The sequence below is a fragment of the Anas platyrhynchos genome, chromosome 1, assembly GCF_047663525.1.
Source record: "Anas platyrhynchos isolate ZD024472 breed Pekin duck chromosome 1, IASCAAS_PekinDuck_T2T, whole genome shotgun sequence".
Lineage (NCBI taxonomy): Eukaryota > Metazoa > Chordata > Aves > Anseriformes > Anatidae > Anas > Anas platyrhynchos.
The window spans coordinates 62,321,275-62,878,660 of record NC_092587.1 but is presented as its reverse complement, the minus strand read 5'-3'; the positions used below and the strand labels follow the sequence as shown (position 1 = coordinate 62,878,660).

The 557,386-nt window shown below is 40.4% G+C and overlaps 8 protein-coding genes and 8 long non-coding RNA genes across 63 annotated transcripts; 8 read left to right on the top strand and 8 right to left on the bottom strand.

The window, feature by feature from the left end:
* Positions 1-1,683: 1,683 nt before the first annotated feature.
* Positions 1,684-7,585, top strand: ETFBKMT (electron transfer flavoprotein subunit beta lysine methyltransferase). Of its 4 annotated transcripts, none has more exons than XM_021279197.4 (4): positions 1,684-1,986; positions 3,522-3,942; positions 5,829-5,959; positions 6,660-7,585. In XM_021279197.4, exons 2-4 carry the CDS (start codon positions 3,626-3,628, stop codon positions 7,025-7,027), a joined length of 816 nt encoding a protein of 271 aa, XP_021134872.1. In that variant the 5' UTR covers positions 1,684-1,986; positions 3,522-3,625; the 3' UTR covers positions 7,028-7,585. The 4 variants fall into 4 exon arrangements, with proteins under 4 accessions (XP_021134872.1, XP_027326398.1, XP_012964737.1 ...); XM_027470597.3 differs by lacking the exon at positions 1,684-1,986 and adding an exon at positions 2,298-2,605; XM_013109283.5 differs by lacking the exon at positions 1,684-1,986 and adding an exon at positions 2,614-2,875.
* A 582-nt stretch (positions 7,586-8,167) lies between these two features.
* Positions 8,168-31,320, bottom strand: AMN1 (antagonist of mitotic exit network 1 homolog). 2 transcript variants are annotated; one of them, XM_005030478.6, is made up of 8 exons: positions 31,164-31,300; positions 26,603-26,681; positions 25,514-25,646; positions 21,758-21,902; positions 18,464-18,681; positions 14,807-14,863; positions 12,037-12,148; positions 8,168-10,891 (listed from the first exon to the last, which is right to left on the bottom strand). In XM_005030478.6, the coding sequence occupies exons 2-8, from the start codon at positions 26,638-26,640 to the stop codon at positions 10,818-10,820; spliced, it is 777 nt and encodes a 258-aa protein (XP_005030535.1). In that variant the 5' UTR covers positions 26,641-26,681; positions 31,164-31,300; the 3' UTR covers positions 8,168-10,817. The 2 variants fall into 2 exon arrangements, with proteins under 2 accessions (XP_005030535.1, XP_005030534.2); XM_005030477.6 differs by lacking the exon at positions 26,603-26,681 and having other exon boundaries at positions 31,164-31,320.
* Positions 31,321-68,632: 37,312 nt separating this feature from the next.
* LOC119717674 (uncharacterized) lies at positions 68,633-81,995 on the top strand. Its single transcript, XR_005267682.2, has 3 exons — positions 68,633-68,746; positions 78,446-78,579; positions 79,325-81,995. It is a non-coding gene; the product is annotated as an uncharacterized lncRNA (long non-coding RNA).
* Positions 81,996-85,014: 3,019 nt separating this feature from the next.
* Positions 85,015-109,571, top strand: RESF1 (retroelement silencing factor 1). Of its 4 annotated transcripts, XM_027471048.3 has the most exons (7): positions 85,015-85,188; positions 95,536-95,689; positions 97,347-97,501; positions 100,445-100,609; positions 101,461-106,970; positions 107,873-107,947; positions 108,298-109,571. In XM_027471048.3, exons 5-7 carry the CDS (start codon positions 101,501-101,503, stop codon positions 108,438-108,440), a joined length of 5,688 nt encoding a protein of 1,895 aa, XP_027326849.1. In that variant the 5' UTR covers positions 85,015-85,188; positions 95,536-95,689; positions 97,347-97,501; positions 100,445-100,609; positions 101,461-101,500; the 3' UTR covers positions 108,441-109,571. The 4 variants fall into 4 exon arrangements, with proteins under 4 accessions (XP_027326849.1, XP_027326788.1, XP_012964734.1 ...); XM_027470987.3 differs by lacking the exon at positions 97,347-97,501; XM_013109280.5 differs by lacking the exons at positions 85,015-85,188; positions 97,347-97,501 and adding an exon at positions 86,659-86,744.
* A 5,335-nt stretch (positions 109,572-114,906) lies between these two features.
* LOC119717675 (uncharacterized) lies at positions 114,907-143,289 on the top strand. 2 transcript variants are annotated; one of them, XR_005267683.2, is made up of 4 exons: positions 114,907-115,728; positions 116,689-116,817; positions 139,268-139,337; positions 143,237-143,289. It is a non-coding gene; the product is annotated as an uncharacterized lncRNA (long non-coding RNA). The 2 variants fall into 2 exon arrangements; XR_005267684.2 differs by lacking the exons at positions 139,268-139,337; positions 143,237-143,289 and adding an exon at positions 128,055-128,948.
* Positions 116,198-121,622, bottom strand: LOC119717676 (uncharacterized). The gene has a single exon (XM_072039423.1). The coding sequence runs from the start codon at positions 121,620-121,622 to the stop codon at positions 119,451-119,453; it is 2,172 nt and encodes a 723-aa protein (XP_071895524.1). The 3' UTR covers positions 116,198-119,450.
* A 14,745-nt stretch (positions 143,290-158,034) lies between the features above and the next one.
* On the top strand, positions 158,035-332,573 carry BICD1 (BICD cargo adaptor 1). Of its 15 annotated transcripts, none has more exons than XM_027471489.3 (10): positions 158,041-158,706; positions 248,445-248,657; positions 279,648-279,800; positions 283,254-283,691; positions 289,590-290,684; positions 298,189-298,340; positions 305,411-305,728; positions 306,684-306,874; positions 320,487-320,562; positions 326,702-326,936. In XM_027471489.3, the coding sequence occupies exons 1-10, from the start codon at positions 158,494-158,496 to the stop codon at positions 326,787-326,789; spliced, it is 2,937 nt and encodes a 978-aa protein (XP_027327290.1). In that variant the 5' UTR covers positions 158,041-158,493; the 3' UTR covers positions 326,790-326,936. The 15 variants fall into 15 exon arrangements, with proteins under 15 accessions (XP_071895514.1, XP_071895515.1, XP_027327290.1 ...); XM_072039368.1 differs by having other exon boundaries at positions 158,042-158,706; positions 305,411-305,618; positions 306,712-306,874; XM_072039376.1 differs by lacking the exons at positions 158,041-158,706; positions 320,487-320,562 and adding exons at positions 177,680-177,744; positions 177,838-177,953 and having other exon boundaries at positions 326,702-332,573.
* A 9,765-nt stretch (positions 332,574-342,338) lies between these two features.
* Positions 342,339-452,600, top strand: FGD4 (FYVE, RhoGEF and PH domain containing 4). Of its 16 annotated transcripts, none has more exons than XM_072039310.1 (19): positions 342,340-342,494; positions 342,727-342,872; positions 386,250-386,316; positions 411,470-411,634; positions 419,391-419,571; positions 422,210-422,696; positions 431,800-431,889; positions 433,630-433,775; positions 438,958-439,114; positions 440,349-440,487; positions 441,102-441,160; positions 441,765-441,911; positions 443,313-443,485; positions 446,244-446,274; positions 446,449-446,544; positions 446,954-447,079; positions 448,253-448,393; positions 449,157-449,297; positions 449,382-452,600. In XM_072039310.1, exons 5-19 carry the CDS (start codon positions 419,480-419,482, stop codon positions 449,637-449,639), a joined length of 2,283 nt encoding a protein of 760 aa, XP_071895411.1. In that variant the 5' UTR covers positions 342,340-342,494; positions 342,727-342,872; positions 386,250-386,316; positions 411,470-411,634; positions 419,391-419,479; the 3' UTR covers positions 449,640-452,600. The 16 variants fall into 16 exon arrangements, with proteins under 16 accessions (XP_071895383.1, XP_071895411.1, XP_027327880.2 ...); XM_072039320.1 differs by lacking the exons at positions 342,340-342,494; positions 342,727-342,872 and adding exons at positions 382,533-382,919; positions 383,273-383,385; XM_072039282.1 differs by lacking the exon at positions 386,250-386,316 and having other exon boundaries at positions 342,339-342,494.
* A 7,206-nt stretch (positions 452,601-459,806) lies between these two features.
* LOC110351312 (uncharacterized) lies at positions 459,807-460,464 on the bottom strand. The gene is made up of 2 exons (XR_002398571.4): positions 460,273-460,464; positions 459,807-460,185 (listed from the first exon to the last, which is right to left on the bottom strand). It is a non-coding gene; the product is annotated as an uncharacterized lncRNA (long non-coding RNA).
* Positions 460,101-478,958, top strand: LOC140002669 (uncharacterized). 8 transcript variants are annotated; one of them, XR_011809832.1, is made up of 10 exons: positions 460,101-460,239; positions 460,459-461,844; positions 464,282-464,533; positions 464,753-466,138; positions 468,576-468,827; positions 469,047-470,432; positions 472,870-473,121; positions 473,341-474,726; positions 477,164-477,415; positions 477,635-478,958. It is a non-coding gene; the product is annotated as an uncharacterized lncRNA (long non-coding RNA). The 8 variants fall into 8 exon arrangements; XR_011809833.1 differs by lacking the exon at positions 464,282-464,533; XR_011809834.1 differs by lacking the exon at positions 468,576-468,827.
* Positions 464,101-464,758, bottom strand: LOC140002674 (uncharacterized). Its single transcript, XR_011809848.1, has 2 exons — positions 464,567-464,758; positions 464,101-464,479 (listed from the first exon to the last, which is right to left on the bottom strand). It is a non-coding gene; the product is annotated as an uncharacterized lncRNA (long non-coding RNA).
* On the bottom strand, positions 467,406-469,052 carry LOC140002672 (uncharacterized). The gene is made up of 2 exons (XR_011809845.1): positions 468,861-469,052; positions 467,406-468,773 (listed from the first exon to the last, which is right to left on the bottom strand). It is a non-coding gene; the product is annotated as an uncharacterized lncRNA (long non-coding RNA).
* On the bottom strand, positions 471,700-473,346 carry LOC140002671 (uncharacterized). The gene is made up of 2 exons (XR_011809844.1): positions 473,155-473,346; positions 471,700-473,067 (listed from the first exon to the last, which is right to left on the bottom strand). It is a non-coding gene; the product is annotated as an uncharacterized lncRNA (long non-coding RNA).
* LOC140002673 (uncharacterized) lies at positions 475,994-477,640 on the bottom strand. The gene is made up of 2 exons (XR_011809846.1): positions 477,449-477,640; positions 475,994-477,361 (listed from the first exon to the last, which is right to left on the bottom strand). It is a non-coding gene; the product is annotated as an uncharacterized lncRNA (long non-coding RNA).
* Positions 478,959-489,317: 10,359 nt separating the features above from the next.
* DNM1L (dynamin 1 like) lies at positions 489,318-527,461 on the top strand. Of its 4 annotated transcripts, XM_027443198.3 has the most exons (20): positions 489,318-489,575; positions 499,388-499,535; positions 504,818-504,856; positions 506,024-506,070; positions 507,176-507,247; positions 507,811-507,897; positions 508,711-508,873; positions 510,787-510,907; positions 511,529-511,660; positions 511,945-512,151; positions 512,331-512,451; positions 513,806-513,961; positions 514,058-514,147; positions 515,095-515,187; positions 516,790-516,846; positions 517,978-518,055; positions 520,431-520,598; positions 521,276-521,385; positions 523,493-523,652; positions 524,680-527,461. In XM_027443198.3, exons 1-20 carry the CDS (start codon positions 489,474-489,476, stop codon positions 524,734-524,736), a joined length of 2,208 nt encoding a protein of 735 aa, XP_027298999.1. In that variant the 5' UTR covers positions 489,318-489,473; the 3' UTR covers positions 524,737-527,461. The 4 variants fall into 4 exon arrangements, with proteins under 4 accessions (XP_027298999.1, XP_027299063.1, XP_027299094.1 ...); XM_027443262.3 differs by lacking the exon at positions 504,818-504,856; XM_027443293.3 differs by lacking the exon at positions 517,978-518,055.
* Positions 527,462-531,004: 3,543 nt separating this feature from the next.
* Positions 531,005-536,591, bottom strand: YARS2 (tyrosyl-tRNA synthetase 2). The gene is made up of 5 exons (XM_005020187.5): positions 535,606-536,591; positions 534,969-535,136; positions 532,335-532,490; positions 531,844-532,014; positions 531,005-531,336 (listed from the first exon to the last, which is right to left on the bottom strand). The coding sequence occupies exons 1-5, from the start codon at positions 536,574-536,576 to the stop codon at positions 531,177-531,179; spliced, it is 1,626 nt and encodes a 541-aa protein (XP_005020244.3). The 5' UTR covers positions 536,577-536,591; the 3' UTR covers positions 531,005-531,176.
* Positions 536,592-557,386: the final 20,795 nt, after the last annotated feature.

Here is a 557,386-nt window from a genome sequence, read left to right as displayed (position 1 = left end):
CCACAAATTGATCCTGATGTGCAAAACCCCTGACTGTTGATATTGAGTTGTTGGGAGGCTTTTTATAATTCAACAGCACTCCAAATGAATCCATATTCTGTGAATTTCCACTGAGGTCCTTCTGTTGAAGTGAACAATAGCAGTTGGCCTTGCAGGAAGAGCTCTGGGAATTGGAGCTGTAGATTCAGTTTTAAAAGGTAGGAGAGAAGGAATAAGGTGAGGTTATCAACCGGCTGCTGCCCTGCAGGTCTTTCTTCCCTTGGGTTTAACCTTTGTATCTGCAACGTCTCATGAGTCATGGGTTCCTTAACATGAAGGCAGCTCTTCTCTGTCTTCCCTTTTTCCCCATTCTCAGACACTTCCACTTGTTTTTGTTGTTAATTGGTTCAGACAAGATTTCCCCAGGGTCCTAGGCAGTTTTATCATCAGCCCGTAATCCACTAATTCCCTTGGACGCACAGGACTCCCTTTTGTGTTATGCTACAACTGCCTCTTTGAACGAGTTGCGCTCCTCCACCATCTATCAGATCAATGTTTTGTTGTGATTAAAGTTGTCCTTGTCCTCAGAGCAAATTCCAGCACAGTTACGTTAGCTGGCTGCAAACTGCATCAAGCGTTTGATCAGCAGAAATTCTCAAGATGCTACTATCTAACTAAAGCAAAAAGCCTTAGGAAATGAAACACTTTTTTTTCTCACAGGGATGGGTGGTGATCCTTTCCTGACATAATCAACAAGAGCACATCCTGAAAGTCTAAGTGGTTTACCCAGACTTTTGCAAGAGGGCTGGCAGCTATCATCGGTATCAGAGCCTTTTAACGTCACACTTGGAGTCTGGAAGGGTTTTTTTTAACTGCCTCAGTGGGGTGCTGCTCTGTATTAGAGAGCAGTGACCTCACTGAGGTTCAAATAGCTACTGAGCAATACCATGTACTGGGAGTTCAGAAGAACTAGGCCTGAGAAGTTACTTCTTAAAATGCCTGGAGACTGACGATCAAAGTGAACAGGCTTTCCTGTGAGGTTTCTCTGAGAACCTTCTGAGAGCATCAGCAGTATTTTGCAAGTCTCTTCTCAGCCATAAAATAAAATGTACAAGGCAGAGATGTATTATGTGATAAAGTCATTATCACACCTTAATAAGGCACCCTGAGCTGATGTTGGTAGTCACTCTTCTATTACAGTACTGAGCTCTTTATTTCAGCAAGAACTGCTGAAAGATTCAAGACCTTTGAAACCTCACAGTTCACCCTAAGGCCTCCAAGAAATAATGTCCTTCCTGCACCTAGGCCATGCTTTGATATCAAAGCCTATAAAAGATGAGGGGTGACTCCTGCTTTACAGCCACATGCGGACAAGTAAAAGACACGCAAACATCCCTACAGCTCAACACGCTGGTGGACTTCAGCCCCCTTCATGTGGTGAGCAGACACCAGCCTCTGGATGGGCCCTGGCCTTCTCCTGCTGCATCCTGGCCTCTTGGCAGCCCAGCACGGTGGGGCCACCTTCCTTGGGCACTCATGGAAGACTAAATAATTTTAAGGCCTTGCTTTGCACCCTGGAGAGCACATTTCATGTGTATGGAGCCAGCAGGTCACTAGATGGCCTCATAACCCAGGCGATCGGGCAGATCCAGGTTTCGCTTGTGTGATCTGCTCTTAACCCGGCACCTGCAGAGCTGCAGGGCTGGCAGCATCACCTCAGGCACGGCTCAGGAGCCATTTACAGAACGCAGCATGTGAAATTTGGGACACTTTGTGCCACGGGGAAGCTAGAAAAGCCTTGTTTGCTGTTCTTGTCAGAAGCTGCTTCTATTCCCCACTGGGGCCTCTTGTGTCCCTTAGCTGGATCCAGCCAGGACATCAACGAAGCAAAGGCAGCCCCTGTGGGAAGGCTTCTGTGGTGTTGTGGCACCCAACCACCCAGTGGGGAACCCAGAAATTCTCCTGGTGTGTGTGGGATCGTGGCTGGGGAAAGAGGAGCAAGATGAGGTATGAGGGTTTGATTGCATGCTGTAGTCACTGCCTGGTGAAAACATGCTTTATTGCCTAAATATATATATATTTAAAGGGAATGAAGGAAACAGAACCATTCATAAGTTGTCGGGTGCTTGTCCAGAGCAGAGCAGCTTGAGGGGAGGCCTCATGGCACCTGCAGCTCCCTCACGAGGGAAGCGGAGGGGCAGGTGCTGAGCTCTGCTCTCTGGGGACAGCGACAGGACCCGAGGGGACGGCATGGAGCTGGGACAGGGGAGGGTCAGGCTGGCGGTTAGGGAAAGGTTCTGCACCCACAGGGTGCTCGGGCACCGGGACAGGAGCGATTTAAGCCGCCCTCCCTCATGCCCCTGCTGTGACGTTTGGGGTGAAAGAGAAGCGAGGGCGCCCTCAGCGCAGCAGCCATGTTGCCGACTTGAGGGACAGCGGCTGCTCGTGTCGGCACGTATCGCGACACAGGACACCGGCAAGCCGGGAGCCGAGCCCCCCAGCGCCGAGCCCTCTCCCCGTGCTGCCGCTTTAAGGGCGGGCGGCACAGCACAGCACAGCCCAGCACGGCCCGGCCCGGCCCCGGCGCGGCGCAGCGGGGCGGAGCGGCGCAGCGCGGCGGCAGCAGGTAGGTGGCGGCCGGCAGCGCCCCGCGACAGGCCCCGGCCCCGCCTCGCCCCGCCGCGGGGGGGCGGCCCTGTCGCGGCCTTGTCGCGACTGAACCTCGGCCTGTCGGGCGCGGTAGCGTGCTGTGCATCAAATTAACGTGCAGCAATTAGCGGGGGATTACGCGGCTCGGCCTGGCCGGGGAATGTCGCGTGGGTTAATTACCCGCGGTAATCGCCTGGGCTCTGCCCAGTGGCGTTCTCAGGCGTGGAGAAGCAAAGCGTTGTCACAGGTGTTTGTAATGAAAATACTGAGCCTGCAGCCAGCGATTAAAGCCAGGGTTTGGCAAGCTGAATAGCAGGTGTTGGGTGTCAGGAAGCAGTCAGACTAAAACTAAAGCAAAGGCTGTGCTCACACAGCAGAAAACACAGGAGCTTCTGCTGAGGATGTGGACAAGGAAAGGACAAGTGAAGCCCCGAGACACAAAGTGCTATTCACCCACTGCTCAGCCTCTGCCTATGGCCCTGTTTGCTAGCAGAGGCCTCGAAAACCAGCCTTGAGCAGTCAGCAGGCACCTAAGTGTGAGCTTGCCCAGCCTGAACGCTTCATCTTCTAAAGACAGTTTTGGGGAATGTGCTGGTTCTGTTTTTCTTGCGTTAGCTCGGGTTAATCTTTTCGTTTAATTTTTTGGCTGTCGGCTTTCCCACTAACTGGTTGATTCTCATTGAATGTGTTGATAGCATTCTTCCCAGTGGGTCCTGTGACAGCTCCTTCCTTACATACCACTCCCTGCAGGCTTCAAAGGCTGTCTGGGACAGGGGCAAGACACATGTTCATGACAGTACAACAGCACGGGAACCTCTGCTCCCTAAAGCCCTGGTGGTGCTTAGCCCTGCAGTCACAGAAAAATCGCTTACATAGCGTTATTTCCCTTTCAGGAATCATCATCTGTCAATATGAAAAACAGCGTCCTGTGAGTTTGCTTCCAGCCGCCTCGTCGCCCGTCTCAGATAAGCTGTGCTCCAAGCTGTCCTAGGGAGAGATGGCCTTCCGTGGCTGGAGGCGGCTCCTGCTGGGCAGGCAGAACACCCTGGCCAGGGCTTGGAGGAGCAGGAGAGGAGCCCCTTCTCTGCGCTGGAAGCGCTGCCGCCACTGGAGCGCTGGCAGGACTTTGGACCCTGAGGTGAGGGCGTTTTTGGAGGAGAACACGGAGGTCACCAGCAGCGGGCACCTCACGCCAGAGATACGACTGCGCCTCCTCACCCCTCGCTGCAGGTTCTGGAGGGAAAAGCCTGACCTGTGGCCTTACGGGGACCCATTCTGGGCAATTTACTGGCCAGGAGGCCAAGCCCTGTCCAGGTATGCAGCACACATCGCTGAAAACACTCAGTCCAGTCTGCAGCTGGCCAGGAGGTCAGGTCTGGCTCTGGCTGTAGTGATTTATGGTGACATGTAGTTGCCTTGTATGAGAGCACATCATCCATGCTCCTCTCTGCTTATACAGGATAGAAGCAGTCTCTTCTGGTTGGCTGTGAAGTTTCAGCACCTGCTATATGTAGAGTAGCTTATAGCTCTTATGTTGAAATCTGTTGTCTTCCATGGAGCTGCATGCGTTGACCACAGGGTTGAATTTGGATCTGTGGAAGAGCTGTGCGTTTGCCATCAAAACCTTGCAGAGTGTTTAGTGCCATCACCCATTGTCACTCCTAACAGAAGGATGGCTGTTCTGTGGTGACACGTTGCTCTTGCTGCTGTTGTTGGAGACAGACAGGCAGTGGATGTATGTCTGGTCAGCTGAGAAAAGTAGGTTTGTGCTGATGCTCTTGGAGTGCTGGCTAGCCTGAGTCGATCTCTTCCTTTAGGATTTCAGCAGCCTTATTATCAAGCTTTACTGACTGCCTTCTGGTCACATCAGAAGCCATACTTTTATTTTTGCCACCTACTGTAGAAATGTGTTTGAATGTTGTTGCTATTCCTGATTCCCAGAAACTAGTTAGAGTTCTGTTCTTCTGTGAAATGAAATACCTTACTTTGAATAGCAGGAAAAAAAAAGTAATTATAACAAAGTAACTGTCAGACATTTCTTATGTAGATGAAATGGGAGGATCTGAATTGGGGCTTTGCTGTTTTTCTGGTGGGAAGTGTAAATAGGATGGCACTTTCAGCCAGGAAAAAGATGGGTTGTGCAGTTAAATTGTTGATTAGCCTGCCATTTAGACAAATTAGGATGCTTCTAAACAGTGCAAAATTGAATAAGATAAGGTAATCTCTATATCTTGTTACTATACGATTTATGTGCCCTGATATTTGGGTAGCAATACTAATGGTCTGGCGTTTCACCACTTGATTGTCGTACTGTTTATGCCCTTGTCTTGATGTATTGGGCATGTCAGAAATCAGCCGTGTAATCTGAAAAAGTAAAACAAAACCAGGAACCTGAAAACGTGCTTTTTCTTTAACCGTGCTTGTTTCACAGTTGGCGTTTCCACACCAGGAGTCTCCTGTTCCGAGCTACTCCTCTCTGTACCGTAAGATGCCTCGTTATTCCATCATGGCCATGGCATGTCCCTGCCAGGGGACGCGTGCCCTGTCACTGTGGTCATTAGGGGAAACCTGAGAAGCCCTCAGCTGGAAACACAGCACTTGCTGTGCTTGGGCCAGCCCGTGCTGTGCACGTTACTGCAGGAACATCACTGCAAATCCAAGCACAGCCTCTAGACAGAGGAAACAGGGCTTCCATGGAGGTCCCACCCTGTCCTTTGGCCTGTTTGCAAACTATCGGCTGGTCTCAGAGGAGGAGGGATTATGTGGCGGGGGGCAGTTGCCAGACTGCTGAGCCTCTCTGCACAAAGGTCTTTCCTGGGTGCCCTCATAAACAGAGAGCATTTGAAAAGTAGCAAACAACAGGGCAAAGCTGTGGTAACAGCGTGACAAAGCTGTATGTCAAACCTCACAGGAGAAGGTTATTTTCATTAAAACAAAACCAGTATCACTCACTGGTCTCATATCCCCAGCTCAAGCACCGAGCTGTGGTGGGGAGAGGGGTAACGAAGGGCAGTGGTACTTGATTTTTCCATCAGCAGAGGCAAATAAGGAGTTCTGTACCACAAGGCATATGTGGGACAAGCATCCTTTAAGATACCACGCTTCATTACCTGTATGAAGTAAACTCTTGTGCAGCATAATGCAAACCCGAGTAACCTGCATAACGTGTATTGCACTAACAGCCTTCCTTTTAAATCCAGGTACATTCTAGATAATCCACGCGTTGTTAAAGGGCGATCAGTTTTGGATCTTGGAAGTGGATGTGGAGCAACAGCGATAGCTGCTGTGATGAGTGGTGCATCCCAAGTCCTTGCTAATGACATCGACCCTAGTAAGGCTTTCTTTTCCCATCTCTCTGTAAAGACCTTTATTGTTTTTATTAAAGCATGTTTAACACTGACTTTTCTTTGATTCACTTGGCAGAAATTCAGTTTCCAAACAGAGTTCTGTGAGCGCTAGAAAGATGAATGGATTTTGCCAGTGTTAGAAGCTGGGTTGCACCAAGTGTCTGCATAGCAGTGAACAAAGTCTCTGTCAAACATGTGCTAATACACCATCACAGCTGTTTTGGAAGAGAATCCCAAGTGTAGGTGGCAAGCTGGTTTCTCTATAGGACCATAGCATTTTTCCTGCAGTTTCATGTTAGGGCCTGAACTTTGCCTTTCTTTCCCTCCAGGTTTTGTTTTCCCTTAACTGACTTGTGAATGCAGTTTGTTCATAGCTTGATTACTCATTGATTAAGGGAGGAAGTATATTCGTAGGTTGAGACAAGAGGGCTATTCTACATGTAGTTTGATCCCTGGACTGCCCTTGGTTTCCAGTATGGATAGTACTTCCCTAGGTTGTAGTGTGGTGATAAAATTCCATCACTTCGTGCTAGATTTTGACCCATAATGAAAGCTGTGGAAGTCCTTTGATTGGATAAACAAAAATATTTAAGAGATTAAATTGAAAAACGCATCAACAAAATTTGCAAGGGGCCTGAATGGCAGAATCCTAAAACTTTTTTTTACTCTGTGACTTTTCTTCAGTTGCAGGCATGGCAATGAGGTTGAACTGTGAACTGAATCACCTGGATCCCTTCCCCATCGCCATTAAGAATATCATTAACTCGGACGCTGGCAAGTGGGACCTCATTGTTCTGGGCGATATGTTTTATGACGAACAACTTGCTGACGGTCTCCATCGCTGGCTGAGGAAGTGCATCAGGATGCATCAAACTGAAGTGCTGATTGGCGACCCTGGCAGGTATCAGTTTTTAAGCCACAGCATTCACAACCAGCTCCACAAAGTGATAGAATATTCCCTTCCTGAGTATACCAGACAGGAAAACCATGGATTAACATCAAGTATCGTCTGGAGTTATCAGCCCTCATCAAATAGCTTAGAAAGCTGTTAAAGCTGGTTTCCTAATCAACGTTGTCTCACTTGGGTGGCTTTTTTTTTTTTTGTAAGTATATAAAACAGAAATGGAAACTAAACATGGAACATACCTGTTAATACTAAGTAGGTTACTGTTCCTTCACTGTAGTGATTTCAGTCATGTTCACTGAGACTTTGGATCTATATGAGGTAACAGCTACATGCAAACTTTTTTCAGTGAGACCTGCTGAAGTGCAAATCCAAAGAGATTGCACTTCAGAGTTTGCATGCTTGATGTTTTTTGTCTAATTCATGTGGTAATTTCACTCCTTGACACTACTGTGAAATGTTTTAGGTGTTCAGTATACCACTGTGGGGAGAGAGGAAGATGGCAGCTGAAAGATTACTGCACTGCTTTAACACACTTTACAGAAAAATTGATTGTTGTCCTTTGTATAACTCTCTGCTAGACTATTAGCTTACAGTATACTCAATTCTAAGTGCCTTGCTCTGTTTCTGGATATCTCTTCTGAATGTCCAAGTAACTAATTTGTGTCTCCCCCTTCCTTCTAAAATAAATCTATTCTTCCTTGAAGCTGTTGGAGTGGTTATTTAGGAGCCTAAAACATGTTTCTTGACTTGTAGCCACAGTAAAAGTTCTAAATACCTGACGTGATTATATAGCCATAGGATACATGTTCTCCTTTAGAGAGAACATTCAAATGGCTACATTCCCTAACTTTGCAAGGGTAAAAAAAAAAAAAAAGACAACTTATCATGAGGGGAAAAGGATGGGGGTTGAAGTTGTCTTTCCTTCTGCCATTTTTCTGAACAGAACCACAGAATGCTGGAGGTTGGAAGAGACCTCTGGAGGCTGTCTGGTCCAACCCCCTTCTCAAGCAGGGACACCTAGAGGCTGTGAGAGACTCTAAGTTTAGCAACGTGAAGCAAAAACCAGTGTTTTCAGAGCAGCCTTGCAGAATCTATAATTTTTAGCAGTTTACTACTTAATAAGCAGTGATGGGGAACTAAAAACCAAAGAATGGAACACAATGCCCCTACAACTATCCAAATACCAGATGACAAGGGTTAAAGCTTTTAACTAAAGAAGTAAGTAGCACTCACTCATAAAACCAATGTTTATAAAATAGGAAGTTAATGAACAATTATCTGTGCATAACATTCAGCTGTTATAAAATATAATTTAACAAGTTTTCAGAAATATCCAAACAGAAGACTTACAAACGTTAATATTCAAAACAATACATAAATATTCTGCATGTTCACCCAAGAATTTACAACACCCGAGTACAATATAGAATATGAAGTGGTAAGTGCATACGTGACGTTCGTCTCCCACTTCACCCCAGCACTCTTAAACATTTATTAAAAACGACTGACTTAATCTGAATCGAAACCAATTCCAGTAGAATTATGCTAGTAACAAACCAGTAAGACAGTAGTCTTAAGCTCTGGAAGTGAAAGATTTAGCAAGACTTACACATTAAACTTTCAAATCTAAGAATGTAGTGTTACATATTGCAGTGTTGAAAGTTCGTTTTTTTTTAAAGCACAAGCTAAGGATACAGCACTAAGTTACACATCTAGAAGAGATTAACAGGAGAAGACAGTAAATCTGCACGCATGTTTGGGGACAATATAAGCTGCATTTGCCACTGACATGACAAATTCAGGGTTACATTAACAAGGCAACAGCTTTGCCAGTGGGGTTAGCACTGTTTAAGTACCGTTGACTGTTACAGGCTTCAGTGGTCTTCCCCATTTAGCTGCTTTACATGTCCCCATGTACAATTTTCTTTTTGATGCAGCACTTGAAATGAGTCTGGCAACCATCTCTGCACACTGTTACATGTCCCGCAGTAAGAGACAGGGGGAACAGGCTTGTTCAGCTTGGGGAAGTGAAGGCTTCAGGGGATCTAGCAGCAGCCTGCCCATACCTATTAGGGGGCTACCAGGAACACAGCCAAGAGAGAAAGGGCACAGGATGAAACAGAATAGGGCCAAACAGGATAGAAGGATTATTTTTTTTCCCCATCACAAGAGCAGTTAAACAGTGGAACAAGTTATCTGAGCTTGTGAAGGCTTTCTCCGCTTCAGCTTTTCAAGTCTTGGCCAGGTAAAGCCCTGATTAAGCTGGTCTGAACCAACCCTGCTTTGGGCAGGAGGCTAGGCTAGAAAGTTCCTGGGGTCCCTTCCCACTTGAGCTAGCTTATGATTCTACTTCATCTTTTTGTGGCAGATAAATTACTGCATACAAGCATTAGGGATTTAGGCACCTGAGTTTGAGAATTGCTCTTTCAGCTACACATGAACAAGATTTCTAAATGCATCTGCTCTTCCACAAGCCATATAATGAGAGAAGAACAGAGATCATTGTCAGATATCATAATATCCTTTAACATTACTGGATGCAACATATATTATCTTTCATGCAATTTGACCAGAACTTGAAATAGACTAGAAGACTGTTTTATTTCTATAACATTTTAAATAAGTGTTGGCTATGACAAGTGTTAAGTTATAAACATAGTCCTTCTGCTTGCCTAAACTCATGGGTTTGACAGCGTCATCAGATCCCTAGCTAAACCCTGCTATGTCCAAATACAGAATAGCAACACAGCATGCTGGCTGCTCTCTGCATGGCTAGAATTACTAGTGTTTAGAAAGTTTAATGTTGAAATCATACAGGTCTCACTACAAATTCTACTGCTTCAACAAAGCCAGTGAGCGTAACTTACAATTGCGATAAGAACACTGCTCCCTCATGTAATAATAAACTCATTCTACATTTCTAAAATTTAATTCTAAAAATGACTACAATTGCACAACACATAAATAAATATATTTTCATCTTCTGGAGGCTGCTGGAAGTATAATGAACTGCATACACCAGAACATAAACTTCGTTGAACTCTGCCATCCTGAGATTCATGTACTCAGACACTGTCTGATCCCACTTCAGTCACAGATAGGCTTATGAGGACCACCATTTTGTTCCTTCTAGTGATTTTCACATAGAGCTAGAGCAAATATTTGCCCATGTACAAGATTATTTTATTGGTCATAAGCACTGTTCTGAAATGTGTTAAATCACCACAATAATTTCAAAGCTACTTTATGTTTACATGTTCACAGACGGTATTTTTGGATATATAAAACTTCTGTAAACATTTGATAGTAAACAAAGACAGAAAGCTCTAGCATGAGTAACATCAAAAGAAAAGCACCTACACTTTTCCCTCCAGGCTGAGAAAAAGTACTACACAGTAAAAGGAGATTGTTATTACATAACATATATTTGCACTGCTATTAATGACACTTCCATTTACCAGTTCTCTCTGCTGACTTTTGTCAAAAGGGAAGTCCCAACTCTGCAGACACTTCTGTGTAAGTATTAGTATTATGTGTGGGCTTGGTATTTTTTAATTGCAACTACCCTCTCAGATTACAAACTCGGAACAGATACTTATTAATACTGGATTCATGTAGGTAGCTAAGATGCTGAAAGATGCTAAACAGTGGCCAAATCTGATCATTCAAAGAGGTTGAAAAATGACAGTGTAATACTGATTATCATTTTATCTTTCCTCTTAATGGTGTATGACCAGTGATGCAAAGGCAGGACTCAGCAGAGTCCAGGCTCACATGCAAGGACAGGAATGGCGACGGAGACCTCTGGTGGGAAGAAGGAGAGAAGCAATCTGGAAGTACAAAAGTCACCAGCTATTTCTCTGGAGGTGCTTGTTTTCTGAAGCAGCTCTTCCATCTGTAAACTTTACACTCATACATACACAGACAAAAAATAATCAGTAAATGGTCCATGTCACTTGCTTGATTTTGTTTGATATGACTAGCTGCTCTAAAACATCTCGGGAGCGATCTACAAAAGAAAAAACGAATTTCTTGTTATTCATTCAGAAAATATATTGATGCTTCGATCACAATTACACTTGATGTATAGCAGTAGTAATTTCAAACCATTCTGCTTTCTCCACCCAAGTAACTGTAAAGCATCACCAAACAGCCAAACATAAAAAATGTAGATAGGTATTGGGAGAGTAAAGTCTCTTTTTTCCTTTTAGAATTTAATGAATACACTCAAGTGTGATTAACTTCTGTGTCCTGTTTTTCTGCTGCGCTACATTTAGTAGGTTTCATAGATGCAATACATCTTTCAGAGGGTTAAAGTAGAGTAAACTTCAGTTAGCTAGACAGCAAAACCACACAAGACAGCAAAGAAAGCATTTCTTATTCATATCTGCTGAAGTGGCTTACTCTTTGTAAAAGTTTCAATAAATACACAACTGTTGCATTAATGTAAATTAAAATTTAAAACCAACCATTTCAATCACATAAGACTCAGGAAAAGAAAAACTATGGTTCTTATTTCAACTTTCTTGAGCATATTTAACAGTGTGTAATGCCAATAGCTTAATCTTTTTATGACTTCATAGGACTTTGTTCTAGATTGTTTTGATACGAAAGTCAAAAATGTAGTTTCATATAGAGTATTTATCAATCTATGATGTCTGTTGTCAGACAAGAAAGAATGGGAAAGTATGTAACATATTTGGAAAACCAAGGATGGAAGAGAGAGCAGCCAGGAACCTTCAGAAAAAGCCGTTCTGTACCTGGATCTGCAACTGATCAGTCTTTCCTAATAGCGCTGTAATGACACTATGTTAGTGACAAAAATGTGAGCACAGTCTAAGATAATAGTAAAGATATATTAGGTTGTAATTTTTAAATATGGTAAAATATTTTCCTGAAATCTTCTCATCCACTTTGGGACTGCATCACCATGCCGAGAGGAAAAGAACAGCAACAGGAAAACTCCCTCTCTGGAGGCTGCCAGGTTTCAAAGCAAAACTCTCATTTTGCTTTGAAAACTTCAGTGTGCATTTACTATGTTGTCTAGCAAGTTATCAGATGTATTGCATAATTTGCAAAGCATAGTATGATTTCCCAGAGAATATACTGTTAGGAAGTCATTACTCTTCCCACTCCCTGCGTGATTTGACCCACCTGTTATTAGTGGACATCCATGGAAGAGAAAAATGTGTATCTTTGGACAACAAGTCAGGACTGCTTCCACAGCAACATCAGTCAGATTTACACAGCGCTCCATGTGGATCTCCTATTATGAAGACAGTTTAAAAAAAAAAAAAACAACAAAAAAAACACTATCAGAGAACCCTTAGTTTTGGAGGTAGAGCTTTCATCTGCCCAAATATCTTCTGAGATCCCCACCCAGAAGAAGTTATGACCTCCTGTTCCTCAGTGCATTGACCCCTTATATGGTCCTGTAGAGACCAGGAAATGCTCAGGAAAATTATGACAGCTTTTCTATCAAGTATCAAAACTAAAAACAGAAAGCTGATTTTTCTCCACATATATATCTCAATATTTGTCAAATGTATATATCATTCAAGAGAACTGAAAAAACTCTTCAATGAGATTCTACAGAGTTAGAGATCCATTAGTTTTCCTATGACGCACATTCTCCTGCCAATTTGCTGCCCAGGAGAACAGATTCCAGACTGATTTCTGAGTTTTCCCAGAATAGGCACAATTCAGTCTCCACTGGAAAAAGTTCTATACAGTAAAAAGTTCCTAAAAGTGCTTCTTCTAAGGCTAGACACTCATTCCCTTTGTTATCATTCTCTCTCCTTTGAGAGAAAGTTTTCTTCCAGCATCACATTTGCAGCAATCACTCTTTGGCAGTCTCCGTATCTGAAGTCATCCTCCTTTGTGGTAGTATTTACCCGTATGGCTTTAACAGGTTATTATCATTTTCTTGGTCTTGTTAAAATGGTTGTTCTTTAGACTACCTTATAGATTCATAAAGACAACATTCAAGAAGAAATGCAAAAAAAGGAATATCAGAGATAATATTCTTTGTTAAGTCTATCACCCTCTGTATCATGTCTATCCTAAAGGACTTTTAAAAATGTCATCGAGCAGGTACATCCCAGTCTTACATACAGGGAAGTTTTGTCAAGAGACAAAATGGCATGACTGATTTCAGAAGAACTAACAGAAAATTTCAAAGCCAGCATTATGGAATTGTATCATTATATAATAAGGGACAAGAAAGTGTATTTTTTGTACAAACACACTCGTAAGGGCTGTACAATTAGCCACTTTTTAAACAAAGCCTCATTTAAGTTAGAAATCAAAGGTAAAACAATTGATGCAAGAATCCTTAGGCTCTAGCAGATGTTAACAATTTTATTAGACAAACTGAGAGTTTTCACATTATTAGTTCTATTTATGATCTCACTTTATGTCTCGATAGTAAACGTGATAATCAGACACTTTTCATTTTAAAATACTTTCTCTTCCGAAGTTCTGCTATGGTTTTAAACTAAAAAATGGGAGATTTAGACTAGATGTTAGGAGGAAATTCTTTCCTATGAGGGTGGTGAAGCACTGGCACAGGCTGCCCAGAGAGGCTGTGGACGCCCCATCCCTGGAGGTGCTCAAGGCCAGGTTGGATGAGGCCCTGGGCAACCTGGGCTGGTGGGAGGTGTCCCTGCCCATGGCAGAGGAGTTGCAACTAGATGATATTTAAGGTCCCTTCCAACCCAAGCCACTCAATGATTGATTGTATAAAATCTTTTACCTTCTTTACCTCAGCATTGCTTCTCTTTGCCAATCTGCCAAGTTACAGATTTGTGGCAGTCCAGGGAATACTTCAGAATTTCTAGGAAAGGTGACTAAGATATGCCAAAGATAATCTAAGATAATGCCAAAAGGCTTTAAGTTTGCCATGCATCTGTTTTCTCCACTGGGAAGGTTTTAAGACCTTCATAGTCTGAGGGATTGTCTCATACTCTTTAGCTCTATTTTCTATCATGTCTTCTCTCTCTCCTCCCTTCTGCATGCATTAGAAGTATTTTCCCCATCCCTGGAGTTCCTAGAAGCTTCTGGACTTACTTGTGCCCACCACCGCAACCTTTTTTTAATACTTATAGATGAAGCAGGTCTTATATAAGCTACCTAAGTTATTCTTTTTCACAGAATCACAGAATTTCTAGGTTGGAAGAGACCTCAAGATCATCGAGTCCAACCTCTAACCTAACACTAACAGTCCCCACTAAACCATATCCCTAAGCTCTACATCTAAACGTCTTTTGAAGACTTCCAGGGATGGTGACTCCACCACCTCCCTGGGCAGCCCGTTCCAGTGCCTAACAACCCTTTCAGTAAAGAAATTCTTCCTAACATCCACAGGCATCCATGCACAGCACATCTGAAAGAAAACCTGTACGCTTTCAAAGAAATAGTAGCAACAGCAATATGAGCAGGAAATACCAGAGGCCACATTTCATAACTTGGCAATTTTAATGAAAAGTACAATGTGAACTGATTTTCTGTTGTTTGAAGAAAAAGGGCTTATACATAAGAATATAATTCTCTGTAAATTTTGGACAGTAGTAATACAGAAGCGAAGCGTTAAGGGAATACTGACAGAGCAATTGCACTAACGTTGTTAGAAAATAATTCAAAACTCTAAAAACACCACCAGTTAAAATAAGCAAACTACATTCAGTAGAAGATAACTCATCTTGAAAAGAAACTGTGGTTATCAAAAAACTGATCTGAGGCAGTGGTATCAAACAGACAGAAAATGAGTATTTAATTCATAATCAAAACCAGGGCAAGTGTGTACACAAAGGTAGAATTGAATAACAAACTTCCTTCAGAAGAAATAATAATAATAATAATGCTACTAATAGTAGAAATGCAAGTATTTGCTTTTTTAATTTCCTTTTTTGGTTAAATAGCTTACCTTTAAATTCTTTGAACACACTCCACTCACTAGTGCTATAACACCATCATCTGTTACCTAGAAAAAAGTTATTAACACAATGGATTAAAGCTCAATTTTTCAAACATGGCTATTTGGGAAACGTTTGTATATTAATTTATTCACTTCCTGCAGTCACTGGATACATCTAACATTACTATTTTCTTCCCAACTAAGTTTGCGGAGAAAATTATCCAAGTATGCCTTTTCTTGTCTATTAAGTACTCGCATTATACTGCCATGTGATCCACCCCAGCTTTTCTATTGGGATGTTTCCAACTGTGTAATTATTTTTTAGCTTCACTGGCTCATTTAACAGTGGGTGTACTACTATGGTCTGGCCATGACATTTTTATTTATAAGGCACTTCTGCTCTTCTGCTAGACCAATTTCCCTGCGGTTTTCATGACTGTTAGGAATGTTCTTGAAAGAAGTTCCTCCTTTAGGAAAACAAAAGTAATCACAGCAGCCTTTTATCTGCAGTCTTACTTTTACTCAACCTGAATTAAACCAGCTATTTAAGACAAAATTCCCCTCAAACAAGCAGTCTTAAAGCACTCATCATACGCGTGCACTGAAAGGCTTATTGAAATGATTGGCTACTGAAAGTCACAAAACGGTGATTACCTGCAAGAGAGAAGAGAAACACAACGGACTTTCTTTTCCTCAGAAAGAACAGTTTACATGTTCTCTTCCAAATTCATTAAACTTGCTCCCCATTTCCCACAAACCTTGTATTAGATGACTGGAATAACAGTCATCAAATATACATAGTGAGGCTCGGCCAAATTTGACAGCTAGAATCCAGAGAGCACGAGCTCCATTTCTGTTTAAGACTTCAGTACTTCCATTGCACAAATTGTCTCCCTGCCTACTGGCCACCTATTGCAATTCTGCTGTACAGAACTGTAATAGCAGGGGTCAAACCAGTGCAAGTGGAGAATGAACAGGAACATCCTAGTGTGAAGGTACAAAAAGGGCTGTAAGAATAGCAGGTATTGTCAGCAGCTTAGCAGGTCATCAAGGTGACAGCACATTTAGCTTCTCAAGACACCCACACCAGGACACAACGCACAGTAAATGAGTAAATTCTAATAAATCCCATATGTGGGACAGAATGGAGAGACTAATCCCTGTCATTTCTTAAAGGATATAAAATGGCACATCCAAAACCAGCACATCCTCACCAGCTTAAGAGCAACTTGAGTTAAGTGATGAAGCTTTGATAGCCTGTATCCCTTCTCCTCCACATCAAAACAAACCTTGACCACACTTAGTGGTTGGTGCCTGAACACTGGACAGACCATCTGAATGTTCTCTTGATGACTTTGAGTACATGGTTATGACAGCACGAGGGCATCAAACCACTTCTCATTAAAACAAAGTCCCCTTACTTGCCTGCAAGGGGAATTAAGCAGTGCTCTACTACTCCTGCGGTGTTGCAGTACTGTTTCCTACGTTATGACAGCATCTAGCTGAATTGTCTGTAATCCTATAACTGCCCATCCTCATCCCACACTGCGGATAAACCACTTACAGTTAGCATCAAGCCACAGATAAATCAGCTTCTTGGTATAGACCAGTTGTCACCAAAACTCCTGCACAACTAACAATGGCTTACATATTCAGGTAAAAGCAGTTAAGCATATAAGCAACCCAGTTGTATTCTATATGGGAAGTGTCTGGACAGGTAAAATAGCTAGCCAGCAACATTCCTGCTTTTGCCAACACATTTTGCAGAGAATTAAACAACCCTGCACAGAACTGTAGTTTGCACAGCCCCTTCAGGTTCTTTCTGCAATTGTTTGCCATATACTGAATCAATGAACATTACAAAGGAGATGTACTGCTTAATTAGTGCAGGGACTGGGACTTTTGAGCCTGTATTCCTACCTGTTAACGCTTCTGGGATTTAGAGCAGACTAGGAGTACAGTGGAAGGCACAAGGCTTGTGTAAAAACCCTAACTCCTCAGAATGGTAACAAGCACACTTACACACAAGCGCAAATGGATTCCTTATGCAGTCCCAGGCTAGAGTAGCAGAATTCTTCAGGGCAAGCTTCCATTTATACCTTGTTCATACGCAGGGGATACAGAGTTATACCTCCTCCTAAATTCAATCTTTCCCTTGCCTTTCCCACCCTATGTCTTGTTATTTTTGTACCAGTCCTTGTAACTTCTGCTTATTGTGTTTCATCTCTCTGCAGTCACCAGATGAGACTACTTTTAGGAATGGTTACACCACTCTGTGGCATTTAGCCCCTTTGTAGTCTAGCTTACATCTGTTTACTTGAGCTTGCAGTGAGCTGTGCCCTTCTTTGACTGCTCATTTACTTCCACCTTCCTCACTGCTTTACTTTTTCACGCAGGTTTGCCAGTTCCACTTATTTTTACTGTTCATTCTGGCACTCAAACACAAGAACATGGTGAGGTCTTGGAATCTCTACAGGCGTGAGTCACCCAGGTTCCCCCCCTCAGGCTGCTTATCTGTAACAAGCAGTATCACAGGGAAATATTTTAAGCTTACTTCATTGATATTTGTTTCACATATTTCAGTAAAATGAAATTCATAATTTTAGTGTTTTATCACCAGATCACCGATGATCAGAAAGGAACAAAAGATGCTGAAACATCTAGTTATCCAAGAACCTTTCATCTCAAGTAAAACATATACTGGGAAACTTCTCTATTTCATGTAAAGGAACTGAGGAGGTAGAAAAGGGAACAAAAGCCATCAAATAAGTTTGAAGAAAGAGTTAAATGATACTAATAAATATTACCAATGAACAGGAAAAAAAAGACTTTTGATGCCCTACCTCTGGAAAAACTTAAAGGAGAAGAATAGCGTCTAAAATATGAACCTGTTCCATATTTTCCAAATCTGACACTTCATTATGAATGCTCCGTGTATGACTCACGTTCAAGTAATCACTCACTACCACAGCCAACTGCACGCTACACTCCATTATCTCAACAATTCCTTTCATCCACTTCATTATCTGACTGTAACTATAAAGCCCATATTAGTATCACTGTTGCAGCTGATTCTCCCTTTCTCATGCTAAATACTAACTGCTGTTAAATCCTCTTATCTGTCCTTTCCAAAATTTTTAATGTCATTCTTTCCCTGTTGACTCCATAATGTAACTCTGACAAGCCATTAAGAAAGCAGAGTTGCTCCTGAGCCAGAACTAGTTATGGAGTCTTTACTCCTACTCTGGGGTTATATTGCTCAATATTCTACATTATTATTATTATTCAGGTCAGTTTGTCTTACCTAAAAGATGATGATAATTTTTCCAAGGTTTTACTTTCTTTTTAAGAAGTATTTAATAATTTGAAGACAATGATTGTAATAAATAAAGACACTGAAAAAAAGTCTCCAATATGCAGTGGATTCTAATAAACATACATATGGTTAGCTCACATTATATACTGTAAAACTGAAATGTTGTATTTTTCTGGTTACCAACATGCAAAATGCATCTATCTTTTTCTTTAAGAGGAAGAAAGTGGAAACAAACGGTGGTCTTAAACCTTCTTAGGAATAGATCTAAAAAGATCCTGTTTCAAGTTTACCAAAAATAAATAAATAAATAAACAAACAAAAGTTAACCAGCCAACTGCCCCCATAGTTACCTGAGTAGATGAGAAGTCCACACTGTGAAGAAACTTGCAGTTTTCTCCTAGTGCCTGCAGAGAAGCATCCATGATGCCTGAGCAGCTGCCCAAATTCACTATTTGTAAGAACTGGCAGTTGAGTGCAAGAGCGAGAACTCCACTGTCAGTTATGTCGCAGCACCTTTTGAAAGACGCTTCACGCAAATAGGGACAGGATAAGGCCAGGGCTATGATACCTATCAAAGGAACAGCAATTTAAAGAATTAGTCTTTTTAAATTTATTTATTTTTTTAGCATAATCACCTTGCTGAAATCAATGTACTGTCCTCTGGTCACTGACTGCTCAACTTTCATCTCATGCCATGCCAGCAAGATTCCGTACGAGGAGAAAAAAAATAATACAAAACACGAGTGGAGACCTGCTAAGTGGCACTGCAGAAGAATGCCAAAGCTGATGGAGATTTCTAAATGCTGAATTCCCTTGCATAGTGCAGAGGGATGCCTAAGGGATGTTATATACAGGCAAAATCATTACAGTGAGCACATGAAAAAAAAAAAAGCCAAAGGTTTGAGATGCCTCTGGAAATGATGTTGCAGTTGCATCATAGTTTTGATGATACGGCAGGTCTTTCGAAGAACAACATCCCTGCATACAACTGAAGTATTTCAGTCACCTGGTCGGTATGGTTCCACAGGCAGTAGGTCCAACATGATGAATGGAAGCATGTGATCATAAAGGCAAGTCACAGAAAAGCTAGAAGATAGGGAAAAAATCAAGTTAAAGAACGTTATGCTGTGCTGGAAAATGAGAACATGAAGCTTGCAGAAACAGGAGATGGAGTAGCATGTTGGGACAGCTAGGATGGTGGTGGAGTAAACTGCTTCAGAAGAGAAAGGAGACAATAGGATGAGTTGAGATTAGGGAAACTGAGGAAGAACAAGAAAGGAGAATAAACTGTAAAAAAAAAAAAAGGATAATTTTATAGATGAAGCAGGAAGAAAGGATAGATATTTTTGGACTTTTTCTGAAATATTTTGGCAGGTCTATGTGCATGGAAAGTCCTTGCTAAGAGGTACTAAAAATATGGCATATGGCCACGAGAGCAAATCCAGAACACGATATGATATACAGTCTGTAACCAGGTAAGAAACTAAGATGCAGAGAAGAAAACAACTAAGATGCTAAGAAGAAAACAACTCTTACAGGTAGGAGGGAAAAACTCACTGGTCAAGCTGGGATGGACATAACTACTAAATCCTTACTGGGAAAAATCACAGACAACTACGCCAGACTGGTGGCAGACACAGAAAGGTGCACAGACTCAGGGGAATTGAGGAGATACTCTGCTGGCTCCTGAAGGACTCTACTTGCTGCAAGGTCTGGACGCTGGGACACGTTCATCAGTAAAGTGCTTTAACTTAAACGGAATCTGCTTGAATAACTGGGGGCGCTGCATCAGTCAAAAAAAAAACAAACAGAACTGTGCACTGTAGAGTGATTGCCCCACAGGACACAGCCTCACAGCACCTGAGCTGAGTGAGCAGAGCAGACCGATGGTAGTACTTAGTCCCACTGACAGTCCAGCAAGCATTAGGCAGAAAAAGCAAGGTAACAGGTCATGTCCAAGGCGATTTTAAGAAATCCAAACAATAGTTCAGAAGCAGGACAGGAACCATGTACACCTATGGCAGAACTCTGGCCAGGACTGAGGGCCCATGGGCAGCTGGTTGTTGCAGCTGAGACTAGTCATCGCCACTAAGGTCTGTTGGTGCCCTCAGGAGCCTGAGGGCTGGAAACAAACAGAACATTTACACAGAAGTGTCAGGAGATAGCCAACAAAATAAAAATACATGAACTACAGATGCAATTCATGAAAGGAATTTATTTCAGAGATCACGGAAACATGATGATTCCAGCTCTACAAAAAAATTACCTAATTTCTGGACAGAAATTAAAGTTGAACACGATTAAGATATTTTACTGCATAAGAACTTCAAAAAAAGGCGGATGAAATAGTATTTGAGTCAGAATTACTTTGCAGAGCATGGTAGAAAAGATAGTAAGGGGAGATGAATTTAGATAGAGAAACAAGAACTACTGGATACTGTATTAAAAGACACATGCTCCACATGCAGCCTACAGAGCAAATGTTTCCTAGCAACAATAGTGCTCAGATATTCATGGATGTGGTAGACAGGTTTCTTAAGAAAAAAAAAGTTACCAAATTATTAAGAGGTAACACTTATTTAAACTGTTTGCCTGCATATTTGAATAAGAATTGTTTCAGCTTAAATTAAAAGCTTTGTAACTCTAATTTGCAGTTTAAAAAGAGCTCAGTTTGTAAGCAGGAAAGTTGGTAAAGTTGAATGGACTAGAAACTTGTGAATGAAGAACTAGTCTTCCCAGTTTTATTTACAAAGTAATCAGGAATCTCCAAATAGAGGAAAAACACACACAAAAAGCTCTATGTTTAGCTGGTATGTTAAGAAATTTACTAGGTAGCAGTGGACAAATGAAAGCATGGTTGAAAGACCATCACAAACTGTATCTTTGTGGTCAAAAAGCATAACAATGAGGTGACATTAAATTCAGTCAACAAAATTACCTAAAAAAAGTTTAACCTAATATTTAAGTAGAAGATAAGCGTATCAGTACGCAGTGCTAAGAAAATACAGACAAGGCTGATCTAAAGCAAGGAAAATATTAACTTAAAAATAAATTAATACTTTGTTTCTACTTTCAATAAGGTTGTGTTAATGATGGAACGAAGGAATTAGTATAATGAAAAGATAGAACTAACCTTGTGGGAAATAAAACTCAAACTGTATTCTTTCAAGCCAATAGCTCCTGACACAACTTCAGACTGAAATCCCAAATCTTAAAGCAAGTTAAGTCTTTCAAGTCAGGGGAGACGCTGTAAGCTTGCTTACTAAAGAACAAATATATTTAATTAACATAGGGGAAAAAAGTAATCTAGGGATTCACAAGTCTGAAACTTCAACCCCAGTGGTACTGGAAGGGCTCTGAACAAATTTTGAGGAAGGAATAATTAAGATGAAGCGGCAAATATGATCCAAAGCACCATAGTTTTTATCAGAAAACTAGAGTTGCAGTAACCTGATAGCTCTCTTTTGTAAAATAATCTGTGCTCGAGGCCTATAATTTACACAGTTGAAGGTACTTTTAATTAGTATTGGTGTGACATTGGGGAGTTCTTAAAGCAATATTTACCCTAGATGTTTCTGCAATTTTCTCCAATCTAACAAGAAAAATATAACAGGAACAGGATCCCACTGGCAGAGATAACATACCTTCTGAAGTGATTCCCAATCTGTTTTCTTTGCAAGAATTTAAGTTGATTTTTTTCAATTGCTTGCAGTTATAAAGCTGCAACAATGCATTATCTGAAATATCACAGTCTCGGAGGTCTAGGGACTCCACAGCAGGATGCAGTACCTGGAACAGAAACCTACCATTTCAGTCAAATTCTGCTGTGTCATACACCTTGCATGTTTTAAAGCTGAAATAGCTGTACTGTTAGACATCACACATAACTCTTAAAATACTCACTAGAGCATGAGGTTACCAGTCCTGACAACTAAATCTCTAGAGAAAATATGCTACATTTGCCACAACAGTATGAATGTTCAGCTTGTGATCACATCTAGAGTAGGAACCCATTAACACAACTACTTAAGCAGTGTAAGTACTATTCTGATGGTACAGTTGTTAACACTGGTACTTCAGCCAGCACAGATATGTTTACTAAGGATAATATCCTCAGACTTACTAGCACAACTCTGATGGCAGAAAACTGAAGTGTAAACACTGATTGCAATCAAATCTTAAATCTGCTTAAGAGATAAGTTTATTTTACCCCAGAGTATTTTTCCAAAGCTATTTTACCCCAGAGTATTTTTCTCAACTACACACAAACTCTTATATACAACCAAACTCATTATGATACCATGAGGATGTTTCAAATACTCATAAAACAGGCTCTTTTAAACCCCACAATACCACAGGTCTTCTTCTCTTCCCCAAAAGTACATTTATAGAGCTTACACCTGAAGTGATGGAAGCCTTCAGATTTTAGTAATAGCCACATATCTTACCTTTAATTTCAGTTTTGAGGATTCTCACTATTTTTTATTACATAATATTAATAGCCCCCCCTTTCCATGCCATGTGTCACTGTGCAAACAGTCTGTATCTTTTCTGACCAAAAGGTAAATGTTAGGTCAAGTTTTGACATCACCTTGTGTTACTCCCTTCAGCTTGTCATTCCCTTCCTTATCTCACAAAGATAAAAGCATATGGTAAATCTCCATATGCAATGAAAGGTAAGAGCACAGCTGACCAGCTTGCTAAAGGCCTACTCTTCACCATTCTTAACAGATACTACCAAGATATAAGGAATACTGTTCTTCTGTTGTGCAAATATACAAGATGCTGAAGTCAAGCAAGCCTGCTGAAAAAAGCGAAAAACTTTCAGTACACTGTAATTGCAAAATGAAAGGCAGACATAAGGGAAGGTTGACAACTTGTTTCCTCAAATGCCAGAAGCCCCAAACATGTCTCTTTATGCCATAAAACCTCCCACATATCCCATAATAGGCTTCTGAGTAGTTTTCACAAGAGTAACAATTCCTATCTCATTCATTTTTCTGGATTTGTATTTAATGAATAAATACAGCCAAAGCCAGAAAAGACATGCTTGAATCCTAAGTGATCACAAAAATTTATTCAAGGTACTTTCCCTGACTGTTGGCTTTCTTTCACAGTTCCAAATTGCCTAAGACACAGTAAAAGTGAGAAAACCACTGGTTCTCATGTGAGAAATCTTGTAAGAGATTAAGACTGCAAAAGGGCAAAAAGAACCATTAGATCAATTCTAAATTCTAAATGAAAAGCAACATTACTCTAACACTGTCTTTTTAGAGTATGAGTTTCCCTATGCAATGATTTTTCACATGTTCAGTTATTACCTAAAGGTTTGCTTACTTTTGTTATGCACAGATTCATATTCATTGAACACATATACTAAAATCTAATTTGTCCCAGGGAGGTGGAATTAAGATAGAGTTAAGGATTGCTTTGATGCACAGAAGATTAAAGTACAGATATTTCTCGTGGACAAATGCTGAAGTGCTTTATGTATCTTTACGGTAAAACTGAGCTGTAATAAGGAGTTTAAGCATACATGCCATGGAGAGCTGCTTCAAGCAAAAAGCGGAGTGAAGAAAAAAAAGATGATAGAACCAAACTACACAAGAGCAGCAAGGTAAGAGATGAACAGAACCTTATAAATAAGTGCAGGCGAACAGAATTTCAACTGCAAGAAGTTTAAACCTTAAATAAAATGCTGGACAACACAAAAGAAAAGATGCATGTAAAGGAAATGAGACAACATAGCTTGGAAAAATCCAAGAGAACAGATCTATCCATAATACTGTGGAAATTATAAAACAAAAGTGCAGGAGGGAAGCAGTAGCAGAAACAGAACATTCCTTATCCATATGGAGGCCAAATTGTGATGTTGCAAATGTACAGAACATGAAATGCCTAGGTTATGTATGATGCAAGCAAGGAACAGTAAGAGCTAAACATAGGGTGGTTTTGCTACACTGAACAAGAACAATATCTGCAAGATGAAAGAACAGGAAAGCTGAAGAACAAAACGGTGTGGAGAAACAGTAGGAATTCAGAATCATAAAGGTGGCTAGCATTTAAAGAAGAGTCCAAATGAGAAAAATAAACCTGGAAACTGTTAGGAAAGAACGCTAGTATATACCGTGTTCAAGAAAAGTTATTACAGGTAAGGAGAGGAGAGAATTGCAGGAAACTGAAGGAACAGAGAAAGGAAAAGCATATGAGAAAAAGAACCAAAATAGAATATCCAAGTAGCAGATGGAAAATAGGGTTCCTACAGAAGGCAGTGATCAACAGCTAAATGAAGACAAAGACAGATGAGATTTTGCAAAGAGCCAGACAAAAAAAAAAAAAAAAGTAACTTAAGATATCCTCAGTCTGGGAAATAACTGGATAGTTTAACTTTTTTTGTGTATGTATACACAGTCATATGGTTATAATTATACGCATATCTTAGGATGCTTAGAAAGGAAAACTTTCTGAAAACATAGCCAAAATCAAGTTTTGTCAACACAAACTTGACAAAATATGATAAAGAATGCAATGACTCTGTTGAAGCACTTGTTCTTTTTTTTTCCCCCCAATTAAAAATGGTGCATCTTAAAGATACAATGTTTTGTTGCAAGTTTTCCCACACTACTTAAGATTCTGTCCAATCTCGGTTTCACTATTGTGACTCTGAGAAACTGATACTGTTTGCTGCTTACAGGTTATGGGTAAATGCAGGAATGAATGGGGAGTTGTTCATTTCCTTTTTCACCAAGGTCAACCTTCAGCTCGCCTCATTTCTCACAACTCCCTACGAAACTAAACAAGATAACAAGACAGATACCACAACAGATGTGTCCCTCAATTTACAGCTGAAGAAAAGTCATTAACTAGTTTCATTTTGAAACACTGACAGACATCAGTGAGCAAAAGGAATGAGAGAATGTGAACCATTTATTTCTAGCCCTAGCATAATTTTATTTCAAAGAATCAAGATTTAAATAAATTATATTGAGATCATGTGCTTAATGTCAAGAACACAGCAGAACCCTAACAACTTCCTGAAATCCTTTAATTATAAAATTATGCACTGGCTTTTTGAAACATACTATTCTCAATAACAGACTGGTTTACAACAGTCTAGTTTCTAGTACTGAATAGGGGTGATGTAAGTTAGCTGGTTACACAGTAGTCAGTTATTTCTGACTGGAGGGTGGGAGAACGTTTCGCGTTGACTTGTCACTAAAATCATTATTTCTAATACAGAACTATGAGCATTACAGGGTGTAGGAAAAAGAAACAGAAAAGGTGAAGATACAGACAGCATAAGCAGCCCTGAATTTATCCACTGTCTCACATAAAGAATTGTATTTCGTTCATCCTCATGTATGTACTACCACAGACTATAGTTCTGAATGGATTCTTACCTCGCTGATATTTGAATCCGTTATTTGCCCTTGCATGCTCATTAATTTAATTAGTTTATCTTTTATGTTGGGTGGCAACGGCTTGATATCTGCAATGTATCTGGAAACGTTCTTTGTCAAACACTGAATGCATCTGAAATAAAGGAAAGACACAGTACAGTCAGACAAGGCATTATATATTATAGCAATCAAGCCTTAAGACGTTGAATTTTGCATCCAACTGTGCTGCTTCCAAACCTTATCAGGTCGAGCTGTTCCCTGCTACCACCAACTCAGTTATTGCCCTTTTGGGTCAAGCAGCTCATCCTTCCACCCAAGTGCTCCGCTCCCAGACAACTGCAGGCAAAATTCAGCCTCATTTGCTTCCCTCACCAACACGGCTCACCAAAACGAGTTTGCTGGTAGCACATTTGTGAGCCCTAAGAAAAGCCCTTTCACCAGGTGAACCTCCAGAGAGGGGGCAATAAAAGCTTTAGTTCATAGAGCTACTTCCAGGGAAGGGACATCTTTCACCTCAGTTACAAAAGCAAAGCTTAAGGAGATTACATTCTCAACTGTAATATTTTGTTCACCCTAGTTCACAGTAATCTCTTAACATGAATGGTGCTGTGTAGCCCAATGCTTAACCCTTCTAACCTTCTGCTTAAAACTAAATCTGACAGCAGAGGACTGGAAACTGTCACCTGAGGCATGCATTTCTGAGTCTTGGTAGGGGCCAGAAAGTTACAAATCAACGAGCCTGTGGTCTACAAAGTGGATTAGTCAGATAAAAACCTAGGAACAGCTGGCTGAAATCCTATTGCAATCAGAGACACTGGTTGGTTTGACTCAGTACGGCCTCTTTGTTTTAGGCCTCCTTCCCCCTCCTCCAATCTGCTTATTCTTCAGAATGATTTATCAACATGAAGAAAACAGCCTATCGTGCTCACCAGGCTAGAGATTTTGAACAAAGAGTAACAATGCACACTCCTCCACCTGCACTTTCTGTACCCATGACATCCTGCTCTGCCTGCACTTCTCGTATTCAAGAGCCCAAACTGTTCCTCTGTTCCCAGCAATCTGGTCCCCTGGCCAGATACTGAAACTTACACAAAGTTTCCACCATGAGATACTGCTCCATCAGACATTGCAAACTAATCTCAAAGACACACAGGGCTGAAGCATTAACCTGAAACAGAAAGACTGAATATAAATACGTTTTAACTGACCTACTAGCACTGCAGAATGCTGGATAATGCTTTAAGATCCTGTTTGAAATCCCCTACTGCCCCTAGAACTTTATCCATGTGAATGCAAAAGGGATCGTTTCAGTCACTATACAATATTAAGAGACTCCATCTGGAACAGAGCTTTTTGGAGAAAACACGGAGAACTTCACTTAGGCGTAATAACAGAGCCCAGTATTATCCAGATATGCATGGAACAGCACCTATGTGGCACATCTGAAATAATGACTTTCAAGGTCCAATACACAGAGATGTAATCTCTTACACAACACTGAGTACTATAGAGGCACACCAATCACACAATCCTGTCTTTTTAAGACTCCTAAGGCACTGTAATGTATCATAGGATACATAAAATGGTAGTGTCCCAAGTTCTGGGACTGTCAAATGACAATCACAGACTCACTGAAACACCAGACACAATCCAGGGAAGAGCTTATGAATGCTTCTAAGCACTGACAACCATCACCACTTGCTTGTATGCTCCAAAACAACTGCTAGTCCTTAGAGAAGGAATCACAGCTCTCTGAAGGAAGAGTTTGTTTTCAAAACCAAAGTCCCTAGGTAAGTGAGGAACATAAGTTAGCATGAATCTAACCGACATCCAGAGAGAAAGGGAAAGGCAACATTTTGACTTCCAGGTAATGCCAAGACTTTAAAATGTGTTACAGCAGACCAAAATGAAAATTAAGGAAGGCCAGCACCCCACCATGCCCTGTTGCTTCAACACATTAGTACACATCAGCAATGGTGTGCTTTGAATTGACAGTTCTGTTATCTACTGATGACAGATACCTGAATTAAACTCCCTACCCTGACTCTTATTTCTAAATCCAATGCACATATTTTGAAAGGAAACATTACTGCCCTACGAACTGTTCTGCAATTGTAGAATGAGCACTTTCCTATTAACCCCCCCTTACTTGGAGCAATGTGGAGCAGCTCCTGTAACTGCACAGAAACTCTCTCAGCCTGGGCTTTGTCACCTGGGTGCATGCAGTAACAACAAAGATCGGTAAATAAATAGTATAACATATTCACCTGGTAGACAGACTGTTCCCAGTCTGAATTAAAAGAAAAAACAAAAAACATTGATCCCATTTTCCATGGGCAAGGAGAACTGAGCAGTGCATTACTCCTGCAACGACCCGATAAAAGGCGACTTGTGTACAAAGAGTCAAAAACGTATTTTTCCAAAAATGTCAAGGAGTGCAAAACAGAAAAGGTCCATGAACTTTAAACTTAACAGGGTAAATGTGTATTTCCAATATATAAAACAGAAATTCAATCTTTATAGCTAATTATTCTACAAACAGTTTAGCTTACATTAAGGTACACCTTATACTAAGTTATGTCATACGGAAAAGAATAGCAGAATTGATGACAGAAGTGGGATGCATCAGAAGAAACAAACCAGGAGAATGGACACTAAAATAGATGACAAAATAGACGCATCTGTCCTGCACTGTTTTGGATCAGGTAATTTATATTCATAGAGAGACCGTAAAGCGAGCTTTGTTCTGAAACTGAAGCTCTGCTTCTTCACTCAGTTTTCATTCACGCAGCTCTACCCATCTGCAACTGTTCTGATCCCTTCCTTCAGGCCATACCCTACAAAACCTCTGACAGGTTGGGCAGCGCACTAACCTGCCACAGGCTGGCCACCTGCTACTGACATCTGTTACACAGGAGCTATCTACAAACGATACAGGGAAACAGCCACATCTGAGCAGTACTTAACTTCATGTGCAGAGCACTTCTTTATCATGCAGTGACAATCTTAATTAAAACACCTTTAAATCTGTTGTTTGATCCGCATTGCTCTGAGGCTCGTTTTTGATTGTAGAAACTCTCTTGGTTCTGAGTTCATGTCTGGGCATTAACAAGTCATCTCTTAACACCTGCCAGGGCTCTGAGAGCCTTGTAACATCCTCCTAGAAGCATGAGAACCAGAGCTGCTATCTGCCCCAGCTGCCTTCACTTCTCCCATAAGCAGTGTTGCTGCCAGGCATCCTCCCTCCTTGCCAGGCCCTGAAACTCCTATGCTGTCAGTTTTCAGCCAAGCATAACCACATACACCAACCACAATTTTGGTTCACATCAATGTGCTGGCCTTTAGACTGCATCAGCTGGGAGCGCACGTGTTAGCCGGTCATTTCTCACCTTGGGAACAATAACTTCAAAAAACAGAAGCTACCCTAACTTGAGGGGCAAGAAAAAAGTTTCCAAGTATTTCCCCTATGATGCTGTTGTGCAAGTGAGCTCTGGAGTGCTAAATGCTCTTTTGGGGTGTGGGGAATAGCTAGCAGCAGGTACCAAGAATCAAAAGAAACACCTGGATGAATGCACTTTCAGGTTTGGAGATGTTAAGAATAATGTCCTTATTGAAGGGACCACCACACACAGGTCTGTTTCAGTTCTTCATTTCTGCTACTTAAAACAACAAGCTTAAGGGTTAGCCTAAGCAAGAAGCTTAAAGTGAAGATGGCCATCACCTGATCAGTGTAAAACACTAAACAATACACTAAAATTAATTACATTTTTAAAAACAAATCTGTGTATTAGTTTCAAGTACTGATCTTACTGGTATTATAGTTGTAATATTAATAGAGGAAATTGCTACAGCACTACTAATAAAGTAGCATAAAGAAAGGTTAGTATCCAGTCAGAAGTAGAAATTGTTAAGAGTATCAAGCTTCACAGTACCTGTAAAGAGAAATTACTAGGTCTAAGGTATAAAGCTAATCAAGAGAACATAAGCATGTAATGTAATACATTATACAAAGAATAAGGAACAAGAAAAGTGTGGTTGTTCAGGCTTTGAAAAAAGTAAGATAACTGATTTTTATCAGCAGATCAGCTACTATAACACATCACTCAAACAGAATGTGAAGTCCAAACAGCAGATGAAAAGTCTAACCCCAGCCCTCTTGTCCATCCAACCTTTAACTGCACCTTCCTCATGCTGACTCCAAAACCCGCAGTTGCACAGCAAGCTATTCAGCAACTGATCTGAACGAAAATCCGACTCAATGCGACATTCCTTTACTTATCAGCAGATACAATGAATAGCTGCTTGCTTCTTAGAAAATCTTATCAAAGCTCAAAAGACCACAGCAACTGTGAACCTCACCACTGATGTGGTCTGTGCACCATGCTGATCAATGTGAAGGGGCTTGTCTGACACTGCGACAGCAGCCAGTGCTCCCAGCACCTCATGGCTTGTAGGGTTACTATCTTGTCTTCTACTACTTTAAACAATAAGCCAGTTAACTAGCCTTGAGTGTCCACACCTACTGAGATCTCAAAAGAACCGGCACCTCCTTGGTGCAAAACAGCACCCTACCTTTGGCTAGGGTGAGTCAAGTAGCCTTTCTGAGCCTTTCTGCTGAGCTGTGTGTGCACCTACCATGTGAACAGCCCTTCTCTCGTGATGGCTGTCGACTGAGTTGCATGAAAGAATGGACAAGCAGTCCTTTGTCACAAAGTGCACATCTGGTGTGTGCTAAACACATACTTATCATACAACATGTACATTTTAGCCATAGAGTAAATGAACAATTTCTGGGAAGCTAGATTCATCCAGATGGAAGCACATTGTGACCGTATATTGTAGCACATAGAAATGATTGCATCTAAAAACAAAATGCAGGCTTAATTTTTGTGTCCCTTGTGCATATTAAGGGACTAACCCAGCTGCATTTGAATAGGGACCTGCAATTTTAGACTGACTACTTAGTTCAAATTTGCAGAAAATGCTCCAAAACCAATGCAGATATATGGAAATCGAGCTATGTCAAACCTCCAATTACTTTTAACTGTCTCTTGCCACTGAGTTTGAAGTTCAACTTGAGTGAAAAGCATATTAATCGCATTCTTATTTAAAAAAATGGCAGATGTTTTCAGTGCATTACCGATTTGAGACATAAATAATGAACCATTTACATTATGTTTTCACTATTATTGCACCCTGTATGATACCATAAAACATCTACTGGCTATACCAGGGCAATTATAATCTTATCTCCAGTGCCCTTAAAGAAGAATAAGTCTAACTATCATTTACTATTTGTTTCCTCTGTCAAACCAAGCATTTTAGCCCCATCCTTTCTCTAACTTCCTCCTAAACACCAAGGAGCCTGATGGAACAAAAACCCAAAGCAAACCACCGTGCGGGGGTCTCAGCAGAGCCAGCAAAGAGCAGGGGTGCTCTGCCAGCCCTCCACACACAGACTTGTGTAGGACCACCCTGCCTGTCACCTCTTCCTCACCTCCTGCCAGCCGCCTGTCACCCTCCCTGCCCACCTCCCAGCCCCCAGAGCCTTGCCAAGAGCCCTGTCACCCCTTTATCTCCACGCCCGCCCCGAGGGAGGGCAGCGGCCAGAGGACCGGCCCTAGTCCCGCCGGCCTCCCCCGGCACTCACAGGTCCAGGAGGAGCTGGACGTCCCCGCCGGCACCGTCCCAGCCGCCGCTGAGGCGGCTCATGGCGGCGGCGGGGCTCGGGGAGCGACAGCGGGGGGAACGGTGCCGAAATGGCGGCGGCTGCCTGGGGGAGGCGGGCATGATGGGAGATGTAGTCCCGCTGCGGGCGGCTCCCGTTCTCCACACGGAGCCGGCTGAGGGACTGTGAACACCCCCAAACAGCGAGGGGCGCGTTTAATTTTTAAGCACGCAGTGTTTTCCCCAGCCCACATGAAGTATGGGGGACCTTGGGTAGGTTAGAAGGCTTTGGGCGAGGTGCCACAGCTTTTGTAACCGCATTCTTTACAAACACTTTTCCCTCATTTTTACACTTGGTGAAGTCATGCCACTGAAACACAGCAACAGCATTCCTAATCCCCACTGACCTGCAGAATCCTTGTAGCTGCAGGTGATTCGCGGAAGAACTCTACAACTCAAAGCAAATGAGTTATAAATTAGGTATGTGGTTTATTTCGGTGCTAGGCCCATGTGGGATAGCTCCCAAAGGCACACACAATTCACTCAATCGCATTCTTTTATCCCCTAAATATTACATATGCATTAAGTTTCACAGCACATCTATGCATATTCATTTCCTTGCTCTGCCTAGCCCCACTTCATACACTAATTATCTTACCAGTCCTTCTGCGCTTGCATAGTACTTTCTGGTGGTCATCGGGATGAAGTAAGACATCTTCATCAGAGCTGAATTTTTCACCTCATCTCCTTGTGCATGCTCTCTGAGCCCTAGGTCACAGTCCAGAACATAAGGTTGGTTTGATCTGGTTCTTGGGGCCCCATGGGCTCCTGTTATCTCGAGGTCTTGCAACTTCGGCATCCCTCATCCTGTCCTTTTACAAACAGTCCCCCTTATCTCTGAGCCCTTGGTCACAGTGTGAACCATAACGTTAGTTTGATCTGGTTCTCGGGGTCTGAGGGGCTCCTGTTCCTTTGAGGCCTTGCAAGTTTGGCATTATTTCATGCTGTCTTCACACATACCTCATGTCTTCTGCAAGCGCAGCACAAGCAGAGTACATCACAAACATAACACACATCAAGCAATGAGTGTTGTCTACATATCCTTTCTTAATCAATCACCCTCTAATTTCTAATCCCATGTCTCACAGGTTTTTTTTCCCCTGCCTTATTACATTTCTGCCTGCATAGACAGGAAGCACATGAAACCATCAGAGCGAGCTCAAAGGGGCTGTTCTTGGTCCCCCCTGTAATACACAATAAATGTTTGTTCATTGTCTTCTGTATTAAAAACAAGGAGTTCCGTTTGAGGAGCGGGAGTTGCGAAAGCTCCCTGCTGAAGTAAGGAGCTGTACAATACTTGGCTAGACACTATGAAAATTCTTTTGCTTAATGTAACAAAAAAGAGAATGCCCTCCCCTTCTACTCCTTCTGCATCTCAGTTGCCTCTTTTGTTCAAACTTATAACACCCCCCGTAACAGTATGAGACACCTCCAAGGAGCAGAGAGGCCCTAGCTCCAGGGAGGCCACAGGAGTTGTTCAGCTTTAGCTGCTGTGAAGGAAGGGGTGTTCGTGTCAGGGAGCACAGGAGAGAGCTGCACCTCCTCCTGTGCCTGGCAGCTTGGAGGTCCAGCAAGGCACAACGTGGCTGCAGGTAAAAGCAGAATGTGATGTTTCTGAAGAGGACAAGGGGAAAAACATTTCATGAAGTGCACGTAGACTATGGCTTTTTATTCAGTTACCTCAAAACCTTTTATGGACTTAAGTTTTGTTGTTGTTGTTTTTAGGACAGTTGAATAAATACATTTTAGAATTTATTTCAGCCTTGAGGGCAGAAACTCCCAGGCCACAGGTACCAGCAGGCCTCCCATGTCATACCTTTTACATGGGAAATACAACATAACCATGGTAGGCTGCTGCTCAAGGAGCAAGGCTAAGAAGTCCAGCAGACTCATGGGCAGCAAGAGCTTTCAGGCACCATCTCTGACAATGCTAGTTTAAATCAGATTAAAAGCACCCCTGCCACTAGCTACTTGTTCCCAAACCAGTGCTCTCACTGTGTTACAACAAACTGCGTGCCTGTGATACCTAATGAGCAAATACCCTTGGTTTACAAACAGCTATTTTTCTTGGTCTTTTTCAAGAGATTCAGGTCACAGTTTGCTTTAATAAGGCTAACATCCTCAGGAGCTACTTCTGAAGCAGCTCATGGTCTACCAAGCTTCACAGAGCAGCACCGTATGTCAAACCGAAACTGGCACCAGGGTACCTCAGCAGTTACACATGCTGATCTTAACCAGATTCAACCACAGGCAGCTGCAGAAAGAGCTTCAGTCACATCAGACTAAACATGGTATTTTACCAGCACAATTTCCCACCAGGCTGTAATGTGATTCAAGAAGTGCTCAAGAACAAATTCTGCAAAGATGCTATTATTAAGTTGGGCCCCAGCCTGTATCAGTGCCTTTTTTTTTTTTTTTTTTTTTTTTTTTTACTTCTCGGGTGCAGCAGGCAGCACTTCCCTTTGCTGAACTTCATGAACTTCCACTTTGCCCATTCCTCCAGACTGTCAGCTGTCTTTACTCAGAGAGGTTAATCACTGTTCCCAGCTGCAGATCTGGAAGAAAGTGAGTATGCACTTTGACACATTGCCAGTCACTGTTGAAGATTTAAATGGTATGACCCTGGTATTAACCTCAAGGGACTGGCCTGCATCTTTTATTTGTGCTGCTGATTACAACCCTTATAACCTGACAGTTGGCTGTTTCTAGTGTACCTCACCACCTAATTATCCCAACATTCCCCCTTCATCTCAGGGACCTGGGAATCCTGAATGCAGGTCTTACCAGTAAAGACCAAGGTGAAAAAAGCACTGAGGACCTCAGCCTTCATATCTGTCTTGCAGTGTGAAGTGCTGGTTCTTTTGAATCTCAGGGCAAAAAGCACAGGATGTTTAAGAGAAAAAGTCTGTTAGGAGTTCTCAAGAGCTCTTACATATCCCTTCTACTGCTGGAAGTCATGCAAAGACACTGCATTAGATGGTCCTCTCTGGTAGACCCACAGCATTCAGTGCAGAACTGCATTTTGCGATAAGGTTCAATGACTTCACTGCTCTTCACATCTTACTAGTATTCTTTTGGATAAAGAGAGTTATCAGTCTTTTACTTACACAATACTCAGTGTTCTAGATGGTACACTGAAGTTTGCCAAGGGTGTTACGCTTTCACACATTCCATGGGATCAAGCTCTTACAAACAGTGCATACAGGTTGTGTTAAGAAACAGCACACACTGTCATCACACTATGTGCTGAGGTTATTTAGCAGTCACTCATGCTAAAATACAAGTGTCTACACACAAAACCTACAGTTGAACTCCACCTAGGTTTTGCCTGAAGTCATTCTTCATAATGCCTTGTGTTAACTCACTGAATACTTTTTCCTTCTGGTTTCCAGTCCCATTCAGGCTTGAGTCCACATTCTTTAGCTTTCCTTCTGTTGCCGATGTACTTGCAGAAGCCCTTCTCATTGCCCTCCACATCCTTCACAAGATCCAACTGAGCCCAATCCCTAGCCTAACCCTTCACACTCAACAGCACCTCTGTGATTTCTGGGCTACTTGTTCATGCTTCCTCCTCTTGTATGCTTCCTTTCATGTTTGACTATAGCCAGAAGCTCCTAGGTCATCCATACAAGCCCCTCTGCCACCTTTGTGAAATTCCCTGCATGTTCAGATAGACACTATCACAGAGGAGGTTGTCCTTGGAAAAAAAGGAAAAAGTTAACCAGCTTTCCTGTATCTCTTCTCTTTGGAATATCACATGGGATTCATCCAAGTAGACACATGAACAGGACAAAGACTGACCTCTTGAAGTCCAGAGCTATGACCCTGCTTTTCGCCTCATTTCCTCCTTTCATGATCCTGAACTCCACCTCATTACAACCACTGCCAAGGCTGCCCTGATCTATGCCTCCCAGTTCTATCAAGGATCAATTCCTCAGACTTATGTGACAAAAACTTGTCAGGGCACTACAGAACTACCCTGGATTGCTTGTGCCCTGCACCATTGTCCCCTGCAAGGTCATCGGGGGAGCTGAAGACTTCTGAGACTAGAGCATGCAAACATGGGGCTTCGAGGTGCCTGAAAATGTCATCTAGAACTCCATCCTAATAACACAAGCTGTAGTAGACACACACCAAACCATTACCAGTGTTGGTCTACCCACTAATCCTGAGCCATAAACTCTTATCAAACTGTCTGTGCCTACTCAGAACTCCACGCAGTCCCCACTACCCTCTCACATGAGAGAACTTGCCCTGCTTACCTTCCTAACCTGTCCTTAAAAAGCCTGTATCCATTCACTGTAATACTCCAATTAGATGAAATATCCCACCTTGTCTCCATTACTGGAGTGATACCGTAGCCCCACAGCGGTGCACAGGACTCTCATTGCTTCTGTTTGTTCCCCATGATGCATGCATTAAGTGTAAAGATGCTTCAGAGAGGCACCCAATCATTCTGATTTCCTACAAAGAGGTTAAGGCCTTCCCCTACAAACAAGGGTCAACAGGACAGCATTACATGCATGTATTTGGGCTAACACCACTTGAGCCCTGTTTTATTGATTAGACTCCCCTTGGTTCACATCAAACATCATTTGCTTGCTAATCTGATTTAGAATTTCTCACCTGATAGTCTTTTTTTCCACTATCATTCTTAGTTAAAAGCTCTTATGAGGTTGGCCATCTTGTTGGCTTCTTCCCCCCCAGCCTAAACTTGGCACAGTTGATCCCACGTCTGTCAAGCAGTATTCAGTCCTTAAAGAATATGCCACAATCACACAAACCATAACCCTGTTAATGACTAACAGAACTGAGTAAACATTACATGGACCCTTATGTCCTTAACCATCTTCTTAGAACCAAGTGTGTGACACTTCATACTTTCCAGGTTTCCTCTGGCAATACCATTGATGCCCCATTAAAAAAAAATCAGCATAGTGACAATAACCTGAGAGCCGTGAAAACTTACAGGCTCTCCATAATGTCTGAAGAGCAAGTTCTTTGCAAACAATAAAGGCAACAGGCCAGCAGATAAGCGTGTTCCCTATAGCAGAAGGGTCACCCTCCACTAACTTCCAATGTTTTGCTCTGGTGCTCCTGTGCGGCTCCATCAAAACCAGCTCAAAGGTTTCATTTGACAGAGCATCCAGCCTCTTCTCTTTAAGGCACTGAAGCTATTCTGTAGTTGTAAGACTTCAGTCAGAGCATAAACTCTTAGTGCCAGAAGTCTGCAGCTTCTAACCTTTGCCATCCTTTTCCCACCTAAATAGGCAAATTCAGCCTGTTTTTCCCTTAGCACATACCTCCAGGGGCTCTCAAAGCTATAGTATCACAGAATCCAGTCCATATAACTCCTTAAAGAAATGCATACCTCCTTCAACTGAAAGGATTTCCTACTGGCCTTTAAGAGAAGACAAGTATCACTGCCCCCAACCAAGATCCTCCTTCTAAAGCTCCGAGTTGAGGCTTCTAACATTACAGTAGATTTTTTTCCAATGTCTGCTAAGATCAGTGCCCTGCAGCACATCCCCACCATTAATGAAGTAAGCACTTCTACTAGAAAAGGCACTGGCACTAGCACATCCTACATCAACCTTTCTACCAGCTCACTGCACCCTAAAACCTCCCTTTTAGGCCCAGCTCTTATATATAGACCTTTCCCAAGGAGTGGCTGAAAGGGTGTCAGACCCTCCCTGATCATCATCAGCTGGAACAAAGGGTCCAAGAACCCTATGATCAAAAACAGCTGACAGAGCTCTTTAGCCTTGCTACATCTTGATAGAAATCAAGGCCTTCTCTACCTATCTGTTCCCAACAGTAGCAGGCACCATCAAGCATCTAAAACACTTCCCAAAAATGTTCCCAGAGGTCATTTGGCAATGATTCCAGAAGATCCCAGAACATCTAGAAGCAAGAGCTCAGAAACTGTTGCACCAACTATTGACTGCCACTTCTAGCTGTACTTTCCAATGAAGATGTTGTGGCTATTAAATTTTATTAGCAATGGTCTTAAATCTTGTTATTGCTCAGTGACATGACAGAGAGTTAAGTTGGCAAGGAACAAGTTTCCAGAATTCATGCTGGAACATATATGCATAAATATATTTTTTTAAACCAGTCTGTTGAAGAGCAAGACCATGTCTAGCAATCCATTTCAGCAGTTCCAGTTTTTATTTTGAACTCTGTGTACAGGTCCCACCTAGCCCATCTTGCCAGCTGACACCATAGTAGTGGGAAGGCCTGGAGGTTGTACATATGGTCCTGTCTGAAGTTTTGACACATGCACCTGTCCTTCATGGACATTTTGCATTCTTTGGACAAGTCAATGGTTGTTTTTTTGAGGAAAAAGCTTTTAAAAGCAGTGCAAGTGGTGAGGCACACTGAACCTCACCATGGCTGGCAATTCTGCACAGTGTGCAATGGTCACCTTGAAGAGGTCTGTCCAGAGCTGACACACATTTGGTGTCCCAGTATCAGAAAAGACATAACATTGACCCATTATTCTTGTTTCCTAAATACTCAATACACGGCATTTAATTATCTATAACTGTGATCTGACTTTTATTGAGATCTGAAAAGTACCTTACACCTCCTCCAATGTAAAACAGTATTACCCACAGAAGAATAATGGCTGTGAATATGCAGACATGTATGGCCTGATCCTTTAATAGCAACAGCTTTAGAAAAATTAATTACTATAAAATATTCAAAGTGTAGCAACATATAATTATGACAAATTCTTGGGTTCTCCTAAGCTATTAAGGTATGCAGGACCCCTAGTGTTGCCCATGGGGTCCATGTTTATTGCAGAGCAGATCCCAGGTTTGCTATATGACATGTTGAGGTGCTCTGGAGAAAAATATCTGCTTCCACTGCAGTTGGTCCTAACATACTGAAGTCTTCAATGCTATTTTTCTTCTGCAGCTGCCACCCCATAGTTTGTGAATTTACTTTTTATCCCCTTGAATCTCTGACCTGTCATCTTCTGTACTATTTTTTTTTTTTTTTTTTTTTTTTTTTTTCCCCTCAGAGTGATGTTTTATGGTGAGTCTGTGAAACTAATCTGGAGATAGCCAATCCCTTTGTATCCAATACTGTCTCCCTTACCATGCAGCTGACTTAACCGATACATTATTTACCATATAGCTTGCCAAATATTGGATTTATTTTTGCTAAATCACCAATCCATTTATGCTAAGCCTGTGACTCCGTGATTTTATCATCACAAAAATTCTCTATATTTGTTCTGGGTTGACAATCTGGTTAGTGTACAATCTCAGTACATTAGTTCCCATACCATGAGTCTGTGACCTCCTGCTGCCTTTAAATTTCCTCTTACAGAGCAGCACCTGAAACCGCTGGAAAAGTCTATCACAGTATACTGCCTGGCAGCCTGTGCTGATATCAGGGTACAAAAACCCTTAGTAGTAGAGATCCTTAGTGGGATGTCTGACGCTGTTAGGAGGCAGAAGGTGCAAGGTAATGTCTGGGTACACGCCAGACAAAGCTGCTGCCCAAGAGCCTGACACTGAGTCAGGTTGGACAGAACAAGTGTCAGGTCCCCAGAGCTCGACTGCACCATCTGGTTAAAGTGGTGGATGGGGCAGGTAAATGGGGATGTGTTCGTGCGTGTGTGTGAGTGAGAAGCTTTCCTCAGCACAGCCTACCCATCACTTGGTCTGCTGAATAAATTGAACTTGGCAGTCACGTTGTTTGGTTTTCCTTTCTTCCCTGTGACAATGAGGACCTCCGTAGTTGTTTTTTGTTTTTGTCAATTATCAACAGTTACCAAGCTTCCCTCCTCCTCTCAGAGATGTGTGTGAGATCAACTGTATTTAATTAAAACCTGGTTTCCAAAATAATAGCTGCATTTCGTTCAGAAGACAAGTCATGATTCTGATGGATTTTTAGTCAAAACAGAAGAGATCAGAACTGGTGCTGTAAGAGAATATTTTGATCCATTGTGGAGCTAGACAACAATCCCAATGTATCATAACCCAGTGTTGTATCCACATTGCAGCAGGGCCTCAAGAGCAGGATACTAGATCCTACACAAACTTTTGTGGTTTGTTTTTGTTAATTACAGCAAGGCGTTACTTGCAAATGAAGCATTAATGAATGCCAGAGTGATTCATGCTGCATAACTGGTTCCAAAACAATGGTACCCACATACAGCTAATTTTGTTGTAGCCGTGCACATAATCGAAAGAGCATTCTGTTTCAGTAGGTTTTTATACAATTATTCATGTTCAAAAGTTATGCAACTTTTGTACAGTGGTTGGCTGATTTCCAACAGGTAGCTCCTTTTTTTCTGCAACATCCTTCAAGATACACTTTTTTGATAACATACATGGTGTTTTCCAGATGTGGCAGATAGTACTCATGCATGGCATGTATTCTTGTTCTGGGGTCAGTGAATAGGTTGTGAATTTATTCCTGTCCAAAGTTCATTAAAAACTTAATCTATAAAACAATGGTTCATTAAAAGAATATATATATACCTTTTGCACTATGCTTACTGTGTGCCTTAGTAAACAATCAAAAACACCTTTTGTTTTTCCTTTCTCAGAACAAACTGTGCTGTACAAAGCTGTTACATTACCTCTCTTGTCTACTTCACGAATTTCCAAAGCCCTAAGAAGAAGAAAAGAGGGGAGAGGGGTGACTCTGCCTTAACCATGAATAATGCCTGTCTGAGTTTAGGAATGTTTGGAGGTAGTTACGGTTGAGCAGTATCTTTCAGAGTTGTAATTTTAACATAATAAACAAAAGTCTGACAGCCTCCCACAGCTAACCGTAGCTGTCCTCAACAAATCGTTGTTTTACATGGTAGAAGGATTTACCACACAGGCTATGTGCTTATGTTGTTGTGCACATATTCATGAGCACTGGTCTGATAAGTAAGACAAGGAGGGGGTGTTGAGAGGTGAGTAGTAGCTACACCAGCACAGCTGCAGAGATTTGGAGTGATTGACATCGTGACAGACATCTCTGTGTGGGAGACTAGTTTTCAGGCATAGTGAATACGCCACATAGACAGGATGCCTTGAATTTGCCGTCATTGTAAATGATTAAATCTTTTCCTGGTTCAGAATAAGATACACAGATAAAGACATCTGGCTAAACAGACTTGAGGGAATGTAGGTGCATTGAGACATCCTAGAGTAATTTTCAACTGCTTATTTATTTACAACTGGTAGACTTCTGCTATGCTGCAGATTACATCTTACTCATTTATCATACTCTGCTTGAGACTTTCAGAATAGCTTCAATTTTTTCATTCTACAGATTTTGTGACTGTTCACTATCTATATATTACAGTAGTTTTCCTACATAGGGTCTTCTAACCCGTAGAAAGTATTAAGGAACTTCTACTTTCCCATGGAAGTTCCGATTTTTCTTTGATTGTCCCATATAGAACAACCCTGAGTTCTTCAGAGCGGTGCAGTCAGTTTAACATGTTCAGTTATGTGCTTTGAGCTTAAGCAGAGTGGTCTCGCTGCATAATTCCATTTTGAAAATAACAATGATAATGCTTCTCATGTTCATTTCAACACTGGTCTCGTTAATGGAAATCTCATGGTTGTGGTGGCCTGATGAGTCAGTAAGGCACAGTTCTCACTGCTCTTGGAAGCGTTGCTGTAACACAGTGCTTGAGGAACTTGCTGGAATAGGCAGCTCAGTTTTACTTTCGCAAGAGGAAAAAAACAGGTCACTTTATACCTACTTTCTATGAATCTACAGTTGCTATAATGAACTGCTAATATATTCTTGGCTCTACCAGCTTTCCTGATTACATGGCATCTACACTAATGACCTGAGCTTTGATAAAGGTGTCACTCAGCTAGGAAGTGATTTCAAAGAGAAAGAACCACAGTAAGGCTTTTTCCTTGAAAGAAGGAAAGACAGAAAAAAAAGACAGAAGGAAAAACAGAAAGATAGAGAAAAATGCTGATAACAGTACCTTGTTACTTCCATGAAATGTCACAGGCTAGTGAAAGAAGGCAATCTAAAAGTGCCAAGTACTTTTCAAAAGTACCTGCTTCTTTTTAGCATTATAGATGATTATAGACATAACATTAGTCCACTACAGTGATAGATACTTACCACTGAGACAATGACAGGGCACATGGATGTTGGCAGAGATCCCATTTTATGTTTACTTGGAGAAGCAAAACATATATACAGGTTTATATCTTAGGCTTACTAATGTAAAGTTTTGTAAAAGCAGTCGTAAGATGATTAACATGAGTGAATTATGAATAGTAAGTTTGCAGGTGAAAGCAGAGGGATAAAACTATAGATGAAGGATTAAAAGAATACCTAGTGTTGATCCCTGACCAGGGAGATGGCTAACAACAATAAAAGTGGAAAGCACCAAGGAATATACTGTTTGTTGTAGTTTTTTTTTTGTTGTTTTTTTTTTTTTTTTTTTCATCATGTCCAGAGACCTGCACTCCAACATGGCTACAGCGCAGCTGAGTTATCAGCAGAAGACCTGTGGTGTTAGGACCCTGAGGACACTAATAAGCCCTAAGGGACAAGACCACAACAGAGGGCTTAGGAACTCTATTTAAGCTGAGTCCTTGGCATTCCTTCTCTGTTAAAACTGTGGTGATGGAGTGTGGGTTTTCATCTTGACTATACATGTAGCTATGCTAATACTTGTCTACAGAGCACCTTGGTCCTCCATTCAACATATGAACTAGCTCAACCCTGGACCTGCAGCACTGCTATGATACTGTGTTATACTCTGAATCCTTGGTTGGATTTAATTGCAGTCTCCAAGTTTTATCTACTTAACTTGCTCAGGTATTGCTGGTCTGCTCCCTACTTGCTGCCTGGGTGCCTTTCCCTTAGGGAGCAGCATTTTTCTGCTATGTGGCATGCTCCTCACAGCAGGAGGTGGGTAATGAGATTCTAGCACACTCCATATGCCTTTTCTCTTCTCCTCAGAGCAGCAAGAAGACAGATTATAGCCCTAGAAATACCTGAAGTAGGAAAACAAAAATGAGTAGTAACAAGTCTGAGGACTTAAGGGTGCTGAAAGGAGCAAGGTTCACTCTAGAATTAATATGACTTCTACAGGACCTGTCCAAAAACCAACCAAAACTTCTGTCATAGCCAATAAAGAGATGTGAAGAAGACTTTGTAGCTGTTCTGCATCCTCTGTGTGACCTTCAGATGACTCTGGTCAGTCTGCTCTGATGCACCCACCTTTGATGCTTAGAACATAAGAGAATGAGTGAAATAACTTTATAGATATATAAGCACCTTTCCCTGCTGTAACTGTTAGGGTGAGTTTATTATTTATTTCATGCATTAATAACTTGTAGCAATTAGGCAATGTATTTGATAAATAACTAAATCATCTCAGTTCCTGAGCAATTCCATAAATTAAGAATAAGGCAAACATGTATACTGTAATTAAGCAATTAGCTATTAAGCTTCTGCTGTTGAGTGAGCTCTGTTAGATTGGCTTGCCCTTATTCCATTTACAGATAGTTTAGGGATATGACATGTGCCTTATCTCTAACACTGGAAGGTTTCTTTGCCTGACAGTTATGAACTGTTCCTGCTGTCTGGCTCATTAACCTGTATGAATAAGCTCCTTTTTGCATGCTAACAAGTATAGTTTTTCCTCAGGCCACAGTATCTCACATTGCTAGCCAGTGTAGGTCATGTCTTGGTGGACTCTGCTGACACTACAAACTGGACTTGATGCGTGTCATTCTGAAACCAGACCTGGTGTCCTGCTTTCATTCCTTTAAAGAGTGACTGTAGAATATTAACCTGCTAATCTCACAGGTCTGAGTGATGGTAGGGGTACATCATAGATAACAGGCAGGTACTGATAATATAGCCTCTATAGTTCCCCTTTTGGAGCTGGAACTGAGGTTGTATTTGTGCAGGATGCCACAAGCAATACTGGGCTATAGTGGCTTCTGTAGTGGGTTGTGGGATCTATGATCATATAGACAAAGTGGGTTTAATTAGCAATGTACATATATAAAGGACTTGTGACCACATAAGTCAAAGAAGGTAGAACTGGAAGACAAGAGAGATGTGGAGGATGAGTCACCATGGAGCCTGAGGCATAAATAATAACAAGAGGAGATAAGAGCAAAGACTGCTATGAGGCCCTGGGGAACAGAAAAGTAACAGAGCATGACCAGAACCAGCCACAGGATCATGAGGTTGTGATAAGGTACCCACAAGCCCAAGAGATGCATTGAGACAAGGATCAGCAAATGACAAGGCAAAGGGACCAAAGAACTGCAAAGGTGCGGTTGGAGGGTTTTTGAAAGAAGACATCTGGGAGGAAAGTGTAGAAAAAGAGCATAGCTAGCTTGCAATAAAGACTCTTAATTGATCATAATAAGAGTCTGTGCAATCAGTCGCTACAATGGATATAGAAAAAAGAGCACCAATGTTTCCTCTTATCTCTTTCTAGCAGTTTCAGAAATCATCTCATGTAAAGACAAAGCAGAGCCTTGTAATGAACATATGTAAGCCTTTAAGAGGCTCAGAGGTGTTGATAGATGGTGGATTTCTGGAAGACAACAGGCAGTGAAACAAGACTTTCTAGTAAACTTGATTCTGCACAAGACTGGCAAGATCCAGGTTAGAAGCAGCTTTTGGTATCTGGATGCAGAATCTCAGAGTCCAGATGGATGGGTCTGGGCAGTTTGATGCTAACTGGAGAGTATCTGAGATACTTTACCAGAGCCTTTTAGGTATGGGCTTGAAGTTTGACAAGCTGCTGTGTAGGGCTGGCTAGATTTCACTTGAGGCTCAATGCTGGGAAGAACTTGCAGTCAGATTGAGTAAATAACATTTTGCCATACCAGCTTGAAGCCACTGAGACTTAAGGTTCTGCAGGATTTTAAACCTTGTGAATGAGAGACTGCGGTCTGAAAGTTCTGGTTTAGTATTATGAATACTAAGCAGTGTGTGCTTGTTAGCATCCCTTAGGCTAAGGGTGCACTCTGTGCTTACTTTACAAGCTTACTGAATTAAAGTAGCTTTAAGCAGAAGGATTTAGACTATTCTTGACTAGAATCTAGTAGACAATAGAGGCCCAAGCAAATACTTGCTTAACCCTGGACTGCGTACAGTGTTAGAGTTCAGGTATGAAGCTGTGGCAAGAACAGCTTAGCCCCTGCACTTTGGCTCCCCAGCCTTGAGAAGACTCTGGAAGAAGACAGCAGCACAGCAGAGATTTGGGGAACTGAGATAGATCTTCAGCAGGGCTCAGAGTAAGTGAGGGCTTTGCTGGGGCAGAAGCTGATCAGCCGTCCTGAAGCAGTGTGTGGTATCACCGTGATAAAGCATTTTCAGAGGAAGTGGAGCTGAGGCTCCTGTAGTAGCTCTTCTCGTTTCATTTTCACTAATTTTTCCACTGCTACTTGTCAGGGAGTTAGACTCCTTTCTGCAGTTTTGTGCTTGTCCTAATGTTCCTGCACATGTGCTGCATTTTGTGTTATTGCCTTATAACAAATGGTTCAAGCAATATTCATCACCCTTTTGCCTCTTCAGAAGACCTTTTCCAGCCGTGCATCTGTTTCCTGTTACTTTACAGATGATTGATCTCTCAGACTCCCGCACTTTAATGTTATGCCTCCTTTGAATTTCTATGTTGGATTATTTCACAAAAAAGATAGAAATGCTCAGTGTCTTTGTCTACCTAGGACAATTAATGTGACTTAGATTTCCAAAGCAACCACTCACATGCCCATTGATTGTTTTGTATCTAGCTGTGTGAGACAGCACAGACAGGATGCAGGAACAGCCACAGAACCAAGGGTGAAATGCAGAGTATTTATTTTCATCACCTTTTCCACTGGGGGATCCCTGAATGTGGGCAGAGGCACGCAAGTGGGGACACAGGCACCGTGGAACTCTGTCCAGGAGAATCTCCTCCTCTGCTGTTTATGCCTGTTAATTGAGGACTTGCACAGCTGCAGTTTGCTGTTGTGCTTTGATCTGCTCTGTATCAGGATAGGGATCTCAAGCGTGTCCCATAGGGCACCTCTAAGTCTGTCCTATACCTGTTATCTATGCACAGTTGTCCTGCTTGTCAAGCACACAAAGGGTAAATAAAAAAAATGTATGATATATGTATTTTCCTGCATCACTGCTTTCCAGGCTCCAGGTCACTCCAGCTGCAGGTTCAAAACCTCCCACTCTTAATCCACATTAGCAAATAACAGTGTATGCTGAAATGATATGTGAGATGACAACTATCATCTCAGGAGTCATCTGCATGGCAAATTTTTAGACTTTATTTGAACCTTTATGGTGGTTGATCTGTAAAAACTACTCATAAATCTGTTTATTTTTAACTTGTGGGGGGAATGAGGCTTTACCACGGAGCAGGGATGTAATTGTCCATAATGTAAATGGAGAACAGATTTGAAACAAAAGGTTGTAAGTGGGATGGAGGTGAGAAGCGGTGACATGGGAAGATGAATTTCTCTGAATTTTAGAAGACTTACAGTGCCCAGCGAAGGTTTTGAGCTGGCTGGCATGTGTTTCCTTCCCTCTGTGTTGTGATGGGGATGCTGAGGCTGCAGTGCAGTATGCCAGTACAGCAGGAGGGCAGCTCTGCAGCATGCTGCAGGAGGTGGCTTGGACTTTGTGTCTAGCAGAGGAACATATGCTCTTAAAATCTTCTGTGCTAAACTGTGGCCTAGACATGCCTAGAAGCTTCCTAATTTTGCTAGTGTAGGCACAACATGTACATGTAAGTACTAGTGGTTGTTTTATGAAAATCAGCTGTGTGGTTTTCAAGTCCTTTAAGACACAAGTGAGGGAATACAATTGGAGCATATATAAAATAAGCATTTCTGGGGAAAGGACACAGTATGTTACAGCTAGGAACCGTGTAAGTAAAAAATAAAGGTGATTGAAGAATTAAAAGTGTTTTTGGTTTTTCACATTGGCAGTGATAGGATAGCAAGGAGAAGTCCAAGAGTGATCAAAAGGGACTTCAGGGCTTTGGGGGCAATTTGTTGAAGGATTAGATGCACAGGTAATGTTTTCCTCCATCCTTCTAGTAGCAAGGATCAATACTGAAAGGAACAGGCAGACCCAGCAGATCAATACATGGCTCCAAGGCTGGTGCTGCTGATGCCATCTGGGTTTCCTTGATCATGGGAAGGTCTACATGAGACACCAGGTCTACTGGCTCCTGGTGAGGAACACCTTTCTCAGAGCAGGGGAAAGGATTTTTGCCCAGGAGTTAGCAGGGCTGATTGATAGGGCTTTAAACTAGATTTGAAGGGGGGAAGGGACAAAAACAGGCCTGCCAGTGATGAGCTATGGACTGCACACCAATAATTGAGGGACTGCATGCTAGTGAGACTGTTTAGTCTGCCCAATGAGGGGCTGGGTTCAATGAAACACATCCGGGATATTTCTACACAAACACTGAGAAACAAGAGGAGCTAGAAGCCTTGGCCCAGTACCAGACCTACAACATCACTGGTGTAAGTGAAATCTGGTGGGAAGAGGCCTGTGACGGGTGTGTTGCAATGGACGTCTACAGGCAGGCTCTTCAGAAAGGGTAGGTGAGGCGGGGGTGGCACTGTACGTAACAGAGGCACTGGGCTGTATAGAGCTCGCAGTCAGCAGCAGTGTGGTTGCGAGTCTCTGAGTAAAGATCAAGGGACAAGCAAATAAAGGAGATGTTGTTGTGGAAGTCTGCTATAGACCACCCAGCCATGATGATGACACTGATGAGCTATTCTTTTAAAAAAATGAGGTACTTCTAGATCTAGATGCCTTTGTCCTTATGGTGGACTTCAACCTGACAGATATCAAATGAGAATATCACACAGCTGAGACAAGTCCAGGAGATTCCTGGAGCATGTTGATGATGGCTTCTTGGTACAGGTACTAAGAGAGCTGACTAGGAAAGGTGCCCTCCTATGCCTGTTGCTTGTGAACAGGGAGGGTCTGGTGGGTGAACTGGTGACAGATGGCTGCCTTTCTCATAGTGACCATGAGGTAGTTGAATTAAAACTCTCTGGTGATAGGAAAACTGCCACCAAAATTTCAACCCTGGATTTGGGGAGAGTAGACTTCAGACTGCTCAGGGAACTAGTTAGTAAGGTCCCCTGGGATACTGCTCTTAAAGACATCGGGGTCCATCAGTGCTGGTCAGCTATTAAGCACCACCTCCTATAAGCACAGGACCAGGCAATTCCAAAATGACAGAAGTTAAGAAGGAAGGGCAGAAAACTGGCTTGGATCTTCAGGATCTTCAAGAGCTTAGGTGGAAAAAGAAAGTACATGGCTGCTGGAAGCAAGGTTGGGCAATGTGGTAGGACTACAAGGATGTTGCTTACCTTTGCAGAGAGAATCTGAGCAGCCAAAGCTCAATTAGAGTTGAAGCTGACCAGCAGTGTGTGGGACAATAAAAAAGGCTTTAAGTAAGTTAATGGAAAAAGGAGGACTAGAGCAAACATTGGTCCAATACTTGATGAAGATGGTCACCTAACAAGCAGGGATATAGAAAAAGGAGAAAATGTTTAATGCATTTTTCACCTCTGTCTTCAACACCAGTGATGGGCTCTGGGACTGCAGCTGCCCTAAGTTGGAGGACTGTAACTGCAGGAGTGATAAACTTCCAGATAACCCCAAACTTGTGTGGGATTTGCTACCCCACCTGGATGCATGTAAGTCTATGGGGCCTGATGCAATTCATCCCAGAGTACTCAAAGCTGGCTGATGTCATCACAGGACCTCTCTATTATTTTTCAATGGTCTTGGGAATCTGGAGATGTCCCAGTTGAGTGGAAGCTGGCAAATGTCCCAGTTTTCAAGAAGGGCAAAAAAGAAGATTCTAGCAATTACAGGCCTGTCAGTCTCATTTCAGTACCTGGTAAAATTATGGAGAAGATTATTCTGGGAGTTATTGAAAAACACCTGAAGGACAATGAGGTCACTGGTCAGAGCCGACATGGATTCACTAAGGGAAAGTCATATTTAGCAAATTTAATTTCCTTTTATGACAAGGTCACACAGCTAGTTGACCAAAGGAAACCAGTTGATGTATTCTTTCTGGATTTCAGTAAAGCTTTCAATACTGTCTCTCACAGTATCCTTCTAGACAGAATGACCAGAATACAGTTAGATAAAAGCATAATAAAACAGGTGAACAACTGGCTGACGGGTCAGGCCCAAAGGGTTCTTGTAAATGGGGTTATATCAGGCTGGCAGCCTGTTACTAGTGGGGTTCCCCAGGGCTCCATTTTAGGCTCAGTCCTCTTCATTGTTTTCATAAACAATTTGGATGTAGGACTTCAAAGCTTTTTGAGTAAGTTCATGAATGATACCAAACTGGATGGAGCTGTTGACTCCTTTGAGGGTGGGGAGGCCTTGCAGAGAGATCTAGACAAATCAGAGAGCTGGGCAATCAACAATATGAAGTTTAACAAGAGCAAGTGCCAGATTCTGCACCTGGGAAGGGACAACCCTGGCTATACATAAAGGCTGGGGGGTGAGAGGCTGGAGATCAGCCCCACAGAAAGGGATCTAGGGGTTTTGGTCAACAGCAAAATGACCACGGGCCTGATGCACCACTGCCAGCCAGTCAAGGGAAGGGATTGTGCTGCTGTGCTCTGTGTGTGTGTGGCCTCACCTGGAGTACTGTGGGCAGTTTGGGGCACCATAGTATTGATACGCAGAAACACTCCACAACTCACAATGAAGTAAGTTATAAAGAGGGTATGCCTTTATTTCGGCATACCTATGCCCATCTTGTGTTATAATTAGTTCCGAGAACTAATCTACATGTGGTCCTCTCATCCACGCCTGCGTACTGCTCTCTGGTGGTCGTCTCAGGCGGTCTCTTGAGATGATGTAAGACTCTTCCTTCCTCTTCCTCATACCTGAACTTTTCACCTTTTTCTCTGGTGATTGCGCTTTGGGTCCTTGGCTTTTGTCCGAACCACAGGAGCAGTTTCAGCTGGTTCTTAAGACAGGTTCTCCATCTTCATTAGGAGTTACCCTTTGTGAGGGGCCCCAAAACTTCTTGCTTCAGTTAGTTTGTACAATAGTTAGCAGCAACATCTGCTAGTTCAATACAGCAATAAAGGTATTTATTAATCAGCATCCCATCTGCTAAGTCTCTTAACTCACTTTCATTAATCAGCATCCCATCTACTAAGATTCTCTTATCTCCCTTTCAGTATACAAAAGATATAAAGCTGTCAGTGTCCAAAGGAGGGCAACAAAGATGGTAAAGCATCTAGATGGCAAGATGTATGAGGAGCAGCAGAGGTCACTTGGATTGTTCAGCCTGGAGAAGAGGAGGCCGAGGAGAGGCCTCATGGTGGCCTGCAGCTCCCTCACAAGGGGAGTGGAGGGGCAGGCGCTGAGCTCTGCTCTCTGGGGACAGCGACAGGTCCCAAGGGAATGGCATGGAGCTGGGACAGGGGAGGGTCAGGCTGGGGGTTAGGGAAAGGTTCTGCCTTTCCCTAACCCCCAGAGGGTGGTCGGGCACTGGGACAGGCTGCCCAGGGCAGTGGTGACAGCACTGACCCTGCCAGAGTTCAAGAAGCATTTGGACAGAGCTCTCAAACATGTGATCTGATTATTTTTTGGGTGGTCCTTTGGGGACCCAGGAGTTGTACTTGAAGATCCTTGTGAGCCCCTTCCAACTTGAATATTCAATGATTCTATGAATAGTTTTCCTAGTGCCAAAGCTATCACATGAATTAAAGCTTGAAGAGCATACAATACAGATATGAGAACGAAGGGAGGAGTAATTGGATCAATGAAGGTCTCTGAAGAGAACTGTAGAGCAACAGGAAAGAAAATGTCTGTATAAGGACCTGATAATGATCAAGATAACTTGCCTGCAACCAAAGTCTTCGCAACAAACCACTTTATTCTGCTTTTGTGCTTAATTTGGGAACTGTTAAAGGTGACAAAGCTTAAATTCTTGCAAATATTCTGTTTTTAATTTATGCTAATTTTAAATTTAATTAAAAATTTCACCAAATACCTTCGAGTCCACAAGAGACTGCAAGGCTATCACTTCCGAGGTTTTGGTTGGCTGACCAAACCAGCAATACTTGATGAGCATGCAAAAGAGAAACAGGCCCTTCAACACTGCCTCTCTGAGGACACTGTCCATCAGGAGTTGCTGCACTTATCTCCACTCCCCTGTTCTCTGATTTACCATGAGCATTTCTTCAGCTTAGCTTAAGTTTAACATCTAAAAGAAGTAGTCTGATTTATTTTAGCTTAAATCAGGAGTAACTCCATGTGCACTATATAGAGTTACATAATAATGAAACCGTCATGAGAAAAATCTATTTCAAATATCTTCCTCTTAGCTGTGAACAAGAGAAAAATATAACTAAATGTAGCATTAAGGAAAAAAAAAAAAAAAAAAGAGAGAGAAAAGCCACTTCTATTTTAAAGGAGATTCAGCCAAAGTCCCTTAGAAAAGTCTAGAATGTCTGGTCTTCTCCTGTGCAAGCCTACCTACTACATTGCTTTGTACATAAATAATAGGAAATATTCACTTTGCTCATATTCTTAAATTATCAGAGGCAAAAATGTATATTTATGTTCTCCAGTTTATCCTGCAGCAGTGGGAGAATCTTACAATATCTAACATAATTTTGGAAAGTGAACCTGATTTGTTACCTAATCCTTACCTAAATAGAATTAGGTGACTTTTGTTTTATCCCAATAAAAGTAATAGGTGAAGTTTGAAACATTTTATTCACCCATTATAATAAAATCCTCATTTGCTGAAAATGGTTTGGCAAGATTAATCAATTGAACTGTAATCATTAAATTGCAGAGCAATGTTCACTGGGTGTTTTAATTGATCCTTTCTAGTCTCTTAGTTGCTTCTTAACAGTTTTTACATATAGAAATTAGTTTAAAAAAGGGGAATATTTTTTCAATAATGTTCTGCAGTGCTTGTGTCACCTTGAATCAAACTGACACCTGATAGTGTGGGGAAGAAATACTAGTTTTATTGATCATGTCTAAACTTTATTGTATGAGAACACTGAAGTGACTTAGTGCCCAGAGTCCATCTCCTGATGTGTTGTGTCCACTGTAAGATTGGGGTGGATTTTTCTTGGCTCAGCCTTTCTCCTTCTCAGATGGACTTTATTTGGTCACATTTATGTGATACAAAGGAATGTTGTGCAATGAGCATCCTGCTTAATCACTTTTCACTAAGTTTTATTAATAGCTGTTTTAAGCTATACAACTTCAAAAATGACATTCCTTTAACAATCTATTCCCAATTTTTCAGGTGAAGTCCCTAGGAATGTGTATGCTGCTTTTGTCTTTTCATTTAATGTTGCTGGTCAGCATCATGTGTAGCTCCGAGACTTTGCACTTTTACTTGACTGTAGAAACATTTGGGAATGCAAACATAGATGAGGTCTATACACTTCTCAGTGTCTGTTCTCCCTGTATTGCTGCTTGTTTGCTAACATCCAGAATTAAGTCTTATGAAGGGAGTGAAAATGTGCAGCAAAGCACAAAGCACAGGAATCTGCAATTTTCCAGTTGCTATAAACATGGGGTATATACATGTGAACAGATCAGACCACCAGCCGGAACAGAATGAATGTTACCATTGCAAAATCATTTGGTAGCTTTATAATGGAAAGACTCTCTTTACGCTGAATTTCAGGAAGTGGTTGACTATGGTTATCTGATGCCTTCTGCTTACACCAAGTAAACTGTTATAACTGACAAGACACAGCATCAGGAATCAACACTACTAACAGATGCCACCTGCTTTACAAAACAAATAGAAGTAAAGGGTAAATGAAAATACATTTCTTGTATCAGTAGACCTGACTGAATACAGATGGATGTGATATACAGGATGGTTCTTCACATAATTCAAAAACAAGAACTCACTGTTGAATATAAACTTACAGAATAGCTTTTACTAACCTACTAAGAGCAGCCGTACTGCCTGCACCCATAGAGAGGACCCCAGTGCCAAGGGGGCTGTCCTGATGGATGCAGGCAGAAACTTTGATCAGTGAGGACATATTAAATCTCAGGCTTTAAAGAGTAAATGAAAGGCCTTGGACAACATTCTCCTGCCTAACTGTCTTTGCCTGTTTTCTTTGCAGTATTTTTTTAGTCAGTGTTAACCAACTGGATTTCTGTGGTGGTAGTAACAGGGCTATTTATGCTTGCAGTAATTACTTCTGCATTTATAAATGAAAGAGGAAGAAAGAAGCATATACTTCTATTATAAGCACTGTTAAAATCTTGCTTAATGTTTCAGAAGGTTGAGCTGGCATGTAAACTTACTGCTTAAACTTCTGTAGTGAAATTCTAAACTTTTGCTTTGATGCTAACCTTTGTTTTCACTGTGTGTATAGTGCTCTTGGTATAGTTTACTAAGCTTCACAAATGAAAGTTTTCTTACTATGACCTCATCAAGGAGTTAAATGCAGGAATTTAGCACTGATCATGTAATAACCATATAAATACAATTATTTGAACATGGAAGTTGGCAGAGCACCAACAATTAAGAAGGGGATCTCCCTAATGGTGACTGAAATGGCCATCAAAATCCTCTTCTCCCTCTGTAAGAGGATAATTTGGCCAATATCTTGTTCAATCTGGGGGAAATCAGTAAATGTGTATTAAGTACCAATGTAATGCAGAGTTTGCTGCTGTTTCCATTTGTGTAGACTATATATATGCATATGGATTTATTGAAGTCTTAGCATCCTTATCTGTTTTTCAGTCATCATTTGGTTCCATGATGCAATACAGCTCCTCCTTGCGTAACACAGCAGTGAACTAATTTGAGGCACCTACCAGGCACATTTCTTCTATCTTCCAACTTCAGTTCTTTGGTCAGAGCAGACCTTTTGAAACCTAAACTGGTAGGTGCGTACATTCATTGTCCAAATGGAGGCATCACCAGCTGATAAGACATGGGGAAAGGGCCTCAGGTTGCACCAGGGGAGCTTTAGGTTGGATATTAGGAGAAATTTGTCTACTCAAAGGGTTGTAAAGCATTGGAACAGGCTGCCCAGGGAAGTGGTTCAGTCTCCATCCCTGGAGGTCTTCAAGAAACATACAGATTTAGACCTTAGTTATCATGGTTTAGTGGTGGACTTTAGTACTAAGGTTAAAGGTTGGACTAGATGATCTTAGAGGGCTTTTCCAACTTGAATGATTCTGTGATTCAATCATCTTTCTTTGAGAAAATCTTCTAAATAAAAAAGAAATGTAGATTTCAGGTGGCTTTGTGAGAAACACTCTGTAGCCAATAACATAGGCTCAGGCAAGGATCTCCGTGAAGTAGAAATTTTATTTGTGATTGCAATGGTGGGCGCCCCACAAGCAGAAGCACACCTACTAGTCACATAGTACAGTTTATATACTTTCTTTCTCAATGACTGGGATCCTCTCCTGTTTCCCCATTGACAAGGTTCCCCATTCCCCAGGTTCACAACCTATCCGATCCTTCACAGACAATGTATGGCCTGTGGTTGCCGGCCTGTTAAATTTCAAATTTCTTTTGACTTTTTTACTGTTTGAAATGGTAATGTTTCTTCACTTATCTGACTTGAGTTGACACCGTGATTTTCGCCTAATTGCTCTAAGGAGTCTCGCTGTCTGCATTTTACAAGGTCGTCTACTAAGCTTTCTTATCACTGCAAGCATATCTCAATACCACATTCCTTACCTTTAAACAATGTAACTGTGCAAAAAAAAAAAAAAAAAAAAAAAAAAAAAAATATTTTTATTCCCACAGCTTCATGTCACCTGATGCTGTGGAGGACAGGCAGATTCTTTTAGCGTCTTTGACAGAATGAGGACTGGCCACCAGGTTTGCGGTTATAATTAGAAATTTATTACCTAAAAATTCCAGCAGTCACCATAGTTTATTTACAATTCCTAGGGTTTAGCATAGGTTACATTTGCACAGAATTTCTAGAATTCTCAGTTACTTAGCCTTTTCAGGCACTTGAACCTTCTGCAGCGTGGATCAAATTCACATTAAGCAGCATGCAATACAATAACCATACCCTAGACTCACACTTTACCTTAAAGAACATGAGCCACTCGATTCTCTGGGGAAGACGACAAGAGTGGAAGTGTGCCTGGCCACCAGGAGATCACAGGCTTTGCTGTTCAGAAGCTGCTGTTCAAGTCCCACTCAAGGCTTGCTGCTGCTTGATTGTGTATATATAGGCCATCTAATGTGCTGCTAACTTCCCTGTTCTGTGATGGGTGCCACCACCCGCTGGCAAAACAGCAGGGAGGCCCTGGTAATGCTAATAGGCTTAACCACACTGATAATGTCTGTCCCAATAGCTTGGGGATGGAAAAGGGGAGGGTGGTACCTTCACATTTTATGGATGTTTGCCTTATTGTTGGTTATGCTACCCATGTTACCAGGTGTTAGGAGCAGGGGGTACTTGTCACAGTCCCCTTCTCAAAAGAAGTTTTTCTCAAAAGAATGGAAACAATTACTTGTGGACAATGAAAAACATACCCCAAACTGTATCTTGAGGCTGGAAAAACTTACCCCAAACTGTCATGCTGTTAGGAGATCGCGTTGTTTCCCCTATTGATATGGGTCTCTCCAGGCATCCGGAATTCACCTAATCAACTCGTATTTAAAGAAGTGAGAATTTAGCAGTACTCATATCAGCCCAAGCAGGGTGCCTCCGAGGAGGGAGACTGCTCAAGCCTTTCCCTGGGTTCTTATACCCCTATGGTCCTTGTTTTGCCAGCTACAATCTAATCAGTTCTTGACAAATATATGTTCCTTCAGACTGGTGGTTCCTTCTTGTGGGGCAGGATGTCTTTTTATCTCCCGAGTATGTCTCTCATCTGGTGCTGGCCTTGGTCAGCATGTTTTTCTTCCTCTTATCAGTATCATTCAGACCTTAACACAATGTTGCTCAATGCTGGTTAATCACTCCTACATACCGTGTTTGGGTTATGCAGAGTTCATGTTGTGGCCTAAGGCCTCACCAAATCTACTCTACTAAAGTCAAGCAACAGCTACCCAAGTTCCTCACATACCAGCAGCTTGTTTCCCTTTTAGTGTCCTTCCTTTTCTTTTATGTACATCCCTACTTTCTATATGTAAAAAGCCCAATTTGCCTCTGGGTATTCAGGTATAATCTCGACAGGCATACATATAGAATTAAGAGTAAACAGGCATGAATACCAACATTATAATCCATACAATGACTGGATGTAACATAAGATTTAGAACCCCTGTAGCAGGGGGAGACAATCCCAATAGTACTTCCCACCAGTGGTATCCACCATCCTTAATCCTCTCCAGAACACAGTGTATTTCCTTTGGATCATGGTGGATGGTGTCTAAAGCTTTCTGTCCACGATTTTGTGTATGCTTTAATAATTTGTGCACACAATTTGTGCATGCTACAGTGCTACAGTACTCGACTTTTATTTAACTCAATAAGAATTTAATGGTGCCCATATATCAGCTCAAGCTGGGTACCTCCAAGGAGGGAAACTGCTCAAGACTTTCCCTGGGTTCTTATACCCCTACAGTCCTGGTTTGCCAGCTGCAGCCCAATCAGTTCTTGACATACAGGTTACATTCCTTCACATTGGTGGTTCTTTGTTGTGGGGCAGGATATCTTCTGTTATCTCACAGGTATGGCTCTCATCCGGATGCCCGGGGTCAGCCCTTGGGTCAGCCCCCAACACAGTGCCACTCTGTGTTGCTTAATCACCACTACAAATCAGGTTTGAGATCTGTGGAGTTTGTACTGTGGCCTAAGGCTTTACCAGATTTCCTCTACTATCGTTAAGCAATAGCTCCTGAGTTCCTCACATACCAGTAACTTTTTTTTCCATTTCAGTGTTCCTGTCTTATGCTAAAACGATACATCAGTGCTTTTCACAGCCCTTCTGTTTGCTGGGTAGCTGCACCAACATTTACCAGTGAGTAACCAAGATTTCTCTTAATTCATTAAGACTTCAATGTTTGAGTCTTCTGTTTCACATGGATGTCAGATAGCTTTCCAGTTACTACAAAGAAGTGGACAGGGTGGACGTAAGAGCATTGCCAGCTAATATGTTTTTAATAGACTAATGTAGATCAGGCTAATGTCCTATCTGTCCATACTTCTGCTGCTATAAAATGTGCTTTTAATTCCTCTCCTAAATAGCCTTCTGCCAAGATCTCAGACACACATTTGATGGTTTATTTTACTGCCCTAAGACAGGATCCAAGAATGGTGCTCAAATGTAGCCTTTTAATGGCAGCAACAGATTTAATATGTGTCATAAAAGACTACTTGGTTAACGTTTTTAGCTGCTTTTTAACTGAATGTTATACACAACCTTCTTCTGACTGCTCTGGGGCTACGGAGTAAGTTCTTCAGTGTGAGTGAGATCTTGCATATAAAGTGATCTCCATGAAAGTATCATCTTGTCTAAAATGCTCTTGTTCAATTACTTTATCAATTAAAATTACAATGTATAGTGAAACAGTCCTATATCATCTCTTAAAGAGAATGACAAAAACTATTAGAAGGACCATGAATAACCATGGTGAGACCAAAGGCCATTAACATACCTTGTCCCCTTAACAGCATTCAGCACAAGGGTTCTTCTATATAGCTGGCTTTAGTGACACATCTTTACTAGCAGAAAATGGTAAGCCTCAGCTGTGAGACTTCCTTACGAGGAAACTGATGTGAACTATATATAATTGTATTCAACTTGTCTTCAAGTCTTTCTCTTATTTTTGTTATAGCCATCTGCTGCCTTTATCGTAGATATAAATTGTTAGTTATTTGTTGTCATAGTTATCTTGTGGGTATCCCATAATTACCTCATTTTTGCTGCAAGATATGAGATAACCATATCATAATAATGCCAAGCTATTACTGTATATGGTCCTGTTCTTGAGTTATTGCATTTGCATGTTATAGTCTACCTAAGCTATTCAAAAAATCATGGCCAATTCCTACTGCAATAGCACTGTTGCATGATCTTGTTCTTCCCTGCCAGCAACTTGGTGGAGAACCTGAATGTGGTTATAACTTTGCTCAAGTGAGAAGACAGGATGAAGGGCTGTAAGCTGCCATGTGACTGGTCAGAAAGGAGTGTTGTGTGAATGCTGTCACCCTTGGGACTGTGATGTACTAGTGGATTCTTGTTCCACTGCCAGGCTGAGATATGCATAGGCAACCTCTGAAGCCCTAAAGGAGAGGAATGAAATGTTGCACTGAAGCACTCCTTGTGGGAAAGCTGTCAGCAGTTGTTCAGAGAGCTAGAACAAGTCCTGGAGACATTGCAGCCTGTCCACAGCAAGAAAAAGAAATGAAAGGTGACACTGAGGGAGAGGATACTTATGGATTTGGAGCACCGCCAGCTTGAGTGAAGATAAGGAAGATAAGGAACTATGATAAGGAAGATAAGGAAGATAAGAAAGTATGGCCAGGTGATGGCTTATGCAACTGCAGAGCAAATGGGAATTGCAAGGAAGAGGAGGAAAGTATTTGCTGGAGTGTGTTAAGACCTAGCCAGAAAAATGCAGTTTGGAGAAAGAAAAAACAGTCTTGATGTGGGGAGTTTGAATGGAAATGAAATAATCTCCTGAGGTGACATGCAGACTCCAAGATGCTGTAAAACTGCTTTGGATGGAAGAGACTGATGTGTGCATGGTCTCCATCTTGCTCTCACCCCCTCCATTCCTCCCTCCCTCTCTCTCTCTCACACTCCCTCACATCCTTCGGGTAGTGAATCAGGCAGGAAAACATGGGGAGAAGGCACAGGTGTTACTATAGGAATAGTGCTAGTTCAAGTTGCTTAAGGATGGGAGCTGTTGCTGGCTTACTTAAGGATTGTTGGTGTGAGGACAAAGATATAGGAAGACTACTAAAAGTTGCTGCAGCTTTTAATTGGATTTGATAGTTCCCTACATGTGACTAATGGTTGGTAACATCTTAGTGGAGTGTCTAGAAGACAATACAAAAACTGATAGCAGTGGTGAACAACTAAAAATTGAGGTGACAACCCAAAATGTTGGCCTGAAAGCATACTTGCTGGCTCCAGTCTTCTCAAAATCAGAGTTATGTGGAGATGGAGCGGGGTCCCACTCAAAATGTATGGGTAAAACGGAGAACAAAGGAATCCAAGTCAGATATAAGCCTGGACCTGTAAACATGGTACAGTGGTCCACTCATCTCCAAAAGATGGAAATCCAGTGGTGGTACTGGCTCTGGACACTGTAACATTACTAGCCAACTCCTTGGATGAAGAGTGATGGGTAGACAGGTGAGATGTCCCATAGGCTCAAGATTTATTATTATTATTTATTAAAGGGTAATCATAAACATGGATGTGTGCAGCTTGTCTGTGTGGATTTTGTGCATGTAAATACAGAACATTAAGACAAATAAAAGCTAATGTCAATGTTTCTCAAAGGTGGTGGTGTGATGAAGGGATACATGTCACGCCCTCCAATATATATATATATATACTTAAATTTCAGTCACTATCCCAAGAAAATAGATGCAGGTTGAAAACTGAAATCAAAAGGGGATGGTCACCCCAAATATGAACATAATCTAGAACACTAATTCATTTTCCTTCCAACAACAATAAAACAGCACTTACATATGCAGCAATGCTGTTCAGTATCTGCATGCCCAGTGCATGAAAACCAAGTGGTGTTTTTCAGAGTTGCATGCTGATAGTGTGGAGGCAATTCCACCTCTGCAATGAGAATGAATGATTTTTTTCATGGGGAGCGTGGTGTTTTCTTTAACTTGGTATCCTCTTTATCTGTATACCACCCATGAAGTAGATAAGAGCCTTCATGCATACTTATTAATCAAGATAAGTTAGTTTACTTCATATGTAGAATAAGAGTCTTTTGGAGTGTGGTATCTGTTTTTTTCAAGCATGGTTCAAGACAGCTGCATTACATTCTTTGTCTTGTATACATTTAGTTTAAAGTTCCCATATTTCTCAGGGTTGCTAGGTATATTACACAGCAATGGAAAAACCTCTCTATATACATGTGCATGTGTTTAAAATACATTTTAAAATATTATTGACATCTATGTGTGGCAATGTAATCAATACACATTTATGCTTGATTCTTTTGGGGTTTCCTTTTCAAATGTTTTGAACCTCGTCCAATGAGGATGTTCAGCACTATAGTAAATCAGGCACAGCATGAAGCAAAACATCTGAACTGAAAGGAATGAGGAGCTGAAGAGCCTTGAGACCACCATATTTTTGTGTTCTTGTTGCATTGGCTTGCTAATGTAGCCAAAACCTGAATCAATGCCACTTAATCTGTTTTAGATCTCTTCAACCTACTTGTAAAGGTCTCCAAAAGAAGACAAGCATATTTTGAATGCAGTTGAAAAGAGCTGTTAGAGATCTGTTGGTACAAGTTGGTTGCTTTAAGTGCAGAGATTTCAGAGTCAGGCAAGGCTCTCAGTTCACGTGATTTATCAGAACAGAAGATTTAATTAGCATTTTTAAATGTTCTGTAAAGAGGATCAACCTCACTAGCGTACTGCCCAGCACATTGAATGCAGACAGTACAGCACCACCAGGAAACAGGCCTTGCAGGAGCTGTGTGGATGCATTAGTACATTGTGATCCTCTCAGGAAGAATACAGGCAGCTGTTTTAGAAGGGTCACGCTCTGTCTGCTTAAGGCTATGATGCCAATACATAAATCAGTATATATGTCTGGAACAAAGTGCCAGACTCTTCAGAATGTACTGGAAGATAATGCTCAACATCTTTGGGCAATTCCAACATAAAAGCAAGCAAAGCACCTGATTTGGGGTATTCTTGCTAGAGACATGTTCTTGCTAGCAAAGGCAAGAGGCATTCTAGAGACAGATGTTAGTGCCTTGAAGCTGGCCAAGTGCTTGCCAATAGAAAAATCTCCCATTGTCCCCTCTGAAGATAAGCACTGGTGTTTCCTGGTGCTGAGATCCCTGACAGCAGTGTTACATTCTTGCTTCTGGTGCAAGATACCCACCATTGTTAGAAAGAGGAGAAAAAAAGAATGACTGTTGCCTTTTCTCATGCTTGATTTCATTTCCAGTATTTGAGAGTCCTTAAGCAGTATTCTTCATTCAATGCAGTTGCTGCTACTAGCTTCCAGTTTCTTCAGTTGTTTCTGTAGAGATGTCTCAATTACATATATATGGTGAACTAATTTTGGCAGCTAGTGTTGCTTTTTAAGCTGTAGTACTTTTGATGTTCTGGATTGTTTAGGATGCAGAGGTCAAGAAGAGCCATTGGAGCTGGCAACACTGGTCACTGGAATAGGGCAAAGATGTGACACAAGATGGAAGTAGTGCTTGGTGGAACTTTTAATTAAATATTCCTTCATTGAGGTAACTTGATCAGTTTCTGTTTCTGTCATTCTGATTTGGTATCAGCAGAAGTCATTGCAGTTTGTGATGTGTGAATGCATATCTCTAGTCCAATAAATATGGTGATGCCTTCACAAATTACAGGTCACACACTTTAAGTTAACAGTACAGGTCTCAGGACTTCTCAGGACTTGTAAAACTTTACCCTGCACTGGTTGTGGCTTTCCCAGAGCACTCTTAGCTTTTCAGATGTAACTGCATTTTTTTCTGACACTTTTCCATTACTTTTTTTTTTTTTCTTAGCTTTGTACATGTATGATTGTGCACTCTAACTACAGCTTTTAAACAGATGGTTTTAATGAGCATTTATGCTGAGTGGAACGAACTATTTATGACTTCTGCCCAAAGATGTAGTGCAGGGGAGTATGTGCATGGGATAACAGAGGCCTTGAAAGTGGACACACAGGATGGTGCTAAAGCTGGTTACCAGTGGCCAGTTGCTGATAGCTAAAAGGAATGCAAACTGGGGAGCTGGGCAAAACTGGCCTTAGGGGTGAGAAAGAAAAAACAAAGTATCCATCAGCCTTAAAACATAACATACTGATTGAGGTTAATAGGGAGGAAGATAGAGAGTTTGACCTTGCTATGACTGTTAGGTGCCTGAAGAAAAAGTCCTGAATAGTGGTGAATTTTCTGATAATGGTTTACTTTAAAATGCAATCTGACATTCAAACAAAAAAAGATCTGAGGTTGATAGGTTTTAACCTGATCTATTTTGTCAGGGAATTTTTATTATTTCAGTGGTACTACTTGAAATCGCCTTTTGACAGCAAAGTACAGAATATGAAGTAATTTTTCTCAAATGGCCACATCTAATCACTTTATTCAGCATGCCATCACAGAGAAACTTAAGCTTTTTTGTTCCTATTCAAGTGTTTAACATTCTGTTCCTTTTTGTTAAGCCTCCCATTCTAGGATAATCTAAATATTTGTACAGCCACTTTGTGAGAACAGTAAAAAGGAGCATTGCTACCCATCTACTTTGACAGAATGAAGTCTTTACACTCTTCTTTTCCTTAACCTGAAAAAGTTGAAGACTGTGTTTTTCAAGATTATTCCACCAGCTCAGGAAAAGTGAAAAGCTACACATTCTCTCCATATGCTGTTTCTATCCAAACCGCTGGCTGTTTTCCTAGTTTCTGCACACTTGAAAGGATTTTGGACATATCTGCGTGGGCAGATACATTGTTCACTGCAGCACTGTCTCCAATACTTTTTAATTGGGGGGATCCCAGCAGAAAATGCTGTAGCAGACTTAGATGTATGCACATGGTATTTAAGCTAACAGTATTTGACAAAAGGACAGTGTAGCTTATCTGCAATTAAGATAACAACACTGCGATGAAAATATTCATTAAATTGAAAATAGGAAAAATGCTCATTTCCTTGCACATGACCTTGTAGCTTTCTCCTGTGAACCAGTTTTCACATTCTGTCCTTGTTTTTTTTTGTTAAATGCTGTAACAAGTTTCCGTCGACAGCATTCATGAACACTGTTAGAGTGACAAGGCAGGCTCAGTGCCTGAAGGAACTCCTAGGAAAAAACACAATCTCATCAGTATTGCAATAATCTCTTTTTTATTCCCAGTGTATTAAGGCCCAACTACAGAGAAAGGCTTTAATGGGGTTTCTAAAGTTTATGCAGGGCTGGACCTCCCTTGTCCTGAAGGAAGATGCTGCCCCTTCCCAGTGCAACAGTGGGATTCAGAATAAGGCCTTTCCCAGCTTGTGCCTTGTCCTGACAAACTCTCTGCAGCACTCCCCCAGTGCCTCAGCATCTCACCTGAGGGACATGAATGGCCAGGACTCTTCTGTTTTGGTCATCTGCATGTGCAGATAACTCGGTAGACCCTTCTGCAAGCTCACATGGAGCACCTTGAGCACCACCTCCTCAATTCTGTCAGCATCGTGTGCCCTGCTCCAGCATGTGCCCCTCAGCAGCTTGCTTCTGGATTGGATTTGCAGAGGGGGGATTTGGCACTTCTCTCTGGCCTGGCACACAGCGGCAGGCTGTGCTTCCATTCCTTCCTTGCTTCTGATGCATTTCTGTTCATCCTTCTCTTCTGGTGATCTTCCTGGCCCTGATGTGGCACAGGGCTTTGCCACTGCCAGAAACACTCAGCTGGCCCGGCAGCTACAGGGTGGTGAAGAGACACTGGCCAGCTGAAGGTGGGGTGGGGATCATTCTTTGCCAAATTCACTATGGGCTCATGGTTCTTGTCACTTCAGCATCCCGTGCAATTTCTGGGAAATCCAGGGGAAGGTGTGGTTGATGGCTGCAAACAGCAAATTCCCAGAGATTCCCAGAAGAAAACCAGCAGGATTTGCCAGCCATTTGTGAAATGGAGGCCTTGAAGGAAGTGCTAATAAACTAGTTTAACTAGGATGATAAAAAAAAAAAGTGCTTATGTCAGAAGAGATAACATTGAGAAGACACTCCCTGTTTCCTGTGTTGTAGGTGATGGTGGTTGCTTTTGCTTGATTGTTTTTGTGAATAACCCTTCTCAGCTTCTTCTGTAAACTTGGTTGACAGACTTTTTTTAATATAGTTTCCAAATGGCAGGCATATCCAAATGCTCCTTTTATTTCCCCACCCCCTGGACATGCTTTGTTATTTAAGTCCCACAACAGAATGGTAATGTCAAGCAACTCTAAACCCATTAAAAAACTTTCATACCTGGCTGTTACATCTACCTTCTTCCAGATGTCCTCCAGCCTGGTCATGTAGCATTTTCCTTCAGAAATGATAAACAAGAATGTGCTTTGCTGATGAAAATCCATCAAGTTTTGATTTAAAATGTGTGATTTTTTTCTTAAAAAATTTGTACATTGTGACCTGTTGCCGTACTTCTGTGCTGCACTGAAGCAGTGTGAATTGTTTCGTCTTAAAACTGGGGAAAAGGGATAAGGAAAAGGCTGATCAATGATGGCTCTAGAGGTGGGTAAACACATGAAACTGTTTTAAGCTGAAACTTGAAGACACGCAGATGGGATTTACTCGTGATGTGATGAAGGCTGTATCATTCTAAAGAAAAAGATTAACCACATGGCATGGGGAAACCCAGGCACAAGCATAGCCATAGACACTGTTACTTAAGCTTATGAAATGGCATTTGAGTAGGTTAACACCGCTGTCCAGAGATGTGCTTGCTTACCTGTTTTCTCATGGGATGGAGGTACTTAAGCAGGTCATCTGGGCAATCCAAGCTGAAGGGAACATTTGAGGAATGATGAAAAAGCTGTTGAGAACCACCAATGTTCATGGCTTTTTATGGTAGAACCAGAAAAAGAAACACTTACCATCTCCTTCCTCTAGATATAGAACCTGTTTCACTGTCTACTGATGAAGCCTCTTGTATTTACCATGGAGGATAGCAGGGTTTCAATCTCTTCCCTTTCCAAGAGAAGAGATATCTATATTCTATATTCTATATAGAAGAGAATCTATATTCACTCCAGAGCATTTAAGACAAGGCAAATGTCTGATCGACTCAAAACAGATAACCTGGGCCAGAGTAACTCTGGAAGGCCAACCAAGCTGCTGTCTGAAAAACTGGATCTTTTTATCCAGTGTGCAATAAGCCAACTCACACACTGAGGAGATTGTACCCTAACTGTTTTTAGCCACATATGGTCACATGTCACCTAAGGACAACTTAAGGATACCTTCTCCTGCCAACATTCCTTGATTTCTTCCAAAAGGAACACTCTGCCTTTGATCAAAAGAAGCCTAGATGCAAGCAATATTTGATTAAAAAGATATGCAATTAAACATGGAGAATACTTATCTCCAAGGAGGATCACTCTGTCCTTAGAACAACAGCAGATGACAGACATTGTGCAGGGTGTTCCAAAGCCATATAATAATTTTCCATTAGTGCTCTTTAAAGATATTAACCCATTACAAAGCAATACAGCAGAGTTTAAAAGACAGATAGTCAAACAGCTGACAGAAACTGATGGTTCTGTCTTTATTTCAAAACCAGATACAGATGGCTGAACTTGCTGTTGCTACTTAAAGGCATGAACCTGGACCAATACAAAGATTTTACGCTAGAAACATAGTACAGCTTTTTCATGTTTAGAAAGTTCAGCCCTGATAAATTAAGTTAATAAATCTGTCTTCTGTGTGTGCTTATTTTCCTACAAGGACACATAATGAATCTTCGGAATAGGTTCTTCATTCCTTGTAGAGAATGCAACTGTATACCTGATGATATTTTTGCTTACTAGTTAAATGAGATTGTAAAGGATTATGAGTGCTGTAATATGTATATATTTTAACATGTGTGACAAGTATTCTGTGAATGCAGGATGTTGGTTAACAGGGTATAAAGTATTTATGTGGATGAATAGGTTGAGAAACTGCTCAGCATGGAATAGTGGGATAGTTAATCTATGTTTAAATTGTTAGGCTGTTTTTAACTTTGCACCTAATCCAACTAAATGCTTTTTGCAGCATGAGAAAAATGTCCTGCTATTCCCATACTGACTTATTGGCAATGCCTCCCCAAATATTTTCAGTGATAATTATTCAAGAAAACGTTCCCATGAGATACAAGCAAAATCTGGCTTCACTGTGTGACCTTGCTTCCTGTACTGTTAATTCCTGTGTCAGAATAATTTTATTTAACTTCATGTTTGGAAGGAGGAGGAGTCACTTTTGAGTCCAGAAAGTCCCTTTCAGACCACGACTAGCAAATATTCATGTGACAATGGAGCAAGGTATCTATTCTGTAAACCTCTTTTGCATAGTAAGAGACATAGAACACCGTGCCATATTCTCCCCACACATCTCCACTTACCCAGAACTATGTCTAAATTGTTTATAACAGTTATAATACATTCACGTTATGTGGCTAATGTAGATGTTTTGTGGTTAAGCTCGCCTTTGATAAACACTTTAAAACTAGTCAAACAATATAAAAGAAATCATCATAGACATGGTACATGACATAATATATCTGCATATAATAGGTTGTTTTAAAAACCCACAGAAGTGAAGGAGTTTCTCAGAAGCAACAGCACTCCCCATGCAAAAGAAGGAAGCTAATTGTACTGGCCATAAAGCATTCTGTCTTGCAGGCAGGTTTTAATCCAATACTCCCCCAAACCCTCCAAATCCTCCAAACAAGCACTAAATAACTGTGCTGAGACAAAAAATTAGAAGTACTGCAGTGCCAAGGCTTGATTAATCTGTTGGCCTTGAATAATCAGGCCTTAATGAGCCAAAACTATGATTCTTCCTCAATACCTGAAGAACCAATGTCATTGCCATGACATTTGTATCAGTTATGCAGGGTCCCTGCAAACTCCAGCAATAGCAAGGAAATAACTATTTCCTTGTCTTTGTAGATACCATTAAGCAACTTGATTGAAACTTTCTTCTAGAAAAGGCTAGCATAGGGGTTAATGCACTTCTGTAGCTGACAAAACACATCATTTTCAGAAGAGGCACTTCAAATGTTATCCAATCCAGTCACACTTCACAGAAGAATTAATTCAATTGACTTGTAAATTACAGGTTATAAAATATATTTTCAAGGTAGTAGGTTATTCCCAAATTGATGGGAATACAGATAAACCAAATCAAAACATTTGCAGGAACCCTAAGGAAAATTGTAATTACAACATTCCAGTCATCACAGGTCTCAAAGTCTGAGCCTTTACAACTGTTTTAGCCAAGCTTAGCCTATTCAGATCAATGGCCAAGCTGAGGTACCCAGAAAGTCTCAGATTTCTTTCAGCAGACCAACTTGCAGATAAAGTAAGCTGCAAAATGACATGTGCAAGACAGCACCCTGTTTAGCATTTAGGTAAAAATCAAATATGGCAAAGAATGTTTCTGCACAGCAAAGGGGCAGATCCATAAGTCACCTCTGAATTTAGCCCTGCACAGGCAATGCATTACCAGCCTAGCTTGGGATGAAGTATTTCTATCAGACTGGGACTCTGTGTGAAAATTATTGTGAGATATGTTCATCTGATTCGTGTCAGTATTGAACAGTGCTAGGGCCGCATGGTATGATGAATGTGACCTTCTGTCTTACATACCCTTGTATAACCACAAGTCTAAGAAAAACAGAATGGTTAATGTACATAGTTCTTGTACCTTGCAAAGGAATGTTTTAACAATTTGTGTCAATAGAGAGCAGTTCTGTCTCTGGGTCCTGCACTGGCAATTTAATTCTTCTACAGATGTGGTTTCTTCCCTTTCCTCCCAGTGTCCCAGTCTCCCCCTCATTATAGTCAATGTATCAAATCTTCAGAAATATTCCTCAAATCCAGGAGCCTATTTGCTTTTGTTATTCCGAACTCTTATTCCTAACAGTTACAGCCTTTTTGCCTCCTTTGTGGTTGATTTAGCACTGCTATAGATGTGACCGGAGTGTCCCTGTGAATGGCCTGTGAGGAATGTTTTAAAAAGTCGTGAAGTGTCAATACGAGAGCTATTTGTATTTGTATGTTCTTTCTTTGAAGTCTCTGATGTCTGGGGGTTTCAGAACAACTGCTAACAACTAGTAACTGTTATGACTTCCGAATGGGACACTATGCAAGGCCCTGATATCTGGTCAGGTGGCCAGGAGATTAAGGAGAAGAAAGAAGTTGAAAGACGGCTAGAAGACAAAACTTGCAGGGAATGCTGTGTAAGCTTTTGACATGCTGCCAAGGAGTACAAAGGGGAAGGACAAGAAAAAGACCTGAGAGGAAGACTACGAGCCTTCAGCATGAAAGACCCCCAGAGACCCCCAGGGGGACCACCGGAGACTGATGCGCATGCTCCAGTAGGAGGGTTTGGATCCCGGAAGCTAATTATAATAACCTGTTTTTTTTAGAAGTAGTAATGAATATGTATCAGCCTAGGAGCATAAAAATCAGCTGCTTGATGTAACTGGTGTGCGTCTAGGTGGAGCAGAGACTCCCGACGCACCCAGCGCTGTTTGCTTACCTCTATTCTTTTAATAAATTGTAAACTTTGATTATAGTCCTATTTTAGGACTAAGCGATTTATAACATTATGGACAGCCAAGAGAGGAGCTAAACAAATGGTGACTGTGACTGTTGTGACTGAGAATCACTGGCTTGTTTTCATTTGTGTTTTGTCCCCAAAAAAGTTCTGTAAGCTGTTAAGTTTTCTGCATTTTTCTGCATGGCACAAATTCTTCAGAGAGGTAAGCCAAGAAAACTGTAGGCCTACTTTTAGGGCATTTGGTTAGCCCTTGTGACACTAAATGACCCTAGGTTGTTAGGTCCATGAATACCTAAATATGCAAAAAACCTTAGCAAGCTTTATTTCAATATATTCACCTATAAAATGAAAGCATTCTTACTACAAAGGTTCAGAATAATTAGAAAGCATAACAGACAAGACACATCAGAAGCCAGAGACGGGAAGGGTTTTCCTACAGTGGGTCCAGCTAGAACTTGACAATGAAATAGACAAATAAAACTAGCAATTTGCCTTATTTATGTTGTATTAGTGCTTGATAATATACAGGAATAAAAAAGCAACTTGAAATTCTTACTTGCAAATGAACTCCAAACTTGTGTCTGGGACTTACGCAGATATTTGCAATATAAATATTCAAGTTTTCCTGAATGAAGTGGGAGTGTAAATGTGCATGGACATGTGAGAAGAAACTGTAGAACAAGGACTAAAATAAAAGCACGTATTGTTACCCACAGTCAGCAGTTCACTTTTATTCCAGTGCAGCCTATGTATGGTTTCATTTAATAACCAGATAGCAAGAAAATGAAGCCATAAGATAAGGTGAGGCAGGACAAATGAACTGGCCTGGAGCCAGAGGATAACTAGATAAGGAAAACAAAAGGACAGTGTTGACTCAGCAAAGTTGCCTAAGACTCTTGTGGGGTAAAACAAGATGCCAAGACAAAAGATCACAGTAACGTAATTCCAGAAGGCTATAAAAAGCCTATCCAAAGTCAGTTCTCAGTAGCGAAGAGGGACATGCAGGGAGGATTCACTACCTGGAACATCTTGTCCTACACGTCATGAAGAAACTGCCCTGGCCAAACTACTTGGGCACATGTGTCCAGCTCCTTCTCTGTGTGAAAATGTGAGTAAGAAAAGTCAGCTTATTCGCAAAGTTTAATACGTTTTGTAGTGGGCTTTGTTTTACCAGCTGCCATATTTGTTTGTAGACAACCTAGTATGGGATTTTGTCTCTTCACTGTAAAAGAAAATGGGTTTGATCCATTCATTAGAAAAAAAAAAAAGGTATGAACCACATACAGTGGCTGCTAATTTAGATAAATTTAAAACAAAACAAAATGAAACAAAATAAAACAACAACAAAAAAATAAAAGCTTTCTATACAATATTTGGATCTATTGATGCGGGGTTTTTTAATTAAAGAATAACAATTACAGCCTGGGGGACAATGCATTGGTCCCAGCCAACATGTGTTCATAAGGGCTAGGTCCTGTTTAACAAATTTAAATTTCTTTTATGATAAAATCACCCATCTAGCTAATAAAGGGAAAACAGCTGATGTAATTTTTTGTATTTCAGTAAAGCTTTTGATACATTTTCCCATAGGATCCTACTGGACATCTTGCCCAACATACAGCTAGATAAAAACATCACACGATGGTTAAACAATTGGCTGATGGGTAGGGCTCAAAGGGTTGAGGTAAATGGAGCTACATCAGGCTGGCAGCCAGTCACCAGTGGGGTTCCCCAGGGCTCCATTTTAGGGCCAGTTATTTTCAATGTTTTCATAAACGATTTGGATGTAGGACTAGAAGGTGTTTTGAGTAAATCTGCTGATGATACAAAACTGGCAGGAGTTGTTGATTCTGTTGAGGGTGGAAAGGCCTTGCAGAGAGATCTGGACAGATTGGAGAGCTGGGCGATCACCAAACGCATGAAGCTTAACAAGAGCAAGTGGCAGGTCCTGCACCTGGGACGGGGCAACCCTGGCTATATGTACAGACTGGGCAACAAGACAATGGAGAGAAGCCCCACAGAGAAGGATCTGGGGGTTGAGGTTGATAGCAAGATGAATATGAGCCAGCAGTGTGCCCTGGCAGCCAGGAAGGCCAACCGTATCCTGGGGTGCATCAAGCACGGCATCGCTAGTTGGTAGAGGGAAGGAATTGTCCTGCTCTGCGCTGGTGCAGCCTCACCTCAAGTGCTGTGTGCAGTTCTGGGCACCAAAGTACAAAAAGGATGTGAAACTGTGAGAAACATTCTGTAGCCAATAACATAGGCTCAGGCGAGGAGTCCCACAAGCAGGAGCGCGCCTACTAGTTACATAGTACAGTTTATATACTTTATCTCTCAATGACTGGGACCCTCCCTTTTTTTCCCATTGACTGGGTAGTGCAGGTTCACAACCTGGCTTCACAAATAATACATGGCTTTCAGTTGCCATCCTGTTACTTTTCAAGTTTCTCATGACACTTTTTTTTTTTTTTCCATCTCTGTGATGTGGTAATATTTCTTCCCTTATCTGACTTGACTTGACACTGTGATTTTCACCTAATTGCACTAAGGAGTCTGGTTGTTCTCTGCATTTTACAACGTTGTCTGGTAAGCTTTGTTATTACTGCAAGAATATCTCAACATCACATTCCTTCCTCCTAAACAATATAACAACTCTTTGCAAAAAAAGAAAACAAAACAAAAACAAAACCACTCTTTCTTACATTTGGTCACATTTATCCTATGCTTTTCCACTAAATGGTACAGTTTAAGAATTCCACTGAATAGTAGGAGTGACAATTTGGTGACCCTGATGTGATCCTCTTGGGTCCGGAGGCTGTGAATGGCTAACGGAGGCGCCCCCGCCCTTGTTTCATTGTGGCCCTTTGCTGGAAGCATTATGGAGCCCAGCAGCATAAGAGGCAAGTAAAGAACAAGGGGTCTCCCCTCCTCTGGTTTAAACCCGTAATTCTGCGCGTGAAGATCCAAACGAAGATTTATTGTTTCGTGAGCATGCCATTTGGTTGGGTGGATTCAGTTGTGTGACTGCGTGTAAGGGTGTGATGGGACTCAGTTCCAAAGCGAGTGGGGAGCATTCTAACAGCAGTTCCGATATCCCGTGAGGGACTCAGCTGGTAAAGGAGCAAAGTGATCATTCTAGGTATTTGTGGGTGGGATAACACTCACAAGACACCTTTAGATACAGGCACAGCCAGGAGTTTTGGAACTTTTTTTGTATAAAAAGAAGTTCCAGGAATGGGTTGGGGACAAAGCAGATCCTTAGACTTGGAAGGTTTGAGGAGGGGCCTCTGGTTTAAAAAGGGGGAAAACTTACCAGATACTCCACCAGATAATCCTTTAGGGCTAATGTTAAGATATTGGGATAGTTTTAGAAGCACTAAACATAAGGATAAAGTGAGAATGATTCAATTTTTTATGGTTAAATGATCAAAAGAACCCTTAAGATCCCATGTATTTTGGCCACTATTTGGGTCCAAGGAAAACTGGGTTTGTCAGGCTTTGAACATTTATGTTAATAGTAGAATACCCATGGATCTGGAAGAGAGAAAGTATGCTGCAGCCTGGTTGGGACTAATGGAATCACCCGTCACTCATATATTTAATTTAATTAAGTATTGCAATCAATGGTGGCCACTATATAAACTAAATGGCCACTTTATGGATCAATCGACTACAACACTGTCTTGCAATTAATGTTGGTTTTGAGGGGAGAAGAAAAATAGGATGAAATGTTATATACTGATATGTTGTTTCAGCATCTTAGAGGGAAAAGGGATGGAATTAAGTTGGCCCCTGACTGAGCCTTTGGTATTGGCATGAGAAAAGTACAGGTTGGAGAAAGATAAAGGAAGCGTTAAAGGGGTTGTTGAAGGTGTTAAAGGTGTGGCATGTAGTATCTGACAGAGCTGTTTGAAGTTGAATGAGCAGGGAAAGAGGATGTAGGAATGTCAATAGTTCCACTTCAACTGGAGGCTGAGATCTCAAAATCACGGGTGTGAGCCCTCTGAGGCAGAGGGACCATGATGGGTCTGAGAGAGGTGTCATGGAAACAGAAAAGCAGCTAACAACCTGAGTTTATGAGTGAGCTCAGATTGCCAATGGGACCGCTCAGGGAACTGTTGACCATTGCATTCCTCTGACTGACCTCCCACTGAGACCCTAATCACCCTGGAAATAATGAACAGTAAATACCAAAATCTGGTTAAACTGGGAATTGAGAATCTGTTCCAACAAGGTCCAAAAGAAACCACTATGGAATTTTTGGACCAACTTTGAAATGCAATGGAAAACAAAACAAAACAAACAAACAAAAAGAATTTGGACCTGGCTTCAGAATACAAACAGGCAATTGGCTAGCCTCTTTCTAGGGCAAATGTCCCCTGATATCAGAAAGAAATTGTCTTAGGCTGCAGGCAGGAATGACAGGGACCTGGGACTTCTACATTAGCAGGTCCACTGGTACTCTCACCAGGGGACACATTTCACATTTAAGGTGTTATGGGACTTACAGAATCACAGAATCACAGAATTGTCTAGGTTGGAAGAGACCTCAAGATCATTGAGTCCAACCTCTGACCTAAGAACCTCTGACCTTAACCACATCCCTAGGCATTAAATGGGAATACCATACTCCATGGTATCCACAAAGTTCAGGATGAGTTGAGAGAATGAATTAAATGATTAAACAAGAATTGGCTAAATTAATGATTAAAACCCAACTGTCTTGGATAAAATATTTGCCATTGGCATTATTGAATATTAGGATTATGCCCCATAGTGAAACAGGTATCTCACCTCATGAGATGCTATATGAAATGCTGTATTCCCAAGGAATGCCATTGGATTATTCTTTGATAGAGAATTATGAAAGCCAGAAATATGTGATCATGACAGGGAAAAAACTACAACAATTGAGGGAAAAAGGAATTTTAGCACAAAATGCCCCACTGGGGTTTGCTATTTATAAGATACAACCAGGAGACAAGGTATAAATTAAAAACCTGGAGGGAAGAATCATTGAACCCATGATGGGAGGGACTGTACCTTGTTTTACTTACTACTGAAACAGCTGTGAGAACAGCAGAAAGGGGTTGGACCCATGCATCCAGAGTAAAGGGACTACCGAAGCTTGGAGGGTTGAGTCCACTCCTGAGGAACTGAAAGTAAAGCTAAAGAAGAACTAATATTCTGGCAATGAGGCTCTGCATGATTTAAGGGCACCAGATAAAGAAGACAAACCTGAAGGGAGGAAAGGGAGAAGGCAAGACCAGGGCAGGACCCTCCACTGTGGTGTGTATGGTCTACTGAGGGAGGCAACTGAGGGTATTGACCGCCGAGTGAGAAGGCCTCGACTGGACTTCTCCCACACTAAGGTTAGGTTGTCCTAAGAAAATAACATAAGAACCTTTTTTTAAACCTATATAAAATTGTGATTAGTTTTCCAGGAGCTGGATCACCTCAAAATGTTGAACGGTAACACAAGCTCAAATCAATCCTGAAAGCGGGCCCAACTCCTTGATTGAAGGTGTTGCCCACACCCTCAAGACTGGATGGCACAAAGGATAAGAAATCCTTTCTTATCTGTCTGGTCAGAAGAATAAGAAGGTCCTTTAAGAAGAAAAGATGGTCCTTTTCCAAACTAGATGTGGGCCCTAAAGGGACATTATTGGGTGTGTGGCAAACATGCCTACAAGAGGCTACCTGAAAACTGGTCGTGAATATGCTATGTTGGGTACATAAGACCCTTGTTCTTTTTATTGTCACGAATACAAGGAAATCATTTAGGAATAAGATTATATGATGATCTGAATAGAGTAAAACAATCTACTGATGCTTCCTTAGCCGGGGGTAGTGCCCAAAAATGGGAAGAGAATGAATGGCCTCCTGAAAGAATCATACAGCATTATGGACTAGCTACCTGGAACCTGAATGAGGTAGTATCAGGGGCCCAAGAACCTATTGATAATTTGAATTTTATAATTAGGTTGCAAGCTGTCCTTGAAATTGTAACCAATCAAACAGTGACAGCTTTGGATCTTTTGGCTGATCAATACACACAGATAAGGAACGTTATCCTTCAACATAGAATGGTTTTAGACTACTTACTAGCAGAAGAGGGGGGAGTGTGTGGAAAATTGAACGACTCTAACTGTTGTTTACGAATTGATGATAATGGAAAAGTGGTTAAACAGGTAACAAAGGAAATTGGGAAATTAGCCCACGTCCCAGTACAAACTTGGAAGGGTATGGATTGTGATTTGTTTTCATGGCTGCCCAGTAGACCATGGATTAAAAGGATGTTATTTTTATTTTTATATGGTGTAATGATGTTATTGTTTATATCTGGTATGATTCCTTGCTTTACATTATTGATACGCCGAATAATAAATAGTACCCAATTTGTGATGACTTCAGTAGAGAAGAAAGGTGATGTGTCAATAATGATGCTTAAGAAATTGACCCCCCAAGAACCAACTGATGAAATCCAGTTGTTACTGGCAAAAGTTGAAGAAGAGACACAAATAAAAAATATTAAAAAGATGAGGGATTGTAAGGAATGTTCCAGCAATTCGTGTCAATAGAGGGCTTGAAGGGTAAACGTTGGGTCTTTGATATCTGGGGAGGTTCAGAATAACTGCTAGCTGTTGTGACTATTGCATGGGACACTATGCAAGTCTCTGATATCTGGCCAAGAGATTAAGGAGAAAGGGGAAGCTGAAGGACGACTAAAAGACAAAGTTTGCATGGAACGCTGTGCAAGTCTCTGATACCTGGCTAAGATGGACAAAGGAGAAAGGCAAGGACAAAGCCTGGGAAGAAGACTACAATCCTTCAGCACGAGAGACCCCCAGACAGACTACCAGAGACTGATATGCGTGCGCCAGTGGGAGGGTTTGGATTCTGGGAACTAATTATAATAACCCTGCCTTTTCTAGAGGTAGTAATGAATATGTATTAGCCTAGGAGCATAAAAAACAGCCGCCTGATGTAACGTGTGTGTGTGTGTGTGTGTGTGTGTGTGTGTTGGAGGAGCCCAGACTCCCCACGCACCCTTTTATTGACCCCATAAATAAATCTTATAAAGCTAAATTGACTCGGAATTTATAACAGGAGTTTAAGATGCATATGTGCTCTTAGTCGTATGGTCTGAATTTTTGGGTAGACTTATGTGGTGCCAGGAGCTGGACTTGATGTTCTGTGTGGGGATACACACGGGAACTTCAAACTCGGGATATGGTATGATTCTATGATTGTAACTAACAGTAGAGTTAAAAGAATGTGTTGGTGACATACAGTCAGGTGGTGACTGTTATCTTGATTGTTATCAATATTACAGTACATCAAAGGGTAGACCGTAGTTCTGAGCGGACCAGCTGCTGGGTAGGTGTTTGCTGATAATAAATACATTTAGAAATAAAGAAAAGAGAATGTAAGTTTTGTGGAGGAGTATCCATCCATTTTCAGGACGACAATTCAAGAGCAGGGGCCTAGTCATTGGACTGATAAAGTGAGATCAGAAAATGCAGCTTTAACTGACATTGAGAAAAGTTTTGATTGACATCTTTATGTAAAATATGTAAAAAGAAGCAAAATAGCATCTGCTTTATGCCATCCAAAAGGGCCCTCTCACAGGAAAAAAAAAACAATGTGTTTACTCTCAGATATAGAATAGCCAGATGGGAAATACAACAAAAGAGTTACACTTTTCATGTACTAAACCAGGGAATATAAGAGGGGGTTATAGACCTCCATGTACATTTAATCAGTATTGCACAGAAGGTAAGTTAATTGCAAGTGTATCAGAAGCAGGTGACAAGTCTGCAAGTTTGGTAAAGTTGACCTTAGAAAATCAACACTATGGCAATACAAGAGATAAGGCGCAATGAATTTTTGATAAATGAGTGATGTTATTGTGTCTCAGTATAGCAAAACATAAGCTATAAGGGGGCTGATACCTGACATCAGTTTCACTGAAATCAAATGAATTATTGGCTAGGCACTGGTCTCTTTGGAAGGAGAGGTAGTTTATTGATAAACAATTATTCTCTTTCTTTTTCTTCTTAAAGAATTACCTCCTTTTACATAGGTGCATTACCACATATACACTAACTCTTTCTTGATTAGTGTTCTCTGGTGAGGAAGTGACACTAATTTTGGGTCAACTCTTGCTGGTTTCATGTCAATGTTTTCACGTCCACAGTAGTTTCTTTTAATAGGGGTAACAACTGTTTTGCAGCAAGAGGTGTCAGTTCTTTTTGGATTCCAATACAAAAAGTGTACATACACTCGAGAAAAATAGTTATTTTATTAATATCCCAGAAAATGTGATAATAAGTTATAAAATCTTATTCCTTTCTGCTGCTGGGGACCCTGAGATGATACAACATTGGATGGGCCTGTGTAGATCCAGTCAGCTCTGTGCTTAGCTGCATTCTTACAGAAGTTTGCTCACAATATAGATTCATCAGCCCCGATAGCAATCAGATCTGGTATGTAGACTTAGCTTTGAAGAGTCCTTTGGTAAGGCACCTTAATATCCTTTACCACATTAATAAACTTACAGTTCCTGGGATCAATAATCTGCAGTTTGTGATCAAAGTTGCACAATATTTCAAGTGGACAGAACAATATGCTACATAGGGGCTTAAACACACCTTGATTAATTACAAAATGATTAAATACACATTGATTACTTGCACATCTGTTAGGGTTAAGCAACAGCCATGTAATATTGATGACACAGAGGCAAAAACCTGGGTTAGATATACGGATCACTTGCTCCTCTTAGAATCTTCTTCCAGGCTGCCCATTACAAATTATATATGTAGAAATCCTATAAGTCGGCAAAAGATTTTCTACAACTGCAACTGTCAGTAGAAAAAGCTTCAGAAGTTTGTGGGGCACATGGGAGACTGGTGAGGACAGCTATCACCAGGTTATGCTAAGGCACAGACTGGTGTTGGTGATAATGTTATAAAGTAAGTCTTTAGTATAGCTAGAGCCACAGGAGATACAAAGAAAGAAACTTGAACAGGAACCAAGAGGGTGTTAGAATTGATTGAGCAGAGCAAATTCAAAATAATTTGAAATAAAGTCCAGTTAATGCAGACTGATAAAAGACAATTGGAAATAAAATTTTAACATCATGAACATCAAATAGAAAACAAGCAACAACACACACACACACAAAACAACAACAACAACAAAAAACACTAAAATCTTTGATTGAAATGCCAGCCCATGTAAGGGATTGCTATGAATAGTGTTGGAATAACTGCATCAGCAATTTGTGCCTGCATACTTTTAAATATTATAGATATAGCTAGCACAGTAGAAAGAAGAAAACAGAGTGGGAATGGGATCCATGGAAAGGAGTGGCTGTAAGATGATTAAAATTGGCAACTTTTCAAGCTTTTCAAGGACCTCTCTGGATGACCATGAATGCTGATATATGATGGAAAGTGGCCCAGCAATCACAGCCGCCAACTCCCTCAGCACCCTTGGGTGGATCCCATCTGGCCCCATGGACTTGTGACAGTTCAGGTGGAGCAGCAGGTCTCTGACTGTTTCCACCTGAACTGTGGGGGGTTTATTCTGTTCCCCATCCCAGACTTACAGGTTGGGAGGCTGAGTACACTGATGATAAGTAGTCTGGCTAGTAAAGACAGATGTAAAGAAGGCATTAAGAAACTCAGCCTTTTCTTTATCCTCAGTAGTCATGTTCTCCTCTGTGTCCAGTAAAGGATGGAGATTCTCCTTGGCCCTCCTCTTGCCATTAATATGTTTATAAAAACATTTTTTTGTTATTCTTAATCATAGTGGCCATGTTGAGCTTGTACATGCACACAATCTGAAGGTGGTTCCAGTTCTGAAATCACCAGTTCCAGTCACTTACAGGTAACCTCAGTAGATTCTGTGCAGGGTCAAGTTACATGTCCCTTATGCAGTGTTTGGCTCACAGCTTTTATTTTTCTTCAGTACTGTGCTTCAATATGTAACATTTTTGTGAAATAATAATAATAATAATAATAATAATAATAATAATAATAATAATAATAATAAACAACACTTTGCAAGCATAAACAATATACTTTTTGTATAACTAGAGTCTTAGCAGCAAAGCATCATTAGTAGACCAGTGACAATGGTCACACAAATTGTCGAATTCATATGAATAATACAGAAAAAGCTAAAATAATTAGCAGTTAAAACAGTTGTACAGAAACTTCCCAGTATCTGTGCCTGTTCCCTTTGGTTGGTTTCACCCTTCTGCTACCCCTCTGGCTCTTAAGATTGACAGTGATGAGTCACCGCTGCCCCTTAGTCTGCAATGGGAGCAATTTGGTGTTGATGGTGGGGGTTTCTTCCATAATACCTGGATACTTGCTCTTTGTTCTCCTTGTTATCCTTAAACCGGATTTACCCAGCTCCCAAGGTTACATTCCTTCAATGACCAGTAATTGACCACAGGGGATTTGCTTATAGCCCTGGGGCCTCTGGTATCTGGTGCCTGTGCTTTCAAGGCCTCAACCATCATCCTGTGCCTGTACTCCTCTACATTCCAAGGTCATACATGATGTGTGGAAGTGACTCACAACCATAGGGTTGCAAAGTAGATATACCTTATTGCGGTGCACCGAGTGCACTGGGAATAGCTTACCTCAAAAGTGCGTGCCTTCCAGGTAGTTTTTCACAGTTTTATACATTAATACTGTTACATATTACATGAGCTCTAATACATATTTGTTCTGTTCCACTAAAAGGCAGATCTCTTCCTAGTACTCATTTCCATACTCCCCACCCTTAGCTCCTCCTGGTTGTGCCTACGCAGTGTAGCCTGGTGGTTGCTGGCTGGGGTCTTTCACGATGAAGGCAACAAGGAAGAGGAGGTTAAACTTTTTACCTTCCTGGACTTTGACCTTCTGTTGGACAGTTCTTAAGGTAGGAGTTTTTTGCCTTGTTTCCTGCCAGTAATTTGTTTATCCTTCCCTTATCTGTTGGCCTTGTCAGTGTGAGAGATATCTTCCTTTTACATCTGCTTTTCATAATGTTCTTATCCATATTCCTTGGTAAACAGCTTATTTTACCATATATGTAGCTAAATATTAATTCAGATAAGTTTTAGCATCTTCCCCATCTCAACAGACAGTTCCCTCTGCAACAAATAATGACCTATTTTCACAAACAGCTATTAAAGAAATCCATTAAAGTGACTATAGGACACACTTGCACAAAACTAACTAATGTTAATACAAGTTAGGTATTTATTATAGGTGATCTGATCATTAGATGACAGATGTTGCAGTTTAACAACCCCAGGCAAGGACCCAGACTGGACAAGACAAGCCTGGACAAAGTCGGTTCTGGAAAATCCCACCCCTGAGACTGTGCAAAACTTAATTTCTTAATAGCATACATTGTGTTTTCTATGATGTAGTTTAACATAATTTAAGACATAGTATCTTGATAGTGTTATCTGGATGTCTAGTCTTAGCAGTCCTGGCATTTTCCAATACAGTTCTCTTCTAGGGTTAATGACTAGATCCTACACACTTTCTTGTTCTAGTATCCCTGACAATTCACCTTATATATCAATGTTAAAATAATATGTGCATGCAACACTTGTTCCTAGTATCTATTATGGCATATTACTGGTATGGGTTTAAATTGTTTTGATTCTCTTCAGGTTATGATGCTACACCCTTAGCAAAACACGAATATCCAACCACTGCAAAAGAATAGCCTATGTGGAAGAACGTAGAAAGTTTTGAAGCATGAATGCATAATTTCAGGCCAAGAAAAATTTGGTTCAGTAATAGAACTTCAACACTGAGTAGAAGATGGTACATTACATGTGCCGCAACATGCTTGAGGACAAAATTCTGGGAATGCTGCCAAGCCCGTAATCCCAGCACACAGATCTGCAAGTGATCAAGGCTGGTTGGTTTGAAGGTCAGATTATTGTGTTCAGGGAATGTAGTTTTGGATATGTCCTTGAGCCAGAAGATGGTGAAAGTCAGGAGATGGAAAACTTATTTCAAATAGGGATCCATGTTAAGAGATTGATAAATAGATGGGACATTGTATGAACTATTTGTGGGTTAGACGTGTAAAAACTCATCAGAGGAACAGAATTAGGAAGCTGAATGGTGGATATGCCTCTTAAAGTATTTGGCAGCCTAAGGCATGTGACACAATCAGTAACAGCAAATATCAGTGCCCAACAGAAACGAAGATGAAGAAAACATGAAAGAGAAAAGAAGACAGAGGAATATATGAACATATGCCATAATATGTTACATGACAACTGGAAATGTATTCCACATGTACGATTTCACAAGTCACTGACTCAACTGGAGGCCTTTGCTTCAAGATGAAGTGCCTATAACTATCCTCCAAGGTGTGAAGATGGAGAAGAGGATGCAATTGATGAATAACCCTCAGTCATCCTGATTTCACGAAAGTGGTACATGAAAACAGAACTGTTACAGAGTTATTAGAGAAGAATGTGCATAGTAATTTGGAAGGACATAAATGACCAATTATTCCTGATCTTGGCAGTTTTAAGAAGCTCCAGCTCATTGGCATCTGGAATTTAGCTCTTTCCAGACTTTCTTTATAGAATAGATATGCTCTTCATTATGCCCTTAAGTTTACTAGAAACTTCTTAAGAAGGAGATATTTTAGTCTGGTTATCAGGGATGGATCAGAATGGTCAGAAATACAACAGAAAATTAGGTGGAATTTTATAAATGATGGTGTCTGTCCGAATATGTACCTGTGGAGGTGGGGGACGCAGCTTTGTGTATGAAGTTGTTGACTGAAGAACACAATTTTCAGGATAAAGGAAAAGGTCCATCTATGACTATAAATAGAATGGGTTCTCTGTCAAATCAAATCAGTGAAATGCCAGAGTGAAAAATGGAGACATGCATAACAGTTGAAATGTGTGGACAGCAAAGGGCATTCTGCCACTTTAATATACCATAGATATCAGTATTATTCATAGGAAGGGGGGGACTTGGAAGTTTGGCAAGGAGTCAAGGACATGACATGGCTGTGTGTTCCTGACCTAGCCCCAGTTCACGAAGTGAACATCCTGCCCCTGCTGATAATCATTAGGTCACTGTGACTCAAGCTTCTGATTGCAACTTTGCATTGTTTGATGTGTAACCACATGGGCATGGTAATATATTATCTACTGTCAAAAATGAAAGAGTATATAAGTTAAAGCAGGGATGTCCCTGAGCTGAGTACCAGTTGGAATCCTGTCCTGACAGTCAGCTTCCCTTGTCCCTCCATGGAAGGGAACTTGCCATACTCTTTGGAGTGTGAGTATATTACTAATAAAGTAATAGCTGTCTGACCCCTGTTGTGGTCTTGTATTTTGCCCGATGGTGTCCAATAGCACAATCCTTTCTGAGAACCTTTACACCTAAATTCATATATTGTTCAATGATCCACTCTACTCCTTTGGATATCATTGAATAATACAGGTTGCATGACTTTTGGCATTTCTGGCTTTAAAGTTGTAGACGGAGATGATCAAAACCCTTTTTCTATAGGTCAGTGGGCATGACAGAAGTTTGAAGCAAGAGCAGAACAGGGACAGGGTGCTAGGGTGATCCCCAAGACCAGGGCAATCAGGGTCGCAATATGGTGGCCACTGGGACAGGGCCTGGCAGCCAGGGCCTATCTCCTGTCCCATCCCCAGGCATCTGGCACCTCCCTGGGGGTGGGAGCAGGCTGAGGCCAGGCTGGGACATCCAGGATCAGATCCAGTGAGAGGTACCAGGGTCAGAGAAAACTCTGAGATGGCTGGGCAGGGACATGGGGATGGTGATGGGCCAAGGCCAGGCCAGGCCATCGACCTGTATGTTGTCCTAGCTCAGTGGGGTTTATGACTGGGCATGGCAGGGCTGAGGGGAGCTGGAGACTGGCCCTGCTGTGACATTGCTGAGGTAGGGGCTGATGGCACTGGGGGCAGAAATCAGGTCCTGGTCTGTGGGCTGGAGGGGAAGCCCCGGGGGAGCTTGGCAAGGATGGTCCAGCCTGGCATTGCCCTCAGGGCCATGATGTAGGTCTAAGTAATAAGAAAAAATGGATGCAGTTTGACAGCACTTTCATCACACGAGAAACCCTCCTTCTCTTGGTGAAAAGAGATTTCCCACCTATTACCGATAATTACCGTGGAAATAATGAGTGCATCTGCCTCTACCACTCTGAGAACTACCAAGCATCAGTGCACTGGTGCAGTAATATTGTTTGTGTTTTAAGATGCTGAGAACACCACTGTTACTGATGGGCATTTTTGATTGGAAGGAAATAAACTTTGTCACTAACCTGACCTAGAAAGATTACTCAGACTATGTCTTGTTGAAAATCAGTGTAACATAGAACAGTTGTAATGGAATCTGGACATCTAGATGAGCTCAAACACATGAACAGAAAACACCGTGGACTGAGATTAAATCAAGTGTGAAATCACAGGACAGAGTAGAAATTGAAACCAGGAACTAGAAGTGTTTACATGGTACCTCAATTTTTTTAACATCACCATCAATAAGCACCTGCACCCCTCACCAGGCACTTCCCTTCTTTCATCTTTGCTTCATGTTATGCCTAATTACCCATTTTCTCATTTCCTGAACACATCTTTTTACCCTCCTCACATCTACATCCTTTCCTCTGCTCAGATTACTCCCAAATAACACTCTCTTAAGTACTTTTTCCTCATTGGCCTTAATTCCACTATTCCTCCTTTTAAATTGAGGGTTTTCAACACTATTATTTAGAAAATTTTGGCCCTATACAGTGTTATTGATACAATTGCTAGATTTTACCAGCATTGAAGTAGAGCAGCCTTGCATCAGACACTACCTTCCAACACTTTAATTCATGATGGCCACATTTAATTTCCATTGCATGCTTTTTAAACAGAATGATTTTATTGGTCCTTGACTCCCATACCTTTCCTAGGTGCTCTTCTCTCCCTAGTTCAACCATGGCATGCACCAGGGCTTGTTACACCCAGGTCTTGTTTGTTTCTCACTGCTGGCCTCAGCTCCTTATAGTCAGTTCCTGTTTGCCTAGTACTCAACTTTTGACCAAGGAAAGAAGATATGCCTGACAGTGGAAGAAGGGATCAAACAGAATCAGATAGGGAGGCATGTTCTGGTAGCTTGGAATATGGGGAAGGCAAAGGTCAAAGATCCCCAAAAGATGCTTGCTGAGTGGCAAGGAAAGCATAAAGCCTTGGACAACAAGAAAACCACTATGTGAAGAGTAGCTACTATTAACAAACCAAAGCCAGCAGATGGCTGCAACAGATTCCTAAACTCTCTGCTTCAATGGGAAGTTGTGTCGTGTATTTGAGTGTGTACATACCTGTGCAAGATTAACTAGAAACATAACATGATTTTGAGCTTGTTTTCAAGAAACAAGTCTGAATTCCTCATTTGCATCGCATCTGTTAGTCTTAAGAAACCTGGATGAGGTACTGAGGTGGCCTGGAGAAGCATTTTGCGCCTGTAGCAACTGATTCGCAGATGGTGGGGTCTTCAATGCTGATTCTCTGTTGGTGGTCCTACCTCAGTCTCTGAATAGCCTTTTTATGCTTTTTAGTTTCTGTCATCTGTGGTTCCTTGTACTTTCTTAAATCCTTTAGATTAATTGCTAATAGTCCCTGGTGAATCACTATATTTAAAGCCAGCCCACAGACAATCCAAGGTAATTGGTAACTGCACCCTCATCATGTAGCTTTCTCAAGCACAGTAGTGCTACATTTCTTACCCTGTTGCCTTGCAGATGTTAAAACAATGTCCTCTAAATGTGCTAAATCAGCAGTTTGGTCTTTGTCTCAAAGCAAGAAATGCTAAACGCATTTGTATTGTGCTGGGAGTTTGACTACTGTCCTGTCTTGGTGAAATGGTCTCATTTCCCCTACCGTGGGTCTGTTACTCCTGGCGTGTATCAGTCTCCGGTGATCCCTCTGGGGGTCGTTCGTGCTGAAGGCTCATAGTCTTCCTCCCAGGCTTTGTCCTTGTCCTTCTCCTTTGTCCATCTTGTCCAGATATCAGAGAATTGTGCAGTGTCCCATACAAGCTTTGTCTTTTAGTCATCCTTCAGCTTCCCCTTTCTCCTTAATCTCTTGGCCAGATATCAGAGACTTGCATAGTGTCCCATGCAATAGTCACAACAGCTAGCAGTTATTCTGAGCCCCCCCGGACATCAGAAACCCAAGGTTTACCCTTCAAGCCCTCTATTGATACGAATTGCTGGAACATTCCTTACAATCCCTCATCTTCTTTTTAATATTTTCAATTTGTGTCTATTCATCTTTTGCCAGTAACAACTGGATTTCATCAGTCGGTTCTTGGGGGGTCCATTTCTTAAGCGTCATTATTGACACATCACCTTTCTTCTCCTCCGAAGTCATCACAAATTGGGTACTATTTATTATTCGGTGTATCAATAATGTAAAGCAAGGTATCATACAAGGTAAAAATAATAACATAGTTACACACCTTCAAGCCCTCTATTGACATGAATTGCTGGAACATTCCTTAAACAAGAATGAAGCCGTAAGATGAGGAAGGATAAATAAACTGACTCAGAGCCAGAAGATAACTAGACAGAGAAAACAAAGAGACAGCTTTGACTCAGCAGTGTTGCCTAATGCTCACGTGGGGGCAAAAGATCACGGTAACTGTTGACTCATAAGGGCTGTGCATGAAAGGACTATTTTCTCACTGGCAAAGAGAACCTTGAGACGCAGAGAGAGGATTCAGTAGTTGGCACAATTATCTCTCGTTTGCCAATCCCTTTACCCAGCTGTCCCACTAGACCGCTTGGACACACATCCCAACACTTGTGTGGGTCACACCGTGTAAGAGCTGAGTCAGCTTATCTGCAAAGCTAAATAAAAAAAAAAAATCACCCTCTCAACTACGTGGTTATGTAAGTTTCTGACATAGTTTCTCTATCTTATACCTTCTCTATCTCTTAGTTTCTCTGTATGCTGTGCAAAATTTAAGGTAAGGTTCATTCAGCACCAGCTTGTCACCCGTTTTAAAACTTAAACGTAGCCCTTCCAAACACATCACGGACTTCTGGCGGTGCTGTGGTGCGTAGGTTACCTGCAAGTACCGCTTGCATGCCTTTTCTTCTCCCTTGTTTACACATTTATTTAAATCTACGCGCTGCGTTTGTGCAGAGCCTTTAAGCTACCGCTCCCCACTCCTCCAGGCCAGGCTCCCCCTGCACTCCGGCCGGTTGTGAGCTCGGGCTGGACGAGCCCAGAGGCCGAAACGAGCAATTCCCAGCTACGCAGCACCCCCCTCCTCCTCCTCCTCCTCTTCCTCCTCCTCCTAGAGCGGGGCCGGTCTGGGTCCCGGTCCCGCCCTGAGGCGGTCCCCGGCGCCGTGCCGCTGCCCTGCGGGCGGGCAGCAGCGGCGGTGGCAGCAGCAACGGCCTCCACCCGCCTGCCCCACGGCTCCGCCTCTGCCTCGGCGCGGAGCCACCGGCGGCGGGGCGACCGCGTTGGGCTCGGTGAGGCCGGGAGGCGGCGGCGGCGGCGGCGGGAGGGCGGCAGCGGGGAGGCGAGGCCGTGGCGGCGGGGCCGCGGCCGCGGCTTCCTGCGCGGGGCCGCGCTGGGCTCGGCGGGGGCCGGGCTGCGCGGGGAGGCTGCGGCGCGCCGGGGGTCGGCTTCACGGGGAGCGCGGGGAAGGGTTAGGGGTGCTTGGGAAGCCCTCCGGGGGCTGTTTTTCTCCGAGGTTGTTTTTCCAGGAGCTCTGGCAGTGCCGGGCCTTTTCCCGCTCCCCTCTGGCCGCCCGGGAGGGCTGCAAAGCGAAAAGAGCCGGGGGAAGGACGAAAGTTGTCGCTCGCTGGTGGCAGAAGCTGCTTAAATGCGGTCTTGTCTCCTCATTTCCCTAAAATAGACCCAGCGGGTAGGCTGAAAGCATTCAGATGGGCATTCCTGGCTAAGCAAGCTTGTGTTAATGGTCGCCTTTATGTTGCTATCCGCCAAATCGAGCCCTTTAGTCTCGATAGTTGCGCCGGGTCGGGCGTTCCTCCAAGTAACAAAGCAAAGCCTTAAAAACGTGCAAAGTTGTTTCTAAAGCCGTGTATCAGGAGCTGTTAATTCATTGTGTTCGTGCAGCTGGCTGGTGCTTCATGGGGTGGAAGCCAACTCTTGTAACTGGCGTGTGCAAGCTGAATGGAAAGCCTATGGGCCCTTCCCTTCCCGATTTAAATAAAATATATTACGGGGTGTTTTGCTTTCCTGCCTGATCGTAGCTAAAGCTTCCCCTAGTTCGTTGGTCTGCCAGGATTTTAGGAGAAACTTACTTCAGTTGTTTTCTACTGAAAGCACAGATGCCTTTTCACCCCTCCCCCCTGCCTCCTACCACTCTAACTGCAATAATTGTAGATCTGTAAAATGCCCTTATCTGTTGGAAGCTGTCTTCAAACAGTGCCTTTTAAAAACCCAGCAAGTTATTTGCCTTAGATCATTTCTGCAGGCAAACACATTCTGGTACTGAAGTGTTTTTAGATCAGTTTCCAAACTTCATGTAAAATTATGAAGCCCAGCTTTTATATTTGCCTTTTCCAGGAGAAAAAAACAACCAAAAATGGTCCATTGTGTCAGCAACCACCCTGATGGAGCAGAGGTGTGGTGGTGTACCTGGCCAGATAAGGATGTGTGCTCTCGAGGCAGTGCTCTTTGCCAGCCCTGTTGCCCGTAAAAAAAAAAAAATGGACCCACCTGGGGCCATTAGCTTTTGGCTGCGGATTGCAAACAGGGGAAGTGATTTCATAAATTGTTGATGTGCTGGGCTCACTTAGTTTCATTTGCTGCAACTGTGAGCAACTGCTCAGCTGGCTCTGTCATGGTGGTCGTGGTCTTTCCTGGCCTTAATCAATACAATGATTGACCTGTAAGTTTGGTGTTGAACCTTTCTTCTCTTTGTTGATAGCTAATAGTGAGTGAGTGCAGGAGGGAGGTTAATACTCTCTGCCCCCTCTTTTAAAAGGGGACAAGAAGAAAGTTAGAAAACAGTGAAGAAGGAATAAAGGGAGCAGAAGAGCAAAGAGGTGCTATTCAGGTATCTTGAATCCTGGAGCAGTTCATGCTTTGTTAAACCTGACCGAGGGTTTGTGAGAAATTGTAGAGCCTGCTGGTGATGCTTAAGAAGAGGGGACTGGGGTGTGTGTGTGTGTAACAAACAAGGAAGTATAGTGAATAAATGTATTATGGTTGTTAGCGTTAGGAGGTTCTGTCCTTTGCATTCATGAGCTGATGTTGTGTCCTAAGAAAAGAAAGCTGTTGTTTCTTAGTAAATTGGACTTATAAATGTCCCAGGAGATTTTCTAATGTGTTATTAGAAGCAGGAGACTGCCCAGTGATTATTGGTACAGGTTTTTGCTGCTTGCATAAAAGTAATGCTTGCAGCTTAATGACATTGTCCCTTCTGGGAGCAAAGACCATAAGGAGGTCCTGTTCTTCCAGTGGGTGTTACACATCTGTCTGAAGGGATGCTCTCTAACAAGACTGCTGAAGTAATCTTGCTTTTCAAACAAAAAACTGAAAATACGTTTCTTGTATTAATAGCTATTTGTCTTCCCCAGAAGCACCACAAGTAGTAGGGTCAGTGCAACTGAAGATATGGAAGGGAGGGAAAAAAAAGCGTATTGGGGAAGGTGAAATTTCTCAACCTGTTCTTGCCACTTTAAGTTTCTGAACTATACTTACTACTGGTATGACCACAGTTTTTCAAGGACTGCAGTATTTTTCTGTTGCTGGCAGGGAATGGGCTTTTGCTTTTTCAGTCATTTGACTGATAGGCACTACTAGGATAGTGTTATTATTTATGACTCCTATACAGAAACACAAGTTCTCAACAGTTATGAAACTGTAAATCACTGTGAAAGAGTAAAACAATAACAAAAAAAAAAATCTTCAGGATTTATTACTTCGAGGCACTGCAAGCAGAAGACTGTACAGTGAGTGGAATAGCTGACTATACTGTTCATTACAGCAAACTTCACAAATCAGTTGAGAAGAAAGACATTATCATGACTGTACTTCTGTTTTTTTAAAATATTCCCATGGTCTTGAAGGCTCATAAGGCCTTGCTGTCTGTATAGTAGCCTGCATAAAGTTCAGATATGCCAAACAGCTCTCCTGTTATGTGCTTTTGGTGATTATTATAATTCTGCTTGACTGAAATGCAATTAACTTACTAGTGTGCACTTCAGCCAGCATCCTGTACTTAGGTTGCAAACTTTTCTTCAAGTAGCATTCATTAATGTCAAATGGTTTGAGAGCAGTACTTCTAAATGGAGTTACGTACAGCTGCAGAAGATGTAAGAAAGTTTTTTGAATGTGCCTTGGAAGTTGGAGGGTTTTCAGAGTATGAAGCACATTTCAAGGTTGATTCCATGAATTGTGATATTGACTAGAAATCTGCGAATGTACTGTGGGGTGTAGGTGCTTCATAAAAAGTGTTTTAGAAACACTGTTTAGGAGATGTTTTTTCCCCTTGGATTTGGGCCTGTTCTCAGCAGTGACTTCTCTTTGACAATGTTTGTGTTGCTTGGTGTTGTGGAAGACTAGAATTTTAAAACTCTCTGTGAATCGCAGATCTTCCAAATGCTTGCAGTCTGTGATGTTTGCAGAAAACTCTCTTTCAGAATAATCCTGTCAAGCTTTGTCTAGATGCTGCTTGTGACAATCTGAGACTTTTTCTGTAACCAGCATTTCTGTTATAGCATTTATTTGTGTTACCTCATTCTTGGTGAGAAGAATGACATCTTTTCTGCTTTCCTTCTGTCTGTGAGCATAATTCCCACGACTCTTGAGGCACTGTCTGATGCTGTAGCTGTATGAATACGGATTATGTTTATTGCCAGGTGCCAAGTAGTGCTTTTTCCTTGTTCTTCGATATTTTTACAACCTCTGGATATTTTTTTTTTGAATTGAGTTACATAGTTGTAATTTCTACAGTTATCTGCCTGCCACAAGAAATACCGTTTTAGTTCAATCAGAAGAGTGATGACAGGGTTGCAGGCAGTGTCATGTACCAAGGCCAACGTAACATAAAGTACCTAAGTACCTATGAGAGTTGTCAACTATTTTGTAATAAATCTGTATTCAATGCAAGCTGGAGAAAGTTGACCAATGCATTTTTTTTTTTTAAACAGTTAATCATTTTACTGGCCAGTTTCTCGTACACAGTGATGCATAACTGCATGAGTGTTTGATCATTTACTTTGCTACTGGTATGTTTCTAGTTAGTGGCGTCTTTTGTTTTTGTTTTTTTTTTTCCTACTTGGGCTAGTTCAGCTTGAAGTTTCCTACCAAATTATAAATACATGTATAAAAATTTGCTATGGGGAAATATGAGCACACAGAGGTCCCTTTGTTGCTGGCCCCGGTCTTTTCTGTTGCTGCCCTTAGACCTGCAAGCCCCTGGTCCTGATGGACCCTGCTTGCATGTGGTCAGACCCTTTTCTTCTTTTCCACTCTCATGTTGTTCCTGCTCACCCCTCCCTTTTCACCACACTTGAGGCATTCCCTAAGCATTTGCTAATTTTTGAATAGTCCAACAGGACTACTTCAAGCATGCCTGTTCAAACTTAATTTGACATTTATAACTTAAATACCAAAATTGATGTGGCTCGCGTGTGAATGGAAGTGTGTGAGAAAGCAGCAGAAGAAATAGCAGACCAAAGGTCAAGAATCGCCCTTGCTGGTGTGGTGAAGGCTTGCCATTGCAGGACACCTTTTTCCACAGTAAAATTGGGGAACGTGGTCAGCATAAGGGCTTGGGGGAGGTGAAGGACCTCATGGGCTTCATGAAGGACTTTTCCAGTGCAGAAGGAAAGGAGGAAGAAGGGGAAGAAATCACACAGATGCAAACGTGACAGACAGTGATGGAGACAGCAGTGTCGCCAGGAGGTTTGCTCTCCACTTGGTAGGAGTGCTGGAATGCGAGGATGTTTATCTCAGCAAGGTTATCTGATCAGGCATCTTGTCAAGTGGGGCTGTAAAGAAAAGGGGAAAACAATAAACAAAACTTAAAAGACAAACCTGACAGGCAAGCACAAAGGAGGCAATGACAAGAAACAAACTGTGCCAGCATTGCTAATTGATGGGCTATCAGGAAACTGCAGGCAGACCTGGGCTTTTCCATGGTGAGAACATCCAGGCCTGGGAGTCCTGGGTGCAGGGGGAGGAAGAGGATGGCGGATCTGTGAGAGTGGATGCAGAATGTGCGGGGAAACAGGGGGAGCCGGCTGGGGAGGAATAAAGGAGGGGACAGATGGAAGAGGGGGGTATAAAGAGGGCCAGTTAATTGCAGACCCTGGTTGGTCAGGATGCCTGACTGACTGAGCCTTGTGTGAGATTGCTGCAGCTTGTCCTTTCTTAACTCTCCCTGCATAATCTCACTCTCTATCCTAAGTGTGTTAGTACAGCGAGGACACCTCGTTGACACCTGAAGTCAGCACCTGTGTCTGTTGGCCAGCACTGGGGGCTCCAGGCTGAGCTCCAGCATCAGGGCAGCAGGAACTCCCAGCCCCCTTAGAACTACTGGAGCTGGTGGTCACTTACAGCATCCCTTAAAAAAAACACCTAGAATGTGGGCTAGGATAATGAGAAGCTTTGAAGAAGAATATTCTGACAGGTAATTTGAAAAAGATAAGTTTATGGGTTTTGTTTTAATAACTACTGCTTGATCTGAAAAGTCTTTTTTGTGTGTGTGTGGAGGATGTAAGCTAACAAAGTGACTCGGGAGTAAAGTTGAATAATACTGAATAAAGTCAGATTAGAAGTCCTGCTGGGTGGAGGAGAGTACAGTGAGAATTCAAAGGGAGGCTGGGAGGAAGAACCTGATTCAGCTCATAGCAGTGAAACTCAAATAGGCCCATTCAAGAACAGTTTTTGTAACCTACGTTTGTAGCAGCAGATGGCATTAGGACAGCAAAGCCAATAGCAGAAGGTGAGATAGGAATACACTGCTGGAAATGGTGGAGTAGAATCTGCAGAGAGAAGTGACTGGTCTGCATATGCTTAAAGTTATTCTCACCACCATATGATTGCCTGCATCTGAGATGTAGGTAACATCTGACAAATTACTTCCTATGTAACTGCTGAGAATTTTTGTGGCAAGAACCCCCCTGTGTGCTAGGGCTGCTACAACATCTGAAATACAGCTATGAAACAAGAAAAATGACCATTCTTAATGTGTATATATAATTCTTATTTTGGTCAGTTGTTTGGAGCTAGAGAAAGGAATGTGGTTAATTCAGGCTACCTTGTACAAAAGGTGCAGTTCTGTGGAGCTGCTATTATCTTTCTATAATACTACATGTCAAGTGTACTGAATTAATTGGAAGTGCTTTCTGTTATCTGAGACTGGCTGCTACAAGTCCAGAAGCAGAAATGTGGGAAGGAGGGCACGTGAGCCTAGAGCTGGACTTTCAGTTCTTAGAGTTTTTGCTCTCTGAACTCTGTGTCCCGAAGAAGTAAGAAACAGTTGAGATCAGAATGGCTGGCATTACAATGTGTATGTTTGGTATTTAGAGTTTTGGCCCAGTTGCAGAAAGCTCTTTGTAATGAATAAGAATATCATGTAACTACTGTGAATGGCTCAGTTACACTGCTTTACTTCATGCTGTGTGAAAGAATGGAGTAATCCTGTGTTGAGATAAATCTAGGAACGGGCAGCAGAATAGAAAAATAATCTGTTGAAGCAGAGTAAGATTTCCTTCTGCAAAGGTTATGGGATGAAAGAGAAGAGCTTTTACATACAGAAAACCTTAAAATAGCCAGGTGGTTCCAGAATATGAAAGTTGGGCCAGAGGCCTGTATGGCCTTAAGGCAGTAGATGAAATTACAGATCAAGGATATGGTGACAGACACCAGCTTGAGGCTTGTGTTGGTTTACTCAGTTTTGTCTGCTAGCATTGGGGCGTGATTGGTTTTATCAAAGGTGTCAGTGTTCACCACCATGGCTGCCCTTCTGATCACAGCAGTGGCATCTGGTTGGGCATGCCGTGTGCCTTGGCTGTGGGGTGAGCAGAATGGGGATCAACACGGCCAACAGCTGAAGTATGCAAATGGGCATAGTCCTGGATTTCTTCACAAAGAAGGCAGCCCCAAATTTCCCCGGTATGGGTGCAGAAGGAGCTTGCTTTCTACCAGGGAAGTCAGGGGATACACGTAGAAGATGTCAGAGGAGTGAAGGGTTCAGTCATCTGGGCACTGTCATAGGAATTGTCTGTAAGGACTTGATCATTGTAGTATGGATGGCAGCGGCATGCCTGAACCAGACATGATTAAGGATTGCAGGGGCATCAGTAAACCAGATGTCCTTCTGTGGAACGGGAAAGCAGGGGCCTCTGTAACAGGTGAGTCAGAGACTAACAGGTCTCTGAAAAATGAGTCTGAGAGTACTGCAGGTAGCTTGAAGGGCAGGGGAGCAAGAATAAAATGTTTGGGACTGAAAAGTTGGGCTCTGATGGTGGAGATACCAGCAGCCTGAGGCTGAATGGTGATGGATTGTGCATATCCCTCAGGGAAAGGAAACACCGCAAAGGACGTTGTGAAGAATAGGATGTACAACCGTATGTGCAAGGGGGTGATCGCCAAGGAGTCTGTCAATATCAGAAAGGACAAGGAAGGTGTCAAGAAAAGCACACTCACATTCTTAATCTGAGGGTTTGCACACCTTGTCACCTCTTGATGGCAAATGGATTGGTTTAGGGGTAGGCCCTCTAAGCACTGTTTTCACTGTAGCGGACCACCAATAGAAGTGAGGAGTCCCAAATATTGACATTATTGAATACCTTTTAAGAGAAGGGTTAGGGCCTGTTGGTGATTCGTTTTCCGATCCCAAGTGGAAGGAACAGAAAGGACAGACAAGCAGACTGAAACACAAGGCCCAAGGCCATGTAGCACCAAAAGTTTAAAGTGTCTAGGAGGCTCTGAAGGTTCTGTTTTGGAAGAGGGAATATAGTGATGGTGGGAAAAGTTTCACCTAATGATGAAGATGCCACAAGCAATGGTAGGACTATGGCAGTAGCCTTAAGGTGAGTGAGTAAAGGTATACTACATGTCACTCCAAGTATAAGTTAAAGTGAATGCAGTTGTTTAAGGGGATAGGCCACAAGAAGAGCATGTCCTGAACACCCCAAATCGCCATGCATAGATAAGAAGGAAGGTAAATGGAGTTGACTACTTCATCAGCTATTGGGACCATTCTGTACGAGGCAGAGAGGAGGCAAACATTATGCCTGAGAACTCAGTGGTCAGATGCCAAGACCCATTGTGTTTGTGCACTGGCTAGGTGGGGTTGTTAAAAAGGCAAATGGGTGCAGCTCAGGGGGAGATTGAGGGTGCGGCCCGCTTGTGGTCCCTGGAGAGCTCAGAGAGTTCTTGCTATTTATAAGATCGATAGATAATTAACTTTTAGTGATTATTTTTCCAGGATTCTGTTCTTTTTCATTATGTTTATGGTCCACTGTGCTTGTGGTTCAGGTTGTGCAATCCTCTTCCCTGTAGCACTTAATTGTGCCCTTGTCAACTAGTCATGCCGGGGGGGCCCCAGATGCAGTTGAGGGAGGCCTGATCACCTAATCATCCAGTGCCTGTATTGTACAAAAAACAGTGGAGTGAGGCAGCATCTGGCTTCACCACAATCTACAAGCAACAGAGGAATGATATTTTGATGGCTTTTCCTTGAATACCAAAGATACCAAAGGGATGAGGCGCCATATATATATTAGATAAAGTGATGAACTTGTAGTCAAGCTCAGATTTCTTATCCTGTAGTTTCCTGGACTCTGATGCAATCCATCATATTCCTGTCAAAGACTTCATGGCGTTGAGTGCCTGCCTGTCGCTCCATTATTAGAGCTGTCAGTTCAAGGATGATCACATCAAGGCCTACTGTGGCTTGCAGGAATTGTGTCAACTGCGAAAGTAGAAAGTACCAGCCACAGTGAGTGCTCCATGTTCTTCAAATTCAGTCAGAAGACAGGTGGTGGGCTTCTGGGCATGCAGGTTTCCAGGTTATTAACAGCACAGGTCATCGAAGGTAGGAGAGGTGCTTCTTGGAGTATGTGAACTTTGGGGAAGGGTTCTTGTTCAGAAGTACCAGGAGACAGTACCTTTCCGTGAGCATCATGTTAGTTTGGCCTCAAGTAGAGCTTCCTTATCTGAAGCAATCTGTATGTTACCTTTCTTTCTTGTAATTTACTACATCTTGCTTACCTGACGCTGTAGTTCTGTGGAAAAAATGAGTTGGCTAATTTGAAGTTGTATAAACTCTACAACTGTCCCAGTTGGTCAGAGTTCCATATCATCGCAGTCACGTCACTGCTGCTGTGTCCTCCCCTATAGTATTAAACTGCTGCTGCTCTGACCTCATCACAATTGTATTTGGGTTACTCCACAACAGATTTTAAAAAAATTTGCAGATCCTTGGGCCATCTGCCCGCTAGGGAAGTAGCACTTAACTGACTGCAGGAAGGGTTGGAGGGGCTCCTCTGAACCCATGAACTACTGCAGGTTGTGAGGAAATCAGTCCCCTCCAGGCTGATCTACTGATTACTGAATTTTGAGCACATCTATCAGTGAAGCAACACAGACGTTATCACTGATGGTGACATCTACCTTTGGATCAGAAATCCCTATTATCTGCACCCTCCATGCCACCTCAGAGGGATCATTAGGTTCTTACCAGTCCCCCTGTGGTGTTAATTTTGTGTCTGCTAAGACTGAGTAATGCAGGGCTGGGGGACTCCCAGTTTCTACCTGATGAAGTGGCAGGAGGGCCACTAGGGCCCTTGCTGGTAGGAAAAATGTGGTAGTGTTGAGGGTTCTTGACAAGAGCCAGTAAAACAGATGTTGGGACTCTGGATTGCCTGCTGGGGAATGCCCAGGGCCAAACAGGCTTCCCATGCTTCAGGCTGCTTTGGGTCAGGGCCCTTTTGCTTGTGTTTAGGGGGATATTTACCTGCGAGGATATGAGAGCAGTTAACTATTAAGAGAGTTGGGAAGGTGATGGAATGGGTACAGCAGGAATTCCTTTTACAAATGGTTGGGCCCACATGACACTGGGCCTGTAATTCTAGCATGTATTACTGACTTCAGTGGGCTCTGAGAGGACCAGGACTTTATTATTATTATTGGGTTCTGCTGGGCTTCACTAGGATGATATCTCCCTAGGTCTTCATCTGCCCGGGGCAGCCATGGTACTGAAGCACGAGGATCCTTTTGCAGCAGTCAGTACCTTTAATGCCTTCTGTGCTCTCAGTTTCAGCAAGGTATGCTGTGACAGTTGATTGAGTAGCATGGAAGTGGTTATATATCAGGGAAATAGTCAAGCCTTAATTTGTATACCTGTTGGCTAAGTAAGGCACGACATACACAGCAAGGGATGTTTATAAACTTATCACATGTGCATATCAGACATGAGCTTGCAGCCTTGTACAGGGTTTGGCTTGGATGGAGTTATCTGCCCAGATGCTGCTGCTGTGGATTTGTGGCTAAAACAGCGTTGATAACTCGCCAGTATTTTGGCCACAGTGCTCAGGCAGCATCAATGCTTTCCTTATTTTCCCAGTGACTGGGCTGTGAGGGGTCATAGCTAGGGCATACCAGCCGTATAACATCATGGTACAGCATCATGGTCGGCGGTAAAAGGGGGATGGAGGGTGGATGGCTTGCAAGGTGGCTTGCTCAGAGAGCAGCTGGCCATTAGTCTTCTGAGGGAGACAGTGGGCAATCTCATTTTGCTGCTTGTCCCCCCTGACCTGTGTCTCCTGCTTTCCTTCACCTAGTGAGCTTTCTATCTCAACTCATGACTCCTCTTGTTTTTGCTCTTCCAGTTTTCTGCCCTGTCCTGCTTGGGAGTGAGCAAGTGCCTGTCTGGGTGCTTGCTTGTGGAGCCCTGTGACAGCTACGCTGGAGAAGTTGTGCTCCTGTGCATGCATCCTGACCCCTGACGGGAGGAAGGCTGGCCATGTGCTGGCTCTCATGCTGGTAAGTATTGAGGTTCCCTGACTGCCATTCAAATCAGCGTACAGTGCTGGCTTCCCCCTCATCAGTAGGGTTGAGCGAAGTAAACTTCAATGCATTTGGAAAGCAGAAAGGTCTGCTGATGGCTGTTCCCTTTAAAATGGTCATCAAGGGCCATTTCACAATTTTCTTTGCTAGACTGGGTTAATTACCAGTCTGCTGGTCTGAGTGTTGTATGGGTTGTCTGATCAAATATTCCCAAATTTTCATCGTTCCTGTCATCTCCTGTTCCTGGTTATTTCCTATGGTACTTTGGAGTTGTTGAGGTCACTAATCTCCAGATGAATATTGTTTACTTGCTCCTCTAATTGTGCTTAAGGTCAGTCTGTTACCAGAAGAAAAATGTGTAACAGTGTACTACAGAAGCACAGAGACCACAACTATGCAAACGTTAATGATTTTTCTAATAGACCAAGCACTGTAGTGTACAACTACAGGACACAAATTTGCCCAGATAAAATAATGTACAGGTTTACTAAGCTAGTAGAGAACCATTCTGTTCATGTTGTTTATTATTGAATCAGTTATTAACAACTGTAATTAACTGGGAATCCATTGGTGACACCTTCAGAAGGAAAATTAGTAATGTGACAAACCATGAAACATTAATCATCCACAGTTTTTTTTTTTTTTAAAAAAAACAAAAAACAAACCCTTTCATTCAACAAAGTGCTTCATCTCCCTTCTTCTCCCCCCAAGTATGGGTTATAAGCACATGCCCTCTTCTTGCACACCGCTTCTGTGGGAGACGGGTATGCTCTAGCTCTGTATGAGCCTTTGTTGTGCCCTGCAGCCTGCTGATCCACATGCTGGTGAGAAGGCATCCCGCGAGTTTGCATACAGATGCCTGAGGTGTGGGTTCAGCCACACTAGCTGGATGCAAGCTGGGCTGCTCAAGGCATCTTATGGAGAAAATGCTTTTTGGTGCAAGTAGAGTTTGTGATGTTGGCAAAGTGACCATAGGCAGTATCATGTTCTTGACTACTGCGGTTTCTACTTGAAGGTATATTCCTTTTGGTACAAATTTTCATGCTGCTTTTATATTTTTCTGGTTGATTCCTCTTTTATTTTAAAAGTATCTTTGAACTTTCCTGATCCTGCTTAATGACATCAGAAACCTGTGGGAGACCGACTTTGTAAGTCTGGGGGCAGTGAAGTGAGGGTCTTGATAAACTGCCTGCTGGACTGAGCAGTGTAACAAACCCACTCATCCATCAGAATGTCCGGGTGGGCTCATGCTGCATCTCGCAATTTTCTGCAAGTAAGGCTGGATGATAAAGATAAGATCTCCTTCTATACTTGGGCCAGCAAGGTGGCAATAAGAATTGACTGCTAAAAAACACTGTGCTGTGCTTCAAAAGTGTTGTGTAAGTTGTTGAGAATGCATGTGTCATATAGAGACAAGATGACCATGCACAACTAAGTATCTGAAAAAGCATAAAAGCTGTATGTGAAGTCTGATTGGTGTGCTCAATTCCAATTGAGTCACCTCATACACATGAATAAACTTCGTCTCGTAATTCTATACTCTACATCCCGACTTCTGTCCGTGGTTGGTGATGAGCCAGTTGCAAATTTTCATAAGAGCATGCATGCTATGTTTTCATTCTTCTCTTACCAGGTGTTAACCAGCCCATTTGTCAGGAGTTGGTTGTAGGAGCAACCCCAGAATGAGTTCTCCCAACCTGTTAAGGTCTGCAGGATCCCTCTATTGGCCCTTAGGAGTTCACATTCATGGCATGGAGGCTTCAGGAGCATCCATCTTTGTGTATTAAGGTAGTCTGGTCAAGAAAGTTTGTCTGTATTACCATTGAGTCCCATCACCGGCCACCAGGTGGTGGGATCTTCAGTGCTGTGATCCTCTGAAGTTGGCCTTACCCATAGTTGATAAGCAATTTTTTTTTATTACTTTTGGTTTCTGCAATCTGTTGGCTTCTAATCTTGCTCACTCCATTTCAACTGGGAGTCCGTGTCCCGTCGTGAATCATAGGAACCAATGGGCAGGCAAGCAGTTTACCTGATGATTGCTATGCAAGTGTCTTGTCTGCTCTAGTGCATTTAGTATTTAGTCAAAATGCCAAGTATATTAATGTTAAATTAGCAGTTTAGTTACTGCCCTGTCTCATTATGGAACTGGTAAATACTTGCTCTGGGTTGGCAATTCAGTTACTGTCCTGTCTTGGCACAGTAGTTCCCACTGTGGTTCTGCAGCCTTTTGCTGTCTTTGTTAACTTTGTCTTACAAGTGACACATCAGGTTCTCCCAAGTCTTAATGATGAGTTATATACTCTCCCTATGTTTTTCCGATTTAGGTGTTTTCTGGCTTCAGTATGCAGGAGTGGGTACTTTAATGTTAAGTTATGATGTTCAGTGAATGAAGTATTAAGTTTTTGCTGGAATATCTTGATCCAGTAGATAAAGACTGACATGTTTTGATTGTGTTTCATTTAATTTGTCTAATATTTTCTCTTTGAGGATGGCCTCTTAAGAATAAGCAATAATGAAAATTGCCAATGAAAATTGAGACTTTTCTGCCTTCTGTCAGAAATGAATTTAGACCATGTTTTGTGTAGATTAAGGTTACTAGAAAACCAAAGGGAACAGTTTTCCACCGTTTGAAAATATTGTTCTTTTTCCCCTTGAATATTTAACCTTAGACTAAAAACCCATTCCAGCTAAACTTACTGTTATCTACATTGATCTTCCAAATTCCTCTGCAAGTGAAATGTGATGCTTCAGAAGGGTGATCCAGGGATGGTGTGTAATACAGAGGCAAGCCTTAAACTACCTGATGGAGAAATCCAGGTATAGCCACATGAGTTGCATAATAGATTTGTGGAAGGGTTGTGCTGTTACTCCTGCATTCACGGGGTCTCTCCATTCCCTTTCTGTGCACCTTCAGTGAAGAACTGGCAGTAGCCCAAATAGTTGCTGATGGTTTTTAAGGCTTTTGGTCAAGAAGAGAATGTAGCAGGTGAATGATGCAGGCATATGTGAGGAGTAGTCTTCTCTTTGTCTTTTGAAGTCTTGTACTGATATTGATCTTCTCAACCGTTCTTCGTAAGACAAATGCTCTCTGCCAAATACCACTTTTCATAGCATGTTTTATTGTATTAAAATTATGATGCTTCAGGTTGTGATCACAGTTGGAGGCTGTTGTAATGTTACTCAGATGAACTCATATTTAGCAGTGATTGAAATTTATTGCCACTTTGGTAATTATGAAGTTGGATTTATGTGATATCTAAAACTTTGAAGCTGTTAGATATGGTATAGCAATTAACAGAGTCTAATTATAGATGGGACAAAGAGTTAACAAAGATTGCAGAACGGCAAGGTTCACACGAGACTTACTGCAGGGTATCGGGTTTCTCAAGTTAGTTGCGTGCCTAAGGACTTCCACCTTATTAGAGTGCAATACTTGCTCTTCTCAATTATGCATTGGCTCTCAGCAGAAGTCTTCCCTGAGGGGGATCCCTTCCAGTGGGAGTTCCTGGGTCACAGCCCGCTGTGATTCTGAAGAGCTCAAAGGGCTCCTGCTTGAGATTGCTGTTTGTAGGACCACAAGATGATTGACTTTCAGCCAGTAATTTTTCATGGTTCAGGTCTTTTTCCATTTTGGCTCTGATTCAGGTTGTGCAATTCTCTCTCTCTTAGCATGTAATAATGCCTTCATCAATTAGCCATGTCACAGGAGCACTGGATACAGTTGGGGGAGCCCTGATAGTCTCGTGCCTGTAGTGTGTAGATAACGGGGATGATGCAGTGTCAGGCTCCACCACACTGTAGATAACAGAGGAATGATGCTGTGACAGCTCTTCCATGAATCATAGACCAGGCATATGGGTAACAAAGGGGAGTGATGCTTGTGGGAGAGTTAGGGGAGAGCTGCTCTACACAGACTTAACGTTGTCTTAATTCAGCTAGCAACTATGAAGTAAGGCTGTGTTCTTCATCTGCATGGTCTTGACAGTGCCAGGAATTGGGCTTTACTCTTGACTAGGTTGTGTACTGCATGTAGTCAAAGTTTCTCCTGTTTCATGAAGATTTTGTAGTTACTACTGGATGTCACTTCAGTCTTGTTCACACATCTAAATGATACTTCTGGAATGTGAGTGTATTAAGTAGCTTCAGCAGCTATTTTTCAAGGAGACGATTTTTTTATCCCATGATTATTTATCAGGAAATCTCCAGTCAAATATTATCAGTCTGAAGTCTTTAGCTTGGGTGCAAAAGCCTCTGTTCCCATCTAAGCTTCTTTTATTACTTTAAATGTTGCCTTAATACTGTTGTTAATCTTGGATAATTTGTGCTGTTGTAATTTTTTTTTCTTTCAAATTCCACATGCAACTTTGCTTTCCAGTTTCATTTTGTATTATTGTCCTCTGAGAGCACAGAAGTAAGAGAGTGAAGAGATACAGCTGTCTTTCCATTAATAATAACACCTGGACAATCAGCTAGATGGCTTTAACTTTATGGCTTTTATCAGCTAGATCTGAGTTACATGTCTAATTCTGAATTTGAAATCAAGAGAAACTTAATCTGAAAGAACTCATGTTAGAAAGTCAGGAGCCTTGGTTGACCTGGGAGAAACTATGTGAAATATTTTGTTAAGAAATTTAGGGTAACACCCAGCACAAAGTAGGCTGTTGTTTCTGTCCTAGGTGGGTTTGATTGTACTGAGAGGAACTTACCTTTTATTTTTATTTTTATCCACAGAATCATAGAATATTCAAGTTGGAAGAGACCCACAAAGATCGTCGAGTCCAACTCCTGGTTCCCAAAGGACCACCCAAAAAAAATCAGACCAAAATTTCTGAAGGTTAAAATAGTGTTTGGCTTTGAAGATACTGGCTATAACATCTTTCTGTTGGTCATTCACAGGTAACATACTCACGCAGCTGGGCTTGTTGATAATCAATGTAAATTATGGAATATAACACATGAAGAGTTACAGATCTGTGACCGTCGCCTCCTGCAGGTGTACTTAGAGTAATAGCTGAAAAAGTAGTGATGATGATGATGTCATCCTCATACTTCACGCTTTCAAGCCTGCTAAATTAATGTTACTTAACAGAATTTGGGGTGGTTTCCTTGCAGCTACATGTGTTGTTAACAAGTGTCATAACTTGTATTTCTCAAAAATTAGTAACTGGCCACAGAGTGAGGGAAGAGAAAAATGACATGTAAAATGAAAACAAGCAGAGTCTGTTATTATAAGAGATCTTTACTGAACCCGCACTCGTTTTCTTCTTTATTCTGTCATGTTTGAATGAATAATTGAAGTCCAGTCTTGTATGAAAACTCTGACCTATATTATTTCTTTAGGGTCCTCTTGTGCTCTGCTCTTAAAATTTGCTTATTATATCATGCTATACAGATGCATTTTTTTTTTAATGAGATTTGGATGAGAAGGGAAATAGAGCAATCTATTATTAAATTAAAAAGTTGAATGATAGTGGAATTAGCAAAATAATCTCAGGATCCTGTTATTCATTAAATAGACAATAGAATTGTTATTTGCTATTCTGTATCTTTGTATCTTAACAGTGTTCTGGGAAATAATCTACATGGCTTGACATTCTTTGATGTCCACTGGATGTGCCAAAGGAGTTGCTGTTCTATTTAGCAATTTAATTCGAATGGTTCTGTTTGTAATGCGTTCTAAATTACTTCTTGGCAAATGAAATAGGCTTTCATAGGAGATTAAGGTTTGGTTTTGGTTTTGTTTTTAGAATTTTGGTTTTATACTGAAAAAAAATAAATCAAGAAAAGATGGACTGGAATGCAAGACCACTCAAGAATGCTGATGCACAGAATAACCAGCAAAGCAGACAAGCGTGTTACACACGGTTGCTTCCTAAAGCACATGCTTTTCCTCAAAGAAATACATTTTCCTCTGAAAATGTATGTAGTTATGCTGGAAATAACCAAGTGATGTATCTACCAACTGTCAATGTTTCTTTACCAGGAACATCTGTGCCCGGCAAAGATTTTCATGCCTCAGAATACTCAGTCAATAAGCATCTACCATCATATTTAGCAATTGCACCAAGACCTCCCAATCAAATGTCACATGCACAGACAGAGATGACTCAGAACTCTTGGCAAAGCTCTGGTAGACATACTTCTTCCTACAGACAGTTAGATCCCCTGCCTTCTCAAAGGAGCAATGGGAATAACTTGCGGAACATGCTTCAGGGACCTCAGCATGCCTCCACAAACAGTTATGCCGTGCAGTCACAAACATCACAGCATAATTCGATGAGAGCTATGATGTTATATCAAAGTAACCGCGAATGCACTAATTCTTCAAAGGTAGGGTGCACACTGCAGTATAACACGAATGGTCCTGCTTCATTTCAAAGCATTTCTCTACCGGTCCCTCAGTCATCCCGTCAATATGTCCATTCTCAGGACAGTTCTTTGTCTCTTGGTACGTCTGGGCAACATGTGCAAAGCCAAATATATTACTTCAGTAAACAGTTTCAAGTTTCACAGTCACCAAGTCAAAATACTACAGCAAATGCACAGCTGCCACAATATATACCAAATCAGATGGGATTGGAAGCTCCCAGTGGATGTTCTGCGCCAGCTTTGCTGCCTGCCAACTGTGATTCAAGAGCTGCAGCACAACCTTTGCTAGGTGCACAACAGGAAGTTCAAAATGTGTCTACTGGATATACTCTCAGCCAACAGAGGTGCCTGTCAGATCAAAAAAGTGCTTCTGGTATTAACAGTGTTCAGCAATACTGCCAGACGCAGCAATCTGGAGAAGTCAGTCAATCAGTTATGAATGCCTGTAACTCAAGTGGAGATGTGATGGCAAATCAGACTTTTAATGAATTGTCTGCATCATCCACTGATGCTTCCAAAGAATTATGTAGTATTTTGAATGAAATAGTAAGTCTTTCTTCAGTGGTTGCTACAAAGCCATTATGTGATGCTGCTTCAGTTCAGGAAAGTCAGACTAATAGTTCAGTGAATGCACCTATTAATTCTCAAACTTCATCAGCAAAAGAAGATGAAAGGAAAGCAGCAGAGGGTGATCTAGTTCCGGAAACTGAAAGACTGCACTATATTAGAAAGAAATGCACCCTGCTTGAAAAGATGCATCATTTTAAAAGACTATTAGCTTCACGACCTGGTCAGAGCAGTCCCACACTTGCTGCCAGTGATGAAAGCATGCTCTCTAATCCTCTTCCGCAGGTGCCCAATCAAAACGTAGCACCTTCCCCATCTGGAGCAGTGAGGACAGACACTCAGCAACAACCTGTTCTTAACTCTTCACCTGAAGAGAAAAATGACAAACAGAATGCTGGTGCTGACAACAGAGAATTAGAGGTGGCTCGGAGTAATCATCAGGTAGAACAGGGAAACCTTTTATCAAAGTCATTTCCTGTTCCTTCTCACAACAAACTCCCAGCTCAATTAAATAATCCTGAGAGTGCTCCCATCCTGGGACAAAAAGATGCTTCAGCCTTGGTTTCCTCTCAAAAAACTCTCACATCCTCCAACAATACTTCAGGTTTTAATCAAACCAATAGCTCTGTCAAAAATGCATCAAAGAATGTATCAGCTTACCCTGAGAACTCATCCTTTCTTCAGTTTGTATTGAGCAGCACAAATATGTTGAAAGAGAAGAAAGCTGGTGCTACTGCTGATAACATACTGACTAATCTCCTTTGCCGTGAAAAACCCCGGGTGGATTTAAAGGGCAAAGATGGAAGCTTATTGAAGGGCCCTAGAGAAAAGAATGTAGCCAGTCTGAAAGGTGAGCGGACAGTTATGGTCCACACTCACACTCCTGTATCAGGAACGATGCAGTCTAATGAAAATAAAGTCCAGAGTGATGTAGCTCAGAAAAAGAAAAAAGCACAGCTTACTGAAAATTCATGTTTTAAACAAAGCAATTGTAGTTACTCTGCAGAAGAACTAACTGCATGCCTGGGCTTGTGGAGAAAACATGGTTCAGAACCTGCAAGTATTCAAAATAGCCAGTCAAATGAAAGCCCCACAGAAAATCAGATCTCATCCTTACCTTACAGCCAAAACACAGTGAGTAAGAGAGAACAAGGTAGTCTTCCGGATAGTACAGGTGAAGCGGTCTTGCCTTTAACAACTGCCTCTGTAGGACAAAAACATGACATGTTGGGCTGCAATTTGATAAAAGGTTTTGAACTCCAAGTTGCAGTTGTCTCTCCTTTAGTGCTTCCTAAACAGGTAACACAGAGTGAGCAGGCAGACAAGTGTCAAAAATCTGCAGATAAAACCTGTCTAGTAATTGACACAGGAAGCATATGTAGCTTGCAAGAAGAGGGGAAAAATGTTTTAACTGTGGGAAGTGCTGATAAAGGAACAGTAGAACCTGTCTGTTCATCACCCTCTGACTGTGTTCTGGTAGAGAAAGAAAACTCACATTTGCAACAGAACAAATCAGCTAATGGAAACAGAATAGGAAAAAGCAGTATGAGTACAAATGATTTGTCTGATGAAAAACAAAGGAAACTTTGTCAAACCATGGAAGATGCTGGTGAAAATCTCAGATCACAAAACAAGTCATCTCTTTCTGAGTTGGACCTGAATTTTTATGGTCAAATCTTTCAAGAAGGTAAAAAAGACTGTGAAGACAAGCAAACAGTGTTAGAGACAGGAACTATTCCTACAGCTTTGTTAGAAGAACAGATGTTTCATATTTCTAGTGTATGCTCTCTTGTTGAAGGTGATGCATCCTATAATCCACAAATAGCAAGCATATTCGGCTCTGTCCATCAGACTAATACATTAAATAATGGTACCTCATCAGGAGAAAATGCATCTGACCCAAGGCAAAAGGAGCAATTGCTGGACTTGAATAAAAATGACTTGAGCAAGAACTCTCTCCAGCAAGAGACCTTGCTGCAAAAGACATCGGGAGAGTCATCTAGGTGTGTTAGTGAAGCAGGTAGGACTTTGGATAGTTTTAAAACCATCCATTCTGAGAAAGAAAGCAGTGGCAATCCTCCTAGAACAAATTCTGCCTCAGCGAAAAAAATGCTGGTAAATGCATCTTTCAAGCATCCTGAAAATAACTTGGATGTTCTTCCTAGGTTAGACCAGGAGTTAGCTCAAAGTTCACCAGATTTCTTGATGAGTGTGACTGCTGAAACAAATGTGTTCTCTGTTACAACAGATGTCAATAAAGAAAATGACACCTCTACTAAAAATAGCATAGAAGAAGTGAACCTTTTTGGAGCAGAGCCTATTAAATATCTAAGGAATCAGCTGACTGAACTTTTGCAAGAGTTTCCATATGGCATTGAAGGGGCTGATTTGCTTACAAAAGAGCCAGTACGAAATGATTCTGTGCTTGAGCGGACAGAGAAGCAAACTCAAAAAGAGACTCAAATCTCTGACAAAAAGTCAAATTCAAAGGACCCAATAGATCAGCTACAAATTGCACTGTTAAGCTCTGGTCAGGTACAAGAAATATTTCCTGAAGAGAAGTCATGTTCCTCTAGTGAAAGCAGCAGAGCATTGACTCAACCTGAAAAGGCTTCACCCCAGGAGGAGAAGCTCAAAAGCAATGTTCAACCTGATCAAAGCCTATGTAAGGAGAAAGAAAACCCTCAGCCACCACCCAATTCCAGAAAGGAAGACAATTACTGTTGTTTAATGTATTGGCTGTCTGAACTAGGTGGAGTGCCACAAGGCTCTTGTGAATGCGGAACTTCTGGTTCAGATAAAAAGGATAATGATCAGTGTTCAGAAGCTGAAAATATCAACTCTGCAGAGAGACAAGAAAACAACAGTAAATCTGATGCCCCAGTGAAGAACAACTGTGCATCAGGAAATCCTCCAACTTCTGAAAATGTTACAAATCGTGTTCACAAAAATAAAAAAGATGCATGCAAATATACTGCTGTAATGACCAAAAAAGCCAGGCTCCAGATGGATGATGAACAGAAACCGCTTCCAAAAGAAGCAGAAAAAGTTAGACCACTCAATTCCTCTGAAAAAAAAGATCTTGATAAATCAAAGAGCAGTAACAGTAAAGAAGAACCAGAAATGTGTAGTATCACTCCACTATTAGGGAAAGAATCTAATTCTGATAAAAAAGATAATCAGAAAGCCTCAGAAGAAGAGTTATCAGAGAAAGCTGGTCATGCGGATGTAGACAACGTGACAAAGTCATCAAAAAAAGAGAGAATTTTCAAAGTGGATTCCATTTCAAAAGATAAAACCAAAACGGGTTTGACCATGAAATCCAGAACAGACATTCACAAATGTACAAAATCAGACACTGCTGCAATTAAGCATGCTGAAGCCCATCAAGGCCAAAAAAAAACCACCTGTGATAAGAACACAGGTGAAGAACAAAACTGTGGGAAACAAAAAGACACACTTGGACAAAATGTAGGAATTAATACCAAAGAGAAAGCAAAATTAGCAGCAGAAAAAGGACAAAAAAAGCTGAATAGTTATCACACTGAAGCCATGAAGTTCCCAGGCTTTGGCAGTAAAGACTTGAAGTCAAGAAACCAGAAATATTCTCCACATAAATCTGTAAAAGCTTATCCACCGCAGGAGGAGTCATACAAACGGAAGAGGAAGGACATTATTGGAAAGAGAGACTGTAAGAAAACAAAGGTGGAAGATGAACGACTAAAACAGTCTGAAGCAAAGAATTCCAAGCAATGCTCATATAATTGCATGATAAATACTGACAAGACTAAAAAATTGAATGGAGAAAATGTCTGGAAACCCAGGAACTCATTAGGAGATCACACTATGCTTAAACTACAGAGGAAAAGGGGTCGATCTGCCATCTCCAGAAACTACTTTTCTAACAAAGAGAGACATCTCGATGGTCAAAACAAAGACAAGTGTTCTGAGAAAATATTTTCTGATAAAAATATGCTATATTTAAATAGAAGAACAAACAGATTAAAATTGCATCTTCAAAAAGAACCAAAAAAACATTATCTTAATAGAGTTGCATTTAAACGTACTGCGCAGGAACGCATATACCTGACAAAGTTAGAGACATCACCTGTCAGGCCTGTCTGGCATTTAAAGTCCAAAGCGTCACGAAATAGCACAGATTCAAAAAGAGTTCCTTCTCCCTCGGAAGATGATAAATCACGGAAACCACAAGTACTTGAATTTAAACTGTGTCCAGAGATCCTGTTCAGAAATTCAGCTACTGATGATGAAAGCTTAAGTACAAAGAATTCTCTGGCAAGTGAGAAAACCACTGTGGCAGGTAAGGTGCACGTGCAATTCTTTTCTTCCACTTTCAAATGGATGTAGGCAGTTGTAGGTTGAGAGTCGTGAATTTAGTAGAATACTCGTGTAAAACTGAGTCATTGCTAGAATTTTGGCTATACTTACATTTTGTTTTCCCATATAATTAAGAAATTTTTGCAAGTGAAAAGTATTCCTTTTTCATTTGTGTTATACAAAACTGCAGACAGTGAAAATGTGGGAGTAGAAATTTAAGGTTGAAATTGCTTATCTAGCTTTCTGACAGATGTTAAGTTGAAAAAAGTGAGACTTCTTCAATTTCATGTTTTGTTTCTTTTCCTTAAAGTTTACAGAATGAAGTTAGTTTAGAGTGTGGCAGTTTCAAATAACTTTGCAAGAAGGCCTTCTAGCTTTCTTGTGGAAGATAGCTTGACTTGTTTGTGGAGAGCAGATTCCCCTGGTGTTGTTACTAAAGGCGATCTGATTTGTATTCAGTGTTAGCCTGGTTGTGTATAAGTTCAGCTGTGTAGACAGAGGAGGGAGAGATCTGAGTGAGGCCTTGAAGAAGGGAGGAGTCTTGGGCCAAATATATCTTGCACTTTTTTTAACTGCTGCAGCACTTTCTTAGTTGTGGTAACTTCTGCCATCTTTACTTTGTCTTCCTCTCCCTCCTCCTCTTCTTATCCCCAGTCTTTACACGTTTTAAGCGGTGTATTCTGAAGCATATTTTTGTCAAACACTGTCTTTAATTTTAAATAAAAACAAATCTGAAGTTGTACATACTGCCTCTTGCAGTCAAATTCACACCCAAAGAAAATTTCCCTTTTCCTGTGGCAGCATATATGTTAAAACCTAATGCTGAATAGATAGCACTGCTTATCATATAGGAACCTAAAAAAAAATTCTTAATTTTCTTTATAGGTGTAAAGAGTAAAAAAGAAGATTGGTTAAAATACGATCCAGTGAAGCAAAAAAAAATGGAAGGGATCTCGACAGGTGAACTGCCCCTCTGATTATTGATTTTGAAATAAAAGTTGAATACTCTTTGCTTGGTTTAAGTGTTCCTTTTCAACATGGCTTTATCTATTTTGACTGATTCTTTACTGTCTATGTTGCCAGAATGGATACTACTGAGTAGACATAAGAGTTTCAAAGATTTGTGGAGATTTTTATTGTCATGAGAATGTGTAGTTGGAGATCAATGGCATTTTCCTGCTTGAATGTGTACAGTTGAATCAGAGAGAGCACCCATGTTGAGATTCAGCCAGAGTTTTAAACTGTAGGCAAAGCCCAAGCTAGCTGCTTGGTGACCTTTGCTTTAACCTGCTTCTCTGTCTGTCTTTCAGTTGAGGACAGTATTCCACTTGATACAGCCATACAAATCCTGGAAGGAGATGGCGTGGCTCTTCACAGTCCAATCAAAGACTCAAAAGAGATGTTTCAGACCTACAAGAAAATGTATCTGGAAAAAAGTAATGCAAAGGCCTAGATAGCACTCCTGTATCATAGGTTTTACTCAATATTATTGGTGGAAAAAAATGCCAACACTACAATTTTTTTTCTTATTTACTTCACATTTCTGCATAGTTGTTATATATATAGAGAGATTACATTATGTTGTTGGCAATACTTCAGCCCTGTTTGCCTAATAATTGTGAATAACTGATAATTTGCTTAATCTGTATTTATTGCACAAATAGGCTTTGGTGCTGACGGTGTCATTGTCAAATACATTTTGGTTTTGTTATATTTGAATTACTTTTAAAGAGCCAGGAGTTAGCTCTATCTTGACCAAAAAAAAAAAATAAATAAAGATGCACCAACAAACCTCAAACTCATTTAAATCATCATAATCTGTTTTACTTTCTTCTTCTGGAAAAGTTATGCTTGTGATACTTTCCATTGCTGGCAGTGGAAAAATATTCCTACTGGGAAGGGATTGCAGGGATTCCTAGGCATGACACCTTTATTTTCTATTTATGCTAGTTCGATTATTGTGCTCCTAACAAGACTTTCTATTTTTTTGTGGAAGCCTTTTTTTAAAACTTGAAATACAGATATAAAACCCCCAAATCAAACATAAAGATAAGGGGATACTATGAGGTGTTTATGCTGCTGCCCAGTTTTCTCATATCTATTTTTGTAGAACTTGTAGAAATTGAACTCAGAATTCTTTATCTGAACACAGTGCTGTAAACTGATAGTTGACTGAAGACTTTTCCCTTCTTCCCTCCCTTCCTCCCTCTTTCTACTTTCTTTACATTTGAAAGAAAAGCACTGTTGTTGAAGTGCAGGGAGTTTGAATTCACTTCTGTCTAGACCATGATGCTCAATTTAACCAGACTGTGATTAATTTCTTTGTTTATAAAACATTAGCTAATGTTTGACTAAATGTTCACTGTGATGTGAGTTGTATTTTTTGTTGGATACCTTTTGTTTAAGTGTCTTTTTGTTGTTGTTCAGAATTTCGAATTGAAGCATATATATATATATATATATTTTCAGAATTGTGGTTATCTGTTTCTTTTTATCTGTTCAAGCCTTTATAATAAAAGTGAAAACTGCAGATATTTCGCTGAATGACTTTTATACTTGAAATAAACTTTTTGCAGGCTATGCATAGTCTTTTTTTTTTTTTAGTTTAAAAAGCAGGTAGTCATATTTATTGCAGTTAGTTAAATAAATACGAGAGAGAACCTTGTAGATTAAACACAGTTTTGAAGTAACTGTCAGATCTTCCTTCTTTGAGTGGTTTCATAGATACAAGAGAGGGAACTGGATTTGAATCTGTTGAACTAACAGCGTGTGCTTATATTTCAGAAAACACATCGGGAACTTCTTTCTCTTCATTTATTTTTTTCATTTTCTGTTTTGTGTTGAAGTGAATTAGTGTCAGTACTTAAAGAGCTTTCAGTGCTACTCCTGTCATAAAGAGACATGCTTGTAGGGATCTTGTATGCTGTTACCCAGTGGAGCACATAACATTACATGGTTTTCCCTTCCTTCATTTGTAGATTTCTTCTTTCAATTGAAGGAACTATTTGTGAGGTTTTAAATTCCCCTGTCTGGCCCATGTGTCCTAATAACTTATGTTTTTTCTGGATGGATGCCCAAGTGTTAGTTTGGAAGTTGCTGCTGGAGAATTTTTGTAACAATGTTGGCAACTCTTAAAAAGGTTTTATTCTACACTTTCTTGGGAATTTAGCACCTGTTATACTGGCTGCATTAAGGAAGATTCATTTTAGCCTTAAGCACACCTAGTGCCAGCAACACATAGTTCCTGCTGAGAATTTATTTTGGGTTTTGTTCTGCATAATGATATATGAACCTGACTGAAGTGGCTGAATGAATTCTTTTCAATAGGAAATTATTCAGTCCATTGGGCCATGACGACTATGTTGCAAGTGTGTGCAGAAGTTTGCTTGCTGGCCTTGTGCATCTAGAACATAAGAATGCCAGTTTTGCACACTGGTGCAGGCAGTTACATCGTCCTTCTCCCTAACACCAAGGAGCCAGCCTTGGTGTTAAGAGCCTGCCTTTGTGACATAGTGTATGCAAGATGACTTGCGACTTACACTGCTACACTGCTTTGTTATGGTTAGGATTTTTGGAATAGACTGGCTTTCTGTGTTTGGTTCATGTGTTGACTAGGTAGTTATCCTGTAAGCCTTTGTACTTAAAGTATTTCGCACTTGAGGTTGGCCTCTAGCCTGTGCTACACTTGCTGCATAATTGCTGCATGTGCCTGTGGGATGAGAGAATTGTGCCAGATGCTGTTACTCAATTTCCATTTCTCCTGCTCCTTATGCTGCTGACTGAAGCCACCATCGTGCAACAAGCCCTTGGTCTGGGACAGGCAAGATGCTGGCATCCACCTAGATGTGGCTACTGTGAAAAAACAAGTGCTGTTGCTTGGAGAAAACTGACAAACATCAACATGAGGGCACTCACTAGCACTGAAGATATGTCATTAATGTAATACATGGCCGTTGTCTTATGTTCCCTGTATTTGAAAGGACTTGTAATATGAATGTCAGCAGTGGGGTTATTGTACAAACCGTGGATCCTGTCATGGCCTTGAGAGCACCAAAATACCTTGAAGGTTGTGCTCACTCTTATGTGAGCACCCACACCCTCTGCTCATGGGTGCAGGAATTCCATTTATGATCAAGGGTGGAAGTATAATGCACATTTAGGTGCCCAACTGCTGGCTGGCAAACTTGAATGGAGAAATTGGATGATTGTGAAGATCATTGTGGAGACACAGTAGTCTCCAATCTGTGGGGAACCATTTCAGAAAGGTTTCAAGAGGTGTTCCCCTAGGTACACTGGGAGCAAAAAGAATAATGAAAATGTGATCCTGTTGCTCTGCGGGCAGTGGACCCTGTGATAAGAGACTGGGGAAATACCTTCTGTTCTGCTGTTTCTGTCAGACTTACTGTGTCCCTGAGCCTAGTGACATTCCAGTCTGCAGGAGTGAAGAGCTAGCTATATCAGAGGAAGATGGAATTGAAGACCACCCCAGCCAATTGTTTGTGCACAGGTCCATGAAACCAGAAAGGATGCATCCAAGGGTGATGGGAGATGTGGCTAACATAACCGCAAGGCTGTTCTGTCATCCTTGAAAGGTCATGGCGACTTGGTGTAAGGGAGACCCCTGGTAAGCAGAAAAAGGCCAATAGCATGTTACCATTTTCAAAGGCAGGAAGATGATCCAGGAAGCTACAGGACCTATTTATTTGGGAAGATTGTAGAACGACCATCCTTGAAGCCATGTCTACCCAAGCATGGTAAGGGTAAAGTCATTTGAAACAGTCACCATGGGTTTACAAATGGTAGATCACACCTGACTGACCTGATGGCCTCCTGTGATGAGAACTGATTCTGTGGGGCAAGAGGAGTGTAGAAAGTGGCATTTACCTTTAACAAGGCTTATTGACTTGGTTTCTGGTTGTATTCTTGTAGCCAAATGGGAGGGACACGGTTTGGTTAAGTGGCCTACATTAGTGGCTGAAGATTAGCTGAATGTTTGGCTCAGAGGGATACTGTCTGTGGTCAGTGGTACGAAGTCCAGCTGGCAGCTGATGACTACTGGCATTGCTTAGCAGTTGATGTTGGGGCTGTCATTGCTCACCACATTCATTAATGTATTGGAAAACAGGATGTAATGAACCTTTGCAGGTTTGTGTGGAGAAAGGGACTTCTCAGGAACCTCAAAGGGAACTTTCAGTTGAAGCTCAGGAAAGGCTTGAAGACTCTTCATGAAAAAGGGTCCTGAGAAAAGACCTCCTGAAAAAGCTTGCTTCCTCTCACTCACTTGAAACAGATGAAGGCAGAGATACAAAGAGATGGCTTCCAATGGTGTGATGAGGTAGAAACATGTAAGGTATAGATGTTGGCTTAATGAGGCTGTAGTATAAAAATAGGCAAGGAAGAGCCGTTGAGACAGCCTTTCAGAAACTGCTTGCTGGCAGCTGACACTGTTCTGCCAGAAGTGTGTGTCCGTGCTCATAACTGTTTCAGTCCAGATGCTTACTTGAATTGTTTGCAGGAAGAAAGTGCACTAAGGTTTAATTGGTCTTGGCTGCAATATAGGAACCTTTTATTTTATTTTTTTTCAGGTTTATAGATCCAGTGTGTTTAGTTTCTAATTTGCCCAGTCAGAAAAGACCCTTGAGGGAAACACACTCAAGCGTCAGTCTCATTTGGATTTGCTAACGTAAAGTTGCAGTGTGGGTTCTATAGCTGAGACCATGATCTAAGAACAGAAGGTGCGTGGAGTATCTTGACACAGGCAAAGAGATTGCTATTAATCAGAAAAGACACTGCTTAAGCTTTGTGAAAGAGCAGATACATAATCAAGGGCTGAGAGGTGGCTTACATGCAGCAATCCACTTCTGGTAATGGTGAAGCCCACTGAGCTGCCAGCATGAGTTGTGTTTTTCAGCAACGTGAGAGAAGGTGGGTAGTTAGGGGTAGTCTCTGTGTCAGCGTGCAGCACTAGGTCTGTCTGAGTCAAGCAGAGTAACAGAAAAAACAGCCGGAATGAGCCATGAGTGGGGTGTGTTGCTGGCCCTCCAGGGGAAGTTCCCGTCTGGTGTCAGAGATAAGTCACATTTCACTATCTTTTTCTTTCCCTTGTAAAAATTGGAGCATTTCAATAGAGGAAAACAGTGGGAGTTAAGAGCTGATTACCCTGGTATGTCAGTATCTAACATGGTGGCTTACACAGAGGTCTTTTCTGCAGATGTTCGGTAGATGTTGTTGAGGATAACAATAATCTGCTTGGCAGACAGCTGGCATGTAGAGTTGGATGAAGGAGTAATCATCAGTTTTAAGGCAGTATGTGCATATATGCAAACTTCCTTAGAGAGTGAGGGTGAATCATGAAGCAGACTCTAAGCTGGGGCTTCTTGCGGCTGGTGTGTAGCACTGTTGCTGCTTGCGAGACATCCACGCCAATATCTGTGTCAATAAATATTGGAAGCTTGCAATGAGCTTGGAGGTTTCTTCCCTCAGTTCTGAGTAACGTCTGACACTTCCTGCTGACAAAGGAGGTCTGGGCTTTTAAAAGTGTGCTCAGAGAGATCAAAAAGATTATATCATAAATCAGATTTGTATAGTAAAAGAATCTGCTTATTTACTGCAAAAGTCATAATGCTCACAGTACAGGACTTGCCATACCTTTTTAATCATCTTTTGGCTGATCTATCCTGGAAAAATAATTACATGTGCTCATACAATTTAAAACTTGAGTACAGTGCACCCATACGGTGGAGCAGAACTAAAACTCCATAGACATTTCTTCACTGTGCATGTTTTATTCCATTCCTGCGTTCTTTTTACAGAACTTTGACTTGTCCAATTTGATAGTATTTCACAAACTCAAACTGGAAAACACATGGATAACTGTAATGGACACGCATGGAAGACCATTGTATTGAGAAGACAGTGATCCACACAGTGGCTGACCTGGATGACGCCATAGGCTGTACAGAGTGCTTGACTGCTACATAACCGTGGCAGCTGAAGCACTTAAATGACTGTGATGCATGACTGCAATGCAGAGAGTACCCACTAGAATAATTACTTTTGGCATGTGAAACTCAGGTAGGCTTTGATTACTCCTTATCAAACACTCACCCACATGTAACATCGCTCGTCTGCCACGCTGAGGCTGTTTTTTTGCAGTAAGAGAACTGTAAATACTCTAAGCACCGAGCGCTAGAAGGCTAGTGAACCTCACTGTGGATGGGAGTATGCCTTACTCAGATCACACAGGTCCTTCTGATGCCATATCATCTCAGGGTTCCCAGCATCCAGAGGGATGTAAACTGAGTTTAAGCTCTCTAATTTCTGCTAGCCTCATAATAAAAGTATTTTGTAATCTCCTGTGTAGTAGTCCTGTGCATTTCTTGTTGGGATCTTAAATGACAGCACTCACTGGTACAAAACAGTGTCCCTTTGATCTTCCACTGCATCAACTTCAAAGCCAGAACTCAAAGCTGCTGGAGTTGCTGCTGCCTTTCAGCCCAGAAAGTGACTGAGAGTAAGTGGAATTTTCCTCCAAACAGGAGCTCTGTTTAGACCTACAGATGGAGAAACACCACACTCCATGGGGGAGTTTCGCAGAGTTTTCTGGCAGCAGAGAAATGGTGAAACTTGGAAGCAATGAATTGCATTGAAGAGGAGAATAGGTTGAAGTCTTGGTGATGACCTCCTTTGTGTACATACTTCTCTTGTCTTGGTGTAGATGCATCTATTTTGTCTCATATTGTAAGAAAACACGTACTTAGCTCTTCCCATCAAACCAGAAGTTGTGATTGAAGGCGAGTAGGGTGGAAGTTTGTGTAACAGCGAGGTAACAAATTCAATATGCTTAACTGCAATGGTAATTTAATTTGACCAAATACAAACACAAAAGCCACACATTCAGTAGCCATTTTCTTCACATACATGTCATAACACATCATAAATCTCACCTACTGTCTTGTCACGTGCTCAGTCATACATGATCCCTGTCAACCTAGAATAGAACCAGTCATCAAGAAAAATGTAATGCTTCTTATGCTGCACATGTCGAAGTGCTGGGCTACAGAACTTGGAAGAATTTCACCACTGAATATGGCCCTAATAGTACTTTTACTCCCAGGTGGTATAAATTATCTGTTTTCCTGCTAATACCTCATTAGCTGAATGCTAGCAAGGTTTGTGCTCTGCTTTCCAATCAAGGGTGATTTTCTTCATGGCAGGCTGGTGGGCTGTAGCCTTTTCTCTAGAAACCTGGTCCTTTAAAAATCTTAAGACTTGGCTGTAGTCTCTACACTTACTATTCTCCATTACTATCCTTATCTGACTGCTTTCTTAGACTTTTCTTTTAAAAATCTTGCCTTCATGGTTACTTTTTTTTTCTTTTTCTCCTTCTTTCTTGTACTGACTTTTCAGTACCTACTTCAACCTTATTATTATTAAATCTTTTTATCTTCTTATATACCTTGGCTCTAACTTGTTTTCCTCTGCCTCTGGGGCCCACGGCATGTTTCCATCCCAGCAGTGTTGCTGGCCTTGAAACTTTTCTTAGACTCCAGCTCTAGTGCCGCCAGCTTGGCCACGTAGAGCCTACTTCATGTTTTAACTTCTGTACTAAACCAGACCTCCCCACACCACCAGCTTTGTTTGCTGTCTGTTCATCAGTACCACAGCTGCAAGAGAAAAATGGTTCACTGCTTTCAGCTCTTGTGCTTGTTGCTAGAGCATCTTCCATGTGGATGAGAAAAGTAAGTAAGAAATTCTGCTTCCTCCCTGCAGGCTTGGGCTGGAATGTGGCCGTGGCAGTGGGAGTCTTGTAGCATTTATTCCTGAGTCCCAGCAAGTCCCCCTGGGCACGAGCATGCATGTTTTTCATTTTGGTTGTTTGTTTTGAGAGTGGGTGTGCAGATGAGAGGGGTATCTCTGGGGGAGATCGAAAGGCAGGTGGCCATGATGGCTCAACCCTTCCAGACCTTCATTGTCAATAGGAAGATGCTGATGCTTCCCAGTTAACACAGCACAATCTTCTAGCATTTTCTTTGAAATGACTGACCTATTTCTAATGAAACTAAAAATAACGTAAAGCTAAGTAAGACGGTTCAAGTTTGGTAGTCTGGTGGGCTGACCCCAGCCAGAAGCTCAGCACCCTGTAGCCATTCACTCCCCGATGTGAAGGGTGCAGCAAGTAGGAGGAACAAAAGCAAGAAAACTCAGGGGTCAAGGTACAGATAGTTTAATAAATGAAGAAAAGGGAACAACAAGAACAAAAAATGTGGTGTAAAGGCTATATCCTATCAGCAGACCAATGACCAGCCACTCTCCAGGCAACAGCTATGTTAGAAAGAGTATAATCCAGTTTTATTGCGGTGCAGGACCTTAACTAGTGTGAAATACCCCTTTTATTGCTTTGGGTCAGCTGTCCCAGCTGTGTTCCCTGTGTAGCCTCTTAGTCACTCCCAGCTCACTTGCTGCAGGGCAGAGTGGAAACAAAAGGCCTTGATGCTGCTTGCACAAGCGCTTCTTAGAGGTAGCTAAAATATCAGTGAGTTACTACCTCTGTTTCAGCCATAAATCCAAAACCCGGTGTAATATGAAGAAAACTAACTCCATGCCAACCAGACACAGTACATTGTCAAAGATGGATTTAAGTTTTCAATCCAAAGCCATGACAATTCTCTGGAAAATAAAGCTCTGTGTCTCTCTGCAAGCACATCGGTCCCAATGCTGAGAACTTGTGAAGAGGACATCTCATCATTAAGGCTGTGGTGATGCAAGCTGGGAAGGATAGTCTGTTGAATCTCAACTGATTGTGGGCCTTACAGTCTTCAATATTAAAGGTAAAATTCACCTTGATGTTTTTGTTTAAACAGTAGGAAAAGACTTACGGATATAACACAACATAAAGTGAGATGTTCAGATAGTGTAATGGTAGATTTTGTAAAGGTGTGTTTTCTGTAATGTTGCTTTCTGTGGTTGCATGCATGTAAGCATTTTACAGTACTTGTTAGTTCATTTTGAATTAATGGCACTAGTAATTCAAGAGCATGGTAAGCACAACTGTATTCTGAAAGGTTGTTAGGATTGTAAAAGTGAGCCTGCACCTTTGTGTACTTCAAACCCTCCTGAATCCCCTAGGCACTATCTCCCTTTCTGTAATGATCAGTGCTTAAAAGTTCTAGTTATAAACAGCATTCTCCTTGAAACAATGACTAAAATCATTGCAACAAAACAATCTTTCACTAATGCACCACTAACGATGGCCTTCAGACCAAAACATAGGTACTTTTAATAAAGAAATGATCCTGACAGTTTGCTGTCACTGAGAAACTTTTGGCTCTGTTGACCACCATCAAGCAAAACCCAGAGAAGATAATTGATGGCTTATTTGAGATGAGAAAGCTGACAAATCCTTCCCTCCAACACTGCAGTAAAGTCAAGAACTCAGCCCTCAGGGTTCCCAGCTAGCTACAAGGGATGCTGACTTGTAACCCACAAGAAAACAATGTGGGATGCAGTTAGAGTGCAGTGTCTGGGCCAGAGAAAATACAGGTCTGAACAGGGAGGAGAGGGGTTGCTGATTGCAGAGTTGAGGGAGTATCTCTATGGAAATGTTGGATGTGCACATTGTTAATTCCTGTGGTTGTAGTACTTCTCAGCCTGTCTGGTTCTTTAACGATTTAACTGCATTGAAGAAAAGATGCATGTCGCTTTTGGTTTAGAAATACAGAGACTGTCCTGGATCTGAGGCACTGCAGAAGCGAGATGCAGTGTTGCCAGAAGCAAATAGAAGTCTAGGCAAGGAGAAATGACTGCAGGATTCACCTTTAAACTGAACCAAAATTAAGTTTGGCACAGAGAGTTGCTTCTTCATGCTTGAAGCCATAAGCATCTAGAATGGGCAGTACCAGCACAAACCTGAAAAACTTTGTTTAATCAATTGTGTTCTCTCAGGAGGACTTCAAGGAACAAAAAAGCAATATACATTAGAAAGAAATGGCTATAAATACAAGGGATATGAATGAAAATTAAAATAAATGCACTACCTGTGCATATAATCATTTTTTAAGTAAAAAGAATGCTCTTCTTAGGCCTTGGTGGGTGATACATTGTGGCCCACACTGCAAATTCGTCTTCTATGATGTTGTCAGAACCAAAAAAGGTCAAAAATACTTGATAGGTATAACAGACATATTCTGTATGTGGGTGGCAGTTTCTCTAATACAAACCAGTAAGGCCACAGCAGTAGCTTGTGAGCTGGTGGTACAGGTGTTGTCCTTTAAAGATTTATCTGCGAAGTTGTAACAATCTGTGGATCTGTAAGTACACTTTGATAGGAAACTTCTGCAAACGTATCCACAAACATAACGCATAAGAGATTCGTGTTGCTTGCTGTATCCAGCTCTTAGTGCAAGACGAAAAGACAAATGCAGTCTTCACACAAATATTAAGAATCTGTCAATAAAACAGAAAAGATCCTAATTTTTTCAAATAAGAGCAAATATCAAAACACATGCACATAAAAGAGACAACAACAGCAAAGCAATTATTTAGATAGATTTTTTTTTTTCCTCCTGTTTATTGTCACAACTGGCTTGCAGAGGGATATTGACAAAAGGATTGTTGCCTGATTTTATCAACGTGAAATAATTAGTTCACTGACCGTTATCTTCAGGATACATCAGGGGTTGTTACGCGTTTCCAATTTGTCAAGCTCTGTAAGCAAATGTCCTTTAAGCTGCAGTTTGGGTTCAGTGATGCCACATTCAGCAGAACTGCTGTTATTTCAAACTGCTTTATGCAGTTCCAGTCTCCATCATATTGACTTCATAGTGACTTTTGATTCAAAGATCGAAGCCGAAATTCCTTTAAGTGGTATATTCTTTATTGCAGCGCTGGATGCACGGGGGATCTCTCCACCTATCGTGCATACCCAAAGCAAAAAGCAGTCTTGAATTTATACAATCAATCTATCAATATTCTACAAGCACCTATACATATGCATTACCTATCCCCGCCTTCCCTCGCTTCTCATGCTAATTAGCCTTTTGGCACCTTGCGCCTGCGTAGAGCCTTCCAAGAATTGTGGGCAGGGGTCTTTGGGACGTGGGCAGGGGTCTCTGGGAGGAAGACCCCGAGTCTTCCTCACAGTGTACTTTTCACCTTTGGTCAGGAATCTGCTGAATTGGCATGTTTCTTAATTGCGAGAGCTGGTTGTTGCCAATTCTTCCGTTTGTTGTATCTTTATAATGAATTCCAATGTCCAGTTTTGAGATTTATAGTCCTTACGTTTGTTTCTCTGTCCGTCTGCCGCTTCCTTATCATGAGTTTCAGTGTCTTGTTTCGAGATATACAGTCCATGTGTGGGGATTGTCCTTGCCTCCCCAATGCCTCCCCAATACCTCCCTAATCAATCCCCCCTTTTCTTTTCCCATGCAAATTCTTTTGCATCAGCCTAACACTACTAATGTGATTAGAGAAATTTTCTTTCCCAATCATTATGATATGTACCCCTCAATACCTTACCATGCACATCTGTCAAGGAGGCTAACATGGACATTCGTTGTAACAATTTCCAATTCCAAACAAGTAATACAAAAGACAATATTAAACTTATACCAACTAATATCAATAAAACAATAATTGGGTGACTCAGTGTGTTCAAAATCCCAGTTGCAGTTGGCGACCATCCAAAAAGTGTATCCCACCAGTTGTGACTTGTGTCTCGTTTCACTCTTTGCAAAACTCTGCTTATTTCCTTTGTATCATGATGGACAGTAATTAGAGTCTTCTCTCCATTTTCCTGAATACCTTTTAAAATTCTAATCAGGTCTTGGTGTTTAACTAGTTGCTTCACTAGTGTGAGGTTCATCCCAATAGGTGTAGGTAGTAACTTATGATACATTGTGTTGTTAGACTTGATCAGCTGGTGGGATACCACTGGTGCCAAATATTGAAAATCACACCCGACGATTCTAACAAAGTTACAAATACAAAAATTAGAATGATTTTTGCTATGGAGAGTTATATTCTCCTTGTCTATTTCTACAAAATCACAAGCAGTTCTTAAACACACGCACCCTTTACCAACATATACAAGCACAGTCTTTTGACTAGTATTTGGATGAATTTCAAAGTGGCAGATACCTTGCTCCGTGTCAAAACATACGTCCTGAGCATCAATTGTATTACTTTCACAAATAAATCCTTGTTGTTCCCGGGTAACACATGATTCTAGATTTACGGACTGCCATTTCCCATTCTCCATTCGTGCCCATGTTCTATGCTCTGAAGGATAAAGCACTGTCTTCTCATGGTTTAATCCTAGTGCAAGGATTGGGTGTATAACATAAACTGTAGCATTACGTATAGTAAGCACGAAGGCAGTAGCCATGTTAACAACGGGATCATAAGTAAAATTCACCAGGGTCCACCAAGACTGGAACTTCTTCTCAAAATCATTGGCATTGTCCCAAACTGCCTTTCGGATTTCAGCTGGAAAAATGCCTTCACTTCCTTCCCTAATAATCAGGGCAGCCGTTGCCTGCAACCATAACTGTGCTTGCATACAACTAAGAGCTAAGGATACATTATCTTGAATCATACTAAGTGCATCTATTATTAGTTTGTGGTCTTGGTCTTCCGCATTTTCCCATTTCGGTAACACCTTTGAAACTTGCCATTGGCTAGTTCCCAATGCCAATAAGGATGATTGCAAGGGTTGTTTTAATTTTGTCAATTCACTTGTTGCTGTGGCTAGCTTATTCATTAATATTTCTGAATCAATTCCATTTAGAATTCCTAACCCTGTTCCTAGCATTCCAGTTAAGTCTCTTCGTGTCCTGCCCCTGAAGTGCACTTGCTTCTGTGACCATATTGTCCAGTCTTCAAATGATGTTCTTAAGAAAGGAGAACAGGCTGGTTGAACTGCCGAGATGTTGATTTGTATTAGCAACTCAACACGCTTGAGTGACCATTCTGGATTAAATAACAATTGCTGTTGGCCCGTGTTCCTTACTACATATGGGCCAGTTTCATAAATTTTGGGTTCCAGTTTGATTAGAGGTGGGGTGTGGGTTGTAGAGGGTCTCACTGTTGTAGGAAGTGCCGCATATATTGTAAAATTTAACATGAGGCCCTCACCATTATTGACTTTGGACTGTTGGCCATTATTATTATTCCAAAAACAGCTGATTTCTACATTCTCTGTTAATGTAAAATTATACCAGCAATCCAATTTACCTGGGCGAATACAACCCTCTTGTTGTCCATTTTTGGAAATCGGTTTAACCAGAATCCCCGTTGCTTTCTCGTCAGTCGTTCCATTAAACATTTGACACCCTATTTTAATTTCATCTCCTATGGTTCTTTGGTGTGTCCACCCTTCCCCTAATTTTTGCCATTCTGATGGTTTATATAAATAGTTAACATTTGTTCGCCAGATGACCATGACTGATAACCTTCCATTAAGATTCTTATCCTCTGTTGTTACGGCTTCAGTCCAAGGCCACCCACCATTCTCTATTGTCACAGAGGCACCTTCTTGAATCACAATTACAAATATAAGCCATAAAAACAAAACAATTCTCTGAACAAATCTTCTGCCAACCATATTACCAAATACTCTCAACCTTAATGTCCTCATTTTGATCGACTAAGCTTTAGTTTCAGTTCATCGTCACCTGGTGTTACTTTCCAAGGAGCTCCTGGAGCCTTCTTCACTCGGGAATAGTGGATCCAAGCAGCTTGTTCTCTAATCTTGATAGCAGTGTGAGTTGTCAGCAACACTTGATATGGTCCATTCCATTTTTCCTCTAGGGGTTGTCCTGAAAAAGTCTTTATATATACATAGTCCCCAGGCTTAAAGGGGTGGATTGGTTGATCCAACCCTCTAGCTCTGGTCCCTAACACAAATTTATGTACTTTATTTAATTGTTTTTGAAGTTCAGTTATATAAGTATATAAATATTCTGATCCCAGCTGCGTTAGATCCTCCCCACTAAATAGAAATTGATATGGCCTTCCATATAAAATTTCAAAGGGGCTCAAATTCTCTTTTACTCTAGGTTTAACTCTAATTCTGAGTAATGCTAAAGGGAGGGATTGAGGCCATGACAAATTAGCCTCTTGTCCGATTTTAGCTATTTGTTGTTTAATTAAATGGTTCATTTTTTCTACCTGTCCACTTGCCTGTGGTCTATAAGGAGTGTGAAGATGCCAATCTATCCCTAAAGCCTGGCTTATTCGCTGAACAATCTTTGCACCAAAATGCGAGCCTCTATCTGAGGAAATGGTTGCTGGGATCCCGAATCGGGGTATTATTTCATTCAATAATGCCTTAATTACCTCCTTAGCCTTATTAGTTCTGCAAGGGAAGACCTCGGGCCATCCCGAGAAGGTATCTGTTAAAACTAATAGGTACCGATACCCCCCTTTTCTTGGTAGTTCCGAGAAATCAATTTGCCAATGCTGCCCAGGATAGTTCCCTTTATCAATGACACCAAATGTCACCCTATTTCCTGTATTGGGATTATGACGCATACAGGTGTCACATTGTTGGGTTACCTGCCTTATTGTGGTATACAGATTTCTTGCTACCAAGACTCGATTTAATAGTTTATACAGGGCATCGGCTCCCCAATGGGTTTTATTGTGTTCCCCCAAAACCATAGGCCACACCAAATTAGAGGGCATAACAACCCTGTTGTCCTTCAAATGAGCCCACCCATCAACATTCAGCTTCCCTTTTAGATCCTCGATCAACTTTAAATCTTCTTTTGAATATTTAGGAGCCTGTCCTTTCTCTAATGCCTGAATTTTACCGTCTGGTATTAAAGCAAGCACTTCCACTTGGCCTCTTTCCGCCGCCCTTCTTGCCTCTTTATCAGCCAATCTGTTCCCAATCTCAAAGTCGGTGGATCCTCTTTGATGCCCTCGGCAATGCATAATAGCCACTTTTTCTGGTTGTTTTACAGCCTCTAACAATTTTAAAATTTCTTCAGCATGTTTTATCTGTTTTCCCTGAGCAGTCAGTAATCCACGTTCTTTCCAAATCGCTCCATGAGCATGTACCACGCCGAATGCATATTTAGAATCTGTCCAAATATTTACCCTTTTTCCAGCTGCCAGTTCCAATGCTCTCGTGAGAGCAACTATCTCCGCCTTTTGAGCTGATGTTCCAGGGGGTAAAGGCTTAGACTCAATTACCTGCTGAGTAGTTGTTATAGCATATCCAGCTTTACGTTGTCCTTGTGTAACAAAACTGCTCCCATCCGTGAACCACGTTTCTTCCGCATCTTCCATGGGCTCCTCCTTAAGGTCTGGTCGGCTGGAATACACAGTCTCCATAGTTTCTAAACAATCGTGAATCACAGGTTCTGCCGGAGCATCACTAAGAAAAGAGGCTGGATTCACAATATTAGTTATCACAATTTCCACATCGTCCTGTTCTACCAATATTGCTTGATATTTCAAAAATCTCTGAGGAGATAACCAATGAGCCCCCTTTTGTTCTAAAACTGCTGACACAGTGTGTGAGACAAACACTGTTATCTTCTGCCCCATTGTAAATTTCCGGGCTTCTTGTATATTCATAATTACGGCTGCCACTGCTCGCAGGCAGCCTGGCCATCCTTTACTTACTTCATCCAATTGTTTAGAGAAATAAGCCACTGCCCTTTTGTAAGGTCCCAACTTTTGTGCTAGTACCCCTAAGGCCATACCCTGTCTTTCATAGGAGTATAACCAAAAGGGTTTAGACAAATCTGGTAAACCAAGAGCTGGGGCTCGCATCAACTCCATCTTAAGCTTCTTAAAGGCTGCTCGGGCTTCTCCTGTCCATATTAGTCTTATGCAGTTATCTTTAATTAAATCATACAAAGGCCTTACAATTAATCCATAATTGTTGATCCATAATCTGCACCAACCTGTCATTCCTAGGAAAGTTCGTAATTCTTTAACAGTCTGTGGTTCTGGGGTACGACAGAATGCTTCCTTGCGTTCCGTCCCCAGTTCACGTTGTCCTCCTGAGATCTCAAATCCTAGGTACGTCACGTGGGTTTGAACCAACTGTGCCTTCTGTTGTGAAACCCGATATCCATTCATTCCTAGGAAATTAAGGAGGCTCACCGTCCACTGTATGCAGCTTCCCCTGTCTTCGGTAGCAATCAAGAGATCATCAACATATTGCAGCAGGACCCCTGCAGAATTGGGGGCTTCCCAGGATTCAAGTTCCTTTGCAAGTTGATTACCAAAAATCGTAGGGCTATTTTTAAACCCCTGAGGAAGCACTGTCCATGTTAACTGGACTTTTCGTCCTGAGTCAGGATTTTCCCATTCAAAGGCAAAGAGGTTTCGGCTTTCTGGGGCCAAGGTTAAACAAAAGAAGGCATCCTTTAAATCCAGTACGGTAAACCAGACCAACTCGTCCCTTAACTTGGTCAATAGCGTATAAGGGTTTGCTACCACAGGGTGTATGTCTTCAGTGATCCTGTTTATTGCTCTCAAGTCCTGTACTAACCTATAACTCTTCCCATCCGGTTTCTTAATTGGTAAGATGGGAGTATTATATTCTGATTCACACTCGACCAGTAACCCATATTTCAAAAACTTATCTATTGTATCTTTTATTCCTCTTCTATCTTCTATTCTAAGGGGGTACTGCTTAACCTTTACTGGCTTCTCTCCTGGTTTTAATTTTACCACTATTGGTGCAGCATTCTTTGCTTTCCCAGGGACATCAGATTCCCACACCCCTGGATAAACCTGATCCTGGATTTCCGGAAGGGTTTCATTAAAAGAATCAGTTTGGATCAATACCAAACTTAGTGCACTTATAAGTCGGTCTTCTTTTACTCTTAACTCTACCCTTCCCTCTTCAAAAACAATTTCAGCTTCTAATTGCTCTAATAAATCCCGTCCCAATAAAGATCTAGGAGATCCCGGCAAATACAAAAACCTATGTATTCCCATTTGCTTCCCCAATTCATATTCTAATGGCTTTAAAAAGAAAGCTTTTTCGTGCCTACCCGTTGCCCCCACCACTGTCACAAAATCTTTATCTTCTGGCATCAACTTCTGATTTAACACTGAATATGTAGCTCCTGTATCTACTAAAAATTCTACTTCCCGACCCAATTTCCCTAGCTTAATTTTAACCAGTGGATCTGCTAGGGTAGAGTCCCCCGGTCTCCTTCATTGTTTTGTAGCCATTAATAGCTTATTTTCCTCTTGCCGCTTCGGGCATTCCCTTTTCCAGTGTCCTATCTCTTTACAAAAGGCACACTGTTCAGCCCGCAAGGGGAGTCGAATTACCTTCCCCCCCCTTCTCCTGCCTCGAAAAGATTCTTCCTGCTTTCGCAGGGCTGTCACAGTGGCTGCTGCAATCGTCTCACCTAACTTTTGCCTTTCATTCCCCTCACGATTTCTAAACACTCTCCAGGCTTCTTCTACTAATCTTTCCAAATCCCTTATGTCTGGTTCTTTCATTTTCTGAAGTTTTCGTCTAATATCTTCCGCCGATTGACCCAAAAACAGAGATACTAATTGAAGTTTACCCCCCTCAGAGGAAGGGTCTATAGTGGTAAACTTCTGCATTGCTGCCCTCAGCCTTTCAAGAAATTCGGATGGGGTTTCTGAGGTCCCCTGTTTTATTGTATATAGTCTTGACCAATTCACAGATTTAGGTATTGCATTTTCTAAAGCAATCCTAATCCATTCTTGATATCTTTTTAGCATTTTATAATCATTCTCATCATTATAATCCCAATTGGGGTCTGCCCTAGGCACATGTACTTCCACTGTGCCGGGCAGGGCTCCCGAGGCTACCTGGATTTGTACCTGCGTTCTAGCAGTTTTAACTATTAGCTGTTTCTCGGTTTCTGATAATGCAGCCAGCATTATCTCTATATCCTTCCAATCCGGGTCTAAGTTTTTCACAATCAATTCAAATCTTTTAGCCACCACCTCTGGATCATCTCGATACCCTTTCACCGCCTCCTTCCAGGCATCTAGTTCATTAGTTGTGAAGGGTACTTTAATTCTAGCAGGTCCATTAGCTCCCATAGCCTGACGCAGAGGGGCTTGGATTATTGGTCTTATTTTACTTCGTGTACGAGCAGTTATCGGAGTAAACCCCTTAGAGTCTATGTCATTTCCAGCGCCTTCAACTTCTATTCCAGCACCTACATCACCATTTATAGGTGGTAAAACATAATCTTCCATCCTTTCTTCTGGCTCATTTAATTTTAAACACCTCTGCCCAATGCTACATGCTGAACAACACCTCTTTAATTTCCCCACTCCATCCCTTCTCATATCCTTTTCTATCGATAAAATCAAAGGGTCTTGTGGGGCCAAATTAATGCCACACTCCTTCTGCCATTCTGGGTGGTTTCTTAGAGTAAAAAACATATCCGCATATGAAACTTCATCCCATTTCCCTTCCCTCCTTAAGAATAACATTAATTGCAATAGCGTGTTGTAATTCAAGGTCCCATTTTTGGGCCATTTTTCCCCTTCTTGTAATTTATAAAGGGGCCACCACTGATTACAATATTTTATCAGGGTTTTCTTATTTTCACTTCCACCCGGAGCCCCCCCTATATCCTTCCAATGACTCAAAATACAACCCAGCACACTTTTCTTAGGAATTTCACTGCTTACTCGCCCCCCCATTTTCCAGTTTACACTTTCAGAATACACGTGTTACTTACAAAAGTGTATCACAAAAACGTATCACTCACAAAATTACAGGCACGCAATATCTTTCAGTAGCGATGTCACAAAGCTACTATTACCAGCAATATTGCTAAAATCACAATAACAATAGTCAGAGTCAAATTCCACATGCAATAAGTCAGAAAACCGAACTGTGTAACACCGTAACGATATCTCTCTTATAACAATGCCACGAACCTACTATTACCACCAGAAAAATAGCCAAAATCACAGTAACAATAACCAAAGTTAAATACCATACTCCATGAGTCAGAAAACCGAAATAGACAACACAATTCCAGATGGACCTTAAAGCGAGCTCTTTCCTTAAGGTCCCCAAATATACTTATGGTGCTTACCACAAAGTATATACCAAACACTGCCTCGCAGAAGATCACCTTCTGACTTACAGACAGTTCCAGATACAGATGGACCCAAGGTCCCCAGATATACTTGTGGTACTAACCACAAAGTATATACCCAATACTGTCCTGCAGAAGTCACCTTCCGACTTACTGGACAGTCCCAGACGACCGGTCTACCAGAAAACCAAACCAGAATAAAGAATATACTCACTTACAATGATGGGGTCCTTGTCTGCCTCCGCAGTGATCCGGTGAGTCGAGGAGTCCCTCCGGGAAATCCCGGGGGTACCCTAGGGAGTCCTGTCCCCAGCGGGTCCTGCGGACCGGCAGAGAGGTCGTCCCATCTGGGGTGCCAGATTGATTCAAAGATCGAAGCCGAAATTCCTTTAAGTGGTATATTCTTTATTGCAGCGCTGGATGCACGGGGGATCTCTCCACCTATCGTGCATACCCAAAGCAAAAAGCAGTCTTGAATTTATACAATCAATCTATCAATATTCTACAAGCACCTATACATATGCATTACCTATCCCCGCCTTCCCTCGCTTCTCATGCTAATTAGCCTTTTGGCACCTTGCGCCTGCGTAGAGCCTTCCAAGAATTGTGGGCAGGGGTCTTTGGGACGTGGGCAGGGGTCTCTGGGAGGAAGACCCCGAGTCTTCCTCACAGTGTACTTTTCACCTTTGGTCAGGAATCTGCTGAATTGGCATGTTTCTTAATTGCGAGAGCTGGTTGTTGCCAATTCTTCCGTTTGTTGTATCTTTATAATGAATTCCAATGTCCAGTTTTGAGATTTATAGTCCTTACGTTTGTTTCTCTGTCCGTCTGCCGCTTCCTTATCATGAGTTTCAGTGTCTTGTTTCGAGATATACAGTCCATGTGTGGGGATTGTCCTTGCCTCCCCAATGCCTCCCCAATACCTCCCTAATCACTTTGCCAATATTGGAATCGCTTTGATAAATTGTTGTGACTGATATTGGCCACTGTCCATTCAGACAGCTGCTCAGATGAAAATACCTGCAAGGAGCAACATTACAGCTACAAGGCCTATCTACAGGGAGCAGCATAAAGAGCCTGAAGACCATCTGCTCCATAAAAGCAGCATTCTGGATATGCACATAAATGGCACATGTTAACAACAAACCTCTTATTGTGTTCAAACCACAGACCTGCATAACATAGGACCAAAAGCTTGTCTCTGGTACTGTCTGCTGCACCTGTGGGCACCTCCAACAGCTGCAGTATGGGCAGCATGGCAGAAGAGCCAAAAACCAAACAAACAGAAACAAAACAAAAAAAAAAACAAGGGGAACTTGATGTTGCTCCTCTGCATTTCTACTTTGCATACCATACAGCAAGCTATGATTGAACCTGTTCTGAAGTGCAAGTACATCCAAAGCTACTTTAATCTCTGATATGACCTTAAATAACTACAGACAAGACTTAAACATGCATGAGTTCTAGCCTTAAAATTTTAAAATGCTGTTGTGACAAAAAGATACTTTCTTTATAGAAAGAGTATGGTAAAGAGAGCACGAATAAAGCACGAAGTCATGATGTTTGGAGGTGACCTACATATATAAACCAACTAAAGGTTAGTTTTGAGGGATTCTGTGGTATTAATGTTGAAAAATATCTTTATACTGTGCTATAACAATATATATTCTGGATAAGTCACTGATGTCTCTCTCATAGACATATTTAGAAAAAAACTTCATCCTGATATAATGAGCAAGGTGAAAGAAATATTTGGTAATGACTGCATCCTGAGGATACTCATACTAGATTTATTTGTGAGCACTAGACCCACAGCGCTTTTGGTTTGTGTTAATTTAGCATCAAGATGATAGGTTTCCATACATAATGTAAAGAAAGGCTCTCAGGGAAAAAAACAGAGTAAGATGAGAAGTCCCACTGCTGTCTGTACTGGGCTAGTGCAAGTGGCTTTAAGCTTTTCTGTACTTCTGGGATGTTTTATTCCAAGGGAGTTAATAAACTGTGGTGAGTTTTGCTGAGATGTTTTGCTGACAAACTTGCTTACTCCTTTGGTCTGTGTTCTGGTGAGAGGTGAAGTGTTCGACATGTATGTTAGAGTTAACAGGGGCTTGATGTACGGATGATGTAACTGTAAGTGCTGCTTCCTCTATGGGGTTAGTCAGAAGTCTTCCTGGGATTTCAGCACAAGTGCCTGTTGTCTTTCTGTAGTCCTCTTTCTTGGTTGTTGTGCACATTTATGGTTAGTTCTGATGTGGATGCAATTTACAGGAAGCACAGTGTGGATTGAAAAATGTGCTTTTTTACTGCTTGAAGCTTCTGTTTTAATATATCATTGGTGAATGATGAGTCAACAGTGCTAGTTCAATAAACCTGAAGTTAGCAAATAGGTATGTTGTGCAAGGGGTCCTTGGTTTAGTCTGGCTAAGTTATCCCTTCAGGTCTGACTCTAGGGATTGTTGAATTCAATGAGACAGTCTGAGGAGAAATCTTGAGAGTAAAACATCATAAGAACATTCTAGTGTTTTCTTACTTGGATAGTAAGATGTTTATGTGAATATATTTTTCTGATAACACAGATATGACGTACTAGGTGTTGGTGGCAAGCTGCTCACAGTGGGAGGGGTGCAGGTGGGCCCTCTATGGGAGCAGGCCAGGAGCTGCCCTGTGCCAGCCACAGCTGGCTCTGGCCAGCTGCACAACAGACCCATGGCAGAGCTCAGCTGGGCTCTTCAGCCAAGCTGGTGGCACCTCAGGGAAAACATATTTAAGAACGGACAGACACCACCACAAAGAGAAAAAGGAGGATGAAATGAGAGTGAGAAACAGCAGAGGGGGCACTGAGGTTGGAGGAGGAGTATGTACTCCATGGTGGATCAAGTATTCCTGAAGCAAGTGCTGCCCACAGAGGACCTGCACAGGAGTGGATGCTTCCCCAGAGGGACTGTGTCCCCTGGTGAGCCCATGCCAGAGCAGGTGGTAGCCAAACTAAGACGCCCTCGCCTGAGTGTGTTTCACCCAGAAATAAACCCTAGTGTGCTGAACCATCATGACCTTGTGTAATGCCAACTAACCACAGAGGAGGAATTGAGTTAACTGCAGGGGAGGAAATGTTTCTTTGAAGCAACCGGTACATGCTAAGACGTGGAACAAAGGGCAGCTGTGGTCAGTGATACACCCAACAGTATATTCCAGGAGAAGAACCGTAAAAGGGAAGTATGTTGAAACTGGGAAAACTATGGATGTGGCAAGTGAGGTATAAATACACTTGAGGCACAGCAGCAAATTGGGCTGTAGTTACTGAGCACCCTCTTAGCAAGGCGGTGATCACCTCCTGGTGACAGGAGAAGTATCTCCTGTCCCAGGGAACTGAGAGATGCTGGTGGTGCCAGAGTCAACAGAAGGGTGAGGGGAATTCTGATTTAGTTTGTTGTAGACACATGATGACTTTGTATATCATGTTAATATGAACAGAAATTTGATGCTAATAATTGAGGTAACTGGATTAATATAGTTAGTTGATTAACTAATAAGTTGTTTGGCTCTGCTCTTTTCTATCATGATATCAAAATGAACTGATTAGCTTTGGCTAACACAGGTACGCACCATAGAGACTGCAGCCCATTGAGGACCCACAATGGAGTATGATAAAAGGGTGGGAAGGAAGGAGTGGCACAGAGAAACTGCTCTGTCCTACCCCCAATCCACTGCATTGCTTACTGTCTTTCTGTGGCAAGGAAAAGTGGAAAGAGGGGACCTGAGCTGGGGAGTGGGGGAAGAAAAGTTTATTTCCCTAAGTGTGGAAATGTCATTATTATTTTTTTAAGTATATGTTTTGTATTTCCTTATACCCAAATCACTACTGGAGTATTTATATTAATTAGCAATTAATTAATTAAAATTCCCCAAGGAGACTCTGTTTTACCCACGACAGTAATTGGTAAGTGATCTTGCTGCCTTTACTGAGTATTCCCATTCTCTTTTTTTGCTCTTTCCTCCCCGATCCTGCAGATGGATGAATGAGGGATGTGTAAGCAGTGTGGACCTGCTAGCCAGGGCCAATGCACCACAGATTTAAAGGAGAAACTAACTCTACTCTGAGGCAGCAGTAACCTTTACTGTAACAGTAGTGCACAAGCGGGTGAAGAACATAAAATCCACTCCTTGCCCATGGCCAGGATGTTACATTACCCTATTGTCCATGTCCTCCAATCCTAGATGTTGATTAGCTCCAAGGATGTCCAGAAGCTGTGACACCAGTGCTCAATGTGCATCTTAACTATAGCTATAGCAAAGAGGCTGTTTGTTCACCAAAAGGGAAAACGTAGCAGAAGCACAGCAAGAAAAATCTTCTTGTGAGTGTCTCTTCAAGGGCGTTGGAACTTGTTTCACATGCAGAGCTCAGAAAGCCCCCAGTACCACTGACTGTAGCTCCCACACCTGAGCTGATGTTTTCACAGCCTTAAGGGTGTCTTTGTCATGTAGCCCAGGAGAAACCTACTAGACTTCATCTACTCAGTCTCATAGTCTGTGATTTAGCAACTGGTATCAAGGAAACCTATCAGTTTATTAACATAGGCTTAAATGCCCTAATATTGCTGTAGTTTAAGCTTCCTACTGCATTCTGCTATCCCTGTGTGAAAAGCATTTAAGTTTCTTTCTTTTGTCAGCATGTCTAAAATAGAAGGGTTTAGTTTAGTTTTTGTGGTGTCAGCCAAGTTTGTGAACCTTAATGTTTTGCAGTAGAGTGAATTAGACATTTAGAACTCTATTATCATTTGTACTAATGATTATTTATATGGGTAATAAATACTTCTCCTAAATTGGACCGAGTTATATCAGTAGCATATAGCACAGCAGGACAGAACTTAGAAATGTCCTATTTCTAAGAAATGTCCCATGGGACATTTCTAAGTTCTGTCCTGCAGTGCTATATGCTACTGATTTCTCAGAATTGAGAAATGGATGAAAACTGACCAATAAAATAAACTTATCCACAAGTAACGAATTATATCTGTCTGCTTAATTGATGTCATGACCTATAAGGGTTACCCGACCCACCAGATCACAATGCTGTGTTTGTAAGATTCTGCAAAACACAATGACATGGATGTTTTTGTTTCATTAATTTATTTATTACAAATTGCTACATGTTATTACTATTAGGATAAGTATATAATTATATTTACTATAGGCACACATTATTAATTTGAGGTATTACTGTTATTCTCACTCACCAAACTGCTCCAGGAGTGAAGCCCATCAACCACGGAAAGTCTCTCTGCATGGATAAGCTGCATCATGGAGGACAGAGTCATCTGGCATCTGTGGTTAGAGTCTGGTCTGACCGTGAGGTCTTGTGCAGAGAAGCTTGCCTTGGTTGGGTAGTGAGTTACTTTTTTATCTTTAGTGTAGGTACAAAAGTGGACTTGAGTTCCTGGAACAGTTCTTGCTTGCTTCAGCTTTCCTAGAAGGTCAGCTTACTGTTGAAGTTTCTTTGTTCTGCCCTTATCAGTGATGTCCCAGGCTCCCAGTTAAGTAGATATCCTTCTCTGAGAGTATGTTTCTGTTATGACCAGGTCACCTTTATGGCTGTTGCATCACTCATAAGACTTGGTTCATGTATTAGAATCATAGAATATCTGAGTTGGAAGGGAATCACAAGGACCATTAAGTCCAAATCCTGGGTCCCCAAAGGACCACCCCAAAATAAATGAATAAATAAATAAAAATCAGACCATGTGTCTGAGAGCTCTGTCCAAATGCTCCTTGAACTCTGGCAGGCTCAGTGCTGTCACCACTGCCCTGGGGAGCCTGTCCCAGTTCCCAACCACCCTCTGGGTGCTGAACCTTTCCCTAACCCCCAGCCTGACCCTCCCCTGTCCCAGCTCCATGCCATTCCCTCGGGTCCTGTCGCTGTCCCCAGAGAGCAGAGCTCAGCGCCTGCCCCTCCACTCCCCTCGTGAGGGAGCTGCAGGCCGCCATGAGGCCTCCCCTCAGCCTGCTCTGCTCTGGGCTGAGCAAACCAATGGGCCTCAGCTGCTCCTCATACAACTTGCCCTCTAGACCTTTCACCATCTTTGTTGCCCTCCTTTGGACACTCTCTAACAATTTTATATCTTTCTTATACTGTGGTGCCCCAAACTGCACACAGTGCTTGAGGTGAGGGCGCAGCAGCGCAGAGCAGAGCAGGACAATCCCTTCCCTCAGCTGGCTGGCAGTACTGTGCCTGATGCACTCCAGGATGCTGTTGGCCCTCCCGACCACCAAGGCACACCACTGGCTCATGTTCAGCTTGCTGTCTATCAAAACCCCCAAATTCCTTTCTGTGGGCTGCTCTCCAGCATTTCATCCCCTGGTCTATACGCATATTCATGGTAAGACTATGGAAGGAGAGCTCTGCTCTGAAATATTTTTTCTTCTGTCCTGAGTTCTGCTATTCCAGTGGTCCCTCCAACAGGGAATAGTTTCTGTTAAGAACTTGGTGGTGGGCTGGGTTAGCCATCATTCCCAGGGGAGACCTGCCACCTGCTAGCAAGGTGTAAGTAACAGACTTAATTTCCAACTGTCATTTGTAGCTCTGAAGCTAGCACGTACACCGTTTTTCTGAATTCCTTATGTTCTTTGTGCATCAAGCCCATTTACAGAAGTCAACTTAAATTCTTTAACAATTAATTGCTAAAAAAACAACAACACACAAACAGATTTCAGTAGAACAGGTTGCCTGAACTTTTCACTCCCAGATTATCTAGTAGTCAAGCAGAGATGTGGCATTTTCTGTCTTCCCCAGCTAACTCAATCTTGCAGACTGTGCATCAGTTTGTTTATTTATTTATTTTTAATCAGGATTTTTGGTGGAGGGTTATTAAAATGGTTATTTAAGTGGGACTCTCTATTAAAAATAACTTTAGAATGCACTCATGCAAAAGGTTTTTGAGTAAACCCCTGATGTGAATGCAAAAGTACAGTTGCAGAGAAGGAAATCTTATCTGGACTATTAGGTGATTGTTTATAAGCTGTTACACTAAACAGTGCTTAAGGTCTCACCCTTTCTGTTGAATGTCAATGGCCTCACATTCCTCCATTATGACTTCTGGCAAGTAATTTTTCCTCTTTTCTCAATTTTTGTAAGAAAAAATGGAAGACAGTGGGGGATCACAGACCCTTGGTGTGCAAAAGGGGCTGTTGAGACAAGATGGGCCAGTAACAAAATTGCCAAACCAGCACAAATATATTTAGTGTTTCTTCTGGTGAGAAAGAGACTGGTCAAATCAGTGTAACTATAAGGCAGTAATAGAATTGCTGATCTGGCAGTAATGAATTTAGCTAATTGCTGATATAACATCTAGTGGACCATGGGGTCGATGTTGTGAAATCGCTGTGGTTAAGCCAGCTGCGGAGCGAGGGTGAAGGGACTGGGTCGGCCTGTGGAGCTGACTCCCCAAGAAGGCAGCTGCAGGATGCAGATGGAGCGGCAGCTTGTCTTCAGGATGGATTCAGAGCTGTCTCCCCAGGGATGCTGAGCAAGCTGGCTGCATAAATGAGGAAATACAGAAGGTCACAGGTCACTGAAACTGAGTGGATAAAAGGGAAAATCAAAGAAAGAGAGGTAGCCTCAGCAGAGGAGGATTAGCACTATAAAATGCTGCTGTCTGGGCATCAACAGCTACAAAGGCAAACATCTTCTCCAGGCCATCCTGATACACAAGGTAGGACATGCCTGGAGCTATGGTGTTGTGAGCATGGACCCTAGTGGCCAACAGGCAAAAGTCTTGCAGGCCTTATTGAGCTGGGAGAACTCAGGATTCTGAGAATGCTTGGCATGCTAACCACAACACTTTGCTGACATTCATCTTATTTGTATACCGCTTAGTCTGCCACAGTTACATACTAGTTAGGTTTAGGCCTAAATAAATGACTGATGTAACTGTATGTCATCAATTCCTCACCCTTGTAGTTGTTGAGCTCCTTGGGCAATTTCTCAGAGCAGAAGACTGCAAATAGTGTGGAGCTGAAGCCTGGAGAGGCAGAGATGCTATAAGAAGCAAAAGACATACCTAGTGTTCAGCCTGTTAGAGCTGTCTTTGAAAACCAGAAGAGTGTCAAAGGGCACCTGTATCACTAAAGGTAAATCCATAAGGGCATTTATTCTGTTTTTCACAGAAAAGAAAGTCTTTTCTACCTTGCTGTAAGGAAAAGAGCTAATTTCTAAAAGAAACGAAAGAGGAGGTTCTGTAGTCACTAGGTGACAATGGGGAACCAGCCTGTTTGGAAATTACAGTAACCTGAAGAAAAGGAGATTGTTGTACAAAAGGGTTAAAAAGGAGAGAATGAAATTATTGGGAAAAGGTGATTCAGAAAGAAGCAATCCCAAGAGAACTGGGTAAGAAAAGGCAGAAACAGCACAGGGGAAAAATAATAATAAATAAATAAGTAAACACATACGTATTTTAGCTTTGGGATGTCCAGGGAAATGACAATGTGGTCTTAAACTGAGCTCTGGTTATCACTACTACATCCACTAGATGACAGTGTGGAGATTGAATTCAGTGCTACAGCAAGATCCATTCTGTGCTTCACAGGCCTGTGGATATTGTCTCACTTCTCTGCTATAAAATCGAAGTTCGCAATATGCTTGCACCCAGAAACTTTGTGTTCGTGGAAGGAAGGTGGTCTGGTTTGGTATTAATAATAAACTTAACACTGAAATGAAAGAAATGACTGTCACTTTCCAGCATTTTTTTTCCCCTTAAGCTTAGAGAGTTGGGATCTTGGGTTACATTGGGAAGTGGTGATGGAAAGTGAGCTAAAGAATGTGGAGGGACAGCCAGCTTCTCTCCTCTGTGCCTTGCAGCTTTGCAGACAGCCATGCTTTTGTTTGCATACCGTGAGCACCCCCTGGTGCACTCCCACAGCCTGCAGTGCCTGGCCTTGCAGTCCCCCGGTGACCCCTGATGGACACAGGAAAGAAAAAGCTGGAAAAAAGGGAACAGAAAGCAGTGGGGTGACAAGGACTAGATGCATGTACAGTATTGATTTCTGCGGTTTTGGAGTTTTGTATGAAGTAATGGGCAAAGCAAGGAAGAACACCCAGGAAATACAGCAGGTTTCCTTTCATAGCACTGTTTTTTTTTTTCCCCTGTACTTTCTCTTTCCACCGAGGGCATGGTGTGACACAGTACAAAGACGGTATCACTGTAGCTGTGTAGTGTGAAGAACTGCTAAAAATTATAAATGAATACTTAACACCCAACTGGGATTTACCATAAAAGAAAAATAAAATAGAAGCAAAGACTGTATTGGAGTTGAAATCAGTACAGACTAGGTTAAAGTAAATGAAGATATACTACCGTAATGCCATTTTTATGAAAACAATTATAAAAATGTGCTGCCAGCATGCAGGCAAGATGTATGTTAATGAGTCTCCAAATCTTGGTTGCTGTGATTAACCCTGCTTTAAGGTGATAGATGTGATCTTTATTGCTTCACCTTCTCAAATAGCCTTCATTTTGTAGGACACCACATGTAGTTGTCCTAACGTCTGCATTTCATACCAGCTTCACAGGTTGCTCTGTCCTTTTCTTGCAACATGAATGGTTTTTAGTTGCTCTTCTGCAGTTCCTTTCTCTGACAGGTGACAGCAGTGTCCTCTGGGGGTAAGAGTGTTGCGGGGGGCACAAACCATCCACTGGGTGGCTGTGGGGCTCACATGGTCAACCCCCTTCCATTCCATTCTGTCTTTTCCCTATTAAAAAATGTCTTAGCTTGTCATGAAATATTAATCTGTTGTGCCATTTGTTGTAGCACAGCTTGCCGTGCACTGGAATCCCAAAGTGCCCTCAATTCTGTCTCAGCCTGGTACATATGCTTTGAAACTGACAGTTGGCAATTGTCCTGGTGATTTTATAGCAGCCAGGGTTTTAGGATTTTTCATTTTTGTGCTGTAGAAACTTGACCTTATACGGGATAACATGAAATTCCACAAGTGAGAACGAATGGATTTTCTTTTGCTTTGAAATTTTTCTTTCCATTTAGGGGAAGATTTGTCAGTCTAATTTTCTTTACCAGCCTTTCTGTAACAAGGAAGAGGAAGTACTGTGAGTGATTTTGCTTAATAACTGCTGATCCATTAGTCTTTCATGGCCTTTGGATCAGGCAGCTGTGTGGAGAAGAATTTAAAATCAGGATCAGGATGAATCTTCCTTTTCTTCTAAATTAACTGTATCGTGCAATTTCGTGAACAATTATTTCAGTCTCCTTACTTCTCAAACACTGTTATTTATTATTAAAGGATGCTTTGAACATAAAACTATTAGGATGCCCTTTATTAGACCGGCTTACTGCTGCTCTCTTTCTAATGAATTTTTTGCTTTATGGCTTGCTTGCTGAGTTTGGGCTCTTACTTTAAATCAAGCAATTGATTCACTGTTCAAAGTCAGTTTATCGGAGCGCATCTTCATGAAATTGCCTGCCAGCAGACAAGCCCAGGCAATGAAAAATTAGGATAGAAAACAAAGTAACCCTGTTATTTTTCAGGCTCATGAACATTTAAGATCTGCTTCTGCAACACTCAAACTGTGGAAGGAGAGGTACCAAGACTATACCTCAGTGAGCTGTCAGTGGTCTCTGGGTCAGCCACCCAGAGCAAGCTTAAAATTGGGTCATCTGTGAGTTATATACATGGGCCTTGGTTTGAAGGGTTTTAAGGAAGATGAGAAGGAGGAATGCCACCAGCAGTCTTGGAGAGTAGATAAATAGGAGGGAAGATTTTTGTAGGCAGGAGTTGAATGTTTCATGCATTTGATGAGGATCCACAGTGCCCCTGCAGCAGTGCAATTTGAGGAATTACCTGTCCTTATCTGCTAGGCCAGCATGGGGTGCACACCTTGTGCTCTGGTATAGAGATGCTTGGGAGAACGGTGGTCTGAGCAAGTACATTAAAGCAACATGCTGCGGAGCTGTGTGGAGAAGTGAGCCAGGGCCCTGGATGCCCATCTGGTTTGGCTCCCAGATGTGGTTTTCCTGGTGCCCCCAGGAGCGCACCTGTGTAATGCTCTGCTGTGTGGTGTCACTGTGTCCAAAGTGCCAAAATAAGCCTCCTCCCCAGAAAGGTCTTCTGCTACCAGCCCAGCAAGACCAAAAGTAAGCAATCCTATGGACTGACACCAGCTCATCCTAGAAGGGGAAATGAAATGAGAGAGGTGATGGATGAACAGCCTGGGATTGCCGTAGCCTTCCTGATGGGTTCGTCACAAGGCAGGATCCCTCTCCCTATTTTTCCAGTGAGATGTCTGTAAATTTACTCTGTCAGTACAGGGAATGTGATAGGCCCCAAGAAAGCCATCATTCCCAGTTTGTAATCATGTGGCAAGTTATCATGTCTGCCTTAGAAAATTATACCATAAACTGCCTTTTGCATACAGCAGTGGAAGAAATTTAATAAAATTTTATATGTGAAATAATGATAAGAGACATTATCTCAGAGGATGAGCTTATGATAGACACTTTCAGAAAAAAAATTTGTCTTACCTTACCTCGTCGGGTGTTACCACCAGTACAGTAGGCATTAAGGGACGCTAGGAGGGCCTCAAAGCCCAGCACATTTGAACTGTGCTGGGCACAAAGGAGGACATACTTGTATTCATGTCTTTTCTTGCTCTTGCAAGCAGATATGATACAGCGAATCTTAACAATAGCTTATAGTTTTGTGATTCTGTGCATGAAATAAATGGAGATACAAAGGGCATCCTGCCCCACTCATGACAGCAATGTTCACACAGAAGGTGGGCAAGCTGGTGTTAAATTGTGGTAAAGCCTTGATTTGTCAACAAGCCAGCTGGAAGTACTGCTAACCAAGAACTGTGTTTTGCAGTCCATCCATCTCTCTCCTCGCTGTGCCCTTAGAAAAGTAACACCCCCAGACTTGCGTTTGATGGTGGGAGCGTGAGGGATGGTGCTGTTGGACTGTATGAGGGGGAGGCTGGGGGTGATGTATGTATGGGTCATCTGCAGTCCTACAGCCAAGAGGCAGTCCTACCTGCCTCTGGATTAGACAATCGATGGACTCATCAACTGCATAATCAAATGGAGAAGATTTATTATTATTATTATTATTATTATTATTAATATTTATTATTATTATTATTATTATTATTATTATTATTATTATTATTATTATATTTATATTTATATTTATATTTTTTCTGTGTACCAGTGAAACTGTGCCTTGAAGCTGAATTTCCTTGAGCCTGGCACCCAGGGCAGATGCAGGAGCATTTCTCCTGGTGAGTACGTGGCTGGGGCTGGGTTTGTGTCTCATACTTGGGGTGATGGGATGGTCAGGTCCGCACAGTTAGAAGCATGGTTTGGCCAAGCACTGTTTTCACAAAATCCTTATCTCTTTGTGATTACGAGCAGAATTTGACCCTTAAATGAAAGAAAATTCTCCATTGTGAAAACTCTTGGTACTTCTGGCTCAAGAGCAATCACACTAAGTACTTCCTGAATGCACTAATATTTTTGGGGTACTCTGACATTGCAATGACTGTTTTATTGTAGTGCCATGACATGTAAAGTTACAAAAACTTCTTGGCCACACAATACTACCAAAAAAAGTTTTAATTTACTAGTATAGCAAAGAGTTAAACAAGTATCCAGAAAATCCATTTTTTTTTTTTTAAAGAAACATTTTATTTTACATAGTCTACTTAGAAGAAAAATTATTCATGTTAAATATGCATCAGATCTTTATACAACATTTAGTCATTTTTATTGATTTTCATTCCATTCATTTATAAATATACAGAAGCTTGTTTAATCAAACTGGATATACCTCAGTTCCCTGGTGCTAAATTAAAAAACACTGGATTGCTATTTATGAAAATAACTTTGTAAGCTAAAATAAAAAGACTAATGATGCAAACTGCAGAAAGAAAAGCAGCACTGTAATACAGGAGTTCTGTAAAAAGGATCATAGAATCATCTAGGTTGGAAAAGACCTTCAAGATAATCAAGTCCAACTGTCAACCTGACTTACCAAGTCCCATCACTAAGCCATGTCCCTTAAATGCTCTAGTGAAGATGAGACCTCTAAGCTACCTAAGGTCTCAGGAAAAGCTGAGAGTATTTTTCTCATTAGTAGTGGCTCTGAGACAAATGTGCAGGCAGAAATGTTGATATTCACCTAGTTCAACTCTCATGGCAAGCTTTGAGATTGTAAGAGGTAACTTAGATCTGAGTGGAAAAGGGATCAAGAAAACCTGATAATGCAGCATCATTTTTGACCTAAATTGGAATGCAAATATGAAATATTTCCCCCCAAGACTGATGTAGAAATGTTAAAAATTTGCAAAAAAGCAAAGCCGCCAACATTTCTGAAAGAGAAATACAGAGAAATTGCTTTAGTGTTTGTAGTAACACGGACCAAACTCTGGTGCAACACCATTTAAAATCAATTTGTTGTGACTGGTAACAGTAGTTGGCTCTATAACTAATGATAATTGTTGCAATTGTTGCAGTCACCATGTAAATAACTTGGTGACTAAGTCATATCTGAAAAATAATTTTTGATCTGTTTTTCACTGTTGCTGTTGTTGTTTAGAGTAGTACATCACATACAGCTTTTCCAATATTCTGCATTGCATTTTGTCTGTTTCCTGGTCAGACGTATGTTTCATAGTGCTATAAAAATTCTGTAGCTCCTACAGTGCACCATACGTGTTGTTAAAATAAAGAACACACTGAGTTATGCAGCATACATTGTGGCAAGGAAACCAAGCCACTAAGAAAGAATGGAGGCTTGCACTGTAATTCATATCATACAGCACACTGCAATAAACAGTTGCAGGTTATTGCAGAAGTGTTTTAGAATGAAACGTTTTGGGTCACTTGAAAAAATACCGAACTTTACTTCAACTTCAGTATATTCCACCTTGAGTTCAACCATGAAAATATTTCATTTTAATGACTCCAGTTGTAAACTGATTTTTTTTTCCTAATAGAGAATTTTAATTCTGCAAAAGTTGCTTTTATATCAGGAAATAAGCTAACTCTACAATGCCCCCCAAAATATGCAACTGGCTGTTCCTGTTAACAGTACAAGGCCCCTGTTGAACAAAATATTACCTCTTGTCTTTGGTCTTATTTGGGCTTCATTGGAAAGAAAGAAACAGAAGACCACGACTACTCTCAACTGTGATGAAACTTTGTCCTCCTGTTGACCCAGTTATCAGGAACTTCCCGATGTGAACTGGAAAAATCAAACTGTTTGGTATGACACAAGTCATGCAGTTGGGTTCAGAAAACTGCTTGTAGTAACTAATTCTAATGGACCAAAGATATCAGGAACAGATTATTTGCAAACTTGATTGTGCTTGATGAAAAATGTATACCAGCAAAACCAGAAATAGACATAGTGAATCACTATAGAAATAGGTATAATGAATTCTAAATTACTGGAACTTTAGACTTTTGTGGGGTGTTTTAAGACTTCCTGAAGAATAAATAAAAAATAGATGCTCAAAATAATCAGATTAATTTTGGCTCCTATCTGAGGAACCTATTCAATTATCTAAGCTTGTAACAGGCATCGCATTATCTGGTAAGGGATGAAAGTCCTTGAGGAAGGCCTTCTGCTAGCAGAAGACAGGAAATTTTAAAAAGATAATTCTTTTATGACCCATTTTTAGAAAGAATAAAAAGTCAGAGCCTGGTATCAGATAGAGCAAAGCCAACGAAAGTGAGGACTGGTTGCGTAGGATGTTGCACAAACAAACAAAACAGAAAATGAGTTCCATGCAGGTGTTGATGTTTTTCCTTGCTCTGTTGATCGGTCTTTAGAGTAAGGCTTGAGTTTAGAGATTCCTCTGAAACTCTTTGAGTAACTTGTCTTACAATGTTGCCAATGAAGAGGTAAACCTGTCACAGCCTGGTGGTCCTCTCAGGATTTACAGAGTCTGCAGATATGATATGGATGAGCCAGTACTTGTTAGAAAACATGTTGGGCAGCTGAACTACATTAAATTGTTGGCTACAGAGTATTTATTAGGAATGGCAGCTCAGAACCCTGGATGTGATGGGTACAATGCTGAACAAGAGCCAGCACCTTTTGCATTGATACAAGAAAATCAAGGTTTGAGGTCAGCATGTAGCTCCTGCAGATTAAGATTGTCTGGGACTTTAACAGTTAGATTAAAGTTTATTCATTCTGGTATGAAAATAAAGTAGGTGATTGATGTAGGATGGGACAGGAGATGGCAAAGAACTATTAAAATCTGGAAATCATCCTATGTATGCCTATTCTGGGTTTAAATATGTTAATATAAATTAATTATGATCTTGTCATCAAAGTGAAAAGATGGAGTATTTATGGAAAGGGAACAAAGTGATATAATCTAAAAATAAAGTAGTTTGCGCTGATAAGAGAAAAAATAAGGACAAAAACTTCCATTAATCTATCTTCAGCTTCCATGTGTTGACGATAATTTGACTTAGTTTGTTCTCCAGTGCTGCAAAATATTATGAGATCAAAAAGGCTGACCCATATGGAAATTTCTGTTGAAAAATCAAACCTTAGCCTGCTGTTTTTCTGACACCAGTGAGGTTTGATAATAATGCAAATTACAGAAGCATAGAAAAATGCAGCTGAAAAAAACCTTTTTGAGGAGAACTTGCCTCCTTTCCCAGCATGTCTTTCAAATATACCAGCACCTGTTCTATTTAGGCACTGAAACTGGGACTTCAGGTCTATGAGGGCTGGAGATTCCCATGGAAAGAGGCTAGTGGTATCTGTTAGGATTCCCTCTAGAGCATTATAAATGGCCCCACTCCCAAGGAAATATGCTAAAACATGCCCAAATAAAATATCTACCACCTACTCTGAAAGAATTTAAAGAAATACAGACACTGAATGGAAGCCAAAATCTCCTTTGTGAATTTTTGCCTTCTTTATGAGGGCTAATAGATCTTCATACATAGTAATGTGATTTAAGTTTCAGTAATATATTTAATAACAAAAAAGATAAACAACAACTGTCTCTGAAGAACAACCGTCAACAGTTGCAAGGCTCAGTGGGTTATAAAGAAATCTCTAGTATATCCCTGAATAATTAAAAATTATTTTTAGATTGAAATAATGAATCCTAGCTGTCCTGTGAAGAATGATGGATATTATAATCTTTCCTAGGCATCTATTATTTGAAGAATATTTTCTCTAAATCTGCTACAGAGGCACTGAGGTAAGACAGTGTATTTTATTTAGCAAAGGAAAGAGATTTGTCTTATAGTAATAATAATTCCTTGCGGTACTTATCTGTCAAGAAGTTCCTAGTAATTACCATTGCTTATCACAATGAAAAACACATCTCTCAATTGATTTCTTAAAACGTCTTTGGCATCGGCTGAGAAGTGAGCTAGAAGGTTAAGTTAAGTACTGATATGAAGTCAGTACATTGGTTTAAGTCTGTCTTAAATTCCTTGGCATCACCTTCAAAAAACATGAAAAATGACTGGGTTTGAATTGTTCAAACTTCAGTCTTTAATTCACATTATCATTTCTGTGCATTTCTGCAGTTCATATGTTGTATCTACTAAATTTTCTGTTCAGTCAGTTTGGGATTTTTTTTTTTTCCTCCTTCCCTCAGCTAGGGAGAGAAATGATACATCTGTTATTGGCATCATTTAGCCACATTTATTCCTCACAAAGTATAGTCCTCCACTTGAAATCCTAGACTTGCTGCGAACAACTGAAGAATGTCTGATTTCACTAGAGTGATGATTTCAACCTCACAGACAACATCTATTTCCTTATGTTCTCTGTCTCTCTCTTTTTTTTTTCTTCTTTCTTCTCATTTGTAAATATTTCTATTATTCTCTTGTCTCCACCCCTCCAACTTTAAGATTTTCAACAGTTATTATTTAAGAGATGTAGATTTTCTCTAAGGGAAAAGTGGCACTGCTTTCTGCAGTGCAGAGGCAGACCTTTCTGCTATGAAGCTGCTTAGTAGCTTTCGTAGTTTATTTATACTTTGGACATCCAAACAAAACTGGATGTAATGTCCTGCAATGCAATTAGGCACTGCATGTAAAAGTGCTTTCTTTCATTTGTCTTTGACCTGCTGCCTGATGATTTCATGTATAGTGCCCTGCAGTTCTTGTCTCAGGAAAATAATGACTAATCATTACCTCGTCACCTACTCCATGTGATTTATGGTTTTCTAGACCCCTGTCATGTCCTCAGTCATTTCTTTTCCAAGCTGAGGAAATGAGATCTCTTCATTTTCTTCTACAGTGGAAATTGTTACATATTTCTGACCAACCTGGTTCTCTTTATCTGTACACTTTCTGGTTGCAAAATACCATTTTTGAAGTGAGGTCACTCAAGCTTCAGATGAGATTGGGTAAACCATTGTTTTACAGAGTACCAGTGAGAGTTTCTATTCCCTTCCTGGCCTATTTGATGGCCAGTGAGTAGGAAGCTTCATCTTTCAAAGAATTATCTGCAGTGATGAAGGAGAGTATTTTTCCTTGGTGATAAAAGGTAATAGGAGAACTCAGTATTGTGAACTGAATCACAATACTGAGTATTGAATCAGAGTCACTCTTCACTGTGTGTAACTGCTTTACACTCTTTGGTGCTGCATTTGGTGCTGCCACTTAGTTGGACACTCAGTACTGGGAGATATTTGTAACCCCTGGCTGGCAATTTGCATTCTGAAGCATGAGCATGCTTGGAAAAACAACAAAAATTACAGAGGTGTTTATGCCAAATCTCACACAAAAAAAGATCTTTTCTTGTGTTTGCTACCAATTTTTAAGCAGCTTAGAGAAAAATAAACAACATACAAAGGTTCCTTTTTACAACCTTATTTTTTTCTTTCTTTTTTTCTCCTCTCAAACTGTCAGGCAAACCATTTCTTTCAGTTATAAACTGAATCAATAGGCTCACAATGAGTCCTTGCTGATTTTGGCATGTTTCATTATACAGAGTGAAAAATAATTGGTCTCATTGATATATAGTTCTTTTATATGTGTTTTTGAGGATGTGAATACATCCCATGTTTACTTTACATTTATATATATTTATATATAGTGTCCTGCCAATATATAGCATCTGAACCCAGCAGCGGTGACAGTATTATTTAGGTTATAGTTAGTATAGAAATGCTGTGAAATTTCACTTTATTAACAGCTTTGCAGGAGATAGACTTTTTATCTTTTGCTTTTTGTAATATAAATATGAAACTAAATTATCCAAAGTGTAGCTTTTGTAGAACAATTTAGAATTGCCACTGGAGCAGGAAAAGCCTGAGGAAAACAGGGAGTATAAAGGGGAATGGAGAGAGGACAAAAAGAAGAATATACAGAACAGAGTGGTACATAGAGTCAGAGGGGTATTTGAGAAAAAAACAAAGCATCTCAAAGACCAAACAAGCAGTTTTTTGTCTCCCAGAGAACCAAACGAATTTGTTTGGGAACTGTTGACATTAAAAACTGCAAGGAAGAACAGAAAGCAGAAGTGTAAAGCACTGATGCCTGCGGCAAATTATCTATCCAGAAGGTGTGAGCTATCCCTGCCTGCTTCTACCTGTTGTTAAGAAACGCCTGCAAATGATGCAGTGGGAAGTGCAGAAACATCTGGAGTTTACCATAGTAACCACCTCATAAACCTATCTCCTTCATTTGAAAGAATGAGCACTCACAACAGGCATTTTATGGTTCTACTGCCTCTGTGTGTCAGCATGGAGATGCTTCAATGGTTTAGACAATGAAATGTCATGTGGTTTGTAGAATGGGTAAATGTTATCTTTCATGTGTTTCAGCAGGTCTGCAAAATTCAGCACAAAGTGTTGTTTAGAAAACTACAGGTTTATTTCAGGTATGGTTCTTCACGCAAAAATATACATTATTAATGCAGAGCCATTCAATGAAAACATCAGACCTGTGTGATGTGGAGAAAACAAATCAAAAGATTGCCGAGACCTATATCATCAAAAGTTATTTTTAAAGCTCATGCTGCCAGTCAATACCTCACACTCCTAAGGTTTGTTTAGTTGTGTATTGATTAGCTGCAGTGAGAGGAGGCAGTTGAGCCACACCAAACTAATTGCAACAGTCAGGTTTTGGTGAGTGGGTGTTTGGAGAGCAGTGCCTGACTGCAAGGTCCCAACTCCCCATTCCTCTTGTTCCCTGCACCAGCCTGGCAGCTTGTGGTGCTGTGCCCTGAACAGGGTCAGAGAAGTGATCTGCTGGAAAATTCTGCCCACAATTCTGTATTTTTTTTTTTTTTTTTTTGCTTTTCTCTTTAAGCAGATGACCAGTTAAAAAGAAAACAAGGAGTACTAGATCAGGTAACGTGACCTCTACCTACGTTTATTACATCTAATCATCACAACCACAGCTGATTAAATGCAATTTTTTAAAAGAAATTTTGCTTAATAGTGAGGTTTCTTTTCCCCTTAGGCTCCTAACAGCTTTCCTGTATATAACCTCATTTTAAAAAATTGTTTCATCTACTAGGCTGATTGTGATAAGCCTCTCACTTCATTTTTAAATGCTTAGTCACTTAAGTAAGTTTCCTCTTACTTCCTTGATATTTTTAGTCAGTCCTCTCTGTTGAGACTGTAGAATCTGGAGCACTTGAAGCCCCAGACTGAAGTGAAAGCTGCACGCTGGGGAAGGCTGCTGCATTGGAATGCCAAACAGCTTCTTTCCTGACATCTTTTCCTGTGAGAATGGGAGCACCGATGTACTATTGGCTGCGTTTCCTGAAGGGCCAGGAAGGGAGGACCCAATTCACTCTTTGGTCATTCCCCAGGACATTGCTGGCAGGGATCAGAGTGGCAGGTTGCTATTCCCGATGGCCACATTTGGTAGGCTAATCCTTCCCTTCTTCAGTTCTCTCTCCGATGTGCTGATAATCCCCTTTGGCCAGTCAGTGAGGTCACACATTTTTCCTATAGATTTTTTTTATTATTATTTCCTATACATTTTCCTTATTATTGTCATATTCCCAAAGTCATCCTTCCATCCCTGTTTCTCCTTTTCTCTAGTTTTCTAGTTGTCGTCTGTTGCAGGTGGAAAAGAAATAACACACAATGAGATACTGCCAAACTCAACTTACCAAGTGAGGGAGAGGTAGTTTCAGGTAAAGCTTCACTCACCCTCCATTAGCTGAGCCCTTTGCTGTGCACAGAGAGTTGGCACAGTCAAACCCAGGGGAATGTGGTGCTTGCCCTACCCAACCAGCCCCAGCACTGGGTTCTCAGCAGCAGCTCATAGCCTGGATCCACCTTCAGCAAACCTGCTTCCATGCAGCGTTGGACACCCTCAGAGCAGTGCCCTCCCTGAGTATTCCCCTCTAATTCTAGGGAGTTTAGAGACAGATGTTAGCACAGGCCACCAGCCAAATCTGTCCCCAGTGATGCCACCTTTCCAACAGTTCCAGGTGATGCTCTCCTGTCATTTGTTGACCCATGGCCTGTCCCAAGGCTCACGACATTCAGGAATCTGCATTATCCTATTGGCTATGGCTCATTATATTTTTCAACTTTGATCAAGGCAAAATCATGATTCTCCTTTAATATCTTTATTTTTAAACAAATACATAGGTAAATGTGTGTGTGGGGAGGGTGTCTAAACCCTGTTATGTGTTTACCCAGCACCAACCCTCAACACCTTGTTGCAACAGGCAATGAAAAAAATATTCTGCTTTCACTTTTCTCTGGGTATCTGTGAAATGTACCTGTGAGTGTGCATCTCTTCCAGCTTTCCATGGATCAGTCAAAGGACAACTGTGGTGTTAGGAGGTCAGCCAAGAGATGTACTTCCTGACCATTCCTGTGAGGAATTCCTTGTTCCAAACATGTCTCTCATCCTGCTAATTCATTTTCAGAGCATGTTTCTCCTCTGACAGATCCCTTGCAGAGAGAATCTGTGACAAGTTTACAAATCAGCCTTCCCTTCTGCATCTAACGCCAGTAAATTGCCAAATCTCTTAAAATGCAGCCATTTTCTCACAATATTAAGGAGAAGGAATTCTCTTAAACACAACTAGGGAGGAGAGGATGGTTAGTATTTAGCTTTCTCCATTTAGCTGGATGCTTGTATTGTCTTCTCCATGGCAGTTAATGTTCTAACTGAGGGGTATTTCCTATCTATTCACTTGCCTTGATCAATTGGTGGCAGGCAGCAGAGCAGCTGAAAGTCAGGCTGAAGCAGGAGGATGACCAGGTGCCCATGTATGTTTTCCCAGGGTTGTAATGATTGCTCCAAAATATCATGTTTCTTCCAGATAAGTGTACTGTCTCCATTTGCAGAGATTGTTCCTTTAATTTCATATAGATAAACGGGAAAATAGTAGCTGCCTGAGTTTTCAGACAGCCTGAAAACAGTAAGATTCATGAGCTTATTCATCTTAAAAGGTACAATAAATGGTAATCGTTAAACATCGAAGTTAGATACTATCAAGATACATTACCTCTTTGCTCATCAAAACAGGCAGAGAAGAGAGCTATGACCAGAGACAACACCACTGGTAGAACTTGGCTGTTCAACAGGACTGCACAATCCAGTACCACACCTAACTTTGCTTGTAAGTGGGTTTTCTGAAGATACCATCACTCATCTGTATTCTGTGTGGAACAGTGCGGAGTAGTTACTTTGCAAGTTGTCCTATATAGCTGAGTTGTTCCTGCTTTTGAAAAGCCTATTTTGGGACTTACCGCGAGCTGAATGGAAGTATTGCTCTCCTTCTCTTTATGTCCCCTTCCATGAGCAGAATTACTCTCCATCTTCTCCTATATAACCCACATTTACATTTGCCTTTCACAGGATGTCTCTAAAGCTTTTCCACATAGTACCTCCAGGAGCTCATAGGGGAAGCAGTAGCAGATGGGTAGCTTGCATCAAAGGAATTGCCATCTGTTATTTCTCTTACCAATTTTGTGCAATACTGGCAAGAGTTTGATTGTTTCTCCTAGTCCCCCTCGATCCTTTGCTGCCCAGTTGGGCAAACAAAGGTAGGCAAATATCAGCATCCCTCTTACCTTTCCTCCTACTTATACCAATACCTCCTCTAAGGAACTGTAATATTCATCACCCAAAGGTGTTTGGTTATTCCCCAATTCCCAGGCTCCACATGCTAAACTCCATCTGCTGCACTTTCAGAAACCCCTAATCATCCAAGAAAGAATGAAAAAAAGTCTCAGGAGATAACCTCACATAAAGTCCCAATTAATTTTATCACCCTCACAAAAGTGGTATTACTTATTTGGGCTCTGGCTCCGTGGGATTATTTTACTCTACTCTTACACCTCATTGTTTATCCCATCTAGATTAATTTGGATAGCTGTTGTTAAAATGTGACTACCTACCCTTCTAGATTTGCTCATTGACAGGGCTTGCTTTTGAAATAAATGTGCTCAACCTAAAATCATTACTCTGTTTTCCACCAGACAAGCTCTAGGAACTCAGTCACGTTTTCTGCTCTGTAAGGTCAGAACTGGCAACTGCTGCGTTCTCATTATGCCTTGCTAATTTGCAGGTTTAGTTACAGTCCATGTCACTTGGGCCTCAAAAGTCCTTATTTTTAAATAAAGTTCTTGGTTGTATGGAAAAGCAGATACCAGCCAGTTTTGACCTGTCTCAGAAAGTATAACATGAATCAAAATAGCTCAGACTATTGTGGCAAAGCAAACCCTAATCATCTCTCCTCTAAAACAAGCCACAAAAGAAGTACCATTAGGATTTTTATTAATTTCATTTTTTTTGAACAGTTGGATTTGACAACACAGAATAATACGATTATGAAATGAAAAAGTATTGATAGCATAAATTAAGTTATTGAAAAAAATATTCTAGGGAGGTTTTTAAACAGTTGCTCTTAGGATAACCTGTTGTGTGATAGACCAGTCATTCCTCCCAACAGATAAAAAGAATGAATGGAAATATTCACACAAGTCAATCTCCAGGTCAAGATCTTAATCTCCTAATTATGCTTTATCTTCTCTGTTACCTGATGAAAACAATTGTAGCTCTGATCCAGATGTCTTCTCTGTAAGTCTTTATTTTGGTGTTTTAAATATATACTGCCTGATCTGTATTAGGTATTTTGAGGAAAATCCAGAAAACAAAACAAAACAAAAACAAGTTTACAGGATACTGTCATAAATCTACCTTTCTACAATGTTACACTCCCTGGTTATAAACGTAACATAATTTCATTTCTGTTGTGTGTTCTGTCTTCATTATAATGTGTGTTTAAAAGCTGCATTTGAAAGAAGGCCAAAGCCAACCCATTCCTGAGTGCTCATAGTAGCTTATATCTCTTTAAAAAACAAGTTAAATCGCATGCGCTTTTTATTATCTGGATCAAATTTTCCTAATATTATCAACACAACATTATAATTAAATTCCACATAAAACTTTCAGTTTTTCTCTTGGCCATCATAATCTGTAAATGTTTTTAGCCATTGATGCATGATAAGAATTGTAAGACAAATGCTAGCTTTAGTAGAAATAAGTGCTTTTTGAAGCTACATTTAATAGGTGCACTGTAGATCCTAGGTTTTCAGTTTCAAGACAAGGCACATTGCTGAATACAAATTTCTTCCTCTCCCACACTAATCACTTTTGAGGAGAAAAATCAGTTAAGTGGGACCATAAGATGCAGTTTGTTTTTTTTTTTTTAATTTCATAGCCAGCTTCCATTTCAAACACAGGATCTACCCAATCATCTGAGTTTGCCAACTGTTTTTGCCCATGCTGTGCTGGCAGGAGATCTTTGGCAGAAAGTTGACATAATAAAAGGAAGCAGGAGACCGTAGGATATGATGTACAGCCTTGTGTCACTTCCCAGAAAGACACTAAAGAAGATTGAACAACTGATTTGTGAGCGTCTGGAAAACAATGTGTTGTGTCTAAAGAGTGCCAGTGTATAATTGCCAAGAAAAGAGGGTGTCAGCCCAGTCCCTCTCTGCTGAGCAGCTGGCCGGGAGGGTATGTGTCAGCCAAAAGGTGTTGTTTTGTGGAAGGACTGGCTGCTCTGCACAGTAAAGACCCTCTCTAATCTCCAGAGGTACCCATTTTGGAGGGTCATTACCAATGGCTTGGTTGTGGTGTGATGGCTTTAGACGAAGGTGCTGGGGAGCAGCTTTCAATTCATCACTAAATGATGGACAAGAGATTCTCCAGAGAAGGTCGGGTCAAAGTGGAAAGTTCAGTATATTGTGAGTTTGTTTTATTTTCCCAGGTTTCTAAATGGAGATCTAAAATAGTGTTTCATCCTGCATCCAGAAATTGAGCCCAGCTTGCATGTTTTATCACACATTTATATGACTTTGTGGATGCCTCTCTACTAGAAACAATTGCAGGCCTTGTAGAGGATATGCAAAAGAGGATATACAAAATGATTTTGACAAACAAGATGAATCTCAGGAAACACAAATGCAAAGTAAGTGGCTGGAAAAGAAGTAGGGCAAAAAATGATCCTGAAGGTACAGTAGACTTCGAAGTACATGCTCATTAATAATGCTCATTAATAATGTTTATAATGTGAATAATTGTTTCTTAAAAAATCAGATGGGGTACCAGGAGAGTTACATTGGCAACACAGGAGATATTTGGCCCATGTTATTGAGTAGTAGAGAAGCGTTCTGCTGGAAGGACTATGGTCAGCCTGGAAGAGCAAGACATAATACCATTCAGTAAAGGTCATCCAGAGACTTAGAAGGAATGATTCATAAGGACAGTCTGAAGGGTTTGAGGAAAAGCTGGAAATTTGTTTGATGAAGAAAAGGGAAAATGGAACAGCATTCAGACATTTTAAAAATTGATGAAAAAGGCATGGTGTTTACTGAAGGACAGGAGCAGATCTGCTTGATATGTAGCTAAAAAAGTTGAAATTCTATATTAGGAATGTTTCTATTTGTGATGGTGGTGGTGAGATATTGGAAAAGGCTTTTAAGGCCTGTTGTAATGTATCTGTCATTGAGGGTTTTAAGAACATGCTGGATAGCCCTTAACTATGAATGGTCTAGATCTGTTTGATATCCCACCTGCATGTGGGATTGGACTCGATGACCCTCTAAGATGCCTTCTAGTCTTCCACTTCTCTGTTTCTAATGCAGAGAGACCATCTCAAGACTTCTTAAGAGTGACTGACAGGTGGTGATGCCAAAGAGTGACTGCAAAAGGTGGGAGGCAAGGGGCAAAGAGCAGCCAGATGGTAGTGGAGACACTTGCTACTGCTCTGCTGAACCTCAGAGGGGGGGAAGTGGAGCTGAAATTGTTGCTGCTGGAAGGATTCAGTCTCCAAAATGCAACCTACTCTGCCCTCAGCGAGAGCAGTAAAGGGTACCTGATTTTCCAAGGATCAGGTAATATTGAAAAGTGTTTCAAAATACGGTTATTTTGCCCATCTCTCATAAAAATCTGCTGTCCTGAGCAACCTGCTAAATTGCAGTTTGCTTCAGCCCTCACTATATTCATTCTCTGGGCAATGGATATTTTCGTTGTTAATCCAAGATAAACTGCATTATCCCTCCTTCTGGTTTTAAGCCTGTCCAGTAAGAAACAGCTTGCATTGTGACACTGGTTTATCTGGACTAAATTGCTGAGAAGCTGTTTGGTCAACATATTCTAAGTGGACAGGTATTCCTTGCATCACACAAAAGTTCCTAGTAGTGTAAATAGACACAATAATACTTTCTATGTTTCTTTTTGCCCTTTTTTTTTTTTTTTTTTTTTTTTTTTTTTTTTTTTTTTTTTTACTGTAAGACACTCCATGGAATGGTAGAGCTGTGTCCTGGGTCCAGAGCCCATGGGCAATTATGTCAAGGAAAAGAATCAGATGATGTCCATGGAGATGAACCAAGACCCATGCTCAATGCATGCTGAAAGCAACATCCTTTCAAACTGGGGTGATATTACTTAGTTTAAGAAAAATAATTCACATCCTTTGCTATTGGCTGTATTATTTATATTCTGTAGGAATTGTGTTGCTGTTTGATTATTGCTGAATGTGTTTTCTAAATGTCCTTGTGCTTTATTTTTTCATAGCTTTTCTGTAAAAATATTTTTTGTTTCTCTGCCCTCTACTCATTGCACACAAAACTTACACCAACTGCTGTTTTCTTCTTTGGATTCTGTATGTACTACATTAGCAGTTTTCAAAATTTTCAGGTTTTTGGGGTCCAAAATTATTCTCATGGAGATGCAAGCTCCAGTGCACCAAATTTAAGCCCACCTGACCATAGGGTTAATTTTTTTTTTTTTTTGTTTACCCTTGAAGCTTCCTAATAGAAATTTAGATAAGGACACAGATGTTTGAAAGCTTTTCTTTTGAACACTGATACTCGTGTTAATCATTATAACATCATTACCTTTCATTATATGCATTATTGTTTATTAACTTTTTTGTTTAGTTTCTCTTAATGTGCTTTATAAATGAATTTTCTTAAAACCTATTACCCTTTCTATTGCACTATGATCTTTAAATATCTCTTAAAATTTCATTTCCTTCTCAGTGCCTCCCTTTTATCTCTTGGCTGGTCATTCATTACAAATACGTGGCGTATATTCAGTGCTCGAGAAAGATGAAGCCTTGGCAGTATAAAAGTCACTTGTTTATCTCCAAAACACAGCGTAGTTGCAGTACCGGCTTCTTTCAGTGCTTTTTTCCCCTTTTATTTTTCAGGAAATCAATCCCATTCCTACTAACGACAACAGTCCTCATACTTTTTTTTTTTTTTTTTAATTTGGACGCTCTGGCAAGCCTGCCAAACACTACTAATTAGCAGTTGTTAGATTTGGGCTCCGTCCCAGTGAGACCCTCCATACAAATGGACTCAAAGCGATTTCTGTGTGATGCAGTGATTTAGACATCTGCAACAGTGGCTTTTATAGCTGCATTTCCACTAAGATGTAGAACCAGTAGTTCATTTCATATAGGTCACTAAATACTTTTTAATGGCTTTGGAGTTTAGATAATACTACCTCGAGCAAGGTTTGAACCACATCATTTTGCCTATCCTTGAACATCTGGGTATCTCAAAAAATGTGCAACCAGAATGGCATTTTTTGGTAGTGGAACCTACTGTCTTTAGTCTAAGAGTTTACCAGTGTAATGTGCCAGTAATTCAAAGGACAATTTCTGCTCATGAAAAAAATGCAATTATAAGGAAGCTTGTTTTATGAGGGCATGCTGAATGTCACTAAATGACTGTAAAGTGTTTTAAAATATTCATGTGAGAGGGGTGCAGCAGGGCAAAATGAAGGAGGAATAACAATGCAGGGTGCTACGCCAATCTTTGGTAAGACTGGAGCATGTATTTTGAGGTTTTTAAGGCAGAAAGCATAAAGCATTGTAGAAGGACTTAAAAAATGTGAAGTGATGCATATTTGTGTAGTGAAATTATTTAAAATATCTACATCATTTTTTAGGGCTATCTACACTGGAAACTGCTCCAAAAAGTACCAGATCTGTGGCCTAAGACCAGCACTTTGCTGGCACCACTGTGCAGTCAGAGTCATAGAACATCAACATCTCGGGTTGAAAGAGACCCTAAAGCCCACCCAGTCTCACCCCCCTGCCATGGGCAGGGACACCTCCCACCAGACCAGGTTGCCCAAGGCCCCATCCAACCTGGCCTTGAACACCTCCAGGGATGGGGCACCCACAACTTCTCTGGGCAACCGGTACCAGTGCCTCACCACCTTCTGAGTGAAAAATTTCCTCTTAATATCTAGTCTAAATCTCCCCTCTTTTAGTTTAAAACCACTCCGCCTTGTCCTGTCATTATCTGCCCAAGCAAAAAGTTGCTCTTCATCTTTTTTATAAGACCTCTTTAAGTATTGAAAAGCTGCAATGAGGTCTCCCCAGAGCCTTCTCTTCTTTAGGCTGAACATCCCCAGCTCTCTCAGTTTTTCTTCATAGGAGAGGTGCTCCAGCCCTCTGATCATCTTTGTAGACCTCCTCTGGACTTGCTTCAACAGGTCCACATCCTTCTGGTGCTGGTGGCCCCAGACTTGGATGCAGCACTCCAGGTGGGGCCTCATGAGGGCAGAGCAGAGGGGGACAATCACCTTCCTCCCCTGCTGGCCACTCTCTGTTGGTGAAGCCCCGGACATAGTTAGCTTTCTGTGCTGCAAGCATGCACTGCTGGCTCACGTTGAGCCTTTCGTCTACCCGAACCCTCCAAGTCCTTCTCTGCGCAGCTTCTCTCAATGACTTCTTCTCCCAGTCTGTGCTTATGTCTGGGATTGCCCCAACCCAGGTGTAGCATCTTGCACTTGGACTTATTAAGCCCCATTAGGTTCACATTGGCCAACTCCCTTTGGATGGCATCCCTTCTTTCTGTGGTATTGACCACACCACTCAGCTTGGTGTCATCTGCAAACTCACCAAGGCTGCACTTGATCCCACTGTCTATGTCACTGATAAAGATATTAAACAGTACCAGTCCCAGGTCAGGCCCCTGAGAAATACCACTCCACCTGGACATTGAGCCATTGACCACCACTTTCTGGATGTAGCCTTCAAGCCAATTCATTATCCACTGAGTGGCCTGCCTTTTGAATCCATATCTCTCCAATTCGGAGATCAGATCAGTTACTTTCATCCATACATATACAGGCAGTCCAGAAAGCAAGAATCAATGGAGATCCTGCAGTTTCAGTTGTGAGGTACTCAATAGAGAATGACCACCTTTGGGTCATGCTGCAGCACTTCCTTCTTTCATAATGTCTGTCCCTATAACTAAGATGCTATTTATAGGATCAGCTGTCCTTTCTCATCTCCATAGACTCAGAAATGAGATGAACCAGAACTCCATATATCAGGGAAAAGAGCTTAAAAATTGTTCAGAGCCATTGGAAACATTAGTAGTTCATTATGAATACAGGACGGGGAGTCTGGAAAGTAGAGAGTGGGTGCAAGTTTTAAGCAAAGCTATAGATGCAAAAGGTGGTATTCATTTATTAAATGTGTATGCTGGAATGTATACATCTGTGTCTGAACTGGCCACACCAGGTCCTCTGTAATCAGTAAAGAAACTAACAACTGACATCTCTGAGGCATGGCTCATTTCATCCTAAAGAAGACTTTTGAGCAGTAGACTTCTAAAACAAAGGCAACTCTCACCAAAGGAGCAAGATTTGATGGTGCATACACAAGGAGGCATGATGCAGAGTAAATGAGACCTAATGATGGCCAATGACAGACATGTTAGGTGTTTTCAGGTTGGAGCAGCTAGAGGACTTGAAGTTTATGAAGACCCTACCCCAGCCCCTGTGAACTTCTGCACAGTGCACATCAGCCAGACTTCACTCCTCCTCCCAATTTTAAAAGGGAAGATTCTCCCTAACTTTCTTGTGAGGTATTGCAGAAAAATGACACATTTTAACAAGCCAGATTTCCTCTCCAGGGCACAGATGTTCAGACATGTGGTGAGGCTGCCCTTGGGTTACGAGTGAGAGTGTCAACTAAATGATGTATATGGAGCTACACCAAGGATAGATTAGCTATAGGCATCCTGTTGCTTCAGCCTGTTTCCACACTGCCTTGAACCAACTGCTCATTTTCAGCACTGGTCTTAAGGTGTTTTTCAATCTGTTCTTGAATTAAATTTCACAAAATGTTTTCATAATGACCAAAAGCTGGTCAAAAGCTGAACACAGCTAGACTGGAACATCCAAAAGCTCTCAATACAACATTTTGCTACCTTTTTTTTTTCTTTTCTTTTTTTTTTTTTTTTTTTGCGAGGATTTGTGGAGTGTTTCATCCTCTTCTAAGAAAAGGATGTTAAGGTTAGTCATACAGTTGGAATTACAGTTGGAATACTGTTTTTTCCTCCTCCATTTTGATATTCAGCCATTGGTGAGAGCCACTCACTCTCCTTACCTATTAATATGCATGCTTGTTTCTTTCTCATTAATATTCACTCTTGTTTCTGCACTAGAATTCATTAAAAATGTGAATTTTTGGAAGGTACAGAATTGACAGAACATTTATTACCTGACTTATTTTTTTGATTTATGTTCTCTAGGCAACAAGAAGCAGTGTTTATGCAGGCTAGATTACAGTGTGTTGGTTGTGTATGCATGTATGGATAGAGGCTATATACTGCATGCACATACCGTATGACTAGCACCAGAGCTTCCATTTGCAGATCTCAAAGCACTTTGCTGAGGAGTCTAGACATTTTTATATCTTTCCCAGAACATGGGGAAGCTGAGGTAGAAAGGTGATGTGGTTTGTTTAAAACTACATTAACAGGTCAGGAAGAAGTCAAATTTATGTCTTTGATTTCCAATATAGTGCTTCACTGGTGGACTCTGATATCAATCTTCTATACATAGCAGCTTTTTTATTTTTTCTTTATAATCTTCTGTTTCCTGGAAATTCTAAGTCAATTGTTAAACTTTGTACTTTAAAGGCCTGGTTTTGCTAGTATTAAAAAAATAAACGTTTGTTGAGCATGAAAACCTGTTCGTGTTAGTACTTATAGCAAAGCTTGGTCGATACCAATAGGATAAGGTCTTTGTTTGCAGGCCATAGTTTGAAGAAACAATAAATTTGGGCTTAAGACTCCTAGTACCAAGTCAACAAGACTGTGACATGAGACATTATAACACTGATCCCGGCTGAACTCACTCTTCCAGTTCAGATATGCAAAGAGCCCCTAATCCGACGCGTTAACTTTTTTACCGGCGGGCTTTGTGCGGGATCAGTGGCTGTCTGCATGCAACCACCCCAGTTTTATGCCGGGCAAGTATCATCTGTCTTTCCGCAGCCAGCATAAAACTGCCCTAATCCCCGCACCGGGAGGGTCCCGCCAGCCGGCGGCAGCACCCTGCGGGCTCGGCCAGCGCCGTCCCCGGGCTGTGCCCGCCTGCCGGGGAAGGGGGGGTGGTGGATATGCCAAACCCCGGGGCGCCGGCGCCTTAAAGAGCGCAGGGGAGGGACCGTGCGGCGGGGAGGCGGGGGTGCGGGCTCCGCAAGCAGCAGCAGCAGCTCCCCGGCAGCCGCCGCACCGAGGCGCGCTCCCGCTGCCGCCTCCCCGGGCCGCGGGGCAGCCCCCCGCAGGGCCGGAGAGCGGCGGCGGGGCCGGGGGCGGCTTGGGCGGCGGCCCCGGACCCCATCCCCATCCTTATCCCATCCCCATAGCCCCGGACCACATCCCCATCCGTATCCCACCCCCATAGCCACCCCCATCTCCATCCTTTTCCCATCCCCATCCTTATCCCAACCCCATCCCCATCCTTATCCCATCCTAACCCCATCCCCATCCTTATCCCATCCGCATCCCAACCCCATCCCCATCCCCGTCCCCGCCGCCATCCCCAGGCCGCCGGTGCCGGTGGCGGTGCCGGTGCCGCCCCCCCGGCCGCGCCCGCCCCCTCGCTGCCCCGGCGGCCCGGCGGTGCGGCAGAGCCGGCGGGGCTATGGCTGCGGAGGAGGTGCTGCAGGGCGCCGACCACTACAAGAGCGAGATCGAGCGGCTGACCCGGGAGCTCTCCGAGACGACCCACGAGAAGATCCAGGCGGCGGAGTATGGGCTGGTGGTGCTGGAGGAGAAGCTCACCCTCAAGCAGCAGTACGACGAGCTGGAGGCGGAGTATGACGGCCTCAAGCAGGAGCTGGAGCAGCTGAAGGAGGTGAGCGAGCCCAGGCTTTTGTCTCCCCCCCGCCTCGCGGGGCAGCTGCGGGGGCGCCCCACGCGTGTCCCCGCCGGAGCCCCTCGCCAGGGGGCGAGCGGAGAGGCCCCGGGTGGCCGCGGGGCTTGGCGGGGACGGGAGGAGGGGGTCTCCGGGGAGCCGAGGCTCGGCCGGCACCGCGGCCTCCAGGACGGCTCACACAGCGCCGCAGCCCCCCGGCATCACCTCCTTATCCTCGCTGGAGCCGCAATTTTGGGTACCGGGTGTCTGCGGCACCGGGCTGCCTCAAGACATCGCCGCAGCGCTGTGTGCGAAGAGGGGATCGACCAGCACGGAGGATGGGAGCTCGGCAAACCTAGGGTGTATAGGCAGGGGAGCTGTGTAAACAGTCGTCTGCAGTGCATGGGAAGGGAGACGGTGCCTTCTGAAGTTATTTATAGCCCTGGTTTATTCCCCCTGCTCTGGGGAAGCGCTGCCATTAAGGGGAGGCAAAGTAGCTGTACAGTAGTCTTGAGGTCACCCCCAGTCAGTGGAAATTAAACTTCTGCGTCATGCCGAAAGGATAAATGATCTGAGGGGTGTTTCAACTTCATCTTTCAAACGTGTTTCTGTAACAACTGAAGTATAAAGTAGGTAGGAATGACTGCACCCAACCTTCTGGCTCTGCTCAACATGACTCTGAAATATCATCGTTCTTCCTGTAGTCATCATTAAGGGAAATAACTCGAGACTGAGACAGTGCTCATGCACAGGACCTATGGAAGGGCTATGTGTACACACATGTGCAGGTCTCACGTCTCTACATGTGGCAGTATTTTTATACTGTATGGGAACATAAATGATTACATATTTCAAAAAGAGACGGTAAAGCATCAAACAGATTTTTTTTTCCAAATTTAAAAGGAATGTATCACTATATATAACATGCAGAAATTCTCTTCAGTCAGAAATCATGACCACGTTCCATATGGAGGGAAATCACTTTGTAAACTTAGATTATATATGAATATTCTTTAGAGTACTAGCTTTGATGCACTTTTAGAAGCATTTTTTAATAAAACAAAGTATTTATTCTACTTGCAGGTAAATGTGTTATGCTACAGGCTTGGCTCAGTGACCAGAAGGATTTAAAAATGTATTTTCAAGAAGAGGAAAGCTAATTTTCAGAAAAACCTATCGATCTACTTAAACTTGATATCTGCTTCCCCACCCCTGCTGAGACTATGCAGTAGGCTTAGGACTTTGAAATCAATAGTCACAGGTTCAGGGGTGGAGATATGTGACTTGCACGGGCATGAAGGCAATGCTATTAGAAATGACCTGGCATTAATAGAGGAGCAGAATCATGGGGAAAATACACAAGGTGATTTCTGTGGGGAAAAAAAAAAAAAGAAAAAGAGAGAGAGGCAGCAGTCTAGCTAGCTGTTATACAGAAGACTCATCAGAAACTAGGGATGACACATTTGTACACATGGCCGCAGATAGAAGGGACAGTGCAAGGAACTGAGTTTAAATTATTAAACTAGAGAGATCAATCAACATGGCTAACTGAAATGAAACATGCACAAATTCTCTTCCTGTTTACTTCCCCTCAAAGCCAACAGGACGGTGAGCTCTGCAGCCCAGAAGCTGTCCCGCAGGGCCATGCCTTCATGCTGTGCCAACCACAGCATGGACACTGAGATATCTGTGGAGAAAGGAAGAGGAAAATCCTGTAGCTTGCCTGATGCCAAGCAAGAGTGGAGTTGCTCCAGTTTCCAGTTCAGGTCTGGGGCTCTCAATTCCAGAGCTCTTCATCGCTGCAGATAGGGCATCTCCATCCTCCATGTAGGCTGCAAGAGATTACTTCTTGCTTCCAACCTTTATCGGAGAAACCACACTGATTCTCACCACACATGCAGCCCTGCAAAAAGAATTTGCTCATATCCCTTCCTGTCACTGTAATGTATTTTTTCATCTTCTCTGTAAACACCTCCATTATGACTGTTCCATGTGTGCAGATCAGATTCCTCACTGGAGCATAAGCAAACGATGCCTCAGATGACATCAGCAAGGCAGGATTCAGACCGAGGTGGTTTGGGCAAGCTGTGTTGTGATTTGGGGGCCTGGGTTTTGGGGTTGTAGAGTTCTGTCTGAAAGCTCTCTGGCTCTGAGCTGCCTCTGCTGCTTTGCCAGCTTTTTATTAAGGCTCCCTCCAAAATGTGTGGAGTAGGGTCCCTGTGTATTGTCTCCAGCAGGTGCTGCAGAGAACATCCTGGACTGTGGCCTGGGTGTGGTCTGCATGGCGGGACATCAAACACTATGGCCGGACTGGAGCTAGGAAAACTCCTGCCATGTCAGTGAGGATTTGTTCTTCCACTCTTGTATCTCTACATCTGTAGCTTCTCTGAAGTCATAGTGGGGTATAGGAAAGAGGCCCCAGATTTATACTGAAACAAATGGTTTATCCATTCAAGAGGAACAGTAGGTACACGGGTGGGGGCACAATTATGTGTAGGGCCGTTACCTCTTCTCTGAACAGATTCATTTACTGGGGTCAAGCCTCATCCTATGTTTTTCCTGAGGCAAGTCTTCATTTCTGAATTATTTCATTATTCCTTTCTTTTCTGCTGTTAGGAGCTCATTGCATTTATTGCTCAGCAGACAGAGCTGCCTGTCTTTGGCTACTTAGTCATGGCTTAGCCATCTAGGATCTGAAGTCTTCTCCTATGTTCCTTGGCAGTTCAGAATTCAAGTGAACTTCAGTGGGGCTTTTTCCATACAGATTGCAATACAGAACCTCAGCTATACAATAATTTCCATTGCTGGAGGGTGAGATGGGAAAGTAAGGCCATTATAGGATGTAGAATTAAAAGCAAATTGCAATACATTACATTAAATATTAATACTTGTATATAGAATATATGCTAAGCACCATGCAAAATGAATTATTATAGTAAGCTCCAATGTTTCTTGTGCTTTATTCAGAGGTTTCTGCTTCAGCCTAAGACTTCAATGTTTTGGGACATGACATTGGTTTATACTGCAAAAGCTTAAAGTCTTAAACAGTGACCTAATAAATACTTCTTCCAAAATAGAGCAGTTATTACATGTGTAAGCTATTCTGGAAAGACTCAAAACATCTGTCAGCTACCAACCTTTCGTTTTCAAAAATGAAGTGAATAGTAGGAATGTGAAAACATACACTCTGTTGTGTTGACTTTAACAGCCTTCAGCATTATGAGATGGAGCACTGGTGGTCCTGAAGTTAGACAAGACCGTAGGAATAGTGTTAAACAAAACATTATTATTTTAAAGCTTTATTAATATTCATATTTTTTTTCTCCAGTCTGTAAGATATGTTGCTGTGCCTTGCTCAATTACATCTCAAACTAGTGGAATTTTGACCCTGCAGTAAAAGTGCTGTAGTTTTAGAGCCCCTGTTCAAAAGGTTGCTTTAGGAGATGTGCTGCTTAACCTGCTGTGAATAAGAGTGCAGGGAATAAGACTCATTGCTGTTAGTCATGTGATTAAAGGTACCCTGTTTTCACTGTTTTACGGGGTTGAGAGTGTAATTACTAGCATATTCTGTGGAAACCGTTTTCCAGTCTGTCATATTTGTAGTCTTATATGTTTACATTGCATTTGCTGTAAGTACAAATTCTGTTGTTAGATTTCATTCTTTTAAAGAAGGGTAAAATGGCTTCATATTGATCTTCTTTCCTGGGCAACCTGCTGTAGCTGTCCGTGCTTCAGCTGGGGGCTGGATGAGATGATTTCAAGTGGTTGCTTCTGACCTCACCCATCCTGTGATTCTGTGATTAGTTGCTGTTTGCTGGTGGCTGGCAATGTTTTTAGAGGGTAGAAATATCAGTCACCTCCAGCTGTGATAAAATGGGGATTGAAGGCAGCTTTGGTATCCAACCATACAAGGCATCTAGGCCTGGGAAATGCTAGGCAGAGATTTCCCTTTAAAAATCAAATCACGAACATAGCAGCTGAGCAGATCCCCAGGTTCCCCTCCTTCACTCTCTGGCTGACTAGTTTGAGCAGTTTCTCACTCAGCTGCTTGGCTTTTATGTGTGTAGTTCTATGGGGACAAGCTCTTCCCCTGGATTACACATAGAGCTGGCTGTCTGATTTTTAGGTTGAAGGTGCAGTTCAGTGTTCATGTTACACTCAACCCAAATATCCTTGGTAAATTATCGGAAACCAGACTATTGGTGAGCAGCCCTATCCTTTGCAGGTCAAAAATTTGTGCTTTCTTTACCTCACAGAGATGTTGCATCATTGTTTTATGCTTAGTGAGTTTAGCAACATGGCTTCCACAAGTAATTCTTGGTTTGTGACTGGAAAGGGTTCTTGGGGAGTAGAGCTGAAGCTCTTTCTGACAGCTTCTGTGCTGTTCTGCTCTTGTCCGTGCCGCTTTCATGTGGGTGACTCAAGCTCCATCTCCCCAGTCCCCTGACACAGTGCTGTCCCTCTGACTCCCCCACCCTTCTCTGAAGCTGTGTGTTTGCAGTTTCTTCTCTGTCTTTTCCATCTTTGAAGTGTACAGTTGGTGGGGCTTCTTGGACCCAAGAAGGACAGAACAGTGGAGGGGGAGACTTCCTATCCCAAACAATGCCCTGTTAAATGGACAGTCACTCTACGCACCTGTATGCAGCACAGGGCGCTTAGGAAAGTGTGATGATGCTCACACATCCCAGTGAGATTTTCTGAATTCCGCCTAAAGATGAATGTGTCCCAGATACGTAACTTAAGAGCTGTGAACTGATGCCACCTCAGTATATACTTACACTTCCTTTCAGCGACAACGTATGTGAGATGAGGTGAGCATTTCCAACACCTCATCCTGATCTCAGCACTTGGTTCTGTGAGCCTTTCCAAGATGTGCCACTCAGAATGCTGCCCAGCACCCAGCTCCAAGATGAGGGCAGGGAAAGGGTGCGTGAGCAGCAGATCTGGAGGAGCAGTGATCAGACGCTTGCTGCAGTGCTGTCTCCTCGGGAGCCCAGCCGGCGCTGCCTCTGTGTGTGTACACTGCTAATGGAAGGGTGTTTACCCAGTTCCCTTTCACAGCTGGCCTGGTTAGGAGAGGAGAGCAGGGCAGCACAGGAAACTGTTACACACGGAAAGGAGAGCATGGGAGGCAATGCAAGGGCTGTTTGTTATGCAGGGACTTGCACAGCACTTGGATCCAGAAGAGCCCTAAGACTGACAAAGCTTTGGGTGTTCCTCCAGCTCTTCATTCATCACTTTGTATTTTCCTCTCCCCATAAGCACAGGTCTGCAACAGAGTCTGAAGATGCTCTTAGCAGTTCATTTGCAGAGCTGTGCTTATAAGGAATGCCCTAACAAAATCAAGCCGCACCTTGCAAAGCTTTCATTCAATTGTCACAGGCAGGGGACTGACCGACTGAGGAGCAGGTCTGTGGAAAAGGATTTAGGGATCCTGGAGGACTGTGAGCTGGATGTGGGCCAGCAGTATGTCCTGACTGTGCTGGCAGGACCTTAGCCTTGAGAAGGCTGAGAGAAGTGATGATTACTTTGGAACTGGCATTTGTTAGACCCCACTTAGAAAAAGGCATCCAGTTTTGCCTCCCCCCCCAGTATAGGAAAGGAATGGATAGTTGGGGCTGAGTTCAGCAGGGGAGCACCAAGATCATCAAGAGCTGAAGAGGTTCCCCTGTGAGGATGGGCTGAGGGAGCTGGGCTTGTTCAGCCTGGAAAAGAGGGATCTGGGGAACCCAGCAGCAGCCTGCCCATGCCCACAAGAAAATAGTGAGAAGATAGAGCCAGGCTCTTCACAGTGAGGCATGGTGGGAGGACAAGAGAACTAGCATGGATTGAAACTAGAGAGGTTCAGGCTGGATTTAAAGGGGAACTGTTTCCCAATGAGACCAGGCAGTGGTACAGGTTGCCCGAGGGGTTGTGCTGTCTCCTTCCCTGGGAGTTTTCAAGCCCCAGCTGGATACTGCCCTAAGCAACCGTGTCTGAGCTTAGAGCTGACCCTGCCTTGAGCAGGAGGTTGGACTAGAAGAGAAAGACAGCAAGGGACCTGGAACAATGCAAGGTCTCTGAGAGCACCCGCTATGTCCAGCTCAATTCCAGTAGCAGCTTGCTGTATATTACTCAACATGTAACAGCCTACTGCCTGGAAATAAGGACTGTTAGCAGAGCCACAGCCTTGCTCCATGCCTGAATTTCACTTTCTCTTGATTGTCATTGAGCCTGCATTGACCTAGCATTAGTAAGGGAGTAGTTTGATGTGCTTTTCTCTCAGCATGACAGCTCTGTGTCTCCCTTTGTCATGCCCGCCCCTGTGCTAGCTCTCAGTTTTGCATCTGTTTATACTGTCCCACCTAGCTAGAAAAGTGACCTCAGTTAAAAATAACTGAGAGGGGGGTGTATGCTGTCTGTAACCAGACCTGGGTACATGATGTGGTTCACAATACATTCCCATAAACTGCTTTACCAGCATAGCCAAAAACTCCAACTGGATAGGATAGGAATGGATGCCAGAGAAATAGGGGGATGGAACGAGCTGCTTAAACAGGTACTGATGTTAAAGGGGATGCTTATCAAATTGTGGCAGGATGGCTTCCTCTGAAGGGAAATGAATGCTGTGCATTAGCCTACAGAAAACGTAAGCAGCTGAAACCATCTTAGGGGAAATTAGAGCTCTTGCTGGAGCTTTGGCAGCATGCAATGAAAAATGCAGACGAACTTTTTTTTCCTTTCCCAAGGACCTGCATCGCCAGTTGCTCTCACTAATTGCATTGTATCCTTATGAGCCAGTGCAGTGATTTGTTACACCTCCTGCAATAGCCAACCCTTAAATAGTGATAGTCAGCTTGAAATGCTTGGGGTTTGCATACTACTAAAATAGTTCTGAAGTGAGTTTATTCTGTTTTCTCCTCATAGTTAAATCATTTTCATACTTTCACTCTTTATGAAATCCCTCGCCAATCTGAGGGGTTTGGACTGAACCCACCATGTGTTGAGCTCCTCTGAGATAACTAGGATTTGGAACTGGATTTTATGCCATGGAAAAGTTGATTTTTCCATAGATTTTTCTATAAAATATTGAATTAGTACCAAATCTAAAATGACTGATTGAAGTGTTAATGGGGGAGCCAGGCATCATTATTGTGAAGTACTTCCTGTTTAAGGCTCATGAATGCAGAATGATGGCTCACTGAATAGACTTTAATCTAAAGGTCTGCATCTGTTTGGAATTAAGCCTTTTGTAATGAATTAAAAAAAATAACAATAATTCACTGCCATCTTTTCACCTTCCTTTATGTGAAATATTTTTTCTTCCCTTCTGTGTTGCAGAGCAGATTTGCCTTCTAAGGTATGTGTGGGTGCAGTCTGTCTGCAGAACACCAGTCAGACTGAACACCTGGCTTTATGGAAAATGCAACTGGGGGCAGAACAGTGCTGGAGAAAATAACAGTTGGCATGAAATAGTAATTTGTGAGCATTCATCAAAGTAAAATGAGGAGCATTCTCAAAGTCAGATGCATAGACTAAATTTGCACCTGGCCAACTTTTACATACCTTATGCAATTGCTACTTGGAGAAAATATACAAGAGATCAGATGTTTTTCTAGCTGTATTGAGGGATTCTAGAAAAGCAACCTGCTTCTCAAATAAATTCTCAGTTTTTTCAATCTCATATGTGTTCATTTAAGCAGCTCATTTTCTGTCATGTTTTCACACTGGTGTTTGTTCAGCCTATGGACAATGGGAATGGAATCTGATTCACCTGTGTTTCTGTGTCCCTCAGCTCTGCTACATTGTAGGCTTCGTTAAAAAGTTGGCTTTGCCATGGATTTCCCTTTCCTATTTGTCTGATACCTGAGGGGGTGATGTTTAATTCAGAACGATTCTGTACTGTACATTTTTTCTTTGGGATGATTTTAATTTATAATGGCACAGATGAAAGGCAAGTATTCATTTCTGTTGAAATGCCTTACATTTGTGGCGTGACTTTCTTTCCCTCTTCTTTCCTCATTTCCTTCTGAATTCTACAACACTGTATTTTATGGGGGAGGAGAGAGGGTATATTCCTGTCCTCAATTTAGGGGAATTGATATGGCATGCAAAGATATCAATGTTCCCTTTGTCCCTTTACCCAGGACTGCTTGCATCACTAACAGCAGATGACTATGAGGAGAAAAGAGCAATTTTTCATACTGTCCTGTGAAAGCAGTCCAGAGTATAGACCAGCTACAGATGGAAGCAGTTAGGACTATTCCAAAGGTAAAAAACACATCTCAGCAAGGGCAGGTGTCTAAAGCTGAAGTAAGCAGGTAGAAATGGAGCTAGATTGCAGCTTAGTGCTTTAATGGGAACTGTGCTCCACTGTGAAGGGGTAGTATTAAGAAAAATAATTTCAGGAGTCTAATCTATGTGTTTCTAAATGTCTTTCACTATCAAAGTTTAACAAACTTAATAGTTAAAGGAAAAATCAGGCCACTGTCCTAAATCTATGGTTTTGGGACAGATCTATTAAGACTATTAACACCAAAAGGCTTTTGCTAAGACTGAAATTGGTCTATTCCCATTTCTTGCATTTCTCTTGTGATTCCCTCCTGTCTGCAGCCTTTCATTTTCTGCCGTGCATTCTAGATTAGTGTTCATCTCATGTCCATGATGGTTTATACACTTTTTTATCTTCCCTTTTGCAGTCTCTGCCTTACATCTTAATTAGTGTAGATTTGATGCTTCATTAGGCACTGAACTGAATTTTTTATGTTAAAGATCCTTTTTGTCATTGTGTGAATGTAAGAAATCTGTCCATTTGTGGCTGATCAGACCTTCCATACTCCGTCTTGGTATTGCAATGACATGAGAGAATCATAGAAATACTCTAGAAATGCTTTTTTAACATGGGCTGAAAATGAAACAGCAGAGGATTTGTCAGCTCTGCTTTGTAGCAGCCTCACCATTAAAGTGTATCCTGCAAAAGATGACTTCTAAGGCAGTTTTAAAATCTGGTTGGCTGAAGGAGTGCACAGTAAGGTATCTTTTCATAATATTTTGCAAAAAAGCAACCCTGCATTTTTTTCCCATTGTTTTGTTTCTGGGGTGATTTATTTATTTAACCTCAGGCAAGAAAATTGATGCATGGCGAGGTCAGATAATGCACTTGAGTCCTTGTGATCAGAGCTGGGGGTGGAACCCATTACCCACACAGCCATGCCATACCCGTCTTCCTTTCTCCTTTGAATTACACTTAATTTGCCCTCGTGCTGTACAGCCACATTAAACCCCTCTACACAGCAAGTAGGTTTCCAGTGCTAGCATTAATACACACAACACTGTGCTTAACCCAGAGGCATAAAAGAAGCCCTCAGTTACCAGTTTGTCACCTTTCACTTCAGTCAGTCATTTCTGGGTTAATTTCAAATAAATTATACGAACTCCTTCCTGTTCTTTTTTTGTTTGTGTTTGTTCAGTTTTAATTTTGTGCTCTCAGAAATCACAGATGACACATGGCAGGGGCAATGCCATGCATTTAGTTTGCACCCTGGGAAGTTTAGCCACCGCACACAGCCTTTCCTTGGTTTTCCAAGTTACTCTGGATGGGTTTAAATGTAGTGTGCTGCGAATGAACTGTGAAGTGCTCTTTGTCATCACTGACTGATGGCTACATCCATGGAAGGAAGTTGGACTTTGTTAACAGCAGCAGTTTTAACTTCTCTTTTGGATACTTGGAGGGGGAAGAACAGCCCCTAGTAGTTGTAAAGCTCAGCTAGGAAGATGGAAAAGGAGCAGCAAATCTCTAAGAGTGAAGGTAGAATTTTGGGTGAGGAAGAGGGAACAGGTGGCTTGGTGAAATAATTCATTTATAAAAGTTTGGATTTTGGCCAAACATGAACACAGCATGATTTGGATTTAGTCTTGCTCAGGACTGGCATCTCCTCTACTCACATACTCATAGCAAGATGCAGGATGCCAGACTCCAAGACATGGCTTCAGGCTTCCAGCAAAACAGAACATTCAGCCTTCGGCACTCCAGTGTTGAGAGGGCTAGAGAGAACTTGGTGTGAGTATAGGTGTGGGCACATGGGGAGTTCACAGTAGGGTTATTAAACTCTCTGCATAGGCATAGCCTCTGGTTCTCAATTTGATGGCTAATCCAGGATACTTAACAATTATTACCCAACTGGAATCTCTGATTTATTTTATTAAAAATGTGCTCCGAGTAGCTTGTAGTTTGCATAATTAATTGCTTTAATAAAGACAAGTTGTTTTTTAGATGGGTGGGAAAAGTTTTTGTCATACCTGGAGTACCTCATGGAGATTCACAAAGCATTAAAAGGTTGCACTGTTTTGCATAAAACCAGGTGAATGCACAGTGATAACAAACACGCAGAGTTGGCCTGAGTCTGAGGAGAACATTTGCATTCATTCATTTCTTTCATAATGCATGTGATTCCCGCCTACAGATTGTTTGTTGATTAATTTAAGAATCTCAAGTGAAGAATGCTACCTTTAGCAGTATACCCTATGCTCAGGATTATATCTCAGGATCATTCATAGCAGGTATGACTTGAAGACTAACATTGAAGTCCTGGCTTTCTGTGTATGTCAAGGGTAAAATGGGACAACAATTTAATTATTGAGTCGGTGCCCACCACCAGCTGGTAAACATCACTGTCATCAAGATGTAAATGATAAAATGTGTTATAAACTGAGAATTTGCATTTCTTTTCACCAAAGAAGGGAGAACTGGAATAACTGTAATTACTTGGTCTCAAACACATGATCTTATTCTTGCAGCTTGATGAATTGTCATAACTCAGCTGAGCTTCAATTACTGATTATGTATGTGCACTTGGTCCAAATGCATAAGGGCAAGGCAAACAAGCAAACAAAAAGGCAGAAACCTGAAGGAATGAATTTTTATCTGGCATGTATCTTACATCTGCTGTGAGCTGAGAATGTGCACTAGATCAGTTACTTACTAAAAAAGTAAAACTGCAGTCATAAATCTGTGTCCTTAGGGACAGTTTTTTTAAGTGAAATGTAAAGACATGGTCACAAGGACTCCTTTGTGAAATAATGTGTATGGTATATAACTATATGTAAGAAAAATAGTAGTATGGTTTGTATATAATTTTCCATGTATACTAATATGGGAGATGGAAGCACGTAAGATTTGTTAGGAGTTTGATACTTCAGGCATTAGGTAATTCCATTTCTTGGGCATTAGGTAAGTTCTTACTTTTTTCTGCCAGTTAAGGGCCGATGGCTGCCATCTGGTAATAACAAGACTTTCACTTAACATGCTGTAAGCTTAGCTGTGTAAAAATAGGATCAAATCTGGAACAAGATAGTTAAGTGATAACATTTTTTCCAAATGGGCTGAATTCGGAGTTACAAGGATACTATATATAATTTGATGATTGCTATTCCTAAAATAAAAGCCACGTTGAAGTGACAGAACTGAATTATCAGATTCAGATACAGGTTTTAGAGTCCAAATTTTCAGGTATCTTAGTTATCATGGAAAACATTGTCTTGCTTTGTTAAGCAGGCTGAACAATCTTGTATTGAAACCTGTATGACATCTTTTTTGCTTATGTACTTTGAAATTACAGACCACACTCTTGTTGATTATATGTAGATTTCAGCATACACCTTTAGGCCTCCCTTGTTTATACTTTCTTTTTCTGTAATCTACTTAGCACTGCTTCATGATTTGTGGTTTCAAGTATTTTCTCTATTCTTGCTTGCAATAGCATGGAGGAATATATTCAAGAACAAGAAATAAAACAACACATTGAGTAAATCAAACCTTTGGTGTTTGAAAAGTACTTTACTCACTGTTCTTTGGGCTGAGATTATACCCAATCAGAATCATTCCTATGCTTTATTGCTGTAGGATTTGTCTTTGTATCAGATTAGACTGGTGAAAAGAACCTTAGATGTAAAATGAGCATATAAGCCTTGTTTGGGTATAAATAACCCTTTCCCTGGGTTTAACAGGAAGAGTTGCAGTTGGAGATTGTGCTGCATGTACTTTTTGTTTTGTAATGATCCTTTATTTGCAAGATTCTTCTTGAGATGGTGTCCCTGGTTTCTCTAGTAGTGAGAACTTCTGTTGGGCACCCACACCTACAGCTGGGCTAGTCACAGACCATTGTCGTTTTCTTGCTATTATGCAAGGATCCACCTGCTGTGGGAAACTAATTACTAATTGTCCCAGCTGAAAGAGGTGGGTTTGGAAGATGGAACCTGAGTTCTGCCCCAAAAACCTGTGGCAGAGATTCTTCTCTGGCCAGGTTCTTCCGCTCAGCTATTTTCTTAGGAATTCTATGGGCTATGAGTGAGAGGCCTCTATTTCAGTGAGTTACTTCTTTAGTGGGAAGGAGTCCAAAATCTGATCAGCAACCTTTCTCAGAGCTTGCAGTCCGGTGCTTTGTGTGGAGAATTGAACAGGGTGCTTCCCGGAGCACTGGCAGTGGGTGCAGGCGAAGGCTGGAGGTAGTGAGTCAGCACGACCTCAGCTGCTGCCAGAGGGATGGGCACTGCCTCCAGACCGAAGGGGGGCTGGCATTGGCTGGGGTCTTTACTGGGAAGAGCCTACGGTGAAATAAAACTCACTGGAATAGTCACTGACAGTGTGTCGGACAGGTGAAAGGGACAAGATGTATAAAGCAGTGATGAAAACATGCATCAGCATAAAACAGTCTGTAGTTATTGAAATGCAATTTTGTTAGCCAATATAAAAAAAAATGCTATACTGTTAAAGAACAGACTGCACTCTGTCAAACGTTCTGAAAAATCAAAATACTGCTTGTTTCATGAGCTTCTGTTTTGCCCCCTAGATCCCAGCAGGGTGGGATAAATTGTTATTTATTGCCTGACAGTAGTATCTGGGGACTCTGTGCTGCCTGGCACAATGAATTTAAGCATATAAATAAAAGGTTAGAGATTTTACTGTGGAAATAGACAACCTTGTTGGGGATTTGCTATAAAGGAATAATAAAGGGAATTTACAGGTGAGTAATGGAGGCCCCAAAGCTGTGCAGGGATAGGCTGTTCAGCCATAACTTCATGGGAAATCTGGGGCTAAATCACAAAGAAAACAAATTTTCTCAGCTCTAATCCAATAATTTATCTTCTAAATTTATCTTCACCTGTATCCCCACCTCCTGTGGGATTGTCCCCTTCACGCTCCAGCTTCTCCTGGTCCTTCTCCCACATGCTCTGGTGATGCCAGAGCATGCTGACTCTCTTCCCCAGCTGTCCTTTCTCTTTTGCCACTTCTGGCTTCTTCCCTGCCCTTCCCCTTTGGAAGCTGACCGTCCCTGGCTGCCACTGTGGCATTTGTAGCAGTCTGCCTACGCCTTCCCACTCAGCCCTTTCCAAAACACAGCTCTTCTCTGCTGTGCTTTTTGTTCTTTCCCGATACCCATTTGTTTGTTGCAGGAGGAGACAAATTCCAGCCAGCTCTCCCTTCGAAGGACAAGCCATGCCTCTCCTCCTCCACTGCCCCCGGGGCAGCTTTTTTACCACAAAGCACCCCTTGTTGTCATGGCTGCATCTGGGAAAGTTAGAGGCCGTGGGTGGTTGTACCAGGCTTTGATGGGTGGGCTCCCTTTATAATGGCCGTATGTGGGAAACGTTCATTTAATCCTGCAAGACATGGCTTTTTTAGGTGACCGGGAGCTTAGACCCACCAAAACCTTGTTGGGTGTGTTGGGCAGGCTTTTTGGAGAACTTGCAATAGTTAATGTGGAGCTCAGCCTTGGTGCTCGTAGGCAGCAGGCTCTGCGGGGCAAGGCCTGGCTTTGCCCGCCTGTTTGTATTGAATGCAATACAGTGAGCCTCTATTCTTGGTTGGGACAATTAGGTTCTATGGCAATATGAGTAATTAATAATAATAATGGGGCCACTTCTATGGATGGGCTGTTAGAAATAATTTCCTTCTGCCAGTTGCTTCTCTAGAATGTGGTTTTGAACTCAGAGACCTTGAAAGAGATAATCAAAACACAAGCAGCTGTCACAAACCTTTAACTCTGTTTATGTAGGCAAGGGTGGAAATTCCCAAAACTGAATTGCCTAATGGCTCACTGGTTTGTGTATGTCTTGTTGCAAAACCTAGATCTTATACAATGGATTGTCCGTTGGTTAAAGACCATTCTCAGTACAAGCAGGTTTCAACCACAGGTATTTCTTCTAAGGGAAAAAAAAGAGCAAAATCATGCAAAGCAAACCAATGATCCTCTATGGCTCTGCACCTGATTCACATAGAGTGCACAGTGTCACTGTGTGGAGTGAACTGTGATGGGTACTTCATTTCTTTGCTGCCAGGGTGATCCAGCTGCTATAGCTGCAAGAGGTGGCTTCTTGTCTACAGATGTCGTGTACGAGATGGTGACGGCTTTGAATTCTGCCTTCACCCACACAGGCAGCTTGGGCCTAAAAGGAAGATACAGCATTTGGTTGCTTTGACACGTTGCAGTCCTTCAACAGCCATTCTTCATCCCCTTCACAGTAGGGGCGGTGTCTTGGACACAGGTTGCCATTTAGATAAACCTAGCATATGATGGTTGCACTGTGTAGGGAGAAATGTGACACTTGTCCACCTGCCCACAGGGTTCGTCAAGGTCTGAAGACTCCGTCTCTCCCTCTTCTGTCCATCTTCTTCCCCCCACCTACAGGAAGCTAGTCTAGAGGCCTTCAGAAGCCTCTTCCACAACATTCTCTGTAGCCTTTGTCAGAGCTCTGCCAAAAAAAAGGATTAGCAGCTCCTAAACTTAAGAATACCTATCCAAAACGTACTTTGTCCTTCCAAATTGTTGCATAATAATAATTAAAAAGACCCACCACCAAACATATTCAATGAATGCAAACCTGCTTTATTCAGGAAGCTGTTGACATTATGGTGAAGATGAGTATGGTTGGTAAGGTCACATCATCATTAAGGCTTTTGGAGTACTGGGCTCCCAGTAAGCAATTCAAGAATGCAAGCAACCTCAGTAGATTGTTGCCAATGAAGAAGATAGACATTACCAAATCTATTTTTCAATGTCTGTTCTATTTCCATGCTGGTAACCATAGCAATTACACTACAGTTTTGCAGTTTTAACCTTTCAATCACCAAAACCTCTTTTGGTGACCAGTTTATTTTTAGAAAGAGCATGCTGTGGCCTGCAGCCAAAGTCACTGGTACTAATACAGAACAAGATTTTGTCTGTTCTCAAAAGGTATAAAGAGCCAGGTACAGCAAGTTTATTTTTTGATAAACAGATTGGTTTCTGTGACAGTACAGTAAGAATTATGATCTGCATTCACTGCTGCACCTCTGCCGAAGACAACAGAATTATGCTAGCAGAAAATTTGGCTGTTCGTAGTGTTAAGTCACACAACTCTAATAGCAACTGTCATGATGCTGTTCCCAGAACTACAAGGTGTTTGGATGGGAAGACTTGGCAGCTGAAGCAAGCTCTGGTGACTCAGTGGGCAATGCTTTGCCTCCTGAGTCAGAAGTGAATGGGGGCTCCTGCAGTGCAGTTTGATTTTTTTTTTTTGTAAACTTGATGTCAAGATAGTTACTTCTGATGATGAGTCCACTCTTTAGTATTGAACTATGTGTTTCACTACTATACCACTCTCTCCTCTGGGGGGAAAAAAAAAAAAAAAAAGACCAACCCTAGAAAAAACAATTGAAGAAAGGGATTGATGGGTGAGAATGGGTACGTTGTTTCTGTTCAGCATTGTCCGCATATTTCAGGGGTGAAGTGATTTCTGCTTAGAAGGAGCTGGTTTGCAGAGACATGGGAGCCTGTATGACCTCTGTAGGTGTGACAAATACAAAGCAGCTTCCAAAATCAAGCCTATCATCTTCTGAGAAGCCTATGGGGAGAAGGACCACATTACTCTGTGCCTGTTCCCTACTGCTTTGTCCCTGGCTGTCTACATTTACAGAGATGGTAGGAAAGATTAATCACCTTTGCAATATTAATCTCTCAGTCAAATTTGGTCATAATTAGCCAGAAGATTCCAAGTTATTAGAAAAGGGGAGACTTTAAGAGCCCATAGGAAACAGGCTAAGACTTGTGGCATCTTGTTTATGGATAGTTAGAAATTGACTTTACACCTAAAGTTCCCCTATAGAACTCTTCTAGAAGAAAGACTGTTTAAAGCAACATTAAATTAGCAAACAAGTACATGGTCCTGGGCTACTTGCTCTCAGTGTCCCTGTCTGAGCAGAGGGTTGGACCAGATGACCTCCAGAGGTCCCTTCCAGCCTCAACCATTCTGTGATTCAGTGACTCTAAGTAAAGGAGTTCATAAAACCGACTTTAAAACTCCAGGTGTACTTGTGAAATCCACAAAGGATATTTTCTTCTCCATTTGAATTCCCTTTTATCCCTAAAGATAAAATAAAGGAAAGCAAAACGAGATCAGATTTCTAGAAGGAGCATCTCACCACGAAAGGCTGCACAACAGATTATCCAATACCAGAATTAGCTTCATAACCCTGTGGACAACTTCCTGAACTAGCTGAAACTGGAATATAGGTGTTGAATGAGAACATTACATTAATTTGGTTTTGTATGTATTATTTCAGTGCTAAAGGTCACAGCCTTTGTTTAACCATACCTTTGATGGAATGTGCTGGGCTTCTTATTTCTCTGAGCTTTATCCAGTAATAAGTATAATCTAAATAACGAAACTTCTCCATATGCAGGCCTGTGATCTCATAGTAACAGACAACATTAAGAGGTTAGATAGATACTCATGGAACAGCAGGTCTCCAAAAATGTACATCCTTTCCACCAAGCTGCACGGGATTGCATGTGCCATGTCTGCAAACAGCGATCTTCTACAGCATCTGTGAACAGTAACCTGCCAGGACCAGAGGGAGAGAAAACAGCGTTGGTTCTCGTAACAACAGGAGCTCCAGATTCCAAATTGCTCATGAGTTGGCCAATTTATAATTGGTTTTTAAAATAACTACTGAAATACATTTTTAATATAAAACTTTTTAACTGCATAATAAGCTTGTAGAGTTTAAGATGATGTTATCAACCCTTTCCCTCAAAAGCAAACAGCAACAAATAAACAGCAAATCCCCTGTCCTTTCTGTCTCTAGGTATAGGAGTTTAAATAAGTATATAAGGATCATTAAGAATCGAATGGGATGGCTTCTCAAACAATCACAAATGTATATATTTATTTACAGCAATCATTCCTGTTAGTGATCACAATAATTTCTGTTGTAAAGTAGAAATTAAGCTTGCATCTCTAACTGGTTGAAATGAAACACTTTCAAAATTAAGATTAAAATAATTTAAAGTAGTTTGCAGTATTTCCTTTAAATTCCAGTGGAAGCCTGTTATTTCCTAGAAGTTGTCGCAATTTTATCTACATATCTATGTCATTCAGCATGGTAGGTTTTTGCTTCCTTTGTAATGGGGGTAAAGTTGTTTGACAAAACATTGAGGAAAAAAAGCTTGCACTTACTATTTTTTTTCCTCAAATTATTAATAATGATTTGTATCTTATGTAACATTTTTTGTTTGTTTTGGCTGTAATTACATAAAATATTTGTGAAATATTTTTCATGTCTGTAAATATTTTTGTGACTTATGAATTACCATGAACTGCATTGCAAGATTTCATTTTTTTTATGATAGTCCTTACAAGAGCTGCAGATAATCATGCTTTGTGCTGGATCCAATGGAGGACTAGAAGGCAGCAGAAAAACAGTTGTAATTTACAGCTAGTGAATTGGACTGCCTCTGTTAGCATCACACTATATTGTTTCGTATAAGCTAAAGTTCTTGTCCAAACTAATCTCATCAGTTACTGTAGGATTTATAATATTGACATTTTAGTAAGGCATTTCTGCACAAATATTACAATTCTGCATAGTGCTATATACATATAATAATTACCCTGGCTTGAAAAAGTCTTGTTCATAATTTATGAATTACACTCACATTCCCACAAGCTCTGAATATTGAAGTAGTTTATTATAGGTATACACAGACAATCACGAAGAAGCTCATTTTTAATTCATATGGTTTCAGGATTGCATAAAGTGACAATTTTTAGTGCCAAACATACAATGAAACGATCTGGGGAATATGCCTACCTGCATGTATGAAAACTGATGGTGTCTATAGGTGCACCAACAAATGCCTCCCTGAAAGCAAAGCCACTGGGCTGCTGTTAGGTCTGGGCCACCTGCCTTCCAAATGAAATGAGGTCTAGAGAGCTACTGAATTTTGATGGCATTTTTTCTAGAGAGCACCTCAGGATAAGAGACTTATTTGAAGAAAAATGTTCTAAGAGAACCAGGCTGACCCAGATTTTCTGCACAATTGGGGTTTACAGGAATTAATTTACAGCAGTCTGAAGAGACCAGGTATTCTCACACTCCCTGAAGTCCCACCGTGTGAGAACAGGGATAATTAAGCCTGAAGTCATATAAATTATTCCTGTTGTTGTTTCACTGGAATAAAGGATTACTGCCTTTACCTATTGATCTTCCCTTTTCTGCTTCTCACTGTCTACCAATGATTGCCTGATTGCTCCTTAATGCAGTTTTGGAAAACATGATGAAAAGCAAAGTCTAAAGTCTTCAGACTTACTTTGTCACAGAGTTCTAGTAATATTGTGTGGAAAAGAGAAATGCAGGAGATCCATTTTTTATGGGCTTGACGTAACAACAGGATCTGATGAGAGAAAGAAGAAATACAGCACAGGAAAAAGGAAAGGAGGTAGGTCTTGAAGGACAGGAATGTCCTTTGGCTATTACAGGGGAGCCCTGTGGGTTCTGAATTGTCTAAAAAGCTACAGATTGGTCCTAATCAATGTTCAAGAAGTTATTTCTCTATCTCACACCATCTTTACACTGGAGCTGGCAACTACCCTTTGATCTGGATCTTTCCACTGCTATGCCAAATAAAAAGCAGGTGGTTTTGAGACCTTTACATAGTGTTACCTAGTTCAGCTGTGTGTCCCTAATGGCTGGGCCAGCTCAGTATAGGCCAGCTGACAGCACAGGAGCTGTGATTAAGGGTATGTTTTGGGTCAGGGTCTGCTGTGTTTGTTCTGGAGTTTTTTGATGTTCCAGAGAGCCTAATAATAGTAATAATCCTGCCATGCTTGCAGTCAAGAGATCAGACAAGCTAACTCCCGGCTCCCTGCCCTACTCCTCTGCTGGACTTTAACCTCTTTATGCTGCAGTGTCAGGGAGCAGCTTTGCACAGTATTGGCTCATTGAACAGGTGAAAATGGGTTTTCACTAGCATGATGGGTTGTGAGTTTTGCTGTCCCTTGCAGGGAAGGTTGTTGAGGCTGCTTGTTTTTTGAGAAGGTAGTGCTGCTTTTTTAGTAACCTGGGTTGTGAAGACCAATTTGCCCCCAATAGAAGAAGAGGGGATACCTGAGAAGAGGGATGATGCTGGGTTTTGCTCACAGAGGGGTAAGTGCTAGAGCAGTAGGGGTTAGCTGGGTGGGATATGCATAGAGGAGCCTGCTGAGCACCCAACTAGGGAGTCTTTTCAGGGCTGTGGGTTGAGCTTACCTTAGGAAACATTGTACTTTTCTTAATACATATTTATCTGGATTCATGTCACTTCCAATGTGGTCAGAAATATTCTATGTGTATGCTTCAGAATTGTGGGAATTTAGCTGCGTGCCTTGTCTGGGTAAAATGTGCTGCTTTTGCTGACGTGTTCTGAAAGATATCAGAATCTTCTCAGTTGTGTTTGGATAAATAAGGTTTCAAATAGTGCTCATTCTGCATTTCTGCAATTTCAGTAGCTTAACTGTGGAAATATAACTGAGGTAGGAACTGAGCTTCTGCAGTCCTTTTTACTGAGGTTTCGTGAGAAGTGGTGAACTCAGCATGACTTTTATGTCCGGTGACATTTAGAAAAGTCTTCAGTTTTTTTTTTTTTTTTTCCTCTTTAAACTGGTAGCTCAAGCACATTTGCTGTGGATTCCATGCAGTTCTAAGCATGAATGCTAAAACATCATTTTTTTTTCTGCTCTCTTATCTGACAGGGAGGAGAGGTGGCAATGGAAGAGGAAAAGACCTATTAACTCAGCGCAAAATTAGACCTTTGTTATTTTGTCTGCAGTCTTGGTTGATCCCATCATCTAACCAAGGGTCAGATGGGGTAGAACTGCGACAGGGATTAATTTTACTGCTTGCTAGCTAATAACTTTGCATCTGATACTTCTGTGTGTCAGATAGTACATTAATTTGAATATTCATAGCCCTTTACAAGAGAGTGAATCTATGAAACTAAATATTTTGATGGCTTAGTCTTTCCTGCTTGTTTTCCTTTCTGTATGGTATTTTTCTTCTTGCCTTAATCCTACAGATAAGGCTTCTTTATTCAGTCAGGCATTGGATGAGTTGGTCAAAGATCTTGGTTAGTTTAATGTTCAGCTTTTTGGGTGTGGTATTGTACACCTCTCCTTGTCTGAATGAGAATTTGGATGCAGTTCTTGCAGTCCATGATGGATGGATAAGAGATTTCAAATGATACTTCAGGATGAAAAGTCCGTCAAAGTCACAAACCGGTCTTGTTTCTATGTATCGACTTTCTATATTATGTGTAGTATTAATACACTTGTTTCTACATGACTATTTAAATATGTAAGTCTTGCGTTAATGGCAAGTCATGATGGTCTCTCCAAAAGAAAGTGGATGGTTGCTTACAAGTATTTTAAGAGTTATTGTCTTCCTGCAAAACTCTGTATTGAGACTCTGATTAAATGTATGTACTCAAGAGACTGTATTCTGCAATCACATTGACACACATTTTTATTAAATGATTAATTGTTGATTAGACAGGATATTCTTCATAAAGTGATACTACCAGATTATGACTTTGTCTTGTGATCCCTTAATTAAAGCTGTGTTTTAGACTAGTCCATAGCAAAGCTCAAAACTTCATTCTTGTCCTTATGACTTACCTATATACACAAGGCATTCATGTTATGCTTCAAACTACAAATAAAAGTGTGAAATGTGATTGTTCTTCCAAACTATTTAGACTGAAATATCATTGGGCACGATCAAGACCATATATACTGGAGTCTTGAGTTGAATGTTGTTTTATCTTGTTTTCACTTCTGTTGCAGCAAGTTTTGCTAAACACTGTTTAGAAGGAATCATAGAATTTAAAGTTATCTTTTTGAATCCCAGACTTGCTAAAACTTCATCTGTGTTTATTGCATTGTCTGCATTTTTTCCTGCCTCTGAAAAGGTGAGAGGAGAGATCACCTGGTCAATGCCAGCCTGTCACTGTTTGAAAATGCAGAATTCATTTGTAGCTTGAAAGGACTCAAAGAAAAAAGTGGTTTTGTTTTTGCCTTTTTTTTTTTTTCTTAGTTGTAGCTGTGTCCCAAAGCTCAGTGGCTGAGATTAAAGGAACTCCTTCACTCCTTCTTGCATGAGTGCAGAAGCGTGCCCTCAAAACAAGGCATGCTGTGACTGCTAACAGAACTGTGTTTAACAGGAAAAAAAATCTTTTTCATGTTTTGCTTCAATTGTCTCTTTTGGTTTAAGGAAGGTGTGTCCTTTTTTCAAAATTGTAATGCCCCATATCTGGCCTATAATTTTTCCTCTAACGATCACAGAAGAAACACTTCTTTATTTTTATTTTAAATCATTGATATTTGCTGATGTATGATGTGCTGTCTATCCATATTTTCTGCTATGTAGCTTTAGTCTCTGATTTATTTGTCTTCTGTAGCTCTGTCACTTATTTACAATTACTAGGCTTTTCTTTTTCAAGTGTTTGGAGTAAATTTGAGAAAACCGCATCATGCACAGCTGTCTAGACTTTCAAAAATATTTCTTTGGCTTGTATTCAGAGACTACTGCAATGACAAACTTATGGGATTCTCTTGGAAGAGAAAACATTTATTTGCTGGCAATCCTTCTATATGCAAAACCACTTAAAATTGTATCCAGTTTCTTAAGGTCTTATAGAAATAAGTTACTTCATTAAGACAAGAAACATCAAGGTGAGTGGGATGGGGCAGATGATCACAAGGCTTCTCTTGTTGGATTCCTCTTATTTAGGTTATTTAAAAAAATGTTATCCAGCATTAAAGCTGGAGGTCTAGGCTACATTGATAACCTGTCAAATAACTTGTCACATTGCAACATCACTTGCTTTTGCTATGAGTTATTTTTTTTCTGCTATTTTGCTATGCATTTTTTTTTTTTTTTTTGGTAAGGAAACACTTCAGTTTAACTGTGCTTTGCTACACACATTAAATATTTTAAATCCCTCATTGAAAGAGATTCAGATTACATGACAGTGAAGTATTATTTTTGCTTTAATAGATAATGCCTTGTAAGATGAACTTACCTTGCACGTTTGGGAGAGATGTTCTTCAGACCTCTGAGGAATCTTGTCATCTTCCTTTCAGTTGTTTTCACAAAGCCTTTCTTTGTCTCCAGTAACCCTGGTGCTGCCTGATGAATAGCATACCTCATAGCATATCATCAGCAATCAGTTCTGACAAATACTGTTTGGTCACTTTCCTCCCCAACACCCTCAGGTACTGCTCTGCTATTCCTTGTTTGAGACTGTGAGCTCCCTGGAGCAGAGGACACCTTGGCCTGTGGGATACTGGGCATTGACTAAAAGGCCAGTAGCTGCTACTGCCATATGGGTAACACCTCACTAAATGTAGGACTCCTATCCTGATGAAGTCAAAGGCAAACCTCCTTTTGTCTTAAGCTGGGCTAAGATTTCATTCCCAGTGTCTGAGTAACCAATTCTTGTTTTTGTCTGCAATAGCCCTATATAATATAATGAAATCTTGGGTTCCTCTTGCTGGCATGTAGCCCTTGGGGCTCCCTCCGTACCTCATGGAGGGAGAGGAACAGGCTGAGAGGCAGTCGAACTGCAAGAGGACACTTCTGGAAGTACCACCACTGAGAGGAGCTACTGGCTTGTTTAGGTTGGACAACAGACTTCTGGATAGCTTAATGTTAGGGAAGAGATATTCTATCCAAAGTAGCTCCACCATTCAGATTTGCTTATGGCTGGGTGAAAAAATATTGTAGAGTTAAAGGCTAAAAAACACTTATTGTTTGCATAGTCTGATGTTGTGAGCAAGTGCTGGAACATAACTCTCCTGTTAGCTCTGTGCTGAACCCCACAGTTTGCACCTGGCTCATGGGTACCTTCCAAAAAGGCATCCAGTCTGGATTTGAAGGCATCAAGAGGACTCAACATTTCTTTGGCAATTAATTTGAATAGTTAACTCCATCTGTTATTTAAAAAATATGTAACTAATTTCATGTTTGCATGTGCTTGGTTTTAAATTCCAGCTGGTGGTTCTTCTTTATGTTTTTCTCTGCTTGAAAAAATATCCCAAAGGATGTGGAAATTTCTGCCTGAGGTGATTTTTTTTTAGATGTCATAGTCAAGTCACCTGGCAGTCTTCTTTCATCTGCTGAACAGAGTGAGCTGCTTACTTTCAGTGCTGAGTTTTCATATAACCCTGAGACTACTGTAATTCTCTGCATCCTCACTAAATTTTCAGTGTCTCGTAAAAGAAACTGACTACTGGAACTCTCAGTTAATTCACTATCTGGTAACTAACACCTTGCTTGGAAAGAAAGAAAATGTTTTTTGCTCCCTAATTCCTTCCTATACATCTGAGGACTGTACTTACTCTCTTCTGACATGGAGTTGTATTGAGAATTGCACTGAGTTGCTTATCCTTTACCATTTCTCATTAACTTTCAGAGCTTTTGTAGTTATCTACATCACTTATTTAATAAATAAAGAAAAGAATAGCATCAGGCCTGGCCTTTGTTAAGGAGCAACTTTAGATGAGAGCTAAATCTATGCAGTTTCTGGTCCTCAGTAGAAAATGGTGGCCAAGGACTCATGAAAAAAGCATATTTGACCCTGCGTTTTATCTTTTGTGTATCATGATATTGCATAACTCTAGGCAGATAATACCTAGATAATGCTGTAAAATTAGGAAATAAAAGGATTTTGACAGGCAAATTCTGGAAAATTTAAATATCTCTTCAGAAGAAAGAAGTGGGAAAACAACTGTTGTATATCTTTGAGATATAATGGGTTAAATGTAATAGTAAAACCCTTCAAACAACAGCAAGAAAAATACTTATCTCTGTTTTTTATTGCATAGCTGCAGATGAGTTGTTCAGTTTTGTAAAAAACACTGTATTGTAGAGAATTTTAAGGTTGCAAAGTTTATTTTTTAAAAGTATGCGGTGAGTTTTTAAAAGCAAACAAACAAACAAACAAAAAAACCAAACAAAACAACAGACCAAACAACAGCAGTATAATTACCCTCAGTCATATCACCTGAAGTACAATATTCTAAGCTGCTGGACTAAGTTAAGGGGAAAGCAGCTTTTTTGGTACTGATGTCAGGTGGTACTTAACTAACTCTGCTTTAAGATAGGTGTTAATGTATTTGGATGTCAATCTAAAACGTTGAGCAGGAGTTAATTAGGGCTGTTTGAATAGAGGAATTCCTTTCTGGGAATATTGCAGTTCAAGTCAGGGCGGATCTGAACTTTCCTAGAAGTAGAGAAGTGTCAAACTAGCTAATGCTGTAACAGTTAAGTCAATACCAGAGGATCCAAAAGGTCTGGAGTTAAGTATTCTTCAAAATTAGCTGAAATGCCATCCAGAAGGAAGTTCTTGGCGTGCTATGTGAGTAGCCCGGCCATGTAACTATTTCAGGGTGGGCTCTCTGCTGTGCTCTTTCTCTGAGTGGGAAGCCTTGTTTTCAGAGATGGGGTGAAGACTCAAAATGTTCTGGACAGGTTTTGCACTGTGAGCAAGTTTGTTCACAACAGAATTCCATCAGTGCTTGTAAGATGCAAAATATTTTTGTATCTGAACCTTATATTTTTCAAATAAAGTCTGCCAAAGTTGAAAATTGTAGTGTTTGTGTGTACAGTTTCTAAAAATAGCTGTCTCCTATTGTTTTGAGAAGAAATTAATAGGAGAAACAAGACTTGTATTAGGCTTGCATTGAATTTGTTCAGCCTGAAGCCTCAGCACCTGGCTGTTCGTATCTTAGGGAGGTGCAGTGCAGGTTTCAGTCTTCTTTAATGACCTTGATCTGACCAACCCAGGGGGCTAACAGTAAGGTAACTAAGGTGACCAGTGGGATGTTGCCAGAATCTAAGCATAGGGCTCTTGTGAACATTACTGCTAGGTAATAACCTGCCATTATACCTTTACCTAGACTGTCTTCAAGTAAAATCTCAGGGCCTTTCTACAGTTAGGGATTGGAGGGACCAAAAAATGCAGTAGTTAACAGGTGGTGAAAACTCATCTGCATCCTTCTGTTGAGGATGATGGTGTGGATGGTGGCACCTCACTTGGCAGCAGGCACCTCTGAAGCTCCTCTCAGAGCTGATGGTAGTCTGACATCATGCTGGCTCCTGGTGGCATACCATCATTTCAGTGCTACGCATCAGCTGCTGAGCGATGCCATAGGTGCTTGCTTCCCCACAGCTAAACACATTTGATGTTTCTGTTTGACCTCTATGTGGAGCATGATGTAGCTGCTCAGCCCACTGCATTAGCTAAGTGCTTGTGAGCTCATGGTTGCCAATCACACAGCTTTTCCAAGGCTGGACACATTATTGCTCTAATAACCTCCCGAAGGAGATGCTGTTGCTGTTCTGCACTTCACTGGAGGTTGTATGAGCACCATGATGGGGCTATTTTGCTGCTCTCTGCGTAGAGGTTATCTAAATGAGTTACAGGTTGTATGAGCGGGAGGTCTCTCATCTTTGCCATAGGTTGGCATGTCTTCTCGTTTCTACTATCTGCTTGGGAGGGCATGTCTTTTCATCACTGTCGATCACTATTTGCCGTACTATGGCCCATTTGAGTTTTGGTAATAGAATAGAAACTCACTGATGTAAACATTGTGCATGCACGGGACCAGAAGATAGTGTGTGCCCCTTGAATCTTATAGCTGTCCAGCACATGATCTAATAATGAAAAATGTTGACATAACTAGGCTCACAGTTTTTATATGAAAACATCTACATTATGTTAAAATACTTCTTGCAATATTGGAGGAACTGGTAGCTGAGAGATCTCATTTAAAATATATATAAAAAAAGGCAATATAATTGGAAACAAACTGTACATTTGATTTTAACAGAATAAATACATTCATATAGGCAAGCACAGGTGTTAAGTTTGGGATTTTCCTTAAGAAGCTTTTTGTCTTATTCATATTTTTAGGGTTTTTTTTTTAGTAGCATTTTTATTTTTAGTAGAGTTTCACTGTGTAACCCATTACCGATACCCCCATCCAGGTATTTACTCCCAAGAAATGAATGTAGGGTTCCAGGACAATCACCTTTCCTTATATGTTATGAGAAATTTTTGTTGTTATTACAAGAATTTGATCAATATGTATCCTATTTTAAGGGATTTTGTGTGGAGAGGTGTAGGTTGAATTTATGGTATGTTCTTTGACATATAAAGAGGCAGACAGCAATCTGATGCAGGAGGAAGAAAAAGGGGAACACTTCTGTAAGTTGAGTAAACAGTTTTTCTAGGGTAAAAGGCTTGTGGCAGTCATCACTAGCCAAGGCTGATGTGTCCTTAGGCAAGCAGACCACAAACTAACTTGGGCTGCAGGGGATTCCTATTGAGTTATAAGGAAGGCATATAAATCCATTGTGCTTCCAGTCCAGAGACTGGAAAAGAAGGAAAGAAATAGTAGCACAGACAAGGTCTGCTGTTTGGCTTGAGGGGAATTTGCCTGTAAGGGGTGTTAGGTAGAACAATTAATTGTAAAATGATAAGAGCCCTTTGGGAAGATCTTTTCTATGCAGCTGTTTGTATGAGAGCAATTGCTTCCCTGCCATAGTTGCAGGATGGGGTGGAAACAGAAATAAATTTGTATTGTTTGTGAACCTATAAATGTTGTTTATCAATTTGAATAATAGTAATTATATGCTGGGACAGCTCAGGGAAAGAATCCGGCTGGCAGCTGGCTAAGTATCTCTGCATTGAATCTTTTATTTGCAAGGGAATGGGTTAAATGTAATGGTCTATAGTGTTTTACCAATCCAGTAGAATTTATAATTCACTAAAATTGAGTGCTGTTGGTGTGTCTGGGCATCACTACCACTATGCCTCACTCAATGAATGGTAAGTAATGCAGTCATTCTTCCTGCAGCACACCCTGCCTTTATTAGGCACGTTGGATTAGTCTCTGGAGTGGTTAACCTTTTTAACTGCATATTAAATTTAAGTATAATTCTTTAAGGTGTTGTTTTAAATCAAAACCATTGCAGATGTTACCCCCTGGATTTATATGTGGGTACAGTATAGCCCGTGAGTCTAAGATAACTGCCTAATTTGATAACATACAGTGTAGAAACCCTGGTAAGTTTAGATCTCTGTAGCTAATGAGCTTTGCAATCAGACCATAGAAGTTTAAGTCGCGTAAACAAGATGTCTTGTGGGTTTTTGTTTGTTTTGTTTTTAGTCTGGCATTGAAATCTGTCACTGAATTAAACATACAATGTTAACTACAATGCCTCTTCTTACAGCCTGCTAATGGTTATTTCAGCTAAAATGAGATAAAATATTGCTGCTGTTTTGCTTCAGAGAGGATGAAAGCATTTTAATTGAAAACTAATTAGTTATTAGTTCCTGGTGTCATGCACTGTTGATTGGTGAGGAATCAAGTGCAGCTGTTTCTCTGTATTTTCAGTCTCTTATTTTCTAGGGGTAAAGGTAGGTCATACAGAAAGTACATATTTAAGATCCAGTAATTTTGCGCGTCTTCTCTAGAATACTACGCCATTTTTTAAATATCTTTCACACACACTACTGCATACATTTAATTACATTCAAAAAAAAAAAAAAAAGGAAAAGATACTCCAAATGCTTATTTCCTGTGTGTGCATATCCATGAAGCAGTCTGATATCTAACAAAGCATCAAAGGGTTTCACTGACAATGCCAACAGGAGATACTTTGATACATCTGTAATTTTATTGTGATAAAGCACGTTCATTTCATAAACTAAGTTTATCTCAAGTGGAAGTAGCATACTTCCTATTCCAGTTTAGTTCAGCTGCAGCAGAAATTGCTTTCCCTTTGTAGAGTTTAGGTTTAACAAAATTTCAGAATATACTGATCCAGTTTTGATTTTGAGAGATGTAATGGTTACTTGATGCTAACAAGAAGTCTTCTGTAGTGTTCTTAAAATAATATGGCTATTTCAATTATTAATAGCACTGTATAGTATATTAGTGATAACATCAGACTGTTTTTTTCCTGCATTTTCTGTCTTTATTTGGATTTTTTTTCTCAAGTGATGCCTTTGTTGCTCGCAGATCGATTTTGCTGAATACAGACTTTCTGTTTCTCTCAGGGTTTCATAAAATCACCAGAAGTGTAGATGCAGCAGTATCTGCATAAATGCTCACTTTCGCCTATATCATAAAATGATTGGCAGCATGAGTAACATGCATACCACCCCAGACTCCTACAGAACAACACTTCTTTAAGCAACAACAACAAATCCTGTTCTGAGTTGTTGAGTAAATTTAGGACATCTCGCTTCCATGGTCTGAAAGACCAGCAGAGAGCAGGGAAGAAAGGCGGCCAGGAAAAAGGAAAGAGCTCAAGGCCTGTTTAGAGACTCTGAGCTTTTTGTAAATGCTTTTGTCTCTTGGGTACAAAGTGTTTCTCCTGTGACCAGGGGCAAATCACAGATTTGTATGTTCAAGATGTAATGCTGCTGAATGTCAAGACTGCTACTGAAGGACCCAGTTGTGCAAGACGAAGTACCCCTTCAGAATTTGGCATGTTTTGATTTTTGACAGCTCATCTATAGTATGGTCCCTGTGATGCTCTCAGAAAGTCTCATTACCAATTGTGTGGTTAGTATTTTTCCTTCTTATAACTGTTACTTGTATAAGCACGTTCTTATTTTCAATGGCATTGTCAGCCTCCACTCTGCTTATGCTGCACCACTCAGAAGAACAAAAAATGGTAGAACTTGCATTTTGAACATGCTGAGAACATGGTTGGTAAGGTCATAGTTTCTAGTTCACTCCCTCGACCTTGCTATGAAGGTGTGCTCCCTGGGTTAATACTGTTTTAATAAATTAATTAAATAGGCTGTTTTAATTTAAGGCCTGACTTGTGCAGAGGATGAGGAAGCCAGGAAGTTGGTTTAAATGTGCCTTCTATCTGGGGTCATGTTCTCAATAATGATCATTAGGTAGTGCAGCCAGGGTCCTGTAGGACTTAGTGTGAAGCAAAAAATCCTGGCTGTGCAGAGATGTTTGTCTGGCAGGTTGACAAAGGCAAATTGGCAACTGAAATTAAGCTGCAGATCTGCAAATATTTGTGATAGAGTAATCTTTTTTTTTTTTTTTTTTTTTTTTTTTTTTTTTTTTTTGTATGGGTTTGGTTGTGTTTGGGAGCATGGTTAGTATTAATAATGTCACTTATATATTAGTTACCTCAAAAGTAGCAGTGCTGCAGCCAGGATCATAACAGATTGTTTATGATTTGAGAAGAGTGACTGCATCTTTATACCTGAATTTTTAGATCATTAGTGCAGCTCAAGACAGAAGACATTTAAAGCATACCGCTTACACAAGCAGTAATTAGTTCCTCTCCAGCAGTTCTTGGGTATTTATTTATTCCAAATGATGTGCAGTCATTGATTTTTTTTTTTTTTTTTTTTTTTTTGCATTTGCTGTCCCATCAGTTTAAATCTTTAAACTTAGGTATAGACAGATGACAATGAAATGTATTTTATTATTGCTTCATAAAGCATGTTTAATAACATTTTTTCTTATTTGGAAAAGTATTTTGGTTATTAAATGATCTTAGGTATGGATGGTATGATATTAAATATGGAACTTGATTATTTGCAAGGCTTTCATTGTCATGGCTGATGTAGCAAAACTACTCAGCTTATGCTTGCTACACTGCTGCACTCAGTAGTATTGCCAAAACAGCCATGTAGTACTGCAAGCTTCTGTGTTAAATTCTGTTGGGACTATTTATCTGCTTAAAGGTTGAGTTTTGTCTAGATCAATGAATCTGCTCAAAGCAGAGTATAAACAGCTACGGAAATAGTGTTAAAGGAGCTGCATGTGAAAAGGTGTATTATAAATTAAGAAAAAAAAAAGGCTTTCCTAATGTGCAATGGTGGGTCACAGAATGGGTCAAACATAAGCATGGTGGTGGCAGAACCTGTATTAGCAGGTTCGTGTGTTGCTCTAAACCTTCGTTCTTCAGGCTATGGTAAAAAACAACCTTTTTAACCCATGAGGACTGTGTGCTGTTGTTAGTGTTATTAAGGTAGAAGTCTATGTCCGTATTAGAGAAGTCTTTGCTCAGTGAGGCTGGGCGGTGAGTTACTTTGTTTTGTATGGTGCTGTGAATCAAGTCAAGTGGAAGGTGACGGGACTGAACAGTGAATGCTTTAGCTGGCTTATAGTTGACTCCCTAATTGGAGCAGGCCATAATAATGCTAATTTTCTCTTTTGGGGTGATAACTATCATTCCTAAGCTGAAAGTCCGCATGTGTCTATGCAGAGGAAATAGCTTGTAACTCATCCATCACCAGTCAGGCACTGGCTTAAAAGGACATAAAGGGAGCCTGAATGCTTCAGATTTGTGTTTAGTTTTGGAGTGGAAAAGCCAGAATCTGTAAAGCTCTTCTTTGAAACATGATTTTGCCTTCTACTAAGTTGTGGAAGATATGAGGGAAATAGTATGTGGAAGTACAACCCCTACTAGTTAAATCTCATCTCTTCTCAGTCTAGTCTACATTGTGCGCCTTTGAAAGTGTAGATGTTTGATTTCTCTAGCTAAGGAGAACAGGACAATTTCTTTTTCATCATGCAGCGCAGTTTCAGTTAACTGGCAAGGTGATAATTGCTCTGAGCAAGGAAATCCCTCTCCTGGGGGGTGGAACATGACACCCTCAGCAGTCCTGCTCCTGGCTGAGGGTACAGTGATTTGAGCTCCCTTCACGTTCTCTGCTTCTGGCCTAGGAGCTGTGTGAAATCTGGTGCTGTGCAGCTTCATGTTTTCCTGGGGAGGCCCTAATAGGTCTGTCTGGTGCTTCTGTTTGTGCATTAGGCAGGAGGTGGTTCCTCTCCCTGGAAGTGGTGGAGCACATCCCATGGTACTTGCCCCAAATCTGCACCTGGGTATGGTGCGTTAGTTGGCAAGGTTTTGTGCTGCTCTTCTGATGCTTTCACAAGCTTCTGCTACCACCAGCACATTGGTTCAGCTCTGTTTGCATGGCTGTACTTCCAAGAAGGGTCTGCACAAAGATCTTCTTTTTCCATTTGTTCCCTGAGACTGTTAACCTCTTCCCAGTGGGAGGAATTCTGCCTTGCTGGGTGATGTCCGTGCTTTCTTCGTCTCCTCTGTGAAAGTGCACCTATTTAAAGCTGTGCCTATGCAAATGGTGTTGGAAGGATAAAACAAAGAGAGGAAGGCATGGCCTGAGTACATGAGGGACAGGAACAAATCTGCTTACAGCTATCTTAAAGAGACTGCCAAGAGCTGTGCTGGTGTTCGTGGTTTTGTATATCCACATGGGGCTAGAGAAATGGAAGAGGGTAAAACAACCACGACAGCCTACCCTGTCTGCAGGTTTTCTATTTCTGTATTTCCTGGATCATTACATAGCCCTGCCGGGATCTCTTTGCTGCTCATCAGACCAGCTGTTTCCTGAATATTCTTCGTATTTGGTTCCATCCTCCTCCAGTTCTCTCACTTGGACGTTTCTCGAGAAGAGCCCTACTCTGTGAGCACTCAGCATGCACTTACAGATTAACCAGTCAGCAGAAATAGCATTTTGTTTGTTTCTGAACGGGTTAGCTCCATAGCATGCAAACAAGGCCAAGGCCTTTATTTTGGAATAGCCCAGTTCCCCTGGTCCTGTGTTTACAGCTGAGGGTTGTCACAAGATTACATGGAGAAATAATACAGCTTCTGTCTCATAGCAACAGCTTCTTCAATGCAGTATGTGTCTCTTTTCTTTTATAGGCTGGCTTCATGTAAAGGAGGAAAATTCAGAGAGAACCTTGCTATTTCTAGTGCTAACAAAAAGTATTTATGTATCCAGTTGTTTAAGCTATTTAGGAAGAAGCTGGTGAACGAACTGTTTAGAGGAGGATGATTAATGTATGCTAACCACATTGTCCAGCTGAAGTTTGTTTCCTGGACTAAAATGTCAATATTATCATCAGCTATGATATTGAAAGGTTGGTATTTCTGTCTTCAGACAATGCACTATTCTTATAATACCAATGTGGCAGATGCAGGGAGGAGGCAGAGGACTCGTGAAGCTCATAACATCTTACCTGTGTGTAAAACTTATTTCATACCTAGTGTTCTGGGAAATAGTGAATGAGATTTTGTCACATATTTCTTATTTTCAATATCCCAAGTGTCTTTATGCCACATAAGTAGGAACGACATACCTGTGGAAGTTGAAAACAGTTCTTAGATAGTAGATAGGGGGATTTGGTTTATAATCTACAGATGGGAGAAGAATTTGTTCATTCAAAACTGCAGATATTGCTTATGTATTTACACTACATAGGGTTTAATTTTTCATTTTAATTATCATTTTAATTTTCGTTTCATTCCATTTTAATTTGTATTTTTTCATTTTATCTCTATCCTAGTTTCAGTGACAGAATGCTACATTACTTTTTAAGCCTTAGCCATAAAGACATAGGAAATCAACTGCCCAAGTACTTCTTCACACCAATGAAGTGGGTACTTGTAGATATCTTAAGGGTCTGATTATTTCAAGGTTGGCCACTCTTTGACCTGTCAGCACTTCAAAACTCTGTCCAAAAATAATCAAGCTACTGAATGTTTGGCCACAAATGATGAAAGTAAAATCCCTGTATGCATCAGATGCTGCAATTTGTGGAGGTAGAAAGAGGCAGAGGGAAGCTGGGCGGAGTTGGTATGGTCTCCATCAGCACCAGCTGGTGGCCTGATTTCAGGAGAAGAGATCAGGTCTGGGGACGGAGCAGCTGTGGGTCTGCAAGAAGGTGGGTGCACACATGAAGCAGCATGCAGGCCTTGGCACAGATCGGTGGGCTACTATGTTTGGCAAGAAGTTCTTCACTTTATTGCTATAAAATTTCACCTTGCCATAAAAAAGTAAAGGTGTATTTGTGCAGGCTGTGTGGGTGCCTGCTGACTGAGCAGTGCTCGTTATGAAATGGCAGAGGCCTAGAGACAAATGTGCAAACCCTTGATTAAACTGATCCTTTGTTCATGCTGTGTGTCTGTGAGCACCTTACGCTGATTTGAAATATTATTTCTGGACATCAGTTTGCTTGTGGGGATTGAGCAGAAAGGGCTGGATGGAGAGGTGATCCTCAGGTGTTTTAAAAGTTTTGTTTGTTTTTAGTTTTGTTTGTTTGCTGCTCTATTCACTAGCTCTGGTTTTGCAACAGTGCTGAGTAATTCTCCAAATAGTTTCTTATAATAGATTCTTTACTGTTTGATATTCTAGGAGGCTTTTTAAACAATACTGGAAATTAATAGGAGATATTAATGACTCATCATCATTGCTAATTTATCTTCACTACAAAAACCGCTCACATTACCTATTTAGGATCCTGGTCACATTCTAACATGCTTTATTGCAGATATCATCTGGAGGATAGACAGAGCAATTATTTGTGCTTGCAGTTATTGCAGGCATATCTCCGAGCTGTTAAGGAGGTGAGAATTGAAGTTGGATGTAATGCTTGGTTGCTGTGGGAACTTTGTGATAAGGATTTTTGAAAAAGAAAACCAAATCTTAACATCTGATGGCAGGGCTAAAAACTTAATTCCAGGCTTATTTGACGGTGGCATTTTAAATCTTATGAGTTGTTTACCAGAACCCCTGACTCTTGTGCAAGGGGCTGGTGTGCCTGCTCTGGTATGAAAGCTGTGAGTGTGAACCCTCCCAGTCACCTGGTGAGAGCAAACACCTACAAATGAAAAGAATCATCAGCCTAGGGGTCAACCCTCTAGCCCCTACAGACAGAGTGGCTGGCTCCTGAATCGTGTGGAAACTTCCAGGTATTGCTATTGCATAATTCAATCCCGAACAAGGATTTCCTGCTGTGTATGGTCCCTGAGACGAGCCTCCAGTTGGATGCTGGGGGGCTGGCCAAGATGCCAGAGTGTGGATTGAATTGCACAACAGCTCCTTTTGGCCCTCTTCAGCTCAGTCTGCTCCTTAGCAATCAGTCAGTCCTGGTGCCTGGGTTGCCTAAATATGCTCTATAGCCTGTATTGGGGCACCCTCCATCCAAGCTCAACAACCTCAAAGCCCTTGATGGTCTCTTGTAATGCTTGCCATCTGCAGAGAGGGGTTTTGACTGCTCATTGCTTTAGTGCCTTTGAGCTGTTAGCCCATAAACCTGACTGAAGGGATGGAGAGAAAGGGTGATTATATCTCTGTCAGTGAATTAATTCTAGAAAACATTTTTCAGCATTAGCTGTTAACAAAATCTTTGCCTTCTGGAAGTAGTTCTCAGCAATATCTCAGAACTGCCTCTTCAGATTATTTCCAAAGTTTCTAGTATAACTTTGTTCTACCCGTAGTTAAACATCAGCAAGACAGCCGCTTATTCTTAGGAGCTTTCATGGTTGCATTAGACAAAATTCAGTGTATCTGAAATCAGGCGTTGATACATGCAGTAAGGAGAACTATGGGCGTAAGTGTTGCAAAAACATTAATACCTTTGGGCTAAATATGAAGACTGAAATCCTTAGTGATCCTTTTTGGAAGATGTGTAACTTTATTTTCTCCATCTGGTGACAACTTCTAATAAAATAAGGGACATTTCATGTTTTTGTCTGTGTAAATACCAACTAACACATAGTGAGAACTACTTTGCTTTACAATTAAAACTTCCTGAGCCTTTCCCCTGCTTACCCCCAATGCCTTCAGATACTGAGCATTTTTAAAAACAGTTATGTATAGTGTCTCCCTCTTCCATTACTTTTCATATATTGTGCCAGTGTGTTTTGTTGTTGGGGCTATAAAATGAACTGCCGCAACACTTTTTGTAGGCTGTTCAGTTGGCTTATTTTGGGTAAGAGATTACATACTTAATTCAGTGCAGCAAACCTGGCCATCAAGGAAAGGTAGTGGAAAGCCCTAGGGCAGATGACACCCTGGGATTTAGTTTGCTGTCTAAATCTGAATATCTGCAACATCTGGGAGTACTTGGATTTTAAGATTTGATACACACCAATATCTTGAAGTAAAAGGCATGAAAAACACAGTAGAGAACTGAAGAGAAAAAAATCTAAATATAGGGTAAATCACATGAGTGTGACTAATCTATTCAAGACTTACATGTTTGGATTATTTCACAGTGACCTTTAGGACACTGAATATTTGAAAATAAAGTTTTGTTATAATTTAGTATACCTAATATACTTCTAGTTTATGCATTAGCAATTCCAAATGAGCTACCTTCTGTTATAACTCAAACAGCCCCTCCCCTTCCATTGTAAAACTTTCACTCTACTTCACCATCCTTTTTTTTTTTTTTTTTTTGAGTTAAGAAAGTATCAGGTAATCTCACATCAATGGTAAAGGGTTTGGTCCAAACTACTCAAAGTCTTGATAGTTTTCATTCAATCCAAGTTTGTGTTGTAAACTGAAATATATATCATGTATATTTGGACATGCATTGATTTGCACCAGCATGTGATGTGCTTTATTTTTGTATGCTGTCAGTTATTTAAAAACCATAAAAAGTTAGATTAAACTTTATAAAATTCTTATTTTCAGGAAGAGTTGTAAAGAAATTGCTGTTATGAAACTGAAGTTCCTAAGTCTTAAATTAAAAAATAACGCTTCTCTTTCTGGAAGTAAATGGGTGTGGACTCTCTAGATCATAACCACACCAGCATTATTATATTTGGAAGCTCTTTGAAACATAAGAGCTTACAACTTTCAGTAAGGTTTCAAAGACCATCACAGTTACAGTAATAGTAATAAATCTATAACAGGTTAGGAAGGAAACGTGATAGCCTTTATTAGACTAAATGAAAAAGTGTTAAAAGCAAACCAGCTTTACAAGATCTAGGCTTTTGCTCTAGTTTGAAACAGGAGCATTAACTTCAAGCAAACTACTGACTCATAATAATTGTCTTGTGTTTGTGTCTTCTCTGAGTGTCCAGTTGTTTTGCAGTAGGGATATTGGCTTATGTGCTTTCTACAAAGCAAGATATTTGTAGCAATATTTCTGGCAATGTTTTTCGCTGGTCAGAGAAAACAAGGAGCTGTGCTATACTCTGTAATGTAGAGTGCCTTCGCATGGCATTGCATTTGATGATGTTGGATGAAGACACATTTTTTTTAAATGTGTAGATTCAATGGATGAAACACTTCACGGCTATGTATATTGTGAGTTTTCTTCGAAAGCGTTCAGTAGAGTTTGATTTCTGTCACTTCCATTACAATACCTGTCAGTGAGGAAGGTAATACATATTATCCATAGACATGTAATAAAGTGGGGAACCCCAGGATTACTCTGAAATAAGGACCCAAAAATTAAATCAAAGATAGCATCAGCAGAAAAGAGTCTTGCCTATAAGTATGTGATGAATCGTGACTAGTGAGAAAGTTTTAGCCTGTGTTATGTTTTTTTTGTAGAGATGACAGGAATACAGATTTTTAAACTTCAGTGATGAATATCTCTGACACAAGTAAATGTAACTTATAAAAGCAAAAAAATGCCATCAAGCCCTTTCTTAAGTTTTTCAAGCTGTAACACAGCAATGTGTAAAAAGCAAATCTTAGAAGAAATTGTTCTTGGATGACAACAGAAATACCTTACCAAAACATTTTGATTCATTTAAAAAAAAAAAAAGTGTCTAAACTTCATGTGTGAAAAAGCATAGATGCAATTGTAGTATGTATTTCACAGAGAAAGAAAGAGGTTAAGCAGCAGCCTATTGGAAAATATGGTTCACTGCTTTTATAGCCTTTGTGCTTAACACATTATGTTGAATATATTTGTGACTCTGTATGACAGTGATAAATGGCTTCTTGGATCAGAGGTCTGGGATAAATCAATAAGGAAACTTCTCCTTCAGTATACTTGTATCTGCTGACACATGGAGAGATAATACTGAATAACAGAGATGAAGAAAAGAATTCCCTAACAACTGGCAAACTCTTGTTTTTATTGAATAGGCAGACAAGTCTTGGAGTTCAAATTTAATTCTAAGCAATTTAGATGCGAAGTAGACAAGTAATCACTTCATGTAACAGCTATCAAGGGTTAGGACCTTTTGCATATTTCTAGAAACAGGAATTCAAGGTAGCTAGTGGAGGCTGGAAAGTTCCTCATGCAAACAATTACCTGTGTCAGCACTTCCTTCTGCACTCAGTAATATGAATAATTTAGTTCTTTGCTAATGTCAGTAAGAACTGTTTTTCAAAGCTGTCTTTACATTAACTTTCTACTATTTATATGGGGGCTTCCGCTCCCCCCCCTTCCCCCGGCACCCCAAAATTGTTTATATAGAACTGAAATCCTTCCTTAATGACAGCACCATAGCAGTACACGAGGCACAGAGAAAGAAGTAGTTGTGAAATGAAGTCCAGTTCCCTTGTTTATTCCCTGAAGTCTTTATGCTAACTCAGAAGCTGTGGCTTCCTTCATATCAGCTCTTTTTTTTTTTTTTATTTGTACATTACTATTCTTGATTGCTTGTGGAAGAAAAAAACACCCTAAAAATATATGAAAATATTTTATTCACAATGATGGAATGCCACTATATTTTTTTGTGAAAGATTCTGCATAGAGTGTTCTTACAGAATTAAGAGTACCAGCTGACAGGTAAAAGTAGGGATACTTAATCTCATTGATGTTTGCTTTTTCCAGCTTCACTGAAACAGCTGGAAATGTGCCATGAGTATAAAACACTGTCACCAAAGCCCAGTATCCCTCTTCATGCAGGAAAAGGAGATGGAAAGTGTGGAAAATGCAGCTTTGTAGTAGAGATGAGAATCTTGCTCAAACCTGAGTAGGTGAATATTGCCTAAGGGAGCAAACATGGTGCCAATGAATCTTTCCATGGTCACAAGCCAGAGGAGTGTGTAACTACACAGTGGAGCTGCTGGAAACGTGATGCTTGTCTCTAGCAGGGTTGTGTTATGAAGTGAATCTAGGTCACCTGTGGAGATGATGTCAGGTCAACTGTCTTCAATATTTTCTTTCCCGGCATATGAGGTTCAGGTAATTCTGCAGCTCAGAGACATAATCCAACTAGAAAGCCTGTTGAATCCAATTATGTTGCATGGGCAAAGGCCACTAAGTTCTCACTCCCCAGTGTTGTCAATGAATCTTGAAAGATATAGTTAAAATATGACTATGTAGATGCAGACTAAACTAGCAACAACCCCTTCTAATAAAATACAGGCAGAGGTCCACCAAGGGAGAGGTAGGTTCTCAATTTCCTGCTCAGAATTTCCAAAATGTGCTCCATCTTTTCCTCTGAGAATGGCTCTGAGGCAAAGCTTTTCTGATTTGAGGGTGGCTAAGCTGAAAACAGGGAAATTAAGGGGCCCACAGACACCACTGTTACAGAGCAGGTTTTCTTTTAGCTTAGCAATGCCAAAGCTGCTGAGAAAGAGGAAACAAGACTGGCTAGATGAGGATTAAGTCAGGGACTAAGGAGAGCAATCCCATCTCTAAACTAGTAGCCCCAGGCTAATGGCAGGATGGCAGTGACATGGTGATGAAGAAATAGGGTGTAATAATTAGTACTTCTTGTAACACATCTCACTGCACTGAAAGTGTCTTCCCAGAACGTTGCATTTTGAAATGGAGAACTATTAATCTATGAAGAATATATTTATAAAAATAATAATTAAAAAATGGGTATTCTTCAGAGAAGGACTGCCCAGTGACTTTACTCCTGGGTGTCAGGGTGATGGTAAGCATCACAAGGTATTTGGACAGGTTTCTAAGAAAGGAGTGAGAGGACCCAGTAGTTGAGGTCTCTTACCCATATTCGTAGCACAGTGAATCTGGAAGTTCTGGAAACAAAATACAGGTAGTAACTGTTTTGCTGTGCCCTCGATGAGGGGCAGAAGGGAATAAGCAGTCATTCTTTGAGAAATAGAAGGGAAGTGAAACCGAATGGAGTGCTCTTTAAGCATGAAGATCAAGGAAAAAAAAATCAAACATGGTATACACATTTCTGCATTAATATCAGGAAACTGACAGGAAAAATAGGGGAACTAAATGCTTATCTTAAAAAGATGTTGATTATAATATACATCCTAAAGTTGGTAGGACGATGACAGCTGTGGGGATAATATAGTATTAAAGTACAGGGAAAGACAGGCTTAGCAGATGGGGAAACTGTTGCATGATAAAGCTTAAAGTCAGGTCAGATTAGCAGCTTGTCATAAGTAACAAAATCCCCATGAGTTTAGACTATAGGCATAGAAAAGGAAAGTATGGTAGTATGACTATATCATCAGTGTGGTTACACCAACAGTAACACCATGAGAAAGATGGGAAGGATTGTAGAGGGATGAGGTGCAACAGTCATGGGAGAGAGAGGTCTTTAATATCCATCTGGATTGCGTGCGTATCATAGTGGGTTGGAATACTGAAAAGCTTCAGACACAGTGACCAATTCACAGACAATTAGAGGATTCATAAGAGGGCAGGCAGCAGCTGGTTCCTGAGCTGTGTATGCAGAGGGGTTTCAAAATGTCATGGCAGAAAGGCTGTCCTGTAATAGTGTACAGAAATACAGCATCTCTCCAGGGGCAGCAAGAGCTAGAAAATTTCCTTTCAGAAGCCAAAGACAATGCTATTGAGAACAGAAAAGGAGGGTGTTTTTGTATGTGTGTTTTTTGTTTTGTTAAACACTACAAGTCTCAGAGTAAAGGGTCAAACATTTAAAGGCAGTTTATTGGAGGCTCCAAGGAAGAGTATTGCCTATTGGGAAATAAAATAAAAGGGGGTACAGTGGGGTTATATAGCAATGAAAAAGAGGGCAGTGTAACTCAAAAAATACGCAACCCTAATTCCCTGAAGACTCCTCTGGAAAGCTGAAGTTGGATGAAAATGAGAAACATAAATAACAGAAACCTCTCAGGTCACATTAAATTGCAGGAAGTGTAAATAAACAATATTTTCTTTGGAGATGCACTGGGAGTACAAATACTGTCACCAGTTTTTGCAGGGACAACAAGCCACTACAAGATTTAAATACATATTTGAGAATATTTAAAGTCATACTAGTAAAAGCACAAGGTTTTTTTTTTTTTTTTTTTTTTTTTTTTTTTTATCTCTCCCTGTCTTTGCATTGGAAAATGAAGACTTACATTCCACAATCTTTCTTTCTAATGTAGAGGATACTGAAGGATTCTTCTCTCTCTGTAGAAAAGGGGGCTGGAGGAACAAATGAGTAAAATAGATAGTAACAAGTCACAGCATTGATATGGTATGCATCAAAGAACTGGAACATGATTCAGCACCACACAGCTGAAATGGTTGTAAAAAGGGGTGAGGTGGAGAGGCAGTATCTACAGGGGAGACCAAAAATCCAATTATCTCTGAGGGAGATTAAGTAAGGTTACTTTCAAATGCAGAATTAACCTTTGGATAAACAGGTTGCATAGCAGAGTAGTCAATACAACTTTTGCAAGAAGAAGTTATGACCCACTAACCTATTGAAGCTCTTTTGAAGCACAAGCACATTGACTTGAGCTGACACTCTCACTTCAGGTGTGATGTCTAAAAGTTATAAAATATTTTCTCTTGAAAACTGCCTTTCAGTATTGGCAAAAAAAAACAACAAACAACAACAACAAAATGCAGTTAAACTGTGAAACTTGTCACCTTGCTGCTTTGTTTCACAAAGGGACAGAATGTGTTTCTGAAATACCTGTAGAGAGCCATTAAATACAGGTAGCATTTATGGCTCAGGAAGTCCCAAATGTGCAAGCTAGTGTATATTCTGAGGATATCTTACTGTACTGTGCTTTCTTCTTGGCTGCTTCCCTAGGACTCTGCTAACTGTTGGAGATGGTAGGTGAGCCTTTGCTGACATATAAAACCTTTCTTACCTCCCAGGAAATAGAAGAAGTGAATTTATGGATAAATATCTGTAAATTACACACATTTTAAAAGATTTGTTCTTGTATACAAAGAATTCTTTTTTTCATTCCTAATATTTTATAGTTGCTTTACAGCTGCTGTTTTGAAAGAAGCAGGTGAGAATTCTTCTTTTGTCTTGGTAAAGCAGGTATGACTCTAGGTTGTACACCTTGACCTAGAACAAGCTCACCAAAGAGTAGGCAGGGTCATTGGTGAATGAAAAGTGAGTGAAATGCTATTTGGTATGGGGCTTGTTTGGAGTTGTGCAACAGTCTGGCTTTTTTGGTTTCCTGATCTGCCAGTTAACACAGTCGTACCCATCCTAGTGTGGGAAGGTGGGAAAATGTGGTTGGGAGGAGGAAGAACGGGGAAGGCTGTTCATGGAAGCAGCCTGTGGTTAACTTAAACTGTCAAGTCTTGCACCTCAGCTCACTCATAAAAGTCTCATGCACCTAATCTTTGCATGAAAGTTGCATTTGTTTAATTAAAATTGTTTTTCTTTTTGGAAACAGGTGTGAAATTGTAGGTAGAGCTTCATAAATCTATTGGATCCTACTGGCTAATAGATAAGCTTGAACTAGCAAATAATTCAGCTAGCAATTTCTTTAGACAAGAAGTTTAGCAGCAGTTTTACAACAGGAATTAAGAAAAAAAGATTATTTGTGTTAGGGTACAGATTCTTTGTCCTAGCTGTATTGCCATGGAGCTCAGAAGCCTCAGGAAGGCTTTAGAAATCTTTCACAGCCTTTATTTTGAGAATGTGACCCAGCAACCATTTAAAGAGATGAACTCTTTAAGTGATTTCTTTTTGGGGTTCTTTCAGAAGAAAGAACAGAAGAATAAGGTTAGCAGCAGGAAATATAGGAAGAAACAGGCCATTCATTTCTTGCAAAATAGGTCAATGTTCCCAACAGCCGGGGTATGCGAAGGGTGAGCTCCACAGCGTTCTCGTTAGCTATAGGTGGGATGGAGAGTGTAAGCCATGCATCACCCTCTTGGAGTAAGGACCAGAATGACTAGGAAACAGGGAGGCTCTTCTGAGGATGAACAGTTGATGGTGTGCATTTGCTGGTCAACTAGAGCTTCTATGGAGAAGTGAAGAAGATGCATGACGTGTTGAACCCTATAGTGGCTAGAGAAAGTGCATGCTCAGTTAACATGCACTTAAACAGAGTGGGAAGCAGTTTTAAATAATGCAAATATTGGCAGCACCGAATTAGAAATTATGACCAATGAACTTCCGTTTTTATAGCAAAGTGTTTTCCCTTACAGCCTTGAAAAGCATCCTCTCTTCCCTCAGATACTAGATGTGGTAAAAGCCTATTCCTGTTAGTGACTTTCTGTTCTGACCTGTATTAATACCTTTGTCTCTTGTTATTTTCCTGTGGCACGTGGAAATTGCTTTTTATGTTCCCTAGTGCTTTAGGTTACACAAAAGTGGTGTGTGTAGATCATGTTTGTATAAAATGGATAGTAATACTATTTTTGAGCTCACCTAACTGACCATGATATCTTTTTTAAAAGATGAAAAAAATCAAAACAATACCTACTTCAAAAAGCATAGCTTTTTAATTTTTAAAAGAAATGTTAAAAAAAAAAAAAAAGTAGACAACTTTTACTTCAAGGTAACGATGACCTACAGACCAAAATACAAACTGTCTAGGTGTAAAACAATTGCTGTAGTAATTAATAACATTAATATTCTTAATAGTTAAAGCTTAACACAGAATGAGCTTTTTTTTTTTTTAGTACTTTTTCACTAATTATCCTGGTCTAATTTTGTGTATATTTAATTGAGCTTATGGATAATTGAATTTCTTTTATAAAATCTACCCATGTAAAGATCTGCAAAGCTATTCACATTGAGCAGGAATTTGAGGGTGTTCCTTCCCTTTTCATAAACCAAGGAGTTTTTTTTTTAATGCTGCAAGATGCCCTGAAATCTGTTAGTTGTGCCACAATATACACCTTGATTGAATTAAGCTCTTTATATTTCTGCCTATGCAAGCTATTTTGTCCTTTTTCAGCTGTCTTATGAAACTAGTATAGATAGTTTCCAGGTGGTGTTATGTTTGGTATTTCTTCTCCTCTTGTTTTTCCTTCTTGTCTGTGTTCTCGTTTTGTTTTGTGTTCACGTGTTGTGGGAGGTAAAATGGGGATGGAATCGAAGAGCTGTGTAGCAGGAACTACCGGGTTCCTGCTGAAGTCCTTTGCTTTCTTGCATTACAGGATGGAAATTCTCTTCACCAGCGCTGTCCATGACAGCAGTTTGGTGAAGAAGCTCATATCTTAAACTGTTACCGTGATGTAATAACTTGAGGGGATGCTACTGTGAGGACCAGTAGCTTGCCTGCTGCTCCCTATTAAGGGCCAAAGCATCTGGAGAAATTGTCCATTTCACACTCAGCTGTTAGCACTGAAATCCTTTCTCCCAAGCTTGTGCTCTCCGGGCTGTAGCGAATAAGTTTTCTGCCTGTCTGCTTGCTAAGCTTCTGTAACATCATTAGTCTTCATAATGAGGGTGGAAGGGGCTTGTTTATTTTTATATGTAATGTAAGCTTGAAAGCTGCCAGGAAGATTGGAAATGATGAAAGCTCTGAGGAATTAAAGAGCAAGAGTGAAGACAGTGATGCTGCACTAGACTGATTTTTTTTTTTTTTATTACATTCAAACTTCCTTTACCATGGAAGTGCTGTGATTCAGCTTCATAAACTGTGAAGATAAACTGTTTAGAGGTTTCTCTTAAACAAAAGTTCTTACTTGTGACGGGTGAATTCATGTCGCTGTAGGTGTTCTGGCTCTGTGATGACCTCAATGCTCTTTTGTACAAAAGAGTTCAACTTTCTCTTCATTCTATGCTCACTTCAGTGAAAAAAAGGAACAGACTCAATGAAACGCCCTGAGTCGTGATTTGAAACAGGAACAAATTTGATTGACCTAATTAAAGTGAAGAGGTAGGGTGCACCCAAGAATTCCACAGGAATATCTACTATGAGTGGCATTTTTTTTATGGATGTATAATTTCTAGTAAAACTACATCTGCATGGATAAGTTTCTTCAGAGGTGAAATGTGTTTAAGCCAATGCATCCTTCACTTTGATCATCTGGCAGAGGTCCTTTATGAAAAAAAAAATAAAATATTTTTTTCCTCTCAAGATTTTATCTGTTTGCAGCTGGATAGAGTGCTAATAAAACAAGGTAATGCTCATTCATAGTTGGGCATCATCAAAAAGTGGAGCATTCCAAGCAAGAGAACAAGGCAGATTACTATTTTAGAAAACATACATATTTGGCAGGAGAATTTTATCTGAAGGAAAGTTGTATAGTTTCTATATTAAGTTCCCAGCTTTGCAGATCTGACAGATGGGGGTGTCTCTTTTCTGGAGTATGATTCATCTCATATTCTAACTATAGTTCTAACATTTTGAAAGGCGTTTCATAATTTATTCACTGACACGAGTTTTCGCAGCTGTCTGCGGAGTGAAGATATTCTCAGCACTTCAGAAGCAGGGCAACTGGTTCTTGAAGTAAGATCCTGGTTGGGGGCCAGCTCTGGATTTGGAAAAGATGGGGTAGATGGACCAAAGGTGCATTTTTCTTGCTTTTCTCATTGTGTTATCTTTCCAAATGTACAGTTTGCTGCTGTTTACATAGGAAGTCCATTAGTGTGTCAAACATCTACAGGGATGTAGAGAGGAGTGTCCTCAAATATATCTTATTGAGGTATATGGGATTATTTGCCATGTTTTTATTTAATGAACTTATCTGTCTGCAGTTACGATATAAACCAGGCAAAGATGATGAGTAAGCATGAATATAACTATATTTCAAAACCTGGAAAAAACATAGTTCTCTAGACACCTTGTAGAGTTGTGCCCTCCCCCCAAAAAAACAAAACAAAAAAAAGCTTGTTACTCCTCACTTCCTTTCCAGAAACCTTCATGATGATGTGACAAGGTGTGAGAAGACAGATCAGAGCTGGCTGTGGGTTTCAGGGTTTCAGGGAGGGAAGGAATGGGGTTAGAGACTATCCCCATTGTACAGGGAGTGGGGGAGAAGGGAAGAACAGAAAGAGGGCTGGGATTCATTGAGGGAGTCTGGTAGGAAAACCTCTTGCCAGCTAAAGTTCCCTGATCACTTAGCCAGTTCTGGGTTTCCAGTGCCTGCAGCTTGGTGACAAGTAACACAGCTGTACTGAAATCAGTGGGAGTTGATGAATGGTCACCACTTGATTTCAAGTGAACAACCCTGACACTTAAATAGAGTGGGTATAGTTAGCCGTTTGGAGGGGGGGGGGGAAAAGTATTTGACTCTCAGAGTAAGGAGAATGGACAAAGAACAAAACCCCCAAACCACAAGAGCCCTGAATTGAGTACTGAGCACTGAAGTGTTGGTACAGCACCCTGTTCTGTAACCCATGCGGCTCTGCCAGCCTTGCCTGCTTGCTTAGGATATACCTGCTAAGTTCAGAAGTCTTCTCCTTAGAAGATGACTAGTTACAGTGACTAGGCGTGACCTGTTTGTATCTTAGTGATGATAATGCTAGTGACTGCCTTTGAAAGCTGAATTTTAAATGGTTTTTGCTTCAAAACAACAACAAAAAACTTCGTAATGACACGGGCTATTGTACAGCGTGACCTGAGTATAGTTTACTGTGTAGCAGAGGTATTTTGCTCCCGGATGTCAGCACGGAGGAACATTAGTGGAATCAATACCACATTAAAGATGCAGGCTCCATTAGGTTGATGTGACGGATTATTTTCTGGGAGTGCTGATGTCATGCTCAGTCACGTCCATTCCTGGATCTCCATGAGGTAGCAATAAAGCTTACTCAGCCCTATGGAGAACTTCAGCCTCTCAGGAGATCCTCCTGTGTGCTGCCTCCTGTCCCTCCCGGTGCAGTCGCCCAGTAGTCTCCAGGTGTCCTAGCGCTGCGGTCTCTCCTGGGCTTGGTGCTGGCTGGGATGCTTGAGGCAGGCCTTGCCAGGTGGCCGAGTTACCCAGAAGGCAAGGTAGGTTGGAAATGGTCTGTGGAAAGCTACCAAAGGAAGGGTGTTACTGGGGAGGTCACCAGGAGCGTGCATTTCTTCACTGCAATTTCTGTAACTATTCGCTTGATAACGAGTGGTACAATAGCAGGGTACTGCCGTGGCACCGAAACGCCTCAGCTTTGCTTCTTAATTATGCCCCTGGCTCACTCTGTGGCCTTGAGCGATTTAGTCTCAACTTTCACCATAGGTAAATCAGGAAAATAATGCTTATTTATCTTTTTATAGAAATTCGAGATGCCCAACAAAAAGGTGGTAAGTATTATTATTCATGGATTAGTTTTTTTCCTATTCCTTTTACGATCTTTTTATGTTAAAATTAAATATTTGCATATTTACTTGGGGAAGGTTAATTTCTCACTTAAAACAGATGTTGTTTTGTGCCTGCCACAATATTGCTTTAATGGGAGTTACCTCAGTGCTCTGCTAGAGAGGATACATTGAAGGAAAATGACCAAATTGTTTGAATTTCAAAGGCACATTGTTTCCTATATTGTGTGAAGTGACTGGCAGCAAGAGACTTCCTGTGTTAAGTATATAGCTATGTTTCTAGGAAACTGTTGATCTCCATAAACACAGTTACTTCCAAGCCCAGAAGTAAAAAATTGTGAATTCATTTTTGCAATTAGTTTTCATAATTACATTAACAAGTCTTGTAAAGCTTTATCGAGTAGAGTTAAGACGATGGTTTGTAAAAAGTGGCTGCGTAACTTCATCTACAAATAAGACCGGTGGCTTAAGTTTCTGACTGTAGATTTTGATTATTGAACTCTATACTGTTGGTATTTAATTTTGGATACATCTTTCTAAAACTTCATTTTAGAATGTGATCTTAAAATGTTTAATCAGCTATTCCTTCTTCAATTTGATTCTCTATCAATGCAGAATTTCATCTTTCCTTCACTAATGGAGTGAATAAATCAATACAAATGGCTTGCAGTCAAAGTCTACTGAGTTTTAAGCTTATGCAACACTGAAGTCTGCAGACACATCGTTTTAGTGCTTCAGTTCCGGTTTATGAAGCCATGAGTTTGGTAGGGGAGTTAATAACGCTGGCAGGAAGGTTACCAAGACAAAACTTTCCTTCTGGAATGGTCCATCTTGGACTATTTTTTTTAGTGTTCTGTCTGGAAAATCTTTCCATGGGTTTCACAGCCCCTCCAGTCCTCTTCAGGCTGGCAGTATGTTCCTATGTTCCCGGGTCTGTTTACAGCATCCCTGTGGCTGCCTTCCCATGGAGGTTTCCCAGAGCCCATATCCTACTAGACTGGTGCTGTTGGGAAGTTGAATCAGTACAGGGATTCCTTCTCCATCTTCTGGACTTTCCCATCACTTTCTGCTTCTGCTACTCTTACTGGTGTATTCCCCACCTTGAGAAAGGGTCCCTTTACAGAGAGATGGATTTAACATCTGGGAAGAAGCAGGTGACCAGTCACCATTTTATTTGCTTATATATACATGTGTGTGTATGTATATAAATATACTTATGAAATATTATTTGAAATATATATATGTGAAAATATGTTTGTGGGTATATATATATATATGTGGCACATATACCATATACACATGCATAGTTTAATACTTGCATGGAAGAAATTTAAATACAGCTCAGATAAAGATGTATTCTAAACCTGGTATAACTTTTTCATTTTATTGTTACAGGTGTATTTATTTTTCATTGGAGCCCAGAGGCTCTATGCAAGATTATGGCACTGTGTGAAATACATAGTACTCTATTTTCAAGACAGTAACTGAATAAAGTGAAGGTAGAGGAGAAGATATGGAAAAGCTAACCTGGATTCTGTTGCCTATTCTTTTATCTACGTGTTTGTGTAGGAAAAAGCATTATATTGCCAAAATCAGGAAATAAATTAACTGTATGTTGGTATGAGCTAACAGATGGTGTATGTTATGACCTAACTAAAATGCTGGTGATCTCTAGTTGACTGATTTTTGAGGTTCATAAAATATCAACTCAGAATTTTCTGTAGTAGTGGAAGCAATTTTTTTTTTAAATTCAAATTGTGTATCAGTAAAGGAAAAAAAATGATGGCGTAGTTATAGACAGCAATATGCTGCTTTATTGATATTTCTGGTCTTAAAGATTAAGTCAATGTGAATTATACAGTGCTCTAGGAAACCTGCAGCTGGTAGTAATCAAGCAGAGGAATTTCTAATTGTATCTAAATCAGATCAATGGCAGAGCTGGGAAGGAACCTGAATTTTCAGTCTCATTTGCTTGGTAGGTTTTGGCTTGGTTTTAAAAATTCATATAACTAGTAGTTGGGAGCTGTTTGTCTCCAGGTGTTGTAATTTGAAAAGTTATTTGATATATTTCTCTGAATCAAACTTTGCATTGCATTTACTATAGTGTGTACTTAACAGAGCTTTTGTTGTTATGGCTCAACTGCAGCTACTCTCCTCAGTCATTCTGCTCAGGAACGTTTGCCCTTTCTAATTTAAATTCCACATTTTATTTGCTAGAATTATGTTCTCTATCTTCCCGAGGCCTGACTCTGTTTTTAAAGGAGTTAGCAAGAGACTCATGTATAAGCTTCCTTTTGAGCTCCTTATACAGTACAACCAAGTTTTTAGTACAGACAGTTACTTCTACTCATTCGTACCCTTCTACAGAAACAAAACAAATTTGGTGAAATACGTTTGTGTGGTGGTATTTTTTTTTTTTTGCGAATAACCAGAATTTCCCTATCCCTTTCATATTAGAATCCAAACTTGATGTAGGAACTGAAACAAAGGAGCAGAAAGATAGGCTGATTTACTGAGCACTGGTCAGGTCAGTGACTGTGACATTAAGTTTTCCAGCTATCTAAGGCTACCACTCACAGCTGTGTTGGCAGGCAATGGCTATCCCAACACCTCCATCCTGGTTATCGCGGAGTGTGATATTATATAATAGGCCCTTTGATCAGTTTATGTCAGCTGTCTCAGCTGTGTCCCCTCCCAAACTCTTGTCCAGTCACTGGGGGGCAGAGTGAGAAGCAGAAGGCCCTGATGCTGATTGGTGATAGCCAAAACATTGGTGAGATCAACACTGTTTCAGCCACAAATACAAAGACCTGTACCGTGTAATCTTCTGTGAAGATTACCTCCATCCCAGTCAAACCCAGTACATCATGATACAATTAATTTGTAGATACAAATTGCATCAGCATCTATAAGCTCATTTTTAATCAAGGGCAATTCTGGACACTGTCAAACTTTTAATGTAACAGTGGGTAGAAGGTAGAAATTTGGTTTCTGTTGCTCTCTGAAACAGAGAATCAAGGTAGATGAAATGTAAAGAATAGAAACAAGAAATGGATCCTTTTAGAAAAAGAAAGCTTTATATTTTTCTTTTGCCAACATCCATAGCTGGAATATTTCTCCATTAATGCTATCTTAAATGCAAGCTGTTCATTGCCAGAACTGAAATGTGCATATGCAACACATCTAATGAACAAATTTGGTTCAGATAGCTTTCTAAATGAATTTTATATGACACATTTCAGATGAAGGAGCCCCATAATACCATATTTAACATCAATTTAATTCACCAGGATGCAAGTTTGCCACATGTATGCACAAATAAAATAACTTTCTTCCTTGAGGTATACTCCATTCATGACAGCACTTAATATATTGTGTTTCAGTGACAGCTTTAGTGGGACTGTTTCCACTCTTCAGTTCTCTGATGACTGTGGATATTATAGCTCTCTGCGTGCTTTAACCAAGAAGTTACACTTCTGTGATCTTAGTGTGTTTCATTGGTTAGATGTTAAGCACAGAGAAAAATGGAGCTTATTGATGCAGAGGATATAGTGCTGTGCTCAGCAGATGGATAAACATCTATTTGGAGAATTTAAGATAATGCTTTATAAAATATTACAGATCTTTCTCCGTTATATTATCCTCCCTTCTGTTGCAGTTGAAAAGGGAGCTTGCGTAAAGGTTCAAAAACATAATGTGAGTTCAGAATTGATAAGGTGGGAGCAGAAGGTAAAGTTATTTACTGGCTCTAGCGAATATAAATCCTTGCTTTCAATCTGTCCTTTTGTAGATGTTCTTAAATGCAGTAGGCCTGGTATCTTCTTTTATCTTCATTGGCCATTCTTTACGTACTCGTTTCTCTTTGTGTCTTTTTAGCCTTCTCTAAACTGAATGGATGACTTTAGTAAACAGCTGATATAAGCTCTTCAAGAGAAGGCTGTTAGCTGGAGAAGCATCTGGAAAAAGAGGTGGTTGAAGGTGATGGGATGGTGTATTAACTCTACTCCCAGAAATTCACTGCCTTGTCTCATCAGTGTGCAGAGCAGGCTGATTCTTTGTGGATATGAGAAGCTGTTTTTTTGCATCTACTCCTGCTTATCCTTGACCTTCCTTGCATTATTCCCCTTACATGGATTCCTATATAATAAGTGGAGAGAGCTTCACAGGACTGTCTAATCCTGGAAAGACTAGTGGAGGACATTATGCATGTTGAGGGCTCTGCTGGATACTTGAGAATGGTTCAGTATGGGTTCTCCTCTATAAATGTGGCAAGAACGCTACCTTAGTGGCTGGACTTGCAGATTGGTGGAGGCTGAGTAGCCTACTCTTCAGCAGACTTTCTACCACTTTCTCTGTTGAAGTAGCACAGAATAGAAATTCTGTAGGAAAAGTGATGTTGATCTAATGACTCCACTGTTGATTTCCTTTTCATTGGAAGGGACTGTGGCAGGTTGGAGAGGTGAGCCTATGCAAGACTCATGATGTTCAGCAAGGCCAAGTGCAAGGTCCTACACTTGGGTAAGGGCAACCCCAAACATGAATACAGGCTGAGGAATGACTGGATTGAGAGTAGCCCTGTGTAGAAGGACTTGAGGGTAGTGGTGGATGAAAAACTGAATACGAGTTCACAATGTGTGCTTTCAGCCCAGAAAGCCAACCATATCCTGGGTTACACCAAAAACAGCGAGGCCAGAAGGGCGAGGGAGGTGATTGTGCCCCCTTGCTCTGCTCTTGTGAGGCCCCACCTGGAGCCCTGCATCCAGCTCTGTGGCCCTAGGACCGGAAGAACATAGACTTGTTGGAGCAAGTCCAGAGGAGACTACAAGGCTGATCAGAGGGCTGGGGTGCCCTTCCTATGGAGGCAGGCTGAGGGAGCTGGGGTTGTTCAGCCTGGAGAAGGCTCTGGGGAGACCTTACAGCGGCCTTCCAGTGCCTAAAGGGGCCTGCAGGAAAGCTGGGGAAGGACTGTTGATCAGGGAGTGTAGTGATAAGGCAAGGGGAAATGGATTTAACCTAAAAGAGGGGAGATTTAGGTTAGACATAACAAATTCTTCACTCAGAGGGTTGTGAGGCGTTGGAGCAGGTTGTCCAGAGAAGCTTTGGTTGCACCATCCCTAGAGGTGTTCAAAGCCAGCTTGGATGGGGCTTTAAGCATCCTGGGTAGTGAAAGGTGTCCCTACCCATGGCAGGGGGCATTGAACCTTGATGGTCTTTAAGGTCCCTTTCAACACAAACAATTCTATGATCAGCAAGTGAAGTAACATGCTGTAAGATGAGGACTAACAGACACAGTGCTGCTGAAGGTCTAATATTCTGTGTTAGGAATGTGCAATACAAATCTTGGCTTTCCTGTAGATAGTACTATGAGCCATTTAACAAAAGGTTGACAAATCTTGTAAGTTTTTTTTCCTTTCCTCACTGCATAAGTAATTGATTGAATATAACGATGCAAAAGGTTCCTTGAAATAGGGGCTGGTTCTGCACATACCAAAGCAAACGGAGAAAGCACAATCTTCCCTTATTTGTATCTTTTTGACTCTTATTTCCTTCATGACTTCTGTTGGTTGACTTCAGTAGATACATGCAAGTAGCAAGTCATGATGGAGTAAATGCCTTGACATATTGTTAGAAACCATGTTTGATAGATCCAGGTTTCTTAAACCAGCATTTGACCCTGTTGAAATATGAGAAGGCATTTTCACACAATATGTGGGCAAGGTAAAATGAGAAGTTGAACATTTGAGCATTTGTATAATTCTCAGCAGTGAGACGAAACCTTTTGCTTTTCTACAATCTATAGAGCAATTATTGTGCTTTACCATGTGGTTTAGTGGAAATCTGTTTTTACTTCAATTTCATGAAGAGGTTCCATTTCTATTTCAAATTTGGTAACCTTAGTAAAACATAAGCAGCTGTTCCTCCTGTAATTGCAAGCTTTTAAAATGCTAATCTCATGTTTTCATCTTCTTTCCTCTGTGGTTAAACTCATTGCAATCATTCTTGGCAATTAACTGCTTTATTAGCAAGCTCAGTGTATGCCCTTAATTACCTTCTAAGCAGAAACAATCATAGATTTTAAAGCTGAAATGGCAAATAATAAATCAATGGGAAGTCATTCCTTCTAAATGAAGATGCATGGTAGCCTTGCTTGGATTTATATGAGGTGTGGAATCATCTGTCTTTTGGGACAGCCACTAATAGTGCTGTCCCATGCCTTCAAGTAAGTTTGATGTGGTCAGGTAAGGAATCAAAGAAAAATGCTGCCTGTCTTCCTCTTTTTCCTGTAATGCTATGGGAACACTAAGCTAGACTTGAGTAAGAGCACTAGCTGTGCACATTGGCTGAGAACAGCTTCAGATAACATGAATGATACTAGAACTTACATTTCTGTCTTCTGCTTTGTTGGTTATTTTAGACTTGAATTGCAAATACGATTTTTTTTGAAATTTTTTCTTACGTATGTGACAATATTCATATGCTGAAGGGATGGATCAAGCCAGTCTTTGATCTCAGATGTTGTTAAAGCAGATGGAAATAATTCTTTCAGGTCGAAGAAATATTTTAGATTAGCTAGGTGAATAAAAGGTTGGTATTTGCCCTTTGGTGTACGTATGTGTATACAAGTATTGCTGTATGTCTGAACACCCGCTGAACTGAATGATCTGCAACTGGTTAAAAATGTTTTGAGGTTGAATAGGCAAGTCCCATAGCTCTCCCACACATCTCCCTATTTCCAAGTTGAGTGGAGTTTCCCTGATGGGTAAAAGAAAGAGGAAACGTTTTCATTAGCATGGCCTTGAAGTGCAAAAATGAATCTCTTAATCTAAAGAGAAGCAAATTGATTTTCATCGAAACCCTAGTACTGGGTTGAAGGAGGCTTCAGTGAGCACAAAGCTGATTTTCATCTCTCCTGCCTTTTTAAATCAAAATCATTTTTACCTTATTTCTGTGGCAGTCACTTGAACAAAGGGAAGGACAAGATGTCAGTGCGAAGACTGTTATGGGAAGCGTTAAATGAAACAGCAAAACACTTGGTGTCAGTGCGAGAGAGAGAAATCCTTAGGGCTGGATAACTCAAACTTCCAGGGCAGGGTTCAAACCCAGATACAAGCTAACGTGCAGATTTGCAGGCAGCACAAGCAAGAAATGTTGGTACTTTTGGGAAGGGCAAAGGCAAGGAAAGCCCTGAGTAGCATATGACTAAGAGGACACAAGGGATGCTTTTGTTCTATCCAGGGATGCTTGGAGCAGCAGAGCTAATGTTACTCAGATGCCAGCTCAGGTTTAGCCACTTGAAAAGATACTGTGCCTGGATTACCCTGTCAGAAGTCATCACTGCAGTGCCTCAGGACCCAGAATTGGATTGGCATTTTGTCTTTAGGGATATTGCAGGATTACGTTTGCTATGAATATAAGGATTTCAAATAAGGGATGCTCTCTGATATTTTGGGCACAGAGAATGATGTGGAGGACTGTTGCTTAAGAAATAAAAATAAGCTAAACTAAAGCATTCCATAAATAATGAAGCTGAATTTTTTGGTTGGTCTTCAAGATGGTTTTCCATGATAGTGTTAGTAACTAATTAACCTTGTTAGCTGAGGGAGAAAAGAAAAACTGTCTACTAAGAGCCAGGTGGAAGCCTGCCCATGTCATTGAGCAGTCCTTGGCAAGGCATTTTAACTTTTCTATCTGACTTTACATGCTTTGGAGGGAAGGGTTGCCAATACAGTAAGAATCTGGGAGAAGGAAGACATGATTTAAAAAAAAAGCGGGGGGGGGGGGGGGGGGGCTAGAATTGGCACTGAAATGACTTTTTAAATCATCTGTTTTAATAATGTTATTTGCTGTATTTACTGAAAACTCTAGTCATGCTGGGAGTTATCTATCTGTTATGATGCATGTACTGTGACCACTTCTTCCAACAAATGTGATGTTATCACCTCTGTTTGACAGGAAAATCATGTAAATTGCACTGAAGTCATCACTAAGAATGTAACAGTTAAGGCATACACTGGAAACCTCAATTCTGTGAAGACCTTGAGGATGAAAAGGAGATTTAAATTTTCTCTTTGGAGTGAGAGGAAAACCACATCACGAGAGCTGTAGCTAGTATAAGTTCATGCATTTCTGTCAGATAAATTAACTGGAAGAGAAAAAACATAAGAGGTCAATAGCAATAGAAAGGGCTTCATCTTCAACAGAGCTGTAAAACATTAACAGTGCAATGGAAAGGATCGTTTTTAAGAAAAGGACAGGCTAGGAACAATTTCTGGGTCTCATGCCACGTAGTATACCTGAAGAGAACAGAACTATATAGCTAGCTTCTCATCCTTAAACTAAAATACAAAAGCCACTCAGGAAGGATTTTTGTGCTAGAATATCTTAGCCTTATGTTTTATTTTTTATCTTACTCTGAGTTTGAGCATTCAAGGAGCCTTTCAACTTCAAGATAGATGAGACTGCAGCCTACTTAGAGCAGAAGTTTATTCAAGAGAATATGCATGAGATTAGCCTGTCAGTAACATAATTGTAGAAGTGAATCCCCTATTCCCCTATTGATGAGCCATCTCATCTGTCACAGTGGACCTGTTCCTTGGAGAGAGCCTGTAGGGCATCTTTCTTGTATGCTTTTTTTTTTTTTTTACTAGTTCAGAATGACCCAAGGATCTTAATTGGTGCTGTATAACCCTTCCCCCTTGTTCTTTACTTGTGGGTTTGTTGGACATATTTAAGTACATGACTAGGCAATAATTGTAGCAATCTAACAGTCAAAACATAGATAACAGAACAACTCATTATTTGGTGTCTTATGTCCTGTTCTTCTAGACAGAAAGCACTAGGTATGAGTTCTCAATTTCACATCTGTGTATTTTTTCTTCTAGCTTCTTAAATCAGAGCTGCCACTAAGCCACTTATGCCAATTAAATCAATGTCTATACTTTCATCTGGTAATGAGGCTTTGGATGTGGAAATCAAAACATTTTTATTTGCAAGAATAAATTATTTTCATCCTTATTTTTGTTTTGTGCTCAGAGAAAACGTGTCAGGTACAGGACTCCTTTTCTTTCAGGTGAGCAGCAAAGTTTAAATCCAGAAGGATGCTACTAAATTCTCTGTATGTACCATCCAGACTAGGCTTTGTTGCTCATAGGGTTTGCAGTGTGTTTCTATGCCATGCTCGTTTCCACAAGCTTTAAGGATCAGTTTGGATATTAGTACTGTGTCAGCAGTGAGAAACCTCCTTTGAGTGCTGTAAGGGTCTCTGATTTGTGCCAGGCCATGGGAATGCTTATTTGTGTAGGTGTACCCATGAGTACTGCTGTAAACAAGCCAGTTTTTAGTACTTAGTGCTGTGGGCCATGTAGCAGAAGATCTCACCCTAGCAACTAAATTCTTTTAATACTTTCACCTGCTCAAATTCCTTTATTTTGTTTTGAGTTTCTCAAGTTGTTCTGGTTTATCAGTGTGATTGCCAGGCATAATAGACTTCAAGGTGTGTTCAGTCAGGTTAGCTAGGGTGTCCTGCTGATGAAGAAATTCTCAGGTGATGGCAGCTGCTCTTTTCAGCTTCATTGGCTAAAACACTGTGCAAAAGACCATTGCCTGCACAGTGCCACCTCTGGACAGTCTTGTAGGGCATGACTGCAGCCAGATGCAGGTGAATGCTCTTCTGTTACACTGAGCATTGAAATGGTCTTTGGCAGTTCTTGGAGTTATGTCAATAAAACTGACTTATGACTCACTCTTCTTTGATTTTTGGCAAGCAAGGTTGAGGATTGTAGCTCAAGTAGGTGGTCTGGTATTTGTGCAGCTAGAGCACAGGTTTTGTCCAAGGCAACCTGAGAGAATCCTGAGTGTCCATGTTTGTGTGTGAGAAGCCTTCAGACAGCTGCAGAATAGCTGATAGTTCAAGAAACATGGCAGATCTCGTCAACTGTGTTGTGTTGGGAATTTATGCCTCTTCAAGTGTCTCAGCATTAAATTTTGTCTCTTTGCCTCTGCCCAAAGATGGTGACAATAGCATGTCACCAAAATGTTGATTGAGGTCAAAGTTAGTAGGATGATTTTATGCTAATCTAAAAGATGCAGAAATTTCATAGTCTCAGTTCAGCTGCATGGATGTTTCTCTCTGGGTAGGACTCTGAAGAATAATTCTTAAATTTCTTTTCCTTCTGGGGTAATGTGTTGTTTTGTAACTGTTATGTTGTGGCTTAATCTGGCAGACCACTAAGGACCACACAGCCATTCTCTTACTCCCCTCCTAGTGGGATGGGGAAGAAAACTGAAAAGCACAATAACTTGTGGGTTGAGATAAAGGCATTTAAAAAAAAAAAAAAAAAAAGAAAAAAAAGAAAAAAGCAGCAACAACAACAAGGTAGGGAAAAAACAAACAAACAAACACAAAACAAGTGATGCACGGTACAATTGCTCACCATCTGCTTACCCATGCCCAACCAGTCCCTGAGCAACTGAAGCCCCCGGCCAACTCTCCCCATCTTTACCACTGAGCACGAAGCCACATGGCATGGGACATCCCTTTTGGCTATCTGTGGTCAGCTCTACTGGTTCTGTCCCCTCTCAGGTCCTCGTGCACCCACAGCCTCCTCTCTGGCAGGGCAGCATGAGAAACTGAGAAGTCCTTGACTTGGTGTAAACACTGCTTTGCAACAGCTAGGACATCAGTGTGTTATCAACATTATTTTCATCCTAAATCTAAACACAGCACCATACTAGCTACAAGGAAGAAAATTAACTCTATCCCAGACAAAACCAAAACACTGTAGAAGAAAGATTGTTACAGAGATCAGTGTGAGTGAGGAACATGAATCTCACTTGCTTAATGTTCTTGGTAGTTTGATCTTACAATTGCAGAAATGGAGCAATACATTACAAATTGTTCTGAAAGCTCTCAGGATAACTGATGAAATGCAGTAGAAGCTTGTGCTCAAATAGCGCTATTTTTAATGTGTTGTTTTTATTCTATTTCAGTACATTCCCCTTTTTTTCTGAAGTGGTTGCTGCTGTTGTTTATGGCAATAATTGATTTCTCCTGTTGTGAAATAATTGATGGAAAGGAATCTCTGTTCCATGTGATGACTAGGGTCCATGCTGAACTTATCTCTTTCACAGTATTTCCAAAAACAAATCATTTATTTGTAACAAGCATCTTACTTGAAAGATTAACTTTTTTCTAAGTTTAATTTGCTTATTAAATGAAATGTTATTATAGATGTGTATCTCTTCAACTACAGAAGATTTTAGTTCCATAAAAGCATGCGATAACTTGAGTTAACAGAATATTACCCTTCCTCACTTTGAAGCTGATTTTTTTCAGGGAGTGGTGGTAGTGAAAAATATTCAATTCTTTTTACTAGGAAAAGGTAAGTTTTTTAGTTGCTTGCACATCTCAAGAATGTCATAATCCTATTTTTTTTTTTTCCTTGTGGCTAGTCTTGGGGTAAATTAGCTGTTGCAGAAGCTGAGTGACTAACCTTAGGAAAACATTGTGGTTGTTTTTTTTTCCCCCCCTCTACAAGCTACTGTAATAATATGACATGAATATTAGTTGTTTTAATAATAACCATATAAAACAACTCAAATTTATCTGATTTCCACCATTTGGAATTGTGAAGCAGGCAGGGATATTTGAAATAACATAATAGTATGCACTTGGTAGCATGTTACTTCCAAATGGGTGAAATATATGCATATGCAGCAACTGCAGTTTTCCTGTTGCCTTCTCTGGACTCTGTAATTAAAGATGCAAAGTAATCTGCACATGCTAGTGACAGTGTACTCCCCCTCTTCCCTACCCCTCATCATGACCCTTCACTTGTAACCCTGCTTTGGGCAATAACCATCCATGATGACTATGTTGAGTGTGTTTGACCATGATAGTTGAACTGGGCTCAAGGTGGATTTGGGTGAGATAGATCCAAAAGCTGACAGAACATGCACCACACAAACATGGCTGGTATATAAATATAACTAGCAGTCAATTGTCTTACACCATAAATAGGGGACAGCCTGTGGAACTAACCTATATTGCAGTGGGCTGGATGCAAGAATATTCCTCTTGAGCAGGGATGCCACTCAAGGTTACTCCCTGAGGTCGAGAGATTCCTTACCTGTGACCAATATGTGGTAATAGCTAGCTTGCTAAAACTTTGCAAGTAATTTACTATGCATGCTGAAACTATGCAAACCTAGCAAAGTGATATAAAGGACTGAATGTGTATATAATGCTTTAGGCATAAACCAGTAAGTCTGGGATTGGAATGGCATCCTGTCATATCTAGACTTCTTGGAGTTTGGATGGCAAAAGAGACTCCATTCTGAACCTCATGACTCAACTTCAGGGTCTCCCTGAAGCTTTTAGTCTGACCCTGTCCTCTGTGCAGTAAATAATCAAGTGACCTTGCCAACACGAATCTTGTTAGTGTCACATCTACCATTAGAACTTTGTTAAATCACTGTCTCATCCACGATTAAGCCTTACTAAATCACTATTTTCATCAATAAATATATTGCTGCTTCTCTCTCATGACTGAAGGGCATAATTCCCTTCATGACAATGCCTCCTTGGAAATAGTAAGGGACATTGATTCATTAAGTGGTTTCTGAAGAGACAGCCTTTCAAATTAGGCCACCATTAAAAGCATTAATTCACTCCTGAAGTAATTTGCAAGAATTTGCTTTCATTTGTATATGTTATTGCCTTTTTAATAAAGGAGAGGGAAAAGGAAATATAGGTATGTGCCAAAAGTATGCACATTGAGTGAGACATTCTTCTAACTGACCAAAGGCTTTCTCTGATCCTGCTAAATGTGTGTTGGTAAAACCAAAGCAAACATTTATTTTGCAATTCTATCTCCTAGCCTCAAGTTCTGTGGTTTGTCTGTCTCTAACACCAGTGAAATTGTCAAGGAGTAAGTTAAACTCTTGTCTGGCAATGTAAAAGCCATTTCAAAGCATGAAGTGGTGGGGAAAGAAAGATCTTATTGCAAGTAGGCCTCAGGTAACTCAGTGGTGTATACCTATTGCTTTTTCCACGTTGTTCGTTTTGAATCCATTGTGTTTTTATCAGGAGGGCTGAATGGATGATTGAACCCAAAGAGCTTGATTCTACAAGGAGGATTCTGTATCTTGTCACAGAAGTGGAACTGCTTTTTCAAGATGCATATTAAAAAAACAAAAACACAGGAAGTTTCACTGAGATAAACAAGCTTGGTTTACATTAGGAATATAAAATATTAATGTAACTTAATGTGGCTTTTATTCTAAGGATTTATTCTGGATCTGTTCAATAAAGACATGATAAAAATATTTAAGTGCTCTTAATGGTCATGACTGGGATTGTTTCTGTCAAATACAATGCTTCAAACATGATTTTTTTTTTCTTTATTAATCTACCTAATTTTTTTGTTTGTTTTTCTTCACTGAAAGAAGGCTAGATTCTAGAACTCAAATTGTTAAAGAAATGGCTTGAGAACAAGAATAGTGGTGGAAGTAGCCTTTTGCGCATGTGAAGAGGGAAGCTATTCTAGGCTTTGTTTAAAACATCTTTCCAGGAGAGAGAAAAAAAAAACGATTTACAAACCTATTTTCCTGGATCAACAGTTAATAAGATCGTGACAGTCTGGAACCATTTATCTGGGACCCAGGAAATGATTAGACCTGATGGGTGCACTGCAGAGGAAAGCATATGGAGTCCCTACCTTCTGCCAGCCTGAGCTTTTGATTTGGGGTCTTTGTGCCAGGCTGGCTTGACACATCTGATAGTAGCAGGTCAGTTCAGAGGGATGCCCTGTTGTGGGTGCAGTCTGTTTCACTTTTATACCCGCCTTGTTTATCTGCTCTCAGATAGCTAGCGGTAGAGGACTGTATGAGGGCAGATATTCCAGACTCCTCAGAAGATGGAGGACCAGAAAACAGCAATAGGCTTTGGCTGGGATGGCATAGTAAAATAGGTTGTTCGAATACGTTTGCATAGAAGTGTATGTTTCCGAATGTGTTGCTGTTCCAAGAAAACAAGTTCATTTGTTTTGGTTTTTTATCTTCATACAACTTTAATTTTCCTTTCAATTGATCTGGACCATGTTACCCCTTTGTTACTGCAGCTAGCAAAAAACAAACAAACAAACACCAACACGAAAACAAACAAAAACACCCACCCCTCAATTAGCTGAAAAAGATGCTGTAATCTATGAGCTTATCTAGTATTTCAATTATGTTATTAAACTTGATTCTAGTGAGCACTAGAGAAGCAGAACCACAAAAAACAGATGAGGTTTTCTGGCAAGAGTACACTTCTGAGATTGTTGCTATGTGATGCCATTGATTTAGCACATCTTACGTCTTTAAAGAGAGACATGTTACTGGAAGGAAAAATATGGAGGGAGAAAAAAAAACACAACAGCCTATGCCATGAATATGTGGCTGTCTGGGATAGATTCCAATGCTCGTATAAAATAAATCTATGCAGCAGGGTTTGAATATTAATTCAAGTTCATAACTCAGTAGACAGGGCTGTTTATTTGGGAGGATATTTACTTCCTCTGCTTTGCTAATAGCATGGACTTGTTAAAACAAGAATTGTGAAGTAATCTTTCTGTATTAAAGACTGAGCATCACTGGGGAAAACAGACCAGGATCCCATTTCTTCTATGAAATACTCATTATTGTATATTTCTGTTTACAAATGATGGTTGGAAGACTGTTTTGAAAGAAGTTAAAGAATTGAGTCTTTCAAAATACTAGCACGAGGAATTCAAATAGAATAAAAATACCCAGAATTCATGATAGCACCTTTCATTTTACTATTTTAAATTGGTTATTTATAAAATAGTCTGCTTTTATTGAGTATTGAAAGTTTATGAGAGTTTCTCTGAAAATTGAAAGACTGGGAATTTTTCAGTTTTAGGATTGTTAAATGCACTCAGGATAACTTTAACTGGTATTATTTATAACATTTTTTTTTCCAGTTCATAGTGAATCTGTTACATTTTTATGTGAATATCCTGGACCTTATTCAGCTTGAAAAAGAGTAGCTGCAAGGAGAAAATAAAGGGGTTCAATCCTAATCCAATCAAACACCTTCTTTGTTATTAGTGCCATGGAAACCTGGAGGTCTATTTACATGCTTAAGGTTATCACGTGCCTAAGAGCTTCCCTATACTGAGAGCTCTTTTGTATCTTTATTGAAATTCTACTTAATCTAGATCAATCTTGTTCCTATTTTAACACTTAAACGTGGTTCACTGTACAGTTATTTTTCCCTGAGTAATTCTGAGTCTCTTCTGTACTGCTTTTATGGTTCTTCATGGCTTGAAGTGAACCAGTCCCCTTTTTAGACTCCTGACAACTGATGTGACAGGGTGAAATGCCCCTGGCATTTAAAGGATGATGACATTGATGCCATTGTCAGTAGCTGCAGTGTGATTATGAATATTTTGCTCAGCAGCCCTAAGTTAGGGTCCAGAGCATGCTCTCTTTACCCACTCCACCCCTAGTTTATCTACGATCCTGTCTCACTGGCTATGAGGTACAGATAGTTTTAAATGCTTACTTTTGTTCTGCATGCTGAATGAAAGTCACCAGTACATTGTATTTGCTGTTAAGTATCCCTACTTCGTAAGTTAGGAGAGCAGGTTTGCATCTTAAAACATCTACTGAAGATGGCTCAAGCTTCCATTTCTATTTGGTAGGGCTGGACTTCTGTGCTCCACTTGAGTTGTGCATATTAGATGCTTCAGTGTTGATTTTTATTTTAAATCAGTTCTGGAGAACTTCATGTTTGACAAAAACCTTGCCTATATTGAAAAAAAAAAGGGGGGGAGGGGAGGGGGAGAGACATGCAAAGGAAGAATAAGGTTTTCTAAAATGCAAAATGATGTTACAAAGAAATGAGATTGATCCTGGTTGAATGTGTACATACTCAACCCTCTTCTTGCACCTTAAACCACTGGGGCTTTAAACTGAGTAGCTGTTTCAATATGGAGATCACAGAATCACAGAATCACAGAATTTCTAGGTTGGAAGAGACCTCAAGATCATCGAGTCCAACCTCTAACCTAACACTAACAGTCCCCACTAAACCATATCCCTAAGCTCTACATCTAAACGTCTTTTGAAGACTTCCAGGGATGGTGACTCCACCACCTCCCTGGGCAGCCCGTTCCAGTGCCTCACAACCCTTTCAGTAAAGAAATTCTTCCTAACATCTAACCTAAAACTCCCCTGGCATAACTTTAGCCCATTCCCCCTCGTCCTGTCACCAGGCACATGGGAGAACAGGCCAACCCCCACCTCTCTACAGCCTCCTTTAATGTACTTATACAGAGCAATAAGGTCACCCCTGAGCCTCCTCTTCTCTAGGCTGAACAAGTCCAGCTCCTTCAGCCGCTCCTCATAGGACTTGCTCTCCAGGCCCCTCAAAACATAAATTACTAGTTACTAGTCGAGGCTTCTTAAAGTGCAAAGACATAGCCTGTCATTATTGTTAGGACCACACCTGCGGGATCAAGCTCTCACTAAAGACATCTGTGCAACATGCTGTAGGTGGCCTTGCTTGAACAATGAGGTTGGACTATATGACCTCCAGAGGTCCCTTCCAACCTCAACCATTCTATCATTCTATGATTTTATTTATTTGTTTATTTTTAAGTCTTCTGACTTGCTTTTGGAATTGTCTGTATGTCCATGAAAAAATGTATCTGAATATCAGCTGGGGGAGGGCAGGGGGGAATGATGAAATGGCTGTTTCTGTAGTAGAAAAGGAACATCTTTAATGGAAAGTTATCTGATGGGGATATTTTTTGTTTGCTGTTTGGTTGGTTTTTGTTTTCTTTTTGGTGTTATTTCCCCCCCACCAATGCCTCTGGAAAATATTAGTCATGCCCTAAATTTTCACCTGATCTTAGCAAATGTTCATAGTCTAACTTTATTTCATGACCCCAAAGAAAGCATAGATAGAGAATGTCTGGAGCCTAGTAACTTAAAAGCCTGTGTAATATTGTTTTATGTAATCCAACTGCCTAGAGGAGAGCCTGTGAATGGCTTTTGATGCGTGACCTAGTCGTGCCTAGCAGCTCTCAAATGATATTGCTTAAGGGATGCATGAAAGTAATTAATGAAGCAGTAGACTTAAACGCAGACTTAATGCCAGTAGACTTAAATTCACTTTACAGCAAAGTTCTTCTAGGGATCTGGAAGAAGATAAAGACAGGAAGTTGCTTACGCGGACTGATTTTGAGCAGGAATCTCTGAATCCTATGGGTAAATCTATTCCAGGATAACAATACGTATAGAAGATGGTAAAAATAGCTCGGGATGAGCAATGAAGATACTTAACATGAGCAGATGTTTTATTGTCTTGTGTTATGTAAGTTCATGTGACTGTGAAAATCCAACTTTTGGCAACAATGTTTTTCTATACAAGGACAACTGCCTGATGGGCTTTTTTTTTTTTTTTTTAATCCATCTTGCTTTCCTGCAACTAATTGGAAGACATTTGTCTGAAATGTGATTACACCAGAAATTCATTCTTTTCTTTCCTTGTCTTTGCATTCAGCTGCCCTCTAGTACCAATTATTTTCGATGGACAGATACATTTACTTCTTTAAGATCAGGCATCTCGTAGCCTAGATGCCACTTAACCCTGACCTTGTGAGAATGTTTGCTGTAGGCAGCAAGATCTGTAAAACTTATCATTCACTTGAAAACTACTTTACCCAAGAACCTGAAAACATCCATGGGTATGAAGGAGAAAAATATGCTGATCAAAATTGAAAGTATTACATCCCTATTCTCTTTAGCAAGATAAATGAAGGCTTCAGGTGTTCTCATCTTCAGTGGCTGATGTACCTTGTCAGAACTAACTCATTAGCTGACATTTTCAGGGCAGCCTGCTTTGGTTAATGATGTCCAAATGACCGGAGCAAAAGCTTTCATGAGATCCTCAGAGACTGAGCAAAGGTCTGGATTTTGTTCTTACTGCTTTCCTCGAGGTTAAAAAAAAAAAAAAAAAAAAAAAAAAAAAAAGCCTTAATAAAATCATAGAATGGCTCAGGTTGGAATGGACCTTAAAGATCATCTAACTCCAACCCCCCTGCCATAGGCAGGGATGCCACCCACTAGATCAGGTTGGCCAAGGCCCCATCCAGCCTGGCCTTGAACGCCTTCAGTAATGGGGCATCTGCAACTTTTCTTGGCAACCTGTTCCTTACAGTGAAGAATTTCCTCCTAATGTCTAGTCTAAATCTGTCTTCTTTTAGTTTAAGACCATTTCCCCTTGACCTGTCATTATCTACCTGAGTAGAGAGTCCCTCTCCTTCCTTTTTATTAAAGGAATTTACTTCCTTTTTTAAAGGAATTTATTCCTTTACGTTTTGAAAGCTGCAATGAAGTCTCCCCAGAGCCTCCAGGATGAAGATCCCCATCTCTCTCAGCCTTTCCTCATAGGAGAGGTGTTCCAGCTCTCTAATCATCTTTGTAGACTTCCTCTGGACTTGCTCCAACAGGTCCACATCCCTCTGGTGCCAGTGGCCCCAGACCTGGATGCAGCACTCCAGGTGGGGCCTCATGAGGGCAGAGCAGAGGGGGACAATCACCTCCTTCCACCTGCTGGCCACTCCTCTGTTAGTGCAGCCCAGGATGTGGACTTCAGGGCTGCACTGTTTGCTCATGTTGAGCCTTTTGTCTACCAGAACCCTCCAAGTCCTTTTCTGCAGGGCTTCTCTCAATGAGTTCTTTTCCCAGTCTCTATGCATGTTTGAGGTTGCCCCAACCCAGGTGCATCACCTTGCACTTGGACTTGTTAAGCCCCCTTAGGTTCACATGGGCCCACTTTTCTAGCTTGTCCAGGTCCCTTTGAATGGTATCCCTTCCTTCTTTGGTATCAACCACACCATTCAGCTTGCTGTCATCTGCAAACTTGCTGAGGATGCACTCAATCCTGTTGTATGTCATTCATGAAGATATTGGAAAGCATTCTCACACACTTCTCAGCTGAGAAGTACACCTTGAGTGTATTCAAGTCATATGACAGCTTTTTTTCTGTCATATGAGCACTTAAATGCTCATTTGAATGAGCACTTAATGCTCATTTTCTTTCTTTGCAGCCTGAAAGATGACCTTGGTGGCTGTAGCTCTTCTCTGTGCAATGTGTCAGCCAGTTCATTGGTGGATGGGTCTTCTGTAGCCATCTGAGGAGGTACCTTACTGAGATGTTTTTGTTTCGGGGACATGTTCTTCCTAAAAACACTTTTCTTCCTTGGGATATGAACAGCTGAGTGAGTACCCTGTCATCTGTCCACATGATCTTTCTTTCATCTACAGTTTTCAGCTGGTAGATGAAAGTACAGTCTTTCATCTACCAGCTGGCAGGCTGAGGGTTGACAGCACAGGCTAGCCTTCCTACCCTAGAGGAACTAAGGCCATCTTCCTTTAGTAGGGCTAGCTGCACAAAGACATGTGAAGTAGTCACTTGTAGCCTATTTGAGTCAGGACAATTTGTTTTATTTCTTAAGCCGTGCAGAATTCCTATTTATTGAACCAAATTATCCACTGAAGTATCAGGTTGTCTTTGTAATCTTTTCTTCTCTATAGCTAAATAAAATCATTTTCCTTTTTATGCCTTTCCTGCAATTTACCAGGAAGGACATTCAGTCAAATTTGGTGGTGATGGCAGCCACAAATTATAGCTTTATTTATTTATTTGCTTCTTTCCCTGGAGCTCATCTGTGTTACTGAACAGAAGGCTGATAAATTCCCTGCTGAATTTCCAGGACTGCTGAATGAATAAATTGTGCAGGGGAGTGAGTGGGAGGTGAAACACTTTTTTTTTTTTTTTTTTAAGTAAATTGTGTTCTCTAAAATAATGAAGCAAATCAACTATAAAAGCGAGCAGCAGCAACTATATGATTAGTCTGAAATGTGCTGGGGTATAACTTCCGAGTATGGTTGTACTGTAGATAAGGCATACAATCTTTTGAAAAGAAGTTAAAAACAACCCATCCTTAATATATGCAAGGAAATAATCTTCAGTGTTTTGGTAGGCTACTTTGTATCACAGACTGTGAACTTGGACTAAATCCAAAGCAGGGAAGAGATTTTTTTTTTTTTTTAATAAAAAGTACTTCTTCCCATGCCATCCCCCCTACCTCAACAGCTCAGTAGACTTAAAAGATTTAATAGTCTAAATGTTTGCTGCTTTCATTACAGTAACTATTTCTGTTTTTCGTAATTACTAGATATACATAGATATCCACACATTAGTATGTATAAATACCAAAAAATTTGCATCCCATTATCAAGCAACTACTCACAGAGTTACAACTTGTTTTTCCTGTATACAAGAAAATATCTTAAAACTATACTGTATTTGATACTGCCAGGAAAATACAGATTGTGTAGGCATGGAAAGTCCGTGGGCTAATAGCACAGATTTCCTAAAGTAATACATAGGACGAGACAGGTGATGGAGAACAGCTTGTTTAGTCAGGAGAGATGAATTCTGTCCCAGATCATTACAGAAGTTCTGAATAAAACCAGAGGATAGCTGCCAAAGGAAATGAGATGTTTTCTGATTGATAAAGTGGAGTAATTGGGTGTGGAAGCATGCTTATTACAAAGCAGCCTGAAAGTATAATTGATGAGTCTCTAATTAGCTCCTAGAAGGGAAAGAAGAAGGGATAGTAAATGGAAAACAACTACTGATTTTTTTTTTTTTCAATTAGGGATTTTGTTTAGTGTGAAAAAGACAGATTGTGAACTCGTTTGCCCACCATGCTGACATTGTGGGCATACATGTATGTTCTGTGTGATGACTCTACAGCTGACCCAGATATCCAATGAAGTTTTCATGTGTGGGGACTATCATCTCTTGAAGGCTTTTTGCATATTCCAGAAATAGATTTCAGCTACATATAAAATCCATGATGTGCAAGGAGTTGCATTTCATAACTGAAAGCAGAAAATGAGCCTGTAATTGTTGGAAACTTGCTTTAAATTGCTGGGTGTTTTTCCATTTATTTTTCTTCTGGCATGTTTTTAGAAATGGTGCCCTTGGGTTCCTTTCAATAGGCTTTTAGTTGAAGCCTAGCAATCCTTGAACCAGAACCTCCTTTTAGTTGTCTATATCGGTATCTCAGATGCTTATAAAAAGCTGCTTAATTCTCTGTCTTTCTGAAAAGATGATGATGGTTTTGTGGATGAAGAAATGCCTTTAAATGTTTCAACTTCAGCCCTTATTCTACTTTAACATAGATTTTTATTATTTTTTTAAAGAGTATTTTGGTATACCCAGCATTGGCTCAACTCATTTAAAAAGAATTTCAGGATGTTTCTGATATAACAGATATAGTTTCAGAACAGAAAGCAGCTTTACCCTATAAAATTGATCAAGCTGTTAAAGACGCTTGAATATGCTGCTGTCTCTGTCATGTTGGTAGATGAATTGCTGTTGCAGCTTTATGGTTTCTAGGTAAGTAGTTCTCACAAGATGGATGCTTGATATGTCATTAGAGAGAATATAGGGAATGTAAATATGTGGCTTTTTTTGCACCAATTATAGATTGTGCTTAAACATACATATTTTTATACAAGTTATGGAAGAGGTTTTGGGAAGTCTTGTTACTTTAACACTGTCCTTCACAATGAACCTCAGCTTGAATATCACTAGTACGGGCTTTTAGCACTCCATTGTCTTCTGATCTTTCAGTGGTCATGGCAAAGTACTTTCAGATAGCACTAATGCGTGTTCCTTATTACAGGTAGTGTTTTATCTTAAAAAGCTTCTAGTAAAGTACTGTTATTAACATAAGGGTTTCTTTCTGGTTCAGCAGAAATAATAGGGCAAGCAGCCAGGCCATCACTCACTGTCAGTGTTTTAACAGCTCAAAATCTAATTAGTTTATCTCAGAAGTGCTCTTTATAATAGGGATTTGCTAATCTAAATTCTGAGTACAGAAATGCACTAACCTTTATAGTTTGAATAATAGTAACAGTTGACATTTATGGTACTTTAGGTGAAAACCATGGATATTTTCTTCAAATCAGGAGGTTATTTCAGCAGCAGTAAAATCAGCTATGTAATTTTATAGTTATGATTTTTGTGTACTTGAGCCACAGTTGTTTTACTAGAGAGTTATGGTAGCATTTCTGTCCTTCCTGCTATGTGATTTACCTCAAAACATGTATGCAGGTTTTCAAAAAATATTCTGACAAGCCGGTAAAAATACGCAATTGCAACATCAACTGATGATTTATACGCACGTAAACTATTTTTAAAGGTTTTATTTGTAATTAAAGAGGAATAGGAAATGTAAAGTTCAACTTTTCAAGCTCTATATCTTCTGTTATCTCACTTAGAGAGAGCATGTAACTGTACTTTTTACAATCTTAAATGTTGTAATTTCCTGCCATTGCCAGAAGTAATGCTCATAGTAGGTGTTTATTTAAAAACAAAATGAAAGCTGTTCTTTTTGGAACTGCCCTCTACCCAAATTTCCATAGGAAATCTAAAGCAACCAGTCAAAGACAGTAACACTGGGAGATATAATTTGATAATTTAAACAGAAAATTCAATGTATGATAAATTGTATCCGTTCTTTCAAGAAATAAGCAGGTGTTTCCTGTTACAGAGCCCTGGATTGTCAAGAGGAGCATAAGAGAGGAATTTGTTTTCTTCCCTTTATCAGATCCTCTTTGCTCTTCAAATTGAAATTTTAGTATGTTTTTACATTCCAAAAATATGAAGTGTCTTAAATCTTTAGAAGACCTTCCACTCCATTTTTGAGGTGGAATACTAACTAGAATTAATCTTTACAGGAAGCTTCTAAAAAAACAACAATAATAAATAACTTATGAGTGCCTGTATTGAAACTAGGTTACAAGGGACTTGATATTTATTAAGCACTGCCCTCCTGCCTTTTAAAACTCAAAGGCCTTTGAGGTGTAGAAGTGTGGATATTTGATACCTGAGGCTCTTTGAACAAAGTGGGCTATTTTCTTCAGTATTGAAATATGTTACCAGAAAGATGTGATGATATTTAAAGCTGTGATTGTTGTGGTATCTACTTAGATCAATGATCATTTTATTCACTGTCCTTCTGACCAAATGAATACCATATTCCTGTCAGTATGCTATTATTTATTCATAATGAAGTGGTATCTGTAAGTTCTAGCTATCTAGGAGAAAGATTATTTTAGCTAATGAATAATTAATTCAGTCAAATAGTGGCAAGGTGTAGTGATGTACACAGGGGTCAAGTGAAATGAGTGTGGTCATACTGAAAGTTTTCAAGTTAGTTGACAAGAGTTTACAAGATAGGAATAAAAGAAAACAAGAAACTGAGTTGAAACTGAGTTGCAACTGCTATGTAACTTTTAACACTTCTGAAAAAAAAACTGTTGATGATATCTAACTTATGCTTATGAAGTATTCTTTTCTTATGAGTTAATTACGTTAATATCAAAGAGGAAAAGATAGACTTTTGAGGATAGAGACAGTGTTTGTCAGTATAATTATGGTATTAAAATGCTATTTTCAGTTAACTGAAGTCAACTTAATAGTTATCAGTATAGTGTTTTCAGTGTTAAATCTATGTAAAGAGAAAGGTTAATGAGCTTCTTTCAAGTGTGTTTTTAAAAGACTAAGTGTTCTAAGAGCAGAATAAATCTGAAGGCCAGAAGAAATCATTGCATTAACTGTTTTAATCTGCTGTAAAATGCGGCTTATAAAATCAGTCACTTTTCTGTTGAGACCATGATGTTATGTTTGAATAATGCAGTTGTTACATCCAAAACAAGATGAAGACTTTACCACCAGCCCTCAAAGACCATGTAACAGATGGTTTAGGAAACCTTAAGCCAAATACTAGAAATACTTGTTTCTTTTAATGGTAATAAAACAATACGTAGCAATAAGGACCAGGATATCAGAGTGATCAAAGCTGCATATAAAGTTCTAATGAAAAAGGAAGACTAAATGGTGTTTTTGATATCATGTTTAGACACTCTAGAAGCAGCTTCACTTCTTCAGTCAGAATAGTCAAGATGTGATTTCCTTATTTCCTTTCTTTCTTTCTTTCTTTCTTTCTTTTTCTGTATTTTCAAGATAGTTATAATACGTCATTGATCATGTATTCATTTGGGTTCCCTAATTTCTTAGTGTAACTGCAAATTTATGTTACTTAGCAATGATAAAAGGGCACATAGCAAGTCTCTAAAGAGGTATTATATCATGTAATTACAGCAATATATATTGGCATAGGTTTAAACTTGATTCTTCTCAGGTTACAGTTATTTCCTCTTTGATAGTGACTTACTCAGGTTTCCATCATCTTATAAGTCCAGTTTGTTGACTCATTTGCCCCTGGCCTGTGTAGACTCCTTATGGCCACCATCCTCTTAATAGAGCTCTCAATTTTAAATACTGTGGCCTTGCCTCAGAAAGTATAGATTTTTTTTTTTCCAGTGATGGGTGGCAAACAACTTGCTAGAATATGCAGATATGTATGTTAGAACCAAAACATTACTTACAGGAGAAAGTTGATTTTGAACCAAAATTGATTTCACTCACACACACTTGCATAGCCACATTCCCACGAGCACCAAGATAAAAGTGTGTTCAAGTGCTCTGTCAAGGTTTTTTTTCCTGATGACACAGGAAAAAAAGGGGATGCCCACTGTTAAATTCTTGTCATGCCCTTAATTTGGTGACGTGGTGATTTAGGATGTACATTTTGTATTCTTTAGGAGCTGTAATTGCAATTTGTTGGGGTCATCCTAACTTTGTTCATAAACTGTTGGCATTTCCATGCTGCCCTTACATTGTTATTTGGGTGTCTTGAGGTGCCAATCCTATCTTTATCAAGTCATGAAGCTCAAGTCCTCTGTCTTCCTGAATGCTGCATCTTGAGAAATAGCATACTGGGATCTTGATGACCTGCTGTAAGCACATGCCTTTCTATTGCCCTTTTCTGGCATCTTCTGGTGCTCCCACACCCACACATTACAATTCATTTCTCCTTGCACCAACTTCAGTGCTTCCTGTATGTTACCAGTTCTTCACAGGGTGAAGAACATTTATCAAGGCAGACGTTTCTATCCTTAATTGGTTTAGTTTAGCTTCTTGAAATTTTCAAATCTATGAATTAATATTTATTGAAATATTCAAAACATTTTCATATCAGCACGCCAGATAGACTGTTTAAAACTAATGAGGATGTAGCCTGTTCAAGAAGCAACGATTCTGCTCAATTACATATGAAGACTTGAAACTTTTTTCCCTCATTTAGAAAGCTTTCAGCACATGAAAACCTTTCAGCTCAGCATTGATTATTTACCTCAAATGTATTTGAGATCTGTACTAGTTAAGGGTTACTGCTAGTTAACTAGTTATTGCTCACAACTCTCAAACTTCTTGATAAGGACACCTGGTAAGGAGACCTCCTTTATCAGGTTTGTTATAGATTTCTACCTCTCCAGTTCAATTTTAGATATTTGTGTCCACTTGATAAATGTAGACCTTGCTTGATACTTCACTTCTAGGTGAGTTATTTGGGGACTTAAGTTTTATGCAAATTAACTTCAGTTCCGTTGAACGCACTGTTGTACTCCAAGTATGAAACTCTCCACAGTGGTTTGGAGTAGTTGGTTTCTCTCCAAAAGCATAACCTTCCTGCTTGAGTAACTATTTTCTTTCTATAACTCCTTTGGACACTGAGTGGTTGTGGCTACTGTGTAGGTTCACTGCAACAGTGCTACACTTGATACAGTACAACAGGGAGATAAAAACATATTATGGGAGCTGTTTTATATGGTCCTGCTCTATCTTGAGTCTTCTTGAAAGGGTTTTTCAGTGTAATACTATAACTTCTGTTTTAGGCTATGCACGGTGAAAGTTGTTCCCTATCTGAGTATTGCTTCTTAAATTCAGATTCAGTTTGAATTTGCAAGGTAAAAAGACCTTTTGGTCCAGTTAGCCTATTGATCTTTATTTTTAACTATCTCCAAATATTACCAGCTCGGTATGCTGGGTAGGAATGTTTTCTGTGCGAATATAATTGTGGCATGATAAGTGGATAAAGCACAGGTGCATTAAGGAAAGCCTGTGGCATGTCAGTAAGACACTACTGTTTCCCTTGGAACATCAAAGCTTATAGTAGCGTTATTGCAGTAAGGGAGTTATAAAAATGATATGCTAAATGCTTTTCTGAACACCGCTTTACACCTCCAACAATTGTAGCATTTTGGCTGCATCTGGAGCTTTTGATGGAGTTCAAAGATGTAGGGCTTGTTCTGGATTTAGGATTTGAGACTATTCTATATATTTAGGATTGTGTGTTGTTTGGCCAATGCTGCAGTAGACTGGATGGAGAGCTGCAGATAATACAAGGCTGCTGCACAGTGATGCAGAGCAGTTGTTGATCTTAACTATCAATAATAAACTGCAATCAGTCCTCTGCTTCTGGTAGATATCTGTACTGGCATTGTGGGGTTGGGGCTGGACCAATAATAAGTGCTTTCACTTGAATATTGTCATATTTGTTTTTCATCTGGGCCGGGTACTTATTGCCTGATATGGGTGAACCATAGAAATGCATGTCTCACTAGCCTCATTCAAGCTACTCCATAGACAGCAATTAGCAAAATCAGCACCAAATTATTGTCCCTCACAAATAAGCTGCTCAATGTAACTTGTCATGTTCCTTTGGGTCCATCTTCATTTGAACACAAATAGTCCTTTTCCTTGCTAAATAAATATTTCTTCTGCCCTTGCAGCTGTAACATCAGGTTGTCCACATATGCTTGCTATCTGCTTGTGAGTTTTGTTTCTTATTTATGTAGTTCCTCTGTTGACTATAAATACTTAAGCCTGTTATATACTGCTTGCCCTTGCTCTGGAATCAATTAACATAAGGCACGGTTTTGGTTAGGATTTGTTTATCTTTTTCCTGCCCTATTATAACAATTATACAACAATTACTGCTATCCTAATCTTATCATGAAGTTGTTTTTTGCGTTTTTTTTTTTTTTTTTTTTTAATTGTTATCTTCATTATGCAGTGTTTTTTTTTTTTTTTTTTTTTTTTTAACCTTAGCTGTATCTTCATCCCATCCTTCTAATTACTTCCAGACACAATTCTATTCTTGTGTTTTGTGCCACCCACTCTTTCTGTTTCTGGTATCCTTTAAGGACAGTCTTGTAACTTGTATTAAAGGATATCCATTTCTCTTTCTTATGGTTTCTTCCTCATCTATGAGTTTTGCTTGACTCTCTAGTCCTTCATTGTGATAGATTACCACTTAAATAGGCTCTTCTTCATCTTCATTAAAAAAGCATGCAAAAATCATCTCTGTCTTCCTGTAAAATTATTCAACCCTTCAGATGCTATATGCAAGCTCACCCAACCTAACTGCTGCTCTCTGGTGGAAAATAATCACCTTTAAGAGGTGACTTCATCCTTCATGTACAGTTAATTTGAAGCTATCTTCATTATAACTGTCGACTCTTGTTTTTGAGCACAAATGCAGCTGTAGTTCCCAGTAGTGACTTCTGAGAAGAGCAATAAGAAAATGAGAGATCTGAGGACTGTATAGTATAAAGACAATCTTGATAATACATCAAAGCCTTTAAAGCACTGCAAGGCTCACCAAGTCCATCTTATTAGCTCATTTTTAGTTATTGGATAAGCTTGCATTTCTGAACTGAGCACAACCCTGTCATCTACTATTCTGATTGCTTAAGCAATTTGATTTTGATCTCTATTTTACTCTTCTATTGCAAATCACTCATGTCTTCTTGTTTAAGGGCCTAATATAATTAGGTACAATTCTAACTTGACTGACGTCTAATTTTATTTCAGTAATAGTTTGCTCATTTTTGCTTTGCTTATGATCCCCAGTTCTCTCTGTTTAATAACGGACTCTGTCACAAAGTTTTTGCATTTGGTTTATTTTGTTTCTAATGAGGAGTAAGGAAAGTATGTACTGTATTCTTTGGGACTTTCATGATGTCCTGCAAAATATGAGTCACGCTAGATGTTTCCATTACAATTGTCCCCAAATTCATGGCTGTTACTGTACGTTTTCTTCCTGCTCTTCTGCTAACTTTTTGGAAGCTGTTGTTTGCTCATTACTATGGGATTAGCAGCATTCTTGTCTAGCATGACTTAAACAACAGCTGGTACTTCACACTTTTTTTCTTATTTCATTCTTGTGTTCTTTCTTTAAAGAAGATGGCTACCCCATTTCTTCTGCTGAACCCTCCCATTACTGGAGATTTCCTAAAGCATTTGCTCTTCACAGTCTTTCTGCTTTGTATTAGATTCCATGACACCACTTTAACAACCAAACATGAACAGCAAACTTTAGATCAAATAATTGAAATACATTTTCCTTTCAATGATAGTTGGGCAATACTTCCATATATATACGGATACAGTCCAAGATATCAGCTTCTGTGAAGCTCCTTCTGAAGGAAAAGGACAATGAAGAGGTGTAGATTCTACCTAAATACTTTTCATTAAATTCCAGCTAATTACCGTTAAAATACCTGTGTGGGTTTAGACTTTTGTCCTTTCCTGGTTATAATATAGTGACTCTAGCATTGAAGAAGCTGCTGTTCTTGCTAGTGGTTTATTCCACTTTCCAGATCTTTCTCTTTCTATTGACTATTTTTTTGATATTTTCTACCCTTCAAATGGGTCTGCGTTTTTAAAATAAATGACATCTTTGATAGACAAAGTAGATTAGTTGATCTAAATAAATGGGCAACGTTTAAGTGGTCATTTCTATGAAAACAGAATTGAAGGGGCAGAAATGTGTTCCCTCTGTGCATTTTGAAGGCTGGCTTTTAGTTTGGTTTTGTTTAGTGTAACCAAGAACAGCCGACGTTTTCTTCCTCCTTTCATCCTGCCTTTAACCTAGTGGTGGTCACAGTGTAGTTGAAAAAAGGCCACAGGATGTAAGTCTGGATTTCTTCCAGAGGAGTGATGGTCAAAAAACGTGGCCAGTCACAGGATTCAAGTGGCCTCCTCAGTCTTTTGGAGGAGGCTTGGCCAGATATCTGATAAAAACAGGCTGGGTATCTCATGTGTAGTGATGTTTTTTCTGTTTAGAGATATCAAGTGGGTAACATATTTCTTTAAATTATTTTGGACAGCAAGGGATCAGTGTTTCTAAAATTAAGAAGCTGGTCACAGGTTACCCTTCTTCAAGGTGACTGTTTCATGAAAAGCTCTTTGTTAGAGACACAATTCTCTCTGTCGCTTTTGAAAATGTTCTATGTCGGATAGTTTCCAGCAGTTCAAGCTAAGTAAGAATCACTCACCAGTTTTAATAACTGTTACAACTCTTCGGTCTAATCTTCTGGATAGTAAAAAAATAGATAAAAATCTTGCTGTATGGTGAATGCAGAACCTCATTCTGAAAATAACAAATAGTATGATAGTATCTCAAGATGAGATCTGAACACTTTCTCCGTGCTTATTTTCAGTGCTTTTTGTCCCAAGAAGCCTGACTTATCAATACTTTCAACAAATGGCATTATTCTTTTTCTGTATAAAATTTCATCTTTTTACCATGACCTTTGCAAAACCTCAGACCTTCTTCTGCAATATTTCAATGAAGTTAAAACCTAAGCCTGTTTTTGTTTCCAAATATACTTATTTTTTTGTCACCAGGAGCTGCTGTGTAGTGTCTTGCTGATATTATTTGTTCTCTACGCTGTATGACCAGGGTCAGCAATGAAACATGTTAATCTTGAGATCTAATGAAATAGTTTCCTGTCTCCTGTAATTCTTTCAGTGGCTCAGACATATAACCTTTTGACCCATCGGGACTAACCTCCTAATAAATACACTGCTATGCCAGTAGTGCCGTCTGAATTTGCTGTATTTCCAAGCAGTCAAATATTTTAAACATGTATTGTGCGTTCTTTTTTTTTTTTTTTTTTTTGGTTGTGTTGTTTTGTTTTGTAACATACCTTAATGAATCTGTGTTGGTCTTTTCAGTAGTGCATGACATTTACATGATTTTTTTAGTTAGAAATTAAAGCATGCCAGGTAATATATCAAAGAAGTTTTAATATTTTCTGTTATACATTGTTGGTTCCTTTATTCCATTTTTCATTGCTTTTATGCTCTTCTTGTCATGAGAGGATAACACTTGTATTCAGTCAGGAATCAGCATGTGCTTAAACCTTACTGCAGTCATGGCTGTGATGATGTTTCAGATTTTTTTTTTTTTTTTTTTTTTTACCATTCCTTGATCTCTTTGGGAGCAGGTTAGATATGTGCCTTTATTTCTGAGCTGTGAGGTGGCATGCCAGATGTGGCTGGCCCAGCTGAGCTGTAATGCTGCTCCTACTGAACAAACCTTCATAAAATTGCTTGGAGCATGTTAGCAAAAATGGATTGAATAGCCCTGAAATAAACCTATGAGTTGCTATTTTGAAAGCAGCCTAAGGGGTTTGGACAGTCTTTTAAATCAAAATCCATCTCCATTTCCTGGAGTGTTCTGAAATCATCAGCACTGGTATGTGATTATGTGTCTCTGTGTGTAAATACACAGCACAGTGTCTTTGTGCTATTTGTGTAATAAACAACAGGGTCATGATCAGTTAAGTTTCTTTTTTTCATATGAATTCTGTCCTAATCAATTTATATATAGCATCACAACCCCCTGGCTCCTGGTATTACTAGAATTTTCTAACCTGCATTGAGGGCAGAGAAGTGTGGGAATGTAATACTAGATATTTTTATAAAATATCTTTGTCATCCTTGATTTTTTTTTCCTTTCTAACTATACTTTGACATCTATTCACAGCTCCTGGTGATGTGTTACCTGTATATGAATGTATTTGTAATTCATCCTGTAAAGGGAAACACTCAAGAAACTCTTGGTTATGGCATGAATTCACTGTCTTGGGACAGTGTTTTGTGCAAAAGGGGCTAAGCCACTGAAAAACCCTGGTTTGTGGGGCAGTTCAGAAAGGAGTATTCTGGGGAAGCTTAGTACAGAGATAGATGATGGGCTTTCTACAGAAACAACCTGGGTTTGCCTGGTCAGTGAGAGGCCCCCATGGATCTCTTCTGTCTTCCTAAAGATCCAGATTGGTGGGGCACTGCACATCAATGTATATCAGTGTATATCAATGTATATCAGCATTAGTATACACACAGCTGTGTCTACAGGACTTTGAAAAGTGCATCGAGAAGCATACATGTACGTTTCTTCATTTTCCCAGGGCTCTTTAGAATGGGTGTTTTTTGTTCTGTGATGTCCCTCTTTGGGTACACAGAGATTTCGGTGATGCAGTTTGACTTCATCTGTACAGATTTCATTTGGAGTCACTGCTATGTTTAAAAGGCTGGCTTATAGATTCCCAACAGTGAAGGTAGTTACAATTGTCGATACTTTTCTCTGTCAAAATACAAATCCATTGCAAAATAAACGTGTTGCTCAATGAGACTGTTTTATGCCCTGTATCCTTTTCTATCAATGTGTGTTACCAACAAATGCACGTGTAGATGTGCTGCAATTCAGAGGTTCAATTTTAAGATGTCTAATGAACGTGCTGCTTTGGGGGATGGACACACACACACACACACAATCAAAAAAGAAACTTCTCAAGAACTGCCTCAAAGTGAGAGTTGATAGTTCTATCTCCTTCTGATAATACAAATCCTTTGATTAACTGAGATATTTTCCAATGTAGACTTGTATGATGCTCTCCAAAGACTCTTTAGTCCATAAAGCAATGAATGGAAAATGAACATCCCTATATGTGTCTGTGACATCTCTGTCAGATGCCATGCTGTGATAGTATTTTTTTTTTTATATAATGACTCATCAAGTAGATTCAGTGTAAATTACAAATGTAGATTAGAAATGCTCTTCATATAATGGAGATTTCAAGCAGTATGAGAGACTAACAATAAATTAAAGCTGCCTATGAAAACATGTTTTGCATTGAGGAGCTGCTGGTGTTTTCTTAATCTCAGTAGGAAAGGCACCCAACACTTGAAGCTCATTATGCTATTAAAAAATAATAATAGAGGGTAGAAATTATAAAGACAGTAGTAACGTGGTAGCAAACTTACATCCCTCCTGATGACAGAACCCTAGATGACGGGACTCTGGCTGTGGATGTGCCCACCGTTGATCACAACATGCTGTGCTGTTCCCATTCACTGACTTTTGCCCACTTTTCTGTTCACTACCACTCTTATAGGGCTTTTATCATAATACAGGTTCATCAGTCACTGCGATCAGTCAAGTTCAGAAGGTGGATTTAGCTTTGAAAAGTCCACTGGATAATAAATATGCTCCAGTTCCTTACATCTGTGATGGTATAGTCCTTGTACAGGTGCACGTAGTATTTCAAGGACATGACAATGCTTTGTAAATATACTTAAAATTTACTTGGTAAATATACTTACAATTGAATACACATTGTGTATACTGATTGTCTGCACGTTGATTGTGTGTACGCAGATTATTTATTTAAAAAAATGTTGTCTCCAGAGCTAGGCAAGCTGCTAGTGCTTCTGGAGGTGTTATGAAAGGGGGAGGTGATACATACATCTATTTTCCAGAATCTATAAGTTGCCTGATTTCTGCTTGTTTACACTTATTCTCTCACAGATTTCATTAACTCACTATCATAACCATATACTTGTAAGAATCAAAACGTGTATGTGTGCACAAGTAGTCAGGTCAGGATTATGTGCAACGTATGACGGGGACATCAGATAGTAAGTTCTCATAACGTACTTTGAGTTCTTATTGACTGGCTTTTGTCTGTATGTGCTAGGAGTGGATGGTGGGTTTGGTATCATGCCTCGCTATTTTGTTTTGTTCCTCATAAATGCTAGGCAAAAATTCTAACTGTCTTTTCTTGTTTTCGTTATCTGTATATTGTATGGTTTCAGTCCTGTTCTTTATCATCTTGGCACCTTATCTTTAGGTCAGTCTGTTCATTATAATTTGCATGAAATCACACTTATGGTCCTCTGTAGCAACAATTGCTAACTTGCTTTTTTAACCCCCCTGTTCTGCTCTTTCTTATGGTGTGCATGTGAGCATGTGTGCACACATCAGCAAATAGTTGCTTTTGTACCAATCTTAATGCTTATGATTCTCTTCAAAAGGGTAGGAAATCATTAAGCATTTGTGGAAGACATCAATATTAGGATTCTGGTGCTGCAACAATGTGAATGGCCATCTGTACAGTTTGCCAATTATCAAGATAAGAGACATTTGAAAGCTTCCTTTCTGGAGAAAATAGGAAAGCTCTGGCATCCAGTGCTGTGACAGATTTAGTTTGCAAGCTAAACACTCCCTTGCTGCCTGGAATCTTCTCCTGACTGTGCTGCTGATCCCCTGCTCTACAAAAGCATGGGCATTGCTCCTGCAGGAGGAGGGCATTGCAGGAAGAAAGCAGACTTTTCTATTCCATAAAAACTGCTGTTGTGAGACTGAAGCTACTAAAGGGAAAACTGATGATGCTTGTGAAGCTGTTTGAAAGCTTCTGTGAAAATAAGACTGCACCTAAAAGAGCGAAGATTGATAGGCTTTGGTGGCTCTTAAAAGTTAATTATTTAAACTGCTTGCTATTCCTGCCTGTAATTTCCACATGAGCAAATATAGTGAATCAGGAGTCAGAATATAGTTTATCATTCATAAGGAAGTACCTAGGGCTGAAGACTGGGATCCATTGAAGCCAGTGAAAGTTCTGGTTATTTTCTCAGTAGAATTAGAGAAGTCATGGCTGCTTAATTTGCATATTCTTATGCAATTATTTCATAATTTAGAAGATAGGTCACCTTGATACAAAACTGCTAACAAAGCAAAAGCATATTGTCTTCTTAAATTTGCTGTCCTTTGCTAATTGCTTCGTAGGAGATGATTCATTTCACAAATGGGGGTTTTCATCACCAGGCAGTACTATGTATTTATACCATGTCAGAGAACAAGACTGGGAACTATTTACAATTCAGGTTTTGGCTGAGATTCGTATTAATCACCTATGGAGTAGTCAGAACTGCTGTGCTGTTGGTTTGCAGAAGGAATTGCAGGCAATACGAATATGTGATAACAGACAAATTAAGACTTGAAGTATTTGTGTTTATTAAATGTAGTTAGGTACAAAAGGTGTAGCTGTTAATGATGTTTTAGCACTTAGGAAGGTCATCTTTTGCTGCTGTAGATATGAGCTAAGTCTTGCCTGGTTACAATGACTTTGACTGAGCTCCTCTCTCAGGGACTGATTTTTGAGATTGTTTAGATATAAAGGAGCATATAAAAACAGGAAAGATCAACATTAGGAAAGCTGATTTCAAGCTCAAACAAACCTTATTTTTTAACTATTTGCAACACCAGCACTTTCAACCAGTTTTATGGTGTGATGGGGGCATCCCCAATCTCTCTGGGCAACCTGTGCCAGTGCTTCACCACCCTGAGTGGAGTGAAGAATTTCCTCTTAACCTCTAATCTAAATCTCTCCTTTTAGTTTAAAGCCATTCCCCCTTGTCCTGTCACTATCTGACTGAGCAAGCAGTTGCTCTCCACCTGTTTTATAAGCCCTCTTTAAGTATTGAAAAGCTGCAATAAGGTCCCCCTGGAGCCTTCTCTTCTCTAGGCTGAACAACCTTAGCTCTTAACCTTCTTCATAGGGAGGTGCTCCAGCCCTCTGATCATCTTCATGGCCTCTTCTGGACCCACCTGAACAGGTCCACATCCTTCTTGTGCTGGGCGGCTCCAGACCTGGACACGCTACTCCAAATGGGGCCTAGGATACAGGATTTCTCCATTGCTTATTATTCTTATAATTTTTAATGTGCAAAGAATATTTTCTTCTAAGAAGCAAACTTCTTTCTTTGCTTCATCCAACTTCACTGGTTTGTGTGTACCTGCCTAAGGCTTAGCCCTGTCCCTATTTCTCATTTCTTTTCTTTTCTAGAGAATGCATTCAGGGCATGCTGCCTCTGCTTCGTTATAGACTGCTCTGGGATAGTCCTAATTTGATGTGACAAAAGAGTTCCTCCTTTGTCGCTGCTGTTCTGACTTTGCAACTGGAAATAATCCTTTCTTATAAATACTACCCTTGAAACTTCTCTAGTAGCAGAAAGCTACTGCTAAAGTAGCAGCAGCAATGTAGAAAGCAGTCAGTATTCTTCATGGGTGGTTTTTATCGTTGACTAGCAATGTGGTTTATCTTAGACCACTTCCAAAATGCACTACAAACACACTCTTACCATGGTATATGAATTTACGTATGGGGAGCTCATGTGAAGTAACTAGAGATCACAGGCAGGCACACAGCCCTTAAGGAACTGGATTTCAGCATGCAGCTTTATTCAAGCAAGTGCAGGACAAGGAAATGTGTACATCTTAGCCTCATAGTTAGAGGAACAGAAAAGCAGACAGAAGAATAAAAAAAAAGTTTTAGTTAAATTTCCAATTTTGCCACACAACAAAGTTTAGAGTTTAGACACTTTTTTTGCAAAGCAAACCAATAAGAAGCTACAAGAAAACACCCTTGTCAGTCTTTCATGTTTATTCTGGTTTTAATTGGAAATTTGTAATAGCTGGAGGTTGATCTGATGATAGTGTGAACTCATAAAAGCATCAGTATAGACATTGGTGCAAATTTTTAAATTGTCTTGTGGTTCATTAATAATATTGTTTATTGAAATAAATTTATTATTGGCCATATTCATTTTGAATAGAGCTGCTTTAAAATTGCCATTGTAAAACTAATTAGTTGTGTTGTAGATAAGTGGTGCTCTTTTGTTGCAGGCTTCTTCTTTCTTGTGTTTTCTGTGCCTGGAGGGAATTTGAATTCTCATATTGAGTGCTGTTAAAGGCAATTAAATGGAAATTCTTATTCATCATCAACCCAGTAACAGCAGAGTGAACAATGGAGGTTACTATTGAATGTTCATTTTCATGGTAGTGCTTTCTTGTTCCTGACACATTTAGGAATATTTTTGTTCCATATATATATAAAGCATGGCTGCCTAAGGCCTCGTACCGTGACATATTGATTGAAATCAACACAGGATGTACTGGGACTACAGAAGCATGGCCACGCACGTAGCCGAGTTGAATATAAATGCCATTTTCCCCCAGTACTTTCTGAAGGCTTTGATTAGTAACTGATATATGAATTTCAACAGGCCTGTAGACACTGCAGGCATCTGTTGAGAGCAAACAGAAGACGTCGACAGCATGCATGCTTTTATTCAAAGCTTCCCTAGAGAAAAGACTATGAATTTGTTTACATTTCTGCTACAGTTCTGCATCTGTAACAGTCTGGGTATTACTTTTGTTTTCCATGTATATGATCTCTTCAGTATTTCTGACAAATAAAACCTCTAACACATTGGTATGCAAGTCTTATTTGCAAGTTAAATATTAACGCAGGTATTAACTTACATGACTTTACCATTGTACCAAAATTTACATTATTATTATTGAATTGAGTAGATTAGATATACTGGTATTTGGAAATAAATGTGTGTTTTTGTTTTCTTTTTCCTTTATGAGGTAATAAAATAACTTCTTTGGGTAGCATTTATGCTCATAACTATAATACATGTATATTGTCTCAGGCCATGAATGGGTGCACAATAGCAGTCTCTTTCCCTGTGTATCAGATGCTGTCATTTACATTTTCCAATGGGAAGTTGCACAATTTCCTTAAGGTCATATTGAGTGTCTTTAGCCAAGCGTGAATTGGAAACTACTGTCCTATAAGGTTTAATTTTCACCCTTCTTTTAAGGCTGTCCAATCTCTCAAGAACATATAATGAAACCTCAATTTGTTAGTTTACTTCAAAGTGTATAAACCTTTAATAGTTTTTTTTTTTTTTTTTTTTTTTTCTCCAAATTGGGGCATATGAAGTAAAATGTTATGTTGTTACTTTTTTTTTTTTAAAAAAAAAAAAAAAAAGAAAAGACTATTCATGTTGTGTGATGTAAAGAGCAAAACTGATTATCTTCATGTGTATTGAAATTATGCAATGGCTCATGCTTAGGTGGTTGCTTGGATATGATTGCATTTTGATCAGTTCCCTTATATTCCTTGTTTGAATTTGAAAGAGAAATTACTGATGGGATCCAGCATCTTTCTATCTTCTGCCTGTCTGTAGGAGTGTTCAGCACCCTGCTTTAGTGAACAGAAGAGGAATCAGATGAATGAGACACTTCAATATCTGTAAAACGAGCTGTTTTTAGTTTGCCTGACAACCCAAAAGTTCATTCTCTAGGTTTCTTCCTGTGTGACCTTGCCGATTCAGCCTGCCTTCTAAGTATGAAATCTGCTTCCTGGTATGGGCTATCTCACATGCACTGTCTACACAATATCTATGAAATCCCTTGTTTACAGACCATTTTTGACTAAACGTGCATCTATCTTTGTTTTGATTGCAATATGCCTATTTGCATTCAAAGATTTTAATCACTTCAGTGTTAGATTCCAAATAGCTGACCTCTGCCAGCTATTTTAAATGAACAGCAGGTAGTCATTCCAATTACATAAAGATTTAGTCTAAACTATGAGTAAATCTTAGAGGCATAAAACTTTTCCAATTTTTAGAAAATATATATGACCATCAGTCCACACATCTGTCATTTCTGCAAGGACATTATTATTTATTCATGCATTGCAATGCTGTCAAGACATACAAGTCAGGTTTAGACTCTGTTACCTGCTGTATTCTTCAAGGATAAAACACAATCCTTGTCCAAGATGCTGGACAGTCTGTGTGCCAAAGGGTGAGGGAGCAAGCAGTAACAAACAGCTAAAGTATCATATCCAAGCACTGAGCACATGCCTGTAGAAAAGCCCATGGAAAGAAAGATTCCCAGTGAGGCAGAATGCTGGCTTGGATATAGTAGCAAAGAAACTTCATCCTGGATAACATCTGCAGCATTCAGATTACAGAATCACAGAATGGCTGAGGTTGGAAGGGACCTCTGGAGGTCTCCTCGTCCAAGTCCCTGCTCAGGTAGGGCCACCAAGAGCAGGTTCCTCAAATGAGCAGGGTGTGAAATAGTGGAGGTAAGTACAAAATGAGAATGCATCTAAATGGAGCACCAGTGCAGCTGCCACCACCTCACATCTTATGGGGGGGCCAGTTTCATACCAACTAGGTTTGAAGAAGGGCTAGAGCTGCTTAGCTCGCTCACTCCCCTGCTCAGCCTTGCTGAGAAAGGATTTCATCATAGACCTATGCCTACAACGTATTGCTTCTTAGCAGAAAAATGTCAGAGAACCCTGAGCTTGGTGAATGAATTCTGAAGAAAGGCCACAAATATATAGGGAGATTAATTAAATATATATATATATCTATATATAGAGAGAGACAGATGCAGAACTGCATGTGATTAAGTGAATATTATGTAATAAGTGAGCATGCAAGTGATGCCACAAAAGAGCTGTCCTCCTACAGTATCCCAGTGAAGCTTCTCTAGTAAAGATTTCCATCTGTGGTGTCATACTGGTTTGCCTTGGAAATATGCTACCACTTTGGATAATCCCAACCTGCTTTTCCCCTGCTGTTGTATTAGGATGTGGAGGTAACTGATATGTAATGCATTCCACTTTGCAGCAAGTTAGCAGCTGAAACAGGTAATGATTTGAACAAGTTCAATGCTGTTGCATTATGCATCAGAGAAACTACATTAAGTGTCAAAGCTGTAAGGATAGGCTGCCTGATCGTCCAGCTAGCAGTCAAGTCATGTTTTATTGCTTGTTAATCATCATATACTAGAAGAGCAAGTTTTTATGCAGATCTGTTGCCTCAGGAGGTGCCTAGTAAAATTAAAACAAACTCAGAAATAGCTTGCTTCATTACTTACTTCTGTGTTTAGGTGATCTTTTGCATATATGCTGCCAGCTACACCTAAACTGATCTTGTAACTTCTCTTCCCCCCTCTTTTGTAAGTACTACATCTGAATTTCATTGTACAGGGATCATTTCACATCACTATATACTAGGTTATTTATTGCTGTTTATATTTGACATAAATATTCTCACGTATGTTGTTTGGATCAGTTGTATTTTTCTATTGCACTTTTATAAATTTATGCCTATTTTATTCACTGTATTATTTTTTTCATGGTAGTTTGCTTCTGGGGCATTGGAATTTCTATTTGGGATTGTCTGGAGTCCAATGACAAATGACTTTTTCCTCATACCTGTTTCAGTGATCAGACTGACTTCTTTCCTGTATGTGTCTGCTGCCACCATCCTTTCTCATTCACTCAAATATTAATTATTGCTTTAATTTTATTTATATATATATATAAACTCATATTTTAAAACACTCCTTAAGAAGTCATAATACTTTGGGCACATGTAATGCAATTATGTAATACATTTCTCAGGTCTCAGTGTGTGTATCTTTCTATGCATATATATATATATACACACAATATTTAATGAATGGCATCTTGTAATTCATCTTTTATCACCAACTTAAAATAAATAAATCTCCTAATTCAGTCAACAGCATCCTTTCAAGCAAAGTCTTGAGAGATGTGATGGGAGTAATACAATACGAAATTCTCTGATAGAACAGTCTTTGTGTTAAAACATTGTGTGCCTCAGCCTTTGTAGCTTATTTCAGCTATTGTACTTATGCTGGGAAGAAGGTTCTCCAGGGAACAGAAGCTAAGAAGGGTTTTTGCATGGATATATACAGACTTGTCTATGTCCCGATTTGATTCTGGGAGATGATGTACTTTGTCAGAAACTCTCTTGCCATGTGATTGATGAAAGTAAGAGCTAGCAAGGGACTAGTAATGGTTTCTAAGTGGCTTACATGAGTAATCAAACCAAGCAAGATAGCACCATACTAACAATAACTGTAGCCGTTAATGTGTTTGTGTTGTACACTGCAGCATCAATCCAAAAACCATTACAGAAACAACACAAGTGAGTTAGTTGGGTACTGTTAGCTTAGGGAACTCTAGTGTTTCTTGACTTTTTTCGAATCCAATGGAATCATGTAAGAGACTGGCACTGCTTTTGCCTACCAGATGAAAAATAGTGCTGTATGGCTTAATTTAGAAGTGAGGAATCTTGTGGAAGTCCTTAAGTGGGTATGTCTGGAAAGTTTTAAATTTTTGTCATTCTGTATAGACCATGAAGAACAGAAGCAGGACTTTTTGCTTGCATTTTAATTAAAAGTCATCTTGTGTTCTTCTCCATGCTGCATGGATTTGCATAATTTTCATTGATATGGAAAAATAATTGTGCTTCCTTTCTTTCTTTCTCCAGATCTTTAACACATTGATAGCAGTTTTAGAAATAAAGAGGCTGGTATAATGTACAGTAAAGTTCAGATTTGCTTTCATAGGAAAAATGTTTCAATGATTTTTTTTCACATTTCCTATAGTTATAAGGACAAAGAATTAAGTACACAGTAACTTTGTTACGCTAACAAAAAATGCATTTAAAATTTTGAAAATTCAGTTACGCTTTTATGCACTGTATGTGTATTATGTTTGTACTTTCCCTTTTCCTTCATATATGATGTTCATGTCTGTCAGAGGTGAAGATTCGGTCAATGGGGTGAGGTTATGCTGTGTAAGAGCAAATGTATAGCTAACATAACACATTACAGCATTGAAGATCAGCTCAGAAGTCCAAAACAATTTATAGTCACTCTTAAAATGTTTTGTGAAATAGCTGATATGATTAAATGATTTGCCTTAAGTAAAAGAACAAAATGGATGTTTGATGCAGTGCAAACAAAATACTGTGACTTCACTAATCTACTGAGAAGATCAGATGTTTTTGGCAGTCGTTTGTCCTGTCCTCCTTTTAGAAATAAAGATTTATTCATCATATTACAGGAAAAATGAAATGGAGAAAAAATACCTGGTTAATTACTGTTTTTTCTGTTTTGCTGAGGCTCTATGTGCTGTTGCAATGGTTCCAACACAAATGGTTGCATTTGGAAAATGTCAACGTCACTTTTATAGACACGCCACAGAAATGTTTCAATTTTCATGTATAAATTAAACTGTTTTTTTAGATAAATCTTTTGCCATCTTAAATTCTGTAGGTGCCCCAGAACAGTTTTAATACATAGAACAGGAGATTATTTATTTATTTATCTAGTTAGTTATTTTTTTTCCAAAACCAAAATGGCCCAAAATAAAGACAAGGAGAGTATCTGAGGACTATGCAATGAACCATCCTCCCCAAAATCTGTATTCATGGCCATTCTCAGACACCATGTGCTAAAGTGCACCCTCATTTCATCTGAGGAAAGTACAATATGTACCTGGAAAGCCATTATTGCTGTGTACTGATTTTCATCCATGGTGCTCTGGTAGTCCTCTGGTAGAAAGGGCTCCAGATTCCCTTCCTTCATGAACCCTGTTTGTCCTATCTGCTGTCCTGCTGTGCTTTGGTTTTTTTTATTTTTCCCCCCCTGGGCACATGGCTTTTGCATTTGTCCTGTAGGGAATCTGTTAGACTGGAGCTTTCTGTTTAGGTCTCAAATTAGGAGTAGTGAGCCATTGAATATAAATATGCATTGTAAGATAAAATTTATTAGCAGTGTTTCTGAAAGTTGTCTTATTCACAGACAGTGACTGAATCACTGTTCAACAGTCTCATTAAATTGAATTTCTTGTTATTGGGAAAATCCTATTCAGCAAATTGCTGATGCTTGCTATTTCAGTAACTTGCAGTCTTTAGAGAAGACAGCTGGGTTAATACATTATTGAATATTTTTAGAATCCTTTAATGCTGAGTTCACAGGATTCTCTAAGTAAAGTAGACTTAAAAGCTGCAAAGTTTTTATACGGGGTTTTGCTTTGAAGTTTCTAAGGGGCTGCTGCAGAGCCAGTAAAACTTAGAACGTGTTCTGAAAGGCAATAAATAACAGTAAAACAATGATTTTTGTTTGGTGAGGAGTTCTTAATAATGGGAAGGCAGAAGAGGTCACTGGTTACAGCAGGTGCAAACATATACTATGCTCTGTGGTTTCTTAGGTCTTGGCAGAGATTAAGCTTTCATGGAGAATTTCCCTCTGTAAAACCAGTTATTACAATGGCTTACCTCTTTAACACTGGGAGAAAACAACAACAACAACACAAATGTGGTTTCTCAGTGGAAATACACTTTCTTTGAATTAAGATATGTGACAGAGCTTTTGTCTATGTTAAGCTAAATATTCATGACGTTAGGAGCCTGGTTTTGGTTTTGGAAATTTCTACCAGAGTTAGTCCATGCGATTTTGATTGAATGATGTGTTTTTAAAGGTAATACAAAATGGGTTTTGGATTTATTTTAAGTATTATTTTATTGTTAATATTAATATTTATGTTTTATGTATGTTATTTTTCTATATTACATTTTAAACTATATTATTGCAAGGTCTTTCTCTCTGTCTTTCATGGTTAAATGTTATATCCTTCAGTTCTGATATCATGGCTTGTACTTTGCTTTCTTCAAAATTGTGTCAGAGTTGATGATTCCTTCAGATATTGTCACTGAAAAATATAACCTTTTTCAACTGCTCACCCTAGGCCAATAACAAGAAGAGCAAGAGAATCACTAAAAAGTGCCTATTTATTTAGAAATGTCTTAAATACTTAAATATTGCATTGTTTTAGCTGAAGCAGAAAGTACTTCAGAATAAATAAAAAGAAGTGGCAGTCAAACTCCATGTTTACATAGCGTAGACGACCTCTGCTTGGTACTCAGCTCATTTATCTTTCAAGTTATAGAAAGCCTTTCTTCTATACCATGAGGTCAGCTTCCCTCAGAAAAGAACATTGAAAATGGAAAACAATTGAGAAAGATTTTGAGCTGTTTATGCTCTCTAAAAGAAAACACACTTATTTTGCAGTGTGAGAGAAGAAATGTATTGACAATTACCACTTGGCCTCATTCAAGAGAGATAAAATACAGGCAATAATTAAGAGTTAGTTAGCAGTGCACCATCTTGATCTCAGTGGAGACTGCCTGGATATGGGCCATAAATCCATACTGCAAATTGGAAATAGCTTCAAGATGCTTCATTTCAGATAAATGAGATGGTGGCCCTCAGCTGCTAGGAAGCTGCTAAGGCAGTATTTATTAGGTCAGAGTATAGGACACCAATCTATTTCATTCCCTCTGGCTATGCAGGTGTTCATTATTGTTGATAACTTTTTTTTTTTTTTTAGGGCTTCAGTAGTTTAATAGTGTGCATTGTTTCCCTCTCGCAGGCATTTGGACAGTCCTTCTCAATTCACCGTAAAGTGGCTGAAGATGGGGAAACACGTGAAGAGACCCTCCTCCAGGAGTCTGCATCAAAAGAAGCTTATTACCTGGGGAAGATTTTGGAGATGCAGAATGAGCTGAAGCAGAGCAGGGCCGTGGTCACCAACGTTCAGGCAGAGAATGAGAGACTCACTGCTGTTGTCCAGGACTTAAAAGAGGTAAATGGGTGCGTGCAGAGAGCAAAGGAGTAATTTTTCATGGATGACATGACACTGAATCATGAAAATGCTACAGCATGTGAAAACACTCATCAGTCTTTGATTATCCCAGAGACCTGCCAGTATGAGGCGATGTGGTTTAGAAAAGGAAGGGAAAAATACTTTTTAAAAACAACAAAAAAACTACAAATATATTAAAACCTGCTTTAGGAAGCTATATTTTTTCAAAGTACTCTTAGGATTTTGTATTGCATTTTATAGCACCTACATGAAGGTGTGTTTTACTGAAATGCTTTTTATTTTTTGAAAATTTCCAATATTTACACAACTCTTTTTCCCACCACCCGCATCGTTACTCAGGTAGTTTGGGATTTGCTGGTGTGATTAGATAAAGCTTTCAACAGCTTTCTTGTACTGTACAGTAAAAATGAAAATGCATGCTCATGTTCAGAAAATAGGCAACATTAAGGAAGCCAAATGTCATCGTTTTCCACATGGGAAACAGTGGTTATTGGTTAATTTCAAAAGAGAAATTATTAATATTTAATAATTTGTATTTTTTAAAATTACGTTTTCTGTAGCTGAGTGGAATGGCATCCTCTTAACCTACAGTAACCCCTAGGACTGAGTCTTTTACTCTTGGTTTAAAGATTATCAACCACCAAAGGAACAAATATTCTTATTTAATGGTTGCGTTGAACTCTAGCCTGTAGTACAAGTTGGGTTTCAGTAAGAGGTAAATATGTTATTTATTTCCAGTACTAAACTGAAATGTTTGATTATAATTCTGGTCACAGTGGTTAACAAAAAAAAAAAAAAATCAAGTTTATATCTATGTATCCTAAAATCATATGCTAAAAGCTTCTCCTACTGTCTGCTACACAGTACTGTACTGACACACCTATTGAATCATTTGGTTACCCAAATGCTTGCAGGAGAGCAGGATGCTTGTGACCTGGATTCAATCAGACAAACAAACAAGTCAGAGGATACACATTCATCTTTGTACTCAATTCCTTCCTCAGGGGTCTCCTTGGGATTCCTTCAAATGCAAAACTCCCTTCCATTTTCTGTCATGATTATTGACCTGTAAGTTATTCAGAAGGCAGTTTCAGTACCTGTCCTCCCTAGAATATTGATTGTCCTCATCTCTTTTGAGGTAATAACAACTCCTAGTGTGAGCCCAGCTGCAGTTATTTCCTGTTCAGATGCTAAACAGAACAAGCCCTAATAGTTAATTACAGTGTGAGGAAGGAATTTACTTGAATAAAAATCAGGCTCATAAACCATTTATTTATAAGATGATAGTGGACCACAAAGATGAAGTCCAATGCTGAACTTATTTCATGGAAATACAATCAATGTATTTCAACATAAATGGGATTAGTGCCTTCACTTACCAGGCTTATAACAGACACTACTACAATTAATTGCTTGAATATAAGAGATAGATGGTGATTGACACCTACCCTAGGCTGTTAGCTACCTTGTCACACTGAATTACATTGATATTTCACCTTGTGCTCAAAGAGATCTCATCCTTGTTCCTAGCTCAGTATACCTTGGTCCAATCATATAAATCCTAAGGCAAGTAACATCCAAGTGGCTTCAGAAATGAGTTGTCTTTCTGCTGTGTGTATGAAATGGTGTCTCTTTGGTTTTGAGTACTGCTAATAGGAAAAGGCAGACTTAGCTTAATCCAAATCTGGATAAGACTAAGATAAGAAAAAAAAAAAAGTATTTTTAATGAAACATCTGGTACATTTTAGTGTAAAAGCAGTCATTAGAAGAGCTGCCATTGATTGATAACTACAATAAGAAAATCATTTATCTCTTTAACCAGTATATTTGACAATCTAGTTAGAGAAAAAAAAAAAGGAAGAAAGGATGGTCTTTATGTGAGCAGCTCTGCTAAGCAATATAAAGATGGATTCTGGACTTAAGTTACTTGGTTGTGTCCCGTTTCCTCCACCCCTATCCACCAATGTTACACAATTTAGAAGTGTTCTTGTAAATTTAAAGCGTCTTGCAAACTAAAAGCAAAAATAATCATTCCTTTTACCTTTAGACTTAAATATAAACAAACAACAACAACAAAAATCTGTGTGTTTCTCATATAGGTAGAAATAACATTTATGAATAAGTAACATAAACTTATGGTATTTTAGCTGTGTACTGGGTCCCTTATGATACCGAAGACTGATTCCTTGGTCTTCAAAAAATCAGCCTCCTGTTACCAGTCCCACATCCCTAAATAACACAGTCAGTGCTCTTCCATTCCCTGGCAATTCTCTTCTGGATAAGTTCAGCTTTCTGAATCTGCATGGAAATCCATAGTCATGTGAAAGCATGTGAGCATTTTCTGAACTGTCAGAATACACTCGTATGAATGCTGATGACTTTTAAAAATCTTGGGAATTCTGTAGACCCAGAGTTTAAAAAATCATGCCTTTTTGCAAGAGCATGCCATGTAGTCACAGCTGATGCCTGCAGGGTGGCTTGACCTGGATCTTTCTTGCTGTATCAGGCTCAGGTCTCTGGAAATAACACATTTCAGTCTAGGAAAGCAAACCATTTTCAATCCTCATCACTAGAAAAAACACTTGGTTTGGAAGAAATTGTTTCACCCTGATGGTGAAGGATGAACCAAGAATTTCTGTACCTAGATGTCTTTCTAGATCTGTGTTAAAATGATCAAAAGAGTAAAACACCAGTATTATTGTTTATTATGCAATAAAAATTCCTGCGGTTTTGGGTAGAAGTATTATCATCCTCTAACTAAGTCAAGTAATGGAAACTAGGTAGATTTTTTTCTCCCACCAAGATCTCAGACATGGGACACAATGTTATTTGGTGATTGTTAAAACTTCTGTAATTTGAACCAGAAAAATATACTGATGGTAAAACTGATGCCAGATAAATCATTTTTAGAAGTCAGAGACTAGATTTAATGTATTTTATGAGTCACAGATTTTGTCTAGATGGCCTCTCTGTGTTAGATAAATCAGTATGGTTATTAGCTCATTTGCTGTGTATGAACTGCCTGCCTTTAATGAATGTTAAGTGAAAAACAAAACAAAACAAAAAAACAACAAAACAAAACACAAACTTTTAAAAATATGCTTTAAAAACACAGTCTTTCATCATTTTCTAGTTTTCCAGTGATTGCTTTTTCTAATCTAAAAACACTGTTTATTTGCAGTCAGGAGACGAGGGACTGGTTCTTCCATCTGTGCCGCTAAAAAATCTTTCCTTGTGGTAACTGTAAGCAGACTTTATTTGATGGATAACAAAGATGAAATCACTGCCCTGAGAAGCTGATAACCTACTGACAGAGGTGGTTACACAAGTACAGATGATCCAGCTCAGAAGCTGAAGCAGAAAGTTCTTGTGATGAGATCGTGCTCCTCCTTTATAAGGAGGCTGAATGCCTTGGAGCTGGGTGTCTGCCCCAAAACCAGTGGCGACTGCAGGGGAAACCTCATGAGGTGAAGAAAGGAAATGGTAGAAAATGGATATGAAAGATGCTACAGTTTCAGTTTTGTAGGTGTTATGAGACTAGGATTAGGAGCTGTGCAATGTGGGTGGATGAATGCTTTTGTGCCTGAAGAAGCTGCTTATTGGCAGGTATTGGTAAGCTCTTCCCAGCACTCATGCATATATAGAATAGGAATAGTGAATAAGAGGAAGAATAGCATACAAATGTGGGGAAGCAAAAGTTAAACTCCATAGTCTGTGCTACTGAATAGCACTGCAGCTTGTAGAAAGAAATCTGCACCTGGTTGGTTACCTGCAGTCCAGGAGGTAACAGACGAGCAGGGAGGTTTATGGGATGGCAATGTTAATGAGCCATGGCAACAACATACATCTGAGAGTCTGGAGGGCAAAACCAGGGAGGAGAGCAGTGGAATGTGGATAGGGAATAAAAACAAATTGGTGAGGGAATATGTACTGAAAGTAGGTGGAAAAAAGTCCGAGATGAAATTGCATAGCCCCCCATACCATTGAAATCAATAGCTAAATTTATATTCGCTTTAGTGGTACTAAGATCTTGTACTTCATGCTAATCAGGGAGTGATGGCTTGGACTCCTCCTGAGGGGAACCTGTGCATGATGCGAAGTGTGAGCACTTGTGCTGGGTGCTAGTTTCACTGCTAGGTAAGTTTCACTCCTAGCTATAGCCATTTTAGAAATGCATCTTTGTGAAAAATACGTGAGTAATGCAAAAAAAAAAAGTATTTTATACTAAATACACCTTCAAAAATCCTTTTTGACTAGTTTCTTTTTAGAAATGATACTTACTCATTTTGAAGAGTCAGAAGAATTAAGATTTTCTCTCATTTTTGACAATTCAAAATAAAACCTAAAAACTTCAACTGTGAGCACATATCTAATAAATCTCCACACCAATCTCACTTTTTTTTGTTGTTCTTGGGTTAGACTAAAATGGGATTTGGGTACATAGTGCTTCCTGTTTAATGTAGGAAGTAGGTCCAAACCAGATCCTTGGCAGACTCATTCAATTGCCATCTATTCCTTGGGGCTTCAGTCAATAGGAGCCTAAGTTTTCAGCTGTAAAATCTTCTGCCCATCCAGTGGTCTGTTTGAGGCATGTTCAGGAGTACCTCTGGCTTGGACTCAAGTTTGCTACTACACTGTTGATGGATATTGAGAACTGGCTGAAGGTGCCACTGGGAATCCCCTAGGGAGATGTTTCCCCATCCCTGGGTATTTTTAGAGTCAACCTGGTCGGAGGGAGACATGGGTGCTCTTTGATGTCCTACTCTGTTTCCATGATTGCAGTAAGGTCTGAAACTCAAATATGTTCTCTTCTTGAGGGAATATGAATCCACTTCTCTCTCAGAAGAAAGTGCCCCAGCAGTCAGTTGACAGGCAATTTTGGGGTGAGATTTCTCTTTATTCCTTCAGATGAAGCTGTTCCACTTTGTTGGGGGATACTTTGTGGGTCAGGCAGAGTGAGAGTGAGCAAGCTTATAATGAATGACTCTGTAGCCTAAAGGCTACAGCCACTCAGCTGGGAATAGGTAACTAGTTCTTGTCTCTCTTTCAATTAATGTTTAATAAGAAATACTTAAATATTAATTGGAGCAGAGACCAGAACCCCAATGTTTCCTCTGTGAGGTGACTGCCCTCAACAAAGGTTCACTGTCTCCATCCCTCAGAGAGTGTGGTCTTCAGCCCAGATTTCCAATCTCCATAGCAGTTTAACTACTGTAGGAAGCTGGAAAAGGTGAGCAAGTTCAGGAGAGGATTCACTGCTATGAACCATGCACTGTGGGAAGCACTTTTTAGCAGCATGGCCGTAGTGATATAATGATATTTTCCCTCCAGTGTTATTAGCTTGTTTCCCCTCTTAGTTGCCTAGCTTTCTTCATGCACTGTATAGGAAACCTGTGTGTGTGATGTAACCATTATTCTACCATCAAGGTGGTTTAAGTTACTGCAGTGATGACAGCTGCAATGCGTGCAACCTCCTTCCATGAGCTCACCTTTCTCCCTCATGGTGTTATTCTGTCCCTCCATGCAGCCATCCAGCTGATGAACAGGAGTTTCTTTTCGCATTTGCACTGATCAGATAAAGCCTTCATCATAAATGTATTTATCTTATTACATTATGCAGGTACTTGTAGCAATGGTTTCGTTTATAGAGAAGAAGAAAGGAAACAATACTGGAGTACTCAGAGTTGGTATTGCTAGTGGTGTCTTCATCTTAACGTACCTCCATGCAGACGCTGCTTTTTGAAAAGGAGCTGCAGGAGTGTGATGCTGGAGCAGTCTATAGAGATTGCTATAGAGGTCAGAGCAGCCAAGGAGTGGTAGAAAGATAAAAGCTGTCTCTCTTGTCAGGAGATCTCTCTCATCATAATTTAGTGTAGTATTAGCATAGTTCCTCTAACTGACTATATTTACATTCATTTGTTTTGGAAGTATTTTTTGATTGAACCGGCTCTAAATTAGTCTTAGAATATATATCTGCTACTTTGCCTAAGGGGAAGTGTTTTTCCCTCACCTCTTTTTAGAAAAACATGCTGAAGGGAGATTTTCTAGCTTGCTGGTGCCTAGCCACACTCAGAATATTTTCTGCCTCCTTTGCTGACAGTGCTAATGCTTTAGCAAGCTTTTCAGTTTCTCAAGACAAAGGAGAAAAAAACAAACACACACATTTCCTTCGGCTTACAGAAAGTGTGATCAGATCAACTGTAATGCTACTTACCATAAAATAGCCTAATGTTCTGTAACAAGGAAAACCTTACTAGATATTGCTGACCTTAAAATCAAACTCCAATATACCCTTGTGTCTTTCTTACCTGAGCATCCTCAAAAACATGCTAACAGTTTCTTTAAGCAGCCAGATTTTAATGCTTTTCCTGTGAAGATGCTTGCCTGTGCCCTGGATGGACTGGAGACCTGTTCTTCTGTGGTGTTTGCAGACAAAGCTTTTGGTAACTAATTTTGGCCTACTTAGTGCAGCAGTTTTGTGAGGGTGTTATTTTGTAGGGCTGGATACTGACGCATTACTTTCTTATCGCTCTCCCTGTTCACAGAACTTTATTGAACGTCTTTCTGGAAAGAAACAAAATGGCTTTATGTCTTGGAGAGAGAAAAATAAATGAAGCTGTGACTTGTAATCCTACCCAACCTCTCCTTGTGCTGTGAGAGGGATAAATACACTAGTATCTGATATTGTCTATCTGTCAAAGAAGGAGCTCTAAGTATAGACAACATGACCTGTCCAGGTCTGATAAGCTCCTGGCTGCTCCTGAGCCTTTCCCTTATTAACAGATAAAGGTTTAATTATGAATCTGTCATTCAATTTCATCTCCTTTTTATATACCACCAAACATTATCTTGAGGTTCTTGTTTCATACATTGGCCGATGAACCAGTAACTCCAGCAAGTGAAACCAAAGGTGGCCATGTAAGATTCAGTTTTATATTTCTTGATCTGTGGTTTATAATCCTGTAGTTGCTCATAAATTTGGTTGTGTTTCCAAGCACATACTCTTCCTATTCATATTGCACTTGTTGCTTATGAAGATTACCCATGCAGGTTAAGTATGTTTTGTTGTGATGTTATTTTCTCAGGGTAATCCTCAGCTCTTCGGTCTGCTGCTCTCGCATCCAAATATACCTGCAGTCTACCAAATGCAGATTTGGCTGGTTGTGTTTCCTGTTAATGAGCCTGGAATAATGACTTAGGATGCAAACTTGTGATCTGACACATGCATGACACTGTTTTCTTTGGCAGTGCTCAGGCGTTTAGCCCTACTGTGAATAAAAGAGCCAAACAATGGACAGTAGGGAGGTCAAAAAAAGGCCAGGCAGGATAATAGGGCATAACCGAGGGTCTGTTGCATAAATACAGAGTACCTTATTATAAACGCTCAAATGCCCAGCTTCTTTCAGAAAGGGTCCTTTACAGGGCCTCAAATAGAAAATGAAAGAGGGTGTACTTTCAGCTGTACTCTGTAATCTCTAGGCACAGATTAATCAAATCAGGACCTGGCAATAAACCATTCTTACATAAAGTCTGGTGAAATAATGAACTCTTATTTGTGCTGATGTAACATCTCAAAGCCTTTTGTGTACACCCATGCACAAGGTGTTCTGTGAGAACACACTGAGAACAGCTGTGGAGGCCAGAGGTAACGAGTTTAAAAAGGAGTGAGAGAAACATCGTGGAGAATGGGACCATCACTGCTTATTACACCTGAAGGTTCAGACCTGGTGCCCGGCTTAGACAGTTCCTCAGTGGAGTGATGCTGGGAGGGGATGCCAGGAAAAGCATCATCGTACATGTATAGTGTCTCCAGTTCTCGTGTCTTACGTACATGTAAGCAGCCACTTCCAGAAGTAGGATATTGGACTAGCAACGCTCTGATCTGAGAAAATGTTAGATTTGAGCATCCTCTACCTTTGGTTTTGTTTTTAATGCATAACTTTGCTGACTTGTTTTTGTTTCTGGATGTTTCTCATAAGAACTGCTTGTGCTGACTCACTCTTTTCACTATTAATTTTCTAGTTAAGAATAACTTGGGCATTCATCTATTCAAGTGGCATGGAGTAAGAGGTTTTGGCAGCACTCAGATTAGCTGTGTTGCCAATTTTTAAAGAATTCTTGCAACGTGATCTGGACTCCTCAGGAGCAATAGCCCAAGAGCAGTGATTACTTTTACCCTTGTGACTTCATTCATTTGTCTAGGATTAAGTGCGAAGTACTCTACTTGCCAGACTTTCTGAAGCTCTAGTCCAAAGGCTTAAGTTCTGTTTGAGATAAACCTAGCAGCAGAAGAAATGTTTGCTGAAAGTCCTCACCCCCCTGAGTGAATGGGCAAGTGGAGCATAAGTCTCAGCAGCGTGTGCCGCTGATAAAGGATATTAAGCATAGGATGAAAATAAGTTGTTGTCCCTATTCCAATTAATTCCCATTGACTGCCAGTGAAAATATCCTGAGCAGTTTCAAATTAAAAAAAAAAAAAAGAGTTAAATCTTCTCTGAGAGACTGACACTATTCTTACCAGTTCTTCAGTGCTAAAATGTGCCTGGCAATTGTTGAATGTTTTATGCCTTAAGGACTCCTTTGGGTTATACAAACAGTAAACTTGATGTATTCCCAGCCATCAGTGCACAAATGGTGCAGTCGTATTTCTCTTCTTCTGGGAGTCCCCATGCACATTGTAGCTCTACCTAGTTTAACCTTCTGCTGTTGATTTTCTTTTTTGTATCTATCGCTGGCTGTTTTCCTAACCTGCTTTCTCCTTAACTTCTCACATTGCTCATGATTTCAGTGGTGTGGAAATGGTGGCACTGTAGAGACATTGATTCAGAGATGAGAACCACCAAACAAACGTGAAACAGCTAACAGTCTCCTTTGGAGCTGTGATTAGTACTTGGACCTTGAGAGAAACTCACACATGCTGATCACACATGGATGGTAATTATCAGCCAAGGTACTTTGCTTCCACATCTGCTCTTATGTGTTCAATGAACACATTTATTTTCGGTGCTTTTTTTCCTTGTCCTTTAATCAATACTGATTTACTTGTAAGGATTTCTCCTGGGATTTACTAGGTAATTTTGAGAAATGAGATTTAACTTTTCCTAGGGAAATATTTTAGAAACCAGGGCAGAGAGCATTCCTGATGACCTGACCCCAGGACTGGACAATTTGTTATGCAGAATGAGGCTGAGCACAACACACCTAAATATATATCTTCGGATAATTAACAACCTACGTCTTCGGAAAAGAAAGTCTGCCCTGTGTGGCAATGTGATGCCATGCTTAAATATGGCCCTTTGTGGAGCAGGTTCTCATACTCAGTTCCCTCTTCTGCCTCAAACCCCCAAACTCATTACCAGCTTGGCACTGGTATGAAATTGTTAATAAGTTCTTGGCTCTCACCATGTGTGTTAATTGTGTTTTCTGCAACAAACTCTGTTCTCAAGGGGAAAAAAATAAAAGAGGAATATAACAGGAGGGTGAACAGCAAGAAATTCAAATATGCCCCCTTTTCTCCCTTTGCCCTTATTATAGTATATTAGACAAGCCAGTTATTTTTAGTCATTCTCAACAGTTAGTGCCAGTCAGCGTCCAGGAGGAGGGCAGCGAGTCAGGCAGAGGTCAGACAGTGTTATCACCCTTTCATTGTGATGGTCAAATCCACTTTTAAGCTTCAGGATTGAGAGAAATGCACTTTTGCTGGCAAATGTTTTAGATGTGTACGTGCAGATGCTCATACATAATCGGAGTTTGTCTGCTTCTGTGACATCATTGTTTCAAAACCACACCAAATAGGTAGAACTAGATATGAATGCAATTTTTGCCTTCACTGCTCTTTCATTCTGTAGAATGAATTCTGTAGACTTTCCTCTCCTTTTGAAGCATGGTACATTGGCTCCTTCGGCCAAATGTGTCTTGAAGGCATCATAATAAATGTGTGATTTTCACTTCAGTGCCACGGTCAGGATGTCTGTTCTGATATTGGCTGTGAACTTTATGTGAAAGATTGCTGTGACATTATAGTGTCAGCTTCAGAGTGGAATGAGTTAAAAATGGGACACAGCTTGTACATCTTGTCAGTCTTAAATACCTCTTCATGAAAATGGGACTCAAATACAATACAGTTTGCTAATGCAATACTTTGTGAATAGTGATACAGGGTAGTTTACAGTTGTTGCTCATATTCTCTCCTGTCTCATTTTACCAAGGGAAGTGGCAACACAACAGCAGTGATAAGTACAGTTTTTGTGCTTAGTATCTGTACTCGATTAAAATGACAAGGGCAGAATTCTGGCCAATGTGGAGGAACCAAAGTGTTTTCATGTGCAGTGAATATCTGCAGTTCTCAAAAGAGGCATTCACATGTAAGAAGACAGATAAGAAAAGCAGGGTAGAAGTGGAATATCTAAACAATAGGTGTAGATAGGGGTTGATTGTCAAATAATTGCAAATATACTATAGAGAGATTCAATATTTTGATATATATCAAGTCAACAGCAAGGTTTCACAAACCCATTCTGGCTTTGCTCCAAAAATCTGACAGAAAATGGATGGCTTTTGTTTCTTATCCAAGACTTTGAACACAGACCTGCAGACCCTTTGCAAGATGTTAGAAAAGAAGTTTCAGTTCACAAAGACATCTAAGCGTGTTTTGAAGCAGAAACATGAAAAATATATAGGGAAGCATAGGGATAGGAATATTGATGGTACTTTGAGATGTGTTCGTAGGCATCTTGTAGAACTGGTGCTCACTGTTTTGGCAGCATTTATAACAAGCACTTTATTGTGGAGTAAGCAGTAAAAGAAATGTACACTTAATACAATTAGTGTATTTTTGACACGTTTTATTGTAGATCTCTGACATATCAGAATATTTTATTTTGGAGACTAGAAGGTACAGATGATTTTTTAATACAGCTTGGTTTGCCTATGCTCTATAGATGTCAGTAGCGATTTGAAGTTTATCCTCTGACAGCTTTTATCTGTTACGTTTTTACGTAGTTTTGGCTTCATCTTTGCAAACACTTTCAAAAATCCAATTATGAACTTTCCATGACCACTTTCCTTGCACTCTAAAGTTACAAATGGGTCTTCCTCTCAGCCTGATTACATAATTTCTTTTCACCAAATTTGTTACAAGATGGAATTACACAGCAGAGCTATAATTCTGTTTTAAAATAAATCACTCTATAGGCTATAAACGAAATTGAATCCAAAGTTGCTGATAGAGTTTAGAAATACTATTATATGGTTAGTCCACTGGAAATTGTATTAATGTCCTCAAGGGAAAGAAGTAATGATAGTGCAAGTTATGAAGTTTAAAATGTAAAAACAGAAACAAAAAGCCACACCTATGTGTGTCTGGAAGCTTACGATAAGAAATGGGAAAATCTGATGATGTTTCTGTTTAAGAAATCATCCTTCTTTTACTATGTTATCAATAGCAATAAACTTTTATTGTATCAACAGCTGTGATACAGGTCAGCTACACCACCTGCCTCCCACTGAATTCAGGCTGTGAATTTCATGGGTGAGCTAAGAACAAGTTTGCAGGAATTCAAATGCTACTATTACCTAGTTTCACATTGCAGCAATCAGAAAGACAAAATAAACCAACTATCAGCTCAGATTCAGCTGTATTTTGAATGTGGATTAATTAGTCTTTCATATCCATTTACTTTTGAGAACCATATTTCATTTCAAGACCAAATAAATGCATTACAGAAACTGAAACTTTTAAGTTCCCCTACCGTAATCTTACATTTTTGTTCTCAGCTGAATTTAGAAATAATCAGAGATGATGATTCTTTGCTACAGCCTCTGTAACTTTGTGCCTTGAGGCAGGAAGAGCCATGATCATCTATTTAAAGGCAGAATAGTTAGCAAAACTTGTTCTTTGACCTAAACTGGAAAACTTCTTGCTTCCAAAGGTAGCATATTAATTGGAGATTTTTCTTCAGCCCTGTTGTTGTTTCATTAAAATTATGGCAGTAACTTAGAGTGAACTGTAGAGGTGATATTTCATTCAATCAGGAACCAAATACAAAGACTGGATTATCATGGTGCTTTTCCTATAATATTGGACTGACCTTTTCCCAGGGGGGCTATAAGGAAGCTCAGACCAGTAAGAACACAATAGGTTGGTTTATTCTTCATTACATGTTAGTACTTAAGGAAATTTAGCCATGACTCTTTCTTTCCTGTCCAGCACCGCAGCAAAACTCTAGTATGAGCTATACCATCTTACAACTTCTGAAATATTAAAGCTTGTCATATTAATGAAACTTAAAACCGCATTCAGTTTTTATTACGCATATTTAAGCATTTTTGTCTAATAGTTATTTATGCTGTACTTGACAGGAAAACTCCCAATTTAGTTTACCTTGAAGTAGTGGAGGCAGCTCCAAGCATTGTCTCTGTTGAGGTCTTGAAGGTCAAATTCTTTTTAAAGCTTATGCTGCAGCTGAAAAACAGGTCAGATCCTATAATGGTGTCGTTCAATGGTGTGGTAAAATGGGTTGTGAAAACAACAGTAGAGTAAAATAAACACATGTCACTTCCTCCACTGAAGCCCATAACTCAGGAGCTGTTGGGGTTGCAGTGCAGAACCGTGTGCTTTCTCCTTTCCTGGCTTTCTGCTTTACATCTCCTGCCTGTAATCTGTTAGGAACTTTCATTATTTCAGCATGATCGAGGTTAACTTCTAAACATGATTTATTGCTACCACCTCTTACAGATGGGGCCTGTGTTTTCAGCTAAGCTGTTGCCTAGTTAGATACTTTTTTTTTTTTGTTGTTCCTGCAATTTTCACTTTATCATGTTGGGCTTTATTGCACCGAGCTGATAGCCTATTATGGTTCAGCCAAGGGTGGGGAAAAATAATTTGCTCTGAGAAAGAAAATTATACGAAGTAGACATTTTACCTTTGATTGTTTACGAAACAATTTTCATGTTCTTCAGAACACAAATTGATTTTTTTTTTTTTTTTAATTAGTGTTTTCCTAGAGTTTTCATTTGTTTTCTTTCAGAAGATGACAAAAAGTACTGAAGCATTAGTTTGGCCCTTCAGCAAAATGTGAACTCTCCTTCCTACCTTTTTTCTGTGCTACAGCTTCTCCTGGTACACATGGTACCCTGCTCTCACAGCTGGCCAGCAGGTCCATGCAGTACCAGTATCTTGCATCTTCCCACACCTCGAAGTGGAAAGTGTCACTGGAAAATGTAGGTCCAGTGTGCCTTCTGGGAGCAGACAAGCAGGACAGCAGTTGAGTTATGAGGGACCCTGTGTGTGTGCCAGAACAACCAAAGCACTGATGGCACATCTGTCCTGGTTCAGATAATGAACGTTTCAGGGGTGTATGCAAGCCTTCCACAGATGGGTTGTCTCTTTATTGATGGGTTTTCAGGCTTTTCACTGTTTGCCAGTGTCACTGCTGTGTAATGTAAGTAGGGTTGGTGTTTGTGTTTTTAAGAAGAGCAAGTAATGAAAAAATATCCAGATCTGATGCCACCAAGTTTTTTGTTTCAGCCAGGAAATGGCAGTTGCAAATCTCACCTGCTGTTATTTCTCAGTAAAGGGAGAACTGTATGCGTATCTTCTCTTGCATACTCAAACACCTTTTCCCATGCAACACATCCCAGAAGTACTATATTCCTTTCTTACCTGTGCATTATTGACTTTCAGTATATTCTGTTGCCTTTTATATTTTTAAAACCTTTTGCCTTGCTCCGACCAGATGCCCACATTTCAACTGTCCTCAGTGCAAAAATAGACTGAAAGCAAACTCATGATGTATTGAATCTTTGACTAAATTAAGGAATCCCTTGCAGGGATTCAGGGGAGTGTAGTGTGTAAACGCTCCAGCACTGTAGGAAAGTCATGATCTGTCAGCTCTGTGCACTTGCCTTAATTCAAGGACATTAAAACTCATAGTTGCTGTGAAAAATTAATGCAAGATTTGCATGGGAACAAAGTTCTATAACACACAGAAAATCTCCAACCTTCTTCTACTGTGAGAGTTACCCTCAGAGGCTGTTTTTCTGTAAGGTACAGACAGCTGGCTGCAAGCAGTAATTTTTGTGGTGCTAGATCAGACTTTAGAAGCTCTGTTTGAGTCTGTGACCTAATGTGGCTCTCTTCAGTTGCTTATGTGATAGAGGAGTTTCTGAGCCCTTAAATGCTGTTCCCTTCCCCTGCCATCCCCCACCCCCCTTTTTCTCAGGAACTGGTCTCATGTCATTATCAAGATTCATCAAAGATTTGTTTGCATACATGTACATATGTTTATAGACCTTGGCTGCATTTAATCCTTAATGCAATAATGTTGACCTCAGCTGAACTATATTTAGTGTATATTTGCCTCATTATACACAAATTGCTACCAAAATTTACTAAATGTTACTTTTTAACCATTTGCATACTGCCACACTAAGTTGAAGAAAAAACGAGGGAGCCCTAAACCTAGAACATACACTGCTCTGTTCCATTCAGTAAAATTAAGCTGATTTTCTTGGCCTTAGTGTGTGATGCTGCACTTAACTTGTGAGCTTTAGCTGTTAATGAAAACAGTGATAAAAGCAATTATTTTTCTGAAAAAGCTCTGCTGTGCTATGTAGGCAATGAAGTACTCCAGTAACTCCTATAATTAAGGCTTTTTTCCTTTGCCTTGGAACATATGAAAAGATCAAAGTGTCATCCCCCTTTCTCCCTCCCCTCAGTGGACATTTCATACCACAGAATAAATTTAAGTGCCCAAAACCTAGCATGGGTAAAGGATTTACTCTAAACAAATGTCATACAAATTTTGACTGGGCACTCTAAACAAGTCTTCTTTATGGACAAGATAAATGTATATTTCTAGCCTTTTCCTCCTTGAAGTTCAAGATAATCTTATCCAAGGAATAAAACTAGCTACAAAGAAACTAAATAACCTGAAGTAGCCAGCAGCAAACTATGTATAGTTGAGTTAGAGAATGTTTATTCTTGATCTATCAAATAAATAGTCCTTAGAAAGGAAGCTCCACAAATTGGCAGAGATGGGGTATACTGTATGTGATTCCTTCCAGAACTGGTAATAATGTAATGCCGATGTCTGGATAGTATTACTTCCATTCCAGGGAACAAAACTGAAAGTTTCTGCCTCAACCACAGAACATTGTATTTCACAGGTGAGTCATTTTCTCACATTATGGAAATGATCAAGATCATCTGTATAAGTGAGGACTAGTGATTTCTGCTGCTGCCTCAGTGGTGCTACCATCTGCTCAGCTCCCTGCATACTCGGCGAGCTGATTTAACAAGTCTGTTCTTATAGCAATATTAATCCTATTCATATGGGAGATAAAATACTATGTAAATAAATTCTGTCTGCAGTAAGAATTTCCTTTTTGAAAAACAGGTTTTGTTTTATGAATTTCCTAACTCCTTATATATGTTTCGTTTTACCTGATAATCAGATGTTTGCACTGTGTTCTAAATATGCTCTAAATTCTTAAGATATATAATTTATACAAATTTACTGTAATCAGATGAGTTTTTTTTTTTTTTTTTCTAATTGAGAAGTTAAGGAGCAAAGGCTAAGGTTCTTATATTCCATAACTGAATGTCCCCTTGCATTTGAAGGCTCTTTTTACACTTGGTGATCTGTGTTGCATCCTAAAGCTCAGAAATTCCTGGGATTCTTGTATCCCCAATACTAACTGAAATGTGTTGATTTCTCTACTCAAGATTCAAATACTGTGATCTGTTTCCCAATGCTCTTGATTGGTTTTTAACTGTGTTAGTATGAATCTGTCTGGTTCTTCTTGATATCCTGTAAGAGAAGATACAAAATGTCATGTAGCACCTCTTTCACATCTGTTTTGTGCTCACACACACAAAACACTAGCAATGTTCTGCATTTTCCCTGATGGAGTATTTAAAGAATTTATCTTGCTTTCTGTTTTTTTTTTTTTTTTTTTTTTTTTTTCTTTTTTCCCCCTAAATTATGGGATCTTACAACTGGCTTTCTCTTTAAAAGATAGCTGTTCAATTTTCAAGAAATTCCTTCTGCATCAACTCCTTTCTCCCATTTCCCAGTTACTCTTGAAGCTGTGTGCTATTGCTAAATCCAAGTTTCTAATTGAGATTCCAAGCAGCAAAAATTGCATCATTGCCTTTTGTTCTTCCATGAAAGCCCATATTAATGGAGTCTGCCTTATATAAAGCAGTCCTCTTTCACCTTTGAGAACAAAGAAGAGTTCCTGTCTGAAACAAGTACTGTGACATTTCAGTGTATTGAAAGAGCTGTACTGAGCCAGGAGATGCTTTATCCAGATCCTTGACCATTCTTATCAGTGCAGTGCACAATCAGCACCAGTGATGGTGTGACGAAGTACCTGGTACGGTCAGGAGCTGCATCTTTGAAACATTTCCCAGGGCTAAGAGAGAAGAGGAGGCCTTGGTATTGCTCAGAGCCTGTTAGAGTGCTGGTGCTTGACCTTGAGGTCACTGCAAGAACATAGTTGAGCCACAGACCAGTGTATACTTTGTGGTCTGCTACCGTCTTACTCAAACCTTCCAGTTCCAGACTTGTGCAAAATGTGGGCTCTGATTCAAAGCTCACCAAACTAGCAGTATTTTTAAATTTCCCATCTGAATTCTTCCACTGGTTACCCTGGATTTGGATCAGACTCAGGATTTCTGTAGAAGAGAAAGGGACTGATGCCAGGGCGTGTGGCATGCAATCTCTCTTACCATAGTCTGTTAGACCTAAGTGAAATATGCGTGTGTGATTCTGTAGTTGGAAGAAAATTAGATTCAGGTGTGATTAGTCAAGCTCTGACAAATCTTGACTACTACTCTTAATTTTGAGCTAACACTTAGGGTTTTGTCAAACATAAATAAAAGATATTTTTCCCAGGTATTTGTGGATAAGTATAAAAATCCATATGGTGACACATTACAGTATTAGCACCTGATGAGGCTGAGCTCAATTAAGCATCATTCAGGGACAGTATTACTTTCTCTGTTGTATAGTTTTAACATGTTAAATTAAAATGTAAGCAAATGCATGGTCAGACATGAATTTTCATCTTCGGTGATCATCTTCATTTGTTATCTGAATCGTGAGATAAAAAATTGTGTCCACAGTGTCCCTCAGCCTCTCTTTCTCATAAGCTGAAAGCCAAGAATACCCAAGATGTTTTACTGACGCTTGTGTTTTCTTTTTTAAAGTGAAATTTTATTTTTCTTAATTAAGTTTCCCTCATGAATGTGAGAAAATAGTTTTAAAATGAAAGGAGAATTTGGGAGAAAATTTTGATTAAAAAAAAAAAAAGAAAAAGGAAAACAGTGGTTGTAAAAAGGTATCCTCAATTTCATAAATCCTTGGGGAAAAGCAGCATTGAGAGAGATTGGCCTGTCCCTCTGTTCACAAGTCCGCACCATGGGATAGACTGCTGCTGATTTCCATTACTAGTTTTTGTTAGTAGGGTATAATACCTTTCCTGTCTTATAGCAAATAACAGCTTGAAACACTTGTCATCACTGGGGTACTAATGCACTTTATTGAAGAAGTACGGCAAATAAGCAGTATGCAAGATTATTTTTTTTGCCACTTTAACTTTAGCTCTTATACATGGTATATGCATGTCTTTCGTTAACCCCTGCTTGGCTAAAATGACATATTTGAGAGAAATTAGTCAATTAGTCTTTGCTGTATGTTAAGCACACTCATAGCTCTAGTTAAAGAAAAGTGGACTAAGGGGAGAGGATTGGAGGAGCAGTAAAAAGATATGTGTTGGCAGTCTTCCATCCACAGATGGTAATGGAGAGAAAAAATCCCCTGGGAACCCTGAATTTTCAGTGTTATTAGGCAGGGCAGGATGTTTGTATTGGTGAGTTTAGAACAAGTAAGGGCAGGAGAAGCTTACGGTATGGTGTTTACATTTGAGACAAATGACTGGAAACGATTTGCAGGGCTTTGTCTGGGTCACCAAAAACACTCCACCAAGGGAATGAGCAGGAAGAAAAACTACAGTGTTTGGAACAGCGTTTAGTTTTATTTGAAATCCATTTCTTTTGCTAAAAAACTAGCTAAGTACATAGTTTGCTTAGTAAAGCAGCTCCTAAATAAAATCTCAGTTTAGTTAGTGTCAAACAGCAGCACAAAGGAACAGTGCTACAGCAGTTGCAGTCCCTTAATGAGACTGAAAAAAAGGTTTAGGCTTCATGTCGCTTCTATTTATGAAAGCAAGCGAAGTAATTCATATTAGGAGTTGTGATCCAATGTGCTAGGCTAATACCAAAGAATACATCTGAATTGTGCCTAGGTACTCCTAAAACTTAGCTAATGTGATTTCTGAGGGGCTCAGGAGTGTGGGCAAAATATTTAGGATTCAGTGGCTGATGTTGTCTTCATCCCTTTGTTGCTATATGAGAGCTGTCTCCAGTGGTTTCCCATTTAGTGGTAATAGCTGGAAAGATCCACAGGGAAATAAAGTTGCTACTTTCTTAGGACCCAAGCAAGAAATGGATTTTTAACTTGAGTCTTTGACCTGCATCTAGGTTGAAGACCACACTTTATTAAAACCCAGTACCTTCCATGCTGTTAATGTCTACGATTACTAAGTGGGGATGTTCTTTGCCTAAAGCAACTCACCTCTCTTCCCTGTGCTTGCTACAGTTATGCCACTCCTGCAGCAGATGCCAAACTACTGCAAAGGGATGCTAGCCATTCTCTAGATCACCAAAATGGGCACCATTTACATTTCATAGACAGTGTTTGTATATTGTGGCAGTTCAGCCACTCGCCCATAAGGAGCCTCCATCAGTAGAGGCAGGATCAGGACGAAGAACTGACAGATGGAGCTGTAAGGTTAACTTTTCTTTTCATGGCTGCATTCTTTCACAACCGGTGCTTACACTCTATACAAGCTGAAGCAAAATCACCTGTGCCGCAGAAACTTCCATGTGATCAAAGGTGAAAGGTAGAGACTATTAACCAAACATGCAGCTCCTGACAGGGGAAATGTGTTGCCAAAAGTTGTTATACCAGAATCCCCCAGTTTGGGGGATTTTTCCCATTCTGCGGATGTATTTGATGGCATCCTACATTGTACTGCACAAAGAGCATGGTGCAAGTGTACAGATATGATGCATATTGCATGTACCATGTGTGTATTTGTATGTAGGCGCACAATAACCAGGAAGATGCAGTCAATTCTCTGGTCAAGATGCTGGGTGAATTAAAGCTCAGTGTGATAATTAAGAACACAAGGACCAGTGAGCAGCTGAGGCTTTTGTCTTTAGAGACACCGGTAGCTGTATTTCAAAGAAAAAACTAAGAACAGTCTGCAGCTGTGGGGCTATATGACAGGGAATATATTGATCAGTTTACAAAGGGAGGTTCATAAATCTCATCTTATTCCTGTTGCTTGTCTGAATTTTGACCTAGTTCAAGTGTGGTGCTGATTTTCCCCCATGAGGACGGCTGTCGTTTCACTAGATTGATTATTCTGCTGCATTTTTGCAGCACATACCTGAATTCAGATATGCTGTATTGAGGCATAGAAAGTACAACAGAACCGACAAGCCTGCATTTAAATAGCTCAAACTGTTTTTAGATTTAATTGGAGTGCTTAAGAAAATAGGGAAATTGTAGAACACAAAAATGAGCTTGGAGCCTTCCTCCAATATTTGTTATATTTTGTAATAAAAATAAGGGGAAAAAAAATAAACACCCACAAATGAAGCAAGAGCTATCAATCAGCTCTGCCCTGCTGGGATATTAGAAAACGTGAGGGAGCAATTAAGACTTTGGACTGCAATCCTTTGCTGCCACAGAGGTTTCTTGGCAGCAGCTGGAGGTTCATAGCCCAGCACTCCTGTGTTGCAGGGGGGCACCTGGGAGGTGCTGAGTGGGGTGGCCAGGCTGGCACCCCTGTTTTATCTGGCAGACACCAGCAGGCTTGCAAGCTTAGAGCTTGAAAACACTGATGTTGGGGTAGGTAGGCAAGAAAAAAAAAAAAAAAAAAAAGTAAAATAGCTTTCCTGTCTCCTTGTCATATCAGTGTGTTTTTTTTCTGGTTTTCCATAAATCTGAAAAAAGAGTAGGTCTTCATTTGTCAAAGTCCTTGAGCACAACTTAAGCAAGGATGGAGAAGCTGCTTAGCTGTCTTGCTGAACTGTGGATTTTACAGTCTGAGAGCTGCCAAGTCCCTTTGTCTGTGTGTGCCCTAAGAATCATGGTGGTCACTTCGTATTTGTCGTAAGACGCTGTCCTCTTCATGCTACAAGGTCCTCAGGGGCAATCAGCAGCGATTTAGTGAATGCTATCTTTAGGTAAATAAAGGGCCATTTTAAGTTTCTGTGGGCATTCCCAGTTCTGTTCTTTTAACCATGTCTTATTAATAATTTAATAATCCTTCTCAGTGGAAGGCTTCTGTTGTCAGCCCAATAGCCGTCATCAGCTGTATGGAAGTCAGTCGATAGTCATTGGAAATATGCTGAAAGGAAAACAGCAGCGTTTTTAAAGGGGAATACAAAATCATAGGATAAATATATATATATAAAATTAATATCCAGAGTCAAACTAATATTTTACCATAAATGCCATATTTTCTTGGAGAGTATTTTACAGCATTTAATTCTTGTTTTGGTGCATTGCAGGCACTGCATAATGTTCAGTGTTTATTCAATTTCCAAAAGAATAATTTAATTCTAAGGTTGTGCTGCCATGAGCAACATGCTTGAGTAACTCTCACAGAGAATGTCGTTAATAGTCAGCCCTTGGACTGTATTTTACATCTGTGTTTCTGTTCTGTGCCTCTGTGCCTTGTGTGCCTTTTGAGTGCAAGATAGAAAACTGTCCATGTAAAAATTACCCGTGTAGACTGTAATACGTACATTTATATGAAGTGGATCTGTGTAATATCCAGTCTGTATTAAAATAAAGATTATAAGAGCCAAGATTAAATATCAAACCAATTTGTGTTGAACTGTCAAGAGCAGTGCGATGTTTCATAGACACTTTCTGAGTACAGGTATTTTCACTGTCCTTATCAATAAATTTAGGTGATTTTTAGTACAGTTTACTTTATCAAATCTTTCACAAAGGCATTTGTACTCATGAATTACCGCGTTTGCTGTAATGAATTAAAATTGTGTGTAAAATTTAGTCCTAAAGAATGCAGTTTATAGACAGATGAGATACTTATCTTTGCTTGTTTGCCACCTAAGTCACTCAAATTTATTACCTAAAATAAAAACGCCAAGTCTTCGAGTAAAAAGGCATTAGTCATCAAGTCAATTTTCATCTTTTTAATATTAATCAACTGCTGTTTCTGAATTGATGTTTGTGCTACTGTCACAAAAATAAGTGTGTGGGGGTTGGTGGGGGTTCTGTGCACAAGGTCGAATTTGCTGCAGAATGCTGTGCTTGTTTTAGCAGCAGATGGATAACATTACATGGATTTTAATTACTGAAATTAATCCTGACTTTTAGGAAATACTCTGCCTTATTAGTGACATAATTGGCCACATGATAACATTTGAATTTTGTGGCACAGATGTGTTTTTTAAAAAAACGCCTCTGTCCTTCTGGAGAAGAATGAGAATTACTCAAGTTTTACTTGCTTGTTGCTCCTCCTCTCTTAGCAATCTTTTATACAATATAGATATTTTTCAAGGATAACTTGAAATAGTCTGTTGGCATTGTGAGGGAGGTGTGTGCACGTTCACAAGGTGCTTTTAAAACACCTCTGCAGCTGGCAGTCTGTAAGAATAATTATAACAAGGGAAGCTGTGCTATAAGTATAGGCTTTTACGGAGCTCCTTTGCTGAACTCTTGCAGCTCCTCTGCAGCACAATAGAGAATGTCTCAGCAGATGACTACTAGAAGTAGTCTTTTTTACCTGTGAATAGTTTTATTTATTTATTGTATCCTTTAGTTATTTATTCATACTGTATTCATGCTACTTTCTAAAAGGTATTAACAGTTTCTTTTTTGCTTCTTTCAATGAATTCCTCCTCTCTCAATCCTTTGTGAGGAGCCATGCACTAAAAGGAATATAGAGAGTTAATTGGGGTCTCCTATTATTTTTTTTCGCTGGTATCTAGTTACCTTTATCATCATCACCCATCTCTCCGTGTTCCTGCTATATTTCATGCGAGGACGTCTTACAGGATTTCTCTGTTGTAGGAGCTATCTGGAAATCTTTGCTTTTAGCATGTTTTTCTGTTTGTATGGGAGAGGTGGCTAAAGATGGATATGGTGGGTAAATGGAAAGCTCCTGCAGAAAGGAAGAGTTGTATTTATTTTCCTGTCTTTTGTGGGTAGGAGAGTAAAAACTGTTTTCTCAATGCAGTGCAAAAGACCTGGTCAGATTAAGTATTCAAAAGAGTGTTACGAGAAAGGCACAAGTGAAGTAATGAAACAAGTTTCTGGAAAAAGTGGTGGGATCTATTGTTGGAAGAGTTTAATAGGAGATCAGACATATCAGGAATGACATAGATGTAGTTGCTCTTATTTAGGGAAAGACAAATGGACTAGATGCTCTCCAGAGGCCCTTCTGTGATCCATTTTTCTATGGTTTCCATGATCTTTTGTGAGCTGTGGATCAGGATTAATTACCTGCCTGGTTAATTTGAACTGAGCCCCCTGTTAGCTTAGCTGCACTCTCCCCAGGACCAGATGTATTCTTTCTGCTGCCCAGCACTGGGTCTGTGTGTCCACAGGCTCTCAGCTTCCTGGGCTCTACCACAGCAAACTGATCTGCTCAACTGGGGAAAGCAAAGGCACTTGTCAGCCCTCATTGTTACTACAACTTTTAGCTGGTGTTTACAAGACTGGTGATTGGCTCGGCATGCAAATTGAAAGAAAGCAGAGCTTGGATGGTATTGTAATGCAGTGCAGGATGGCAAGGCTGAGCTGAGAGCACAGGCCCCACGCACACACGTCCCTTGGCAGCGCAGCTGGGTTGCCTGTGTAAGAAATATGAGGGATGTAAGATTGAGCTAGCAGCAAGCTGTAATTAAAATAGCTCCGAGTCCTAAGGAGGGGAGGCAGTTGCCATGGGGAATGGAAAGCGTACAAAGAGCGTAGCTCTGTGCCTGAAGCATGGGAGGTTGGAATTGCTGCCTGGCACGCTCAGAGAGAGGTTAAAGCAGGGAGCTCTGAAAACATCCTGACATCAAAAGGTGGAGTAGTATAGCAGAAAGCAGCACAAAAGCAAGCAGGGGTATATTTTGTTGTACCAACCAACCATAATGGGTGCTAAAATAGTCAAAGCTCACCCCTCTTATTTAGGTTCTTGTATGTATCCACTTTAGTGTCTTCCTCCCATCCTCAGCAACTCACTTCACTCCTCTCCACTCCTCATACAGTGAAATCTTAGTCCTGCTGGAGGCTATATAAATTTTGCAGTTTATATTGATGGGTCTGGGTTTCTGCCTCTGGAATTTCAAGTAAGTTATGTATTTGTGGCTGAGCAGCAAGAATATCCAAAATAGAGATGGTACGTGTTCCTGTTTCCTACCTCCTGCTAGCACAAGTGTCTCTGTGTTCACCCTGCCAACAGTAGCAGGGAGTAAATGCCATGAAAAACAACTTTGTTTTGCTTTTGGGGGTGGCTTGCTGCCCCCTGATCTGGCTGATGACGTGGAAGAGAGTGCTGGCCCAAGGGGGGCTAGGACCAGGAACAGCAGCTGTCCCACTGATGAGCTTAAACAGAGGAGCACAAATCCACACCCTGTTAGCACAACTTTTCATTTGATGGTCAGCCAATGCCCCGTTGGGTCTAGAAGGAAATTTGGCACTTTGCACCTGACAGATGGCCTCTCAAAGGGATGGTGTAGCTGGCAGATGCCTCTCCCAAGTGATCTGCTCAGCTTTAGAACAAGCCCTGGGTTTCTTGACAAGCTTGAAAAGGCCTGTGTGAATCCTTTATCAAAAACCCTGCCTTGAGGCATTGTCATGTAGAATCACTTCTGTTGGGTTCCTTAATTGTGGCTAGAAAGTGACAACACTCATAGGAAAGTCTGTAATTGGGAAGAAAAAAAGGCTATGTAATCCAAAATGCCACAGAATGAATACACACACACCTTTTAAAAAAAAATACTTTTTTTTTTTTTTTTTTCTGCGCAATTTATTTTTAATATCTTTATAATAGGACATACTCAGGGTATCTTTGTAATAGGACATGCTCAGGCATGGGATAATTAGTGATGCAGAGTGGGCAACAGGGAGAGAGCAGGACTGGACTTTTGGCCGGGGGTGGTCCCTGGATGGCTGTGGTCCATTGGAACCAGTAGAAATTTGAAGACCAAAGTTGGTCTGAATGGACTGTGGAAAGACTCTTGGTGGAGAGTCCTGCCTTGCCTGCTCTTGTTTTGTGGGATGCTGTTATGAGCCTGCTTCAAGGCCCAGGTATTTCATTTGTTCTTTGACCCAGCCAATGTGGCATTTAAAAACAAATACTCCCACTTATCAGAAATGTTTAATGCCACCAGAGCTGCAGGAGACAGGTAAGTAGCAGAATTTTAACTTGAAACAAAATGACCTCCACAATGTCTTTCTCACAGCAAAACTTTTTTATTCCAGCCAAATATTTTAGCATTTGCCATGCTCATGTTTAAATGCACAACTTCATTCCACAGATATGTGAAAGAATCATATGAACTGAACTGTGCTGTAACCCTGGAGTTTGGATTTCCTTGTACATTGGTTTAATACAATTTTGTTAAGTGAAGTTTATTTTTCTTTGAAGGAACTCTTAGGAATATTGCAACAGTGTTTGTTAAAGGTGCTGATATAAAATATGGAGTGCTACTAATGCAGTCAAGATCAAACCATTATTTTTCATGTGTTCACCAGATAAATATATATGATTAGATATTTATACTTCATTTATACAAAAGTCCTTAAAATATAATGTACCCCTGCTACGGAGAAGGAAAATTAAATGCCTAAATAATAAGAACATTTGTTAATTTTATATTTATATATATATTTATATATGAAAGTCAATAAAATAAGTATTTTATAAGGATTTATATGTAGGAGGGTTTAAAACATTGAATATTATTGGTTTCAAACTGTAGTGACTACATAAATGGGCCATTTAATTGCTTTTAATAGAAATTCACCTTAACTTCTTTAGATTTATCTATCCAATTAAACATGTTGAAAATCTCAGGCGGTGAAATTATTAGGTGGATTGTAAAACACTTTATTTAAAAGCCATTGCTGGTGAGGCAATTTGAAACATGCATTATCTTAATCTGCTTTCTATTCAACATACCGTAGCTAACAAACACTTTTTTTTTTTTAATCCTTGTTTTTTATAATGCTGTCATTGTGCAAGTAAATGCATAAGAGGGAAAGATTATAGGTACTTATTATTCTACAGATCTTGTTCACAATAGTATGTCTTTTTTTTTTTTTTGAGGCTGCATAGTATATCAAAAGCTAAGGAAAATGTTTTAATATCAGAATCAAACATTTCAATTATTAGTGGTTTCTGCTCTCAGTTACTGTAGGAGAGGTGTTTGTGCTTTCAAAGTAATGTGCCAATACAGATGGTTAGATCATATATGATATTATGAACTCTAATAATGCCACCTGGATTAAATCTTTTGAAGGACGAAATGAGATAAATTCAGATTAAAAAGGAGGATGCAGACTTTTTACAGTAAAGAAAGTGAATCTCTGAAGTAATTTATTTTGGGATATAGAGGTATCTACATATTGAAAAGGAAGAACAAACATTTCTATAAGAGATGCTCTGTCTCTACTCTGCTAGGGTGTCTACATCTATGATTCATCAGCAGGATCAGGGCTTCAAAGTCTACACAAATGTCAGACCAGGAGAGACTAGGTCATCCACAAAATCGCATTGTATTTTTTGTTATCCTCTGAAACACTGAAAATATCATTCTTTCAGTTGAAAGTAAGTATTCCTGTATGTGCAGTAGAGAAACTGCAAGGCAAGTCTAGAGGACCTCATCCAGGGACTGAAAACAGTTGACAGTAAATAAAAGGAAAAATGGTCCTTGCTCTTCTGTTCCCCTTTTTGTCCTCTCTTCTCTCTGTCCGCTTCAGAATGAAAAATCAGGATGTGCCAGGGGCAAGCTGGGTATCTCTGGACGCCATTACTGGCTTTCCAACACTTTCAGATGCTTCATTGCCCTGTTGGTTAAGCCAGTGAAGTTAACAAGACTACCTCTCTCCTTATTGCACAGCACTATTTTGATATCCTACCTGATAAAGCATTTTCTCTTTGTCCATTTTCTTGCTAGCTGGCGGTGCTGCTTGAAACCTCATGCTTTGCCTTTATCCAGGATTTTCCAAAGCTACGCTTACCCCAATTCTCCTTGCCCCCTGTTGAGTAAGCTGAGTATAGACTCTTACTTTTTTGGAGAACCATTTCCTTTTGAGGGTGTGCAAGTCTGCAGAACTTTTCATGCCTGGTATGGCAAGTCCCTTTGTGGTTCTTTCCGTCTATAGGAAGGAGGAGGGACGGCTTTCCAGTGGTGTCCTCTCACTTCCTGCTATGCTGGGTAGAAGACATCTCTGTAGGATGCAGAAATAGACTTTCCTTTTCTTAAGGAAGATGAAAAAGTATCCACAATTCACATCAGAGGTTTCTAAATAGGAGGTGTAATTGAGCTTTAAAGTTTCTAAGTGTATATCCATATGAGGAGCAGCTGAGGGAACTGGGGTTGTTTAGTCTGGAGAAGAGGAGGCTCAGGGGAGGCTCTCATTGCTATCTACCTGAAAGGAAGTTGTGAGGAGCTGGGGATCAGCTTCTTCTTGCACATAACTAAAGATAGGACTAGAGGGAATGGGCTCACATTCTACCAGGAGAGGTTTAGGTTGTAAATCAGGAGAAATTTCTTCTCAGAAAGATTAGTTAGGCATTGGAACAAGTTGCCCAGGGAGGTGGTGGAGTCAACATCCCTAGGGGTGTTCAAGGAAAGGTTGGATGTGGTGCTTGGGGACATGGGTTAGTGGGTGACATTAGTGGTTGGGGAATGGTTGGACGAGATGATCTTGGAGGTCTCTTCCAACCTGAATGATTTTATGATTCTATTTGCTAGAAGCAAAGAATCAAAGATAATTTAAGGTTTGATATTTTTTCCTCATTAATTTATTGTGAATTTATTTATGGTTTGATGTTGCCAAATAGATGCAAACAATACATGTAGCAAGAAGACAAAATCATTTATAAATAGGGTTAGTTTTGTGATGGGATGATCCTGAAGGAAGACCCAAACCTGTTTTTTGTCAAAGTTGTGCTGGTAGCCCTCTAAGCCATTTCCCCATGCAAAGTCAACCTGTTGGTAATTAAATTTGAACTCTATTAAACTTTATTTTCTACTATTTGCTTATTGTTATTTTTCCTAAAAAATGCACCTTTTATTTTCCTCTGCAAAGGAAAGTGAGACATATCAACAAACACATAAGATCATGGATATTAGTCTAAGCGTAAATTTTGTATTAGATTCAATTTACTGCTAGTGCAATAAAACTGTCATCAGATCGAATGAGATTTTGTACTGCATCAGCCATAACACAGTGACATTAAATCGGAAGTATATAATTTTTCCATTGTTCTCTTACTCATGAGTCATGAAAATTATAAAGTAACGCACAGTATCATGCTAATGCTTGCATTTTTTCCAGCAGATAAGTAGTGATTTTGTCAGGGTACTTTGGGGCATCTAATTAGTTTCTGATTACATGGCTGTTTTGTAGGATGAAAAATAGCACAATTTACTGCAGTAAGGATCTGAAAGCTTTTCATGAAAATTTGCATGGAAAAACGTAGGGAAAAGCCCAAATATTAGCTCCCCAATTTTTGAACTGGAGCCCTCTGTCTTTCATTTCTCATGGTCTGTTCTGTTACATTAGACATGCATTGAATGATGTGATTGACATCTTCCACAATTACTGTTCGCATATAATTAGATGCAATGCTGACAAGGACTCTGTTGTTTGCTATAGTTTCACAAAAAGGCCTTATCCTTTTTTCTTTTTTCCTTTTTTTTTTTTTTTTTTTTCTCTCGCTTGTCTGGCATGAGTCCATTAGAACCATTGCACTATGTTCTTCTGGTGACTAGGATCAAAAATAACTTCCAGACATTAAAATGTTACTCATGTGTTATCAGCTCCACCTCTTGGATTAAATTCATTTTTATTTACAGATGCAGTAGTTCATAGGGGAATCCTCTCTGAAAGTGTAAAAACTACTGAGGCTGTGCCCTAGTAAAAGCACCCGTATCAATTGCTCTGTCAACAGTTTCAACATTCAGTGCTTGATTACCAGTTAAGTTTAATTATGAATCATTTTACTGACTGGAGAATAAGTTGGGTCACATTGTCCTCTAGTGGTTCACATAGATAACTGCCCTGCTGAGAGACTTTTGCCTTGTGTTTTTATATCCTCTCCTGCTGTTCTCATACAAGTCCAAGTCACTTCCGAAGAGGGCTGATACAATAACCAAATAAAAATTGACACCTTAATGATGTTGTGTCAGTACAGCCAGATGTCTTCTATAACTGTGCATTGTCTGCTTGAGAAAAAAAATATAATTAAAATATTTCAAAATAGCAGTAGACACTCATGAGAAGGTAATGCATTTAGCCAGAGCATTTGATGGAAATAACTATATGCTATTTACTGATAGTAACAAAGTATAATCTCAGCATGAGATATTTGTATAGATTGAAGAACAGCTTACCTGCACAAAACACACAGGGATTCCACATGAATGAAAGTAGAATGGGAGTCTGGCATCTCCTGTGGCTACTCACTTGTAAACTGTGACAACAGCAGGCTTTTGCCCCGTAATGTCAAAGCACTCACTGCCTTTCGTACAAAACGGTGAAAGCAACTGAGCACTTCACAGCTGGGAATCTGCCAGTGTAATGCAGACAGAAGGAGAGATCTCGTAGCAGGGAAAATGATCACAGAATCATTAAGGTTGGAAAAGATCTCCAAGATCATCTGGTCCAACCATCCCCTACCACCGTTATTACCCACTAATCCATGTCTGCTTTTTCCACCATAAAATGCACTTTCCGTTAGAGAATATTTCATTGTCTTTTCAAAGTAAGATGAGTTTTTGTCCCCTGTGACAGAACAATGCTGCAGGCAGAGCTAAGGGCAGGCAGGCAGGCAAGGAAAGGATGCTCTGACCAGCAACTCTCCTCTTCTATCCTTTTGAAGAGGCCTTCCTTTTGAGGACTGAATTTGATGGCAAACACCAGGGAACTGCAGAATACCTTGTTTATACCTAACATGGCGGAGCTGTGCATTCAGTGTTGCCCACCACCAGCCTCAGTCCTGCCCATGTCCCCACACCTAAAAGCATAAGTAAACACTACTGCTGAAGATGTGCTGACAGAAACAACATATATGAAAACAGCTCTGTGGTATAAAAAGCCTTTACCTTGTGAAATAAGCTGTGGTGCCATTTCTACAGTTCATTCATGAATTTACTAGAAAGTGAGGGATGCAAGAATATTTGCAAAGAGTTACTTTTATCTCATGCTCTGTCACTCTTTTGCCACTGGGGATCTTTTAAACCAAAGGCATGTTTCTAGTTAAGAAATCACATTGATTATTTTTTCTTACACAGCTGCCAGAGTGGGGATGATGATTTTTTTTTATTTTTCTTTAACAAAAAGGCTTCATTTTAAAGAGTCACCTTAATAACTCTTTTTTGTTTCATGTTTTGTAGTGTTATTTCCCAGAATTTTATTACCATTTATTTAAGCTAGATGCTAAGCAAAACTCTGTTTATCATGAATTCAGACCATATGGGTTTATCTCTAAGTACTAGAGGGTCAGCTGCAGAGATGGATATATTCAGAGCTCACTGACTACAATTTCTGCTGTAATGATTTTTTAAACATTCCACACTTTCAGGTGGATATAAGGCTGCATATATTGCCCTCCCTCCACACAGAAACCTTTTAAAGAAACCTGTTACTGCTTCCCCCACGTGTTCTTTATTGCACCCCAGCAGAGAGGAGGCCCTGCCCCATCATTAGAGACCCAGCAGTATTTCCCTCCAGGAGCCCTGCAGCGGTGCTCAGTTACTGCTGGAAGCAGGAGAAAGCTGTGACCGATTACACCTGTTTCTATTGATCAGGAAAATCCAGGCTGCTCATCACAGCAGAGGGGCACATTGCTCCTACTTGCTGTGTCAGTCACTGTTCTCCTCCAGCTGTGTTAACTCCACCTTCCCACAGTGCTTTCTTATCAGGGTTGTGTCAGCAGATTCAGGGGGCTTTCCAGAACATCCTGACCCTTGATGTAAAAAACACTCAGGCTTGGAATCTGTTGGAAGTGATTTTTGGTGCAACCAATCCCTCATGACCTCTCGTGAGGCTGTCCAGGAACCACATTTGCTAATGGGAAAATGAAAGTGGTGACCTTGTTTGTTCCCAGGCCCTGCAAGTAAAGTCCTGCCCTACACACCAAGGCTTTTGTCAGTTTTGGACAATTGCTTTTCAGCAGGCTGCATGGCAACTCCCCCACCTGCCCATGCTGCTGATACGAGCGAGCGAGTAACAGATGTCTCTGCAGAATAGATGCTGTAATTCACTGCTTTGCTGTATGAATGTAGAGAGCATCTTTTGGTGGAAAACAGGTGGTAATTTTATTTAGATCCAACTGTATCACTGAGCAATAAAACTAATGAGATGATAAAGCCCTGCTAGGCTTCCCATTTCAATAAACATCTAATCTTGAAATTGTTTTAATCAAGCTTCCTTATCAGATGTTCTCATTACTGTGCTGCCGGCACACACCTGAAGGTATCGCTTTGCCTCAGTTCAAAGGGTGATGCTGTTTTAACTTGGACTCTTAAATCCTTTCTATTTCAGGATTAATTTTTTTGTGTGGCCTTTTCCAAAGGCAGTGTGTATCGTTAAAGGGGCTGTGCACAAATGGTAACGTGCTTGCTTTTTCTCTCACCAGAATAATGAAATGGTAGAACTGCAGAGGATACGAATGAAAGATGAAATTCGAGAGTACAAATTTCGAGAGGCGAGGCTCCTGCAGGACTACACTGAACTTGAAGAAGAAAATATCACTTTGCAGAAGCTGGTGTCCACTCTGAAACAGAACCAAGTAAGCACTGGGAGACTCTAGGTGCTGTGCTGGAAAATGACGGCATTTTCTCAGGTTTCCATGATGTGATCAAGCAGAACACTTCGATAGAAGTTTCTTTGTGTGTGTATATGTATTGGTATTTTTTTAGTTGGATTTTTGCTAGATGTTTATTCTGTAACAGTGTTATTGGCCGTTTTTTACATAAGGGGTGGCCCTTACCTCAGTTTTGGGAAAATCCTGACGGACTATTTCTGCACATAACTTTGTAATAGTGGGATAATGATTACCATATCCATGATTGCATCTTTTCCCTTTCTGTGTTTCCTCCCCTCCCTCCCTGCACACTGACCTCCATGCCGAGCAGCAGGAGCAGGTCAGCCCTCCGTTTCCTCTTGCTTTGTTTCCTGTGTTCCTTTTCCATGTCTGAAGTGGAGAAAAGAGGAAATAATCTTTTACCTGTTCTCCTTTTTCTTTCTTTTCACTGGGTTTTCCTGTACCAGTGCTGCTCTCTGCTCAGCAATGCTAACCTGCACGTTTGGCATGCTCCAAAAATAGGCAAAGGGGTGTCAGGTGCTCCTAGTTTCTTTTATGTTTTCCCTGTGGCAGTGACATGCAGCTGACAGCAAGGCAGCATGCTGTAATTCTCACTGCAGTGCAGAATGTTCCCCCAGGAGCTGGTAAATCACAGCCCTTTACATCCAGATGCAAACAGTGGTCGGGTCTGTCCTCTTGCCTTTACAAAAGTACAGTTTCCTTTGCCTCCGGATATAAAAACTGCAGAGGAAGTCATCAGGCACACAGTTGTCTTTTAAACTGAATGAAAGAGATTTGTTCTAATGTCAGAAAACTGAGCTTGCCATGATAAATAAGTACGTATCCAATCTGGATGATGAAACAGTTTCTTTTAGACACTTCCCACACCAGCATAACATGGTGCTCTGTAACAGCATTTCCCCAACTTCCAGCAGATTGCAGTAGTACTGCTTTGCAGACCCTGTTTTAGGCTATGTAATGGTTCATTTATCAAATAGCCAAGACTGGCAGTTTCTGACAGCAGTCCGTTAGTAAGGCTGCCTTATTCCAGCAGGAATATGCAGCACTATTTCATCTGTCTTTGCTATTCTACCCCAGTAGCACAAATGGAATTGAAGCTTGTAGAACAATGGAGCAGTGCTGCAGAGAATGCACAATTAATGCAAGTTGGTGTCATTCCCTTATTTCACACTCTGAAACTGAATTTCTAGCAGATCATCTTTATGTCAGAGTTACTTAACAAGCCAGCAAATTTTGCCTTTGAGGAATATATTTTTTCCACATCAACCTCATAGGAGGCATCTTCACAGGAAAAATAAACATAAATACCCCTTTAAGGACCATCATAGTTTCCCCCAGAAGAAAATCTGTTTACCAGTGTTTGTATTTGTCATAGTATATCATTCTTAATGGAATCAAATGCTGGCACTCTGGGGAGAGAAAAAGCATTGCCACATTTTGAATGACATAAAAAGTCAGTCATTTTGTATCACGTACCCACGCACATGTGATTCCAAAACCAATTTTAATCTACAAGATAAAATATCAAGAGCATTTTATATTTTACTACTCTAATTTACAAAACCATATGTTACAAGTATTGGTGAGAAACTGTCATCATTTTTGTAGCTTTTGTAAGCAAGAATCCATGATATGGTTACTGTATGGATAATGTAGAACTCTGATTTTCATATGGACTTAAAATGGAAAAATGGAAGACGTATGTTTTTTGTTGTTGTTGCTCTTTGTTTGTTTGTTTGTTTTCTTTCCCTCCAAGTCTTTAAGTTATAAACATAGATACTTGTTTGGATTTAATATTTATATATATATTTAGATGAACATCTTTCTACAATTGCAGAAGATACCTCGTATCTAAATGGGAACTTTCTTTGTTGTTCAATATTTTTTTCATTCTCTGGGTTTGAAGATTAGTACTTTGATTTTTAAGCTTACCTTTCCAAAAGCTTATGAGTACAAGATGTTTGACAGGTTGATAAACATTCTACTCCAAAAGGAATGGCTAATGTTTCTGTATTCACCAGAATCTTATAGTTTGTTTAAAAACATACATACATACATATATCAAATGAAAATTGTTTTAGACAATGGCTTAAAATTGCATATAGTAATGCATATTCATTTGAATTAGAAATATCTCAAATGAAAAGTATTTTTTTATTATTATTTTTATAGAAGCATGAAAGTTCAGAGTTCTTTTCCTTCTTTGATAAACCATCAAATTATTTCACCCAATGCAGGGAATTTCAGGGAATTTTTGGCATTTAGAAATGAAATGGTGGATGACTAACATGCTTAGAATTAAACTAAAAATCTAAGTGTGATCATTTTTATCAGTCTTCCTTTTCAATGCTGTGGGATATTTTAGCAGTGAAAAGGAAGATGAGGAGGGCCAGCAAGGGAAGATGTGCCACTCTGGGGAACTTCTGCACTGTCTTTACATTGCTGAGCAACTGGTTTCAAGCTAGAATTGGTTTTCTGTAGGCTTTGCTTCTTTTTAGGTGCAGTAGAGAGGACTGCACTTTTGTTGTTGTGGGAGATGTCAGAGTTGCCTTTAAGAAGAGAGATGATTACCTCAGCCCACACTGCACGTAAATACGCTGATAAAATCCTGCAACGTGTGTGGGGCTGTCAAAGGCAAAGGACCATGAGTCCTTCCAGGGCTGGTGCAGCAATGCCAGGTCAGTGGTGGAAGTGTTTCAGGCAACAACAGGTTGCCACGTGCTCCAAAACGGCATCCCTATGCACAGTTCAAGGACTGTGTGGCTGAATGTGCTACAGTTTAGGCATCTCAGAGTTTAAAGTGATTGTGTGAATAGCTAGATATCCAATTTTTAAAATTAAATGCTTTTTGAATAAAGAAGAACATGTAACACAGAGAAGAGTTGAGTCTCTCCTGCAGTTTCTGCTCCTTCCATCAATATTTTTGAACACTACTGAGACACCAAGGTACTTTAGAATATCCATGCCTGAGTGACTTTACATCTGGTAAAAATTTAGATATGCAGTAATCTTTGGAATATTTGTAATTAATAAATCAGCCTATATTAACCTGAGATCTCTTTGTACCATGATATACCAACATTGCTAATGGTAATTCGTAATAAATTGATGGTTACCATCACACCTGCTACTAAATAGCTTTCTTTGCATGAAATACATTGTTTATTGTCATAAGTTATTTGGGAAAAGGTGTAACATTTCCTGTTCCATACCTGCCATAAAAAGTGAGCAGTTGAGTCTTCAACAGAGAAAGCTGCACTTGTGTTTTCTGTGCAGACATTTCTTTGCAGCTGCAGGCAATGCCTGGTATTTAACATTATATTTTCTGTAGTACCTATTTCAATAAGGCTGATAAATGGCAGGTTTTCATGACTCAAGTTTTAGTATTATGAATGTTCTTTGTCTTGTCTAATTCAGGTTGAATATGAAGGCTTAAAGCATGAGATTAAACGATTTGAGGAGGAGACAGTGTTGCTTAACAGTCAGCTAGAAGACGCCATCCGGCTAAAGGAGATAGCTGAGCATCAGCTGGAGGAAGCCTTGGAAACTTTAAAAAATGAAAGGGAGCAAAAGAACAATCTGAGAAAGGAACTCTCCCAGTATATCAACCTCAATGATAGTATGTATAATAACCATATTAATATATCAGTAGATGGATTAAAGTTTGCAGAGGATGCGAGCGAGCCCAACAATGATGACAAAATGAATGGACATATCCATGGGCCTCTTGTGAAACTCAATGGTGACTACCGAACTCCCACGGGTAGGAAAGGAGAATCTCTGCACCCCGTCTCTGACCTCTTCAGTGAGCTCAACATATCAGAAATACAGAAACTGAAGCAGCAACTCATGCAGGTAAGAGTTTAATTTAATGTCCTAAAACTCGTGGGCACACATCACATGGACCCAGGTGCCAGTTTTTGCATTGACCTCAACTTCCCCCAATGTTGTTCTTGACCATGTATTTCTACTTCGGTGTTTCTCCATATTCATATTTTGCCCGAAATAACCTTAGAGGAAAGAATAACTGTCTGTGCAGAGTCAGCATCATCTGAGCTGATATTTACTGGGAAGAGTAGGAAGGGACCTAGTTACTGTAGTTGCAGGTGGCTAGATTCTCTTTTCCAGGTTTAATAATGGGAAATATTACTGAGATTGCAAGTAGAATAACGTCCTCTTCACTATGACCAAAGTTATCCTGGAAAAAAAAAAAAGTGAAATACAGGTAGATTTGATTATGATCCCTGCAAGTCAGTTTTTTTTACCATTAAACTGAGCATGCATCCAGGACAGAACAAAAGGGGACAAGCATTCCTCTTAATACCTGTGTACTCACAGAGCATCTGAGGTGTCACACAATGGCCTTGTCCATGTGGGCAGTGCCAGCAGATGCGTAGGTGAGTGCACATGGATCATTTATTTTCAATTTATCCAGGCTCAGCCCAGGCATAACCAGAATAGGAGCTTGGGGTATGATACAAATTAAAACTCAAGCTGATAGCCCAGAGCTGACATTACCTTAGAAAGGAGTACAGTGCAACACAGTGAAGGGGTCCCTCTGTCCAACCTTTTGAGCATCAGCTCTACCAAAAGAGCTTGAAAGGTTTTGGCACCTTCAGAGAAACATCCAGCATTTTCTAGCTGTGGGATGACAAAAAGGGTCTCTCCTAAAGAAAGATCTGCTTACAACATGAAAGATGGTTTGGAGGTAAAGTTGAGCAAACCCAATTTTCAGCTCTTGCTGGATAACAACAAAATCCCCATGAGTTTGTCCTGTATTTGCTGCAGTGTTAATTGTTTTATTTATTTAATTGCCAAACTCACCATGGGAAGTTTTGATCTGAGCTACGACAAGGAAAATTTTAGTGGCATCTAGTGCAGTTTGCTTTGATGCAGAATATACATATTTTAACCAGAAAAGCTTGAGATTTGGAATTTTATTTCTGTGAAAAATTCTGGTAGAGACTCTTCCAGTATTAAAATAGAAACAGCATGTATATTTTGTTTCTACATATGTATTATATGCAAGTTGTGATTTTATTCAGAAACACAATGTTAAGAAAAAATACCTGGTTTCAGAAAAACGTGCTTTGATATGTTCATATTTTAATATACAGTTTAACTATTTTCAAGCATAATTTACAATGAAGAGTATGCAATAAAAATATGAGGTGAAAGCTGTTGGGAAATTAAAAAACAAGGTTGTTTGGCTAAGTCTTTTCTTGATTATTTTAAATATTAAGCTTGTTGAATCAGCAGGCTTCTACTTGAAAGATACTGTAAATGTGTTTATAATCTCTGATTTTAGCATTACTTACTTCTTTTACAATCCTTAAACAAAGAGTCAGCTTTCTGACAGTCACTACCTGCTAGCTGTCCATCTTAGCACTGTAGAAGGACCCTAGAAGATAAATCTAACCGTTTTTTGGTCACAGTGGCTCCTTTGGGCTCCAGCAGCTCATTGAAATAGCCTCCATTTTTGTTCAGTATTCTAGTGATGTTAAAAGGTTTAAAAAAGGGAGACTGTCCCTAGCTGGAAACCTCGTTTCTTTAGATACTGGGAAGGCTTACTACAAACTGCTGATGTGTCCTCTTTTTAAAGCAATCATCTTCTCTGTTTCATTGTATCAGCGCACCCTGGGTCACACGAATTAACTGTGAAAAATTCCATCAAAAGTTTTTCCTCATGGTAAGAGGGAGGTTTAATTGGGTTCAAACTGACAAAAGGTAATTCTTCAGTGAAACTGGATTTTTTCTCCTCAGCAGTGTCTTTGCCATGTGGTGTTCAAACAGTCATGTCTCAGTATTTGGTACATGCTCCTCTTCTTTACTCAGAAGAAGTTTATACCATGACAGTGCTGAAAGAACTGACCCTCTCCTTGGGAAGCATTGTTGTCTATAGGACAGTGGGCTGCTTCTTTGAGAGAATCAAATTCAGATTTGCCATTTTGTGCATGTGTGTGGCAAGTTTTCGTAGTCTTTATCCTTTTGCAACTTCGCAAATTCTAAAGATGCTGATTCTCCATGATCTGTGCTGGTCCCTAGAAGAGATTCGATTGCAAGTGAAAACTTTCCGTCTTTTAAATCCACTAGATAATAAATGTTTTGATGAAAATTCTCATATTCCATTTGCTCAAGGCTTTCTGTTCTGCTTTCACTTTTCTTGTCCAGTGGGAAGAATTATCCATCCCAGTTTTAAAGCCTAGGACTCCTCTCTTCCTGCTGCTTTCCCTATTCCCAAGGCCAACATTATAAAACTTAGATTAAGCTTGCTTTTAAAAAAGAAAAAGTGTCAATCAGCCCAGATTCTGACACTCCTCCAGTTGCCTGTTACTCTCTGACAAAAATGATGTGTCTGAGATTCAACGTTCTTGAAGTGAGTTCTCCTTTTTGTTTATTCCAGTCTCACCAGGAATTGGTCACTGATATTCTCATGTTATTTTTTTTTTTTAAAGTTAAATATCAATGCTATAATTGGCTTCCATAACTGCAAACTATAAAACATATTGGAAAGGAAAACTTCTCAAATTGAAATCTTTGAAATGAAGGAGGGATACACCTCAAAATGGGTACAAATACTTGTGAATTGCTTTTATTTTCATTTTAAGATAATGACAAGGATCCTTTCCACAGCTACTAATTTCATCATAAAAACAAAACAAAACCAAACAAAAACAGATGTAAGAAGAGCAGCCTATTCCCAAACATTTGTTCTGTGTGGAAAAAAGACTATTGTCTAGAACAATAAATGTAACTACTGTCCTTAGAAACAGCAGAGTTGTTAATATTCAGAAGGTGCACTGTGGGCTCAGTTGGGGCTTCATTTTTTATCCCTGGAAGTAGGAGCACGTATTTATCTTCAGGCAGAAGTGGATTAATGTCATCCATTATTACTGAACTAGAATGAGTAAAATTCAGTAGATCCGTGTATTTCATTTTACTTACTGTACAAGATGGTGTATGGGCTTTAAATTTGCATGTTTTCTCTGGAAACAATCCTTCCTATTTTAAAGAAGTATTTGTTTCCAGACCCCATTTATGTTTAGCAGAAAAATGATCATAAATGATCCCTATTAGCTCTGTTGCAGTTTTTCTTCATTATAGAATATGACAGCTGAGATCAATAATCTGGTAGGACTCTGATAAATTTAAGCAGACACTGAAACACAGTGCTTCTTTAGCACCAAGTTTTTTTGTTTGTTTGTTTGTTTTTGTTTTTAATGTAAGAAAGAACTCTTTGGCTGTTAATTTTTACAGTGGTGGAATCCACTGTTGATTGCCTGCTTCCACGTGAACATACCCACCCACACATGTGGACACATATGCTTTAAAAAGCCAACTGTCTTTGCTGCATGCATCATTATCCATGCTTCTTCTTACCATAAGGTGAGATGGTCCTTTAAATTACCAGAAGCTCACATCTATCTCTCCTTACCAGGCTGAAGGAATAAATACCTCCATTAGCTGGTGAGGATAATGTAATTAACACTTCAGCCTGCTGTGCCAGGTGGTAGCAACTAGAGTTCAGCTGAGAGCTGCCAGGGAGAGCAGACCTCAGGCAGGCTACTCAGTGGAAAATTCATAGGGAAGATAATGAAAATGCTTTTGCTGGTAGCTCTGTGTTGGTCCCCAGGATAGGCCTGGCAGGGAAATCTGCACAGAGCCATCACTGTTTAAGAAAATGACTCGGCAGGAGGGAGGACTGTGCTGTTTTGTGTTTTCTCTCAGTAAACCAGATGCTCAACAAGAGTGGGATGACACCAGTGCTGAGCTGCACGACAGGCTAAAGGCAGACTGGCATGGCAACTCAGGAACAGCTGTACCAGTGTACTCATTGCATTCAGCTGTCTTCTTCTGCATTACAGCACAGGCTATGTACTTGACATCAGGAGGAAGTTCTTCACAGAGAGAGTGGTTGCACACTGGAACAGGCTCCCCAGGGAAGTGGTCACTGCACAGAGCCTGACTGAATTTAAGAAGAGATTGGACTGTGCGCTTAGTCACATGGTCTGAACTTTTGGGTAGACCTGTGCGGTGTCAAGAGTTGGACTTGATGATCCTTAAGGGTCCCTTCCAACTCAGGATATTCTATGATTCTATGATTCTATGTAGTGCCTAAATGGCGCTTCCTATATTTAAGGAGACAGATTTTTCTTGGGTCATAAAATAATGATGATGCTTTTTTTTTTCTTCTTCTTGAGTGATCAGTCACCTGCACATAAGAAAACTAGGACGACTATTTAAATGTTTTTAACGTGGCTTCTATTTTTAATCTTACGGTCTTTGCCTGCAATCGATTGCAAGTTATAATTGAGGCAATGTTTTGAAAGCTTTTCTGTAAAGCCAGGGGATCATCATATGCCTTAGTAACCTTAGTATTGTTGAGCAACAGCTACTGCTCAGAAGCCCCATTATGAGATAACAAGAGTCTGAACCACTGTTTCAAACATTTTGTGAGACAACATTAATAAGCTCAAAGTCTCTAAAAGGCTTTTCTTTTCCATCAGTGAGTTTCATGGTGGCTGCTTTGACTCTTCCAAACACTAACTGGGGAGATACTGATAGGGAAGGCAATGCTTTTTTGAAGGGTCTTCCAGAACTGACAGCTTTGAATTCTCTGAATTAGTAATTCAGTCACGCATAATGGGAGTGTGGAACATGATGTCTTTGCACGTCTAAAGACTGGGCTGAGATACTGCAGCAGAGTAAGAGCAGTCAGCCTGATAGGCTCCAGATCCTGCTGCAAAGGCCACGAGAGTGAGAATCATGCCATGCCCCTGTGCCTTCCTCTGCTTCCCAATTCACAGCTCAGAACAGGATGAAGGCAAAGAAGAAAAAGTTGGAACATTACACTAAAATTTGAAATGAGAATCATTCAGGTGTGTTATGAGCAGTGAATATCTGAGCAGATATTTCTTGTTCGCTTGAAGATGCTGTGATTTAAAACTTCAAGAAGAGTCCTCTAGGACCTCTTCCACTTTTCAACATCCACATTTCTCTGTGGCTATTTGGAAAGGAACTTAATAGGTCAGAACCAGCGGTTTGTTAATTATACTGCAAATTCCACTTTTTCTGCATTATCCTTAAAAGGATGGATTTTGCTTTCCTTGAAGTGCTGGGGAATGGGGCTTCCTAGGAGCTTCATGTGTTCAGGCTCCTGATCTGCGTTGTATTCACACATGGTGGGTTATTTGATCTAATTTGTGGAAATGTACACAGCCATTTGTTTACTGTATTTGCATTCAGTAATCAAGCCCTCCTTTATGAAAATTTGCAACAGTCCAAAGATATAAATAAAAATTGTGGAGAATGGTAAAGCTATTCACAGAAAATGTGAATTTAAACTCCGTTGGGAGATGTGTATGTATCAGTGTAACATGTTATAGTTGACAGTGATGCAGTTATGCCTATTAAAATTCAGGGAACATATGTCTTGATAAATCCAGTATTATCACGCTAGCTGACTATGCACTTAGGGCTTGGGCACTAATTCTTCCGTGGGCAATGTGTGAGATACTGCATATGGCAGCAGAAGCTGGGACTTCATAATCCTCTACAAGTTACACATATCTCTTTGATTTAATTTCATGGCTTAGGGATATATGGGTTGAGTCTTTTGGAAGCCCTCAGGTTGCATATGCAGAGTGGGGGAATGGAAGTGATGAACACGATTGGCTGAGTTTGGCGTTCAGCAGAAAAGCATGGGTAGGATCAGATGCCAGGTGTCTGCGTCTAACTTTGACTCTGTTGCAGGTGGAGAGAGAGAAGGCAATTCTCCTGGCCAACCTGCAAGAGTCTCAGACGCAGCTGGAGCACACAAAGGGAGCCCTGACCGAGCAACATGAGCGAGTCCACAGGCTCACGGAACATGTCAATGCCATGAGGGGGCTGCAAAGCAACAAGGAGCTAAAAGCAGAGCATGACTGTGAGAAGGGCCGAGATCCTGGCGAGGAAGCACATGACTATGAAGTGGACATCAATGGCTTGGAGATTCTAGAATGTAAATACAAAGTAGCTGTTACAGAGGTGATAGACCTTAAAGCAGAAATCAAAGCCTTAAAGGAGAAATATAATAAACATGTGGAAAACTACACTGAAGAGAAGGCCAAGTATGAGAGCAGAATCCAGACGTATGATGAACAGGTGACAACCCTGGAGAAGTCGACCAAGGAAAGCCAGGAAAAAATGGTCCACATGGAAAAGGAATTACAAAGGATGACAAGCATAGCGAATGAAAACCACAATACCCTCAACACCGCCCAGGATGAGCTGGTGACGTTTAGTGAAGAACTGGCTCAGCTCTACCATCATGTCTGCCTGTGCAACAATGAGACACCAAACAGGGTTATGTTGGACTATTACAGGCAAAGCAGAGTCACCCGCAGTGGCAGCCTGAAAGGACCAGATGACCCTCGAGGTCTCCTTTCCCCGCGACTTGCTAGAAGGGGAATGGCATCACCCGTAGAAGCCAGGACCCCAACCGAGCAGGTGACAAAAGAGGCCATGGAGCCTGGCAAGGAGCAGAGCCCAACTAAAACACCTACAATTTCCCCTGTCATCACAGCCCCTCCTTCCTCCCCTGTCTCCGATACCAGTGACATTCGCAAAGAGCCGATGAACATCTACAACCTCAATGCCATAATAAGGGACCAAATCAAGCACTTGCAGAAGGCTGTAGACCGGTCGCTGCAGCTGTCGCGCCAGCGTGCTGCAGCTCGGGAGCTGGCACCCATGATTGACAAAGACAAGGAGGCCTTAATGGAAGAGATACTGAAGCTGAAATCCCTCCTGAGTACCAAGCGGGAGCAGATAGCAACCCTGAGAGCAGTGCTGAAAGCCAACAAGCAGGTAAGGTGCCAAAAAGAGAGCCGTCTAGGAGTGCCTGTTATTTATACAGGTCACTTGCAAGCTTATCCATCAGTATTTCAGGGGGAGAGATTTTACTGAGCCTCTCAATCACAGTGATGGCAGGCCTTTCTTATCTACCACCCCATCTCCTCTCTAAGCTCTCCACCTCTGCTTTTTTCCAGCACCCACCATTAAATAAGGGCTCAGGCAGCAGAGAGAGGGAGGGAAAAGCAGAGGAGAGAGATGGGGAGGGATCCACTACAGTCAAGCACCTCAGCAACTTTAAGGAAATTAAATTAAAAAACAGAAAGCTAAAGCACTCTTCTTGAAGAGAATGGCAGGTGTAAGAGTGCAAGCGGTCACCTTGGATTGTATAGAGCAGGGCATTTTTGTGATAAAACACCAGGTGAAATGCTGGGTTATTTTATTTACAGGTAATTGGATTAAAAAAAAAAAAACACCTATATATTATTCTTATAACTTCTCCTGCTATTGTAACATTTTTTATCCTTTAGAATATAAAATTTTTGGTTTGTTTAGGGCAGGGCACACTGCTTACTCACATTCAATGCCATCAGCCGCACCATCAGATCCCTTTTTCCAGGGGTGCTCTCTAGCCTCTCATCCCCCAGTCTGTACGTATACCCAGGGTTGCCCCTTCCCAGGTGCAGAATCTGGCACTTGCTCTTGTTAAACTTCATATTGTTGGTGATTACCCATCTCTCTAGTTTGTCCAGATCTCTCTGTAAGGCCTCTCTACCCTTGATGGAGTCAGAAGCTCTGCTCAATTTAGTATCATCTGGAAACTTACTCAGTACATCTTCTAGTTCTACATTTAACTCATTCATGAAAACGTTAGAGAGAACTGGCCCCAAAATGGAGCCCCGTGGAATCCCACTAGTGACCGGCCACCAGTCTCATGTAACCCCATTTACTTACAACTCTTGAAGCCTGATCCATCAGCCAATTGGTCACCTATTACATTATGTTTTTATCTAGCTGTATGCTGGACATTTTGTCCAGAAGGATACTGTGAGAAACAGTATCAAAAGCTTTACTGGAATCCAAAAAGATTACATAACTGGCTTCCCTTGGTCAACTAGATGGGTGACCTTGTCATAAAAGGAAATTAAGTTCATTAAACAGGACCTTACCCTCATGAACCTGCCTTGGCTGTGGCCAGTGACCACATTGTCCTTCAGGTGTTTTTCTATAACTACCAGAATAATTTTCTCCATAATTTTGCCAGGCAGCAAAGTGAAACTGACAGGCCTGTAATTATCAGGGTCTTACCATCAAATCATCAAACCCACTTTATTTTTGATGTTATACTGATGTAAATAGGCTGAGAATTGAGGCATTCTATATTAAATGCCAAAAGAGGACTGCATAATGGTGTGTTTTTCAAGAATACTCACAATATTTTTGCATGGTATATCCTCCCAAACCCCTTGTATCTGACAGATTCTGGGTCTGCAAATATTTTAAGAAGTTAAATTTGAACATGCAAACAATTCTATTTATTTCAGATAGTCCTCTTATGCACAGAATTACATGTGAATGCAAGACTCTGCAGGGACGGAGCATCCAGATTGCCCAGGACTTTTCTCATCTTAAAGTTGTGTAGTAATAACCACATGGGGGCATAAATCCTGGTTAATAGCTTGGGATCCTATTCTCTGATGATAATGATAGGATTTCAGTATTAAAATTCCCAGAAGTTGATGAATCTGAAGTTAAAGTTTGAAAATTAATTGATGATTGGATCTCCAACTGTATCTCTAGGTACTGGGGATTTTTAAATTGCATCTGTATTTCAGTATATACTGAGTCATTTATACCATGCACGCCCCTCCCCCCCCCATACAACACATGTTAAATATTAATTGGAGTAATTAAGTACTATCCTTAGCTAAGTAATAATAGCTCTGAGCAATTACATGAGGATTTTCCATGTAATTAAGATGTAATTGAAGTACATCTTTAGATACCAAAACAAAGATTTTTTTTTTTTACAGTAGCATAGACCTATCATTTATTTTAATCTAGCTCAATCTTTCTAAAGATTTTTTTTTTTAAATTACTGTCAGAAGTAACACATCATCCTGAAGTGTGCTCACTGAAATGGGAAAGATAGATTTGCTGAGTAAGAAGTTGCTATCAGCTAAACTTTTCTTTGTTGGGTAACAGCATAAATGTCGGTAGCTATTCAACTGGGTATCAACTCTTGTAATACAAACCAAATACCAATATCCTCAAACTTTCAAGTTAAAAGGTGTAATAATATAAAAGGGGTGAAGAAATTTAAAGTTAGAGAGATTGGGGTTGAGTTAATTGTGGTGTAGTAGTACTGCCATTCTGCCACTCTGGCGATGAGTGTATCCCAAGGACAAAAAGCAGCCAAAAACACATCTCATGTTCAGAAAACATAAGTCAAGATTCATCCCCTTGCGTTCTTCCTCTCCAAAATAAAAAGTTTCTAAGCAGCAAAAGGTTGGGGATATTTTCCTCTCTGGGTTCAATTTAGATAGGCCTACAGAGGACATCTGAATCAGTTTTTTTCATTTTCTCTAAAACCACAAAAGTTTGTATTTCAATTTATTAAAAACATCCCTTGAGACCTAATGAAGCTGATGTTGACATGCAGTGATGTCTTTTCATCCTGTACATCGTACTGTGAGATACTTAAGGTGATTTTTATTTTTTGAATAATTTTGGAAGGCAAAATTAGCACAATCGAATGCACTGGAAAAAAAAATTACATGATCTGGCCTTTCTAGAGCATCCCAACATTCAAATCCTGGGGGCAGATCAGCAGCCGGGACCTGGGAATTTGGGGCTGGATATCAGTAATGGAGTTACACCCTTTATTGGGGAAGCACTGGTGCTATCTAGTGACCACCAGAAGTATTGCAACATTCCATTAAAAATGTACAGCTTTCCTGGCCATACGTTTCTTTGCAGTGTGCTAACATCCTCTGTTATCCAGGTGCAGGGACAGACAACTCACTGGAAGAAAAAAAAAAAAAAGTAAAAAAAAAAAAAACAAAAAAAAACCTTGAACTGTGTTCACTTCTCCTACCAGGAAATTACCTGACTACAGGAAATTACCTGACTGCAGGAAAGCACTGAAGGAATCTCTGTTTCTTGCTCCTTCTGTTGCAATGGTCTGGGCACTCTGGCAGTGCAGTTACAGCTTTTAAATCTCTAACAACATGCAATAAATTTGTTTGAACCTGATAAGCTATTGCCTAGCTTTCTGCATTTGACAATCTCTGATGCTAAAGTTTTCTTTTTAATCTAGCTGTGTTTTCTTTAGTAATATTTTCACATCAGCATTTTAGCATTAGGCTGGGCCGGAAATAGAAGACACCAAACATTGTAAGATAGAAAAGAGGACGTGATTTGCTCTGAGAAGCCACAAACCTAAGACCAGGGAAATTGATTATTAAACAAATCAATGGCTCAAGATAGCAAGTCACAGCATATATCTTGCTAGCTTGCTTGCTTACTTCAGCTTGATTTATGTATCTGTTTATTTGTAGCTGTAATTACTGTGTCAGCACCAGTTTCGTGGAGCAAAACCAAGTAACATTAGGATTAACAGGAAGCATAAATTGTGAAGTAATATCAAGTTAACGATATAATAACTTTTAGGACCAGTTCAGTAATGGTTTTGATTTTGGTTTCTAATAGCTTACAGAGAGCAAACATGCCTGTATGGGAAATTTAATATCCTGAAATTGTGACTGAAATATGATCAGTCATTCTTGTAGGTAAATAATTGAATGGGAAGGAGCTGTATGAGTAAGGAAGACTTTCATATCCATATTGTTGGCAATAACTATGCTGTCTGCAGCTTCCATAACTGAGATATCGGTAAAAGTCCTTCAGATAACTGGGCTGGGTAACACCACATGTGCAGCACCTGATCTATAAACAAGAGCTCGGTTGTTATATAGACAGTGCAGTGGAATTTGTACACTGAAGCTGGGTGGAAAGATTCATTATCACGTGTGATTTCTGCACTAAAATGGCAAGCTGCTGTTCTCCTTTCTTGTACTTACCACTGCAGGACTTAATATTCTTTCAGCAATATTTTGGTTTTACTTGGTTTGCTTCTTCTACTCTTAATAGAAAGTAAATGAGATATAAAGTCTTCCTGAAATGTGAAATCTATATAGAGAAAATGAGCTATGTTCATGGATTTTAGGAGGGCAACCTTTAGGAAGCTGGATTTGAGCATGTGTCTCTTCTGTAAGGATAAGGAAAGGCATGAAAAGGACTTTATTAGTTCTGGCGGCACCTTGGGTATGTGTTCAACTCAACTCCTGAAGGCCCAAACCCTGCAGCTGTATTCTGGGGGCACAGGTATGGTGAGCTCAGTGTGCCCTAGCTCTCTTCCTTGATGGTGTATCACACTGGCAGGAGTCCACTTGTTGGAGCTCTTTGCTCCCTCCCTAGATTATACTAGGTTATCCCCAGAGCTGGTTCCAGGCACAGTCACACACATGGTTCAGTGGGCACAGTTTTGGAGATTGGTAACGAGAAAGAACAAACAAATAATTTAGGCTGTAGCTTCTGCTGGAGGAAGAACAGCATGAAGTTGTGTCTTCAGTCTGCCTTATTCCTGGGTATGGTACTCACAGCACAGCCTAGCAGTGCAGCAGAGGTAACCAGACACATGGATACTCTGCAAGAGGGGATCCAACCACCCCTTGTACCCTCAGCCATGCTCCCCATTATGCATCCTGTCTCCAAGATGCTTCAGGCTCATTTTCTGCCTGTTCAGCTCCCTAGATCAGCTCGTGGTAACCACAGAAGAAAAACATCCAGTGTACAAAGGTTAGGGATGGGGAAAGGCTGGGTGATTATTCTTTCAGTGGCAGCTAGCCAATATAGATTGATTTAGCTGCATTGTAAAACGGTATCCTCAGAGCCAGGGAGTCTGACAGCAGTCGGCCTCAGTCAGCATCCAGGTCCCAAACTGATGAGCTCTGGGTAACCTGAGCATCCGCATAGACTGCTGCACGCAGGCTCTTACACAGATTGATTTAGCAAGCTGAGCATCACATTAAAGCAATGCCCTTCTGCTCCACTGGCTGTGGTTGCCTGTCTGCACATTTCTAGCAGAAGCATCTCCTGATTTCTACTTTCTACTTTGTCTTTGTCTACTGTTTGTGTTGCCTTGTCTTGAGCTGTAACACTTAATGCTTTCTAGCACACTTCTCTGGTAATGCAAAATGGCCAGAGCAAACAGGTCAGTTGAACTGCAGGCAATGAAACTTTGTTTTGCTAGATCAGCACAACCAGCCAGAACATGAATATTGAGTTTCTGCACGGGAGGTGATCTTCATGAATTTCTGCAGAATGACATTTTCCCCTTTGGTTTCTGTTGAGACAGAGAATTTTGGTTATGAAGAATAACTGTGGAGGGGCAAGAGGAAAGGGCATTGATTGCAGTTAACTAGCTCTAGTCCTTGCACACAGTTCCCCTGTTGTGTAAAGTTTTACAGGGCTTACAGGGAATATGTATGTTTCCAATACTGAAACAATTAATTTATTTTTTTATAAGCCTACCATTAAGTGGCACAGCACATATCTTTAACTCATTTTTATTCCTAAACAAAGGAAAAATCTTGAATAGGTGAATTCTGTATTTGAACTGCCATAGTTAAGGGACAGTAGTCTGGCCTTCTCTTGCAGAACAAAGACATCTGAATTCCTGCTTTAGGCCAAAGCAGAACTCAGTTTGAGCAACAGAGCCTTGCTCTGTTCTCATAAATCACTTCTGCCTTGTTAGTGACCTGAAAATTCTTAAATTAATCTGATTTAATCATACCTGTTAAGAAGGAATTTGTCTGCTGACTCACTACGTTCTAGATTTGTTTTAAAAAATATATCTTTGTTAAACATAATTAATCTTTCTACCCCATGTTAATTTATGTGTTAATTTTTGCTCATGGCTGGAAACATAGAAAGCTGATGATTTCTGTTTTCTTCTTGCTAAGGCGTAGGATGATGTCTACCATCCTACATTATACCAAAGCATATGTCATCAAGGCTGCTACAAACCCTAAGTGGCTTTTGTTTTGTTTTATTTTACAATGTGTTGCTGATAATTTCAAGTTTGACATGAAAAAAAAATATATTTAAAATTTCAGGAAGTTACTAGCATTTTTTTTTAATTTTCTCAATGTAAGCTAGCGTGAAAGTAGAGAAAACTTTATTGCTGGATATATAATTAAAAAAAAAAAAAGGGGGGGGGGGGAATTTTATTTTAGTGTGGCCATTTGTAACTGCTGTTTCCCCAGGTACAAATGAATAGAGTTGTGTTTTAGTAGGAGATGTTAATAATGTCCTTTTCTTAAGAGGCATTGTTAGTGACAAGATTCAGAAAACTGAGTTTAAAATCAGTTTCCAAGTGTTTGGTCATTAGCATCCCTTTGCTGGCATCTTTGAAATAATGTTTTCTTTCCACAATTCTTTCCCCTTATGATGGTTCACAAACCCACAAGATCAACAGGGAAAACTCATTGCTGATATGAAATGCTACAACTTATTCTGCACTAAGTGAAGTAAAAAATAATACCCCCCCCCCCCACTCTAGGTAAATTCAAAAGGAAACATTTTTTCTTCAGGTAATTCAATGGCAATAATTTAAAATGTCTCATAGCATTAGTGTAAAGCCCCTATAAAGGCATGTATTTTGAATAAATTCAAAATGATACTACATTTCATAATTAAAACAGAAGATTCAACTCTTGTAAATATAAGACGAATGTAATTACTAAAATGTAATTAGATAGTCAGGAAAGTGAAGAACTCTAGTGGATGAAATGGACAAAATAAAAGAAAGAAGGAAGCACAGAAATAAAGAAATAGGTGGCTACAAAGCCTTGCTTTCTTTTTAAGTGAAAATTGTAATTTACGCTTTCTTTGTTCTTTTTTTTGGTAGTAATTAAAGCTGACAGAATAATGTAGTTTTGCTCAACAGTATGTATTGCCAGTGTTCAGACATGAAAACCAGCTGTCACACGCTAGCAGTCACCTCATGCAAGGAAAGCCATGGCAGAAAGCATGAGGAAAACCAAATCAGTTCAGCCCTCAGCTACCAAGGCTGAGTCTAATGTGCCTTGTGTCCCATTTGCAACGTGGTCAGAGATGCACCTTGTTTCTCAAGGACGTGGTAGCAAATCCTTAAGCTGTAGTAATTTGCTCATTTGCCTGAGCCCTCAACATGCAGCTGAACCATTTTGCACAGACATTTAAGGTGTTGAGTTGTAGCCAGCGCATTATAATTGGCTTTGTCCTTTCAACTGCTTTCTCCTTTTCCTGACTTTATGGAGGACAACTTAAAAGATGACATTAAAGGGCACGGTTCAAGTCTAACCTTCTTTTGCTGTTTGAATGGAGAAGGAAACTTAAAGTAAAAGCAAGTATGGCATCTGAGCTGTTATCAGGTATCTCTGTCATAAGCAAATATCCTTATCTGTGTTTTCAGACAGCTGAAGTGGCATTAGCCAATTTGAAGAATAAGTACGAAAATGAAAAAGCAATGGTGACTGAAACCATGACCAAGCTACGGAATGAACTTAAGGCTTTGAAGGAAGATGCAGCAACCTTCTCATCCTTGAGAGCGATGTTTGCAACCAGGTAAGGGGAATGATTTCACTGTCTGACTCAACACTGTAAAAGTAAATAAGTGTGCAAAGCAAGAACAGACATACCTGTGTATGTTCAGTACTTAGGAGGAGAGACAGAAATTATTTTCTGCAAGGTCAAGGGTTTGCTGGATGAAGGTGAACGAGTCTTGCAGTGCTTGCTGTGCAAAACTTGCAATCTTTCAAGTGCTACTGGGATGCATGTCTTGGAAAATAATCCTGGAGAATAGCAATGTCAATACAACCTTGAGTAAAGTGTTATAAATGCCAATATCAGCCTTCAGTCCATTTGCATTTATAGGGTTTTTTTAAGTGAAAATCAAATAGGGGGTTTATATGGCTGATATTCACATTCAGAAGTACACAGTGATTCTGTCACATAAAGCTGTCGTATGGTTAATGAAGATCTTCAGAATCTTATGGCTTCATTATCATGAGATGTATTACTTACCACTAGAAAAATCTATTTCATCAACCAGCCTGTGCTGTAATCCAGCACTAATAATTGTGAGGTCACTGCAATTTCACATTCCAACATGAATTCTTATTTTCTCCAGCTGTAATATCAAATTTATTAACTTCTACACAGGATAAAAGTTTCACTTACCTTCTGTAGCATAAGTCCTCCTGACAGGACAGTAATTAATCATTTCTCTTCTTTCCTTCTTCCATACATTCTTAAAAGAGCTTTTCGTTTTAGGTGCTTTTCAAAATGTTAGCTACAAGTATTTCGTTTTTGAAGATCCAGTGCTTCCATCAATAAATTCTTAACACTCAAATAAGCAAAGAAAACAGCAATCTTGGGACTTTTTTTCTATTATTTCTTCCCCCTCCCTCTCCTCCCTGTTTGTGATCAAACACAATGAAGATTTCTTGCTCGTGCTTTAGTCCGTAAGTGATAAGACTTCTTTGTGCCTTGTGCCCGTGTGCTCCCTGCACTATATAGGTGCCATCTCACCTCTTCCAGCATTCTTCAGTCTTTTGTTGCTTAGTCATGGTAGCAGCAGCAGCTGAGAGGTGGGAAGGATGGAGAAGGGGCCATTTCCATGCTGTGACTTTGGTGCTGTGTACAAATTCATCATAGGTTCATCGTTGGAAGAGTACGTGTAGTGCCATAATGGAAATGAAGAGCCAACTCATCAGGTGGTGTGAACCAAGGTAGCTCCATTCATTTCATTGCCATCTAGAGATTGCCTTCAGGAAAGCAAACTTCTGTGTGTGTTTTAGAAATGCACGAGTCAATCTTTGTTTACCAGCTCATTACTCTAGGAGGTAAATGAATGTACTAACTCTATAAGGCTACCTGGAGGGCTACTAACTCCTGAAGAGAGGTGTGGCATCACGAGCATAAAGCAAACAAGGGTCATGTGTGGAGTCTAAATCTCAGCCTGTGAGGTGAAACAAGTTTGCAAAGATTTGGAAGCTGATGCTTAAAGAGAATATTAGGTTGGTGTACTGAGTGCTCTTTACTGTATTCAGGCATCCCACATGCACACTTCTGCTGGATTTAAGGCATGCCCTACAGCCAGCGGGAGGCAGCAGCATCTTTTCTGCGAGAATTAAGCTTAAAGGGTGCCATTCATTTAGATGCCTATTATAGATATCTTGTGTAGGATGCAATGAAACATGTCTCTTCTACAACTGTAAAAGGAATCTGTGTCACTTGCTGAGTTACCAATTTCCACTTTGTAAATGTCTAATATTAGTAGAGATAACCCCCACCCAGAGCACCGACTGCTGTTGGTAAATGCCATGCAGTTGTGATTAAAAACTCACTGCAGGACCTATGGATGTATTCCTGCCCTTGAGGTCATACGTTTTGACCAGTATCTTGTAGAGACAGTGATTAAAAGTCACTCACTGCAACATCTTGCATATCAGTGGGCTTCTATAGATTTTTCTGTTGTAGAATATTGCTTTTTCTTCCCTACCCTGGAATCTAATGACCTTCATAATTAAATCAATTTTCCTAAATGTTCAAATCATTGACTCATTCTGTGTACTTCATTTGGAATAGCTTTTGCTTAATTGACAAAGAGACAATATACTATAAATTCTGTTCAAGAAGAGAAACCTGTCTGGAAATAGAAGAATGTGAGATGCTCTATGCAGTAACATTTGATATGATAGCAACATTCAGCATTTATATATATATATATATATATATATATATATATATATATATATATATATATTCTTATGTTAAATAAAACAGTGATTTCCACGGTAATCCTGCATCACATGATACTATTGATTTTGTCCTATAGGGAGAATATCTTTCTAAAAGTAGAGTTGTTTTGTAGGTCTCAAAATGATTTTATGTGCTGCTTGATTGAGCGATATCCTTTTTCATAACCCATTCTTTTCTGTTCGCTTGACTCTAAAATGGACGTTCATTCTGGTGCTGAATTGTATGGATCCTTCATCATATCCACTGGATAAAGCTCATGCCACATTATAAGGAGAGTATGGCGGATGTGTTTCTAGCCTGAACAGTAAAGACAACAATTTTCTGCAAAGCTTCCCTATGCAGAAAGCAAGAGTCTTCCTTTTTTTCTGTGATTTTCCCTTGACACTTGTGTGTCCTTCTATTCCTCAGTTTCTTTCTTCAGATCTTCTCTTCTGCCGCTCAAAGCTCCTTCTGTCCAGCCTTATACCTCTTTTGCTCTTTTTATTTTCCTGGACTGTTTGTTTCCCAATCCAAAATCTCTGTGGTTCTGATCTCTACAGCTTCCTTCTTCCTTCTTCATTAGCCTCGATCCCTTTCTGAATTTACTTCAGACCTGCAAGAATATGTTCTTACCACAGTTCAAGCTCCTGTTTCCCCAAACACACTTCACAAAAGAAAAATAAAACAAAAGTATAAAAACTTTCTGTTATCAAACTCATGATACAGCTGCTTTTTTAAATCACTCAATTTTTACACCAACCCTTTTGGATCTTAAAACCACAAAAAATACACCACACTTATAGGACAAAGAGATTCCATTTTTTAGACTCTTTTAATCATCTATCTGGAAAGTTTAGAGAGCTAGAGAAGGTCAGAACGTTGGAATTAACTGGAGTGATGAAATTTATCTGCCAGCTGTGAAGAACAGCTGATTGTTAAACACCTTAACTGTTCATTTTCAGGCATCCTAAATGTTTTGCTTTTTTAAAGTCAGTGTCTTTATATCTGTGGTAATGTTTTGGGGTAGACACCACTGATGAGGGCTCTTCCATAGCAGCACTTTTGTTGATATGTTTTAATGGTGCATTAAGCCTGCTGCTGCAGCTTCTGCTGGAGAAGTCATCTTCTGTGGCTGCTTGTGGGTGGGATGCATGGAGTTGGCAAAGTTTAAATTCCCACCTGATACCAGGGCTATGTGGTGCCCGTCAGCTTCTGTCTACTTATTTACTGTGCTGCTTCTGAGATTCCCAGAGCAGAAAATGGTGTGAGCCTTTCCTGCCCCTTCTGTTGCTGCCCCTTGCCCCAGCCCTGAGATACTGACATGGTGTGAGCTGTGGGGTGGTGATGCTGACAGCCAGTGCTCCTCTAGAGGGCAAATAAAAAACAAATTATTTAAAAGTTTAGTTTTTCCATCTAGAGTAGGGGTTGAGCTGAGAGGGGAAGGGATAAAATGTCTCGTGATGAAGGAGAGAAACAACTGTCTGTACAGAAGGATCCTGAAGGGATTCAGAAAGCTAATTTTACTGAGTCCCTGCATACTTTTATTTTCCTAAGCTAAATAGATATTCAAAAGTAGAGAAATGTTACTCACGATATTGCCATACTCCAGACACTACATGTACTGATTTTATTCTCTACCCATCAAGATGTTTTCTTATGATTAATATTTAAAGAAAATTTGTGCTGAAGACATGGGTTAAGAAGTATGGACAGATCCCAGAGCTATCCTGGATGAGAAAACATTCATGAGCAGAAGAGAATTATGCTTATGTGGTAGAGCCAGGATTTCTCACTGTCAATGTCACTGGGTTTAGCTCAAGCTCTGCTATGATTTGTGTGACTGAAATTCTGCCTAGGCCTGACTTGGTATTTGGTTTGCATTCCTAGATGACAGAGAAATATGAAAAAATCCTACGTAAGCTTCTTGGATCACTTTATACAAAATAAGCAGGCTTATGCATCTGTCTGCTTCCTTTCTGAGACAGGAGAAATAAGAAATATGTGAAAACTTGACACTGCATAAAACTTAAGACCAGCATACAAGATAATTTACTAGTCACTTGCAGCTTACACCCGTCATGAGACAAGGGAGAAACTGCGACAGAGCTCTGATGCAGAAAGATATAACCTAACTTATGTTATGAACAACTAACTTATGTTATGAACTCTAGCACTTCTAGAAGACCCATTGAGAGCTCTGGTGTATCCTGGAGCCCTGCTTGTTCTGCAGTGGTCCACACCATGCCAGAAATCCTCTCTCTTAAGAGCTCTTAGCCTTTTTCTTCCTCTGTATGCTGTGAGACTTCACCAATGTTTATAAAATGTATGGGTAAAAGGCAATATGGACGTGTGTAAAGCTTTTTTAATTTTTTAATTGGAAACACCTTTCTTTTTATCCTTCACCTGCATATATCAGGGAATATTTCATTACAGGACCATGTCTGCAGGCAGTGACTACCTCCCACTACGTGGAATAACCTTCACTGCTGCAGACTTCAAGAAGATCTGAGGCTGTTAATTCAGCAGTTTCTAAAGTCAATTATGACCTTCATTTGACTGATTTAGGCTTAACCTTTCTGAACGCTATTTCTCAAAAAATATATGCGCTTGAGCAACAAACACAGAGACAATGGGCCATGTGTTCGTGCAAAATAATAGGAAACTTCGAGTTGTGGTGGAGGTCAGATGACTGGAACCACCCAAACACTGCAGTGAACTGCCAAGAATGCTGGATTGCTATTGTGGGGAGACTTCTAGGAAGGGCATATAGTTAGCGAGAACAGCTGGAAAATGTATTAATGAGATTGTTTTTGTTTTGAGTGTGAGGCCAGCTAACTGCATCTAGCATATCCACATTTCTAGGGCTATCTTGTTATTGTTCATAGCAGGTAGTGAAAAGCATTTTTGCCTAAATCTGCTTTAGTGGTATCCACCCTCAGGAGGTTATGTTTCTTAACTGCTCAGTTATGCTCTTTTTACAAAGCAGATGTCTAGATATGAGAACATATTTAAAAGCCTGAGGAAAAAAAAAAAAAAAAATCTTCTAAAAAGAAAATTGGCTTATGGGCATACTAAAGCAAGACAGTTCATTCCTTTAATGGCACAGTGCTACAGGTGTTGCTGCAGATGTTACTTTTTAATTTTAGTTTTAAATAGAAAGCATATTTGAAAAGAAGTCTCATCTAGACAAGAGGAGAGCAGGAGAGAAAAAGAGGGAGGTGGATACAGGATCCGTCTGTTTACAAGAATGAGTCTTTAAAACCCTGATAACTCAGACATTTTCTATTTCAAATGAATTCATTTTAATTTCTAGAATGCTGGCTTATTCGAATGTCTCTATCAAAGAAACTAGCTAAGACATCAATAAACATCTCATAACTTGCAGTAGAAATTGGTGCAAGTTGACTTGAAGCCAAGCAATATTTCAGAAATCTCTCTCTTCCTCAGGGCTTAAATACAGAGACTTATGCTTTTTAAGGTCCTGTAGAGAAATATAATACTGAAAATGTAGCTGAAGCTATGGCTGGCTGAGTCATTTTGCTTCCTGTTAAAGTGCCTAAATTATTCAAAAGGAGAGTGCAATATATATATATGTGTGTGTGTATGTGAGTGAAGAGTAAGTATGAATTTTTGAGTATGCTTTATTTCTGTTTCTGAAGGAGAAGATTAAAATTACAAACAAGTTTCATCACTCAGTTTGTAATAATTCAAAATTTATTGCTTCACACATTCGGAGAAGGAAGCCTAAAATTATTTTCTTTGTTTGTTTTCTGAGAATGGTACTGATAAAAATAAATCATCATCCATTACGCTATGTAATTACACAGCATATCTACTTAGATTTAAACATATCACATGTGGGGAGGAAATTTAATGAAATCTGTATTATTTAATGTGAAAAAATGTTAGATGTTGCCACAAATGTCTATGGTTAGATAGTGCTGCTAGCCATGAATCATTTCACTGATGGTATACATTTTTCACTCTTGGTTGTTACTCGTTAGATGGTTCTATTTTTAATAAACCAAAACTATTTCACTTCAAAAATTGACTAAGAAATTCTGAAATGCCTTGCTCTTCACATTAACTTAATTGAATCATTTTTAAAAAGCAAGACTAAGTTGGAATTGATCTTAAATGCTAACAGACTCATATCAGAAAGGTGGTTTTATTTCAAAATCTATCTCAGCGATCTAAAGCTAATGAAAAAGAATGAAAAGTTTTTCATGCAGATAAGAGAGGCTGAGGGTTAAAAAGGAGTAAGTGTCCATGACATTTGATATCTGAGCACACCTCCAGAAGGCTCAACAGCAAATATGAAATAGTTTCCAAGTGTGGGGCTTCCTGAATATTACTGCATTAACCAATTAAAAATGGCAAACAAGTGAAGGTTTCTAATTTCACAAAATCTGATCTGTCAAGTGTTCAAAATACTTAGTCTGTTTTTAATCATTTTTGGGTAATATTTTGCTTATGTAGTAGATATTACTATCTGTGGAACATACTACTATCTAATAAGTAGACATCTGTACCCATGGTGAGTTACCAGCTGAACCAGCCCCCCAAGTTGTTATTTATGGGTTAACCTTGGGATAATCCCAAGCCTATCCTCCATTTGCTAGTTATGTGCATTAGAAGCATATTATAGTCATAGAATACTCTGATATTCTAGACATAGGTTGTACTGCTGAATGGGAAGTTTCGGCATTCAGATCCAAGTAGGTATTTGTTCAAAGTGGGAAGAGAGTTGTCAGGCTGTCTGCTTGTAGGGTTAGGTTCAACAAAAGCTTGGATCTGAATCCATGCCTGCAACTGAGGCCCGGTAATATGATCACTGGTAAAGTTGGTTCTTGGACCAGTTTCCCAGATTTCTGCCTTGTTTGTTTTCCCAGGTGTGATGAATACGTCACGCAGCTGGATGAGATGCAAAGGCAGCTAGCAGCTGCAGAGGATGAGAAGAAGACACTAAACTCTCTGTTGCGCATGGCTATCCAACAAAAACTTGCCCTTACCCAGCGACTGGAGGATTTAGAGTTTGACCATGAGCAGTCCCGACGCAGCAAAGGCAAGCTTGGAAAGAGCAAGATCGGCAGCCCTAAAGTAAGTGAGGAGGCATCAGCCACCGTGCCAACCATAGACACTTTCCTCCTGCATAGTCAGGGCCCACAGCAACCAAACTTACTGGTCCGCAGTGGCACTCAGAGGAAAAGGTATGCATGCAGTGATCTTTATAGTACAGTGCAGTGGCCAGACTTTCATTAAAGTCGTTCACTGAATTGTAAATATTATTATTTTTTTGTTTTGCACTTGGGGAGAAGGAGGTGGGGAAGATATGAAAACGAAATTCAAAGCCTGGCAACATGTCATTCTGATCCTCCTACTCACAATGTTATTTCTTCCTTCTTAATGCAAAGTTTTTGCACTATTATCTGTCAGTGTCTCAGTGCATCTTGTATGTCTTTAATATTACTGTGAATGTATTTTCTTTAACAACTCTCCCTTAAGTTTTCCTTAAGGTTTTCCATAATGAGCATCTGAAATAAAAAAGGATTGTTCTCTATGAGCATTTCAATGCTTAACACAAAAGAAGTTGCATCTCTTTGTTAAGCTTTAGTGCTCACTTGCTCTTCATCAGCGCAAAAAGAATACAGATGTGTTCACTCCAATCAATTTTTCTGCATAGGAGCAAGCAACCTTTTCAAGGGGGATGGCTGCAATTCATAAACTAATGCAAATATTTTGCTGTTCAAGCAGTGAGTTCTCATCTTGTCTTGTGACTGTCCTGTCAAAGCTTTATAGGTGTGGGGATCTCCATGGTTCTGAAGATGAGAAGGACTCTCTGTTAGAGAAGTCCTAGATAATCATTCCTTTTTCTTGTACATTCTAGTCACAATGCAAAAAGCAGAGAACATTCAGGGAGCCTTGTACATATCGACTCCAGGATATTGAGATATAAGTCAACCTCATCTCCTCCTCCCCTAATATGGACCAGGATTTCCCATGCAGGCAAGGTGCTCTGCTGTGGAAATGACATGGGGTGGCAACACTAGTTGGTTTTTACCTGTTAATCAAATTAACGTGATGTTGTCATTCGTGAGGCTTTGAAAGGTAATTAAAGTAAAACTCTTTTGTTTCCATATGTATTTTTCTTGGATCTCCTGCAAGACTATTCTCACCTTCCCTTTGTGATCAGAGCCATCCCAGGACTTCAGGGACCTACCTCCAGAAATTATTAAGAGCCCCCCCTCATCCCGCTTCCACAGAATCATATCTTCTGAGGGGCCCCCCTTCCATGAGTGAATTCATCCATGGGCACCGTCTCAGCAAGGAAAAAAGGTTAACCGTGGCCACACCAGGTAAACATTTTTTCCTTGGGTGCATGTGGTGCTGAGTGGTTAGCAGAGCAGTGCGTCCTCCCAACACTGCAGATGCAATCTAATTTGGGCACCTTCTTGTGACCTGAAAAGCAAAATGTCTCCTCCTGTGTCACCTGCAGCAGGAGCTGACATTTTGCTCGCTGTGGCCCAAACTGGTTCCAGATGCAGTGGGGGAAGTCCTGCTGTGGAATAGGTGGGTGCAGTCCTGCTGGCATCCACAGAGGCTGCACCCCTGTGCCCGGGTGGTGCTTGGTCTGGTGGTTGTGTTGGTAGTCCCCACAGAAGACCCAAATTGAACAGGACAGAGGAGTTAGATGGGTGAGGACTGATGACGGAGTGGCTGGCGATGTGCACGAGCCTAAGCAGTGTCCCTCTCCTGCTGGCAGCAGAGGTGTTTCTAAGGTGTAGTGTTAAACTCCCAGGAGGTTTAGTTTATAGAAACTGAATCATTAAGTTTATCTTCACAGGAAGCTTTTGCTCTTCATTTTCTGCCAAACTGTAGTATCTGCTTAGAACGATATGTAGAAAGGAAATGCGAACTGAATGTCATTTCAAAGGTTGTGACATCTCTCTGTTCCTGACAAAGTAATAATTACTTTTCTTCTGTGCCCATGCCAAACTTCCAGCCTTCAACTGTGCACACCCTTGTCTGGTGATATTTTTTTTTCGTTCATTTGCTTTGAAATTTATTATACACAAAAAGCTTAAGTAGAAAATGTAAAAGTTAAAGCCCATAATGTGCTTTCTGCTAAAGTAACTGTCTGTTCTGGAAAGCTGAATAATGCCATACAGTACATTATATCTCAGTGCCAGCAAGATATATCTCAGTGCCACCTTTGAGAAGTGCCATGCAAGTAACACTCAGAGGACAAGTGTAAAACCGCAGAGTCTAAACAAAACCTTCTCTTGTTGAAGTAAATAAACCGAAGAGCTGTTTCCTAGAGGGGGAAAAGGCAGAGTGAGAAAAGTAAAGACTTCAACATTTATAAAATAAATGGTACTGAGCTTTCAACAACTCCTTTGTATTCTGTTGGCAACACTCCAAAATATGCAGGCATACCCACCTGACTTTAGAAGAAGCTTGTGTGAGCAGTTATGCCAATATTCTTGTGATTTGGAGAAGGCAGCAGTATGCTAAGAAAGGGAAAACTACGTGCTCATTTTATACCCTATAGACAGGAATCCATTTCCTAAACACTGGCAGTGTCTCTTGTGTTCCTCCCTCTTCATCCTTCAACAGAATAAGAATGGTTTAACTTCTGATGGACACTTACCTCTCTTTAAAGAAGTGGATTTTGAGTTTCCTGTATAACCAAACACTCCTCTTTGGAATTCCAAGGAAATGAAAGGAAGTAGACCCCAAAATGACAAATCTTCTATCTTACAATTTACAAGACTTCTAATTGTAATTGCACTTTTAGTTTACAGTTTACAATAGATTGTGACACCAAGGAGAATCATTAAGAATCCTTAATTCAAGGACTTGATGATCTTTGTTTGAAGACCTGTGACCTCTGTATTGTATTTGCATGCTGATGGTTGGAAGGAGTAATGATTTAAAAAGAAGAATGCTCAACAAATGAGATAAGTTTACTGTTTTGCAAAATTGTGAGTACTAACCATAAACTATGTGATTTTTTAATATGGAACTCTGGGTTCTGACTGTCTTCATGCACTATATTTTTGTCATCATTTTCATAGACGAGCATGTGATACTTCAGAGAGCGTCACAGGTTCACAAACTGCCGATTGACACTGACACAGTCTCTGACTTTTTGTAATAACAGAGACCAAGGGATAAAGCAGCCTGAAAAAATAGAGTTGTCCAGAAAATAATGTTTATCTGGAGTCTCACCTGCCACCATCTCTAAATATTCATAGTATAAAGGCTTGTGATAGTACTACTGATTTCTGTGAGCCTGACACATTCAAACCAGTGATTTTTTTCAGCACATTGATTCTGTTATCAGCAGGGCTCACGTCAGATTCAGGCCGAGAATCAGCATTGATCTTACCTATTTCTTGAAGATATGTTGTTGTTAATAGAACAAAGGAATAAGTATAATAAGATGTTATTCTACTGTTTGCAGAGGGAATGTTTAAAATGTCTGCCTCATGTCAGAAAGAGATTCTTTTCCCAAATGATCTATGCAGTAAAGCAAGTGAGCAAGCAATGTAGCAATCCCTACCTGCTTCTTCATCACAGAGATTGCAGAAGAGCAACATCCAAACTCAAACACTACAGAGCAGAATACAACTTGATTTGAGGCTGTGTCCTCACAAGTGGAGGAGGAATGATTCAGGCCTAAATTATTTTTTATTTTTTAATCTTTTTAAAGTCCTGAAAGGTTTCCTTTACATAAAGATTTCATCCACGTGATGTGTGGGCTTCCCTATTCTTCCATTAGCTCCCACTGCCATCGGGGCTAGGAGGCTGTAGCTGGGAATGCATTTGATGGAGACCAAGAACCAGAAGAACTGAAGTTGGTAGAGAAACTGGGCAGGTTCCTCTGTCATATGCTCCTCCTGCAGTCAGCAGGCCATGCCAGTCCTCTTGCACTTTCTTCTGGACTTGGTGTTTAGAAGAGGCTGACCTCACTGTGCTCTGCCCCCAGCTTTGACTGCTGCTGGCGCCCTCCACAGAAAGCTGGGATTACTTTTTCTGCCTTCTTCAGAGAAGAACTTCATGAAGACTCAGTAGTGAAGACCAACTGAAGTAAAGATCTCTCAAGAAAGAGACGATCATTTCTTTCTTGGCTTCTACTTAACTGTCCTCAGCTTTAAATCAGCACGTGTGTCCTTCTGACATCAAGCTGTGGCAGTACGAATTTAGGAACTAATGGCTTCTAATCATTGTGGCTAAAAATATCACTCAGTCCATTTCCAAAGTATCATGTTTTGTTTCCCCTAGGTAATAGCACACATTTAGCTTTGCTGTGTGCTGCTTCTTCCCTTCTGTTATTAACCCGTATTTTTACAGTTTAAAATCTTTATTCTTCTGATAGACAGATCCAGATTGCATTTGCTCAACACAACTCCAGCCTTCTTTTGCATGTGGCTATGTTCATGATTACATGAATAATTCAGGGCATATAGAAGTCCTAACACTGTTTTTGATGGTGTAAAAATGCATTAGAAATGACCTTTCAGTTGAAGTTGCATTCAGAAGCCTTTCAAATTTCCATATACAGGGCCTGAAAACAAAGTTGCTAGATGCCTCCTACTATCCTACAGTCCCAAATATGAAATGTGCTTCAAGGAAAGAACAGGACAGAAGAAAAATCTACTATACGTGCCCTGATACTGTTCTTTTTTCTGTCCATTATTTTAGCATGGACATTCTCAAAGTTGAATTTAAAGTTATCTAATTTTAGTTTAAAATAAGGATCCTTGTGTTGATGTATCTGAAAATAAAGGTTTCGTGACAGGCTCATGAAACAAAGAGTAACTAATGCCTGCAGCATTCTTCCTTAAACGGGTGATTTAAGGGTCAACCATGATCAGTCTGAGAGTCTCCCCTTCACTGAGGTGCCCCCCACACAAACCGTGATAGATGCTTCTTTTCCATATTGTTTTAATTTATAGGTACCACAGGACAAATTTCAGTATCTAAATCTTACACAGAAAAACACTTAAAATAGTGCTAGTGTTAAAATCAGTTAATTTTGCAGAGTTCTTTTTCTGAAAGCACATTAAACCTGAAAGTTTGCTTGATTTTCAGGTGCCTTTCAAGGCTGGTTTACAGAAAGGCATTTACTTCTCTTGAGAAGAGACACAAATGGAAGATACAGACAGCACAAGGAATACCATATAATAGCACAACTGCTCAAGCACTAAGCTTGACACATATCATACATAATTAAGAGTATATAGATATATATACTCTTAATATGCAGTCATCAAAGATTAATTTCTGCTGTGGCTCTATGCTTACATGAAAATCAAATATAATTAACAATTTGAAACAACTAGTTTTTGTTTTTGGTTGTTTGCATTCTTACAAAAAAAATAAATATCTAAATTTATGAAAATTCTAACTGGAAAGAAATTCCTATAGAGAGTTGCTAATAGAGTCTCCAAGAGCTAAGATAGAGCAACTGTAGGTAGCAATTATTTCTTAAAGCTGACAAGAAAAACAAAAATGAAAGAAATTCAGTCACCCAAATATGAAAGTCCTAAGAAGTGTTCCAGTTAAGTCGGAAGTCAAGGGGAATTGCTTGAGTTGTCTTTGTTAACCACCCTTTTCATAGAATCATAGAATCACTTGTAGTCCTTCCACCTGAGAAGAATAGGTTGGAAACCTGGGAACGTAGGGATGTGTTTGATATAGCACAAACAGTTTTAACACTGCAAGAGTCTGCTGTCTTAAGACTACAAAGACAGAGAGTCTGTTGAGTAGGGTGGTCATTAAAGGGAGGAAAGGCTTTTGGTATGAAATATGAGGTGTTGGATAAACTCTCCAGACAGAAAGGTTTAGCAATACACTCTGTTGCTATTCCCATTTCCTCACTCTGGAATTTGAGCTTTTTCAAGGTGCAGTGTTTAGAAAATTATTTTTCAGAAATATTCTATGGGATGTTATTCTCTGTGAAACCAAAAGCTTATGTTCCTTCTCATGCGTTTTTCTTAAAATAATGTTGTGGAAGTTACCATACGGGACAAGATTCTTGGATTCTGTCCTGGCTTCTTCACATTGTATAGGCAATGCAGAGACATGGAAAGCACATTCAATTGGAATATTTTAAGTAGAAAGTCCTGGTAGGAAATGAACCTGGTTTTACCCTCCCCTTTTGAATGAAGGGATTGGGCAAATAGCTGAAGGAGGTTCAGGTTGATGCTGCCCTCCACAGCAGAGGCTCTCCACAGAGATGACCATGCACCTCACAGCATTGGAAAGGTAGGGAGAATATGTTTTTGATAGTAAATTTGTGTCTTGTTTCATTAGGTGGTGATTAAGTCATAAGTTCAAGGTTTGTAGCTCTGCACATTATTTTTTTTTTAGGAATATTTTACAAAAAGTATTGTTCTAGCTTTGCTTTTGAATTTAATTACCAGAGTCACAAAGCTCTTTACAGATTTCTGAACCTTGCTACTGTAAGCACTACTTCAGTACCTAAACTTTGCTTTTTTTATGCACTTCTTTCACTTTTGAAATGGCAGGGCTGTTAGAAATCTCAACACTGAAGAAAGCATAGCTTATTTTGAAAATTATTGTGGAAGAAGTTCTTTGAGGAACATTATCAGATGATACCTGAATTTTGTTAAGAGGGTGTTTTGTAGATCTTCATGATTGCTTAGGTCATCCCATGAACAGTTTTCCACATATTTTTTTTTTACTTTTGAGAATGTTGTGTCTGAGCTTGTATAATCAGGCAGGCTACTGGCAAATGCAAGGCTCCTATGCTACTGGTCTTGTGTGTCTCTGCTCTCCATGAAAAAACAGATATGATGGGATTTTATCAGGGTTTTTAAAAGTTAGGTTTATTTATTTTGTTGTTTTTTACTGAACATGATGCTCTTCACAAAAAAAAGATAATTCAGACATTATTATCTATATTCACTTTTTGTTCTTCATTCTTCTATTTTCTGTGGGTTTTGTAAATATGCCATATCTGTGTATATAATTGTTCGTTGTTTAATAAGTGTTATTAGTGCATATATACAGATATATGTATATACCTTCTTGCTCTTGGGGCCATGTTGTGCATCTGAATGCTCATTTAACTAAGCTTAATGAGCATTACATGTTTATGCTATTTCAAGCATGGTACATTGTCCTTGTGGAGGCCGTTTTGAATTTGAAGAATAGTATCCTTGCCAAGGACATTAGTTGGCTGTAACTGATGAAGAAATCAGCTGGCTAAATGTACTTTTACCTCTTGGTGCCACTGTGAATAGGACCCTTTTGCTCTACGCTTTTGCTTTCTTATATTTAGCTTTCCAATTATCACAGATGAGACCAAAGCCATACATTTCATGCTGTTCAATATAATTTAGCTACTTCAATATAATTTAGCTATTATGGCATGAATTCACTGCAGTTCTATGAACATTTAATTTTTATTTGTATTTTTCCCTGTGTAAAGACAGCAGTTCCAAAATAAAACCTATTTTTAATAGAAAGCCAAATCTGATTGTTAAAAGGTTAAAAGAAAAAAAGAAAAATAAGAAAGAGATTGCAGTGAAACCCATGCCTTACTGTTGTATATTTTCATTAAAAGGTTATTGACATTTTTATCTCTGTATCCAAGTTATGGTGTCATTGTTAGATGGAATAGTAAATATTAACATCATTTGTTGAAGTTATTTGATAAAAGTTTATTAGAGTTCTGGTTGTTTCTAGCAAAATAGGTACACAGGTGACACATTGTATCTGTAAGGTGTGTTACCAGATATTGCTTTCTATGAAAAATTTGGGCTTTGGAATCCAGTGTTATTAATTAACTAAAACAGCTCTGCAAGTCTCTTGAAAATGTTGGTAACAAAAGCCATCTGTCTTTATTTTCTTTTATGACAAGGTTTAATGTGGTTTCATGACTTACTGATTTTTTACCATCAAATATACAGGAATATTCAATATTGTGCTTCTCATCTCATAAAATAGGCAAAGCAGAAGTGAGTATCTGTTTAAATTAGACACGCTGATATTTTAGCTCTCTGATAGAGCAGTTCCTTAAGATGTTGTGATGTATGGAGTAAGCTCACCAGCAATTCTTTAATCAAGACTAGTATCCCTAATTGTAAGTATTTCCCTGTCTGCATTTTTAGGGCTATTAAAGCTTATAGTTGTACTTTATGTTTCTTCCAAAGCCTACTAAAGGTACTGTTCCCACTAACTTCAAGTTTTGGATCAGGCCCTTTACCTATAAAATAGTGCAAGTACTTTTTGTTTGAATGTATTTGTGGCCTTCTGAAATGTATGACACTTATGTTTCCATGAAAGATGAGTGATCGACAAGACCAGAAGTATGACGATTTCTGTATTTTTATGACCTTCCTTTTCCTCTTTTGCAATGTTTAAAATGCGTGCATCTTTTTACTGAATAAGTATTTCATGACTCATCAGACCTTTCCAAATGTGCTTTTTATGAACTGTATATAAAAGAAAGGAACCGGATATATATATATGTATATTCAGCTTCTACCCATCCCCATTTCTACTGTTTTACTAACCCATTATTTCGCTTCTTGACAGATTTAATGAGGAATTATTTAAAGAATTCATAGAAACCATTTGAGAAAATCACATAAATACATCATGATATAAAAAGTGTGAAAAAACCTACAGAGCTGACAAGAAGTCTCTTAATGTTCTTTGCCCAACCCTGGAGAAAAAAATACATTTCACTAATTTTGCTAGTGACTAGAAAAAAAACTTCCTTTTCATTTTCCCCCTCCCCTCTCCTTTAATTTTTAATAGTATTCTTAATACGAGCTATAGCAAAGGGCAAGGCTGACACATAGCTTTGATAGCTCAACATACAGTCGCAATCACATTATTACGGAAGCACATGGGCTAATAGGGAAATAGCTCTTGATGTTGGGGATAATTCAGGTCTAAAAATAAAGTAGAAGTCAAGTCATGCAAAATAAGGAAATAAAGGGTGTATGGGGGGAAGTATGTTGTTACTGTCGTAGAGTTGGAAGCCAAGAAACCTGACATGTTCTGGGGAACTACCTATGTGTGCCCATGTGAATATATCAGATAGCATGGAAAGTTGTTAGTAAAGCTCTATGAGTTGCATTGTGGAGATCAGGTAAGGCAGGTAGCACTTCTCTAGATGTTATAGGAAAATAGCAATTAAGTACCCTACCTGTTCCAATAAGCTCAATCACCCGAGAAGCAACTAACAGAAGGCTCTCAGTTACATTTACTGAGAGCTACTGTCCTGTCTGACCTCATCTGGAAGGTAAACAGGAAAGAAGAGGAGGGAGGAGCAGATGTCAGAAGCTTGGGAGTGTAGAAACAGTGGGACCTTTCTGGGCCACCTTTGGAAGAAAGAGAACAGGCAGAGGTGATAGGAATTGAAGATTTTAGATGCATCCTACTGCAGCTTGCTTCTGTGTGCAGGTATTGTTGATGCCTTCCACTCTGTGTGCAAATCGGAGTTCAGCAGCAGGCTCACATCTCTTAAGGTTTATTCTTCAAATAGTTATTGGGAAGACTAAGGAATAAGTTGTGGAAGAACACTTTTGTTGTTGAAACATCTCCAACCAACAATAATCTAAGATGCCAAATTTTTCTTAATATTAAGCTTAAGATGTGAGTTACCTGGATATTTCTAAGACTTGACATAAAAAATTCATAATTGGTCAGCTTTACCAAGACATAAGCCAAAACTGATACTTGGTTGATATATTTGTCTATTTACAATCAACTATCCATTTTTCAGTTTAATGGGAAAAGAGAGAACTCAGTGGGAAAAACCAGAGGATTTGGGTACTGACAAATGTCTGTGTAAGAGCTAACTTGTCTCTGGTGAAGTTTATCATCTTTCCTGAGCACTACTGATACCAGAACAGGGCTGGCTGTCATAGAGCTGTGCAGTGGCACTGTACCATTGCTCAACTCCCCCCTACACTGGTGGTTTTGCTCTGAGGCCAGGACAACCCAAGTCAATCCTGCTCTAAGAGGGCTGGGGTTCATAAGGCTGGCCAGGCTCTGCATGGAGCCTGCATCGTGGCTTTGCTGTAGCTCCCTCCTTGTCCTGCAGAAATGCAGAGCTGCACCCATTTTATAGCTGGCAGGGTTACCAGCTGGGGCTATGTACAGGGCAAAACTGACTCTGTTATTTCCAGACCCAAAGTGACCCTGGAAGCAGGAGAAGGGAGAGAGACTTCTGATCTTTGACCTGTACCATTGTTCATGTCTTTTTCCTACAGTGAACCACAGCTGTCCTCTCACCAGCTGTTCTTTGCGATAACCATTGCCACTTAAAGTTCCTCTTGGCCTTGAGGAAGGTCAAAGTTTTCTTGGCATCCATTAGAAATGCAGAGATAAATGATAAGTGAAACCAACTAGTCAAATATCTGCGTAAACATTTTTTTTGTTTTGTTTTAACAAAGTACAAAAATTATATATATACAAAACAAGGATTTTTTTTTCCTTAGTACAGAAACAGTTTTGGGACTTGCCTCATCCTTTCAGATTACAATTTGAAAGCATTTCTACAAATCTCAACTCAGCAAGATGGACAAGTGTTTTAATAACCTCTACCCTGTTCTTCTTGACATATCATGTTTGCCATTTGAGTTTGGAAGTTCTCCATGTTCCCTACCTTTGAGTAGAGATGATTGATTTATTGTCTCTGTAGGACTTGCAGTGTGATACAATATATTTCTGCCTCTGCATGACCAGAAGACTACTGGTTTGTTCTTTGCCCAATACTTTGGACTCATCTTATTAACTGCTCCTTCTTTCCTATTAATTTGACATCTGAGGGAAGAAAATAATTACCATGTAAATAGGAACAGCTTCTGTTTTCAAGTAAATTGTCAATAACATCTTCACGGACATGTTATCAAATTCTTCAAATTTCATATAGCAAGTTCAGTTAATATTGGGTAGCATGACACGAAGTGAAATTGCTATAGATGCTGTAAAACATTTTGCTAGGATAAAAGGACTTTCAGTCAGCCTGGAGTGGTCAATGAGATACCAAGAGAAGTTTGCCTTAAAAGACTGAAAAAAGCCTCTGCCTCACATTTTTCCAAAAGCATTTCCGGAGAGCTTTTCTCTTCATTAAGAACTGATTTCCCAATGTTTTCCATATCAGAAATACCAAATATGTGACACTAACTGTTTTTAAACAAACAAACAAAGGGAAAACACCACTTTGGTTTGTTGCTTGACTCAGTCTAATCTTTTCAGATAAAAGAAAATTTTCTCTAATGATTTACTAAACTAGGCACACGTAAAACGGTATTATATATCAGTTACTCATTCACAGCATCCCCAGTGCTTATCTTAGGATTTTTACTATTCTTGGTCTTACCGATCTCTGTAGAGTGCTGTCAAATTTACTGAGTGTCAAAATGTACTGAAATGTTCCACTGCAGTCTGCTTGGTCTTGAACAGGTGGGACTAAAAATGCTTGCACATAGGATTTTCACTGGGGACATTGCTGATGTCAACAGCAGGCAAACCCACCTCTCAGACACTAATAACCCAGTTTAGCAGCCCTGTGTTGATTGGAGTCACCCAGTTCATAGACTGGAGGGCAGAGCACACCTTGTGACATGAGCAAAATGTGTTGTTTTGGTGGCTGAGCCAAAGGGAAGCACAGGAAAATATTTTTTTTCTGAGACTTGCTCTCAGCAACTAATTTATAGTTGCACATTCAGTCCTCATATAAGCAGATGTAGCTTCACTAAGCTTGTTATTTTTAAAGCTCTTACATCAAGAGCTGATTAGCCCAATTAGGACTGGGCATTAGATTCTAAAGGAAAATCAACAGTGACTAATGTGTGAGAGAAAATCTCTGGGCCCTTCACATTGTCATTCCTAGCAAATGGCCGAAATGTTAAGAACTGGAAAATCTGAACAGGCCTAATCTGCAGTAGGAATCAAGCCTCTGAAGCTCCAAAAGATGCTATAGTGACCATTGTCTGATACTGCTGTAGGACTCAGTACTCACTTCATGTCCTGCTGAATTCAGTCCAAATTGACATATGACTTTTGTGCGTGTAGAATAGCTCCTCTTTGCTGTTTATGACTGAAATTGTCACTGAATTACATTTCTTTATTACAGGTTCATAGAATCATAAAAGGGTTCTTAGGACATCAGCCAGCCCATACCCTGCCTCAGTAGTTCACTTCCTCACAGCAAGTAGAGAAGAGAAATAAAAGAGTCTGTATTTAATAACTTTATCATTTTTTGGTGCTCTTTTCTGAGGACACACCATATATAAACTGTGTCTGTTCCTCGAGTATCTTTTGCACAAATGACAAACTCCTTTTGCTTGGTAGCTAGACTGGCACTCTCTCAGGTTTGAAAAATAGGGGAACAGGCCTCTAACAATGTAATTTATTATTATTACTATTTTATAACAAGCACACATGCCTGTCTTTCCCTGTTTTTATGGTATGTGACATTGCCCACAAAGCCAGTAAAGACGTTTGAAACTTTTAACCTTCAACAGGGCATTTCAGAAATAAGCAATCCTTGATACAGACAGGAGCTCCACAGCAGAACAGAAAGACCAAATACCGTCTTCTCATTTTCACCTTTCAACATGACATAACAAGAAGTCATTTTATGACTGTCATGGCATTAAAGAATTTAGGCTACAAATGCTCTGAAACATTTAAAAGGATTAAGCATACAAGGAATAAAGTTGGCTCTGGCACAGCTACCTGGACATAAGTAGATATGAGCCCCTTTGAATTTGAAATGCATAGATGTGATCCATATGCATTCTGCTTAAATCTTTCCTTGCATAATTTTCAAAACTTCACTCCTGGAGGGTGTAGGAAGACAATTCAGCCATTTTAATTCATGTGGATCACTAGGTTTCATATTGGTGTGACTGGGGGCGAGCCAGATTCTGTGAGCGCTGCTGGTGCCAAGTAGAGCTGCTGCCTCATGTGAAGTCTAGGGAGTTTACTCATGTCAAACAGTCATTATCCAGGTTGCATAATCCTCGCAGTATCTGGTTCTGTATTTATGCACACTGCCAAATCTAGCAGACGAAGAGGCTTCATAAAATATTTGCAGGATGTCTGAGATATTAGTATAGGATCATAAATTAGGCATTTTCATTGTTCCTGGCAAAGCCTGTCAGAACAATTCCTTCTGCATTTGTGAAACCTGTCCACACCTTTTCATCACATAGCATTCTGCTGTCTTCGGTTTCTCACTGACTACCTCCTTTAAGCTGTCAGGGACAACTTTGCTTTGGACTTCTAAAAATTAATTTGTTTAGAATAAGACTAACTTTTTCTTTCACCATCATTACCCTTCTACAGTTAGCCTGCTCTGTCTGTCAGGCACCACTTTTATCTGAACCTTGTGCTGAAGTGACAGCCCCTTCAATTCTTAGCTCAGGTATGTTGCAAATTCATGTACTCCTCTGCTCTCAGGACTACAGTGACCATCCTGGCATATGAGAGAATGGCCCACTATCCTTCCTTGTTCTGTTTCTGCTTCCTGACACAATGGTGCCAGCATATATAGCTATGCATATATATTTCTGAAATAGATCCCTTTGAGCTTGAAAATAGGTCCAAAATCCTCTCCTGCTAGCTGAAGCAAGAAGAAACTAGCAATTTGGGTATGTTGCTTCCACCCACTGGAGGTCAGCACAGATTTTCATAGGGAGTAAGGAGAAGCTTTCTGGTCTTATAAAGGAAATGTCATGGTACTGGATATGATGCTCGTTGCTGGGAAGCTGTGGTGCTCTGCATTGTACCTGTTATTATCTAAAGACTTGATCGGAAATTACTCACAGGTTCTTCCACTTGACTGAGACAAAGAATAGATGTAGATTTCAGAAGTCATCCGTATTTTAAAGAGAAAAGACTACTGATGTTGACCTTTAAGTAGTAGCCAATTGAAAAAAATAAAATAAAATCTTTCCTATCACATGAAATTGTGTAATCTCATTTTTAGGTAACTCATTACCACCAAAGTTTTAGGTTGAGAATCAAGTTAAAGCAGCAAGACCTAATGACAGATCTGCAAATGCAGCTGGAGACAAAAAATGATCTCCAGTAGCTCTCCAGATGGTCTGAATTTCACCCATATTTTTAAATGTTCAAAAGGACCCTGATGAGTGCGCTTTCTGACAACCTGAGTCATGCAGGCTGTGGCCAGACTAATGTGGGGAATGCTAGCTCATCTTGAGATATGTAAATTTTGGTGGAAACTAGTAAGCCACAAAGCAGGGTTATGTCTTCTTCAGCTACTTTTCTTAACTCCTCCAAATATTATGGAGTTCAAAGCTGTTTTCTGTCTTCAAAGGATTATTTGGTTGTGTTGTTATTTAATAAGAACTAGCTTTGCAAGTTATTTATGTGGAAAATGCTTTGGCAGAAAATTGTTAAAATAATATAAATATAATAGAGAAAACCTAATGTAACAATTCCCCTTTTCCTTTTTATATATATTAAAAAAAAAATATCTCACAAGCACTCTTTAGAAGTTGTGAAGACTTTCTTGCAAACATTTTCTCCAATACCATAATGAGAAGGCATCTCTTTTATGGATATAAGTTATCTGGAGAAATTGTTACTAGCTTTTTTGACACTTTTTATATTAAATGTAAGCAAAACAGCTTCATCACCTGCAGAAGAACGATGAGTACGAGGTTTAAACCCAGATTCTGAACACAGCCCGTTAGGCTGTCTGTTTAAACAAAAATTTGACAGTGTTAAGGGAAGGCAAGTGAAAATGTCTTCTCTACTTCTGAGCAGAAAAGAAAAGAAGTAATGTTACTACTATCACGAAAAAGGTGTTTCTGTCAGATAAGGAACCAAGCAAACATTCCTCACTAAATCTCCCCATCAGATGCACAGCCTGTGTACTGCTGTTACTAACCCCTTGCTCTGTAATCTCTCTGTATATATGTCTAATTTATCAGTTTCTTGTAGATTGTCAGCAGCCTGCTGCCTCCATACCGCCACACGGCTCACAACTAGCCAGGGGGCCAGATTGCCAGACTGTCAGGTAATCCTAACTAACTCTTTTCTCTTTGCACATAGCTGCATGTATGTCTGCAATTCCCCTTGTCTTCCCTGAACAAAGCCTCTTTGCTCCGATTCTTCACTAATAGCAAACTTTCAACAACTGGAGGAACTGTGATGATTTCTGGAGGGAAAATACAAACATGAACCACAGGATCTGAGCACTTATATCCATGTAAACATGGAAAAGAATGCAAAATTGAATCTTGCATTCCTCGTTTGGTCTTTTTATGCAGACAGTTTCTCAGTGATGCCAAAACAGTAATGATTTAACTTTTTTTTTTTGCTAGATATATTTACTTAAATGGGGGGTTTTGATTATAGAGTTATGCACAGACTTCTCTTTCTGTAAGGTGGTATTTTAAAGGCACTTGTGAGATTTTTAGCAGACGCTTCTCAGCTCTCTCTAACCTGGAAACTCAGTCTCACCGTAGTCAGTTCCTAATCTTGTTAAAAGTAATCTCTTGTGTCCATGCTCGCAGGTAGTGCAAAGGCCAAGTCATGCTTCTGAGGTGGTTGAATTAATCAAGGCATAATAACCAGCCTAAGAAAAAAGAGATGACAGTATCTTTATCAGTTCATGGTATATTCCGTGCATATAGTCACTTCTGACTATATTCTGCAATTTGAAACAGGTTACGTTATTTTTAGACCTTACCTCAATCTATAGAGAACCCGCTGATCTACAGCCTTATTACGTATAATGAAGCCGTTTCCCACACAGTGCTAAACTCCACGTGTGTGGAAGTCTGCCATGACACAGGCTGGGGAAGGGGTGCAGTACTGCTTTCAGGCTGCACATCAGGCACTGCTGTGCGTGTTCTGCCAGGTCACAAGTCCCTCAGTGATCTTGGAACAGCCTTTTCATCTGTGCTTCTCTGTCGTGCCCCCTCTAAATGCTAACAAACAATTATTCCTGCAATTTTATATGCCCTTCTCAGAAGGGAAGACCTACCTGATCTACTTCTGCCCTATGTTTGTTTGCAAGCATCGCCTTGTTCTGCAGACAAACCAGCAGAGAAGGGGATGTTCCAAAGGCAAGTCTCAGGGATTTCTGGCTTGTCCATGAATGCTTCCTCGGTTAGAAAGATCTCATTAGCCACAACCAGAACTGGATGTGTTCATCAAGAAGCCTTTCTTGGCAGGTTTCCAAACCAAAACCATGGTATTCAGGAAGCAATAACATTTAAAAGGTTAAATTTTTTTTATATGATCAACCTTTTTAAAAATTCAGATCAGTCATCCTACAAAGAACACACGCCTATACACTTGGCTGAACTATTGACCTTCAGATGACTGTAATTTTTTACCATTAGATTGTTACTCTTCCGGTAAGTGAAAACACCCTACTCTTTTTGGTATATTAACACTGATGTCTTGCTTGTCTCAGCCATATAGCTGCATAGCCTCATAAAGCAGTGAAGTGTAACAACAGATTTAATAAAGTCAGCATAATGTTTGTGAGTGATTTATATAAAGTAATTGAAGTTTGGAGTAAAAAATAAAGACTTTTTATGAACCTTTAAAAAAATTTAGACGTACTGGTTCAGATTTTCTAAATCCAGGAGAGGAGGAAGACAGGAGCTTGTAATGTGCTTCTTCCTCCTGTGATAGTCCCTTCTGGTGTGACACAGCTGCTTTCAATTGTGTGACGATACCAAATGAGGAAGATTAGCTGTGCCCAGCCCTAAAGTCACCCATTTTAAGAGAGAGGTATGCTTGTTTTTAAGTCACTAACACTACTCTTGCAGTGATGTGACATCTCAGTGGCATTTCACGTGGAATCAAGCAATAGCTTGTTAAGACTTGTAATTCACACGGACACTTTCCACATCCTGCAATATGTTTAGTCATGTTCAAACTAGTTTTTGTGCCTGACTTAACACAAATAGATTCAGTCTGAGCTTCAGTATTAAACATAGAGAGCTTTTCCTCATCAAACGTTTGTACTGAATTTTAAATGGGACTTACGTATCTCTGGGTTTTTCACAGTCACTATGAAAGTTCACTGAACCCAGTGTAAAGGATTCACACTGGAAAAAAAATAAGAACAGATTTTCAAGATACATTTAGTCAACGTTAGCTATACGTTATAGCTATGCTGTATAGTTAGCTAAACATTTGCCTGTCTTTTTGCCTATATCTGCATACTCCTGTTAGAGCTTGGTCTGGAGAATCTGGGAGAACTTTCTTTAGAGATTTTCCAAGCAAACTGATGAAGCAATGCATGAAAATCTCACACTGCCTTCTATGCATCACCTCAGTTTTTCAGTCCAGGAATGTGAGGCAAACAGCCAAATGCAGGACTGAAAGTTACTGGATGATGTTCATCCCTTTCTAGCATCTGTAGAAATCTGTCTGATATTGCACAAGAACAAAACATTACTGTCAACCAATACTATAAAGAACATGTCTATCTTTGGGCCAAATGCTAGACCCAAGTTATCTAAAAAAGAAACAAAAGAAAACCCCCATAACACTAAAATGAAAGCAATATTAATTATTTTGTAAGAAATAATGCTTTTATTTTGTATAAAATATGAAATAAACTAAAAATAGCATTAAATATTAAGGAAGTAAGATTTAAAAAAAAAAAAAAAAAAGGTAATGCATGCAAAATGGTTCAGTCCTGAAAATATCACCGATCTGTTTGTATTTTCCATGGCTGATTTATTACAATTACAATCTATGCCATATAATACCGCATGCAAACGACATCTTTAAGAAAGAACAGAGTACTTACTAACACCAAGGGGCTTTGCATGATATTTTCCGAATGATACTAGAAATATATGATTAGCATTTTGAGTGCTGTGTTGGGGAAGAAGAGCTGCTTAGAAACAGGCAATAAGAGTGACACAGACCTCATCCGTCAACTGAATGGATGTATCTCCAAGTTATACCAGCCTTTAAAGAGAGGTTTACAATAATGTATTAAAACTAAGTATTTTAAGAGCAGCACATATTTCATGGCCAGAATGTAACAATACTCTTACTTATTCTCAGTTAAAACTCAACAGCTTCAGGTTCTTCCATGGCTTTCTCTTGCATCGTGTCCTTAATATCACCTGCCAGCCTCTACTGCCTGTGACTGACAATATGCCTGATAGCTCAGCTCCAGGACCTGCTACCACGATCACTTATACTGCCATAAAAAGCACACTGCATGCCATGTGTCACTTGCTGATTCTGCCTGATGGATGATGTAATTTTTGTTTAGATACTGCTACAATAATCTGCATTACCAAACTGGATGCACTGTTTTTCTGAAGGGAGAATGGTGTAACAGTAGAGTGTTAGGATAAGATTCAAATCTACTAGGCCTGTAAGTAGTGGGTGTATATGTGTTGCTGCAAAGGTACTTGTACTGATAACCTTGTAACCATTTTTTTCTCTTCCCAATGCCCCTAATATTTATTATTGGTTGAAAAGGGAATGGTGAGACAAAGTTTTATATTTCTTCTGTGCATAGAAATGTGCTTGTATTTGAAAGTGGGAAGTAACACAGAATTACTGTGAAAAAAAAAAAAAAAAGTAATTCTGAGCCCATTGCTTCCTAACCTAGCATATTCTGGAATTGTTTGTGTTACAGCATTTGCAGTCAGGGATGATTTTGTACTAAAAGTGATGGCAGCACATTAATGAAGCTGCACGTATTTGTATAGAGGATAATCTAATGTCTTTAAGAGGTCCTGTTTCAGGCCATTCCTCTAAATAACTAGTACTAACTATGGCTATTTCCTTATCAGTCCTCTGCCTCAAAGCATAGACATGTGTGTTGTTTATTTTTAAAGCTGGGAAGGAACCCCCAAAAGACAAATACATCTCTGCTAGTGAGCAAGGAAAATATTCCATTTCTGTTCCTTTCTGACAATTACAGAAGTCCTCCATAAAAAAGCAATGGGGCAGCAAGGGAGGAGATCCAGGCAATCTTTGTAGGCTAACACGACCACCTTGTTGTTCATCTTCCCCGGATGTCACATTAAAGTTTCAATTCACTTTAATTTCTCTGAAAGTCTTAAGAGTAGGGCTTTTAGTAAGATTATCTTGAAAACTTAGGAGGTGCTGAAGCCTGGAGCTGGCTCTTCACAAGTTCTAGAGTAAATGCAGAGCTTTTGAGTCTATCTTAAATCACTCCTGATACAGGCTCATTTGAGAGGAGTAGATAAAGATCTCACTCAGATCCCGCTTTAGGTTCTCTATCTGCATTTTTATGTTGCAGAATATGACAGAACAAAAGGATCATTACAGCCATGGAAATAAATGCTTAGGTTTGAGTCCTTTCAGTCTTTGATTAAACAAGTCCAGCTACTAAGCTTCAAGAAAATATTTTGGATGAAATATTTATGCCTAGGTGGTTAATGTTAGACTATATATAAACTGAGGAGTCATAGTCCTAAAAAAACAGTAAACACTTTGGGACTGACCTACTCAGACAGCCAAGTGCAAAATGAAGCCAGTGAGGTCCTAAGCTCCTATAGCTTGCTCTCACCAGCCATTTTCAGCTCATCTTCAGGAACATAAATGTGACAGAGTTTAACTGAAGACATGGAAGTCCATGATCTTCAAATAAGCTCAGCAATGCAAGGACTCCAGCTCCTGCTGAATTGCAATACCTATGGATTTTTTGCCATAATCTTCTTGGCTCCCCTGATTTGAAAACAGACATTGTCATCACCTTTCTTAATGGTGATGATACACACTTGTTTTTGTCTTCAAGAAAGTGCAATGCCATTCTTTGTTTCCTGAAGTAGATGCTATATGTGGAAATACAGACGCTTTCAGTACTGCTGGCATTTCCAATGGCAGATTTGCAAATACCTCTGGCATTTCAAATTGATTCATTTCCAACAATAGACTAATTGCATTCCTTCAGCCAGCGCTCAATAGTCTGTACTGTAGAGATAATGTGTAACAGCACGGTTTCTAAAGAAGGAAAATGGAAAAGGCAAATTTTCTTGAAGAAAGGGCTGTGAATGATTGTGATTCATCATACATCATGCTGTTGAGCTTGGAATAATTTAAAGAAGCATTAAGTAAAAATTCTTCTTAGACATTTTTTTTAAAACAAATTCCATTTATTTATATTCTGTTTTTGAATCTTGTTTTGCCGTGTGCTTTCCTTGAATGTTTAATGGCTGACACTTAGCTTGACATCAGCTAGATGAGCTGAAGTTCATCCTCACAGGCTAAGGCTGCAGAATGATATGGGACTCAGTTGAGCTGTGTCCTCATTGCCTGCTGCTGTGTAGTATAGATGGCTGACTTAAGTGAGACAGCCTGCATATCTGAAGCTTTCTAGCAGGAGCATCCTGGAACTCTGCACCAAGAAGCGGGGTGTGTTCCCGTTAGCTGCCCCTTATCTTTGTGCTGCCACTGCTAGACTGCTACTCCAACCACACCACGTGTGTTGAAAGCTAGTTCAGATCCCTCTGCAATACATTACAGGCTACGCTCTAAATGCATGTGTAGAGGCTTGACAGGTGAATGCTGTCATCGGAACAGTTGTTCATGAAAAATAGTCAAATAACAACAACAACAAAAAGAATTGAAGAGGATTCAAAAATGTAAAACAAAAACTCTTTGGAAGTGTTGATTACAAAATACATAATGTTTGTTGCCTGAAGAGGAAAGTTACACTTTATTTCTTTGAATGTACTAGATAATAGGTTGCATTTAGTAAGAGGACATGTTTTCAGGAAGTGTTGAAACCTGATTTCCAATTTAGCACTTTCCTTCATTTAGAGCAATTAATCAGTTGTATATATACAATTCTTAACGTTCACATAAAGATGGCACCTGTATATCACCCTTCAAATTTGTTCTCCCATTTCACAAATGCATTTATTTTTCCAAAGAGTATTTTTCGTCAGAGCATGCAAACAACAATTGAATACAGAAACTGGCAGGCAGGCTATCAATGGCATTTCATGTGTAAATCCAGGTGCCAATAAGTGTGTGTGCGCTGAGGATTTTTTTATACTGTATATTTGAGGATACAGATTTAAAGATGCAGTTTCATTGCCTTTTAGAATTTGTTTCCAGCATTGTACAATTGACATGCTTGTAAAATGTTTGCCACGTATTTTAAGCACTTCTTCTCTTTTCTTTTTAATTTTCAGTCCTAGTGCTCTTCCAGAAGAGCAGCCACATTCCAGCTCTCAGTGTGCCCCTCTCAACTGTCTCTCTAAGCCTCCTCCTTATCCCTAATCTTCATATGCAACGTAAGAGAAAATCCAAACAGAGTGGAGTTCATGCAACAAAGGTTTGGGTTGTTCCCAACAAGCAGGTAGACAATCCTGCCTTGTTGCGGCATCGACAAGCATGGATTCATATCCACAGCTCTGGCAAGTGAGGGAAGGTTGAGAAGAAGAACACAAAGCACAGAGCCCAACCTATCAAGAAGACTTTTTATGGTTCCTCTGATTGTATTCAAACTTTGCTATCACAACTAAAGTATAGTGAAATTTAATATCTCAACAAAGTTATTCCTCCCAGCTGCTTGGCTTTACCTCTGATACAATGAGAGACTTAAGCCAATATTAAAAAAAAAAAAAAGTATGTTACTAAAATCCTACCCTCACAACCTCTAAGTTCAGCCATAGGAACCAGTTCAAATTTCCTTTTGTCATTAAGGGTGTGATATTTATTTCTTACTTTATTTGCACCATAATTTTGTGTTTATAAAATACAGTCTTTTTTGTGAGAAATGTATTTAATTCATTTTATTTTTTAAAAAACAAGCAGAAATAGCTTAAGCAAAGAATGACTGTGTTAATATTAAAAAGAGGGTTGTTGCATTGGCCAGCATATGGCCAATTCTTATTGCACAAAAATGCTGGCAATGGGTGGAATTGAAATGTTAACAATGACTGTATATTTTGCTGCTGCACTGATATTGTTTATGCACTTGTTTTTTTTTTTAATTCCTATTTCACTAGCTTCTGGTTTTGTTTTAGCTCTTCACTGAAAGATAATTATTAAGCCTAAGAAGGAGATGAAAGGATGTATTGATTTGTTTTCAGTTGTTTGCTTGCATTGTGATTATATTTTTGCATTTCAGACAAGTAGATGAATTGGTGCTGTTTTTTTGGGCTGCTTTCTATTTGGTATCTGAGAAAAAAAATCTAAAACAAGTAAACTGTTGTGTGCTAATTAAAAACATTCTTTCCTCTTGCTCCCATATTCAGGATACTAGCTTGAGGCCTTACTGTGAAAGGCTAGTATGAAAGGCCAAGTTGTAGGCACTTCAAGTGAAGTATTTTGTGGTGAAATAACTGCTGCAGGTAGGGTTAATGGTGGATCAAAGTTAGCAGGACTTTACTGTAGTGCATTTTTTCCTTGCCAAAAATCAACAGATACAGAACCTTAGCTAATGTCAGTTTATGACAAATACTCAGGTGATCTACGCTACGCAGACTCTATCGCAACAGTGCACAGTGCTCCTAGTTAAAGATTCTTTCCTGTAAAAGCTGAGTAAATCATTTTTTGTTTGTTTGTTTTTAAATAATGAGTTTCAGAACAAAACCAAGGATAGCAGAATTTATTTTGCACAATACCTGACAGCAAGGCAAGCGGCTATGTAAGGTGTTCAGCACATGTGGTCTTCCTGTTTGGCCATAAGCTAGGAGAAGTCCTCAGTGCTGCCTATTTGTTGGTATAGCAGACTCCTTGCTCCGTCAGGTGGCCTTAATTTATTTACGGAAGAAAGGCTTAGATATTTCCACATCTTTATTCCTTCCCTGCAGCATGAGTGTGATCTACAAGAGAGAAGCACAGTACAGCCTTAGGTACAGAGCAGCTGGAAAAAAAAATGCTGCAGATATGGTTGGAATAATTCTTTTATATTCTGCCTGAATCTGAGAAAATGAACTCAGTCTTCTGTTAGCAACAGTGCTTACCAAATGTTATGATACACAAAACATCAGCAGAGGAAAGAATCAGTGACCAATCAGTGTGCCTAACAATCATTATTTCCATGGTACCAGTAATGAAGGTGCTGTAAATAGAAATATTCTATGTAATCAACTGTGTATGTCGTACAGCCTTGGCAAAGCAGCTGAGCTATTGTAACAAAACATTCAGAGTCAAAGGTGGGGAAAATAGGAACAGACTGATATCAAATTCTAACCAGATCAAACAGACAATACTCACCAGTGTTTCTGCTTAAGTTTCCATGCAGTTCACATGGTTCTTCTTGTATACATTTACATAACTATTTAGTATCGTACTTAACTGATGTGTTGTCTTGTCATACGAAAGTCAAGTAAAACTTGTTCAGCGCTATCATAGTTTGACATGGAGATTAGCTGCTATTTTGATTTTTATTAAAATTAAAAAAATAAAATAAAAAATTGTCTGAGGCAAATGTTGCCTTTCAAGAGCACCTCACAATTCCTGACATTGCCAGACTGGTATAGTTACCTTGTAAAACATGGCAATGGCTACGTCCAACAAAGAAAGCTCTGTATATTGTTAAACAAAAAAAAAAGAATTTGCATTGCACATTGAACAGAGTTACCGCGGGCTGTACTTGGAATAGTTTTTCCTATTTTCATATCCAAAGCAAACATTTGCCCTGAATTTTAGTTAAACAGAAATTCAGTGAAATACATTTCCTTTCTATATAGATATGAATTTATGAAAAAATGATATAGTGGAACATTTGTTTAGTAACGTATTTGTTTCCGATTGTAATTTGCAGAGCAACTTTGGGAAACTGAAACATTGTACTGGTATGTCCATGTGGATCAAGAGCATTTAATGGTATAGAAATTGTGGTCCTGTTTTATAGAAATAAGTGGGTTTATTAAATTTTTTATTCTCTTAAGCTTTAAATTCTTCATTTCTAAGTTTTCAATTTGCATTTTTTAATATGTAATAAAACAAGTAAATGTTGGAAATTTAAGAGAACTAGAAACAAACCAACTTAAATGTACAAAAGGCTGTAGTTATTGCATTGTAAGTTACAGAACTGTGTAGGTCCCTGGGACAACTTTTGTCAGTTAACCAGTACAAAATAAAATACATATCTTGAACTTGAGATGATAAACTCTTCTTTATTATATAGTGATTGGTAGCATGCAACTTTGTGAGATATTTTGTAGGAAATATTTACATAGACAAAACCAGACACAAAAGTGTTTTTTTGTATGTTTGTTTTGAGTTGCAAAATACTATACTCTGTCCGTTTAAAATTAATTTATGATGTGGTGTTATCTATCCTGGTTTTTAAAGATTAAGAAGAAAAGGGTATATATATTGCCTAATGGTTGCGTGTACTCAGAACTGCTGAAATGTGTCCTAAGCAGGACACATGCATACTACTGAAATGTAGTTTTTGTTCTCTGTGATGGCCTTGAAATTTCCTTGGATTTAGAATAGCCTTTTCATTTCTGCAGCATTCTGTTTTGGGTTTTATTTTCCAATGCAGTGGAAAAAAATATTGTTTGTTCAGTGAAATGATAAAAGTCTGGAAATCCAGTTATAGGAAATGTGTGGAAAATTAAAAACAAAAAAAAAAAAGAAAAAAAGATTTAATTATAAGGGGAATGAAAGATGTAAGATATAATAGTATGGAAAATATATTTTCTATCAGAAGGTTAATAGAAGCTTTTACAGAAAGAGGAAATATTATCATTTCTCATGCTAATCATATGGAAGTTTCTGCCTTCTATGTGGAGGCGATAGTGATATTCTTTCTGACTGACAGGTTGGCACTTCTGTGCTTGCTTCATCCATATTTTTCACGGTAAATTAATGTAACCATAGCTGTACAGTAGGGCTCATAGAGTGAACTATAACTAATGTAATGCTGCAACTCTTAATGCCAAGATGACCTTCAGTTTACTTTTGATTTTGAAAGATTGATAACTTGATTAAGCCATTTACCATATTAAAGCATTAACAGAAAGATTATGTTACAAAATATAACCTCACTTATGCAACGTGACCTCACCTACAAAGGCTGCTCGTGCTAGTTAGGTTGCAAACACCGAAGTACAGCTGTTTATAAAATATGGACCAGTCCTCAGCAGGCTGGGAACAATGCCCAGGAGCCTGGGCCCTTACTTTGATACCAACCTTATTGCTCAGCGTGCCATGCCAGTGTCAAGAGTTGCGCTGCCAGTTCCGCTATAGCTGGATTCATCATCACCATCAGGTATAGATTGCATCAACCCTTCTGAGGGCTGTTCCCTTTCTCTGATGGAAGATGTGCATCCACATAGGTTATTGTAAAATTTCTCTCTACTTAGGAAATCTGTGTTTGAAAATGGCAGACACTGATGTTTTACCTTGGAAGTAATGGTAATTGCTATAGTTACCTCTTTAAAAATTCCGGTCATCACTTTTCTTCAGTTTTCCCTTGCTTGCTGTGTGTGCAGTGAGTCTGAAAGGGATATACAGTATTCAGACTATTTTTAACCATTAAGGTTTTTTTTGTTTTGTTTTGTTTTGTTTTTTTAATATAGTTAAGCATCCTGTGGAAAGAAACAACAACAAAAAAAAGCAATTGCCTTTTGCCTTCAGGCATAAATGCATCTAAATATGCAACATAAAATGCGTGCATGAGATTCTTAACATCATGTAGCTTTTCCATATCCATAATTAAGCTAGAAAATTCTTAATTCTTGTGTGATCTGCATATTTCTCATGTTAGAAAGGCAAGAGGACTATCACTGACTCTGTATCTTTCATTCTGAGGTGCATGGCTTAAATCCTTATTGGATTTTAATCTGTTTCCTGTGGAGTTCTTGAAAATCCCTTTCATGAAGTATAATGGCAATTGAGTGACAAACCGACAAAGGGTAAAGCAAAAATCCTATATTCCATGACTGGAGTCAATGTGCAAGCAGACTCTGGGTGACAGGGCTTTGTTTCAGAAGTGTCTTTCCATGAAGCGCCATATTTGTTTTGATTATCATTATTTGCTGTAAAAGAAACAGTGGAGAAGAGTGTTTTTTTCTCAGCATTTGTAAACCAAATTATACAGTTACTTGATTTCAAGAGTATTTTGGAAATCATCGAAAACAAGTAATTGATAAAATTTTTGAGTAGACTGGCTTGCTAGCTTAGTTGTTATTCCATCAGCTGTGAATAAGAAATAAGAGTAATCTAGCTTTTTTTTTTTTTTTTTTTTTTTCCCTCCCCATCCACAGGTATGGCTCTGTGTGCTATACCAGTGGATAAATTAAGTCCATTTTATTAGTTATTGCCCTATTGTTTTTCAGCCCTGTGGTCTGACTGTTAAAGGGTTAATTAACTTGATCCTTTGTAAACAACTTTAAAAAATGAAAACTGATGTTTTGTGACTTTTGTAATCTATTGAATGTTTCCATTTGCATGATGTTCTGTATCTAATTGACCATACAGATTGCTGTGTTCCTTTCAAAAGAGTTTTAACATTGGTGGACATTGTGACAAACACAAATTTGTATACAGTATGTTTTCTGCTGTGATAACTCAGCTAATCCTATTTGAATTGACATTATGTTGTCCTGCCTTCTTGGGTTAAATGATGAAGTGTTTCTAGATGGTGAAGAATATGAAAGTATATATGTTCATTTGCTAAAGACTGAATAATGGAAACTCTTCTTGTTGCTTCTTTATGCTAAAAGCAGAGCAAAAAAAAAAAAAAAAGGAAAAAAAAGAAAAAAAAAGAAAAAAGAAGAAAATGGCAAAAAAAAAAGTTAAATAATTCTTGTTTCCAAAAATGCATCATTTGTTTTTAAAATTGAAGTAATTCCCATGTTAACTCTTTCCTGTCCTTGTAGACAATCCCAGATTAATGCCTTGTGAGGGATTCATAAAGTCTGTGCTTGTAACATGTGTAATATGATCATGCAGTCAAATGGTTGGGAAAAACACTCTAGTGCCGAAGAAAATAATTAAAAAAGCCAATATACTGATTCTTACATCTTTATGTTCAAATTGAAATTACAGTGTAATGCATAACTGTTCCAGTGAATAAACTGGCCATTTTTGTTCATTTAATTCCATGCTGTCTGGTCTGCTTGTATTTCTGTCAGTTTGCAGTGTGTTCATGGCTTGTGCTTTTACATTTATTTATCTCTTAAAGATCTGTAATTGTAAGTTTAAAAGGTATTGGAATGAAAGGAAAGGAAATTGAAACGGGAAATCAACATTAAAGGAAAGGGGAATCAGAATTAAAGAAAATGTGTTTCCTCTATTTTCTGAGACTGAAGCAGATATTACAGTAAAGACTGATTCCCCAGATAAAGTTACCAGTAGATTTGAGCACTCTGAAATGCTCCAACATCTGAATAAGGTCTCAGTACAAGAATGCCTTGTAAGATGTAAATCTCCACCCTCAGGAGATATGTAAGCAAAGTAAGGGCTGAAGTCAGCATAAAACTGGGCCGGGCGCGCCACGTTCAGTACAGCATATCACGGCTGATTGTAAAGTCAGAAAGACCTTTTTCCCTTGTGGAAGTGCCTCACTCTGACAGCAAGGGGGTCAAAAGCCCTCCCTCAGCAGCCAGTCCTGCAGTGCTCCAGGTGCGTGGCCGTGGCAGGCAGGTGGCCGCTGCAGTTCCCTAGGTCCCCAAGAGGCAGCAGGTGTGCAGCTTTTAGGAATAGGCCAGGAAAAGGCCCGGAGGAAGGATCATGCCTCCAAGCCTGCTTGGCCTCTGTGATGTTGGACTCAATGGCAACTACTAGTGGGCTTTGTTTTTGGCTGGTGAGGTGCTTTGGATAGTAACAGGATTTGTGCACAGTGACCGCATGAGAGCTGCTACTTGCCTGAATCCTCCCCACTTCTCTCTTTGCTTCCTTTTTCTCCTCAAGCACGGGGAGGTCTCTCAGCCCACCACTTTGGCTGTGGTCTTTGCAGGAAGTGCCTTTGGCAAAGGCGTCGTGTGATCATCTTAGCAAAAGTGTGACTGCTCAAGATACAGTTTTCTTCTGCCAGGTGTTCCTCCCCTTCAATATTAGAGAATATTAAAGATTTTTTTTTATTATTATTATTTTTTTTGAGCAATGTTGTAACCCAGATTTCAGGAAACCGCTAATAAGAACAAAAATACTAATATTGAAGAGAGACAGGTTGAAGAGCCTGACATCCATGTCTTCTAGTAGCCTGTGAATACCGTAGAAGAGAAAGTTCTATATATAGAACAAAATACAGGGGGAAATGGAGCTAAAATAGATAATTATAATTATATTTAAAATATTTAATATTTAATTTATATAAAGCCAGATCTCATCTATTTGTGTATGCTAAAGGCAGTCACAAGTGCTTTCCTCTCAGTGGAACATCTGAGCGATTGCCTGATGGTAAAAAGAAAGTCCTAACTTTGCACAAAAATATGGCTCAATACTACAGCTGACAACTCAGCAGAAGCTTAATAATCCAGTAAAAAATATTGACCTATGCAATAATGATTCCTTCTTTTCTGAAGCAGTAAATTAGAAAACATACATTTCACTCATTATTGTTTATAGATTCTTTTATATTATATTGGAGGTATCTAGCTTCAGAAATAAGGTTTGCTAACCAGTTTCAGAGAAAAATAAAAATAATTTTAAAATTATTGGTATAATCATACATGATTGAGAGAATAGTATTTGTGCTAAAGCTCCATGTAAGGGTGGAAGCTTCATCTCCCACAAGTGACTTATAAGGAAATTTTGGAAAAGAATAAAGAGAGAGTTGTGGCCATTTAAATGATTTTGTAGGATTCCTTACTTAAGAGAGAGCCGTCTTATTTTTAAGTTGTGTTCAATGTCATATTGGTTAAAGTATTAAAATTGAGACTATTTAATGAGATTAGGAATATAAGATGGAGAGCCATGTGAGTACAGAGCTCCCTTTGAAGATCAAATTTTGAATGCAGGCCCTATATTTTGTTTCACCTTACAGAAGTGGTAAAGGCATATGGCAACTGGAGAAAAAGAGCTACTGTGTTTACAGTACCTGTTGCGAAACCATCGCAACAAGTACCCATCTTCTATCCACCTATACAAAAATAAAATGCTTTGCTATAGAAATAGGAAACCTCTGTTAGAGACACACAACCTCTGTACGCACAAATGATTCAGTGCTGATCCGTCCATCCAAGTAAGGTGTCTTACTACAGCAGTGCAGTTTGTTAGTGCTCTGAGGTGAAGAGACAGCTCTCCTTCATGGCCTTACAGGTGCTGCCAGCAGACCTTAGAATGGGAAACGTACTCTGAAAGTCAGATGGGTTTTGACTAAGGTAATTCAAAGTCAGATGGGAAACCTGATTTGGTCGAGTGAATGGACCTGGCATTCAGCTTGTTCCATTGAAATGTGATCTAAAGAGATCCCCAGGTCGGGGCAGGGCTCCACTGGAGTTGAAAGGGCTCCATCTGGATATTGGGTATTTACATGTTTGGAGCAGATTAGAGGAATGTGGGCACAACATGGAGTGTCTTGTGCTCTTGTAACCGGCTTGTGACTCAAATTGAACCATGCAAAATTTAAAATTATTATATAATGTTATATAAATGCACTGCATACAAATACCAGCAATCTCAAAGTCCTAAGCTGCTGAAAAAAAAAAAAAGCCTCTGTGAAGCCACCACTGCTTTCAAAGGTTCCTGTTATCTAAGCCAAATGCAAATTAGTTCTTTTTATCTTCAGAGCACTCTATGCATATTAATTAATTCCCAAAACATCTTTCAAAATGGGTACTGTTATCTCTCACCTACAGATAGACAAATTGAGACTCAGAGGATGGAAAACATCATCATCGTGCAATAAAATAGAAGTTTCCGTACACTTAACTTTCCATCTCTCCACATGTATCTCTCCTGCATACACATGAACACCAAGTGTTTTAGATGTGGTAGCAAGGTGAGTTATTTAATCTGTGTGCTAGCCCATGCTATAGAACCAGCATTTCTCTAGTATTTGAGTTCATTCAGAGCTGGATCTCTGTCCCTGCAGTGCTTGCTAATAATAGACCCTCACTATAAATAGCAGAGGTTTAATATTCACTTTCTTGTTTTAGTTTATTTAGGCCTATGTCCTCCTTCTCCGTGTGTGCCAGGCCTGTAGACTAAAAAGGCAGTTTGACTCATGAGGCCCAAGATGAAAACATTTTTCCCCCCAACAGTGTCAGCGCAGTAACATGTAGATGTTCTTTTTCTGGTAGAGAACTCGGATTTCCTTTAAATTGACTGCATTCCTTTAACAACTGTATTCAAAATCATGAGTGTGGAAATGTGACAGAGTCCGACTTAAGATTCTAGAGCTTCTGAAGTCTCAGTCCATGCTCCTCTCATCTATAAGATGAGCAACCCTTATCTATGCAGTTATGCATAGTGCTGTTTATGCTTGTATATAAAAGCATGTTTCAGTTCTGTATGGTAAAGGTAAACAAATTTGCAGTGCATAAAGCCTGAGATGTATACAGCAAAATTTGCTTGAAGTACCAAGTTCCAAAATTAGACAATGTTAGATCTCTGGAGGTAAGGTCTGTTTGTGACATATAGTTATCCAAAAATGCATTAAATATATATATAAATATGAATGGAATGCTACTTTTGAGATTTGGGATACAAGAAAGAGTTTAAGTGGAATGGGACCAACATTTATATCCTTTTCAGAGCTTTTGTTCCAAATAATCACTTTTCAAACCAGAAAGATCCAAGGAGTCTGTGGAATACAATGAATGAAAACAAAGGTGGATGAAGGCAGCTAACTTAGAAGAGTCTGCAAATGCAGCAACAGCTTTGAAGTCTCTCTGTTTAAAGTCACTATAAATTATTAAGAGGCATGCTGAGACTCCTGTGCCTGTACCATATGCCTCCTCATTAGGAGAAATCTGAAGTACCTGACAGCTTGGTTTTTACAATAAGAAACAAAGTTTTGGGAGTACTGCAATATTGAGATCATTATATTTTCTTCCAGAGCTGGAACTAATAATCTGCCTTTCTTTTCAAATGTTTGATCAGCCCGTTGCTCTCTAGGGCTTGACTTGTTAAGGAGAGGACCAAAACATTTGCTTACTGTTTAGGTAAGCATTTGTAGACAGAACAGCTAATATTTAATGTATGCAGCACTGTAACAACATATATGGCTCTTTAAACAAGTACGACCCCATACATCATAGCACCAACAAAGAGCTGAGGTTAGGAGGCACTGTGAATAAATGCAAAGCAATGGCAAAGCACATTTTGGTTCATGGTCCATGGTTCATGGTCCCAGGAGTCACTACCGACTTTCCCATCACCTAACTAGGTATGGACGACCCCTCCAAGAAGAGGAAGAAGCTGTGGGGCCCAGAAGAGATGGCAGCAAGGAACTGGCTTCTGCCACCATCAGCACAATTAGCACAGTCCCCAGACAGCTCCCTGGCAGCCTCTGGGAAAAGCTGGCACACAGTTTCCCGTCAGACCTCAAGCAACTTGTGGGCCCTGTCAGGATCAGTTTTTTTTTTTTTTTTTTTTTTTTTTTTTTTTTTTCCAGCAGTGAATATAACTTACTCTGGCAAAAGCTAGAGAGAGTACTGATATGGGGTGTGGGGAACACCTTGAAGAGCTGGCACCCCCACCCTGGAAATCAGACCTCATTCAAATGTCTCAGATGGGGAACTTAGCCTATGGTGGGTTTTTTAAACTCTTTTTCATAGTGGCTGTCAGGTCTTCCTGCAGAAGGAAATAAGAAACAGAAGGAGAGTATAACATTTTCTCAAGCATATCTTGTTTTCTCTCTCCCTTTTACCAACATGACCTTACTGAAGCTTGCTTTCAGCTGTAGTTAATTTAAATCAAAGCTGAAGTACTTTTGCTAATGATATCTAAATGTCTGGCATTCACTGGATATTGGGAAACATATTTCGTTAACCTGTGGTGCTGATAAAGAAGAATATTCTGAGACTTCTAAAAGCAATCAGTTTGTTAGAGCAATGCCATTCAGCAAGACTTACCTAACAAAACTGATTAAATAGCAATTACTCCTCTAAGCAGCAACCCTTCAGTAAAACTAAGGGATATATGTGATAGCCTTATCTCAACATTTTTCTCAACACATTTCTACAAATTACAGGAATTTGCTTGCAAAAGACAACATGCTTCTGCACAGCAGGAAAAAAAAAAAAAAAAGGTAAGACAAAATTAACATGGAGGCAGGAAGGTTTCTTCCTTTCATTATCCCAGTGGTACTCTTGCAGAGCTACATATGAGCATTCATCTGGTGGTCTACTCTGCAGTAGACAAGGAAACATTGGCTGTAGGGGTTTAATATGGTTCTTAGAGTGGTTGGAAGCCTACAAAACCTGTTGCTGGTTGGCCCCAACTACTTTTGCTAGGGCCCCAGATGACAACATCTGTGTTCTGTCTTATACAGTCAAATAGACAAAACAGGAGAGCTGTATGAGGAATGTTATTGACTGGGCTAAAAGAAATTGTCATGGCCTTTCTTCTGGTGAGTACCTACCCATCCTTTTTTTTTTTTTTTTTTTTTTGTTCCAGCAGCAAATACCTAGGATTTACCTAAAACTCCCTAGAGTTCTTGTCATGGGTTACTTCTGATGTTTAGCTCACAATTCACACTACTGACTCTACAGCTCCTTCTCACGTAGATGTAAAACCACACTTAAGAGACCACGTGTACCGCACTTTGTGGTGGGGAGTAAATAACAAAACAGCTTAGTGTATCTGTCAGTGTAAGCCAGTATAAAACTGTAAATTGTCTCCCTGTTCTGACTTGCACACTGGGTGCTGCACAGGGAGCAAGCACGAGGCTTGAGTCCCTCTAATCTTTGTAAACCATTCTCCAGACTAAGAAGCCAGAGTCTACAGCCTCGGGCTAAAATTCACATTATGTCCTTGAATGCTGGATCCTGTGTTTGCCTGCTGACTTAACTGAGTTTAAGTAACTCCCTCGCATTTACTTGCTTGTTCTGTGTATCTCTGTTGCACACACTGCAGCTGCTTTGTGCATTGTACTGCTGCTGCCATCAGAAGAGACTTTTCATCTGGAATGTGCATGAAGGCCTGAGATGCGTGAGATTCTTCTCTAATTAGTATCCTACCGTATCTTTTGGTATATCGGTTCTTGTTTTCATTGTACTTCCCTACTGGCAGAACTGGTTTGTGGGTTATACAATATTTAGTTCACAGAAGATGCAAAATATATGATGATCTATATCCTGACTTAGTCAGGATTTGGCTTGCTTAGCTTTGTATAGAAGTATGGGTCTTTTATATCATAAACCCCATTTTAATTTTTATTTAGTATTTAACAGAGAATGGCATTTTTCTGTCAGATGTCAATGAACATAGTATTCACATCAGCTCTAAATAAGCTACTCTAAATAAGGTAATGTTGTGTAATTCTTTGAAATGCTATACTTTCCTTTTTGTTAGGTGCCGAGTTCATGTGCATTCTTTCTTTAGGGTGTAGATTAGTGCTCCAGAAATATGTTACTCCACAGAGTTACTGAGAGGTACAGCACAAGGAAGTACTCAGGGAAACTAAAGCTAGAGGCCATAACCTGAAGCCAGGAACATAGACTGAATTCAGGAACAGATTTAAACTGTAACTCAGATGAAAATAAAGATAAGCTCTAGCAGAAATAAAGAAACTTGACCAGATGCAAAAATAGAAACAAGCGGTCTCAAGCAGTCAAAATCCAGTCTTCTAAAGGTTGTTTCCATTCGGAGAAGAAAAGGTTGCTACAAAGACGTATACTGAGGGCCCAATGTTTTACACAGAGAGAAAGTGAAGCATTTTACAAACTAAAAAAAGGTTGACTTCAAGGTCCTGTTTCTTTCAAGGTCCTGAATGCTCTGGTCATCCAGCAGCACAAAGTGAATAGTTTCAAGCCCTTCACTTGCTCTTTCATTTTATTTCTTTTTTTTTTTTTTGCCAGCTGTCCTTGCCACCTTTTGCACCTCTGTGGGTTTCCATATGGTTCCTGTTGTACCTCCCACATGCAAATAGGTATAATTAAATGAGTTTTCCACCACTGCATTTCTCACCACCCTCACAGAAAGACTTAGAGCCAGATGGCCCAGCTATTGCCCACACTTGAATGTGGGTTAGCTGTGGCTTACTGGTTACCTCTCTTGCCATAGAGCAAAGGGGTATGTAGCTCTTCCCACACACTGTCTAGGGTGGGAGGTCCGATGCAGGACTTTCAGTCAAGTAATGTCACATATTTTAAGCAGAATAGGCAGCTTTGTCTGTGTTTAAGCTTTTTCAATTTTTTCTTTTCTCAGATCCTGTTTCCTATTGTAACACTAAACTTTTAATCATTCAAGGTGATGTTTTCCAAGATAACATCTATTTCTGACTTTTTATGATTAGAAAGATGTTGTTCCTCTTCCTGACATTGCCAAAAGTCTGTCTCTGCCAAGAGATGGAGAACATGAAAGACTGAGAGCAGTGTGTTAAAAAAGGGAAGGGCACACCAGAAGGGAGGCCGTTTGTTACCACGTGGTAGCAGGCAGAACATACGTGTTGCTGGTGGACAGTAGTTCAAGCCAGCTTCAACCAGCTGGCCCAGGTCTGTGCTGTTGCTAAGTGATGGGTAGAGGGACAATTACCTACTCTGAGAGGCCTGTACTGCTCCACAGTGTACAAATGCCCTAAAATTACCATAAATCCACTGACTGCATGACTTCCTTCTAACACAGACTGTCACCTCACTGTGTTACATACCTCGGTGTCCTTCTGAAGAAGGATTTGCCCAGGAAAATGAGTTTTTGCAGCCAATCTGCTGATGCTACAGCACAGAGACACCAGGATTCTTTGAGGTATTCTCTTTTGTTCTGAGGTATTTTATTTATTTTCCCAAGTCACATTGCAGTAATTTACCACTCACTGATAACATCATACAAAACAAAGTTAATACCATTTGGGTAGGATTTGTGGGGTGTGTGTACTTGTCCTTGTTTCTTTAGCTGTTTTCCTTCCAGGAGCAGAACTCCATGTTTGAAGGAGCAAGTACAAAATTTAATAACTTGTGATAATTATGCCTGGCTAACAATTGGCATTTTGAGCAACCAGGTAATAACTTCAGTTGATGTCAGTTTAGTTATCATATATAACACAAACAGAGGAAGGTCTTCTATTTGCTGTCTCACTTTCTCATAAATTACCATTTTGTATTCTATTACTGTACTGGCATCTTGGACAACTTTGAGCAAATAACTTCTCCCTGTAATACCTCATTTTCCTCCCTGTCAAAGGAGCCTCATACTTGCCTGCTCAGTGAAGTGCTTTGGGAATTACTAATGAGAAATTCTCTGCCTTTCTTCTCTCTCCATGCTTAAATACTCAGTATGAGTCCAGATGAAGAATTAAGTGTGTGCCAGTCTTCTGGAACAAGATACTTATCTGAAAAAGTTAATGATTGATCTTCTAGTACATATCCATTAACCATACATAGCTAGTTTACAAGAATCTGTAGCTCTCCTGGTGCAGTGAAGTCAGCAGGAGTACCTTCTGCTCTTCGCAACACAGGTATAGTCATTTCCATGTGCCCAGCCCAGCTCAGGTGACTGAAGTCAGGAAATAAATTAGTCTTTTACCTCTGAGTCACAGCTTCTTTGTATGTTTGCAAAAGGAAACCCCAATGTTTGCAAGACCACGAAATCCAGGAGGTGATCTGACTACCTCATTTTTGTTGGATATGAAAGAGGGGGCTGCAAGATATCAACCTTTTGGTTTTGGCTGTTGACTCCATTGAGGGCGGTGAGGCCTTGCAGAGAGATTTGGACAAATTAGAGAGTTGGGCAATCATCAGCAATATGAAATTTAACAAGGGTATGTGCCAGATTCTGCACTTGGGAGGAGGTAACCCTGGCTATATGTACATACAGACTGGGGGATGAGATGCTGGAGATCAGCCCCGTAGAAAAGGATCTAGGGGTTTTGGTGGACAGCAAGCTGAACATGAGCCAACAGTCTGCATTGGTGGTCAGGAGGCCAACAGTTCCCTAGGGTGCATCAGGCACAGCACTGTTAGCTAGTTGAGGAAAGGGATTTGTCCCACTCTGAGCTTTCAAAGGCTCACCCTGAGTACAGTTTATAGTCTGAGGCATCACAATGTAAGAAGGGCATAAAAATATTAGTGTCCAAAGGAGGGCTACAAAGTTTGTGAAGGATCTGGAGGACAAGATGTATGAGGAGTGGCTGAGGTCCCTTGGTTTGATCATCCTAGAGCAGAGCAGGCTGAGGGGGGAGGCCTCCCAAGGGGAGCGGAGGGGCAGGCGCTGAGCTCTGCTCTCTGGGGACAGCGACAGGACCCGAGGGAATGGCATGGAGCTGGGACAGGGGAGGGTCAGGCTGGGGGTTAGGGAAAGGGTCTGCACACAGAGGGTGCTCGGGCACTGGGACAGGCTGCCCAGGGCAGTGGTCACAGCACCGAGCCTGCTAGAGTTCAAGGAGCATTTGGACAGTGCTCTCAGATGCAGGGTCTGGTTTTTGGGTGGTCCTGTGTGGAGCCAGGAGTTAGACTCAGTGATACTTGTGGGTCCCTTCCAGCTCAGGATATTCTCTGATTTTCTCTTTAGCAGAGGGGTAACACTTTATGGCCAATTTCTTTTACATACACCAACAAATCCCACAGGAACTGGACCTCCTTCTAGGCAAGGCATTTCAGAGCTGACCAGTGACAGAGGGCAGCGCCCAGCGGGGAGAAACAAACGGCTGCGATGTCGGGGAAGGGAACACCTATTGCAATGGGCACGGTGCAGGTGGCTAGCCCCCTCAGCCGTGACGGCGGGGCCGCTCCCTGTGCCGGCCCCAGCTGGCAGCGGCTGCGCGCCCGCGGCGCCCACTTCCCCGGGGGGGAACTCGCTCCTCCGGCCGGCGGCTCGGGGAAGTTCCCACACGGCCCCGGCCGGGCAGGGCGGCGGCCGCGGACTCTCCGTACAGCCGGGGGGGGGCAGAGCCTGGGGCCGGCGGCTGCCGGGCAGGTACCGCGGGCAGGGCAGGGCTGGGCAGGTAGGGAGGGAGGGAGGGAGAGGCGGGGAGCAGGTAAGGGGCCGGCTCAGGAGGCGGCCGCAGCCGCGCTGTGGGTGGGAGACGGAGGCGCTGCCGCTGCCCTGGGGGCTATGCCGGTCCCGCCGGACCCCGGGCGGGAGGGGCGCTGAGGACCCGTGGGTTTCTCCCTCACTCTGCCTCTCTGTGTCTCTCCCCCGCCCCGAGGATGAACCGAGCCGAGGGAATAAACTTCAGGCGGACAGCCATCCGCAGGAAATCCACCCCGGGCTTCGCCGTCGCCTCCAGTGGAGCAGCGCGCACCTGCCCCGCCGGCCCCCCGTGGGGGGAGGCCGCCCGGGGGCCGCCGGCAGGTAACGGCCCCTATCGGTCCCTATCAGCTCCCCACGACCCCTATCGGCCCCTCCACGAAGCCCTTCGCCCCGGGGACATGGCTGGGGGTGCCCGGCGATACGGCTCGCTGGTACCCCCAGCCCCTGCCCGGGTCGGGCTTGCTGCGGTGGTGAACCTGCCTGGTGCTTGGTACTGCCCACCGCAGCCGTGGCTGCCCTTCCCTCGCCTCCTTTCTCCTCGCCCCTTTCTTTCAGCAGCGCACCTGTGCCAGGAGCGTTTCACCTGTCACGCTCCACAAGGCAGCTGCATCAGCTTCGCGCAGCGCGGGTAAAAGCCACGATAAGCTCAGGCTGGTTGCAGGTGTTACCTTGGGCTTGCCGTAACAGTAAGCTGGCTTAAAGTCCACTCAAGAATTGCAGAAAGTTTTTGCTCATGAGCAGATTAATGCACACCCCCATACATATATATGCAGCACGTGATCCTGCGATGTGATGGCAGCGAGCGCTCCAGCAGGCGTGACGTGCTGTGCTCGTGTTGCAGCAGCTCGGCTTTATGGATGTGGAAGGCCAAAGCGGACAAAACAAAGTCTGAAAGCTCCAGCGCACGCGTGTTGTATCGCTGGGAACGGCAATGTATGAAATATACGGAACAGGATGTCGGGGGGTTGTCTTTTTAGGAATTCCCAGGCAAGAGGCATGCTTAATTTGAACATGAGTATGCACAAATAAGGATAGAGTATCATAATTACACCTGGAAATTGGAATTAGCAGCTGTATTTGTAGTTGGAAGACTTAAAGGATTTCATCCTCCTGTATCATTGATCATAGTACTTCCTTGCATCATGATTGCTAATATGAAAAAAGTAACACAATGAAGATGAGGAAATAAAGGTCTTAGTGGGTCTGTAGCTCCTTACCTGCTCCTCTGGTTGGCAGTGACTACAGCAGAATGTGCTCCATCACCCTGTAATTCCAGAATAGTTTCATAGCCTTGTTTCCAGGCTAGTTTCATAGCCTCTTTGTGGTCAGAATGCAACCTGCACCTGCTGCTGATAAAAGATAATTTATGATTCTTGCCTTGATTCTGCAAGTACAAACTTTAATCCTCAGGTGCAACATAAAGCTGGGTGTGTTCTTTCTCCCATTAAAAAAAAAATAAAAAATACAGTGCTTATGTTTTCTTTTCCAGCTTGCAAAACACTAACTGGATTTTAAGAGGCCTTGTAAAGCCAGAGCGTACCTTTGGCCTGGTTGAAATCCTTTCTGGAGGGAAGGAGGAGTTACTATAGACCTCACATCTCCAGTCAGTCTCCACCAGGTGTTGTGAAATACAGTAGTTATTTATGTTTTGCCTGAGGACTGGACTCTTAAAGTTGTCTCAGGTCTGCATCTGACAAGCAATTGAAGAAACTAGATGTATCACTAGTTACTGTAGTGTATAAATACATTGAAATAAAATCTGGATTTTGTAAATGGCAAGCTTATCAGAAGTCTTATCAGATTAATAAATTGTGTGTTATTTAGTGAGAAGATTTAAGACGTAGTGCAATTCCTTACACTTAAGAATGTCCTCACAGCCTTTGACATTGGCCTGGTGAAGAAAGGAATATTGCAGATTTTCTGTGCTGGGAGATAAGATCTGGAAGTATTTCCATTCATGGTGATGTTTGAAAATGCCTTTAATGATGAAATGGGCTACTTAAGTTGTATGTTATGGCATCAGTCTTTCATTGTGTCTTTCAATCTAAGTGTCCAACTTCTAATGGAAATCTCTCTCTCCATCATACTATTGTCCAAATCATTTGGGTTCATTGTCGTAAGCAAAATTGTGATTGAATTCTGTTAGCACTGAAGTTTGATAAAGATTGGTGTGTTTAACAACCTACAGGAATGAGTGAAAATGACTTCTGTTTAGAATTCGATATTAATTTAAGGACTTGAACAAAAGAGTACTGGAATCTTCAGAGATACTTTGAAATGGTTGGGAAATGTCAAGGCTCATATCTGGAGGCAGTTTAGAGAAGAGCTTTCGGTGGAGTTAGCATGATTAATAAATCCATTTTTGATCGAATAACCATTGGAATTTTTTTTTTTTTTCCCTGCCAAGTTAGAATTCATACTAACTGGAGCAAATCTTCAAATGCAAGCATGTGTTTTAACTCAAAAATAGCTGTCTGCCAAGAAGTAGGTGTAAGTTATTGCTTGCTTGTTCAGCACCTTTTGCAAGCCAAAAGCTCTGCAAAGGGTGAGCATGGCAGTACTTTGATACCGCATTGGATTACACTGTCCTGGAAGGTTGTATATCCACTGATTTAACTTGATTTATCTGTGTAGTGAAAACAGTTCTGAACACAAGGACACTGTAACTTGCTATCATAGACATAAATAGCTTTTTTTTTTTTTCTGTTACTGGTATATTCACCTCCATCCTTGCTATGCACAGACTAGGTTAACTTCCTGTGAACTTCAAATCTTTCACTGGTTCCTTGGCTTTGTTCACTTAAGTGCAAATTCACACCATTTCTGGGCTGTTTGTCACATTCCCTTTTGCCTAAATATGCCTGCTGGCATTGTACTGTACATTGGTGTTCTCAGACATTACAGCGTGGTTCTTGGGGAGCTAAGGTAATTTGCATTCAGGACAGCACTCACTGCAGCAAGGTATCTGCATAACACTGACAGGCCAAAAAAAATAAAAAATCCTGCTGATGTTGTTACATCCCTGCCTGTTAAATTGATATGATTTTATGGGATTATGTTAACAAAACTTCTTTAGTCCTTTGGGTTTCCTTCTTGCAGTATGAGATAAGACTCTAGTAGCATCCTGTTCTAGTCTATGAAAACTGCCTACCTGGTTGATTTTCATTGTTGCTGGTTTTCTTTAGTTTAATTTTTGAAAATAAAGTTATTAACTTTGGACTATAACTCTCCTTTGTGTTACCTGTTGTATGATGTTGACTGATCTGTAGTGACAGAAAATCTTCTTGCTATTGAGTATGTTCAGGGAAAACCTGTATGATCATTAGGGATAATCTAAGCAGTGGTTGGGATCTTGAGATACATTAGAGGCCACTGCAAAAGAGCTGATTCCCTTGTATGCTTTCCTGGTAAACGCAGGGTTTTTGAAATCTTCCTAAAGTTGAGATATCTCACGGAGAGCTGACACTTCACAATATTGAGGAAGGAGGGTGAACATATAGGAATTTGCTTCTAAAAATTCTACTCGCTTCAAAAATAAGACAATGTAAAGTAGAAAGAATTGCTTTATGCAGAACTTGCACAGAAATACATTAGCTATTAAATTTCCTTGTTTGCTCTTATTAGACAACTTCCTGCTTCTGTGGGCCAAGTTAATCCCGTGTGCGACCTATTGAAGCAAATGTGTTGTGTGGAAGGTGATATGAAATTAAACTTGGTTTCCAGAATATAATTGTACATTTTTCTAAGTCTTTTTTTCCTTTTCTTCTCCTCCAAATATTTAGGATCAAGGTATCCCTTTGAGTGCACGTTTTAGTTTACAGGCTATCAGGAAAGTTGCTTGTCTCTGTATTTTGGGTTGTCTTGGTGTGTCTGTTTAGCCTTTGCTAGGCAACGTCTTCTTTAACCAGTAATTTTTGTTGGTCTTGTAATACTGGCTTCCTGGAGATTAGGATGGTGATTCCCCTAAATAAATTCAATTTCTAATTCGCAGCTGCTTGACTTGCTAATGGTTTGAACCACAGAGGGTTTCAAAGAAGAATTTGAAGGGTTTGTTAATAATATAAATCAGCTCATTGCTGGAAAGGCTTTTCTGGAGTGTGCCACCCAAAACAAAGGTGAGGGTAAACACCATTCCTGCAGTGTTTTTAGGGATAGCTGAATTAGGAAGGTAATAGCTTGCATACATGACCCAGATTAGTTTGTTTTACAGAAATCACAGGATCAGGCTGCTTTTGCAGATAAATAAAAAAAAAATAATAATAAAATATATGGTTTGGAGATTTCTGAATTGGAGGTGAACCTGCTTAGGGACTGTTATTTTTGGGCAACCAGTTAAGCATAAGTATCGAAAATTAGGCTGTTCACACAAGAAAATAATGATTTGCCCTTTGGTTGTTATTTTGTCCTTTGTCTGTCAATATCTGTGCTTCTTAAAACTGCAGTTGTCACATTTTTCACCCACTTCTTAACTTGTGGTGACAAGCTATCTCATCTCCCAGTGTTTCAGTCAAAATCCCATTTAAAGCTGGGCAGTATTTTTATTTGATGCTGTTTGTCAGTATGTGTTGAGTACAGTGTGAGCTGTGATAAAGCATTTTAACTGCTGTATTTTGCACTGTTATGTCTTAAAGTAATGTTAAGTATTTGCTGTAGAAGACAAATTATCTTCCCGACATGATGTATTTGTCAGAGGGCAAGGAAGGAAAAATACGAAGCAAATTATTTTAAAATAAGATACTTTTTTTTTTTTTTTTTTTTTTTTTTTTCCTTTCCTCTTCTATTTATCTTAATAATGGGTAGATTTTCTTTGGAACATTATTATCAATTCAATACTTTAACCCAATTACTGACTACAAATCTTGTAGCTGACACTCCTCTGTGAAGTGAAAAATGGCATGCTCTTCCAGTGTGGGACACTGCATATAGCATTTCTCTTGAATATAAGTCAATCTATGATGTATAATTACATTTAGATGATCATAATGGTCCCTTCCATCATGTGAAATCTAGAATTAAGCTTTGCCTTGAGCTCTTGATGGTAGAAGCGTTTTAATCAAATGTGTAGCTGTGGATGTCTTGATATATTCAGGCCATTATCAACAAACTTACATGCTTCTGACAAGGAGAGACAGAATTCTGCTCAGAGAGGGTGTCCCAGAGCTATAGTTCTGTCAATCACCCAAGCAAATAAAAAGGGGAAATTGAAAAAGGATTTTTTAATGTTTTGTTGAAGTAGCTGCTTTGGAAGTAGTGTTTTAATACAGGTAGCTTCTGCAGGAGAATCTACTTCGGAAATTAGTGTGGAGAAGGGAGGTTGGGGCTTTGCAGAAATGTTGATGAATGAATCAGAAATCAGACATGTTGTCTCAGTGTACAAACAAACAACAGGCAATAACAGAAGATACAGAGAAATGAGTAAAAGCAGAAGAGGAGAGGGACTAAATTGCAACAGCATTTTGCAAAGCAAGATATGTAAAGAAAGATGTATATATTTTTAATGAGTTTCAGAACAATTTGCCTCTGATTACACAGAACTCTATAAAATGGAGTATAAAATGAATTAAAATTGGAGGCAAAAGACATGGAGTGGAAGCTTGGGCAGAGTGATGAGAAAGTGTTAGTTACGAAGTATTAATGCTAAGTGTGTCACAGATGTTAATATAAAATATGCTAAATAGCCTGGAAAGGAGGGAAAATGTGGTGGAACTCTAATCTGAGACATTAAATCCTGTGATTTATTCCTGACTTCTGTATAAATGTTGTCTTGAAGCACAGATGACAATGCATCAGACTTAACAGGTCTAGCCTTCTTCTCATGGATAATTACAGGCATGTGCCCCTCTCAAATAGGCGCCAGTGTACCCAGAGGTAGATGAATATTGAAGAGAGGAATTGTTGACTAGCAATTAAAAGTAATTCTAACTGATTCAGAGGCTTGATTTCTTCTTGCTTTAAAAAATATTCAACTTAGCCTCAGTGGAGTGTGTGAAGTTTCCATGCCAGGCTTTTGATTCTGTTAGTCACCATCATGACCAAGTCCTACAGGTCAGGATTTTCAGCTATATTCAGCCTTGTAGCTATATAATTACATGGTAACTACATCTAGCTACAGACTACTTGAAACCTTGGGAGTCTGAGGTGCCTCTGAGTGCTACTTGTGGTGCTGCAATACCAGGCCTGTCCCAGGGTTGCTGTGGGCAGTTGTCCTATTTTAGTGGTGAACCTCTCCCCTCTCACTTGGGTTAGAGAGGCATGTTTTCTCTGGACCAGCTGGATTTTTGATGGAGCTTCAGTGTAATCTCTTTAGGGACCTTGCAGAGCTGGAAACACAAGTCCTTAGACAATTTTCTAAGGAGGTTGAAGGTGCTCCTGCCCATGGCAGGGGGTTGGAGCTAGGTGATCTTTAAGGTCCGTTCCAAACCAAACCATTTTATGGTCTGTGGTCTTTCGGTACATGTCTTCTCTTTCTATGAGGTATGAGAGATCAATATCTGGGCAAACTTGCAGACCTGAGAGCAGATTATCGTGATGGTACTCAGTGACTTCTGGAGGTAGAAGAGTGAGGTAGAGAATGCAGAGCCCCCTGCTGCTGATTCTGATTAAGGATTTTGACCGAGCTCTCTTCCCTCTGGGAAGTGCCAATTCTTTAAGCTCCAGCCCATGTGCAAGATAAGGGTGACTTTTTTCCATTTGCTTCACACGTATATTGGTAAACTTTATTTTCCTTCTGGGCCGAGTCATTCAGTCTCTAATGCTATTTCAGGCTCCAAAGTTCTCTTTCACCATGGAAAACTGTTTTTCTAAATCAAAAAACAAAGTTTGAGTCTACAAGAGATTTAAAAACAAAAACAAACACACCAAAAAACACCAAAAACCAAAAAAACTATAAATGACCCAAATTGTAAAATTGTTAAATAATAATATTTGAAGATAAGGCTCTCTTTAAATGTTTTGTCTGTATCAGGAGGACTTAATGTCAACTTCTTGCAGTGAATAATCAGACTATTTTTCCTCTTTGTGCCCACGTACTACATAGTTCACTGTCTTGTCTATGGTACGTCAGTTTCTAAGTTGAATATTAATAAGCCCATTATTTGTGTTAACATCAGCAATTGAGTTAGGAAATGAAACTTAATGGCTAATTACGTTCATCTTCAGAACTGGGGATTTGGGAATCAAAACAAAGCCACTGATACAGGAAACACACATTGTTTTGGATAGAGCTGATTTTTTTTTCTTTTCAGTCGTATGCAGTTATACTGCTAGACCTTCTTCAGAAGACTCTTGCCTAAACACCCCTATTTTAGTACAGGCATAGTTTACATTCCTTTTTATTCAGTCTGACACTAACTCTGGTCATTAAGAAATCATATTCCCTCTGTGAGGGTAGAATCGTCATAGGTGAATGCTTACCTATTTTAGCAGTTCTGTCATATTCAAGAAAGTTATGTAGGAGGACAGATACCTGGTGATGGTTTTCAAGAGTTAGGGGTCCTTTAATTTGTTCTTTGAATGCCTTTCAAGAAAGAGGGCTTTTATCTCTCTAAAAGAAAAGCTTAGAAATTCTCAGATGAAAACACAGTTCCAGGGCAGTCCTTATAAGATGTGAGATTTTGTGGTATAAACAATAAAATGAGAACTGTTGTTAGTGCATAAAACCATACAACGTTTATGTTTTGGCTTATTTTCCTTTAAATGTCTAACTGTGAATTAAGATGCATTTTAAATTTTACAGCAGGTAAGTTGTATCTACTTAGCAGTAAAAATAGCTGTTCCTGTTAGAAAGTGGAACAGCTATTCCTGTTCATTACTGCAGAAGTTTAAGTTGATTTTCATCAAGTTCTCCCGGTTATCTGGACCAACTGTTGCTCTGTAATTACCTTCATGCTTTCTTGAGTAACGCGTGATTATGCAGTAAACAGTGTGCTTTATAATTTATTGATGTCCATCTGATCCAGTGGACAAATACGCTCACCAGGCTTACAAGTGAAGGGCATGCTAACGACTGAGCTGGCTGTTCACACACTGTTCAGGGACTGCCACGCCAGGTCAGGGAGCAGAAGGTAATGGCACTAGGACTCTGTGACAGCTTTTGTGGTTGGGTTGAATGGAAGGGTGTAAGCAAGTCAAAACACAGCAGTCCAAGGGGCTGGTTGTGCACATAACCTATTTCAAAACTTCCTTATATCCTTTCCTGGACCCGTATCAAGCCTAAAGGATATCTTCAGAATAACTCTGCTGACATGCAGGCAAAGGAGGGAATTCAAAGTCCATCCCGTCTGCTCTGTGTAGCCAGCAAGAAGCCTAGCTGGTGTTGGCACAGGGTGCCCTTGGCATTCAACCTCAGTGTTGATAATTATCCCTTAATCCCTTTAAGTGTTTATCTTTCTTACTGTCTATAAGAGCTTACTGCTTGTGCACAGGATATACTAAAAGATGTTTCATGATAAGAATGAGAATGATACTTGCATTCAGTGCATTATTAGGGAAGTTGAAACTTACAAACCCAGATGAACTTCTCGGCTCTTCTAAGGGTTTTGCTACCGCTTAAATAACCAAGCATCTGTTGATCTTAAAACTAGGAAGGAATAATTCCACGCAATTAATATCTGCTTACTTTTAACAGTATAATCTCTGTTTTTCTTATGTGGCTGACACTGTAGTTAACTAGTTTTATACGGGGTTGCTTCGGTGTTTTCAGCAAATGCAGTTGAGCTGCAACAGAAACGTAGGCTTACCATTTGAAACTCTAATATTATCTGTATTTTGAAATGAGGTGCATAACACGTGAATCTTAGCACCATGAATATTGTATCCTCTATTTCCTAAATGCTATTCAGCAGTTGGGCTGAACTGGATCCCAAGTAAAACTAATCTTAATTGTGTTTTTTTTTTTCTTTTTTTTTTTTCCCTGTAACTTACTAAAAATGTTGAGATATGAAGGTGATTTGCTGATTTGGTGATTTATGATTTGCTGATTTTAGAATTTACATCATTTAGATAACCAAAGATTATTTCTATGGATGACCCATGCATCTCAAATTGTCTGATTCTATATTTTTTTTTCTGCATGTGGTTAAGCAGTGATGTTTAAAGGGATTTGCTCAGCCCTTATTGATTGCTTCTGCTCAGGTCAAGGTGACATGTTCAGCATTCATGTGAAGTAGCGTGCGGTATTTGTGAGCCCAGTTGAGATCCTCCAGTATAGGACATCACACAGCCTTCATAGTCTTCTAAAATTTATTTGGTACAAATAATTTAGATTCTTATTCTTTAAAATCCATAGTTTTCATTATGGTTTTGTGAGAGAATATTAACGTAGTCCTTTCAAAAATGAAAGTGATTTTAAAGCTGACACTGAGGAAAAAATCCCCAGTGTCAGCAAAACTGCCTTGGTAGTGCTGCTGAAGTATCTGCATGGGGAACAAATCTGGGACGCAGCAGTTTAACTTAACTCTTTTCCAGATAATACATCTGGCCATGTCCTGAATATGGTCAAGTTACAGAATCCAACCCCTTGCTTGTAGAGAAGTGAATGTATGACACTGCAAATGAAAAATCAAATTCTGTTTGTTCATGCCTAGTAAGTGTCATAAGTGCCACTTTAATTTAACCTGGAGGTGTCTGGGAGATATTCTTCAGTTCAGTAACAAATTACAGAAATTCTCTTTTAGAATAACATTTTGGAGCAAGTTTGCAGGAAAAAAATAAAAAAGTCAGCTTCCCTCTACTGTCCTGTTGTGTAGAGTGCTCTTGTTAACACCAGTGTTGGCTTTAAAAAAAAAAAAAAAAAAAAAAATCTCACTGTTTCCTTCCTTTGGTCCCTGGCAAGGAGATTAGAGAACTGAGCAGAAGTAGATAGAAACTATGGTGGTGCAAATATTTAGTAGTCTTCTATCTCACACAGTGCTCAGTTCAGCTCTGCTATTTGAAAAGTACATACCAGAAATATAAAAAAAAAAAAAAAAAAAAAAAAGAAAAGCATACCTGCCCCTATCTGCTTCCCATATATTCGTTATTCATGCCAGTAATATTCGGGCTGCCTGTATGCCCCACGTGCTACTCTGAATCTATAGTTTGGGATGAAAACAGGAATTTCTTTTCTTTTCCCCCTTAAGATATCAAAGTAGTTCTTTACTGTCAAGTATTAACTTCTGTTTAAGGAAGGGAAAATACTTTTAAAATATGAAAAGTGAGGATATATCATGCTTGTCGAGAAGTGCATGCTTAGTAAGATGCGGGTAAGGCTAACAGAGCTGGAACCTGCAATACAAAGAGCTGAAGTAACTGCAGTGTTACAGTTGGAGGCTTTTTTGTACATGTGCAAGGTTGTTTGAAGTTGAAATACAATGTTTACAGTGCTAAGGGTGTAGAAGCAGGATCAGCTTTCTGATAGGGGTTTTTCCAGGTACTGTACACAAGGGGTTAGAAAAGCAGGAGCAATTTAGTAACTACAAGTCAGGAGAGTGGACCGCAAGCTGAGTGCATGGTGCTGAAATAACTCTTTACACAAATAATTTTTAATTTTTAACTTTTCTTGGTGTGTGGGTTTACATAGGAAGATCTCTCTGAGAGAAGGCAGGAGAATTCTGATAACTGGTAAGCATGTTAAACTTTAAAAACTGTTAAACTACTTTACAGCAGCTGCTAACAAGCCATGTAGAATAAAACTAGCTAATCCACTGCTAATGAAAAGGAGTCTCTACTTTTACCGTAGACTCTTCAGTTATACGTATTCAAGTAGATAGAAGCAAATTGTCCATGTTTATGTGCAGACATATATTTTTCATGTATCTTTTTCTAGATGTAGATGTTATGCCATTGAATGATCTGTGGTTTATATTATACGGGAGGTGTGATCCTTAACTGTAGCATGGCTCCTGTTAGTGGATTTTCGAGTGTTTGTTTGTTTTTAAACCCTGTTATGGAAATATAACCTGTTAAATTAGAATTTGTCAGGAAGTGGACCCTGCAAGTCAATTGAAAGGGTTTAACATCTTAAATGTTATGTAAAATAAGGAGGCTTGATATTCTTACCTTTTTTTCAAAAGGTTATAGGTGACTTGCTGCACCTCAACTACAGTGGAAAAAATTGTTTTTTTTTTTCCCCCCCAAAGAAGAATTGGGTCAGTGTTTACCCATTTGGGAGATGAAAGCAAAAAAATATTACCTAAAATTCCTGGAAAATAAGGAACACTGTTAAAAGTTAAAGCTGGAAAGAAAGAACTAAAAAATGTCATTAAGAAAACACAAACTTCTCTGAGGAGAATGCATCAAACACTAGGTGTCTGTTAGCTCACAGTGCTCCTATTGCAGGGGCAGCTTCAGCGAGCTGCTCTGCTGCCTTGTGGTGCCAAGGGGAATGGTTTCCCGATGTGCTGGCTTTGTCATGGGCATTGCAGTATAGCAGTTTTTAAGCAGCTTTTGTTGGTAATCTACAAATATTCTCTATACATAAAACAACAGGGCCATTATAATCCCTAATGTGATTTGATAGACTGAACTTGAGCTAAGTGTTTGGATACAGTTGGATATGGATATGTTTTGGGTTTAAATGTTTGGATATGGTTAATGCCTTCAAGCGTATAATGTTATTTCTTTCAGACATTAAACATGATTTGCTGTTTTTCACATTAACAAGTAAAGAGCAGGAACAATGCCTCCTAGCCCTTGTTTTCTATATTGCATTGGGTATAACCATGTTGGCCATGCATTTTAGGAGTATCAGGGAAAAAGACTGAAGAAATTGAGGATCTTCAGGGTTAGCTGCCCTCGTGTATGTTTACATAATGCTGCCTGCTTACCCTGCTAACAAAGTGGCTATTGTGCAGGAGGCCAAAGGTAGCAAACCGTGAGACAGTGAAGTTACCAGTTCTTTTTATCATTGGCTTTGGAATATTTTCTATTCTTACTAGAGGCAAGTAGTGTATTTAGATGTTGAAGGTAATGGTTAACGTATATCTGGTATTATAGGGTAACAACAGATTATAGAAAAGTTTCTGGCAGTAAGATTTTCCTTTCCATTTTTATTTTCCCCCTCCCATTAAAAATGTTGATGATAACTTACTGGGGACTTGCATTTGTCTATTGATACAGAAATCAAATATTGAAATATATCAAGAGCCTGAAATATTTTCTAAAGCTAAATTTTCCCCCTTTTCACATGGTTACTGTAGCCATGCTTTTGTCAGCATAGTGCAGTATGCAGAATGCTCTCTGGCTGACTTTTCTGTAGGTGCTTTGACCAGCAGCATCTGCAGCAGCTGTTGTCTTCTGCAGTTTCGAGGAGCTGGCACAGGAAGCAGCAGTTTCTGTGGTACTGGAGCCTTGTCTGCTGAGGTTCTAATTCAGTTGCCTTTCTTCTCTGCCTCAGCACTGTGTAGAAGGAAAACAGGCTCTTTCTGTTCTGAACAAATGGAATGAATAATGAAAATACAACAATCTCTCTACAGAATGGTTGTCTCTTTTTTTTTTTTTTTTTTAATGTTACATAGCATGATGAGATTCAAATACATATTGGCATTGTAAAAAATTATCAAAGAATTCACTAGCAAACACTTAATTTAGCAGCAATTAGGCTGCCTTTTTGAGTCTTGTATGATGGTTGCTGCAGTGATTACAATGTGAAAAAAATAAATTGAAGATCCTTTTTGCACAGCATATTGATTCACTGAGAGATTTTTCTTAATGCAAGCTTAGACAGATTTGCTTTTCCCTTCAACTGATCGCTACCTGTGGTTATTTTTCTTTAGCAAAAACACCATATGAAGAGCGAAGCCAAGTCTTCTACTATTGGTTTGTATTAACTTGGAAGGTGATTTAAAAATATATATTTTTTAATATTACCCCATTTCTTAATAAACCACACACACCTGTTTTGCATCTTCTGAGGCAAATGAAGGTAACTTTATATTCTGAGTTTATACTTATGACAAGAATTTGATTTTTGAAGTCTAACGCTGAATTTTATCCAAGTTCAGTTAAGGTAATTTTAATGTAATAAATGTAATTTATATTTAAGCAATTTTATTCAGTTTCTTTGGAAACTTGAGCCACACACACAGCTCAGCATTGCTGTGTTGAAAATGTGAAAATTATGTAAGAGTATGTGGTACCTATGGAGCCTTAAAATGGCAGCAGCTGCCTGTAGCCCTCTGTTGATGGAAGTGGATAAAGCACTGGATGAGGTCCACCAACATGAAGGCAAGACACATGTTGAAGCCAGCATCATGCTGGTGTTGACTGCTGGCTTCCAGCAGTGGCAGGCTCCTCTGGACTGCGCACTGTGCCCTGGTTTAGCAGCAGCATAACTTGAGGAGCTCCTTAGAGGTGGTAAGGTCTTAATATCTAGTGAGAAAGGCAAGCTGGTAGCAGTATTGGTCATATGCGAAGTGCTCGTGACCGCACCAAGGAGCATAATGGATGATGACGGGTCCTATGACTTTGAGTGCCGCAGTTGCCCTATTGTCCACCATCAAAGAAATCTGTTTTGCATGCTTTCCTTTATCTTCTTTTTTTGTGGGTCTTCCAATGAAGCACCTCACTTGTCATTGCTTGTAATGGAGTAAAACTGTAAAATGGAGTGATACAGGAAAGAACTACATCTGAGACTAATGTTCATACATTGACCTTGTTTGAAGTCTTTGAAACTCCTGAGTACTGGTTTACAGCCAGTAAACTCTGAGGTTTAGTTTAACTGTGAATCTTTTGCAAATGTTCTGTGCCTGGTAATGCTACGATTCAATAGAAGTGGTTGTGTTGACTAAATTGGCTGTGTGATAAGAAAAGGTAAGGGGATTTGTACTTAATTGGCTCTATGTTTATATCATATCAGGCCTGGTCTTTTCTCTGTTCAAGGTGAAAGTAATACAAACAGGCAGAAAATAGGTGTGCTCCCTAGAGATTTCATTTTTCTTTTTAAAAGATCTCCCTTCCACAGATTAATCTGTTTGGACTGTGTATATGTTCAAGATCGTACTTGCATCATAAAATGGTTACATTTAGCAGTAGTTTAGCATGTCAATTTTCTATCCTTAGTTCAAAGCCTGGAATGAAAACACACCAATTTACCTGCATATTTCTTTCTTTGTGAGTGGCTAACTTGGAGCTAGAAATTAATGGCAAAAAAAAAAAAAAAAGGAATTGAGAATAGACTTTCTGTGGAGGTGGACAAAGATGATTTCAGCTGGTGGAAGACCCTTAACCTTGTAGCATCCCTTCTGCTATAATCCCTGTACTGTCCTTTGTCCTTTTCATATGTGGATTGCACCTACTCAATGCTGAACAGGGAAACCTTTCTAAAACTGTTTTGCCTGCTGCTTCCATGGCAATAGATGTCTTTGCATTTGTACTTTTTTTTTTGTAATCTTCTCCTCTTCCTAGGTTATAAGTACTTAGAAGTTCAGTGTAGTCTCTGAAAGGTTAGAGAATCATGCTCTGAACTGCAGATGGCTGGCAAAATAAATTTGTCTCAGCATTTTTCTCTCCTGTCCTTCCTTCTTAGTGCTGAGCAGCATAAAAAGGAATGACATAATGGCTATATTTTTGGATATAAGAAGCAGACGTTACCCATTAAGTGTACTTGCCTCTGTATAAGAACATACAACCCACAGGACTTTTCTATCCAGATGTATCTGGATAGGTTGGAGAGCTGGGCGATTGCCAACCGCATGAAGTTCAATAAGAGCAAGTGCCGGGTCCTGCACCTGGGACGGGGAAACCCTGGCTGCACGTACAGACTGGGCGATGAGACGCTGGAGAGCAGCCTAGAAGAGAGGGATCTGGGGGTCGTGGTAGACAGCAAGTTGAATATGAGCCAGCAGTGTGCCCTGGCAGCCAGGAGGGCCAACCGTGTCCTGGGGTGCATCAAGCACGGCATCGCTAGTAGGTCGAGGGAGGTGATTGTCCCGCTCTACTCTGCGCTGGTGCGGCCTCACCTCAAGTACTGTGTGCAGTTCTGGGCACCACAGTATAAAAAGGACATGAAACTGTTGGAGAGTGTCCAGAGGAGGGCTACGAAGATGGTGAAAGGCCTGGAGGGGAAGACGTACGAGGAACGGCTGAGGGCACTGGGCCTGTTCAGCCTGGAGAAGAGGAGGCTGAGGGGAGACCTCATCGCAGTCTACAACTTCCTCGTAAGGGGGTGTCGAGAGGCAGGAGACCTTTTCTCCATTAACACTAGCGACAGGACCCGCGGGAACGGGGTTAAGCTGAGGCAGGGGAAGTTTAGGCTTGACATCAGGAGGGGGTTCTTCACAGAGAGAGTGGTTGCACACTGGAACAGGCTCCCCAGGGAAGTGGTCACTGCACCGAGCCTGACTGAATTTAAGAAGAGATTGGACTGTGCGCTTAGTCACATGGTCTGAACTTTTGGGTAGACCTGTGCGGTGTCAAGAGTTGGACTTGATGATCCTTAAGGGTCCATTCCAACTCAGGATATTCTATGATTCTATGATTCTATGTAGGCCAAAACACTGGATCCTTTACTGTTTTGTGTCCAGTGTTAGTAAAAATATTTGACCTGTGGTTTTGAATTAATAGTCATGTGCCACTATGCTAAAGAAACTTAACAAATCATACTTCATCTGCACCAAGCATATCCTGTTTTCCACTTCAAAACATGGCTGGAAAGTTCAGTGCTACTTCTGCTAAGTTATTGCACCAAGTTATCAGCTGTAGCCCTCAGCACAGGGACAGTAGATTCTGAAGATGCCATGGAGCTCTCTGAGATAAATCATATCACACAGTACTGTATGATGATGAATATTGCTGGGCTGACTCTTTCAGAAAATTGAAACGTTCTGTTTGTCCACAGACAGTAGATGCAGTTATAGATTGGCTGGCTGCTGTGAAATCGCTGGTGTTTCAATTGAGAACTGTGGAGTGTTTTCAAATGAAATGGAAAAATGGCATATTTTACGTCTCATTAAAATAAGTATTGGTATTTTAACAGAAAAATACTCATATTTTAAGCTTAAAAACAAATAAACCTTCTCTTGTACTGTTTTAATTAATTGATATCTCTGTTATTGGACTAATAGGCATTGAAACTGTTGCTGTATAAACCACTCCAAAATAGCATGGTACACAAGATTAAAAACAATGCTTCTATATATATATTAGGGTGTTTTCACACCACAGGCTCTAAGTTAGAAAAAACAGAACTACCTGGTTTGTTATAACATTTAGACTGCTCTTGCTGATTTTGAGCATGCTTCAACAGCATTGTGGTGAAGAGACATCCTGCAAAAGTATTGACCTTGTATGCTATTAGTACAAGATATATCAGCTACAGGGCTACTCAAAAACTGTTTGATATGATCTCACTACTCTGCTTGTGAAACTGAGAAGTAACAAAGTTGTGATGCTTTCTGTGCCCTATATTTCCAATGAAAATGACTTGGTCCTTTAACGAAATGACTGATGTAAGGTGAAACATATTTACGGCAATCTTTTTTATATTTTAAATAGGGATGTCTCTTTTTTTTTTTTTTTTTTTTTTAAAGATAAACTGGCGCTTTTTAAGATACTTGGTGGTCCTCAGACAGGGGTGATAAAAACAAACAAAAAACCTTACTGATGTTGGCTGAGGCTTTCTTACAGAAATAACAGGCAATGCTCAGTAGGCAACCACCTCACTTTAAGCAATGGCGAAATGCAGTCTAACAAGATATTCTTTTGGTAGCTACAGTAGTGTGCTTTCAATTCAACCAAACAGACTTTCATGTTCCCTTAAGTATCCACTGTCTGGAGTACATGTTAAGCATTCACATTGCAGAAGTAAGAATGAAGAAGTCTTCTGATATTATGCTAAATGTTGGCATCTTTGTACGTGTTCCTAGATCAGAGCAAATTAATGTGAGAGGACATATCAAAAAGTAAGAGTGAAGCTCTCCCTTTTAAATTGTTTTATGAATACACTGTTTTTTCAGAAATATGATATTCTGGTGAACAAAACCTCTCCCTCTTACATTGGTCTTGAAAGCCACAAAAGGAAGTGAAAGACAGTGAACCCTTCAGCATGTAGGCTGTACGGCTTTCTTTAGTGTGAATATTGAGGATGCAAACAGGAAGCAAATTTCATTTAGAAAGAACTGTATTTTGACCCAAGCAGAAGAAACAAATCCATAATTCTTAACAAATGCTCTTAGATATCTTCAATGGTAAGTTAATATATTACTGTGATTAGCTACGAAATACTTTGGATTACTAAGGGTATGGTAGGGGTGTTGTCATTTTCAATAGAGTTTCTTTTCCTAAAGCAGTCATTTAATGCAGTGAATGTTTAAGTGAAAAAATAATTGTGGATTTCTCTACCTTGGAATGTTAAGGGGGAAAAAAACACAACTCTATTTAAACTATATTCTTTTTTGACAATGATGTTACTCATTAAAATGTCTTTTTAAATTCATGACTATAGTTCATTAGGACTGAGAATCTCTTTCTAAATAATAATGCATAGGGAAAGCATAAGTGTTTCTCAGTGCAATTAAGTAGAGTTAAGAACAAGGTTGAAATTATTTATTTCTATAGACAGGATGTTCTGTACAAATTTAGTAGCTAAATAGCCTGGTTTTCTGAGGTAATGAATTTGAGCTCTTTTGAAAACTGGTTCACTGATTTACAAGTCTAAGTACTAGATTTGTATTTTCTAACTTCAGGCATGCAAACCGATAGATTCAGGTATGTAACTTGAAAGATTAGCATCAGTAAGTACATTCCAAGTACTGTGGCTTTTTGAAAGTCTGACAAGTACATTTTATCTATTTAGATAAATAAATAAGATTGCTTGTGTCTTTTTGGAGTGTTAAATTGCTAGTACAAGCAAAATCTGAACTGTGCAAATGGCATCTGCACACTGCTGAGATTTGTAGTGCAGTGAAAATGTGAGGTCTAGAATGCAGTAATTAGAGATGGTAGTCAATAGTTAATGAAGATGGTGCTTGTGATCCATCTTTAAAGGGAGAGCAAACCACTGCTGCCCTGCCGGTGGTGCCCTTATTGACCTCCTGCTGCAGCTGCTCTCTGCTTCCATGGCTCAATCATGGAATAATTGGCATGTTTCCTTTAAGAATAAGTAGTCTGTTTTCCAAAAGTAGTGGAAATACTTTGAGAGAAATGGAAGACTTACAACTGAAAAGGGTATGTCTGGGTATGTAGTTTGTGTGCATAATTTCATGGTTTTTTTTTGTTTTTTTTTTTTTTTTTTGGTAGGGTTTACAAAATCAGGTAGCTGCTATTTGCTTTTTTTTTGCCTTTTTTTTTTTTTTTTTTTTTTTTTTCGGTGTGGCTTTGCTTTTTGTTAAATAGATCAGGCTAACACAGGTTTTTACACCTGAAAGAAGGACACAGTCTGTGAACTGCTTGTTGCTGCTAAAGGATAAATGAAGAGGTGTTTGGCAAACAAGCTTTAAACATTCATCACTGAGAGACTGATTCTGCCTAATTCCATTATCTGTATGGGAAGCCTATGCAACAGCCAGGCATGTTACTGCACTTGAATGTGTGTTTTGTCTACTCCTCTATTTGTGCAGTTCCCATGGGCTGTTTTTCTGCTTTTTGCTGGGATGCCAACTTGTAGGAGGTGATCAGAAGAATTGGCCTGTGACAGTAACCTCTTCTTTATTGTAGCTGTCAAAGCAAGTTTGCCAGGATCAAAGGTGGTGAAATGGTTTCTCACAGAAAGGGAGTCTTTGCATAGTGTTTCTTTTGAGGCTATTCTAAATCTGGCTTAAGATGAAGAACGTGCCATTGAGGTGTCTGTCATCCTATTTAGTTCCACTGTTACAGGATAAGGTACTAAAGATGAAGAGGTGTTCATTTTCCCATGAAAGAGCAAAATGATTACTTTTTCCTTTTGGAGTAAGGTAAATAAAATAGATACCTTTGGGGAATTTCTTTATGAAGAATTTGTAGTTCATTGTAATCAGTTTTATTCAGGGTGAGTGCACTGCAGTGAGCAAGAAAAAAACACTCAAAAAATCAAGTTCTGCTTCTTCAATTTCTCATGCTTGTTACCCTTATTAGCATGTTTTGGTAGTAATCAAGGGTGTTCTCATAAACTTTTATAGCAGCCTGTAGACACTGGTATGCTCGTGATACAGGGCAGTACTCCTAGAGCAGCTACGTCTAAAGGAAAATGTCCCTTGGCCCTGCTACCCCTGGGCCTGCATTGTTCTTGATACCCAAATCTATTACTTGCAAGCTTACATTGACATAGATGGATTCAGTTTTTCTTAATCTTAAAAAAAAAAAAAAAGTTACAGATATTTAAAATATTGTTCTCGGTGGTACTGAGAAAGAAAATGACTATTAATTTAATGGAAAAAGACTTACTGAAAGTGACTTTTGTCAGGACTGCTCCAAGTTAATAATTGCAAGATGGTACAGTGACAGACTGCTGATGCTAATGGTGGTCTTCAGATTGTCAGCCTAATCCTGTGGACTTTTAGAATTTACTTGCTTTGATGTTTACAAGATGCCCACATAAACTTGTAGATGCTTGAACTTCTGGTGTGGTGAAATCACTTACAGACCTGGATTTATCAATCACTTTCTCTGTAGACGGCTTATGTTCTGATATTAGCAGAACTTCTTTGTGCTTAAGTTAATTAAGTGGGATCTTGATCTTAGTGTGGACGCTACTCCCAAAAAACTTTCTGTGCTCATAGACAAAGTTTATGAATTCAGCCAGGTTGGAACCATAGGAGAGGTAGCATCTTTTGCACTGATCCATGACTAGGGAGAGAAGGGATAGGAAGTTGAGCTTTTGACTGCACCAAAGCACTGGGAAAGTCCAAAACAAAGTAGAAAGCTGCAGTTTAGGCTTATTTTTCCTTCTCTGCCTCTCTTTATTTTTCCTCCTTTAGTAAATCTTCTTGCAATACTTAACTTGAAGTGTAGCAGGGGCCTTGTTTGGGGAAACGTAATGTCAAAGCACAAGTCTTGTATGACTAAAGAATGAGCTATATTGGGTCTGTTTGTATTATTTGACACATGAAAGGCCTTATTTAAATTTAGATGCTTCCTGTGCTGCCTTGGTGGAACCATGAAGTCCTTCTCCTTAGATGGGGCTCCGTATGCTTTGAAGTAAGGAGGGAAGACAGTGATGCTGTAAAAAAGGCATTTGTGTTCTAGCAGAACTTCTGGGAACACGGAAAGAACTGATGTTCTGAGCAACAAATAAAATTTTCAAGGGAATATGTTTGCCTAGAAGAACATATATTAAGAGTACATTGCTAATTCCAGTTCTGTAAATTTTATGGAAGCCAGACATAGGGGGAGGAGAGGGAGTTTTGTAAATCCGAAGAACAAAGCATGGTTGACTGATACATTTGTTGTTGCTGCTAGATGAAGTGTTGTCTGTTGCCCATGTAAAAAACAAACAAAAAAACCTTCCTGTTTTCCTAAGACTGAAACCAAACCACCTACATTCAGAAAACTAAAACAAACAAACAAAACACAACAAAACCAAACAAAAACAAAACGTAATTTGTGCCAATCCTATAGTCACTTCTTCTGTAAGGTTTATCAGGTGGGGCATTTCAGAATACTTTGTAAGAAGCTCCTATTACCAATGTGTTAATTCTGAGAAAGGAGAAGCTTGTACAGTAGGGTCCTGCATTGCCCTAGGGGTAATGCTACTTGCAATCTGCAAAGCAGAGCATTCACATGAGGTTTAAGCATTGCTGTCACCATGCTTCTTCCATACTTGCTTCCATGGACTGCTGGCTGCAGAGTAGAGGTGTTGGTGATGGTACTGCAAGTTGGATAGAATGAGCATGTGTGCGTGTTTGTTTGTCCGCCTGTATGTATGGGAGACTGATGGTACACAGAAGGGGAAATGAGGGCATTTTGAGGGAGAGTGGACTGGAAGAAGAGAGAATAGAAGAGGTTGTGAGTGAGGTGACAGGGTGAGTAGAGTAGGTAAGAAGGTAGTAAGAAGGTAGGCAGTGCATCTCTTGTCCTTTCATTATAGAACCAATTGTCTTTGTTTAGAGACTGACAGCCCAATACCTTTCAGTTTCCATACTTGGCCTCAGCTGTCACCAAGTTTTTCCCCACCCTATTGAAGACTGATGTATGAAAGCAGAAGACTTATGCGTGAAAGCAGCCCACCTGCTGGTTCTTTGGTGCTGCTGATAGACTAAAATATCAATGATTCTTCAAAGTCAAAAGGTATGAAAAATTAAAACTCTTGTATAGATTCTGGCTCAGGTAAGAACAGAACAGGGTTCTTTCTTTAATGATCTGCTTTGGGGCTTGCCAGCCATTGCAGGGTGCTGGTTGGCTTTAAAGTTACTGTTCTTTCCTGTCTTCCTGGGTCTCTCAGAAGTGCTTTTATCTGATTATCTGAGTTGCCTGCGATAATGCATGAAGTGCTAGCCCTGTTCTCCTTTGCCCACTGCTGTGTCATATGAGCCTCCTGTGAATTTTCATCCTTGTTTTTTGGATCCTGGCATTGCCTTGAGATAGCTCATGGTCTTCATTCTTTCTTTCTTCATCGGACTGCCCCAAAACAGTGAGATCTGTGGAGCAGAAAGACTGTAGTATGTAACACTGTAACTGCGATCCAAAACACTTCTGATGAAATACATTTTTATGTATTGGAGGGATCGTCCTTGGTATCACAGAGAACAGCTTGTTCCTTTATGAAACTTGACTTGTACTTGATTTGGAAAAGAAAAAGTGAATGTTCCACAGTAATGGTTTATCTCCCGGTAGTAGTCAAAATGAAACCAGTGAGCCAATGGCAGTGTTTGCAACTCAGTTTATTTTTAAAACTTCCTTCTTTTTCTTGAATGTATTCCAGATAACTATGCTTATTTTCATACCTCAGGGAGGTACAGCCTGTGTATGATAGTTACCTCTAAATTTGATAAACCTACTTTCAACTTTTACTCTTCTTGACACTTGAATTTTTAAATGGCATTGGTGTAAATATATGTGTACCAAGGGAAATCACTGGCTTAGAAAACAGTTCATTTGTTAAGTTTCTTTTTTTTTTTTTTTTTTTTAAACTGACCTGCACATAGCAAATATTTTTTAATGTTGAAGTTGTTGTTTTTTTTTTTAATGCTCGTGAATGTAGTCAAAATATACTTATGACAAACCTCTTTGTTTGTTCAGTCTTTAGTATTTTCTCTCTCCTGCTGTGTCCCTTGATACTGTTCTTGAAGGTCAAGAAGGATTTTGAGGTTCCCGTTTTGTGGCCCAGTTTGTTCTGTAAGTAGAAAAGTAAATGCCTGGTTAGCAGCTTTTTCAACAGGAAGTTTTTACAGCCTTAGAGATTTGTCTGACCATCACTGAAAGAGACAGCTATGCTGATCACTCTGAAACGAACTACAATAACCATGATTTAATTGTTTCTGTTGCAATAATGGTTGAATGCTGTAGTGAACTGTTAGATAGCAGTCAAATTCTGCCTTTTCTGTGTTAAGGTTGTATGGTTCAATTTTTTTTCATGGTTGTTATGTAGGTAAGTTTTTAGAACAATACCTGTTAATAGGCATCTAGTCTTCCTGGCAAATAATCACCTTTGATGTGTCACCCTTCCCCACACACATAGGGTACTGTTCACCCTTGCAACTACAGAGGAACAAAATTACATCTGCCTGTTCCCTCAAAACTAGTAAATTTCAAATCAGTCAGTTGTTTCTCATTGAAGAGAACTTCTGGCTACGATTTGGCTGGAATAAATATTTCCTGGTTGTTCTGAGTGATTAAAGTAAGTGACAGCTGTTTCTGGGGGTGTTAAAGGGCATTATTCTATGCTTGTGGATCTGAGTTTCTTCCTGCATCTGTCTTTGATACTCTTTTTCCAGCTGATGCTATATGTGATGTATTTGAAAACAAAGTGCAGATGTTTTATAATTAATCACTTTGTTGTTTGGTTTGCACACCTTTACATCACTTCTTCCTTCTTCATCTGTTTGACGGGTTCCTGTTAAGCTCTCACAAATATCACAAAGGCAATATATTCATCCTTCGCATCAGTTTTGATATCAGTGCCATGCTTTACAGACAAATTTTTGTTTAAAAAGAAAACCTGAGAAAAGTCATATTTTATAGTTTAGTTGCAAACATACTGCTATGTGGGAAAAATCTTGTTACATTTTCTTGGGTAGTTTTTGACTAGACTTAGCTCTTCTAAGTCCTAAAATAGTTGGAAATATGCTCATTACCAATGCTTCTCTAAAAATATTGAGAGCGCATTGCTGAGAGCCTTGTACATGAATAATCTTAAAATATTGAGATAAATTTTGTATCTGCTGTCTTCCCAGAAGCACTGTGCGTTGCTCAGTAAAAATAGATTTGTGGTGATATACTAGCAGCAACATTCTCAGTCTAGAAGTAGTTTCCTTTGGAGTGGGATGTGCAGATCTGAATTCAGATCAGCACATGGGGCACTGGCAACTCTTTAAGTACGGATGTGAGCAGAAAAAAAAGGAACATTGGTTGCATTTTTGGAATAGCTGTTTTCATGCTGGACCTGGGAAATTGCAAGATGAATCTTAACCAAATTCCTGGTATCCTGGAAATTCACTGTCTTCTTCATGGATTTTTTCCATACAAGGTCAGTATTTAAACTCCCTAATGGCATTTTTCTAATATACTTTTAGAACAGCTTACTCTTTAAACTTGGCAGAGGCAGGCAGCTGCAGCCCTAAAATGATCCTTGGCAGTTGACTGCTGCTTTCCCCAGCTGGCAAGTTTTCCTGTTGTTTTCCTTTTCCCTTTTGTGTCAGCCAGTTGATGATATTTGTTTGTTCTCTAATGGAGAAACAGTTTCCTCCATCCAGTATTAGAACAAAGTCTGATTTTTATTTGGATTTCTGGGTCACTTTTTTCTCATGTAGCTGCTTAAAAATACCACGTGTGCCATCCGGAATGGTGTGTGTGTTTTCCTCGGTTTATATTCCTTGCTTTAAAATATCTGAACAACCTCAAGTAGTTAATGATTTGTTTTCTCTTTGTACCTTCATAGCCAGTGGGATTTCTAATCCTATTGGTACCTGCATAAGAGTCTGCACAGACAGTGAAGGAGTAAGTTGAGGAGAAAAAACAAAACAATAATAATAATAATAATAATAATAATAATAATAATAATAATAAAAACTCATTGCAGAGCTGAAGAATTTGAACTTAGATCTCCTAAGGTAATTCAATAGCTTGCTATCAGGCTGTTCTTTTTTGTCATGGAGTTTTGGCAGATGATAACATAGTAATTCCTTTATTAATTCCTATTTGGATTACAGTTTTTCCCAGTTCTTTGCATGGATATCTTTCTGTTTTCTTGGTTCAGAGCATCACGAAGATGGATGCAGATTTTTGTAAACTGCACTCTTGAATGTGAGGAGGACACAGTGGTGTGGTGAACTTTCTTCCTTTATGTCCTATGCTACACTTCAGTTTTTAATGGACCTCATTTATCTCACAGAATGTGAAGCCGCCTATCTGAATTGACAGATTTACTAAACTAACTTCTAAACATTTTCTATGCTATGGTCTTGATCATTTATGACCTCATGTTTAAGCTTAATCTCTCTGTTGCCCCAGGATAGTTATCATAAAAGTTATTTATCCATGTCATACGTAAGCTATTTAAGAATTAATATTTAGACATAAGCAAAAAATTCCAGGTCACTGAAGAAGAGTGCAGAAGTCGTTTTTTTTCAGAGGTATGAACTGCATTGTTCTGTGAAGTATTTTAGCAAATGTCTATTTATGTCAGATGTGGTGCTCCAGAGAATTTGCTTGTGACTTCAGTTAAGGTCCAAGGTTGATGTGGTGCGTGTCATCCATGGAACTTCTCTGCAAACTTACTTTCTGCAAATAATAATATGTTGGTATTGTCATTATTTAGGTTTTCCTGCTTCCTCCTGTTCCCTACCCCCTTTCACCACTGAATAAAAGCCAAAGACCCGAAACATAAAATGTCAATTTGACATTTAGTGTGTCTGAACTTTTTTTTTTTCCATGCAAATAGTTGTGCAATGTACAACAAAAATGTAAAAATCCTTGCCCTTCTATAAGGTTACTGTATTCCAACTCCTCAGAGGACCCTTTGGGAAAGAAACCCACCAAAGCAGTTTTGCAAGGTTCTTCTTGGGTCTTTTTTGTTTTCTTTCTGTCACATGCACAAACAGTTCAGGACAGGAAAAGGAAAAGGCTTAAAACACAAGAAACTAATCAGATGAAGAAATATAATAGATAACAGTCACTGTTGATGTTATTATGATATTTTAAACAATATTCAGAGTAAAGTAATTTGTATTGTATATATTATATAAAGCTTTATAAAAAGGTATTTGTGCTTGGACAAGGAGCCACCTTATCCTTTTGTGCTTATATTTCTTGAAATATTGTTCTTTGGGTAGGGACAAGGTGATAAGAGTGATTCTGGGGATGATTCTAGCTTCCAAAGCAACTTCAGTAATTCTCTGGAAGACACTGTTCGGATGATAGGCCAGCCAATTTACAGATATTGCCTGGAAGACAGGAAAACAGTAATTCCTTTTTCCTGGGTTAATTCTGGGGTTGACACTGTTCCATCTTAATGACAATTAACTAGCTGGACAATAGGAAGGAGGGCATCCTCAGCAAGTTTGTGAATGATGATGAATGGAGGCAGAGTAGTCGATAAGAGTAAGGTAGGGATCCTATTCAGAAGGACCTCGTCAGGCTGGACAGGTGGATTGGCAGAAATCTCCTGCAGGCCATCATGGGCAAATAAAAATGTTAGTATTTGTTGTGGATCATCTCTGGGCAGTAGTACAGGCTGGTGGTTGGAGAGCAGCACTGTAGAAAAATATGTGGGGAACTGGTGAAGAAGTTGTATGTGAGTCAGTAGTGTGCCCTTGTGGTGAGACAGAACCAACCATGTCAGGTCAAGTAAAGTGGTTATTACAGTGACAGCTCTGTACCTATCAAACCAAACCAGGAGCACTGTGTCTGGTTTTGGGCTCCCAGGTGCAAGGAAGATACTGTGAAACTGGAGCAAGTCCACTGGAAGGCCCTGAAGTTACAAAGACTGAAGCATATGACATATTAGCTCAGTAGAACTAGATTTGTCCAGAAAAGAGACATCTACAGTGTCATTTTTTACTATTTTCTGACCCCTATTGGGGGTGTATGGAGATGACGGAGACAGACTTCTCTCAGAGACAGATGCACAGTGTTAGCACAAGAGACAGCAGACACAACTGCAGCTAAGGAAGTTTTAACTGCACATGGTGGTGGGAAATTTGGCATCAGAGTGGTGAAATGCTGAAATGGGTGTCCATAAGGAGCAGATACTTGGAAGTCAATTGGGAAGGCCTTGAGCAATTTGATCTAAGCTGGTCCTACTCTGAGCAGGGCATTGGACCAGATGATCTTTGAGGTTCCTTCACAACTAAATTACTTCACAAACTGAGGCAGGGGAGAGAGGGGCTTGAACCAGATGGGGTCTGACAACATTTCTTTGATCAACTGTTGTGATTTGGAGATCGGCTTATCAGAGTATAGATGCCTGAATGCTTGGCTGAAAAATATAAATGACCCCCAAAATACAGTAGTTTTCAATCTCCCCCCCCCCCTTTTTTTTTTTTTTTTTTTTTTAACTGCGTTCAGTAATACGCAGTGGCACATAGAAAAGTGACTTGTCTTACGTAGGCAGGACAATAAGAACACATCTAATAGGAGAGGCTGTACTGAAAGTAAGTGGTTAATGAGATAGTCTTTGTCGTTGCTGTTTTATTGTAAACATGAAGTAATTGTGACTGCCTCCTACAGGAAAGAAAGAAGCACAAACTTCTGTGTCTTACATTGCAAAAGAAACCATACAGAGTGTTGTGGTAACGTTTCAAGCTTTCTCTAGTCTGGCACTTTAGCTGCACAAAATTTTCTTCCTCCTCCCCCTTCCACATCCTCATTTTGTAGGAAAGTTATTCAATTATATATTCATTGAATTTATCATACAATAGATGCTACTATACTTTGAGAGGCCTTCCTTCATCTTCTGGTTACTGTGATAGTCTGTACTGAAGGAAACATAGATTGAATATAACATTGCTTCTTGAACAGTCATTTTTCCTTCTAGGTTTCCTAGAAGGAAAGGTACATAAAACAAAATGCCAAAGAAGATGATAGTGTGCTCTATGATCCAGATCTTGCAAAAAGGGATTCCTCAAATGCAAGCAGCAAATACTCACGTCAGTTATTTAGTGTCAATTATTTAGTTATTTAGATTTTTGAATTGGTTGACCAACTTCGTGCATCTGCTTTGAAAGTATTTTATGAGAATATCACCATACAGATAAGTTATTTAGGTTCTGGAAGAGCTAAAAAGTCATCCTTTTTTCCCACCTGCCATCTCCGTCTGGTCATGGTGGTTGATAGAAAGGATCAACAATCTATTTCTGACAGATGCCGAAGGCATATTGCAATACCATAAATCTGTGCAAGGCTCGTGCAGAAAAAAATTAAGAAATCCTTGGAAAAGGGAAAACCAACTTTTTTCTCTGTGTGGTTTGTAGAGGCTTTTTTATTACTAAAGGTATGAGTGTAGAACAAAGTAATAGTGAGGATGACCTAAACCATAGAAAGAGTAGGAAGCAGCTAAAGAGTAAGTAGCAGTGTTGGCACTCTAAAATAGTGAGTCAGAGTCGTGGGTGTACAAGACTTTGACAGTAAAGAGTTTTTGAGGTAGTTCAGCTCTGTGGACTATTTTCAGTTTTCTTGGCTCTTGCTGCATGGAAACATACTGTGTGCTATGACTGATTAATATAATTTACCTTTTTAATTCAAATGGACGCATTCTGAATGTACAAGTGTAAGGACAGTCAGACACCGGCAACCTGATGTGACTTGAACATGATTGCTAACTGTGCAGGGCCTGGCTTGTTTACAGACACCTTCCACCCTCACTTCCCCCCCAAAAAAGCAGCAACAAGAGCAAAACAAACAAACAGCCCACAAACTTGCATCCTCTGAAATAAAAGCAATCTTCCTGGACTTATGTGCATGTCTGTGTTCTCCAGCTCCTCTTTTCCCTTAGTTTCCTTGATTGCAAAGTGAGCCAAAAGGTGGACTGTATGAAGTTCATTTGTTACAAGAAATTTGTGTGTTATTTTTTTCTTCTTATTGGCTATTCTACTGAAATTGGATGCTGACTAGATGAGTCTAAAATTCTGCCAAGCCACTATTTCCAGAATACCTTGTCTCCTAGTTGTGAAGTAGTGTGTAAAGCGACAGAAAAGGGGAATATTCATTCATCTTGGTTGCTTATTCAAAAAAACAAACAAACAAACAAACAAAACCTTATTGAATATAATTAAACTTGGCTATTGTTCTGTCTCTGGAAATGGGAGAGACTATGGTGTAAATGTGGAAACAATCCTCTGAACACTCCTACCGTTTTTGCTTGTTTTTGGTTAGCATTTGGTAGTCTTCCTAAAATACAGTTCCTTAGCATGCTTCAGCTTCAATATTAAGTGAAGATGTATGCTGTTGAAGGGGGAAGGGAAAATAGCAAGGATGTTTACCATTGTGTACTGCACTTATGTAGACTTACTGTGTATCCCTGAGAGAACTTCTCAGATCTTTCTGCTCCCAAATCTAAACAATGTAATCCCTCAAATCTCCAGAGGTTTCTGAGGAAGACAGTATGGCTTCTTGTGGTTTACAATGTCCTCATAGTCTAAATAACTATGGTTGGAGTCTTTCAGCTATTTCTTTAGCATTTCCTGAGTTCTTGGTAACATGCAACAAAAATGCAACAAAATAGTTGCATTTTCCTTTTCAAAATAAAATATTGAGTAGTCTCTCCAGTCAGTGAGCAACAGAGTTGTTTCTGCCAGCTGCAGCTTTATAGGAAGGTGGCAAATGCATAGAATGTATATTATGTGCAGGGGAACACACATATGGTCAGTTTGGCAGTGTCTCCCACTGCTTCTAAATTATGTGAAGTCAAATGAAGTATTTATGTCCATTTTTAGCATCACTTTTGATAAATCCCAAATGTAGATTCCTCTGGTCTGACTGTCTTAAATTTGGATTTGCTAAATCTTCCTCTGAATTGAGGAGTAGGTGCATTTTGGAGATTACTTGTTTTCAGTCATGTAAGACTGAACTAAAAATCTATTCTGGGGTCTCCTCTCTGTCAGCTCTGTAGCTTCCAGGTATGAACATGACAACTTATTAGTCTTTACTTGTTACAGAATACATTGACTGATTAATAATTCAATCTGAAACTTGTTAGATGAGAGATTTCTCTATACTGTGTACCATCATAGTATGGGATTACTTTAAAATTAGATTATGATGATCTACTGAAGCAACAGAAATAGGAAAAGACAGAAAAATTGCTGTTATGGGGTGCAGCCTTAATCATTATTTGTTTTTTTAAAGTTATATTAAGCCTTCTATAAAATAATAAAAGTTAAAATATATGGCAGTGTAACATACGATATAATGCTGTTATATTCTAGGTAATTGTGGTCTGGATGAATAAGTGCTCTTTGTAGACTGTCAGATGCAGTCACTCCTTTTGTTGATGATAGCAATCACTCTTAATCATTGCAGTGCTTAAATCAAATGTAATCCTGCAAAACGAAAACCAGAATTTTATGGTGTTTTCTTTAATTTCTGTGCAGATACAACTTCTTTCTATAACCTGAAATTGCAGGAAGAAATAGAATATAAAAATACACTGTCTGCTGTTAAAGTAGGAGGAGATTAGTAGAACAAACATGACCAAAACCGTGGCTGTAATTCATACAGAACTTTTAATGACTAGCTACAGGGCTTGAAGGTTAGGAGGGTTTCTGGGTGAAACAGTGGATGGTGTTGGAGATGACGATGTTAAACTCCAATTTGTCTAGGAATGCTGAGGATCTTAGCTCAGTCAGTAGCAGGAGAAAATGTTTGACTTCTGTTAGTACCATCAGATAGCTTTCTTAGTGAAGGCCTGTTAATAGACAATTCACAAATTCATCAGCTGAACTGTCTAGCTGCACTGTGTTATTGTTTCTCTTCTGTTAGACTGAAGTAGGTGTAGTGTACGCATGTGATGATGTAGCTTTGTCATAGCCGTCTTCCTGGAATGGGCTAAGCATACTTAGTGTGCTTCGGGACTAAGCACTGGATTCTGTAGTCTCCTAAAATTTCATCCATTCATGTATTTCCTTAGCTATATTATGTGCTGATCATAAAATGACAATTTTCTGAAATCCAAGTTTTCATACTTCATAGAGCAATAGCGCAGTAGACACATGCTCAGTATATTGTTTTAGTTGATAGTTCTTTCTGTTTTCAAAAACAAATTTGAGGAGATGGTACTCTAGTGGATGTTAATAGAGTCTTCTGATGTCAGCCTTTTCTGAAGTGCTCTGTTTGTGGGGACCCTTAGCATGTAGGGGGGAATTCCTTTTTGCAAACCTTTATCCATTTGGTTCTCTTATTTACTGTACAGTAAAACCTCCCCTGGTGCAACTTGAGGCCATTCCCTCTACTCCTGTTACAAGTTATTTGTGAGAAGAGACCAACACCCAGCTCCCCACAACTTCCTTTCAGGTTGTAGAGACCAATAAGGTCTCCCCTGAGCCTCCTCTTCTCCAGACTAAACAACCCCAGTTCCCTCAGCCACTCCTCACAGGCAGGACTTGTGTTTCAGGCCCTTCACCAGCTTCGTAGCCCTTCTCTGGGCACATTCCAGGGCCTTGATGTCCTCCTTGTACTGAGGGGCCCAAAGCTGAACACAGTACTTGAGGTGTGGCCTCACCAGGGCAGAGTACAGAGGGACAATGACTTCCCTGGTCCTGCTGGCTACTCTGTTCCTGATACAAGCCAGGATGCTGTTGGCTGCCTTTGGCACCTGGGTACACTGCTGGCTCATGTTCAGGCAAGCGTTGACCTCCCCCTCTCTCCCCCCGATCCCTTTCTTCTGCACAGCTTTTGAGCCGCTCTGCCAGAAGCCTTTAGCATTGCATGGGGTTGTTGTGGTCAAAGTGCAGGACCCTGCACTTAGCCATGTTGAACCTCATCCCATCAGCCTCTGCCCATCGACCCAACCTGTCCAGGTCCCTCTGCAGGGTCTTCCTACTCTCTGGCAGATTGACACTTCCCCCCAACTTGGTGTCATCTGCAGACTTACTGAGGGTGCACTCAATTCCCTCATCCAAATCATCAGTAAAGATATTAAAGAGGATGAGCCCCAAGACCAACCCCTGGACAACACCACCGGTCACTGGTTGCCAGCTGTATTTCACCCCATTTACCACTACTCCCCTGGCCCAGCCATCAAGCCAGTTTTTAACCCAGTAAAGCCTGTACCTGTCCAAGCCATGGGCTGCCAGCTTCTCTAGGCAAACACTGTGGGAGACTGACAAAAGCCTAGGTAGATTACATCAATAGGCTTTTCCTCATCCACCAGGAGTGTTACCTGCTCTTAGAAGGAGATGATGTTGGTCAGGCAGCATTTGCCCAAACCCATGCTGGCTGGGCCTGGAATGAAAAATGAAAGAGCACCAAATGCAACTTACGTGATTGTCATATTTATGAGTTTTCTGATTCTGAAAGATAATAACTTCCTGCTAGACATGATACTACTATGACAACAGTAGCGAGACTATAAGTGGAAGCAGCTTATACAAATCCTTTCTCTGTATTTATTTGGGTGTTTATAGTTGTTCACAATCTAAAACACAGAAACCCTTACACATTGAGTGACAGTCATTTTGCATAGCCAGAGTTGTCCATCATTTTCTTAATAAATGAGGGCTCTTAAACTCTTCAAGATGCAATTAGACTATAGCTCAGGTAATGTGGGATAGAACATAGCTATAGGATTCTCCTTATTGGCAGTACCGAGACAAGTGAATTTTAACCTGTAAGGATTTTTATTTCTTTTTAAAGAAACATTTGCTCTGAGTTATGTGCCCACTCGCACAATCTGCTGTTAGTCTGTTAGTATGTGTTGAAATATTTCTTGTTGCGTGTTTCCTGAGATATGTTGGTGAGTTATGAAATCCAAAACTTCCTTTTTTATATAATGAGTTGATAATGCTTGTTCTAAGCCCAGTTTAAAGACTGCCTCCTAGAAGGGCAGAGTTACTTGCACAAAAACATTGGATTGTGTGGAGTTCTGTTCATGGTAATGGCGTTTCAATATAAGGCATGGGTAGCTGTAAGTAGACTTCTCTTTTTGCCTTTTTATTTTTAATAGCTTACCCTTTTTGATGTGAATTACTGACTTAGGGGATAGTCTCTGAAATATCTGAAAATAAAGATATATGTAGCTTTCTCACCCTGGCCTGTAGGTGATATTGGATCTCTCTTAAAGCATTATAGGACAGTAGGAGTCAAATAGGATCTGTTCTAGCCTGTGATCAAGATTCTTCTTGCAGGAGTGAGTTCTGTAGTCTAGATGTAGTTTTTCTGCTAATGACAAGAAGAATGCCTGTTTCTCACTGTCACTGAGGAAGGAGAAGTAATCTGTCAGTGTCCGAGGGCTTTGAAAACTGGGGCAGTTGCTCTGAATTGACCTCTCATCGCATGGATAAGCAGCAGCAGAAGCAGAACATGAGAGCACTGATCAAAGGCAGCTGTTACTGCAGTGAGAAGTAGAACCTCGTGACCTTCCTCACAGCACACGATGGGTTTCTGTTTGAATTTGAGCCTATTTTCTGTCACTTTTCTGCTTTTTTCTTCCTATTTTTTTGTCACATGCAGTCTGGGATAAGTGATGTTTGATGTGGGTGTGGGAAGGAGGGATGAATGCCACTTCAGCCCACCCACATCATTAGCTAGCAGTGCATCACCAAGTAGTCTCTTCTCTCAAACCTGAAATTAAGGTAATACTTGTCTCTACTGGTATGCCTATATTCTAGCTGTTTAAAATGTAAACATAGATTGAATAAAGAGCATTTCACTGTAGAGTACGTATATAATGTATATGCATAGATATATATACACAACATTTGCACTATCTTGTATTACTTGAGGGACATAGAGATGCTGTTAAGTATTCATCCCTCTTTGTAGTGCATGGTCTTTTGACTCAATGACCTCATCGGTGTTTATAGTGAAGACAGTAAATCAATCTTATGAACTAAACAATTTTGATTCCAAACTTTTTTTTTAGTGTGCAAGTTCAGTTAATTAGTTCTGTTCTGTATGTATCTGTATCAGTCACTATTAATTTCTTGTAATGTATAGGTGGTTTGGAATGTTTCTTTATATGTACATCTTGATTGATGATGTTTAAATTTTTTTCTGTATCCTTATGTTTACTAAGAACTTTTGCATTAATGACAAACTATAAAAAATCTAGATCTTTCAAGGTATTGGAGTGACCTGTGTGCCAATATCCTTTTTTCCCCCACATTGTAACAAAAGAATAAAATCCCTGAAAGCTGTCGCTCCCTCTTTGTTGTACTATATGTCAGTAGTAAAAATATAAATCTCCATGATATCCTTGCTGCAAGCAAAATGCTGTACAAGAGTAAGCTATACTAAACCTATTACTTATATTGAAAATAATCTGAAAGAGATGACCTGTGTTTTCTTGCTGTATGCCTCTAATGCTCTACATCTATTGTGGGTCCCCCTGGATGGAAACCCCATCAGTGATCTAGACCCCTAGTATTCATAATGCAGTCTCTGCCAAAACCTTCACTTTTTTTCAGCTGCAGAGTTGGTTGCTCATCCTTTTGGGAAGGGGTAGACTGCATTGGGAGCTTTGAGCCATTGACACACATACAAAATAAAACCACAGGAATATTTTGGGTGCCTGAAGTGTAATGTGTAGTTGCTGTCAGCCTAAGCAGTACTGTAAAGCAGGGTTGTTTAAAAAAAACCTAACTCACTAGTGTAAGCTGGTATGGGATGTGGGTGGAATTTTTGGCATTCAGTGCTGTGGCTGTGGCAGCTACCAGTAAATCCTGCACTGCTGGTTTTCCTTGCACTGGCAGTGGAGCTGCTCCCTGTGGGTTGGGATGGGACAGGAGACTCAGGACGTTCTCTACCACAGTGTAAGTACCACAGTGGGTTTCCTAGGCAGCTGCCTGATCCGTTGACCTGCTAGAGGAGCTTCAGGCGAGGGAAAAGGAAGGTGTTTTTGTAAAACTGATCTGGCGCTTTGTCAGAGGACTGCTGTGGACGGCTCGGAGAAGTGTTTGTGTTGGATCTAGCACAGGTGTTTCTCAATCTTAGAAGCCTGTGACAGATCAGTGCTTGGTGAGTTTGGAGAGGAATTTGAATGGAATCAAAGTGTATTATATGAATGCGTCTGCTAAATGCATTTTAAGATATTTTGTTTCCCTGGGTTCTTTGCCACTAATGGGTTAGCCACCTGTAATGGGCTAAAGCATGAGGGTGCTGAGGTAATATTTAGTGCAGCTCGAGCACCACTGCTCCAGCTGTACCTCAGGCTGCCTCTGTGAAGCACCAGCTGAAGTTCTGCAGTTACAACAACTTACTTTCTTCCGAAGTTTAATTTCTAAAGAACAAGAATGAGTTTTGGTGGGACTTCTCCAAGCCACAGCAACCCAGCTGTCCTCTGGTTCCCATCCAGGCTTCTCAGAAGCTCTTCAGTAAAGCGTAAGGAGAGAGGAAGGTCCCATGGCCGTGTTTCCCACCCACGTGCATGTCTGTTCTGCTTTCACTGGGATCTTAACTGGTAAATAAAGAGCACAGGGCAGAGCCCTGGGGTCAGCAGCTCCCCCAGAGCTGGTTTTAGTCCCGCGTTGCTCAGAACCCTGTCCAAAGAGCCGCCTGTGATCTCTCTTTGAGCCTTGCATGTCTCAGCTTTGTCTGGCTCGGCTGTCAGACGCTGAATGTGTCAAACTAGAAGGCTGCTGCTTTTCCATGGAAACGCTTTGTGCAATTGCAGAAATAATCAGGCGCGTCTGCTGGTTGTTGTGCCCAATTGTTGGACCCTTCCAGACGCCAAATTGAATTGTCTTACCTTGATAAACTGAGTTTTCAGCAAAAATCCAGTGCTGCTTTTGTCATTCTTTTTTTTTTTTTTTTTTTTTTTTTTTTTTTAATGCAGATGGATTGAAAAGTGTTTGTGTCAGTTTATTCTGTTGTTGCAATGTAAGCCCCTTGATGTTGGCTGTCCCTTTTCCCTCTGTTCATGCACGTCTTGCAAAACCAGCTCCAGACCTCTTTCTTGCTTCTGGGTACCACCAGTATGAGCTGTCTCATGCCTTCTGTGTGCTAGGCCTGAGTTGCTGCGTCCTCTTCAGGGAGGCTGAGCTATTGTATGTTCTTCTTAAAAACTCTGTTTGCAGTGCTTTGTACTGCTAATATTAAAAATAATCACTGTTTACAAAACCAAACTTATTAAAGTAACTGTAGCTGTTGCTTTGTGCTTAGCAATTTCCAAGAAGTTGTTCTAATCTCAGACCTTTGGGTTGGCAAGTGGATTTTTTTGATTGACTTTTTAAATTATTTTTTTAGTTGTCATTCTATGTATCATAGAAAAAAGCCAACATCTTTCCCTACAGACATATTACTAACTTGAAGACACAACTGATACAGCTCAGTGGAAGAGGTGCCTTAAAGTATTAGGAAACTGAAGTACTTGCAGCTAATGGAATAACTGTTTCAGTGTATTGGGTTGGTGCTGCTCTTAGGTGTTTGGAGACATAACAGTGGAAGTCATGACTTTCCTTCCTCCGTAAAAAAAAAAAAAAAAAAAAAAAAAAAAAAAATAAAATTTAAAAATCCTAAGTTGAAAGCTGTGCTGTAGGACAGCTGTGAAGGAATGGTAACTTTCAGACTTATATTACAAATGCTTGTGGGTCACTAAGATGGCCTAGTGTGAGCTCTGTCCTTGTTTCTTTGTTGTCCTTTAATGATAGCTGCCAAAAATAAGCATCCACATAAACAGCTGTCGTAACCTTTGGAAGAATGATTCGCTGCAGTGACTGGAGACAGTCCATGTCATTGAACTGGTGAGAAGGAGTTAGCTTGTCTTTCTATTGTGAATCCTGCTTTTATTAGCAGCAACAGTTTGGAAGGGAAATGTTTATCACTTAAAACACTTAATCAAATAGTGGTCTTAAGACAACAACAAAAACAGTTGCTGCTTCTTCTCTCTTCTCTAACATGTGCAGCTCCAAGCCTGTTGAGCACGGTGTGGGAAAAGAGGAAACTCAGTAGTCTTGCTGCTTTTGTGACTTTGAGGAAGCATGTGCTGACTGGAAACCATGGGGTCCTGAAGCACTTGGGAAGTAAGGGGAGAAAAGCCCACCCAGATGTGAGGTCTCTATTTGCTTTATATCTGTAGAGGTGCTGTGGAGAAAGTACTTGTTGTCAGCAGAGTTTAATTCATTGCTTTTCTTCTGCAAAGTACAGGGGTTTACAATTTGGGAAGAGAACCAATTGAGATAGGACTGGAAGAGCATAAGTGTTGCACAAAGGGATCTTAAAGAACCGGTGTGGGAGCCTTACCCCTTCTATGTTGATCACCAAAAATGCTGAATGTTGGAAGTTTTTATATTGTAGATGAGTAAAAAGAAAACTTGTGAATTTTGGCCCTTACAATTGCTTACACAAACAATTTTTTTATACTCTTAAAAAGTTAGACATCCTATTTCCCTTAAAGTGAACTTCCTCAATACCAGATGCTGTCAAGTTAAAAGAAATATATATATGTTATGTTGAAGCTATTACTCATAATGGTAATATACCAGACTTACTGCTTACTATACCACTTAGTTTTTTTCACAAAAGATATTCCTCCTCTTTTGAAGCAAGTGTGAGAATTTAAAGTAACCTTATGCCTTTTAAAGTTATATGTTACATTCTGGTATGTTGGATAATTTTTTTTTTTTGTGTGTGCGTGCTGTTTTTTTTTTTTTTTTCACCAATGGTACAAATGTTCATGAGATGTACAGCTGTATCCCTCTGTTTAGAACTTTAATTATAAAAATAAGTTCACATTAAAGAGTTAAAAATTATCTTTCTTTTCAGAAACAGGTGATCCTGTAACAGAGCATATCAATGGTCTATTGTAGTGTTTTATCTCGGGCACTGAGTTACACTTGATAACACTGCCAGGGCTTACAGGGTGGTTTTAGTACAACTGTGAAAACAGGTATGAGAAATGGGCAAAAGTTCAAAACCATGCACATGTGAGACCTGTTGTTGGTTACCCAAATGCAGTGGTTGGATTTATAAATACAACTTTAGATCTTAACACAGGAAATGAAGACTAACACCTGTTAACATTTTTCTCAGGTTAATAACATGCGTTGTTCTAAACTCATATGATTGATTTTGGATTGATAGGTTTTCAGCAGTCAAAAAAAAAATCCTATTTAAATAACATACAGTTCTAAAATCCAGTTTGAGTCTCAGTCAACTTCAGTAAAATACTAAAGTTTCCATCTATCAGATAGCATCTGGGACTGGAAAAAGCTGAAGCGTACATGGCATCATCGTTATAAAAGACACTCGCTTTATGGGATTCCCTTCAATGAAATAAATTCAGGAGACAGGATGTCAATATGTTGCTCATTTTTCGTTGACACCTTCTGACTAACCAATTTCTTACTAAACTCTGGCCCAAATGGGGCTAAAGAATAAAGGGAGATGGGTGTTTGCTTTCCCTCCTCCATCTCTCCTCAAAAGCATTTTGAATGTGCTGTTTTCTTCTCTCTATTTCAAGCAGTTTAAATTTTTGTCAAATATATCAATAGAGGATTCTTTTTTAATGTTGTTGCATGTAATTTACATATTGCTTCTGCCAAGATTTGTAGTGCACCCTATTACCCCTTTTTGTGATTAGTATTGTGTGTAGCTTGTTAAAATTAGACTTAATGATAAAAAAAAAAAAAGTTGGATATTGACTGCTGTTGCCCTTTATTCTGCTAGCAGTCCTCCTGTGGTGAGTACATCTAGTACTTGTAGAAGTACAGCTTGAGGAATTATGTCAGTGTCTGGAATGGGTTTTCCGATGCCCAAGTTGTTTGCTGTATTTCAGTAACTACTTTTTTTTTTTTTTTAAAGCAGTCAGAATTAACATAAATCTAAAACAAACAAATAAACAAAAAACAAACAAACAAAAACTTTGCAGGAGGTTTCTCCTGAAGGAAAAAAGACTAAAACTGAACTGGAACCTCAGTAATTTTGAAGTCAGTGTGTTTGCCAAGAACTGAAATTGCTACATTTTTTGTTCCAGAAATGCATAAATACATAAAATAGACAAATATAAAAAACTCTTTTTTTGAGCTATGTTCTTTACTTTTAAGAGAAAAAGCAAGGAATGTCATATGTTTCATAATGCTTAAACACTGAAAAGTTTATAATAAAAACATTTGCCAAATGTTAAAGAGGAAATTGGCTTCCTTCCTTACATTATTTTACCTTTGTTGGCAGTGAATGAGTAGGATTGGTGCCCATACTTGATCAAGACGTTTTTGGTGATGTAAAAATGGCTTATTTAGGAGCAGAAAATGCGTTGAGAGGTTTTTCTTCCATCTTCGACAACGTGAGAGTAAATGAAAAGTGACATGCACAGCCTGGAGCACACACCGTGGTGCCGGGAGGAGGTGGGAGTAGCGGGTGGGAAGGAGCGGTGTGAGGCACAATGATCTGATAGCCCTGGGGTGGGAGCTGGCAGACCCGGGTTTTCTTCCTTGTCTGTCACTTGTGAGGGGTGTGAGTCCCTTCCCAAGGCTGGGTGCTGTCTGGCTGCCAGGCTCCTCTTGGCTGTGGGGATGGCCTCACGGGTGGGTATAGCACCTCACTGATGGGGCTCTGGCCACGGTTGTTGGAGAGGCTTCCAGAGCTAGCTGTGTAATAATGGGGTCTCTTATCAGTGTAAGAAAAACTTAACTGCACTTGTGAAACAAAACTGCCGTACTTCCTTACAGGGAAACTGAAAGTTTAAGGGGGGAAGAAAATTGACCTCTGCTTGGAGTCACGGGAACAGATGAGCTTCTCTGTGGTGGTGGGTCCTGGTGCAGAAGTTTGCATCCTTCTGTAGGAACCAGTGCTGCCTTGCAGGACCAGCTACAAGGTCAAAGGTGCCATTAAGGGAGAAAAGGAAACCATTTTCCCTTCCTCAAAAGAGTAACTTGCCAGACCTAAGTTAGCATGTAGGAACTCAAAGTCCAAATTTGGCTCAGTTTTAAATAAAGTTACCCACAGACTTTTGACGCACTGTTAGTCATACGCCTTGCGTGGCTTCGAGAGCGAGGGAGAGGAAAGTTGAATATCAGCACGTTCAGTCCATGGGTCCATGGGCTACTGCACTGTGTGCTTCTCACAGCCAGGAGTAGGACCTTAAATATTTTGGGATGAGGTCCTGTACAATTTGTAGGCATGTAAAACTTATTTTCTTTTGTAGCTGTTCTCACTTCATGGACAGGATTGCTGCTGGTTGGTCTTGAAAACCCACTTCCTCCTCCTCCCCAGAGGAGGGGTGTGGGAATAGGGCTGCGTGCTGAGTTGGTGCACACCACTGCTGGAGTGCGTAGCGGCACAAGATCTGGTCCGGTGAGAGCTGTGGTTTCAGGTACAGCTTTGATGCTAAATAAATAAATAAATAAATAAAGCTTTTCCAGCCACACCCCCGCCGGCAGCCTGGATGCAGAGAAACAGCGGCTTCTGCCTGCTGAATCAGCATCAACCTTGGCAGATGCAGGAGCAGATAAACCTCAGAAGCCGTGAGATCAAAAACAAGGAATTGGTCAATTCTTGGTGACTAAAACCCAAACTGGGAGTTTGTAGAATGCTCTGGGAGTGCTGTTGCAGGGTCCAGGAGGCTCCCACTCAGGGGAAATAAACCTTCTTTCAGAAAATAATCTTGTTAAGGGGAAAACAGCCCCCAGCTAATTTCTTTGAACCCTTCTGTGCGTTGAAAACACATGAAAATCCTTGCTATCCCCGCCTCCATTTTAGCCTGTGCTTTACGCCCCTTATTCCCTGGCGTGGCATGGGCCCAGGCAGCGTCAAGGTTAAACCTGGTGGAGAGCTTTGTTAAGGTGCTCGGTGCCTGCTCGCGAAGGCAAGGCACCTGCTAGGCATGCCCAGTGAGCGCCGCGAGCTGGCTCACCCTTCCTGACGGCTCTGCGAGGCTGAAGCACAAAGAGCGCTTGTTGCCCGCTCCCCGGTAGTCTCCCAGTGCTCCCACTAGCTGGGAAGGACTGGTTACCATGGAGGCTGCCATCTGTTCGCTCCCCGCTGGAATGTGATTATCCGTGCTGGGTTGGGAACCGGCACAAGCAGGGGAGCGTGTGCTGGCTGCAATTATCTGCAATGGAGTGTGGTAATGGAAGGCTTGAATGAGCGAGCTGGAGCAGCACATAAAAGGATTTTGCCCGAACTGTTAATGGTTTCTAGCCAAGAGGAGTAAATGCGGCTTTTTGTAAGGTCAGTGCTAAATTCATAACGCGTTCAGTTAATTTTTAATGGGGGCGATGTATTTATGATTTAGGGACGATAGTACCATGGTAATAGTGCTTATTGTTAAGAGTGCTACGGGGAGGGGAGGGTGGCTGTGTTTTAAAGATTTCTGTCTCTCTGTTTCAGTTTGAGCAGTTTAATTTGGGGTCATTAAAGTAGTAAGTTAGAACAATAACTGGCCAAACTGACACAAATGGAGCAATTCATATCTCTTGTCTTTATGAAATGCTGTTCGCTGCCAAATCCATTTGATTTACATGCCTCTTCACGTTGATTGCTTTTTGTCTGAGTGATTTTTATTTTCCTTTGGATGCGATAAGGGTTGTGTTTCTCATACTGGAATGACGGGTGAGAGATGGGGCTGAAGCAGAGCCAGTGGTACAATAGACCTTTGGGGTGTTTCGTGCAGTTTGCTTGGAGGAAGCAGTGTAAGGTAAGCAGAATGCAGTAGCAGGTTTTTCCCTCCTCGCTCCCACCCTCTGCCCCTGCTTCCAACTCGCAAACTGACCGAAAATTTTGGAGTCTTCCTCTCATATAGCTTAATTGTACCGAGACTTTTCACAAGTTTTTCAGGCTGCTCTGCAAATATTTGGGCTGTTTTGGTGGGAGGATTTCATGGAAAGGAACACGAATTAGAAGTATATGCTTTGTAAGGCTTTTGTGTCTCCTAAAAGACACGTTTGTTATGCTCTGGGAGAAGGTATATATATATTTTTTTTCCCCCAAAATGCACAATGAATGTTTATGTGCAGTTCAAATTATAGTGTTAAACAAGGGGCACTGAAATTCATTCCGTAGAGCCCTATTGCACACCAAATAGATAAAATGTTACAGCAGCAGATATTTTTAGTCCTGTAGGGGCTTTCCCATCTCAAATAAAGCTCTTACGCTGCATCCCTCTTGGCAGGACTGCCATTTTTATTTGGTACAGGGGAGGATATTGCTAGAGGCTTTTAATTAAAACTGTGTCAGCCCTAATTTTGACTTCTGCTTTTGTGCACTTAAAATGTCAGTGCATTGGCGTCTGGGAGAAAAGTTCCCAATGTGGTTAATAAGTCACTATTGCAACATAGTTGACTATGGCAAATTTTTAACCTACAAGAGGCTTCGCAACTCCTTGTGCCTAACAAAAGCTGAGGGGGGGGGGGGGGGGAGAGAAAGAGAGGGGCTGAGGTTTTTGTTGTTGTTGTTGTTTTTTCCCCATTTCTTTGAGTACTCAGCACTGTTGGGTGTATATGAGCTTTTCTTATGCCTGTGGGAGCCTGGTATATGTGCCCGAAGTCCTTTCAGATGTTCCTTGTGCACATTGGTGGAACTGGGTGAGTCTTCTCAATGCAGGCTGCCTCACCCTTGTGATTTAAAAGATTTCTTTTTAACGCCTTCCTTCTCCAGAATTTAAGCATTCTGTTCCCGTTGAAGCAGGTGATTTATGCCAAATGTGCTTTTAATGGGCTGCAGTGGACTTGTTCACACGTGCCGGTTGCACGTTTGTAATTGCGTTGTTAGAGAGAGTGCAGGGGGCAGATTGGCTTTTGTGTTTGGGAAGAGATCAGACTTTCACCCTTCAGAAGCTAGGCTGAAGCTTGCTGAGAGCCGTCAGGAGGGAAGGGCAACCACCCCAGGGCTAGTTATCCTGGAGCTGGTGTGGGATGTGTTTCGGTTCTCTGTTTGGTTTCTGGTAAGGTGGCTGTGGGTGGGAACAGAAAGCTATGATCATATTGACATAAAGGTAATGTCTTGTACACTCCTCCCAGAGGTGATTTCTCCTGATTGCTAGCTGGTGGTGTGCTGAGAAGCTTGCTTTTCCACTGCCTTTGCTAAACCTTATCCAAGAATAAACAGGGGGGCTTTGCTCTTGGCATTCCCCAGCTCTGCTTCTTCTATTTTCTGACAAGCACTGTGTAAAGGTCCAAATGGTCTTGAGCAAATGATTTATATTTTTTAAATTTATTTCCTTTTCTGAATGGTGTATGTGTAGCTGTCGAATATACATATTTTTTACTATTATATTTTACTTTAGGTCACTGGGTCAGCTTTGTTTTGCAGATACAGGATTTAAAGGCTAGACACTCTTCTAATCCATTTGAGCATCTGGCCTTTCATAGTGGGCATCCCATTTCCATGTAGCAGAGGAACTGTTAAATGTCTGTTTGAAATTAATTATTTTTTAAAGATTTTTTTTTTAATCTTTGGTGGATTATTACAATCAGCTCTGATGTTTATGCTTAATGCAAACAAATAAAGGTCAGTGTAATCTGCTACATGATCGCTTGAAGGAGATTTGTTCTCAAATACTGTCTTTGGGGGCCAGCAGAGGTGGTGATGGGTTGTACTCAGTAGTGGTATTATTTTAAGATGGTAAGCTCCATTTTGGTACATCATCTCACAAAAAAAAGGCACTTTGAATGAACTCCCAACTACAAATAGTGTTTAGGAATACAACCTATTAAACATTGGGTTTTGCATGATTTTGTTTATGATAGATATACATATCAAACTTTCAGGGAGACTTGTCACTGAATGGTGAAATCCTGAGTCAATATATAGGATGCTGGCTTGCATATAAATGATCACAATTGTTTTCTTCAAACAGACAAGTCTTTCTGCTTTTCCTTCGACGCATGACTGTGGAATGCTGTTTGACATGACTTGCTTTTATTTATACATTGTCTTCAGGCTGCTACTTTGCAGAGCTCTTAAACATGCTCAGTGTTTGATTCACTTTTTTCCTGCCATTTACTGCTGTATGCTGAGTGTTAAAACAATAAAAAGCTGAGGGGCTGCACTGTCTCCTCACACTACATTGCTATTAAAGCCTGCAGTTCCCCTTAAAGAGCTCAGTGTTTTGGAAAGTCTGGGTGCCTGTTTACAAACTGTTCTCTTTGCAACTCCCATGGAATAATGGAGTCCTCGGGATATGGGATGTGGGAGGACAAACCTGCTGACACAGCACTGCTGCTCTTGGTCTGTTTGCAGGGCCTTGCATCTTTTATGCTTTGTATGGGTGAAGACAAAATGCAGGCATTAACGCTTTTTTGATGATACTAGAAGTTGTTGTGCCAGATTTTAGAAAACATGAAATTTGTTGAATCGGTTCTAAAGCAGATCTCCATACTAAACCGGTGCAGTGAGGCTCTTCTTTATGCATGGCTGGATGTGAGAGGCTGGCAAGGTGCGGAGTAATGACGCACCTGTGAATTGGAGCAGTTTATTATTATTATTATTATTATTATTATTATTAGACCATTCTGGGGTCTTGCACTTAGTAAAGACGTACATTTGTCCTGTCCTTTGCAGTGTCTCACTGAAGACTCTGAAGGCTAGGAGCTGTTCTGCAAATGACTTCAGAAAACATTCCTTCCAGGTAATCGCTGCTCAGACTTGGCAGTTAGGAGGAGAACAGGGTGGGGGTAAATGACCACAAACCAGCAAACAAATGTCTTGAAGGGGCGTTTTTTCCCAAGGTGTTCAGCGCATCCAGTTGCTCTAAAGTACAAAAATATGACTTAGTCTGGTAGAAACATGAGAATTGCTTACTTTGTGATGAACATCTGAGCAGAGCAAATACTTAAGTACATTTGGGAAAGTGGAGCTCAGAACTGGAAGTGATGTGGTGATGGTGGTCTATCCCTTAGTCACTGAGAGGGATGCTTTTGTGTGTGGGCTGTATGGTGTGAGCCTTCTCAGCTCATGACCTCTGCCTAAAGTCAGTATTGAGGTTTCAGAAGTCCTGAATTCCATTTTTTTTCCATAGCTGGGGGACTTTGTTTTGCAGGCACTGAGTTAGTGCCATGGGCGGCACTGGGTGCTGTTGATCACAGCTGCTGTTGGAGTGGTGGAGGGAAGATTAGCTCCAGGGCTTGTGTTACCGCTTCAAGGAACAAGTTGATTCTGTACTGAGCTATTCCTGCAGGGCAGGACCTGAACTCCTCAATTGGAACTTTCCTGGCTCGTGTCTCTTCCTCTGTCCCGGCACTGCTTTTGTGCCGCCACATTCCTGCCCCGCTTCCTATGTGGGTTAATGTTTTTGTCATCTTTTTCTTAAGGAGATCATTGATGCTAAAGGAAATGAGTGCAGGCATGAAGTGTGCTTTCTGCAATTCAGAATAGTTTATGAAGGCTTCCCATATCATGCTTGCAGTAGGTACACTGAGACTGAGATGTATCATTTAGAAGAAATATTTTGATGCCATTTTTACTTTATTATTTACAGCATGGTTGAGTATTGTACAGCTGTTATTAAGCTTGCCAAAATACATAAACTATGAACCCTTTTGATGAGTACCTTTTTTTTTTTTTTTTTTTTTTTTTTAAAGATCCCATGCCACTTTTCTTTACAGCTTTAATAGTTTTCTGGCAGCTCTATGTGCCAAGTCAGCTTCCATGACTAATTTTGATGTTGATTCTCTTCAGTAGCTCTTGTTCATGCAATTGCTTGGAGCCTTATTTTGCTGTTATGACTTGGACACCCACTGTAATGCAACTCACAATTTTTTTTGTCCTTTTGGCTTGTCAAGATTTCTGCGTGTGAGTCAGTTTTAACTGTGGAAGCTGCTAAAAGCAAACTCTTAAAGATAGCTGCTATAAGCCAAAATAAACTGGAAGGCTTACTGCTGGACTTAGAGCTTTATCTAAAACTCAAAATACAACACATCCCAGTATGATGAAATATTCAGAGGTAGCCATGTGAGCACTGTTTGCACGCAGTGAAGTAACCAGTGCTGCACAGCTCTGCTAGTTTTAAGTTATTTTTGGTACATATTACTTGGAAAAAACTCATCCAGGACACTGTAGACAAAACACCATTTTTTCCTCATTTTAGACATTTTTTCCTTATTTTACTATTTATTCTAAATGCTATGGCATTGCTGCTGCCATAAGAGGATGGTTGCTGCTTTCATTTCTAATTTTTTGGGGGGCAAGTGTGTCTATAAATTATAAGTATTATAAAATGTGGTCTTTCTAAACAGTTTACTTAAATTTTCCAGACTTGTCTTATTGTTGATGATGGTCTGGTATGACTGAGAATACTCCAAAATGTTTCTACTGTTGAAAATTTCTGAAAATTGTAAAATGTTCTTTTGCTTGCTGTTTAGTACAGGAATAAAACTTCAGCTGGTAGCTGAGTTTATTTGTTTGTTTGTTTGTTTTTTGTGTGTGTGTTTGTACACATGTGCATTCTGTGTAACATCCTCAGCGTATGTGAATGATCCACAGAGATAACAAGTGTGATACATACTGCAATTTCACATTAGATGTTTTCAGGGTAAAACAATGCACAGGGCACAGTCATTATAGGAAGGAAAATCTGCTCAATCCAATGTGATCTACTTACAGTTCTTTGATGCTGGAGTCTATTGATCATGGTTTGATGTATGAAGATTTTCTTTGTAGGTCACTGAAACCGCTTTAATCCATGTTTATCTCAAAATTGGTTGGAATTTTAGAATCCCTTTCCATAAGAAAGGCAACGATGACATTGTACGGTGTATGTTTTATAACTGGCATCTTTTCTGACTCTAGTTTTTCTCGAGTTCATAGACAGCAGTAAAAGAACTGTGAGGAAAAGCTTATTGATTGCTTTTGTGTTAAAATAAATGATGAAAAGCTATTACCAGCTGGCTGATGAGGTCTGGGGTGTGGATAGTAATACTTTAAAGAAAATTATAGTTTCATTAGTGCTGATGTGGTCTCTGAAGTGTGTGTTTAACTAGCTGCATAACTTTGCTATGGAAAATGAAGAGTCATGACTGTCGCTGATCTTACACCTTTATGGTACCAAAACTGAAATTCTGTCACTTGTCACCACTGTCTGTACCATTACCTCCTTTTCTGAAGTAAGTTGGTTTGGGGAATCCCTTATGATCATTTTGCTTTGGACACTTGAAGTAAGGCCAGATGGACTGGAAAAAAAAAGCAGCAATATATATTTATGGCAGGAGCTAAATAGACTGTAAAGAAGGTCCCAGTTTGCTGACTATCCTGTAGGTACTAGGTTAGGCTGGTCTAAATATGACAAAGTCAAGAGACTAAAGCTGTTTGTGTTCTGGAGAAGTTACCCTAATACTTTTTAGAATGGGATGGGGATGATGGAGAAGGGTGAAAGGGAAAGGGCAACACTATTGTGCCATCCAGCTTCTCTTCTCCAGGAAGCATGAAGTCAGAGTTGAGGTAGAACAGGTTAAAAATGCCTGTACTGTTGCATATTCCATTCAAGAAATACAAATGGGACTCAGGAAGAGACTAAATAAATTTGCGGTGAATATGCCTGTCAGCAGCTGTAAAACACAGTTGCACAAACACATCTGCTGACTCCTAGACATCTGATGCTGGAAGCCATGGGGACTGAGGGAAAAATCATTGTGTGCTAGCTGCCTTCTGATGTCGGTTACCCAAACATTTGCTACTGGTTCTTTTCAGACGTGCAATATTTGACTGAATGATTTCTTGTTATTATCATCTTTTTTTCTTGCCATCATTTGTTGTTCGTATGCCCTTATCTGCTCTGAAAATGTACTGATGTATTCCACTCTGGTGTTTTTTGTGAACTTGTCATGCTGTTTTTCATTAACTCAAAGCAAGAATAATTAATACTTTTATACTTAGTACCTGACGCTGCCCAACCTTTTTTTTTATTATTTAAATATGTTTATATGAAAGCTAAATCACTGTCACTGCATGCTGACCAGCTCCACTTGTGAGTCTTTCTACTGCCTGGATTTCTAACATGGCAGGATAATTTTTAAGCTGAGGATGCAGCCTTTCACTAACTGCTAAATTTAAAGAGAAGTCTGTGTGCTGCTCTTTCTGGTTTGAATTGTGTTTTGTTTTGTCTTTTTTTTTTTTTTTTTTTGGGGGGGGGGGGGGGAAGGGAGAGAGGATAGGGATGTTTTTTGGTGAATGTGTAATGTATGACCAAAAGCTAAATTAACTGGAAAATGAGAGTCTGTGTCCTTCAGCTGTTTTGCATAGTTGTTAAATGAGCAATAAAAAAAAAATAAATCTGTGAAGGTGAAGAACGATGGGTGGCACGATGCTATTAGGGTAGGTTGCAAGCTTTTACTCCTCTCCCCACTTCCCTTTTCCCCATCCGTCCTTAAAGAAGTGTGTGGGCTTCTTTGATAGCAACTAGCATGTGGTTCCCACCTGGTGAGGCATGAGGGCTGCTCTGCTGGCCTTGCATCACCAGCCTTTGTTAGCTTGGTCCTCCTGCCTGGCTGCCAGCAGAGCGTGGTGGCAACTGGGACTGTCCCTACGAGAGGTAGCGGGGCCACTGGGGAAGAGGCAGCAGCTGCGGTGCAGGCAGGGGCCTGGAGAATCTGCCCTCTCCAGGGGGAAGGCAAGAGGAGGAGAAAGCAGCGAAGACAATGTAAGAAAAGGGTGAGCTGGGGGGCTTTGCTTGGTGTTTATTTACTGTGTATTAGTATAACAGAAAGGATGGTGCTGTAAATAGTAATTTCCTTGTCCCTAAATTGTAACAGGAAGCTTTTCTCCCAATTTTGTAAAAAGAAGTATGTAAAAATAGTGAACTGTAAAGCCATTTCTTAAAACAGGAGAATCAAACCCAGTTGATAAGCAAAGCCTTTGTCTACTCAGATTTAAAAACAAAACTTATTTAACAATTGCTGATTTTTGCAAGACAGGATTACTTGGAAGGATGAACCACAAATTCCTGGATTTTTGGTAAATATGGGAATAGCATAAGTTACAGAAACGTAGCTTTATATGTTTATTGTAAAACATAGAGTTGCCATAACAAATGCATCCCTTTTGTAAGCACTAATAGAGTAGATGGAAGCGATGTGGCACTCATCTTCAGTATAATTCTTAGATTTTTGTAGAACTCCAACCATTTAATTATTTGTTTGGAGGGCTTTGTATTGCTTTTATGCTTGGACTAAATTACAGACACCAAGATTCTATCGTAACAAATGCTGTACAAATGTAGGACAAAAAAGCAGGCTTTTCCCTTAAGAACTGATATTACAAGTCCTTTGGGCTTTTGTGCAGCCACTGGCTTTCCCTTTGGGGCACGTTACAGCTGAGCTGGAGGGGAGGGGAGGGGGGGGGAGATGGAAAAATACTACTAGTTGTTTTCTAATTGTGGCACAATAACTGCTCATCATACCTGCCTTGGTATTGCTTGTGTTAAACCCAGATCTTTGCATGTGAACCAGGAGAGCTGGAGGAGGGACGGGTGGAGTAGTTTTTGATGTCAGAACTGGGAGGGAGAGTCCGTTGAATAAACTTGTTTCTGTGTGGGCTGCAGATTCCGGATCTTGCAGAATACTTCTCACCTGGTGAGGCTAGTTACCCATCTCTTTAATGTACTATTGTTATTCTTCGTTATGGCAGTCCAAAATATCCATTTTTAGACTCCCTTCCCACCCAGCTCACTTCTTTGGACTTGTCCCTTCTCTTCCTGGTGGTTGCTTGTTTTTGTAGGTCACTTGCTGAATCTAGTTTGTTCCCCATCTTATTTTTCAATGGGGACATGCATGTATTGAGCTGCACCATTTTTTCTTCCTCACACGCCTACGTGGTGAAGCTTAATGGATGCGGCTTAATGAGACCTCCAATAACTAGGTTTGCTTACTGTCCTCTCTCACCCTTTTTCCTTCTGTTGACACTCATGCTTATCTGACCCCACGGGCCATCTAAGCCTGCAAAGTTAACAGACCAATCCCAGAGAAAATGAGTATGTTTCTGGCAGATTAGTGAGCTGAACTGGCTTGCTTCACTGCCAGACAAGGCCCTGTAAGGATAGGAAGAGCAGCGTTTTCCGTCATCAGCCACTGGCTTGATGTGACTGTACTCTTGGGCTGCATGCTGATCACCTCGCCTTGCTTCTCTTGAGGTTATTGGGCAATCATGCATGAATTTCATCCTTCGTGTATCCATTCAAGGGCCCTTGTCAACTCTTCACAGCTACTGCACTTGGTCATCATTAACCTTTGCAGTCCTGGGCAGCCCATTGCTGCCCCTGGGTAGGATGTCAGAGCTGAGTTGAGGGGACAGCCTGGCTTGGAGAAGGGTGGGTATGTTCCTGCCTGCTGTGCCGTGCCATGCCGTGGCTTCCACCACACACCTCTTGCAGCTGGTCAGGTTGTAGAAAACACCAGTTCAGTTTGCTAACCTGAAGGAAAACTCTTTGTTTTGCCTGCGGGGATTTTCCTGATGGGTTGCATTGCCTGATTGTGGGCTGGATGTTTTGATAAAGGATAAAATTGCCTATAGTTGCAAAGTGGTTCATGTACTAGAACCACTAAATTGAAATGCAGCTGTATCGTTAACCACATCCTTGTGGGCGTCATCTCCCTTCCTTGGCAGAGAGGAGAAACTGCTGAACATCCTTGTGGTGGTTTTCCTCATGTGCAGCTCCTGGTAGTTGGCAACAGAATAAAAGTCAAACAGCCACATGGTGATCAAAGGCAGGAAGCCAACACCATGTCCCCCCCTACAGCCTAATGAAACAACAAAGCACAAGTGGCAGGACTGTGTTGGGATCTTGCACATGGCTTATTTTAGGTTATCCCAAGAATCAAGAATTAAAAGCAGCATGTGCAATGGCTGAAGGAGAGTGGGTTCTCTGGAGCAAGGGTGTGTGGTGCCTTGCTAGCTAATCCCATTACCCTAAGAACAGCTGGGAGCCAAGCAGTACGATGCAGACTTTTCTAGCAGGACCTTGGAAACTGCTTTGGCTTAGGGACAAAGCATGCCTTCAGTTTTGACTAGGACCAAGTTACTGTCCTTTTGAAGTACTCGGGTGGAAAGGAAAAGGGTGAGAGGTAAGTAACAGTGTGAGACAGCTGTATCTACCTTATAGGAACCCTGTGAAATGTGCCTGTTTGTTTGATGTGGTTTTAAGTCTCTTTTGGATTAACTGATACGTTTAAAGGTCTGTCACAGGAAGAAGAAGAAGGAAAAACAAAAAGGAGGGGGTGCTTTCAACAGAGCTCACTGATGTGTTGGAATTCAAACTGTTTGTGCCCTGTTCTGTGCTAGAAGGGATCTGAGGCTACTGATCCTTTAGGTGGAAGAAAAATCACTTTTTCTCCATGACTGGCTTGCAGAAACTGCATCCCATATCCTGATGCAGTATTCTCAACAAAACTTTTCAAACACTCTGTGCCTGAAGTGAGCCTGCAGAGAGAAGGCAGCTGAAAGCAGAGAGGCTGAACGTAGGGCTGTGATTCACTGTCACATGAGCTGATTTGTTCTCGGGGGTGTGTGAAAGTGTGGAATGTGTCCGTGTCGCCCTTTAATACTTGGTTCAACTTTTCGGACTTCCTGAGTGCTCACAATAATGTGACTTCGTTCTCAACAGTAGCTTCATCAAATTAGGAATAGTCAAGAGAGGCAAATGATTTGAGTTCTCTTACCTGCAAGATGGGGAAAATGCTAAGAAAGCTTGTGAAGTTTAGTTTGCAGAGTGCTTGGAGGTGGAAACTCAGAGTAAACCTCCTGTATTTATTATAAGTCATTTAAAAACTCTAGTACTGGCGTCATGAAGTCATATGATGAGACAATACTTTTGAGTTGAGATAACTCAGTTTTGTAAAGTTAAACTACTCTACTGTGCATATCTGTGGACCAAAACTATGCTGGTTTTAGTTTGAATAATTATTTTATTAATCTTAAATGACAGCAGCTACACAGTGGTATGATTTTAATTACCCGCTAATGAGAACACTTTATTTAACTAGCTGTTCTCCATGCCCCTTTTTCTGCATTTAGAAAAATTTAATAAAATTAAATTTATTATTCAGTTAACTTTTCTTTGAAGTTCAGGGACATGATCTAATGACCAGTCAGATATAGTTGTGCATCTTGTCAATGGGATTGCAACTAATATTTGATAATATGACATTTGGGTGTAGGTTGTACTTTGCACTGTTTCTGTTCTTATAGTAAGGAAAGCTGGGTATAAAACTCATGTGAAACCAGGGGAATAGATTAATGAGATGTCCCCATTGTATCTGTTTTAATCTCCCACAAATCCCCTTATCTGCTAGCTAATCAAACAGAGATAAAACAATTAATCTTCTCTTTTATTTTTTTTTTTTAAGGGAGGATTTAAACGTGTTTTGAAGTTAGACTTCGGAGACTTTATACCTGTTTTAATGTTGCTGTTCTGGAAATGAAATTTCACAATGTCCTTCAAGTTTGTGAATTTTTTTTATTATTATTTTTTCACTGAGCAAATCAGGATCTGAAGTTGCTCTCCATGAGCTATTGCAAGCAGTGGAGTCATCTGATGGGTAGAGGGTGGACCAGCCCTAGTCAGGGCTGGGATCTGGTGTGTGCTCTGTGCCTCCTGCTGGCACCTCAGGGATGGAGGAGAGCAGAATCTGGGAGCTCAAATAGCCTCCCTCCCACTAGTCTCATGCTGCAGAGTCAGAAATAGCAGGGATATGTGCTTACCCGAAAAGGAAGACTTGGCAGCTTGTTTTAATTTTCCCTGCCACCGCCCTATGCTTACCCTGGTCTGACCCCTCGTCTTCTCTTCCCTTATGGCAGGCAGTATCTCATATTTCTGTAACTGCTTACCTGAACCCATTGCTTTTCCCATCTGAATTTAAAATCTGCCACCTATGTGCATCATCAGTGTTTTCCCTGGGTTCGGAAGCGTTCATCAAGCTGAAGGAAGATGGAACAAGTCTCACTGGCAGGTGGACAAAACAGTCTGGTGTGGAAAATGGTTTGTTTAAAATATGGAATACCCAAGAAACTGCATCTTCTTTGCAAAGCCTTTTCTGGAGAGAGATGGTGTTCTGTTGTAGGCTTGCTTCATCTGGAAGGCCCAAGTTAGGAGGCAGTCTTCAAATTCTGGGAGATGAGCTTCAGAACAGAAATGTAACGTGTTCATTGGAATTCTCAGTCTGGTCTCTTAGTCCAGCCTTTTATAAACTTAATCATTTACACAGTTACTTTTTGTTTTCATGGTGTATTGATGACCTGGGTGAATGAGATTTCTTTAAGGAGACTGGAATTACTGGCTAGGAGTATCAAAGATGGCAAATTGCCATTTTAGCGGTTCAAAAATAACATGCCAAAAACAAACAACACACGAAAGTCTGGGTTAAAGTGCTAAAAATGGATTTTGTTCAGATCCAGGTGCGCTGAACTTGCGTCTCCTCAGCTTAAGAAGAAAAATAAAACCAAAATTTTGAAATAAATAGTTGCTCTTACAGGTTTTGGAAAAAAAAAACAAACAACAAAACACAACAACAACAACAAAAAGTTTGACATCTGTACTAGAAAGGAAATAATTAACTTTAGCCCTCGTCAAGAGAGCTGTCTCCTCAGTGAAAAAACAGATATTCATAACAATGGATTGTTTTGCAAATGTATTGCCTGTAACCCTTGGTACTTGTCCTTCAGAGCAGCTCTGCTGCAGCATGCTTGTGCGTAGCCTTGAGTGTGAGGATTAGGAGTGGACCTTGGTGGAAGGGACTGCAGGGAGATGTGGTTTGGAGCCCTGGCTGAAGATGACCTCAGCTGCAGCGAATGAAGAGCTGGCTGCTGTATCCGGACTCATATTATCCAAATTGACAGGGCTGGATTTAAATCCTGGTTTCTTTCTCCTGCTGGTATAAATGCATGCCAGCCAGGGACCACGTGATCGGAGTGCTCACATGTGAGCAAAAAAAAAAAAAAAAAAAAAAAATGCCATTTTCAGTAACTTCTCTTTTCTGTTGGTCCTTTCACTTTTTGAAAATTTGCATTTCACAATACAGAATTCACTGTAATCGCTTTCTGTTCTGCCCTTGGGCATGATAGCTAGTTTATGCCATTTAAAAATTGATTTTAAATAATTCCAGGGAGTCTTAATCTGTTCCAAATAGGAATTGTCATGAAAATATTAGCTTTAGTGTAGACTTCTTTGTCCACTGCTCCAGTATTGTGTGCTGTGTTTATAAACTTATTCCTAGAATGAAGTATGCACATTATACAGTGAAAAAAAAAATTCTAGAAACGAGCATTGTGTAGCGTAAAGGGAGAGCGAAGTCCTGACCACAGAAATGCTCTAATTTGTCCTTTAACCTTGATAGTGCTTTATTTTCAAAGAGCAACGCAGTTTGTAGTGACGGAACTTTCATAGCAGCTGGGGCATTAGACAAAACAATTTATGGTCGTCCCTCCTCCTCTTCCTCCTCCCTTCTCCAGCACTGTGTAGTTACATAAGCTGATTTCTTTGTTTTTCCTCTTTAATAGTGAGTAGCAGCCTTCACTTCTTTCTCTAAGCTGACTGGCTTGCATGCTTACGTTTTTCCTCTTGAAACTGGCTGGCCAGAGGAGGAGCGCAGTGTAATTGAAAGACCCAGCATGTAAACTGTCGGCATATACTGTACATCTGGCAAGAAGTCCTTTCTGGCAGTTTATAGGTCATGTAAATAGGATATATGTCAGCGTGCCACAGGGTTATTACCACTGTGAAAGCAATTCCTCGTGCAGTGGTACTGGAATATATTTAAAAAAAATAAAAATGTCTTCTGAACCAGGTAAGACTGAACGGGATGCTTCTGTTAAGCCTTAATCTCTGCAAGGCTTGGGGGTGGTTTTTGTGTCCAGAGGCACAACGAGTTAAACTTTTTTGGGGGGTGCCTTGAAGCAAGTAAACACATTAAAATCCAGCTGCTGTGTGAGGCAATACAGCTGGAATGTGGTGGTGTCTTTTTGCTTTTATTCTGAGTAAATGAGATTGCAGTTGCTTGAGCTGTTTGCCCAGTAAATCTGCCACACAGGGAACTGTGTTACTTTTGGCTTGTTCTGCTGCTGCTTTCACCAGCTTGAGACTTTCTAAAGCAAATCAGTTTTGTGATATTTATTTCTACTTCTGGCTCATTTGTCAGGTTCATTGAGTTCCGTTCATAGCTGCGAGGTTTCTATAGTGCACTTCTGTAAATCAGCACTGGCTCAAAGCACTCTCTCCTGCATTGTTTTAGGAAATAGGTGTATGCTTTCAATGTGCTTAGCTTTTGTTGTGTGATCTTGCAATAATCCATTTAACTTGCACTTCTGATACTTTTAAAGTACAGGATTAGCTTCCAGAATAAAAGAATGTCATCTTGTATTACACCATGCAATGAATGGTCTGGACTTTTTTCATTGAAAATATGTTTCTAACAATTTTTAATACTGTTGAAGTTGCTGCTTTACTTGAGTAAATTTTGCAGTTCTGACAGAAGTTCAGCTTAGGGTAAGTTGAATTAAAATGGGTTATATTTAGCCCTAACTTCTGAACATTTTTAATTCAGTTCTGCACAGAGATATAGGTAGAATAGATCTGTGGGAGGTCTGGGTTCAGCGTGCTGGTTTTCCTCTGGAAAGCCCTCTGAGGGTGCATAGAGGGAGGGAATGATTGCATGGATGAGCTTGAGAGAGTTGCTAGAGAAGCTTGGAGTAGATGTCATTAATGTCCCAGGCTCCTGACCTCAGTGTTTGTGGGCATCTGATTTTTCATAGGTACAAAGAACGCTTGTTTTAAAATCTTTATATTGTCTCCTTATCTGTCTTATTATCAGGTTTGAAGTTGCCCTTCTCCCTTTAGATTTTGGTAATCACCCAACAGAATGGGCATTATAACTTTCCTCCCACTTTGTGTCATCATTCCGTATACTGAGAAAAATCTACATGGGATAGTAGGAAACTTTTTTTTTTTCCCCCACCAGTCTTGCTCTTTTCTTGCTGTTTTCTAGGATCTGTAATGCTTACTGTTTTCCTATAAACATAACACAAACCCCCATAGATTTCCAGGAAGCTCAGTGTGGTGCCGTAAATACTATTTTTGGTATTACAAGTAATCTTCGCTTTTGGCCTTTGGCATGTTTTTGGCTATTTTAGTTTGGCTTACAGTATACTTACGTATAACAGGGGTCATCTGAATATAGAATACACTGGTGAAGCTGTGATCTCTGATTCTGAGAGATCGGATATCGGAAGTGCAAATGCATTTATATGTGCCTTAGGGTGACATAAAGAATACTGTCATAGTGTTGCGGTGTTTTTCAGGCAGTGTCTCTTTGCTCAGGCTCCAGTTAGAAGTTGTATGAAAGCAGCTGTGGACTGTCTTGCAAGTACCTGGCTTGAAGGGTGAGCAGAGCGAAGAGCAGCCTATGGAAGAGCATGTAGGGATCATGTAGCATGACCTTCCCAGGCTGGTATCAGGAGACCCACGTGCATAGACGGTATGCATAAAAATGGTGACACCAAGTTGTTCCAGTCAGTGCAGGTTCGAAATGGAGAGGGCAAATATCTCTTGAAATCCTAAATAGCACCTAAAAGACACATGGAGCTACTGCTTCTGCTGTCACTTGCTGGGGCACTGGGACTTGAAGGGACAGTGCCTCTGTAGGGATGTAAATTCTCACATCAGTTTAGTCACTGCAACTGCAGTGTTAAACATGCAATTGAGGGAGAGCATCCAGTTACCTGACAAAAGCAATTGTTCTAAGTATTGAAGGCCTTTAACAAGTACAGGAAATGTGTACAGTGCATCTCTTCTGGAGCTTTGACGTTTTTGAAGAGAAGAACTTTACAGCTTTATTCTTATTTTTACTATTCACTATAGGGTGAAAACATCACTGAAAACCTCACTTGAAGCAATGTCGTTTTGAAAGGTTCAATGATACTGTGACCCATAGAAGTCACCAGAGAACTGGGTGTTCTTCATTAGCTCCATCACTACGCTTTGCACTGTGGCTGCAGGCCCCAGAGTCTTCTGGTCTTTTCAGTGCTAGGTGCTATATAAACAGTGAAAGGGGCTGGTGGTTTACATCAGTGCTTGTAAACCTAGTGAGTTTGAGTCTTTTCTAAAAATAGAAATTAGTCATGGCACGCTCATTTTCCCCATGTTTCCCCCCTGCCCCAGGTTTACGATTGCTATGATACAAAAGGATTAAGTTCCTTGAAGGATATGGAAACTCAGAGTCTGTGTTTCCTTGCAGTATGACAGGCAGTAATTGACAGGAAGAGGAGTTAGTAGTTATCAAACACAATCTTTGCTTTATGTTGTTGTGAAATATTTAACACACTGTGACTGCTCTTGCTTGTGAAGATGCCCATGCAAGAAATGACCTGTCGCTTGCAGGGAAGGAGAAAAATGAAAAAAATAAAGGAGGGAAGCAACAACTGGGTGGGGTCATATAAGGTGGAGAGGGATTGGAGTATTGCCAAACTTCAGGTTATAAAAGAAATGAAATGTTTAGGCTTAAACAAATGTTTTTTTGTTTGGTTGGTTTGTTTTGATTAATGTCATAGATTTTTGTTTGCTCTCTGTTTTGGAAGACTTTCATTCCTGACATACAAGCTGTCAGCTTTTTTTTTTTTTTTTTTTTTTTTTTTTTTTTTTGTTAATGAGTAATTTGATACTGTTCTGATGCCAAAAAGTGAGGCTTTAAGGAAAACAATGAATGCTGCACAGGAGTCCTCAGGGTTGTGCTGGAGCTGGACGAGCAGCCCACGTGACCGAATGGGTGGGTGCTGCTAGGGGGCTGCCCAGGCCCTCACTGGGCCTTTCCCAGGCTTTAGGTCTCATCCCCAAGCCATTTCAGCTTGCTCACACAGCAGAAAACTAGTGTGATACAAGCAGCATATTGTTTTATTGTGGGGTTACGTTGGCCTGGCAATAAATACAAAAGGTATTAGTGTTGGTAAGGAGTAAGTGATGGGAACTCCAAGGATGGTGAGGAAAGGAAGGGGATAAAACTAACCCTTCTCTGTGGGGGTTGTCTTAGTCTCTGTAGTTTTATTTTTGGTTTTGAGCAGCTTTTTTTAGTCTGTCCTGAGGCCATAAGCATTTTCATTTTCAGAATGTTTGCAAAGTGAAAGGTTGTACATCCTTCAAGTGTGCTGGATAAAACTCACGTTGTTTTAAAATCATTTCTCTTTAGGAAGTGTTGGTGGGTTTAATGTATTTTTACTTTATATGACTTATTAAAAGCATTTTCTATCCATTTTCTCATTTGAAGATAAGGAAGTTATTTAAACAATCATATGACTATTAAGCTTTTTGAACAGAATGGTAAATATTCATCTGAGTCTGCAAGAAAAAAACATTTTAATTCTCTGAATTAAGTTTTAAGACATGACATTTCAAATTCATCATATAGTAGTTGTTTTTTAAAATATGTTTTAAATGGGATTCTGGAAAAGAGAGGAGAGAGAAATAAACATTACAATTGTTCTCAGTTTGTATCTCTTGGCCAGTTCATAGCATAAAACGTAAAGCTGTTGCAACCTGTTTTGATGTTCAAGAGGTGATTATGCTGATGGCAGGTCTGTTGAGCTGAAGCGAGCTCTGTGAACAGCAGCACAAACAGTGGTAATTTTTGGCAATGTAAGGCTAAAGCTTTATTCCCCATTTGGATTCCAGGCAACATGTACTTCCTTCCGTAAGGATGATTAGAAACTGATGAGTTTGCATGAAATGGTGATCTCTCCCTCTATCGCTCTTTATAGGCAAGGCGCCACATAAAAGCTGGCATAATTCTGGTAGGCTTTGAGGAGACAGAAAAAGGAAGGTCCCTCTTAAAGGAAGGCCCTAAATGTACTTAAAGCAAGCTTTTTCTGGCTATTCTTACTTTTTTATTACTTTTTTTTTTTCTTCCCCCAACCAGGTCAAAAGCAGGAAGCACTCGAATTCTTGTGAAGTGTCCAGCTTTGGGTTCTTTATATTTCTGTTTTGGTGCAATGAGCCATTCCCAGGGAGCTGCTTGTTTTTCTGTGTCTCGTAGATGATGGTTGTTAATTACTTGGCAGGGAGATGGGAGTGCTTGGGGAGCCTGACAGCGGGCTGTGCGCCGCTGACTTTGGGGAGGAAAAGTGTTCTCTGCTGAGCAGCTGGAGCACCTCACAGCTGTGCTGCTGCCAAGTGTTTAAGGGACTCACAGCCACATGTTTATCACCCGCTTTATCACTGTTCTTTATTGCACCCATAATTTTAAATATACTTTTAATCTTTCAAATAATAAAAAGTAGTGCCTGGTATGCTGTTGTGATGCTATTGTGCAGTTAACATGCTGCAGCCTTTTCTTTAATTAGAGCATATTATTTTAAGTCTCGATTAATATAAGTTTAGAGAATAGGGTTTTGACACAAACACACACATTTCAATACTGTTTTCTCTAACAGTAACCCTTAAGAAGGGATCGAATGGAATTAACATCATCTAGTTGCTACTTGCCTCTAAAAGGGGTGCCTTGTCTTTCTTTCCCCTGTCAATACATTTGCATCTTTGCCCAAGCCCCAGTGCATCTGAGGTGACTGAAGGTGTGAATCGGGAAGAGAGTTAGTTGCCTTTTTTTTTTAAATTTTTGGCAGGGTTACATTTCTGAGGGCTTAACTTTCCCGGCCTGCATCCTGTGGCTAGATGCATGCCAGCACTGATGCAAAGTGGTGGGAGCAAGCAGCCAGGAGGAGGGAGGGGAGCGGGTGGAAGAACTCATGTCAGTGCTGGCTGGCTCCTGGATGGTTTTGGGTTGCCAGATCTGGCCCGACACACTGCCTCAGCAGCCGGCAGTGGGAAGCAGTTCCTGTCTATCAGTGATAATTTTATTGGCTTGTATTGCATAATTGACTTCTGTTTGGACCTTTAGCTATCATGCGTTTCAGATATAATACATATACATTCATACCTTTAAACTACTTAAATGCTGTCAGAATGTATTTTTATATCAGTGTGTTCAGATCTGCTGAAAGAATAGATGTCAGTTATAATTTGAACCTGCTGTTATTAGATTTTTTTCCCCTTGTGGGTCTGTGGTATTTCTTTTTTTTTATTTATTTATTTCTAAGCATCCTATTTCTAAAAATATTTTCCTAGCAATTCATCTTTCATCAACAGAAGTAGCTGAATGTATGTCTTACAGCATATGTGTGTTTTCTAAAATAGCTCTGAGTTGAGATGAGATGAATCTGAAAGAACTGCATAGGTAACTGGGCAGAGAAGAAGAGGAAAATGTCAATGATTGACTTGATAGGGAGGTCTTCTTAAGCAGTGTATAGTGAGCAAAATGGTGAAATTTTCATTTCAGTCTTATCTTTTTTTTTTTTGAAAATCTAAGTATTTGTCAAAACTTACCTTGTTTTATAATAGCTTATAATTTATAGAAGTGGAGTACTTTTTTCATTCTTTGAATTAGTATTATAATTGCATAAGTATATTTTAATATGACATCTTGAATAATTTCAATAGTTTGTACAAAATAGAAGTATCTGCATGTTTTCCTAACATGACTCCAGTACTGGAGGTGCTCTCCTTAATATGGAATGTTAGGCTGCTGCTTAGTTATGCCATCCTGCTGGTTATCTTATATATGGTAACTGGAAGAAATGAAATCATCTTAAGACTCAACAAATCAAGCAAAAGAAATATCTAGGGCTCAATGCCACAGCCCTTGTTCAGACAAATGATCAGTGGGTCTGCTTATTCAAATGGGGTGTTCTCATTAAGTAGGAGGTCAGGATATTTCAAAAATGATGAGTGCTGCCAGTGTAAAATATGCTGATATCAACCTAAAATTCATTTAAAAAAAAAAAGTTACTGTTTTGTAGAATGGCTGGGAAGCCATTCCTCACCTCACAGCTCTACAAGGAAAGCGGAAAGGAAAAAATACTTCAGCAAAACTTGGCAGAAATGCTTCATGCTAATCTTTTCTCATGGTAGCGTTCACCACAATGGCTATTAATGCAGTAGGAACTTGAGAAAGACACAAACCTTACTCAAGCCCTTCCTTCATCAAATGCATGTGAAACTGTAAAAAACTCAGAAGGACAGGGAACAAATGGCCCTCAGGTACAATGCTCACCAATCTTACCACGATTGCCACAGGGAAGAGATTGAAGGATGTAGTCAGTACTCCCCTGGGACTGTGAGATATAGCCACATGAGAAGCACTTCTTGAGCTGAAAGTTGCTATCATGTATTACGGAACTAGCAAAAGACTGTGTTGACAAGGAGGGAGAAATTACCTGAAATTACCTGGTGTAGAAATGAGACAGTAATAGCAGAAAGCTGAATGTGGTGGTTTCAGGGATCAACTTACTCTGCGTTATCCTGGAGCAATGAAACTGCTGCTACTTACTATACACTTTATTATTTATTTATTTGTTTATTTATTTTTGTGTAACGTCATCATTTTTAAATACATAAAGCTTATGGCTTATCATTTATAGGGTCAGAAACCTTGTTAGCCTTTAAGTCTTGGAGATAGTCTTCACGAAAAGAAGAAAAGGAAATCAGGCCCAAATCACTTAACAATATTGATACTATTTTATTAAAAACAAACTATGAAAAGTCTCTACAGGTAAAAAGAACACTGCTGCATATTTTCTGTTTAGATTTTGGGCTTGATAATACATGTTCAAAGACCAACGTGAAAATGAGTTTGAGGGACTGTTTTGTAATACAGAAACCTAAGTATTCATGCGAAAAAGTAGTTCTTGATTCCTGTAAACAGAACTTGTTTTGCTTATAGCTTTCCCTTCGATCATATATTTTCTTCTGGAGATGTGACTTGAAAGTTGCTTGTCTCTGTTCATATGAGAAATCTCCAATAATCATTAAATAGTTGATTAACAACAGCCATCACTAAAGCCATTGTCCAAGTTTATAGGAGTACAGGTGACTTCTAAGCGTTTTAGTCTGTGTTTTTGGCTGAGGACTTCGGTTATGAGCTACTACTCTCAAACCACAAACTGCACGTTGGCAGCACATTCTGAATTAGTGGTTTCCACTCAAGGGAAACGCAGGCGTGCTTCAGCCAGAGCCGGGCAGTCCTGCCTGCTCCCTCCATGCCCCTTCTCCCCTTCAGAGGAGGGGGTAGCAGTGGCAGGTTTCTGGAGGCCCTGCCATCTGGAGCAGTTGCTCTGTCAGTAGCAAGGCCCTCCATCTTATGATGGAGGAAGAAGTAAGAGTAGAAAACCACAGCAGCAATGGCCAGCAGTGGGGTTGTCGCGTTATCTCACAGACTTGCAGCTTCCGCAACTCTCCACCCCTGTGGCCATCACTAAACCTCAGCTTCAGCTGAGGTACTCCACCCCTAAGGTGCCTGAGCATCAGTTTCACCACTGGCATCCTCTAAAAACTGACTGATTAGAGAGCACTTGGCACTGCAAGTCTGTAGACAGTAGGAAAGTTGTGGTCCAGCAGGGGGAAGGTGTAAAAGATGGTGACTGCAGTGAGCCTTGTTCTCAGAAGGCTCAAACTGTGGGTTTTTAATGCAGTTTTTAAAAGCTGTTTGCTGTTCCTTTTTCTGTTTTAGTTTACGTGACTAGTTAGCATTATACTATAGTATATGCCACTTGGACTTCTATCAAATTAATTTTGATTTTAAAGACTCCACATACTGAAGGTGTTTTTTTGACTTGCTTTGCATCCCCTTTCCTCATATTTCATTTCCATATTCCTGACTCCAGAATGTGCCCTTTCTGATGAGGCATGTATTGTGTTCCCTGTTGTAATCTCTAATTGTTGAATGGAGAAATTGTAATGTTTTCTAAGGAAGTTGGTTTTTGGGCTCAGTCCTGGAAAGAGCCATTTGAAGTCTTGTACAGAGTTTTTTTATTTTACTGGAGCAGTGCCAGCACTGTAAGTTTTGTTATTGTACTAATCCAAAATCTAGACAAATGTTGAAAGATAATCACATTAATTGCTGACTTACTCCTTTCACTAAGACCACAGCAGATGCACAGGCCTGCTTACTCGGAAATTACTTTTAGATCAGATCTCAAAGAACAGAGATCACAGCCAGGAAGGAAAGCAGAGTTAAGACACACTGAGTATGCCTGCTATAGCCAGTGTTGGCACAACATACGTAGTGAATGTGAAATTCACCATTGAGCCTTTTACTTTGTGTTATATATAGCATCCTGAGACTGAGATCAGAAGGTTATCGATATTATATCTTGTTGGTATTTCAGTGCTTCTTTTTGAAGCTTAGGCTTTAAAATCTTAAAGCAGGTAAGCTGTTTGAATGTAGTGGCATCAAAGCTGGTAGCTTGGCAAATTTGTGCTCTTTAGCTGCAGCTACTGTAAGGCACTATTTCAGGCACAAAAATAAAAATTACTGTGGGACAGACACATGGTTTCTCCCAGCCAGAACAACCATAAAGCTCAAGAAAACATGGGAAAGGTGACAGTGACTGCTTGCATCTCATGAATACCCACAAAACAGACCAGTGTAGTAATGTGTCATCTTAGACCAAGCAGATATGGGCACATATCTGCAGATATGGGTATGTATCTGCTTTGAACTGGGTTCTATCAAAAACTCTCTGTATAACCCAGAGCTTCTTAGAAGTGAAATTATTTCAAAAGAATTATTATTCATAATGAAATAATTTCTTATTAGAAAATTGTGTATCTCACATGGTTGAACTTGCTGAAGTTTGTTTCAGTTCTATATTCCTGCTCTGTTTGTTTTCAGTGGCTCACCTGTGTAGTGTGCATACTGTAATTTGGAAACCTCTGTTCTGCATTATTATGCAAACTAGCTTACCTATTAAGAATCTGAATGTTTTCTGGTTCCCAGGAAGTATTGTATAGCATGTATTTGGCACAAAAATTTTAAGTTCGGTAATGTTTCACCTGTTTGATTTTACCATCAAATGTTGTGGTTATATTCACCATGTTTATTGAATAAAAGGAGTGGTATTAATACGCTTTTTGCTTTCTACCTTATTTGCTTGCAGATTGGTTTACTCCTTGCAATAAATCCTATGAAAGGAGAGGACAGCATTTGGTAATCCTAGGCATGTTTCCATGCAATAACATGAGAAATAATAGCCTCGTATGCATCACATCTCTGTTATTCCCCAAAAGTGGTCTACCTTCTTCTGCTGAACCTAGAATATTTTTGCTTGTGTCTGGAGAATAGCTTTGCAAGGAAAAAAAAAAAAAAACAAACACTGCATTTTTGGATTTTGCTAGCAAGTGTATCTGAACTAATACTACACTAGAACTTGATCCGTGTCTTAAGTTTTTCCAAGATTCCACTCTTCAAAGGTAATTCTAAACCTTCTGATATTTGCCTTTTATTTTTTTTTTTGTTGCCAGCACCATATTGCAGAAAGAAAACTAATTTCTTCAGCTACACAGCCCTCCTGACTTCAGCAAGTTATTTTTTTTCTTTTTACAGCACTGCATTATCAACTGCTTGCAGTATTTCAGCAGTGGCTCACCACAATAAACGCTGCCTGACGTTTAACCTTTAGAGCTCATCTGCACAGAACAGAGTATCAGTGTGAAATTTTTGTACTATTCTGAAGTTGCAAAGCATTCACAAGTCTGTCATCGCTATGATAGAGAGGGGACAGTGTATCAAAACGCAAATACATAATTAACTTCAGAGGATAGCATTTAATAGAATTTGGAAGAAGGTACATTTTTTGTTTGTTCTCATTAGAGACACTTGGACCTCCAGGCTTCCTACTCACCTCCTCCATACTCCAGATTTTCAGAGAGCTTTGGCTTATTGCAGGCTGTTATTCTTAAAACATGTTTGGGTATGTAATTAGCAGTATATGCCTCAAAGTATTCTATGGGTTCCTCACAAACAAGGCAAGCCTGTGAATAGTAGGCACTGAGTTACTAAAAACTTAATTTTGAGAGCAGGTTTGGACACAGCTGTGGGCAAAATCCATGACCTGATTTACTAGATTTCCTGCTCAGGCCTCAACAAATCTGTTATTGTAACTGCTTGTGCAAGAGTCCTTTGGCTGCTTTCTTCTTTGTACTTAGGAAACAGCTCGTTCTTGCCCTGGCCCCGCTATGGCTCCTGTAGCGTTTAGTGAAGTAAGTGGATGTTTGAATGAATCTTTTTAGTGTCAGAACTACTTAATATTGTTTTTAGTTTACCAGGAGATTGTATGCCTAGATTTATGTTGATAAACTAATGCTTTAGTTAAAGGCTTTGGTAGGGAGAATATTAGCTGAACCTCCATGTGCATCTGAGGCAAATAGGAAGGGAGAAGCTTTGCATCGAAGTTATGTGAAAATATCTAGCTATATTAAATCAAAATCACAATCATTATGGCAGGTATTCTTGGGACTTAATGCAACGTGTGCGTGTGTGTGTGTGTATATATATATATTTGTGTAGTTTTCAGAGAAATAAAACTGTTTTTGAGACTTAAATTTTGCCTCTTGCCAATCCCGAGATAGTACCCCTTGCCCCGTAGGCTTTGGTTACATCTGGAAATGTTGCATTTTGTACATTCAGAATATACAATCAAGAGAAAATCACAATGGCAGTAAAAGTTAGAGGGTACTGGAGCAATACGGATGCAGGGATAAAAGCGGGTATCATAGAAAATTTGATGGTGTTGAGATTATTTTCCTCAAGCTGATGGAAGACCAATGCAATACTAAAACATTACTTTAACCTTTTGTAAATACACAAGTCTTTTTTTCATGTTACTGGCATTTCAAGCTGGTTGACTGTCTAAAATGCTCATGGCTCCAAGTTATTTTTAATTAAAATACTCTGAAAAATTAGATAATGCGTCTCCTAGCTTCAAACATCTTCTAATTTTCTTGCAGATGATAAGCAAAACAACTTAGCACTTATCAAACTTAAAATGTTTGTTTTTCTTTTCTGTTAGTTATTTCTCTTCTTTCTCATTTACATTCTTGCCTGCCTCCATTTTAATTTTCTCTGCTCTTCAATGTATTTAATCATCCCCAATTATAACAGGCTGTGTTAGTCCTGTACTAGCGAATACAGTAACTGGCAAGTAGTATTTTGCTCATTGCATGTCCGAGTTCAGTTAAAATCTCTCTGTTATTATAATATATACAATTGCAGAAATACACAGGTGTTTCTTAAATCAGATTAAAACCAATCACAATGGGGATCTGTTTCAGCCCAGTAGAAACTGCAGGCTTTTGCAGCATACCTGCCTTTTTGTATATAAAAAAAAATAAGCTGTACTTACAGAGGAACGATTGAATTTCTAAAAGGTAGACGGGTTGCTTAAATGGGCAGAATTGAGCAGAATTGCTTGTGGAGCAAACATTTGGTATTTTTGAACATGCTGAAAATAACGTGTTTGGGGTTTTTCTTAAAATATACTTGCAAGCCTTTGTTATTAGATAGAAATACAGGAATATTCACTACAGATTTTTGTCACATTTATTTATTTACTACCTACATCACCTGGAAGGTAGTATCTTTCACTGGCAAGAAACTAGGGCTTAGATTTCCTGGGATGTTAAAGTGTGCTTTTCCTCCAGAGAATGTGACTACACAGTTCTGTATAGAAGTATGGTGTGGCTAAAGTTTCATTTACCTTTTTCCATTCCAGCTTTACGTATGAAGAAAGCTGAATGTACTTTGTTCATCCTGATGCAGCTATATTACTCTTCAAAACATGTGGCTTGGGGATGTGGAATGATTAACAGAATATCTGTAGCATGTCAATCTGCAGCAAATAAGTCTTCCAGACAGCATGAATCATTCATATAATGGCTTGTGCAACAATAATGAATTTGAAGATGTTCTTCTTCCCTGCACTCACCAAGCGTTGAATTGTTAGGAGTGTTAAACCAGAGTATATTTTAGGTCAGAATGCTTCTTGGAGTTTTGTATTATATCAGCGGTTGCAGAAGATCTCGCTGCAAAGAAGCAACCTCTTCTGTTGCTTGTATTACAGTGGAGGAGCTTTGCAAAATGGCTTTTGTGCATTGAATGCAATGAGCATGTGCTAGTAGGGTGGATGGGTGGGGGGATGCTGACAACAAAACTGATTTTTAAAGCAGACCAATGTTTTTGCATTAAAAGTTTGTTTTCAGATGTTCCTGGTTTTGTGAGACTTTGTGCTAAAGCTGTGTGTGTGTGTGTTAACAAGGCAGAATCCAAGCCTGAATAGTTACTTTGAGGAACTAGGGTTGCATTTAAATGATAGACTTAGACTGAAGTAAGGACTGCTGCAACAGGGAGCTGGCTTGCCCATTGCCAGCCATGTTCCTGCCTCTTCCCTTGTGCCAGCAGTGGTGCTGGAGTGGCCATGGGTTCAGTGAACCCACCTGTCTAAAACGAAATCCAGCTTTCAATTGTTTCATTTCTGCTGCTGATCTCAATGTGTGGTTCCACAATTGCTGGTGCTAGCCTAGGAGGAGTAGCCAGGAGGAGAAACTGGAGTAGTCACTGACAAGGAGGGAGAAGGAACTGCCCTGTTCAGCAGCAGCTCTGTGTCTGGGTGAGTGATAGCCTTAAACAGGAGAAAGCACGTTGATAAAGTTGCATGTGTAAAGTATGTTCAAATTCTGTCCCTGGCTGTACCTTGTTTTCTCAGGGAATTTGAATAATAAGGTACTATTTTGATGGCGATTTCCAGCCTTGGCCTGAACAGTTGGCAGTAGCAATGCCTCTCACTGATCTGCAGTTGCGGAGGTGGAAATCTTGAAGTGAGCTGTCAGATCTGCAGACAGACAGAACAGTTTTCAGAAAGCTCTAAGACATCACACTTTTCACCCTCACTGCAAAGTTGTAAGACTGATTTCTCATGTGTGTTCAGTAGCCTACCTGATGTGTGGGAGGTAACTCCTGCCAGGAGTTACTCTTTCTTAAAATTGTTTGTAAGTTGGGGATTTCCAAATTGGACTGTGAACAGTTGCAGTATGGCATGGGTTTCTGTGGGAGAGGGAAGCTCAGCCTGTCAGCTCTTTGATGGAGATGGGGAAGACTTGCTCATACAACCCCATGCCATCCCCTGGGTCTGGCCAAGAACTTTCAATGCTCCAACCTACATAGGAGAGGTGGAGATGGCACTTAAGGTATATAAGGGATATATCCTGGTGTAATGTGGAATGATCTGGGACAGAGCTCCCATCATAGTACAAGACAACTTTTTGTATCTGGAGATACCAAAAGAAGCACAGCTGAAGAATTTCCTCCTAAGATCACAAATGTCTGGTGGGCCTTATTAAATTATTAAATTGGCCTTGGTCTGGAACCAGCCACCTTTATGTTCTTGGGGTAACTGAATGAAGCAGAAGAGGGAATGGTGCTGTGTTGCAGCCATGGGTGTCCTGCATGTGTTGTGATCCCAATACTAGTGCCTTGGTTGTGTGGGTTGTTGATCTCTTCATGGACCTTTGCAAACCTCCATTTTTTTAGAAGCAGCTTCTTAGTGTAGGGCTATTGAAGTCTTTAAAAAGATAATAAGCTTCTAAGAAATAAGCATTTGAAAATACTGTAGCAATCCACAAAGTATTGAAGAGTCTTTAAACAGTGTTAAGCAATAGCTGTGGAATCTCTTTCCACTGCTGTTTTAAGAGTAGGCTTGGCTGTTGCTAAGAATGGCTTGATATAATGGATTTTGCCTCGGGATAGGAAGATGCATTATATCAGCTCTTCTAGGTTCTGCAGACCAGTTGTTTTTCAGAAGACAACAGAGGATTGCCTTATGAAATGGTTGGCTGGGTTTTGAATTATTTTTTTTGGAAACTAGCAAACAAAACCCCAGTTGTACTTCATTTCTGCTAGTACAAGCAAGAGGTAAAATGATGGCAAAGAAAAGCAATAAATTTAACTATTCAAACTCTACCCTAATTATTTTGTGAAAATGAAAATAATTATGGCAACACTGCAAAAAATGAGAAATGGATTTTCAGAATTCCCCTTGCACTTCCCGACAGAAAAAAAAAAAAAAGTGGATTTTTTGATTCAGGAATGGAAGAATACTGACTTAAGTGAGATTTCCAGGTCCTTCATATAGTATTTTAAGTCTTTGATAAGGTTTACAGAACGAATAACTTCCACAGCCACAAAACAAAATGCATGGTTTAGGCTTACAGAAGTACCTTTCTAACACATGCTTTTACTACAGTTTCTGTTGTTTAGAAATGTTTTGCTTTATTTTTGCATCCAGCTTTCTTACAAACAGCAGCATATCTCTCAATTAGAATGAATTCCGTCCTGCTAGGACAAAATTCAGTAGAAGTTCACTTGCTTTGCTCTTTTTTTTTTTTTTATTATTATTATTATCTGTAGTAATTGCTCTGGCCTACCAAAAAAAAAAAAAAAAAGACATTTAGCAAATTTTGGATGTTACCCTCAATAATAAAAGAAATATTTTGAATGTATAGCATTTTGTGAACACTTTGGATACAGAAATAGAATGGCTGAAAAACATGCTGTTTTTTCAGTAATTCTATTGAACAAGCACATTGACAGTTCAGACGGGAAGAAGTCAGAGATTGTAAGCTTTCTCTAGGAGATACTAGGCAATCCATGGTGGAAATATATATATATTTATACATACATACATACACATGTGTGTATATATATATATATTTAATACATGCAACTCTTCAAGATTTAAGCAAAGTAATAAGTTTGAGTGAAAGGTAAAGCATATTTTTACAATAAGACACTCTTCAGAGTGAAGAGAGGTATTCAGATTTTCTCCGTGGAGAAGTGTTAGCACTTACAATGTGTGTTTGTACTCATTCTACTTTGCATTTAATCCTGTTTCTAACTCTTGTTTTTTTGAACATATTTGTTTTTCAGGCAGCAGCATCTGTCCAAAGTCCTTAATACCGTCTAGATCTTGCCCACTGAGTGCCACAACCAGGCTAATTGAGCAGAATGCACGCAATGAAGCGGCTCAGGGATTAAATGGAAGTGTGCCAATCAACCAGTCCCCACGTTCAGCTTCAAATCCAAAGCCACAAGGTAAATAGTATCAAATACTTCAGTCTGGTAATTTGTTCTTCATCTTACTTTCAGAGAAACAGAGCACCTTGAAAGAATTGTACTTCTTGAAGAGAAAATAATGGGGTAAAAACTTGCTATGGAAGTACAAATGTTCTGTAAATGCTTTGAATGTGTAGTTTCTGATGAAGTAATATTTTGCTGAAAAAGGTTCTCAGAAGAAAGATTGGACTTACTAACATGGTTTAAAAAATGGTAGATGGTGCTTTCATCTCAAGTATCTAGCAATTTGCTGTGCACGTACTGCCAGGCAGCAAGTGTGAAAGTCTTTTGGTGCCCAAGACGTGGCTAGTAGTTAGAGATGAGAAAACATGTACAGGTCCCTTGTTAATATTAAGCTGATGTCAGGGCTTGTTTTTCATACGGATTACCATTTTTGAGCTGGAAGGTTGTGATACTATTTTTGAATGAGATAGTGTTTGGCAGACTGACTTCACAGCTGGGAGGAAATTCAGGACCTTTGAGATTTCAGCTGAGCTCAGTTCAGGTAGGATTATGTGGAAAGAGATTGGAACTCGGTGCTTGCACAGTAAAAGCTGTACAGCATGTCCTGCAGAGTAGTAGATTGCTCTTCTTCCTGTCCATAAATAGCGTTTTCAATTTTAGAAGATTAAGAGGTTTCTAACCTACATGTTGAAATTACGTATCTATACCTCTAACCATTTTTATGTGGTCTTCTCAGTAACGTTGATGATTCTGCTGAGGTTGATCATAACAGAGTCCCTATGTTCTGGAAATCTTGAATTCAAAGAGAATCTGAACTGATGTCTTTTAGTAGCGATGTACAGTAGGAACTTCATCTCAAAAGGAAAAAAGTGAATTTTGAAGACTGATATCATTTTGCTCAGTGAATTGGATTCTAAGAGAGCGCTGATATGGCAGAAGCTAGAGTCACTTAGAGAAAACTAGATCACATCTAAACTATGAACAGAAAATAAAATCATGTAGACTCATCATGTTGTGGATTTAAAAATCTGTGTATCAGTCCATGGGAAAATGCATCTTGAAGAACTTTGCAGTAGTTAAGTAGTTAGAGTTAAGGAGGGGAAGAAATTTTTGAAAAGCTTTGTTTATTTAGGGAGAATGAGAGCAAAGTAAATATTTTTTTATGTTGTTTGTTGTTATTTAACCTTTGATAAAACATTTTTAGTTCAGTGAACAATACTGGCAGTCATATGTAAACGTTGCTTATCAGAGTGGTCTTTCTGCACCAGTTCCTAGGGCTCTGAAAAGCATTCTCCAAAGCTAAGTTAGCAAGAGACCACATGTTCTTCCCAATAAAAGTATTTTAAAAGAGAAATGGGCAATGAATAAAAAGATTTAAACTTTTCAAAAACAAAGCCCACTTGGTATAAATTTCATCTGTTAGATAAATTAGGCATTGGATATTATTGAACCTCATTCATTCAAGGCATTACATAGCTGTTGTTGCTCTTTTGTAGCCATGACTTCATTTATGCCAAAATTGCTTGCTCCAAAAAGTGGCATAGCCAGGAGTAATGTCATAGTCTAAGAAATGCAGCTGTGGAGATTCAATACAATAATACTGTCATAAATAGTATTTTGTGCGTGCTCCATTCATGGGCCTATGTCTCTCTCTGTTCCTATTAAATGTGTGCTGCATATCAAAATTACAGAGTATTTTGTTTGGGCTTTTTTTTAATTCAATTGAAGCAAAACAAAATAGCATAAATGAGATCAGCATTTGGGAGACCAAATTGTTTAAGCAAACTAAATTGATCTAGTTTATTAGTTTAAATATTACTGAGTTTTGTTTGTTTGTTTGCTTTTTGAGCAGCTATTAACATACAGGTATGAAGTCATTTTAGTTTTATCGTAGCAGGAAATGTTTCTCCAAATTGTTGTTCTAGTCTTGTAAATATTAAATGTCCTTTTGTAATGAAAGGAAGTAAGATCACAGACCTGAACCGAAATGCCGCTGTGTTTAGTTGCTGATGAATTAACTGTGAAATGACCTTCATCTAACCTATAAAAATGTATACAATTAAAATGAGAGAAAGAACACTTTGAAGTTGGATTATAAGTGGGGTATGGGTATTTTTAATAAGCTTAACTTTCATATAGAGGCAGAATGTCCAAAATCTTGCACTTGAAATAAATGAACTGTGGACTCTGAACCTACTTTACTTTGTACTTTAGAGCAATAGTTAGAGCAAGTGAACGCTTTTTCTGCACAGAATCCAATATAAAATTCTTTCAAATTATTTTTTTTTCCTGGCATTTCAAAGAGAAGACAAAGTAGCTGTCTGATACATTGATAGTAGGAAATAAATAAATAAATAAAAAGCAGTTTTTGTTCCCCAGTAATTTCTTCTATCAACAATTTAGCAATTCATATGTCAGAGTTCTGTGCTAAGTAGAAGTTGATTCATGAAAGTCTGCAAATTTGGAATGAAAGCAGAAGGTGACTGAAGGCCAGTTAGGGAGTTAAGTGCGGAAGCCTTGACCTCAGAGAAAAGCAGTCACAGTGTGTACCAGCTGTGAAACACGGTGCTTTGCCTTTGCATCAGCATGGTGTATTCTGTGATAAAGGGGTGAATCCAGACTGGAGGTAGTCACTGGAAATAGCAAAATACACTAATGAGTTCTGGGGCAAATGTGATGTGCAAGAAATGAAGCAAATTGTTAGAAAACTCGACATTTGCTCTCACCTACAAATACTTTGGCAGTGATCTGGACCTAGTGATAGCAGACTGCATGTGGAGTCACATGAACAAATTGATGCTTTTTTTTTTCTAGGTTCTTCTATTCCCTGCTATTTGAACCTCTTTTATGAACTTTATGTGATGCTCAATTAGGAAGTATTGAACACTAAAACTGTTGTCTCTAGCAGCCGGTATTGTTGTAGCAAGGAAAATCTGTTAAGTGTCAACGCTTCCTCAAAGCAATGAAGGATCTTGTCAGTTGAGGACTGCACATCAGTTACTCATTTAGATTTTTCTAATGAGCACTTAGGAGTACTTGTGAATCTCCTGCTGATTCCAAAGAGGCATCTTTGTTAGGGTTGGAGATTATGTGCTGCTCCAGAAAATGGCCTGGTGTGTGCTACTATGAAATGGTATGGACACAAACATTCAACACTTGGTCAGCTGAAGTGCATTTACTGTGTCATGTCAGTCCTGGTCTCTTTTCTCTGCTAATTATAAATTAGTCCATGGTTTTTAAGGTATTTGGTGGCCTGGGCCCAGAAAAGCTGAAAAACCTCTTAAAGGTGTGCAGTGTAGACTTTTTCTGGCAAAGGAAACTTGTACAATTAAAGGTGAAGTGGACTGAAACTGAGAGCCAGATAGACTTCTCCAAACTATGGTGCTTTAAGAAACCAAAACCTGTAGCAGTGTCTCTTTTTGCAAACAAAATGCTAGTTTCCAAACCTAATTTTCAGAAAGGATATAAATGAATAAAACACGCTTGAGTGTTACTGGTTTTATTTCTTCATAGGTTTTTGAAAGACACTTGTTCTGACACGATATGAAAATGTGGAAATGTACGTCCTAAAGAGGAGCTGACATTCTTCATCCTCCTGCTGAGTCTAGGTTACTGGTTATTTTGTACAGTTCTTGCTACTTTAAGTCTTCAGTATCTGTCCAGCTGTGCTCGTTTGATCCTCATGAAGGTGATGGAGCATACAAAAAGACGAAGATGACTCAGCCAGGAGAACTGTGGTTGCTTACCACAGGAACTGTTTTTATATTTTCATTGAATTAAAACGTGGCAGCATTTTTAACCAGCATAATTTAAGTGCATAGAGGGGGGAATGACCATGCTTTCTAAGAGAAGTGATAGACTTTAGTATGCCTTCTTGTCAGCAGAGGTTGTTGCAGCAAGTGAGCCATTTGTAGGTGTCTCAAATTACCTCGCATCTCCTTATGCTTGTACGAAGTTGAATGCACAACTAGGGACTACAGTTTAAACACTGATTGTATATTTCAGTTAGCACAATGCAGTAGCAGCTACCTGAGTATACTAAGGTGTTTTTTTTGTTTTTTTTTTTGTTTTTTTCAGGCAGAATATTCTGTTCATATCTCCTAATAAGCTCAAAATTCTACAGTGTAGAGGCAAGAGTATTTATAGATTTGACAGAGCTCTGTATTATGCAGTATATTACAATAGGCCAGTCTTTTCTCATTTCTTTTCTTTAAAATCCTTGCTGTGTGAACTTTGAAAAATAATCTGATTAAAACAAAACACTTTAGAAGTACATTGAGGGAAGAATTAATGGAATTTGCTTTCTATAATTCCTGTTAATAAGGTTGACCTTACAGGGAGGTTTGCAGGGCTTTTTATACTATTGTGCTTTTCTTTTCATTGATCTTGTGACTGTCCTTTCCCCACTGCACTATTTCTAAAAGTATTAGTAGCAACAGCAGCAACTGACTATGGGAAATGCTGTCTGTTAGATAGTAATAGGAAATAAAGAAGAAAATAACTTGCACTGGGGATTTGGTATGTCTGTTTGGTTTGTGGTTCTCCTCTGAAGACGTCACAGGAATTTTTGATATACTGGTTTTGTCCAGTTTGAGCAGAGATTCCTCAAGCTTACCCTACTGAAATATTATGTTGGTATTTCTTTCCTTTTTTTCCTTAATAATAGCTACAAAAATGTGCAATTCCTTCACAGAATGTCCTAGAATTTGATTTTTGTCCCAGTGGATCCCCTACAAAAATAGCTTCCAACTAATTCTTTCTGCTTTATTAGTAGACACCAATTCCCTCAAGTTTAGTAGCTTTAAGATATCCTTGTGAGGATATTATCTTATTATGAGATGTGCAAAAGAATTGATGTACGAGTCTATTAAGTAAGAAAACTGACAGGACTGTGGGCTCTACACAATGAGTTCCAAGAAGCCTTTCTATAAAAAAAGCCGAGTGCTGGTCAGTAAACCCACCCAACATCCTCTTTCCCTTTCGTCTCCTACCCCAGGGAAATGGCAATGCCCACGCTCAATTATGTGGCCTGCTTTTTCCCAGCCCACTTGTCTCGCATTTTTCAGCTGTTCCATTGCCTTTGTCAGAGCAGTAACCTATTCAGTGCTTTGACAGTTATGTGATGCTCGTTGGCCTAATTCTGCCACGCATTCTCAGAGCTCCCTGGGAAGATGGAGCGTAGGAGAAACTGTTCCACAGCACTTCAGCTGCGGGTGAGCAAATGTACACAGCCCCACAAGAAAGGCTTCAGTTAGCACATATACTCAAGCATTTACACAATTTTATATTCTGTTTGTTCCAGGATTGTGTTGTAACTATTTGAAAATTACAATATTTTCAGTTGTCTTTGCTGCACTGCATCCTTTCACAAACTTCCTTTTTTGCTTGTTTTACCAAATGGGAACAAAGCTTAACCAAAGGTACACACATACACGTTAAATAAACTGATCTACAAGGACTTCCTTTCTTCTTTCTCTATTTCATTTGTCCCCAGTTATAGTTGATTGAAGTCTTAAGCTTTTTGTGGTACTTTAATTGCTTCACAGTGTCCCTCATGGTACTTTTCAGACTGCAATTATCACTGCAATCTCTCTCGAGTACAATTTAGTTATCAGATGGACAGAAAAATGTTACCTTCTATAAATTTAATCTAAGGTAGGAGGTGGAAAGTCATCCTAAATCAAATGTCCCTTCAAATATATCATATTCTGTGATAGTATATTTGCAAGACTTTATTCGCCACCACTTCCAAGTGCTGGTTGGTGGGATTGAAGCGAATTCCTATGGCACACAGTTTTTTCAGGGTAAATCAGGAAGCTGTTTTAGAATCAGGGATGTGACAAGCATGGCTTTCTCACGTCCATCTATTGTGCACCCCGTAGCAGTGTTTATTTGTCTGTTGTGTAAGTTGTGTGTGTTTGCCAATGCACATTCTTACCTCTTTTCCCTTGTGCATGATCCCTGGCAAGTCCCAGGTACCTGCTGGAGGGTCAGGCTTTGTGGCACACCTTCATGCAGTGCCTTCAGTCAAAGTGCATAGCAGCTGAGCCCAAGGAGCGTCTGCTGCCATAGGCGGTGACTTCCCTTCTAGTCACTGCCGTATTAAACACTGGCTGATCATTAACAATCTAATAAAAGCTTATGGTAGGGATTGTGGAAAAAATTAGAAAAATGAAAAATATTTTTGGGGAGCCAAATTTTCAGCAGTATAAATAGACAAAGGTTCACTAACTAAAGGAAGCTTGAAGCTGAAGATGAATCTCTTTTCCACTGACAATTAGCTCTGAAGTAATGAGGGAGAAGGTAAAGAATGAGAGCATCGATGGCTAAGGGGCAGCAGTTTAAATCTCTCTTGGGAAGAGATTCTTGAGTTCCACAACATGCCTAGATCCTATGACTAATTCCTTTTCAGAATAAAATCTGTATTTATGGAGGCAGCATATGTGTTTAATGCAGAACACCAAAAAGGAGAAGGAGAAAAAAGGGGGAGGGGGGGGGGATGGGGCAGCTTTTTAGCTTGGCTTTAGTTTGGCTTCCACTCAAGAAATCAAAGGATCATTAAGGTTGGAAAAAACCTCCAAGATTGTCTTGTCCAACCTCCCCCAAACACTGCTATCACCCACTAAACCATGTCCCTAAGCACCATGTCCAACCTTTCCTTGAACACCCCCAGGGACGGTGACTCCACCACCACCCTGGGCAACCCGTCTCAGTGTCTGACTGCTCTTTCTGAGAAGAAATGTCTCCTCATTTCCAGCCTGAACCTCCCCAGGTGCAACTTGAGGCCCTTCCCTCTAGCCCTGTCACTAGTTATCTGCAAGAAGAGGCCAACCCCCAGCCCCCCACAACTTCCTTTCAGGTAGTTGCAGAGAGCAATGGAGGTCTCCCCTGAGCCTCCTCTTCCCTTGACTAAACAACCCCAGTTCCTTCAGCCGCTCCTCACAGGACTTGTGTCCTTCCCCAGCTTTGAAGCCCTTCTCTGGACATGCTCCAGAGCCTCGATGTCCTCCTTGTACCAAAGGAGGGCCCAAAGCTGAACATAGTACTCAAGGTGTGGCCTCACCAGAGCAGAGTACAGAGGGACAATGACTTCCCTGGTCCTGCTGGCTACTCTGTTCCTGATACAAGCCAGGATGCTGTTGGCTGCCTTTGGCACCTGGGTACACTGCTGGCTCATGTTCAGGCAAGCGTTGACCTCCCCCTCTCTCCCTCCGATCCCTTACTTCTGCACAGCTTTTGAGCCACTCTGCCAGAAGCCTTTAGCATTGCATGGGGTTGTTGTGGCCAAAGCGCAGGAGCCGGCACTTAGCCATGTTGAACCTCATCCCATCAGCCTCTGCCCATCGATCCAATCTGTCCAGGTCCCTCTGCAGGGCATTCCTACCCTCCAGTGGATCGACACGTCCCCCCGACTTGGTGTCATCTGCAAACTTACCGAAGGTGCACTCAATTCCTTCATCCAAATCATCAATAAAGATATAAAAGAGGATGGACCCAAACACTGACCCTGTGGGAATGCCACTCAGTCAGCTGGATTTAAGTCCATGAGCCACCACTCTGGGCCTGGCCAAAACGTAACAAGATGTCTGATACACACACTACATAAGTGTATGAAGTTGCTGTATTCATAAAACAACTTGAAGGTTGGGTAAATTGAAGAGACTCTCTTTTTAATTACTGTGATAAATTCTTATGCAAAAATATCATATGTGTTCTGGAAATTCAAATAAACAACTCCTGAGTGATTGATCACCATTACTGTTGTTTGCAGTGCCTCCAAAGCCAATTCATCTGCAGAAGGTATCACCTGTTACATACCAAACCCCTAGGCATAAAGCTTTATCAAGTCAGAAGCCAAGAATGGAGGAAGACACACCTACCCCTGTTCCTAGTGTCACAAAGGAAAAGTCCAGTAAAGTGTCAGATCTCATCCATCGTTTTGAAGGAGGCAGGTATGTGGTATAATTTTAATTATTTTGTAGTTCTGTTATGTGTGGCTTAACATTCAAGTAATGTGTAAATAATGTTGATAGTATGGTGGTGCTCAAAACTATCCCTGCCAGAGGAGCTGATGGCAAAACTGCATGCTTTGAAATGGTGCGAACCAATTGTATATATGATCTGTACAGGTCTGTGCTTCTTCATGAGACCCTAGTCTTAATTTTTCTTTAAAGTGAGCAGACAAACACACACACACACACCTCTCTCAGCATTTTTAAAAACATCCTGAAAAAAACAGTGATTTGAAATAAGTGCTGATTTAAGAAGGAAACTTTGGAGAAAATCCTAAGTGATCTTGTTCTCACAGGAAAAAAAAATAAAATCACTTTTATAAACAAACAGAAAAACTGGAAATCCTGATTTTCCATTTATGCTGACTTAACCTCTTCAGATCATTCATGTGGAGAGAAAACATTTTAGTGGATGCATGCTATATTAGCTACTTGTATCAATATGGCATGCATCCACTAAACTGCTTCGTGGTACTTGGTGATTTTAGTGGAATATCTTGAGGTTCCTTACTTTTTATGCTGTGTTTCACAGGAAACACTTGGAACTTTGAAAAACAAGAGCTAGAGTGAGCTCTACATTCATGGAATAGTTCCATTTGTGTGTCTTTTAATTGGATGCATATGACAAACATTGTAAACTCTGAAACAGAAGTTCCAAATATATCTACTCTGTACAAAGAAAGTGACTTTCCAGAAATCCCATGACAGAGGAACAGTTCAGGAAACGGTCCAGTAACAGTGGAGTGTTACAAGTTTGAGATATTGCTTTCTTCTGTTTCCTCAGGATATCGATGTTTTGAAGGAATGGCCCCTAGAGGGCTGAATGCATGATGTACGACAGACCATGTTGTAAGGAGCCAGAGTATTAAAATTTTCATTGAAAGGATGCCTCCTCAAGATAGGGGAAATGTAATCCTTTATGCAGAAGCATCTGAGCATTACAAAAGGAGGTTTGTTTAGTGGAATAAAAAACACTTTAGAGCTTTGTCTGCAAGAAACTTCCATCATTAGCCACAGGCTTAATTGTGCTGTTGTCATGACAATTGCCAAAAGGTGGGAAAAAGAGACTAGTGCAGCACTAGAGGTCCTGTGAATTTTATGACTGGTTCAAGGCTCCAGTCCTGTTATCACTTTGTTTCCCAGTCTTCCTTCAGAGAATTATCCAAGTCTTTTTAATAACTCAGTGGAGTTATTAATAATTCTGGAATGCCCTGCTGTGACTGGGGAAGGAGTGCATGTTTTGAAAACATGCTCTGCTCAGAGAATGTGTCTTCCATGAAGGTCAACTTCACTAGTAATTATTGGTCTTCAAATGACTAGGTAGCATGTTCATGAATGACAAACTGATTGTCGATTATTATAACATATTTTCATTAGTCTGTACAGTTCATAAACATACAGGCATGAGAGAAAATTAATTAAGCCACTTTACTGTATGCATGCAATGGAAAAAGGTAAATGAGTTATAGCTAAGTTTCTCAGCATTTTGGGAGTGCTTTTTTAAAAAAAAATAGAATATTTTTTGTACAACTAAATGAGAAATTATTTAGTTCTTTTGTTATATATATGATGGAAGAAAATGAAGATAGTGTAAGATATTTTTCAAGCTACTTGTACAGAAGTTCATAAGTATTTGTATAAACTGTCCTATAAATAAGGAGTAAACATAGAGTTTATAACCAGTTACCTTTCTGGAAGATTAATAGTCCATTCTGGGAGCAATATGTTACAGAGCAGTCATGTTGTTTCTTCAGGTTGAATATCGTTTGATAAATGTACTTAAAATCAAACTGTGTAATTTTATTTTTGTTTCCAATGATTTATTCCTTTCCCTTTTTCTTTAATTAAGCCAAACCTTTTTACAGAATGGGCTAACATTTTTATTAGCCTAAAATTAAAAATCTGAAAAATCTAACAGAGAGATAGCGAAAAGTATGAAAAAGGGTTAAGATATGTTTAAAGCTGAGCTAAAATATGGAGAGAAAAGAACTTCAAAAGAGGAGCAGTATTACTAAATAAGGAAACTGGAAGAAGAAATGGGATAGGAACTTACAGCTCTGCTTGCAATATGTTGAATTAACGAAAGGGATGCTAAATGTTCTTGGATGTTTTTTTGTGCATTCTTGAAAAGCAAATAGAGAACAGGTTCTGTGTTTCTTTAGGAATTGGACTGGTACTTGGGAGACCAAGATTCTTTCCCTTTTTCCGCCAGTAATCTAGGACACTTGGGACAGGCTGCATCCTGTATCAGTGCCTCAGTTTCCTTATCTATTGCATGTAGCTAATGATACTGCCTTCCACTTTAAAAACAGAGATACAAGAGAGATGAGGGTGTAGTCAATCAATATAGACTCCAGGTTTTCACTAAAAGGTGTGTGTTATGCTTTAATGGAAAAATGCTATTCAAGTCTTGGTTGTGTGAACTTCCTAACGTTAATATAGGAAGAAATGATTTGAAGGAACAGTTTATATGGTCTAACTGTCCTACTTCCCTTAATAGTTGTTTAATTATTTTTTTCTTTTATAATACCATGTTTAACTTTTCTCTCATCTATGTTTTGCTTGTCTGGTGTCGTAGCCCATTCAGTCCTAGTGATTTGAAGAAAGATTCCTCTGTTCTCAACATCTCTAAATCTCAAGGAAGATATGGATCAACACCATCACCTCAGCCAAAATTCCCCTCCCATCAACTGCTACAAAAACAGGGAAACAGTAATACCAACAAAACTCAGGTTGCACAGACACACACAGCCAATGGAGTACTAGCACAAGACCAGATGGAACGTGAGGACAGGAGGATACCCGACCACGGCTCTGCTGTGTCCACCCCAGTTCCAGATAATTCAATCAACAGCAGCTTAATAAATGGCGAAAGAGTAAGTACGTCCAGAGAGTCATTAGAAACTACAACTTCCTGTGAAGGACAGATACTTAACAGCTGCTACAGGACTTCAAGCAGTGATACACTGCTCCCATCTGACAATGAAACTCCAGAAGTTAATACTAACATGGAGGAAGAACCAAATGAGGAAATCAGCAAACAAGATCAACCTACAGAAACAAAGGTAAAGAGAGAAGTTGTTTCTTTCTTGCGATATCGCTGCTCTGTGCGTTTTCTCTAGACTTCTGTTCATAAAAGTAAGCTTCCTAGGACAGGTCAGAAAGCTGAAAATCTTCTAGTTATTTTTCCTCTAAAAACCTGAAAATTTATTACTGTTTCTTCATTATTAAAAAAAAAAAAAGTGTTTAAAAGTAATCAGTAAAATGTCTTAAACTACAAAAAGAGAGCTGAAAGTTTGACTGTCCAGTGGCAATTGCTTCTGAAACAATCTATCCAAAAATTGTAATTTGGCAAAATTTTCTTGGTGTTGGTAATTTTATGTTAACCTGTAAAATGACACAAATGCTAGAGCAGAGGCTGTGCTACCAAAAGGATACTGATATTTCAAATGTGTTCAAAGAGGTTAAAGGGGGGGGGGAGGGGAAAGGAAAATTTTATTTTTACATTCCCTCTTCTTCCCACCTCTTCCCCCCAAGTTAGGTAATTGAGGGTTTGAAAAAAAAAAAAAAAAAGTGACACTGAAATATGTGTACGTGTTTAGCACTAACTGTGAAAGGAGTTAGTGGCATATACAAAATAAAATTTCATGTGTATTAAACTGAAGCAAAACAGGGCTTCAGGAAGAACTGCCGAATGGATCCTTAACTTAGATGTAGATGTCAAAGCTAGAAAGGCAGTGGCAGTCTGCTAGCTACCAGATAGACAAGAGATTCAGAGAATACTAAATATATGCTTTGTTAGCAAGAACTATAGAACATGATGAATTTGAGCTTCCTCTTAAGGAAGATTTTAAATTATTAAGGAAAGTAAGTGGGTGGAAGAAAATCTGTCTTAGAAAAATTAATTGCTGAGAAAATTTGTGAAATTTCCCCTTTTAAATGTTTGATTATGCAGTTTGGCTTCTTGTACTGAAGCATTAATGGCCAGTGAGCATCATCAATAATTTCAGTCAATCTTTGCTCTGTGTGAGTCACTGCAGAGGGTCTGGGCTGGCACCTTCTGAGCCCTGGTCTTCTCCACAGAACTAAAGGGAAGAGCAGCTAGCTGAACATCCAATTTTGTGTTGCTGAGCACTGCTAAAGCTGTTCCCTGGTTGTCAGATGTACACCTGCATCAGCCAACTACAAAACTTCAGGATGATTGTGGAGCTGGAAATGCAGGATTACATAGCTTTGGACAATGATTTGGGTTTGAAGGAAACTTAAAGACCATCTAGTTCTGAACCCCTGCCGTGGACAGGGGCACCTCCCACCAGACCAAGCTGCCCAAAGCCCCATCCAGCCTGGCTTTGAGCACCTCCAGGGTTGGGGCAGCCACAGCTTCTCTGGGCAACCTGCTTCAGTGCCTCACCATCCTCATCGTAAAGAACTTCTTCCTAATATCTAATCTAAACATACCCTCTTTTAGTTTAAAACCATTACCTGTTGTCCTATCACTACAATTCCTGATAAAGCATCCCTCCCTCTCTCTTCTGTAAGCCTCCTTTAAGTACTCAAGGCTGCTATCAGGTTCTTCTGGAGCCTTCTCTCCTTCAGGCTGAACAGACCCATCTCTTTCAGCCTGTCTTCATAGGAGTGGTGTTCCAGATCATTCTCATGGCCCTCCTGTGGACTCACTCCAACAGGTCCCTGTCTTTCCTATGCTGGAGCATACTATGCTGTCTTTTCTATGCTGGAGGCCCCACCCTACTCCAGGTGGGGTCTCAGAGAGCAGATGGGGTGAATTACCTCTCTTGACCTGGTGGCCACACTTCTTTCAATGCAGTCCAGGAAACAATTGGGTTTCTGAGCTGCAAGCACACATTGCCATCTCATATTCAGGTTTTCAGCCGCTACTACCCCCAAGTCCTTCTCTGTAGGACTGCTCTCAATCAGCCATCCCCCAGCCTGTGTTCATGTTTGGGGTTGCCCTGACCCAAGTGGAAGACCTTGCACTTGGCCTTGTTGAACTCTCAAGCCTGTCCAGATCCCTCTGGACAGCATCCCTGCCTTGTTTGGTGTCTACTACACCACTCAGCTTGGTGTCATCCACAAACTTTCTGAGGGCGCGCTCAATCCCACTATCCATGTTGCTGACAGATATGTTTAATAATACAGTCCCAATACAGATCCCTGAGAGGCACCACTTATTGCTGGTCTCCACCTGGACATCAAGTCATTGACAGTAACTCTTTGAATGTGACCGTCCAAACAATTCCTTAACCACTGAATTGTCCATTTGTCAAATCCATACCTCTCTATTTTAGAGACAAGAATGTTGTATGAGACAATGTCAAATGCTTTGTACAATTTGAGGTGGATGATATCAGTAGCTCTTCCATTAACCCCTAATTCTGTACCCCTGTCGTAGAAGGCCACCAAATTTATCAGGCACAATGTGATCTTAGTGAAGCCATGCTGGCTGTCACCAGTCATCTGTCTGTTTTCCATGTACATTAACATAGTTTCCAGGAGGATCTGCTCCATGAACTTCTTATACAACTACTTTGCTGTTTTCATTTACAGAAGAGCAGCATCTCTCCAAGCCCTTGAATTACGTTAACTAAGGACCCTCTGTACCTAACCTATGTAACCTGTGTACCTTAACTATGTACCTGCTGAGGATAAATTCTGTATCTAGGAAAAATTGGACACAAATTTACATGTATTACAGGGTCATGCCAAGAAGGTGCTAGTATGTGGGTTGTTGTTTTTTTTTTGTTTGGTTGGTTGGTTGGTTTTGTGTTTTGTTTGGGCAATTTGTTTTTGCTACTAATGATTAAAAAATAATTTTCATGTAAATGTAAGTCTGATAGTGATTCAGGGTGCCTTTAACAAGCCACACCTTTCATTATGTTTCTGTCTTATGATCGGTAATGCCTGCTTCCCTTCTTTGTGCCAATAAAGTGCTGAATGCTCCATGGGCAATGCTAAGCTTGAATCCAAGTTGTGCAGTAAGGTGCTGGCAGGATTTTTCAGGAAAAGGCAGAGATGGGAAGCATTTACGTTGTCATATCCAGGAAGGAACTGAGAAAATGGTTGGAAAAAATGTGTTTGGGAGCAATCTCATTAAAGTTTCTTTGACCTGCTGGGTGGCCAACAAAAGTTATCTGGCCTGTATTGACCAAGAGCCCAAGTGTGAGGCTGTTACTAGATGTACTGTTTGTTGATATTAGGAGGGTAAAACAAAACAAACAAACAAACAAAAAAAATACAGAACAAGCCCATGCAGGATAACTCTTAAGACAGCATCAGTGGTGAACTGGATCTATAAAAACTGAATTGGATAACAGCACTTTCTGAGATACCAGTATGCTTGTGGTACAAGAACATCCTCTTTAATGATGTTAAGAAGCATAGCTACCATAGATTGATCTGAGGGCCATACTTTACAAAATAAAATGCTAATTTAGATTAGGGTAATGCAATCTATAGATTGAAATGAAATTGAGTTTGAAGAGGCTCCTGCCATGCCATCTGGATTATAGGAGGGGAGGGTGCTGAGGAACAAGAGAGGTCTGATAGAGCTTTCAGCTCTTGCTGTGTCCCGTAGGTGTTGGAAAGCAACAAGAGCATTTAGGCAGTTTGTAGATTTTACTAAGCATCCCTATTGTCAGTAAAAGATCTTAAAACTGGGATGCAGTTGAGTTGAAGTTGTGCTTTGCTGAGTAACAGCACCTTTCTGTTCTTTTTAATTAACCAAGCATGAGTGTAGGTACAATTGAGTGAAAGCAAATAGGAGCAGATGCATGCAGGTCATAGACAAATTTTAAATTATGCATCTGATACTTATTTTGGTAGCTATGTGAAGTATCTTGTCTCCTGTATGCCGTACTTTCTAATTCAGGGAAGGCTGGTGCAGCTTCACCTTGAGTACTATTTGCAGTACGGGACACTACAGTTTATAAGGACATAAAACTGTGTGTCCAATGGAGACCTACGAAGATGGTGAGGGGTCTGGAGGGCAAGGTGTATGAGTATCAGCTGAGGTCCCTTGGTTTGCTCAGTCCTGAGCAGAGCAGGCTGAGGGGAGGCCTCATGGCGACCTGCAGCTCCCTCAGGAGGGGAGCGGAGGGGCAGGCGCTGAGCTCTGCTCTCTGGGGACAGCGACAGGACCCGAGGGAACGGCATGGAGCTGGGACAGGGGAGGGTCAGGCTGGGGGTTAGGAAAAGATTCAAGAAGCGTTTGGACAACAAACATATGATCTGATTTTTTGTGTGGTGCTGTGTGGGGCCAAGAATTGGACTAGATGATCCTTATAGTCACTTCCAACTTGGGATATTCTATGATTGTTAGTCCACTGCTGGAAAGGGTGAATTAAACTGGGGAATGGTACAAAACTGAAGCAGAATCTGTTTTTTAGACCTGGAAAAGAAAGCTTATTTAGAAGTAATGGTGCTCTTATATTTTCCAGCCCACCTCCTCATCACTGTAGATCTGACTAAAGTCAAATTCTTTCAGGTTCTGGAAAAGTTTAGGTGAAACCAACTAAATTTGGCAATGATCTGGGACTTTTTCCACAAATGAGCAGACTACAGTATGTATTATTTCTGCTACTTACAGTATTAGTCTGAAAGTCACAAACCACAAATACCACAAGGAAAAAGATGATTGAAAGTTAAGTTTCCTGCCTTGCAGCAGAAGCACCTTCTGTCATAAAATTTGTTTTTTTTTCTAAAATGCGGAGGCTGACTAGTACAAGAACATCCCAATCAATTAGCTTCCTGAATAACATCTTGTGAGAAATCTGCTACCGGAGTTAACGGCAGGCAAGAAGACAAATGCTTCTGTATTTGTTGTGAGATTTGGTAGGGAATGGGGATATTGGCTGCATGCATGCCATATCTTTATTCAAGTATTTACTTGATAGCTCCTTTTAATGGCCATGTTGGGCACTCTGGTGTTTCAGATGCAAAACCTGGTGGAGGTCATGTGTTTCTAAAGGTAAGGTGAAGGATTGATTTAAATAGGATGAAACTTTTGTGCTATGTTAACTTTCTGCCAAGAAATGTCTAACTGTTGCAGTTCTTGAGTAAGAAAGTAAAATCCTGGTTCTACATTTTATGTTCTTCTTTAGCAGCAGTAGATCATGAACAAAGATGTGTATCTTCAGTACCCAGTATAAATATGTGTAAATCCTCTTGAAGAATTGCCTTTTTAGGGTTTGTAGGATCTTCGCTGCTTATCTTGGTTACTATTCAAGAAACTCACAGATCATTTTCATAATAAACTGTTACATAGAGTTAACTTGTCACAATGTGGTGGTAATATTCAATAGCTCATGTGAAATTTAGTGTTTAACTTGATTTCAGAAACTAACTCAAGAGATTAAATGAAATCTTAAATTCTCATGAAGATTTACATTTATTTTCCCAATACTCACAGAACAAAGCTGCAGATCAAGAACCAGCCATGACACAGATGGTTTTAGGAAAGGAAAAACCCACTCTATTACTTTAGACCAAATTCAGTATTTAAATCAAACAATCAAAATCACATGATGTAGATTGAATGAGTTTTGCTTGTATTTTACATCTCTCACCATATCTGTGTTTCTCAATATATTACTGCAAAGTCTGTGGGGTAAGGGCTATGCTGAGATAGGAGTGAATCATACACTGCATCATTATCATGTTGGTAGGTATAGTTTTCTTGATGGGAGATGGTACTTGCGAGATGGTATGAGGTCTGCTTTAAATTAATACAATCTGTGGAGGTTTCCCACAAGATGCAAAGAGTTTGTATCTCAGCAGCATTTTTCCCACCTCATCTTAATTTCAGAGTTCAATTTAGGTAGAAATTACTTGCTTTTGTAGAATGGTTTGGGTTGGAAGGGACCTTAAAGATCATCTAGTTCCAACCCCACTGCCATGGGCAGGGACACCTTCCACTAGACCAGGTTGCTCAAAGCCTCATGCAGTCTGCCCTTGAACACTTCCAGGGATGGGGCATCCACAATTTTAATGTCTTAAGCATCTATAGTAATGCAGTAATTCTATGGATGCACAATTTGTACTAAAGAATAGGCAGTTAAGCCCAGGTGAAATATTTAATTTAAAAATCCTACCTAGAGATACAGATGTGCAGTCCTGCCTGCATGAACTTTGTCAGATGTTTGGATAGAATGGAAAGTATGGTTTGCTTGAAATTAATAATTTTTAAATACTTTTAGCTAATAACTTATTCAACCAGAAAAAAAATCTGTTTCAGGTCATTAGAAAGGTCAGTTTAAAGATACATGTATGTCACAAAATTGTCTAATTTGCAATTTTCAAAGGTTAGTTTTTGGAGGACAAATTGAACTGAGAGTTCAGTTTATCTGCAACCATTAGAAAAAACAGTAAAGTTTTACTCAACTTTATCCTTTCATTTGTAAAAGAGTAATGCATTCTTTTAAATTAATTGTTTAAAAAAATGCCTTGGCATTTTTGATATGGTTGCATTCTGCTTTTCAGTAGATCTCAGGAACTTAGTGTTACCTTACACTTCTGATATTTTGATCAACAGTTCAAATCCAGCCTCTAGTTGAAGATTCTCTGTAAATCACTAACCATTTTTGGTTGTTTGAATATTTTTTCCCCATTTATTTCTACATGGTATTGCTACAGTAACTAGCAGCTATGTCATTCTCACTGTCACAAAATATTACTCAGTATTTATTTCCAAATAATGTTGCAAGGCTTACTTTGCTATTCAGAATAGCCCCATGCAGGTCTGCAAAGCCTGTGCCTCTTCTGCTCTGCCTGCCCTGAGCCCATAGTTGTACCCACTCCAAGCAGCAGGTGGGTGCCCAAGCTGGGGGCAGAGGTGCAGCAGGGGCTTCACACATCACTTCTACTTGGCACAATGATGAGTCTTTTTATCAATTGTAAAACGTGAGACCTATGCAACTGGACCTGTTTCACCCCCTGCATTCAGGACAATTCCATCAAAAAAAAAAAAAATTCAACAGGAAATGGATGCCACTACTAGCAAAACAGCCTGTAACCTGTTGTTTCCAACAGGAAGGAAGCTGTAGTTGACCTCATGGAAATCAGGTGCTTTTCTTTAGATAGGATGCTGAAAAGGCATGGAAGTGGGAGTATGAGAAGAGAGGGGGATGGAGCTAGCAAAAGAAAACACAGTTGGGAGTTCTTCTAAAATGTGGACAAATATTGAGATGTTGCAGTGGGAATCTAAAGACTTCCTTTAAAGAAAACTAGCAATACAGTTTTCTGTTGTTCTTGCACAGATCTAACCCTGTAGGTAGATGTTCTTATGCTAGAATAAGAACATGCCACTGTGATTAAAGGAGAACTCACCCGTGGTGTGTGTTTTCTCACACAGAAGATTCCTGAGTCAGGTAGTGACTGTAGAAAGGACACCAAGGTTCAAGAATTATGACGATGTGTGAGGGAGGTACTGAGAGGATGGAGAAGCTGAGGGGTAAGAGGGATTTGCCCTGGCTCAGGGGTGAGGATTTGAATGCTTTTTCTGAACTGCTCGTTTTGTATATATTTTGAGTCTGCTGTGCATGATTTTTCCCTCACCTAATTAGTTCATGTAATCTTCTGAGAACTGTAAATCGATTCTGTAGCAGTGCTTCAGGGAGACAGTGGGTTCTAGAAAAAAATAATGATTAGTCAATCAAACAAACAAAAACATGAAACATACATACTTTCAGAGAAGCCAGTAGCCTCCATGGTTTTGTGCCTCAAGCAAGTCCACGTGTATAATTCCTTGCAAATGACTGCACTAAACAGCATGTTGGAGCTGTAACTGCAAATCCTTTAGCTCTGCAACGTCTCTTGACAGCACTTAAAATGCTGTTCTGTAGGTTACTGTGGTTGCTATGTGGATTGAAACATTTAATGAACAGCTTTGAAGTCACTATTGAAAGCCTGTATTTAGGGAGGGAGCTTGCTATGTAGCAGTGCGGCTGTTAACTCTGAAGATCAGAGTTGAAATGAGTTCAGATCTGGAATACTTGCTGAATACTGAAAGGTGAAAAAAATGACTGTTGTCCTTTACATGGAAGTTCTGTACTTCATTACTCACTATTCTGCAAACAACCTTTATAAATAAATGTACTTGCAAATGTTTATCTTGCAGAAAGCGTTATGCAGTTTGAAATCAGAAATAACTGTTTCAAGATCTCTTTACTTATTTATTTTTAAGGATTTCTGCAATTTGTCTAGAAAATTCCCACTGTCCTGTAAGCTCTATTCGGACATACACTGCCACTTACATAGATTCAGATAGATTCAAATGTCATTAAACACTAACACTTCTCAGCATGACTCCTAAATCTAGAAGAAAATCTTGTAGTGGAAAAGTCATTTTGTTGAATTTGACACTTGTGAGCATGAGGCATTTTCCTAACATATTAGTATTTTAGAAGGGTGCACTTTCATTGTTTTTAAACAACTCAGAATTTTATATTCTAACATACTAAATTTAACATTGAAATTTGAACAAACAGTTTAGCTTATATTTAGCAGAAGAATCAAAAGTATGTTTTGTGGAATGAAAAACTTTAAAGTGAAAACTTTCCTTGAGAAGTAAAAATGGCTTGTGTAAAGGGCTAATGAGCTAGCACTCTAATTGCAGCCAGCAATGCATCAGCAATGAGTGTATCGATGAACATAAAACATTTTGCATGGTATTTTTCAACAGTTCTGGTATGCAGAACAGTCAGTTCAAATAACTTTCCAAATGGGGGCGGGGGAGAACACCAACTAATTCCATCTGTTACATTTTACTCTGCAAATGAGTTCTTCCAGTGCTGAAAGGTTGGTGGTACTTGATTACCAGGATGTGAGCTGAGCTTTTCAGTAGGGAGTTTGGGCTTTGGCAAAGATCCCTGTGAAAACTGAGAAATACTAAATAATTTAGGCCTTGACTTTCGCTCTGGAGCTGTTTGGTTATTTTTTTTTAATCCTCCTCTTACTTTTGTATTTGTTGGTTAAACTGGTAGAAAGCTTGTATCTACCAAAATAAGGTGATTATTACAAAATGTGAAACTTGGTTTTCAGATGCTTTTTAGACTCTGAGGTAATCATAGGTAATCACATATGCTTTTGAATATATTTTTTTAAGTATTGTTCTGTTTTCTGCAGTATTCTAAGGGCTCTTCTCTTCTCCCTCAGGAGACAGATGAACAGAAACGTCACAAAATTGCTAGTGAACTTCTGCAAACAGAAAAAGCCTATGTTAGCCGACTTGACCTCCTAGATCAGGTATGTTTCTCTTTAAATTGTTTTTATTTTCTTGCCTTTAATTTACTCGAATGGCTGTGTGTGTGTGTGCATATTACATAAAGGAGGTGATATGCTTTTTATATTTTGCTGACCTTTCCAGTCAGTCATCTGTGGTTGCTGCATAACTTTGTCATTTTTTCTAATTTAAGAACACTGTGTTTTTAAAAAACACTTTAGAATTTTGTGGCTATTAATGCAGTATCTTGTGTGTGCATGTAGACTTCAACATAAGCAGTAGATTTGCAAAATCCGTATTAGCAAATCCAACAAAGGAGATGAATAATGTTGTCCTCATTCATTTCTTGGTTGCTATTGGACAGGAAAGAGTATCATTTTATAAAACCGATATTGTTTGCCCACTAGCAAATTACTAAATCTTTCAGGTTTGAGCTGTGTGAACAGCATTTATCTTCAGTGCTGAAGAACATAGGAAGATGCCCATCAAAAACTGTATATGCCCTACTTTTCTATTAAACATTTAGACCAAACTCTGTTAAAATGAACAAAAATTCCTCTTTGTGCAAAGGATGGGTTGAGTTCTTGTGCTCTGTAGAATCAAACTGGTGTTTCTAAATGTGGAAGTCTGGGAGATGTTGTTATGCTTCTAAATAGAGTTAAAAAGTAAGTAACATTTACAGTTTCCAAAAGAATTTTGTCAAATTCTCTAATTGTCCTACTAGAGGTGGAGCAAAGTGAGTCTATTTTGAAGTATAAGTGAAAGCATATGGCTTTTTTGTCTTTCTTTTAAGACAGTTTATCTGTCTCTGCTGGGATTATCAAAATTTCTGTCTTCAGACTTTATTTCCCCAAAAACTCATACCTAAGCTTCTGAAGCCCTTTCCAGGCAGATGCAGTCTGTTCCTGTTCACCTGTGGGAGAGAGACATGGACCATACGTTCCTGTAAACACTGGTTCATGTGGTGTGCATATTAACAGCTGCATGTCTCTAGTCAGTTCGTAGCTATGTCTAATCAGATATAGCCCAGTGATGGGGAGATTTTATTACTATTATTTTTAAGAGACTACTGAAGTATTAAATAGCCCAATCAGAACTGCAGTTTTGCGTTATGCACTATAAATGGTATTTGGGGAATATGCAGTCTTCCAGTCAATGTCAATTTTTAAAAGTATAAGGGGCTACAGAATACATATAATCATAGAATGGCTTTCAGTTGGAAGAAACCTTAGAGAGCATCTCGTTCCAACCCCCCTGCAATAGACAGGGATGCTACCCACTAGATCAGGTTGCTCAGGGCCTCATCTAACCTGGTCTTGAACACCTCCAGGGATGGGGCATATAGGTGGTTGAGCTAATGGTAATCAGCCATCATGCTCACTGGAGAGAAAATGAGAGTGAACAACACAACTGGAGGACCGGGAAACCTGAGATCTAACTCTTAAAATGTCTAGAATGCTTGGACTCCGACCAGAATGGTTCTACCTTGGTTTGGCTTTCCTTATGTCTGTTCAGCCTGCAGCTCTTTTTCTCTCTCAAAATAAAAAAAAAAAGGGGGGGTGTAAGGGGAGGAGTAGCTTTTAACTTTTGATGAGGGAAAGATAATAATTTTTAGATAATGAAAGATGATAAATTACTTTTGTAATTACCTCCCTATGTTATTGAAATATTGTTCTTGCCCTCATTGGTGTAGAAGAGAGTGGATGAGTCTTCATCCAATGATAAAAGGCTAACAGGTTTTGGGTTCTTCTTCTATATTGCAGGTATTTTATTCCAGACTCCTTGAAGAAGCCAACAAAGGTTCCTTTCCAGCTGAAGTGATTAACAAAATCTTTTCTAATATATCATCAATAAATGCATTCCACAGTAAATTCTTACTTCCAGAACTTGAGAAAAGAATGCAAGAATGGTAAGAGGTGATTCACTGTCTAATAATCTACTGAAATAGCATCGCTAGGAACTGTTACAGGCTTGAAGTAGGGAAGGTGCATTCATAATTAAGTGCTACAGTCCGAGGAAGCTCTGTGGGTAGGAGAACATCTGCTCTTCACTCTTCATCAGGAACTGACTCAGCAGAGGACTTGCATCCCTTGTTCAAACTAAAGGACATCTCACTCACTGAAGCTAGTGAGATTACTAATGATTAAATGCCTTGCTGAATTAGAGGTTCACACTAAAATTATGTGCTACCTGATTAATTCATTGCACATAATAGAAAATTGAGATAAATATGCACATATGACAAAACTGAGATAAATAACATATATATGTTTTGTGCTGCCCTTGTAGCACGGTAATGAAAATAGAATTGTTCAGTTGGAAGGGACCTTCAAAGATCATCTAGTCCAATAGCTTGATCAATTCTATGCTAACCATAAATTAAAGTATATTAATGAGGGCATTATCCCAATGCCTCTTGAACACTGACAGGCACAGGGAATCAACCACCTCTCTTGGAAGTCTGTTACAGTGTTTGACAGCCTTCATGGTAAAGAAAATTTTCCTTATGTACATTATGAACATCCCCTGTTGCAGTTTTGTCCTTTTCCCTTGCATTTTATCATTGGTCTGCAGAACCTTTGCCTGCTTATAGCTTGAATGGGTGTATGCTTTATTGGATAAAAAACTGGCTGGGTGGCTAGGCCCAAAGAGTTGTGGTGAATGGTGTTAAATCCATTTGGCAGCTGGTCACTAGTGACCAGCTAGACCCCCAGGACTCAATACTGGGGCCAGTTCTCTTCAATATCTTTATCAGTGATCTGTACAAGGGGATCAAGTGCACCCTCAGTAAGTTTTCAGATGACACCAAACGAGGCCCAAGTATTGATCTGCATGAGGGCAGGAGGACTCTGCAGAGGGTTATGGATAGGCTGGACCAATGGGTCAAGGCCAACTGTATGGGGTTCAATATGGTTAAGTGCCAGGTCCTGCACCTGGAGCACAACCACCCCATTAAACACTATAGGCTGGGGGGAAAAGTTGCTGGAAGGCTGTCTCATGGAAAAGGATGTGGGGGTTTTGATCGATAGCCAGCTGAATATGAGTCATCAGTGTGCTCAGGTGGTGAAGAAGGCCGATGGTATCCTGGCGTGTATCAGAAATAGTGTGGCCAGCAGGACTAAGGAAGTGTTTGTCCCTCAGTACTCAGCTCTGGTGAGGCCACACCTCAAGTACTGTGTTCAGCTTTGGGGCCCTCAGTACAAGAAAGACATTGAGGCCCTGGAGCATGTCCAGAGAAGCGCTATGAAGCTGGTGAAGGGTCTAGAGAACAAGTCTTATGAGGTGCAGCTGAGTCAAATGGGGTTATTTAGCCTAGAGACAAGGAGGCTCAGGGAAACTTATGACTCTCTACAACTAGCTCAAAGGAGGTTGTAGCAAGATGGAAGTTGGTCTCTTCTCCCAAGCAACAAGCAATAGGACAAGAGGAAATGGCCTCAAGTTGCACAAGGGGAGGTTGGGTTGGATATTATGAAAAATGTCTTCACTGAAAGGGTTGTGAAGCATTGGAACAGGCTGCCCAGAAAAGTGGTTGTGTCACCATCTCTGGAGGTATTTAAAAGACATGTTGATGTGGTGCTTAGGGACATGGTTTAGTGGTAGACAGACTTTGCAGTGCTAGGTTAGTAGTTGGAGTTGATATAGGTCTTTTCCAGCCTAAATGATTCTTTGTACTATTGTGCAGTATCTTTATCTTGTCTTGATGTATGGGATTCTGAAGATGTTATGGAGATGCTCAAATATGTGTATATTTCTGGTCTATCTTATTAAACTGACAAAAAAAAAATAATAATCCAATTTATTGCTGTTCCCTACCCTTTTTGGGAAAAGGGGACACCTCAATAATATACATACATATATATATATATTATTTTGACCCATTGTTTCATTCAGTTGTTTTACCTCAGCACATTTTTGGCTTCTGTTTTGCATGTTATCTGGAGTTTATTCTATTGTTTATTCTACTTGTCTATCCAGATACCCTTTCCAGTTACATATTCGTATAAGATCTTAATTGTCAAAAACTATGAAGATCTTGCTCTAGACACATTATAGAGCACAGGAGATGGGTTGCACTACCTTATGTATTTGCAAAATGCTATATTGCAAATGAATGATGTGTGTATAGTTATATATTTAAGGTTTAAAAGTTCTTTTGCAGATGAGCTATGAATATTGCAATGCAACCTAGTATTTTTGCACCAAGCAACTGCTTGGAAACAATCTCTGTACTGTATGTGAGGCAGCTTGTTTGAATGCCCTTAAAAAATTATGCTTTGGGAAGGAATTAGAAGAAGAATGGGTGCAGCTGAAGACAATGATCTCTCATCATTGCTTGGAGTAGTGTCAGGGATTGTTTTCTCTGCCCATCACCAGGCTCTGAACTTGTCTTCCACAACAGCTTCTGCCAAATACAGTTTGCTTTCCTCAGCAGTCTCTTAATAGAAAATACTGGAAAATTGGTACTTCTATGCACTTCTCCTAAAAATTTCCATTAAAAAAGAAAAGACACTTTTCCTAAATTGCAGTTGGTTTTGAATACTTGAAGTAAAAATGCATGGTTTTTGAAACTGGGAAAGCAGAGCAGAACCAGATTCTGTTTTGGAAGAAAAGGCGATGTGTATCTAAACTTGTCTGGTGGAAATGAAATTGTCTGGTGATGGCATTTTGAAGGAGCTGAGCAACAGCTGGAGTTGACTATCTCTTTTACAACATATGGCTTGAAAACAGTGCAATATAGTTCCCATGAAAAAAAGCGAAACAGAGCATACCAGCAATTTTAAGTCAAAATACCAATCTAAATCCGTCTTTTTGTACCCAATGATGACCAATAGCAGATAGCTGGGGAAGCATATAAGACCATGGTGTGGTATCTTCTGTTTTTGTTTTGTTTCTTTTTTGTTTGTTTGTTTGCTTTTTTATTTTTATTTTTTTATTTTTTTTTCTTTTTGGACAAATTATTCACTCTTTCAACACAAAATTTTAGACTAGCATTCTTGGGCAATTTCAGAGCTGACCTATTCATGTGATTTTGCTTTGAAACTTCAACTTTCAATTTTGTTGGATGCCTGTTAGCTTGTATATCAGAAAAGAGACCAAGCAGTTGTTCTGTAATCACCTTGTCTGTGTTAATTTTTACAGACTTTTGCTTGGCTTCCTTTCAATCGTAACAGTTTTAAATTCAAATCATGATTAGCAAGTCAGCTATTTCATGCTCCAAGTTTCTTAGAATGCTTAGGTGAATACCATTGTGGTCCGATAACACCGAAATAGGAAGTGTTTCTGTACCTACAGAACAATGCTAAGTCCAATTTATTGAGATATATAACAATACCCTCTTTGTTTCCTGGTAACAATGCACTGCTGATTTGGGCCTATGGTAATAGTTCTCTTTTTGCAATCTGTCTATCCACAAAACCAGTAACAGCCCTAGACCTGATGTCATTTAGTATACTTTCCTGTTTTTGCTTATGGTGTGTTGTGTTAAAATATGAGAAGTAGATAGCTATACCTAAAAGCTGATCGTGGGAAGATGCCTTTCTAAGAAGGTTCCGCTTTCTCTGAGTCCCTGTCTTTCAATAGTTCTTTGTGCTATGTGGACCTTGTCTAACTTACCTAAAATAAATAATTTGTTTCCATGGCCTGAATCTTTGGACATAGAAGAAAAAAGTAAAAGTGAAAAGCAGTGAAAATTTTGAATCTTCATAGTCAGTGACAATGCAGTGCTCTGTGTAAATGAGCAGTCATAAGTATCAAAGGAGCAGGCATAGAAAATGGTTCCCACTCTTTGTCTTTTAAAAGTTTTGATATTTTCTTGTAAGGTCTTTCTAGTAATAGGTAAGAAACATGAAGAAGTATTTATTTGTTTTTAAATTGGCCTAGATACAAAGGATTGCCGCGGTCTTTCTGCTTTAAGCTTTTAAAGGCAAAATCTCATCATTACCTACCTGTGAAGTTTAGCATAAAAACCTTTAAGTCTATTGTGTTTTTTATTTTCTTTTACAGGTGACATTTAGAAATGAATTCACATTTATTTCAGCGATGTTAAAATTGACATGATTTGTATTTTATTTTCAGTTTAAAAACATGCTGCTACATTGTGTTAAAATGATAACCTAGAGAAATAGAATTGAGTGAATTTGGTGGCTATTTGTTTTGAATTGCTAGCTTGCATTTGCAAGTGTGCTTGGATATAGAGACTGGTGGAGAAAATACCTGAATAAAGGCTGGAGAGCCTCAGTGATTTCAGAGACTACCTTCTCACTCCATCTTGCCCCCTTCTCTGGTTACAAGGTCCAGTGGTAGCACTGCCAGGTTTTGCACAGGTTGTCTTCTACTTCCCTGAGCACAGCTGCAGCTGGGCCAGTCCTGCCAGTATTTGCTATTCAGGTAACTTTTCCTTGCTGCACAGCTTTTTGCTTGGAACAGTAGTGTTTTAGAGTAGCTTTAGGAAAAGATTGCTTTACTTCGTGCTACTACTGCACTGTTGATTTCTGACTTTTAGAAACATAGAATTTTACAATGTAGAATGGTTAGGGTTGGAAAGGCCCTTAAAGACCAAATTGTTCATCTCCCTTTCCATAGGTAGGGACAACTCCTGCTGGACCAGGTAGCTCAAAGCCCCATCCAAACTGGCCTTGAAGTCTAGAGATACATGCATTCAGGACTTTCAGAAATGCAGTATTTATATAGAGCATGGAAGGAGAGCTCTGTGGTACAGATTTAGTCCTCAAATAAAAGGACTAAATAGCTATTTAGAGGGTAAAGTGTGGTCAAAAGAATATAATGTAGCAGTAAGGAACTACAAATAAAATAGATTAGGCTATGTTTTGTAAACATAGAGTCCCAAGGTTTTCATTATAGAAAGTTTTTCTTTCTTTAGTGCTCTCCATGATCTGTAATGCTTACACATCACCGGAGAGGGTGCAAACAATCCTTTAATTCAGGTCAGTTTTAATGGTTTTGTTGGAACTCTACATGAGATGATCCCAAGCAGAATGATACTCTTCTCTTCAAATACTTGGAACTGTTTGATAACCTTGTGCGACTTTTCTTTCCTGTTTGCTCTGAGATTCTGCCTTCTTACTTTACAGGACTCATACCCCCAGGATTGGAGACATTCTGCAGAAGTTAGCTCCTTTCCTCAAGATGTATGGAGAGTATGTGAAGAATTTTGATAATGCAATGGAATTGGTAAAAACATGGACTGAACGGTCACCTCAGTTCAAATTAATTATTCAAGATATTCAGGTAATGGAAGAATAATGTAGATCTCCAAGTAATACTGGTATATATAAAAATGTATTCGTTTGTGGGTGAGAAAAGTATTAAGTAGAAAATTACATAGTGAATCCTTTAGAACTAAGGGTTACTTTCATCCAGGTTGTGTTGCCTTCTGTTTCTTCTCCTTTTCCCTTCAAGTGTGCACAAACACCCACATAAATCCAGACTTTCCACTGCAGCATAGAGGACCTATGTATAAAGGTTGAAACACGAAAAGACTAAAAAATACTACATTTTGTCATAGACACCAAAAGTAAATAAATAAAATTATGTATTACTACAACTGTAGATCCTTGCACTGAATACATAAACATTCTGTTGGCTCATGCCAGTGCTGTTATGCAGAACAATAAACTTTGGAAGTAAATCTGAAATACTAAAATGCTGAGCCACAAAAGGGAAAGGAAGCTAACAGCAGCACGTAATTCTTCGCAAAAGTGTGTTTTATACCCTATAGTGCTCCCTGTAGGTTTCTGTGTGAATGGCAAGTATGTATCTTCCGCAGACTTTACAGCTAGAAATAGGGTAAGATATTTCTGCTTAAAATTCATTGCAGAGTAGGGCATTCCCATTCTAAGCCAAGGAAGGCAACTGTTTGTACTTCAATGTACTAATTATATACATATTTTATATATATATATATATATATATATATATATATATATATATATATATATATATAAATATAACTATATATTATATATATAGTTATAACATGTAAAAGTTTGTGGAAACGAGCATATATCTTAAAATGTTTTTTTTGGGGGGTGGGGTGAGGTACATTATGTATAAAAGTCAGAGGAAGCATTCTCTCCTCACATAGATAAAATACACTTTATAGCCAATACACTTAATAGACATTTTCTAATAAGTGAACAAGAACTGTTCGTATTAACACAGTAGTCGTTGTCTTGTTCTGAAAGTTATTACAAAACAACATTAAAAGACATTGGAGTTGGAGTTTTTTTGGTAGGACATTTGTTAATGTATTTTACAGAATACATAGGAAATTTTTACTATTACTTTTAGTAAATAAATTTCCAATTATTTTTTTTGGTAAAGAAGTTTTTGTATTTTCTTTCAGAAAGTCTGTCATGCATGTTTCAAAATATTTTATGTTCTATCAATCATTTTTATTTTACTATGTTCTTGTAAAATAATATTTTTGCCTACTACATTGAAATATGTTTACAATTTTTAGAAGGAAAAAGTGTGTGGAAATTTGACATTGCAACATCACATGCTAGAACCAGTGCAACGCATTCCACGCTATGAGATGCTTCTAAAGGACTACCTAAGGAAATTGCCTCAGGACTCCCTAGACTGGAAAGATGCTGAAAGTAAATATCTTCTAGTCAATAAAATAGCTCTGATAAGATATTAACAAGATGATACTGTAAATTAAACCTCTTTTCAGGAAAAATAAACTGAAAAGCAAAACCACTGTGAAAAGAATGATAGAATTTCTTCAGTGGAATTGAAGGATTATTTGGAAAAAAATGTTTGAACAGTGAGTTAAGTTAGCACAAAAACTGTAAAGCCTTTAGTTATTCTAAAAATATGAGTTTAGAGTATTACATAAGTTTTCCTTTACTTTTGGAGTTATGCCTGAGATTTTATTATTTTATTTGCTTCAGGGTTGTTTAGGAGCTGTGTTTTTGTTCTTGTTTGCTGTATTATTTTGACATGTATGTCTCTTATTGGAAAAAAGGGCATTTGTGCTCGTTACTGTATTTATAAGCTCCTGCAAGGAAAAAGAGAAGTTTATTTTCAGTTCTTTTTCCTCTCTACATTTATACAAGAACAGTTCAAGCTATTTTGGCCAATCATTCAAAACTTACATAAAAATTGAAAACATCATTTTGTAGAACGATCCAGTTTTCTGTGTAATATAAAAACATGTAAAAATGCAGCCTTTTGTCTTCATATTTTTTTCTTTCTTTCTTCCATCTAGAATCTCTAGAAATTATATCCACTGCAGCAAGTCACTCAAACAGCGCAATAAGGAAAATGGTAAATGGTCCTTGTTTCCCTGTTCATTTTTTCAAATATTATATTTGAAAACTGAAGCTAGGAGTGTTAATTGCAACTTTTTCCTAAAATTGCAAAAACTGGTTTCATGGGCCCAAGTGATTGCTCCTGCTCAGTGTATTTATGTAGCTTCTTGGAATGATAAACATTTGTCATGGTCCGTAATTTCCACATGTTCCAGGTTGAATTATCTGACAGTCTTGAACTCTTAACCTCGTCTCATCTGTTTCTGTGAGTGGAAGGGTGATTGTAAAGAGTAGTTACTGTTTCTCTACCATATCAGGTTGACATGATTGGTACTCCATTAAGTATTTTGAAATACCTAATTGGTACTTTGAAATTTTGTACAAGCAATTATGCAGGCTCTCTCTATATATATACCTGTATTTTTAAAGATTATCATGACGTTTCTAAAAGGTGTATCAACTAGGTCAGTCAGTCTAAATGGTTGACCTTATACACCAGGTGTATACATATGTTTATCAAAGCTGACATTCTCCAGACTTACACAAGCCCCTGGCATTAAAATGCATGAAGATCTGTGCTATTATTTAATAAACTTTATAATTGTATTTTTGCTGAAAAGGAAAATCTAAAGAAATTGTTAGAGATATATGAGATGCTGGGAGAAGAGGAAGACATTGTGAACCCTTCCAATGAATTGATAAAAGAAGGACAGATCCTTAAACTCGCTGCTCGCAATACATCTGCTCAAGAACGGCACCTTTTCCTAGTAAGTATAGTGATGTATTTTAGCAGGGGTGGCTGTATGTCTTTCTAGACTTGAAAGAACTGCCAAAGAGAGAAGAAAATCATCTTCTAGTTGATGCCAACGAGTAGCCTTTCTTCTAGTGGTATTCGAACTTGAGTAAAACCTATACTGCTTTGTAGAAAGGCTTGAGAACACTGTTCAGAACAGAACCAGTGCCCAGCAACTCACTTCTAAATACATCTGCTAATCATAAATGCAGGTGCTAGATCATGAGAACTTTGCCATTCTCATAAGACTGAAATGTAGAAGCTTAGGATTTTGATTCTGATAGATTGGAGTCCAAGTATGTTCTCGTGGTCCTGTGGGAACTTACTGTGGCAATTCATCCTCTAGTCAGGTGCCTTATCTTGTCTTAGGTGTAACAAACTACAGTAGTATGCCCTTACAGCTCCCTTGGAAAAGGTTTGAAGTAGTTCTTTGCTTGTGGTCCTCTGGCATTGCATGTCTTCTGGTTTTTAAAGAGCAGTAATGAATTGTTGAGGTACAATTCCTACTTACCTGTGCTTCAAACAAAAGAAGTCATGAAATAGTGAAATATCAAATGGGGCTAGACAGCTGATTAAAATGATTTGTGCTTAACGTGAGAGGTGACAAGTTTAAAAGGGATTTAAATGAGGTGAGTTTATCTTTTTTCCCTTCACATTTTCTCAATATTAATTATTAAAATGTGAGAATATTAAATTCTATAGAGCTAATTTAAGAACTGGGCTTCTAGGTTGGCACTTCAGACATTTAAGTTAAATTTAAATGTTCTATTTAATGGGGAATATATCATCATACTGCTCAATTTTTTTTTTTCCTGTGATATTGAGAGTTTCAGTGAATAAAAGCAGAGTGCTCATTCTTCTTGGAGAAAAGACGAAGATTCTTGTCAAATATATTAGTTACAATTTATACAAAACTAAATAGGTTTGGTACAGGGTCTATATAAATTTATCCACTGACAAAAAGAATTATGACTGTGCAGTTTAGAATAGTTTCTGTAGAACTGAGGCATGGGAATGATTTTTCTAACAAAAGGTTTAAAATGTTACAAAATATCCTTTGGAGCATAGTTATGATAAAGGTTATGAAGACTGCTGCATATACAGAGCAATTATTCTTACATGTATATCCATTGAGGCTGGCCTTTAATTTTATTTCTAAATCCCATAAGAAAAAATAATCAGACATTGTCTTGCATTAGATGTTTGGTCTTCCCATATGTCAACTAAACAGAAAGGAACCTGCTTTCTCACCGACTGAGTTCAGCTTTGTGATATTGTCCAGATCTCAGTAGAAACTGGCTGTCATCTGTGTTTTCATTAATGCAAAGCAACGTGTGTTTTTTTGTTGTTGTGTTTTTTCTTTTTTTTTCCCCAGTTTAACAATATGTTGCTCTACTGCGTCCCCAAATTCAGCTTGGTAGGATCAAAGTTCTCAGTTCGAACCCGAGTTGGCATAGATGGTATGAAGATTATAGAAACTCATAACGAAGAATACCCACATACTTTTCAAGTGTCTGGAAAAGAGCGAACACTGGAGTTGCAGGCCAGGTAAGAGAAGTCTCTTATCTTTTTATGGAGGATTAAATATACACATGCAAAAGAATGGAGTGATGTATTTGGAGAAAGATGGACTGGGCTTAATCTTAGTATTAGTGTTTTGAAAATAACCTAGGCAGAAAGCGTAAATTATCAGTCTAAGAATCTCTTGGAATATAAGATGTATCTACAAAGTATAGTTCTTTATCTTGCTTTGTTGAAATATATAAGGTAGTTGTGAGTGGGCTACCACTTGAGATCAGTGTATCTAACTAATGCAAAGGCAATCTGTCTGGCTTCATCGAGTATTGTGAGATGCTGAGTCATGGGCAGTGCTGCTACCTAAAACACCTTGGTACAAATGGATCTGTTCACCTCTGGATGTGTCCACCCAACAAAACTCTTCACTCTGGTAGGGATATGTCTCCAGAATGTAGTTCTCTACAGCAGTAGATGGGCACTTGCTTTTCCTCAATCATTTTTCCAGTCTGCTTGTTTTCCTCTAATCCCCTCACCTTGTAAGGCAAGTTAATTCTTGGGTCTTTTTCTTCCAGTCGCACTCTTCTGAATGGTATTTTCTGAGTTCTTTATTAGTCCTCTTGTCCTCCTCTTCATGGGGGTTACCTCCCTACTACTACTTTTTGCATTGCCTAGACTAAACTTCCCCTGTCTAGGTTACCTGACTTCAAATAAAGTGGAGTGCATTTTTACATCTACCTTCCGTGTTGGAGCTGCTTGAAGATCCTATTCTTAGCAGTTAGGATGTCATTGCAGAGAGACAAGGATTAAAGAAGCAGGAAGATGCCTGTGGAGTTTACAGCTGTGTGTCAACACCATGTATTTGGGGACAAACCGTAGCTTGCTATTAAACTAAAGCTTGCAAGCTACTTTTCTTGATGAAAAATTACATAGCAATGAATGCAGAAATATAACAGCAAACAGCAATTTACTTACACTGTAATTTAATTAGAAATCCCATGCAATAGAAATATGCAATTTGGAAAATGACAGCAAAAAGCTTTCCATTCAAAGCTGCAAGACTTCTGGGATATGTTTTTTGCTATCAATCCCATCTGCTGTAAATTGCTGCGTGCTATTTTGCTAAATATTTGGCAAGCTTTTATGCCACACATCCATTTCAGTGGTGAAAGATTGCATCTTGTTGTACCATTTGTGAAGTACTTTTTAATTGGAAGAAAAAAAGCTACAACAAAGTAAGTTTATTTTGGTAACCTTTCCAAATTATCAGTAATCTAATTTATTGTATTCATTTATTTTAAGTGTGGTAAGATCCTGTTTTTGTTTTGCTTTATGAATATTTTTAGAATTCATTGTACAAAATGATGAAGGTATAAATACCAACTGAAGTCTTATTAGAGTAGATTAGATAATTCAAGTCTTGATTAATGCATGAGTATTTTATGTACCCTGTGCTTTAATGTCCCGAATTCATGAGCTTCTATTAACTTCATTGTAATGTTTACTTTACTCTTAAGGATTTCTTTACTAGTATACTTTATTTATTTTTCAGAATACTATTTGAGTACATTTTCAATCAGTGGTTTTAAAAAGCTGATAAATTATTTCTTTGAGAGGTTGCTTATCTGGTATGATATTTAATAGCTTGGATTTTGTGTTTTAATGTAAGCAGGTAAGGAGAACTACTTTGGCTGTGTAGACAGTTTTTTTGCCTCATGTACAGATGGTAGGTGGGAAGGGGAAACACTTGTAAAGCAAGTAGAATCCTAGACAAGTTGCAGTAATTTTGCAAAACAACATGTGAGGAGTCATTTTTATTGAGATATTGTAAAAGTTGTCTTTCACATCCTTTGTAGCAATCCATAGCAAAATACAATTCTGCATGTCAGATAGCGTATGGCTACAGAAGTATTTTCTCCACATTTTTACCCAGGGAGACTGCCACTTTCAAACAGCCAGATATATTCTGGTACTGATTTTCATCTTTCTGACTTAAAATCTACAGATAAACAGAATTCCTTACCAGCACTGGCCAGTAGTTTCTAACAGTGCTGACACGTGTGAAATAAGATGCCTTTCTAAAGATTTAAATGTTGAAGTCCTACTGGTATATTTTAAAGAGAAAATACTGGTGTATTTTAAAGAGAAAGCTATTGTACAAGATCAGAGTTCAAAATATTTCCTTTATCATATCTGTCTTACGTATCTCATCTGTACTTACTGTAAAGTCATCTGAAGTCCACCCTAATGTATAATAGTATTAAAGCAGAGTTCTCCTTTTGTTTAAATTGGATACTTTTCTTGCCACTGTATATAGTTTTAAACAGACCAAAACAGTAAGGAAATTATTTGGGGGTAAGGGAGGGAGTAAGACTTAAGAGATATGTACAAAAAATATATGCTAGTATGTGAACTTAGTGCATGAAATGAGAGAAGAAAAAAACATGTACAGCTAAATTTTCCATTCTCATCTTTTCCTTTCTATCCTGTTCTTGGGGGGGCGGGGGGAAGTGTAACAATGAAAATACTATTACTACTTTGCAATGTATTTACATTTGTCTTTGAACTTGAATTTAGTGCTTAGTAGTTGAAGCCTGCTGCGGCCTGAAGTCATGCTTTTTGTTGTTATTCTGTTTTTGTTTTGTTTTGGTTGGTCAGTTAATGATTGGTATTGTCTTTTTCTGAGTTTATGAGAATTACTTCACAACGTTGACTTTTGCAGGAAGTTGTTGATAGTGAGATTATATTTCCTGAACTAGCTTTGGACTAATATGTCAAATATTTCTTTTAGTTCTGAACAAGATAAGGAAGAATGGATAAAGGTAAATTCATCTACATTCTTTATTTCTTTAAATGTATTTTCACTGAAGCAATCAAAAGAGCAATATCCACATATTCTGGCTATAGCTTCCCTCTGCTAATCAATAAATGGTCAGAATGCAGAGAGTCCGTTCTAAGTGTAGTATGTTTGAGGAGGTTTTCCATTGTTTCCCTAGGCGCTTCAGAGTACTATAGAAGCTTTTCAGCAGCGGAATGAAACTTTCAGGAGTGCTATTGCTAAGGAATATGAAGACACGCATGTAGAGGTTTCTGTAAGTTGCTTTTATTCCTTTGTAACCCTCTTAGTAGCCATTTTGTTCATTAGTAACTGAAAAAAAGTTTGGCAGAAACTTTGTTTTCAAGCTAATCATTCTTAAAGCAGAGGAATTACAAAGTAGTCATTGGTAATTGTTGGTAATTGTTTTTCTTCATAATGCCAAATCTTATAAATGAGCTTCTTTTTTTTTCTTGAAATGTGTAACAGAGCTCCCTTTCATTCATGCATAATCATTTTTGACTGGGTTCTTTGTTATTTCTTGTATAGATTTCAAAATGCATCTAGAGCTGTCTTGTGCCATTTCCTTTCCAGAGGAAGAGCATAATTATTTTATAAATAATTATTTATCTCAATTTGAAGTACTGCACAAATAGCTGTTCTTATTCTCCCTCTACCCCTGTCAGAATGCTGAGCTTGGGAAGAGAGCACCAAGGTGGATCCGAGACAATGAAGTCACCATGTGCATGAAATGCAAGGAGCCCTTCAATGCACTGACGAGAAGGCGGCACCACTGTCGAGCATGTGGACATGTAAGTGCAAAACCCAAGCTGCTGTAGCTGGTGAGCAGGTTGGGAAATGGGTCTAAGCACCTAGTTGACTTCAGGTGGCTGCTTATGAGGCTGCAGTTTGTTGCTGTGCTTGTGGCTGAAAGCAGAAACTGTGGACAGCACACCACAAAGGATCCTCGGTCTGGTTTAGTTGGCATAATTTTGGAAGTAAGTTGCAGCAGAGAAGGTGCACATTTGTGTAAAACACCCCAAGTACCTGGACAGACTTTGCTGTTACTTCTGAGTGGCTTCAACTGATCTCAACAGGTTCAAGACCACATTTAACTAGCGTAAGCCAGCATTATCTCCGGCAGCATTGGCTGCTTCCTGATCCCATTCTGCTACCTCCTCTCTCCTCTTTGCAAGCAGACCATGAAGCCATGCAGTTAAAACATTTTCATTGGGTTATCTTGGAACTGTTCCCAGATAGGTTCACTGTGCAATTATGTGAACAGGCCTAAGGTATTAGAGAAGGAGAGAAGGTTAGGATGAGGAGAGAGTATTACTGCTGCTTTCCATGTGTGATACTACATTAGTGCATTAATGTATGTCACTTTAAAGTGACCGTGTAATAGTGGTGTGACTTAAGTCTTTTCAGAAGTTAATAAAGAAACAAACATACTGTGCTTCCTTTTCTTGACATCCAACAACTATACCTTTCTCCAGTAGATGGTGGTGCAAACCCAGGTTTAATTTTTTCTTGCAGGTTGTCCTGTATGACTTCTATGTAGGGTTTGTATGTGGTGTGAAGGTTTACTGCATTCACAACTCTGCTTCAGTGCTTTGCAGGACACTAAAGGCTTTTTTTAGAAGCTCTGAATTATTTGTTATACAGTTGTTACCTGTTTTGTTTGTTTCCCAGATTTTTCTACCTTAAAACGCCTTCATTAATCTTAAGATCACACCTTTCCCCTTTTTTCCCTTTTTCAAATATGGACTTCTTTTTACTTCTGTTGGAGTGGCACAAATTTAGAAAATTATTATTTTCAGTTAAGCTATTGTTGACATACTAGTCAGACGTTATCTTTTTTTTTTTTTGTATAATTGGACAATACATTACTATTATATATAATATTTCAAAATTAAATTAGTTTTTTGTGAAGTTTTGTAAATACTTAAAATTTATATGTTTGTAAATCTTTTTTTGTTTTTAAGGTGGTTTGCTGGAAATGTTCTGATTATAAGGCACATCTTGAGTATGATGGCAATAAATTGAACAAAGTTTGTAAGGACTGCTATCATGTTATAACTGGTTGTACAGATAGCGAAGAAAAGAAGAAGAAAGGCATCTTGGAGGTATGTCATTTAAAGAATACCATATGAGCATAGTTGCTAGTAGTTTGGGCTCATCACTAGGTGAGAAAATGGTAGCATTCTTGTGGGGCTTTTTTGTGTTTGGGGGAAATAAAAGGAGCATGGATCAAATTCATCCCATCTGATGGGGGAAGAGGGGGCAGAAATGATGTAAAGGAAGTAATAAAACATAATCATTTTGTGTTCTTCTCAGGATCACTGTTTAACTCCAGAAGCATGCCATTCAGTCTCCAGATCTTAAGCAATTCACCTAATGTTCTGTCTAGAATTAATACTTGTGTTCTTACTTTATCCTTAGAATGTCTTTGCATTGGATCCTGTCATAGTATTTTGACACTAAAATAGAGTGGTTGTCATGTTGGATAGCTGATAGCATTTCAATGCCTGACTTGATGTTACCTTAGCAGTAAAACATTGCTGTAGATGTAAAGACACAGAGAAAGGCTAGCCGTGGTGGGAAAAGTGAGATTTAGAGACATCTAGAAGCATATAATCTCAAACTACCAGTGAAAGAAAGAACAGATTACACATGTGTAAGAGAACACATTGTGACGTTATGAATGTAATATATAAATATTCTCCATAAATACAGTCATTCATGATTTTATTTGCTCAAGTTCTTTTGCATGCATTATCCAAGACTTGTCATGAATGGTGGTGTATTTCAGGCTTTCTGGTCTTATACGTTTTAGCCTTTATTTAAGGAAAGCTTATTTTCCTTTTTATGCTTTATACCATCTCCTAGATTGAATCTGCTGAAGTCTCTGGAAATAGTGTCATATGTAGCTTTCTTCAGTACATGGAAAAATCAAAGCCCTGGCAGAAAGCATGGTGTGTTATACCTAAACAAGAGGCTGTTGTGCTGTACATGTATGGTGCTCCACAGGTATGCCATGAGGAAATGTATAGTGAATGAAAGGCAACAAGCAGATTAATTGCTTGTTCTTAATCAGGAATTTCTCCTTCGTAGGATGTTAAGGCTCTGGCTACAATTCCACTTCTGGGCTATGTAGTAGACGACACCCCAAAAAGTGCTGACCTCCCACACAGCTTCAAACTGACCCAGTCGAAGTCTGTGCACAGTTTTGCTGCAGACAATGAGGAACTAAAACAGAAATGGTTGAAAGTTATCCACTTAGCAGTCAAAGGTGAGACACCAGAATGTCAAAATGAACTGCAAGTAAGTTTAGAAGAACAACCTGAATCTTCTAAAGTGTCGGAATGCTGAAGCTGAAGAACACGTGATATTTTTAAGATTTCAATTGAATTTGTGGTTAACCTTTTGGCTAACCTTCCTTTGCTCAATCAAAAAAAAAAAAAAAAAGAAAAAATCTTACTACCGTACACATCTTAGCACTTTATGTTTGGGAAAAATTCTGGTCTTTCTAGGGATCTTTTTCTTATATTTATGTTTTGTCAATGAAAGTGATGTACAGGTCCATTTCAGAGACTTTTTAAAAATGTGAATGCTATTAAAAATACCTACTAACTTTACTGTACTACTTGTTCGTTGTTATGCATTTTTTTTGAAAATTGCTATTTGGTTCACGTTTGCTACTTTCTTTAAGAATACAAATATTGAAGCTTCTTACTTATATATTAGGACTCTCAACAGGATAAAAGATATACCTCCACATTTCCCAAATAGATCTGTAGTTAAAAATATACAGGGATAGTTTGGTTTAATGTATGTAGTTTATAGATCAAATTCCACAGTTCTGTACATATGTTGTATTCATTTGTTTCTTTTTAATTAAAGTAATGCAAATTGCTTTTACAGGTATATTGGCTTTTAAAGTTTCAATTTATCGAGGAGATAACCTAATGATTTTCAATCTAGAAATGAGTACCTAAAATATGATAAAACATATAATATATGTACAGTATTAAAAATGTACAATACTTGATTTTTGCTTTGATTTCATGAGACTGGGTTCCTGTTAGTGAATAATTTATTTAAAAAGCATGTTTTCTATTTGAAATTAAACACAGTCCTAAATGAACAAATACTGTTCAGTGATTTGTTTTAATAGCTGACACTTAATGATCTTGGTATTTTTATGCATTAAAAAAAATAGCAGTAACATAAGTGGCATGCAGTGGACAAATAAGTTCCAGTTGTGTTTAAAGGAGTAGTAGCTTTTCTTCAGTGTCCTACCACTGTAACCTTTCAAGAGTGCAGTAGTTCGTTACTAAAATGCAGTGTGTGGTTTGAGATAAGTAACAGATTCTGTTAATCTTCTGGAAATTTGTATTTTCACTATTACGGTTATTGGAACAAATGAACATTTTGAACCTAAATACCCTAATTGTTGCAGAAGATAGATACTGTAATACTTATTTAAGACAACAGTCTTTAAGGATTTCTATTGTAGTGTGGAGCCTGCTTTATATGCATTTAGTATGAAGTCTGAACCTGCAAATCTCAAGCTGCATTAATTGAAATTATTTGCATTCCACTTAAAGGAATTAGGACTTGTGGGCTTTACAATGCTAAGTCTATTATGAACTTCCATTTTTATGAGGGTTTTTTAACCCATAGAGGCAAATGACCACATTATTTTTTTTCTGGAACATCCTTGGATGGAAATATGGTAAATATGGAGGTGTAGTGATTGACTTGATTGACTATCAAGTAGATAAAATCATTGCCATCATTCCCTTTCTGACTCCTCAAAGGAAGGGAAATATGAAACTTCTACAATCAACATCTCATGCGAATGTGCAGGAGTCTTCTCAATATAACTGCAATCTGTGTTTTCAATCATGTCAGTGTGAAGAGCTCAGGCTCAAGTCCAGTTTTGTTAGTAACATGAGGACAGATTTTTTGTAATGAGATTTCCAAACAAAATATTCACTGAAGTCCCACTTCACTCTTTTTTTGCAACATGAGAAATAAATGCTCATTTTAGTTAGCATTTAACGAAGAAAGGATTGTTAAACTGTTTTTTTTAGCATTATGCATGCATGAGTACGTGATGTCTGCCACTTTTCAGTGAGAAGAATGTCACAACTTCATTTTAATGGCCTGTATTTTGCTCTCACCTGCACAAATCCAAAATTTATGATGGCCTTTAGACTTCAAAGCTTTACACTAGTGTTGGTAATAATCAGGACACGGCATTGCAGAGTACTAACTCTACAGCTGATTTTGTACATGTCAGTTCTGAATTCTTCCTTGGGTGCTCTATGTGTCCAGATTACTTTGTGTATAACCCTAGTATCACTTTTATCTGATGTGCAGGCTCTGCTACAGTTCTTTAAGAGATCTGAAGTTACTTCTACTGCCAGCTGTATTTACCTTTAGTTATGGTCAGCGTAAGGTGTTTATGATTCATGTTGGCAAGTTCCATCAGATCTTCACCTAGGTGTCCCTAGCTAGTACAATGTATCTTGGCAAGGGATAGAGTAACATTTGGATAGGCAAGAAGAACTCTTCCTGGGTAATTTTCTCTCCATGGTCTGCAAAAGTGGGTATCTTCTGAAAGAATCTGCAGTGTGCTTGTGGGATCTGGAAGGTTGTCTCATTACAACCTAACATACTAAAAACATTACCTCCTATGTTCAAGTTGTTGACTGTGAGGGGAGAAGTTGTCTGAGAGGAGACTGTAGATAAGATGGACTGAGTTGTACTCAAAATAATATGGTGGTATGGTTGCTGTCATTTAGTACATTCTGTTTTCTAAGCTCTTGAAAATTTAATTCTGTACTAAGTAGGAAGACCTTTTTCAGGCTAAATGATTATGAAAATGATTACTAAATGATTAGAAGCAGTAATTTCTGAGCTGCTTTATTATTATAGTGGTATTGACTATCTGAAGCTGCTTGAATGGTTTCAGCAAATCCCAGAAGCAGCTCTCCATGTGGACGTAAACAATGTGGAATTAAATTATCGTTACGAGTTATTTATTTGGACGTTGGCCTCATGTTTGTTTTCGGCAATTAAAGTTTATGTATAGTGGGATACTTTATTTACTCCAGAAAAAAATCATTCATGTTCTCTTAGTTGGTTGGTCAGAATTGTTCTCTTCTGAGTCAGGATGTAATGGCACTCAAACATGTGGTTCTCTGTGTATCTTGTAGGAACAATATGTACCACCAATATTAAAGATCAAAAGATGGAGAAGTTGCTTGTAGATTTAACCACCCTGACAGTTAGTCCATTCTTCACAGATGACCCCCCCCCCCCCCCCCAAAAAAAAAATAGCATCCAAAGCTTTTTCTTTAAAAAAAGAGTATTTATTAACATAAACCTATGCTTATAAGGAAATAAAGAAATAAAAAAAATAATTTAAAAAAACTATAATTGTGCATTCATTCACAATACATGAATGTTTGTGAGTGGCTCTGCTGCTTTATTTCAATTTTGTGATTCTTGTGTTCAAGAAATGCTTGTTTCTCAGTTTAAAAGTGGTAAGCCTACAGCACAATTTAAAGTGAATCAAGCAATACTGTGTGCTTTTGTCTGTGTTCGTCCAAAACAATGGCTTCATTTTATCATTATGTTTGTTTGAAACATAAGAATATATTTTTAAAAAGAGTTATTTCCACCCCTATTATGGAAAAATAGTGTATTGTGATGTCTGTATGTCTGCACCATTCTTCCAGGTCCCTTAAAAATTGTTTTCAGGCATCAGGTTGGTTTCAGGCATCATGCTTGGTTGAAGAGCTACTGTAAAATCTATAGCATCTATTACCTCCAAATCCCTTTACAGTTTGTTTATTCTAAAAGGTACTCAATTTTTATGTGCAAAGCAGATATTGAGGACAGGAAACGTTATCTTCTATTTGGAGTAGAATATTAAACCATTTAAATGCATGTAATATAGTGGCACCTTTTTATGCAAAACCATCTTCAAGTGCTTTATAAATCTCCTCAAAGATTATAAATCCCTTTTATATAAAAGGGTTTTTATTCCTCATATTTTTAAAACGTGGATGAAGCTGAGCATTGATTTAAATGTAGAATAAATACACTACCACCTGCATAAGTTTTAGATTAGGTTATAAAATAGATGTATGTTCTAAACAGTTACAAGAGGAGTCAGGAGAAAAAAGAAATATATATAAATATATATATATATAATGAGTGCTAAAGTTGTGGAAACACCTGACAAGTTCTTTGGGGTTTGTTGTATTTATTTATTTATTTTTAATATATTCCCAGCCATACAGCTAGTTATAAAAATTGGCCAGCTTTTCATTTCATGGTTAAATAAAATGAACAATGGGTAGAGGTTCCTTATACTGAAGAAAAAGGCTTTCAAGAAAAACAAACAAACAAACATTCCATGTAGAAATAATTCTAAGCAATAAAAAAGGAGCTTTCTCCATAAATATATTTAGAAATCTTTAGATGGTATAAACTATCATACATTTGCTGGGGCTATTATACCTGCAGTGATTTAAATTCATGTAGAATCTGCCTTACATTATATAAAGACACCAGTGGCAAATGAAGATTTTTCCACTTAGAGTACTGCTGATTTACTGCGTCCCATCTGGAATCACAGTGCTCAGCTGAACCTCAGAGCAGTTTCACGAGGAGATAGTTGATGTGGGTGGGAGTGGGCATAAACAGCTGGAAACAATCTGAAAGTAAGTGATCAGGGATGAGACATAATTTTGTGGAAGAACTGACTGTCCTTAAGATAAATCTGTTGGTGAAAGGGGGATCAGTCTTAGACTGTGATTTGATTTGAAATCTGAAACAAAATATGTGGAGTTATGTTTTTTCCTCAGTCTGTGGCCCTGTTGGTATGCGGAATGTACCTACCTAGATGGTTCTGACCCATAGGACTGTAGTGAAGCACGTTCCTTGGACAGGAGTTTTAATCTGCTAATCAGGTTGTTTCCTAAATCCTTGTCCCTTAACGGAACAAAATAGTAACTTAATGATTATATATTTATATGTGAGTGTATATATATATACACACATTTATCTGTGTGTATATGTATATATGTGTGTGTGTATGAGACTATTATTCAAATGACCTATTTCAAGCAGTATTTTACAGTCAAAAATATACTGTACTGCATTCAAAGTATAATCTATATTGACTGTGTTGAGTATACTATTCAGGAGAAAAAAAAAAACAACAGAATTAGATCTATTTTTGTGGCATGTTCACTGTTTCAGACTAATTAAAAGCAAACCAAAATAAAGTAAATTCAATAAGGTGTTCCATCTGCTTCCTCTAGAACCTAGTGATGAAATTTATTCCCAAATTCATCCATGGCACTTTTGCTTCCATCCTTTCTTCCTTACACAAGTGAATGTAGAATGATTTTTTATCTAATAAAATTTCAGCAGATTTCTATTCATAAAACATATTTTCAGCCACTACATAACACCAACCTACTTCATTTTATACTTCATCCTTTGTAGATTCTTAACTGTGGTGAAAATATTCAGAAAGGGGGGTGGGGGGGAGCTGTGTGAAAGCATTTTTGCATGCATATGGCCTAATATTTTTACAAGAGAAGACAGATTTGTTTCATATAAGGAACTGTTTGCAGTAGAAGTATTGGTTGCTGTTTTTTGTTTTTTTTTTTTTTTTTTTGTTTTGTTTTTTGTTTTTTTTTTTTCTCCTGTCTCTATTATTTCTGTAGTATGCTCTCTATTCTGCAGCCCTCAGAGCAGATTAATACATTAATTTTAGTGGAAGCTGGATCAGCTGTAATGTGACATCAGAATTACAGGCTATGCACTGTAATTCCTTTACATTGTGGGGGAAAAAAAAATGGTTTTAATTAAGAAAACAGATTTTTTTGTTTGTAAAAATACTAATATTTGGAAGAGGTGTAAATTTGTTCTGGTTTTTCAATAAACTGAAGAATATTTAAAAGGTGAAATTTAAATGCCATTCTAAGTTGTGCAAGTGTAAGTGGTCATTTTTATGGTAAAAAAAAAAAATACATGAATGTAAAATAGTTGCAGATATTGTACATATTTTCTGTAATATATGTATATTTGGTTTTAAGGTGGGTGGAGAATTGTAAAAATGAAGCACTTTAATTCCTGTTGAGTACTTAAAACAAGAAAAGAAATTTGTATCCTGTAAAATAAAAACATCATTAAATAATTATTGCGGGCTGGTTATTTTTGTTGTTGTCTGGTTTGGTTTTCCTTGGGTGGGGAGAGGGAGCTTTGTTGTTTCTTTCTGCAACAATTAGCACCTGGCTAATTAGGCACCTGCAGCCAGGGAGCAGCTTCCAGCAGAAATCAGAAGCAGAGGACAGCCCCATAGGGCTGAGAGCAAATGGGCCCAAACTCAGCAAAACGTATCAAAGGAGGGTCTTTGGGGGTCTGCCCCACATACCTCCAGGTGCTGCTCCAGCCCCTGGGACCCCCGGGGTTATGGGGCTGGGGACATCTGGATGCTTCTCCATTAATGTGTCACGGTGGGGAGGATGAAATTGAGAACAAAGCGTGCAATTGTGGAAGAAACAAAACCTACGGGGCTTGGGGTGAATGTGTGCCAGAAGCTGCCCATACGTAAGAAACTGCTGCTGCCATGGGATCAGCACAGCACGCTTCCCTCTTGCCCCAGACTGCACTCTCCAGAAGATTTTTGGGAAGTCGCTTGGTTCACACCATACTTCAGGTTCTTATTTGTAACAGAAGGACTCTCAGTTTCTAAAGCAGGGGGGTTATGAGGAGAAGAGGGCGGTGAAGCGGGAGGAGAGTGGGGGGTGGCGGCCCCTCTTCTCCATCATGAGGGGGTTGAGGGGAAAAGCGAGGGGAAATGGCAACATTGGGGTGTGGTTGGGCCTTGGGATGCAGGACCTATACCTCCTGCCAGGAATAAATGTCCCAGGAGAGCAAAGGGTGCAGTCGTGAGGTGTTTGGACTAGAGGGAATGGCCTCAAGTTGCACCAGGGGAGGTTCAGGCTGGCAATGAGGAGACATTTCTCCTCAGAAAGAGCAGTCAGGCATTGGGACAGGTTGCCCACGGAGGTGCTGGAGTCACCGTCCCTGGGGGTGTTCAATAAAAGCTTGGATGTGGAGCTTAGGGACGTGGTTTAGTGGGTAACATTGGTGGTATGGGGATGATTGGGCCAGATGATCTTGGAGGTCTTTTCCAGCCTTAATTTTGCAATGATGCTATGAAGATAAAGTGATGGAAGCATGGATCTGTGAGAGCTGCTCCTCCTACTTGGGCTCTTCCCAGGGTGAAGCTGCTCTGACAGCAGCACCCTGTAGCTGTACCAGCACCCAGGGATGCACTGCTGCGTTGGTGTGAGGGCCCTCACCCAAACGGGTGCAAGTTTCTGGAGACTGAGGCTAAAAAGAAATGAGATGTGCAGGGCATCCACGCACTAAACAACAAAAGTGATGGGAACCAGGGACCTGGCTGGTAAAGTATTAGCTCAAGCTGCTCAGGACAGCACTCATCTTGTACCCACTCTGAGCTAACACAGGAGCACAACTCTCCGCAGGGGAGTCGGTGCTTGAGAGGAGTTTGGAAGGACTCCTGCAAAAAGGACAAAGCAATGAGCAGGGATTGGCACAGGGATCTGAGCACTGCTGCTGTCCCTCAACAGCCAGAGGTGCTGGTAGAGCAGCACCTGAAAAATACGAGGGGTGGTTGAAGCATTGCAACCATCTTTAGGGGGTGACTGGCTTCAGTCCACATCCACACTCAGCACTCCCGAGTGGATTACAGCAGCTGAGCCGCTTTGGCCCCTGGTGCCTTCATGCTGGGTGCAGTGAACATTTGGCTCATTTTTCCTTGCTGTAACACAGGAGAAAGACCCTGACGGTGGGGATGAAGGAGCTCTGGAGCAGATGGCATCACAACGGCATGGACACACTCCTCCTCCTCTTCCTCCACAGAGCTTTTTGGGGCAAATGAACACTTCTTGGCCAGGGGAGCTGGAGGTAAAGTCAGAATCATAGAATCATAGGTTGAAAAGGACCTTAAAGATCATCTAGTTTCAACCCCCCTGCTCCAGGCAGGGTAGCCAACCACTAGAGCAGGCTGCCCAAAGCCCCATCCAGCCTGGCCTTGAATGCCTCCAGGGATGGGGCATCCACAACCTCCCTGGGCAACCTGTTCCAGTGCCTCACCACCCTTTGAGTGAAAAACTTTCTCCTAACTTCCAATCAAAATCTCCCATCTTAGTTTAAAACCATTCCCCCTTGTCCTAGCACTACCAACACATGTAAAGAGGCATTGCTCCTCCCATTTATATGCTCCCTTCGAGTACTGGAAGACCTCAATGAGGTCTCCCAGGAGCCTTCTCTTCTCCAAGCCCAGTTCCCTCAACCTTTCTGCATAGAAGAGGTGCTCCAGCCCTCTGATCATCTTAGTGGCCCTCCTCTGGACCCATTCCAACCGCTCCACATCCTTCTGGTGCTGGGGGCCCCAGGCCTGCACACAGTATTCCAGGTGGGTTCTCACAAGAGCAGAGCAGAGGTGGACAATCACCGCCCTCTCCCTGCTTGCCACCCCTTTTTTAATGCAGCCGAGGACATAGTTGGCCTTCCGGGCTGCAAGCGCACACTGCTGGCTCATGTCCAGCTTCTCGTCCATCAGGACCCCCAAGTCCTTCTCCACAGGGATACTCTCGAGTTCTTCTTCGCCCAGTCTATATAACTACCTGGGATTGCCCCAGCTCAAGTGCCGCACCTTGCACTTGGCCTTGTTGAACCTCGTTAGGGTCTCATGGGCCCACTTCTCCAGCTTGTCCAGGTTCCTCTGGATGGCTTCCCTTCCCTCTACTGCTTTGACTGCACTGCTCAGCTTGGTGTTATCTGCAAACTTGCTGAGGGTGCACTCAATTCCGTTGTCTATGTCTTTGAGAAAGATGTTGAAGAGCACCAGTCCCAAGACCGACCCCTGAGGGACCAACCTCCACCCAGACGTAGACCCGTTGACCACAATCCTTTGGCTGTGACCAGACAACCAATTCTTTAGCCACCTATCAGTCCATCCTTCAAATTCATACCTCTCCAACTGAGAGAGAAGAATGTGCTGAGGGACCATATCAAAGGTTTTGCTCAAGTCCAGGAAGGTGATATCCATCACCCTTCCTTTGTCCACCGATGCCGTCACTCCATCATAGAAGGCCACCAGATTGGTCAGGCAAGATCTGCCTTTGGTGAAGCCATGCTAGCTGTCTGGGATCACCTCTTTGTCTCGTGCATGCCTTAGCATGTCTTCCAGGAGGGTCTGCTCCATGATCTCCCCAGGCACAGAGGTGAGGCTCACCAGCCTGTAGATCCCTGGGTCTTCCTTTCTCCCTTTCTTCAAAATGGGAATAATGTTTCCCTTTTTCCATGACTGGGGACTTCACCTAACAGCCATGATTTTTCAAATACGATGAAGAGTGGCTCAGCGACCACATCAAAAATCTCTCTCAGCACCCTGGGATGTATACCATCTGTCCCTATGGACTTGTACACATCCAGTTTCTTTAGGTGGTCCGGGACTTCTGCTACTGTCACAGTGGGATGGAATCCACTCCTCTCACCCTCTCCTCGAGGTTCAGTGTCCTGACAGACATAGGAAACGTGACCACCAGTGTAGACTGAGGCAAAGCACTTATTGAGTACCACAGCTTTTTCCATATCAGAAGAAGCCAGTTCTCCCATCTTCTTTATCAGATGGGGAACACTCTCCTTAGCCTGTCACCTCCTGCCTATGTATCTGTAGAACCCCTTCTTGTTATTCTTCACAACCCTTGCCACCTTGCACCTAGGCAGCACTGCTCCTTCCTTTGTGCTCCCGCGGGTGTGAATTGCAGGATGTGGTGACTCTCAACAAATGCTTCCTTTGGTGGTACTTTGAGGTGCATGGGTGTTGGAAAGACGATCTCGGAGAAGCTGCAGGCCATATGCAAAAGCTTTTTGGTGTTTTAGTGAAACTGCTTCCCGTGAGGGGGATTCCTGTCCCAGCACCATCAGTGTATTTAATCCAAACTAACAAAACACAGGATTTGTAAGTTCCTGCGTGGTGCAGGTATGCTGCTGCAGAGCAGTGTGTGGTGGCAGCAGAGCAGGTCAGCCTGGCAGACATTGCTCCTGCAAGGAAAAAACAAAATCTCCCCCTCCTTCCCGTACCACCCCTTCTAATGGCATACATGCAGCCTGGTGGTTTCCCTTCAGACAGACCCAGCAGTCCAGCCGTGACCACAGGGTGGGCATCTTCCAGAGGCTGGTGAAGACCTCCATCATATGCACGCAGCAATGCCTAATCTGCTATCAGATTATACACAACCAACAGAGGAACCAGTTCAAACCCACTACGTCCCCCCCCTCACCTCCGTGAAAAGCGTATTTAAGAATAATCACAATATACTCTCACTTTACAACCATCACAATCTTCACAAACTTGCCTGACATCAAAAAGAGAAAAAATTCCCCACACCAACAACATTGTGTAGCAAATTAGAAAGCAGGTATTCTTTATTAACAGCGCCGGGGATGTGGGGGATAATGCCAGGACGTCCCTGGCTCCCAGGGGCAGATCCAGGCCGCGGGCCGCCCTCCTGGCCTGGACCCCAGCCTGGCAGACATTGTTCCTGTCAGCGTGGAGCAGCCATCTCACCTCAGCACTTCCTCACCACAGGCAGGTGCCCTCTGTCAGTGCTGCCATCAGGGGCACCCCGAGACCCTTGTGATGCCACCACAGAGTCACCGTCACCCTGTGACCTCACAAAAGGTGGCAGGCTATAAGAGCCCCAAGCGTCGCGCCTGAGTCCAGTCCGGCTGCTGGTACTCGAGATTTCGAGGTCCCATTGCTGGAAGGCGAGAGGTGGAGGTGTTGCTGGAAGCACACACAAAGCCCTTTTTGTTGCACACGATCCATCGAACTCCTTCGGTAAGGTTATCAAATATATATACGGATACGTACCTCATCTGTCCTAAGTGTAGTCTTGTGAAGCATAACCTATCATGAGCATATTTGCCACTCCAATAGCAATGTTTGTAATCCATACTAAGAATATTCGCTGCTACAGTACTGTAGACAACGTGTTTGAACCTATCAAGCTAATGTATAGTTGCTGATAGAATATTTTCTGCCTGGTTCTATCTGTAGTGGTCCTGCTGGTGGAACGCGACACGTCGAGGTCCAGCCAGCGACACGAGTGGAGGCACTGAGGTCCCGTCAGTGACCATCAGTGCAGGTGCTGAGGACCGCGGGCTGCTGAGAAGCGCCTGGCACCAGGAGAGATCCCAGGAGACGACCGTCTCCGCGCCAGGGCGGCTGCAAGCAGCATGAACTGGTCCCAGCAGGAGCAGCAAGAGGAGGCCCCCGGGGACGAGACGTGCCCCATCTGCCTGGGCCAGATGACCGACCCGGCTCGTGTCGAACCGTGCAGGCACACCTTCTGCCGGGAGTGCATCCGCGTCTGGACTGCCGACAGACTCAGATGCCCAATGTGCCGCGGGCGCATCGTGGCCATCGTGCGCGTGGTGCCGCCCGCCCTGCGTGACGCATTATCCCGCTGGCTCCGCAGAAGATTGGAGCACAATGCGGAGCTGGGGCGGCGGCAGCGGCAGAGGAACCCCTCCAGATATCGGTCCCGCAGCGTCTCGCCCAGGCGCAGGGAGCGCAGCCCCGCCATGGGGCAACAACTTCGCCGAAGCTTTTCCTGGCACTCGGGGGACGATGGGCGCGGAATGCTACGGTCCCGGGAGGACGACAACATCGGGGACATGCGCTGGATTCGAAGGGCCCAGCTGGAGGAACCGGGGTCTGGCGACCACGCGGGCCGCCAGGCCAGGCCCGAGGACTGAGAGGGGCCTCACCTGGGGACGGGCTGGGGGTGGCAGCCACAATTACCCCAGTATTAAATTGACTTTTCCACCCACAAAGCCTCTGTCTGCACTTATTCCTGCATTGGTTAGGGGAAGGGGGGGGTGAACACTGCGGCTTCCTCAGCAGATATCCTGGTGGTTGAAATCCCCCATCAGCACAAGAGCTTGTGAGTGTGACAGTTCTTGCAGCTGAAGCAAGAAGGCCTCATCAACAGACTCCCCTGATCAGATAGCGCTGTAGCAGACCCCAACCACTAGATGTCCTTTACTGGACCGATCCTTGATTTTCACCCACAAGCTCTCAACCAGCTCATTGCTGTTCCTCAGGCACAGCTCTTGACAGTCTCTCTACTTCCTAACACAGAGAGCAACTCCTACCTTCCTTCCTCACCTACCCATTCTGAACAGTTTGTAGCCATCAAAAGCCACACTCCAGTCATGGGAATCATCCCACCAGGTTTCTGTGATGACAACTACCTCCCAGTTTCCTATGAGCATGGTGGCCTCCAGCTCCTCCTGTTACCCAGACTGCATGCATTAGTGTAAATGCACCTCAGCTGGGCCACCTTTTGGGAGGGAGAAGCCCTAATACCCTCTTGACCATACTCAGGTGTCTCCACAGTAACCAACCTCCCACCAACCCTTGTGTCCTTCCTGCACAATGGTATGTCATCCTCATCCTTCACCCAGACAGAAGACTGCAAGGTCTTGCTAGCACATTCCTCACCCACAAGAACTGGCATGTTACATTTAGGTAACATGAATTCAGGTAACATTCAGGTAACAAGTCAGCATTGCCTGGGGCTGTGTTTCTGAAGGCCATTTCTTTGGAAAGTGGCCCTGGGTCTATCATCTTTAGCCTCTCCTGTCTAACCCAAAGACTCAGGGCTGTTGGAACATGGGTTGAGGCAACAAGAGAGGATCCAGCTTCCTTTGGGCTGTTGCATTGGGTTGACAGAAGGAGTCCCCGAGGGTCAGCATGTGTCTTTAATATTTGTGAAAATAGACTAAGGGGTGAAAATATTAGTGTGTAAGCAATTAGAGGTGGGTAATTTCTTAGGTTAGGAGTGAGTTTCTATAGCTGAGTAATTGGTAATGACAGACATAGAGAAGGCTTGTTCTACTGTCACAGTGGGATGGAATCCACTCCTCTCACCCTCTCCTCGAGGTTCAGTGTCCTGACAGACATAGGAAACGTGACCACCAGTGTAGACTGAGGCAAAGCACTTATTGAGTACCTCAGCTTTTTCCATATCAGAAGAAGCCGGTTCTCCCATCTTGTTTATCAGATGGGGAACACTCTCCTTAGCCTGTCTCCTCCTGCCTATGTATCTGTAGAACCCCTTCTTGTTATTCTTCACAACCCTTGCCAAGTTCAGCTCTGTCTGTGCCTTGGCTTTCCTGATCCCATCTCGATATATCCGGACGACAACCTTGTATTCCTCCCAGGCTACACAATCCTGCTTCCACTTCCTCTGCATTTCCCTCTTACCCCCCAGTTTAAGCTGCCAGTCCTTGCTCAGCCATGCTGGTCGCCTGCCTTCTCTGCTCGATTTCTTCTACTGGGGAATGGAGAGCTCTTGCACTCTCAGAAGGCCATCCTTAAAGAGCTGCCAGTTCTGTTCCATTCCTATGCCCTCAAGGACAGTTTCCCAGGGGATCCCAGCCAGTAATTCCTTGAGTGGTACTGAGGCTTCCCCTCAAACAGGCAAACCATCACCACTCAATCTCTGAAAACCTAAGGTGAAAATTCTTCTGTGCAGACAAGGCCTAAGAGCTACATTTAATTTTGTATTTGATTAAGAAGACAATACTTCTGAAATGGAGGTTTCCATGAAAAGTACAAGCAAGCTCACTCTCTTGCTGGATAAACGCCATCCATACTTATCAGGAAGTGGTAAAATGCCTCTTTGTAATGGAAATGATTGTACTTTTTGATCTGTTTTTTTTTTTTTTTCACTTCCCTCTCTTTTAGCAGGAAGGTTCAGATTACTTTAATTAAATGGTTCTTGGGAGTTCATTGTGGTGTGAAAATGGGGTAAATTCTTCCGGGGCTCTATTTTTTTTTTTTTCTCCCTTGGGCTTTTCCTTTTCTTGCTCCAGAAGGTAAATATTTTCTGGTATTTTTGTCATCTGTGTGTGATGATAGAGGTAAATGATAATGTCTCCATCTTCACCTTGAGGCTTCAGTGGGAGCTGGCCGGGGCATGCAGCAACAATCCTGCCACCTAGGCAGCACTGCTCCTTCCTTTGTGCTCCCGCGGGTGTGAATTGCAGGATGTGGTGACTCTCAACAAATGCTTCCTTTGGTGGTACTTTGAGGTGCATGGGTGTTGGAAAGACGATCTCGGAGAAGCTGCGGGCCATATGCAAAAGCTTTTTGGTGTTTTAGTGAAACTGCTTCCCGTGAGGGGGATTCCTGTCCCAGCACCATCAGTGTATTTAATCCAAACTAACAAAACACAGGATTTGTAAGTTCCTGCGTGGTGCAGGCATGCTGCTGCAGAGCAGTGTGTGGTGGCAGCAGAGCAGGTCAGCCTGGCAGACATTGCTCCTGCAAGGAAAAAACAAAATCTCCCCCTCCTTCCCGTACCACCCCTTCTAATGGCATACATGCAGCCTGGTGGTTTCCCTTCAGACAGACCCAGCAGTCCAGCCGTGACCACAGGGTGGGCATCTTCCAGAGGCTGGTGAAGACCTCCATCATATGCACGCAGCAATGCCTAATCTGCTATCAGATTATACACAACCAACAGAGGAACCAGTTCAAACCCACTACGTCCCCCCCCTCACCTCCGTGAAAAGCGTATTTAAGAATAATCACAATATACTCTCACTTTACAACCATCACAATCTTCACAAACTTGCCTGACATCAAAAAGAGAAAAAATTCCCCACACCAACAACATTGTGTAGCAAATTAGAAAGCAGGTATTCTTTATTAACAGCGCCGGGGATGTGGGGGATAATGCCAGGACGTCCCTGGCTCCCAGGGGCAGATCCAGGCCGCGGGCCGCCCTCCTGGCCTGGACCCCAGCCTGGCAGACATTGTTCCTGTCAGCGTGGAGCAGCCATCTCACCTCAGCACTTCCTCACCACAGGCAGGTGCCCTCTGTCAGTGCTGCCATCAGGGGCACCCCGAGACCCTTGTGATGCCACCACAGAGTCACCGTCACCCTGTGACCTCACAAAAGGTGGCAGGCTATAAGAGCCCCAAGCGTCGCGCCTGAGTCCAGTCCGGCTGCTGGTACTCGAGATTTCGAGGTCCCATTGCTGGAAGGCGAGAGGTGGAGGTGTTGCTGGAAGCACACACAAAGCCCTTTTTGTTGCACACGATCCATCGAACTCCTTCGGTAAGGTTATCAAATATATATACGGATACGTACCTCATCTGTCCTAAGTGTAGTCTTGTGAAGCATAACCTATCATGAGCATATTTGCCACTCCAATAGCAATGTTTGTAATCCATACTAAGAATATTCGCTGCTACAGTACTGTAGACAACGTGTTTGAACCTATCAAGCTAATGTATAGTTGCTGATAGAATATTTTCTGCCTGGTTCTATCTGTAGTGGTCCTGCTGGTGGAACGCGACACGTCGAGGTCCAGCCAGCGACACGAGTGGAGGCACTGAGGTCCCGTCAGTGACCATCAGTGCAGGTGCTGAGGACCGCGGGCTGCTGAGAAGCGCCTGGCACCAGGAGAGATCCCAGGAGACGACCGTCTCCGCGCCAGGGCGGCTGCAAGCAGCATGAACTGGTCCCAGCAGGAGCAGCAAGAGGAGGCCCCCGGGGACGAGACGTGCCCCATCTGCCTGGGCCAGATGACCGACCCGGCTCGTGTCGAACCGTGCAGGCACACCTTCTGCCGGGAGTGCATCCGCGTCTGGACTGCCGACAGACTCAGATGCCCAATGTGCCGCGGGCGCATCGTGGCCATCGTGCGCGTGGTGCCGCCCGCCCTGCGTGACGCATTATCCCGCTGGCTCCGCAGAAGATTGGAGCACAATGCGGAGCTGGGGCGGCGGCAGCGGCAGAGGAACCCCTCCAGATATCGGTCCCGCAGCGTCTCGCCCAGGCGCAGGGAGCGCAGCCCCGCCATGGGGCAACAACTTCGCCGAAGCTTTTCCTGGCACTCGGGGGACGATGGGCGCGGAATGCTACGGTCCCGGGAGGACGACAACATCGGGGACATGCGCTGGATTCGAAGGGCCCAGCTGGAGGAACCGGGGTCTGGCGACCACGCGGGCCGCCAGGCCAGGCCCGAGGACTGAGAGGGGCCTCACCTGGGGACGGGCTGGGGGTGGCAGCCACAATTACCCCAGTATTAAATTGACTTTTCCACCCACAAAGCCTCTGTCTGCACTTATTCCTGCATTGGTTAGGGGAAGGGGGGGGTGAACACTGCGGCTTCCTCAGCAGATATCCTGGTGGTTGAAATCCCCCATCAGCACAAGAGCTTGTGAGTGTGACAGTTCTTGCAGCTGAAGCAAGAAGGCCTCATCAACAGACTCCCCTGATCAGATAGCGCTGTAGCAGACCCCAACCACTAGATGTCCTTTACTGGACCGATCCTTGATTTTCACCCACAAGCTCTCAACCAGCTCATTGCTGTTCCTCAGGCACAGCTCTTGACAGTCTCTCTACTTCCTAACACAGAGAGCAACTCCTACCTTCCTTCCTCACCTACCCATTCTGAACAGTTTGTAGCCATCAAAAGCCACACTCCAGTCATGGGAATCATCCCACCAGGTTTCTGTGATGACAACTACCTCCCAGTTTCCTATGAGCATGGTGGCCTCCAGCTCCTCCTGTTACCCAGACTGCATGCATTAGTGTAAATGCACCTCAGCTGGGCCACCTTTTGGGAGGGAGAAGCCCTAATACCCTCTTGACCATACTCAGGTGTCTCCACAGTAACCAACCTCCCACCAACCCTTGTGTCCTTCCTGCACAATGGTATGTCATCCTCATCCTTCACCCAGACAGAAGACTGCAAGGTCTTGCTAGCACATTCCTCACCCACAAGAACTGGCATGTTACATTTAGGTAACATGAATTCAGGTAACATTCAGGTAACAAGTCAGCATTGCCTGGGGCTGTGTTTCTGAAGGCCATTTCTTTGGAAAGTGGCCCTGGGTCTATCATCTTTAGCCTCTCCTGTCTAACCCAAAGACTCAGGGCTGTTGGAACATGGGTTGAGGCAACAAGAGAGGATCCAGCTTCCTTTGGGCTGTTGCATTGGGTTGACAGAAGGAGTCCCCGAGGGTCAGCATGTGTCTTTAATATTTGTGAAAATAGACTAAGGGGTGAAAATATTAGTGTGTAAGCAATTAGAGGTGGGTAATTTCTTAGGTTAGGAGTGAGTTTCTATAGCTGAGTAATTGGTAATGACAGACATAGAGAAGGCTTGTTCTACTGTCACAGTGGGATGGAATCCACTCCTCTCACCCTCTCCTCGAGGTTCAGTGTCCTGACAGACATAGGAAACGTGACCACCAGTGTAGACTGAGGCAAAGCACTTATTGAGTACCTCAGCTTTTTCCATATCAGAAGAAGCCGGTTCTCCCATCTTGTTTATCAGATGGGGAACACTCTCCTTAGCCTGTCTCCTCCTGCCTATGTATCTGTAGAACCCCTTCTTGTTATTCTTCACAACCCTTGCCAAGTTCAGCTCTGTCTGTGCCTTGGCTTTCCTGATCCCATCTCGATATATCCGGACGACAACCTTGTATTCCTCCCAGGCTACACAATCCTGCTTCCACTTCCTCTGCATTTCCCTCTTACCCCCCAGTTTAAGCTGCCAGTCCTTGCTCAGCCATGCTGGTCGCCTGCCTTCTCTGCTCGATTTCTTCTACTGGGGAATGGAGAGCTCTTGCACTCTCAGAAGGCCATCCTTAAAGAGCTGCCAGTTCTGTTCCATTCCTATGCCCTCAAGGACAGTTTCCCAGGGGATCCCAGCCAGTAATTCCTTGAGTGGTACTGAGGCTTCCCCTCAAACAGGCAAACCATCACCACTCAATCTCTGAAAACCTAAGGTGAAAATTCTTCTGTGCAGACAAGGCCTAAGAGCTACATTTAATTTTGTATTTGATTAAGAAGACAATACTTCTGAAATGGAGGTTTCCATGAAAAGTACAAGCAAGCTCACTCTCTTGCTGGATAAACGCCATCCATACTTATCAGGAAGTGGTAAAATGCCTCTTTGTAATGGAAATGATTGTACTTTTTGATCTGTTTTTTTTTTTTTTTCACTTCCCTCTCTTTTAGCAGGAAGGTTCAGATTACTTTAATTAAATGGTTCTTGGGAGTTCATTGTGGTGTGAAAATGGGGTAAATTCTTCCGGGGCTCTATTTTTTTTTTTTTCTCCCTTGGGCTTTTCCTTTTCTTGCTCCAGAAGGTAAATATTTTCTGGTATTTTTGTCATCTGTGTGTGATGATAGAGGTAAATGATAATGTCTCCATCTTCACCTTGAGGCTTCAGTGGGAGCTGGCCGGGGCATGCAGCAACAATCCTGCCACCTAGGCAGCACTGCTCCTTCCTTTGTGCTCCCGCGGGTGTGAATTGCAGGATGTGGTGACTCTCAACAAATGCTTCCTTTGGTGGTACTTTGAGGTGCATGGGTGTTGGAAAGACGATCTCGGAGAAGCTGCGGGCCATATGCAAAAGCTTTTTGGTGTTTTAGTGAAACTGCTTCCCGTGAGGGGGATTCCTGTCCCAGCACCATCAGTGTATTTAATCCAAACTAACAAAACACAGGATTTGTAAGTTCCTGCGTGGTGCAGGCATGCTGCTGCAGAGCAGTGTGTGGTGGCAGCAGAGCAGGTCAGCCTGGCAGACATTGCTCCTGCAAGGAAAAAACAAAATCTCCCCCTCCTTCCCGTACCACCCCTTCTAATGGCATACATGCAGCCTGGTGGTTTCCCTTCAGACAGACCCAGCAGTCCAGCCGTGACCACAGGGTGGGCATCTTCCAGAGGCTGGTGAAGACCTCCATCATATGCACGCAGCAATGCCTAATCTGCTATCAGATTATACACAACCAACAGAGGAACCAGTTCAAACCCACTACATCCCCCCCCTCACCTCCGTGAAAAGCGTATTTAAGAATAATCACAATATACTCTCACTTTACAACCATCACAATCTTCACAAACTTGCCTGACATCAAAAAGAGAAAAAATTCCCCACACCAACAACATTGTGTAGCAAATTAGAAAGCAGGTATTCTTTATTAACAGCGCCGGGGATGTGGGGGATAATGCCAGGACGTCCCTGGCTCCCAGGGGCAGATCCAGGCCGCGGGCCGCCCTCCTGGCCTGGACCCCAGCCTGGCAGACATTGTTCCTGTCAGCGTGGAGCAGCCATCTCACCTCAGCACTTCCTCACCACAGGCAGGTGCCCTCTGTCAGTGCTGCCATCAGGGGCACCCCGAGACCCTTGTGATGCCACCACAGAGTCACCGTCACCCTGTGACCTCACAAAAGGTGGCAGGCTATAAGAGCCCCAAGCGTCGCGCCTGAGTCCAGTCCGGCTGCTGGTACTCGAGATTTCGAGGTCCCATTGCTGGAAGGCGAGAGGTGGAGGTGTTGCTGGAAGCACACACAAAGCCCTTTTTGTTGCACACGATCCATCGAACTCCTTCGGTAAGGTTATCAAATATATATACGGATACGTACCTCATCTGTCCTAAGTGTAGTCTTGTGAAGCATAACCTATCATGAGCATATTTGCCACTCCAATAGCAATGTTTGTAATCCATACTAAGAATATTCGCTGCTACAGTACTGTAGACAACGTGTTTGAACCTATCAAGCTAATGTATAGTTGCTGATAGAATATTTTCTGCCTGGTTCTATCTGTAGTGGTCCTGCTGGTGGAACGCGACACGTCGAGGTCCAGCCAGCGACACGAGTGGAGGCACTGAGGTCCCGTCAGTGACCATCAGTGCAGGTGCTGAGGACCGCGGGCTGCTGAGAAGCGCCTGGCACCAGGAGAGATCCCAGGAGACGACCGTCTCCGCGCCAGGGCGGCTGCAAGCAGCATGAACTGGTCCCAGCAGGAGCAGCAAGAGGAGGCCCCCGGGGACGAGACGTGCCCCATCTGCCTGGGCCAGATGACCGACCCGGCTCGTGTCGAACCGTGCAGGCACACCTTCTGCCGGGAGTGCATCCGCGTCTGGACTGCCGACAGACTCAGATGCCCAATGTGCCGCGGGCGCATCGTGGCCATCGTGCGCGTGGTGCCGCCCGCCCTGCGTGACGCATTATCCCGCTGGCTCCGCAGAAGATTGGAGCACAATGCGGAGCTGGGGCGGCGGCAGCGGCAGAGGAACCCCTCCAGATATCGGTCCCGCAGCGTCTCGCCCAGGCGCAGGGAGCGCAGCCCCGCCATGGGGCAACAACTTCGCCGAAGCTTTTCCTGGCACTCGGGGGACGATGGGCGCGGAATGCTACGGTCCCGGGAGGACGACAACATCGGGGACATGCGCTGGATTCGAAGGGCCCAGCTGGAGGAACCGGGGTCTGGCGACCACGCGGGCCGCCAGGCCAGGCCCGAGGACTGAGAGGGGCCTCACCTGGGGACGGGCTGGGGGTGGCAGCCACAATTACCCCAGTATTAAATTGACTTTTCCACCCACAAAGCCTCTGTCTGCACTTATTCCTGCATTGGTTAGGGGAAGGGGGGGGTGAACACTGCGGCTTCCTCAGCAGATATCCTGGTGGTTGAAATCCCCCATCAGCACAAGAGCTTGTGAGTGTGACAGTTCTTGCAGCTGAAGCAAGAAGGCCTCATCAACAGACTCCCCTGATCAGATAGCGCTGTAGCAGACCCCAACCACTAGATGTCCTTTACTGGACCGATCCTTGATTTTCACCCACAAGCTCTCAACCAGCTCATTGCTGTTCCTCAGGCACAGCTCTTGACAGTCTCTCTACTTCCTAACACAGAGAGCAACTCCTACCTTCCTTCCTCACCTACCCATTCTGAACAGTTTGTAGCCATCAAAAGCCACACTCCAGTCATGGGAATCATCCCACCAGGTTTCTGTGATGACAACTACCTCCCAGTTTCCTATGAGCATGGTGGCCTCCAGCTCCTCCTGTTACCCAGACTGCATGCATTAGTGTAAATGCACCTCAGCTGGGCCACCTTTTGGGAGGGAGAAGCCCTAATACCCTCTTGACCATACTCAGGTGTCTCCACAGTAACCAACCTCCCACCAACCCTTGTGTCCTTCCTGCACAATGGTATGTCATCCTCATCCTTCACCCAGACACAAGACTGCAAGGTCTTGCTAGCACATTCCTCACCCACAAGAACTGGCATGTTACATTTAGGTAACATGAATTCAGGTAACATTCAGGTAACAAGTCAGCATTGCCTGGGGCTGTGTTTCTGAAGGCCATTTCTTTGGAAAGTGGCCCTGGGTCTATCATCTTTAGCCTCTCCTGTCTAACCCAAAGACTCAGGGCTGTTGGAACATGGGTTGAGGCAACAAGAGAGGATCCAGCTTCCTTTGGGCTGTTGCATTGGGTTGACAGAAGGAGTCCCCGAGGGTCAGCATGTGTCTTTAATATTTGTGAAAATAGACTAAGGGGTGAAAATATTAGTGTGTAAGCAATTAGAGGTGGGTAATTTCTTAGGTTAGGAGTGAGTTTCTATAGCTGAGTAATTGGTAATGACAGACATAGAGAAGGCTTGTTCTACTGTCACAGTGGGATGGAATCCACTCCTCTCACCCTCTCCTCGAGGTTCAGTGTCCTGACAGACATAGGAAACGTGACCACCAGTGTAGACTGAGGCAAAGCACTTATTGAGTACCTCAGCTTTTTCCATATCAGAAGAAGCCGGTTCTCCCATCTTGTTTATCAGATGGGGAACACTCTCCTTAGCCTGTCTCCTCCTGCCTATGTATCTGTAGAACCCCTTCTTGTTATTCTTCACAACCCTTGCCAAGTTCAGCTCTGTCTGTGCCTTGGCTTTCCTGATCCCATCTCGATATATCCGGACGACAACCTTGTATTCCTCCCAGGCTACACAATCCTGCTTCCACTTCCTCTGCATTTCCCTCTTACCCCCCAGTTTAAGCTGCCAGTCCTTGCTCAGCCATGCTGGTCGCCTGCCTTCTCTGCTCGATTTCTTCTACTGGGGAATGGAGAGCTCTTGCACTCTCAGAAGGCCATCCTTAAAGAGCTGCCAGTTCTGTTCCATTCCTATGCCCTCAAGGACAGTTTCCCAGGGGATCCCAGCCAGTAATTCCTTGAGTGGTACTGAGGCTTCCCCTCAAACAGGCAAACCATCACCACTCAATCTCTGAAAACCTAAGGTGAAAATTCTTCTGTGCAGACAAGGCCTAAGAGCTACATTTAATTTTGTATTTGATTAAGAAGACAATACTTCTGAAATGGAGGTTTCCATGAAAAGTACAAGCAAGCTCACTCTCTTGCTGGATAAACGCCATCCATACTTATCAGGAAGTGGTAAAATGCCTCTTTGTAATGGAAATGATTGTACTTTTTGATCTGTTTTTTTTTTTTTTTCACTTCCCTCTCTTTTAGCAGGAAGGTTCAGATTACTTTAATTAAATGGTTCTTGGGAGTTCATTGTGGTGTGAAAATGGGGTAAATTCTTCCGGGGCTCTATTTTTTTTTTTTTCTCCCTTGGGCTTTTCCTTTTCTTGCTCCAGAAGGTAAATATTTTCTGGTATTTTTGTCATCTGTGTGTGATGATAGAGGTAAATGATAATGTCTCCATCTTCACCTTGAGGCTTCAGTGGGAGCTGGCCGGGGCATGCAGCAACAATCCTGCCACCTAGGCAGCACTGCTCCTTCCTTTGTGCTCCCGCGGGTGTGAATTGCAGGATGTGGTGACTCTCAACAAATGCTTCCTTTGGTGGTACTTTGAGGTGCATGGGTGTTGGAAAGACGATCTCGGAGAAGCTGCGGGCCATATGCAAAAGCTTTTTGGTGTTTTAGTGAAACTGCTTCCCGTGAGGGGGATTCCTGTCCCAGCACCATCAGTGTATTTAATCCAAACTAACAAAACACAGGATTTGTAAGTTCCTGCGTGGTGCAGGCATGCTGCTGCAGAGCAGTGTGTGGTGGCAGCAGAGCAGGTCAGCCTGGCAGACATTGCTCCTGCAAGGAAAAAACAAAATCTCCCCCTCCTTCCCGTACCACCCCTTCTAATGGCATACATGCAGCCTGGTGGTTTCCCTTCAGACAGACCCAGCAGTCCAGCCGTGACCACAGGGTGGGCATCTTCCAGAGGCTGGTGAAGACCTCCATCATATGCACGCAGCAATGCCTAATCTGCTATCAGATTATACACAACCAACAGAGGAACCAGTTCAAACCCACTACATCCCCCCCCTCACCTCCGTGAAAAGCGTATTTAAGAATAATCACAATATACTCTCACTTTACAACCATCACAATCTTCACAAACTTGCCTGACATCAAAAAGAGAAAAAATTCCCCACACCAACAACATTGTGTAGCAAATTAGAAAGCAGGTATTCTTTATTAACAGCGCCGGGGATGTGGGGGATAATGCCAGGACGTCCCTGGCTCCCAGGGGCAGATCCAGGCCGCGGGCCGCCCTCCTGGCCTGGACCCCAGCCTGGCAGACATTGTTCCTGTCAGCGTGGAGCAGCCATCTCACCTCAGCACTTCCTCACCACAGGCAGGTGCCCTCTGTCAGTGCTGCCATCAGGGGCACCCCGAGACCCTTGTGATGCCACCACAGAGTCACCGTCACCCTGTGACCTCACAAAAGGTGGCAGGCTATAAGAGCCCCAAGCGTCGCGCCTGAGTCCAGTCCGGCTGCTGGTACTCGAGATTTCGAGGTCCCATTGCTGGAAGGCGAGAGGTGGAGGTGTTGCTGGAAGCACACACAAAGCCCTTTTTGTTGCACACGATCCATCGAACTCCTTCGGTAAGGTTATCAAATATATATACGGATACGTACCTCATCTGTCCTAAGTGTAGTCTTGTGAAGCATAACCTATCATGAGCATATTTGCCACTCCAATAGCAATGTTTGTAATCCATACTAAGAATATTCGCTGCTACAGTACTGTAGACAACGTGTTTGAACCTATCAAGCTAATGTATAGTTGCTGATAGAATATTTTCTGCCTGGTTCTATCTGTAGTGGTCCTGCTGGTGGAACGCGACACGTCGAGGTCCAGCCAGCGACACGAGTGGAGGCACTGAGGTCCCGTCAGTGACCATCAGTGCAGGTGCTGAGGACCGCGGGCTGCTGAGAAGCGCCTGGCACCAGGAGAGATCCCAGGAGACGACCGTCTCCGCGCCAGGGCGGCTGCAAGCAGCATGAACTGGTCCCAGCAGGAGCAGCAAGAGGAGGCCCCCGGGGACGAGACGTGCCCCATCTGCCTGGGCCAGATGACCGACCCGGCTCGTGTCGAACCGTGCAGGCACACCTTCTGCCGGGAGTGCATCCGCGTCTGGACTGCCGACAGACTCAGATGCCCAATGTGCCGCGGGCGCATCGTGGCCATCGTGCGCGTGGTGCCGCCCGCCCTGCGTGACGCATTATCCCGCTGGCTCCGCAGAAGATTGGAGCACAATGCGGAGCTGGGGCGGCGGCAGCGGCAGAGGAACCCCTCCAGATATCGGTCCCGCAGCGTCTCGCCCAGGCGCAGGGAGCGCAGCCCCGCCATGGGGCAACAACTTCGCCGAAGCTTTTCCTGGCACTCGGGGGACGATGGGCGCGGAATGCTACGGTCCCGGGAGGACGACAACATCGGGGACATGCGCTGGATTCGAAGGGCCCAGCTGGAGGAACCGGGGTCTGGCGACCACGCGGGCCGCCAGGCCAGGCCCGAGGACTGAGAGGGGCCTCACCTGGGGACGGGCTGGGGGTGGCAGCCACAATTACCCCAGTATTAAATTGACTTTTCCACCCACAAAGCCTCTGTCTGCACTTATTCCTGCATTGGTTAGGGGAAGGGGGGGGTGAACACTGCGGCTTCCTCAGCAGATATCCTGGTGGTTGAAATCCCCCATCAGCACAAGAGCTTGTGAGTGTGACAGTTCTTGCAGCTGAAGCAAGAAGGCCTCATCAACAGACTCCCCTGATCAGATAGCGCTGTAGCAGACCCCAACCACTAGATGTCCTTTACTGGACCGATCCTTGATTTTCACCCACAAGCTCTCAACCAGCTCATTGCTGTTCCTCAGGCACAGCTCTTGACAGTCTCTCTACTTCCTAACACAGAGAGCAACTCCTACCTTCCTTCCTCACCTACCCATTCTGAACAGTTTGTAGCCATCAAAAGCCACACTCCAGTCATGGGAATCATCCCACCAGGTTTCTGTGATGACAACTACCTCCCAGTTTCCTATGAGCATGGTGGCCTCCAGCTCCTCCTGTTACCCAGACTGCATGCATTAGTGTAAATGCACCTCAGCTGGGCCACCTTTTGGGAGGGAGAAGCCCTAATACCCTCTTGACCATACTCAGGTGTCTCCACAGTAACCAACCTCCCACCAACCCTTGTGTCCTTCCTGCACAATGGTATGTCATCCTCATCCTTCACCCAGACACAAGACTGCAAGGTCTTGCTAGCACATTCCTCACCCACAAGAACTGGCATGTTACATTTAGGTAACATGAATTCAGGTAACATTCAGGTAACAAGTCAGCATTGCCTGGGGCTGTGTTTCTGAAGGCCATTTCTTTGGAAAGTGGCCCTGGGTCTATCATCTTTAGCCTCTCCTGTCTAACCCAAAGACTCAGGGCTGTTGGAACATGGGTTGAGGCAACAAGAGAGGATCCAGCTTCCTTTGGGCTGTTGCATTGGGTTGACAGAAGGAGTCCCCGAGGGTCAGCATGTGTCTTTAATATTTGTGAAAATAGACTAAGGGGTGAAAATATTAGTGTGTAAGCAATTAGAGGTGGGTAATTTCTTAGGTTAGGAGTGAGTTTCTATAGCTGAGTAATTGGTAATGACAGACATAGAGAAGGCTTGTTCTACTGTCACAGTGGGATGGAATCCACTCCTCTCACCCTCTCCTCGAGGTTCAGTGTCCTGACAGACATAGGAAACGTGACCACCAGTGTAGACTGAGGCAAAGCACTTATTGAGTACCTCAGCTTTTTCCATATCAGAAGAAGCCGGTTCTCCCATCTTGTTTATCAGATGGGGAACACTCTCCTTAGCCTGTCTCCTCCTGCCTATGTATCTGTAGAACCCCTTCTTGTTATTCTTCACAACCCTTGCCAAGTTCAGCTCTGTCTGTGCCTTGGCTTTCCTGATCCCATCTCGATATATCCGGACGACAACCTTGTATTCCTCCCAGGCTACACAATCCTGCTTCCACTTCCTCTGCATTTCCCTCTTACCCCCCAGTTTAAGCTGCCAGTCCTTGCTCAGCCATGCTGGTCGCCTGCCTTCTCTGCTCGATTTCTTCTACTGGGGAATGGAGAGCTCTTGCACTCTCAGAAGGCCATCCTTAAAGAGCTGCCAGTTCTGTTCCATTCCTATGCCCTCAAGGACAGTTTCCCAGGGGATCCCAGCCAGTAATTCCTTGAGTGGTACTGAGGCTTCCCCTCAAACAGGCAAACCATCACCACTCAATCTCTGAAAACCTAAGGTGAAAATTCTTCTGTGCAGACAAGGCCTAAGAGCTACATTTAATTTTGTATTTGATTAAGAAGACAATACTTCTGAAATGGAGGTTTCCATGAAAAGTACAAGCAAGCTCACTCTCTTGCTGGATAAACGCCATCCATACTTATCAGGAAGTGGTAAAATGCCTCTTTGTAATGGAAATGATTGTACTTTTTGATCTGTTTTTTTTTTTTTTTCACTTCCCTCTCTTTTAGCAGGAAGGTTCAGATTACTTTAATTAAATGGTTCTTGGGAGTTCATTGTGGTGTGAAAATGGGGTAAATTCTTCCGGGGCTCTATTTTTTTTTTTTTCTCCCTTGGGCTTTTCCTTTTCTTGCTCCAGAAGGTAAATATTTTCTGGTATTTTTGTCATCTGTGTGTGATGATAGAGGTAAATGATAATGTCTCCATCTTCACCTTGAGGCTTCAGTGGGAGCTGGCCGGGGCATGCAGCAACAATCCTGCCACCTAGGCAGCACTGCTCCTTCCTTTGTGCTCCCGCGGGTGTGAATTGCAGGATGTGGTGACTCTCAACAAATGCTTCCTTTGGTGGTACTTTGAGGTGCATGGGTGTTGGAAAGACGATCTCGGAGAAGCTGCGGGCCATATGCAAAAGCTTTTTGGTGTTTTAGTGAAACTGCTTCCCGTGAGGGGGATTCCTGTCCCAGCACCATCAGTGTATTTAATCCAAACTAACAAAACACAGGATTTGTAAGTTCCTGCGTGGTGCAGGCATGCTGCTGCAGAGCAGTGTGTGGTGGCAGCAGAGCAGGTCAGCCTGGCAGACATTGCTCCTGCAAGGAAAAAACAAAATCTCCCCCTCCTTCCCGTACCACCCCTTCTAATGGCATACATGCAGCCTGGTGGTTTCCCTTCAGACAGACCCAGCAGTCCAGCCGTGACCACAGGGTGGGCATCTTCCAGAGGCTGGTGAAGACCTCCATCATATGCACGCAGCAATGCCTAATCTGCTATCAGATTATACACAACCAACAGAGGAACCAGTTCAAACCCACTACATCCCCCCCCTCACCTCCGTGAAAAGCGTATTTAAGAATAATCACAATATACTCTCACTTTACAACCATCACAATCTTCACAAACTTGCCTGACATCAAAAAGAGAAAAAATTCCCCACACCAACAACATTGTGTAGCAAATTAGAAAGCAGGTATTCTTTATTAACAGCGCCGGGGATGTGGGGGATAATGCCAGGACGTCCCTGGCTCCCAGGGGCAGATCCAGGCCGCGGGCCGCCCTCCTGGCCTGGACCCCAGCCTGGCAGACATTGTTCCTGTCAGCGTGGAGCAGCCATCTCACCTCAGCACTTCCTCACCACAGGCAGGTGCCCTCTGTCAGTGCTGCCATCAGGGGCACCCCGAGACCCTTGTGATGCCACCACAGAGTCACCGTCACCCTGTGACCTCACAAAAGGTGGCAGGCTATAAGAGCCCCAAGCGTCGCGCCTGAGTCCAGTCCGGCTGCTGGTACTCGAGATTTCGAGGTCCCATTGCTGGAAGGCGAGAGGTGGAGGTGTTGCTGGAAGCACACACAAAGCCCTTTTTGTTGCACACGATCCATCGAACTCCTTCGGTAAGGTTATCAAATATATATACGGATACGTACCTCATCTGTCCTAAGTGTAGTCTTGTGAAGCATAACCTATCATGAGCATATTTGCCACTCCAATAGCAATGTTTGTAATCCATACTAAGAATATTCGCTGCTACAGTACTGTAGACAACGTGTTTGAACCTATCAAGCTAATGTATAGTTGCTGATAGAATATTTTCTGCCTGGTTCTATCTGTAGTGGTCCTGCTGGTGGAACGCGACACGTCGAGGTCCAGCCAGCGACACGAGTGGAGGCACTGAGGTCCCGTCAGTGACCATCAGTGCAGGTGCTGAGGACCGCGGGCTGCTGAGAAGCGCCTGGCACCAGGAGAGATCCCAGGAGACGACCGTCTCCGCGCCAGGGCGGCTGCAAGCAGCATGAACTGGTCCCAGCAGGAGCAGCAAGAGGAGGCCCCCGGGGACGAGACGTGCCCCATCTGCCTGGGCCAGATGACCGACCCGGCTCGTGTCGAACCGTGCAGGCACACCTTCTGCCGGGAGTGCATCCGCGTCTGGACTGCCGACAGACTCAGATGCCCAATGTGCCGCGGGCGCATCGTGGCCATCGTGCGCGTGGTGCCGCCCGCCCTGCGTGACGCATTATCCCGCTGGCTCCGCAGAAGATTGGAGCACAATGCGGAGCTGGGGCGGCGGCAGCGGCAGAGGAACCCCTCCAGATATCGGTCCCGCAGCGTCTCGCCCAGGCGCAGGGAGCGCAGCCCCGCCATGGGGCAACAACTTCGCCGAAGCTTTTCCTGGCACTCGGGGGACGATGGGCGCGGAATGCTACGGTCCCGGGAGGACGACAACATCGGGGACATGCGCTGGATTCGAAGGGCCCAGCTGGAGGAACCGGGGTCTGGCGACCACGCGGGCCGCCAGGCCAGGCCCGAGGACTGAGAGGGGCCTCACCTGGGGACGGGCTGGGGGTGGCAGCCACAATTACCCCAGTATTAAATTGACTTTTCCACCCACAAAGCCTCTGTCTGCACTTATTCCTGCATTGGTTAGGGGAAGGGGGGGGTGAACACTGCGGCTTCCTCAGCAGATATCCTGGTGGTTGAAATCCCCCATCAGCACAAGAGCTTGTGAGTGTGACAGTTCTTGCAGCTGAAGCAAGAAGGCCTCATCAACAGACTCCCCTGATCAGATAGCGCTGTAGCAGACCCCAACCACTAGATGTCCTTTACTGGACCGATCCTTGATTTTCACCCACAAGCTCTCAACCAGCTCATTGCTGTTCCTCAGGCACAGCTCTTGACAGTCTCTCTACTTCCTAACACAGAGAGCAACTCCTACCTTCCTTCCTCACCTACCCATTCTGAACAGTTTGTAGCCATCAAAAGCCACACTCCAGTCATGGGAATCATCCCACCAGGTTTCTGTGATGACAACTACCTCCCAGTTTCCTATGAGCATGGTGGCCTCCAGCTCCTCCTGTTACCCAGACTGCATGCATTAGTGTAAATGCACCTCAGCTGGGCCACCTTTTGGGAGGGAGAAGCCCTAATACCCTCTTGACCATACTCAGGTGTCTCCACAGTAACCAACCTCCCACCAACCCTTGTGTCCTTCCTGCACAATGGTATGTCATCCTCATCCTTCACCCAGACACAAGACTGCAAGGTCTTGCTAGCACATTCCTCACCCACAAGAACTGGCATGTTACATTTAGGTAACATGAATTCAGGTAACATTCAGGTAACAAGTCAGCATTGCCTGGGGCTGTGTTTCTGAAGGCCATTTCTTTGGAAAGTGGCCCTGGGTCTATCATCTTTAGCCTCTCCTGTCTAACCCAAAGACTCAGGGCTGTTGGAACATGGGTTGAGGCAACAAGAGAGGATCCAGCTTCCTTTGGGCTGTTGCATTGGGTTGACAGAAGGAGTCCCCGAGGGTCAGCATGTGTCTTTAATATTTGTGAAAATAGACTAAGGGGTGAAAATATTAGTGTGTAAGCAATTAGAGGTGGGTAATTTCTTAGGTTAGGAGTGAGTTTCTATAGCTGAGTAATTGGTAATGACAGACATAGAGAAGGCTTGTTCTACTGTCACAGTGGGATGGAATCCACTCCTCTCACCCTCTCCAAGTTTGTATCTTGGACCGGGAAGACAGAAAATCCAACAACAGCAGTCCATCAGAGTGTAGATCCAAATTTCTGTAATAGTGGTGGTAATATTCTCTCATGTGATCAGGATGCTGTGAGAGTACTTTATGAGCAACCACCATAGAAAAGTCCAGAAAAGTTCATTGTAGCCCCACATTGCTCTTATGGGTACCTCTGAGCTATGCTCAGAACAAAAGTGGAGGAACAAAGCACTGAGCAGGTGCTCAGTGTCATCTCAGGTATTGAATTAGTGTCCTCTCTCCCCCCAGTTAACTCCGTTCCAAAACCATTGATTCCCTCAGGTTAAGTAAAATGCAATGCCTTCTAAATGGAAATAAAAATAACACATTTTTTGTTAAAATGTGCTTTAATAAGAAGACACAATTTTGAAATTCAGATAACACAAAAACCATAATCACAACTCCTACTTAATTCCTGTATGTCAGCGGGCTTAATAAGCACTGATATTTCCACTTGGTAGCTAATTGTTCATATCAAGCACAGGGTATGTACTCGATAGGCGTCATCTCCTCTGTGTCTTGGTAAGAGCCTGACTAATACCGTCTCATTACTGCAGAATTGTTCCTGGCATTGTGTGAGCTTCCCGACATGGGAGAAATGCCATGCCTGCCTTTGGTAAACAGAGTACTCAGAGCTTGTTTTCTTTAAAGAGATTGGTCTGGAAGGTCCTGTGGTGACTCTAATAACCAAGAGGAGGGATCCTTCTGATTACGATAGTTTTGTCTTGCAGGCTCCTACCCTCCACCTCCTTGACCCTATGCACCAGACAGATGTGACACTGTTAAGCCCATCAGACCCAGCTCATATGGTAAACCCAGCAGGGTTTATTTGATTAAGATCTACTCCATGACTGCGTTTCCATGTCTATCTCAAAATTATAGTGCTCTAGTGTCAAGAGAAGGATGTGCTACCTGCTGCTTATCTCAAACTATTACATTGCTTTATTAACATATATTTTTCAAAAAATTTTTTTTTTGATTTAAAGTCTTAAGTTATGAAGAATCCATCACATACCCTGATAAGTTTTGCATATGTTAGCAACATTCAGTTTTTGTTGATTTTTTTTTTTTTTTGGTGGTGGTGTTTTTTGTTGTTGCTGTTTGTTGTTTTTTTGTTTATTTTGTTGTTTTTTAATGATTATACAACTAGTCAGAACTCACGTCAACTCCAAGAATTTCAGCCACCAAATCTCAATGTATTTTTGTTTACTGCATGAATAACATTTTCACTATCAAAAGCATTTCCTTTTGGAACAGAGCCTTATCTAGGAAGCTAGGGTAAAACTTAGTGGGTTATAGATGGAGGCCTAGATCCCCAAACTCCTCACATGGATTTTTCTCACCACCACCACTCTATTAAACTTGAAGATTACACAGTTGTCTAGATTTGGTTCATGCATTTGTAATATTAAATTAGCCAACGGTTCAAGAAACAGAAATGGTCTTGGGAGCAGAATCCAGGACTGCCCTCTCTCCTTTCTTCGTCCTCATGTAGCCTCATGCTCTCTTCTGCCCCTTCCTACTCCTGTCTCAGGGCCAGGCAGTCTTGGCACCCTTGCATGGGGAACATGGAAATTAATTCTCTCTTGTACCTGTTGGATACTGAACTTGCATCTCTGAGTTCATAAGCTTGTGTTGTAAAATAAGGCAGTATGTTTCTGGTCGCTTTTGAGCGTGTTTTAGCATAGTATGCCCAACTCAGTTTTCCAACCTCCACATAAAGGAGCCTACTTCACAGAAACAGGTTTTAGACTCCAATTGCTATTGAATGGAGGAGTGTTCCCGCTGTGCAAAATTAAATGAATGACCTAGTGATGGAAGAAGATAAGATTGCAATCGTAATTGTGTTTAGACCTATAGCATAGCTATGTAGAACTACCTGCATGGCCTGTTCTGACTAACTTGTGTGTTTATACGTTTGTAGAAGGAAATCCAAAGCTTGTAGCTCAAGGCCAGCAGCATTTACAAAAGACCTACCTTACCTACACAGTATTTTGGAATTTGATTTCATACTAGCGCTTAGCTAGTCTGTTAACTCAATGTTCTCTAGTGGCTGAAGTACATCTAACAGTTCTGTTTGACATGAAAAGACTCATATCCATGCACTCCAAGACAACTCTGTGCTGCTAACCAAAGCATGGCAGCTAAAGACACCAGGGGTCCACTTCAGAATTGCAACTCTGACGTGAACTAAAAAGCTAAGGTAGGTGCAACTGAAGTATCCATTAGTCTTATACACAGGCTGTGATGATGTAAATCATGTGGTCAGCTGTTATAATTCCAATTGAAAGTAGTGCCAATAACAATATAAAAAGCAGCATGCACAAGAAAATGTGTATTATAAAATTAACAGTACTGCTTGTAGCATACTATTTTATCTTAAAACACAACCAAAAAATACCACAGGCTACAGTCTTTCTTAAAATAATAGATGCAGAAGATACAAGATCAATTGTTCTTGAATGCTAGCACATTTGCTTTTTCCTAATACCTTGATAGGATATTTTTTCCTTCCCTTTCTAGTTATATTTGCATAATTGAATGCTAGCTAAGCGTCCATTTCATTTTCCACTTTAAAAATGTCTTTCTTGATAGCAGACAGGATGTTACCACCTCTATTCCAAAAACAAAAACCTTGGTCATTTAAAGTAAAAGATCTTCACCTTATGACTGGACTGCAAGCCATCATTCCTTATGTAAGCAGCAGGGTGTTTTTTTTGTTTTGTTTTGTTTTGTTTTTTCCCCCTGAATTTTCTTTCAAATTTACTGATTGCTTTAAGAATACACTTGGCAGACTCCATAAGAAATTTTCCACGGGGGTGTTCCATATTTAAAACCACTTTTCAAGCTCCCTTATGCAATATATGATCCTTGAGTTAAGTCTTTCAGAAGTCCATGGGATTCACACCACCTTCTGTTGGTTCCTCTGGTTGTTCAGTAGCACGTGATACATAAAAGGTCTTATATCAAAAAGATACAACAAAAGTATCTACAATGATCTTGGCAAATAGTAAGCAAAACTTTCCAATTATTCTACACTAGACTGTCCAATGAGACTGTGAAAAGGCTTACATATATTTTATATAGACTTATATTTATTATATCCACCCTTTGACTAATGAAGTTCTGTAACAGACATTTAGGTTGATCATTGGTGAGACCAGCAAAACACATGAGGAAATCAGAAACCTATTGTTTAGAAACTAAGAGGTTAGTGACTTACTACTGTGCATTCACACTTTGCATCACCATTCAAAGCTGATTCAGAAATTAAACAAAGCACCTTCACTGGAGAGGAAATGAATTGAGATATATCTAACTGTCCAGTTACCAGTGAGGGGTGAAAATTATACACCGAAGCAAGTGTTACTGTTCTTGCTGTTCCACAGTCTGACCACCCCAGCTGAGAAGGGGAGGTGGGGGGAAGTGCCGTTGTATGGCAGTATGGAGCGATAGGGAAATTACTTTCATCTCCAGCCAAAATTGTTTTTCTTATTGGCCTTTTCAGAAATGCTGATGTCTTTCTTATCAGAATGCTCCAGCTTTGTTGCTAATTGATTGCACTTTGAATGCTTTGTTTGCCCTGTGGCACTTTCCTTCTGTGCCCTGCCCCTTCCTTAACTTGAAAGCTGCTTTCAGTTCTGCAAGCGTGTTTTGAGAGGCTGAGGGATGTCCCAGATATTCAATGAATTTAGACACATGACTTCCCTGTAAATATAGTGGGACAATATAAGGAACTCTCAGTTGCCTAGTACTGCAATTTGTCCAACAAAATTGCATCCCTGCCTAAGAATTATTTTGTTTTGTCAGAGACTGGGTCTCAGTATAGGTAACATGTAACTCAGCAGTTCCTATCACAGTGCTGTTACCTTCCTACAGTTGGCTGATATGTGAAGGACCCTGGCCTTGCCAATTCAGCAGAACCCATGGACTATGGGTTTGAAACCTATGATTTCTGTCTCTTCTGGAGAAAGACAAAGGTTTTGAAGCTGTCGCCTGGGGCAATCCATGCAGATCATCCAGGGTCTAAATTTAGGGTCAGTTTGTCAGGGGATTTCAGGAGTTCATTTAAGCTTCTAATGTTTGCTGTGCAGATGTCTGGAGTAAGTGTTATGAGAAGGTATTTTAGTTACAGCTGTGGTTAAGATGTTTAAGAAGATACAAAAACATCATTCAGTTTTGCTTCACATAAAAATAGAGCTCTGACAGACCCATATAATCTCTGTATGGCATGGTTACAAAAGGTGGCGTTACCAAGGAATAACTTAGAACAATATTTTGGCAACACTGTTTATACAGTATAAAGTAGTAAGTCTATATACATAGTGCAAATGTTTTATTACATCCTTGACACTTTTAAGTACAGTTATCAAATATTTCTTCCTCTAGACAAGTGTGATGGCAAGGAAATGCCCTTTGCTGAGGTGGTGGCTTGTGATTTTCTTGTCTGGCATGAATTAATTAAACAGCAAATGACTTGCCCACTACTATCAATATGTCAATATAAGGAGACTCCATCTGTCTGAGTAAATGGAAGCAGGTGATGACGCAAAACTGTATGAAGAAATTCATAACACGGAGAAAAAGAACTACATTTTTTTCCCTGATTTAAACATAGAAACAAGCAAGTTTATAATGAAATTAGGAGATCACAAATTCAAAGCTGACACCAAATTGATTTCTGCACTACGTATAATTAAATCATGAAAATTACTGTCACAGGATGTCATGCAGCCAAGAATTTTACCTGACAGCACAAAAAGCTATTATATGGTAAATAAAGCAATCTAGTTTCATGTAACATTTATAAAATAGAAGAAATATTGAACTGTCTACTTCAGATTTTATAGCAGTATCAAAATTATTTAATGCATACTGTTGGGATCAGAAGATCTTATTACTGCACTTTTATATTTTCCCCAGAGCACTGGTGCTGGATGTTCTCTGAGATGAGATTCTGAGGTAGATTGATATCGGGTCAGACTTGGTGTAGCAGTTTCTGTTTTCTTATGTCAATTAACTTTTAGTAAATAACCAGTCTGACTACTTCTGCCTTTTATCAGATCTTAAGAGTTTCTTGCTCGGTACAATGTAAGTCTGGAAAGGAAATCAGATGGTTAAAGCCAGAGATGGCCATTGCCTGTTAAAATGATTATTGGTCTTGCACAGTACTCAGCTGGGCTAAGGTAGGTGCTGGATTTTTTTAAGTTGGTAATAGAGCTGACACTTTATAGCAGAGGTATTTCCAGCTCCCACTTTTTAGCCAGAAATGGACAATATATTAATTTTTTTTTTACAGGTGTCCTAACCTTTCATCTTATTTATTTCTTTGTTCTTCCTTTCCTTCTTGTCATTAATTAATTCACTTCTGTTTGAGCTGTGCTTCTCCATTTGGGTATCCTGCCCTTTACAATATTTTCAACATCTCTGCTGAGCAAGCTAGGTTAGTTCAATTCATTTTAGCAACTGATATTTTCACTGTGTTCTTCTTGAAATATTATACCAATAAAATTCTAAGAATAGCCATACTGGGACAGACTAAAGGGCAAGCACACACACTGCTTCTGCATAATACTCTCCCAGCTTCCAACTATTGTCAGCTCAGTTTCTACATAGCTATTTATTTATATGTAGTACATTGCTCTTCCTTAAACTTATGCAATCTCCTTCTGAATCCATTTCAATTTTACTGTCTCCAACAAGGACCAAGGAGTTCACCCACCCATGAGGGGCTACCATCTTTATTTTGTTCTGACCTGGCTTCTCCTAATTACAGTAAATCCTCCCACAATTGTTGTATTGGAAGTGAGAGTAAACAAAACTGATGCTCTTCCACTCAATCCAGGCTGCCAATGATTGCAAAAACCTTTAATTCTCCCTACCCCTTGCCATCTCTTTTGTAAAGACTTCTAGCTTACTCAGATGTTCCTTATATTGAAAGCATTTCATACCTTTCATCACCTTCGTTATTGTTCTCTTACCCTTTCCCAGTTCTGCATTCTTTCTGAGATGTCCCACTTTTGGTCTAAGCCAAAATATACAAAAGGTTGCACTTGCTCCATTTCACAGTGGTGTCCATGGGGTTATATGGTAAAATGAAAGTGGAAGGAGAAAGAGTACTGGCATAGATGAACAAGCTGGTGTATCCATACACTTTAATGATCCTTATGGCTCTGACAGCAATTGGATTTGGCATACTGAAAGCTAATGGGTGAACCTGCTGGATAATCACAACTGTACAACTATGACAAGAGCTCATCCTGCTTTCCTCTTCACCAACTGGTCACTCAGGGCCTTGTTCACACATTTTCAACATGTGTTAGATGTTTCCCTCTATGCTGAATACACTATTTTTTAAATGTTACTGATTCATGAAAGAACTCTACAACTCAAAGCAAATGAGTTATAAAGTATATGTGGTTTATTTTGGCGCCAGGTGCATGCAGGATAGCTCCCAAAGGCATGCACACCCTAATGCGGCAACTTGCTTTGCTTATATGCAGTAAAGAGTTACATATGCATGGAGTTTCCCAATACGCCTATACATATTCATAACATATCCCCGCTTTGTATTCAAATTAGCTCCAAGAAGTCATTTCCATAAACACATCCCGTCTGCGCTTGTGCAGTGCCTTCTGGGCACTGGTTGTCAGGGGGTCGTGGGGATGAAGGCTGATAACTCTTCTTCATCACCACTAGTTGACCCCCTGCCTTTGTACAGACTCAGTTGCTCCTTGGCTCTTGTCCAAACCACAAGGTCGGTCTCAGCTGGTTTTTGAGACAGGTTCCCCATTTTTGTCAGGAAACATCCTCTGTGGGGCCCTGAGATTCCTTGTTTTGGTTAATTTGCACAGTAGTAAGCAAAGACAATCAGCAACATTTATTCTTAATGCAATTAAGTGAGCCCCCATTCTTCCATTCCCCGTGGAGGATGTGATTGTCGGGAACAGTCTTGGGCAGAGTGACCACGAAATGGTGGAGTTCACTATTCTTGGCGGGGCCAGGAAGGGAACCAGTAAAACCACTGTATTGGACTTTCGGAGGGCTGACTTTGGGCTGCTCAGGACACTAGTTGGTGGAGTCCCATGGGAGGCGGTTCTGAAGGGCAGAGGGGTCCAGAAAGGCTGGGCGCTCTTTAAGAGGCAAATCCTAATGGCGCAGGAGCGGTCTATTCCCATGCGCCCAAAGATGAGCCAGCGGGGAAGAAGACCAGCCTGGCTCAACAGAGAATTGTGGCTTGAGCTTAGGAGAAAAAAGAGGGTTTATAATCTTTGGAAAAGTGGGCAGGCCACTAAGGAGGACTATAAGGATGTAGCGAGGCTGTGCAGGGACAAGATTAGGAAGGCCAAAGCTCATCTGGAGCTCAATCTGGCTACTGCCGTTAAAGATAACAAAAAACGCTTTTATAAATACATCAACACAAAAAGGAGGACTAGGGAGAATCTCCATCCTTTACTGGATGCGGGGGGAAACTTAGTTACAAGAGATGAGGAAAAGGCGGAGGTGCTCAATGCCTTCTTTGCCTCGGTCTTTAGCGGCAATACTGGTTGTTCTCTGGATACCCAGTACCCAGAACTGGTGGAAGGGGACAGGGAGCAGGATGTGGCCCTCACCATCCACGAAGAACTGGTTGGTGACCTGCTACGGCACTTGGATGTCCACAAATCGATGGGGCCGGATGGGATCCACCCAAGGGTACTGAGAGAACTGGCAGAGGAGCTGGCCAAGCCCCTATCCATCATTTATCAGCAGTCCTGGCTATCGGGGGAGGTCCCAGCTGACTGGCAACTAGCAAATGTGACGCCCATCTACAAGAAGGGCCGGAGGGCAGACCCGGGGAACTACAGGCCGGTCAGTTTGACCTCAGTACCAGGGAAGCTCATGGAGCAGATCCTCTTGGGAGTCATCATGCGGCACTTGAAGGGCAAGCAGGCGATCAGGCCCAGCCAGCATGGGTTTATGGAAGGCAGGTCCTGCTTGACGAACCTGATCTCCTTCTACGACAAAGTGACGCGCTGGGTGGATGAGGGAAAGGCTGTGGATGTGGTCTACCTTGACTTCAGCAAGGCTTTTGACACCGTCTCCCACAGCATTCTCCTCAAGAAACTGGCTGCTCTTGGCTTGGACTGGCGCACGCTTCGTTGGGTTAGAAACTGGCTGGATAGCCGGGCCCAAAGAGTTGTGGTAAATGGAGCCAAGTCCAGTTGGAGGCCAGTCACTAGTGGCGTCCCCCAGGGCTCGGTGCTGGGGCCAGTCCTCTTTAACATCTTCATCAGTGATCTGGATGACGGCACTGAGTGCACCCTCAGTAAGTTTGCAGATGACACCAAGCTAGGTGCGTGTGTCGATCTGCTCGAGGGTAGGAAGGCTCTGCAGGAGGATCTGGATAGGCTGCACCGATGGGCGGAGGTCAACTGCATGAAGTTCAACAAGGCCAAGTGCCGGGTCCTGCACCTGGGGCGCAATAACCCCAAGCAGAACTACAGGCTGGGAGAGGAATGGTTGGAGAGCTGCCAGGCAGAGAAGGACCTGGGAGTATTGGTGGACAGTTGGCTGAATATGAGCCAGCAGTGTGCTCAGGTGGCCAAGAAGGCCAACGGCATCCTGGCTTGTATCAGAAACACTGTGACCAGCAGGGCTAGGGAGGTGATCGTCCCCCTGTACTCGGCTCTGGTGAGGCCGCACCTCGAGTACTGTGTTCAGTTTTGGGCCCCTCGCTACAAGAAGGACATCGAGGTGCTTGAGCGGGTCCAAAGAAGGGCGACGAAGCTGGTGAGGGGCCTGGAGAGCAAGTCCTATGAGGAGCGGCTGAAGGAGCTGGGCTTGTTCAGCCTAGAGAAGAGGAGGCTCAGGGGTGACCTTATTGCTCTGTATAAGTACATTAAAGGAGGCTGTAGCGAGGTGGGGGTTGGCCTGTTCTCCCATGTGCCTGGTGACAGGACGAGGGGGAATGGGCTAAAGTTACGCCAGGGGAGTTTTAGGTTAGATGTTAGGAAGAATTTCTTTACTGAAAGGGTTGTTAGGCACTGGAACGGGCTGCCCAGGGAGGTGGTGGAGTCACCATCCCTGGAAGTCTTAGGTTGGACTCGATGATCTTGAGGTCTCTTCCAACCTAGAAATTCTGTGATTCTGTGATTCTGTGATTCTGTGATTTTAATGATAACAGTTATTTTATTTAGAAATCATTAATGTGATTAAGCAAGCTCCCATTCTTCTATCCCTGGCTTCGTTACAATCTGTTCACCCATCTTTCTGCTTTTATCATGAAACACCAGTCTGCTAACAAGCACTGTGAGACTTCCTGGGTAAGAATGAGAGACTTGGTTGCGAAGATGTTATTTTAATAAGAAAATACTCCTTTTATATGCTCATTCTTTCCACGTTTGAGAGTTTCATGACATGAAGACGGGAAAAAGACTAATTTATATAGAATAGGTGTAGAAACCCTAACATCAGCCAGAATTTAAAACTGAGATGAGAGGTTAGGAGGAAATTCTGCACTCAGAGGGTGGTGAGGCACTGGTAGAGGCTGCCCAGAGAAGGTGTGGCTGCCCCATTCCTGGAGGTGCTCAAGGCCAGGCAGGACGGGGCTTTGGGCAGCCTGTGGGGGTGGGCGGTGTCCCTGCCCATGGCAGGGGGCTGGGACTGGGTGGGCTTTGGGGTCCCTCCCAGCCCGAGCGCAGGCCGCGGCCCCGAGCCAGGCACTACAAGCCCCATGCTGCCGAGCGGCGGCGGGGCGCTGCGCGCACAGCCCGCTGGGGGCGGCGCCGTGCGCGGGGGCCGTCGCCAATGGCGGCCGGCGGAGGAGGGCGGGGGGGCGGCTGACGGGAGCCGCTGCCGCCGCCGCCGGTCGCGCCCATTCATCGCCTCGGCCTCGGCCTCGGCTTCGGCCCGCTGCGGGGCTCCGCGGCGCCATGGAGGCGCTGATCCCCGTCATCAACAAGCTGCAGGACGTCTTCAACACGGTGGGGGCCGACATCATCCAGCTGCCGCAGATCGTGGTGGTGGGCACGCAGGTGAGGCGGGGCCGGGCCGGGCAAAGTCGAGGCGGGCGTCCCCGCAGCCAACGCCGCCACCGCCGCCAAGGGCACGGCCGGGGACGCCCGGGGACAGCGGGGCCGCCTCTCGGGAGGCCTCCGGGCCCGGCCCCAAGAGGCTGGGGCTGCCTCCGGCCGGGCGCTGGGCGCCAAACGCCGCCGGTGGGGCTGCGACAGCCGCGAGGGGGCCGCGAAGGAGGCGTTAAACTCCGCTAAAACCCCAAAGTTAATGGGGCTGCGCGTTCCCGAGGGGTTGGCAGCCGGGGCTGGATGTCCCCGCTCCAGGGTTTCCCCTGGGACGAGCCCGGCGGGTGCAGCACGGGCACGGCGCTGGGGCCTGCGGGCGGCGTGCTCAGAGCCCGCCCGTGCAGCTGGCTGCAAGGCGCTCGGCTCCAGCACGGCTTTGCCAGCAGAAAGCAACATGCATTTGGTGACTTCATGCCCGTGGGTTCACAAAACACACCAACAGCACTTGCGCAGGGGCAGAGACTTTGTGCTGTTGTCTTATTTTAGGGGCTTGCTGCTTTTGTAGCTCGCAGGAGGCCTTCGCTTCATGAAAACATACGGTCTCTTTTACATTTGCAATCACACGAGTAAGAGTTTTCTATCTATTTTGGTTTTGTTAGTTTATTTCTGTAACAGAAAGGCGCAAAACAGAGATGCGGTATCTCTATATGCGAAGTTAATAGAAGTATTCGTTTCTTTTTCTGAAATATCTCAAAGTGGCATTTTATTTTTGAATTACCATCTTTTGTAACAACTTTATGTGCTTTTTGAAAAAGTTAACTAGGATACAGTACACAATGAACATTAAGACTATGCTGACATGCTTTTGACTTGAATAGTCTCCCCAATAGTCTGCCCATCAATATTAATACCCCTTTGGCGCTATGTTCAATATGCTCATAAAAACCCTTGAATAAGGTAAACTGACACTACATCTTTTTACAGACCAAAGCAAAGGCCCTTATAGACCTGTGATGGTTTTACCTTGCTGCGCAGCTGAACTCCACCACAACTGCTCTATACTACCCCTCCTCAGAAGAAGTGCAGAGCACAGCACTGTATGGGCTGCTGCTGTATGGGCTGCCGCAGGGAAAGTTAACTCCATCACAGCCAGACCCTGTACACGACTCCAGGAACATATATCTTTGGGAAATTGTACCTTGTTTTTTGTTTGTCTTAGCCAGGGTTCAGGTGCTGTGGTCAGGCACTGGAACGGCCTGCCCAGGGAGGTGGTGGAGTCACCATCCCTGGCGGTGTTCAAGGAAAGGTTGGACGAGGTGCTAAGAGATGTGATTTAATAGCTTAGTGGGTAGTATTGGTGATGGGAGGATGGTTGGACTAGATGATCTTGTAGGTCCTTTCCAACCTACAGTATAGAATCTGTTTCTATGATTTTCTGTGATACTGTGTTCTTGAAAGATATTTGTCTTTATGGGTATAGTAATTCTGCAGATACTTTGTGCAATTATTTTATATTTAAAATAAAATATTACTGTTTATTAATTTGAATTTAGTTTATTGTAGAGCAGGTTTCTGGAGATGTCTCAAATATGACCTTAAAGCTGACAGTTTTGCTTCTGGCAGTTTGCTTCTACATGTATATATTTTTTTATTTTTTTTTTTAAATGTGCCATTTACAGTCTTGTTTCTGGAGTTATTTTTGGTTGTGCTATGCAACTGCAAGTTTTTTTCCCACAGTTGATTTCTTTATAGCCTACTGGCATATGCAGGCCTGAGTTTTTTCTACTTTGTCTAGCATTCACAGGCAGCTTTAAATTTCGCACCTCCATTTGTCTTTGTGGAAAACAAATGCTATCACTTAAGATTTCTGTAGCTTTCTCGTTTTTCTTTTCTTGCATGACCTTCTGTGTATTCAGTGGGGAAAATGAAAATGTGGGGCTTTAATAACTTTGGTTGTTCATTTCTCTTACCTATATTCTGTGACTCTTTTCTACCCTTTAATTATGTTTAGTGCTATGTCTTCATTTCTCATTTATTTCAGCTTCTGTGCCCCAAAATTAATTCTTTCTCTTCTGGCGTTTGTAGAGTTAGAAACTGCTTATAATCCTTAATTTCTTTGAATGTTTTGTTTGTTACTACAGTGTCCTAGTTTTTCCTTTTTCTAGCCAGATTTTGGTGGTAATTACAAACTATTTCCCGGTTAGACATGTAGGTGGCCTCTCGCCCTTCTTCTGGCGGTGTTCCTGTGACCCAGTTATCTGAGAATTCCTTCGTGTTCTCCACCGAAATACTGCACGAGTCATTTCTGTACCCCAGTACGGAGACTGTTAAAAAAAATTGAAGACTGTTGCTGATAGAACTGGCAGGACACCCTCCTACTGCCAACTTTGTATGGCTATTTTAGTGCTTTTTGCCATGCCCAGATAGGGAAGTGCTGTTTTTTTTCCCCCTCATTCAGTGTTTCAGTTGCCTTTTCACCAACTGCGTTGTTGAAATGCAAAGCAGTGTCCAAGCTGGGAATACTACACAAACAATATTTGTGCAGTAGTACCCAGCCTTCTGATGCGTTTCATACAAATGCTTTGCTTTGTGGTCCATACCTATAAAGGATAACAAGGTTGTATCAAAGTGCTTCAACCAAACACATTAACGCTCTATTAAAAGAAGGGAAGAAAAGTTTAGTTATGACCTCTTGTATGTTAAGGGCATGTAGATGTTATTACAGAAATGAAGTACCTATGGTACAGAAGTGGGCATAACTTTTAGAATAAAATAAATAATAAAAGACACAACAATAAACTCTGTGCCTAGAGATGTGTAGAAGTGGATTTCCTCCTCCTCCTCCCCCCTTTTTTTTCCAAGTCATTAATTCTTGGAGTCTGTTTTGTGTTTTTAGAAGTCATTGACCTAGATCTGTACAAACTTGAGTGTTAGGAGATCTCCTTTGCTACAAAACTAATACTGCCATTGTTAAAAAAAGAAGAATTGCACTTTGTAGTGTTGGTTTTAATAGAGCCTTCATAGTGAAATTGATTTAGCAACCAACTGAAATTCACGAAGGGATTTTTAAATAACCTTTCAGGTGTCCGTGTATGTACTACTGTTGCTCAGTCTTCAGTTAATGCTATTTTGGGGCTTCAAACGGGGAAGAGTAGTTTACAGCATTTAACACAGTTTGTTCTGTTGGATGCTACCATCTGAAGGAGCTGTTAGGCTCTGTGATCGGCTCGGAGATGAACGTTACATTTATTTCTTTTTTCACAGTTTGGAGTAAGTGTCGTGCTCGATATTTCAACACTAAAGCAACTCTTGTTACAGAGGAAGGCTTCTTGATCTAACAACCTGAGCATTTGAATATGTACAACTGCATATGCAGTTAGACCAAACAGTTAGGAGGATAATTTCCACATCAAGAAGCTGACAGCAATGGGAAGCTAATGTATGGTCCTGGGTAATGAGATGAGGAGAAGAATACACTGGATGCTTATCAAAGCATCTGTTTGTTAGCTCTGTGAGTTTAAAATTCAGATGCTCTACAGAGCTTCGTTGCTTTTTCCCTGGAGAAGTGGGCCTTTAAGCCTCTTGAGCTTTTCATCCACTGGTGAATCCTGGTTGTTGGTGGTGAAAAGCTGGTTTTAGGTGAAGGAAACTTCATCCTGTACCAAGCACCTCTCCTACGAAGAAAGGCTGAGAGAGCTGGGGCTGTTCAGCATAAAGAAGAGAAGGCTCAAGGGTGCCCTCGTTGCAACTTTTTGGTACTTAAAGGGGGCTTATAAAGAAGATGGAGAGCCACTCCTAGCTCAAACAGATAATGACAGGACAGGGTGGAGTGGTTTTAAATTAATAGAGGGGAGATTTAGATGAAGATTAGGAAGAAATTCTTTACCGTGGGCGTGGTGAGGCACTGGTAGAGGCTGCCCAGAGAGGTTGTGTCTGCCCCATCCGTGGAGGTGCTCAAGGCCAGGCTGGATGGGGCTTTGGGCAGCCTGTGCTGGTGGGAGGTGTCCCCCCCCATGGTAGGGGGGTGGGACTGGGTGATCTTTAAGGTCCCTTCCAACCCAAACCGTTGTATGATAGCTCCACGCAAAGCTCAGGCCAGGAATGGCCTCCTTTTTTTTTTTTTTTTTTCCAGTGGTCTTTCCTGGGATTTCAAGGCAAAGGTCTTTACTTCTGCCTTACCTTTGTGAATGCAGGTGTAACAAGCATAGCTGCAGTGCTGTCTGGGGAGAACTTGTTTTTCTCTCAGCTGTTTTGCAAACTTCCTTTTTTTTTTTTTTTTTTTTTGCCTCCTTGCCTCTTTTGTTGTCTTGATATCTGACATGTACCCTGTCTGGTTCTGGGCATAACTGTTTCCCATTTTGCCATTCCTTCCTCCTGTCAAATCTTGCCCTGACTGTTCTGGTGTGTGTTTCAAATGAGCAGCAAAGTGAAGCTGACGTTAATTAGCTGTTTACTTATGCCAGGAATAGTATAAACTTTGCTGCTAAAGCTGAACAGTGCAAACAGCTGTTGGTGTTGGGCTGTTTCTTTTCTCTGGTGGGCCCTATGAGTCTCTGAGCAGCTCCTTTGTAGGTCTTGAAAGCTGCTTTGACTGGAGGGATGCTGACCTTTACGCTGCGTCCACCTGCAGGCTTTATACATAAATAAAATCACGGGTCTAAAAACACTGTGATCTCATTCTGATCTTAATCCCTCCACTTTTTAAATGTGAAAGTGGTATTAAGCATCATTTAAATGAAGGTATTGACTTGCAATTGTTTGCAAGCTCCCAGTTACTATGGAAGAAAGGATGCAATTGAAGAACGATCTGAACAAAGTGGTGTTTTTCCCCCAAGTTTTGTATGATTGCTGCCAGGTTTCTCTTCAGCTTGTGCTTGGTAACTGCATTTCTTTGAGAACCCCTATTTTAATTAAAAAGGATGTAACATGTATCTTGCCCACAGGGAATAGTGCAAGGGAAACATGTTTTCAGGAAAACAAAGGCCAGGAGTGATTAAAGAAACAAGCCCTGGCAATGCCTTTCAGAATCTGGGCAGAAAAACCCTGTGTAGTTCTTGGAGAAGATTTCTTTATATAGTAGCCAGTAGGTTCACACTGCTTCTTATTTAAAGGTACAAATTGGCTTTGTTTTTGCTTTATTATTTTTGGGAAAAAAAAAAAAAAGATAATACTGTAAATTCAGTCTGTACTGCTTATAAATGTGGATCTTTAAATATCGCAGTTCCCTGAAATAACATTCTCTCTAAATTTGGTGTTGGTTGTTTCCAATTAAATGCAGTATTTTTGTCTCAGGCGAAGTATTGGAGGACATTGGGAATTGATGTATTGAGAAAAATGCAACTGCAAATCCTCTGTGGGTTTGTTGTTGTTTGACGTGTGTGTACAGCTAGATGTGGTGTAAATGCAGGGTTCCTGAACTATTTTGGCTGAGCTGTGTAAAGGAGACCTCAGTAAAAACACATTATCTTGTATTTCCCAATAATGGGATTGGAATTTGGCAAGCCACGTGTATATCTGTCTCTGAGAGAATAGTTTAGCCAGCCAGACTTTGGCAATTAATTCTTGTATGACAGAAATGGTGAGATTGCTGCCATTTTCTCTCAGACATCAAGGTAGATGCATTGCTTATCGTAAGAAAATCCTTCATGAGCTGTTATATCTCATGGGGAAACAAAACCTCTCCCGCTTCCCCATTCCTTGCTGTCATTCTCAAATGTTGGTGATGAAGAAGTCATGGGGACTACTGACCGTGCTGCCTTAATTCTGCTTTTCTTGTGCCTTCCTGCAGTCAATCTGCATTGTGTTGCAGGAGTTCTTTGCAGTTTTTTTCACCATTTGATTAGATAATGAAAAATGTATCAGTTGGTCCTATCAGAAGGACTGGGCTTCCTCAGGGTGGGCTAGCTTATTCACTGGGCTGGGTGGGGGGTGCTGTGAGTTGTGGGACAGTGAAGCTTGAATGATTTGGGGTGCCTTTAGGAACAACGTGTTTGGAGCACAAAGCGGTGGTCTGGCACATAATTGGGAAGACGAGCAGATAGATGAGGAGGGCACTGTGGAGGAGACTCAAAACTGAGCGCTGAAGTAGAACTCATGTGGGAGGTAGGAGAGAGGACAAGCTCCTTTATGCTGCCTCCATATGTGAGAATGGGGAACCTAGGAAAGCCAAGGTTCAGCTAGAGCTGAAACTGGCAAGGAACATAAAGGGCAACAAGAGCAGCTTTTTGTTGCATCAGCAGTGATAGAAGAAAGGAAAGAAACAAGGGAAGCACGGGCAGGCTGCTGATGCTGATGAGAATGTGTCTTCGTGTTCTGTGTGTAGGGAGCAAGCCCTCTAAAGCTAGGAGTGCTCATTATGTCACTGTGGGCTTAGAAATAGGATGAGAAAGCCAAGGAAGAGAGTGTCTAGGATAAATATGGCTGGCTCTTCATAGTGTTACTTGAAAATGTTCAATACAGAATCTTTTCTGTTTGGCCTGTCAGCAGCCCTGAGGTGTCTCTGAAAGGAACAACTCCCGCTGCGGAGGCGGCTGGACAAAGTCATGCCCTGCTATCTGCCTCGTCTGAATTCCTGACAAGCGTGGCTGGCCAGGCAGCACGGTGCAAGGGGAGTTTCCTCATGAGAATTAACGTCATGGATGGGAGAAAATGTGTGCTGGTACTTCAGAAGTGCACACAACTGAAGTAAAGCAGGGGCAAGTAAATGTGAAATAGAATGGGGAGGCAGAAGTGGGATCATCAGGACCTGTAACAAGTAGGGATGCTGGCTTCCCAGGAGTGGATCACAGATCTGAGAGATCTCAGCTCTTCAATTTGTGAGCAAGTGCTCAGTCACTTCCCTGTTCTTGGCCTCCATCCTTGATCTAGATTAACCTGAAGATGATGTTGACAAGAATGAAGATGTAACTGTTCCGGAGGCAGTCAGAACGCTGATAAGACTTACATCATACGTACTGTGTATTCAAATAAAACATTTCTTAAGTTCCTGTGTGCAGCCTCCCTTCTTAGGTTTGTACTTCTAGGAAAAAAGTAGTTCTGCTACCCATTAACCTGGGTGAGACTGGTGGTTAACAGAGCAGAGCGTTACGCACTTGGCAGTGGAGGTTTGACACAATGGCTAAAAAAGCAACAGACAGCAAGGTGTTCCTGTATTTACCTTTATTTCTCGGTAATCTATATTAAGTTCTTCTAGTCATTATTAATTACAGATATTTCAAACTAGGATCAGGTCAGGGTCTGGAAGAAAGCCTGACTGATGTGCCACAAAAGACTGAAATGTGTTACTCTTTTTGGACTTGGTATTTCAGTCCTTGCTTCATATCATGACAGTAGTTCCAGTGAGATGACAAAACGAGCACGATGCTGCTGTAAATTCATCCCTAAAAATTCTGTGGTACCCTTAGTCATAAGTTCTGGTCCCTGCCCACATCTGTTGTATGAAGGGTTGGCTGAACTGAATTTGTGTTCTGAGCAGACCCCATATCCCTCGCTTCCTCCCACTGGCAGAGAAAGATCAGCCTGGTGTTTACTGCTTTTCTTGCCGGATAATTCTTGATAATGGATGTATATAGGATCCAGATTAAGGAGTGCATCATTAGGTACTGTATCATGTTCCAAGAGCAGATTGGTTTAATAAGGAAGCATAACGCAATTAGAAACAAATTTCCTGATGTGTGGAGTATTGCAATGTCTCATCTGATGTATGACTGTACATTTGTCAGCTATTAAACCACTGCAGAGGATCCAGATAATTCGTTTTACATCTGAAAGTACCTGGGCTGTGGGAATGGTGTAGGACATTGTGTTCTTTTTCCATGTGTAGTTTGTCAGAGAATCACAGAATGGGTTGGGCTGGAAAAGACCTTAAAGCCCACCCAGTCCCATCCCCTGCCAAGGGCAGGGACACCTCCCACCAGCTCAGGCTGCCCAAAGCCCCATCCAGCCTGGCCTTGAGCACCTCCAGGGATGGGGCAGCCACAGCTTCTCTGGGCAACCTGTGCCAGGGCCTCACCATTCTCATAGAGAAGAATTCCTTATGTCTAACCTAAATCTCCCTTCTTTTAGTTTAAATCCATTCCCCTTTGCCCTGTCACTGCGCTCCCTGACCAACAGTCCCTCCCCAGCTTTCCTGCAGACCCCTGTAGGCACTGCAAGGCTGCTGTTAAGACCTCCATAGAGCCTTCCCTGGCTTCTTTGGCTGCAAATGTGCACTTCCAGTTCATGTCCAGTTTTTAATCCACCAGTATCTCTTAGGTCCTCTGCTGGGCTGCTCTCAATCCAGTCATTGCCCTTACCCAGGTATAGGACCTTGCATTTGGCCTTGCTGAGGTTCATGAGGTTTGCAGGAGCCCAACTCTCCAGCCTCGCCAGGTCCCCGTGGATGGCATGTTGTGTCAGTCTGTCGTGTCAGCTGCACCACTCAAGCGTAGTGTTGTCCACAAACCTGCAAAGGGTGTGCTAGATCCCACTGCCTGTCATTAATAAACCACTAAACAGTACAGGTCCCAGTACAGACCCCTGAGGTACCAATCTCAGCTTCCTGCTATTTTGGTAACCAACTGGTGAGCAGTAGTGTGCAGTGACTTATCCCCATGGATTTTGGTTTTCTGTCTTGATGGGGTTTTTGGAAGAGTCTTGAGCTATTCATCATGCTCCTCTACTCAGATTATGTTCAAAAGCAACCACTTCATCCAGGTCTCACCTTCAGCCCTTTCTACCCATGTGAAAGCAATGTTGCTCAAGAGATGTTCAAAATATTTTTCATAAAGTAAAGCATGCTTTTTTCAGTGCAGCTGATGAGCTTTTATTGCATTTTATCGTCTTGAGCAGACATTCCACATATTTTAAGTTGCAAAGTTTATCAAAAAGTGACCTGTCTGTCACTCTGAAATTCACGTGTTTTCACAGTCTGTAACACTAGCTATACTTCTGAACTGTGCTACAACAAAACTCTGGCAGGGAGGCTTCCAGAACTACTTTGTGCTTTGGCCACATGGTTCTTCAGCTGCAGTTTGGTAAGATTGTAGTGCACAGTGTCCTCAGGTGCTGCCAGATTGTGCTGTATCCTTGATCTCTGCTGATCTATTTTTTTGCTTTTTAGAAAAATCGCTTAAGATGCCACTAAATGTTTGATACTTAAAATCAGTCTTGAGTATTCTTAATTTCATGTTATGGTAGGTTATATGCTCATTTTTTGATTTATTTAAAGTCTTGTACCTGCTCTTTCAGAACTGGTAAGCTGACCTGTGGTAGTATAGTGGCAATACATGTTCTAGCTGTCAAAAGCGTGCATTCATTTTTTTTTTTCAGAGAATTGTTTGGAACTGTTCGTGTAGTAACAGCTCCTAACTGGCTGCAGTGATTGCCAGAACATGTTTTCTTGTGGCATGACTGTGTTGTCTTACACACTACAGAAAACTGGAAGAATTTACTACAGTCCTATTAAAAACAACAACAAATAACTCCACAAACCCTCAAAGTCTTATAGGTCAGACTTTCAAAGTGTTATGTTTAATTTTTACTTGTTTAATTTATCCTTAAGAAATAGAAATACATCCGTCACCATGGCTTTTAAGTATCAAAAGCAGGTTTAAACAGCTACTGACTTACAGCAGACGTGCCCCGTATTGCCCGTGTGATGTGATATCACTGTATTAGATGCACTGAGCCTGTCAGATGCTTTCTGTAGGACACTGTATATCAGAGGACAGACTAGACAACTGTTTCTGGGAGTGTTGAAAGCAAGCTAAAACTAAAATGTTAAAGCGTTTTTTTTTTTTATTTATTTATTCAAGAAAATAATGTAGCTGTATTCCAATTTTCAGAGCAGTGGAAAGAGTTCTGTGTTGGAAAGTCTTGTGGGGAGAGATCTGCTCCCACGAGGTACCGGCGTTGTCACCCGAAGACCCCTTATTCTGCAGCTGGTGCATGTTTCCCCAGAGGATGGTCGGAAAACAGCTGGAGATGAAAACGGTGAGTGAGATCCAAGGGCATGTTTTGCCTAGTAGGAAAGAGACTTTTAATCTTTCTTGTGCATTTTACTGAAAAATACTGTACTGTTAAAAGTTTACTTGGAAGAAACACAGCCATTGTTACAGCTGTTGTGTTCATACAGCAAAAGTCATGAAGCCAAAAGCTTTTGGATATTCAAAATACCTAATATTTCAAGCTTTTCTGTTTGTTCTTAGCAAGTACTTTTGAGCAAAGCAGACCAAAATAAGTATTTCAGTTATGATAATGATTATACAGAGCACTGAGAACGTGACTTTCCTGTGTGTGTGTTTATCCCCTTCCTCTTTTGCTGTTTAAATAAGACCTTTCCTCGAGAGGATGACTGTACATGACTTTGTGGAAAGAGGTGAAGAAATAAACTCTGGACAAAGCCGTGGAAAGAGAAATAAAAACAAAGAAACCTGCCATAGAAGCAAAAAGAATTTAATAGGCACATCCTGTAGCTTATAGATAGAATCTCTCAGTGCAGACAGTAAGCACATCAAGAACAATGTTTTAAGTATTGTTATGGTCTCTAGTTTGAAGCTTTTGTCTTCTGCAGTGTTTATTATCCTCTAGCAGATCATGAAATTCATCTCAGTTGTCCCTTGGGATTTTGAACGCATTCTGTACTAACTGCTGCTCTTGACCTTTTGAAAGACCACCAAGACCATATCCACCTTCTGAGCATCTTAGATTTTTTGATTTAGACAGTGAAGGTACACAGGCTTTTGATGGTGCGATAATCGCAGGGATAAAATTTTTAATTCTTATTGTGTTTAAATTGTTTGGAGTTTATTTCCAGAAATAGTAAGTGGAGGTAACAGAAGTTTTTTTTGTAGTACGTCTATTCATGTAATATTTATAGTCATTGGTTGCCGAAGAACAGTTCCTAATGTGCAGTTTAAAGGTTAATGCTCCAATTTTCAATATTGCCGCAAGCAGAAAACAATTTTGGTTCATAACAATTAGGAGCTTTTAGCATGCAGGACACAATATGCAGTCCAGGATGTGCTGGATTGTGAAGAGATCATAGGAAATTCAGGATTGAAATGATCTTAGGAGTCCAGTCTCCTGCTCAGAATAGGGCCATCTTTGAGCTCAAGACCAGGTTGCTCAGGGCTTTATTTAGTTTGGTCTTGAAAACCTTCCAAGACCAGTAACCCAGTCTTAACAAGTAACTCTTGGCTACTTTTTAAGAATGACAGATCTGATTTCTTTAAAAGTGGTTTCACCCTACTCGCATTGTACAGTGTATGATTTTTGGTAATTTTCAGAATGCAACTTTACAGGTATAAAAGGTAATTTTGAAATCCAAGTATTTGGAGTCAAGGCAGAGACTTTCTGCTGTAGGTTGCATTTGGACTGTGGATATGAATTTTAAATTTGAATGGATTAATGGTATTACTGCATTAGGATGTTGGCCTAAATTAATATTTATAAGGCCCATTTAGACATTTAAAGAAAAAAAATCAATATGTAAGATGTACGTGTTACGGTTTCTTCCTGATGTTCTTTGGAGAGAAATGTAGGCTTGCTAAGAACAGACAGACTTTTATGACTCCTACCAGTTACATTTGAAACGCCTCTATTCTCCCTCAAAATTCAGGCAAATCACAGTGGTTTTGTCACCGATATGGTTTAGCTTATGTACAGATTGTGGTTCATCTGAGAAGATTGGATCAAGTAGCTTGGAAAGAAAAAAGATGGCAACCTGTTATCCTGGCTCCACTGTCTGAGATTTTATAAGTCACTATGCTATTAGAGGCCATGCTTCTGTTTGTTTTGATTTGGGTGCTGAAGTAGGGCTTAAATGTGTTTTGGATTTCCCAAAGGGAAGTCTTGCAGGAAAAGATGTTGTTGGTAAGAAAGGTTTCTGCATTACAAACTGAATCTTGGACAAGAGAACGTCAGTCCTGGCATGTTGCTTCCTGAACGTGCTGGTAATGAACTGTGTGTGTGCACGGATACTTTTGTGCAACTGCCCTGTTGCTTTGTGATCCCTTGTGATTTTGTGACCTCAAGTTTAACTTCTGTCTGAGCATTTGCATCCAGAAAGCTTCCCCGATTTTAACACAAAGCACTTCGGATTGCTGTGGTATTTGTTTAAGCATGGGTGATTGCGTTATCTTTATGGCTACGAAGGAAGAAATTGTCTTTCTCAAATAGCTTTATTTTGATATCTTCTGATGCATGTCATCTGCCAAAGAACATTATTTCATCAATTTAGAGGGTGGTTTTTTATAACTTACTGTTTTCTGTTTGATTCTTTGGAGCACATTTAGAAAGATTGTTGAGAAAGAATTACAGCCAGATGTTTGAACTAACATCTGATTTTTTTTAACAAGAAACGTTAAAGGTCTTCCCTGCTGCACCTGAGCTCACTGACGAGCTGTGCGATGGTCACTGTAGCAGATCAAAGTCATTGGAAAAGACCAGAGAGATGAATTTTCCATTAAATATGAAGTGCTGTGTTTTCATCACATATTTCAAACTGATGCATATATTCTCCAGTGATGTGCATGGTTTGATGTGAAAGAAGCATACTCATATGCTTTTGCTATTTATTGTTAGCCTCTAGTGATTCAGCACACGGTGTGTTTGATGTGGTGATACCACACTGTGTGCTCTCTTATCGCATTACAGGAGAAGCAGTGTACAAGAAAGACCTGGGGCTGAACTCATTAATTATTTAATTGGTCCTGTAGCTTCTGGCAGCTTATCCATGTGTTAGGAAATGGCAGTGAGGAGGGAGCATATGGATAGCCAACCAGGAAATGTGTGTATATGTTTGTATAGGTTCTTTTTTTAATCCAAGATAGGAAGCTGAACGCTGGTCAAATTCTGAACAGGTAGAATTGGGAATTGGTATGGAACACAGAATAATTAATATACATCTGTTCCTTGCAAATTCAATGCTGTTTTATCAGCTTTTTGCTCTCTACTTCAAACATGAGTCTCCTGTCCCTAGCTCCTCAAAAGTGCAGACTGCTTCAGTGTATTTTTCCGTGTATAAATTATAAGTGTTATTAAATAATCTTATAGAAAAATATATATAATAATAATGAGAATTAATTGATATATTTAGAAATATATAAGATCTCTCACCCGAGAGAGCTTGTCCTCAAGGATGGAAGAAATGGTCCAACATGCAGAAGGAATTAGGAAAAGGTCACACGTATTTTCACAAGTGGATTTCTTTTCATTTAAAGAGAGACAGGAAAGGATGAGGTAATGGGGAAAAAATAGCATTCAAAGAGTAGACTGCTGGGTCTAAGAGCTGTGAAGGTAGGGGAAGTAGAAAGCTAGGAAAACAAGTAAGATTCTGCATGCTTTGCAGACTTAAAGTATTTGGGAAGTTCTTGTTGCCATGCTGCAAGAAAACTTCCATGGTGTTAGCCTTTTATGACTCTAGACACCTTCTTTGTGCTCTGATAGTGCCTGTAGAACATTTCTGCTGCTTATGAACTGAGAAGGGATACTGGAATAACTGAACTCAGTTAGCATTGTATAGTATCTGAACTTCTGAAGGAAACTTCTCAGTGTAGGGGATGACAAGTAATAATTTGTCAGAGGGCAGTTCTGAGAAAAGTATCATCAGCGTGTCCAGTTTTCCAGTATACTAACTAAACATTTCAGGTCTTGCTCCAGAATATGAACGACCACAGATTGCTGTTTTATTTGGATGATTGTGTTTTTGAAAGGCAGGATGTTTGCTCTTAATAGCTGCTGTTTTAATCATTTCTTTTCATCCTCTTGAAGACTTAATTTTGTAATGACTGTAATGTCATTTTTGTACACTTTTATCTAGCACTGAAGCTTGTATGTAATCACATGATTAATATACCTGAAAGTTTTACCTGGAATGATTACAAATAATAAAAAAAAATACCTAGGTGGGAGACTGGTTTACTAGTGAAGTTAGTGATATTAAAAAATGTTCAATGTGTCAGTCAGAAAGTATTGGGTTGTTGAATGTAGGTTAATTGAAATATTTTCTCCTTGCCCAGAGCATCCCTGCATTCTGTGTAATGATGCAAATCCTTCCTCCTTTCCTAAAAACTCCTTTGCATTAAAGTAGAGCTACTGTGATTTTTTTCCTCAAATGTTAAAAGGGGTGGGTGTCAATATAGACTTGAGAAGAGTGGGGCAAGAGTTTCCTGCTGTATAAAATTAAACTTCTGAGGAAAATTAAACTTGTATTTGCACCAAGTGAGATTTTCTGTATGTTTTGGGACATAGCATTTATTCCTTAAATCTTTTTTTCCCTATAAATACTAAGACTGAGTTTAAGACTAAGCTTTTTATCATGGGTTCCATCTTCTCTTGTGTTATATATAGCAAGGAAAACTTGTAGCTTGTTTAAAAAAAAAAAATTAAAAAAAAAAATTGGCCTTATTAGATCCATGGATGGTAACAAGGTAAGATGCAATGCCTCTTACTAAGCTGTGTCATTTTTGTATGTTTTTTAAAAAAGTTAATACATGATACTAAAGCAATTCTTTGTGCATAGAACCAAACCTAGCATCAGATTCCTATGCTGCCAAAAAAACAGTCTTTAAGACTAAGTTTGTTTTATTCTTGCCCTTCTGTAGTGTTTCACTGGCATCACAGAAAAATGGAGTTGTAAACTCATTAACACGTCAATAAAGAGTTTTCTTTATTTTTTTGTAACAGAGTTTATGTAAACATGAGAAACTTAAAGTTGAGAATGGTGGTTGTTAAGATTGTCTCTTCTTAAATCTGTCTCAGAGGTGCTCTGATTTTCTTAATCTGCATAAATTTATTTTCATCATTAAAATATGGATGCAAAACACGTTTCTTTGCTGTGCAGTAATGTTACCTTCAGCGATACTAAAAATGTGCTTGACTTTTTCTAACTCTTGCCATGAATAAAAGATGAGAAACATTTTGCCAATGAAGTTCAGCCTTGCAGAAACTATGGGTGACATTTTCTTTGCTCAGAAAAAAGTATTGTAAGCTATTGGAATTAGATGAAGAACAACAGTAAAGTGATCATCAACTAAACTTTGTCATCTAGAATATCAATTAATAAGCAGCATTTCTCAGCGTTCTGTTTAGACCTTATTGCCGTGCATACTGTAAATGTTACACATTCTCATCAGTAGTAGACTAGCATGCACATCTGTCTGCATGCATCTGTGATCGTTGTAATAGTCTGGTGATGAAGGTTAATAAAATGCTATGTTAAATATGATGAAAAATTTTAAACATCATTCAATACTGTTTCTCTTTAACTGCAGACCCTGCTACATGGAAAAATCCAAGACACCTTACTAAAGGTTGCCTTTCTGCATTTGCTTTTTCTCCCTACACATAAAGTGCATGCTTATATACACTAACCACATGCATTTCATGCCACTTGTTGATTACACTTTTACTTTTCCACAATGGCTACTGTGTTGATTGATTATTTTGCCGAGTCTTGTGATTTAGCTGATTTTTAGCTTTCTGACCTTGTTGCATTAGAATGAGATGATTTTTGCTTTTCTGTGTCATTGCTGCTTCATAGAACTTTCTGCGCTTTTAATTCCCAAATCACTTGAAAGATCTCTAGTGATAAGTATCTTGAAATTCAACTTAAGTGGAAAAAAAATGTTTAGAATGGTGACTTAATTTCAGGTAAGCTGTGTGTTTGCCAAGTGGCCAGATTTCTTGTAGAGCAGACTGCTGCACTGAGGAGCAGAGGGAAGTGATGGCTAACTTAAAAATTTTGAAACAGAAGTTACTGGTGCTTGGAAACCCAGCTGTGAAAGTGCAAGTGTCTTGCAGCATACCTCAAACTGCTGCCTGCGCTACAAAGCAGGAGTTGACAAAACCTTCTTTGGTGTTTGTGGGGCTGCTCCTGAGTATCCCCCAAGTAATTTCAGACATCGTGGTGACTGACAAGAGTTAAGATGTTTGGTCCATGACAGATTTGGGAAGAGACATGTTCTCCTAAGACTTCATTGTTATGTAGAATACTTACGTATTTTCTGTTTGTGCCTTTTTCTTTTTGGTTCTACAGGTTTTTCTAACTTTTTTCTTTCAGCTGTAATTTGATCTCATTTGCATGGTAAAAGAAAAGATGCTGAAAGCTGATGTATTTTTTTTCTTTTTATAAGCTATTGCTAATAATTATTTTGTTTTCTGTTGCAAGCTGATTTTTGAATGGATTAGACCTTTTCTGAAGAATGGTAGGACAGCTGATTAGCTCAGTTCGCAATTAAGAAGGTGGACATTGTGTAATGAGATAAATTACAAAGAATAATGAGATGCAGTGTTTAAATAAGCAGAATCATACATATTTGTGTACTGAGCTATTTAACATCTAACAGCAGAAAACAGACTAATTCTTCTTTTGCTGCTTGAAAAAAAAATCACAGTCTAGTCTTCAATAAACAGGCTCTCAGAAAAATGTGATTGGAACGCTGCTTCCTCTTCCTCATGTACGAATTCTTTGTTTTCAGAGATAGATGCTGAAGAATGGGGTAAATTTCTTCACACCAAAAACAAGGTATGTTTGCTCTGGTGGTGGAGCAGCAGTGTCATAAATATGCTGTCCTATATATACTTAATTCTGTGTCACTTTCCCGTGTCTTTTCAGAAAGGAGATTATTCTACCTTCTATACTGTATGCAAGATTACTGAGGATTTTCTTTTTAAGAGTAACTTACAAAAATGTGTTACTTATCAATGGCTCTGAACGTGGGTCATTGATTCACCTGAGTTATTTATCTTAATCCCTTTTGTGTTGTTCTGTTGACTTTCTTCTTTTTCTTGTGCATGAGTGACATTAGAATGGAAACTGCAAAGGCAAGAAATTATACAGTCACAGGTCATTTTAATCCACTGAAGAACTGGCAATGTTAGAGATTAGAAAGCTATGAGAAGGAAAGAAGAGTCTAATATTTATCAAGGGAGAGGAGAAATAGGGCTTCTGTTTCTCCTCTCAAGAGAAGAGAAGGGCTTCAAGTGAAAAATTAAGCATTAGCTCTCTTTGTTGTTAACAGTGTATCTCTATGTTGGCAGATATACTTTTTCAGTGTTTTATTATTTTAAACTGATTTCCTCATCTTCTAGTCAATGATGAAAATTAATGGAAACCTAAAGAGGAACGCAGAGGGAACATGTGGAAGTGTAGCTCTGTTCTAACTTATTTTGAATTGGTGGAAGGAGGACAAACTAGACAAGAGCGGAAAAAATTAAAACAATATACATGTTCTTTGTCCCCTCCCAGATGTGCAGGGGTTCAATCTCTGCGTTGTTATTAACCTCAAATGGTTGTAACTAAATCAGTGATAGAATTAAATGTTTGAAATTCTCTTTAGGTGGATGCTATTTTTTCTACCTTGTATGACACTGATGGCTAGTAGTAAGTGCTAATAACTGTCATCTGATGCTGCAACAGATTAAATGCCAAGATTACAAGTTCTCTTTTAGCACTGATGATTTCTGTTAGCATTAGCTTATGGGCTATTAGTCATTCTTACTTTTTTTTTTACCTTTGGCATACATAGTTACAGAAATTTTAATTGTCTCTTGCAGAAGGGAGCATCGTTTCACAATTAGGTCAGAGTATGCTTTCTTTGATGTTTAAATAATCTTCTTTTATACTTCAGATCTATACAGATTTTGATGAAATTCGTCAGGAAATAGAAAATGAAACAGAGAGGATTTCAGGAAATAATAAGGTAAATGCTGAACTGTCCATTGTCTTGCTGCTGAAACCTTTCTTAAGCAGTTCTAGCAGCTAGAAGTGAAAAGCATTGAACTATTGTCGTGAAAAATCATAGTCATGTTGCTTGCTGTCTCAAGGTTTTTCACTGTATTCATGAGATAAATGAATAAAGCTAAAAGGAAGTGCAGAGAATTGCTGTCACTTTACTTCAAAGCTTCCATAATAATCTTGTAAAAAATAATAAACTTAATCATACTTGTATTTTTTCCACATACATGGCTTCTTGTATGATTATAAAATCAAGTATTTTATTCTCAAATATCTATTATAATTACTGAAATAGAAAGCCTTTTATGCATTATTTTGCAAGGATAAAAGCAGTTGGTTCATAAATGTAGCTGGCTTTTTTTCTCACCAAGTAGGTAGGTGTAAGATGTATGATGGAAGAAAGCTGTTGGGTTTTTGTTTTGTTTGGTTGGCTGTTTTATATAAAACTTCAGCTGTTGGCTTTCTAAAGGGTCATTTACATAATCCAGTACAGTGATTAATGTTTCTTTATTATTATTTTATTTTTAGGGAATCAGTCCTGAACCTATTCATCTTAAAATTTTTTCATCCAATGTTGTAAATCTGACTCTTGTAGATTTACCAGGAATGACAAAGGTAACATATGAAATGCTTTTCTTCTGACTTGTTGTAAACACTGTTTTGAATCAAGGATCATATGCTTAGTCTTTGGCTTGGTTCTGTATTGTTAGATTAAACAGCTTTCAAGAACTAAAACATTCCTCCTTGGTTTAAGTATTTGGCGATATAAATTTGAGATGTCACCGTGTTCTGGTGTAGGATTTGAGTTTCTGGTGCTGTCTACTGTTAGAAGAGCTGGATTTACTTAAGCTCTTCCTCTTTCTATATGGAATTGAGTGATCAGAAACATTGCACAAGCAGCATATTCCTTTGAAGAGAAGAGAGAACTCTTTAAATTTCAGATCCGTTTCTGCAGATAGATGGGCAGTTGACAAGCTTGAAAATGTTTTTCCTATTGCTTCTGCAGAAGCTGCTATGCACGTTTTGCCTAAGAAATTGTATAAAGTGAGAATACATTAGGAGAGTTCAGATCCTGTTTGTTCAGGTTTTATACTGAATAACTTTCTGTGTCAAGGTGATCACGATGACTTCTTTACCTGCCTCTGCAGACATATGCACCCCACTCTACCTGTTCTGCAGGTGATTCTTGGATAGCGAGTCATCTTGACAACAGTATCAAAACAAATCATATGAGTTGATCCTCACTTTTATAAGAGTGTTTTTAGCTTTTATTTCTTTCAAGATTCTCCTTTTCTGTTTGCTTTGTGAAGGGGAAAAGAAGGGGCTGGAAACTGTGCTTACACTATGCAGAGTATGAATCTTTAATGAGTGGTCTAACACAGGAATAAACATACAATTTTGAGAAGTTCTACGCTGTTTTTTCTCTAGGTGCCTGTTGGTGATCAGCCTAAGGATATTGAACTTCAAATAAGAGAGCTAATACTTCAATTCATCAGCAACCCAAATTCAATTATTCTGGCAGTTACAGCAGCTAACACAGACATGGCCACTTCAGAAGCACTTAAAATTGCACGGGAGGTGGATCCAGATGGTAAGCAGAAAAAAAACCTAGATTCTGTAATACTTTAAAAAAAATAATTTCATTTAAATCCTAAAATAAAGCTGAAGTTGTTTTTTTTTTTTTTTTAATAAATGTAACAAGGAAAGTAAAAGTTCCTGCATTTCCTAGAAAATATAATTATTGTATTTGCTTAAAGATTTTCTGCTGCAGTCCCTGCAACTCAGAAAATGCTGTGATGAATTAATATCTTAAGAGCTTTCTGGCTTACAAACAGGCCACAGAAATATTTTAATAGTCATAAGAACAACTTCTGTTTTCAGAAGAACATTTTTTTTTTCATTACGGAATGTTCGAGGTTTTGAGATTTTTAGTAATTTAGTCTGTTAGGATGACTTCATGCTTTATTGTCCAATATTCTCTCTTTTATGAGAGAAAATGTCATCCTGCATCTAATATTTAACTGTTTAGCCGTTTGTTTAGTGACTTTTAGTAAGAGTAAAAATAACATATACTGTAAGTATCCATTTTAATGTCCTGCATTTGTATGACAGATTCGACAATCTAAAAAGAGGATTATGATATTTTAGATTTACCTAATGACTTTGAAATAGATCTGCAGCTACTGGGTACCTGTTTCTTGTGTATGAGAGGTGCTGTTGGTACTATTTACTAATAAATGGCACTATGATTTGAAAGAAGATGAAAATGTATACTTTAAACATAGATATATTGAAATTAGGGTAAAACTTGATGTTGGTGTGCTTTACGCTCAGATTCTTCTTTCCTTAAACTTAGTATTTCTCACCTGATTTCAAACCCCAACTCTGCTTGGGCCTGTCTGTGTAAGTGTTTAAGGGTTGCACAGCCACATAGCTTTGAGGGAGAATCTTGGCTGCGTCTTCAGTCAGATTGTCTTCGTTCAATGCAGCTGACCCTTTCCTGTTAATTTATTCCCGTAAAAGTGATCAGCTGTGACTTTTGGATCACTTCCCAAAATTCTAATCTTAAAGGTCTGGAGTGGCAGCTTATGTTGCAAGAACTGTAAGCACAATGGTATGTAATGAGAATTTGGAGTGCTAAACTGGTTAGAATTTCAAACTTGCATTCATCTTAAAGTTTCAGGAGCCAAGTACCTTCTCATTTTTCTGAGTTACTGGATTATTTTTAGACTTGAAAAGCATGCTATGATTTAAAAGAAAAAGTTCTTGCCACTTTCATTTTCTGACCTAAGAGCCAAGGAAATACCAAGGCCCCAGACAAAACTTGTACATGTTAGCCTACCTGTTTAAACGTGCCATATTTACCTACGTAGTGAATTTGAGTCATTATTTCTTCCACAGTGACTAATAATGAAGTTTAAACATTCAGAAAACATCACGTATTTGACAAAAGTCTGTTTTGTTAGCAAAATAAATCCCATACTGCTTTTTCAGTCTCTTGGGATTCTGGCTATGTATTTGCACAGTGCTTGAAGTGGTCCTGTTACTTCCTCTGGCAGCTTCTTCAGTAGTAGTGGTGCTTCAAAAGTCGTTTGAAACATTGGCATTATATCTAGTTCTACACAGATCCTAGAAAATTGTTCAGTTTGCTCACACCTGCAAGTCCCCTGCCTGCCTTAGTCTTCTCTGCAAGTACTTAGCACCTCTGACCTCATGTACTATGCAAAAATATTTGTTGCAATTAGTGAAAATTTTGAACCACATAGAACCTAAAACATTTTCTTTAACCACATACATATGGGGAGCAATACCTGCCAAACCATGTTATATTTTATATACATACAGGGACTCCAGATAGACCAGTACTACACATTCTTGTGCTGGTCTTTGCTGGTTTGTCCTATTATACTTAATGCTTCATTCCTGAGGAACTTTTTGAATGATGGGCCTTAGCTACCTTGATCAAGACAAAACATCCCTTTGAGTGAGTTTTCCTTTTGGTAGGTCGAAGAACCCTTGCTGTTATCACAAAGCTGGATCTCATGGATGCTGGCACTGATGCTATGGATGTGCTTATGGGAAGAGTGATTCCAGTAAAACTTGGCATCATTGGAGTGGTGAACAGGTCTGTCTGGGCACATTTATATCATTTTTTAAAGACCGTTAATATGAAGTAATGCTTTGGGCTTATTTAACCATGAGCATGGGTTTAAGAATAAAGTGACCTGATGCTGAAATAAGCAAGCAAGCAACAAGCTCGTTGGTGACTTTTCAAAAATCTGTTCTTCCAGTCAATCAACTGCTGATTTAGAAAGGAATATGGGCATTTCTTCTAAAAGAACTGTTGCATTACTTCTTTGCAGTACTGATTTTTAGTTTGAGGGATGTTTCTGATTAGCTGTTCACATTATTCCTGATATGGCACTAATAGATATTTCACACTAGTGCTAAGATCATGTTAAATGCATATGGCTGCTGTAGTTGTGCATGCTACCTTTTGCAGCAGCTAGGTCAAATCTCATGCAGTGTTGATAGTTTTGCTCAGTCTGCATATGTATGACAGCTATCTGTACCAATTTGATGTCTATGCTCCAGCAAATAACCATTCTTTCTTTTATAAGGGAGAAGGGTTATGTGTGCAAAGCAAAATCTGTCTGTTCAGATCTTCTGTCAGGAAAAAAATAAGTGTGAATTGTTTTTCCTTTGCATCCGTTAACTACTGTGCAACTCTGCCTTTAAATTTCAGGAGTCAGTTGGATATTAACAATAAGAAGAGTGTAGCTGATTCTATCCGTGATGAGTATGGTTTTCTTCAAAAGAAGTATCCTTCCCTAGCTAATCGAAATGGAACTAAGTATCTTGCTAGAACACTGAACAGGTATTACATGTTACGTCTAAAAAAATAAAATAAATGCATTATTTTAAATGCACATTAAGATATAGATTGGTGTGTTAGAAATATGTATAACCATTTATTTTTATCTTTTTTTTTCGGTGCTGTACAGTGAAACAGCTCTGTTTCCAAATTCAATTTCTGCATTTACTGTAATTTCCCTGAGCAAATGTTTTCCTTTGATGATAATTTTCTGTCTCTCTTTTGATAGAGATGATAAAGCTGAAATTATTCCTTCCTTCTCATTAAGGCCTGTTTTCTATTTTTAGACTACTAATGCATCATATCAGGGATTGCTTGCCAGAACTGAAAACCAGAATCAATGTTTTAGCTGCTCAATACCAGTCTCTGCTAAACAGCTATGGGGAACCTGTTGAGGACAAAAGTGCCACTTTATTGCAGCTTATTACCAAATTTGCCACAGAATATTGTAATACTATTGAAGGAACAGCAAAATACATAGAGACTTCTGAGCTGTAAGTACTAAATGTTTTTCTAGAATATTGACTGACCCAGCAGCTCTTGCTGGTTTATATTGGCAACAGTAGTACATCAGAGCGTAACATAATCAAAAATGTTTGAATCCAATTAACTGTAAAAATGTTTGCAATGAAAGCTTTTTTCCTTGTTTTTAGTTGTTATTTTATTCTTTCAGATGTGGTGGAGCCAGAATCTGTTACATTTTTCATGAGACCTTTGGAAGAACCTTAGAATCTGTTGATCCTCTAGGTGGCCTTAACACAATTGATATTCTGACTGCCATTAGAAATGCTACTGTGAGTGTTGCTCTGTATTCTAAGTGTTGTTAGTGGTTTCAAAATAAAATTTTGTCAATTTGTGCTCCTTCAGGACTCTAAATTAGTAACAGCTGAAAGAGTTTATGCAAATAGGCTGAATCCTGCTTTTTCGCATTTGAAGTGAAAAATACAAAATCCAAATTTACAGCTATTATCAGATAGTTAATAAGTTTAAGGGGAATGCTTACTCATTTCTTTTGCTTGTAGGTTTAAATTAAGCTCCAGCCCAGTTTTGGCAACCTTATGGTGAAGCTATTATATATTACAGAAAGGGTGATGAAAAACTGCCTATGTATTTATTTTGCATTAAGAAATTCTGTGCTATCCATAAACACTTACCATGAGTCTATGGGCTAGGACATGTTTAGATATTTTCATTCTCTATTACTGGATTTTTTATTTCTTATTCTCTATTATGTGATTTTTTTTAATGGTTCAGTATTTACATGACTGATCGGGTTTTTGTGCGTATGGGGATTGGTATTGTAAGAATTAAAAGTTTACTTTTAATTCTTATGTCATTATATGGGACATTCACTCCTCAGAGCTTGACTTGAACATCAAGCAAGTCAGCTTTTGTATTGTGTTCTGCTGGGTACAGACAGTTGTGTTTCTGCATGGTCAGTAATTATTCAGATTTGGAATACATTAGGTACACTGCAGCAGCAATTTGTGTGCATGTTCTTATCCTTCTGTAAAAGTGATGCTTCACAGAAAAGCAATACATCTTACCAGTCACTAAATGTTGCATTACATCTTTGTGTTTCTAAAGCTCATTTAGGTTTGAAAAAAATCAGGTAAAAATACCCCGTGTATAGCTGAGCATTGGTCTGTAAGGTCATAAATTAAATTATCCCAAACATTAACATGGTGACACTTTATTACAAGTATATTTAACAGCAAACCCAGTTATCGTGCAGTGAGAATTGTATGTCCAGAACTGCTGGATATTTTTGTCTGATGAAAATTAAGAAGAGAATGTCTTTAAAATAAATTTCATGTAAACTTGGATCCACAAATCTGGAATATAATTGTTCATGGTTGTCAGACCACGTGGAAATGTTCAAGATTCTACAAGGGTGCTGGTTAATTATCATTGAACACAAATTTTGTCTTAAAGATATTTTGAGCTTCTTTAGGCTGTAAAGCTTTTATATTTCAGTATATGCTTTTAATATGTAATGCTCTTAAACTGTCAAGGCCTGTTATGAGTGTTCTTTTGGGTGTGAAAACTGTGGCCTTCTCTATTCAGGATTTCATCAAATACTACTACTTATAAATGCTTGTTGTTTCAGTATGCAACTTAGCAAAATTTACCCTTCTTTTGAACTAGGGTCCCCGTCCTGCCTTGTTTGTTCCTGAAGTTTCATTTGAATTGCTGGTTAAAAGGCAAATCAAACGTTTAGAAGAGCCTAGCTTGCGTTGTGTGGAGCTGGTTCATGAAGAAATGCAGAGGATTATCCAACATTGTAGTAATTACAGTACACAGGTAAAAGTGTGCTCAAATCTTGAATTATGTTTTCAATTACTGCTTGTCCCTCTCCCCAAAAATCTGTAAGTCTCATCTGTAATTTTTATTTTTTAGGAATTATTGAGGTTTCCTAAATTGCATGATGCCATAGTTGAAGTAGTAACTTGTCTTCTGCGTAGAAGACTTCCTGTCACGAATGAAATGGTAATTTGCCATCTACTATAATTTTGCTGGGAAAATTATGTTTTCTAGAGTTTTCCTTGATGCTTCTGTTTGCTGTGTAATGTGAGGAACCCAAATGATTAAAGGAGTCATAACTCATATTTGTTAAGTAGTTTCTTCTGTATTAGAAGATAATACATAAAAAAACAAAGGGATGGGGTGGAACCCTCTGCAACTTATTGTCTGCTGTGTTTGTTTTCCAAGATGATTTTACTAAAACTTGGATCTAAAGCCTCCTAGTCTTTTTGATGTAGGTAAATTTACCTTCCCTGTAACAGAAGCTGTTCGCTTACTGTAGTTAAAGATGCAATGATAGAAATTAAATTATAGTCCTTATTCTATTTGTTTCAAAGGTAAAGTTGAGATAAAATGTTGATTTTTACCTTTAATGCCTTTTAGTTAATGAGAGGTGAAAATTCAACTTTAATATTAAAATATATTTCTCCAAAGGTAGAAGTCTGCTTTAGGTTTGCTTACTGGGAAGGAAAGAAAGATACTGGCTCTGTACATGTATGTGTATGTTTAATGTGAAAAACAAACAAAATTTGTTTGTATGTGTGTATTATAGTGAGGCATCTCTCACTAGTTCAAGCATGGATGGCTTGTAACTGAAGGTTGACTATATAGCTTACATCATATGGAACACTCAAATGACCGAGTTTTGTTTACTTCTTGCTGGAGAGGGGTTAGCTTAATAAAGCTAACAAGTTAAATTGATATAACTTCAAAAGAGAGCTGAAGGTCTGAGTGTATTGCAATGAAAAATTAATTCCCTTGCTTTTTTCTGGGTCAGTACTTTACTACTGTCTTTGGGGCAGTAAAAATGGTCTTTTGCTATGGACAGTTAGACTGCATTTTAGGTCATTGTTCTTCACTGCCATTAGATCTTCTCACTGAATTTTTGACCTTTGCATGCCCTTTCATTGCAGGTTCATAATTTAGTGGCTATTGAATTAGCCTATATTAATACCAAACACCCAGATTTTGCTGATGCCTGTGGGTTAATGAATAACAACATCGAGGTAAGAAAATGCATCCTCTTAAAAATTTCTGTATGCTTAGCTGAAAAGTGGAGAAGTCGAAAGGATTTCTATGATCATGGCTTATATCTTTGTTAAATGTCTTTTGACTCTTCAGATGAAAGCCTAAAAAACTGCTTCATAGAAAGAAACTGACACATCTGTTCTTCTATCATACCTTCTGAAGTATAAAGATTTAATTATATTACAAATACGGTGTATGCTTATCTTGTGATCAGTTGATTTATTAGATTTATGTTGCATATTACATGCAGAACCAGTGGCCGATGTTTCAATTGAAACAATTCTGCCTGTATGTCTCCTGGAAGATAACATGGGCACCTGAGTGGTGGCTATTAAGTGAAATTTTGGAAGACAAACTTTAAAAAGATGGTTGTGAAATTCTCTTTAATGTCAAAGTAACTGCATCTTCTCTCTGACAGAATCTATCAATAGCTATAATGTTCCTCTCACTCATGAAATGATAATACAGGTATTGTTTCCTCTATTCAGCTTCTAATTTTTGCTTGCCTTTGGTATTGTTCCTGAATCTGTGTTCAGGAACTTCCGTCTCCCTAAAACAATTTTCTCCACCACTCTTCCATCAGGCTTTTACAGCTTCAGTAGCCTTTTCTCTTTTTCAAGTCCAGTTTTGATTGGTAAACTTTGTTGCTGACATCCTATGGAAACTGTTGTCCTACAACTGATCTGCTCAGCTCTTTCTCCAAGTCTGATTTTTGTTGCAGTATTTCATCCGTCTGACTAAGAGCTTGTTAATAATTCCTGTGTTCCCTTGCTGATTCAACACATTTTTTCATAGTAGCATTCTTTTTAAAATGTTTATGTTGTCATTTCTGCTTGTTGGTTCTAACTTCTTTTTTATAAATACATTTTGTTTTGACTGGTTACGCAATCGAATTTGCCTTGATAGACTGACTGCTCTTGAATCTAGTTCAGGAACAATGTCTGCACAAACTGCTAGGAGTGCAAAAATTAAGATTTTGTGAAGTTAAATGTAAGATTATTGTATTATTGTGTGTTACCTACATTAGTTCTTTTCCAGTATCTTCCTGAACAGGACATTGAAATGTTTGAAGAAACAGAGCATGTAAAACATCTTATTTTTATTCAGTGGACAATCATTTCTTACTTTCAAGAAAAATCAGATCTTTGTCATGATTGTTTCAAATTGGTTTGTTATAAAGTGAATGTTTTCACCTGGGCAAATCAGAGTCAACCTTGCTGGATATGAAATCATATTCTTTTGGATTACTTTGAAGATTCAATGTTTAATGAAAGCTGTAGAGAATCTATGCGGAGCCCAACCTTTTAGCTTTGATCCTGTTATCTAAAGGCTCTAGTCTTGATTATAGAAAGCGTTGCAAAAAGTTTTGCAAAAAAATTTCTATTAAGAATTTACCTTTGGTCAAGTAATCAGAGTAGTGTCATGAAAATAATTGATGCTTTCATAGGATGTCTACATGGCACTGGATGAGATGTTATTAGCGTTTGTCTCTAAAATTTAAGTCATCTTTAAAATACGAGTCTTGGATGTGTGGTGATGTAGCGATACCTAATTGAAGTCTTGCTGGATTATTTTTAAAGGAACAAAGACGTAACAGGTTAGCCCGGGAATTGCCTTCTGCTGTGCCACGAGACAAGGTGAGTAAATGTTGATTTTAATATATTTATTTATTCTAAGTATAACATGTTCTGCTTTGATCTAATCTAAATGTTGGGAACTTTGATCTGCTGTCCTAGTGACAGTTTTGAGAGCTTTGAGAATACTGACTTTTGTCTTTGAATTTCATAAGATGGAAGTAGAATGTCATTTTCTTCTTCCAAAGATGCAGGTTTTACATTTGGGATTTCTGAAGACTTACCTATAAATTTACATTAGTATTACATGTATTACTTAGGTGGCATTTCAGGTGAGGCTCAAAATGCTTGCAGATGTTAAAGATGGATTCAGAACTTGCATGCTTAAATTTATGGCCGTGACACTGATTTCAAAAGATAAACAACTGATTTAAAATAATCAGTTTGCCAATGTAGCACTTTTTTTTTTTTTTTTTTTAAGCCACTCGACTGCAGTTTTAGTGCAGTCTTACTTTCTCTGGGAGAAAACAGAGGAGGAAGTTTTCAGTTGATCATCATAAAACAGCCATGTGGTCTGTTTCTGTTGCTTGGTTATCAAGCATCATGAAAATACTGCCTTGTGGGAATGAACAGACTGACAGCTAGGATTTTAGACGCTCATGTATTTAATACTCTGAAGTATTTAGAATTCAGATGTACAGAATATAGTTTAGACTCATCACAGGTTGTAATAGGAATGATTACAGCTGAGAAATCTTTTTGTTTCCTAGCTTAAAAAGTAAGATGAAGTCTCAGAGTGGACTTCAATATTAGTGCCTTTAGTTTATAAAAGTCAGCTGATGAATGAACCGAGAATGTAAGGCAGCTATCTAGAGAAGGCTTTCAGTGCTGTTTGATCCTTGATTTAATTGACTTTGTATTTAAGTCATCAGCGAAGGAGCTGCAAAATTGAAGTCCAGATAAGCTGAAAGTCCTTTAACTGTCTTCAACATGCTCTTTTTTTTTTTTTTTTTTTTTTTTAATCCTTATAGTACTGTGTTGCTTGCAAATCCAAAGTATTTTCTTTTCTGGATTTTTTTTTTTTAAGACAAAAAGATATTTGCAGATAAAAGTGCATACATGTGCTAGGTAGATTTGGTGGTTTTCAGTTGTTTTTTTTTTTCCCCTCCCTGCATTTTTTTTTACCTTCTTTAGTCTACTAAAGCTCCAGGTGCATTGACACCTGCTTCCCAGGAGACTGTTACTGCTGCTTCTGCTGAGGCTGATGGCAAGGTCTGTCTTGATTTTTCTATAAGCACTGCATGCGAAATATGTTGTGGTGCACCTTCAGGTACTATGGAAAGCAGTCTGTAGGGCTCTGTCCCCAACCCACTGTGCCCTACCGGGTGTAGACTACTTGACATTTCATGACTGTAGTATGTGGGTAGAGATGTACTACTAGGTGGCAAAGCCTCTGCTTTCTGTTTTAACCCTTGGTTGTAATATGTTGTGGTGCAAAATTTGCCCGTTTGTAGTCAATTGCTTGTTTGGTGCAACAGTATTGTGATCAAAGTTTTTCAGCATGGTTGTTAAACTGCATGTTTTTAATGTGTTGACAGTTAAAGAAGGAGAACAGAAGATAAACTAAAAATGTGAGTTTCCTGCTTCCTGCAGGGAATCCTTACAGGCTTTGTTCCAACCTGAGCCCCCTTTTTGTCGTCTTACTTAATCGTTCAATCCCTGGTTCACTTCTATTTGTGAAATGTGTTCTGCAGTGGCTTGTTACACTTCAGGCGTGCTGTCTGTCATGTTGAAATAACAGCTCAGTAGTGTAAAGACTTTATTGCTAATTGCTTTTACGTGAAGTCAGAGAAGATGGATAGTCACCAAACTGTGTAGCAGGAGTAACCAAGAGGACTCAGGCTTTTTGCTTCACTGCACACATGCATTCTGCCTCTGTGTAAAGCTGTCATTTCTGTCCTGAACAAAGGAGTTCAAGTTGGTATTGGAACTTTATTATGGTTTTGCCCAAAGATTTATTGGTTCTGATATGCTGCAAACATCTATAAGGAAATCTGGACCATTTTTGAGGATTCTGTTGTGACCACAAAAGTTGCAGGAAACTGCCAAATTTGGTTTAATTTGTTTCCTGTTATTAAGTAGTCAGTGAATCCTCAGTGCTCTGTTTGGTGTGAAAGACTGCAGCTTTGTTTCTGAAATTGCTTGGGAGATACAGCCCGCTCTGTAGTAACACTGAATGAAGGGAATTTTGCCACTTTGAATAGCTGTCTTACAATCAGAAAAAAAAGGAACAGAGCTGTCCTTATCAGTGGTTACCTCTTATTAGAAGAAGTTGATTTGAATTCTTGCAATATATTTGGTGCAATATCTCTGAACAGTTTTGTGCAATTTTAATAAGAAATAAACGCACGGTTTAGCTGGGTTTCCTCCTGACATACAGCCATTTTGCCACGTTTTTTTTCTTCACTCTCTTTAGACCCAGGGTCAGCCATGGTGGTGTTTTAATTGTAAACACAGTAGATAGTTTTAGCTTATTTCCTCCTGAAGGAAGACATAAGTAGTAGCACCTCAGAGCCTTTAATGACCAGCGCTGAGTTTACAGGGTTTGTTGGTTTGTTTTTTAAAGTACAGTAATAAGTAGAACAGCTGCAAGGTATATGGAAAGGTGCAAACCAAAAGTTAAGACTGTTCCACATCAAAATAAACTGTCTTTTTTATTTACTTATCTAACCTGTGGTGGGTACCATCTACTAATATTTCTTTTGTCCAGTGATTTCTAATGTGTAAGAGTTGGGTGTTATGTCCTCTTCTCAGAAGACCAGAGAGTCATTCTTTCCCTGGAATGGAAAGCTTTACTCCCAGAAACTGTGATCTTCACTTCCAGAAGATGAAGGTTTTTCTTCTTGATTTAGTACAGAAAAGCCTTCAGTAACTTGAGGTCTGGCAGCACAAATACATTCGTAGCATTGGTACCTGGAAACGTAAAAGTGTGTATTTTTTAGCTGTCATTGTAAGGAACTTTGGTTTCTGTACAATGAATTTATAAATAAATTCAAGAGCCCATCTAAGAACTGTAGTGATCTGTCAAATGTGCTTTCAGAATAGTCATGATAGTATAGGTCCAGGAATATGTGGTAAAAACTAATAGATGTAGGAAGACTTCCATATTTCAGAAGTGATCTGTAAACCTTTAAACAACTGGAGACCTTGTCTCTGTGAACAGTTTCATACCATTATTAGGAAGGATGCAAGTTTTAAAAGCTTTCACTTTATTGATACTCTTTTTTTCTGTTGTAAGCAGCAAAGCAGCAAACTGTTGCTGTAATACAAGTCTTTCAACTTAACATTATAGAGTTTTGATGGGATTTGTTTTGTGAAGTGTCAAGTTATTTCTTAAGAATTAGGAGACCAAAACAACTCTTAAGTTTACACCCATTAATATATTGCAAGTGTCCTTCTAATCAGTTTCCCAAAGGGAAAACAGAGGTGGGGAATGTGAAGAACAGGATGTAGGAAGAAAATTACATGTATGAAAATCTTGCTTCTTAGTTACGTATAGCTCCATAATAGAAGATTTGATCAGACACTGCTTTGCAGTTGCTAGTGTTTTAACTCTCCAATTTTTCTTTACTGTGTTGTTTGTGCAGGCTGCTCCTGCAGCAGGAGATGTGTCCCAGGAGTCTGGAACAGGCAACTGGAGAGGAATGCTTAAAACCTCAAAAGCGGAAGAGGCATCAGCAGAGGAAAAATCGAAACCAGCTGCAGCCCTTCCTGCTAGTCCTCAGAAAGGACATGCTGTAAACCTACTAGATGTGGTGAGTGTCATGAAAGACAGATACCTCCTCTTCATAATCTTCAGACTCAGGAAAGAAAATACATGAATTCCAGCTCTTGTGACTTGGATAGTCATATATATCTTCATAAATAGTTACCACTATAGGAACAGGGAGCTCTATCCCCTTTCTCCGCTCTTCCTGCTATGGAATCCTTCTTTTCTCCCCCTCTAGTTTCAGCCTATGATTTGGGATATGTGGCTTCCTTTCACAAATTCCTGTGTAAGTGAAATCCTGTCTAGATCACTCTTTCTACAGAAGTAAATTTCAGCTCATGTCTCAACTCAAATGCCTACTCATTTTTGCTAAAGTTGGCATTTTTGGTACTAGAGGAATCATTAAAAACAAAAGGCATTTAAAGTAAAAAATGAAAATTCTTAGTTGTTGCACAGCTTAGTTCCTTTAGTGAGCTTTTACAAAAAAAAAAAAGTGGTGGTGCCCTCTGACCTTTCAGTTTCAAAGATTGGGATGTTGATGTCTTTTGATGTTTATTTCTCAATAATAGGTTTATTGCAGGGCAGGTTACATGTATCAAATTATCAGACTAAAAGGGCAGTGGTTCCTTTTGATCTCCCACAGTTTGATGCTTATAAATGTATATAAATGAGCAGAATTTGTAACCTGATGTTTTTATTTTTATTTTTATTTTTTTTACATAGCCTGTACCTGTTGCACGCAAACTTTCTGCCCGTGAGCAACGAGATTGTGAAGTGATTGAACGACTGATTAAATCTTACTTCCTTATTGTTAGAAAGAACATTCAGGACAGGTAAAACCAAACTGCCTATAAATATTTAAGCCATACAAATGTGGTATCTCAAGGGTCATATATATGTAACTGTGGCTTTTTAAAATCACATTTTTATTTTTTAAGCAGAGGGAAAATATGATTATTTTTTTTTAAAGAGGAAGCAGCAGTAAAACAACCTCTTACAGAGTTAAGAAGGCTGAAGTATTGTTTTCTTTAATGGTTTTAGTTCTGCATTATGTTGAGGTAAATTATTCAATTCCTTACTTAGGAGATAAGAGCTTTTCTGGAAGATGCTGCAATTTAGATGTATGTTTTGCAGCAAATAACTGGAATAAACTCTGGGGGCTATGTAACAATGGTAGAACTCTGTTTTGCTATCCTATTATTTCAAACAGGGAGGTTGAATAGGAACTGTGGCCAAGTTTTCTCATCTGTAGCTGTAAGGATGGAAATAACATAAGATGTGTTTCCACTGTATGCATTAGAACAACCTTACCTACTTGAGAAGTATTTTTAGGAGATATCTTTCAAAGATTGTACTCATGTCCATCCCACATTGTATTTGCAGAGCTTATTCAGGCTCTTACTTGGATGGTACTTGTCCCGACATGGCCTTGAACCTGAGTTTTGGGTTGCTTTTGCACATAGCCAGGTGATTCCCAAAATATTTTGGGCTTCTTTCTTCAGTTCTTCTTTTGGTAGAACTTGCAGTGTATTGGCTTGAAAAGAGGAAGTAAACTGAATTACTTCAGTATTGGTAGACCTCTACTGTCTCATCATGATTTACCAGAAGTCTTCCCTCAGCTGCCCAGTAAGGACCCTTAAAGCAGCAGAATGCAGTGGGAAAATTCCTAACCAAATCTGGGAGTATGACTCCAAGAACTCAGATGCGGTGATGGATCGAGGTTGATCTTGGATCTGGCTGTTTAGACTTGCATGCTCCCTGTCAAGTTAATGCTTGAATGATAATTGCAGCACTCTGAAAGTGCATTCTTTGGAGCGAAACTCTTGATATGCCCAGGATAATGATTTAGATTTAGGGCTGTAGGTACATGAGAAGAGTGATGGGGCCACTGCTAAATGAGTTAGTACTGACTGTGTCAACTCCCAAACCACACTAGTGGCAAAATACTGCTTAGTGTTATGCCAACAAGGTTGTTTAAACTAACATTTTTTATTTATCAGTTGGGAAGGACCACCAGTATTTTCGTTGTTGGTTGCTGCTATTCTGATGAAATAACCTGAGGTGCCGTAATTCAGTTTTTGTTCCTGTATTTACGTCTTCAGATTTTGGTACTCTGTTAGTATAATGATTTGAGTTTGTCAATGCTCAAGTAAATATTTCTGCCCGCTTTTTCAGAAGAGTAAAGCTACACACATCTTAAGTCCCCAAGAAAATCAGGTTCAGCTAGATTGAATACTTTAATAATTTTTTCAGGAACTTTAATGGTGGGGAAATCAGAGTTGAAACCATGGATTCTTTGGGGGTACAATAGCCTGACATAAAACTGAAAAATGTAGCTTTACAGATTCTGTGGTCTTTTTCTGAAAGATCGTTCTTGGTTCTCATTGGTTCCTGCTTGCCTCCACTCCAGTCAAATTGATTTTGCACACTTAAACTCCATTTTCAGTTGAAAATTGCCCTCATGCTGTCTCATGCTAGAGATGATATGGCCCACTGTTTGAACAGTGATCCTATTTTCAGTTTATCTGATAAGACTGGATGCTTCAGTCCTTTCCTTGCCTCCTCACTTACACATGAAGATTGATCCTAGAGTGAAATACTTAGATTTTATTTTTTTTTCTGCCTAACACAGTAGAGATTTGAGTTCTGGTCTCTATTGAAAAAAAGTAATTTATTTTGAATGTATTCTTTACACCATATATATTTTCATGTCCTTTACAGTATTGCCATCCTATTTGAAGAGTCTCTTCAGCTCTTAAAATTGCACATGATACTTCATTTACTTGAGATTGAAAACTTCTTTTATGTTAGCAGTAGATTCCTGGTAGTCTGAGCCAAGGTTCTTTGTAGCTGCTTGCTCACATTATGCATTCTTAAATTTAGAGCAGACCTGGTTTTGATTAGCTTTCATGAAGCAACGATTTTTTTTTGTGCTTGCAGTGTGCCAAAGGCAGTGATGCATTTTCTGGTGAACCACGTGAAAGACACTCTTCAGAGTGAGTTGGTAGGCCAGCTGTATAAATCCTTGCTGTTGGATGACCTTCTGACGGAGTCTGAAGACATGGCACAGCGCAGGAAAGAGGCAGCTGATATGCTAAAGGTATTAAAAAAAAAAAAAAAGATCAGGAGCTTATGAGAACAGCTGATGAAATTGAAACTATGTAAATGTGAGATTCTTGAAAAATTTGCTTTGCTTTTTTAAATTATACTACTTTTTTAAAAGTATGTCAGGGCATTTTTTCTCTCTGTTAGAGGAATTAGAAGCAATATGTGAGTAGAAATATTACACAGTATTACGTAGACCGAGTACTTGGGAAGAAGGAAGCTAAACTGTATTTCATGTTTAAAGCAGAAGCTCTCATATGGTATTCTTTTAACTTACACATTTGTTTTTGATCACTTGCTCTTATTTAACTTCCCTCTATTGTGTTCAGTAGTGTGTTTTTTTGGGGGGGGAGGAGGAGAGGATTGATTACAGTGTTTCAAGTACTGTTCCCATCTTCTAATGCTTCACACACACTGCCTATGGGCCAGTGGTAGGTCTATCTCTAAGTAGGTCCCTGTGATATAAACAGTGGGAACATTGAGACTTGGTTATCATGACCACAGTGTACATCTGTGTGCATTTGGGATGTATCTGTTTTACAGAACTCTTCATTTTTTCACTGTTTCTTTGGATTGAACTGTATAGAAAACAATCCCTCTCACATGCCAGTGCAGCTTCAATAAAGAAATAGCAAAAGGTACTTCTCTCTTGCATACAGATTGTGCATTTGAGAGATCGCATACTCTGAGATACCAGTTGTCCAAGAACCCCTATATTAAGTTTAATCCTTGTTCCTATACAATAAACATATTTGATTGAGGGGAATTGTTTTTCAAACTGTAAACTTCACAGGACCAAACTTAATTTTGCATTTGTCCAGATCAGAGTTAATGTTGTTGCAGATTGTTACCACTCATTTTTTTAATGAAAGGGACAGGCTTTGATTTAAATTTTAACATCAGACTTTCTAGATTGCTGTTCCTTGCCTGTTTGAGAAATCCCTTCATAAACTGTCTTCTTCCCTTCAAATATCTTTTTTATCCCTTCATAACTCTGTCTTTTTTTGTCTTTCCGTGTGCAGGCCCTGCAGCGAGCCAGTCAAATCATTGCAGAGATACGGGAGACACATCTTTGGTGAAGACTGTACCAGCCACACTATTTATATGCATTGGAGGTTACATTGACTTGAAAATTGCTAGGCATGGTATACGGAATAGAATTTTTATTTATGAACTCTTATCTGTGTACTGCAACTGTGTAAATCTGCTCATGTAAAGACAGTTGGTTTGATTTGCAAACAGAAAAATATGCTGTATTTTGCAAAGTAAGTCATATTTAATCCACATAATAAATGGCTCTAAATGTTTCCTTACCAGCTTTCTGGTGCAAATTAAAGCAGACCAAGTCTTACTGTCTCAATGACAGGCTCATTTGAACTTGGGGAAAAAACATTAAAGTTCCAGTGCCTGACTTGCTGAACAGGTTGCCTGTGGTTAAGATGGACAGTGTAGTCTTGTGGCATAGTTTTAAGCTGCTTTTACAGTAGAGGTTTAAATACTGTGAAGAGAAGAGAGCACCATGTATTTTCTTTCATGAATATATTGCATGCACTATGGCAGATGGAGGTGTCAATTTTATAGCACAGTAGAGATGTCTACCGTATCGCTACGTATGTGTGTCCCCATTTTTTTCTCAAATGTTGAAACTGCAGACAAAATTTTGATCTTCATTTAATGGAGTATCATGTTGGATGAATTAGCCTGGAGCTTGTGAACAAGTAACAGCCTACTACTAAAAAGTGGGTGCAAAGTTGTCGATGTGCACTGGAGCTTGTGTATAAATGTTGGGGTTTAAAATCAGGTACAAGACCACCTTCCCCTTCCTCCCCGCCCCGGGACCAAGCCCCTGGACCATCCAATAGTAAATTTGTTCTGGCAGAGCTGAAAAAAAATAAAAATGGATTTCAAAACTGTTACGGGATAGTGTTTCTTTCAAAAACAGATTAAGTTGGCCAGGGAGAAGGGGATCCCCACAACTGTTTCCAGACTTTAGAAGGTATGACAGCATGAAAGGAAGTCTGTAGGATTGGAATATTTATACTAGAGATTTCACTTGCTTTTGAAGAAATTTTACTGTGCTATAAGTAGCTTTTTTATTTTTTTGAGGACAATCAAATTAGGAAGTAAGTTGAAGTTAAGTTGATGAGTTATTCTGATTGTAATTCATACAGATAAATATTGTTCTCACTAACCTTTAAAGAGTAAGCATTTTAATTTTTATGAATAAAAATTTATTTAAATTCCAGCCAGCACACTTGCATGTACTTTTCAAACAGATTTACTTTTTTTGTATGAAGTTAAAAAATGTGTACTGTGGTATTGCTGATATTTTATCTTTAACACAACTTGCATGTGAAAAATAAGACACTGTTGTTAACAGCCATGGCTTGCTCTTAGTATATCGGGCCAGTACCCTGAGGTTTTTATTCCCATCTTCAGTTCCTTTTCCCATTGCACCAGTTAACAGAAGTGGAATTCCTTTTCTAAATGCTAAAGATTGAAAATTCAAAACCAGTTAACACCTCCATTTCCAGCAAGGTCTGTTTTAGATTTATTTTTCACATGGTAGTCTTCAGTTTGGTACCAATATAAACCCAAGGAGTTAAGTCTTACACGCACTTTTTTGTATAGTTATTTTATGCATTACTGAAATTCATGCAGGACATGGAAATATATTCTGTATTTTTAAGCGGCCTAAAAAGTCAAGATGTATGCATTAGATGTAATAAATACAAAGGAAGTAATTCTAACTTCTCACTTTTTATCCGGAGATGGTACTTCTCAGATTTAAGAAATGTGACTGTAGTGAAGTGCAAGCCACTTTTCAAATCAATTTTGGTGAATAGCGAGAATATTTTGTCAAAAGCATTGCATTTCTAGTTTGAATTCACCCGACATCTCTTTCCCTTGCACTTTTGACATCTAAGTAATATGTTTTCAGCAAAGTAGAACTATCCTTAAGTGAACTGCTACTAAGCTTGAACTCCCAAATGTCAGTCAACAGTCTGTTGGAAGGAGACGTTCTTACTTGCAAAGTTTTGAAATACTACAATAAAGCAAATGAGTTCCGTTTATTTACAACATTCTTGCAAGTGATAACTGGCTCTGTAATGTCATGTGAGATTTGTTTTTTGAAATGTTTGTTTGTTTTGCAAATTTTCAAGTGAGTTGAGTGCCAAAAAATGAAGATGATTTGTCATGCTTAATGCAAATCTTTAAAAACCCATGCTGTAACAGTCCTGTTTTTAAATAAACAGATGATATACAAAAATATATTATCCCAGAAATAACTTTTGAACTGACTTTTAGGTCAGGTGGCAGGACTATATGCTCTTACAAGTTTCTAGAATAACTATACTTGTACAGCCTTACATATGTTTGCATTTGTCCTGCAATTTAATATTTTCAGTTCTTGTAGTAGTTGCAGAAGTTACAGTGTAGACAGGCTGCTGATGGCAATTGTTTTTTAAACAACATGTCAAAGTGCTACTGTTGTTGCTACCCTTAGTAGAAGTAACAGAGGAATTGGTAAAATGTCTAGTAGAGTAGCAACTGAAAAATTCTCACTAGATCAGACTGATTGCTTACAGATGTCTTCTAGTCAACCTTATTTAATTTAAACCCCAAATATTTTTGTCATCAATGAACAACTTTCAAGCTAACTCAAAAGACAACTTACTATCCAGTGAAACAGTCATGGGGGAAAATAACCTCTGAAGCTAAGTTTAGACTACTAAATGTTTGACATTGATACCTGACATATGTGTGGTACTACTGTAAATAAAACACAGTATCTGTGTGTGATCAGTTTGTCAATAAATTACTTGTTTTTTTTTTCATAGTCAAATTTCACTTAGTGTGTAAGGGGAGTGTCTGTGTGCTTCAAATTGTATTCTGAAGTAGAACTTGCCTTTGAGTCCTGCTTTATGGAGGGATGATGGCTTTGAGAGATGCCAGATTGGATATATTGCAAGCTCATGTCCCTGCTTTATGGAATGACAGCAGGGGAAACAATTTGCCAATACGCTGTGCTCCTGTTCCTAACTTGCACTGAATTATCTTGAGTAATATTTGTTTTTTTGTTTGTTTGTTTGTTTTTACTGTTAAATCTGTTAGTCTGAGAGCAGAGCAGACTGCTAACTGGTGTTTTCTGTAGATAGATTGTTTGTTTTTTTAAAAAATTTGTGTTCTTTGAGGTGAGTTAGGTGACCTTTCCTTTAAAGTCTAAAAGAGAAACAGGCCAACTGAACATTGATTTATGCCCAAACAGCCACCCCCTTTAAATTAGTGGTGTTTCTATGTTCAGATAGCTCCTTTTTTAGTGTATCTGCTGCATGTCTTTTCACCTTTCACCATACCTCTTCACTGTGACAGCTTTACTAAGTTAAGCACTTCTTGAAAGCAGTCACATTGTTGCTACCTGCCACAATAGTGTTAATACTCAAGTCTAAGAAAGAATACTAGTTTTTCCAGTCATCCTTGATTCTTGACCTACCCATTCTAATATTCAGATGCAACACCCTGTACAGGCTGTCCATGAGAAGTAGTGGTTGCATCCAGTTGTGGCTTTGGAAAGTCAGGGAAAGGTTCAGATTGGTAGCAGTTGGTCAGAAAGAAACACAGAATAAATTGCTTGGAGTTGATGGATCTCATTAAAAACCTTGTACACAAAGAATTTAATTCTTTTTCAACTGTGTATTTGTAAAAACAAATAAAATCCTTTTAATATGTGATCAAAGTGGGTGCTAATGCTTTTAAAAAAAAAACAAACTTGAAATCAGAGGATACTTGTGGATCAACACCATGTGAAAATGAAGGGGAAAAAGGCAGGTGAGGTCAGATACAACAAGTATGACTTACTCTACTCCTAGAAGCGTATTTCCTGCAAACAGAAAGTAGCTGTCAAATCTAATCTGTTGTATTACTCTGGAGGTTAACAAGGGTGTTACTGCTGTATTTTGTTCTCAGGCGCACGTTTTTGTATTGCTGTAATGCTTCTGCCATTTGGGGAAAAAGGTAAACTCTAACAAAAATGAATTGGATGATCTTTTAGGACATTTTAGCTCTGATCATTACTGTAACATAAGGCAAAATGACAAGCAAAACAAACTCGGCTTGAGAGCTGCCAAGGTACGTAGAGATTTTTTTAAAGATAGGAATAAATAACTACTTTTTTGTCTTATATAGCTATAGTATATATTGCTATATAATTATACATGATGTATAATTATTCTAATATTTTGTTATATAAAGAAATATAGTAAATTCCTAATGCATAGGATAGAGATATCTCATTATCAGGAAGGTAAGCAGAATCTAGAGACTGGAGTTAGCACTATTAACTCCATGGACTGAACTGAAGTACTACCCTATTACAGTTTAATCTGGAAAAAAAAAAAAACAAAACAAAACAAACACAAGCAGCAAACCATTGTAACTTATTGAAATCTCAATTGATAATGCAGACAAAACCACTGTCAGTTGATTAGAGTAAAAATGAAAAATAATGGATAGAACATCTGGATTCTTGAGAATGAAGAATTAGAATTCTCCTTAAAATTCTTTTAAAGTTATTTCCCTATTCTGGTACTTTAGGTAGTTTAAACCAGCTGCAATGCTATGACCTATTTCAATAACATAAGAGCTGATGCTGCAGTACCACATTCAGGTAGCTGAGACTAAGGCCTCTCTTGCTGTGGCTGTGAATCTGTATCGTCATAGAGTTTTACAGACTAGGAAATCACTGTTTCACCGAAGAGTAAGGATTACTCTAGTCCTTGCAAACAGCACTGCAATTGATGCCCTAAATGAACACCTTATAAGACTGAGGCTTTCACACCTATTTGTACTATGGTAGGGAATGTCCCTTTTAAAAAGAAACAAACTCAAGCCAGCCTGCTACAACACTATGATCTAGCAGCTCAGTTAACTAGTTCAAAGTTATTCAAATATGGCTATGTACTGTAGATATTTTGGGTAACCACGTGTGGTTTTATTTTGTTGTTGATCTGGTTGTGTCACCTGTATTCCGTAAATGATCCTGTCCCCATCATGGGAAAGTCTGTATTTAGTAAGGCACTGTATTGATTTCAGGTGTGTAGTGACTAGTAATGAAGGGGTGTTTGAGTTGTTTTTTTTTTTCAGAGCAATGAAATAAAGCAACGCTGCCTTTAAATGTAGATGGTAGCGTTCCACCAACTCTCTGAAGTACGTTCTCACTTTCATGCTGTCCTTAAAAGGCAATGAGGATGCTACAATCCCAAATGTTGGCTAGGCCGTAAGTAGTAGGGTCACTTTTTTGTTCTTTAATCAAGACGTACTGTGTTTGCATGTTGCTGTCTGAAGGGTCTGATTTGTCTCTCATTTCAAGAAGTGAATATTCTTCTTTACCACATGAAGGCTGGAAAGCTTGTACGCAGTATGCCCCAAACATAACCAATAAGAAGCTTACATATCAGGACTTAACCATTCCACTTATTTATTATGAATTTTCTGCAACTTGTTTTAAACCAAACCTGTCCAGAAAAACAAACAAACAAACCAACAAACAAAAAAAAACAACTATTGTAGGTTGTTTGTTCTTACCCACTTATCCAGGTTTTCTATGTTAGGATGAAATCAGAAGTTGCCAGCAGCATACATCCTCTGTTAGAAGTAAAGAATGCTTTGCTCATCTTGCTGTGAATTAGGCTGTAGAGTATCTTGTCACTGTTCCCCCTCCCTCCTGCAAGGCAGTTGGTTGTTAAAGTAGGGCAAGAGCCTACTATCCATCTCTGGAATTAATCTTTGTCTTCTTGTTCATATTTTCTCATGAATGGTACTTTGAGTAAGGCAGAACATCTAAAAATCTCTGTTAGAATAACATCTATGCAAAATAAAAAAAAAAATTAAGAGTTGCATATGACAACATTCCAGTTCTGTGTTTTAGTTGCACCTGTTCTCCATGGCAATTCCAACTGTTCCTTTTGCATGTTTTAGATAGTTCTGTATCTTATTTTGTAGTGGAAAGAGCCATGTCACACAAGTCTAGCTACTCTTCACAGGTTAGCAGCTGATACTGATAGCCACTGCATTAACTACAGAAGTTGTGCATTAGGGAAAAAAGGAAAAGCCCAGCTGTAATAAATAGTAATACTTAACTTCAGTGGAGTCCAAAGATCCAAATGTAGGTACAACTGCCATAATGTAGTGTGTGCAGTTTTTCAGGCTATTTGTGATTTGTGGTCTACACGAAGCGTGGCTTATCTGAAGTAATCAGATGTTACCAGATTTTTCCTATCTGCTGTACTATTTCTATAACTTTCTGATTCAGTAATTCACTGTCAGAAACAAAAACATGAAATCATACATGTTTAGAATCTCAGCTTCCTTTATTTGAACCTTGTTGGTGTATGTTGGTATCAGGCAGTTTGTGAGCTGCATAGTAATGCATAATATAGAAACATCTTCAAGTCCATCTTCAACAGAGTATGCTCTGAGAAAATTCAGAAAAAAAACAAGCAGTAGAGAAACACCGTTGTCACAACTGCAGCCATTTTATAATGTAGTAATTTTTCTTTCCAACCCTAAGCAATGATACTCCATTCTTGAGAATATGCTGTCCAAGAATAAGAACAGTCTCAGGATTGGTTACTCTAATCCCATTTACTGACACTCCACCATCTGTAATTTTCTGGTACCTTAAAAACAAAACAAAACAAAACAAAACAAAACAAAACAAACAGTTTGTAATTGCAAGAGAAAGCTATTGATTGCTGCTAAGGATTGAAAGATTAGTTAAGAGCTATTTCGTAAGTTTTTATTGGTGTGTTTATATCAGAATAAATTTTAAATCTTAAGCAGGTTAAATTTATTTCAGGTCAAGAGTAACTGACATCAACCTTAGCCTCCAGAATTCCAACCCTTTCTGAGAGGGATAAGAAAACTTGCACTGTTGCTAGCTAGCTCTTTTCACCAGCTGTAGATTTTTTTTTTAAGCACGGTACATGACACTGCATTATCCCTACACTTTCTCTTCAAAGTGTAGTAAGGCATCCTGTCCCACTCTTATTTAGAAGTGGTATGTAGATAGCTAACATGTTACTACCCGAGTTGGTTGTTCTGACCTTTCATTTAACATCTGCAAAAGCACACTACTTCAAACCACTTTAGTGAGGTATTACTGAAGAGTGCAGGTGATAACATACCCACTAGGTCCATCCTGAATGGCATTTGCTTTGCGACACAGGTCGAGCACACTCATTCCTGGTTCAAGTACCAATTCAGCTGAAGGAGCTTGTTTAAAAAGTTCCTGTAACTCTTGGTCAGACATAGCTTCCAATGCTTCCACGCTGCTGTAATAAAGGGCTCTAGTGCACCTGTGAGAACAAAGATCATTCAAAATAGAACTCGTCTCATCTTTGCACAAAGTACAGTTAAATTAAGCATATTCCCCTCCCCAACATCATCTGAGGGTCCACAGAAGTACGTAAGAGTACTTCCCTTGCTGCTCTGATTTTTTTTTTGAACCCACTCTCCTGCAATTTTGTATCATTATTGTACCTTCAAGTCTACAGCATTACATTTTTCTCTTAATAGCTGAGCAACAATTCACTTCATGAAAATAGTTCCTGAAAAGCCTTGGATAATTACCATTGAATAAATCTGAAAGAAAACTGCTTGACAAATCAAACTTCACCTCTTAGCAGACTCCAGCCCCTCTGTACCATGAACAAGCTTTGTTACTTCTGCAGCAAGCCGTTTCTGAGGGCCCCATTTTTCAGGTTCTTTAGCGTGCATTTCCATGATGTGGGCAATCTCCTCAAGAGGAAGGAAGGTGAAGAGTTTCAGGTATCTATGAGCAGGCAAAAAGTTACTTTGTCTACATAAGCATCACTGTGGATTTCCTGTCTTTGTCATTCAAACTTCATTAGCAGCACTAATATGATTCTCTCTTTAAGAAATCCATATTACAGGTATTCTGTCCCTTTAGATAACTCATTGTTTTTGCCCACACACTTCCAGCTTACAAAGATAACTCATTTAATGTTTTGCTAGTCAGAAATAACATGCAAAACACTTTTATAAAGCTTGTTTCACAATCAAGAATTTGCTTTTCTAGTGGAGTAAGTACTTTAAAGGATTTATTGCAATCACATACAGTTCTACTATATATTTTTAGTAGTTACATGATATGCAAATGCAAAATACCACATGCTATGCTAGTCATGGGGCAGAAGCATACTGTGTACTGATGAATGAGTCTCTCAACAGGAAGATTATTTAGGATAATCAATGATTTAAAGGTGCGTATCCCAGGCATACCATTTACAACAAGGCCTGTTTTAATGTGCTCTCAGGTACTGTGAAATGCAGTGTACTAATAAAAGTACCCTTACTATTACAAAGTCTGAAAGCAGGAAACGTTTTTAAGTACCCACGTATTCCTCTTTGCAGTCTGAAAAGTGCAGTGGATGCAGAGCATCTATTTGAAATCAAGGAATGAACCCCTGAGAGAGGTAACTGCAGGTCATGGCACAAAAGTGAAGACATATCTGAGGTTTGTGAAGACATATCTGAGGTTTATGAAGACTCAGATTTGACATTGATATTAGTATTTAAAGAAAAACAGATCTGAAAATTAACATGATGCCTTGAGTAAAGCTATCAGCCTTCTCAGTGGCATTCTAGCGTGGAACTCGGCCATCCATGAAGCCTGACAGACAGTATTTCTCATGTTTTTGCTAAGCTTTCACATTTTCCTAGTATGATTTTAATATTTTTACACTGTTCAGTAAGAATATGAGTTGTGTGGTTGACTTGGATTCAGACTCAGCAAAATGAACACAAGACCGTGCTTTGGATTTGGAACTGCTTTACCCTGAGTAATGATTATTTAGAATTTCGTCTTTGTGTGTGCTACAATTTTAAGTAGCTACAGTAGGGCATCCTTCAATCCACTTGTCATTATAGCTGTAAGCTGAACTCCTTGCTTCCATGTCCCAATATGGAAGATGAACAGCTCATTTCAGTAACTCCCTCATACATTAAGAGTCAAAATTATGCCAATTGTTCCTATCTCCAATTCTGAAAAAAAAAATCCACTAAAGTTTCTTTCCATGCAAGATATATAAGTAGAATATCAAACAGGCTTAAGGTTTCAACATGTTAGTACTTTTGGTCATTTATGTAACAAGCACTTCTCCCATTATCTAGACTTTTAAGATTAATACTTGGTTGCATGAGTTATTATCTATTTATATCAATGTACAGTATGTTTGTCCAAAGGTGAGCCAAATCACATGAGATGTTTTTACTGTTACAGTATTAAACTATACCTGAGGGTGCTGATTACTGCTAGGTTTGAGGAGGTGCAAGCAATAAGTAATTTGAACAGGTATGTGAATTTTGTTTTTTCTGTTTTGCTTCTCAGCCTTAGTTTTTACTTTAGATAATGACTAAAATTGAATCCTGAAAACCTCTACCTTGTAAATACATTTATTTATACACCTACAATGAGCTTAAAACAGTATCCTTTTCTCCCCTTTTAACTTGTGCTAGAACTACTGAAGTATAACTTTCTTAGATGTGTTTTTATCTAGACCAATGGTCTCAAAGTGCGACTATGCAAGATGATCGCCTGAGGTGTAAAAAGAAAATACTAGAAGTTCAACAGTGCATGTGTGTATTTATGTATATATATTTAAAATCTCCAAATCCATATATACGCATGCACTGGGAGCGCATGCTCAAATTTATTTATTATTGATGGGGTGCCTGTCCAAAACATTTGGAGGCCACTGATTTGGACAGTTAATACAGTCACAAAAATGAATGTCTCAGCTTTTTCCTTGCAAGACACTATTTTAATTTTCTTAGGGATAAGCAATTATTAATTGTGTTGCAATTCTAAATGTTGAACTTCACGTGTAAGTTGTTAAGCAGCACGCAATATGTAGTGTTACATATTATTATCTATCAACCTGCAGCTGGTTATTACAGGAGAGATTTCACTTGATGTCATGATGTTACAGAACTGAAATTAACATATATCAGATAAACTTAATTCACTCTACTGGCAGAATGACATGTGTTATACTTTCCTTGTCTGGTCTGTACATAGTAATTTATGATGCATATAGCAGCATGGAGACAGGTTCCACTAACCTCTGTACTTATGAATTAATCATGCCTGTTTAACTAATGTATGGTTACAGTTAACACATATGTCTACAAGGAGCTGTGAGAAATTATACTAGTTATGTGACCTCACACACATCCCTTGATAACAGCTAGGATCTGACAAAAAGCAAGGTGAAGCTGCAGTACTTACTTTTCAACTATGTCATCTTGTTGTCTGACAAAGAACTGATACAGCTCAAAGGGAGAAGTCTTGTCTCTGTTGAGCCAAACTGCATTGCCAGCAGTCTTTCCCAGTTTATCTCCAGTGGTACTGGTAATAAGGGGTACGGTAATTCCAAACACGTCTGTTCCTGTCATCCTGAGAAGATTGAGGAAGAATATAAGTCACATTTTGGTAAAGTTTAGGAACACTCAGACATTCTATAAGATGCTATCCTTTCTGTAAAGCAGTTAAGAAAAAATAACTTGGGCTTAAAAACTTAAGTGCACTTCATAAAAGTGTTCTCACTGCTTTTGCATGCCCTCACCCCCTACCATTTAAGATCCTTGTGTATAATGAAGTACTTTAAATAAACAGCTTTCTGAGCAGCAGCACTGTCACATTCATTTTTTGTCTTCTGCTCTAGGTACTAAATGATGCTGCTCACGAGGCAGGGACACCTGTCATGCTCACTTTCTGTGCTGACACTGCAGTAGCACACACTGATGTGCCTGCGAGCGCCGTAGCACTCACACCAGCCTTTGCAGACGAGCAGAGCTTCCCCACACCGCCCTGTCAGGGTGGGAGCTGAGCTCCCCTTCCCTCCCTTCCCAGCCCCTCCCCGTACTTGGTGACGAGCTCGTAGCCGGACATGATGTTGCCCATCTGGTCGGCGCCCCCCAGCTGGATGCGGCACCCTCGGCGGCGGTGGAGGTGCAGGAAATCGTATGCCTGCAGCGCCGGGTAGACGAACTCGGCCAGGCTCATGCCCTCGGCGCTGCGCAGCCGCTCGCGGCAGCCCTGCCGGCTCAGCAGCGTGCCCATCCGCAGCCGCCCGCCGGCACCGCACAGGAAGCCGAGCAGCGGCTGGCGGCCGAGCCAGCGGGCGTTATCCAGCACCTCGGCCCGCCCCAGGCCGGGCCCGCCGGGGCCGGGCGCCCAGAGGAGCCGCCGGTGGTTCTCGAAGAGGCGCCACAGGCCCAGCCGCAGGGCGCGCGCGTGGGCGCGCACCCGCCCGGCCGCCACGGGCTCGCGGGCGCGCAGCCGGCCGCTGGGGTCGCCCAGGCGGGCGGTGGCGCCGCCCACCACGGCCACCACGTTGTGTCCCGCCCGCTGGAAGTGCAGCAGCGCCGCCACGGCCGGCAGGTGCCCGACGTGCAGCGAGTCGGCCGTCGGGTCGAAGCCGCAGTAGGCCGTGACGGGCGGGCGGCCCGGCTCCAGCAGCGCCGCCAGCTGCTCCTCCGCGCCCTGCCCCGGGAACACCTCCTGGAACAGGCCGCGCTCGCACTGCGCCGCCAGCAGCCCCGCCGAGCTCCGCGACCGCGGCGCCCGCTCGTGGAGAGGCCGCGGCGCCGGCAGCGGGGCCGGGAGCAGAGCCCGGCGCAGGCCGCCCCGCAGCCCCGCCGCCCCGCCGCAGCGCCGCCCCAGCGCGGGCGCCGCCATCTTGTGCGGGGCACGATGGGGCAGCGGGGCGGGACGGGGCGGGATGGCGCCGGGCGTTGCTAGGGGCGGGCCCGGCCTCAGCCGCGGCGGAGGCCGCCTGAGGGCGCTGCGGGGCTCCCGCGGGGAGCTCAAGTTACAAAGTGCGGCCTTCGACATGATTTTTATTTATTTATTTATTTATTTTCAATAAATGGTGCAATAAAATTACATTACGCGAAGATGTTGTGTGTTCTGTTACCAATTCATACATGATTTTAATAGTCCACGGTAAAAGTGGTGCAGGGCTATCTCCTGCGTGCCTTTGTCTTTCACGGTATTAAAGAAAATCCGTGTAAAAAGAATGTTGTGTTGGCTCGTTCTTCACTTTTTCCCAATCCGCCATCCCAAAACACCGGGTTTTCATATTACTTTCATTCTCAAATAATCACATTGGAAATCAGGTCTCCAGTTTTGAGTAGTTACTTAGGCAGAACCGATACCAGGCTGTTAAATTAAAATTAGTAAGATTACAAAGTTAGAATTTTAAAATTTAAGAATTCTAGAATTTGTGAACTTTCCAAATTTGGACCTGCTTAAAACACTGTCTTTGTTATGATTAATTGGAAATTGGATTCAGTTTCTTTGCGTTTTACTTGCTGTTGACTTCCTTGTTCTTTCCAGTTGTGTTGTTGAATTAAATCGCTTCTGCTGGCAGGGTGGCATGAAGAGACTAGGTCACTCAAGTCATATGCCACCTCAAGGAACTTTTAGACCAGCAAAATAATGTTCTTTTTTCTTCTACAACTTCCCAGAACTGTCCACTCCTCCTTTTGATTGACTTTCTGCTACACATCAGCAAAGCAATGTGTCTACTTCAATGTAACAGGAGTTGTAAAGGACACTGAAAAAGTTTGGGAAATCCCATGTCATTGGTATGGTTTGATGCTTTCATGAAGCCCTGTAGTAGTAGGAAATCAATAGTAGTTAACAGCAAGACTGAGGATGGAAAATTACACCAACTCTTTTAAGGATTTGATGAGAAATTGCATGGCTTTTATAAAAAACCCTTCCAATCTTGGACAGTCTCACTCTGTGTATTGACCATACAGATAAGTATTGGCAGAATATGCATTTCAGGAGTAAAATAGGAGAAGGTATTTAGATTAATACCACAGGAGTTAACACAGACTGGGAAAAGTTTTTTTTTTTTTTAGAGGTCTGAACAGTGTTAAATAATAATACTGATAAAACCCCTATTTTTTAATTCTTCCTTTTAAGTCAGGGAGGGCATTTGTGTGTGTGTAGCAGTGATAGGCCAACTTGACAGCGTGCTTCCAGGGTAGTACTGAGTGGGAAACCAAGTGTTTATATGACTCTGTGATTCACAGGTGACAAAGAAGGAATTTTTAAGTGTTTGTGTTGTCGTTCAAAAGTCATTATCATTGAAGACTTTTTGCTAACAGACCTGTGGGTAAGTGAAGTGTGGAATTATTCTGTTCTATTACATTGGGGAACAACATGATGGAAAGGAGATGGGAAAGGAAATGAGAACAACATGATGGAAAGGAGAGCAGGTTTTGGTTTTGCAGGTTTTACTGCAAAACAGCAACAACAAAAAGTGAATTAAGCACCAGTGATGAAATATTTACAGATGAGAAATATTTAATGGTTGTGCTAATGGTATTTTGTAAGAAAAGGATCTGTGAAGGACTTTAGGTCATTAGATTAGTACTTGTGTACTTAACAGGGACAGTACAAATTGTTTCCTTTTTTTTTTTTTTTTTTTTTTTCTGAAGTATTATTGTGGTGGCTGTTGAAAATAAAAGGGTGGTTGACAGTACAAGGCACTAGATGTTCCTTTGTATTCTCTTTGTATTTATGTTGGGTAAAGGATGTTTATTTCTGAAATGTGAATAAACAGAACTAAATTATATGTTCATATGTACACGCACACAAATATTCTCTTTACTACAGTGTTCTCTTTGCTACAGTTACAATAGTAAATTAGAAAATATTTATTTTATTTTATTTTATTTTATTTTATTTTATTTATTTTATTTTATTTTATTATCACAGAAGAGACCTTCTGGAACCTAGGACATGGAGACTGGTTTGTATCTCTTTGCTCCAGTTAATCATCTCCGTATAGTCAACTGAAACTCACACATCTTTGGCTTCAGGAAATAATACAAAAACAAGACATCACAACAGGAGTTTGATCATTTCTTTGTAGATACAGTAAGCAGCAGGAGGTAAATCAAAGCCCTGACCTTTTCTTTGAGTGTTACTTTTTGTGGGGTTTATTAGATTTGTTGTTTGTATGGTGGTATTGCTTTATGGCTGTTAACAAGCTCAGTGCTGCATAGCGGGAACTGGCGTGTGCTCCTTAAGCCACACCAGCACCAACTTTTCTTTGTCTCACTTCATGGTATTTAATGACAGTTAATCTGTATGTGCATTATATAAACAAATATCTATGTATTATATATTTTTATACTTTCTTTTGCCCAGATACTCAGATGTATTGCCAGAACTGCACTAATCAACAGTGTCTTTTCTGTAGCATTAATCTATTTGAATTTACCTGCTACTTGTGACTTGTTTGTATGGACCTGCTGAGGTTGTCATCGCCCATGCACATGCTTAGAAAAGAAGATTTGAATATGTTCCTAGCTTGTCTTATAGAGGAGTCACCAGAGTGTCATGCCCCATCTGACTAGGAAGGTTACAGATTATTATTGCCAGGAAATATTTTTGCTCTTTATATTATTGACAGTTATCCTTAAAAATCTCTAATGACATCCATCCAACCTCTATTGCATGAGAGCATCCTTCTGTTGCAAAGTGAATCTGATGAGTTAGGCAGTTCATTCTACCTACTGGATTCCAAAGTATTAATACTTTTTTTTTTTTTTTTCCCCATCACTTTATCTTATCAATGTAGCATACCAATGTGCCCTAATTGTTAATGAGCCACATAGTAGAATGGAAGGAGTTTTCCAGGAAACAGTGGCATTATATTATGTTTGCTTTCCCTACTTGAAAGATGAGGATAAAATGATGTTAAGTTGTCTACATATAGAAATCTTGTGAAGACTGTTTTCCTGTGACTTAAACCACCAAATCATTCTATGACACAAGGAGTGGTTGGTCTCTCTTTGTCTTTTTCTGGGGGTACTCAACAGAAACAGTTTCTCCTACTTTACATGATCCTGGCGATGCACTTAATTTGAACCATTTAGCCAGATTTATCATCACTCTTTGGAACAGAACAGAGCAGGTGAAACACATGGGTGAAACAATATTTATATATCCTGACTGGGAAAAAAATTACATTTTTATCTGTAGCTAGAATGTTAATAGATGGCATGGGCAGTGGTAATGTTTCCTCCTTGGAGCTGTTACTCACCTGGGGAGCATGATTTGTTATGTGGGTGTCTCTGAAGACATTTTTCAACTTTGTACATGTACAGCATGGGAACAGAGCATATTGCAGGCAGCAGCAAGCCCAACGTGCTGCTCTGCCAATCACAGCCTCTTGTGTGCAAGACTTTTACAGTGTTGTGGATCTTCTTTGGATATGTCACAGCAGAATGCCAGGCTGTGAACTCATTCACATAAGGAAGCGTTAGGGATGACATCTGGTGTTCGAGAGAAAACAAACCTTTGTCTGGGCTAAGCACGGCCATGGCAGCTTGTGAAGCAGAGCTCCTGAGTCCTTTCTGCACAGAACAAGAGTGACAGGCTTTGAAGTTTGGGCTTGAAGCTTGTCATGGGTGCTTTATTGCTTTGCTTTCAGATGCTCTAAGGACTGTTGTGCTTTTTTGATATAACTGAAACTCTCTTTTGTCTTTCATTAATTTTCTCATTTCCACAGCTAAAATACAACATAGCTTAATTTTAGCTGTGAATGCATAAACATTAAATGTTTTATCTTGAACACCACCCAGTGTTTGGCTTTTGTTGAAAGCTCTTTATACCCTAGGTTACCTGAGAATGGTGTGTAAAACTATAGATTAAATACTTCACGGTGGTCCACTGTTATCTAAGAACTGAATAATCTGATTGTATATTGAAGTTGGCCCTGCTTTGAGCAGGGAGTTGGATTACGTAACTTCCTGATTACCATTTCAGATCAAAATTACTCTGTGATTCTAATTAGGTACCATGTGGTACATCTACCAGCCTTGTAAGGGAACTATATCCAGTGACAGCATAATTTACTTTTTGCACTATTGTAGCAGCAGTGGCCATTTGAATACTGGGCATTATGTGAGTGCACTGAGATAGGAAAAAAAAATCTCACATACCTTTTCATGGTGTACCACCATACTGCAACTGTCAAATTATTTGTTCTAAGAACCATTCATTTAAAAGAATTAGACAGAGCCTAAGGTGATCTCTCTTGACCGTATTATAGCATTCCAGTAATGTAACAAGGGACAATAGAAAGTGTTCAGGACTGAGTCCTATTAGAAGACAAGCTGAGCCTAAATAGAAATGTGGATACAGTTAGAGATGATTGAGGTGCTGTGCCTTATTATTACAAAATCATCAGGCTTTGTATATGATCTTCTTCCTATAAATCACAAAGTCACATATCTCAGCCTTGTTAGAAAATGATTTTTTTTCAGGCATTTTGTGGGCATTTGCACAAAAAATACAGAACTGATAGCAAAGGCTTAGTCTTTCTTGTGATAAATAGGATAGCTGTGAAAAGATAATTGCTTTCATGGCAAAATAATTGGGCAAATAACATAAACTAGTATAAGAACTACCAAGAGATAATAGTGAGAATGAGGATGTTATTTTTTCCTCTTGATTTGTTCAAGCAGGAATCCTTTATCCTGGCTGCCTGATTCTCAATTCTGCATGATGCTGACACTGAAGGAAAGGAGGCAAACAAAATGGTGTATGAAACCTGCTTGCCTATTCATGTATATAATCACCTTGGTGGTTTGAATGAAATGACTTGGAGAGTCCAGAACTGCTATGTGAAATTAAAGCAAATATAAAAGACTAGCATGAAAGGTTTCTGTGGAGGCTGGTTTGTGCTCACATGGTACACTAGCCAAAAACTATGTCACTGGCATTCATATATATTCCTCCACCTATGTTTTCTTCCTCATTCTTTACTGGGTCCATGAAAACTTTGCCTTTCCCTGCTCTCAAGCAGAGATAGACGTAATCAAACTCAGACACAACAGTATTGTGGGATCTAATTCTCAAAAGAAGGTAACATTTCCCATAAACCACAATCATCTCTGTCTCAATTGAATTTTGCATCACCTTGAGGCCTTGAAAACTATTGCAAGAATTTCCCAGAAAGGTGACTTAACTGAAGTAATTTTGAAGCTCTGTTACAGGTGGCAACATTCTCTTTTTAGGATATGTCTCTTTTGTGTCCCACTGACAAGAATGCTGAGCTAAGTGAGGTACACAACCAACACACCACACCAGTGATGGTAACTTATGTTTTCACTTAGCACTTAAGTTTTCACTTAATATTTAATTGATATTTTTCTTGTGGAGAAGAGTCTCGTTCCATTGCAAAGTAACATTGTTAAATATAACTATATTTAAAGTTCTGCCTTGATTTATGCCAGCGTTTATTAGCTTGTTATGCAGCACGACGAATTCCTCATCACCTCTCCTCCCCACACCAAAGTGAAGTTATACGTGCATTAGCCACGAGGTGGCAATCTAAGAGCTTCATATACCAAATTTTGCTCCCATTCATCGCTTACACGCAGGTTAGGCTTTGCAGTATTGGCTAAGTAAATATATTTGCAGCGTTACTGTAGGATATAACTCCTTGTTTGCCAGTATGCGATATTTGCTCCACATCTGCATAACTGACTTCAAGCAGATGCTAAGGAAGACTAAGATGATTCTCTGGATCCATAATTCATGCTTTTAATGTCACTATGATTAGTAGTAATATTATCTGTATTTGTCTCAGTAGTCACAGAGAGATGTTATGCTAGGAACTCAGCTGCTGTTAAAAGCAAAATATCTCAGAAAAGGGGGTGCATGGGGGACATCTCCAGATGTCCCTACGTGGGTCTTCTGACCATAACTGCTGGCCTTCCTGAGGTCCAAAGGGGCTGGGGCATGCCGTGCTTGTGGATTTCCTAGAGCTGATTGCTTCACTTCCTTAACTTCTCCTGTCTTCTAAGTCCTTGTTCACTTCTCAGCATGGCTGATGCTTGTTTTCCTGCATTACAAGTAAATTTAATAGTTGATCTAAAGTGGTGTTAGGTGGAAATAGTTTGTTTCCATCCTTTCTTCTACTTAAAAGTGTTTGTGTCATTTGCAGACATAGGAACAGTAGTAATACGTCTGTTTTCTACATGCACTTTTAAAGGACTCCCATTGTAATGGAGAACATGTTTTAAGAAGTTTTCTACTTCAGCATTACTTCTTACAATAGAAGTTAAAGCCCAAGCTTTACAGAAAATTTTTGTTATTATTATTTATTTTCTTTTTCTTTTTTTCCCCTCCTCATTCAAATAAAATAGACTAAAAATACTTTTAGCATAAGAAACATAGTGTATACTTGACAGGTATCTTACATCATTATATTCACCACATTATTATTTGGACTTGGGAAGTTATTATGGAAGTGCATTTTATTATTTCACACAAAAGAGATAACAGCCTGTTTCTGTCTTCTCTTGACATGGTATCGGTTTTCCTCTGAGCGCTTTACAGGAAATCTGATTTTCAATCAGGCAACACAATGTGAAGTCAGTGTGCTAGCACATAAATCTTTCAAGTATGTGCAGGTTTTGGTTTAGTAAGTAAATAGGAGGATAAGTAAAAAGAGAGTAACACAGTAAGTAGTCTTGAAAAAGTAAATAACTTCTGAGACGTGAGAGTCTATCAGAGTGACTGGCGGTGAAACTGTGTGTGTGACCTGTGGGCTCAGGCTCTCAGATCTGTTGGGGTCTGCCATGTGTTTCAGACAGCCACACAGCTCCTTCTGCAGGCCCACTGCTGGCCCAGCTCAGTTCAAACACTTTGCTGACATGGGCATTAGCACACACATCACCTTGTCCTCTCCGAATTCAGGTGTCACAGTTCCTAAAGCGTGAAGGAAGCAGCTGGCTGATCTGTCCTCTGCGCAACACTGACCGCTGAATTTAACAATTAACACAAGCAGGGACTTGTGTCTAACAAAGGCACATACTTTTGAAAGGCACCTGGGCTCTGATATATCTCTAACCCTATCTGTAAACTTCAAGGTCCCTGCTCTGCCAGCTGATAAACAAACCTTGTCTGCAATGCTGACAGCAGAAGCTTTCTTCTGGGAAACAAGAGATCCCTCAAGTCACTTCTGTTTCTGGGGGTTGTTTGTATGCATATATCAACTTTCTTGCTTGCAATACTGTACAACCCACAGACACAAAAGAAGCTTTAATAGTGAGCTTTGGGACATGATGTTAGAGGAACTGGGTGCCTACTGCCTTTCCCTTACGGCTTTCTCTTACTGCGTTTGCCAGCTCGTGGGAGAGGTGTTAGGCATAAACCCTGATTTCAGACATTTCTCACAGATCACATGGGCTTGGCTTTATGAGCAGAAGGCTAACTAGGCTTGCTGTCACAGTAAAAAATTATTCAGGTAGTATTTCTGTATGCCTAAATTTTTCTGTAATGTCAAATTAAGGAGATGATAATTTTATGCTCTTATTAACATATATATATATATATATATATATATATATATATATATATATATATTTTTTTTTTTTTTTTTTTGGATGTGACCCTCACAAGAGTGATTGTACAGAATAACATGTTTGCTTGGTAAGGGAGAATTTAGAAGAGGAAGAGGGAAGCAGAATATTGCTGGTGGCCTGAAAGTAGAGTGTTGTGGAGAGAGACTGTACACCGCATACTCTTCTTCCAGAAGAAAAGCCTTTCTTTTTTTGTACTGTGAATTCACCTCTGGGATTGAGCACTTCTGTTGCACTACTTCCTGTAGAAATCACTTTTTTTTTTTTTTTCCTGACTTTCGGTGCCCATTTGTGTAGGCAGGGTATGAAAAAGGTAGAAAGGAGAGAAAGATCTAAACATTTGGAAGCACTCACGGAAAGCTGTTTCCCAGCTTTTACTGAAATATTTTTGCTCCTCATGCCAGGCACAGCCCAGAAAATCTTCCTGGAGACTATAAAATCTTCCTGGACCATACCAAGGTTTTTACCTTGGTATTTTTTATTTATTTATTTATTTATTTTTACCATTTTAAATTAAATTTTTACCAATTAATACTACCTGGTTTGTAGTCCATTTGTAGTTGAATGTAGTTCATTTTTGTTGTGTGCATGTTGACACCATGGATACTGAACAATTGTTGTATTGCACATTTATGTTTTTCATTTAAGGTACTCAGCATACATTTAAATCAAAGAGCTGTCTTTGGTGTTCAAAGGTGGTTAATATCATCGTTTGTGGTTTAATTATTTACATTCTTGCTCCACTCCTGGAAGGGAGATGCTCTTCTTTCTTCCCAGGAACTGTTAGTCAGCGCACTCCATCCAAGCTGTTCATTCCCCGTGCCTTTGTATTGCTGCCTGATAAGGGGAAGTTGGGTAGTGGGTTTCTACACAAAATCTTCTGACCCTGTGGGAGTCCCCCCAACATGTCACAGGCCTCACCAGATACATGATAAGGCAAACTGCAAATACTGATAAAAGACAGGGAAAAATGCTCATATTTCACAGTGGAGGGATAATCCATTAAGGATCAACATTAAGCTCTGTGCTGTTTGAAATACTCATAAACGATGTGGAAAAGTAGGTGGCTGGTGAACGGCTGATGATGAGGATATGGCACCAAATGCCAAAAAAAATTTCAGGATGCTCTAATGTAATCATGTTTAGAGATTTACTGTCTATCAAGGGGCAATTGTATCTAATCTGGTTTGTCAGACATCATGGAGACATCACAATGAGGACTGAATGGGATTCAGAGGAGGAAAAAGCTTAAAATTAATGTTTCTGACAGGTTTGAAAGGAAAGCTCTTTGCTTCAAGAGCAGGCTCGCTAAGAGGAAGCCACTTTTTCCTTCTGTTACAAGAAATGCTTTGTTACAAGACTTAGTTACAGCAAAAATAAAGGTGGTCTGTGTCCAAACACACGTGTACTTTAAAGAAAAAGTGAAGCAGTAAGTTCTACAAACAGACACAGAATACAAAGAAACTATGGGAAATGAAGGACAGCCATAGCCATAGTCTAAATTGCAGAGAGAAATGTCAGCGTTTATTGAAATAGTCCAAGAAGTAGTTGAGGGTTTTGCACAATATAGGACCTTTTTGTATACAGATGCAATGTCTAACTGCTCTTATCGGCAGAGGCTTAAGAAATTCTTTGAATTCCTGTTGCACATCTGTGTGTTTATGTCAAAAAGCTCAAGCACGGGAAAACTGACACCAGTGCAAGCTTTATGTCTGTCCTTACAATAAAACAAAGCCCTGCACAACGAATGGGTTTGCAGTGGTGTATAAGTCTCTCTCTGGAAAAAAAAATAAAATAAAAAATCACAAACGACAAGAACTGAGGACATCAAAGCCAGAGGAATTTGGTGTGTCCAGGGAGGGCAGCAATCAAGCAGCGCACTTGCAGAGATATAGTTGAGACCCATGTATGTAGGTCACACTGGGGAGTTCAGCCCAGCACATAATTCTGTGTGTGCATCCTGCTTTTAGGGGGGCTGCCCTCATCCCCACATGTGGCTCCCCAAAGTGCTGGGCAGCCTGCATGCATACTGTGGGGAGTGAGTGGGAAAGGCAGGTCTTTCACTGAAGAACAGGATGTCTGGGGATGCTGAGTGCTTCATAGGGGTGCACTTTATTGTCTGCGTTGCCTGAAAAGTGCCCACCTTCTTTTGCAGCAATTGGTGTTAGCCCATTCTGAAAACTCACTCCTAGCCCTTAAAGTAAAGCCATTTCCTGCCTGCCTGAAGCTAGCCATAGTCAGCTTCATTGCAGCTGGAGTCATCAACACTACAAGGACACTTCAGCACTTCCATGTGACGATGGTAAAAATCGATAGCCCAGAACCATGAAGTTTCTGAGAGGCAGTGGGTTTTGTTGGCTGCAAGCTGCAGTGAGTGTCGGGTTGAAGCATCTGTCAGCCCAAACCTTGTTTGAGCTGTGAAGCTGTGATGTTGGCCAGGCCAACCCAGCAGAGACTGACGGGCAGCCAGACATACCAGATTTCTCAGCGGTGAATCACTCCAAGTGATAACGCCTGCCATCAATACCAGGAGTAAGCTACTGCAGGCGCTGGCTGGGTCAGCCTATGCTCACTCTCATTATCAGCTAAATATACGGCCTTTGTCCCCTGAGCTGCAGAGTAGTAGGGTTTGTCTGAATTTTCACCTTCCCTTTGCTGTTCCTTAACTATGCAGCTATTGCAAGCTGGGAGACATCCATGGAAATCAAAGCTGCTCCATCGTGGTTTGGGTAATGGAGAATTAAAGATGTCCTTAACCTGCTGAAACAAGCAGGCAACAGGCAATCATCATTTCTCTGGGACTACAGTGACATTAACAACGAGGCAGAAGATGTCTCTGTATTTCCCCATCTGTTATTATTTAGTTTTCTTTGCAAGTAAGGAGAGAGACTGTTCCTCAGTACAATGTGTATCCTACCAGTATGACTTACTGTAGGGTGCTGTTAGCTGTTTACGTTGCTTAACTTTAATGTCAAACAAGACAAACTGTTTTAGAGCCCAGGATAACTCCTGGCTGCCAAATAGTAGGGAAGAAGTCCAGGTGCAGCTGGGTAAGCACTTTGATTTTTGTGTGAACCTTAAATAACCCTGAGGAATTCATTATTCGGTCTTTACTATGAGCACACAAACAAACATACTTTCTATAAATAGAAGTTTCATTAACAGTGGTGGCTAGAGGAGCCTCTTGCACGTGTGGCTTTGATATTGTGGTTACACACAAGCAGCAGATCCTTTTTAACACCCATTAGTAATAACCATGATTAATATACAGCCTTTTAGGTTATATATGTACATATACTTATGAAAGTTTTTTTTTTTTTTTTTTACAAAAATATGTATATAAAAATAAGTGGATTCACATACACATATATACATATATAAGTATACAGAACTACAGCCTTCTAGCCCTTTTAAGCTACACTGAAGCTCATGTGAGGAGGAAAGAGCGAGGCCTGGGGAGATTAACCCCACTGTTGGAGACTTTCCCAGCTAGCTAACAACAACGCAGCTGCCTCTTTGCTGTCCGTCTTCCAGAGACTTGGACTGTGGCCTGTGGCCTGCTGACATTTCTTAGGTCCAACACACTTGAGTGAAAAGGAAGAGCACAAGTAACTTCAGGAGTCAACTGTTAAAAAGCAAAGCAACAAACTCAGGAGGCTGCTGCCTGCACATGGCACAGGCAGATTTGGCAGCTGCTAGGACAGTCCCTCGAGCACTATTAAAACCACGGTAATCCAGAGCATCTCTTTGTTACTTCCAAAATATGCTGAGATGTTTGCTAGGGAGTGACAAATATTTTAAGCCCACCTTCTCTCTTTCTGTGGTTTGCTGCTTTTGGTTCCTTGATACTCTGCATCCCAGGCCTCTGGTCACAACAGCCTCAGAAAAGCCCTCTGTACCTACCCTCTCACAACTATAAGAAGTGTAGATCTTCAGAGCCATGTGCCCTCATTAAAGTATTGTTTCAGCTCAAGCCAAGGGCAAGTAGTGGGATCAAAAAGGTTGAAGCTGGGGAATGAGAAGAATGTGAAAAAATCAAGTGAGCTGGGAGGAAGATGTAGCTGAGGAAAAGATACTTAAGATAAACTTTCTTTACCTGAAACACTGAGGAAAGGTGGTCTTTGTCCCACTAAAATCTCTTCAGCCTTTTGTCACAATTGTTTTTACTTTGTTTGGCAACTGTTCCATGGTAAAAGCATTGAAAAAGTGGGAGACCTTTCTTCCTCTGAAGTCCCTTGGCTGGCCACCCAGGTATGGTAAAATTTGTGCCTCATACTAAACAGAGATGAGTCTCTGCTTTGTTCCTGAATTCAAATTTCAGTGGTGCTGTGAATGACAGATAGCCAAGCAGAGGTAAAGGATACATTGATAAATGATCAGGATAAAAGGGTTTAAAACCAGCCATTCAAAGATAAATAGTAAGCCATAAATAGTGAATCCATTAAATTTAATAAGAATTATTGGACTGTAAATCAGTTGCAAAAACTTTAGTGAAACACCAGCTTAAGATATTATGAGGCAATATATTTACTCAGAAATTTTGGCAGCCATTAGGCCAGAATCATTCTTGTTTGCCATGTACACTATGCAGAAGTTTTATCATAGTTATATTCCTGTTTTTTCACTTATTTTATTTTATTTGAAGGAGATAAACCCCCATATTTCCCAGGCAGCATTTTTCCTCCTGAGACTGCACTTTAACTGTTGAAAGCCTTTCTGCTTTTTGCTCATTTGTTTTTGACTTGCTCTTCCCAGATAGTTTCCTTGTCAGTACCTTGTTTATTACTTTTGTTCACTGCCCAACACACTGCTGTATCTTTTTAGTGATTACCTAAAGGATCATGGAAATTATGTGCAAATATAGAGGAAAAGAAGCTGACCTACTAGTCAGCAGTATTTTGAGGTGGAAAAAGACTTACGGTGTGTAGGGCTTTGGTAGTGAAATGAAGAGGTCATTTTGTCTGGATAGCCATGATGTGGGAACAGCAGCAGCAGCAGACATCCAGGACTCCTGGGGAGACCCCACACTGAGTGTGGGCACTGAGGAGGTGATTACTGCACCAAGAAGATGGTGCTGGCTCAGCTGAGGTGCCTCAGGGCTTGCTGGAGGCTCCTGCAGCTGGAGATGTGGTCACCCTGCTCCTCTCCCTGTCATGGTGCTGCCCATGGCCCTGTTAGGGAGGGTTTGGTGGTGGGCTCCAGCCCGCCCTTGTCCTGCACAGCTTGGTGGCCACCTCCAGTCGAGCTTCAGCCCTTTGCCAGAGGGTGTCTCACTGCACTCAGCCAGGTCTCTGGACACCCAAAAACTCAACCACTGCTGTACCAGCTGCTGGTGACAGCAGGCCCTGGGGGGCTTTCAGGGAGACAAGCTCTCTGTTCAGCACTGATGTTGGACGCTTGCATCCGTGAGCAGACACGCGGCTGGTAGGCTTCCTCCCCATGCCTCCACCACTTCTCTCTGGTGGCCATCCAGACCTGCCTTTGGGAACACCAAGCACTGCAGAAGCAAAGGCCCAAACGCATTTTTGATGGTTGTTTTTTCAATTAATTCTCCCTGTGCAGTGGAGTTAAACCAGACATTAATTTCGCTCTGGCACATATAATTTCCACTGGGTTCATAATGGGTTTCCTTTTTGCTGAGCAGCTTGATTTTTGTTTGGTTATTTAATATTGCCTGATCTGTTGCACTGTGATAGATGATTAATCTTTACCAGTTGTGTTATTGAGTAGTTCCTACAAAGTAGGAATTAAAATGTCTGCACTTCCCATTCTGCCTGGGCACATGTTGCATTTCACTTCTAATTACACACGTTAGGATGAATTATGTGCTATTATTCAAAATAAATTGTTCTTTGATGTAAGTTCAGCATATGAATGGACGCTTATAATTATACCAAGTTGAAACAGAAATTAGTGCTATTGTTCCTAGTCCAGAATAATTCTGTGTGTTTTATAATAGAATCAAATCAGCAATTTTCTATTGTTTCTCAGTTCAACGTGGCCATTGTGAAAGCATTTTTTTTCCTTTGTATGTTTAGGCTAAAAATGCAAGTGGTAGCTGAATGGCATTGACAGAGGCAGAGGAAAGCTGATCCCATCCAGTTTGCTGTCTGGTTTCCATATCCCTTCAAAGGCAGCAGCCGCTGCACTGTTGCTTCAGTTCATCATTCCCATGGGAACATGCTGAGGTCCCCCAAAATACTGTGTGTCCTGGTATTTGTTTTAGGAAGACACTGCACCCATGCATTAACTATTCTGTGGAGTAACATAAAACCGAGTTGTGTACAATGTGGGGAAGGGGAAGAAAGGGAGGAGGACACGCACTCCATTTTCAGGGGTTTAAAGATCCTGTGGATGTTGCTTAGGTTGTTTTGATGATTTACAAAATGATCCCCTGCTATGCTGGGGACAGTGTCCTCCGGAGCAAATCAAGTAGCTGTTTTTAATGCAAATCAAGTAGCTTTTTTAAATGCAAACATAAGATTTTATTGTTATTATTTTTAATGAGAGGACTAAACACATTCTCAGTGTCAGGCCTTAACTTCAAGGCATTTGGTTGTTTTGGTTAATCTGTAGCTAGTACCCACAGAGTGCTGGATGGAATCTGTTATCAGCCACAGATAGGTGCAGTGCCAAGGCCACGCTGAGCCATGAAGCTCTTCAGAATTTGCAGTTCTGCTGTTGAGCTGCCTCTTTTACAAAAGCTTGTGTGCATACACGTGTTCCATTTTGGCTTTAATTAGTGGTGGTAAATATACTTAAAGAGTGAAATGTGTTTTGTCAGGAGAACTCTGGAAGTGCTTTCTCAGGAGAAAAATAATTAGAAAGGTTAATGCAATCCACTCTGTAAAAGACTTTAAACTGATTTGCTTGGAGATGTGAAGCAGATGCTTTGTTCACAAAACTATATTAAATTAGCCTGGGGCTGGGGGGGAGGGGAGCATTACTGTTTCTCAAGTGTAGCAAAAATGGCAAGTTAAATATAAATCAATTTTAAATATTGAACATAAAATCTGCTTCCAAATGTGTATGATGCCCCCTACAAATCACAGTCATTTTACCGTGTACTTTGTTTCGCACAGACCTTAGGAGAGTGAAAATGAGAATTGCAACTCGTCTGTATTGAAATTGTAGATTTCCTTGGATCGGCCGTGCAGGAATGTAATTTCAACAGGATGGCAGAACTGAAAAGCCTGAAACCTGTAAGTCAGCTCCTGGCAACAAACACAGACTAGCTTTGGGAACAATTTCCTATTGAGGTAAACAGAATGAGTTGGTGGGCGTCCCTGGCCAAGAAGGGCTTGCTCCTTTTTGCACAGAAGCTTTCAGGACAAGGCTGTAAGCGCACACAGAATTGTGAAGGGCCTCATCCTCCTCTTTTGGAGCTTCTGAACTACCTGTGCTGGTCCACAAGAAGCTGAGGTGTGCAGGGAGTCTGGCCCAGCAGTCATGGATCTCGTTTGGCGTGGCGAGGGCAGTACTCCGGCTTGCACCAAGTTTGCACAGCGATAACAACGCTCACCTGATGCCAGCCATGTCCATGACTCTCACTCAGTTCCTCCTAGTGCCTAAGTGGCTAAAATCTGGCTGTGGTTCCAGCACGTGGACTTCCCTCAGGATGTTACAACCCAGATATTTCAACCAGAGGAGACAGAGCCTAGTCCTTAGAGAAAAAGCTAACCAAGAAAACACTTTTCTATTAAATATTTCAAAGCTGGATAAATCTGTGTTTGTGCTGCATATAAAACAGCCTTAATCTCCTGTCAGTGAGAAACATCGGTTGTGCAGATCTTATTTCCTCCTGTAATCCAGAGAGGAAAGAAATGTTAAAGCACAAATAAGCTTGTTCAGAGAGAGGTGTGAGCCTCAAATCTGTTGTAGGTGTTAATACAGGATGAATTGCTGGAGCGAGAGATGCACAAAAATGATTCAAATGTGAAATTTTGAGTTTTGTGAACTTCCTCCCTTTGAGGCTAGTAGTTCCATCTGTCATTTCAGTTACAATGGGTTTGTTACCTCTGCAAATAATTTTTCACTGCTGAAAGCATAACCATCCCTTGGATGGCATTAAGGCAGAAATTTGCATTGAACAAAGGTAACTTAGGGGCTAAAATAAGAGAGACTGTTTCTCAAGAAAGCACTTGAGAGGAATTAATGCTGCTCAATGTGTTTCTCGATCGTTACTTGAGCCAAGATCCCATATGTTTTCTAAGGCTGATGGGACAACAATGTAAGTGTTCTGCATTTTATTCCCTTGTTCTATACTCTCAGATTTATTACTTACCCTTTGTCCAGTTAAACCCAAAGATATATGATATAAGAAAAGCTACTTGGCATAAATACAGAAATGCAGTTGAGTCTGAGGCACAGTGAGAACAACTGCAGAGGCAGATTTCTTAGTGGAAGGTGAATTTTTCATGTTTTCACTTCACTTCTTCCCAGATCATCTGTCCAGGTGACCTCGATGAGTAATGCTCTTTAAGCACAGTAAAAGCATTCCCTGCAGGTGTGCTGGTGCAGCTCTTAGCCTCAAGTGCTCCTCTTACAACTGTGAAGCTCTAGTAAGCTGACTACCCAGTAGCTTTCCATTGTTTTCTGTGTTTTTTTTTTTTTTTTTTTTCTTTTCTGCGATTTATCTTTTTGTCTCTATTCAGCTGAAGAGATTATGTTTGTGCTGAGTAGCAATGCTCTTCTCACTAATGCTCTATTTGGTGACCCCCACAATGTTTGAGAAGAAGCAAACTTACTGCAGCTTAGAAAAGAGGAAAACCTGTCTCCCTCACTCTCATCCCCCTCTCCACCTACTCCCCCAAGCTCTTCCCCTTGGGAGATGGGAATCTTCTATAAACTGGGCATGAGGTACCCAGCCACCGTCTGCCTGGCACAGGGGCTTTCTGCTCAAGTCCTGCTGGTGGTAGTTATTTCTTTCCTTTGACTGGCATTTTTCTCACCTGAAAATCAAAGGTTATATAAAATTTAACCAAAACATTCCCAACGTCTGTGTAACTAAAATGAAAGTTGGCCTGGGGCTTTCATTTATTTCCTTATTCCCAGAGAAGTCCTGGGGAAGGGACTGTTGCCCTAAAGACTTGGTATCTGTCTGGAGCTCATCAAAACATTTCAGAAGCTGCTTTCTTGCCTCCTGGGACACTGGGCCCCTGGCTTGTTACCAGCAGCCTAAGTCTACATTGCCAAGTGTGCTGAAGTCCAGCTCAGCCTGCTCATATGCAATTGTTCACAAAAATACATGAAAGATGGAGCCAGCAATGGGCTCAAAATAGCCTACTGAATTTGAAGTCACCTTGTCAAGGTGTTTTCCAGGCACTTGGAATAAGAGATTATTTTATTTTATTTTATTTTTAAATAGGCAAAATAAAGAGAGAGAAAAAAAAAAAAGATAGGCTTCATACCACTGAAGAGCGCTACCTGTGGCACCTCCATAGACTCTGTTTGGCTATGAGCTACTATGTACCTTGGGGAACACTGAGGACTGCAGGGCTACTAAAGCAGTGACTTCTGCTGGGTCTCTGGGAGCCCAAACCACCGCTAGTTTGTCTTGAGCTGAAAGGCAATGTCCTGCAATGAGGCCCGTTGGCTTCACAGTGTGTGAACCTGCAGTTGCCATCTTCCTGGTTCTGGAACATTCCTCATCATCCTGCTCTTATTTCTTGACTTCTTATTTCTTATCTCTTGACTGTCCTATCACCACCACCACCCTCCCTTTTCTACCCCATATTGTTTTACCCAGCCAATGTGGCTCTTACAAAACACTTAAGAGACACTAAATCCATGTTTTTGAAAAGCCTGGTTGCTGGTATGAGGGAGGCAGGTTTTAGTTAAATTATTTTGACTTCCTCAGCAGTAATGTTGCAAATTAAATAAAGTGCTAGGGTCAAAAGTGATTTTATTTTGGCTTAATTCTCTTCTCTCCTCATTTGTAACTGTTTGTTTTGCAGGAAACAAGAAAATGTTCCAATAACAATATCAGCTCTGGCCCCACCAATTTTTTATTGTTCCCCACAACCTCTTAAATACTCAGTGCTATCTGAAAGGACTATCAAGCTGTCACAGAGGATTTCTACCTATGAAAGGTGCTGTATAACAGGAAGAAGTAAGAGTATTCAGGTAGAAGTGTACTTACCCCATTAGACTGAATGCATTTTTTACTTGTTCTGTTTTTTTAATGATAGTTTTCACGATTGGAATAGGGGTAATTGCACATGAGACTGTAGACGATACTTCTTAACTTCCAGTCGTTAAACAAAGAATTTATTATTCTAATTCCTCTTGTTTTACTTTGCCTTTTAATCAGAATCTGAGGCCCTGTGTGGTCCTAAGACAATACTCTTCCTTTGTAATGTGATAGGCTGAAAGTTTTTATTTCCTAAATATGTTTCAAGTTAAATACATACCCTAAATGCCTTCAGTAGTTTGATGATGTTATATCAAGCTTAGATGTCAATAGGCTCTTGGGTTCAGATCATATTCACTGAAATTGCCTTATGTGGCCATACAACCTCTTGCTAAATTCCTGGAAAAGTGATGAATATGTTAGCAACGAGGAAAGGACACAAGTCCACCCTCCTGAAGAAAATGGGAACTAGCTCAAGGAAGGGAGGGGTTAGTGATACTCTGTTAGCCAAAAGATATCATAAGAAAACTGTTACCTCTGGAAATGTATTACACTAATGCATTCCGATAACTACTCCTGGCAAATTGCTCCTGCCGTGTTAGGTTACACCTCCGTGAGAAAGACTCTTTAACAAACAGGACCTGGGCTGCTTTTGTCCCTCCTGACAGCTCTTTGGAAGCATTTAGTCTTGTTTTGTTCTGTTACCTTGGGCCTAAATATTTGTAGCACCAGTAGTGAAAGAGAGACTGACTTGTCCCGTCATGCTGCATAGTGGCGGGACATGCTGCAATGAGTTCTTGGGGCTTGTAGGTCACCAGATGGAAAATGCTTAACCGTGGCTCTCCCACACTTGAGGTGTGTTAACCATGAAATCACTGAGGATTTCTGCACATATCCATTTTATTTTATTATTTTATTTTATTATTACTTTTTATTAATTTTATTTTGCTGCTCTGCTTCCCTTTGCTTCTGGTAATACAAAAAAAAGAAAAAGCTACAAGTAGAAAAGTATTTTGCTCAGTTGAAAATCTAACACTTTATTCACCCCCACATTAAAATGTTTTCCTTGTAAATCTTGATTGAAACCTTGTCTGAAATGGCATTTTTTTAAAACCTGATGTTACTGAGGTTTGGGTTTTAAGAGAAATCACTGGGCTTTCTCTTCCAGGGCAAATGGGTTAATATTATCAGGGATCTGTTCTGCAGCAGCTATGTGGACTACACGCCCAGCAAGCAGGGAAAATGAGTCAGGGCTGAGGCGAGCGGGACATTTGGGCCCTGCTGAGGAGCTCTCTGCCAGGCAGGGTGAGTCAGTGGCAACCCTGCAGCTGGCTGCCAGCAGGGCCAGTGGCCCGGCCTGTGGCACTCAAGGGGACAGGCTCCCCTGCTGCCACTGAGGAATCCTGGCACAGGGCTGTGGGTGCAGGGGATGCATTGATTTCCCACCATGCAGCTGCAGGAAAGCCCAATGCAGACCCTCAGAAAATTAACTGTGAAAGAAAAAACCCTGAACACCAGAGTAATCCCATGTAAAGTGAAGCTGAGGATGGGTGCGGCTTTCCTGTCTAGAGTTCAGCTGGCCAGCTGTAAATGAAATAGCTGCAATGGCCCTGTAGTTCTACGAGTAATCGGAGATTGCTCATCAAGGGCAGGAATGCTGTGGATCCCAGTATGACACCCCAGCTCTAGAAAATAACTCTGTGATGTGAAACCCTGCACAAGGCACTTTCCCCCTCAGTGCTGGTGTGTAAATAACGGCTGCTCCCCTGCGCTCAGGCAGTCGTGGAGCAAGGAGAGTGCCTTCCTGAGCTGTGGTGCTTGAGTCCTGCACCAAACATGGGTCCTGCACCAAACACAGGCCCTGCACCAAACACAGTTCCCTGTTTCTCCACAGGAATTACCCCCGTGAGCCCTGGCAGCAGCTAATTAGGTCCCTCCTTGACAAGGTGAGCTTTTGATTTGGACACCTCCACTTTGCTCAAGCCTTGGTTTAAGCACAGAGTTACTCAGCTAGCTCTTTCCCTAAATCCTGTTGACTCTTGTGGGATGACTGCTCTGCCTGTGGACCACCGGTGCGTGGCCTGCTAGTGACTATACCCTCTTGGGGGTCTGGTGTGGCAACTTGCCACCATGCAAATCCTCAGAGAGTCCAAAGGAGGAGCTTGCTATGTCCAGCAGTCCAGAACCAAGGCTTTGAGGTACCAGGTGATATTCAAACAGCTTACATCTGTTGGGCTGCACATAATATATGGTGTTGCAACTCTTCCAAGATAAATGAAATAATAGCCTATGATATGTATCTTTATGGCTTGTTTAGTGGTTGTGTTCCTGACTCAGTGCGCAATTTAAGAGGATGCTTCCTGAAATTAATTACTTTTGGGGCAATTAACATCATCCATGATCATGAAACAATGCAAGCAACAACTCTTTTGGTTTTTCTCATCTCCCTAGGGAGGAAGCACAGGTCTGGGACCTGAGTCAAATAACTTTCAGCAAGAAGAGACTTGAAATGTATAAGATGATTCCTCTTGTCCTTTGAAGGAGAGAGGAAAGGAGAAGCTCTTTCCACACTCCAACATACAAGGTTATGACCCACTTTTATGCTTTACCATGTAAACGGAGTGTAACGGCCTGATATGAAATGCACCCATGCAAATATTAAGATAATCTCTTACTGGAGTGCTTGTCTTCTGAATAGCTACCACTGTGTTTCATGGGACCTGGCTCATTCTGTTGTTACACAAAACCCCTGACCTGCAGGTGTGGCACCACAAACCAGACAGCATTGAGACTGGCTGGAGACGTGTGAGAGGACTCAGAGACTTCACTGAAATGTACCAAAATATAAATTGAGTGTGTAAAACAGCAAGAAAAGGATAGGTAGGAGAACCAGTTACTGCCATTGTGGTCTTGATTTCTCTCGAAGTCTGCAGCAAGAGTCTTCCTCTGATGAGTAAGGTGCCCTTCAGGTGGTGCAGGTCTAAGCCGTAGCTAAGGCTGGTGACGTGCAAGGCTGAACTCTGCTGAGGTGTCTGTGGGCAAATCCTCAGCCTGCCCTGGCTGTGTCTGCCCTGGCCCAATGCCACACTACCCAGCACCCAGGCATGCTGTCTGCA

Bases quoted from the DNA above. Each gene is read 5' to 3' on its own strand.
- DNM1L (XM_027443198.3), top strand. From the start codon at position 489,474: ATGGAGGCGCTGATCCCCGTCATCAACAAGCTGCAGGACGTCTTCAAC. The intron at 504,857-506,023 runs GTTGCCTTTCTG...CTTTGTTTTCAG, and splicing joins TCCAAGACACCTTACTAAAG to AGATAGATGCTGAAGAATGG. The intron at 507,898-508,710 runs GTAACATATGAA...TTTTTTCTCTAG, and splicing joins ATTTACCAGGAATGACAAAG to GTGCCTGTTGGTGATCAGCC.
- FGD4 (XM_072039283.1), top strand. From the start codon at position 376,414: ATGGGATGTGGGTGGAATTTTTGGCATTCAGTGCTGTGGCTGTGGCAG. The intron at 439,115-440,348 runs GTAATGGAAGAA...TACAATTTTTAG, and splicing joins TAATTATTCAAGATATTCAG to AAGGAAAAAGTGTGTGGAAA. The intron at 441,161-441,764 runs GTAAATGGTCCT...TTTGCTGAAAAG, and splicing joins ACAGCGCAATAAGGAAAATG to GAAAATCTAAAGAAATTGTT.
- RESF1 (XM_027470987.3), top strand. From the start codon at position 101,501: ATGGACTGGAATGCAAGACCACTCAAGAATGCTGATGCACAGAATAAC. The intron at 106,971-107,872 runs GTAAGGTGCACG...TTTTCTTTATAG, and splicing joins TGAGAAAACCACTGTGGCAG to GTGTAAAGAGTAAAAAAGAA. The intron at 107,948-108,297 runs GTGAACTGCCCC...TCTGTCTTTCAG, and splicing joins AATGGAAGGGATCTCGACAG to TTGAGGACAGTATTCCACTT.
- ETFBKMT (XM_021279197.4), top strand. From the start codon at position 3,626: ATGGCCTTCCGTGGCTGGAGGCGGCTCCTGCTGGGCAGGCAGAACACC. The intron at 3,943-5,828 runs GTATGCAGCACA...TTTTAAATCCAG, and splicing joins GGAGGCCAAGCCCTGTCCAG to GTACATTCTAGATAATCCAC. The intron at 5,960-6,659 runs GTAAGGCTTTCT...ACTTTTCTTCAG, and splicing joins TGCTAATGACATCGACCCTA to TTGCAGGCATGGCAATGAGG.
- YARS2 (XM_005020187.5), bottom strand. From the start codon at position 536,576: ATGTCGAAGGCCGCACTTTGTAACTTGAGCTCCCCGCGGGAGCCCCGC. The intron at 535,137-535,605 runs GTACGGGGAGGG...CAATCTTCTCAG, and splicing joins GGCTACGAGCTCGTCACCAA to GATGACAGGAACAGACGTGT. The intron at 531,337-531,843 runs GTATGTTATCAC...TTTGTTTTTAAG, and splicing joins ATTCAGGATGGACCTAGTGG to GTACCAGAAAATTACAGATG.
- BICD1 (XM_027471438.3), top strand. From the start codon at position 158,494: ATGGCTGCGGAGGAGGTGCTGCAGGGCGCCGACCACTACAAGAGCGAG. The intron at 248,658-279,647 runs GTAAATGGGTGC...TTCTCTCACCAG, and splicing joins TTGTCCAGGACTTAAAAGAG to AATAATGAAATGGTAGAACT. The intron at 306,875-326,701 runs GTAAACATTTTT...TTTAATTTTCAG, and splicing joins GTTAACCGTGGCCACACCAG to TCCTAGTGCTCTTCCAGAAG.
- LOC119717676 (XM_072039423.1), bottom strand. From the start codon at position 121,622: ATGAGGACATTAAGGTTGAGAGTATTTGGTAATATGGTTGGCAGAAGA.
- AMN1 (XM_005030477.6), bottom strand. From the start codon at position 31,303: ATGCCCGCCTCCCCCAGGCAGCCGCCGCCATTTCGGCACCGTTCCCCC. The intron at 14,864-18,463 runs GTAACTATGGGG...ACTTTTTTCTAG, and splicing joins TGGACTTCTCATCTACTCAG to GTAACAGATGATGGTGTTAT. The intron at 10,892-12,036 runs GTGGGTCAAATC...TTTCTTTTGTAG, and splicing joins TGGATGTCCACTAATAACAG to ATCGCTCCCGAGATGTTTTA.